The 576716-nt window shown below is 46.1% G+C and overlaps 6 protein-coding genes and 1 long non-coding RNA gene across 15 annotated transcripts; 4 read left to right on the plus strand and 3 right to left on the minus strand.

Moving 5' to 3' along the window:
- Positions 1-638: 638 nt before the first annotated feature.
- Positions 639-82475, minus strand: ITIH5 (inter-alpha-trypsin inhibitor heavy chain 5). The gene is made up of 14 exons (XM_060659348.2): positions 82294-82475; positions 73215-73259; positions 60122-60285; positions 59048-59149; positions 54829-55079; positions 37077-37246; positions 36336-36452; positions 18252-18420; positions 14593-14902; positions 8865-9424; positions 6662-6715; positions 4762-4878; positions 2568-2945; positions 639-1582 (listed from the first exon to the last, which is right to left on the minus strand). Exons 1-14 carry the CDS (start codon positions 82381-82383, stop codon positions 1281-1283), a joined length of 2829 nt encoding a protein of 942 aa, XP_060515331.1. The 5' UTR covers positions 82384-82475; the 3' UTR covers positions 639-1280.
- A 43442-nt stretch (positions 82476-125917) lies between these two features.
- Positions 125918-161485, plus strand: ITIH2 (inter-alpha-trypsin inhibitor heavy chain 2). Its single transcript, XM_060659346.3, has 21 exons — positions 125918-126121; positions 127399-127473; positions 129175-129207; positions 130622-130791; positions 133730-133834; positions 134584-134746; positions 138444-138551; positions 139282-139410; positions 140797-140913; positions 142880-143048; positions 143628-143753; positions 145498-145679; positions 146773-146958; positions 147340-147479; positions 149452-149621; positions 151748-151885; positions 156428-156541; positions 156877-157075; positions 157851-158023; positions 159383-159494; positions 161212-161485. The coding sequence occupies exons 1-21, from the start codon at positions 126038-126040 to the stop codon at positions 161357-161359; spliced, it is 2841 nt and encodes a 946-aa protein (XP_060515329.2). The 5' UTR covers positions 125918-126037; the 3' UTR covers positions 161360-161485.
- Positions 161486-163008: 1523 nt separating this feature from the next.
- On the minus strand, positions 163009-203637 carry KIN (Kin17 DNA and RNA binding protein). 3 transcript variants are annotated; one of them, XM_078450459.1, is made up of 13 exons: positions 203460-203637; positions 197845-197939; positions 194138-194181; positions 193932-194054; positions 192976-193157; positions 189828-189876; positions 188818-188875; positions 181441-181570; positions 178839-178889; positions 175756-175824; positions 174757-174856; positions 173008-173108; positions 163009-163763 (listed from the first exon to the last, which is right to left on the minus strand). In XM_078450459.1, the coding sequence occupies exons 1-13, from the start codon at positions 203571-203573 to the stop codon at positions 163746-163748; spliced, it is 1134 nt and encodes a 377-aa protein (XP_078306585.1). In that variant the 5' UTR covers positions 203574-203637; the 3' UTR covers positions 163009-163745. The 3 variants fall into 3 exon arrangements, with proteins under 3 accessions (XP_078306585.1, XP_078306584.1, XP_078306586.1); XM_078450458.2 differs by lacking the exon at positions 163009-163763 and adding an exon at positions 168465-168801; XM_078450460.2 differs by lacking the exons at positions 163009-163763; positions 178839-178889 and adding an exon at positions 168465-168801.
- Positions 203638-203762: 125 nt separating this feature from the next.
- On the plus strand, positions 203763-223098 carry ATP5F1C (ATP synthase F1 subunit gamma). Of its 3 annotated transcripts, XM_060659343.3 has the most exons (10): positions 203763-203904; positions 212922-212956; positions 213428-213559; positions 215999-216203; positions 216772-216915; positions 217269-217333; positions 218742-218897; positions 219330-219426; positions 222310-222346; positions 222962-223098. In XM_060659343.3, the coding sequence occupies exons 1-9, from the start codon at positions 203849-203851 to the stop codon at positions 222314-222316; spliced, it is 897 nt and encodes a 298-aa protein (XP_060515326.1). In that variant the 5' UTR covers positions 203763-203848; the 3' UTR covers positions 222317-222346; positions 222962-223098. The 3 variants fall into 3 exon arrangements, with proteins under 3 accessions (XP_060515326.1, XP_060515327.1, XP_060515328.1); XM_060659344.3 differs by lacking the exon at positions 222310-222346; XM_060659345.3 differs by lacking the exons at positions 222310-222346; positions 222962-223098 and having other exon boundaries at positions 219330-219430.
- A 7704-nt stretch (positions 223099-230802) lies between these two features.
- On the plus strand, positions 230803-413024 carry TAF3 (TATA-box binding protein associated factor 3). Its single transcript, XM_060659337.3, has 7 exons — positions 230803-231154; positions 236472-236714; positions 364431-366256; positions 376479-376561; positions 407516-407771; positions 411238-411344; positions 412189-413024. The coding sequence occupies exons 1-7, from the start codon at positions 230989-230991 to the stop codon at positions 412301-412303; spliced, it is 2796 nt and encodes a 931-aa protein (XP_060515320.1). The 5' UTR covers positions 230803-230988; the 3' UTR covers positions 412304-413024.
- LOC132695107 (uncharacterized) lies at positions 400885-411321 on the minus strand. 2 transcript variants are annotated; one of them, XR_014137889.1, is made up of 4 exons: positions 411233-411321; positions 409311-409517; positions 401711-402704; positions 400885-401179 (listed from the first exon to the last, which is right to left on the minus strand). It is a non-coding gene; the product is annotated as an uncharacterized LOC132695107 (long non-coding RNA). The 2 variants fall into 2 exon arrangements; XR_009617727.3 differs by lacking the exon at positions 400885-401179 and having other exon boundaries at positions 401417-402704.
- A 31750-nt stretch (positions 413025-444774) lies between the features above and the next one.
- On the plus strand, positions 444775-466825 carry GATA3 (GATA binding protein 3). 4 transcript variants are annotated; one of them, XM_078450455.2, is made up of 6 exons: positions 444775-444884; positions 446491-447170; positions 449612-450148; positions 455513-455658; positions 460284-460409; positions 464513-466824. In XM_078450455.2, the coding sequence occupies exons 2-6, from the start codon at positions 446930-446932 to the stop codon at positions 464795-464797; spliced, it is 1335 nt and encodes a 444-aa protein (XP_078306581.1). In that variant the 5' UTR covers positions 444775-444884; positions 446491-446929; the 3' UTR covers positions 464798-466824. The 4 variants fall into 4 exon arrangements, with proteins under 4 accessions (XP_078306581.1, XP_078306582.1, XP_078306580.1 ...); XM_078450456.2 differs by lacking the exon at positions 444775-444884 and adding an exon at positions 445795-446046 and having other exon boundaries at positions 455516-455658; positions 464513-466825; XM_078450454.2 differs by lacking the exon at positions 444775-444884 and adding an exon at positions 445797-446046.
- Positions 466826-576716: the final 109891 nt, after the last annotated feature.

Below are 576716 nucleotides of genomic sequence, written 5' to 3' on the forward strand. Positions count from 1 at the left end.
GCACCGCCGGCATGAAGTCCGGCAGCAGGTCTGGGAAAACCCGAGAGCTGGGTGGGTTCGCGTGGCGGAGAGCGAGCGGGTCCCCGAGACAGAAGGGAAACGTCCTCCCCACCCCCCCCCCGCCGCCCTCAGCCCGGATTCCCCCCGATGACGCCACGGGCTTCTCGGACGGGCCCACTCGCTGACCTCTGAGGCCCCCGCCACCGATGCAACCTTTCCCTCGTGGGGTCGGACCGTCTGTCCGGAACAGCCGCAGTGCCCCCCGCGCGCCCACTTCCTGGCTCGGCCTACCCGACACGTGGGCCGGCTGCCCAGACTGCCGAGCGCGGCGGCACCTTCGCTGGGAACGTGGGCAGGCCCGTGAGGCCCCGTGCCGGCCCCACCTCCCATCCCAGTGCCGCGGGGGCCTGGTGGGTCACCTCCCCCCGGACCGCGAGCAAATGAGGCCGGAGTCACGACGCAGGTACAGGAGGGCCAAGTGGAACACCGGCCGAGTCTCCAGCTCCGGGACGGGCCAGGAAAACCCAGCCGCGCGGGGCTGTCCTGTTTATTAGCTTTACGGGAACAGACAGAAACACATCAGCACAGTCGAGCGGCCTACAAAGCCCGCGACAGAAAGATGGTCTCTGGGGTGCAAGTTTCCGATGGTCAACCAAATTTTTTTTTAATGAAAACTCATTTTCAAGGGCAAGATATCACAGCAGAAGAAAATCCCCTCCCAAGGAAAGCCTGAATTGCTTACAATGATCACACCTACGAGCTATTTGCATGACCCGGGCCGGGCCCACGGCAGGTCCCCTGAGGCGGAGGGTGGCCACGCACGCGGAGGCCACAGGAGCCCTGCGAGGGGAGATGCCGAAGCGCGAAGCGCAGGCGAAAAGCAGAGTGCCCGAACGTGGCCCTCTCCACCGAGGAAGCGGCTTGGCGGCAACGTTCCTTCACCGGTTCCCTCACGACAGGCCGTGAGAGGGACAAGCCGGCCGGCCTGATGCGCGCGCAGCGGGCCGAAGAGGCGGCGTGACCCTTCTCCTCGGTGCCGCCCTCTCTCTCTATCACGGCGGTGGGGGGTGGCGGAGGGGAGGACGCAGAAGGAAAGACCCCTGTCGCCCCAGCGCCCCGACCCTACGCTTCTCTCAGGCCGACCTCGGGCCTACGCGCCAGCAGGGGTGGGTCACGGGTCGCGGTCAACCGTCGGGAGGCCGGGCGCGCGCCGGCCGCAGGAGCCGCGCCGCGGCGCCCCCGCGCGTCCCCGCCATGCACGCTTTCGTTCGGGCCCGGCGTCAGAGCCCCCCGGACGGTCCCAGGCCGAACGCGGTCTCTGAGTCAAACGGGTGCGCGGCCAGGTAGTCCCGGTACTCGCCGTCCAGCAGCCCGGCCGCGTTGCTCCTGGCGAACCAGCAGTCCACCTGCTCCTCCCCGTTGTAGATCCTCCTCTGCTTCCGGACCACCGGGACCTGGTGCCCTCTCACCTTCAGGACCGTCTCCGGCCCGTCGCCCGCCCTCGGGAGCGGAGGCCGGCCCGGGCCCTCGCTGAGCCCGGCGGGCTCCCGCGTGAGCGTGGCGTCCCGGCTCAGGAACTGACCTAGGAGGACACAAGAAAGCGCCGGGTGTGAGTCGAGTGCAGGCCGCCCTGGGCCGAGGAGCGTCAGTCCCGAGGAGCCCACCGGTGGTGGCCGGCCAGCGCTCGGGGGTTACCCGAGGTGGGGGGCGGGGGCGGAGGAGCTCGGAGACGGGGCGTTTGGCTGACCGCGGTCCGAGGTCGGACCCTCCCGGAAGACTCGCACCTTCTGGTGTCAGCGACGGGGCGCGTGTTGGGAGGGTACGGACGGGGGGGGGGGGGGGAGCAGGTGGCATTCAGAGCGGTCCCCCCCCCCGCCCCCCGTTAACACTGGGAGGCTGCCGGACCACTAGTACAGACGGGGAACCAGAGCTGGAAGGATAGGATGGGGGGAAGGGCGGGGCGTGGCCTCTCCTCCGGCCACAGGCCCCTCCGGACCACGCGTTCGGTGGGCAGGGGCCGAGGGTGCCGACGGCAGTGTGTTCGGCCTCCTCCGGAAACACTCGGCAGAGTACCGCAGGTCACGTGAGGGCACGGCCGAGGCCAAAGGAATCCCGGCCTGCGCCCCTGGCCGTCAGGCCGCACCCCACCCGTCCAGCTCCAGTGCCAGGAAATCCTGCTTTCTAAGCAGGCCCTGGCGGCCGCCGCCCTGCACTTGTGGGCAGAGGGCCCACGTGGGACCGCGCGCGGAAACCAGAGGACGCGGCCTGCCGCCCGGGGCGGGACGGGGGCCTCACGCCCGTGCTGGGCGCGGACTGCCCTCCGCTTGCAACTTCCCGAGTCAGGAGCCAGACCCCGGGAGGATTATCCCCCCAAGTCTCGGCCCGTCCTCCCAGGAGGCCAGTGACAATTAGTTTATGAACCCCTCCCCGTTCCGGAAAGTCGCCAGGAGGCAAGACGTGTGATTTCAGGACTGCGCTTCCAACTCGAGCTAAAGGCACGGGCAACAGGAGCCTCGCTCTGGGAACCTGACGTCTACGCTCGACCCGGCGTGAGGGCGGCCGCCCACCTAACAGTCCGTGGCAGCTGCTGGACAGGCCTCTGCTGCTGGAGATGTAGAAGCCCAGGTGGTCCCGCTGGTAGGGGGCCGGCTTTTTGTAGAGGTGAATGAGGACGACGAAGGCAATGGTGCCCTGGATGGTGACGGTGACGTTGGCGTTGGCGGACACCGACACCTCCAGCCCGCGGCGCCCCACCACCGCGCTCCGGTTGCACGGGAGGACCAGCCTGTCCCCACCGTCCAGGATGACTCTGCTCGGAGTGATCTCCAGATACGACCGCTCGGGCTTGTTGGCGAGGATGGTGATGGTGCGGAAGTAAGTGCGCTGCTTCTTGTGGCCGCCTGGGGGAGCCGGCGCCCCGATCAGCTCCCCGTTCACCGTCACGCCTCGGAGGCAGAGGGGAGAGGACAAGGGTCAGCGGACCAGCCCACCTTCCAGCCACCTGCACGCGAACATCTGATAGAATCTCCTCCCTCCTCTGGCCTTGACTCTGAATCTCCGGCCCCATGAAGTCTGACTCCTGGGTAGGTAGGGGCCGCTCAGTCCTACCGAGCGAATGAGCGAACGCGTGAATGCGTGAAGGCAGGAAGGTATGAACCTACCTCCCCCATCTTTCCCGTATCTTGGGGTGGGGGCAGCAAAGAGGGGGCGTGGGTCAAGATACCACAGAAGGAGGTGTGCATGTCTGTTTGCCTTTGTCACTGGGTCTGGTTGTAGTGATGAAAGTCCTGCATGGCCCTGACGCCCATTTCCTATCCGCTAGTTTCCGCCGATCCTGATGTGGCGATCCCGTGATGTCACGGGCAGTGTGGGAGAATGTGAAGATTAACCTCTTTTCTAGTCCAAAAACTCAGGTTCTGCACCTCCTAGGTGGGTATGCCTGGATAAGTCACTTTAAAAAACAGCCTCGATTATCACATCTATAAAATGGGCACGTAACACAGATCAGAACTGTGGTGAGGATCCCAGGAGGTCGCACACGCATAAGATGTCGACTGCCATCAAGCTGAACTCCATTCTTTTTTTCCTTCATCGTCACTAACACCACGGCGGCTTTCCTAGACTCATGTAGGCCCTAAGGTTCTGCGCTGTCCCAGTGGACAGCTGACAGGAGAAGATTCCACGTGGAGCAGCCAGGCCTGCATGAGATGCTGCCTGGTGAGGGTGTAATTGGCAAGACTCAAAGACTTCTATCTAATGAACTCTTGTCTTGCTCTGCTTTGGGGATAACCTTCCTCTAAATCTTGGCTAGCGGCTCCTTAGACATTCCTGGAGAAAAGTGCCTTCCCTGGGACAAGGGGTAAGGGGGACAGGAGAAATCCCAGCCAGGTACCTCAGCCTCAAGGCTCCAGGCATCACCTTCTGGTGGTTTCCCATCTCAGACACCACGCTGAACACAGGAACGCCAGGAAGGTGGGTGGGTACCTCCTAGGAAGGCGGGTACCTCCGGGGAGGACACAGGCAGGCCCCTATCTCACTGCTGAGCCCGAGTGAGGACAAGCTGACATTTAGCTCAAAGGCTAGGAAACCTCGTGAGAGTACAGGGCGGGGAAGGGGCCCCGGGACCGCACGTTATGTAATCACATCGCACGGTCACCCGGCCATGGGACTCTCTGTAACCTAGCCTTCCAGAAACGCATCCTCTCAGAACTGAGAAATGCCACGTAGCCAGCCCTCGGGCACTGTTACCTGCGTGTGACTCGAGAGCCTTTCACACACTGACCTCCTTCACCCAGCCGCTCTACAGACTGAAGGAGATCAGAGCCCTCGTTAGCTCGGTGTTCAGTGCTCACAGAGCTGTGGGCTTCGCATCCGCGTCGCCGAGGAACCGGGAGAGAGGACCGCGGGACTCCAGCCCTCCTGCCGTTCGAGTCCTCGACTGGAAAGTCATGAACTCCACAGGACCCGTTCATTTACAAAACGACTTCAGATCCATTACTGACGACAGCCTGGTGGGGCTGCCCGAGGAAGTACCACTGTCTCCGTGCTACGAGGAGGACGTGTGCCCAAGGCCACAAAAGGAGTCACGTGAGAGCAGCGCTTCCAACCCACGTCGTCGTGACACTGAGCCCCGCACCCAGCCCACTGCCGTCAGTGTGTGGTATGTCCCCTTACACACACACACACCCTTCGCAAGGACAGAGGGGGCTGTGATACCTACCTTAACCTTGCCCAGAGGTCACAAGGGAGGGAAGAACTTACCAGAATCCGCGTGATCAGAGACGAGCCTCAGGATGTCCCCCGGCTGCCCGTCGATGTTGAAGCAGACGGTGAGATTGCTCAGGGGGAAATCCACGACAAAATGGGGGTCTCCATCCACTGCCAGGCCGGCAAGAAACAGGACAGAGAAAGAAATTTACCGGGTGCTTTCCGCGTGTGAACAGTCCCCTCTGTTTTCTCCGAAGTCAGTCAGTTAGCCTGTCCCTCATCCTCCGTGTCTGTGTGAGGAAGGGGCCAGGCGGCTGAGGCACCAGGGTTACCACACATGGAGTCTGTGAACCCAGGTCCCCGAAATCCAGACACGAGGCTTTCGCCATACCGCAAAGATCATTTCCTTTCTCTTTGACCGCCTGCCCCGGGAAGAGACGTGGTGACAGCCCTCCCACTCCTGTGACCACAACGCCACGGCACTGGAGACAGCGACGTACACGGTCCCCGAAGGACAGCGGCAACGGCCAAGCCCGGCGCACGGCGGTGACCAGGAAGGGTGCAGGGTCACTGGGGGTGACAGCGGAAACCCCCACTCTGGGGCACGCCGACTTAAACGCTCTCAAATTTTTGCCCACAGATGAGACCACAGAGCGTGGCCCGCCCCTGTTCCTTCCCACTGTCCTCACGGTCACCTCTGCTGAACACGAACAGCCTCGCCTCGTATTGTCCAGACGAAATAGTTCCCGACAGTCCACAGCAATTCTCCTCCCTCATGAGACGGGACAGTTAGTTTCCTTCTAACTTTCATGCCGAACACAACGTGTCTGTGAACTCCTCTCCGTTTTACGTGCACGTACCCGCGTGAGCATATGGTCAGTCTTCTCAAGTCACAAGCAAATTCATGTCCTTGGTATAACTGCTGAAAACCCCTTTGTGTCCCCAGGATGACTCACAAAGGCCCATGGAAGAATCTGGCTGATCTCACCGTGCAGTGACCAAAGCATCCTATGACTATATAAACAGATACAAGGTACTGGTCTTTTACAGATGGGGGGACCCAGGACGCCCACAGCAGGTTAACAGTGCTGTGCATACTTGTGGCACTCCCTAGGGCTGAACACAACGATGTGACAGTTCTTAGAGGGTTTCTTGTGCTCAGGCCACATCACTTCTACTCAAATCATCCGGATCGTTCTACAGGGAAAGACGCTCCTTATTCCAAAAAGGAGAGGAGACGTCTGAACGTCATCACTCCACACGGCATCCAAGAGGGAAGTTCCCTCGCACTCCACAGAGCACATGTACGTTTGGAAGCGTGAGCTCTTATCCGTCGGAGACGGCGCGCACCCCCTCCGCACGGCTAACCTCGGGGACGCTCCCAGCTTTGTGAACCTGCGCGTCCAGCACGATGGCAGCGAGGCGATGACAAAGACTCACTGAGGAAGACGTGTGCCCTTTAAGAATACAGCCCTGTCTTTGTGTTTGTGTTGTCATCCCGTCTGGATTTTTATTATAATCCCAGAGAGCCGGCCAAAGGGCATTTCATGGTATTTTTATTTGTCTTTCCCTTCTAAAGCCAAAGATTAAAATAATAATTAGTAGTAACAAACCCTGTTCAGAACACCAGGAGCTGGAGCCTGAAGACCTTGGAGGTCTGAAACGAGTACCTTTTAACTCAGTAATGACGAACACGCGCCCCACTGTCCGTCCCTTCTGCCCTCAGAGCCGCCGGGCTCCCGGGGCCGTGCTGGCCACGGTGTTCCCGCAATGGTTTAAGGACCACCCTGTTCCTGGAGCTGCCTCACGCTGCTGCCTTTTGCTAACCATCTGCGGGTTGAATAAAGGCCGTGTTCTAGGTGCCGGTACCGTAACTGGCTTTGGGGACGCCCGGTGCCCTGCATGGTACACCCCTCAGCCCCCCAGGGACACACGGCCACGTTCTGTTCTTTACCTGATGTTTTGGAGACTTTAATTCTTGGGTTGTATGGTTTCTTGAGAGCAGGTCCTAGAAATCAGAAGAAAGAGAACCACCTGTGTTATTAAGGAGGACACGGATGAGGGGAGAGAAAGACGAGGTTTGGGGTGAGTGAAATACAGCTTTCAAAGGTGTTCGTGGCGATTTAAAGACATCATCTTTTTTTAAAGAGGGAGCTTGGCCTCACGACACGAGTGAGGGCGTAACATGTGGAGGCTTATTTTAATTTTTTTTTCACACTTACTTAGTTTTGAGAGACAAAGAGAGAACATGAGCAGGGGAGCGGCAGAGAGAGAGAGACACACAGAATCGGAAGCAGGCTCCAGACTCCGAGCTGTCAGCACAGAGCCCGACGCGGGGCTCGGACTCCTGAACCGTGAGATCATGACCTGAGCCGAAGTCGGACGCTTAAACCGACTGAGCCACCCAGATGCCCCTAGGCTTATTTTATTCTTTTGTAAATAGATAATGTTCTATTAAGTTCTACCTAATTCTTATATTAGCTATTCTTCCTAAGACTTCTGCCCATGTAATAGGGGAAAACATTCTATTGTATGTGAGATGCATTTATGGGGTGGAGGGGAGCAGAGTTGTCTAAGGGTACGGAGTCTCAGATCTGCAAGATGAAAAAAAGTTCTGGGGCTACATGAATCTACTTAACATGACTGAACTGTACACTTAAAAATGGTTAAGAGGGTAAATTTCATGTTATTTTTTTGCCACAATTTTAAAAAGCATTTAAATACAAAAGTGTAAAAAAAAAAAAAGACAGTTAAGATCCACATATAATTATAATCTGAACTTTTCCATAAATTTCCAGGTCTACAGACCTCACAGCAGAGGGTGTCTAACATTTGTAGAATGCTTACTATGGACGAAACACTTGTACGTCTTTCCTTGGAAGCCCTTCAGGGAAATCATTAGTGTCTATGTTTTATAGGCCAGGGAACAGAAGCCCAGAGAGGGTCAGAAACCTGCCCGGAGCCACACAGCCAGGTAGGAAGGTCGCTGAGCCGAAACGGCGGTGTCTGGGTCCTGCCCTCACGCTCGCTCTCAACCAGGCCCGGGTGCTTCTCAGAGTTGAGCGCACGAGGGACAGGTGAGGCAGCACTTGTAGGCCCTGGGTTCCTGTCCCCTCCCTCTCTAGGAGATGTGAACTTGGCAGGAATGTAATAATCATGTCGCACATAAACACCATGCTGTTTGCCGCCGAGTGGGATCACTGAGGACGTTCGCGCTCTGTGTGGGCTGAACTACTTTTCCTTTCCTTTTCTTGTGCTTGTCGCTACGAATTTCCCCCAACAAAACGGCACGAGACTAAACTCTGCGCTTTCTGTTTGGGCTGTGAGAGACCAGTCGAGGATGAATTGTCTCGAGAACTGACAACACAGCTCCTCACGTATGCTCTCAGGACAGCAGAAATCACGCATCTGAGAGGAGAGTTCTCTCGCCTTCCACAAAGCCCAGTGCGTGTTCAAAGGAGTTACGTTCTTCCGCTCGGGGCCCGTGTGCTTCCCGTCCGCACGGCTAACCTCTGGGCGCCCACGGCTTGTGAACGTGCACGCCAACACGTAAAATGGCATGGTCCCAAAGTACCTAAAAATGTAGCAGGGCAGGGGCACCGGGGTGGGTGGAGTGACCGAGCTGGGGTCACGATCCCAGGGTCGGGGCATCGAGTCCCGCGTCAGGCTCTGCGCTGTGCACGGAGTCTGCTTAAGATTTTTTCTCTCTCCCTCTCTCTGCAACACCTCCCCACTGGCTCTCTGAAAGTAAACTTTTAAAAAACGTAGAGGGGCACTCAAACCGAGTACCGTATCCGTTTATCTGTGTGTTCACCACGCTGCCCCGTGCTGCCTCATCCGTGGCGGGCCCCCGGTGCGCGAGTTACCAACAGACCGACTTCACCTGGCGGCATTTCTGGGACAAACGCCACCTCTGCTCTGCAGAGACGCACAGGGTGCATCGATACAAACACGAGGGTTTACCACGGCCTGTGCAGACTGGCGGGCAGGCGGGCGTCCGATTCATACAGACTGTGACACGGGAGGGCGAGGCGGACGGCCCAGGTGTGTACGGAGTGTGACACGGGAGGCCCGGGCGGCCGGCCCAGCTGACGCGGCCCATGGAGGGCTGAGCGCGCACGTCGGCTCCCCACGGCCGCCCCCTCCAGGCGGGTTACCTGGCTGCGGGCTGGCGCCTCGCAGACTCTGCATCACGGGTTCGGGGCCTGTGGCCGCGGACACGCTCTGTGCGTCCTCCGGCTTGTCCGTCTGTAGCCCCGACCTCTTCAAGTGCATGGACGTGACCGGGGTGAGGAAGCGGGAGGCCACGGCCAGGGCCTGCGCTTTCTGCCTCAGCCGCTCCTTGTCCCGCTCGTCGCTGCTGTGCAGCCAGGCGCTCAGCAGCTCCTTCGTGCTCAGGTAGCTCCAGAGCCGCTGCACGTGGTTGGGGTCCCCGGCGCCACCGCCCTCGGGCCTGGCGCTTCCCGCCACGTCGTTCCCCGCCTCCGGGGGCTCCACGGGCACATCCGCCTTCAGGACGACAAACTTCTTGCTGTTGCTGGCCGTGACTTCCACGTGCAACCGCTCCACCGTCCTGTGGGCCAGCTTCCCGGCGATGACGATCTCCGAGCCGTTGAAGTAGTTGGGGAACAGGGTCCTGGTGACGCGCTCCACCGCGGCGGGGGGGTAATCGATGCGGATGTCGGACAGCAGAGGGGTCCGGATCTCGTCATAGAACCTGCAGCGGAAGGACAGAGAGAGTCAGGGCCGCCGTGGCAGCACAGGCCCTGCTTGCCAATGGCGGGGGGAGGGATCTGCTTCTCGGGGCCCTCAGTGCAGCCCTCCCCACAGAGCACTTCCGGCAGGAGGCCAGGCAGAAGCTGCTTGAACACCCCTGGTGACGGAGAACTCACTCTCGAACTGGCTTCCCACCCACTCTCAACTGCCGTGACGAGGCAGAGGAGACCTGGGAGTAGACTGCCGCCTTCCTTCCCGCAGCTTCCACCCGCCGATGCCTGTCCCGCCTTCCTTCCCGCAGCTTCCACCCGCCGATGCCTGTCCCGCCTTCCTTCCAGCAGCTTCCACCCGCAATGCCCGTCCCGCCTTCCTTCCCGCAGCTTCCACCCATGATGCCCGTCCCGCCTTCCTTCCAGTAGCTTCCACCCGTGATGCCCGTCCCGCCTTCCTTCCCGCAGCTTCCACCCACCGATGCCCGTCCCGCCTTCCTTCCCGCAGCTTCCACCCGCCGATGCCCGTCCCGCCTTCCTTCCCGCAGCTTCCACCCGCCGATGCCCGTCCCTCCTTCCTTCCAGTAGCTTCCACCCGCCGATGCCCGTCCCGCCTTCCTTCCCGCAGCTTCCACCCGTGATGCCCGTCCCGCCTTCCTTCCCACAGCTTCCACCCGCCGATTCCCGTCCCGCCTTCCTTCCAGTAGCTTCCACCCGCCGATGCCCGTCCCGCCTTCCTTCCCGCAGCTTCCACCCGCCGATGCCCGTCCCGCCTTCCTTCCCGCAGCTTCCACCCGCCGATGCCCGTCCCGCCTTCCTTCCCGCAGCTTCCACCCGTGATGCCCGTCCCGCCTTCCTTCCCACAGCTTCCACCCGCCGATTCCCGTCCCGCCTTCCTTCCAGTAGCTTCCACCCGCCGATGCCCGTCCCGCCTTCCTTCCCGCAGCTTCCACCCGCCGATGCCCGTCCCGCCTTCCTTCCCGCAGCTTCCACCCGTAATGCCCGTCCCGCCTTCCTTCCCGCAGCTTCCACCCGCCGATGCCCGTCCCGCCTTCCTTCCCGCAGCTTCCACCCGCCGATGCCCGTCCCGCCTTCCTTCCCGCAGCTTCCACCCGCCGATGCCCGTCCCGCCTTCCTTCCCGCAGCTTCCACCCGCCGATGCCCGTCCCGCCTTCCTTCCCGCAGCTTCCACCCGCCGATGCCCGTCCCGCCTTCCTTCCCGCAGCTTCCACCCGCCGATGCCCGTCCCGCCTTCCTTCCCGCAGCTTCCACCCGCCGATGCCCGTCCCGCCTTCCTTCCCGCAGCTTCCACCCGCCGATGCCCGTCCCGCCTTCCTTCCCGCAGCTTCCACCCGCCGATGCCCGTCCCGCCTTCCTTCCCGCAGCTTCCACCCGCCGATGCCCGTCCCGCCTTCCTTCCCGCAGCTTCCACCCGCCGATGCCCGTCCCGCCTTCCTTCCAGCAGCTTCCACCCGCCGATGCCCGTCCCGCCTTCCTTCCCGCAGCTTCCACCCGCCGATGCCCGTCCCGCCTTCCTTCCCGCAGCTTCCACCCGCCGATGCCCGTCCCGCCTGCCTTCCCGCAGCTTCCACCCGCCGATGCCCGTCCCGCCTGCCTTCCCGCAGCTTCCACCCGCCGATGCCCGTCCCGCCTGCCTTCCCGCAGCTTCCACCCGCCGATGCCCGTCCCGGCTTCCTTCCCGCAGCTTCCACCCGCCGATGCCCGTCCCGCCTTCCTTCCCGCAGCTTCCACCCGTGATGCCCGTCCCGCCTTCCTTCCCGCAGCTTCCACCCGCCGATGCCCGTCCCGCCTTCCTTCCCGCAGCTTCCACCTGCCGATGCCCGTCCCGCCTTCCTTCCCGCAGCTTCCACCCGCCGATGCCCGTCCCGCCTTCCTTCCCGCAGCTTCCACCCGTGATGCCCGTCCCGCCTTCCTTCCAGTAGCTTCCACCCGCCGATGCCCGTCCCGCCTTCCTTCCCGCAGCTTCCACCCGCCGATGCCCGTCCCGCCTTCCTTCCCGCAGCTTCCACCCGTAATGCCCGTCCCGCCTTCCTTCCCGCAGCTTCCACCCGCCGATGCCCGTCCCGCCTTCCTTCCCGCAGCTTCCACCTGCCGATGCCCGTCCCGCCTTCCTTCCCGCAGCTTCCACCCGCCGATGCCCGTCCCGCCTTCCTTCCCGCAGCTTCCACCCGTGATGCCCGTCCCGCCTTCCTTCCCGCAGCTTCCACCCGCCGATGCCCGTCCCGCCTTCCTTCCCGCAGCTTCCACCCGCCGATTCCCGTCCCGCCTTCCCTCCAGTAGCTTCCACCCGCCGATGCCCGTCCCGCCTTCCTTCCCGCAGCTTCCACCCGTGATGCCCGTCCCGCCTTCCTTCCCGCAGCTTCCACCCGCCGATGCCCGTCCCGCCTTCCTTCCAGCAGCTTCCACCCGCCGATTCCCGTCCCGCCTTCCCTCCCGCAGCTTCCACCCACCGATGCCCGTCCCGCCTTCCTTCCCGCAGCTTCCACCCGTAATGCCCGTCCCGCCTTCCTTCCCGCAGCTTCCACCCGCCGATGCCCGTCCCGCCTTCCTTCCCGCAGCTTCCACCCGCCGATGCCCGTCCCGCCTTTCTTCCCGCAGCTTCCACCCGCCGATGCCCGTCCCGCCTTTCTTCCCGCAGCTTCCACCCGCCGATGCCCGTCCCGCCTTCCTTCCCGCAGCTTCCACCCGTGATGCCCGTCCCGCCTTCCTTCCCGCAGCTTCCACCCGCCGATGCCCGTCCCGCCTTCCTTCCCGCAGCTTCCACCCGCCGATGCCCGTCCCGCCTTCCTTCCCGCAGCTTCCACCCGCCGATGCCCGTCCCGCCTTCCTTCCCGCAGCTTCCACCCGCCGATGCCCGTCCCGCCTTCCTTCCCGCAGCTTCCACCCGCCGATGCCCGTCCCGCCTTCCTTCCCGCAGCTTCCACCCGCCGATGCCCGTCCCGCCTTCCTTCCCGCAGCTTCCACCCGCCGATGCCCGTCCCGCCTTCCTTCCCGCAGCTTCCACCCGTGATGCCCGTCCCGCCTTCCTTCCCGCAGCTTCCACCCGCCGATGCCCGTCCCGCCTTCCTTCCCGCAGCTTCCACCTGCCGATGCCCGTCCCGCCTTCCTTCCCGCAGCTTCCACCCGTGATGCCCGTCCCGCCTTCCTTCCCGCAGCTTCCACCCGCAATGCCCATACCACTGCTACAGCAACACCGTGCGTACGATCTGATCTAACTCCCCTTCCGCACTCAGATGCTTGACAAATGGCCGTGAAGTGTGTGACTGCCGTGTGCTCCTGTTCCTGTGCACCTCACCCCTCCCCCGGTTTCAGGACTATCGTCAATGGGATAGGATTTCAAGAATCCCCAGCTGAGGGACCTTGGGGTAACTTCCCTCTGTACACACCCACGCTTCTCAAAGGGCCTCTTAAAACCCGGTTCCTTAGAACCCGGCACATTTTCCGGATGCACTCTAACCGGCCCGCTCTCCTGGAGAAATCACCTTGACGCTGACACGAGGCTGGCATGTAACGGATGCCGCATTCGCTTGCCTTAGCTTTTCTCCCGGTTGTTACGCGGCTGCTTTTTGCTGAGTAAAGGGACAGTCGAAAACCTCCTCCCAAAGATCTAGAGAGCAGAGGCGGTGGAGGCCATCTTAGCCACTTCCCGGCTGTGTGTCTTGGGACATGTGACTTACCCTCTCTGAACCGCAGTTTCTTCCTCTCCACGGTTGCAACGTTGAAGTAACTGCTTTGGTAGACTACTGCCCCCTCAAGCCCATTCTCCTTTTTTCATAACTGAGTTCTAACCATCCAGCTCTAAAGTACATCTCTCAGCCTCTGCTGTGGCCAAACACGGCCAAGTTCTCACCAACGGAACAGGAGGAGGAGCGATCTATACGACTTTTGCAATGCTTGCTTAAAATACAATGGCTTTCTCTCGCTTTCTTTTCTCTCTCCCTCTTTGGGGCTGGAATACAGAAGTGACAGTGACCTCATCTCAGGGTTGCAGCTAAAGACGAACCGAAGGGAAGGACCTGGGGTCTCCGAATGACTTCATGGAGCAGAGTCCAGTGTCCCAGATATCATAGGAGAGAGCCACCTGCGTGGCTGCTTAGCTTAGACCCTAATACACCTACTCCTTGGCTTTCTGGGAGGATCGCAGGACGTAACGGATGCAGGAAAGCCTGGCACACCGTAAGTCCTCGAGAAATGCTGGGCACTGATACTGTCTTGGTGACAGGGCAGTGCAGCTGATTTGTTGCCACGTGATTGCTTTTGCTTATGAACACGCTATTAAATCTTAGCCCTGGTATACAATGCCCTAGATTCCCCCTCTCTGAATGTAGTTGTGAATAATTTTGAAAATATGGGAAGCAAATCTGTGTTTGTATTTAAATCTTTTGATGGAAACGCCGGGGGGAGGGGGCGAATGGTGACTAGCCCCTTACCAAGAACCCACCTTCACTGCCCACCTTACAGACCTCCAGTTAGACTGATCACTGGTGAACGTTCCTTGAATGTGGCTATCGAACAGCTGTAAATCTACCGAAACCTCACTTTCCTTTGAGCTCCCTGCTATACGTGAAGGCGATCCAAGGATACGATGTGGAACTGAGAGTCAGTACTCTCTCAAATCAACAGCAAAGTCGTACCCCGGGTGTGGCCATGTGGCACCTGAGGGAAGGCTCCGGGCGTAATTAGAAGACCTAAGATCTAGTTTTTCCTCCACCTCAAGAAAATAAGCGCATCAGTGGCCAGTCTTCACCAGCTCACAAAAAGGAGACAGCAGGACCTCTCCTGCTTATGCCACCTGTGAACTCACAGCAAATATGCAAGCGTGCTGGTCCCCTGGCGAGGACCCGAGAAAAGGCAAGAACGGAGTCGCAACCACGAGAGCGGACTGAACACCTAACGTGCAACAGCCATCCGGCCAACAGTCCGCACGGTTTTCTCACTAAACTCTGTCAGCCGGCCGTACCCCTCATGTCACAGACGAGGCAACGGGGCGCAGACTGGCTCGAATCGTGCCTAGAGTCACAAAGCAGGGCCAGGACCCGAACCCGCATCGACCTGGTTTAAAAACCCCTTCCGACGTCACCCAGTGTGATGGGTTCCGGCCACACGGCCCCGCACCCCCTTCTGAGAGCCTGAGTCTCACTCTCCGGCGCGGACGGACCCGACGAGCTGTGAGCCCGCGTCGTCCTCCTCGAGAACGTGCCGGGTGAGGCCGCAGTTCTCCAGCGACAGTTTCTCCAGCAGCTTGAAGTCCACGTCGTTCCCGATGCCGATGGTAAAGATGCAGATCTGGCCCCGGGCGGCCTCCCTGGTGTTGTTGAGGATCCTGAGGGTGTGGGTCTCCCCGACGGTGGGTTTCCCGTCGGTCAGGAAGATGACGAGGGACACGCTGCGGTCTCCGACGTCGTCCTGAGCCACGTAGTCAGTGAGCAGCCTGATGGCCCTCTGCAGCGCCCCGTTGATGTCCGTGCCTGGGGAACAGCAAAACAGGCCGGCTCAAGCCCTCATGCTGCACACGTGCACGGTCAGGCACGGACACCCCGCCACGTTCAGGCGTTAGCAGGAGTACGTGCGTGGGAGGGGGTCACCCGCACAGGCGGGTGATGTCAGCTTACACAGCCTGTCTGGACACTCGCCAGCGTTTGCCGAATGGATGGAAGCGGCACAGGCCTATCCCCCCGTACAGAACTCCCGAACGGATGCTGGAGAAGGAGCCTTGGCTCGAGCCCCTCACTACCTTAGCATCAATGGCTCCCACTCCTTTCCTGGGAAGAGCTCTGTAAAGGGCAACCCCAAAGGGGTCGGGTACAGGAGTTTGGAGGGAGGGCGAGTCCCAGAGGGAAAGAAAGGGCAGCTGGGGAAGGCCTCTGCTGCCTCTCCTTTCTCTGCTTCCCGCCCCTTCGGGTTACCTCTGCCTATCAGAACCCCCACGAGGCAGAGGCTTTAAAGTTTATGCCTCCTGTCCCCACCTCTGCCCCTGCCATTTCCCCTTCACACAGCTTGTCGCCAGCAGCTCCGTCAAAAGCCAGGGACAGTGTCTGCGGCAGGTGCCGGAAAGGTATGTGCTTGGTGGATGGAGAGACGGGTGGTTGGTTGGTGGAGGTGGGCATGGCCCTGAGATGAGCTTTCTGGATTAGCTAAGAATTTCATTCGGTGGCTATTCTACAACCACCCAGGAAGACTGAGTGCGAACACGTATTTCTGCCCCCGACTCCAGTGGGGTTGTTTTTCTTTTTTCTTTTTTAAATGTTTATTTATTTTTGAGAGACGGAGACAGAACACAAGCAGGGGAGGGGCCGAGAGGGGGAGACGTAGAATCTAAAGCAGGCTCCAGGAGGGGGCTCGACGGGGGGCTTGAACTCATGAACCATGAGATCACGACCTGAGCCAAAGTCAGATGCTTAACCAACTGAGCCACCGAGGTGCCCCTCAGTGGGTTTTTTTTTCTTAATGACTTCGCTGAGATGAAATTTATGTACCAAAAACCTTACCCGCTTTCGGTACACCATGAATTACTTTCACTAAATGTACAAAGCGGTGTACCCATCATCACTGCAATCAATCACCCTCACTGGAGGGATTTTTAACTACCTGCAAAATGTACCATGTTTCAGTGAACCAGATAATTTCCCCCCATTGCTTCACATTCTCCAGAATTTCTGGCTAAAACAAAAACAAAAACAAAACAAGCAAACAAACAAAAACAATACCCGTCTATGTCCGTGCAAACACACTGATAATTCTAAGATGCACACAGAGTCTGGAGATAAGGGGAAGTTACAGCTGAAATAGTATTTAGCATTTCTTTGGGCTCATTAACATGCCTTTCTGGAAGCCAAGCCTACTTTCACCTGGCCTCTGGATATATGGCCCTGGAAGAAAAGGCAGGTGTTTATTTTCTCTTTAATCTAGAACCTGGCAATGGTGCCCAACCTTTTATTCCACCTTAAGGCCAAGGAGCCCAGGCAAAGGGATGCACTTAGCTTTTTTAATACCAGCACCAAGCACAGCAGGGCCTGAACCAAACCCATGCTAAGAATGGTGGGGGGGGGGGGGGCATCTCCTGCACTCTTAAGAACAGGGAGGCTCCCTCCACCGGTAGGGGGGGCCCCACAGAGCTGCCCCAGACCTCCCCCCCGACAGCCCACCCAGGTCATCAGAGGACACACGTGCACCAGCAAGAGGGACTGACTACTTGGGTGAAATCGGCCACATCTGACACGAAAGAGACCCTCCCGTGTGCCAGCCACTGTTCTCAGCACTTCAAATATTTTAACTGATCTCATCCTGATCACAATCCCATTACTGTCCCCATTTTAGAGGAGGAAACTCAGGTACAGACACATTAAATGGCTCGGACACAGTGGGGCTGGCTTCAGAACCTATGTTCCTGATCCTGACGTCCCCACTTCTTTGAGAGGAACAGATAAATCTTCTGTTCACCTATAGAGGTTGGGGTGATGGCCACATGGAGAAAAAATACAGGAGACCAATAAAGTTTCTGAGGTGTGGACTCCAGAAGGACATAATACGCATCAGCTGTCTCCTAAAGTTTTATCCCCACACCCTCTGCCAACACACACATGCACACACACACACACACACACATCCCATTCTGATAGTGAGTAGTGCCACTGAAATACATTCAATTGAGCAAATACTTGTTGAGCACGAGCTGTATGTCAGGAGCTACGCTGGGAACCAGGGGCCATGCAAAGATGAAGAGTTTCTTCCCTCAAGGACTTGACTTGAGTCTCGTCAACTTCCTGCCGTGTTATTAAATCCGATCTTTTCTCTCTCCCATCAACCCGTCAAGCAGTCCCCATATCACACGGCTGTGGAGGCAGTAGGAAGTCCCACTGCAAAGTCAAAGTCCCATCCAAGCAAGATCAAGTTCCAAACAAAGTTTGTTTGGGGAATCAGAGCTCTGCCTTGGATAGAAAATATCCAAAAGATGAAGATAGAAGATCCGAAAGATGAAGCTAGAAAATAATATACATACGAAAGATGAAAAACGTCAGGAGAAAACGGAACTAAGTAGGTTCCCCAATAACCAAAACAGAATTAACCAGGACAATCACCCCAGAAGAAGGTGTCTCTGCAAAGGCCCTTTTCAGAAAGCGGGGGAGGGAGTCGGGATGAGTTTTCATAAACACCCCAACACTGCGCGCCGGTCATGTGCCCCCTGTGCTAGGGACAGACACGCCAGCGAGAGTGAGCCCCAGTCCTGAGCCGAAGGAACGGGCATCGAGCACAGCTGGGTAACGTACTGTCCCGATCCTCCTATCTCCTTAAATCCTGTATGACCGTCTCCGTCCTCCGCACTCTTGCCTGCGCGCCGTGCCCGAGCCCAGTGTGCAAGACTCAGAGCTCGTCACGCTCCGCGTGCACAGCATCTCCCAGGCCGCCTGGGCCCTGTGCTCTTCTCGCTGGCACAGACTGGCCAACGGGGCTGTCCCGCTGACGCTGCTAACGTTCAGGCACACAAAACACGGAACCATTTCTTTGACTCGGATTCCCCACCCGAGAGCAATGCACAAAAACGGCTTCGTTGTTCGGCTCCATGAGATAAACCAGGAAAGGCTCCAAAACCTATCGAGTATTTCCCCTCTAACCTACTTGACCATCTTACTCCGGGCCTGGAAGATGAGAACTTACAGACTTGGTGTTCAGAGAAACGTAAGCTTCTGGGAAAGCGCTCACCTTTATCTCCTTTCCTGTGATCGGCTTTGGCTTTCAAATCCTTGTCTCTTGGCAGAAAATTAGCTACTCACTTATTATCACGTCGAAGCCAGCGTGGAAACAAGGACTCGCATTTACCTCCGCTGGGCGACATGTGGTGGATATACACTTTGCCGTCGCGGACGTTGTCGGGGGTAACTGACACCAGATGGTCTTTCCACACTTTGATGCGGTTGGAAAAGCCGATGATATTGAAATGATCCTGGGGTCGGAGGTCGTGGAGAATCGTGAACAGGGCATCCTTGGTCTGAACAAACACAGAAGCAAAACCAGTCACATCTGATCGCCCGGGTCCTCGCGTCTCCTGGCTCGGAAACCGCACGCCAGGAACAATCCCGGGGTTAAAATTAAGTGCCTAAGATGTGGAGGGACTTGGATAAATGTCAAGCAGCTTGGTCACCTAACTGGGAAAAACTGGCATCAACGTGTCACAATGTTCTACGAGACACAGATGTGTGTTTAACATGTGAAATGTCACACACTGCTGCGAGTCACGGTATGTCAGGCCTCCGTATTTTCACAGCGGCCGTTCTCTTGACCCGGAAGGTTCTTTTCCTCTGTCTTACGCCCATTTGTTACCTGACAGGCTCCTAGTCATTCTTCAAAGCCCAGCTAATGTGCTCTATCCTCCATCTGAAACATTTCCTCCTTCTTCCAAAGAGAACCGATCCTCTCTCTTCTAGGCTAGCACTGCACTCAAAATACTCGTGGGGTGCGTAATTACCCAGTCGTGATTGTTTGCTTCGTATCTGTGTCCCTTACTGTCTTGTAAGCTCTTGGTAGGGAGGTCCCATTCATCTCCATATCACCCCATGGGCGGGAGAGTTCCCAACACGGGGGGGGGGGGGGGGGCATAGGTGGAAGTTCAGCAGAGACATGCATGCAGAAACATTTTATGAACCGTAAGACTAAAGGTATATATAGTTAATACCCTAAGAACTTAAAAGAGAATGCAAACATAGGGCCGCAGCGAGGTGAGAGGGCTTCATGGAGGAGGGGCAAGATGAGGGCAAAGGAAGTGGGTGGGCTGGAAGACTAGGAAGGGCATTCTGGAAAGCAGCGAGGACAAGTGAGCTGAATGAGTAAGTGGCAGAGAGAGGGAGAGGTGTGGAATACAAAATACTGTTGCCGATACAAACGAAGTCGGACAGACACCCCCCTTCATCTCTGGGACCCACAGAAAGAGAACACCGAGAAGGATGGGGTGTAGGACACACAGAGCTGACAGTGTTCGAGTAAAAATAAATCAGATAGTTACAATAACCAGATGTGGGTGGAGGGCCCTAAGTGTTGACACGGACGGTGTGAGGCAGGAAGCTGGCAGAGCTCAGACTCCTCACCCTTCCTTCCACGTAGAGCCAACGCCACCCCCAGCGTGCGCATCGGATGGCCCGGCAGTCTAGACCTCCGGGACGTCTGGAGGCCCACAGCTGCGCTGTGACGGGACAGCGGGCACTGTTGTCCCCGAGACAGCCCCGCCGGCCACCCGGCTGGAAGGCAGGCACCTGGACAAACTCGCACGCTCCCCAGAGCACGGAGCCGGCCGGGCGCCACAGGGCGCGGGTGTGGACAAGGGGCAGCTCCTGGGAACACCACGGCTTGTTCAGCAGCCAGCATCCTTAGGGATCCTTAAATAGTGCGCTGGAGACCTTGGCAGGGGCCCGCCCGGCTCCTCTGTGCCAATTCCCCTCCCCCGGCCCCTGATGGATACTCTGCTTTAGGAATAGTCGCTCCAGCCTCTTCCCCCTCCTCCGCTTGACTCGGCGGCTACAGGTTTCTTGTGACCTTGTAAGGCCACAGCTGCAGCTCGCTTATCCTCACATGCACCCAGGGGAGGCGGGCCGGTGGGCTCGCACGGCCGGACGCCTTTCCAGTTGCCCGGGGACCGGCCGGACGGCCTCCCGCCCCTCGTCCCGGGAGGCCCGGATGGAAGCCGCCACCATCCTCTGCAGCCAGCTCCTTCCGTTAACTCTTTGCGGCCGCGGCCCCCCTCCCCGTGTGGCCGATGACCCCGGGAGCTCTGCATTCTTGGAGGGCTTGAAAGGCAGGAGGAAGGGGAGCGTCCAGAAAGAAGAGTGAGCGAGAGTGGACTTCAGCTGACATTTCTGCACGCTCTGTTTACGAGCCGAATGTGAACACAAACCTTGTCAGACCTTCCAAGAGTACAGTCCAGAGAACTAAGCACATTCCAGGAAGATCAGGGGAGGCCCAGAACGGCACAGAATGCGCAGTCCAAGCTTGCTTGAAGGCCTGAACTCCCCCGAAGGCAAAGCTGTGTCACGTGAGGGGCTGGCCTAAAACCCTTAAGAGACTGGAAAGTGACAAGGAAGACGACCTGTAGACGCTTCCAGTGCAGGTGGGCAGATGACGACGGTTCCCACCGGCGCCCCGGCACCCTTGCCAACTAGTGTGACCGACGGGAGAAGACACTGATATCCCAGCCTGCCGTGTTCCTTGGCCTTCTTCCCTGTCCCCAAAGCTCCACTCAGTGCCCTTGTGCCCTAGAGAGAAGCCTGTCTGCTCGAGACCAGTCACTCCAAACACAGCGCTGGGAGTGACGATGCCCTCACTGAACAGGTGACCACGGGACACCATGCAAATGTCTTCCCCGGAGATGTTTAAAATAAGCACATACGACGTGTGCACAGAGTTTCTGTGGAGGTTAACACAATCGGTGGCCGGGTCTGGTTAGCGAGGGAGGCTAACTGTCCAACATTGGACAGTTACACTGAGCCTTTGGGGTCCCGAGAACACTTCCAGGAAGCCACCATCGTCCACGTTTACTTTCTGGGACAAGGACAGGGCTTCTCTGCGAAGACGGGTTCAGGTCACTGTATCCAGCCACCAGGTGGTGAGCCTGCTGGGGAGGAATCAGGAAGTCTTGGGGGGAGGGGGCGGTTGGGAAGAGGCAGGAAAACCATACCCCTTGCGGAGGGAAAGAAACATAAGGAACAGCGGGGGATCTGGCTGCGGAAGAAAGCAGAGTTCTTAAAGAGGCCAGCCGGCAGCAGAGACAGCGGGCCAGCTCTGGGGCCGCGAATCAGTTCCTAGAGGCCCCAGCCCACGGACGACAGGCACCCGCACAGTCCCTGCAGACGCCGCTCTGCAAACGTCACCAGAACATTCCAGAGGGCTTTCGGACTGAAGAGAGATGAAAGGTGCACAGATACAACTAATAAAATAAAAGGATGTCTCTCTTACTGTCCAGGCAGTGAAGAAGTACCTTGGCCGGCAAGGTCATTAACGATGGCTTTGTATAATCCTAGCTATCTGGAACCACGATGGATGGGGACTGCTCTCCGCTTGAGCCTGTTTTATGGGGATGAATTCCTCTTCTTACACACTCTCCTTGGGTTAAAAGAAGGAAGACATATTTCCCTTGGAAACAATGCCTTAGAAGTTAATTCCAGCTCTGCCGTAGGGTTACCATTAAGTCTTTTAGTCCCTGTCCTTAAAGTTAAGTACCTTCGGGAACAAGGTGGATATAAATAACTACAAATAAAACTCTCTGCTTCAGATTCTCCATTCATTCAGTGTGGTTGGCTACGGTCCCCCTGTTCTAGTGGATCTTCAGGAAGGAAGCGATTACGGTACCCTCTGATGGCGTCTGTCGAACGGGCAGGACTGGGTCCCTGGAGTCGAGCACGCCGCCCCTCGGGAGGGGAGTGCCCAGGAGGCAGCTCTGCCCTGTGCACGTCGGGCCCTGCATTAAACCAGGGCCAGCGATGGGAACGTCCTCTCCCCCTTCCCTACGAAACGGAACCCTAGCAGCTGCAGGCGCTCGGCAGAACCCTCGAGGGGGTGAGCGTCCGCCGGGCTAACTAACTACCGCGCCAAGAATGACCGTTCAGCATTTCACAAGCAGGGAAGCATCGTATGGTGAGACCCTCAGAGTGAAATGTCAGCGAGGCCGTGACAAACACAGCTGCCTGCCCCCTCCCGGCTACCACTGCCATCAGGGTTCCCGACGATGCCGCTTCTCTCAAATATTTCTGGGTCTGTGCCAGACCACACTCGACAGGAACTAGCGGACACAAATGGCTTTTGTACCACAAAGTCTGGGTTGTTGGGCGTAATACGAGGGGAGCCATGACATCATGGGCGAAATCCAAGTTCAAGGGTGTTAGATATTAGCCCTTGTATGTTTCCAGCAGAATGGTCACACTGTTCTCCTCAGCAGTGCCCTCACTTCCTCATACTGAGAAGTTTACCAAGACGTCAGCGTTCTTTCATTTTTCCACGTGGTCCTTTTCAATGAACCCAAGAGAAAAATCGCCTCCGATGAACAGCTTAAAATAATCCCGCAAAGAAGCATAAGCCCGCCTCACGTCTGAGTTGGGCCCCGAGCAAAAATCAAGAACAGACACACACCAGGGAAACAGCCCTGTTTCTGAAAGAGAGTCCCCGGAAGTGGACGACGTCCACTATAAACTGAGGCCGTGTGTCCGTCCGCCTTCTCCCTTCCCCAGGGGGGTCCATACAGGTAACGGGGGAGAAAGAGCAAAGCCAATTTATACTGTGCTCCTGTTAGCCTGCAGTCCTTCTTGACGCCAGCAGGGGGACGGCCGCATTGCCCACGGCGTCCCCTGGCAGTCCGTCCCCACAGTCGTTCTACCATTCTACGCAATAAAGTCTGTGACTCCAGCAACGTCTGCAACACCAGATCCCCACCGCAGCATTAAAGCGCGTGTCCGGGCCCGAAACGGAGGGAATGGATACGTCCACTCTCCCAGAATCTCTGTGCTCACGCCACAGGCTTCCACGCAGGACGCTGTCCCAAGTCTCCCTGGAGTCACGGTCACGGTTCAAGACCGCAGCAGCCCCAACGTGCCAACAGATGCTGCAGTCCATGGGGATCAGCTATGCTTCAGCGGGACTATTTCAAGACCGTGGTATTTCAAGATGACGAGAACTTAATCCACAAGAGGCAACAGAACCTTATATTTTTACACACTGCAAGTCTTCCAATAATTTAAAGGAAAGTTTTGAAATCTTATTGTGACTGACCCACCAAATTATCAGATTTTTTTAAAGTCCCAACTTCAGGAGCAAGGCAATAAATGGGGTGAGAGAGACTGTTTCTTCATAACATAATTCATGCTTATATCACTGTTACATTTAAAACCAAAAATCTAGCCACAGACTGGTTTCAGAGAAGAAACCAAAAGATTAAAAAACAACATTACCCCACTGACTACGGTTAAGGCGCCTCAAGAGGTTCTGTAAGCTCATAAAGGAAATCCGTGATAACACGATGCCTCTTGCCGCCTCTCTGCCACAGGATTTCCTGAAACGAACCTCATTAGATAATTTACATTTTAAAGTTATAAACTGTAATACAAGAACCAGAGGGTCGAAAAAAAGTGTCTCTCAGATTTGAGGAATCTTGTTGAAAGAAACTAAAACTATTTTTCTATTGGCTGAAATGTTCTTTATGGAAAGAGCAGAAACTAAGAGGTCTGCTTTATATAAATGGAAAACTTGGAATAGAAGTCATCACGCCTTCTAGTGCTTGAAACAACAGATGTTGGTGAGGATGCAGAGAAAGGGGAACCCTTTGGTGCTGTTGGTGGGAACGCAAACTGGCGCAGCGGCCCTGGAGAAGAGTATGGAAGTTCCGCAAAAAATTAAAAATAGAGCTACTCTAGGATCCAGCAATTGTACTAGTAGGTATTTACCCAAAGGATACAAAAATGCTGATTCGAAGGGGCACAGGCACCCCCGTGTTTACAGCAGTGCCATCAACAATAGCCAAATTATGGAAAGAGCCCAAATGTCCATCATCTAATGAATGGATAAAGAAGATGGGGTTTATACACAATGGAATTTTACTCGGCAACCAAAAAGAATGAATACCTGCCATTTGCAACAACGTGGACGGAACTAGAGGTATTATGCTAAGCGAAATTAGTTAGTCAGAGAAAGATAAGTATCATATGATTTCACTCATATGTGGAATTTAAGAAACGACACAGATGAACATAGGGGAAGGGAAGGAAAAATAAGATAAAAACAGAGAGGGAGACAAACCATAAGAGACTCTTAAATACAGAGAACAAATGAAGGGTTGCTGGAGGGGGCGCTGGGTTGGGGGATGGCTAAATGGGTGATGGGCATTAAGGAGGGCACTTGTTGGCATGAGCACTGGATGTTATATGTAAGTGATGAATCATTAAATTCTACTCCTGAAACCATTACTATACTATATGTTAACTAGCTTGGATTTAAAAAAAAAATTTTTTTTAATGTTTTATTTATTTTTGAAAGAGAGAGAGACAGAGTGCAAGCGGGGGAAGGGCAGAGAGAGAGGGAGACCCAGAATCGGAAGCAGGCTCCAGGCTCCGAGCTGACAGCACAGAGCCTGAGGTGGGGCTCGAACTCACGAACCGTGAGATCATGACCTGAGCTGAAGTCGACGCTTAACCGACTGAGCCACCCAGGCGCCCCTAACTAGCTTGGATTTAAATAAAAAAAAATTTTTAAAGTTCAGTAAATGCTAAATATGAACTTGAAATTTCACCTAGAAGCAAATGTGGAAAACATTATTTCTTTGGTCTCTACGATGTAATGCTCATGCTAGAACGAAGAGAATATTTGAATTAAGCAAAAGCATAAGGTTCCTATATTTAAAAATGTATTGTGTTATGCTATATAATCTCCTTTACTGCTTGACTTCTCACTTCAAATGCTCTTTCAATGCAGTATTGCACTAGACTCCGTTAGATTACCTAATTACTTCTGTGTTTACCCAAGCTGTATAAAACTATAAGATTGTGGTTATTTCATAGGTAGAGAAAGGCCCCTTTTTGGCCTAAATATCATTATTACTTCAGGCCTGGATCTAAGAGAAAATGATTGCTAAACACCAAATTCTGTCTAAATTCAGCCTTAACCAAAAAAAAAAAAAAAAAAAAAAAAATCTGAATAGGTTTAGATATTAGAACATCTTTGTGATGTAAACATAACTACACTTCCCAAGTCTTTCGTGTTTGAATAACATTAATCTAACTTGAGAAGCAAATGGTCTCTCATGTTAATGCTCTGGCTAATGTTAAGATTCATCACCTAATATTTTGACTCTTTTTGACAAATCTAGGAAACATTTGCCTAATAATGTCATTGTACATTCTTCTAAAAAGGCTCCCTGCCAACAGCATTAACATCTTTGATTCTGTGGACATTAATCACATCCATTTTTCACGCTCGATGTGTAAACAACTAACTCAAGACTCAAAACAGATTATGTGTTCGCTCCTCTTTGCGTGGTGGATACTCGTCGGGATTTGTTCTCGTTGTCGATCCCTCACTCTGGCCAAGGATGGAGCTGAACCACTTCTATCTGTAGGCTCCTGCTCTAACAGGAAGTAAGAGCTACTGACCATGAGATGTCCACCTCCATTTACACGTCTCCTTTGTAACTGGTGTCCTTCCATCCATGTTCTGACACACCTACCGACTGCCCTGAGTGAGTTCTTCGTCCCCAGGGCCTGGTCTCACTTCTTAAGTTTGCACTCCCTAACTGCGTATCTGGATTCTGGAGCCCTGTTTCGTTCTACAGAATCTCGTGGTGTCTGACTCACTGAGTGCCCTTTGACCCAGTCAGCTCTCTCCTGACGTGTCGGTTCTCATGCCCGTCGCCGGGGCATAGGTCCACCCTGTGCCACCTGCTATAAACCTCCAGGGATGTGCCTTGACGAGCATTTAAGAACCGAAAGGTTGGAGAGGCTGCGAAAAAGCCATGCTAAATATGGAATAGTGGAACGGCTAGCAAGTAACCACAACACAGCAGCACGTGTAGACGGTACGTACAAGAAGATATTCGGAGGAAGTGGAGTCACCCCCCCCACAGGCAGGGGCAGTGATGACGTCCCTGTGTCTCTTTCATCTTCCCACACCCTTGAAGACAGCGTGAGACTGCAAAGCGAGATTCTGGTCGCAGGAAGGAATAGGTGAACTTCGCTGTCGGGGGTTGGGGAGGATCTTCGCTTTTCTTCTGAGTTTTGGTAACACTTATTCTTATTTGCAGAAGGAGACTGATTCTGGAGAGTTAGAGGGTCCAGAGCAGAGAAGGCAGGAGCTTCCTTCTGCCCCCTGCCCACTGCCGTCCTTCAAAGGAGCCAGCTTCACGCAACGGTCTCGGGCTCAAATCCCCACCTGCCTCCAAATGGCACGTTCGCTCTTGTCTCATGACTTTCTTCATGTTTTTCCTCAACCAGGAACTCACTCCCTCCCTTCCTGTCAAGAAAACTGCGTCCCATCTTCCAAGGACTACACTTCCTAGGTCACCTCTGTCATTTATCTTTTGTTGACTACTTCAAGCCCTTGCCCTTCCCTAAAATTCTTTCCACTAAGCACTTGACGCGTTGCTTTGATTAACGTGGGATTGCTCCACATTTCTTTTCCCCAGCAAAATTCCCAGGTCCTTAATTAGAGGGACTTGAATGTGCTTCTCCAGCACACACGTTTGCTCTTGCCACTCATCACCCTCTGCTGGGCTCCTCTGGACCTTCCCACCCCACCGACTTGACTAACTTCTAGAAGACCTTAAGGCTCACTCGACTACCCCTGCTCCGAGAAGTCCATTACCCCCTTCTCCACTCCTAAAAAGACTTGACCGGCACCCGCTCTGTGCCATGACTGGACCACCGTATACCTCTGTCACAGGGAGCACTGTGCACACAACGCTCACGCGACTTTTCTTCTCCTCCGGACCTCCTGAGAGAAAAGGTTCTGTCGTACTTATCTTTGTATCCCCTGTGCCTCGCACCTCTGCCACAGCACGTGATCGATGTCTGTTTCATTCTCTGAGGATCTGGAGTCTGCAGTGGAAGCCAAGGTGGGACCCGGGGGCAGAGTCAGGCGTCCCGCAGGGGAGGGGGGAGCCCATGCTCTCGGGCAGGGGTGGCACTCCGGGACCTCACCCTGGCGCAGTTCCCCAGCCCGGGCGGGAAATCCCTGATAAGCATTTGTTATCTCATTTAGCTTGCATCTACAGGATTTATCTTGTTCCTTGTAGCAAAAGTTGCCTTTCGGGCCCCGTCTAGCCCTTTACGGACAGCCGGCTGATCCGACTGGAGAGACTTGAGTACACAAGTAGGACGCCAGCAAGGAGAGGCCAGGCTTTTTGGTGATACGAGGACCATGCTGTCAGATGCTGACCAGGAGGCCCACATCCTGAACAGATCATGCGGGAGAACTCACAGCTCTATACTGTTCATGTTTCCTTTGTAGGACAGCCACGTGGTGCCTTTATTCAGAGAGCCTCAAAACTCTTTAAATGTGACCTCATTTGGGTAAATCTTAAGTGCCTCCACAAAAAGGGTTTTAAATGGGTGCCTCTGATTTATTTAAAATTATCTATATTATCGTTGTTGAGGAGCAAAAAAAAAAAAAAAAAAAAAGGAACAATCCCAAGTTTTCCTTGGTGCTAGGGGGAAAAATACTTTGCCCTCTGTCCATCATTTATTTCCTCATATTCTGAGTCAGAGTCACAAACACGTTTTCCCCACTGCCTTCTGTTCCCCGCCCGAAGTCCCAGATCTCTGTTTTGCAATGTGCTTCTGAAACACGCGTCTGCTGGTGGCCATGTCTGGGCGAGAGCAGCTCAGCAGATGAGAATAAATCCTACCAACCGGAATGATCTCTAGCCATGCCTGTCAGTCACCCCTGTAGACCAGGGGTCAGCAAAGGATGGCCTGGGGGCCAAACCCAGACTGGTGCCTGTTTTCTGATAAGCAAGGCTTCTCTGCGGATTGCCAATGGCCGCCTTTGTGCCACAAGAGCACAGCTGAGTAGTAAGACGGGGACCGCCGAGCCTGCAAAGCTTACGTACGGTATTTACTATCCGTCGTCATAGAAAGTCTGTCGACCTTGGTTCCAGGAAACCAGAAAGGGGGAAGCTGGACATTTTTGTTATTAGCTGGACCCATGTTTTCAGATGCTTACAACAAGGTCTGCAAGAGTACCCAAACCTTCCATCATCCATTTGTATTCTGATGGCAGCCATATAGTGCCTATCTCTGAGACCCTCCAAATTTCCTAGACATGATCTCATTTGGCCCGCTGGCATCTTTCCTCTTCAGAACTCCTTCATTTGTTCAGGGAGCTCCAACCAGGTCACTGCTCCCTGAGGCCCTTCTGGGTTCTGCTGGCCTTGCCCACACTCTTCCCAGCCGCTCAGTGAACCTCAGGCCGCCCTTCCTTTGATCCCCATCACATAAAAGCTACTTTCGGGGTGCCTGGGTGGCTCTGTCAGTTGAGCATCTGACTCTTGGTTTCAGCTCAGGTCACGATCTCATGAATCGTGAGTTCGAGCCCTACATCACTGACAGCTTCAGAGCCTGCTTGGGATTCTGTATCTCCCTCTCTCTTTGCCTGTCCCCCGCTCGCTCGCTCTCTCTCAAAAATAAACATTTTTTTTTTAAAAAAGCTAATTTCTCAGTATCTTTTTTTCCAGCATCTTCTCTTTCAAACTGTGACAGATTGACATGTTCTTGAAGAGGACGGCTGGAAGGAAGGTCACGACATCACTGGACCTCCCAGTCACAAACCTTCTCCTCTCTACACCCCCGCTGTCTCCATGCCCGCACTCGGCCTGTCCAGCCCCAATCCGAAACGGAAAGAAGTCTGCATCCCTGTACGTGCCCATGGTGTGCTTCGAGTTGAATAATAAATCACTCGTAGTTAATTCTGTGCAGCAGGGCAGAGCAGCTCCATTCGTGTTTCGTGGCGCCAGCTGCCGGCCGAAGCCTCCCAGGGCAGCTGGCATCCGTGTGCACTCACCCGCGACGGGCAGCGTTCCGCATCACGTCGCTTGGCGGTAAGAACAGGTAGAGCCTGGAAGCTGGAAAGGCGGTCCAGTGTTATGGTCCATGTCTAACGGCACAGTGAAGAATGATATGGGGAAGAGCTTCCGAGTGGGAGAGACTGGGCTTGACGCTGAACTTCTCGACTTCTAACTTCCTGTATTTCAGCACAGTGAAGTCACCTCCCTGCCCCTCACCTTCTCATTTGCAAAAAGGGAATAACAACGTCTCTCTCATTGGATTGCTGAAAGAGTCGATGAAAAAAAATGTATGTAAACCACTTAAGAGTGCTTGGTATATACTAGTCACTCAGTGGTACCTACTGTGACTTAAAAGAGCATGCTGCATTTAATGTGCACGTGCTGGTATGCTTTTCAGCAAAAATCATTACCTACTATGTGGGAATATGTACTCTAATGATCAAAAGTAGGATGGTTCCCGAATCCATGCAGACAGGCTATATGCACATAAAATGTCCACACAGCTCCTGGAAGCAAAATTCCAGACGTGAAGACGAAACTGCTTTCCTGGAGCATGAAGGGAGCCAATGAATAAGGCACAAGCAACATTCACATTTCCCCTCATTTTAATTTGGCAGTTACAGAGAGGGAACATTATGCTTGTTCTTTACCCTCCAAAATCGTTTACTAAATGAACTGGTCAAAGAGGGGCGCCTGGGTGGCTCAGTCGGTTAAGCATCCGACTCTTGATCTCAGCTCAGGTCATGAGCTCATGGTTCCTGGGATCGAGCTCCACGTCGAACTCTGTGCTGACAGCATGGAGCCTGCTTGGAATTCTCTCTCTCTTTCTCTCTCTCTCCCCCTCCCTCCCCACCCTTCCCCTGCTCATTTATTCATTCTCTCTCTCTCTCTCAAAATAAATAAATAGACTTTTTAAAAAATGGAGAAAGGAAGACAAACTTCCAAAAGCTACATGGAAATCTAGGGTTGGCACAGAATGGCACAGATTATGGGAACGAGTCTGTAGAAAGTTATAGCAAGAAAGACATCTGGTAAATGATGCATCAGCCAACTGCTCGGTTGCCAGATAGAGTCCGTTAGCCAAGTTCCTAATTATGAAGGCGAAAGTAGATCCAGTTATATAGATTAGGGAAAGGAAAGAGAGGAACATGTAAATCTTGGTCAAGGAAAAATGAATTTCATGGAAATACATTCCCCTTAATGTTCCCAAGGACATGTATGTTTGCTAGTTCCAGTGCTTTAAGCATGAAATTCGTAACGAAAAAGAGGTCTACGCTGATCACATTTTCTGAGGCTCTTGTGAGCTCTTCTTCCCACGAAGAGGTTTTACAAGTTGAAACGGAGAGGCGGAACTCTCGCCTACCCTAACACCAGACCTGTCTCTCGACAGATTCACCAGTCAAAGCACACGGGATAGAAAACAGAGCCAAGTCCGGTGCCAGCAGCCTGGGGGAGGCTCTGTAGCTGTTCCCCAGCCAGTTAGGTCCTGGCCTCCAGACTCGCATCCCCACTGGGATGACGACCAGAACCAGAAAGTGCCAGGTGCGCACGGCTACGTGCACTTCCCAGGCACTGACGAGCCCGTTAGCGAGAATACATTTCAAGGTCAGATGATCCTACGATTTCTATACATCAACTGTTCAAATGACAATGATTAAATACCAACTCTGTGTCTTTATTGTGATGAGTCACGTGAAATACTTGAGGCCCATCAAAGATGAGGGGAGCCAAGAACCTCCAGCCTTACAGTGACTGATTCTTCACAGGATCCAAGTGGACCTGTGACAAATGTCTGACGTTGCCAAGCCTGTTGACACATCACAAAAGCCCCGTGCTTGGAATAATTTTCCTCTTCACCAGTGGACATGATATTGTGTTCGAGACTCTGCAAACAGGCATCTAAGCTTTCACTCACTGCTGTGGCCTTTGAGAGCTGCTAAAATAGCCAGCAGTTTTCGAAACACTCCGAGGCGGCAATGGGCTTTAGGAATTGTCTAGAAGCTTCTGACATGTGTTTGGCTGGTCTAGGGTGGTTCTCCTGGAAAGAGGCCACGCTGGAGCTCAGAAGCCAGCAGAGCACATGCCAGATTTTCAGTGCCCAGAAGTGATGGAATTTTAATATCCAGGAATGAGGGAGGAGGGGAGGCTGGCTCCCCGTGTGACGTCCACACTGCTCTTGCAACAGTGTGCGGACATCCCTCCTGCTGCGACACGGGTCCTGAAATGTCAACCTGCGCTCACCTTGCAGCCACGTGCCCTTCCACTGTTGCACGTGAGAGCGATGCCCAAGCACACGGCTAAGTTATCTAGCTGAGTTATCTTCCATTGCAAAGCCTCGGTTTCTCCATCATTAAAATGGGGATGACAGCCAAATTCTTATAAAGATTAAATATCCTCTTATCCAATAATTCACGTAATACCTTTAGCATAATGCTCTGCATGTCGAAAATGCTCCGTGCTCTATTTTAGAAGTGCCCAAATTATTTTATCGCTCATGGTAAGTCTAGGAGACCCTGACTTAGTTCATTAGTTTTCTCTGAACGATTTGGGGCAGGATTTGTCTTTCTGGGGGTTATTTAGTTAGGAGGTTCTTGATCGTTCTCCCATCAGAAGTGGAAGAAGACACTGCGCCCAGGAACGGACTGGGTTTGAGGTTAAACCCTGATGTGACTCAAGCAGCTAAAGACAGGAGTCCTTCAAGCTACCGGGGCTTTGGGGTAACCGATGACCTTTGTCAATACTGGCCACGCATTTTACCATTTTGGCGTTCCTTAATATTTACTGGGACATAACTTAAATATTATAATTGTGCTGAATTCTACCAATGCATACTACGGATGCTGTCACTGTAAGTAATTTACGTTATTTTGAAAACATGAAGATAAAAACAGCATTTTGTAATTTGCATTTTCTTAGTTACTAGTTCACTGGGCTCTTTTTTCATACTCTTACTGAATCTTATTTCTTTTCTGAAAACCGTTTCATCTTCTCTGCCCATGTCTCATGTAGGATGAATATTAACCGATCTGGAATAGCTCTGCTATATTAAAGGCAAACTTCTCTTTGCCGCATATGTTTTCCCAGCCTTCTGCTCGCTTTCATTCTATTTCCACGGAAAACAAAAGTTTAACATTTTTATATAGCTAAAGTGATTGGCTTTTTCCTTTTGTAATTATTCCCATTGCTTTTAGGCTTAGAAGGTCTTTCCCAATTTCAGAACTCGTTCAATATGCGCCCATATTTCCTTACTTATTTTTGGGTGTGGTTCATTGGTTGGTCTTCGCTGCTTAATCCGTTTGGAATTCTTACTTGGGCAACAGTCATAAATATTAATAAACTGGTAGGGCCTTTCTAGAAAATGTGTTTTTAATATCTGTACAAGCCACAAATTAGTTAGTATTCCTTACCCCATTAATTCCACTTCTAAGAATCTAGATTACTTAAGAAAACGATTGGCACGTGGTCAAGGATTTCTACAAGAAGACAGTCAGTCATCCCAGGGCTGTTTACAATGGCTTAAAAGTGGAAATAACTCAAAAATCTCTCACGGGTGGTGTGAGTGAGTAAATGTCTTCAGCTGCACCCTCCAACACGGTGACCACTAGTCACACGTGCCTACTTATATTTCAATGTATTAAAATTCAATAAGATAAAAAAATGCAGCTGCTCAAGTTGCATTAGTCACATTTCAAGTGGTAATAGCCACGTGTGGCTAGTGGCTACCACACTGGAGACAGCACAGGTACAGAACATTCCCATTCTCATAGAAGTTTCTATTGAGCAGTGCTGCCATTAAAGTCAGCTTTTTATGGAATAGCTAATAGTATCAGATGTATCCCTAATATAAGGGTAAGTAAAAATACCAAAATACAAAAAATTTGGTGGGAACACAGATTTGGAGGGGTTGCAGTAATTTTTTTATTTAAGATTTTTAAGTTTATTTGCGAGAGAGCACAGCGGGGCAGGGGCAGAGAGGGGGAGAGAGGGAGAATCCCAAACTGTCAAGCGCAGAGCCCGATGTGGGGATCGAATTCATGACCCGTGAGATCATGACCTGAGCCAGAATCAAGAGTGGAACGCTAAACTGACTAAGCCACCCAGGAATTTTAATTACCAACATCTTCGTCAAGTTATATATTTTTCCCCCAGAGGAAACCCAAACCCCGGCCTCATGAAGGTCATTGTGTTAAAGAAAAAATAATTAAGAAAAATGAAGATTTATGGGTGCATAGGAAGTTGACGACATACACAGGGAAACCTAGTTCATGGCACCTACTCAGTAACTTAACTGTTAATTTTTCCCAGATCGAAATGGGACTTCCCAGACTGGGTCAAATACAAGATGTAATTAACACTATATTCTGTGGCCAACAGCGGTCCCCAAAGAAGCCATGATTATCCATCTGTCAGCACCTGTATTCCAGCCAAAAAGTCACAAAAACAACAATGGCACTTAAGAACCTGGAGTACATAAAGAATATTCAGTAAATATGGAAAGGCTGTGAGGCCTATCAAACACCTCTCAAAAATCAGCCAGTACCGAAGAACATTTCACGTACGTGCGATTAATCACTTTGGGAAATACTGCCTGTAGAGAAAACCTACAGCAAATCTGTACCCAACTCTCCCACTGAAAACAACTAAAAAAAGCAAACTACAAAATGAAAAAAATTTTAAACCAAAACGGTATCGAAACAGCGAGAAAAAATGATCTGCGAAAAGATGAAAATTTCAAGAGGTGGGCTCAGCATTTGGGATCACTTTTATCTAAGGGATGTCTGTCAAGGCCAAAGAAGTATCTGAGAGGCTGAGCATCATGTTAGCTGCTTAGAGGGTCAGAAGTCAAAGTCCAGAGCCCACCAGGGATAGGTGCTCGGGGAAAACCTCCATATTTTGTACCAAACAGAAATAAATCAGTCTTGAGAGGACTGTGAGCCATCTGGGCCACCCAGGAAAACCCCAGGCCCTGAAAACGGACGAAAACAATCCCAGATTTAATCCCCCAGCTACCTTACAGAAACACCCCAAACTTTCTCTAGCAGAAAAGTTCATCATCCGAGGCTTTAAACTATTTCTACAAACAAATGTTTAAAATGATGTTCGTCATGCAATCAAAAATGACCAGTCACACAAGAAGAGAAGAGAAACAGTAAGAACAGCTCCTCCGGGCCTCAAGTTTGGGATTATCAGACACGGACTTTAAAATAAGTATGTTTATGGTACTTGAAAAAATCAAAAATGTTATTACAAACTTTGCGAAATAACTGAACATTCTAAAAAGTGGCAGATTGGAAAAAGAACCAAATGGAAATTCTAGAACTAAAAAACGCAATAACTGAAATAACAGGACAGACGAGTTTAACAGCATACTGGACATAACTGAAAAGAGAATTTGTAAACTTGAATAGCTTTGGAATGAAGTATGGAAAGGCAAAAGTTGGAATAAATAGAAGAGATCATGGGAGGCAGAATATGGAGTGATTTTCTAACACTGGAATCCTAGAAGGAAAAGGAAAAGTGACCCAAAGCAATTCCAGAAATAATGGCTGAGGATTGTTCCACGAATCCACAAATTCATGAAGTCCTAGGAACCTCAGGCAGGAAAAATAAGAAGTCTACGTCTGAAATCATTATACTCAAACTACAGAAAACTTAAAGAGGAAAATCTTAAAAGCAGTTGGCAATAGAAGATCACCTTTAGGGGAATAACAGTTAGTAAGACTCCTGACTTTTCAACAACAACAATGAAAGCCAGGAGACAATGGGATCGATCTCCCAGGGACTGAAAGAAAATCACTACCAACCTACAATTCCATTCCTTTCAAAATATCCTTAAATACTGAGAGTGCAAAAGATAATTTTCAGACAAACAAAAACTAAGAGAATTCTTTACTGGCAGACCCACATTTAAGAAGATACCACGGAGTGTTCTTCAAGCAAAAGGAAAGTTAATCCCAGATGGAAGGTCAAAGATGCAAAAGGAAGGAAAAGCAATCACGTGGAAGAGGCAGCAGGTTGAATTCTGGACAAGAATGGGGCGTTGAAGAACTATCCAGAACCGATTTACAGGGTGAAGTTATCTTGCCCCTATACTAGTTGAAATTATATCTGGCAATCTTCTGAAAGAAAAAGAGTTCAACCCTATTTTTGCATGGAATCTCTTTTTTACTATTTTGGAGTGGAGAAAAATCAGATGCCATGAAGAAAAAAAAATCAACAGATTTTACTACATGACTTTTTAAACGCAGATGGCCAAAGAAACAACTTACAAAGTCGTAACTGAGAGAAAATATTTACAACAGCTGATCAGCTAAGATCAGGTTCCACTGCATGTGGAGTGGGATCTAGAGGTGGCAAGAGGTGAAGCAGAGGATTCTTTTGAGGTCTGAGGTACTATTTCACTCATTAAACCACATATTTTTAATTGCTAAAAACAGATCATGAATTAAGAAAGAAAAGCTAAGCGAACTAAGTGCTTGATGAATGTCGAGTTATTATTGGCTCTGGCAGCCAGTAGCTTTTTGTTTTCTGTTATGGGAGTTGACACTAGATTATAAATGCAAGTTTCTGATATTTATGACACCAGAGCAACATGAGGAATAGCCTTTTCCAGTGGGTGAAAAAGAACAATTGAATACTTGTATTTTTAGTATAATTTATAAATTTATAAAATTTATAATATTTAATATTTCATGTACCTTAATGTCCCTCCTATCCCTAGAACTTTAACATTCATCCTCAACACTATAAGAATATCGCTCCTGGGGCACCTGGGTGGCTCAGTCAGTTAAGCATCCAACGCTTGATTTCAGCTCAGGTCATGATCTCGCCGTTTCACGGGTTTGAGCCCCACATCGGGCTCTGTGCTGAGAGTGCGAAGCCTGCTTGGGATTCTCCCCCTCTCTCTGCCCTTCCCCACTTGCATGGTCTCTGTCTCTCTCGAAATAAATAAATAAACTTAAGAAAAACATAGTATCACTCCCGAATCACTGAGACAGAAGTCCTTTGTTCTGAGGATAGGTCAAGGGGGCCGCCAAGGACTCTATTCTATTGCTCTTCAAAGGACATCACTACCGGACAGAACGACTCCGTCGACGATGGTGCTGTGAATCCCTGTCCTGCTCACATTATATACTCTGCCAGTTCCCTTTATTTCAAAGTATTTCTATAGCATATGTCTCTGCTCTCTTAAAACTGCCATCCTGAAAGGATAACGTCAACGGCTTAACTGAAGCAGTTCGGGAATGTTCTCTGTAGGCAAGAAGAGCTGGATGGCAGAGCGGATATTTGGCATCCCCTGCGCTTTATTCACAGAGAACGTCATGGCTCCAGGCACAGGTGAGAAAGCCCAAAACTGGCGGCTGGCGGCCACTCACCTGCCGGAGTTTGGTTCCCACCATGGAGGCACTGCTGTCCAGCACAAATACCACGTTCTTGGGTAAAGGAGGCAGGTCTTTGGGGGCAAAGTAGTGCACAAAATAGCCATTTAGAACCTGGTGGAGGGAAGAGAAGGTCGAGATGGTAGTACCCAGAACGGGCAGGCAGACGAGCTAAAACGGCCAGGCTCCATAACTTCTAAAAGTCAGCCCTTAGACTTTTAATATCAGCCCTTAGAAACTTCCCGACGATGCTGACAAGCTCAATTTCTATTACCCACCCCCTTATGACCCCTGGCCCCTTGGAATTCCTGCTTCCTTCAGTATCTGGTTTTTACAAGTTGAGACGTCAAAGTTGTCTGCATTCTGGACGCGTGCAAATACATTTTAATATTCCCGCCCTGTCTCTGGAGCAATAAAACCTAAAGGGAAATGAGCCATTGCACCAGGCTCTCAATTAAAATTGAAGACGAACTAAAATTCTAACTTCATCTAAAACACGGCAGGGAAAATTATATTACAGATTTCATTTGCTCTCCAGATTACTGAAGCAGGAAATAGATAGCCTCAGCCTCCAGGAAGGGAACACCCTAGTCCCCTCGGAGACCTATTCTAGGGTAAAACAAATTTCTAAGAACCAGAGAGCTCTCCCTCCCTTAGGTAAGAACTGGAATCCCTTGTCCTGAGTCTAACGACAAGTATCAAGCAACTGACAGGAAATGGTAACGATGAACCCATTACCTGGATGTCCCCAATGCTCTGCTCCCTGTTGACATCATACCTAACGATGAAATCTCCCAAAATGCCATTCTGGGCAATCTTGGCTTGTTGTACCACGCTAGGCTTAAAAATGATTTTGGCAAAAGTGTCATTTTGGTTGATAACAGTGGAAGGAGGCAGCTCAGAATCACCTGCAAATAAGACACAAACATAAAGAATAACTGAACCTACCAGTATCTTTCTGAAGAGAAGCTGGGCTGTTTTCGATAGACAGAGAGGGTTAGAGTTTATTTTATTGCGAGGTTTACTTTCCATATGAACTTCACAGACTTCATACTGATAATATGTCACCGTGCAAGAGAGGTTAGATATGTCACCTCTATGCCTTCTTTTTCAACTTTTACGTGAACTGTGTAACATACGAAAGCAGGGAGAACAGTAAAATAAACCTCCGTGTACCCTTTATCCAACTTCAACAATTATCCACCTCGTACCAATTTTTTTTACCCGTTTTCACGAATCCCCTCACCATCTTTTGCTAGAATATTTTAAAACAAATCCCAGACATCATATTTCATCTGTAGCTACTTCGGTATGCATCTCTCATCACAAGTAACCAAACCAATGTTCAGTGCCGTATCATCCTGAAATACTCCGTCTGTATTGAAGTTTTTGTGATTCTCTAGAACGTGTCTTGGTAGGGCTGAGTTGTTTGAATCCAGATCAAAAACAGACCACACATCACACTGGGTTTATGTTTCTTAAGTCTTTTTTAATCTACAAATATCCCCTCCCCCTGCCTTTCTTCGAATGCTACGTAACTGCGTTGTGAAACACTCGTCATCCGTCTTCTGGAATTTCTCACATTCTGCATTTCGTGATTATTTGCTTGTCTTGTCTTTTAACTTGCTCCTCGATTCCCCTAGTTTCCAGCCTTAGCTCGCATTCTAACATCTGGGGGAGCTAGAAAAAATACCAATATCCAGGCCAAGAGCTCATTTAATTGGTCTGGGACGCAGCCTAGGCATCAAGACTTTAAAATTCCCCATGTGAGTCTGACGCGCAGTCAAGGTTGAGAACCCCAGCTCCATCCTCCGTATTGTCCTGTGTTCCGGTAGGAAAGTTAGAGGCTTGGTTAGGCTCAGGTCAGGACTGCTGACAAGAACACTTCACAGGTGATGCTGAGTACTTACCGCTTTTTCAAATCAGAAGTATACAGTATCTACTTGTCTACCTTCAGTCGTAGTTAAGAAAGATGGCGGGCGCCCATATGGTCAATCGGACCCCCCATTATCAAGCTCCTCATCCATCTTTTACTTCATAGTTTTACCAGTCACTGACGAGGTTCGTCTGGGTCCGCTATTTTTTTTTTTTTTTTTTTAATTTTTTTTTTCAACGTTTTTTATTTATTTTTGGGACAGAGAGAGACAGAGCATGAACGGGGGAGGGGCAGAGAGAGAGGGAGACACAGAATCGGAAACAGGCTCCAGGCTCCGAGCCATCAGCCCAGAGCCCGACGCGGGGCTCGAACTCACAGACCGCGAGATCGTGACCTGGCTGAAGTCGGACGCTCAACCGACTGCGCCACCCAGGCGCCCCTGGGTCCGCTATTTAATCCGAGTTGCAAAAGGGCGGGGTCTAGTCCTGCCATGCCTTCCATATGGGAATCTTCCACAAAAAACACCTTTCTCACACCAATCTTTTAGCTGCCCTAACATACTGTGTGTCCAGAAAGTTTATGGCTCTTTTCAAAGAGCCAATGTTTTCCCCAGCATAAATCTTTACATATAAATTAGAATTACAGCAAGATACATAAATGGATTTTAAATGATTTATGAAAAATAACTGGGATGACAGATTAAGTACAGCCCATGTTTTACCCCTGACCTTCATTTTCTCTTAAAACAGAGAATTATTTTGCAGACTACTCACCTTTATAAATCCAAACACCACCATGTCTATGTGCTTAGCAATGGAAATTCAAATTTTTTAGCTCTGCATGCACCGAGGGGAACATAAAAATAAAATGGAGAATATAGGAACATCAGTGTACGTGGAGACTTCATCCGGATACTGAATCAAAGCCAGGCTCACAACTGCTGCAAAGCATCTGATTGTTTTTTTTAAATCTATTCAAGTTGATACCCTAGAGTGAGCTGACCAGCCATCTCCCATCGCTAATTAACAAAATAAAAAAGGAAACAAGGCATAATTTGCCCATGGTAATTTGTATTTAAAAATAAACTTCCTTCTGCTAAGCGTTTATTAGACATTTAAGTCAAAGGAAGTTTAAACATTTCCTGCAACAGAACAGAACGTTATTTTTCAGGAACAGTTTAGGTGTAACTTGAACAGGAACCACTGGGAAGAACTGATTCTTGTATTATTTGCACCCATCAAGGGCAGGAGTTTCGGGTGTGACCAGAAAGGCAGCAAATAGGAGATTTCATTCTTACAGGAGGCAGTTGTAGGAAAGACACGCTTCCAACAGACCTGCTCATCTGCAGAAGGAGCTGGAAACGTCAACCGCGCATTTCCAGTTCACCAACACGGTCCAAGGCACCTGAGCACCACTAAAGACGAGGAAGGAAACAAAGGCTGCAAATGGAAAAGGTCCTTGACACGGAAGGAAAACGCACACTCTTCAGAGTGGATCTCACATTGGTGATCACTGGTAAAGCACCAAGAGTGAGAGGCCTGGTAACACAGCTGAGCACTTGGAATCCTGAACGAGTCAGAAGGACCTGCTTCTGATACTGGCTCTACCTCTTATGACCCATGAGACTTTGGGCAAGTCACTGAGCCTTGGTGATCGCGTCCGCAAAATGGATTCATGGTCTACCAAACACACACTATTGAAAAGATTAAGTGATGTAATAGAGAGCAGTCCTTCCTTAGCCCCACCCTTATCCACATTCCAAGATCCCAGGGGATGCCTGAAACCCTGGATAGTACTGAACCCTGTATACACTATGCTTTTTTCCTGTACATACATACCTACGATCAAGTTTAATTTATAAATCAGGCACAGTAAGTGACTAACAACAATAGCAAATAATAAAATAGAACAGTTACAGCAATAGCCTGTAATAAAAGCTACGTGAATGTGGGTCTCTCTCTCTCTCTCTCTCTCTCAAAGCATCTTCTGGGGCTGCACTCTTCTTCTTGGGATGATGTGGGATGATTAAGCGCCTCCATGATGAGATGAAGCGAGGTGAACGACACAGGCACGTGACCCAGCGCGAGGCCAGTCCTGACCTTCTGACCACATGTCGGAAGGAGAAGCATCTGCTTTCAGGACCGTGGGTGACCGTGGATAACCGTGACCGAGGGAAACGAAATCGTGGAGAAGGGAGGGGGGCTACTGTACTTAGACCCTTCTGACTCATGGTAAGCAGTCATGCTCGCTAATGTTATTATAAGCCTTAAAAATACACAAAACAGAATAAGGGAACTAAATGCAAGACAGTACAACAGATTGAACTTGGGATACTGCGTGCAACAAAAAGGAGAGAGCCGCTGTGATTTACAACATCTCACAGTCATTCTGAGTGGAAACAGAAGACACAGAAAGAGGATTGTCTCCACGCTTCCATCTACGTAAAGCTCAAGACCAGCACAGTGTGTCCGCGGCAACTGACGCGGGACAGTGGTTAAGAATGGTCGATACCCCTGGGGGACAAGCACCTACGGGGAAAGAGTGCGGGAAATCCTTTGCGGTGGTGAAAATACTCTATGTCTTGGCCCGGAAGTAGTTGTAGTACGGGTGTACACACATGTGAAGATTCACCCCTGAGATTTATACGCTTTGCTCTACGTGTAACCCCAATTTAAAAAAACCCAAACCCGCTGGGAGTTGGGTAGCAGAATAGACTGAACAAGCATTCCCTAGCATGGAGCGGAACGGCATCGTTGGCCAAACGGACCCTATCTGTTCTTCTCCTTAGGATAAGTCTGTTAGTGTAGGCATTTATATGGGGATTAGGTGTATTCAGAGTAATTCCAGCTGGCAGAATTAGGACCGGGGCAGGGTTGCTGGGAAGCAGGCTCTGCGCAGCATGAGGAAGCTCTAGGAAAGATGCCCCGCGGGCAGAGGAGGCAGCTTTCACAGCCCATCTCACTGGAAGGGTTCCCGCAAACCCTGCATGCATCAACCACCCGCAGGGACCGGGCAGCGCAGTGCTCCTGACACGGCCTGGGGCAGCAGCATCACCGGTGAACTTGCCAGAAACACAAACTCTCGGGCCCATCTGGAGACTCTCAATCAGAAACTCTGGAGGTGGGACCCAGAAAGCTGTATTTTCAGAAGCCTGGCAGGTGACTCTTCCCGCACAGAGACAATGGTCACGTGCCTTTTGGTGTATGTAATTGGGCGGCGTTAGATTATCTCCAACTTTCAAATTCTACATTAGAATTGACCCTCGTTATCCTACCAGCATGTACCTACTTTTCCTCGCTTCAAATCTCTCTCACTCCGATGCTCCTTACAATGCTCTGAATTAATACCATTCATGGTTGAACGAAAGCACTGAGGATTCAAAAGTATAATTTCTCCCTTCATAATTCATTTGACTAGGCTCTTTGATAGAAGCCATGAGAAAGATAGTGTATTATTATTTTGGTTTCTTAATGACCTCCGATGTTTGTTAGTTCGTGATGAAAATTCATGAGATTCCTCTAAATGGGCTTATTTTTTATGCCCCAAGAGTGGGTTGATTCCCACTTTGGTCACTCACCACGAAACCTAACTCCCGAGGCTGATTTCCACCCATTGAGTATCAGACAGTCCATGTGACCCGATGAATTTTCCACTAACTATCAAAATTTAAAAAAAAAAGAAAAGTTTGCTGGGAAAAATTCCAGAGCAACAACTCTAGGAAATAAAGTCGTCTTTTTTATTAGAGAAGCGAAAAGCCTTTTAATCAATGAGGTTAATATAGGCTGCCCCACAGTGACTGACCAACATCGCAAACCAGAGCACCGCTGAGATTTTCCTTATGTGCATTGTGGCCCGTACTGCTGACGCCACAAAACAGCTCCCGAGCACAATGAGCTTTATGAGCAGGGCCCTGGGCGGTCACGGCATGTGCTCTAAAGATAATGAAGAATACAAGGGAAGAGGCTGGGAGCAGACCAAAAGAGTGAGACTCTGACCTACTTTTCTAATGAGAACCCACATGTCTTTTCCTCCTCTTGGTTTTCTCTCCTTCGTGCCCACTTGGTTGGGGGGAGAGAATGTAGCGCGATGACCGCTCTGATTTGGACGAAGCCGGGTCTCCTAATGGCATCTTCCTGTTTCAATGCAAGCATCAGAGCTCGTGAGCGAGGCGGCCTTCTGTGGCCCACCGGGGCCTCCAGTACCTCCCCGGGAAGGTTCACCGACCACTCCCTCTCCACCCACTCTTCCGCCACCCGCAGGTCACCAGTGTCCCCGGGACGTGCTCTTTTTTCCAGACCCCAGTATTTTCAAACAAGATGCATGTTCTTTTAGAAGCCACGTACTACTGAGGAAAGTGGACTCTAGGGTCTGACAGACTCCCGGCGACTGACTTGAAGCTCTGAGCCTCAGCTCTACCTCCGTTTGACGTGAGTAAATCCACATCATAGCATCGTTGTCGGAACTAAGTGAGATCACATATATAAGGCACCAAGCACGGTGCCTGGCACATAGTAGGTACTCAATACGTATCAGCCTCCAGCCTCTGCCCCTTTCTGAAGTAGCTTCTTATACTCTCTGTCTGGGATGAAAGGCAACTCATGAGGAAAAAAAATACTCTTTTTAACACACAGTTTACGTTTTTGCGGTGACAGGCTTCTCCACACAACTGAGAGCTTAGTAAAAACGAAATACTCATTATTTGGAGCAGAAAAGAGAAATCATAATGAACGTTCATAATAGGGAGCTCAAGAATGTCTGGAGACAGAACAATCTTTATAAAGCATAAGGGAGCCGGTAGTTTCCCAAGAGCCCCCTGAAATTATACACAGAATTTGGCATGAAAGTATACATGGATGGATTTTTTTCTGGACACAGGGCCCAAAGCCTTCTTTCGCGAGACTCTCCAAGGAGTCTACGTAAGGTTAAGAATCATACACGCAAGGGCCATTAAGTAGTCCTCCTGCTGATTCTAGCTTGTAAGGACAAAGCACTTCATACATTTTAGAGAATGAAACGGATGTTCTCCGTTTTGTCCCGGAGCATGGATGTTATTCACAAATAAACATTCTCCTCCCAGACAACCACACGGGGGAAAACGGAAGTCAGCTGCTATGTAAAATGTCTAAAGGTGCAAAGATTTAGGAGCAAAGAACCACAGTCAAGGACATCAGCTGAAAGCCATGCCCGTTTGGGTCAGCGGGCAGAGGGGTTTCCTGCCTCTTTCCTGTGGCCCGCGGGCTTGCTACTGAGAAACACGGCAGACACCTGGTGCTTTACGAAAGGATTTCCAAACAAACACCGCCTGCTCATTTCCCCCCCGGGGAAAGGGCTAAACTATCTACACTTGTTATTGTAACCTGCTCACCTGGACCCCAGTGGGGAGATTTCTTCAACAGAGGCCAGTCCAAAATATTGTGACTAATTGGGCAACTACCCTTTGATGGTAGCAATACAGACGAAATTCAAGAAAGCTGGCGGAGCATTCGGAGAGAAGGTGATGAGGTTGTAAGGCCCAGCACGCTGGCCAGAGTTCATAATGCTGCACCATGTGGCTGAGGACAATCTTAAAAGAGTTCTCACCACAAGAAAAAAAAACTCCTTAAGTGGGTGGTGATGGACGCCAACTAGAGTTATTGCCGTGATCACTTTGCAACATGTACAGATATAGAATCATCACGCTGTACGCCTGAAACTAATATAATGTTGTGTGTGAATTACACCTCAATTAAAAATACATATTGGCGAGGTCTCGGGGGGAAAAGCGGTAAAGTTGCGTTGATCAAGATGTGTAGGAATTTGGTTCAATGCCTTCATAAGTCCCCTATTATCATTTTCTTATGGGAAGGGAGTTTTGTCCCCTATCCTGATAATAGGTATTTTATACCCTTTTGGAAAACAGCATCATATAGACATGACGGCAACATGCAACATAAAATACTAATGCAAATTTATAGTTGGAAGAGTTCAAATTCAACTCCATTGCTTGACATTTGAGTGGCACTTGCCCAAATTTCTTAGAAAATTTGCCTTCTCCACTACTTCCCCGACGCTCTTTCTTCCTAAAATAGTACATTCCTGAGCCTCAGTTTTCCCCGTGTGACTGACTTCCTCAGAGAAACGACGTGGGAAACAAGCCAACTACCTCACACATTCTACACGCAGTTAGCCCGCAAAGCATGTGTTATCTCTTCCTGGTATCGTTTTGTGTCCATGGAAGGCCTCAAACACCAGCCACGCTAAGTATAGATGGAAAGCCTACCAAAAGCGGTGCCATAGCAACAAAGATCCAGAGATTTCTGTTAAATCCCTCTACACTGTTCTCTTGCACACAGGAGGAACACGGCCCAATCACTGGGAAAGCCTTCATGGCATCTCCTAGATTCAACCTGACAAAAGGGTTGTTATTATTCAAAATTGACAACTCTATATACTATTAGGGTGACTCCTACCCAAAACAAACAAACAAACAAACAAACAAACAAACAAACAGAAAATAACAAGTGCTGGTGAGGATGTGGAAAAATCGGAACACTTGTGCACCATGACTGGGACTGCAAAATGGCATAGCCCTATGGAAGACAGCATGGAGGTGCCTCAAAAAATTAAAACTAGAAATACAATACAGTCCAGTAATTCCACTTTGGGGTATCTACCCAATAAAAATGAAAGCAGGATCTCGAAGATCCTGTACGCTATGTTTATAGCAGCACTATTCACATTAACGAAGAGTGGAATCAACCCAGGGACCTCCAACAAAACGTGGTCTGTATACACAATGGAATATTTTTCAGACATGGAAAGGAAGGAAATCCTATTTTTGCCACAATACGGATGAACCTGGAGGACATCACGTAAGTGAAATAAGCCAGGCACAAAAAGACAAATACGGACTGTGTGCTGCCACTACATGAGGTATCTAAGATTGGCCAAACTCCCAGAGACGGAAAGGAGAATGGTAGTTTCCAGGGATTTGGGGCACGGCGGGGCAGGGGGTGGGCAATGGGGAGATGCTGTTGAATGGATACAGAGTTTCAGTTCGGGAAGCTAAAAACGATTGGCTTGCCGATTGGCTTGGAGATTGGCTGCACAGCAATGTCAGTAAATTCAACACTGCTCAACTGTTCGCCTGGAAATGGTGAAGATGGTGAATTTAACGTGCGCTTGTTACCACAATTGAAAACTTTCTTAAGTTTTAAAAATTACCAGCTGTAAGTTCGGCAAGGGCCGTGACAAGATCTTAGACGTTTCTAGGTTCCGGGCATCTGGCACAGCTGCCAGGAACACGGTGAGAACTCAGGACAGGCTTGTGGAACATTTAACACGGAGACGACTCAACATATCGGCACGTGGTTGCGCAGACGAAAAGGGGAGACGTTCAAGAAATCCATCGTGGGAGCGTTCTGGTGAGTGGGGCAGGTGCTCTCAGTAACCCAGGTCCCACGCCACAGGCACATCTCTGGCTTCAGCCACAGCTAGAGCGGACAGTGCCTACGCCTGGACCACATTCCACCTCACACACCGGAGAAGAAGGAAGAAGGAAGAAGGAAGAAGGAAGAAGGAAGAAGGAAGAAGGAAGAAGGAAGAAGGAAGAAGGAAGAAGGAAGAAGAAGGAAGGAGGAAGGAGGAAGAAGGAAGAAGGAAGAAGGAAGAAGGAAGAAGGAAGAAGGAAGAAGGAAGAAGGAAGAAGGAAGAAGGAAGAAGAAGGAAGGAGGAAGAAGGAAGAAGGAAGAAGGAAGAAGGAAGAAGAAGGAAGGAGGAAGAAGGAAGGAGGAAGAAGAAGGAAGGAGGAAGAAGAAGGAAGAAGGAAGAGAGAGAGTGAGGCATCCCTGAGAAGAGCAGACTGGTCACCAATGTCAAGTGAAAGAGAGAAGGCCACCTCCTAGGTCTCTCTGAGCCATCCTGCTCACAGCTGGCCAGTGTCAGAACAAACAAGAGAACACGGTTCTCATATCAGCATTAAATACAAAACAAAAGAAAAGAAAACAAACCAAAACAAAACCAACTAAGGAGCCAAATGATTCATACCTGAATCATTGCTGCGCTGAACAATGCTGGAAACCCTCACATAACAACCAGATTATTATTTCCTGGCAAGTGTACACAGCCCAAACAGGGCCATTCCCTTCCAGCTGTAGAACAGAGACTAGATCCCGGAGAAGAACACGGAGAGCAGGGCAGCTGGAACCAGGGGTGAACCATCAGTCACGACGCAGTGACTGGGTTCGCAAATAAAAACACGGGATTCCCAGTTAAATCTGAATCGCAGATAAACAAAAGGTATTTTAGTGTAAGTATGTTCCAGAGATGGCACGGGACATACTTGTCTACCTGAAACTCAAATTTAACTGGGGCGCCTGGGTGGCGCAGTCGGTTAAGCCTCCGACTTCAGCCAGGTCACGATCTCGCGGTCCGTGAGTTCGAGCCCCGCGTCGGGCTCTGGGCTGATGGCTCAGAGCCTGGAGCCTGTTTCCGATTCTGTGTCTCCCTCTCTCTCTGCCCCTCCCCCTTTCATGCTCTGTCTCTGTCCCAAAAATAAATAAAAAAACATTGAAAAAAAAAATTAAAAAAAAAAAAAAAAAAAAATTTAACTGAGCATCCTAGCTTTTCTCTGGGAACTCAGGAAGAGGAGAACAGCCGTGTATTTGCAACCAGTCTTCTGGAACCAAATTATTTCCCCTAATCCCCACCCATGCACAGAAAATAAGAGGTGCGCCTAAGTTCTGGCAAAATTACCCAACTTAAACCAAGAAGGTGTTGAAAACCTAGCGGCACCTTCACTGCCAACAGTTATTTGTTCCTGAGTTCACTGAGCAGATACTTCCTGAGCACCCGCTCCACGGCAGGCACCACACTGGGTGCCTAGAATACAATCCTAAGAGAGCCTGCACAGCAAAAGACAGAGTCCTGAGGCTAACAGACCAAACAGAGAAAAAGATAAATGGGATTTTTTGACAGATTCAATCAACCCCTTATTGGGTGTTTACTGATCTACAAGACGCTGTGCGAGTCTCCGGTCGGAGGTCACTCGATCTTGCAGGACGTAACCTCAAAGCCTGCTGCGGGCCAACCTCCCGTCCACACCCACACACACAGAAAAGGCGATGAGGCTCGTTTCAAGTGGTTCTCTTCTTTCTAACTAAGTTTCCCCGGTTCTTAGGCTTATTTGAGGGTCAAAATTTTATCGGATGCTTCTCACGTGGGAGGACGGGATTAAGAAGCAGGCTGTCCGGAAGCGGAGTTCCACTGAGCCCTACCATCTGTCTTCCGGGACACAGAAAGGGTGCACAGCCAAACGCTGGAGGGCACAGCAGACCCTGTTGCCCAGGACACTGGGGCGAGGTAGGATTCTAACAGGTAAAGTCAACCAAACACAGAATGAACCTTTCTGAAGTGCACGATTCACTGGCGTTTGGCACATTTACAATGTACTACCCAGTTCCAAAACGCTTTCATCATCCCCAAAGAAGCTCTGTAACCACTAAAGCAGTCACTCTCCCTCCGTCCCTTCCTCCCCAGACCCTGGCAATCATCAACACGTTTTCTGTCTCTCTGGATTTATCTATTCTGGATGTTTCATATAAGTGGAATCATATGGCACATGACCTTTTGAGTCTGGCTTCTTTCACTTGGCATAATGTTGTCAAGGTTCATCCATGTTGTATTTTATCCCTTACATGGCTGAACAATATCCCATAGTATGGCCATAACCAGATGCCGACCATCCATTCACCTATTGATGGACATTTGGATTGTTCGCACCTTTTTGCTACTGTGAATAGCGGTGCTATTCACATACAAGTATTTGAATACTAGTTCTCAATTCTTTCATATATACATCTCGAGAAACTGCTAGATCTTAAGGTAATCCTCTGTTTAACTTTCTGACGAACAATCGAATAGCTTTCCACAATGGTTACACCATTTACATTCCCACCTGCAATGCACAAGGGTCTCCACATCTCTGCCAAAAGTTGTTGTTTTCCATTTTTGTTTCTTTGTATTATTACAGCCATCCTAATGGGCGTGAAGTGCTATTTCATTGTGGTTTTGATTTGCATTTCACTACCGACTAATGGTCGGGAATGTCTTTTCATGTGCTTCTTGGCCATCTACATGTCTGCTTTGGAGAAATGTCTATTCAAAACATTTGCCCGTATCTGAATTGGGTTGTTTATCTCCTTTTGATTGAGTGGTAAGAATTCTTTACATATTCTGGACACTGGATGCTTAGACATATGATTTGCAAATATTTTCCCCCATTCCGTAGGTTGTCTTTTCAGAACGTACTTTCACAGCACAACCCTGGTACTGTAACTTTCTTCTGTGCTCTTGAGTATGGAGCACCAACGATGATGAACCAGATACTGGAAGAAAATGAAGATAGTTATGTTGGTCTCTTAGCTTCTGAAACTAAAATTTCCTTTTAATGTCAGATCAGGGTGACATCACATGAGTCCGCCAGTTTTGGCAAAGATGAGGAGTTGGGATTACTTAGGAACTCCAGCTGGGAGGCTTGGAAACAGAGTCAGCAGCCCACGATCCCAGTTTTAGGGAACAAAGAGGTAGGAATTAAGCCAAATAACACTTGAAAACAAGCTTTCACCCCTGGTGACTCTAATTTAACTGGCCTGGCTAATCTACAAAAGCTCCCGATTGATCCTAACGTGCAGCACAACCTGATGTTCGGGACCCACTGGGCCAGGAAAGGAGCTGTGGGAGACAGGAAGGCTGAAGGTGGACATGCTTCGAAAGGTAGGAGCCTCTGCTCTCACTGTGGTGTGGGGAAGAATGGGGAAGAGCAGAAGAGATCTAGGAAGCCACAGTAGGAACCAAGGAAAGGAGAGAAGCTCTTTTGACTCCCCCGCCACCCCTGCCCACCAATGCACTGAATGATCACGTTTGTCTTTTCCAAGAGAAGATAGGCTACCCAGTTTAATAAGCTCAAGACTATACTAGAAAGACTGCACCAACCCATTGGCTTGTTGGTACTTTTCCATTTCCAACTATGTTGATGAGCAGAAGAAACTGCTTATGGAAAGAGGTTATTTTCCACCAACTGTGTGAGTAATCCTATGTTGGCCTGTATCCAACAGTAAAAACATGTTAGTGGAAAAGAGGGACGATGCACATTTTAGTAAGGGTCAAAAGTCAGAGTGTGCTGAGGGTCCCGTGAAAGTACAAGAACAATCTTACTTATTTTCAAAGGTGTTTCTGTAGGTCAAGATCTTGACCAAGCGAATGTCCCTAAAGTCTGCTAGTAAGTTCAAAGTAAGGGTTCCTAACATTTGCAGAGCATCAAAATCACCTGGGCTGCTTCTGAAAGTACAGCTGTCTGAAGACACACAGCACGTAGATTAGCGGCTGCCTGGGGCTGGGGTGGAAACAGGGAGTGACTGCAGATACGTGGATCTTTCTGGGTGAAAGAAGTATTCTAAAATTGGATGGTGGTGATGGTTGCACAACTCTGCAAAAACTAAAAATCTACGAGTCGTACATTTACAATGACCAAATTTTATGCTATATAAACTAAAACCTCAATGAGACTGCTTGTTAAAAAAGTAAACAAGATAAAGGGGAAACCATGGAAGTCATAGAAACAGACCCGTTCCGTGGTAGAAACATACACAGCCTCATTCTTAAGCTTTACAACTAAACGAACACGTTAAAAGCACTCATATGCTGTTTGGCTTCTCGTATAAATTTGTAAAGCTACCACACCCAGAAATCCAGCCACCTAGGGCTTTCCCTGCTAAATTCTGATTCAGGTGCTTAAGGCAGGGCTCAGTCATCTCTATGTTTTTTGGGTTTTTTTAACCTCTCCAGGTGATTAAAGGGTAGAGCCAGGTTTGAGGGTCATTGACGTAAAGCAAAAGGGAATAAAACAGGCAAGCTACCCTATTTCTCACTTTGTTTATCTCATTCTGTTTTACTCCCCACTATCAGGGATCTTATCATAAATAAAAATTTTCTGCAAAAAAAAAAAAAAAAATTCGAATCATGGAAAGGGCAGTAATTTAGGTGCCATGGGACAATAGGAAGTTTGGGTTTTAACACAGAAAGTGAAATGACCAGCCTCGAACAAGCCACATACACAGAATATCCATCTTGGCGTGTGCCTTTGGAACATCACACATCCCATCATGCTCTAGGAGAAGTTTCAGTTTCAAAGACTCTGTCCCACTGAGCTCATAAACCATCAAAATATTTTAGGGGAGGAGAAACTGCGGGTGGGAGGCATAAGAGAGGAAGTCTTGTCTTTCACTGTAAACCAATTTATAATCTTTTAGACTTTGAACCACATACAGGAGTTCACTCTACTTTAATAATCCAGTAAGTATGATGCCTTGCCTTCCAAATTACATCTCACAAGATTCGTTTTTACACTGAGAAGGAACACTAGCTATGGGCCCAATCCTGACATACCTGATATATGAGACAATGAAACCGAGGCCAAGATAGGTTGTACTGCTTTGAGCCTTTCTTTTTCTTCTTACATAACTAGGGAGACATCTGGAATTTGAGCTCAGACCCTCAGTATTTTGCCATTTCTATTTACTAAGGAGGCAGTACAGTTCAGAGGGCAAGGGCATGAAGTTGGGAGTCAGCTCTATGCCTAGAGATTCTGTTTCTAACAGTAATTAAATGAGTCCTTGTTCGTATTATAAACTCTGTAAGCCTTTTTCAGAAATAAAATGGGATAAAAAATACGACACAAGAGGGTTGTTGTGAAGGTTGAATGAGATAGCGCACGCAAGTGCTGAGTCTAGGATCAAGCACGCAGTCATCCCAATCCAGAAGTGCATCCCCAAGGATGCAAACGGGTCCAGTGGTCACAGACTTGCTTTGAGAAATTCCAGAAGTCTGATCTCTTCACGGCAGCCAGATCTATCAGAGGAATGTACTGGCTCGGGTCCACATTCACACAGCTACAGCTCATGTTCTGGGGCAAGCCCAATTCTAGTTTGATCTCTACCCTGGATTTCTTTGGGTAACACGCAATAAGGTCCAGACAAACATCACAACATCCTGTGCATTTCCATGTCGGGGCCGCCATTTTGCAGGGACAGTAACAGCTGAGCTCGGAAGGATGGGAACGAGAAGCCAAAAGGGAACTGGTCCACTGCACCTGGCTTGGATACGTGCTTGTGAAATCTCCATGCTTTGGAAGGCAAAATATCCGCTTCGGTACAAAAAGCTAGGAAAACAACTTTCTTAAAAATAAACAGGTCCCAAGAGATCAATGGTCTGGAAAAACTCCTCTGAGGTTCTCACAGGCCCAGAATATAAACAGTAAGCAACTTTCTTGACTAACAATCCTAATCCATATGGCCTCCACAGATAACACACGCATGCCACAAATCACACACTAAAGAGTCACAGCGGTTCTGGAAATTCGGCAAAGTGCACACATTTCATTACCGCAGCAGGACTACCCCAGCATCTCCAACGAGCCCCTCCACAGGGTGGCTCCGCCCTCTCTGAGATCCCAGCAACTCCTAAAGAATTTTCCTTCTCCTGAAAACATACCTCCTTCACACAGCAGTACGTAGGAGAATTTCCCTGTAAGTTATGATTAGGAAAAAATGAAATTTTAAAACATTCTTTACTAGCTTCGGTATATATTCGTTCTTCTTTCCTCACTGGCAAGCACTTAATTAGCTATCTACAGTTTAAAAGGCATTGAGTTAAATACCATAAGGAGACAAAGTAATCAGACACAGGACTGCCTTCCAAAACACTTATGAGCTAACAGGGGATGTGAGATCTGCACACAAAAAACCAAATATAAGGTGATGATGATGATAATAATAATAAAACTTCATTATTAAGCCCTTACTAGGGGCCATGCGCATCACACGCACAAACCCTTCCCAATGACCCTATGAAATAGTTACTGTCCCCGCTCTGCAGATGTGCAAGCTGAGTCTCACAGGGCCTAGGCAATTTTGTTCAAGGTTGTAGTTAACAGCCGAAGTGAAATCAACTGTTACGAACGCACACGGCGGCCGGTATGACCTAAGAATGGCGAATTATATATCATACCATTTCTGCAGGTCAGAAACCTCGACGGTTATTGTTTCCAATGAGATCTAGATCGAGAGTGTCAAAATCCGGGCTGGGAACGAACACATAACAAAAGACCCCCGGGGAACCGGGACATACTCCAGTCTTCGAGACGCCAACTACTTGTCTGTGGACCGTCGTGAACTGAACTGCAGGCCGGGAGAGGAAAGCAATGTCCCGTACGGCGAACTCTTGAGCACACCAGCTCCGGGTCCTGACTGTCTTCACGTTATGTTACGTGACAACCTTCTTCTCTTCCCCTTGTCAAATCGCATCTCTACTTTCCTTCCAAGCTCATTCCTACATATTCTTGCCACAGTTGCCTTCTTGGGATCCTCTGGACTCTCCCTGCAGCTACACGGGCACAGTTCAGGTTCTGCATATTCACTGACCGGTCAGCATTTTCCGGGCCTCAACGTCACAAATACTGAAATCTAGAGATTCCCAGCCCCGTGCAGCTTTCTGGCACATCTGCCTCGTTATCTGACTTGACACGAAGGCTTACTGGTCTGCTTACGGCACAGCCCAACACAGGTGAACATTTAGGGGCTCCTGGGTGGTTCCGTCGGTTAGGCATTCACCTCTTGGTTTCGGCTCAGGTCACGATCTCAACGGTTTGTGGGATTGAGCCCCACATCAGGCGCTGCGCTCACAGCACGGAGCCTGCTGGGGATTCTCTCTCTCTCCCCCTCTCTCGCCCCCTCCCTGGCTCACGTGTGCACAGATGCACATGCGTTCTCTGTCTCTCTCTCTCTCTCTCTCAAAAACAAACATTTAAGACAAAAAGAGGTATAATGGGGTGCCTGGGTGGCTCAGTCGGTTAAGTGTCCGACTTCGGCTCAGGTCATGATCTCACGGTTCATGGGTTCGAGTCCCACGTCAGGCTCTGTGCTGACAGCTCAGAGCCTGGAGCCTGCTTCAGATTCTGTGTCCCCCTCTCTCTCTGCCCCTCCCCTACTCACACTCTGTCTCTCTCTCTCTCTCTCTCAGAAGTAAATAAACATTCAAAAAATTTAAATAAAAATAAATACATAAGTAAAAATAAAACAAAAAGTGGTATAAGAAAAACAAGTGAACATTTACATATAAACTATCAGCTGAAACTACTGTAATTAAAATTATATTATACTGAATTTATCATTATCATTTCAACAAACAGAGTGCTATTTTAAAAATCAGATTTTGAGAAAAACCTAAACTAAGAAGTCCAGGTTATGAACCAAAATGCCCATGCCCTCAATCAAATGTATAGTACAGAGTTTCCACTACTTAATTTTAGAAAGAATCTCACACGTTGTTGAAACGTTTATGTTAGTGTTATATGTTTAATGTTTCAAAAATGGATTTTTAGAAAAATAACCATGGAATCCCTCATCCTCTAGTATAAAATGATTACTTTATATAACTTTCTAGCCTTTTGTCCACTTCACATTTAACATAATTTTTAAATTATAATTAGTTAAAAATTAATTTTAATTAATGTTTATTTTTGAGAGACAGAAAGCATGAGCTGGGGAGGAGCAGAGAGAGGGAGACACAGAATCTGAAGCAGGCTCCAGGCTCTGAGCTGTCAGCACAGAGCCTGATGTGGGGCTCGAACCCACAAACTGTGAGACCATGACCTGAGCCAAAGTTGGACACTCAGCTGACTGAACTACCCAGGCGTCCCTCATTTAACATTATAGAATGTGTACAAATGCGTCTTTTTCCCCCCAATCACATGCTGAATTGTTTTCATAACCATATTTTACTAATCACATCTGTATGGTTGAATATTTAGGATGATAGAACATTTTTGCTACTACAAATGTTATCAAATAGGGTTATGCAAAGGGACACCTGGGTGGCTCATCAGTTAAGCCACTGACCAGCTCAGGTCATGATCTCACGGTTCGTGGGTTCAAACCCCATGTCGGGCTCTGTGCTGACAGCTCAGAGCCTAGAGCCTGGTTTGGATTCTGTGTCTCCCTCTCTGTCTGCCCCTCCCCCACTCACTCTGTCTCTCTCTCAAAAATAAATAAATGTTAAAAAAATAAGGAAAATAAACAGGGTTATGCATGTAACATCCCCAATATTTTAGATGCTTCACTTGGGTTAGATGCCCAGAAGTGAGGATTACTGTATCAAATGATTTAAACTTCTTTAAGTCTCCTGATAGAACCCTGGTTTAGGAAAAAAAAAAAAAAAAAAAAAAAAAAAAAATACTCTACAAGGGGGCGCCTGGGTGCCTCAATCGATTAAGTGTCCGACTCCTGATTTGGACTCAGGTCACGATTCTGTGATCGGGCTCTGCACTGACAGCACAGAGCCTACTTGGGATTTTTTTCTCTCCCTCTCTCTCTGACCCTCCCCTGCTTGCACGCACGCTCTCTCTTTCTCCCAAAATAAATAAATTAAAAAACCCGTACAGGGCATTGCCTTTGCTTCACTGTCGTCTTTCAGATTCCCACAAACTCTCAGAGCCTTTGTTGAAGGGGAGCTGTTTTACAGGCTTCTGCAAAGCCAACACCCGCCCCAAGCCAGCACCGAAGATCCGGCAACCGCACTCACCTTCCCCCCTCACGCTGCCCTTCTGCCTACTGTGCTGTAACCGCAGCACCTCCAGCGATGTGATGCCGGACCTCTCCAGAACATTCACTTCCACCGTCAGCCTCCCCACCAGCTGCTGGGGCCGCACGCTAATAACGTGCTCATACTTCCCTAGCCGCCTCTGCAAGAGTTCTTCGTAACTGAGGAGGAAGGCAGCTTTGTCCTTGCTGGGGATCACGACAGAGGCTCTGAACGTTTCAGTCCCCTTTTCCCTGTTAGAAAGAGAAAAAGGAAAACCTGTTTCCCTCAAGTCCCTTCAGGGCACTGGCCGCTGTCCCAAGAGAGTCCTTGGGAAGAAAAACGACACGTTAGTTTTGGGAGGGGAAGCCAAAGGCCTGAACTAGATCAAGGAATACTAAAGAGACAATTCCAGACTGCTGAATGTCCTTACCTCTCCCCAAGTCACGCCCAAGGGGCAGACAGGCAAGGGCATTTTGAAATAGGTGGCCTGCTGGAAAACACAGCTTTGGGGTCAAGATGTGAACTGCATCCTTCTCTTTACCGGAATGGCCAAACAAGCCTGACATCTGATGTGACTTTAAAATGCCTATGGGGCGCCTGGGTGGCGCAGTCGGTTAAGCGTCCGACTTCAGCCAGGTCACGATCTCGCGGTCCGTGAGTTCGAGCCCCGCGTCAGGCTCTGGGCTGATGGCTCGGAGCCTGGAGCCTGTTTCCGATTCTGTGTCTCCCTCTCTCTCTGCCCCTCCCCCGTTCATGCTCTGTCTCTCTCTGTCCCAAAAATAAATAAAAAACATTGAAAAAAAAAAAAAATTTATAAAAAAAAAAATAAAATGCCTAATATATTAGGTTTTTACACTTGGTAAAGTTTGGTGGATGTGGCCAGGGGTAAGGGTAAGGAGTAAGGGATTACAAAGCATATACAAATACAAACCGTTCCAAATGTTTTCAGTGCTTGCAGTGAAGGTTCTCTGATTCAAAATGGCAGACTGACCATAAAAGGGATCGGATTAAACCAAAGGAATAAGAGCGGCAGGGGCAACCATTAGAGGGTACAACACTTCAAACATTTCTGGAAGGTGGGAAATTGAGCAGAACAAGAACTCTACAGCTCAGTCTACGTGGGAAGAGGCTGCAGCAAAGGACCAAGATGCAAACCATCCACAGAATGTCAGAGAGATGGCAGGCTCTGGCTCAGCACAAGCTGGGAGTGAGAAGGGGGCCAAATACGGGAAGGAGACCTCCAAATCCATGTGTGAATGAGTGACTAAGGTGACAGGCTTCCTACACTTCTCTTTCCCAGAACTAAAAATGGACATACATATTAAGATGGAAAAGCTTCACTGACAGTTGGGAAGAATGGCTGAAGAAAGACTGACACCTAAGCCCATTACTGTAAAATCTCCAAACATCCAGTAGAGAAGACACAGAAAAGGAATCAGGTATTAGAGCACATTAGATGCATCACCAGCAATGCTGATTGTTCTAAGATGCTGACATGATGAAGTATTCTGAATCTTCAATTCCATATACAGTCAAAATGTTAATCAAGGTCTCAGAAAGTTTGTCTCTCACACACCCATCCTGAGGAAGTTATTTCAGAATATACTCCAGCAAAGTAAAAGTGAAAAAGAAAGAGGAAGACATGGAAGACCAGGAGAAATAAGACCAACCCAGAAGAAAATGAAAAGAAATCCCGGGGCAAACATTGCCCACAAGGCTGCAAAGCAATGACAGTATCCCTTGGACCTGGAAACACCATTCCTCCACGACTGACAGCTCTGAAATCAAGATGTGCCTCCCAATCCGCGATGCCTTCCAAATGCTGTTGGCAATAACGTGGATGTCATCGCTTGTCACGGCTGTTCATTTAGTCACCATTTCAAATGACTTATGTGTCTTGCTAGATGTTAATAGTGACAAAATTGAGTTGTACCTCATAAGAAAAAGAAAGACAATTAAAAACTCCAGGAAAAACAAAAATGCATATGTTGTGATCCAACTAAACTGTGGCATGATTATGAACAATTTATGAATGGTAACAGAAGATATTCCCCATAAAATTCTTCTGATAAAGACCACGAGGGACCCACCTACAGTCCAACAAAACTAGGTTTTAATAAACTGCTGTAGTAAGGGAGACTATATATCAAAGGCATCATGGAGAATTTTGCCAAAGGAGGACACAGGGCAATACTGTAAGACTGGGGGGGAAAGGGGAGTGTAGATAGTGTTTGGAGAATTTGGACGCTTAAAGAATAGCAGGCTGTGTGTAAAGTGGTTAATATCAGACTGGACTAAGAAGCAAACTTGAGGTTCTCTGTCTTTAGGAACTATAAAGCTAAGATAAACGTGGACTTTTGTGTCTAACAATGCCTTATCTGAAGCTTATACCTCAGCTGCTTTTTGTATCAAAGTAAACCCATGATTCACATCTTCCAGGCAAGAGTGAGATGTTCCGTTCTCGCTAATAGGACTTCCAGCACCAAAGTTTCTGACAGTCTATGATTTTAGAGATCAAGCTTTCTCAAAACTACGTCTTTTTATTAACAAACAAAAACAGGTTCACGTGTTTACACCAACTTATCTAGATACCGAGATCAGTTTTCTTCAAAGGGAACAGATCACTTTTCGTCAAACAGGCTGGTAGAGAGGGAACCAGAATCTGAGTATACCCAGAGGCTCTGCAGTTAATGCCATTTACGTAATCATTAAAAATCAAATGCTAGTTATTGGCTTTCAGTGGTTAGATTCAAGTTATAGACCAAACAAAGAAAACAAATTTCATTAAAGATCAGAATTTACATGTTGGTAACACTAACAGTGCAAAAGTAAATGATCAGGTAGAAAAAGGTGGACACTGGAAATGGGAAAGAAAAGGTATGGTTTCACTGAAGGACAGGGACTATTATCACTGAAGATAGTGTAAGGCTAGTCTAGGATGGTGTAACACTGCTTACACTGATGGAAGAAGAGGGAAGAAAAGAATCTAAATATGTGGCCCACAGAGGGAGGATGGCCGTGTTGTACATATGCCACACTCCTTCAGAGCAGAAAATCAACAGATGAGGTCTCATTTTTAACATCGCTCATCATCAGGGAAATACCGGTCAAAACCACAATGAGATACCACCTCACACCTGTCAGAATGGCCAACATGAACAACTCAGGCAACAACAGATGTTGGCGAGGATGCGGAGAAAGGGGAACCCTGTTGTACTGTTGGGGGGAATGCAAACTGGTGCAGCCACTTTGGAAAACGGTATGGAGGTTCCGCAAAAAATTAAAAATCGAACTACCCTATGACCCAGCAACTGCACTCGTAGCTATTTATCCAAAGGATACAAAAATGCTGATTCAAAGGGACACGTATACACCAATGTTTATAGCAGTGCTATCAACAACAGCCAAATTATGGAAAGAGCCCAAATGTCCACTGATTGACAAACGGACAAAGAAGATGTGGTATATATATATTACACACACACACACACACACACACACACACACACACACACACACACAGTGAAATACTACTCAGCGATGAAAAACAATGAAATCGTTCCATTTGCAACAATGTGGATGGAATTAGAGGGTATTATGCTAAGTGAAATAAGTCAGTCAGAGAAAGACAGATCATACGACTTCACTCATATGTGGGATTTGAGAAATAAAACAGGTGAACATATGGGAAGGGGAGGAAAAATAAAATAAAAACAGAGAGGGAGACAAACCAGAAGAGACTCTCCAACACAGAGAACTGAGGATTGATGGAGGGGTGGTGGGTGGGGGGATGGGCATTAAGGAGGACACTTGTTGGGATGAGCACTGGGTGTCCTATGTAAGAGATGAGTCGCTGGGTTTTACACCTGAAGCCAAGACTACGCTGGATGTTAACTAACTTGAATTTTTTTAAAAAACAGAAATCTTTAAAAAACAAGACTACCGTAAGTTTTAGAGTTAGGGAGGTCACTACAAAGAAACTACAGAAGTATTAGACGTGGATGTTTCTAGAAAGTGAGACCTGGAGAGCAGTGGTGGTAAAATGTTCCTTTTTATTATAAACCCCTTTTCTGCTATGTTGTTAGCTATATATATTTAACTATTTATGATAAAAATAAAAAGCAGGTAAGTACTGAAGGAAGGGAAGGGACAAGATGGGCAGGCAAAGGAGGAGAAGATGTGGCCCCTTGCTGAAATGGACTTTTTAAGCGGCACTTACCCGTCGTCTTCTGAGGTTTTATTCCTTCTCTCTTTGACTTTATCACCAGTTTTCTTTTCTCTCTCTCTGATTTCTCCCTGATACACCTTGTCTCCGATGAGCCTGAAACACAAGAGACAGCCCTGCTACCGGCCTCCAGTTCCAAGTCAAATTCAAACATGGATCTCATAACCATGACATCCCCAGAAAATATTTTTATGTGACTCTCAGATATGCAGAAAGAACGCATTCCAGGCCGGGGCACTACCTTGAATCATTCATTTCATTCTGGGGCAATTTCCAAGGTCCAAATAGGCAGGTCTGACCCATGGTGCCTCTGGGATTCTCCAGGAGGACATCAGACCAATTTCCACGAAGATTCACCAGCCTGAATCTTACCCAGGCCCCAAATTAAACCCCCAAACCTACTCTACTTTGCATGTCTTTACCCCTTAGCTCAGAAGAAAAGAAGAAATATGGTTTATGTCACATATCATAGGGTTCACACTGCCTCATTGTTCAGATCTCAACTTAAACATCGCCTCTTGTAGGCCACCTCCCTGATTTCTCCCTGCCTAGACAAGCCCCTCTCGGTCCTTCCTGCCATCCCTAAGCACTTGCTACGGTCTAAAATTGTCTCATCCACTGATTGGTTTCCTTACTTACTATCTCTCCCAAAGCAATTTCTGCAGCCGAACAACACTGCCTTTTTCTCAGAAATATACTGATCACTTTGAAGAGTTCCTGGCCCAGAGCGGGCACCCGTTTGTTGAAGGGAAGGAGAGAAAGACAGAGGAATGGGGAATGGAAGCAGGGAAGACGACAGGAACAGAATGAAAAAAGGGATCATGGGAAGGAGGGAAAGGGGAAGAAAGGGTGGAAGGGAGAGAGAAAGGGGAGAACGAAGGTAGGGAAGGAGAGAGAGGAGGGAGTCAACCTTCTGAGCCATATACATCTGCTGGGATAAATTCTCACGCCAGAAGGCTGTGGACCCCACATCCTGGCAGACTCACCCTGGCCACCGCCACCAACACACACACACACACACACACACACACACACACACTCAGGGTCTCCGATCAGAGTATCGCTTACATAGTGAAGTTGGTGATGAACGCCGCAGCCGGAACCTGCATCTGAAACTCAATCTCCTGGTCCTCAGAAGCTCTATTCAGCATTCTACAGGAGACCGTAGTGAAGGCATAACGGGAAATGATGGTGGACTTCACCGAGAATTCTGTCATTAAGGGCTTGGTTTTCTGTTGGAAGAGAAACACGCAGTGCTTTCAGTGCCGTGTGAAAGTGCGAGAAATACTCTCCAACTGGGGAGGCTGTGGTGTGTGAGTCCCTTCTCCTTTCCTTGTCTTGTCCTGACTTTCCCACTCACAAAGTAACCGTGGTTGAACAACCAGTTGGTGACAAGGAAGCACGCTTTTAACCTAACTTTAAGAAGTGAACACGGGGCGCCTGGGTGGTTCAGTCGGTTAAGCGTCCGACTTCAGCTCAGGTCACGATCTCGCGGTCCCTGAGTTCGAGCCCCGCGTCGGGCTCTGGGCTGACAGCTCGGAGCCTGGAGCCTGCTTCGGATTCTGTGTCTCCCTCTCCTTCTGCCCCTCCCCTGCTCACGCTCTGACTCTCTCTGTCTTTCAATAATAAATAAATGTTAAAAAAAAAAAAAAAAGAAGTGAACACAGGATTTCCAATTTAACAGAGAATATACATGGCTTAACTAGTCCAAAAAGTAGTGGAATTTCAGAAATGAAGTATATACTGTTATCCACTTTTAGATCACATTGACAGGATCATGAAAACATCAGAGGCTACCTAAAAAAATTCTCAAATTTTCAAGTTAAATTCAATATCCTGCTTTCCTCCTGAGACGACAATCACACGACTGCAAAGTGGGAATCGATACCGAGCTCAAGAGAGTATTGGGGGAATGAGAACCCAGAAAAAGGAAAGTGTAGGCTAATTAAATTTGTCCCCAAAGTCTCTGACGAGAGCGCTCGCTACACGGAGATCAAAAAGCTGGTTAAACTTGTCGGTGTATTTCTAGCCTTCCCAGCAGACCACAGCTGGAGCTGAAGAGGTAAGGACACATGAATGGGGAAAGTCGCCGGTGGCAGAGTGGTTCTCTAACTCCAAGAACTGGCTGAGCAACTCCCAGGCATGTTATGGACTCCGTGTTTGAGTCTCCCCCAACCACCCCCCACCCTGCAGATTCATGTGGTGAAGCCCTACCCCCCAATATGATGGTACTTGGGGATGTGGCCTTTGGGTGTGATTTGGTTAGATGAGGTCACGAGGACCTTCACGATGGGGTTAGCCACGGGAGGGCCCGCTCTCACTCTCCACGCGTATACCGAGAAAAGACTGTGTGAATGAGAACGTGGCCGCCTACGAGCGAGGAAGAGAGTCCTCCCCAGGAAATGAACCCTGACAGATACCGATCTTAGACTTTCCAGCCTCCAGAACAGCGAGAAAATAAATTTCTGTTGTTTAACACCAGTCGATGGTATTTTGTAATGGCAGCCCAAGCGGACCAAGACAAGACATCGTCTCATGATAGGCTTGGACACACATGCGAAGTAGGCGTTGTTTATTCCCATTTCATACGTGAGAGGAAGTCCAGCCTGTGAGTCGACTCTCTGGCTCACTGGGCATTAATGGAAATGAGACTTGAACTCTACCCCGCCTGCTTCAGGCACCACCATGATGCGAGGCTGCCTCTCTGGATGGGTCTTTCTATCTCTGTGTGCTCAAACCCCAGCATGGCCCTCAGTATGCAGCGGGCTGTCAATAAATGCTGAATGGAGCCAGGTTACTCTGCTAGGATCCTACTTTCCCCTACCGGCATCGTCCTGCCCAGTCGATGTGTACTTCAACCTTCCTCTGCTCTCTCAATTGCTTTCCAGCACTGAGCTAGTTTTCAAAATAAATACAAGATGATGGCCTGCTGATATCAAAGCATATTGCCCCGGGAGAGACAAAGATAATCTTTAACCCCATTTCAAAAGAGTTTCACAGAGTGTTGTTCTGTTTAAACGTATTTAAAGGGCGTGCCCTTCACAGCAAACCATCCAAAGCTGGAGAGATGCTCCATATGATATGTTAGAGAGGTAAGACTTTGCACTCTGAAACAAAGCACATTTGAGAACACCCACGAACACCCACGAGATGGGGTGCTGCATGGAACAGAGCCACACAGGGGCCCGGCCAGAATGGGTGACTACTGGGTGCAGACGTCAAGGGTTTATTCGTCCTTGTGGCTGAACTTCAGGTCCCGGTGACATAAAAGGGTCAAAACAAACGGCACGAGGTGCAGGAAAGATGTTACGAGAGCGGGTAGCTGTCTTAGAAAAGCAGAAAAAGATAAACGTATAGGTTCAGTGAAGTGATCATCGGGTCGAGAAAGAACTCTAAACATACTTGAAACATTCTTCCCCTGCAAGAGGAAGAGAAGTTCTCCGACCTGGTCTGAGAAGGAATGACATCACGGCAGTGGTTCTCAAAGTGTGGTCCCAGAACCACCACCATTAGCATCGCCTGGACACTGATTAAAAATGCAGAATCTCAAACCCCGTCCCGAACGTGCAGAATCAGAAACACAGGGGACGGAGCCAGAAACCTGTATTTTGACAAGCCTTCCACGTGGTCTGATGGTCGAGTCCGAAACCACTGTTTTAAAGTAATAGGAAGAAGTGGACCTCTTCATATATCTCCTCGTCTATAAGAGGGCCTGAATAAGTCACTAAAATTACACTCACCTCTGAGATCCAAGAATCTGAGGCAAAGCTAACTTGAGGAACAGGGACACGTGGGTGGCTCACTGGGTTAAGCGTCTGCCTGTGGCTCAGATCATGATGTCAGGGTTCGTAGGTTCCAGCCCCGCACTGGGCTCTCAGCTGTCGGCACACAGCCCGCTTCAGATCCTCTGTCCCCTCTCTCTCTGCTTCTCCCCCACTGCGCTCTCTTTCAAAAATAAATAAACATTTTAAAAAATCTTGAAAAATAATGGTGATACTCAAAAAAAAAAAATAAAGTAAGGAATAAAACACTGGGTTTTAGGAAACCATTCCTGAACTTAAAAATACTTGATTGTAAATAGTCTTCATGAAAATTTAGTCTCTTGGGGCACCTGGGTGGCTCAGGCGGTTGAGCGTCCCACTCCTGGTTTCAGCTCAGGTCATGATCTCACGGTTCATGAGTTCAAGCCCCACACTGGGCTCTGCACTGATGACATAGAGGCTGCTTGAGATTCTCTCTCTCTCTCTCTCTCTCTCTCTCTGCCCCTGCCCCACTCTATCTCTCTCTCCCTCAAATAAATAAAAACTTTTTTAAAAAGTTGACAAAAAATTTCAACATTAAAAAACACGTAAACTAGTTTTTAAAAAAGTATCAAGTAACATCTGTACATGGTAAAAACTTCAAATTACACAGAAAATAAAAGGAAACACAATGGTCTCCCTCCCACCCTGGATCTACAGTTCTGTTCCCCAGAAGCAATACGTAGATTAACAGTTTCTTGGTGTATCCTTCCATAAATACATGCTGCATTGATTTGCTTTAATTTCACTTAATGATGATACGGTGTATTCATCTTTCTGTATCTGTGCATGTTCCAATTATCTAACGCTGCATATCCGACCACTCTAAAACTTAGTGGTTTAACAGCAACCGTGGCATTTTCTCCTGTGGTTTCCGTGGTCAGGAATTCTAGAAAGGCTTGGCCGGTGGGGGCGGGGGCAGTCAGAAGGTAGCTGGGGCCGAAACAACGGGCCCCTGAAGCAGCTCGGGGCCGAATGGCATCTGTCTCGTGTCGTCCCAGGGCCCCTCTATGCGATCCTTCCACGTGATCAAGTTCAGACCACCTCACACGTCAGTCAGGCTGATGGCGTGGTACCTAGAGGCTTCACGAGTGCGCATTTCCCAACATCAAGGTGGAAGCGACATCCCCTCCTTTGCCCTCACCCTGAAAGTCACGTGGCATCGTTTCCACCATACTCTACTGGGCAAAGGAGTCACCAAGGTATGTTCCATTTGAAAGGGAGAGAGCCCAGACCCAATCTCAATGGGAGGAGTGGAGTCTCAAAGTGCCACTATCTTTGAAAAATGCCATCTGCCACCGTCCAGAACGATCACCCTCATTCTTTTAATAGTTGCACGGTATTTTCTTTTTTACAGATGCACTATATTTTATTTTATTCTTCAATTTATTTGAGAGAGAGACAGTACACACATGAGTGAGGGAGGGACAGAGAGAGAGAATCCCAAGCAGGCTCCACACTGTCAGCACAGAGCCTGATGCGGGGCTCAATCTCACGAATCATGAGATCACAACCTGAGCCAAAATCAAGGGTTGAACGCTTAACTGACTGAGCCACTCAGGCACCCCGAGATGCACTATATTTTAATTAGCCAGCCCCTATTTTATCCATCAACCCTTTATAATCATTTTTCATGATTGTTTGAAATGCTCATGCCTTCAGATGGCCCTGCCCTCTGATTCATCAATACCGGGGGTCAGCAAACTATGGCAGGCAGGCAGGCCACAGGGGTTTTGTACATAAAGTCTTATTTGAACATAAATTCTTTTACATCCATTCATCTGCATACCGTCTGGAGCTATTTTCATGCTACAGTGTAGAGCAGTTACGTAGTCACGGATCTGTGACACAGTACAGCCTTACTTACAAAGCCTGAAGTCCCTCCTACCTACTCCTTTAAGTGAAAGTTTGCTGATGCCTGGTCTGCACTATTTAAAAAAAATTGTTTAACATTTATTTATTTTTGAGAAGAGAGAGACAGAGCATGAGCGGGGGAGGAGAGAGAAACAGGGAGACACAGAATCTGAAACAGGCTCCAGGCTCTGAGCCGTCAGCACGGAGCCTGACGTGGGGCTCGAGCTCACAGACCGCGAGATCATGACCTGAGCTGAAGCCGGATGCTTAACCGAATGAGCCACCCAGGCGCCCCTGGTCTGCACGATTTAAAACAGGTAAAGCCCTGATACCAGTCATTTACATACCTTTACTGATTGGTGTGTTTTGGGAAGAAATCTTAAATTATACAGACCACACTTTTATTTGACTTGCACAATCTTTTAAAATTTTTCACGTAGGTGACAACATTTAAAAATTAGGGGCGCCTGGGTGGCTCCCTGGGTTGAGCGTCCGACTTTGGCTCAGGTCATGATTTTTGCTGTTCCTGAGTTCAAGCCCCCTGTCGGACTCTGTGCTGACAGCTCAGAGCCTGGAGCCCGCTTCAGGTTCTGTGTCTCCCTCTCTCTCTCTGCCCCTCCCCTGCTCACGCTCTGTCTCTCTCTCTCAAAAATGAATAAACTTAAAAAAAAAATTTAAAAACTGGAAAGTTCACATAAAAATCCAGAACTCTCACATCTCTTGGAACAGACGCTGGGGCAACTCTGGATGTACATTCCCCCATGACCGTGACTAACAGTGGCTGTGGCTTTAGATCAGACCCAAATCCCATAGTCCCGGCTCCCCACGCCTACTGACTCACGGACACTGGCCCTGAGTAGCCACGTTCGCTGTGTTTTTACTAAAAGTGTCCTTATTCCAAGCCTGTTTTGCTCGCTAGTCTCCTCTGTTCTACGAGATTAAAAATGGCCACAACTTGTACACCTATGTTCAGAGCGCCATTTTTCACAACAGCCAACGTGTGGAAGTAACCCAAGTGTGCACTGGCCGATGGCGAGAGAAACAAAATGTGCTGTATGCACACGATGGCGTATTACTCAAAAAAAAAAAAGGAAGGAAATCCTGCCGTACGCTACAACACGGATTAATTCTGACAGCACTACGCTCAGTGAAATAAATCAGCCGCAGAAGGACGAATCTTGTGTGGTTCGCTTGTATGAATTACGTGCGGCCACCAAAGTCACCGAGACAGAAAGGAGGAAGGCAGTTTCCAGGGGCTGGGAGGAGGGGGAACGGGGAGTTTTACGCGAAGGGTACAGAGTTTCGGTTCTGCAAAATGAAAAGAGTTCTGGAAATGGACGGTGAAGCTGTATGATGCGTGAATATACTTCATACCGCCGCACCGTCCACTTTTTAACGGTTTAGAAGCTAAATTTTACGTGATGTGTATTTTAATACAGTAACAACAAAATGTTAAAGATTTCCCGACGGCCCAAATTCTTGGCTTTTCTTGCCATTGAGAGGTGCGTTTTAATTCATTGATCTTTTGATTCTGGGTCTTAGTGGCTTGTTTCACTTACAGAGCACACACCAGAAGCGATGTTCTGGGACTCTGAGGCCAGGCCACAGAGCAGCCTCGCCGCTTGGACGCAGGTGTTCCAGAAGTCTCCTCGAGGCCCTGAGTCACCGGGTCGGACGGAGCCCGTCATGCCGGAAAGGCCGGGCGTGACCACTCAGGCGACAGGAGCAGCCAAGGCCAACTGCTGCCCAGGGGCCCAGAGGCCGAGGACACAAACCCTCCCGCTCGGCCCACCTGCCAGCTGAGCGGCCACCATTGACATTGCACGGCCAACAGAATCATCAGGCTGAGCTCTGCCTCAGTGCCTGCCCCACAAACAGTACAACAGAGTGACTGCTGCTTTAAGCCACTGGGTTTGGGGAAGATCCTTACGCAGCAATAGAAGCTGAGCACCCGATCGCTACGCATTTTATTTGTTTTCTTTTGTGAACTTGTGCCTATTAGCAACACCCCTGAAACCCTACTGGAGAAAGTCACCGTATAAATTATAAACACAAAATATAAAGAGTAGGAGTCCAGCCCCCTTGCCTGACCAACGTAGGCCAAAGAGGTTTCCTTGCCTCGAGTCACACCAGGAGGAGGCCATCAATCCAGCGCGAGAGCCGGGAGCCCCTGGCTTCCAATCCCGCTTCTTTAGCGAAAGGACCTAGAGGCAGCCCGGCCATTCGGGGCTTTCCACAGCCACCACCCTCAGATGGCCACTGCAACCCAGCACTCCAGACACGTACTAAATATCAGTTTTTGCGGCTGATTCAAAAGTGACCTGGGAACCTCCCTCACCGTCCGTTACGTGGTAAACACTTAAGACGAAACATTGAGTCGAATCCGTTCTGCACTGCTTTCACATTCCGGCATTTTCCAAACGTTAGCACCCCGCCGCTTAACTCTTGCACATCAAAGCAGAGTCGTAGTTGGGAAAAGAACTTAGGAAGTGCGCAGCTTGGGGAAACAAAGGTTACAGATGAGCTGCGGGCCTTTCCGCGTGAAATCTGGCTCCTCCGCGGACAATCCTTGCCCAGCACTGTTCCGAAAATAATTTAAAATTTTCTTCACTTGGTACACCGGAGACTATTTGTCATGCTGATTTGTCCTTATTCGTAGTGTCAATTACCATTTCATGAAACTGAAAATGTGACATTGGAAGACACCTCACAAAACACAAAGTCTAACCATTATGGTATTTCTGTTTTGCCTCAAATTAAGATTATGGATGTGGTAGAAATTTTCCACGATATTACATCAGAAGTAGGAGGCATAGTTTACGGGCCCAAGAGACAGACTGAGAAAAGTTTCAAGAAGCTATTTTAGTTTTATTGCTTCTGCCCAGTTACTATTTTCCCACAGAGGCCCCCACTGTTACGCCTTGTGGCCCTTGCCCCACCGGACAGCACCCTCCGTCTACAACGTACGGGAACCTGTTTTGTGCAGGCCAACCCCCGCCCCCAGGAGGCTCACCCCTTCCCCTGTCCCAACTAGACAGGACACACATGCAGAACAGGAACCGTGACTTAGTCCTCGTGCTTGAATTTTCTTCCCCACAGCTCTCAGCATAAAGTAAAACTCAAAAACATTTGTGAAACTGAATTTTTGAATCTTGACAATTAAAGAAAAATATATATCCCCCCCCTCAAAAAAAAGAAACGGTAACTAACTAGAATTTGTTAATCACTACCATAGATTAAATTCCATGAAGGACCGAGAAGGTCTATTACACACGGTTCCTTCTCTCAAGGCACTTATGATCCCATTGGGAAGAAAGTGCAAAAAACATAAAGAAACATAGGGAGATACGTAGAGACATACATTTTACTCATTGGCTGGAAGACCTGCCAGAGTTCAGAAGAAAGAACAATCAGTGAGATCTGTAAAAGTAAGAAAAGGTTTTAAAACGGACGTAGAGTTGGTATGTGGTGAAAAAGAACAAAAGGAACATTCTGAAAACACAAAAGACACGGAAGCAGGAATGAACCTTAGCTCGTTCCTGGAACAAAGAACAGAGCAGTTTAATTAGAAAGGGGGGCACAGTGTGAGGAGAATCCTGGACGGTCAGGAAACGAAAGCCCAAAGCCAAGCACGGAACTCGGAATGGCAGAGCTTCATGAAGATGTGTCATGAAAGGAAGGATGTGAAACAGTGGCTTCAGTTTTTCCCAGTGCACGGTTCCTAAAAATCCAACGTGTTTTCCATATTTATATTTAACTCATTATTTTATTTGGGGATGTCAACTGGAAAATAGGAGGCAAAATCAAGCCTTCCTGTGACAAAACAGCTTCACTATTTTTCTTGCAAAGGCTAAACTACTGGAAAAGCAGTTGGAGGCAGGGAGTGTCTTCATGAGCTGCTCGAGGGACCAAAGTCTTGTGTGTGACTCATGTGAGCCACTTAAAATCAAGCCACCCAGAGGATGTCCTGAATTACCCAAGATGCCATCTGGAAATGTAACGGTGCAATGTTTGTGACGGCATCTTCCAGAACCAGGACTCTTCCCAGATTAACCTTTTGTTGTTTTATTCTGGTCTAACAGTTCTCCAGTGACCGTTAGAAGAAACGATTCTGGAGATGGCAGAGAACCTTAGAAGTCATGCAACTCGGCCCCTCCTCACTTTGTAGAGGAGAAGGCTGGTGCTGGGCAGCTGGTGGATTCTGGGTCCACAGATCTGTACCGAACCTTCACGTCTCTCCTTTCTGAGAAAAGCAACCCAGCCCATGTTGTCACTGCATGAAGCAGAAGACTTCCACACAAGGTGCCTCCCTGAGGGCCGTATTTGCACCCGGGTGAGACAATTTTATCCCTCTGTAAACAGAGAGCGGCATAGCTCCCAGTTGCCTGTTTGTGGTAACAGGTTCTACTTAGCAACATTTCATTATGCTTAGAGGAAAGGAAACATAAAAACGCAACTGTCGTCTTCATGTAGAAAAAAAAAAAAAGTGCACCTCCTAACAAAAGATAAACCGTGACGGCTGGAGTCGGGACAAAGGAGACAGACACACACACAACTAACCCTGAGTGACGTTAACAACCCCCAGGACCATGCTCCCTGTGCACAGACTGTATTTTCTATCTTCCTGATGCTCTGGCATTTGGGGCCTTGCTCCTGGAGAGAAAGTCCCTCCCAGGGCAAGCTAATTCCTAGAGACAGCAAACTCCCCTTGTGTGAGCCTACCTTCGATACACAAGCAGCCAGTCCAGAGCCCGCACCCAGCCACCTCCTTCATCAGGCTTTCCCACGCCAAGCCGATACTGCCCTTTCCCCAAGTCACCCCAGGGCCAGGTACCAGATACCTAGAGACCATCACGGGGCCTCCCGTCCCTAGGGATCTGGGAGCATAAACTCCTTCCTTCATGGTGACCAGTTCCAGGTCTCCGCGTCTCACCACATCTGCTTAAAACAAACCCCAACTACAAATCTGAAGAAGATGCCAAGCCACGGTCCTGCCCCTGGGAGGTTAAATGATGGCAGGGAAAAGCAGGCCAGTGTCTGTTAGGGGCCACAGATCTGCGGGTACAAAGATACCCCTGCTTCTTAAAATATAATTTTTCTCTGTGTATGTGTTGCCAGAGGGAGTCATAAAAAGGGTATCTAATTAATTCAGAAGAAAATCAAGCAAATCCTTGTGATTCAGGAGCTGGCAGTGATGGGAGAACAGCAGCTGTTGCCACCCACACTCTATTCATTGGTCAGGGAACATTCACAGACCTTCAGATTAGTGTGGTATGGCTAGAGCATAAAATAGAAGACGCATGGGGTAAACTGAGGCTAAAGAGGCAGGCCACAGCCAGATCACACGGGGCCTTACAAGTCTCTGGAGTTTATCCTATAGACAATGTGGAGTCAGCAAACACATCTGCAAAAGAGAGTGAGGGACCAAGTCGGCCGCTGGAAAGATCATTCTGGGACCAGCTGGAAGTACAAACAAAGTTCATTTTAAACAGGCATGATGCATGTGAAATTAAGACTTTTAAAATTCTTAAGAGATTTTTAAGAAAATCCAAGGGATTACATAAATATTCTAAGTCTAAGGGTCAAGAAAATCTTGGAAACCAAGGATGAAAACTCAGCTATTTTAAAAAAAGATAAACTTAGTTTTTACTAACAGACTGAAAACTTTTATATGGAAAACACAGCATAAACAAAGTTAATCGACAAACGACGCATTTAGGGGGGAATTCTTCCAATTCAGAAGACAGAGTAGCTCTGGCATAGAAAGATCTCCATCCTACCAACGACTAGGGGATAAAAAACACAACAGAAAGATGGTTACAAGATACACACACCCCCACTTCACAAAAGAACCACTCTAAATGGCCAATAAATGTACAGAAAAAAGTCTACATTCACAAGTAGTCACGCAAATGCTAAAGGAACAATGAGACAAACAGCGTATATCTAAGAGACTGACAAGTCAAAAAGTAACACACATCTGCTGGCAGAAATGTGTGTGCTGATCGATGCAGATAGAAAGTGAATTCATACAGACAGTACTAAGGGCACGAGGATTCGAAAGCAGTCCAGCGACATCCACCGATATGTAAAATGCCCATGCACTTTGATCCAACAATCCTCCTATTGAAAATCTAGCCATAGAATAAAAAGCACCCACATAACAGAATAAAGAAAAAGTTTTTTACAGCATTTTTTCCAAGGACAAAAAACTGGAGAGAAATCTAAAGCTCATCCAGAGCAGAATGCTTCGTAAGTTACGGTGTGCCCACGACATGGAATATTTTTCACCATCGAAAAGAATGGATACGGTTAGGCCACGCGAAATACTGTGGATTGAGAAGAGTAAGAAAGGGAAAAAAAGAGACGTAGTTGAGAAGGCGGGGTGCTGTGTTAGGTAAGAGCACACACAGATGCCAGACATGGGCCTCAAATCCCAGCTCTGCCCCACCTCTCCAAATGCGTGGGTCTTGGGTGAGTTACTCAGTCCCTCTGAGTCTCTGCTTCGTCATCTGTAATGTCTCAAAGAACGGGACAAGAGCGACTGAGTTATGACACGTGGAGGCACACAGTTAGCCCTCGGTCACCATTAGCCATCATCATATGATCCCACTGTTTGAAAGCAATGATCAGAAATCTCCTATCTGCAAATGTCTATGTTTCCCCTGTCTTCTCTGGCACGTTCTTTTTCTCAGTGGCACCTGTCATCTTCTCCATTACTCATACACTTGTCATTTATTTATTCACTTTGTCTTTTTTTCGTCTATCTCTACCCCACCTTAGAATTCAAGCTCTGTAAAAGACAGGGGCCTTTGTCTGTCTTGTTCATTGCTGTATTCCCAGTGTCTACAGCGGTGCAGGGTAGATAGTAAGCATTCAAAAAAACGCTTACCCTCTTAGTTGGAATGAACGTGTGCACGGATGTGTGCATGAATGAATGAATATGTGTACAGGTCTCGCTAGGAGGCTATTTTCCATGAGTCTCTGCTATTTCTGCACATTTTTCAAGCAGGGGCACTAGCTACGTTTGTTTTGAACCGTCTTTTCAAGGATGTTTGGACAGTGGACAGATTTGGAAGAGGGAGTTGGTATCTCCCCCCAGAGCAAAGGGGAAGCTGGATTAAGATCTAGAACAATAAAGAGAACGTGCCCCTCGAGGGACAAAGATCAGGCAGGTTTAGTCCTCATAAAAGAGTCCGGGTCCCAAGCGCAGAGTTCCTCCCGTGTGTAGGTGTCGTCAGGCCCTCTCCGTGTGACCATATGGGAACTGCGCCCGGGAACGGTACAGACTCTGACTGTCACAACACCGCTACTCTGTGAGCAACGATCGCCCTCTGTCTCTGACCCGGGAGTCTCCTGTACTCTGCCAGCATCCATGCAATGGCACCAAACTAACTCCTTGGCTTGTAAACCGGGGAAAATCCAGACTCCTCACAATTCTGGATAAACAATGTTTATGTTCATCGTCTATCTGTCTATAATCACGCGAACATGGAGACAAACATGAAAGAATGACTACGAGATTAATAAACTTGGGAGGATCAGGAGAAGGAAGGGGGAGGAAGCCAAGCAAAGAATAACAAGAACACAACGCCCCAGTCCGGCAAAGATGGGGATGATTGTGACGGCGGTCGTGCTAAAGCTAGAACTGACTCACACAGCACCAAAGTGTAGACAGGCCCTGGATAGATGCCTACCCACTGAGGACCTGTTGCAGAATCCACATCCCAGAGCCGGTAGGTGTGTCCCCACATCCCAATATGGCCCTGCACCCGCAGTGGTAAGGAAGAACCGAGTCTGGGTCAAGTAAGCTCTTAGGGTTCCTGATCACGTGCCCAAATTCCAACTTGAGAGCCCCAACATGCGCCGAGAGCCGTGCTCAGCTCCATCACAGGAAGCTGCCACCTACAAATGTGACTTCTTGGCTTTAGCTGTTTACTTCACAACAAAGCCTTTATTTCTTGTGTAAGAAAGCCATTAAATGTATAGGTTAATTTAAGTTTTGTTTCTTTTTTTTAAAGGCTCTGAAACCCCAAACTTTGTCCTCAGAGCCCTACTGAAATAATCAGGTCTCTTTCTGGAAAGAAAAGTTCACTTAAAGAAAGGCTTGTAAAAGCTACGCTGTTTCATGTCAGGATTCTTTTTTTTTTTTTTTTTTTTTAATTTTTTTTTTTTTTAACGTTTATTTATTTTTGAGACAGAGAGAGACAGAGCATGAACGGGGGAGGGGCAGAGAGAGAGGGAGACACAGAATCGGAAGCAGGCTCCAGGCTCTGAGCCGTCAGCCCAGAGCCCGACGCGGGGCTCGAACTCATGGACCGCGAGATCGTGACCTGAGTTGAAGTCGGACGCTTAACCGACTGAGCCACCCAGGCGCCCCCATGTCAGGATTCTTCTACATGCAACTTTACAAGCTTTGGAAAAGCTGCCAGCAGAGCCAGGGCCTGGTTGAAAACACGCACAACAGGAGGGGACGGACATCGAAGATGCACCATGAGTATACGTACCAGCCTCTGCAACAGTCTGACCTGCCTCGGTCCCCTGAATCCAACCTGTAAGAAGAAAAAAGCCATGAAATAGGCTTGTGAGGCCATTCTTAAATGAATTACCTGAGGGGGTTTAAAACCGATCCAAACCTACAGAAGGGATTATGCATCCTGAAAAGCAGATTGAAAATTAATTAATTACTCACCCTGAAATTAAGATTGGACCCTTAATTAAGTCACTGCCAGGCCAGAACTAGAATTCATCCCCCAGAGTCCTGGTTGACTGCTTGACCCATGATGTCACTACCTCCTCACCTGAGAGTTCTTCTATCTGTTACAACAATAAGTATGAAATGATAAAAAGAAAGAATTCATCAGAATGTCTGTGCTCTGTTTCACTGTATTCCTGGCTTGAAAATAAAGCTCTTTTTGTCTATTACAATGAGTAAATGTATTCAGTTCTACTCTGATGGGCTCAATTATTCAACTCAAAACTTGAGGAAACTCTGCAAGCAAAACCGAATTTACCTTGAATTTTCTTACTGTATTTTTTCTGGTTTAACCATACTTTCTCACATGTGGAAGAGGGGCATGAGAAGGTGATAAAATCCTCATTAAAAATTGTATTAATTAATCAGCCACTCTGGACTAATTTAAAAGTCTTATTAGCTGCTTGTTGAACATCATTCATAGCAAATCACTGCTTAAATAAAGTGTTAACGACAACTGTTGTGAGTAATAAATCATCCTTTCTAGAGGACAATTTGATAATGCAGATCAAAAGCTTGAAAAATATGCCTAGACTTTATGAGTATCTTTTTTTTTAACAGCTCTACAATGTGTAATTTACAAATATAACTCATTCACTTAAAGTGTACGGGTTAGTTTTTTTTTTAGCATATTCCGAGTTGTACATCCATCACACCATCAATTTAGAGCATTTTTATTATGTCAAAAAGAAACCCTGCACCCCTTAGGTGTCACCTCCCAACCACTAATCTGCTTGGTCCCTGTGGGCTTGCCCATTCTGGACGTTTCACAGGAATGGACTCATACGATACACAGTCTTTTACGACTGGCTTTTTTCACTTAGCGTCATCTTTTCAAGGTCATCCCTGTTTTCTTTTAATTTTTTTAATGTTTTATTTATTTTTGAAAGAGAGAAAGGGAGAGACACACAGAGTACAAGTTGGGGAGGGGCAGACAGGGAGACACAGAATCCAAAGCAGGCTCCAGGCTCTGAGCTGTCAACACAGAGCCCGACGCGGGCTCGAACTCACAAGAGATCATGACCTGAGTTGAAGTTGGACGCTCAATCGACTGGGCCACCCAGGTGCCCTGAGGCCATCCCTGTTGTAGCATTTATCAGTACTTCATTCCTTTTTTGTGTCCAGATAATATTCCTTTCTATAGATAGACCACATTTTGTGTATCTGTTCGCCAGGTGATAGACATTCAGGTTATTTCCACTTTTTGGCTATTGTGAATAATGCTAAATTTACATAAACATTCACATGCAAGTCTTTGTGTTGGACATAGATATCCAGGAGGGGAGTGCCTGAGCCATACGGTAAATTTAAGTTTGACTTTTCGAGAAATTGCCAAACTGTTTTCCAAAGTGTCTGCAACATTTTTACATTCACACCAGTAGGCATGTTTTTTGATTCAGAAACCCTACTTAACAGAAAAGTCCCATGAGAGAAAACAAATAACAGAAAAAAAATAAGAAAATTCTTTGCAACTTTTAAAACAATTGCTAATAATTAGAAATAGCCTAAAACAGTCTTAAAAAGAGGTCTGGTTAAGTATATTATGGTACACAGATCAATTAGAATACAGCTACAGAAAATAATGATGCGTATCCATACATCAATAAATGTTCATTTTACTGAATCTTTATCTGCAGAAGTACTGCGTTTCCTTGGTCCCTGTGGGAAGACAGGGCCATGTGACGAGCTATTGACAAGAAGTTACGAATGTAAGTAACATTTGTCACTTCTGGGTTAAGTGATTTAATTACAGTGGACCATCCTACAGAACTGCTTTTTCTTTCTGGCACAGTAATCAGCAGTGTTGGAAATGGTAGTGGCCCCATCGAGCCCAAGTTCCCAGTGGCCCCCACCAACCCAGGACAGACGAGCTGTACAAGCAAGGAATAAATGTTTGGTATCTAAGACACTGAGATTTTTAAGACATCGTCACCACACAGTGACCTAGCCTATCCTGATTAATAAATCCATGACATGTTTTAAGTGATTAAATCTGGTAACAAAACATCACGTCTAACATGATCTCGTTGTGTGTAAGTCACGTGTTTGTATGTGTAGAATGTATACCGAAATGTAATGGCTGTTACCTGTGGGTGGCTGAACTCTTTTTCTCTACACTTCCCCGTACTATCTCCCATTTTGACAAATTCACTTTTTACTTCCGAAACAGGAAAAAGAAAAAAAAAGCAATAAAGATATTTCCATTTAGGAAACTAAAGTCATACCAGTAACTGTTTTAATCCCTATCCTCCTCTCCTGATCTCCCCTGAAAAAAACAAATATATATATGTGTATATGCTATCATAAATTATCGTTATAAGCCATTATAGAGCCTCCTACTCTACAGAGCATGGAACAGAAGAAATACCACAGGATTTAGGTTGACACCCACCACCCTGACTCCAAATGAGAACCAAAGAATTAGTAGGATGATACTGATTTCTCTTTCTACAATGAGGGGTGATGTCTGAGCCACTCTCCAAGGGAAGCTTTCTGGGCAAGGTCTCCACCAGCTCTGCAGGTTCATCTCAGGTCTTTCCCTTCCTCAAACTGTGGAATAGGCTGGGGACCGCTTAACATAGCGCCGGTCAGAGGGAAAGCCCAGCCCCTCCCAGGTATTATGATCTGTGATTGATCTAAAGTATTTTCTTTGAAGTTCCTTCTCTGTAAAATAAGTTCTCCAAGAAAATAAACAAGCTTTAAGGAGAACAAGAGAAGTTGGTTTTTCATTTTTGAGATGACTATCTTATGTCTCAGGGGATCGCTATGGCAACACTTCAGTCCAAGTTTAAACGAGATTGAACCAGAATCAAAACTTTTCGGTACAGACAGACTCCTGGTGCCAGCTAGGATCGGCTCTGGAAATCACACCAATGTCATCAGCGTTGTTTTTAGTTAGGGATTCCTGATCCCTCTTATTGTTCAAGTGCTTCCCTGGGAGTGGGGTTCAAGAACAGATATGTAACTGACTCCAGCTCACTGTCAAGGGCTGCCACGAACAGTAATCTCAAGAGCTTGGGGCTCCAAACCATAGACTTGCCAGAGAGCTCCAAAAAGATTCTTTGCTCCTACGGAGCTGAGCTTCCTTCTCAAGCATCAGAACACAAGATTTCCAGGCCACGATATTTACTGAGAAACATAAGCCAGGATCCTTGCCATCGAGGACCATACCATATAACTTGAAAGAAAGAACTGTGCTCATGACAACTTAACAGACAGGGTCGTTTTTGTAAGTTACAAAGGAAACGGAAAAAAGTAGAGTTTGCTAGGCTGCAAATAACGATGAGAAGCTTTACGATGGAGGTACGGTTGAACCAGCCAGGTAGGGGTTTGGGGAGTGGACGAAAGGACAGGAGAAATGGACGGAGAATCAGGTTCAACAGGAACTATGCTGAGAAACAGCTTCAGAGATCCACCACGGCCTCTCCCATATGTATGGACCAAGCAGCACTCACTGCCAGGAGGTGGGGGTAGGTGAAGATTTCCTTTGTGCAAAGAATATAGCACTAACGGTCACGGCTCTGGAGTCTAGAATCCCCCATCTACGTCATCAGTTAGCCTAGCTCTAGGTAAGATGACAGGCACAGCTTAAATGTTCGTAATTTGACTAAGGACTGTACTTGTTCCCCAAGATGTATCACAGTGTTGGATCACGACTAGAAGAGAAGAGAAACACCCTTAGAGCATCCCAAGAAGTCCATAAATGGGAAGAGCATGGGAGGAGAGGAAAACGCAAAACCCAATTCTAACCAGGGTGAAAGACACTCGGTATGTAGAACACAGACGTTCCCTCTTGGCATGGATGTTTTAATGACCCAGGAGGACTGAAGAGAGACGTGAAGACAGAGTTCATTCCCTCTACTCTTCCATTGGAGCTCTATCCCTGGGTCTGTGACCCCAGGTCCCGTAACAGGTCCAAAGGACACTGCATTTGGGCTAACCTCAGCCACACCGCCATCAAGGGACCGAAGCCGTGAGTTCCTACAGGGCTCTGTGCTAGGAACCGACCTACCAGGTGGCCCGCGTCCCCTGAGGATGTCTGCAATCCTGAAACCAAGATCCGGGAACTCACAAGTCAGTGCCTCAGAGATCGGTTACAGGGCCTGAAACAAAACGTAGTTGGAAAGGCACTGGAGTCATCTATCACCCGGGCTGAGAACAATTCGTGTAGGTAACTCTGAATGACTCACACAGAAGTTTTACTCCTTCGGAGTGATGTTGCTACAGGCTGCTCAGCTATTTGCAATTCAGGATGCCTATAACCCCAGCCGTGGAAGAAGAAACTTTAGTTTGGGGTTACAACTCCAAACCATTTCCAGGTAGGTTTAAAAAAAAAAAAAAAAAAAAACAAAAAAAAAAAAAACCGGCCACTGGCCTTAGGCAAGTCACTGTTTCTTTTCTTCACCTGTGAAAAACAAGGGAAATGGACTTTGCCTCTAGGAAAATAAGGAGGGGATTCAGGAGCCCCCCCCACCACAAAAAGCTCAGGTCTCCATCCACGGCCCCACCTTCTTAAATGGAGCCAGTCCCTCGTTAGCAACAGAGAACTTGCTGGGGTCTCCGAACCAAACCCTGGAAACACGGGAGGCCAGATCGCTTTCTGTGGAGCATCCAAGGTTTGGGAAGAGTGCCGGTTAGGAAAATGACCCGGTTCTCTATACATCCCTATCCTCCCTCCCCCTCCCACTCAAGGAAACGAGAGCTGGCTGGTTCGGGAGCAAGTACATCTCTGGACTCTCTCCCACAATAACCTCCTTCCGGTTCAGCGTGACGACTCCAATTCTCCAATCACACCCGTGCACATAAAGGAGACGGTACCGAGTGGCCTGGAGCTCACAAAATCTTTTACGGACTTTACTTGTTAAAGAGTTAAGTACAAAAACAGGAACAAAAAAATTTGTCGTCTCGATTCTTGATTTGTGTTTCTGAATGCAAAGGTTTGGTTGCTAGCGACAGATTATAAAAAATTAACACTCCCAGAAATTCTCAGTTCGGGGGATCAGAGCATCCCCACACTCGATGTGGTCACCACAAGCCTATACTCAACACCATCCCTATTCCAGGAGCCACAAATAAAAATCACATCGAAACAAATTCCATTAGGTTATAAATATGAAAGTGGCTTTGCCTTTGGAGGAGTCCTTGAAAGCCTGGCTTTGGCACTCAGCACACCTGGGTTCTACCCCGGGCTCTGCACGTATCCCTTGGGTATGTCACTTCCTCTGGGCGGATTCCCATGGTTCTCCTGGAAAGTACGCGCACGGAGACTTTCCTTGCGGTGGTAAGTCAGAGATTCAACCAGGCCGTCCAAAGACAATAAAAGTAGCTCATTTTACTTTAGTGCTTACTGAATGCATGCACTTTGCCTGGATTAACCCACTTAATCCTCACAATAATCGTAAGAGCAGAAGTGGGTTTATTATTTTACTATTACTTAGAGGCTAGTAAAACGTAAGCTTCAGAACCTCTCGCTTGTACAGTCTCTTAACTATGGGAGACACCCGCGGCGTTTGCCAGCCTATAAAAATGAGGCATTTGTTGTGATTTATCATCCTAAATAAATGTTCACTTTAGCACCTAATTTGGTGGTCATAATTTGACATACTTTTTCTTTAAGAGGGCCCTGCCAATTATGTAAACTTTATTTACCTCTAAAAATGTAAAACTTTAATTGCAGATGAGAGTAATGATCCTTTTTGGCAGATGATGAAACTGAGATCCAGAAAGGTTAAGTCACTTGCCCAAGTACACACAGCCACTTAGTGTTGGGAATGGGCATTTGAACCCAGGCGTTCTGGCTCGGAGTGCTCTTACCCATATCCTTTACTGCTTCTTATTATTTTTACACAGAGCCACTAGCAAACTCTCTGGGACATTTTGAACATGCAACAATTAGTCGCTTTCATTATTTTGTACATGAAAAACTGCTTTTGTAATAAGAGGAATACAGCCCTATCCTGATTTAAAGAAGCCATATCAGTTTGAAACTTGGGAAACAGATACATCTGTAACAGGCTGGCTTTATACAAGAGACTTCCTTTTTAACATTAATTTCCTGGAAGGTTCTTTTAAAGCAGTATTATTCTAAGTGTGGTCCGAGGATCATCTGTTATCAGGATCCCCTGAGCCCCACCCCAAACCTAATGGATCTAAATGGATGGGAGTGGGGGCTCAGGAGTCTGCGCAGTTAATGAGCTCCTTTTTAAAATTTTTTTTTTCAACGTTTTTTTTTTTATTTATTTTTGGGACAGAGAGAGACAGAGCATGAACGGGGGAGGGGCAGAGAGAGAGGGAGACACAGAATCGGAAACAGGCTCGAGGCTCCGAGCCATCAGCCCAGAGCCTGACGCGGGGCTCAAACTCACGGACCGCGAGATCGTGACCTGGCTGAAGTCGGACGCTTAACCGACTGCGCCACCCAGGCGCCCCTCGGTTAATGAGCTTCTGAGCGTCTATTTGCACACCAGCGTTTGAAGACCACTGCTGATAGCCCTCCCCTGCTATGGGTAACAAATGGGGCAGAGGGCCCGAGGGGAGAAAGGAGCTTGAATTTAAGGTGTCATTAGTGATATTGACAAATGAAGGTAAATAACAAGTAGCAGTTGCAATGCAAGCCAAGGGGTCATGTTCATGTAAGTTGAAATTTACATAAAATTCACATATTCATTTACATTTAACAATTAAGTTTGTATGTAACTTTGAAGACCATAATTATGGAGAATAAGCACCAACTACACGCCTACGTGCTGTTGTTTTAAGTATATTAATTCTTTCAATCTTCAAACTCCTTTTAATTAAGTAATTTCATCATTCTCACTCTCGAGATGGGTAAATAGAGACTCCCAGACAGACAGTAAGTAACTCTCCAGTACCTGCAGAGCCAGGATTTGGACCCAAGAAATCTGGTTCTGGAGCCTGTGTTCTTAAATCCCACATCACTCACACACACACACACACACATACACACACACACCTTTTAATAGAGATAAAAAGGTAAAATTGCAAACTTTCATAGAACTTCGCATCTTGCAGTTTCTGTCTGAGTTAGTCATTTTCAAGATGAATAAATAGTGCTGTGGTTTGAGGCAGCAAGAATCCCTAAAAGGGGCCAAAGCCATGTCACTCTGTGCAGGAAAAGTCTAGACTGCTAAGCCCACTTGCTCTGGCAGATGCAGGCACTTTCATCACTCCTCCTAACTCATAAATATAATCCTTGTTTCAGTTTCTCCCACACTTTCCTCCCTCCACCCCCCCCACAAAAGTTTCAAGCTCTTTACCCCAAATTCCTTCCCTCTGAGCTTCAGCCGTCCAAGCCCAGCAGCAGGAGCTAATGTAAATGCGGACACCAGGCCAGTCACTTGAGGCGTATTAACTGTGCAATCTTTTACACCCTAGTAGTGCCCACATTTTAAAGAATTGGAAGTTGAAGCCCCCAGTGACTTGCCCAGGATCACAGAGCTGGCAAGTGACAGGACCAGGAATCAAACCCAGGCAGCCTGACACCAAGCCCGTGCCCTTAACCACTTTGCTAACACGTCTACCATTTATTGAGTGCCCACTGCATACCAGATCCTTTGCACAAACTAGCCGCTGAATCCTTACAAGCATACTCGAGAGGAGGTGTATTCTCTGCTGCGACCAAGCAGAAAGCAAGGCCCAGAAAGAGTACACAGCCTGTCCAGGCCACACAACTGTAAAGGGCTAAGTGAAGGCCAGATTTTCTTTTCTGGATCCAAAGCCTGCACTTTCCCCACTCTACCTCTTCCCCTCCTGGAATTTTTACTGGTTCCTCCTCCTGACGAGCCTACAAGAGAAGGATCACCTAGTTTATTTTGCAGAAATCCCATCCACGTGCAGACTCAACCAGAGAGTAACCACCTTCCAGATCTGCTCTTCAAACCACAGTGCTGGAAAAGGAAGAGGACATGTAAGCCTACTTATCTCCTGTTCCCATCGTGTGAAACACGCTTTAAGCTACACAATTTTAAAATAATTTAAATGAGGCGTGTGTGAACAGCACCCAGAGATGCAGGTAAGCACTGCCTGCTTTAACTGGGGCACAGCCACTTCCCCCATGAGGTCTTCAGGCTGACATCTGTCTCAGCTCGTCGTATGTTTTTCAGTAGGCTTTGCTGTTCCTCAGACATGGCATTGAGCGTTCATACATGTAGGACTTAACCACCTGTGAGGTTAGGCCTTTTAAAACATGAACTCCTGGCAGACGCACAGAATATTAACTAGGGGAAGTGAGCCTTGGGTTCTGGTCCTCCCCGTCAGGCCACCTTTAAACGGCTAACCCACTGATAGGAACCTGATGGGAAACGTGTTACCCTGGCTTTCAGATGGGGAAAGTGGAGGGTTCTGGGAGTTTGGAATTTCTCCTAGATTGTGCTTTTTCCCTCAACAATTCGGAACGGCGGTAGTTAACACACTACCCCCTACATGCATCTTGAGGAAGAAACTTTGCAATTAACTGGGGGCTCTCTCCCAACAATGAACGTCACGCAACAAACTAGGAGAAATCCGCGCAGATAACGGGAGCCAAGATCTGGTTGTGCAGGACTTTCAAGTCCCAGACACAATTCTGCAGGAAGTTCACCCTCCCGGCGATCGCCAAGAGTGACCAATAGAGGGGGAAGCGCAGGAGAAGACTGGGGAACGGAGAGCAGAAGGGGGTACGATGTGACAGGAGGTGGAGGTGACCCCTCCTTCCTCGCGTCCAGGACCCATCCGAGGGCGTCTGTCCAACAGCCACGCGCCACGAGAAGCCGGTGGGAAGGGACGGCAGCCCGCGCCCGGAGCCATCCCTAGGTCCTCCCACCTCTACTTACTTGCTCCGAAGTGTCATCCCGGGGCCAGGCCTCTCCCAGCGACCCCGCGCAGAGCGGCAGCCCCAAGCACAGCCCCAGCAGCAGGAGCATGGCGGGGGCTAAGGCGCGGCGGCAGGGACCAGGCGGGACGCGCTCAAGGGACCGCTCCCGGGCTCGGCGGCTGCAGAGGCGCTCGGCCCCGCCTCCGCGCCCCCTCCGGGCCCCGCCCCCCACGCGCCCCGCCCCCGGCCCGCCCCGCGCGGATCCCGGTCCCGGTCGGGTCTCCACCGCCCCAGGGAGGAGGCCCCCGCAGGCCAGCCTCACCGCGAGCCAGCTCGCCCCCCGGTCCCCTCCGCGGCCCGCCCTTCAGCTCCGCCCTCCTCGCCCCGTCTCCCTCGGTCGCCTTCTGCCGCCACCTTCAGGGCTTATGACACCTGCCACCCCATCCCCAAATCTTTCTCTCCAGCAAGGTGTGAAATGCTTCTTCCTGGACTAGCTAAAATTCCTGTCGCAGGAGGATACGGGAGTAGCCAGCCTGGCCCTCAGTATACTGCCCACCGACCCCCCACCCCCTGCTCTATATACCAATACCCCCCATCTGTTAAATATACTCCCTCCCCTGCTCTATATACTACCACAAGCACTCCCTACCTGCTAGCATGAAGCCAACATGAGACCTTCTGACTTCTGCCCAGAGAATGGCATATGCCCCTTGGCATCTTGCACTGATGCATAAAAGCCAAATTAAGGGACTGCTAATTAGTCGTCTGATGCAGAGAGTACTAGCAATGTTGTCCTCTTTTATGCAGTTCTGGCGTAAGGGGGCAGAAAAGGAGAGGCCAGAACTGGCCCTGTGTAGTAGTCTCTCTAAATTTTTGGTTATTAATCATGAAAATAAATATCATTGTGTATGTCAGTGACAAACGGTGATAATTCCTTTCCGCTCTAGGAAGAATTACCTGTCAACCACCCACACGCAGGCTTGATAGCCAGGGCACCAAGTTTTTATCTGGTAAACACACACTGTAGCTAGAGCTGCTCGTTTATTTCAACTTTCAAAAGACAATCACTTCCAAGACGTTTTCTCTGTCTCTGTTAAGAACTGCATCCAAGTCCATGAGCTGAATGATACTGAGAGGCTGGCAACAACCTCAGTGGCTAAGAACTGGGAAATGGCTAACTCAAATAATGGAACACCCATCCTGTGGAATCTTATACAGCCAGTAAATAGTAATCACAAAGTCTGTGGAAACAGGAAAAAAGCAAACAAACAAACAAACAAAAAAAAGGTTTACAGTATAATCTAAAGGAAAAACTCAACAGTATGGTTATAATTAGGTAAAAATACGGATTCATACACATAAGAACTAGGGAAAAAAACATGAAAAACGAAAAGAATGGGTGGTTAGTTTATGGTGATACCTCTTCTTAAAATACTTTACCTACTCTTTTTTTTAATTTTTTTTATGTTTATTTATTTTTGAGACAGAGAATGAACGGGGGAGGGTCAGAGAGAGAGGGAGACACAGAATCTGAAACAGGCTCCAGGCTCTGAGCTGTCAGCACAGAGCCCGATGCAGGGCTCGAACTCACAGACTGTGAGATCATGACCTGAGCCGAAATCGGATGCCCAAACGACTGAGCCACCCAGGCACCCCTACTTTATCTACTCTTATTGAAATGCTCTTTGCTCAACAAAGACATTAGGAGAAGGGAAAAAAACGTGTTGCCATTGTAAAACAAAGGAAAATCATTGGCATTAGCAGCTAATCATTTCTAAGCCTAACCACTGGCGCAGTAAAATACACACAACCAACAAGAAGCAACAGCAGCCAGCCCAGCAAGGTTTTACAACAAAACCACTAGTAAACAAGAACTCTGAAGAAGGGTCAAAGCATTTTTATTTTTAGTTCTTTAACACAATCTACCAGTGAGGTTGCCAATGTACCCTGTACCCAGGCTGACTCGGAAACCTCGCAGCATACAAATTATGTGCACGCCCTCCCCTCGTTTCTAACTAAGGAGGACAGTCCCGGACCTTCTGGAATCAAAGCTTGCCTATTCCCCACTCCCCTCCCAGAAGAAAAATACCTACTATATAAACTGAAGTTGAATTGGGACAGAGCCGCGTTTCTTTTTAATTTTTTTTAATATGAAATTTATTGTCGAATTGGTGTCCATACAACACCCAGTGCTCATCCCAAAAGGTGCCCTCCTCAATACCCATCACCCACCCTCCTCGCCCTCCCACCCCCCATCAACCCTCAGTGTGTTCTCAGTTTTTCAGAGTCTCTTATGGTTTGGCTCTCTCCCTTTTTTTTTTCCCTTCCCCTCCCCCATGGTTTTCTGTTAAGTTTCTCAGGATCCACATAAGAGTGAAAACATATGGTATCTGTCCTTCTCTGTAGGACTTATTTCACTTAGCATCACACTCTCCAGTTCCATCCACGTTGCTACGAAAGACCAGATTTCATTCTTTCTCATTGCCACGTAGTATTCCATTGTGTATATAAACCACAGTTTCTTTATCCATTCATCAGTGGATGGACATTTAGGCTCTTTCCATAATTTAAGAGCCACATTTTTTGAAAGGGGACAATAGCTACTATTATTTCGATCCTCCAACAGAACTGGGACCACATCTTTGTCTTCCCCTTCCTTTATCCCCTCTCCATCTTTTCCACATTTGTCCCAACTGGTCTCTGCAAAAGTCCAACGTCAAGAAAAATGACTTTTACTTTCTTCATCTTGTGGGACTCTCCAATTGTCCTGCAGGCCCTGGTTCTGCTGCATGGTCATGTTTAGTTCAAGGACAGCTCTACCAGCTGGATCAGAAATTCCTGGGGGAAAAGCATCTTCCACAACTTCTAGCACCGGGCTAAATACATGGTTAGCACTTGGTGAACATTCGATGAGGGACATTAGGAGATGGGAGGCTGCGGGGTGGGAGCCCCAGCTGGCTGGGCAGGAAACAAGGCTGGGCTAGCATCCCAACGTAGCCACTATCCAGCTACACGACTTGGGAGACTTTCAGAAATTCCTAGTATCTGCAATACTGTAATAGCCCAGGCTTCTTCGTGACTTCTGAGCATCTGCATGACTGAAGAGGGTCGCTCTTTACATTTTTTTAAATGTTTATTTTGAGAGGGAGAAAGACAGCATGTGAGTGGGAGAGGGGCAAAGAGAGACAGGGAGACACAGAATCTGAAGCAGTCTCCAGGCTCCAAGCTGTCAGCACAGAGCCCGACGCGGGGCTCGAACTCACAAACCATGAGATCGTGACCTGAGCCCAAGTCGTATGCTCAACTGATTGAGCCACCCAGGCCCACCAGGTTGCTCTTTGAAAACTATGTCGGTGTAATAAAAATAAGACCCAGTGAAAGTTTTCCAAAACTGTTCACAAACATCGGTCATGATTTATATTGGCCTTATAAAGAAGGATACAAAAATTAACTGCCCCCCCAAAAAGGGGCTGAAGTGCGACCCCCCACATTTGCCTTTTGAGGTCGTGTTTCTCATTTCACCTCCAGGAGAGCTGGTCTTCCAGTTTGAGACTCCTGAGCTCTTAGAACCTCAGAGCTCACAGCTGAACCTCAGAAGACCCTAAAGGACATCTTACCCACTGCTCATTTTTCTTTCAAGACACCTCACAGGGCTTGCCCGGGACCTCACTCCAGTTAGAGAGAAATCTCTGGCAAGGTCCCAGACATTCATTGACAGAACCTAGCGTGGGGTTCAGCAGCAAGGGCTTCGGAGAGAAGGACCCGCTGGGTCAGAGAGTTCCCGTGTGCCAGCTCTTGCTAGGAAATGGCTCCCCGAATAACTGAAGGATGGGCCAAGGCTTCCACAATTTTAGCGCCAGACTCATCAGAGTTAGGGGCTTTATCCTGGTCTCACACGAGACTGCCAACCGATGGGCCTGCAGCCGTGGCTAAGCCTGCCACGGCAGCGCCTGAAGAGGAAATGGCGGGCTGTTGTCTCTTCCTCTCCCTTGAATCTGTGCCCTAAAGCCCCAGGTTCCTCTACCCAGCTTCTGTGAGAATCGGGCCCTCCCCAAGTCCTCTGGGCTCCCCCTCGGTCCCTCCCATGCCCCACGCTCCCTTCTGAGTATCTGTGAGACCACTGTTCTAATCTGGGCCAGCCATTTCTCCTCTCCTTGGTCTCACCTTTTTATCTATTTATATGGCCTTGTGTTTCTCTTGGATCCCTGACAAGTTTGCATAATTGCTACAGTTTCTTACAACCTCGGCCTTTTTTTCCCCTTAATTAAAAGGACTGGGGAGGAAATGGAGTCCCTTCAACCCTGGCTCCATACTTTCAGGAGCACAGGATATTCTGGGAGTCTAGTTGCACCCACTTTTTACCTATTTCACCAACCACTGGGTGCGATCCAGGGAGAAGACTTCCGGAAGTGGAAACAGAGAATGCACATTTTCTAATTTCTTCTGACAACTTGCTGAAATTACCAACTATTCACAAAGTGTATCACATCAGATTCTAAGTACCCGCACACAGATCTGACTCTGTGTTGGCCAAGGATTGGCTCGTGCTCATTTTTATATCCTGGCACATGCTCTGGAATACGGCAGACACGCAGTTCGTCCGACGGATGCGTGAAAGAAGGCATATCTGTCATCGTGCTCCCCGTGCTAGCTGTGTGCGATACAACAGAAGTTGCAGACATGGTCCATCACCTGGAAGAACTGACCATTTGGATACGAAGGTGGCACTAACAAACGACATCATCTGAGCTCAAATTGTGAGATGGTAATGTAGACGAGGGTGGGACACAGCTGTGGAACACGGGAATTAGAGAAAGCTTCATGAAGGACGTGGAAGTTATCAGCGTGAATCAGATTTTGGAAGTCAGCTGGAGAAGAGGGAGATTAAGGAGACAGAGAAAGGAGAGGATACAAGAGTGGGAAAGGCTTTGATGTCAGCAAAATGACAATACAAGCAAGACACAGGACAGAAAGGTTCAAGTTTGGGGAATGACTTGTAGAGTTTTCTTGAGCTGAATGGTGGAAAAGGAGTGGTCAGTGATCCCCAAGTACAAATCCGCTGATCAGTGGCTCATGACAATGTTTTCTCCAGCTCCTTGCAAAAGGGGAAAAAAGAAGGCATTGCAGTCCACCTTTTTCATAAAGCTAATTTTTTTTTTTTAAAGAACTGTCCTGTGCTCTAAAGGTCTTTGTTATTCCCATCAATGACAGCGTCTCACTATGGGCCCTGGGGGTGGGAGAGTGAAATGAGTATGTCCCCCGGGGAGGTATGTATCCTGTCTGGTGAGAAGAATGGTAAACCAGAACCTTAGGAAGGTGCTTGGGGTGCTGGGGGGTGGGGTGGGGTGGGGACATGCCATTGCAAAACCTGTCCATACACCCCAAAAACATTGTACCATATCCCTAGAAGTTATAAAGATATTCCTATTTCAGTTACCCATGCGTGCTCCCACTATTGGTACTATAAATTGAGTAGGTGAATGAATACAAGTACTTTTTAGAGACGTCAGTGTTAGTGACTCCCCACCTAGGATTCGGCTGGCCAAGTGACAACGAGCCCAGTCTGTATGTGCAGAAAGCTCTACAGATGTGTGTGATATGCCCCAGAGTTGAAAGCCAAAGAAAAATCTAATCTCTCACAAATCTGCATATCCATCTACGCTTTGACCCATCGAACCCATTTTGAGGAGTTTATCATAAAAATAAACCTGCTCACATACAAAAGGATGTAGATACACAGTTATTCATTACAGAATTGTTTTCAATGCCCGGAGTCTGGAAACAATCCAGAAGTTCATTAACAGGAGGAGTCTGGTTAAATATAACGTGGTACTATGAACCTACAGGAAAGAATGAAGAAGCTTTCTACGTGCTGATATAGATACTGAACATATTATATAATTAAGAAAAAAAGCAAGTGTAGTACGTACTGAATGTGTAGTACAGGATATACTGTCTTTAGTGCAAGAAAGGAAGAAGGTAAGATACATAACTGCTGAAAGGAATTTGCACGAAGGAATCCCAGGAAGGACAAACAATGAAGAGAAGTGCTTGAGGAAGGCAGAGTGGTGAGAAAACGGGAACAGGACAGAATCTAGCACAAGGAAGGGAGAGATTCTGTTTTCACGTTTAATTCTTTTTTTTTTTTTTTTTTTTGCTTTTGAGCACTGTAAATGTACTACCTCTTGAGGATTAATCAATGAACTTAAAAGTGTAGCTACAACAACAACAGCAGCAACAAGAATGGAAAAGCTGACTCCTGAGGTTTCTCTCCCATCATTCAGTTCTATGGCGATTGTTGGGTAAATACTGACCACAATAGCATATGGTGGGAGGGGACTGTACTCCCTACCTCCAGCTTCCCCCAAACACACACACACACACACACACACACACACACACACACACACACACCCATACTCGACAACTTCTGGTTTCCTAAACACTCTTGGTCATTCCTGCCCTCTTGCTTAGCACGGACTCTTCTCTTTTCTGGAATGCCTTCCATGGACTCCCCACCCAATCCTGCAAATGTCACCTCCTCCTCCATGGTCCTGGTCAAGTTGGTAAGTGCTATCGTGCACACCTCTGATGGAGCCCTCATCTCTTTGTTTACCTGCCTGTCTTTCTCACTAAACCACGACCCACTGAAGGGTAGGCTCTGAGTTTTGTTCGTCTTTACACGTGCACTGTCAGCGTCCAGCGTGTCATCCAAGCTTGAGAAATATTTATCGAATGAGTGAGGAAGGCTCCGTTAGAATGGTATGCTTTCCATATTGTACGTTTCACTGAGAATTTCTAGAACACCAGCATGCAGGGCACGCAAGACCTTAGATGAGCACAGACGTCCCTGGAGGTGCACATTTTCAAAGAGAAACATAATACTGTGGCCTCAATTGCCAAAAACATTTAGCCCACAACGATCTCTCTTCATTATGTATTTTTGTAAGAGTTATAATTACAAGAGCCGGGGCAACGCAAGGGGATTTTAGACCCTCAATATAATATTCTATGCGATGCTCAATCTTCTCTTAGATTATTAGATTCCTGATAGACCTGAATTCTACATGGTGACAGAAATCAAGTACGAATCCAACAATTCCCCACTTCTACGTCTAGTTTTCTATCCCAGACACCCTTGCCCCCCTCAAAAAATCTGCTTTCGGAACCCTGTACCATCTGTCTCCAAGCACACACATCAGAAGCATCTCTCTCCCTCGAAAAATGTTACGGTTTATATGTAGTAATGTATTTTTAATATCTTGAGGTCATCAAAAGGCACAGTCACTGCTAATGTTGCCTTATTTCCTCAAGTTGCACACACACACACACACAAATCAAAGCCAGTCCTTCACCCTTTGGCATTAGCCAGAGATGGCTGCCTTTGTCTTCTGCGTCTGCATTAATACGGAATTAAAGCCAGCAAATAGTTCTGAAGAAATATTTGACGGCTGAACAATGCTTTGTCTCCACAGAAGTGCTCATTAAACAGTGAACCATCTCAGTGCAAAGCTAAGGATCATTTTCATTTTCTTTTGGAGGGATGCCCAGGGCAACAAGCTGTGTCCTAGTTTTCCAGGCTTTAACCTGTGACCACGGGACACTTGAAATAGCACAGAGGAGCCACCGATGCTATGATGGAGATGGACATCCAGTTCAACCTGCCTCAGTGCCCGAGGTTAATGCCCCTTCCTGCTACTGTCTGACTCCAGGGCACAAAGACAGAGGAGCCAGCAAAGCCTGCGCTTGATCCACAGGGTGCGTTTTCTCCCCAGAGACCTGCCAGATCCTTTCCAGACAGATGCTAGGAGATGTCCGGAGAACTTTCACTGAAAGCCACAGGTGTGTCTTTGGAAGGCTTCTGAATAAAACAAAACAGCGTTGGCTTTGTGGTTGATGCCGAGAGATATCTCGTACCCCGTGAATCAGACCTAACAACCAAGCTGTCATCAGGGTCTTTCGGTGGCACTCGTGGGCTTGCTGCCTGCTGGCAGGAGAGAAAGCCTCCCGTCTGGGTAACACGCGCAGCAGGTTTGGATCTCACGGGTTTAGCAGACTTGCTAAACAAAACAGGTAATCCTTTTTTCCCTACATCTCAGGGGTTCCCATACTGAGTTCCCACTCTCCCACACAGAACAAACTTTACTCTTGCCAAATTCGTGATAAAACATCAATATGGAGGTTTTAAAAAAATATTGTTTTCTTAGTCAACTTGGGGTTCTTTGCCTTCTTAACTATCCACTGGATTGGTTCTAAACCCCACTAAGTCATGAGGTAGTGGAGTGGGGGTACAAAGGAGGGGCCACTGGTCCTTGGTCACCACCTGTGTTATGCCCTGAATGTTTGGATCCCTCCAAATTAATATGCTAAAGCCATGACCCCCAATGTGATGGTATTTAGAGGTGGAGCCTTGAAGAGGTAATTACGGTTAGATGAGGTCACAAGGGTGGGGTTCCCACGATGGGATTCGGGACCTTATGAGAAGAGCTGCATAAGGACGCAGTGAGAAAACGACCATCAACAAGCCAAGAAGAGAATCCTCACCAGGAACTGAATTGGCCAATACTTTTTGCTCTTGGGCTTCCAGCCTTCAGAACTGTAAGAAATAAATGTCCTTATTTAAGCCACTCAGTCTACAGTATTTTGTTACAGCAGCCTGCCGCTGACTAAAACAACCCGTCCGCATTGCTACGTGCGCCATCCCATCTGACTTGGGGACATATGTCTGTCTGCCTCTGTGCTGGACTCCACTCAGTGACTCAAGAGCCCATCTGGCCTCCGGTTATAAATTTTATCTCCATTCACCCCAAATTCCCTCCTTCCATTTGCAAAGCCCTTCCAGGTCTGCTGACCCTCAGGCTCGCATGCCTATCCTCCTCAGTCATCTAGCGACACCCAGACTCTTCTTGTCTCCGTTAGGACCTCCATCAGGCTTACTGAAGACTTCTTAGACATGAACCCCAAAGAACAATCCATACAAGCAAAAAATCATTAAATTGGACTTCACCAAACATGAAAACTTTTGCTTACAAAAATATGTCACTAAGAGGATAAAAAGAGAAGCTACAAACTGGAAGAAAATATTTGCAAATCACTAATCTAACAAACCACTTGTCTAACTTATCTCATATCTAGAATATGTAAAGAATTCTCCAAACTGTAAACAAACAATCCTATTAGAAAATGGGCAAAAGACATGAACAGACATTCACGAAGAGGATACATGCACTGCAGATAAAGACATGAAAAGTTCAACATCTTCAGCTACCAGGGAAATGCAAATTAAAACCACAATGAAATATCACTACACACCTATTAGAGGCACTACAATAATTAAAAAAAAAAACAAAACAGTGACAATACCAAATGCTCGCAAAGATGCAAAAAACTGGATCTCTCAGAATTGAGGGTGGAAATGTAAAATGACACGGCCACTTTGGAAAACAGTGTGGAAATGTCTTTAAAAGAAAAAAGACAAAACTTACCATTTAATCCAGGAGTCCCACCCTTACACATTTATCCCAGAGAAATAAAAACACAAAACCTGGCCATAAATATCCGTAGCAGCTTTATTTGTAAAGACCCAGAAACAATCCAAATGTTTTTTAAAGGTAAATGATGAAACACACTATGGTACATTCGCCCCCAGGGAATACTACTAAGCAATAAAAAGGAACAAAGTACTGATACATCCGACAACCTGAACGGATCTCAAGGGTATTATGCTGAGTGAAAAAAGCCAGCCCACAAAGGCTACATACTGTATGGTTCCATTTATGTGATGCTCTTGAAATGGAGAAGAAGAGATTAGTGTTTGCCAGGGTTTAGGGATGTGAGAAGGGGCTGGAGGGAAGCACTGGGTGTATCTACACAGTGGTAATACTTTCGGGAACATCTTTGTGGTGACAGCACAGTTGTGCCTCTTGGCTGTGGTGGGGGGTTACACGAATAAATCTACATGTGAGATATTTACTGACTTAGGGAGAGAACACACACATGTGCAAGTAGGGGAGGGGCAGAGGGAGAGAGAGAGTCCTAAGCAGGCTCCATGCCCAGCACTGAGTGCAACATGGGGCTCAATCTCATGACCGTGAGATCATGACCTGAGCCGAAATCAAGAGTCAGACGCTTAACGGACTGAGCCACCCAGGCGTCCCTATGTGTGTGATGAGCTGCAGAGAATTAAACACACACATGCGTGTACAACTAGGGAAATCTGAGTACGTCTGTGGAGTGCCAGTGGCAACCTCCCTGATTGTGATGTTGTGCTCTGGTTATATAAGATGTTACTAGTGAGGACACTGAATGAAGTGTACACAGATATACCGTATTATTCTTACCACTTCCTATGTATCTATAACCATCTCAAAATAAAACAAAAGTTAGTAAACAAAATTTACTATACTCTATGTCCTTACGTAAAATGGGACTCTAGGTGGAGAAGGGGGCAGGCAGAGGAGGGAGGGTCTTTTCCTGCTATTATTCCAGTACCGTGTGTGTGTGTGTGTGTGTGTGTGTGTGTGTGTGTGCGTACGCACATGTGCACGCGTGGTCATCTTCTACCTTCTCTTTATCATAGCTACCACCTTTATTTTTGATCTGTTTAATCAAAAATTGAAAAGAAGGTCATCATATTTTGGTTTACTCTATCAATCAGACATGACATATGAAGTAAATAAAACTGCTGACCAATGAACTTCTGCTATACGTGTTCATTTGTCAGCCCTGCCACTGGCTATATATATCTTTTCGAAAGATATCGCCATGGTTTTACCATTTAAGTGAAAACGCCAGTACACGTTCCCCTTCTATCAGGAGTCTGGCTAACATAACTTTATAGACACAAGAGCAAAAGCCAACTCGCCAACGTTATGCTGAGCGTTGCATACGACATACCTTATTCTCTCCTCAGGACAACCTCCAGTGTCCTGACTTGATGAGGGTGAAGTAACTTCTCCAGGGGGTTAAAACGGTGGGGCTGGGATCGGATAAATCCATGACTATCTGAACTTCACAACAGCTACATGGCTGCCCAAAGAAAATGAAAACGCGAATTGAAAAAGATGTAAGCTCTCCTGTGTTTTCTGCAGCATTATTTCCAATAACCAAGAAACGGAAGCAGCCCAAATGTCCATCGACAGATGAATGGATAAAGAAGATGTAACACACACACACACACACACACACACACACACACACACACACACACAATTACTCAGCCATAAAAAGGGACAAGATCTTGTCACTGGTAACAACATGGATGGACCTCTTAGAAGGTATTATGCTAAGCGAAATAAGTCAGCCAGAAAAAGACAAATACCATATGATTTCACTCGCATGTGGACTCTAAAAAATAAATCAATAAACAAACAAAAAGCGGAATCGAACCTATCCATACTGAGAACTAATGGTTGCCAGAGGGGAGGGGAGTGGAGGGAGGGACAAAACGGGTGAAAGGGAGTGTAGATGATGTAAGCCTCCAGTTATGGAACGGATAAGTCACTGGGATAAATGTCGACAAGTAGGGAATATAGTCAATGGTGCTGTCACAGTGTTGCATGCGACAGAGGGAAGCTACGTTTGTGGCGAGCAGAACAGAACATACAGACTTGCTGAGTCACAATGTCGTCCACCTGAAACTAATGTAACTAATGTGCCAATTATACTTAAATAAAATAAATTCAAAACCCCAGCTACATAGCTTCTATTTCCTCATAAGGCTGCTGTATTTTCATTATATCTTTGTCATATTCTGGTCTAAATTTTTAAAGTCACTAAATATATCATAGAAAATGCCACTGACCATGTAATTTAACCTGATAATGGAGTATCTTTTCATTTTTATACGGTCATGGTTTTACCACCTTTTCAGAAGGAAGGCCAACACTGCTCCCCTTATATTAAGAGCCTCGCTAATTTTGTAATCACAACAGTGAAAGATCATTCTCTGTATTTTTACTATGCATAAATGATACATTCATTGGTACCAGACGCCATAAGAGACCACCTGTGCTAATCTCAAATAGTTGCTGTAACAAATTTAGTGGCTTAAAACAACTCAATTGTATTCCCCTAGAGTTCTGAAGGGCTGAATTCTAAAACCGCATTGGCAGGGTGTCCCTTCTGGACGCCGTAGGGGAGAATAGTTCCCTCGCCTTTTCCAGCTTCTAGAAGCCGCCCGCTTTGGCTCGCGGTCCCACATCGCCGCATCCTCCGCTTCTAACATCACATCTCTCTGACCCTGCCCCTCCAGCTCCCTTCTTTCGCTTACAGGGGCTCTCATGATTACACTGGACCCACCCAGATAATCCAGGATAATTTCTTCATCTCAAGATCCTTAATCACATCTGCAAAATCCCTTTTTGCCACATAAGGCAACCTAGTCACGTGACCTGGAGATTAGGAGGTGGAGATCTTTGGAAGGCTGTCATTCAACCTACCACGTCTTCTGCATATTCACTTCGTACCCTGCCCTCAAGTCTGCAGAGAGGAGACTTCTGAGGAGAGAAGAAAGAGAAACGTCTTCTACGAGAATTCCTTCTGTGAATTCCCAAAGATCAAGGACAAAATGATAGGTCCTACTACGTTCCAAAATGAGTACCACACTCGCTCCCCATGCAGGTCTTGTCCCCAGACCAGTTTTGTGCCTCTTCGCCCATCACCCTCCTCAAGGGTCGATGCTGGAAAGACGGAGGTAAGGGATTCCTTTGGAGAAGGTTGTTTGGTGGCCCTGGTGTCTCTCCTCCCCGAGCGGCTGGCTGAAGCCATCGTGAGGGGAGAAAGCAACCCACAAAGTGAACAGCACTTTCGGGATACATGTGTGCACATTGGGCAGCTGGCACGGGCTCCCTTCGTTTTCATACAAAAGGACTGCATAAAGAGGCCACACGTGACCCCCACCGGGGTGGGGTAAGCAGAAAACACCAGAGGCTGAGGGAGGCACTCTCAGCAACTGAAGGCCAGACTTGGTAGCTGCTAAGAAATCTGCGGCTGGAGATTCCCCTGGAGAAAGTGTCCTGAGAGGTGACATTAGTCAGGGTTCTCCAGAAAAACGGAACAGGCTGGGTGCATATAAGACAGAGATTTATTGTAGGGAATTGGCTCACGTGATCGTGGAGGCCTGGCGAGTCCAAAGTCTGCAGGGTGAGACTCAGAGAAGAGTGCAGTTGGAGTCCAAAGCCAGTCTGTTGGAGAATTCCCTCTTACTGGAGGGAGGTCAGTCTTCGTTCTCCTAAGACCTCCCACTGATTGGATGAGGACCACCCACAGTGGGACGAGCCATCGGCTTTATCCAATGTCCACCTATTTGAATGTTCATCTTGTCCAAAACACATCCTCACAGAAACATCCAGAATAATGTTTGGCCATATATCCAGGCACCGTGGCCCAGCCAAGTTGACACATCAAGTTAACCATCACAGCACCTATACTGGGTTACAGCCGTGTCTGTCCTGGCCCTCACCTCTCATCTCTCTCCCTGTGTATCCCAGAGGACACGCCCGATGAGAGGACAAGGACCCAGAGTGACGTAGGGAGACAGAGGAGAGCCGCTCGCCCCCGTGGAGGGCTTCGGGCCTAACGCAAGACCCAGCGTGAACCCAGGGACTGTGGGAGCTCCCAACGCTTACTTACCAATTTTGCGTCCAACTTTTCCATCCCCACTAGAAGTGATGGTTGTACCACACTGTGAATGTACAAAACACCACTGAATCATTCACTTTCAAACGCTTACTTTGTGTGAATTTCACTTGAATTAAAAAAAAAAATTACTTTTACAAAAACAAAAACCAAACTCAACCTTCTTATACTCCAATAGCATTAATACAGTGAACTGACATTTAGGGAAACTTGGAACCACAAATGTACAAGTAAAGGTATGTGAGGCGAAAATGTAGAGAAAACAAGGAAATAGCGGAAATGGGGGTTTTCCGTGAAAAGCAGTCAGTCATCATGGGCACTCCTGCTAGTCTTTCTTTTGCTTAAAGTTTGCAATTTTCCATAATACGAATTTTTTGTATCCGTCATGGTGTATTTTCATTTAATTTTTTACATTTATTAACTTTTTCATTTTAATTCCAGTCTAATTAACATGCAGTGTTATGTTTCAACGGCTCAACAATTCTATACATTGCTCAGTGCTCATCGTGATTAAGTGTGCTCTTAATCCCCATCACCTATTTCACCCCTCTCCTCACCCACCTCCTCTCTGGTAACCATCAGGTCGTTCTCTCTAGTTAAGGGTCTGTTAACTGGTTTGTCTCGCTCTTTTTTTTAACTTAAAAACAAAATTTTTTGTCAATGTTTATTTATTTTTGAGAGACACAGAGAGACAGAGCATGAGTGGGGAAGGGAAGAGAGAGAGGGAGACCCAGAATCCGAAGCAGGCTCCAGGCTCCGAGCTGTCAGCACAGAGCCCGACGCGGGGCTCCAACTCACAGACTGTGAGATCATGACCTGAGCCGAAATCAGATGCCCGACCGACTGAGCCACCCAGGCGCCCCCATCTCTCTCTTTTTTTTTCTCCTTTGTTCTTTTGTTTCTTCAATTCCACATACGAGTGAAATCATATGATATTTGTCTTTCTCTGAGTAACTTATTTCACTTGGCATTATCTTCTCTAGCTCCATCCATATTGTTTGTTGCAAATGGCAAGATTTCATTCTTTCTAGGGCTGATAATATTCCATTCTCTGTGTGTGTGTGTGTGTGCGCGTGTGTGTGTGTATATATATATACACATACACCATCTTCTTTATCCATTCATCAGCTGATGGGCACTTGGGCTATTTCCATATCTTAGCTACTGTAAATAATGCTGCCTTAAACATAAGTATGCATGTGTCCTTTTGAATCAGTGTTTTTGTATTCTTTGCGTAAATACCCAGCAGTGCAATTACTGGATCATAGGGGAATTCTATTTTTAACTTTTTGAGGAACCTCCATACTGTTTTCCACAGTGGCTGCACCAGTTTGCATTCCCACCAGCCGTGCATGAGGGTTCCCTTTTCTCCACATCCTCACCAATATCTGTTATATCTTGTGTTTTTGATTTTAGGTGTGAGGTGATACCTCATGGTAGTTTTGATTTGCATTTCCTTCATAATGAGTGATGTTAAGCATCTTCGCCTGTGTCTGTGGGCCATCTGGATGTCTTCTTTGGAGAAATGTCTGTTCGTGTCTCTGCCCATTTTTTAATTAGATAATTTGGTTTTTATGGTGTCGAGTTGTATAAATTCTTTATATATTTTGGATACTAACCCTTTATCAGATATGTCATTTTCAAATATCTTTTCCCTTTAGTAGGTCGTCTTTTAATTGTGTTGTTTCTTTTGCTGTGCAGAAGCTTTTTTTTATTTTGATGTAATCCCAATAGTTTATTTTTGCTTTTGTTTCCTTTGCCTCAGGGAGACATATCTAGAAAGCTGCTGCTATGGCCAATGTCAGAGAAATTACTGCCTGGGCTCTCTTCTAGGATGTTTATGATTTCAGGTCTCACATTTAGGTCTTTAATCCATTTTTAGTTTATTTTGGGGTATGCTGTAAGAACGTGGTCCAGTTTCATTCTTTTGCATGTAGCTGTCCAGTCTTCCATAATAAGAATTTTTTTTTAAAGAAAACCTTGATTCCACCAGACAGGATGTGTCCGGCTCCATGTAACAGAATACCTAATGAACGCTGGCCAACTTCATAATGATACTTATTTTTCTCTTAACAATAATTCCAAACAGAATGTTGATATCATTGATTCAACTCTCCCATCCAGTACCTACACTCTTTTTATCTCCCTGCTTTGTGTTGGCTTTTTATCCTCTCCCTTGTCACCTGAGGGTCTCAAGAAGATGTAACTTCTGTAACTGAAGATGCTATAACATGATTAAGACAGGAAACACAAAGAGACAATCTCCAACCGTATCAGTCATTTTTGTCAGGAAAGCAAACACTTTCTCGGAAGCCACCCAACCAACTTTCCCTTATGTTTTATCTGCCAGAACTGGACCACAAGGCCACTTCCAGCTGCAAATGGGACGGGAAGCCCAACAGATGGCAAGGCAGCATCGAACTGTCATGATATGTATTCACCAGTCACGGTTCATCACCTTCTCAGCCAGGTCTTGTTAGCCAGGAGGAAGGAGAAACGACTGTTGAGTTAGAAACCAAGCATGCCTACCTCACTGCCTGTTGCCTGTTGAGCGAGCTAGCAGCGGTCTCCACGGGCCTGCAAGATCATCTAGGTGCATACTCCCTTCCCAGGCACGCTTTACTGCAGCGTCCGGGCTTCGTTCCCTCCGGCCCTCTCTAGATTCTACAGACGTGTCCATGCGGCCCCTGTTTTTGAGTGTTTATTCAGGCTGATACTTGGCCGAGAGTGCTTCCACCCACTGAGCCCCTTCCCATTTGGGAAAGGTCTACTTTAGAGCGACTTCGTCTTTCCAGATTATTGTGGTCACCAGCACCACTCTGTGCTTCTTCAAGGTTTAGTTATTTGGGTGATTTCACCTCTTTTATGAAATTCCTAGATTCTGCCAGGCAGAAACCGTGTCTTCCACATTCTCGTAGCCTTCTGATTCACCCATGGTGACCAGTATCCTGTCTCATACATAATAAGTACTCGATAGATTTTTTGTTCCATCGAACCCTACAGTCAGCTCCTTTGTAAAGTGGAGAATCGGATTATAATAATGATAATGAACACCAGCACTTGTATAATACCATATTCCAGGCAATATTTGAGATGCTTTACAAAGATTGACCCTTCACAATAACTCTGTGAGGAACATATTATTATTCCCATTTTACAGCTAAGGAAACCAAGGCAAAGAGAGGCTAAGTAACCTTCCCGAGGTTATAGCTAATCAGTGATAGAAACTAAGGGCACAAATTCAAGCCATCTAAAGTCTATGCTCTTAACCACCAATCTGCTACATGCACCATAAAAAGTCTAACAACATGCGTCCATATAGAAAATATTCAGTAAGTATTGGTTGGTTGACTGGCTGGTTAGTTTACTGTAAATAATTATCCACATCTTTTGTTTTGTAAGTAAAGTTTCTGAATAACCCTTGTAAGTGAATCACTCTTGTATATATTCATTACGTACATGTATTGTATATCAGAATCGATCAATAGTTTTACTACATGACTACTTACACATGTTTTTAGAGGGAAACTACACAACTGGCTCTATGATATTAGATGTGTCTTTTTAACGACACTACAATAAAGCTCCTGATTATATTCTTTTGGAATGATGTAGTGGTTCATATCCACCAACTGCCTGCTCAATATTTGATGTTCAAGTTCTTCCCCTACTTTTGTGCAAGGTCATCCGGATCAGCTCAAAATAGGCGAGCACCTTACGCCATCTAGTGGGGACACATCATGAAAAACATTTCCAGTGAGTTGCTTACTTCTCAGAATTGCATACTGGTGTCATCCAAAAGCCAGAGAATCACGATGAAAACAGAAACTTCGAATAAAACTGGGATCTTTGCTCCAATACGCAACAGTTCTAAAATCATTCCTCCAGACTCTTCTGGATTTTCCTGGTTCTGCACAGCAGCTCCCTACTAAAAACACTCCAGTGTTGCCCTTGTACAACAGACCATTCTCCCTATCAGCTATTTCCTTCAAGATATGATGAAACAGCTCCTGGGAAAGCCACGTTGTTGTCTGGTGCATAAAGGAGAGGCGTGTACGGTCTGGTGGAAAGAGCAGATTTGTGATTACAGTAACCCTTCGTCAGCTGGTCGGTCACCTTTGCTATTTAGGTGAATGTCACTTGAATGTGCTATTCCTGCTAGATGGAGAGTCCAAGCCCTTCCCCCTCCGCTCCAAGATTTACACAAACATCTCCTTCGGCTCCTAACCTCCAGTAGAAGATATTATTCTACATGAAAATCTAGTTTCCATTTCCAAGCATACATAAAGATCGCAACGCCCTGGCCCCTGAAATTCTTTTTAATATAATTTATTGCCAAATTGGCTTCCATACAACACCCAGTGCTCATCCCAACAACTGCCCTCCTCGATGCCCATCACCCACTTTCCCCTCTCCCCCACCCCCATCCACCCTCAGTTTGTTCTCTGTATTTAAGAGTCTCTTATGAAATTAAGCATGGCCATATATGTGCCATGCTCTGGCCAATGAACTATGAATGGAAGGGACATGTGTCACCTCTAGGTAGAAACAATTAAACAATGCTCTCCTCCCCATTTTTCCATACTCCCTACCATGGCGTTCTCAGCATGGGCCTCTGAGTGAGGGGACCAGAGTGCAGACCCCTCTGCCCACCTGCAATGGACAGGTAGTAAATATGCCCGAAGTCTGTTGTTTTAAGCCCCTGGGATTTGGGAATTATTTGTTACCTAACCATAGTCTAGCCTATACTGACTAATACACTTCCCAAACTAATATTCATTCTCTCTCTCTCTCTCTCTCTTTCTCTCCCCATGTCCTTCGCTGTCTTATTCACTGACTTATCCATAGAATTTGTCTTTTTTTTTTAATTCTCCAAAATACCATTTTCAAAAACTTCTGGGAGTATAGGAAGCATTTTTAAATTAAGCAAGATACATTCTGGTACTTAAAGATTCTTTGTCCACATCCTCACCACTCTTTTCTTTCTTCTCCCCCCAACTCCTGGTACACACAGAGCATATTAGCAATTCCTTTGCCTTGTCTCCTTCCAAACCCCTTGTTCTCAATTCTATCAGATTCAACATCTTGTCTTTTATAGTAAACATTTTAACACTCCCTTTACTACCTTGGAATAAAATTCACAGATCATTAGCATACCTACACACATAATTATTTTAATTCAATATAAACTCTTAACTGCAATATAAAGAAAACAATCTATAATAAAATCTGATGTTCAGTAGGCACCTGCTCAGGTATAGCCACATGAGATGTTATGAAGAAGTCAGACGCTTGCACATGAACAGATCATCGTGACTTTGATACCAAAAATTCACACCGATAAAGATATGTGGCGCTGGTGATACAGACTCCATAAGCAGCACTGTCATCGGTGATGTTATTTTCCAAAATGGTGAAAAGTTCTTGGTTCAAAGTACAGTTACACTTTAATCTACACAGTAGCCCTACTTCCACAAAGTCGATGTATATTAACACATTTCAAAAATCTTATGTGGTATCAAATTCTGTTGTGGGACCAAATAATTTTGAACATAAATTTTCACTGACACAAATGTGGGGCAGAGCATGCAAGTGTCCTGTGGTCCTCAAGACAATTCTCCCTTATGAGGCACCGTCCTGTGCATAACGGGACCCCTAGCATTCCTGACCTCATGGAGGAAATACTATCAGCAGCACCCTTCAATTATAGGACAATCCAAAAAATGCCCCCATAAATTCCCAAAATGACCCCTGGTGGAGGTCCACTTCATGGTTCTGAAGCATTACAAAGGGGGCTTCATTTTTACCATAAAGCAAGATACTGTGCACATGTGAGTTTGTTTTTATTTCCATATTTACACACACACATGGGTAGTTCTCACATCCTCATGATCACAGAGGCTGCCAGAGTGCAAACCAACCTTAAGAATCAATAGGGACAAACACGATTTGTATTCCTTGACCTTTAAATGTTTTTGCCCAGACATTAAGAATTCTGCACGGGAATTACACCCTGCAGTTATACATGCGTAAGACATGCATAAATCCCAGAACTTGTAATTACTTAATACACCGTAAGTGCAAACGCAGGAAATGACTGAGAATGAGTGTTCCGTTTTTTTGGTAAAAACTTACCAACAGTGCTTTGAACGCTGGCCTCCTTCCCGCTGTACAGGTCAGGACGCGAAGGGAGCCTCTTCTAACCTTGAGAACTGCCCACTCCTCCTAACTTTGGACCCTCCTCCAAATTCGTTTCGTCTGTGCTTTCCAGGTGGCGTAGTATCTCCAAGCACGCCCTCACCCGTGTCTCCTGGGGGCGTCGCTTTCTCTGACACGTTCTCGTCACGACAACCACTTCCCTGAAGGGTGCCACCCAATTCGTCCCCACGGATTTTTCTGGCCGCACCTCCAGGGTCTCGAGGAGCAGTGGCGGCCACCCCGCCCGGGGGCCTCACTTCCCTGAGTCCATCCACGCTCAAGTTCAAATTCCTTTCCGGGGCCCACGCGCTCTTTCCGTCGGCCATTTTGTAAGGCGTCACGTGGGTTGATCACGTGGGGACACAAGCACGTGCTCTCCTGCCTGTGTGAAGCCAATAACCACAGAGGCCAATCGGGAAAGAGAAGAGGGGGTGACGTCATTGGCCGTCCATCATGGCGCATCTGCTGTTTACACACTGATTGGCGGACTGAGGGGCTGGCGGCGAAGGCCTTGACACAATTACTCCCAGGGATATACTGTGGTTGTAACTGAAATGTGGTTGGGGACCCGTGTTACTTAACCAAACCACGGCAGCTGAAATCCAGGCATATCAGAACGGTGCAAAGCAAGGGCTTCCTGTAAGATAATATTACGGTGTGTGTAATTGCATTTTCTGGAAAGTATACCACTCTCTTAGGGACAAAAGCTACAATCATCTGTGACTTTAAGTTTCCTCGCTTCCCCTCTTTAGGTACCAACACGGGAATATTCAAGAGCTGGCTGTGTAGATGATTAAATCGACAAACTTATCTCCACCTAAAAGAAACAAAACTATAGTAAATTGCTTTATATAGATCAGATCCTATATAAAAGATAAGGCCATACATGTAAATGCATGTTTTACAAGGGATTTTGTTTGTTTCTTTGCTGTAACTTGAAGAGTGCCATAGAACCACATTGACCCCAAATACTTATTCTTTTGGTATGCATTTATATACCGCCTTATTTTCAAAACGGGTCTCCAATAGGCTGTCCTCTAGAAAAGGCAAGAAAAGAAGCTGGATGGGAGGAGGGTGGGTGCTCTGAGACAAGCAGAAATTGGAGGAAGTCTTTTATTTTTAGCTTTCTGTTGAATGATGGAAGCTTCAATGTCCCTTGGTGTTCATCTGTCCACAGTTTACCCTCCCAATGCGGGCATACCTTCTACTCTCTTCCTAAAATCTGACCAAGCAGCCTCTGTTTAGAGTTTAGACACTTTCATGACAGACATAGCATTAATAATAGTAATAATAATAATTTTATAATTATTATTATTATAGCAGTTACTTCAAGACCTTGCTATGTGCCAATTATTAGATGGAATTCTCCTCTGCGAACCCAGCTGCTATGAAGGGAGAAGCCCAAGTCATATGGGGAGGCCACATAGAGGGAAACAGATGCTCTGGTCGAAGGCCTAGGCTGAGCTCCCCGCCAGTAGCACCAACATGAGCTACGTCATGAACTGTGTTGGACGTCATAATCCAGTTGACCCCAGGCACAGCCAACACCACACGGAGTAGAAGAACCGCCTGTCTGAACTCAGTCAACCCACAGACTCAGGAAAAATATTAAACTGCTGTTTTAAAACAATGGAACATTCCAGATGCAGTCTTCTGGAAATATGGTGATTTAGACCATCTCCACAGGACAGTTTGGCCCAGTTTACCACCAGTGGACCCTTGTCTTGGCCCAACGAATCCTGCCATATTGTGCCTCAGAGGAAAGTGCTGGCAGGTTCTTGGTGCTCATGGTGGTAGTTCTAGAACGGCCTGGTTTTACCCACTGGAATCTCCTCTACTCACAGCCTCCCCAGCCGGCGCTAATCTTGCTCATTCTTCTGCCTCAGAGACAGGCTATCTGCTCAGTTCTGAAGTAATCCAATCTCAGAACGATCACCTCATAACGAACCTCCTGTTTAGCCAAGAGGTCTCCTATTTGGAGAGTTGTGATATCCTCCCCATCTTCTCATTTTTGAATAGCCTTTTTCTTGAGCCGTGTATTAACATTATATCCTCATATGATATTTTTCAAATCCCTAACTGTCCTGACTACCCACCATGGTTTACCCCTAATTCATTAAAATCCTTCATGATATTTCATTCAGAATTGGATGCAGTATTCCAGGCGTAGTCTATCTTGGAGAATGCACTCAGACCTTACAAGACTGCTTGTAGAATTTATTTTTGCCTATAAAGATGCCTTTGAATTCTCAGTCTGTCTTCCAAGATATTAAGCATCCTTCCCAACTACGTGTCATCTGAAATTTTGTTCATCATTTAATTCAACTTTATTTCAAGTATCTTTTATTTGAATAGGTTCCGTGAATTTTAGGACCCTATTTCTCACCACTAAATTCTTTCCTGCAAGTTAACATTAATCTAGTCATCAAAGCTTTTCTGCTTGGATTTGTTCAAACAACTGGTTCTATAATTAACCAGTTGAAAAATTATTCTATTTTCATTTTCCACTTCATCCATGATAAGCACATTAAAATCCATCTGTGCTTATGACAAATCTGGGTCTCCAGTTTAGAAACACCATGGTAAAAAAGAAGTCAAATTAGTTCAACTTGACATTAATCAAGCACTGTATAATCACTGATCCTTTAGGCAGTAAATAGCTCTTTGCCGTTCACAAGCTCAAAAATCAAGGGGAAGAACTTGGCTATGACATAGCAGCCGTGTTCGTGGGTTATGTGTGTTACCAGCCCCCAGCTCTGCTGACGAATTAGTTTGCGTCTCAATGCCTGACCTGGATCGGGCCTGTGTCTCTGGCCGTCAACATCAGCATACACCCGAAGATGCTTTCCTTTCTCCTGCTTCCTGACCCTTAAACATATCTGTACAGTGTTCTCTCAGCTTACCTTGGTTTTCAAACTTCTCTCCTGCTTCCCATGCAGCCACCCCTAGGATTTCAGTGCCCAGGCTGTGCCCTGCCCTCTGTGGTCTGTTGACCCTCCAAATCCACTGTATTCCTGTCCCACATCTAATGAGCCTTAGTTTGTCAAAGCCCTTCCACATAGATGAAAAATCTGTTTTTGGTAAAATAGAGTCAACTTCAAGTTCCCCAACCTAGGGCACCTGGCTGGTTCATTCGGTTGAGCTCCTGGGCTCCATACTGGGCATGGGGCTTGCTTGGGATTCTCTGTCTCTCCCTTTCTGCCAGTCCCTACTCTCTCTCAAAAAAAAACAAATTAAGCTCCCCACCCTATAATTTATAGAATCTAAATTTCTTCTTTTTTGGAAGAAAACTGAAGTAATCTAATAGTACTAATTTATAAGTTCCTTTATTTATTTTTTTTGAGTAGGCTCCATGCCCAGTGTGGGACCCAACATGGGGCTTGAACTCATGACCCAGAGACTGAGATCTCAGCCGAGAGCCAAAGGTCGGATGCTTAGCCGACTGAGCCCCAAGTGCCCCATACAAGCTCTTTTAACCTAGAACTTCTTTCAGTTGCCTGGAATATCATTAGAAATGATTCATTTGGGTTACTTCAGTGCAGTCTTATTCTTCATGTTTCTCTTGGGTTTATTGTCCTCTCATCCATCGCTTCTACTACTCTTTTCAGATTCCTGGTCATATTCCAAGGAAAAACCCATCCGAATAAACTACTACAGAACATTACCGCCTCTTTTCCTGGCTGGAGACCTACAGCTTTTCTTAATTTTTTCCCACGTGTTCCAAATATAGTTTTAAAACTGAGTTTACGAGGCGCCTGGGTGGCTGAGTCGGTTAAGCATCCGACTTCGGCTCAGGTCATGATCTCGCGGTCCGTGAGTTCGAGCCCTGCATCGGGCTCTGTGCTGACAGCTCAGAGCCTGGAGCCTGTTTCAGATTCTGTGTCTCCCTCTCTCTCTGACCCTCCCCCGTTCATGCTCTGTCTCTCTCTGTCTCAAAAAAATAAAGGTTAAAAAAAATTTTTTTTTAAAAAGTGAGTTTATGTGTTAGTATCTCTCACAAGCCCCAACTGATTCCCTCTTTTAGACATTCCAGCACTGTTCTTACAAGGGAGTTCCCCCCCCACCTTGGTTATGATTTCTTCATTCCACTTCTTAGCCCATGTTCCTTCCAACTTCTGTCTCTGTAGGAGAGAGAGGAGGAGGGGTGAGGGAGAATAAAGACGGACAGCTCTTGGTAAAAAGCTAATAAGGAAAGCCTTTCTCCTTGGCTATGTTCATTCTAGCGGTGCCCCTAGGACACTCTGAGAAGGCCGGAGAAGGAGCACGAAGTGAAAAAAGCACGTAGGACTTATCTGAAGAGCAGAATTCCGTGGATGGAAGTTGCTTTATTAATACTACTGAGAGTAGCTAACACTTAACTGAGCACTTAATGTGTTCCAGGCACTGTTTTAAGTCCTTTACATGTGCTCGTAGAGGAGCACTATTTATTATCCCCACTTTTCAGATGAGGACATTGAGGCTTGCAGAGATTTGCCCAGAGTCATGAAACCAGCCAGTGAGCAAGTGAGGCACGTTAGGGCTGTGGTCGGTAATGAGGCTCTGGAACCAGACTGCCCAGCCCTGATCCTCTTGCCCCCCACCCTCCACCCCAGACTGCCCCCTAATCCCTGCCCAACACTGCTTCTCCATCCACTACCAGGTTGGACAACTCTCAGCCTCTCTTCCATCATCCTTTATGTTTTTTAAGTTTATTATTTATTTTGAGGAAGAGAGCATGAGCAGGGGAGGGGCAGAGAGAGAGGGGAGAGAGAATCCCAAGCATGCTCCTTGCCATCAGCACACAGCCCGACGTGGGACTGGAACTCATGAACCATGAGATCATGACCTGAGCTGAAACCAAGAGTCGGACACCTAATCGACCGAGTCACTCCAGTGCCCCTCCAACATCCTTTAAATTAGGAAATCAGGCTAGATGACATCGAATGTCCCTGTGGCTCAGATATCCGTCATTTCTTGCCTTATCTTACACCTCAGAGGCAGCCACAACTCATACGAAGGTGATTCCCAGCCAGGGACGTTGATATCAGACTGCAGTGTTACGGTGAAAGTTCCTTCCATGCGAGGTCCTTTCCCACCAGAAACACCCAGATGCCCTGGGAAAATTCTGGAAGCCGCTGCACTGGAGTTGACTTATAATGGCTGGCCACTGGGCACCCCTGGGCCCAACTATCTCTACTCCAGCAGTGGGTTTGAATGCGAACTTCTGAAGGAACACAAAACAGAAAATATTTGAAACTCCTCAACGGCACAGCCAAGTTTCTACGGCCCAAGAACAATGATGACATCAGCCTCGTAGTGTCTAATTTCATATTTTCGACTTGTGATACCTCTATCCAATTTCTAACCTTTTCTCTTCTGACACTTCTTTATGTTCTGGCCCCAAATGACACTAACCCACACCTGTATGGTGTGAAAAAAAAAAAAAAAAAGATGTGACAGAATAATGGAATATCATCTTGAGAAATTAAAATAAATACTCCTTGGGGTGCCTGGGTGGCTCAGTCGGTTGACTGTCCTACTTCAGCTCAGGTCATGATCTCACGGTTCATGGGTTCAAGCCCTGCATTGAGCTCTGTGCTGACAGCTCAGAGCCTGGAGCCTGCTTCAGATTCTGTGTCTCCCTCTCTCTCTGCCCCTCCCCCACTCATGATCTTTGTCTCTCTCTCTCTCTCTCTCAAAAATAAACATTTTTAAAATTTTAATAAAATAAAATAAATTCTGCTTGAAAAACCTAAAACAAATTGACTTCATTATGAGAAGGAAGCCATCAGAGTTCAAATATGTGTAAAAAACCAGACTTTCTCCATATTACGCCTCATCTGAACCAATGAACAAGTAGGTCAGGGTCAGATAGAGCTATTTGTAAGTTAGTTCACTTTTGACTTTGGACTTTTAAAAATATACTCTTTCACAATGAAGAAACTAGAACCAAATTTTATAAATGAGTGCTAGCTTTTGCCATACTGTTAGCTAAGCTACAATGACTTACATTCAGAGTATGAATTTCAAGTTTATTGATGTTCCTTAGAATTTTCATTGAGCACTACATGAGTTATTATGTGGTGTAAGCATTATAGTATAGGGAAATTTTCTTCTCTACACTTCCTACTGATTTACACCAATCTGAAAGTGAATATCCTTGTGGCATTTGCAGGAGTGATTTCCATCCTATAAAAGGAGTTTTAAGTAACAGCAGATACTTTCAATCACCAACTACAGCTGCCCAGGCCCAAAGCTGGCTGGGAAAGCCCCAGGTTCAGGACCCAGTGACCTGAATACACATTACCCTGATAGGGAGCCATGGTGCTTCTAAAGATCAAGAGAGATCAAACATGGTGTTTTTGCAAGACCTTGGGATACGGAGATAGGCTATCAGCATAAAGAGAGAGGAGTGACCCAGGCCACCCTTAGTGTGGTTTCCTCTGAGGTCATCTGAATATTAGATTACAATCAGGAGGTGAAATGGTCAATGGAAGGGGCCATAATGTTGGAAATCATAATTACTTCTGAAAAACATGCCACAGGGTCTCAACTGCTCAGAGGCACGATCTCCGCAGAGAATGCAAAGCTGTGACAGCATTTCTCCGTGAGGGTCTGGCTGAGAGCTCACCCAGCCGGTCCGACATGAGGAGGGGGAACGTTTGTGTTCTCCCTTCCATCATTCCAGGAAGTACATTTTCCCAGAAGATACACCGCTGTGCAATTTCAATGGCTGAGGGAAAACCTGGGCAGAAGAGTAGAGACAGCTCTTAGTTCTAGGCTTAGTTTACATTCCGAGCTGGTTTTCTTTTGCCATCTAGAACAATGACAGTAATGCTACAGGAAGAGCCGCAGCCACTGGCTTTGTGCCAGGCACCATTTGCCGAACCCCCCTCTTCGGTTACCCCCTCTTGGGCTGCCCTGTGACATAGATGCTATATCCTCATTCTACCGATGAGGAAACTGACTTACAGAGAGAGAAAGTAACCAGCTAAAGCCACACATCTCGTAAGCGATAGACTCTTGGGAACCAAATAGCATAATGGTAAAATGTGAAAGTATTTGGAAAAGTACAGGGATGAGAGGAAAAATTATTACTTTTATCACCTTCCAACAGAGATTCAAGCCCGTGCCGGTGCGTAAGCGCCGGTGGTGTTCAAAAACACGGTGGGGACCACTGTATGCAGTGCGGGCAAACAGATGTTCAGTGAGGGTGAGGTGTGCGCCCTTGGGAAAATTTTGCAGGGCACACAGTGCATCTCACTGGAGGAGCCCCCAGAAGACACGAGTGATGAGTGTCAGCTACAGGAATCTGGAAAACATCGGTGACCGAAGTCGCAACTAAACGGGCTTTGGAAGATGGACAGGATTTTAACAGGTGGACACTGGAGAAAGCGGGGGCTCTCCAGGTGAAGGGAACCGTGTGAGGGAAAGCACGTGGTGGAAACGTCTGGGGACGAGCAAAGCGTCTGGCGTTGGGGAGCACAGAGCGTTTGCAAGACTTCAGAAGATGGGGCTGAAAGGCAGGAGGGCCAAGAGCCTCAAATACCATGAAAAGCCATCAGCTGGATCCTCCATAGAAAGAGAGGAAGGTTTATTGAGCAGGGCGAACAGCGTCAGAGATGGGCTTGGAGACCGCGATGGCAACAGGGTGAGGTGATAGATTCAGAAAAGGCAGGTGGGTCCTCTAGAAATACTGCCGACGTTCCAGAAACGGTGACAGTAAAGACAATGGGAATGGAGAGAAGAGGCAGTTGAGATCAGCTGGTAGGTTCCCGGAAATGCTCACCACGGCACTCGCAGCTGAGCCCAAGCATTTGGGAAGGAAAATTCACCCCCCAGATCACGCAGTGTGTGCTAACCAAAACGAAACCAATGCAGACAATCCGACCCAAGTCCCCTTCATTCACAGCAAAGGCCACTCCACCTTTAATAGATACACCTGTTGAGCTTAGAGCTCTATTTCGTTTAAACACAATTAGCTGGCATATTAAACAAGTGATTTTATGTATTCTGCCAAGTTTGCTCTTAACAGTTGCCTAAAATATTGCTAACTCATTTGAACCCGATATTTTGCTTTTTAAAAAATTACTTTTTTTAATAAATTTTTTTATTAACGTTTATTCATTTCCGAGAATGAGAGAGACAGAGCACGAGCAGGGGAGGTGCAGAGAGAGAGGGAGGCCCAGAATCCGAAGCAGGTTCCAGGCTCTGAGCTGTGAGCACAGGGCCCAATGTGGGGCTCGAACTCACAGACTGTGAGATCATGACCTGAGCCGAAGTCGGACGCTTAACCGACGGAGCCACCCAGGTGCACCTAAAAAATTACTTTTTAAATGCTTATTTATAGGGGCGCCTGGGTGGCTCGGTCGGTTAAGCACCCGACTTCGGCTCAGGTCATGATCTCACAGTTGTGAGTTCGAGCCCCGCGTCAGGCTCTGGGCTGACAGTGTGGAGTAGGCTTGGGATCCTCTCTCTCCCTCTCTCTCTCTGCCCCTTCCATGAACATGCACACTCACTCTCTGTCAAAAATAAATAAACATTTAAAAAAATGGTTGAGAGAGTAAATTTATGCTACATGCTTTTACTATAATTAAAAAATATGCATATATAAGTACATATGTATATAAAACAATTAGCATTTCCATTTCTCATATTTACTTCAAGTTCTTTTCTCTAAGAAATAATAACAGATACCACTGATGTCTCCTCCTTTCCCTTTCTCTGTCCCTCCCCTGGGAAACCATTATTGAAAATTAGTAGGCATTATTCCAATGCATGTTTTCATAGTTTCCCTACAAGCGTATACATCCACATACAATACAGTACTATTGTTTTGTGTGTTGAAAAATTATACTTTTCTTAATGTTTACTTGTTTTTAGAGAGGGGGGAGGGGCAGAGAGAGTGGGGGAGGGGCAGAGAAAGAGGGAGAGAGAATCCCAAGCAGGCTCCACGCTGTCAGCACAGAGCCCGACGTGGGGCCCCAACTCATGAACCGTGAGATCACGACCTGAGCCAAAATGAAGAGGTGGACGCTAAGCCGACTGAGCCAGCCAAGCGCCGGTGACAGTGAGTCTTATCCTTTTAATTTCTGCGGTAGCTTTCCTCCCAAGACCCTTCAAAAAGTCAGTGAGGGGACGCTGTGAGGAACGGCTGAGAAAGTCTCCTTTATAGGGTTGACCCTCTGATAGGCATGTGGCAGCCACAAAGCGTGGCTTGGTGACTCCCCTGTGGTTTTACTTGAGGGGCTCCCCAGCCCCCACTTAAACCACATGCCTGCACGTCACCTGCATCTATACATCCTGAGCATTTGGATGAATGTCACCCAAATGCCCATTATCAAGCCGGGAGAGTCTGGTGCCCCACTTTTAACTCAGTGGGTTCCCAGCTGTGAATCTCATTGGCTCCCGCGTTCTCGGATCCTGTGTCCACGTAGGCGACCACTCAATCTTCCTGAGAAAGGTGGCCATGGAAAACAAGACGGATCACAGGAGCCTGTAGCCATCGGTCCCCCATGCTGGACTCACTTCTCCTCTCTCTTAACTCTGCTGGAAATACAAGAGGTGCCTAAATAAATACTGACTTCTTTGCTTTCCCTCTAAACCCCTGCCATCAAAATTTCCAATGGATATAGAGCCCTAGAGGCCCCCCAGTCAGGTCCCCTCTTCCAGTCCGCTACCTTACCAGAGTGAGGACGACGTGAAATGTAGCGAGAAGCTCCAGGCCACCAGAAGCTGGGCCCAGGATAAGACACATTTGCTTTGTCACACGGTTCTTCCCCGGGCTGGGGCTGCCTAGTTCAGTCCTTCGCCGAAGAGGCCACATTTCTTGTTTGTTGCAAGGAAAATAAAATTCTGCCAGGACTGGCTAATATATAAAATTTCCTCACTGTGTTGGTCTGAAATGTGGGTTTTATGTGCTATTCATACAGGGAACGTTTGGTGATAAAGCCTAAAATCTAAGGTACATCATGACTGCCCTACAGACAGCAGCAGCTCTAAATAGCATACGAAGGAAAACTTCATAAGGCGTTTAGCAAGCGTGTAAGGAAGTGTGCTGGCAGGTGCTGAATTAAGATTCACTGTCACAAATCTGAAAAATAGGAGAGGTAACTTCATGGATAAAAATGGTTCAATAAGTATTAAACTCTGGTTTTGTGTGCCCTAAATCTCACTGCATAGAAATCAATCTTTAATGATCAAAGTAATTCCTGGGGCACCTGGCTGGCTCAGTCGGTTAAGCGTCCAACTCTGGATTCCGGCTCAGGTCATGATCTCACAGTTCATGAGTTTGAGCCCCAAGAGGGGCTCTGCATGGACAGTGTGGAGCCTTCTTGGGATTCTCTCTCTCCCTCTCTCTCTCTCTCTCTCTCCCCTTCCCCCACACTCACACACACAAGTGTTCTCTCGCTCTCTCTCAAAATAAATAAATAAACTTAAAAAAAAAAGGAATTCATAACTATAGCTAATGTTTATTGAGCCCTGAGTACATGATGAGGATTTTATATGTGTTATTGTCCTTAATGCCGACGAGAACCGTGTGAGAATGAGTGAGGGACCTGGCCTGCCGGGGCGGCTGTGACAGAATACCACTCTGGGCGGCTTACACATCAGATATTTTGATTTCTCACGGTTCTGCAGGCTGGGAAGTTTAAGACCAAGACTTAATCAGCCAACTGGGCTTCTGGTGAGTGGTCTCCCCCAGGCTTGCAGACAGGCTCCTTCTCACTGTGTCCTGTGCGCTCACCTGGCAGGGTGTGGGGGGTAGAGAGGGAGGGAGAGAACTCCCTGGTGTCTCTCCTTATAAAGACACTAATTCTGTAGGATCGGGATTTTATGGGTTTTATGACCCTCTTTAAGCTTAATTATCTCCTCATAGACATCATGTCCAAACACAGTCACCTTGGGGGTTAGGGCTTTAACATACGAATTTGGAGAGCACATAATCCAGTCCATAGTCGTGGGGAGCTTTCTCATTTTACTGATAAGACTCAAAGAGATTAGAAGATCACCTGAGGTCTCACAACTCTTAAGTGAAAGAACCAGAATTATGAACACGGGAAGCCAGACCCCAAAGCCCAATGTTCTTAACCATTATCCTACAGAAGAAAGGATAAATTGTTCATAAACCCTCCACCTAGGGACACCTAGGTCGCTGAGTCTGTTAATCGTCCAACTTTGGTTCAGGTCACGATCTTGCGGTTCATGAGTTCGAGCCCCGAGTCGGGCTCTGTGCTGACAGCTCGGAGCCTGGAGCCTGCTTCGGATGCTGTGTCTCCCTCTCTCTGCCCCTCCCCTGCTCATGCTCTGTCTCTCAAAAATAAATAAACATGAGAGGGAGGAGCCAAGATGGCGGCACAGCATGGAAGTTTTTCGTGTGTCTGGCATCCATGAAATGCAGCCAGACCAACACGGGACCATCCTGCACACCTAAAAAACTGACCTGAGGATTAACACGACAATCTGCACAACCAGAACCACAGACCTCCTCCGCAGGTAGGCGGCGCGGAGAGGCGAACTGGGGGAGAAAGCGGGGGGCGGGGAGCCTCCGGAGAGAGGACGGAGATGGTGGGGGAGGGGCGAATACCGGAAAAGCATCCCCCTCAAAAGCAGCTGGAGAGAAGGTGGAAAAAAGGAAACAGCCGCAGGGACTGAACCTAAAAAGGAGAAAGGAGAGGGTTTAAATGCCATTAAGACCATAAGCAGGGGGCGCGCAGAGGCTGCAGCCCCGCAGCTCCATACCTGGCCGGTGCTCTGGTGGGAGGGGTGAATCCCCAGGAGCGGAGTGGGGTCTGGGGGTCTTGGGGCCACACGGGAGCGGCGGTTCCCCTGCTGGGAGGACACCTGGTAGAAGCTGTGTGGCTCCCCGCCACCAAAGGCAAGGCCCCAGGGGACCCGGAAGAACCACCACATTCGCTGGGGCTGGAAACAAGGTCGCTGGGGGTGGAGCCTGGCGCCAGGGGTGTGTTTCGATTTGCCATCATCCCCGAGGCGCTGCTGCTACACTGTCTCGAGAACTTTTTCTGGGGAGGGCTGGCATCCGGCTGCAGTCTCAGGGCAGCAGCGGCAGCAGCCCGACCAGCGAACATTCCTGGGTGCGGCTGGCACCGGCCATCGCTCGGTGAGAGCCTCCCACAGAGGGGCGGGACAGGTCAAAGCCGCCGTCCATCACAGGTAAGCGGTTGGGAGAAACAGCCGCATTCGGGACAAAACTCTGGAGAGAGGTACTACTCGGGGCTCGGTCGCGGACTGGGTGAAAGCGGGGAGTGGATGGAAGCCGGAGACAAAGGTCGGGAGCGCCACTGCTGATCGGGGAGGACTGATTGCTGGGTGACACCAGTTTCACCCTATCACACATGCGCATACACACACCTACACGCTCCGCAACGATCCACCCCAGGAGGCGAGCAGTGCCACCTAGTGGAGAGTGGAGCTGTTACACCAAGCCCCGCCCACCTGGGCCAACCTCGCTCTTCAGGAACACGTCTCTCCACCTGCTTAGTTCATGAACTATAAAGCGCTTCATAGTCTGATTTCTAGGGGAAAATGAAGTAATTTCAGTTGTATTTCAGTCTGTTCACCAGTCCATCTATTCAATTTTCCTTCTTTCTCTTTTTTTTTTTTTTTTGCTTTTTTCTCTTTTTCGTTTCTTTTTCTTGAAAACAGAAAGAGAAAAAATTCATTTTTATTATCAATTTTTATTAAAAATGTTTTTCTTTCATTTTTTTCTACTATAGTTTTTACTTTCGTGCAAATTTTTTCAAATTCCATGTTACTGCCATCATTTCATTTTAGTCTACTTCAGTGTATTCATTTTTTTCAAATTTTCAAACGATTTCCTTTTTTTCTTCTTTCTCATTTTTTCTCTAATCTATCAAGCCCCTTTCAACATCCAGACCAAAACACACCTAGGATCTAGCATCATTTATTTGATTTTGTGTGTGTGTTTTATTTTAATTTTTTAATTTTAATTTTTTTAATTTTAATTTTTTTACCTCATTAATTCCTTTTCTCCCATCAAAATGACAAAATGAAGGAATTCACCCCAAAAGAAAGAGCATGAAGAAACGACAGCCAGGGACTTAACCAACACAGATACAAGCAAGATGTCTGAACCAGAATTTAGAATCACGATAATAAGAATCCTAGCTGGAGTCGAAAACAGATCAGAATCCCCTTCTGTGGAGATAAAAGAAGTAAAAGCTAGTCAGGATGAAATAAAAAATGCTATAACTAAGCTGAAATCTCGAATGGATGCTGTGGCGGCAAAGATGGATGAGGCAGAAGAGAGAATCAGCGACATAGAGGACAAACTTATAGAGAATAATGAAGCAGAAAAAAAGAGGTAGATTAAGGCAAAAAAGCACGATTTAAGAATTAGAGAAATCAGTGACTCATTCAAAAGGAACAACGTCAGAATCATAGGGGTCCCAGAAGAGGAAGAGAGAGAAATAGGGGTGGAAGGGTTATGTGAGCAAATCATAGCGGAAAACTTTCCTAACCTGGGGAAAGACACAGACAACAAAATCCAGGAAGCACAGAGGACCCGCATTAGATTCAACAAAAACCAACCATCAACAAGGCACATCATAGTCAAATTCACAAAATACTCAAGGCAAAGAGAGAATCATGAAAGCAGCAAGGGGGAAAAAGTCCTTAACCTACAAGGGAAGACAGATCAGGTCTATCCAGGATCAGACCTATCTACAGAAACTTGGCAGGCCATAAAGGAGTGGCAGGATATATTCAAAGTGCTGAATCAGAAAACTATTCAGCCAAGAATTCTTTATCCAGCAAGGCTGTCATTCAAAATAGAAGGAGAGATAAAAAGTTTCCCAGACAAACAAAAATTAGAGTTTGTGACCACTAACCCAGCCCTGCAAGAAATTTTAAGGGGGACTCTCTGAGAGGAGAAAAGATGAAAAAAACAAACAAATAAATAAATAAAGACCAAAAGTAACAAAGACTAGAAAGGACCAGAAAACACCACCAGAAACTCCAACTCTACAAGCATCATAATGGCAATAAATTCATATCTTTCAGTACCCACTCAAAACATCAGTGGACTCAATGCTCCAATCAAAAGACATAGGGTAACAGAACGGATAAGAAAACAAGATCCATCTATATTCTGTGTACAAGAGACCCACTTTAGACCTAAAGACACCTTCAGGTTGAAAATAAGGGGATGGAGAACCATCTATCATGCTAATGGTAGCCAAAAGAAAGCCGAAGTAGCCATACTTATATCAGACAACCAAGACTTTAAAATAAAGACTGTATCAAGAGATGAGAAGGGCATTATATCATAATTAAGGGGTCTATCCACCAAGAAGACCTAACAATTATGAACATTTATGTTCCAAATGTAGAGCACCCAAATATATAAATTAATTAATCACAAACATAAAGAAACTCATTGATAGTAATACCATAATAGTAGGGGACTTCAACACCCCACTCACAGCAATGGACAGATCATCTAATCAAAAAATCAACAAGGAAACAATGGCTTTGAATGACACACTGGACCAGATGGACTTAACAGATGTATACAGAACATTTCATCCTAACGCAGCGGAATATATATTGTTCTCCAGTGCACATGGAACATTCCCCAGAATAGACCACATACTGAGACACAAATCAGCCCTCAACAAGTACAAAAAGATCAAGATCATACCATGCATATTTTCAGACCACAGTGCTATGAAACTCGAAATCAACCACAAGAAAAAATTTGGAAAGGTAACAAATACTTGGAGACTAAAGAAATCCTACTAAAGAATGACTGCGCTAACCAAGAAGTTAAAGAGGAAATTAAAAAGTTCATGGAAGCCAATGAAAATGATAGCACCACAACCCAAAACCTCTGGGATGCAGCAAAGGCAGTCATAAGAGGAAAGTATATAGGAATCCAGGCCTTCCTAAAGAAGGAAGAAAGATCTCAGATACACAACCTAACCTTATGCCTTAAAGAGCTGGAAAAAGAACAGCAAAGAACACCCAAAACCAGCAGAAGACAGGAAATAATGAAGATTAGAGCAGAAATGAATGCTATCAAAATAAAAAAACAAAAACAAAAAAACAGTAGAAAAGATCAATGAAACCAGAAGCTGGTTCTCTGAAAGAATTAACACAATTGATAAACTACTAGCCAGTTGGATCAAAAAGTAAAAGGAAAGGACCCAAATAAATAAAATCAAGAATGAAAGAGGAGAGATCACAACCAACACAGCAGAAATAAAAACAATAAGAGAATATTATGAGCAATTATATGCCAATAAAATGGGCAATCTGGAAGAAATGGACAAATTCCTAGAAACATATACACTGCCAAAATGGAAACAGGAAGAAATAGAAAATTTGAACAGACCCATAACCAGTAAAGAAATAGAATTAGTAATCAAAAATCTCCAAAAAAATAAGAGTCCAGGGCCAGATGGCTTTCCAGGGGAATTCTACCAAACATTTAAGGAAGAGTTAACACCTATTCTCTCGAAGCTGTTCCAAAAAATAGAAATGGAAGGAAAACTTTCAAACTCTTTCTAAGAAACCAGCATTACCTTGATTCCAAAACCAGAGACCCCACTAAAAAGGAGAACTATAAACCAATTTCCCTGATGAACATGGATGCAAAAATCCTCAACAAGGTATTAGCCACCGAGATCCAACAATACATTAAAAAAGTTATTCACCACGACCAAGTGGGATTTATACCTGGGATGCAGGGCTCTTTCAATATCTGCAAAACAATCAATGTGATTCATCACATCAATAAAAGAAAGGACAAAAACCATATGATCCTCTCAATAGATGCAGAGAAAGCATTTGACAAAATACAGTATCCTTTCTTGATAAAAACCTTCAAGAAAGTAGGGATAGAAGGATCATACCTCAAGATCATAAAATCCATATAAGAAAGACCCAATGCTAATCTCATCCTCAATGGGGAAAAACTGAGAGCTTCCTCCCTAAGGTCAGGAACAAGACAGGGATGTCCACTCTCACCACTGTTATTCAATATGGTATTAGAAGTCTTAGCCTCTGCAATCAGAAAACACAAAGAAGTAAAAGGCATCCAAATCAGCCAGGAGGAGGTCAAACTGTCACTCTTTGCAGATGACATGATACTCTATATAGAAAACCCAAAAGACTCCACCAAAAAACTGCCAGAACTGATTCATGAATTCAGCAAAGTTGCAGGATATAAAATCAATATGCAGAAATCGGTTGCATTCCTATACAACAACATTGAAGCAACAGAAAGAGAAATCAATCCCATTTACAATTGCACCAAAAACCATAAGATATGTAGGAATAAATCTGACCAAAGAGGTGAGAATCTATACACTGAAAACTATAGAAAGCTTATGAGAGAAATTGAAGAAGACACAAAAAAATGGAAAAAGATTCCATGCTCCTGGATAGGAAGAACAAATATTGTTAAAATGTCAATACTACCTAAAGCAATCTACATATTCAATGCAATCCCTATCAAAAGAACACCAGCATTCTTCACAGAGCTAGAACAAACAATCCTAACATTTGTATGGAACCAGAAAAGACCCTGAATAGCCAAAGCGATCTTGAAAAAGAAAACCAAAGCAGGAGGCATCACAATCCCGGACTTCAAGCTCTACTACAAAGCTGTAATCATCAAGACAGTATGGTACTGGCACAAGAACAGACACTCAGATCAATGGAACAGAACAGAGAACCCAGAAATGGACCCACAAACGTATGGCCAACTAATCTTTGACAAAGCAGGAAAGAATATCCATTGGAATAAAGACAGTCTCTTCAGCAAATGGTGCTGGAAAAACTGGACAGCGACATGCAGAAGAATGAACCTGGACCACTTTCTTACACCATACACAAAAATAAACTCAAAGTGGATGAAAGACCTCAATGTAAGACAGGATGCCATGAAAATCCTCAGGAGAAAGCAGGCAAAAACCTCTTTGATCTTGGCCACGGCAACTTCTTACTCAACACGTCTCCGGAGGCAAGGGAAACAAAAGCAAAAATGAACTACTGGGACCTCATCAAAATGAAAAGCTTCTGCACAGCGAAGGAAACAATCAGCAAAACTAAAAGGCAACCGACAGACTGGGAGAAGATATTTGCAAACGACATGTCAGATAAAGGGTTATACAAAATGTATAAAGAAGTTATCAAACTCAACACCCAAAAAACAAATAATCCAGTGAAGAAATGGGCAAAAGACATGAATAGAAACTTCTCCAAAGAAGACATCCAGATGGCCAACCGACACATGAGAAAATGCTCCACATCACTCATCATCAGGGAAATACAAATCAAAACCACAATGAGATACCACCTCACACCTGTCAGAATGGCTAACATAAACAACTCAGGCAACAACAGATATTGGCGAGGATGTGGAGAAAGGGGATCTCTTTGGCACTGCTGGTGGAACTGCAAGCTGGTGCAGCCACTCTAGAAAACAGCATGGAGGTTCTGCAAAAAGCTAAAAATAGAATTACTCTACGACCCAGCAATTGCACTACTAGGTATTTATCCAAGGGATACACATATGCTGTTTTGAAGGGATGCATGCACCCTAATCTTTATAGCAGCACTATCAACAATATGGTAAGAGCCCAAGTGTCCATCGATGGATGAATGGATAAAGAAGATGTGGTACATATGAACAATGGGGTATTACTCAGCCATCAAAAAGAATGAAATCTTGCCATTTGCAACAACATGGATGGAACTAGAGGGTATTATGCTAAGTGAAATTAGTCCGTCAGAGAAAGACCAATATCATATAACTTCACTCCTATGAGGACTTTAAGAGACAAAACAGATGAACATAAGGGAAGGGAAACGAAAATAAAGACAGAGAGGAGGACAAGACAGAAGAGAACAAACTGAGGGTTACGGGAGGGGTTGTGGGAGGGGGGATGGGCTAAATGGGTCAGGGGCAGTAAGGAATCTTCTCCTGAAATCATTGTTGCACTATATACTAACTAATTTGGATGTAAATTAAAAAATAAACTTAAATAAAAAATAAATACGTAAATAAACATTAAAATATATGTCTATATAAAAATAAATAAACATTAAAATTTTTTTTAAAGAACCTTTTTTTTTAAGAACCTAGACACTACACTTTAGTCACCAAGACTTCATGGCTATTTGCCAACTGCCCAGTTTTTATAGCTGTAAATGCAAGTCTTCACCCATCCCCAAGCTGTTCGTTGTTACTCAGCAATAATCAGCACATACACTTCTATACATCAAAAGCACCCACTTGCTAAGTGACATAAATACAGAGCATTTCACATGAGCATCTTACCATCGGTCCTCAATGCGGCTGCCTTGGCTTAGTGCTCCATGCCTCCCCAGGGCGTGAGCATCTCCGCTGCCTCAGAAACTTCCATTTCCGTCATCCTCGCTTCACCTGAAATGATCTTTATAAAATGTGTTTTGTCTTGCTTCTGTCCTTCTAAAAATCCTCGTTGGACTCCCAGCGCCCAGAGCACAGTGTTAAGAGTCCCTTGGTGCGGCGTATCCGGCTCTCCTGCACCTGGGCCCCTGGCCATCTCCTGCCAGACCGAGGGACGCCCATCGCCCAGAATGCCCCGGCCGCCTCTGCACCCCCTATGCTCCCTTCCTGGGTGGCATTCTCCCATGGTCAGCCTGGACAAATCCTGCCCGTCCTCCTAGACCCACGGAAGTGACGTCTTCTCTGTGAAATGGGCGTCTTTCCCGAAGGGAGTTGGCCATACCTTCCAGAACCACGTCCTCTTCTCCAGTTTATCACAGGTTGCTGAGTGCTGTCTCCCTTCCCACGTCCTTGTGCACTGCCACGCTGAGTCACTTGACAGTCGGTCTCCATCAGGGTGTTTATGGTACATGAACTAGTTCGTTAACCCAATGCGCGGCTGGCTCTCTTAGCCCCTGATCGTTTCTCCCTTTGCTGTTTGTCCATATTTCACTGGTATAAACTTTTTATAAAATTTTCCCCCTTTGTATCACTTCCCGGGAATTTGTTTCTGGGGTAGAGATAGTGTGGCAAGATTTTAGAGCTCGTGGCTTATATTTGTACCACGTCGGTCACCAGACAGACGGAGCCAGTCTCTGTGCCACCAAGCAATCCGTGATCATCCGTTTCTCTACAGCTCCCGGCACCGTTTGTAAGTGTCTGAGTTGTGTTTTGGTGGAATACAGCAGTCCCCCCCACCCCCCCTTATCCAGAGTTCCAGTTTCCCGGTTTTGGTTTCCCGCTATCTCAACCACGATCTAGAAGAGGATCTTCAGAAGGTCAGAAGGTCAACAGCAGCCTCACGCTACATGTGACCCCTGCGTCACCTCGCTTCATCTCATCACGTAGGCATTTTGTCATTTCACGCCATGGCAGGAAGGGTGAGTGCAGGACCGTAAGGCATTTTGAGAGAGAGAAGAGAGAGACCACACGTACAGAACTTCACTATCTTGTTAAATTGCTCTATGTTATTGTTAGTTATTGTTGCTCCTCTCTTACTCTGCCGAACTTGTAAGTTAAACTTGATCGTGGGTATGTATGTAGAGGAACCAACAGCGTACATAAGGCTCAGTACTATCCACGGTTTCAAGCATCCACTGAGGATCTTGGAACTTGTCCCCACGGATATCAGAGGACTAAGGTATGTGTTTGATAGCAAATTAAAGCCGCTTTTGTTTTCCATCTGAGTATTGTTTAACCCGTGTAATGTAACGTCTACATTTCCTTCTATGTTATGTCTCTGCTCATCTAGGAGCCACATCTTCTGTGAGGCTTGCCAGCCTCAGCCCGTGTTCCCATCCTGCCTCCGCCACCTTGAGCAAGTCACTTAACCTCTCTGAACCTCCGTGCCCTCTTCTATAAAGGACAGGTAAAGACAGATTGCAGCTTTCGTCGGTCCTAGTAAACCTTAACCAGTTTTGCTAATCATGTGTATTTTACTCGTTCTACTGTTTCCTTTATCAGGTGCCTCAAAAAAGACCCAGCACGTAGTAGGTAGCCAGTTTTCATTACTCTTTTTAACATGAAATTCTTTGAATCATTTACATTTTTGTTGTATATCACATGAGATACGGATTACAGTTGATTCTTTTTCATACCTCTATCAAATTGTTCCAGGAGCATTTATGAAGGACTGAATTCATTCCTTAGTGTTTTGTTGCTACGGGTCTGTAATACATTCTATATGACATGTATTTCTGGAGTCACTATTTTATTCCATTGATCAGCATCTATACTTTTAAGCATCACACCATAGGTGTTTTTTAACTAGTGCTTTGTAATGAATTTTAAAACCTAAAACATGGGGCATAATTCTTAGTGGTTTCAAACCATGTTTCTTTGACTTTTGTCTTTTCATCCTGTAGAGTTTTCCAGTTCTATAAACTCCTTTATTTTACCAAAGTTTAAGATGGTTCTTGTTATAAATCTCTGTCCTGACTTAAATGTCTATGTGCTTTTGATACACTTAGTACAAAGGTACTTCTTTTGTGCCATTTCTAGGGCAATCACTAGTAAAGAAAAATGTAACTGATTTTGTGGGTTCACCTGTGTACCTTGCTGTTTGGCAAACAGATTTGCTACTTCTAGTAAATTTTTTAATGAGAGTCTCTAAATTTTCTACATTAGGAATCACACCCTCAACAAAAACTAATCTTGTGGTTTCTCTTTTTAAGAGAAGTGACTTTTCTGCATAGTGTTTCTTGATTTTTTCCAGTTTGAGTATTGGTTTTATACATGTGTACACGCGCACACACACACACACACACACACACACACACACACTCACACACTCACACACTCACACACACATGCACTCTTCCTGTATATTAAAAAAAAAAAGTTTCCTGAGATTAATGTTTTAAGCACTTTCACCTGAAATAGATTTTGTAATTTATTGAGTGACTTCTCAATAGCTATTGAGAGTGAGAAATTTTTAGTATTTTTGTTGCTGAAGTTTTAGTTTGATAAATTTTCTTATGTAATAACAGCCTCAATCACCTAGGCAAATCCCCTTTTCACTCTTATGGATTATTCTTTCCTGGTATGAAAATGTGGTCCAGGATAATATTTATTATTTTTAGTAAGGTAAATTGGTTGTAAAATTTTTTTAGTGTGTAATTCAGATTTGTGGGTGAAAACAACATCTACTTCATTGAATTAATTAAAAACCACGATGTCACTGTCAGTACGTTGTCCAGATATCGTATATCCTGTGAAGTTCCAAAAAGTGGTCAGGCTCAATTATTTTTTTATGTGATTTTTCTATTTCTCTCTCCGTTTTTTTGTTCTGTTTACCTCTATATTATGGGCTATTTTTAATAAATATTTTACATTTAATGTAAATGAATTTGACATACTGGTCAATTCATGTTGATACTCTACATCTTGGGGCACCTGGGTGGCTCAGTCCGTTAAGCATCCGACTTCAGCTCATGTCATGATCTCCTGGTTCGTGAGTTCAAGCCCCACATCAGGCTCTGTGCTGACAGCTCAGAACCTGGAGCCTGCTTCGGATTCTATGTCTCCCTCTCTCTCTCTGCCTCTCCCCTGCTCATGCTCTGTCTCTCAAAAATAAACATTAAAAAAAATTCACAAAAAATACTGTATGCCTCATCTTCACTTTTAAATTGTTTTCACATATTCTGCATTTATTAATCACATTGATGGATCACTGTCTTCCAATTTAAAAACGTATTTTATTATCATGTTTTCTCCAAACTGTTGATTTCTTTTTTTAAAAAATTTTTTAGTGTTTATTTATTTTGAGAGATAGCAAGAGACAGAGTGCAAGAGGGGGAGGGACAGAGAGAGAGAGAGACAGACCCAGGATCCAAAGCAGTCTCCAGGCTCTGAGCTGTCAGCAGAGAGCCCGACGTGGGGATCGAACTCATGAACCACGAGATCATGACCTGAGCCGAAGTGGGACACTTAACCGACTGAGCCACCCAGGTGCCCCTCCAAATTGTTAATTTCTAATCTTAAACTTAATTCTCTCTTCTGACTTTCTTTTTGTTATGATTTGCTACATCTATTTTAACCTGACACCCCCTTTGTAACACCCTCTTTGTTTTTAAGTCTTTGAAATGAACAGAATTTTAATGCAATATCAACTTTTAGTCTGTTTTTGTCTCATTGAGATGAAGTGTCTCATGGAGACGGCGTATGGTTGACTTTTTTTTTTAATTGTCAAATTTTTTTAATTTAATTTGCATTGTATATTCTACTTGAAACTACACTTCGAATGATTTTTGGCATGTGCGTGGATATTATAAATAAAATTGTAGTTTTTTTATGTACCATCCTGCATATTTCAATATAAATTTCTCTTCAGGGCATTGTTTTTGACTTTCTTTCCTCCTTTGCATTGTTTCTGAAATAAACTTTTAAACCTTTTCCCTTTAAACAAAATCCACGGCTGTCTCAGACAATGGCCGTGTGTTCGATGTAACTCTCACAGTGAGTCTCTGGGTTCGAGGGAAGCTGCTGGGTGTGCTCAGAATAGGATCCCCTGGAAAGAGCTCTCCAGCATCACGTGTCTGAGGCCAAAGCAGACTTCCTAGTTCCATGCAGGTGCAGGTTCCCCCGTGGGAGTGGACTTTAGAGAGTGGTCATTTCCAGCTACAAGTCCAAGGCCAGCTGTTAGATCCCAGAACATTAGGCAGGAAGCCATGGGTTCTACTCTGAGAAGGAAAACCAGAAAAGGCATGGGGGCTCAGGTCCCCTGCTGACCAAACTGGGGTCCACGGCATGACCCTTGTTCAAGCAAATGTCTGGAATAGAAACTCAAGAGAAAGACTCATCAAGTAGACTTACCATGCAGGTTGGGGACTTCAGGTGAATTCTCATCTAGATTCACACCTGGAACACTGGATCCCAGTGATGGACGGCAGGTTACCTCTCCTAAGCCTGCGTGGCCAGGGAGAGCAAAGTGCTTGGGGTCAGGCCAACCTTGCTGGATCTGTGTCTCCACTTACCGTGAGATGTGGAATAAATTACTTAGCCTTATTTTCCTCCATTATAAAGGAGGATAAATATAGCACATACCTCGCACGGTTCTTGTATAGATTCAAAAAAAAGAGAGAGAGAGTTAAAGATAATAAGTAAAAATGCCTGACACCAGAAAGCCTCAGTACCTCTTAGCTGACAGTATTTTATTATCTCCAGACCACAAATGGGAAGCAATCATCCACAGTGTTTCCAGACTGGGTTTTCTCTGATTCTGGAACTGAGGAGAATTAATTTTTCCACGGACCTGAGTGAGGCTGATCAGGGACAGCCACAAGAACAGACACTGTCCTCTGAGTCAAAGACACTCGTGAAACATCCCCACTGAAGAGCGTGCCTTTGTACCTGGCACGGCTGTGTGCCCGGTGCTTTACTGCAGTGGATCCTCAGTTATCAGAGACAGAGGGGAACAGGCTAGCAGTGAATGCTTTGCTCAGAAAACCAGTGTGTCTCTTTCTCCACTTGTGCTAAACTTCTCCTGCTTTCATTTGAATAAAAGGGCTTCGTTTCCAGAAACTTTACACTGACGCTATTTCTCTGACTCTCTCTCTCCGTATAGTTCCCCACCTGGTCCGTGAAAGAGGATGATGCTGATCTTCAGGTCCCTCTGATTCTGAGATGAACAGAAATCAGCAAAAGGCAAGGAAAGCACATCCATCTGACCCTGACTTGTCCTCACAGCCCACTGACTACCTCTGGCTTTGCTGTTTGAATAACCTCTGGGTGTCCGATCCACCCCCACGGCGCAAGTTTGAACTCCAGAACAAATATTTGTCCCGTTTTTGAACAAAGTTTGAGAGCTTTCTTCTTCTTTTTTCTTCTTTTAAAAAACGCACTCTTCTGCTGTTCCTTTGAACTGGGTTCAGCGAGGAGTGGAATTCTCCCGAGACCCTGCACGGAGAGCTTGGCAAAGCCACCCAGCAAAATGAGTCGACTCACGTGCCTTCTCGTCTGCTTCTTCGTTTCTGTAACACGAGGCTTCGAAATCCCCACCAGTGGACTTCCAGAAGTAAGTACTTCCAGAAAACCCCTTGTCGTTGCCCTGTGCATTTGCCCAGTAGTCTGTGGCCATTGCTATTTAAGGACTGTGGTCTGTGCAGAAAGGAAATTTGTGGTAAAATTCATCTGGGTAGGAGTGTTCGCTTTTCTAATTACTGGAATGTGTACTTACCTTTGAAAGCATTAATGGGATTTGCATGAGTATTAAGTCAAATTCAATGGACCGGCCCCACGGGGCGCCATCTATGGAACCCAGCTGCCTATTCCTTATCTGAAAAATGGGGATCCTTGACCCACCCCAAAGGTACTAGGGGAATTCAATGACATATGTAAACTACCTAGCACAATGCAAGCACTAGGAAGCACTTAATAATTATTAGCTGGATGAGGATGACACATTGCTATCAGTATAAGAAAAGTCATTAACACTATTGGTTTTCATACCCATGTGAACCATGAGTCCTGTAGTGAGGGCACTTTAAATATTCCTGTTGGGAGGAGATGGCCTGCAGGCTGGCAGATGGCAGGAATTATTTCCAGGGAGTTCAAGGCTTCTACTTCAGATCCTTGGCCATCGCCAACAGAAGGAAAGTTTTGGACTGAGTCATTTTGAATGTCACGCAAGAGTTATTCTGATGCCAGAAAAGCAATGTGTGTTATGGGAATATCGTAGGAGATGCAGAGGCTTTGTAATACTTGCAGAGTGGATTACCCACAAAAATGCCAAAGAACGGGATGGCAGGGGTGCGGGGGGAATCACTCTGTCTGCTTAGAAACGATCTTATTTTCCAACACCTTAAGAACCCCCGGAGGGTGTTGGAAATCTCACTGACAGAGCCAGGGATCCAAGCCAAGATACCCAAATGTGTTTGTGCATTCCTTTCCTATCAACATTTTAAATTGGAGGAGACGTATGGACATATTTATCCACTCACACATTTGCTGATGCCAAGATCTACCCCATGCCTCCCCCAGGCACCTCCCTGATCACTGGGTTGCAGTGACCCCCACCTGAATGCCCCCATCGTCTTCTGGCAGACTAAAAAATGCGTTCCTTCGTCCAACAAATTGGAGGATAACAGCTTCCATTTGGTCACCTCTGAGACATAACTAGCAAACATAAAAACATTAAAGAAGTCATTGTATTAAAAAATGGGATTTCCCAGAGTTATAGGAAACAAGATAGCAAAGCATAATGAATGAATCCCTTATGCCTGTCCCTCGCTGCCTCCTTTGCTCTGAATCTTTTTTATTAATAGAAATAAATATCCTAAATTCTTTTCTAAGTTTGCAGAATATGGAGATCTCGTGGAGCTGGCCCCGGGGAAATTTCAGTTTGCACCAGAGAAACAGAGATTTCAGGTACAGTAAGCCTCAGTCTAGAAAGGGACGAGTGAAAGAGATCACGACCGAAGGAGGGAAAAGATTAAGATGCTTCTTGCTAAATGGTCTCAGAGCTTTATTTTTTATCATAATGGTCACCTTAGTTCCTTAAAGGATGAAGAGCTATGTGTTTCCTTCTAATTTTAAGACTATGGGATGATGTTACTGCCTCATAAGGAAGGATTTCTTCTTAGGGAGGGCATTTCTTCTCCCGGGGGTGGCAGATACCTCCCCCTGGGCACACATCCTCCTGGGGCAGTCACTGCCGCGGTGGGGAGTAGCTCAGAGTCTGGGGACCGGCCATGTCCAAGGCTGCATCCTGGAGGCCGCAGCAACAGCACAGATGCGTCCTCTAACTCTTGGGGGTGAGTTCTCCAGGGAAGCCAGCCAGGGTGTGGCTTCTCCTGCATGGAGGCCACGTGCTGGGAATGGGGGTGTTTCATGGACACCACACGAAGCTGACCAACGGCTTATTTTGTACGGATGTGACTTTTTGAGTCTCTGAAAGTCCAGGTTTCTTGTAGACCAGTAGTATTGAAACCCAATAGGCAAGTTCTCATGCCATCCGGCCACAAGAGGGAAAACTTCTTCTCGTCACTGAAAATTACATTCAAAAAGTTCAGAAGAGGGTAACTGTTGACCTCACGATGTCACAGAACACTGCCCCAAAACCTCAGTTCATCCCAAATTAGCATAACTAGCCTTATATCCAGCACCTGACTTATTCTGTTAAAGTTCAACAGACATTAGGTGTTCACCCTTTGCTTTAAACCCATTCGGCTTTCCGTGTCCAGAGGACAATCCTTCATGTGGATAATTCCCTCGCATGGCAGTTGAAGTACAGGATTTTTCGCATGACAGTCACTGCTCTTGGCCCCAGAGAGGAAATACCTCGAAATCCCTACCCTCACGTAGCTGAGCCCAATGGAAGAGACAGACACACGTCCGCGCTGTCTCGCTTGGAAGGAAGAATTTAGCTGCCATGAAAACTTAAAGGAAGCGTACCTGGATTTGGGGGTGGGGGGCCATGAGAGAGCTTGACTGACAAAATTCCCCCAGGCTGAGGTCTGAAGGATGGGGGTGGGGTGGGGTGGGGTGGGGGGACAAGGGACCCTGTAAGGCAAAGCACTTACAGACCTTGTGAACGACATGCCCAGAGCCCCAGCATCCAGATCACCACTCAACTAAATAAAAAATAAATAAATAAAACAGGATAAAGGTGATACAGGCCACTCAGTGTGTGTTTGGTTGAATGTTTTCATTTAAAAATATTTGTTCTAAAACTGAGGGTTGATGGGGGGTGGGAGGGAGAGGAGGGTGGGTGATGGGTATTGAGGAGGGCACCTTTTGGGATGAGCACTGGGTGTTGTATGGAAACCAATTTGACAATAAATTTCATATTAAAAAAGAATAAATTAAATAAAATAAAAATATTTGTTCTAGCATTATATCAAAGAATGATGTGCTTGCCAAGTGGCTGGGAAATGTGTTCAGAGAAACATACCATTGGGAAAATAGTATTCGAGACTATTTGACATTTATGTCTCGGCTCCAGTGAATCAATTACAGATCAGTATTGAAGGGAAAAAAATTTTTTTTTGACTGAGAGAAAGCAGCTTTTGTCCTCTAGGTAATAAGTAACACACTTTTGAAGAATGATTATCTAACTTCCTTTCACAGAGAAGCATTTCCGGAGAATCTGGAGAAACGATGGTGAGTTTACTTTGATTTTGTTAAAAATTAACGCCGGAATGATTTTCCTGTTACCTATTATCTGGAGATCAATATGGTTGCCTCCTTCGTCTCTATCCCTGAGAGCATTTACCTGACTTGCGAAATATCCTCTTGCCCAATTCTGTTTGGAAGTGTGTCTGAAATTCAGCATGAGAGTAGCCAGGAGAGATGTCACCAGGAGCTGAAAATGTCGTTTCTCTCAACCGTCTCAAGTTTTGCCAACAACACTGGCTTCATCCAAGCACATGTATTCATTCCAGCTTAGCCGTTTTCACTTAAAATATGACACCTAACAGCTTTGGAGGGGGGAACGGGACTGTGAGAAGGAGCTCCCCAACACAACATGGCCCGATTCCCTGAGATGTTCGAAGAAGTCCTTCCTGTGGTGAGAAAACATCAAAACGAAGTGGTTTACGTTGGCTTCCTGCTCTGCACGGACAGAAACTTTGAGAAACATACATTTAAGGGGTAGTAAGGACAAGTAACGAAGCCCGGATTTTGTCGTAGCTTGAAGTTGGCTGGCTGTTACCGAGTCCAGAGGTTTAATCTTGGCTGACGGACTTGGGCACGTGACACCTACTATCGAAATAAGCAAATCCTTTTGGAGAAACAAGCAAAATCTTGTGATGGGTCACATCATTGCCATGGTCCTGAAGAAGCTCGCAGTTCTCAGGCATCTCCTGAAAGATGTGGGCTTTTAGTACCTTGCCTTTGAGCACACTGAGATACCGTAATTTTTCACACTAGAGCTTCCTTAAGTCTGTAGAGCAGCGTGGGGAAAGGGGATCCAGAGCACGGGACCAATCATCGCGTCCACATGATACTTTCTCTCCACGTTCCATTGGTTGCTCACACCCGTCAGCGTGTTACCGTTTGTGTGTTGTTCGAACTGGGGGAAGGAGAAGAAAAGTGGGAGAAGATGGCCCCGTAACAGATACGGTGGAAGAAGGCAGGTAGCAGTATGGGGACCACACGTGTATTTCCACCCGACTGTCCCCTTGCTGCGCCCCACTCTGAAGACACAGCCAGGGTCCCCTAAACCCGCGATCCCGTACCCTTTCCTTTGCTAGGGCCCTGCATTTGACATTATTGCCTGAACTTTCTCGCTCCAACCTTGCTTCCCACAACCATTTTCTACTCGCATCCTCACTTTAGACGTCATTATTAATAGACCCATGGAGCTGAAAGGCATCTCTAGAGATCTTAAAACAAAGGCAGGCTTCTGCCTGGGAAATATTCTAAGCGAGGAGAAAGCCTAGTAATACCTGAGTCGTATGCTTCGCAATGCCTGAGGATCGTTCATGATAGAATGTAGTGCTGTTAACATCAAATATGTGGCGAAGTTCTGTGCCATTTTGCCATGAGTACGCCTGTGCTTTCTTACCAATTACAGGACGATGTTGATCAAGTAACTCTTTATAGCTATAAAGTCCAGTCCACTATTACTTCTCGTATGGCCAACACCTTCATCCAGACCAAAGTGGTGAACAACTCCCCACGGCCTCAGAATGTTGTGTTTGATGTTCAGATTCCCAAAGGAGCCTTCATCTCCAACTTTTCCATGTGAGTAACTCCTATCCAGGCTACAAATTGGCTTTGCTCTGCTCATAGAATCAACCCCCCTCATAGTTAGAGTGGACCTTAATGGCCAACTGCTCTGGTGGTTCTCACTCTCAGAGCTGTGGACCCACTGGATGTCAAGAGTCATGGTGGGCTGGGTCCCCATGATTTGTTTCTGTTCAAAGTATCAGAATTTGTGAAGGATTTGCTTTTCACGCCTCATAAATGAAAGCTAACTAAGCTATCTCTCTGGTAACAACTCTCAGTTGCACTTGAACGTGCTTTCTCGGGGGAGATATATGGAGTAGCCATGGCTTGTAGGAAACCAAGTATGTGTGCAGAGCAGTTCTGTGTCTCCTGTCATTTGTTTCTCTATGGGGAAAAAATATGAGAACTACTGATTAAGTCCAATCACGTGTCCAATGATCGGATTCCTCAGTTACGCTGAGGACAGATGGCTCATTCAGGTTTGACTTGCATATCTCCTTACGATAAACTCACTACCTTCCAGAGCAATCCACTCAATGGTTGACAGGTCTGTTAGAATGATTTCTCATACTTCACTGAAATCTGTTCTGCTTCTACCCACCGGCTCTGGTTCCACTCACAAAACATTTTCTTTTCCTAATTCTCTGCAAAATACATACTGAAGTGTTCGAGGATGAAATGATATGCTGTCTGAGATTGGCTTCAAAATAGTCGAGTAGGGGTACAGGTGAATTGAGACCAGCTGAGTACTGACTGATAACGGTGTGGCTCAGGGATGGTTTCATGGAGGTTTCTTATATTGTTCTATTTTTGTATATTTAAAGATTTCCATAACAAAAAATATTTTTCAACCGCTCCAGTGCTTTCTAAAGTGAAGTCCAATTATCTTGTCCCGCCTGGTGGCTTCACTTATCAAGGCTAAACATCGCTTATTCTTCCAAGTGATTGGATGGCTTTCTACCCCCGATCACTTAGGTGGCCATCCCCACAGTGTGCCCCACCCGGCCATGTCCTTCCCATGTCCTGTGCCCAGCACAGAGCACACGGCTCTGCATACAGTCTGCCTATTTTTTTTTTTTTTTTTTTTACTAAGATATTAGATTGAGATACTTCTCATCAGCTTTGGTCTTTCATATACCAAGGTCACCAACAATAACTGTGAATGAATGAAGCGTTCAAATACCACGCACCTTGGCCTCTAAAAACGGCAGAGCATGATAATCATATTTTCTAAACCAAGCAAAGTAGGTGGGGAAAAGGTGTCAGGTGACTTTGGCTTGATATCCTTTGAATTGGCTTAGAAATTTATTTTTTTATTTTTTATTTCTGTAAAAAAATTTTTAGTGTTTATTTTTGAGACAGAGAGAGAGAGAGAGAGAGTGAGTGAGTGGAGGAGGGGCAGAAAGAGAGTGGGAGACACAGAATCCGAAGCAGGCTCCAGGCTCTGAGCTGTCAGCACAGAGCCTAACGCAGGGCTCAAACTCACAAACCATGAGATCATGACCTGAGCCGAAGTCGGATGCTTAACACACTGAGCCATGCAGGTGCCCCAAGAAATTTATTTATTTTTTTTAATTTTAGGCAGCCTGTTCTAAAAACAAAAATGTAGAAGGAAGAGTTTTTATGTAGCGGTATAACATGATACTGTGTCTGAAAAATCGTCTTTAAACTCTTCTACTAAATTTTTGTTTCTCATCCACATAACCAGCATTTATTCTAGACATCGCTTCTTTCTGTTTTCTTTCATTCTTTTCTTTCTTTTCCATCTCATTGCATAGAAGATTTGAGGTGACAAAGGATGATAGAACTGTGACATACATTTACTTTGGTCTCTCTCTAGTCAGGGATGACTTTGTGAGACCAGAGAATTCTACATGAGTTGCCAAGTCCTCGTCTCTGGTCAAAACATTTCTTCTGCTCCTTTTATCAAGGTTGCAAATATTCTCCTGCTAGAGATAACTTCCTTTTGTCTTAAAGATTTTTCGGTCTTTGAAACTGAGATTGGGTTGTTGGGGAGTAGGGCAGATCTGGACACATGGGTCTAGTTCTAGCTCTGTTTTTGACCGACTGTGTGACCTTGAGCAAGGAAGTCACTGTCCCCTGGCTCTGATTTCTCTCATCTGAAGAAGCGGCCTTCACGCGTGCCTCACCAAGCATGCCAGTGGCTCCTGGGATGGGACACTGGCCGTCACACCTGCAGAAGGTCTAGCATTCTGGGTCCCCTCCCATAATGCCAACAGTACTTTCGGTCATCGGCACAACAAAAGACTTCTCCACGCATTTCTAAATACCTCCTTGGTGAGAGGCACTATCCCTTTGAGTGCCATGGGTGCCATTTTGCTTCTGAGATCCTGTAATTTGATGGCTCTGACCCATCATTAACTTGGTACGCAGTAGATGACAAGCACTTAAAGTGGGGCAGGTAAAGATGGAGAAGGAGAAGGAAGCCAGAGGTCCCCGAGGGAGATGTTAGAGGGATAAACACCCATGTGCTAAGGGATTCCCCGTCCTCCTTCCTTCCTCTTCCCCACCCTTGCAGGGCAGTGTGACGCCTCCAGGCTCTTAGAAGAAGAATTTTCTGAACAAATGTAAGCCAGACAACCAGTGATTTCTCAGTCACCTCCCCTGGGCACATTTCTAATTCAAAAGGGATACCCAAAAGGAACACAGCTTAATCTGAAGGGTAAAACTTGAAGATGCGGAGTGATTGTAAACACACGCAGCAACTCCAGAGGGGAAGCTCTCAGGATGGGCGCCTACCTCTTAAATCACACTCCCAGATAAAGGGACTCCTGACCGTGACATAGGCAGATGCCTCTCTTCTTGTTACTTCTAGGTGCAGCATGAGAATTGCCCCCATTCACTAAATCCTCCAAGGTGGGTTGTTTGTCTTTAGTTTGCTTTGCTAAGACTGCTACTCGGGACAACTCAGTGGCCCCCTGTCATTTTTTAGGACCGTAGACGGCACGACATTCACGAGTTCAATTAAGGAGAAGACTGTGGGTCGAGCGCTGTACTCTCAGGCGAGAGCAAAAGGCAAGACCGCCGGGCTGGTGAGGTAAGGGCGGGGCCAGCTCGGCTCATCCGTGGCTCCTCCCACTCAATCCCATTTAATTTTTAAAAATCACTCACGGTTGCTCCTAACGCCCACATCATCCTCACTTGCTAACCGTGCTGTTTCCTCTTTAAAACTAAACACCTCAATCAACGATCGCGGTAACCTTGACGTGTATGTGTTTACATCAGGGCTTATGCTGGAAATGCGTATCCCACTTGATGCAATAATAGATTTCTTCTTTCTGCAAACTTTCACAAATGGAAAGAGCCTCTGGAATGAGGCTCAAATGCCTCAGAGGAAATGCGTGCGGTCTCTGGAACCATCTGAGTTTGGGTTTGAGTCCTGGCCCCACAATTGAGTGGTCCTGAGCAGGTTGCTAATAATCTGTTAGCTTCATCTGTTATCATCTGGGAAATGAGGGTACTGATACCCATCCTGCAGAGCCGCTGTGTTAGAAATGACGCCTGTCAAGTTCCTGGCGTGGAATGGGGATCGATAACTAGCAGAGGGCACTCAAATCTGTAAGAAGCTCTGGAAGAAAACGATCAGGCGGGAGAGGAAACTAAGCTGTTGGTGGAATTAAAGTTACCTGGAAGTTTCAGTGATGTCTATTGTACCTCCTGTTCGCTTTCACGAACACTGGAGCAGGCTTCATTGCCCAGAAAAGCCTAGATGCCCTCTGCATAGACGTGGGGTTTTGCTCTCCCTCGTGCATGTGGGGACTTACGTCGGGGGTGTTAAACTTTCAGGAGCAGGGCTCTTGACATGGAAAACTTCAAAACCGAAGTAAACGTCCTCCCCGGAGCGAAGGTGCAGTTCGAACTTCATTACCAGGAAGTCAAGTGGAGGAAGCTGGGATCCTATGAGCACAGACTCCATCTGCAGCCCGGACGACTGGCCAAACACTTGGAGGTGAGCCAAGATTTGCAGGGCGTGCGGTGACGCCTTCCCCTGAAGGCTCCTACCCCCCGGCCTGTGCTTTTCTCCCGGTCATCACCCTTTGGGGGTGCTGGATGCATTCGACTCAGCAAGACAGTGAGGGGCACTGATCAGCATATGGGTTTGGAGTCCACCCATAAGGAGGGCACTTCCTTATGGATTTCAATGCCAGCCCAGCTCCTTATTAGTTGTGTTCATTTCCTGGGGTGGCCCTAACAAATGACCACAGCTGGGCGGCTTGAAACAACAGGAATTTATTTTCAGGACACAAATCTGAACTCAAGGTGTTAGCAGGGCCTTCCTCCTAACGGCTTAGGGGGAGAATCCTGGCTTCTCTCGGCGTGCGGCAGCCACTGGCACTCCTTGACTTGCGGCCTCCTAGCCACACCGCTCCGATCTCTGCCTTGGTGGCCACACCATGTGCTCCCCTACGTGTCTCACATTGTCCTCTGCCTTCTTCTTATAAGAAAACTTGTCCTTGGATTTAGAGGCCACTGAGTAGTACAGGAGGATCTCGTCTCGAGATCCTTACCTTAACTTCATCTGTGAAGATGCTCTTTCCAAAGGAGGTAACATTCACAGTTTCCAGACGTGTAGACATGGCTTCGGGGGTCTTTGTGGGGGGAGTGCCATTCAGTCATTACGCTGGCCTGCTAACACGGGACTCGTTATCTTGAGCGTCTGTTTTTTCATCTGCAGGAAGGGTACGATAACATATTTTCCGTGTAATTTATGGCAATGGGTGGCAAATGATAAGGACTCAGTGAAGCTAGTTCTCTTCCTCTGCCCGCCCCCCACTTCCTTACCAATATGAGCTCACCATTGCTGACTTGACTTCACCTGTTGCCCTCCGAACCGAGACAACCCTTTAGGGAGTTTGAAGCTTTGTGACATCACACGAACATTTTGTGTAGGAGGCAGAGCAGAGCCAGAAGCAGCCCAGGAGAGCATCCAATCCAATCTGCCTCTGCATTTGGCAGATAGGCTGTGAATGGCCCTCAGACCGAGAAGACTCCAGGGGATGATCTGATCCTGGAGAAATTTGTATCCTGATTTGGAAAGTTGCGTAACTGACCAACAGAACACACTTTCTTCTCGTGACCGCTGTGTGGCATCAGCCTGCTCTCGATGCCACTCAGTTCTTTTAAGTGTCCCTTCTGGCACATACCGTGCCTTTGTGAAAGATAGGATAAGATGCCCTTCCTCCCGGCAAAGGCCGCCTTGTGTCAGGACACGTGACTTGGCAAGTGGGTTATGGGCCACCTCCCAGCATCCTTGATGGTCCTGGCTGGCGGCTCTGCACAACTCAACAATGTGACCCTGGTTATTTTCCTAGGAGTGATGAAGAATGTAGGCCTGTCACCCCCATTCTCTTGCTCAATGCTTGAATCCCATGGTAAATAGATACGATCAACATCTTGCCTATAGTGATGCAAGTACCGAGGTGGTTAATAATATTAATTAGTAACTGAGTTAATGGTAGGAGAAGGCATATTCTACGTCATTGACTCCTCCCCACAAATCATATGTGTGAAGCACCTGCCACTCATAACGAACAGGGACTTTTTTTTTTAAGTTTATTTATTCTGAGGTGGTGAGGGGCAGAGAGAGAGAGGGGAACAGGATCCTGAGCAGGCTCTGTGCTCCGCACAGATGTGGGGCTTGAACTCACAAACTGTGAGATCATGACCTGGGTGGAAATCGAGAGCCGGACACTTAACCGACTGAGCTACCCAGGCACCCCTCCTCCCCACAAATTACAAAGTAGGTCTCATTAGCCCTGACTTGCAGATTTATATAAATAACTTGCCTAAGGAACCATACCTAAGAAACCATTAAGATCTGGAACTATGTCTGACTGCATCCCAGACTACATTCTATGCTACCAATGCAAGAATTTGAGTTTGAGTCCATGAAGATAATGATTCTTAACACACATACCGAGTAGCACATAAATCTTTCTTGTATTTCTGAAATGTTTGTTCATCCTTAAACTTCCCACGCTGTCAGGAATTCCTTGGTTTTAAAACAAGACAGGTGGAGTCTTAGAATATTAGCAAGGGCGTTAGACACGGTGGCAAGTTTTCCGGGTTCTGGTCCAGAGTTGGCACTCTGGCCAAACCTGCTTCCCGGCCTTCAGTTTCTCATCTGGGAAATAAGAGGTTGGACTAGATGGTTTTTAAGGTACTTTCCAGCCCAAATAGTCTATGAAATATTTCAGTTTCTAAAGAGACTTGATTTCATCCAAAGATAAATGAAGGAGAAATCATAAAGTTAGACCTTCTCCCTGTGCTTATTCCAGAAAAGGTTTCTAATCACCATCGGAAGGACTGGAAATACAGGAATTGCGGGGAACACATCTCTTTTTAACCCCCACCCCAACCCCCCAGCTGTATGTATCAAATCTTGGGAAAATGTTTTATTCCAACTCCTGTGTTCCTTGCCGAAAAGTCAACAAATATGGCAAGTGACTCACTCTACACTTGTTCACAGGTAGAATCTTATGGGAGGATGAAAGCAGTAGCCCCAGTTCTCTGTCAATTTCTGACTTTTCTCCCTGACCTTCAAGAGCTGCTTAATCAACTGCCAGCAATGAGTGGGTCACACTGTCCTGGGGTGACTGACTTACCCGATTCTGTGTAGATTTAATCCTTACCAACATGGAGAATCTGGAGCTAATGGGAATTGTGGAGACAAATTAAGTTCCCATCTTGTAACTACCAAGAAAGAAAATGTTGGCTCTGCTTAGACAAGTGTCCATGACTTTATGAAAGCAGATTTGAAAAAATCAGCGGGAATTTTGACATGATTCCAAAGGCAGGTACTTCCAAAGGGGAGATAGCTCATCACTGTTGCAAAGGATCCTAAATGAGGAAGAGGCAGTAAGGAAACCAATGTGCACATGACTGTATCTGACGACCTCACACGAAAGCAGGCGTGTGCAAAAGAAGGGACATCTCGTGGAAAACATTGTGGCATTGTGGCATGGGGCTGATGGATAGTTTGGCGATATCTACCGGAAAGACAGAGCGGGAGCTATTGGGGGATAGGAAGCGGTGTACAAAGTATTAGGGGCTTGGGCCCTGGGTTTGAAGCCTGCCTCAGCCACTTATGAACTGGGTCACTCTGAATGAGCAATAACAAATAAAACGGTAATAGATAGTAACATTATCGATAAGAGTTAAATGAGTTCATACATGTGAAGTGCTTAGCGGACCATGTAGGGTCTATAGAGAGGAAGCCAGGATTATGGTTTTTCCAAAGATCACCCAAGGGGATGTCCTATTTAGCTCTGCCCAAAGCAGGTAGATAGAAAAGACATGAAAAAGCCCAGGAGAGAGCCACAGAGTAACTGCAGAATCCTTTAGAAATGGCTTTCCTTTTCTTCCCCCCTTTAACAGCATGAAGACTCTTAGAAACAACAGCCCCCCAAAACTGGAATAGGATAGAAACGGGGCATTAAGCCCGGAGGAATGAAGTACTAGAAAGGAAGAACTGAGTTGCCCATCACATGAGATGAGTCATATCCCACAGAAGTTAAGGACCATGAGGAAGTGATCATGGAACAGGCTGGGTTGTCTCTGGGAAAACTTACAGCAGAGGATGTAGTAATTGTAGTTTTTGCTCAAAAAGCCTTGAGGCTTAGAATAATTTGCTTTCCCTTCTCCAGGTAGACGTGTGGATTATCGAACCCCAGGGAATAAAATTTCTTCATGTTCCTGACACATTTGATGGTCATTTTGATGGTGTTCCAGTGCTATCTAAAGGACAGCAGAAGGTATCACAAGTATTGCCCATTGCAAAGGGTCTAAGTGGCTACTAGCTCATGAGTTCTCTTCCTTCCCTGTGCTCTGGGGAACAGAAAAGAGTTCAGGTGTTGAGCTCTGTGAAGGAACAGGCACCTCTGAGCAAAATCGAGGGTCTTCCCCAGGGTCTGCAGAACACAACTCCCAACTGTCTCATTGCGTTTTGACCACTGACTTTCCCTTTGGGGGCCCCATTTCCCTCAAGTCATCTGCTTGACCAGTAGCCAAAAGACAGCTTCCACATAAATGGTCTCAGTCATAGCAAGATATCCTCCACTTAATTCTCTTTACTTCAAGACCAATAATAACCAACAGTGGAGGAGGCCAGTTCCTCTAAGAACCTTTCACAAACTCATTCTCGAAGCTGGTAGCCATCTCTCTGGTGGGGGAAGGGAGGCATTCTTTGGCTATCTTGAAAAGTCCTGAACCGGAAACCGATGTGACAATAAATTTCATATTAAAAAAAAAAAAAAAAGAAAAGAAAAGTCCTAAACCTTGGGCAACAGCGCCACAGGCTGGCAGATACTCCCTCACGTGCCTGGCACTGTCCCTTGCATTGGAAATGGGACAATCAGTGGTTCCTGGGTAGAGGATGGCCATCAGGCCTTGGGCAGTGCCTCTTTACCTGTGTGCGGCTGTCAGCCCCTCCTCTGGGGAGGGACAGGCGCAGAGGTGGGGCTCTGACATCACCGTTCTTTCCAGGCACATGTTTCCTTCAAGCCCACTGTGGCGCAGCAAAGAAAATGCTTCAATTGCTCTGAGACCGCGGTAGATGGAGAGCTGGTGGTGATGTATGACGTGAACAGAGAAGAGAAAGCCGGTGAACTTGAGGTGGGTAAAAACAGTCTAGGAGAAGCACCATGCTGAGGCCAAACAACTGTTCCTTGTTGAACAGACGCCCTGGCTTCCGGGTGGCCCCTAGCGGTCAAGGCAAGTGTCGAGTTGCAGAGAATGGACCACAGTCATGTGTCTCTAAGTGTTACTAAGCATTATCTTTTCATAGGAAGACAACTAAACAGAGGGTCATTGGGTTTCATGTCCTTGTCCCAGAAAGGTTCTTCTAGGCCTTCTATGAAGTACAGTAGAAAACCACAGAATGGGAGTTTTGGATAACCTTCGAAGGCCCTTTGTAATTAAACTGTCAAAGAAAGCAGAGAGGTTGTGGGGCTGGGTGGATGGAACAACCAAGAGAAAGATCTGGGCTAATGGTGAGTTCCAGGGCCAATGTTCCTTGTGAGATTTCTAAAGTTTCCTTTCCCCTTTTGCCATGTCCTAGGTGTATGTCTGTATTTCCCTTGTGCTCAGGTAAGAGCCCCGTAGAGGGTATCCAAGAGCCTGTGCTCTCCAGGACAGGGAGGTCGAGAAGCATCCACAGTTAGCCATTGTACTGTCTTGGTAGAAGCAACCAAAGGGCAGTGGAAAGAGAACTTGGGGAGGCAGGCGTCAGAGCCTGCAGTAGAAGACAAAGACGATGATCAGGAAGGTAGCTGGAGAGGCCTTCTGATACCTTCAAGAACAATCCGAATCTAGCACCCTTGAGTGCTCGTAAAGGTCCTTCGTGATCTGTCCTGCTGATTCTCCACCCCAATTCCTTGAATTCTTAAATTCTATAGCCCTCGTGGTCCTGGACCGCTCGCAGACCCCCTAGGGTATTATGTTTTCCTCACCCTTGTCTAGAACTTCCTCCCTACTCCTACCTGTACCCCCAAACCCTGCCCAACTCCCACACTGGCGGACCAACTCCAAACTCATCCTCAAGACCAGTGTAGATGTCAGCTTGGGAAAGACTCCCCCATCTGAGTCAGATCACATCCGCTGGGCATTCTCGGAGCCCTTTATTTTCCTCATCCTAGCACGTAGCACTCTATGTTACTGCCTCTTTACTTGTCTGCATCCTCGGCTGGCCTGTGGGCCCTGTGAGGGCAGAGCCTGTCTGCCTGCTTTACTGCTGGCTAGCAGAATGCCTGGAACACAGGCTCTCCATGAAGACTGGGTGTGCGGAGGGAGTGGAGGGAAATGCCCTGGGAGTTAAAGTACCCAGAAGGCTTGGGCCCGCATGGGAAAGGAGTGAGGGAGAGAAGGAAGGAGAAGGGAGAGACCTGGGTAGACACCAAGCCTCTGTTCTCTCCTTTACGACCAGCCTGCTTCCACACCTCTCCTCTCTTAGCCCCTGGGCCCCGTCTTCCTACACCCTAACCACCGTGTTCTGTTTTCCAGGTGTTCAATGGATATTTTGTCCACTTTTTCGCTCCTAACAACCTGGACCCAATTCCCAAAAACATCCTCTTTGTCATTGATGTTAGCGGCTCGATGTGGGGCATAAAAATGAAACAAGTGAGTATCCCCTTGTTGGCAGTGGTACATGGGGCTCCCCGCCTTCCTTGGTCCCCTCCGAACACGGCAGCCATTCAATGCACCTGTCCCATCGGACCTTGTCTTGGTCCCCTCGGGCCACTGTGACAAAACACCACAGACGCCGGTGGCTTGTAAACAACACATGTATCTCACAACTCACCGTTGGGAACATTTTCATCTTGGTTCCTTCTCGCACTGAGCACTCCTGTGCTTCCGTCTTGCTCTTCTGCATAACGTTTTACTTCAGCACCTGCCCATTATTCATGGGTCGTTATAGGCACATCTTTTCTAATCACACTGCAGTTCCTTGAGGGGGGCCATCCTGCCTTATGTCTCCCAGGCTGCAGTTCAATATGAGCTAGTCCAGCGTTAAATGGTATACATGAGGTTCTATAGAACAAAAGAGGAAATTTGTTTAATGTTTATTTTTGAGACAGAGAGAGAGAGAGAGAGCAAGCAGGGAGGGGCAGAAAGAGAGGGGGACACAGAATCCGAAGCAGGCTCCAGGCTCTGAGCTGTCAGCACAGAGCCCGACACGGGGCTCGAACCCACGGACTGTGAGATCATGACCTGAGAAGTCAGACACTTAACCAACTGAACCACCCAGGCGCCCCTTCTTTTTGTTATTTTAAAAAATTTTTTTAATGTTCATTTATTTTTGAGACAGAGAGAGACAGAGAATGAACAGGGGAGAGTAGTAGAGACAGGGAGACACAAAATCCAAAGCAGGCTCCAGGCTCTGAGCTGTCAGAGCAGAGCCCGACACGGGGTTCGAACCCATGAACCGTGAGATCTTGACCTGAGCCAAAGTCGGAGGCTCAACTGACTGAACCACCCAGGCACCCCACTTTTTGTTATTTTAAAGAGGAGTGTAGGGGCGCCTGGGTGGCTCAGTCCTTTGAGCCTCTGACTTTGGCTCAGGTCAAGATCTCACGGTTTGTGAATTCAAACCCCGTGTTGGGGGTTTGCCTGCTCACACTCTGTCTCTCTCTCTTCTCTCTCTGTCTTTCTCAAAAATAAACATTAAAAAAAAATTAAAGAGAAGCGTATTAGGAATCAAGACTGCCACTTGCAGGGGATTAAAATTTTAAATAGGTTTGTCACTGAAACAGCTGCCTGCATTGAGAAGAGCTTGCGGAAACCCTTCAAAGGTGTGGGGAGAGGCACGCAGCTCTCGGGGGGCAGACGGCTGTAGGTGGTGAGGCCAGCCAGGGCAACAGCTCTGAGTCAGAAGTGTCCCAAGTGTCCAAAGAACAGAGAGCAGCCCGGCAGAGAGGAGCAGGGCGAGGGCAAGGGAGATGAGCTTCAAGAAGGGAGGGGCAGGACAGGTCGCTTGAAGCCCGTTAGGTCACCCTGAGAACCTTGGCCCTATCTTTGAGAGAAATGGAGAGTTACTGGGGGTTAAGATGAAGGAAAGGCCCCATCTGACATGTTTACAGCATATCCCTGGCCACTATGTTGACAACAGACTGGTGTGGAGGTGGGGGTGGAAACAGGGAGGCCAGAAAAGCAGCTATTGCTATAACCCAGGCAAGAGATGATGGCGGTGTGGACTAGTGGATGTGGTAAGAGGCCACTGGAATCTGGAATCTATCTGGAAGGTGGAATACACAGAATTTTCTAAGCTGGGAGGTGTGAGAAGAAAAGAGGACTCCAAGATGCTCCGAGCTCTTAGCCTGAGCAGTCGGAAGGAAGGATGCAGGTCGCCATTGGTGAGTGGGAGAAGACAGGCAGAGCGAGACTTCGTGGGGGGACGCCGGGGGTTCAGTTTTGGACGTGTGAAGTTTGAGACGCCTGTTAAGCATCTGAGCAGACGTGTCAATGATGCTATTACAGCTTGAGTTGGTACTTGAAATGTGACTAGGATGAATTCTTGGTCTTCCTCCTTTCTTCTTGGGCTTCAAGCTTCTGTGACGAGACCCTTCTCCGTTCTTTTCTGAAACAGACTATGGAAGCCATGAAGACCATATTGGATGACCTGAGAGCTGAAGATAAGTTCTCCGTAGTTGACTTCAACCACAATGTTCGGACCTGGAGACACGATTTGGTCTCAGCTACTAAATCACAGACTGCAGATGCCAAGAAGTACATTGAAAAAATCCAACCCAGTGGAGGCGAGTGACTTTAACCTAGAGCCCACTAAGAAGCTTTCATAGGGTTCGAAACTTCATTCACTTGGGACGCATCCTTTCCTATCACAGCGGTCTTTGCCCCGCCCACCACGGCCTGCCTTAAATGTTACACGTATTATTACAGGATGAATACTAAGTCCGTGTGAAGGTACAGGGCATACCCATCCCACACAACTTTGTAACCTTTCCAGTCCTTCTCAGCAGCCTTGTTACGGTCTTAGCCTCAAAGGCAACTGTCCACAGACCAGTGTCCCAGCATGTCAGCAAGGGACATGTAGGTACCTTCAATTTGGTGCATAACAAAGTGACGGAGGGGTGCTTTGAAAGGACTAATTCATCTTTCCGGGAATAGTTTGCTACAAAGTGAATATTTTACTCCACTGGGGAATCTTGACCAGCCCAGGGAAACTTTGTGTCCCTTGGAAAGTAAGTGAAGGATTTGGGTGCTGACTAAATTACGTAGGAGTAGTCGCAAGACAGACGAGCCTGAACCCGGGATGTGATTGTTTTCGTGCAAGGAAAGAGTACCTAACATAACTGCACCTAATGTTACTCTAACAGGAACAAATATCAATGAAGCCTTGCTGCGGGCCATCTTTATTTTGAATGAAGCCAATAACTTGGGATTGCTGGACCCTGAATCCGTCTCTCTGATCATTTTGGTTTCTGATGGCGACCCCACAGTAGGCAAGTAGCTCGTCAATTTCCTAGTGACAGATATTTCGCTCTTGTTTCTCGGGAACGTGATTGGCTTAAAATGGGAAATCTCATGGCACTTGCCCGAGTTTCTAAACCATTCTAACGCCATGCTTTCTAAAAGGAGGCTTCTTTTGACCCTGAAGCGTTCACCCTGCTGAAACCCAGTCCCAGGTATTTTCTGGTGATGCTCTTAAAGCTCAGGCTTCACCTGCACAACGTGGGGGCGCTTGAATGTGAATTGGCATAGCATGCTGTCGCATACTTAAGGTGTGTGCGATGAGCCTCTGTCCCCCGAGTCTGCAGCGCGCCTCTGGAGTCTGCAGTAACGTATGTTCTTGTTCTCCACAGTCCACCAGTTACTCATGGCAACTGGAGAAATTGCTTCTTTCTGATACATCCTGCACATCGACATCTTTTCCACAAAATGGCCCATCATCTCCTGGCTTCTATCGTGCGCTGTTGTTATCTCGATCTGCTTTAGTTGTGTCCCTGTGCTGACAAATACAACTAAGGGTGCATGCTAGATTGTGTTGCAGCCTGCCGTGTAGACAAGGCTCGTGTCTGACGCAGCTCCATGGAAGGAAGTTGAGTGGCCAGTCAGGACAATGGCAGCCAGAGTCCTAGAAAGACGGAAAGCAACCATTTTACCAATACTGAGACGAGAACGGGAGTCATTACGTAGCATTTGTCGTAGGTTCAGTATTTCCTCCTCCTCAGATCAAATTACTTTTAAAATTCAATCTGAGGGACGCCTGGCCGGCTCGGTCCATGGAGCATGCAACTCTTGATCTCAGGGTAGTGAGTTCAAGCCCCACGTTGGGTGCAGAGGTTACTTAAAAAACTAAAATCTTCAAAAAAAAAAAAAAAGAAAGAAAGAAAATTCAATTTGAGAATAAAATCATCTGGAAGAAAAGGAAACAGTAAAAAATTAAGTCTGTTCCTCATTTCTGTACCTTAACCATCCAGTTCCTGTCCCTGGAGAAAGCCTTTGGTTACCAGTTTCTTGCATATCTTTCCAGAGATATTTTGTGCATATCTGTATACTACATATACACATATACACACGTATATGTCAATATACATACACACATACATGCACGCGCATATGCAAATACATCCTACATACACCAATGTTTACATTGTTTTTTCCCCTTTAAAAATGTGTCTTTGAGGTCATTCAATATAAACACATAAAAAGTTGCCTTGCTCTTTCTAATAAACTGCTTAGTATCTCACAGTTTGAATGTATCATCATCTGACCGTATCATCTTCTGACGGACCTCCTTTACTCGTGTACCTTTGTTTTTGCTTTCAATACGTTGCTATTCTATGGTTGCCCACACTTCATTTCCATTTGTGTGAGTGCAGCCGTAAGAAAACTTCCTAGAACTGAGTCGCTAGGTCAAAAGGTTAAGTGCATTTTTAATTTGACAAAAACTTGGGTCTCCCGAGTGGCTTAGTCGGTTAAGCATCTGACTTCAGCTCAGGTCATGATCTCACAGTTTGTAAGTTTGAGCCCTGGGTTGGGCTCTGTGCTGAGAGCTCAGAGCCTGGAGCCTACTTTGAATTCAGTGTCTCCCTCTTCTCCCACTCATGCTCTCTGTCTCTCAAAAAAGGATAAACTTTAAAAAAATACTTAATTTGACAGAAATTTTCTGTCTCCATGATTTTCTTTCAAAACCATTACAACGTGGCCCCCTCATTCTTTCCTTTCTGTCATCATCAACTTTAGGTGAACTGAAATTGTCAAAAATCCAGAAAAACGTGAAGCAGAACATACGAGACAATATCTCCTTGTTCAGTTTGGGGATAGGATTTGATGTTGACTATGATTTTTTGAAGAGACTGTCCAATGAAAACCGTGGGATTGCTCAAAGGATCTATGGAAATCAGGACACTTCTGCCCAACTCAAAGTAACATTTTTTCTCTTTCTTTTGTCCTCTTTCACCCAAAGTCATTCAACTAGCAAGATCTGATGTCTAAAAGAAAACAGCCACATTTAAGCCCAAACTGTCATTACTTCAGCTTCGTTCCGCCGCAAGAATCGGGAAGTGTTCGATTGCTTCCTCACGCGGCCCACGCTGCACGTATATCTACACGGATAGTGAGGCGGGAGGCAGGAAGGGGCTGGGCACACGCTTCCCGACTTCCTGAGCAGTTCTCCCAAGGCATTATCAATGCTTCTGGGCTCTCCAGTCCTGTTAAACAACTGTCCTTGTCTTCATGGCCATTGTTTCCCCTTTAAAGTACGTTGGCATCTCGGTGTCGACTTTTTGTGATGCAACACAGATCAAACTACAGCCTGGAGGTTTCCTTAAATGTAAAGGAGATAAGTTACTTGTTTATCTCGCCTAAATGGACAAGAAAAGAGATGTCTTTACCCCACCCTCTGTCAGAACCAGGTACCATGTGGCAATGGCAGGCACCATATTTAAAGTTGGGGACAGGAAGGGCGCCTGGGTGGCTCAGTCTGTTAAGCGTCTGACTTTGGCTCAGGTTCTGATCTTATGGTTCACGAGTTCGAGCCCCACATCAGGCTCTGGGCTGTCAGCTCAGAGCCTGGAGCCCATGTCCGATTCTGTGTCTCCCTCTCTCTCTGCCCCTTCCCTGCTTGTACTCTGTCTCTCAAAAATAAATAGATGTTAAAAAAAATTTTTTTTTTAATTGAAAGTTGGGGACAGGAAAGGCATAAGGGGCAATTTGGGAATATCAACCCAGCTGACTTTTCTTATTATAAGTATTTATGAGCTTTTTATCCTGGTTATAAAAGGGGGAAAAATGCTGGGCTGTTAAGTCAAGGGTAATGGTCTTAACAATTTTTTGCTTTCTCCATATCAATTCATCTGATAATTGTGAGTTTTCCTTGTCCTGTGACTTTCCACAGGAATCCTGTGAGAGTAAATTAAGAGACATCAACTAAGTATTTTGGGGAATCGCAGAGAAAAGTGCTTTAGACCTATGAAGTGGTATGAAAATAACGATTTCTTTGTTCTGCGTGAATTGTAGAAATTCTACAACCAGGTCTCCACCCCATTGCTCCGGAACGTCCAGTTCAACTACCCCCACACGTCAGTTTCGGATGTCACTCAGAACAGTTTCCACAACTATTTCGGAGGCTCAGAGATTGTGGTGGCAGGAAAATTTGACCCTGAAAAAGCCGAGCAGTTACAAAGCATCATAACGGCAACCGCGGTACTTCTGTTTATCTGCTTATTTCTAAAAATACTAATCGGTGCCCTTGATACAGTCCATCTTGTATATTAACAGGCTGGTATTTTGCATTCCAAGAATCTGGAATAAAAGCAATGATAATAACTGCAAGGGAAGGCGTGTGAATATCTATGCCATTGTCCCCAAACCGTTCTGCAAGTCCTTACCTTTTCATCCCAAAGCCAATCCCAAACCTTGGATGTATGCACGTACTTCCCGCTTTTGCATTCTTCCGAATTATTCTGCATTCCCCTTGAAGTTACGTCGTGCCCTGATTCATGCACAGTAGGTACGAAAAATGCGGACTGATTAACTATAGCCCCGTCCCCCGGATGTTTTTCAACTGTGTCTTCCATCATCCAGGCTAACACGGAGTTAGTCTTGGAAACTCTGGCCGAAATGGACGACCTGGAGGAATTTCTATCAAAAGACAAACACGCAGATCCCGATTTCACCAAGAAGCTGTGGGCCTATCTGACGATCAACCAACTTCTGGCTGAGCGGTAAGAAGAAAAGTGTGTACGTAACAGGGGTTCGCAGAAGTGAGACGTTTGCCTTGAACGTTTGGAGTGTCATACAAAAAGGATTTGGGACCCGGAAAGGCAGCGAGTTAATTCAGGATTTGCATTGTCAATTTTCACTGCTCTCCGAGCACTTTAGGTAAAGCTGAGTTCACTCTTTTAGTCTTTTGTATTGAGGTATAACATACATGAAGCGTGTGAGGTGCATGAATTTTAAGACTACAGTTTGATAAATTCTTGTGTGTATCACGCACATAATCACCACCCAGATCATTAGAGAACGCTTCTATCCTCAGTGAAGGGTCCCCGTTCTCCTTCCCACCGAACACCCACCCCACCTGCAGTGGATATCACTGTCACCATCAATTAGTTTCCTGTGACGAAATTTCATATTATGGCACAATCTGTATTCGTCCATTTCTGGCTTCTTTCGTCCAACATGATATCTGTGAGATCCATCCGGGTTGCTGGGAGTATCGGTAGCTCATTTGCATTCACTTTTGAAAACCGTTTATTGCCCAAAGAGAAATTTATGGGGCTCCTGGCTGGCTCAGTCAGAAGAGCATGCGACTCTCGATCTCAGGGTTGTGAGTTCGAGCCCCACGTTGGGTATAGAGATTACAGAAGTAAATGAAGCTTAAAAAAATTATAAAAAGAAACAAAGAGAAATTTATGATTATCGTATCACATAAGGATGGGTGATGTAATGTTTATGCATTTCATCTCTGCTTCTTAGCTGACCTGCACTTAAACTCTGCAATATAAAAACTACACTTCTTTTATTTTTAATTTTTTTAATGCTTATTTATTTTTGAGAGAGAGAGAGGTGGGGAGAGACACAGAGTCCGAGCAGGGGAGGAGCAGAGAGAGAGGAGACACAGAATCCGAAGCAGGCTCCAGGCTCCGAGCTGTCAGCACAGAGCCTGACATGGGGCTCGAACTCATGAACTGTGAGATCATGACCTGAGCCGAAGTCATATGCTTACCCGACTGAGCCACCCAGGTGCCCGTAAAAGTGACACTTTTCAGTAATGTTTAGTTCTTTGACCACATGCATCAGAAAGACATGCAGGTGCTGAGTAGGAGAATTATGATTCCTGAGACCAATTCCACATATTAGATCAGATTCCCAGGAAGCTGGAACACAGTCATCTGAATTAGGTTGGGAAGAAATGAAACACAGTTGTGTGACTGTATTCGCAGAGAAAATCTGTGATGTCATAGGATTACAAAACAGACATGGGGTTTGAAGTGAGCAAGAAATATCCCTGCCCCTTCCCGGAAGCATCCTGGGTGCATTCACAGCAAAACTACAGATACACAGCAAATTGCTGAAGTGAAATATTGATTTAAAAAACAAAAAACAATAAAAAACAATCCCTGTTAGACAGATCAGCAGTTTGCCAGGGATTGGGGGAGCAGGAAGGATGACCAGACAGAACGCAGGAGATTCTTAGGGCAGTGAAAGTGTTCTGTGTGATACTACATTGGTGAATACATGTCGTTATACGTGCGTCCAAGCCAATAGAATGTCCACCACCAAGAATGCTCCGTAATGTAAACCGTGGACTTTGGGCGATGACGGTGTGTCCATGTCGGTTCATCAGTTGTAACAAATACGCCGCTCTGGTGGGGGATGTTGATAGTGGGGGACGCTGTGGTCTGCGGGCACAGGGAGAGTATGGGAAGTCTCTTTACTTTGCCTTGATTTTGTTGTGAACCCCAAACTGCTCTGAAAAATAAAGTCTACTAAGAAAAAAAGCAAGTCCTTAGGACGGCATGGCTAAATACGATACTAGCTTCATGGAGCCAGTTAGTCCTATTTGACCTCGTGGTCCGAGGGTCCTGGTCGAGCCCAGAAGTGGGGGAGGGTCAGGGCGGGCAGGGGGTGGGGGGGGGGTGGAATCTTAACTCAGCCTTCATGTTCTCAAATGGGGCTATTTCCTAAGTACAGAAGCCTGGCTCCCACAGCCGCTGCCAAAAGGAAAATCACAAAAACAATCCTGCAGATGTCTCTGGAACATCACATGGTGACCCCGCTCACCGCCATGGTGATTGAGAACGAGGCAGGGGATGAGCGTATGCTGGCGGACTCCCCCCCGCAAGATCATTCGTGCTGCTCAGGTCGGTGTTGCCCTCGGTGGGGGTGGACAAACGGGACAGGCCGGCTTCCTCACCCCGAATCGGGCTTCTCCGGCCTCTGCCCATCTCCCCCTGCGGCCCACCTCTGGCTCCCAGGCCTGTGTCGCCGTGTGTCCGAGCTCTTCTGTCCGTTTCCTTGGGGATAGCTTATCGCTTTGGCCCTTGAATATTTTTGCTCCCTTAGCTCCCAGAGGAATGTTGAAGACCCCCGTGCCCCTGCACGCACGGTTTAAATGAACACGGCGCCGTTTTCCGCCGTGCTTAAATGGTTGCCATGAGTTTAATTTGGGGCACACTGTAAATATCGGACTTGTCAAATAAAACTGTTGCATCACAGTTGTAGATATTTCCAGTGAATTGCAATAACTAACTTGGTGCTCTCCATCATCCATTAAAAACATACATGAACGGGGCGCCTGGGTGGCTCAGTCAGTTAAGCATCCGACTCGTGATTTCGGCCCAGGTCATGATCTCATGGTTCAGGAGTTCGAGCCCTGCGTCGGTCTCCGTGCTGACAGCAAGGAGCCTGCTTGGGCCTCTCTCTCTCTCTCTCTCTCTCTCTCTCTCTCTCTCACACACACACACACACACACACAAATCAATCAATAAATAATACATGAACAAATTCTATTTTAATTATTGGGAAGTCCACATTGTTCTTTTTTTCTACTTGAACTTGTATTTCCATTCTACGTTCCTGGTAGAATTATGTCTCAGTGTAACATATTGTTATGCCAGAAAGTTTTTACTGATCCTTCTGCTCTGCTGCGAGAAAAAGTGTTTACAGATTTACATTTTTTTCAATTGCTTGTGAAACTATAAGATTCTGAGTGTTCACAGTTTTCTTCTAGATTGAGCTTTATGACAGCTACTACAAGTAGAAAACTGGTCAAAACAATATGTCTATATTATGAAGTTTGATATCCGTTAGTCAAATTTTATTAGAAATCATCTCCTCATGAGGAAAAAAAATGTGGCTGTTTTTTCAAGTATCTATGGATAAACACTATAAATAGATTGAAAGAGATCAGATTCAGAGTCAGTTCAACTTTAAAAAAATTTTTTAGGAGTGCCTGGCTAGCTGAGTCGATGGAGCATGGGACTCTTGGTTTTTGGGGTTGTGAGTTTGAGCCCCATGTGGAGTGTAGAGATTACTTAAAAATGAAATCTTTAAAAAGCATTTGTATAGGCCTAAGTCCTGATAAGTCTTATGGACATAGGTAAGTAGATAGGAATGGAATGAACTTGGTCACAGCGATTGTCACACCAGCTTTATCACAGTGGTCCAGAGTTCAAGGAACGCTTACTTCTTTTTTTTTTTTAAGTTTATGTATTTAATTTGAAAGGAGAGAGAGCAAGAGTTGGGGAGGGGCAGAGAGAGAGAATCCCAAGTGGCCTCCGTGCTATCCGCGCAGAGCCCGACGTGGGGCTCGAACTCACGAACTGTGAGAATGTGACCTGAGCCGAAATCGGGAGTCAGACGCTTAACTGACTGAGCCACCCAGCCGTCCTGGAACTCTTACTTCTGACAACCCCGTTACAAGAGCCTGGGGCCCCACAGCTAAATTTATCTAGGGGGAAGCTCGCCCTAGACACATGGGCATTTGTAAGTGATTCTGTATCACCTAGATAATATGCTTAGGCGGACTGCCATTTGTCTCTCAAAGACAGGAGGACTGCCTGTATATCAGAGAGCAAAATGAATTTTTGGTAACCAGTAGGGGAAACTAGTTGGTGGAGAAACCGAATTGTTTAGACTGCTGTTTGGTGAGGAGACAGATCCAGGCCGAGGTCGACTGTCACCCTGAACTTCGCCAGGGGCTGGCCCGGACGTCATCCCCCTGACCTATGCTGAAGACGCGGGGCCCTTCTCCAGACTCTATGGGGCAGTTCCCACAGCCCCAGGTTCTGCAGAGAACCCTATAGCAGGCCCACACGGCATAAAGACAGGAGGAGCTGGAAACGAGAAAATTCTGGGATCAAATTAACGGGAGAAAAGCTTAGCCGAGAATCTCTGGGGTCTACATAAAACAGATTCTTGAAGTCATAAGGAATCTCTATGGAAAAGTAAGCCCGAGAAACTAATGCATCCGGGTTGTTCTATGCAGGTGCCTTGTATTACGGCAGCAAAGTCGCTCCGAGTTCAGTCCCATCTTGGGTCAACCCTTCCCCAACGCCAGTGATCCCGATGCCTGTGCTGGGGGCTCAGGTCCTCGAGGCAACTCCTCCTCCACATGTGATGAGAGGTAAGAGACGGTCAACCCCACTTCCACGTCCTGGCTCCCGGTGGGATCCCAGTCCCATGGAGCTTCCTTAACACAGCTAGGCTGTCGACTACATGTGAAACCGTCGTCAAGGGCTAGCCAGAAAACAAATGTTATTATTAAATATTAGAAGCTATACATTTTACGATAAAAAATACTTTAATGGGGGCACCTGGATGGCTCAGTCGGTTAAGCGTCCAACTTTGGCTCAGGTCACGATCTCGCAGTTCACGAGTTCGAGCCCTGCGTGGGGCTCGGAGCCTGGAGCCTGCCTCGGATTCTGGGTCTCCCTCTCTCTCTCTGCTCCTAACCCTCACCCTAACCTAGCTTGCACTCTGTCTCTCATTCTCTCTCTCTCAAAAATAAGTGAGCATTTTTTTTTTAAACTTAAAAAAAAAAAAAACCACTTTAATGTTGTTTCCTGCACAGCCACATGCTATTTTGTGGGGTTATCTGTTTGTTTGTTTTCAATAGTGCATTTGAAAAATCCTCGTTTAGCTCAGTCCTAAAAACCCTTTCCACAAATGATTTCCCTGGGAGGTACGGGTGACAGGTGGGATCATCCAAGGGAAGACTGCTTCCTTGTGCGACAGTTCTGGCAGCTGCTTCCTTGTACAGATTGCTGTCTCTCCTCATCGTCAACCTGCCCAGTATCCTTTCCCAACCAGTGAGAGAGAGGCAGGAGCTTCTGGGGGCCAGGGGAGGAGAGTGTCTCCTCTCCCCTTCCTGGTCCGGTATGGCCACCTTTCCTGGAGCGAGATGACAGCCGTCTAGCGATTAGCGGGCCCCGCGTCGAAAGCCTGTGTGAGCTCTTTCCTTTCTTTCTTATTAGAAAGGAGCACATTTCACCATTCAGGGGGAGTGAGCGTGTCCCTCTCCCTGTTGGAAGTATGAGCTTGATTCGGGTTGTTTGAAATTTCAGCAACTCCTGATGTTTCCAGAAGCGTGCAGCTTTTCGGGACTGCCGGGCACGCAGACTTTTCCAGCAAGAACATTTCTGACCATCAGAACCGATTTCTCCAGACTGTATACCCGCCACCCACCAAGCACTGCATTATATAACAGAGAAAACGTAGTGAGGACTTCAAATCGACTTAAAATTTTTTTTAAACGTTTATTCATTTAAAAAAAATTTTTTTTAACGTTTATTTATTTTTGACAGGGAGAGAGACAGAGCTTGAGCAGGGATGGGGCAGGGAGAGAGGGAGACACAGAATCGGAAGCAGGGTCCAGGCTCTGAGCTGTTAGCACAGAGCCCCACGCAGGGCTCGAACCCACGAGCCGGGAGATCATGACCTGAGCCGAAGTCGGACGCTTAACCGACTGAGCCACCCAGGCGCCTCTCAAATCAATTTTTAAAGCGAGCGCAGCTCTCCCCTCTGGCTTGTCTCTAAAATTGTTACTTGTGGGCCAGGAGGGATTTGCTTCTTCAGCCTTCCATGGGTGGCAATGCTTCGTAGAGCGGCCCCTCCGCTCTCCCACCTGAGCGCGTCCAGCGACGGAGCTTAATGAAGGACCCCGCGTTGGACTTCCAGCCAGTGGTGGCACGCCGTACTCGCGGGCAGGGCATCCACGTGGGGACGGGGCTGGGTGGCTCTCAGAGCGAGGGACAAGGGCACTGACAGGGGTGTGAGCCTCTTCCACTGCTGCTTCGCAAAACAAAGCTTCTGTCGAAACGTGTAGAGGTAAAGCTAACTTAGTTTTCAACGTCCGTTCCAGTTAGAATGCAGGGCTCCCTCTGAGTTCACGGCCTGCCGGATGAGGCAGGAAAGGGGACCGGGTCTGCGGTCAAACTCTGCCCACGGGACCGTGCGCCAGACTCTGAAACCTCTCTGGGTCTCAGTGAGCCCGCCTGTAAAATGGGGATGAGGAAAAAACTACACGGTGGTTACTATGGACTCGGTCCCTGGTTCCCAGCAGAAGTTCGTAAACCCTAGGTCGTCAGGACTCTGTGAACTCAGTCGTGGGAGTCCTGGGACCAGCCTAAATATGACGCCTCGTGTCTGCCGTCTAGAATTCTATCAACTCAGGATGGCGGCTCTGATGCGCGGTCATTACCAGAAGGTCTGATTAGCGGGATTCGTGGGCTTTGGCAAAACCAATCATTATCTTCAACCAAAGCAATTCCCTTCAGAAGACATTTCAAAACACCGGATTTGTGTAAAGGAAGAGGCTATCGTGATAAAATGGTTTTTGCTTAATTGAAGAAAGGGAGTCGAGAGCCTTTGTTCTGTGTTTTAATGATGCCCTCGAGTGCCCCGCTCAGCACCAAATCGATTAACCAAGTATTTATTGATCACGGAGCAGGAGCCTGGTGGGGGGTGCAAAGCCATACAAGACTGTATTCGTGTCCTGGATTGGTTTCTCTTCCATTTCATGTCCCAAGTCACACACTTGAGAACGAACGAGCGTATCCGAGCGCGTGGGAGAACGGGCTTGCCCTTTGGTCCTCGCTCTGCCACTTACTGACTCTGTAATGTGACCTCGGGGCAGCTCGCCTGTCCCCTGCAAGGCCACAGGGAAAATCAGCTGAGTTAATGTTTTGCAAAGGACTTTGCGATCACGTCCAGAAAACAGCAACCCCTCGGTGGATGGGAGGCCGCCGTTCCAGTTTTATTCTGGAAAACACAACCAGTGCAGTTCCTACAGCTCACCCCGTTACCAGATACTGTGGACGCTACCACGCACCCCCGGACTCCCCCGTGCGGGTCCCATTTCCCATCGGAGTTCGCGAATTTACCATCCCTCGCCCGGCCCGCTGCCACATTGGCTGCCAACTGACTTTCCTTTGTCTGCTTCTCAATACTTAATTTATATACTGTGACGTGTTATATCCCTAAACTCAAATCTTTGCCACATTGACTCTCAAAAGCTTCGAACGGCTCCCCAACTTACAGGTCCATTCTTCCGTGTGGTGCTCCGCCGTCTCTGTGACCCCCATTTCTGGTCTCATCTTCTTCTACATTTTCAAGAACCCATCCCTGTAGTCACTTGTACACAAATCAACTGTTATACCTCCCGGCTGGGCCTCATTCTGTGCACTCAGAACAAAATCTGTCTCCTGTGTCTTTTTTCCTTCCCCTCCTCTCCCATCTTCAAGGCTTGGTGCGAACTCCTTCGCAAGGCCCTTGGGGTCCGTCTAGCCAGGCGGGGTTCAACTAGCCAGGCGGGGTTCGTCACCCTTTCATCTTTACCCCCAGACCATTGGCCTTGTGACATTTTCGTGCCTTTTATTTTATTCTCTCTTACCTCAGTGGTTGTGTCTGTCTCCGTGAAAGAAAACCCGTTAAAGAAAAAAATTATTCGTGACCTTTGTTAGAGTGCGCATGGTCAGGAAGACTTTATTCAGGGGCGGGGGGCTGTCGTGATGGGTGCGAGGAGCCCCGCAATGGGGTCTAGTTAGGCGGGAAAGATTGGGCTCAGCTCCAAGTACGGCATGGGAAAGTGGGAGTTTGTAGACAAAAACAGGGTGGGGGCGGCGGGTGGAAAATCACCAAGAGGAAACATCAGGAGTAAAGGGGATTCCGACCAAACCAGCCAAATAGGAATCTTGTGGAAGGCGGCCAGGTGATCAGACATCACCTGGAGGATGGTGGGGGATGAGAAACCTGGTTAGATATCAAGGGTGATCATTATGGAGGACGGGGATTCTAGCTAAACTAAGGTAGTAAGATTCCTGCTAAAAAACGACAATGCAGAGACAGACACGTATGTGAGTCCAAAAGTTGAGGCGTCGTTGAAAGAGTCGGGGGGAGCCTAAGTGGAGTTTGGTCAATGAGAGAATCCTGGCGACTCCTGCATGAAGTTGTGCCTTTCTTGAAGGTATTATAGACAAGACCATGACTTATTTATAGCTACACCAAACACTGCCTAATTCAGTGCTTTGGTCATAGTTTGCTTTTTTTTTTTTTCTCACCAAATATTTGTTGAATGATTAAACAAACAAACAAATAAGAAAGATCGGCCAGAATAAGTTGTCCACTAACAAGGGACTTCTTTCTTGAGGGTAGCATCATGCTTCATTGCTCTTAGAATTGATTAATATCAATCTGTATGCCAACAAATAATACTGTCTCCTTTCTTTTTATGTACTGCATATGGTTACTTAAAACAACACTCACTGTGTGTATATACACATACAGAGTATATATATGTATGGTGTATATGCATGTTACATATATATATACGTATACATGTATATATAGTGTGCATGTGTGTGTTTCTCATGCTTTGTGTGTTTCTTGTTCATTTTTTTTTTTTTTTTATCTCTGGCCTGATAGCTTCAGAACAAGTATACACCATATTTGTACAATCACTTAAAACTCTGACAGAGGCTCCATGGGGAAGGGACAACGGGTTTGGACCACTGGGCCCCCAGTGCCTAGAACAGAACCCAGCAAATAGTAGAAGCGCCGTAAATAGTTGTTCCTGTTAAATGAAAGCTGGTCAGGAATCAAGTCCTGCTCAAAGTCATCTTCCTTTCTATGATTTTGTTTGATCTCATTTTCTCTGTTTATTTTCCAGTTGAAAACGACCCACACTTCATCATTTACCTACCGAAAAATGAAAAGAATGTTTGTTTCAATATTGACTCAGAACCAGGAAAAATCCTCAACCTTGTTTCTGATCCAGAATTAGGTAAAATAAAAAGATACTACATCTGAACGAAACAATGGGATCATTACCATGCTTCACTGTCGCTACCTGGGATTTCTTTCTTTCTTAACTGAATCAAAGTCCCGTATTTTGTAAACCCTGATAATTAGAAATAAATTATAAATATATGCCTAAGTGAACTACAATTGCCAAAAACCTGAGTGTAAACTGGCAGATCTTACTGTAATATAATTAATTTAAACTGCCATAATACATGGTAATAAGGTGAGCGTTGCATAGGAAGAAATGTCAAATCCTGAAGCGAAATGGCTCACGGAGGGGGAAAAATAACCAAACAAACATGTGTTTTTCCATAGGGATTTTGGTCAATGGGCAGCTCACTGGTGCCAAGAAGCCCAAGAATGAAAAACTCAGAACCTATTTTGGAAAACTGGGGTTTTACTTCCAAAGTGAAGACATGAAAATAGAAATCAGCACCGAGACCATCACCCTGAGCCGGGGCTCCCGTACGTCCATCCTGTCCTGGTCTGACACTGCTCGCGTCATTAATCAGAGGCAAGTGTTATCACGTCCGGATTCAGGCCCGCCCTCCACACGACTACGTACATAAATCCAGAGATCCGTGATATAAACTAGAACTTAACATTGTCATTTTAAATATGAAGACGTGCGTTTCAGAAAGGATTTGTTACCTACTCCCCCGTTCCTGGCAACAGGGTCCACATCTTTTGGTCACTGCGTGTCTCAGTGCCAGCCTACGGCCAGGCATGTCGTAGGTATGCAGTAAATACGTGTTAGAAAAGTGAATGAATCCATCAAAACTCCACGGCCGACTCCGTGTCAGACTGTGCCCAGAAACACAATGATTGTATCTTAGGAGTAATATTTTCCCATTATTATCTGTTAATTGTTTTAATTTTAATTTTAGAGACAGCATGAGCAGGAGGACAGCAGAGAGAGTGAGAGAGAGAGAGAGAGAGAGAGAGAGAGAGAGAATCTTAAGCAGGCTCCACGCTCAGCGGGGAGTCCAACGCAGGGCTTGATCTCACCCCACTGGGATCATGACCTGAGCCAAAATCAAGAGTCGGATGCTCAACCAACTGAGCCTCCCAGGCACCCCCCTGCTAATTGTTTTTATACAAACATATAAATTGACAGAATTCCAGAGCCGGGAGTGAAAACAACATTCTGTGGCAAAAATGTTGTGAAGGACTTAGACCACTAGTGAGATTGTCCAGGGAGGGGTGGCCAGCTCGTGTCCGGGGTGGGAGGAATGGCGTCCTGAACAGTTGTTCTAGAAATGTTGACTCCATTTTGGCTTTCACACCAGGGTGCTTGTCTCTGTGAAGAAAGAGCAAACTGTGACCATCACCCTGAATAAAGACATGTCCTTCTCTGTTTTACTCCATCGGGTTTGGAAGAAGCATCCGATCAACGTAGACTTTCTGGGGATCTACATTCCCCCCACAAACAAGTTTTCACCTAAAGCACACGGACTAATAGGTATGGTGTCCATCGACCATCAGGCAAAGTGGGGGGGCCCCTCTTGGTCTCGAGCAACTTTGGAGGTTAGAACTCGGACAATGACAGGTGTGGACTCAAAAGACGGGTTGGAGCCATACTCTGTGCCCAGGGCTTGATTTGTAGAGGTGACTGAGCGAGGACGCAAAGGGGCCAATGCCATCGATGGAAACGTTTACCATCGCTCACGGTCTCCCCCTGGAAACGAGAGGCAGGGCTCGCCTCGCAGGGCCGCAGAGGAAGGCCAAGCTTTCATCAGGGAGCTAACGCGCAGGGCAAGGCCAGAGCCTCTATGGTGTTTCTGTGCAAAGATAAGACAGAGGAGGGGAGTTCTGGGTTGGCTAGCTTGAGTAATGTAGGTGGGCTTTGGGGTCCAGGGTGGTCTCTACTTACCTGGCACCTGGGCCTGGAATGATTCCATCTGGGCTGTGCAGGCCCGCTAGCGGAGGTCTAGCTCTGGGTGGTTAGCTTGCACACGGCAGGCATGCTCCTGTCTGAGTCCTTTGCGGTCTTTCAGAATTGGGTAGGGAGGGGGCGGTCTCTCCCAGCCAGTCAGGGTTTTAAGATGTCAAATCATAATATACAGAAAGTAACAAACACGATTAATACAACCCTACGTTGCAGGGTAGGGTGACTGGGTTGTGCTACAGCCAAGACCATTTGCTGGTGCGGGTAATCCCAGACGCGGGATTTCATCATCACTAACTGGGAAAGTTAGAGAAATGTTTTCAATTTTTAAATTCTACATTGAAGATTTTTTTTTTTTGTAACTGAAGAGAGGTGAACTTTTTTTTTTTAATGTCTTTTTATTTTGAGAGAGAGAGAGAGCACGTGTGTGAGTTGGGGAGGGACAGAGACAGAGGGAGAGAGAGAATCGCAAGCAGGCCCGTGTTATCAGCGCAAAGCCTGATGCAGGGCTTGATCTTACAAACCATGAGATCATGACATGAGCTGAAATCAGTTGGCTTAACCGAACTGAGCCACCCAGGCACCCCAACCTTCTAAGGAACAGTTCGGTTGAAGCATGTGACTATGACATCACAAACCTTGTTTCTACGATCTGAGCTGTGCTCACAGGTGTTCACCCGCACCCCTAGCCACAGGGCGTTCCACTCCACTTCTCGTCCAGTGGGTCAGCCTCGTGTGTGGGGTGAGCAGCCTGCTTTGCTCTTGGGAAGGACCCATCCCTCCCATCGCTCTCCCTTTTCCCTCTCGGTATGTCTTTCGGCCCCAGAAATTCTAGAGAGAGACCAAAGTGCAGTTTGGATCCAATGATGATGAGGCTGTTGTTTTTGTTTACCGTGGGTTCCACGTAAATCAGTCTGGACTTTGTGTCACTAGGCCAGTTCATGCATGAGCCAAAGATCCGGATCTTCAATGAGCGACCAGGGAAGGACCCCGAGAAGCCAGAGGCGAGCATGGAAGTGAAGGGACACAGGTTGATTGTCACCAGGTAGGCCTCGGATGCATATAGCAGCGACCCAGAGCGCTCCTACCGGGGTTAGAACAGAAATGAGCGAAGCAAGAAAAGCTATTTCATGCGTTACTTATGTCCAATGAAACAGTTCATCAGGGAGAAACACACATGACATCTGTATAAGGCCACTGCAGGGACGCCAGCCTAACTGCAAATAGGGACCAGGTAGATAAGGAGGTGCCATAAAATGCCAAGACAAATGAAGCCATTGGTCTCATCCTCTGCATTACAAGCCCTATGGTCACCAGTTGGCTTACTGAAAAAGCTGATCAAAGAAGGAAATCATAAAAATGCCTGTGAAACACAGTGCTAGAGAATATATACATTTTTTATTTTTTATTTTTCTTTTCTTTTTTTTTTTTTTTTTTTGAGATACAGAGAGAACCTGAGTAGGGGAGAGGGACGGAGGGAGAGAGAAAATCTTAAGCAGACTCCATGCTCCGTGCAGAGCTCAATGCAGGGCTCGATCCCACGACCCTGGGATCATGACCTGAGCCAAAACCAAGAGTCGGACGCTCAACCAACTGAGCCTCCCAGGAGTCCCTGAATGTATAATTTTATGTAAAACTGCAGCCTTCTTCTTGAGTATGAATCTACCACATGCATTTTTGTGTAGCTTTTCTGACACAAACCATCTCCGCATGCTTTGTTCAAAGTGAGGATTCTATACTTGGAAAGCATCGTGAGTGTTTACATTCTTCTCAATCTTTTAAATTTCTCCCAGTCCTTTACAGCAGTCTCCCCTGTGCCTGTCTGATATCATTTTAAAGCAGGTTTTTTTGTGGGGTATTTTTGGCCTTTTTTTTTTTATTATTTTTTTTACAAAGCAATCAACGTTGCTTTATAAGAAATGACTTTCTTTGCCCGCAAATGTCCTTGGCTTCCACATCAGTAAGTGATGACACTGCAGTAATAATTAAGCCATACATACCACCACAAAAATAGATTTTTGAAGTAAAACGACGAGCTCTTGGTGAGGTTTGGCTCACTGGAGACCAGTGAGTGACCCGTGGGCGTCGGTGAGCATGTTTGATAAGGAAATGGCGAGCACAGTAATAAGAGTAAAATAAGTTATCTAGGTTGGTAAACGCACACCTGCTATACTCTAATGACAAAGGTAACTGTCGGGCCTCCAGTTCATCTGTTGGAAGCACCTCGAGATACATAACTGAGACTGAGTTGACGGGGGCTTCGGGGTGGACGGGGTCGTGCGCTTTCATCCGTATTTTAAAGCTCACCAGTGACAATAGGCCACACAGCTTTTTAAATCATCGGCTTCTTTGTCCTGTAAGTGGGAGCATGGATTTCTCAGAAACAGCTGGCATCGCCCTTAGATAGAACACTCACCCTCACGGTGAAGATTCATTCAGCAGGGGACGTGTGAGGTGAGCCCACAGCGGCTCAGCATTTGGTTCCCGCTTTCTTTCCACTGGGACGTTAACTTGCACTCTTTCCCGTGCTGGAAAAGTCTACATATTGGTCAGTCTCCAAAGGGTTATTTGAATTATCTAAGGATGCAGTGCTTATTCTCTGTCCTTCCAACACCAAGCTCGAGAGAATGTTCTGTACAGCTTGGGGAGTGGGGGTATGTGGGCGTGAGCAGATACGGCACCAGGAGGGGCATGATGAACAGCAAAGATTTGCAGATACGCAAGCTGGCCAAGTCTAACCATACTCACCATTTTCCCCGCAGAGGCCTACAGAAGGACTATCGAACAGATCGAGTGTTTGGAACAGAGGTTTCCTGTTGGTTCGTGCATAACAGCGGGAAAGGTTTCATCGACGGACATTACAAGGATTACTTTGTGCCTCAGCTTTACAGCTTTCTCCAAAGGCCTTAAAGATGTGTGGCTTTGGAAATGATACGTATATACGGCCCTTCCCTGCCCCCTTTCCAGTAACCAGATGTCATGGTGGTTTAGAAAACCTGTTAATACAGCCGAGGAAAATAAATACTTTGCAAAGAAGATTCAGGATTTTGTCGAGTTTTCAGATGTTAAGACGCGTTAATCAGGGTCATGCAAAGGAAAAGCTGCTTTGGCCACTCCCGCTGGCATCCAGACGGAGCCCTCAACTTGGCATTTTCTGTGATGATTTCATTATTCTTGAGGGTCTGGTCTTCAGCCCTGTAGGCTGAGTATATTTTGATGCTATCAGGTACGTGGGATGTTCAATTATGAGAAGGTTATTTGGCGAACGTCAAGTAAGAACAGGGGAAGTTGCCTGATCTTGATTGTTTTGCGGCGGCAAAAGCCCTGTCGCCAGTTGCTGGGATAGGCTTGCCTCGGTCCCTGCGATGGCCCAGTGTGGTTGGCCAACATTTCCTCCACAGTGTTGGCCTCAGAGATCCTTTTTAGTCCGTGCAGACTGTGTAAGTCAGGGTGCTCTAGAGAAACAGAACTATGCATATATATATATGGGGGGGGGTGATTTATACAATAATTTGTTCACATCATTATAAAGGATGGTAGTTTCAAACCTGCAGGATGGGCTGACTGATGGGGCAGGAGATCTGGGGGAAGCCGGTTTTTGTTTGAAGGCCATGAGGCAGGAAAAATCCATGCTGCCGATGAAATCCAAAGGCAGGCAGCTAGAGAATTCCCTCTTACTGGGGGGGGGGGGGGGGGGGGCTCATCCTTTTTGTTGTACTCAGGCCTTCAACTGGTTGGATGAGGCCCACTTAGGGAAGCCCACCTGTTTTACTCAGGCTATGACTTAAATGTAAATTTCATCCAAAACCAGCTTCATAGAAACACCCCAAATCGTGTTTGACTAACTCTTTGGGTACCCCATGGCCCGGCCAAGTTGACACCTATAGTAAACCATGACAAGGCCTTAGTTCACTAACCTGTTTCTGTTCTCAAAGCTATCCTCCAGATAAGATATGATACAAATGGGTAGGTGTCTGCTTATTAAATTACGACCTCTCGTAACAGTCCTGCTTCCCTGATGGCATTCTAAGGTCGCCTCGGAGATTTTGTTGTTCCCAAATTCTTTGCATATTTAAAATCGCTCAGGATGTTACCTCACACGGCTAACTTCACTTAGTGTTAATGTTACTATGAATTCTGAGACAATCATAGGTCCAAATTCTCTGGAAGTCACCCCTATGTGGCAACACGTTTCACACAGATTCAATGATCTTGAACACAGAGGCTTCCTGAGTATTCCTTATATACCTTTTGTTTGTATTTAAGCAATTCCTGAGAGTAATTTTAAATCTTATATGATTAGACTGCATTTTGAAACAAATTAACTAGCAAGTTATGTCCTCACAAAAGGCTGATGACATTTATAAGGCAGAATCAATACACAACAAATCGGACTTCATAATGTCTGCATTAATATAGTGGATTTGGGTGATTTGGTGCAAATCCGGTTTGTTGTAAGTCTGTACTTTCCTTTGTTTATAACTTCCCTTTAAAAATCAATTTCTAGAATTAGGATATATTTTCAAAGGTCAAAGTGGTAAAATTGCACTAAAAAAAGTCTACTCCATGTTTTCCGTTTTCTACTTCAAAAATACTGATCTTAAAATGCTAATATGTAACACAAACTTCAAAAGTAGGTTCTTACACTTAACTCTGCTACTTGGCAAGAATTTAGACTTTAAAACTACTATCTTTAGATATATTTTTAGTTTGATTCCTAGTATTTTACATGTGCTCTGTAGCTCTAAAAATAACAATGAAGATCTTAGGCTGTATATTTACATGCAGGATGCTGAACAACACAGTTCTGTAAAACTAGATTTAAAGTCAAATCCATGTTATTCAATTATCAAAACTTTTATTAATAGCTGGCGTTTTGAATAAGGCAACTAAAATTGTATTAATGCTGTCCATGCGTCCCCATTGAGACCAGAAATATGCCTTCTCTATAAAACTAATTTTGAGTTACAAATGGATACTCCATTTTGAATTTCAAATGAAGGAACCAAATTACTAGGGATCAGTGGAAAGGAAGAGATTCTTCCACTGTTTACCTCTTGATTAGTTTCTGAAAGTATTGTGCTCTCAGCAATAAAGGAAAACAACCTGACAATTACCTGTATTACGCTTGCTTATTCTTTGGAGCATTCTGCAACCCACTAGGGATTGATCAGAACGTAATTCTGTAGAGAGGAGTAGGTCGTCACCGTAAATCTCAGCTGGGGTGTCGCAGGGCCCCTATCTTCCAATCATCTTCAGGACTCCTGTAGCCTATCTTCAAAGCTTTTCATAAATATCAATCCGAATGGTTTCCCTTAAACCAAGCAAATATATATCTTACTGTCAGGGAAATGGGAGCCCATGCTTCAAGAAAAAAGAAAAGAGTTACCTATTCCAAAGAAATAATAATAATTAAAAAAAGGAAATTAAAGATTTTCTCGATGTGTAGTAAAAATGAAGCATGAATCAGCAGTTATTTTAGTACCTACTGGTGTGAGACCTTATGCAAACCATTCAACATGCTTCAAAGGATCGCTTAATACCATAAAAAGTGGCATTTTTCTCTTCAGCCTTATCCCGATTGAAAGAGAGAAAAGTCGCTCCAAAGACCCAATAAGATCAGAGTAAAAGTCACCTGGCTGCCCGAATACATAAAAATGCTTAAATAATGCTTTTGCGTGCTGAATACATAAAAATGCCGTAAGAATTTAGTGTTACTGTTCTTAACACTTCTTCACACCGGCCAAGTCTACGCTGGTGATTTTCTCTGGAATATCTATGTAAAAGAAAGAAAAATCAAGGATGCTTCCTTTTAACTGTATTAGCGGCTTAATATTTCTGAGAGCATTTCAGTCAAGCCAATAACCAACTTATCAATCAAGGCTGATTCATATTCTAATCCTGTGGTTCTCCTTTGGCAAAGTAGGCACCGAGGTGTATCCTGATATCAGTTCATGGTCTCTTACCGAGGCCCAGCAAAGTTAAGGTGGATTGTTAAGTAGCTGTCCCAGATGGTCAAGTGTCTCTTTATCGGCCAATCATTTCGTTTGAGTACCAGTTCTCTGACCATTGTCAATTCCTACACAACACACATCTTGGGTCTATACTTGCTTCTCACATTTAAATCTACAGCACATACTGTGACGGCTTACCTACCGGGGAACTCGGTAAATGTTTGTTCAGTGAATTTACTCAAGTATGACAGGAAAAACGGACAGGCAGAAGTAGGCAAGGAAAGGCAGAAAGGAAGGCAGTAGGAGTCAGTGGCATTCCCAATGAAAACTCAGGGAATTTGACTTCCCAAGACACGATTACCAATAATTTGATAGGACCTCAAGCAAAATGATGAAAAACAGCTATCTAAAAAACGAGAAGACAGGGGCTCAGCCGGTTAAGTATCTGACTTCGGCACAGGTCACGATCATGCGATCCATGAGTTCAAGTCCCATGTCGGGCTCTGTGCTGACAGCTCGGAGCCTGGAACCTGCTTCAGATTCTGGGTCTCCTTCTCTCTGCCCCCCCCCCCCCACTCTCTCTCTCAAAAGTAAATAAGCATTAAAACAAAATTTTAAGTGAAAATAAAAAATAAAAATAAAAGATGAGAAGACAAGCCATGCTTCGGGAGACAATACTGGCAAAAGACGTACCTGATGAAGGACTATTATCCAAAATACACAAGGAACTCTTGAAACTCAACAATAAGAGAATGAACAACCCCATTAAAAAATGAACGAAAGACTTGAACGGACACCTCACCACAGATACACAGATGGCAAATAGACACACGAAGAGATGCTTGACATCAGGTCGCCAGGGAAATGCCGATTAAAATAACGAGATGCCACTACACACCTATCAGAAGGGCCAAGATTCAAAACGCCGACACCACCAAATGCCAGTGAGGACGCGAGCGACAGGAACACTCAGTCCTTGCTGGCGGGAATGCAAAATGGCGCAGCCACTTGGCAGATCGTTTGGCAGTCTCTTACAAAACCAAACACACCCTCCCCTTACCATCCAGCAACTGCACTCGTTGGCATCTACTCTGAGCTGAAAACATGTCCACATAAAAAATACGCACGGATGTTGGTAACGGCTTGATTCGTAATTGACCAAATCCAGAAGCGACCAAGATGTCCTTCAGTAGGGGAGTGGATGGATTGTGGCACATCCAGACAGAGACGTATTGCTTGGCGCTGAAAAGAAATGAGCTGTCGAGCCATGAGAAGGCATGGAGAGGCCTTAAGAGCATGTGACTAAGTGAAGGAAGCCAATCTGGAAAGCTTACATACCATACGATTCCAACTGTATGACATTATGGAGAAGGCAAAGATACGGAGCCAGAAAAAGAAAAAAAAAAAAGTCAGCGGTTGCCAAGGGGTTGAGCTGTGGGGGGAGAGGGACGAACAGGGAGAACACAGAGGATTTTTAGCCTGGTGAAGCTGTTCTGTATGATACTGTACTGGCGAATTCATTTCATTTCGTTACCAACTTGCCCAAACCCATAGAACGGGACACCGCCAAGAGTGACCCTACCCTACACTGTGGACTTTGGACGACGACGATGTGTTCATCATTATCATAGGTTCATTGTAACAAACGTACCACTCTGCTTGGGGATGTGGGTGGTGAGGGAGGCGGTGTGTGTGGGGACAGGGGATCTATGGGCAATCTCTGTACCCTCTGCTCCATTTCACCGTGAGCCTAAAACTGTTAAAAAAAAAAAAAAAAGTCTATGTAAACAAAAGTAGCTTGTGATGCTTTAAGAAAGGAAAAACAAAAAGCCCATAGAAAACTTGACGTTAGGTATCTGCAGTCACCATGGATAACGTAAAACACTACTGGCCTCTAAGAACTTCCGGGGGGGGGGGCGGGGGGGGCGGGGGGATAAAGGCCCTGTCGTCTAGAGTCGTATTTTTGTGCTTTGGATTTTTAAATGCTAAATTTAACATCCGTTACGCTACTTTGTTTCATTCTGGGATAACTTCAGGAAGATGTTGGGGAAAAGAACCAGAATGTGGGAGGTAGGGATGGAACATTTTTTCCTACGGAGGTTGACTCCGAATTTACAGGTTGGCGGTGGGGGGTGGGGGGTGGGGGAGGAATCTCGGCAAGGTTGACTTACCTGTTCTGACCAGGGAGACCCATTCTCCCTAACGAAATCCTTCAGGCCAGATTAACACCAGGCCAGGCGGGGCCACAGATGCGTGGCTCCCCGTCTGACACCTCCCGTGTATTTTCTGTAGTTCTCACAACAACCCTGCAGGGACACATTTTTTTTTTTTTTTTTTTGATAATTTGTACATTAAAAACACTCTAAGATTACACAGCTGGTGAACAGAACAGCCGACATTCAATTTGAAGCCTGCTCAACTCCAACACCCGGTTCCTTTCCACGTTCCTGTGCTGTCCAGTTAGTCCAGAAACACTTGAACTTATCCCAGAAGAACAGAGCTGGCAAAGCTACCGACATCGCCCCGTGACTGCATCTCGTGCTGCCGTCATCTTCCGGTTCTGTTCGCGGGCGGGTCCTCCCGCCTTCTGACGACAGAATTGATCAGCAATCCCTGATGCTAAGTCCGAGAGAGACGGCCTAGGCGCTGGCGAACCACCCAGGTCTGGCCCATCTCACTATTCCAACCCTTGCCCGTGGAGTGATTTGTCCCGGCCTCAGTTCCAGTCTTCTGTCTGAACCGGGGGAGAAGGGGGAGACAGGAGGCCGGGGACGCTGGAGGTCATCTTGCTGTCGAGAGGGGCTGAGAGCATGGCCGACACAGGCCAAGCCGGGGCCGCGGGAGCCAGGCCCGACCAGGCTGTTTGCACCCTGGACCCCACTGCAAGCCCGGATCTGCTCCTTCTGTCGCATGAGCCATCAATTTATTAAAAAAAATATCCATATATATATACATATATACATACACATATACATATATATACATATATATGTATATTTTTTACATAACCCAAGTATTCGCTGAGTTTCCTGTCTTCTGCATCCCTAAATAATACACTGATCTATTATTTAAAAATTTACACTTCAACACTGTCGATGGGATTGTAAAATGGTACAGTCACTTTGGAACAGGCTGGAAGTTCCTCAGAATGTTAAACATGGTAGGGGTGCCCCGGGGGGGGGGGGTGCTCAGTTGGTTGAGCGTCCGACTTCGGCTCAGGTCATGACTTCACAGCTTGTGAGTTCGAGCCCAGCATCGGGCTCTGTGCTGACAGCTTACAGCGTGGAGCCTGCTTCGGATTCTGTGTCTCCCTCTCTCTCTGCCCCTCCCCTGCTCACACCCTGTCTCTCTCTCTCTCTCTCTCTCTCTCTCTCTTAAATATAAAGAAACATCATCCCATGACGTACAGTCAGGCTCTGCAGCTCTGTTCCCAGGCACTGAAAACGTATGAACACGTGTCCACAGAACATCGTGCGCACGAAGGTTCACAGCAGCATTACTCCTAAGAGCCCCAAAGCAGACACGACCAGGATGTCCGTCAACTGACAAACGGGTTTTGACGCTGTGATGTACCATACGGTGGACTATTGCTCAGCAATAAAAAGGAGGGAAGCACTGGTACACGCTACAACATGGGTGCACATTGCAAACACAATGCTCCACGGAAGAAGCGACTCGTAAAAAGACCACCTGTTGTTACGATTCCACTGATATGAAATGTCCAGGACGGGCAAGTCCCCGAGACCGAAAGTAGACTAGTGGTTGCCAGGGGCTGGGGAAGGTGGGAGGACAGGGAGAGACCACGGGCACAAGGTTTCCTTCTGCGGCGATGACAACGCTCTAAGAGTAAATAGTGATGATGGGTGCACATCTCTGTACGTATACTAAAAGCCACCGAACTGTATGTGATATCGTGCGTGAACTCTATCTCAATAAAGCTGAGACTCTATAGTCTGACTTTTTAAAGTGTAATTAGATTTATAGTTCAACGTTACCACTGCAACTATAGAGTATATGAAGGATTTCCTCTACACGATTCTAAATTGTCTCATACAAAACACTTTACGATAACATTCTTTTAATGAAGATAAAAAATCTTTAAGGCAATATTACAAAGGAAACCAAACCAGTAAAAACAAAATTACATTGTTTTGATACTTCATGAGACATAATTCGATTTTTCTATAAGCTTAGCTGAACAACTATACAGTAATATTTAAATAAATCCATTTGCTTTATACAAAAGAAACACCCTAACACAGTAGAGTCTTATAATGCCTTGGTGAACACCAATTTGATGCTTTAGGATTTTAATGTGTTAACAAATTTTCAAACTCAGGCAAGTTTAGAAATGTCTTCATATTGAATTCCTTCGACTCTGCGTCCTTTTAAAGGGCCCTACAAATTAAAATGATTGAAGAAAAGATTAAAAACACATATACTTACAAGACAAGAAAATGACACCACACTTAAAGATCCAAATTTGTCTCTCCCATACCCCTACAATACCACTACGGCAGCTAACATTTCCGTACGACTGTGACTTTTAAAATATTCTACGGCCTTCTCATTAGGAAGCGCCACGGTTTCTTCGATGACGTGTGAAATGTGCTATCCCTACACGTTGTGGCAGGCACCTGCTGGCTGTTCCGTATCTCCTCTGCTCCCTGGACACTTTCCCTGGCTCCCTATGGGGTGAGGTACGGTCATGAGATGGAGCTCCAGCCGCAGAGGTGAACAGAAGTGACGCGGGCCACCTCCAGGCCAGGCTACGCTGCCTGCACGTGCAGCCCAGCACGCTTGGCCTTGGCCTGTCTGAAGCACAAGAGCGCAGTAAGTATAAAAGTCACTCGGTGAAGGTGACGGAGACACGAGCTGGAAGAATCCCGGGCTCCTCACAAATGGCCCCTTGGAAAAGAGCTGTTCCTGGGGCGCCTGGGCGGCTCAGTCAGTTGAGTGACTTTGGCTCGGGTCATGATCTTGAGGTCTGTGAGTTCGAGCCCCGCGTCGGGCTCTGGGCTGACAGCTCGGAGCCTAGAACTTGCTTGGGATTCTGTGTCTCCCTCTCTCTCTGACCCTCCCCGGTTCATGCTCTGCCTCTCTCTGTCTCAAAAATAAATAAACATTAAAAAAAAATTTTTTTTAAATGATGATGATAATGACTCTAACCTTGAAGTGAGATTTTCATGTTGTTTGTGAAGAATCACACCTTCCCTTAACAATGCTTTTAAAAATGCTATTCTTTTTAACATATAATAATGACTGTATTCGATGGAAACAAGTTCCCAGATAAAGCATGACTCAGGTTGCCTCTTTCATTATCAAGTGTGAAGGCCCACGGTCAGGTAGGCTTTTATGAGAAGAACACAAAACCGGGGAGTAAGAAGGGAGCCGCTCATTTGGTCAACTAGGCAAACAGCTGGGCTAAAAGGCTGAGACTTTCTGAATAACTCGTCAGCTATTTAAAAATCTGCCGAGGGGCGCCTGGGTGGCTCAGTCGGTTAAGCGTCCGACTTCGGCTCAGGTCACGATCTCGCGGTCCGTGAGTTCGAGCCCCGCGTCAGGCTCTGGGCTGATGGCTCAGAGCCTGGAGCCTGTTTCCGATTCTGTGTCTCCCTCTCTCTCTGCCCCTCCCCCGTTCATGCTCTGTCTCTCTCTGTCTCAAAAATAAATAAACGTTTAAAAAAAAAAATTAAAAAAAAAAAATAAATAAAAATCTGCCTAATAAACGAGTAAATTTCAAAGACTTTGATACTGATGCTATAATTGAAGACGTCGGAAGGGATAAAAACAGCAGGAGAAATCACTCGGGAAGTTTGTGTGTTTCACGGCAACGACTTGAAGCAATTGTGGGGACGTACACAAGTGCACACACGCACACACAAACACATTTCTTTTAAATGGGGCGGGGGAGGCTGCCAAAGGAAAAACAATACGCAGGTTTCTTTGAAAAGTACCTGCCGCTTCACAGTCAGCCAGCCTCTTGTGGGCACGCCTCCTAGTCCTACCCCAGCCCAGCTCTTTAAGCCACACAAGCTCAGAAGGAAGGCCCAAGTGGGGCCACGGCGAGGGAGGAAAGAAACGAGTCCGTGAAAACCAGACTAACCCGAAGGTATCTGGATGGAACCCAGAAAGCCCTCAGTGCTAATTAGTTGTTTTGCGTCTCCCTGAGATGAAAACACGAGTTGAGGCGGGATCTAAATTGGATGCTACTATGAATTTAAAAAGTGCAGGAGAATCGTTTCCAAGGAAATGCTAGATGTTCCATGACCTTATGCTGCCTGAGTCAGAGAGAAAAACGGGAGTTAAAAACAAAACAAAACAAAACAAAACTCAATCTATTAATTTAGTCAGATGGAGAACTTTCTCAGTAACAGAGAGATTCCTTTTCCTTTTCTTCCCTTCTAGTTTGTGTCAGTCACAGTTGCTGAATTCGTGTAGACAGAGACCGGGAAAAAATGCTCCATTTACTTAAATGTGGTTTCTCTCAAATAAGGACCCACCTGATTTTCTGGAACGCAGTCCAGAGATGGGTCTAGATGCCTCCGACCCCCTTCAGGCAACACACGAAAGTGGGCAGTTACGAGCCCAAGTCCTGGAGAGCGCTCAGGACGGTCACCAGACTCTCTGCGGGGTCTCTTATCCCACCCCCTACGTGCTGACGCTTCCTACACTGGGTGTGAAAATGGATTTCACTTGGAGAGTCCCTGCCCCATCATTCAGAGTTCCAAAACGCATTAGGCGGTGACGGAAAAGCCTGTTTCAGGCCCTTCCTTCCCTCAGGAGACGTCTCAGGCCTCACTGGGGCGCCCACAGACTGTCAGTGAGCCATCCAGTCTACTTCAGTCAACAACTTGACCTGTACATCAGATTTCCAGAAATTACTTCACTGATCTCTGCTACCTTTTAATCCTTTATGAAAGAAAGGAAGGACTATTTAAAATAGTGATCTCTGGGGGTGCCTGGGTGGCTCAGTCGGTTAAGCGTCCGACTTCGGATCGGGTCATGATCTCACGGCTTGTGAGTTCGAGCCTCGCGTCGCGCTCTGTACTGACAGCTCAGAGCCTAGAGCCTCTTCAGATTCTGTGTCTTTCTCTCTCTGCCCCTCTCCCGCTCATAGTCTGTCTCTCTCTGTCTCTCAAAAATAAATAAACATTAAAAAAAAATTTATGGGAATGCAAGCTGGTTCAGCCACTCTGGAAAAACAGTATGGAGGTTCCTTAAAAAACTAAAAATAGAACTACCCTTCTGACCCAGCAATTGCACTACTAGGCATTTATCCAAGGGATACAGGTATGCTGTTTCAAAGGGACACAGGCACCCCCATGTTTATAGCAGCACTATCAACAATAGCCAAAGTATGGAAAGAGCCCCAATGTCCATCGCTGGATGAATGGAAAAGAAGATGTGGTATATATATACAATGGAGTATTACTCGGTAATCAAAATGAATGAAACCTTGCCATTTGCAACTATGTGGATGGAACTGGAGGGTATTATGCTAAGTGAAATCAGTCAGAGAAAGACAAAAACCATATGACTTCACTCCTATGAGGACTTTAAGAGACAAAACAAATGAACATAAGGGAAGGGAAACAAAAATAATATAAAAACAGGGAGGGGGACAAAACAGAAGAGACTCATAAATATGGAGAACAAACTGAGGGTTATGGAAGGGGTTGTGGGAGGGGGGATGGGCTAAATGGGTAAGGGGCATTAGGGAATCTACTCCTGAAATCATTGTTGCACTATATGCTAACTAATTTGGATGTAAATTTTAAAAAATAAAAAATTAAATTAAAAAAAAAAAACTTAAAATAGTGATCTCTGGGCTTTTCCCGTCATTAATTCTGATTCTATATTCCCCGCTAATTGTATGTCAAATTGAGTTTTATACTGGATATGAAAGAAAAAAGTCAGAATGTGAAACTGTACATATTGTATACAATTTTGTAAAATACAAAGACTGAAAAGGAACAGGTCAAAATATTAAAGGGAGTTATCTGGCTGGAGAATTATTGGTAATTTTTAAAGTTATTTATATTAAATTGTCTTTTTCAGGTCTTAAAACAATAAGCATTGCTATACTGGATGCGTCCCACCCAGAATTCACAGCTGCAACCTAACACCCAGTGTGACAGTATCTGGCGGGCGGCCTTTGCGGAGTGATTAGGTCATGGGGGTGCGCGCTCATGAATGGATTAGTGCCCTTGTAAAGAAGACCCCAGAGAGCTTTGTCCCTTCCACCATATGAGAACACATGAACCAGGAAGTGGGCCCTCACCAGACACTAAGTCAGCCAGTGTCTTATTCTTAGACTTCCAGCCTTCGGAACCGTGGAAATTATTTACTTATCAGCCATCCAGTATATGGTATATTCTGTTACACCGGCTCAAGTGGACTAAGCCACATATGCATTTCTTTTAAAATCAGAAAATACAATCCTTCAGCAATGGCAGAGTTACAAAGAGTAAGCTTACAGATTTCCAAACAGGAGAGAAGACAGACGACAAACCCCAGCTCTAAAACAAAGACCAACCCAATGAAAAAACTATGGCACATTTTTAAAGCCCTTTAGGAATTTCTCTGTGGAAATGTACTTACAGTTTCAATGACTATGGTAGCTGAAAAAGTCTTCTCATTGATGGATTCTAAGGTACCTTCATTTCCTCTGTAGCCTCCATTTAAAACGAGAATTCTTTTTCCTATGATAGAATAGAACACTGAATGCAAAGAAATGTTTGCTTCTTTCTTCTACTTTGTTACAGCAAAATGCAATTACAGTGAATGAACAGAACAAAAAACAAAACCCCTCTGAGTTCTTAATCATTTCAGAACTCTGCAATACTCTAAAGTATAGTCTGGAGATACTCTGATCGCTATAGCATTCTAAGACTCCTCACGTTTTTTTCCACTTGTCAGAGGAAACTTAATCTGCAAGGAGTGGAAGGGAAAATGTTCAGAGCCCAGAAATCATTAGAAAGAAATTCAGACTGGGGTGCCTGAGTGGCTCCGTCGGTTAAGTGTCCAACCTCAGCTCAGGTCATGATCTCACGGCTTGTGAGTTCGAGCCCCGCGTCAGGCTCTGGGCTGACAGCTCAGAGCCTGGAGCCTGCTTCAGATTCTGTGTCTCCCTCTGTCTGTCCCTCCCTTGCTTGCACTCTGTCTCTTGCGTTGTCTCAAAAATAAATAAACACTAAAAAAAAAAAAAAAAAAAGAAAAAGAAAAATTTAGATTGCTTTGGCTCTTACTATGAGGGAGTCATTCTATTTCTAAGTATCTTCTTAATAGGGGAGAAACCATATGTCCATATAAGGACTTGCGTATGGATATTCTTGGAAATTTTATTTGCAACAGCCCCAAACTGTAAACAAGACAAATGTCCATCAACAGGTGACTGAATGAACAAGAAGTAGCATATCCACACCGGGAAACACTACTTGGCAACAGAGAGAAGTGAGCTACAGACACATACATGTGACAACAGGCACGAATCCAAAATAATTACACGTACTGAAAGATCCAGACCAAAAAACAAGACACATGGTATGGTTTTATTCATACAAAATTCTAGATAGAAACAAACTGATCTATAGTGACAGACAGCAGAAAGGTGGTTGTCTTGGGGACATGGGAGGCAGCAGTGGAGGAGTGGCAGGGAACGATAAAGGGGAGTGAGGAAATTGGGGGGGGGTGATGGATACATTCATTATCCTGATTGTAGGGATTGTTTTAGAGAGTATTCGTGTCTTAAAACTGATCAAATTGTATATTTTACACAAGTGCAATTTATCGTATGTCAATTACATCTCATTAAAGCTAAAAAATTTCTTTTTTTTCAACCATAAAATGAGTTTTATTTTCCTGGGAAAGAATAAAGGACCTGATAAGCAGTTTTGGAGACTAACACGATCACTGTGCTGTCACTATGAAGGGTCGGGTCAGAGGCAGGCAACCCAACCGAAGAAGCATTCGAACGAGATATCAGAGCTACTCAAATGATAAAGACCCTTAAGCAAAAGAAAAAGCCAAACAGCAGAGACTTTTACTTTACTACCTCAGGCAGCTAAAGAGATATAATAATAACCCGCGTCTGAGTGACTTTTTTTCCCTATGAGTTTGTATTTTGCTTTCAGAGAAAAAGGATCTTAGGAAGGGAAAACTTATTCATGCCACAAAAGCGCTTTTGCAGAGGACTGGTAAACCCACTGCGTCACCTGAAATCAAGAGCATCAGTTACAATGAAAGGAAACCCGTCTACAACTACCCAGTAATGTCAAAAAACTATGGTTTTAAGGATGGAATCACTCATTTCGATAGCATACAGGTTAAATGGTCTGCAGAAAGATTTACCTGGTGCTGGAATTACTGTTTCTAAATGAGTCTGGTCAAGTTTCAGCTTGTCTCCGGAGTCGATCATCTTGACGACAGCTGTGTATTTGTCAATTACTTCCTGTCATGTGAAATCAACACTTTTATAGTAGCAGAAATACTCGAACACAAACTTCAAAGGACAGAAATAGGTAAGATGAAAACAAACGGCATTCCAGTCAAATGGGAAGAGTAACTCCTATCAACGACACTATTTTACAGATTCCATATACGACTTCTATGCTTCTTAAAATTTGTTTAAATTTCACTACATTTTCCACTTTAGTTCCAGTCTATTTAAGACACAGTTTTACATATTGGTTTCAGGTATACAGGATAGTGGTTCTATGCTTCCTAATAAAGAATTCAGTTCAAGGCCGAGTGAGGCTTTTCATCTGCAAAGAATAAAAGACTGGTCGGTGTTCTTAGAACAAGACTTTGATACACACAGTGAGAGGGACAATGCTCAGCTTCGAGTACAATACAAGGGCACTTACGCACGCACAGTGCTGGGTGCCAGAATAAAACTCTTAGGGGACGGCAAAGAGGGAAAAGGACTGGAGCGCTGATTTTCAAATTTTCAAATCTTAGAGCGGCTGAAAGTCTCCCAGGCAAAACACAACAAGGAAGCCCTCCTTGGAACTCCAGGCACATAATCATATTTATTGCCCATTGTTAACAAAGAGGATGCATCTCACTGATTAGCAAGGCCTGCACAGTGAGTGAGGGAGTTTACGTGGCACCCGTGGGACTTCATACATATTGTTTACTCCAGGAGGAAAGCACACGGTATGTATAAATATAAATTACGGTTGCAAAGGAATCACTTTTCCGCCAATTATGAAGTCAGCTCTCCTTCTACAGAACCATCAAGAACCTCAGACACAATGCTTCTGCCCTGAGGACTTGACCTTTCAGGAATACCAAAAAGGCTTTATTCGGTCAATTTCACAGAGTCCACTCGCAGCCTCACAGCCTTACCTTAACAACACCCTTTCTCTTATGATATTTCTCTCCGAGTTTTTTGGTTATAATTTTCACAATGATTTCCTAGAAAATAACAACAAAAAAATAAAGATGAAAGACAGAAGTTATCTTCTCTGTTTCACTCCTTCATTTAAACCATGCTCGCCAAAAATCATAGCAAAGTGTAACTGCTCTGCTAAGGAAAAAATCCGGGTGTTCTAAGCCTTTCCAATCATGGCAAAACGTTCCCTGAGTGACCTTTTATTTCTTCTTTCTCCCTTTATTCGATATGGTTACCGAGAAGGAGAGAACACCTGTCTCGAGGCTGATTTCCACACTGAAGGTCCCCTGAAATCTAGGACTTTTCACCTGTCAGTCTCAACCCTGTTAATCCAGGTCTTTCAGAGAGAGCTGCTTTCTTTCCATTCAAGGAAGTGAAAGGTGCCAAAGATATTACACCGTTGGTGTTCAGTGCTGGTAAAAACTCGGATGGCAAGTCTCACTGGGAATTGCAGGGAAATGTCTTTGAGCTTATGCATGACATTTTTCCAGAATGTTCTCTTCTCGTGATGTTACTCTGAATTTTTGATACACACAGGATTCTTCCAGATTAGCTCCAGCTAAAAGTATCGTTCTTCTGAACATCTAATTCTCAAGTGGGAGAGAAATCTAGGCTTATTTCATATTTGTGCATTCTGGGTTTGCTTCTTTATCATCATGTTGCTGATTTAGATTAGCTGTCTAATGGCGGATTGGGAAAAATAAATCGCCTGACTTCATGCTACAGTCACTATAGCGATTCTGAATTTGCTACTTCAAGTGAATATAACAGAGGTACTAGATGGTCACGAGTACTTCACTAAGCCAGGCCAAAAATTATATTAATCAAAATTCAGTGAGGACTTTGGGGGGAGGGTGTGGAACTGTAGAAAGACATGCTTAAGAGAAAACGTGAACGGTCTAAGACTTTCTAAGTGAAGCCAAATGATGCCAAAACAGCTTCCCTGACTTAATCAGAGTATTTCTGGCCTCAATTTCTCAAAGGCCCTCATGGGTACACACTCATAATCTGAAGCTAACTTATTACATCACTGGACTTACTGACACTTGCTCACACAATAGATCAGTTCAAAATATTTCTTTACTCAGTTTAAACACTAAAGCTCTCCGATCTAGCTCGAGGGACTGCTGGTTATTTTAACAAACATACTGCCCATTTCAACATAAGAGACACATGGAATCATCGTGGCACTGTTGGCCGACCCTCCCTTTGAATGTAACACTCCGTAAGAGGAAGTAGGAAGAGAATTTGAATAATCTGTTATAAGAGAATTATCAAACAGGAAATATAATTGAATTGGAAGTATTATCAATGGGAAGAGAATTTTCGGACTAGCTAAAACGTAGAAAGCGTTGTCTTTTTTTTTTTTTTCTTTTGCTTTTGGTTTCCTTTCTTTTTCCTTTAAACCAATGGTTCGTAAGGAAGGGCGTACATCAGAATCACCTAGGAGACTGATGAGAATATGCATTTCACCCCACGAGATAGGATGGCGATAGTAGGAAAACATATGTAATTTGGAAACAACACTTCTCTAAAGATTTGCGAATTACTCTCTGGGTAAGAACAATTGCTTTCAGGAAAAAAAATTGTTTTTCTTCCTTTTCTTTTTTGAGAGTGAGAGAGAGAGAGCACGTGAGTGAGCAGAGGAAGGAGAGAGACCCTTAAGCAGCCTCCATGCCCTGTGTGGAGCCCGACTAGGGGCTCTATCCCACGACCGTGAGATCATGACCTGAGCTGAAGTCAAGAGCGGGAGGCTTAGCCAACCGAGCCACCCAGGCGCCTCTCGACTAAATTCTTGATTACATTTTCATAGACAGTAATCAAACTATTAATACTCAAATGCTAGCTACTGTGATGGAGAAAACACACAAAACTTCCCTTCGGCCCATCCCTTACTAATCGTGACCGACCCGTGCTACAGCCGGGGAGTCCGGGCGCCTGAGACATCACAGGAAGCAGCACATTCACTCGCTCAGAGCACAGCCTGCCGAATGAGACTGCCAGAGAGAGCTGGCTAAGTGCTTATTCTGCGACCCTGGGGAAATCCCCCAAATGCTTTCTGCCTCAGTTTTCTCACCTGTAAAATGGGAATCATAACAATAACTACCATACAGGGCTCATATAAGAATTAGTTGAAGTGATTCATACAAAGGATTCATTCACTATATAACACAGTAAGTATTTCCATGTTAGCTGAATTACTGCACGATGCTTCCTGTGGTCACCGGGTGGAAATGCCTCCCAGGTAGAAGACCACAGACTAAGACATGAAATCACTGATCTGAGTTTCCAAGCTAGAGGGAGAAGGACCACGAAGACCTGAATGAGAGCTCACGACTTCCTGACCATCAAGGTTATTATTAACCTTATGTTTCTAATCAAAATTATCTAAATGACACACTCTCACTACCTTTCGGTCTCCTGTCACTGATCAAACCAGCTTCTCAAAGAATAATGAAGGCACCCTGAACGTCTTCTGAAAATTTCACATCTAAGCTCAAAACAGAGCATCAGCAAACTATAATAATTTCTGGCAATTATTTAAATATTTCAAAATTATTATCTTAAAACAATAGAACAATAAATACACAATAAAACACAAAGCTCTACTTGAGTTTGTAAAATTAAAACCACCTTTGTTCAACAAAGTACCTAAAGGGATAATCTAAGTTCAATAAGCTGCAAACTGAAAACAAATACTTCTGCTTTCACAATTCTACATTTCAGCCCCATTTCTGAAAACACGACCCTTGTCTTCTAGCAAACACTGGAAACGATTCCAGGCTTCAATTCAAGATGTCCACAAACAAATCTGGCATTAAACTCAAGGAGTCTCACCAGCCTATAAACGGGAAGTTACTCTCTAGTACAGGTGTAACTGATAATTTAAGATCGGATGAAAAGAAAAGGCAGGAAGGTCTATCCATAGGATTTAAGTATGTTTGAGAAACTTAAGTCATTTATACCAAATGCTCTTTGAATCATTCGCTCTTTTTAAAAAGCGTTTAGAACTTGAGAACTCCAGCTGAATACGTACAGGCTGTAGCCAATAGTCTGTTCGGGTACTTCTTTTTCTTTCCTCCTCGATCTGTAGAACACATAAGACATTCACAGAATTCTCTCATTAAAATCCTTAATTTATTTCAAATACCATTCTATTTAACAAAAGAACACCATAAAACATATGCCTGAAAGGGGCTCCGTGTAACTTACAAGCTCTGACAAATACAAATAAACTTTTTTTGCAATTAATTTTTGATTTCAAAAAAACACTTGGGGGACACCTGGCGGGTTTAGTCTGCGAAGCGGGCTACTCTTGATCTTGTAGTTATGGGTTCAAGCCCCATGTTGGGTGCAGAGATTACTTAAAAATAAAATGTTTAGAAAAAACAAACGAACTTGATTTGATAACAACATGTGATGAAGCAAGTCAACTGACCAAGAAAACAAATACCAGCGGCCTCTACTTGGTCAACACTTCAAGGCCATCTGCCAGCGCTATACTGCCCCCTCCCTTCTTCCCCCCACGTGACTGTCATGAGCTGGAAAACAAGCAATGTTTTTGTGGTAAAAACATAACACGGGGTGCCTGGGTGGCTCAGTGGATTAAGCGTCCGACCCATGACTTCAGTTCAGGTCCTGATCTCACGGTTCATGGAATCGAGCCCTGTGTCCGGCTCTGTGCTGACAGGGCAGAGCCTGCTTGGGATTCTCTCTCTCCTCTCTCTCCTTCCCTCCCCTGCTCCTGCTGTCTCTCAAAATAAAGAAACATTAAAACAAGCACCTTAATACACACTTAATACCAGTTTTGCACAGCATGGTTAGTTCTATCTACACTCTGATGGCAAAAAGGGGCTTCTCTGTCTGATAAGGACAATAAATCCTGTGAATATAGGGGAAGAAAAATATAACCTGGAGAGACATAAGCAAAAGGGCGTCCAAAAGAAGAGTGCCGTCTGGTCGCTGTGGGGCTGTATCACGCCTCCTTCTTCCTCAGCTGTCTTAAGTGAACCCTAAGTACCAACTTTCGAGGGGCCAGAACACTGCAATTCTTTGGTTGGTAATAAGTCTCATTTTAATTTCTCCAATTTTCCAATATGAACAAAGAGCATTCTAAATTTAGCATGTCTCACCAAGCAGGTAGATGTAGCTTTCCATTTGACTTTGAATTAGATTCAGAAACTCTGCCATGGCCTATTAAGACATCTAAGAGGTCACTCCCCCTCCTCTCTCGAACCTCAAATGCTACCACTCTTGTACTCATCACGCTCCAGCCACGTGGATCTTTCCTTCATATGCTTTGAGGTTGAGATCTTCCCTGCCGTAGCACCTTTTCCCAAGCTCTCCCCCACGGCCCGCCCTCTGACCTCCTTAGCACTTAACATTTTGTCATAACTCACTCACTGGTTCACTTGTTCGTGGGACGTCCCTCTTACTAGCATGACACACAAGGACTGTATTTTGCTCTCTATTATACAGACACAGGACCTTGCACAATGCCCAGCACATAACACAACTCAGTATTTGCTCAGTGGCGGAGTGACCGTATCTCAACTTTTTAGACTGGCCTGCATTGTAGGAGCGCCCAGTAACGGGCAAGACCAAATAGCTCCCTCTCAACCCTTCACAACTGAAGAGGAGGGTTTGGGGAGACTAGAGGAAATGATAATACAGAAAAAAAAAAAAAGTTAGCTTCTTATATCCATTTATTCTTTCTCTTCACCTGTCCTTCTCCTTTTCTATTTGGTTCACAAATTGATTGATCAGGTAAGGCTATGTGTGGAGAGGGAGCGAGGAAGATGTAGGAATATATTGGGGCACTGGGGTGGCTCAGTCGGTTAAGCGTCCGACTTCGGCTCGGTCAGGATCTCGTGGTTCGAGAGTTCAAGCCCTACGTCGGGCTCTGTGCCGACAGCTCGGAGCCTGGAGCCTGCTTCGGGTTCTGTGTCTCCCTCTCTCTCTGCCCCTCCCCTGCTTGTGCTCTGTCTCTCTCTTTCTCTCAAATATTAAGAAAAATAAATAAATTAAATAAATAAAATAAAAAATAAATAAATAATTTAAAAAATTAAAGGAAAAAAAAGGGAATATATTAACAACCTCCTGCAGCACTGCTCTAGAGCTGCAGGTAGATTTAGGGCCAAAGTCTGGCCCCAGATCCCAAATCACAGGTTTCCAGTGATTCATCACATAGGCCTGGCATCAGGTTCAGTCAAATAAGAAGTACGTCGTGGCTTTCTCTTGCTGGCCGGGGGGTGGCAAATGGAAGTCAGAGGCGACAGGAGAGCGCAGGGTGGTGGGCGGGAATCCGTGGAGGACGCCAGTCTCACTGAGCCACGGAAGGTAAACAGAGCTGCTCCTTCCTGCTCTCGACCCCGCCGCAGCCCTTCTGCCTGAATTCCACTGACCGTGAGCACACGGAGAGTTCTAAAGGCAGCACTTGAAGCGAGAAACTAAACTTTGATGGGGGGCTTCCAACTCCTTTAGTTCCATCTGATCTACACCCCTCCCCTAGCCCAGTGTCTACACAGCTTTTGACTTTCAGTAATCTAAGAACTGGCAAAACTACCTAACCTTCCTCAGTTTGAACTACATCATTCCTCTAACAGCTGAAAAGTCGACACGCGGCTGGTAAACTATACCTCCATGATTTCATCGAGCGCGGATTTCTTTTTTTTCTTTTCTTTTGATCGAGCTGTGCTCTGGGAAGATTCTTTTCGCTTAACTGATGCCGCATTCCCGACTGTCTTCAACGCGCTCGGTCCCAAGGAGCTGGCGAAAAGAAGAGCCATACCTGTTAACAGACACTATGCACAGGCTTTCCAACGTGCAGAAGAACAACACAGGAAAGATTTGTTACACGATTCATTTACAACAGGTCAGTCGAAACAATAAAGGACCTGTCTCTATGCCTTACAGGACTGTGAGCGCGAGAACACGTGACCTGTCCCGCCGTAGCGCCCTCCTCCCCCTCACCCCTTGTCTTGGCGCCAACGGTGATCAGCACGGCCGAGTGGTGGCAGCGTGGCTTTGGGGTTGGGCAGACCAGGGTTTAAGGAGACTTCTGCTTCTGACTGAGCGATTAACCTTTCTACACCTGAGTTCCTCATCTACAAATCAGGATAAAAATGGGACCCGACTCATAGCTCACTGCAAGGACTAAGTAAGATGCGTGTAAAGAAGTCTCGCATATTACTGCCAGTTCTATTTTCTGAAGGCAAAAATCTCAACAGGTCACTTAATTTTTGATTGCTCCCGCCTGCCTAGAATTGACGGTGTAAATTCTAAAATTTGCACCGCAATATAAAATTGTCCCCACTGGCCCAAGAATGCTATCTCTAACTTATTATATACACTGGCCATTCTGAACAACTCATTATTGATCGAGCCACGCCGTGTTTCATGCCTTTGCAGATTTACACGTGCCTCTTTCATACGTAGAACAATCTCTCCATTTATCTATCTCCATTTGTCCCAATTCTGTTAAGATCCTTTCTTCACGAGGCGTCTTGGATCTTGCTGTCTCTGTGGCGTGTATCACACTCCACTTTGCATTGTAATCATTTGCATATATGATTTGTACATGTAATCAGGTGTGTATGTTTGTATTTACTTATTTTTTGTTGTAAAGGAGCAGTAACCGTCTAGTGACTCACATAAAACACATGCTCAGTTAATATTTGCTAACTGAATCTTGTCAGTCTAATCATTTAGTTTGTCATATCTGCAAATGACGAATAGACGAAAATATGTGCATGAAGCCCCTATGGGGATAACCAAGAGAAAAGTGTGATTAACAGAAAAACAACCTTGAATTATTCTTTGGACTTTTTTTTAAGGCATTTAAAGACAGCACTGGACTTACTGGCAGCCAGGTCACTCTAACGAGTCCTGTTCAGCTTGGAGTCAACTATGATCCCTACTTCTCTTCTGCAGTTCAGGACCCCCTGACTCGGTCTTCGTGGAAGTTCATGTTCTCTCTTTACCTAACTGGAAGGTTTTCAATTTATCCTTTTGAAATGTCACTTGCTGGGTTTTGTCCCATAAGTCAATCCTCTGAATATATTTCTAAGTTCTCATTCTGTCAGTGGACACATTTCCCAGGTTTGTGACAATTGTACATAACATACATTTGGTTCTGAACAGATTAAGCCCGTATAAAGATAAACGCTTCAACTTGCTGCTTAAAGAAAGGTTCTTTAGGGGCACCTGGGTGGCTCAGTCGGTTAAGCGTCTGACTCTTGATTTCGGCTCAGGTCATGATCCCACGGTTTGTGAGTTCGAGCCCCGTGTCAGGCTCTGCGCTGACAGCGTCCCTCTCTCTGCCCCTCCCCTGCTCGTGCGCTTGCTCTCTCTCAAAGTGAATATTTTAAAAATGAAGCAAAAAAGTTTCTTGAGATTTAAAAGTACCTTTAGCTAGAAATCCACGAAACTTAGCACTAATTCCAGATCACAATCTACCACACTGTGTCCACGTAAGAGGCGCTAATAACCCTAGCAAAAGGGGAATGAGGTTTAAGTGGGTAATTGGGGGGGTCTAGTGATTACGTTTACAAACCACCTATTTCCTCCTATAGTCAGTGCTTATGTTTCTGCTTTCTGACCCTTTTCACATTCTCCATAATTCCCCAAATTTGATCAATACTGAGTCCTCGGATACATTGATAAATTATTTCGGTATTTCGGTATTCATCTCAACCTGGAATCTTGAGACATTCTTCTTGAAACTAAGCGGCATAAAAAACAAACAACCCCATTAATAAGTGAGCAAAAGGCATTTCTCCAAAGAAGACACGTAAATGGTCAAAAAGTCCATGAAAAGATGCTTCACAACACTAACCATCAGGGAAACGTAACTCCAGAGCACGTGAGACAACACTTCCCATCTCTTAGGATGGCTTGTGTAAGAAAAATACAGAAAAGAGAAGCGTTGGTGAGGACGGGGCGCCCTGGAACCTTGTGCACTGTTGGTGCAAATGCACGACTGGAGCAAGTGCTATGGGAAGCAGCCAGGCAGTTCTTAAACAAAGCAAGCGCAGGGCCATCCTACAGTCGAGCGACTCCACTCCTGGGTGTATACCCAAAGGACTGAAAGAAGGGACTCGAACACGTATCTGTGCACCAGTGTTCAGAACAGCATTATCTGTGATCACCAAAAGGTGGCAATGACTCCAAATGTCCAATGGCCGATGAAGAGACGAACAAAATGTGGTCTACACGACAACAGGAGAGTATTCAGCCTTAAAAGGGAGGGAAATTCTGACACATGACCACAAGGTGGATGTACCTTGAGGACATTACAGTGAGTGAAAGAAGCCAGTCACGGAAGGGCAACCTCTGTATGATTCCACTCGTAGGAGGAGATTAGAACAGTCACGTTCACAGAGACAGAAAGCAGGACAGAGGTCACTGGGGTCTGGTGGGGTGGGAAACGGGGAGTTAGGGTTTAACGAGTACAGTTTCAGTTCGGGGTGACGAGAAAGTCTGGCAGATGGATGCTGGTCACAGACACAATGTGAATCTATTTGCTGCCACTGACCCGTGCACTTAAAAACGGTCAAAATGGTAAACGTCGTGTTATATATATTTCGCCGCACAAAAACACCTAAACTGAATAGAAAAAAGAGTCTTCTGTCAAGACAATTTATTTGGCATTGTTAGATGTCTACAAGGTGACAAGCAGCGGGGATAAAAAGATGAACAGAATAGCCCATCAGGATCTCACCACAGGTGGGAGAATAGACATGGAAGGGTGTCCCGGGAAGGGGGAACGGCAGACACCGAGAAAAGTCAGGGTGAGCCAGCACGGCTCGTCTAGGACAGCACAAATAATTTAGCAGAGCTGGAGTACAAGTGGTGGGGGATGCACCGGATCACAATGGTCACATAAGAGCATGGAAAAAAAAGACAATTTATCTCACAGGTGATGACCAAAGATACTGAGTCTTTAACAAGAGAAAGAGGGGCACCTGGGCGGCTCCGTCGGTTGAGTGTCCAACTTTTTTTTTAATTTTTAAAAAAAATCTTTATTTTTGAGAGAGCGAGCGAGCGAGGAAGGGGCAGAGACAGAAAGAGACACAGAATCCGAAACAGGCTCCAGGCTCTGAGCTGTCAGCACAAAGCCCGACACGGGGCTCGAATTCACGACCTGCAAGCTCATGACCTGAGCCAAAGTCGGACGCTCAACCGACCGAGCCACCCAGGCGCGCCCCGACCATCCAACTCTTGATTTTGGCTCAGGTTATGATCCCAGGGTCATGGGATCGAGCCCTGTGTTGGGCTCTGCACTGGGCACGGAGCCTGTTGAAGATTCTCTGGGGCATCGGGGTGGCCTAGTGGGTTAAGCATCTGACTCTTGATTTTGGCTCAGGTCATGATCTCTCTGTTTGTGGGTTCAAGCCCCACGTTGGGCTCTGCGCTGACAGTGACACAGAATTCTCTCTCTCCCTCTCTCACTGCCCCTCCCCTGCCCACTCTCTCTCAAAATAAATAAACTTAAAAGAAAAAAAAGTTTCTCTCTCTCCCTCTCCCCTTCTCTTCCGTTCATGTTTTCTCTTTCTTAAAAATAAATAAATAAATAAAATAAAATTTTAATTGCTTATTAAAAAAAAAGAGAGAGAAAGACATGGTAGGGCTTGACATCTAGATCCTTCTGCTTGCAATATCAAGATTCCGTTAGAGCTAAAATGAATGATGAAGAATTTAAGAAATGCTGACAGAAGACATTATGAAGGACAGAAATCACTAACACAGAAACCAGAGAAATTATATTATCAAGAAATTAAAAAGTTGGGCTTTTTTATGTTTATTTATTTTGAAAGAGAGAGAGCGAGAGAGGGCACGTCCGAGCAGGGGAGGGTCAGAAAGAGAGGGACACAGAGAATCCCAAGCCCAAGCCAACGCACAGGGGATTGATCTCACGAGCTGAGATCATGACCTGAGCAGAAATCAGGAGTTGGACACTTAACCGACTGAGCCACTCAGGCACCCCAAAAAGTTGGTATTTTGAAAGAGTAATGAAACAGATACTAAATTTGAGAGGCTAGATAAAAAGGAGAGTCTAGAAAAATAAAAATGATGCAAATTATTGAAATTCATATGATCAAGATTATATTGCAAAGTTGAATAAACTAATGACTGTCACAAAAGTGTTAAATAGTACATAAATAGTTAATAGTAATAACTAAATAGTAATAACTAATAGTTATACTAACAGTAATAGTATTACTATAACTAATAGTAATTAGTTATACTAATAGTAATAGTAATAACTAAACAGTAATACTCTTATTAACAGTAATAACTAAATAGTACATAAATAGTTAATAGTACATAAATAGTTAATAGTAAAAGGTATTCCCTTGCCAGCTGACACTAACACAGTATTTTACCAAGCTTTCAAGAAAGTGATAATCCCTATCCTGAAAATACTGCTTAGAATCAAGAGAGAAAACCTATACAAATCATTTTAAGAACTTAACATCGCCAGAAGCATAGGAAATTAAATATCACTCTCAATGACGGTGAAGTAAAAGGCAAGAGTCCATTTTTTTTCAGCTGTGGACTACATTCAATCTTCCCACTAGCTGCTCTCACCATAACAGCCCTCCTCCCCCAAAAAGGTTCTAGTAGAAGGTGACAAACCGAGACAGTGAAGATGGGGCTAAAATCAAGGCAAGAAATGAACAGTAACGGATTGCGGATGGAACGTTCGCTCCTAGAAGGGCCCTAGAATTCTGCCATCAGTTAGTAATAACTAACACAGTTAAAGAAGAGGAGCCCCAAAACAGAAATGGGAACCGAGTAACCTGTGTTCAAAGCCGGGAGGAGCAGGGCTCACCTCCGTGCCTCAGTATAGCCTAAGACACCCATTTTTGCTATCTAGATCACTTCATTCATTCTGAGCTTTAGCTATACAAGAGACATAAATCGATAGGAAAATAAATCCCAACCTCTATAAAAATGGGCCATAATGTCAGAAAAAGGAAATTTAGATGAGTCTTAACATTGTATTATCTGTGACGCCATTTACGCGTCCGTATACACACTTGAGACTGAACACACGGAACTTGGTCAAATAAAACTACTTTTATAATGACATCAAAGCCTGGCGTCGGGGTGCAGGAGGCTAAACAGCAGACCCCAAAGATAACCGGTCCTCATCCCTGGAGTTGATACATGCGACCTTACTGGGAAAAGGGTCTTTGCGAACGAGATTAGGTTATAGATTCTGAGGTGAGACTATCCCGGGGTGCCCGAATGGGTTCTATACACATGCATCCTTTCAAGAGGGAAACAGGCAGACTTGACGCACAGAGAAGGTGGGGCAAAGAGAGATGTGAAGACACTGCTCTTGAAAACTGAAGGGTGCAGCCACAAGCGGAGGGATGGCAGCAGCCAGCGGAAGCCGGAAGAGGCAAAGGACGGATTCCCGCCGGGGCCCGCGGAGGAAGCACCGCCTGGCACGTGGCCTGATCTCGGCTGGCGATTCTGACTTCACGCTTCTGGCTTCCGGAAACAGAATAAATTCCTGTTTTTTCAGGACACTTGGTTTCTGGTCATTTACAGCAGCCACAGAAAACTAATACGAGAGAGACCAGTTTGGGGGCCGCTGGGACCAAGTTTAACATTTATCTACACTTGGGAATAACAAATAATAAGGGAGACTGGAGGGAAACACGTACAGGTCTAAAACCATAAGGCAACGTGTGATCTGACATATTTAAATCTGTCTTCCGGGTCCTATCAGACCACTACTTTGAAAAGAATTTTCAAGGGTACCACGTGTAGAACCCAGCTGACCGCTTCCTTCACGATCTCTAATGTAGGTGTCAATTCTGAAATATTTCGACCAAAGTGAAGACCTCCGGCCAGCCATTCTGAAGCAGTATTACGTGCTCCCTCAGTCTGTCTAGTTCCTTCAACTCTCCTCGCCACTTACTTCGTCGTGTAAATAAATACTCGCCTAATAAATTAACCAGAAAACCTGAGTTAGGTCTTCAATAAACAATATGTAAAATACTAAGTAAAATAACAAAGATTGGCCAACTCAAAACTAATTTCTGGTAGATAATGGGAAGGTGTCAGGAGGAGGTGCCTTCCTGAATATCTTGTCTTTTTTTTTTTTTTTATCTTCATAAACAACTGGACACACTGCGCATCACAGATAGTGAGCAGAGATGTGGTGAAAGAATGTCTAAGAACTGCAAGAGAAGAGAATGTGAAAAGTGAGAAGTACCTGACTACATGCTGTTCCAGGACTTGGCAAACTACAACCTAAGGGGCAGATGCAGCCTGCTGCCTGTGTTTATAAATAAGATTTTACTGGAATACAGCCACGATCGCTTGTTTACATATTGTCTCTGGCTGCTTTCTCGCTCCGATAGCAGCTAAGTGGTTGTGACAAAGACATATGGCCAATGATGTCTAAACTATTTACTGTAGGGCCTTTCCCAGAAAAAGCTGGCAAGCCCCATTCTGTTACTACATCGCGTAGCCCGGAAGGCAGTCGTCACTGAGTGCTGACCAGGGCATTTACACTGTACTAGGTGCTGAGAAGTTAGGCGAATGACTTTGTCTCTATTCTCACAAGATCTTAATACGGTAGACAGAACAAAAACTGTACACTCCAGCTAATATTTAAACTTGAGACGTGGGCTCTGATAGAAAAACAAATAGCAAAACAAAAGAAAAAAAGGAAAAAGAAAACCAAATAGCACCGCAGTAGCACAGAAGGAATTATTAAGTGGAGAAGGACTCCCAGAGAGACAAAGATTTGTCATGGGAAGCACGTGATCAGAGTAGGCCTTTCCTCAAAAGGGGGAATCATATCATCATAGGCAAATCAGGGAAAAAAACAGTTGCTGAAAAACACAACCACCACCAAACAAAAACAAAACGAAGAAGAAAATTACAACCAGAAAAAAAAAAAACACCCACAATACTGCAGCTTTTAAAATGTAGTCATCAACATTTCACAGAAATCCTCGAGTTCTAAGATACCTATTCACGTAGCTCACCTTGATTTGGATGATGTTGCTGCTGAACTACATGCTCCTTTATTCAAATTGAATGTAACTGGAAGAAAAAACAGTGCTATAGTTTGTTACGCATTTTACACGTTTCATTTCCTACCCATGCACACACACTTCATTTATACATATATACGTATATATTTCAGGGAAATTATAACACTTCTCAGATAAGATACCACACCACATCCACACAGAAGTTCCCGGACGGTCGGCATGAACGAGAGCTGGAATGCTCCTATCCAGAGATGATACACTCCTGCAGAGAAGCGCACTGGGCAGATGCTCGGAGCTGGGAAAGGCTGCCTTGGCTGTTCTCCACCTCCACTGTCCCCTTCTGCCCTTGCTAAGGGGACAGAACTCCAATTTTGTTTAGGTGTTCACACTTCTCACACTGTGTCTGTATCCTCTGTAAATTTGCATGTTGAAAACCTAATGCTCAAAGTGATGGGATTAGGAGGCGGGGGCAGGGGTGGGGGGGGGGAGGCTTTGTAAGGTTCTTTTGCTCTAAAGCAATCAAAATAATCCCGCTTCCTTTCCCAGCGACTGCCTTTGAGGTGGAGGCTGATAGGGTCTGGCCAGTGACATTCAGAAGGAAGTCTGCTGGCCGGAGGAGTGTCTTCTAGGTAAAGTTTCCTGGCTCACACAGGGGACTCTAGAAGAGATGCCCTCTGTCATCCTCTGGACAATGCTGGGTCTACATACAGTGGCCGAAAGTGCCCACAGCTACCTCGTGTCCCGCTGCTGACCGATGGCCTGCCCCTGGGACTCTTGTTAGAGCAAGCCATTTCCTTACTACTGAGGCTCCCTTTGGTCAGTTTTCTTACTTGTAGCTGAAGGCATCCTACCCGGTTCATCGTTACAACTTTTTCACATATGGGCGAGAACAGTGCGATCCAGACACAGTACAGGTCTTGCTCCCAAACCTGTTGCTAGTTTTTGGCAGGGCCGATAGGAAAGCATCCATATTAGAAGAAGAAAAAAAAAAGTAAAACTACCTTTTTCTTCATCATTTTCTCTGCTTAATTCCGTAAAAACAGGAGCCTCCTAAAAGGAAAAAAAAAAAAAAAAAAAAAAGAGTGTGAAGCTTTGGTTTATAGTGTATTTGCCATCAGTACTCAGTAGGCCCAGGTGCTGACTTCCTACCCATTGTTGCAAGGCAGCTCCAAATACAAGTGCAAAGTGATTAAGATCCTAGCCAAGAAATGACACGTACCGCAAACATCCTTCCACTGAGCACTATTCCAAAGCGGGGAGAAAGTGACTTCTCTGGACCAAACTGCAGAAGTTTACCTACATCTGTCTTCCTGCTACAATTTAAAATGGAAACAACATAAAACAATAAACTTTAAAAGTTTTAGCTAGAGGATTACCTTAAAAAAACAAAACCTTTCTATATTGTGGGATGGTTTACTGTTAAGATCGAGAGTCTAAGACGAACTCAGGAAGAAGTGCAGGTAAAACCCACCTCTGCACGGTATTGGCTCTGTCGCCTGCCAATCTCACAATCTCCCTTATGCCTCAACTATTCTGTCTTTAAAACAGGGATAACGTGCATATTCAGAGGTATCATAAGGGTTAAATACGATATAAAGGAAACACTTAGCATCACGCCTGCAAGAGTGTTTGATAAATGTTAACTGTGGTTTCTACTAACAGAAAAGATGTTCTTATAAATAAAACGTTAAAAAAAATGTTCTTGAGATCTAACTGAGATAGTCTTTCCTTAGGCAATGTCCATTAACATCTTACAAAAGACACAATGTTACTTTTAAAAAAACTGACATGTTTAAGTGTGGAATGAGGAAGCACTGATCAGTAGGACTTCTTTTACTGGAAGATGCTATTTATACCTGGAAAGTATGAATTAACTTGAAGGTCTTAATGGAATTAAGCAAAAATGTTACAAAACAACGCTATTCCAAAAGGTAAACCATGTTCCTCTGTACAAGATGTGATCCTTCTTAATTTCCACAATAGGAAATTATAATTTTCCCTCCACTGAAAACAGAACTTTAAATTTTATTTTCATTTTATTTTAAAGTTTATTTGTTTTTTAGAGAAAGAGAGTGCAGGGAAGGAGCAGAGAGAGAGAATCCCAAGGAGACTCCACACTGTCAGCGCGGAGCCCAATGTGAGGCTCAAACTCGCAAACCATGAGATCGTGCCCTGAGCTGAAACGAAGAGTCGCGTGCTTAACTGACTAAGCCACCCAGATGCCCCCGGAGGTTTAAAGGTGTTTTTTTTTTAATTTTTTTAATGTTTATTCATTTTTCAGAGACAGAGAGAGACAGAGCATGAGTGGGGGACGGAGAGAGAGGGAGGCATAGAATCTGAAGCAGGCTCTGAGCTGTCGGCACAGAGCCCGACAGGGGGCTCAAGCTCACGGACCGCAGGATCATGATCTGGGCCCAAGTCAGATGCTTAACCGACTGAGCCTCCCAGGTGCCCTCAGAGGTCTAAATTTTAAAAAGGTAAAAGAATTTCAAGAATAAAAATCTTTTTTCAATCTTAGGCAGGGGTTAAATTTTACAACTACAGTGCTTTAAACATTGTTTCTATTTTAATATAGAAACCTCCTAAAAGATGGCGTAAATACATGCTTATGAAAGCAGCACCATATTACACACGCACAGCCACCCACTTATCAAGGTCAATTAACATGGTATAAAAGTTGACTCATAAATGGATCTTTACTTTCTTATTGCCTTTTCCTTCCTGCGTCACTCTGTAATAAACAGCTTCTATAAGACACGCACATTAATGATCAGAGCAGCTGTATTCATAATAGCCAAATCCTGAAAACAAGCTACATGTTTCTCAGCAGGACAATGGATCAATTGTGTGATATTCATAAAATGGAATAGACATCAATTTTAAAAAGGGTGAAACACTGGTAGGAAAGGACACAGGTGCAGTAAACATAAAGAACATTCTGTCTGAGTTAAAGAAGCCAGACACAGAGAGAGTGTACCGTATGGCGAAGTTCATACGAACTTTGACGAAGTTCATGAACCAACCGGCAAGTAATTAAGAGTGGCACATCAGAACACCAGTTCCTTCCTGGGGAACAGGGAATATTAACTGGGAATGAGTATGACACTGAAAATGTTCTGTATCTTGATGTGGGTGGTCATTTCATAAGCTATCCATCCATCTACTATCCATCCATCCATCCATATGTAAAATTTCACTAAGCTGTAACCTTAAGATTAACGCACATCATACACTTCAGCACATGTATCTTATACCACAATAAAGTTTTTTCTTTTTTTAATGTTTATTTTTGACAGAGAGAGAGAGACAGAGCATGAGCAGGGGAGGGGCAGAGAGAGAGGGGGAGACGCAGAATCCGAAGCAGGCTCCGGCACAGAGCCCGACGCGGGGCTCAAACCCACAGACCGCGAGATCATGACCTGAGCCGAAGTCGGACGCTCAACTGACTGAGCCACCCAGGCGCCCCACACAATAAAGTTTTTAAAATACTAAATGGCTAGGAGCGCCACCTATGTACAGGCTATGCTTTCCTACACACACACAACTTTTGGTATGGAAGCACCATGAGGCAGGGAGTTTTTATCTTTTGTTTACTGCTCTCTCCCCAGTGCCTAGAAGAAGGCTTGGCACACAGAGGGTACCCAATAAATATCTGTTAAAGTAAATGCCCTCCTCTAGTTATTCTAACACCCGAACCACCTTCCCCATGCCCTGTCTCCCCGTTTACCTGGGTTCGGCCTGTTGATTCTTCAGGCCCACAGGTTGTATGTGCCTGATTCAAACAGTCTACATCCCGTCCAGGCTGGGGCAGGCGCTGGCACCTAGGTTCCCACACTGTGTTTCACTCCGGCATCGTGCTAATTACGGCCGGGTGATGTCATCTGCTGTGTCTCCCCCATTAGTTATCACCTGCACCTTAACCATAAGGAAGCTGAGGTTTAGAACTATAGAATTCTATAAGATCAAGAGTCAGTAAGTCAGAGATGGGACCCAGGCTGGCCTCGACTCCAGAAGCTGGCCTTTTAGACTCCGCCATGCTCATTCTCCTCTTCGGTAAGGAACAGCATCTGCCAAACTCAACTCGATGCTTAAAAATTTTGCTTCTTGAGACCTTTTCCCATTGCCTCCCTGAATGACACTGCTGCCCACCTGTTCTTTCCCTTCCAGACCTCTTCTCACTTGTTCTTCAATAAACTTGGCTGTCTTCTCTTCATCATCAAGGTCCTGCTTCTTCTTCTTCTCCAGTTCCAGTTGCCGGCGGATAGTTTCTGGGTCCCTGTCGATATACTGAATATACCAGCCCTTCGGCGTCTCATCCACCTTGCACAAGCCTTAAAAAGAAAAAAAAAAATAACAAGTAAACTCGTACACAACCAAAACTAAAGGGAAATATAAATGCGTTCCATCTCTGCGTCATGTACTTATTCATTCAAATACACTCATTCAAACACATTCAAATACACAAATTAATGCGGCCCATGGATTTTCCATACTCACAGTTGATAAAATTTAGATATTTTAAGTGGGATACTTTATCTCCTTGAACAGAAAAAATTATCATTCTGATTTTTAACTACCTGGGCTAAGTCAACTATGTACGCCAGGGAAATACAGGAAAGAAGTATCATCTTGCTTAGTAATTATTTAACTGTGTCTAAGTATTTAACATCCGACGAGTACATGATATTCTACTAACTTAATAGAAATTTGCCCCGTAAAATGGAATCAAGTAACACACTGAGTACGTGATACATGTCACGGCTCCTTGCCCTCTCCTTCCAAGTTCATCCTATGAAGATTAGAAATGGAAAAAGCTGCAGCAAAGTTTTAAAAAGCTCCTTGCGCGGGGGTAACAAAAGCCTCAGAAAGTAAAATGAGTACGGGGGCGTAAGAGGGGGAGGACTGGTAATAACCCTTAACCCGAATGAGAGGATGCGGCGTTCGGGTGGAACACACAAAATGAGTCCCGGAAGATTATGCTCCCCTCCGCCAGTTTTTAACTGCCCTGCTCGCCCTCTTTTCCGTAAACGTACACAGAAACCGTGACAATTGTGTCTCTGCCCCCGAGCCACGCAACAGCTGCTCAGACCCCGTCTTCTTCTCACCTTCTCTGCCCAGCCACTTGGTAAAATCAGTCAGAGTCTCCCACTGGGTGGCATTCATGTGGATGTGCTCCCGGTGGCTGATATACTCATTGTACACGATGTTGTTGTGGACTCTCTTAGTGCCTGAGAACAAAACAGCACACCGTCAACCCGGAGCAGGTTTACAGATTAGGAAGTTGTTGTGCGCACAGTACCCAGATGCTTACCAAAGCGTCTCCTGAGAAGTTCTAGAAAGTCATTTCGGAATTCCCTAATAAGGAAAGGAAGGAAAGCATTAAGGTAATTCTACAAATACAAAGCCACCATACAGTGTGAATGCCCAAATGATACATGACACATCTATGTGACTACCTGTTAGGAACCCTCAAGAACTGAAAAGGGAAGGAATCCCGAAAGTTTACAGCTTTCGAGGATTTCAGTTACAGGTCAGTTTGGAGTTGAGGCTTCCAGGCTTGGCGGAGCAACCACAGCACAAGTGACTCCACGGGTCTAGAAAGGTTCCTCCGTGAAGTCTCTTAGCGTGACTGAGCGTGGCATAATAAAACCATTCTTCCGACGATAACAAAACTTCCCTGATTCCACGTGAAACTGGTACTCAATGTGTCCCTCTGCACGGAATACACTGTGTTACGTGCTGGGTAAACACAGGTGAATAAAACCTAAATCTTGACCCAGGTTCCAATCTAGCAGAACCAATCATAACACGAGGCGAACTGCAAAAGAGATGTAGCACAATGTCACGGAGTTGAGGGATGCCCGCTGGCGATCTTTAACGAGGGCAGGGAAGTAGACATCAGAGCTTATAGGTGGAGAGGAAGAGAAGGCCACTCCCAGCTGGCAGAGAAACACGGAAGCATCACGTCTGGGAAATGATGACCTCACTGAGCTAATGTTGTGAGTAGACAGAAAGGAGGGACATGGTGGGACATAACAGAAGAACGGTGGGGGCCGGGGGGGGGAGGACAGAGCTGGAAAATAATGGCGGGGCTGATCTTTGAAGTACCTCGAATGTCATGCTCAAGAGGGTGGGTTTTATGCAGGCAGTGGCAAAGCACCAAATAATTTACTTAGGAGTTAGTCTGTGAAAATCTGTGATCTAGAAAGAACAAGAATTCTCAAAGTGTGGTCCCTACAACAGTAGCATCAACATTACCTGGGAACTTGATAGAAACAGCACGTCTCCAGCCCCAGCCCAGATCTATGGAATTAGAATCTGCCACTGTTGTCACAAGCCCTCACGGTGATTCTGACGCACATGGTGGTTTGTGAACCATGGGCATAAAACACGGACAGGAGGGACAGAAGCTGCGGCTGGGAGATCAGTGAGGAAGTCACGGAATTAATTTAGGTGACACATGATGAGAATGATGACTAGGGCTGGGAGAATGGCGAGGAGGTGAGTTTAAAGGACACTGCAGAGGAGAATCAACAACAGGGAAGTCCCAGCTTAGCATTCCGAGTAGGTATTGTCAGCCAGCACACGATAGGTGTGGTGGACAGAGTACCGTGCGTGGCTTTAAAATGTTGGCTTTGGGAGAGCCTTCAGAAATATAGATTACAACTTCCCAGAAAAAAAAAAAAAATCTACAACTTAGGACAGATAATCAGGAATGAACAGTAAGACTGAGGAGTCACCCAACACAAAGGGAACAGCTGGAAGAATGACAGAACTCTTGGAGCCTGGGTAATGTGGACTGAAGGAAGCCGAGCGGACACCCTGAGGAACATTCCTGCACTGGAGGAGCTGGGAGGAAAGAAAGAGGAGCTAAGGAAGCAAGCAGGCAGCAGGAGGAGGAGGAGGAGGAGGAGAGCCAGGAAAGAATGGAAAACAGAGAGATGTTTGTGGGTAGTTAAGAGCGTTATCCACCGAAGAAAGATAAAGAGCAAGATGGAAACTGGGCAGCTACGTGGATGCAGTAAAAGGGGGCGGAGAGGAAAAGCCCAGCGTAGATGGCTCTTGCCAGGATGATATTTCCCCAAATGTGGCTCGTGCAGCCCCGTGGAAATCAAGGTGGTTTCGTGTGGTTCACAGATAAACAATTTTGGCCTTTTTCACCGTGTTACCTGCTTTGATGGCACAAAAGCCACACAGGGGACACCTGCTGGCGTCTCAGCCAAGTCAGGGCAGTGGGCGGCGAGGCCAGCCTGCACAGGCAGCCAGAGGATTCTTCACGGACATGCACTCGCGGGTGAGAATCAATGCTGGTTTCGCCAAGAACGTCCTTGACGGGGCGGTGGGACAGTACTAAATCTCAGCCTGCGGGGCTCCGTCTCACACCCTGTGCGCTGGGACGGGCTCGGGAACGTAGCACTTCCACCGCCGCCTGGGGCTTGACTTGAGCGCAGCACTCGTGCGATGGTCTGAGCCATGCACAGAACTACCTCTGTCACCGCGCACCACCTCTACTTGAAAGGATGACGGACCGATCAACTACGGTTATTCAAAATCGGGTATTTAGCAGACATTTGGTCAAAAATAAGCAAAGCGAGCCTTGTCACGTCAAGGAAAACGGCTGACACTTGTTTATCATTTGTTGCCGACGATAAAATGTGAGCTTTCCAGCAAAAAATTGAATCTGGTAAACTAGCATCGGCCATCGTGAGCCTGACGTCCCTCCCAATACTAAAGGACCTGTCCGATGACACTGATAACATTAAAAAGTATGATTTTACGCTACTATGTAACAAAACGTGTCACTATTCGGAACACTCGGTGAACCAATATTTTCCAAATGACCAGTGCATGATGACATAAAACCATGCGTGGGGACAAGCTCCATCTAAAGTGAAATATCGAGGGATCATAATGTAATAGTGCACAAAAGTTCCCTGACATGGTTCCAGAATCCACACTGCAGCTAATCTTGAAGAAACTACCACGTTGTTGTGTTTTGATGTCGCATCAAAGAGCATCCAAAATTATCCAAAAAAGGCTATTAAAGTATTCCCCCGTTCCAACCAGACATCTATGAACAGGGTGGCCTTTCTTTATGTGCTTTACCCAAAACATGTTGAAACAGACAACTGAATACAGAAGCGGTTGTAGAATCCAGCTGTCTCCTAGTAGTCAGACCCTGAAGAGATTTGTAAAAATCTGAAGCAAAGCTATTCCGATTGTTTTTGTTTGTTTTGGAATATATAGTTAATTTTTATTAAAAAATTATTTATTTTAACACTTAATAGATTTATTATTATTTTAAGTGAGATAATAAATACGCTTCATTTTTTTTTCATTTTTAATCCCTAACTCACAAGTACCAATATATCGATATCAATCACAAACAAAAGCTCTTTGAGGCTCTTCGATAATTTTTAAGGGTGAAAAGGGGTCCTAAGATCAAAAGGTCCAGAACTTGGGAAAGAAAGAGACAGACAGACTTAAAACTAAATATTAATAGCAATAATAATTAATAGCTAATATTAATCAAGCACTGGATACTTTTCTAAACCCTTTAAAACCATTAACTCATTAATCTTTCTATGAAATAAAGAAAACGCTTGGAAGAGGGTGCTGTTTTTAGTCCCATTTTACAGATGAGGAAACAGAAGCACAGACAAACGTAAGTGCTTCGACGAGAGTCACGCAGCCCATGAAGGGAGAAGCCTGGGTTTGCAGGGCTTAAAGGCAGGCAGTCGGATTCCACAGCCGTGCTCTGAGCCACGACCGAGTTAGAATGAAAGAGAGTTTTTTTGTGTTTGGAGAACAAGACTGAATTGTGAGAAACACTTCTGTAACAATTTCACACTGTGACAAATTGTCAAAGGAAAACAAAACCTGAGCACAAGATCGTAGAGCTATCCTGTTAATGTGTAAGGAACAGACAGAGCTCCCAATATACAAATTTTTAAGCATATGTGGTACACGTCCAACTCAACAAAGCTTATGAGATAAGGATGTCTTCAAGTTACTTACTCGGAGAAGTAATCCATAAACTGCTGAGGATTTTCTGAAGCCAACAGTAGTTGTCTCTGGTGAGATTCGGACATACAATGACACTTAAAGCCATTCTACAAAACATGTAAAGAGTGGTTAAGTTCTGATTTAGGTCATCATAATGGGCCCTAAACAGAAGTATTTAGTTAACCATAAAAAGCTCCTCTTTGACAATAAATTGTAACAAAAAAAAAAAAAAAAAAAAAGAGAGAGAGAGAGAGAGAGAAAATCACTAGCTTTAAGCACACTATCATTTTTTTTAAAAAGTTTTTTATGAGGTTGAGTTATGTAACACTGCCCCTCAAGGGATAATCCCAGGAGATTAAAGAGACAGAAAGCTCGTGGCAAGCCGACGTTACTAACAGACAGGACAGGGCACGGGAACAGAAGAGTGATTTTGTTTTTTAAATCCATTTACCCAATTTTACTGAACATCTACTACATGTAGGGCGATGTAAGTGGTTGGGGAAACGTAACCAAGTAAAATGGGCCGTTAGTGAATTTCACTCACTTTTCTCTACTTCGGCTCATTATCCAAAATACGTTATGGCATATTACAGAAATGTCATGTTAAATCTCATGGGATAACTACACCCTACAGAAACCTCGTGTTAACTATACTAAATCTGCACCTTCTTCAGGTGACTATAAAAAAAATGACAAGTTTTGACTTTGTATCTACACGACTTGGCATTTACAGCTGATTCTCCACCAGCACCGGCAATGAAAACTGGGCCTCTCCCGCCGTGTTCTCCGTGTCAATGAACAGTTCTGTCCCGCGCCCGGTCACCCAGGCCAGGGGCCAGGCATCCTGGAGTCCTCCTCCACCTCTGCCTCCACTTACCACTAAGTCCGCTCGGCCTCCCTAACACCGCCTCTCCTGTCTCCCCGTCTGGTCTCACGCCACTGGCCCGATGTCAACACCCCATCTCGCTTAGCTGCCTCACCCTCAGTCACCCACAGACGACCGACACAATGCTCGCCTCAACTGTGTTCCGCCCGTGCACTACTCTCACTGGCAAGTACCTAAAAGGAACCTTGGTGTTGGTCCCATGAATGAAAAACCAGTGCAAATTCCCATAGGTTAAAAATCAATCACTGAAATGAAAACGAAATGAGGCCAGTAAATTCTAGAAACCCGTGAGAGTGGATGGGCAGGAGGGGAATACTCTGGATCCGACCTCCTTCCCCTCAATCTTCCAGTACTGAGAGAGAGGGAGACGAAAGGGAACTTGGAGGGGTCAACCTCTCCTCCTGCAGGCCACCCTCCCAGGCAGGGGAGTCGATGCGCAGATCGAGAGCAAACGGGACAGAATGGCCACAAGTGTCTTACTCTGAAATCGGTAACTGAAGGAAAGAGTTAAGCATTTATCCTCCTTTTGCCATACAACCTGTCTTTGAGGATAACCAAACAGCTCCAGTTAATGAGAAAGAGCTCAGCCCTACATAAGAATAGTAGCCAATAACAAATTCTGAGAAATACAGAAAAATAACCGCTTTGCAACTCTTAAGGAAATAACAGACTCAAGCAAGGATGCTAAAACACCGAAGGAAAAGGCTGATGGTAAACTAGACGTATTCCTTGCTATCTGCTCGCTCTTGCGAGAGGGAAAATATTCCTTTCTAACATTACCGTCCTCTTCACTCAGTCATCTTAGCACTAGCAGCCATTACGGGCCTCCTTGTGCAATGCGATATGAAACCCGCCGGACCACCTATCAAGTCGTCTTCCCCAAAATATTTAACCTGATCCGCATCAAGCCTTCAGCTCCAAGTGCCAGTTTATAGAACTGTAAGTTAGAGAAGGAGGGTCAAAGACAACCACAAGAAAACTTCACTGTTTCACATCAGAAAGTGGGAACGCTCCAGGGCAGTTACTGGCCAGTCGAGAGTCAACGTCAGAAAAACTGAATTAGCAAAGATACCAACTCGAGTGTCCATTGACAGATGAACGGATAAAGAAGACACACACAACGGAATATTGCCAGCCTACAGGAAAGGACCGAGATCTTGCCACTTGTCACAATATGGATGGGCCTCAAGGGTGTTTTGCTAAGTGAAATAACTCAGATAAAGACAAATTTCCTATGACTTCACCTATATGTGGAACCTTCAAAACAAAAGAGTAACGGGCTCCTGGGTGGCTCAGTGGGTTGAGTGTCGGATTCTGGATTTGGGCTCAGGTTGTGATCTCGCCATCCTGAGGCGGAGCCCTGCACTGGGCTCTGCGTTGGGTGTGGAGGCTGCTTGAAATTCTCTCTCTCGGGGCGGGGAGGCGATCACGTGGCTGAGTCAGTTAAGCGTCCGACTTCAGCTCAGGTGAGAATCTTAATGGTTCATGAGTTCGAGCCCCGTGTCGGGCTCTGTGCTGACAGCTCGGAGCCTGGAGCCTGCTTCGGATTCTGGGTCTCCCTCTCTCTCTGCCCCTCCCCTGCTCACCCTCTGTCTCTCTCTCATAAATAAATAAAACATCAGAAATTCTCTCTCTCCCTCTGCCCCCTCCCCCGGCTCATGAGGCATGCGCACGCACGTTCTCTCTCAAAAAAATACAAAGCAAAAACAAAAACACAATCAGACCTATAAACACAGAGGCTAAGCTGACGGCTGTAAGTGGTAAGGAGAGGCACTGGGCAAGCACGTGAAGGGAAGGGAGAGAGGCCTCCGGTGACGGAATAGAGAGAACTGCGCCGGAAGTACGGTCGACGGCACGTATGGTGACAGTGTTGTGGGGTGACAGGTGGGAGCCACACTTGTGACGCGCAAAGCGAACGGCATAAATTACGTTGTGCAGAGGAAACCACTGTAACTGACATGTGGGTAACACGTGACAGCTATACTAGTAAAAAACTAATTAGGAAAAAAGAAAAACAACGGAGTCGCAAGGGGGCGGGAGCAAGGGCGAGGGAAGTGGATTCTATATTCCGTTTAGGAATGAGAGAGGATCAAAAGCCCTAATTACTCACATTTTTAGGGCAATGAAACTTCTCTGTGAGATGATAATGGATATATGCCATTACACATATTTGTTCAAAACCAGAGAAATGTCCAACATCAGGAGGGAACCCCACTGCCAGCTGTAGGCTTTGGTGGTGAAGATGTGAAGCACTAGTCTGTTGCCAAATGCTGATAACGGGGAAACTGTACAAATGTGGGGACCCGGTGTGTACAGATCTCTGGACCTTCCGCTCATCATTGCTGTAAAGCTAAAACTGCTCTAAAAAAAATAGTTTATTTTTTTTAAGCCCTAATAACAAATCTGATTCATGGCTTTTGATTGGGTCTTGGTTTTAACAAAAACTTAAAAAAAAATTTTTTTTAAATGTTTTTATTTATTTTTGAGACAGAGAGGGACAGAGCATGAGCAGGGGAGGGGCAGAGAGACAGAGGGAGACGCAGAATCCGAAACAGGCTCCAGGCTCTGAGCTGTCATCACAGAGCCCGACGCGGGGCTCGAACTCACAGACCGTGAGATCATGACCCGAGCCGAAGTCGGATGCTCAACCGACTGAGCCACCCAGGTACCCCGAAATAAAAAAAAAAAACTTTTAAAAAGCGTTTGTGGGAACAAGTGATGAAAATGTGAATATGGACTGTGCGTCAGACGACATAAAGGAATTTTTATTACTTTTTTTTATGTGTGATGACATATATTGCGGCTACGTAGAAAAATACCCAAATATCTTAGAGAAGCATACTTAAGTATTTAGAGATGAAATGTCCTAGATGCTTGCAACTGACTTTAAAATATTTCCGAAACAAGTAAGGCTAGGTGAGTTTCTTAAAATGTTCAATACGGGTAACGGAGATACAAATGTTCGTGGTATTTGTCTCTAGTTTTCTGTGTGAGAATTTCACCTTGACTATTAGAAAGAAAGAACGGGAGGGGCGCCTGGGTGGCTCAGTCAGTTAAGCATCTGACTCCGGATTTTGGCTCAGGTCACGATCTTATGGTTTATGAGTTAGAGCCCTGCATCGGGATGCACGCTGATGGTGCAGAGCCTGCTTGGGATTCCCTCTCTCTCTGCCCTTCCCCTGCTTGTGTGCTCTCTCTCTCTCTCTCTCAAAATAAATAAATAAAACTTAAAAAAAAAAAAAAAGAAACTGACGGGGCACCTGGGTGGCTCAGTTGGTTAGGAATTCAGGTTTGGCTCAGGTTATGATCTTGCCGTTCATGAGTTCAAGCCCCACGTCGGGCTCTGTGCTGACAGCTCAGAGCCGGAAGCCTGCTTTGGATTCTGTGTGTGTGTGTGTGTGTGTGTGTGTGTGTGTGTGTGTGTCTGCCCCTCCCCTGCTTGTGTGCTCTCTCTCTCTCTCAAAATAAATAAATAAAACTTAAAAAAAAAAAAGAAAAAGAAACTGACGGGGCACCTGGGTGGCTCAGTTGGTTAGGAATTCAGGTTTGGCTCAGGTTATGATCTTGCCGTTCATGAGTTCAAGCCCCACGTCGGGCTCTGTGCTGACAGCTCAGAGCCAGAAGCCTGCTTTGGATTCTGTGTGTGTGTGTGTGTGTGTGTGTGTGTGTGTGTGTGTCTGCTCCTCCCCTGCTTGTGTGCTCGCTTTCTCTCTCTCTCTCTCTCTCTCTCTCTAAATAAACATTAAAAAAAGGGAGGGGGAAGAACTGGAGACAAATGAAAAAAGAGTTAACTGCTTCAATGTGAGTCAACGTGAGTCCTACTTAAGCATCTCATCCCTCGCCTGCAGAAAACACTGGAGTGGATTATTCCAATCACCCAATGTTCCGCTGCACCGACCCAATCCAATTCAATCCCCGGAGAAAAAATACGACCCTGTCGCTAGCCTGCTCTCAATTCTTCAAGGGGCTTCGTCATCCACCTCACTAATGTGAAAACGTACAAACGCCGCTGGACGGCATACAAACCTTTTCAACATCTGCCCCGAGACCCCTTGAGCCACTGTACACATAATTCACAGACTTAAAGCTCACAATCTTCCCGGTAGGTACAATTCTTATTCCCACTTTACAGATAAGCAAACGGGCAGGGGGAATGTAAGTAACTTGCCCAAGCCTACACAGCTAGCAAGTGGCGCCGCTAGGATTCAGAATTCTGACAGTCTGGCCTCCAGTCCACGATCGTCACCACAGGGAGTAATATCCTGGGCCTGGCACACTGTAGGCGCTCAATAAATGCTTGTTAGATGAGTAGTGTGCCAGAGCTTAGCTGTCCTTTTTCATCTGATCCCGAAAAGAGGGGTGAATCCCGATCACCTTGTTTCTCGAGTCACGTCGAGTCAGAGATGACTGTTACGGTCATTCCCCGAGCATCGGGCACTGCACTATTCAACGCCCCCGTTTTATGACAGCTCGAGTAGCATCCCGTCTACGAGAGCTGCAAAGCCTCCTATTTCATTTCTTTTTGGCGGAAGACCGTGGAGGAATGAGGCGTCAAAGATCACTGGTTCCCCTAGATAAACGCTGCAGGTCAGGATGGCGGTACCGAGTTGAGTAGCTGACTCGCCCAGCGCAGAACCCACACGACCAGGACCCGAAGTTCCACTCCCTCACCCCAGCGTCAGGGACTTGAACCTGGATTTCCAGCAGGGCCCCGCTTGGGGCCCCATCCAGGCCCGCTTACCTCGTCCCGGCACTGCTTCTGGCACATCTGGCAATACCAGCGCAGCTTCTGAAGCCCCTTGGATTTGATCCTGTTGGCGATGGCCTTAGGGGTAAGGAAATCTGACTTGCCCATCGCGACCACGGTAAAGACAACTTTGCTGAAGCGCCCGGCCAACCGGAAGCGGAATGAAGCTGACTGGGGCGGGGGCGGGGCAAATACCAGCCGCGAGCCGGAAGGAGGTGGGGCCTCGGAAGGCTGGCCTCCCTCCAACGCTCGCGAGGCTTCCCTCCGTCTGGCGGGAGTAAGCGAGACTGAAGGAGAAAGCGGGGTGGGAGGGCGCGTCGAGGAGGTCCCGCGCCTGCGCGGTGAGGCCTGTCTGACCGACCTTCAGCGGGGCCGGTATCACCATGTTCTCTCGGGCGGGCGTCGCGGGGCTCTCGGCCTGGGCCGTGCAGCCGCAATGGTATGGCAGCTTGCGGAAGGACCGGGAGGGTTGCGAGGAATGGAAGAGCTCGGTCAGGGGGAAGCGGAAGCGAGTGGAGGCGAGTGGGGCTGGACGAGGGTCTCAGGGCCTGCCAGGCCTCCTGTCCCGCGGAGGCCCCGGGAAGCCCGGGCTGCAGGAAGCGCCTCCGATCCGGGGAGGGCGCGCGAAGGGACTGCGGTGACAGCAGGGTCTCGCCACGTCTCCTGAGGCGGGGTGGGGCGGGGTGAGGGCCACGAGGAGCGGTCATCCGGGACCTCGGGGTTGAGACTTTAGTCCCATCTGATTACAGGGTTGGTCTTGGATTCACTCAGCTAATACCCACTTAGGGAGCCCCTACTGCGTGCCAGGTGGCGAGTATCGTGGAGGCTTTACCCGGGCGCACAAAGTGAGGGGGAGGGGGGGACCTAGGGCAAGGTCTAGAGGAAGGTTAAGTTGTGCTGTGCGTCCTTGACGCCTTTTGAAACCTTCTGGTGCTGGGCAGGGTTTGCTTGAGCCAGTAAGGGCTGTTGGATTCACCCAGAACGCGTGTTAAGCACTTAACATGTAGCAGGCTCTTTGCCGGGCACTGCGGAATAAATAAGTGTCCTCGTGGGTTTACGGGAGTTGGGGTGCAGACGGGACCTTAAGAATCCGCCTGATGGCGATCGGAAGGGAAAGACAACCTAGCACTATCTTGAAACCATTATGCTGAAGCAGTAACCCTGCAAGGTCATAAAATTGTCCCAGGGTCCCCAGGAGGACGAGATAGATGGCTTTTGAGCACCATCTGTAACTGCCGTGCAAGTTTAAGGATTTTAAACATTGGGTTTTTTTTGGGGGGGGGGGGATTGTATATTAGAGGGCCAAGCAGTAGGCAGGTAAACGTTGGTTTGTGGGTGGTACCGTATAATAGGATGAAATGTCTTAAAGCTAGACAGAGTCTGGAAGAATTACAGACACGGTGCTAAGGGGATTATTGGCTAAAAGCAAGCTGAGTGTAGCAATTCCCCGGTTTTACGTAAAGGAAGAATTCTAACGAGCTGCAGTGCTAAACTAGGTTTTTGTGTCCTAATTTATGTGAAGGGACTGTAAAGCATTAATTGAAATAGGTACGTTTTTCATTACGCAAAGAATCACCACCATATTCAAAATTTTTAGGGTAATGGGGGAATGAAATCTGATGTGAATACCTGCACAGAACTGTTGGTGGATTTGCCTGCCAAGTCAGATTTGTTTCTAAAATTGAAAAAGAGCATTCGTGGGAACTAAGTCAACTTAGTTGGATTCTCGGTCATGTAGGTTGTCCCATTTGTTAGGCACTCAGCACACAGTTGTTGGGTGCCTGCCCTGCGCCAAGTCGGTAGCGTGGAAAGTACTAAAGAGTGGTGGCCTTAAGCTCTGTGGGTCAGCCTTTAAGAAATGGAAAGAGTTCTGAAACAAGGACAAAATACTTTGCATAAAATTGTAGCAATGACTTTTTTAGAAACCGTGTAAGACAATTTGGAGATCTTATAGTAAAAGGATTGTCCTAAATAAATAAGAGTTGTTTGACACTTTGACACAACCACCACTGGGCTCCTAAATTGGACCCTACATTGGCAGATACAGGTTGTAGTCCGACCTTGATCTCTTTAGAATGCTGGTTTTAAATTGGTAGGTTATGAATATTCATCAAACGTTGACAGAAAGCATTTTCATGTATCCCATTACTCTGGGTGCCCTTTTGGTTCCCCCTCATAATTGCCTTTTAAATTCAGAAATGAAAACCATCTTAATGTTTCACACCCCACAGAATTAATTTGGAAGGGGAGAAAAATAGCTTGGCCTCTACAAAACCATGAAGCGGCATTTCCTCTGTTGTGTTTTGGTTATTAGAAACTTTAAAGGGGCTTCTGGGTGGCTCAGTCGGTTAGGCATCTGACTTCGGCTCAGGTCATGATCTCACGGTCCGTGAGTTCGAGCCCCGCGTCGGGCTCTGTGCTGACAGCTCAGAGCCTGGAGCCTGCTTCGGATTCTGTGTCTCCCTCTCTCTCTGCCCCTCTCCTGCTCATGCTCTGTCTCTCCCTGTCTCAAAAATAAATAAAAAACATTAAAAACAAAAAAAAAAAGAAACTTTAAAAATGCAATTTGTTGGGGTGCCTGGGTGGCTCAGTCGGTTGAATGTCCGACTTGGGCTCACGTCATGATCTCACAGTCTGTGGGTTCGAGCCCCGCGTCAGGCTCTGTGCTGACAGCTCAGAGCCTGGAGCCTGCTTTGGATTCTGTGTCTCCCCTCTCTCTGACCCTCCCCTGCTCATGCTGTCTCTCTCTGTCTCAAAAATAAATAAAAACATTAAAAAAATTTTTTTAATGCAATTCATTATTATAGTTTTTATTTCAGGGAGGTTAGCTTACTAACGTTGACTCAATATTAGGCTTAATTAAAGTCTTAGTGGAATTATGTTAATTGTTTAGGATATCAGTAAAATACCCTAAACTTCAGGAAATTAAACTTGTTTTTAAGTAGCATATAAGAAAATGGAAATAAGAAATTTGGGGAACGGTCTTCAAATTAGGGGAAATGCATTTCTGTTTCCTCGTCTTCCACATTCTCTGAAATGGAACTGTTTTACAATAGCATGCCAACAGCCATAAATTGAATTATACACACTGATAAGGAAGGGAGATGCATTTCAGGAGAGGAAAGGCAGATTGCATTCTGAGATTGAGGTAGCAGGTATTTGCTTGTAAATGTAAGAAAATGTGAGGCATCAGAGTGTAGGATAGGAGACCCACTCTGGAGCCAACTACCAGGATTTGAATCTTGACGGCCGCTCACCTAACTGTCACGCTGCACAAGTTACTCACTGTCTCTGCCACCGTTTCTTCCTTTGTTAAACGGAGGTAATAATCGTGCACAGTTCATTGGGTCAGACTGGAGATTAAGCGAGTCCGTATTTGTAAAGAACAAGCGCGGTGGGGGAATGCTGGTGTGGTTTCAGATAATAGAAACTCAAAGATGAAGGCAGCTTGATGCAGTTCGTACTTGCCAACAAGACTGGATCCTCCTGGGTGGTCGTTGGTGAAGAAGGGCCAGGGAGTCGTTGTTTGGTGGAAAGGCAGGTGATGGACTTTTCATACAATCATTGACTATTAGAATTAGACGTACTTCCTAATTTTCCTTAAGAATTTGTTGCTGCTGCTTCCTTAATGTTTATGTTACATGACAGTATACACCTTAACATTCTTTCGAACTATACTTCAAATGAAGAATCATTCACCTAGCAACCTCACTCACTCCCTCCTCCACTACTTTCAGCTTTGCTAATGCTGTATGATCACGGCCCTTGATGGTAATCCACAACCTGTGATGTTTCTATCCACTGTATTTGATAGGTTTCAAGTTTTTCCGGTAATCTCCTGAGATTTCTCAGGACGTGATGTGGTTTTCCAGAACATACAGCTGATTCAGAACTTTGTCTTCATTTGCAAAAATTATATATACGGCCAGCTGCGCCAAAAGAAAGTTGGCATCATCTTATGGTTATTCTGTATGTACTCCAATTATACTTAAAAGTAACATACGGGCGCCTGGTGGCTCAGTCAGTTAAGCGTCTGACTTCCGCTCAGGTTCCGATCTCGCGGTTGGAGGGTTTGAGCCCTGCATCAGGCTCTGTGCTTACATCTCAGAGCCTGGAGCCTGCTTCAGATTCTGTCTCCCTCTCTCTCCGCCCCTCCCTTGCTCGTGCTCTCTCTCTCTCTCAAAAATAGTAAAAAAAAAAAAAAAAAAAAAAAAGGATAATAACACACACGTCTTTAGAACTGAATGAAAGCTAAACATGATGAGAGCACTTCAAAATGGGAACATAGGGCACGTACACAGCATAAAGAATCACAAGAGATCTTACCTCTTCATACCTCTCACCCAGGATACTTAAGGAAACCGGAACATTTTGTGTTCATCCAAATATGGCATGCAATTCAGATTTATTCCCTGTGCTATTCTCTGACAAGAAACTTGTGTCTGTTAAATTGGAATATTTGCCTAAAACCGTAATGTCCAATGTTTCCTTACGGTCTGTAAATTTAGAATATTTGGGGTGAAAATTTTGATATACCCCCCCAAAATCATCAAAAATGATGTTGCTTTTCAAATGCCATTATGAAAAAATGTTAAGGGAATGGTCAGTATGTCAGGTAAGTCTGTAATGGAATAGCAGACCTTGTCAGTATTTGACAGCTCTTCTCTTTTCCACCACTGGATCCATTCTTATAACCTAATCTAACACTTTTCATGCAGTCTCCTTCCTCTTTATATTTCTTTCTCTGTGGCTGCGTAATACTGGTAAAATACGTAAGTCAAGAGATTTTTAAAAAGAACAGTTTTGGTTATAATCTTCCAGGTTTTTTTTTATGCACATAAACACAATAAAAAAATTAGATGATATAACAATTTCATAATCTACGTTTTTGAAGTATTGTTAACAGACTTTATTTTTTAGTACAGTTTTAGACTTTCAGAAATATTGAGCCTGTAGTACAGAGAGTTCCATACACCCACGTCCCACTCTGGACAGGTTCTCCACTTATTAACATCTTGCATTAATTAGCATGTTACATGTACTACAATTAATGAGACAATATTGATACAGTATTAAGGTGCATAGTTTCATTAAGGTCACTCTTTGTTGTATGTTCTGTGGTTTTTGACAAATGGATAATGACACGTATCTACCATTATAGTATCATACAGAATGGTTTCAGTGCCCTAAAAATCTCTCCCCGAAATCCTGGCAACTCCTGATCTTTTTACTCTTGCTATAGTTTTGTCTTTTCTGGAATGTCAGGTAGTTGGAATCATACAGGATATAGCCATTCAGATGGGCTTCTTTGCTTAGCAATAGACAAAGTTCCTCCTCCGTGTCTTTTGTGGCTTGATAGCTCCTTCATTTTTACTGCTGAATAACTCCACTGTATGGATGTACCAGTTTGTTTTTCGGTTGGTTCGCGTGTTGAAAGACATATTGGTTGCCTCCGGGTTTTGGCGATGGTGAATAAAACTGCTTATAAACATTTGTGTGCAGGTTTTTGTGTAGACCTGTTTTCAGCTCAGTTGGGTAAATACCTAGGAGTATGATTGCTGTATCCTGTGCTAAGACTGTTTAGATTTGTAAGAAACTGAAGCCATCTTCCAAAGCAGCCGTACCATTTTGCATTCCCATCAGCAGGCAGTGGGAGTTCCTGTTGCTACATGCACATCCTTGTCATCATTTGGAATTGCCTTTTTTTTTTTTTTTTTTAATATAGCCATTCTTGGGGTGCCTGGGTGGCTCGGTTGGTTAAGCATCCGTGACTCTTGATCTCGGCTCAAGTCATGATCTCATGATTAGTGCAATTGAGCCCCACGTTGGGCCCTGCACTGACAACGGGGAGCCTGCTTGGGATTCTCTCTCTGCTCTCCCCTGCTTGCGTGTGCACACATGTTCTCTTTCTCTAACTAAATAAAAACAAAATAAAAACGTAGCCATTCTTCTAGGTGGTAGTGGTGTTTCACTGTTTTAATTTGTAATTCCCTAATGACTGCATAGCTGAGTATCTTTTGTATATGCTTATCTGCCATCTGCCTGTCTGCCTCTGCGAGGTTTGTGTTCAGATCTTTTGTTCATTTTTTATTTGGGTGCTTTTCTTATTGAGTTTTAAGAGTTCTTTGTATATTTTAGATAACAGGCCTTTATCAGATATGTGTTTTGCAAACATTTTCTCCTGGTGTGTGGCTTCTGTTGACGGTGTCTTTTGTAGACCAGAAATTTTTAAAATTAAAAGTCCAGCTTTTTTTTCTTCCATGGATCATGCTTTTCATGTTTTATGTTAAAACTTACATATTATCCAAGGCACCTCGATTTTCTCCTGTGATACCATGTAGAAGTTTTATAGTTTTGTGTCTTACATTTAGACCTATGATTTATTTCAAGTTAATTTTTGTGAAAGGTATAGGATTAATTATCTAATTGTTAATATTGATAATTATTAATTATCAATTACTATTTTTGCATATGGATGTCCAGTGTTCAGTACCACTGTAGAAAAAAGTATCCTTTCTCCATTTAATTTCCTTTGCTGCTTTATCAAACATGAATCAGTTGACTGTATTTGTATGGTTCTATTTCTGGGCTCTTTTTTCCCCCCTATGCTGTGTCGTTTGTTCCCCGGACGTATTCCATAACTGGAAGCCTGTGTCTCCCACTGCCCTTCACCCATTTTGCCCAACCCCCACTCCTCCACCCTTCAGTTTTGTTCTCTCTATTATAGGTCTCTGTCTACTTTTTGTTTGTGTATTCGTTGGTTTTTGTTTTCGATTTCACTAATTAGTGAAATTTTTGAGCTCTCTCCTGTCTTCCACTGATCATTTGTCCACATTGTCTTAGGATTACTGTAACTTTATAGAAAGTCTTGAAATCAGGTAGTGTCCGTTCTCCGGCTTTGTTCTTCAATATTGTGTCGGCTCTTCTGGGTGTTTCGCTTTGCCAAAAAAATGTTAAAATCAGTTTGTTGATATATAGAAAATAACTTGTTGAGGTGTTTGTCTAAAATTGTATTGATCAAGTTGGGAAGAAGTGACACTTTAGCAACATTGAATCTTCCTATTTATGAATGTGGAATCTCTCACCATTTATTTAGATCTTTTTTTTCATCAGCTTTGTAGTTTTCTTGGCACATATTTTGTTATGTTTATATGTAGTTTTTTTCCTGTGTTTTTTTGTTGTAAAATACACATAACATTAAATTCACCATCATAATCATTTATAAGTCTACAGTTCTATGATACTGTTTCTCTAATTTGAAATTCCAATTGTTCATAGCTGCTATAAAAAAATGAAATTGACTTTTGTATATATTGACCTTGTTCCCTACAACCTTACTGTAATTGGTTCCAGGAGTGTTTTTGCCAATTCTTTGGGATTTTCTACAGACAGTTGTGCCATTTTTAAACAAAGGCAGCTTTATTTTTTCCTTCCCAATCTATATACCTTTTATTTCCTATTTTGTCTTAATGCATTAGCCAGGAATTCCAGTACAATGTTGAATAGGAGTGCTGAGAGGTTATCCTTGCCTCAGTCCCAATCTTAGGGGGAAGCTCCTAGTTTCTCAGCATTAAATGAAGGGTTTTTTTCTTTGTTTGTTTGTTTTGGTAGATGTTCTTTATCGGTTCCAGGAAGTTCTTTAATTTGCTGAGAGTTTTTCTTTTTTCTTTTTTCTTTTTTTTTTTTTTTTTTTACCATGAATAGGCATTAGATTTTGTCAAAAATTTTTTCTGCATCTATTGACTGTATGATTTTTCTTAAATGGTGAACCAGCCTTGCATACCTGGAATGAATCCCACTTGATCGTGGTGTATAATTCTTTTTAATACGTTGTTGGACCCAATTTGCTATTCTTTATTGAGGAATTATGCATCTGTGTTGATGAGAGGTAATGTCCTCTAATTTTCATTTCTTACAATGATTTTATCTTGTTGATACTAGGGTAATGTTGACCTTAGAGGATTAGGAAATGGTCCCTCTTCTTCTCCTTTGGCACCAACTTCCATGCTCCATCAGTTACAGATCTGTCTGTACCTGAAAGTCTCAAAAATCTCACGTGTTTTCCAAACCCATTGGACCTCAAACCCATTTCCACCTCATCCTAGGGTCTTTATAAATGTCATTTTCATTAAAATTCGTTACCTCCAGTGAGATCATCCCCACCCAGTTTTTCGGTCTTGGTTAATGACAACACTGTCTACTCAGGTCATGAAATTAGAAATCATTCTTATTGTTTTCCTTTTCACTCTTAAGAACTTGCCATAAACCTAGGCTCCTGCTGCTTTGCCAACATGTTTACTTCAGGTTCTTGCTGCAGCAGCCCTGTGAGTCTCCGTGTCGTCAATATTCCAACGTCATTGTATGCTTGTCACTGACTTTATATTTGGTGACACATTGTCTTATTTAGGAGGGCAGCACTCCTCTTGTATTTATCTCTCGTGTGTGTGTGTACGCATTTAAGTCAAATCTGTATTTATTTATTTATTTTGGGGGGGATGGGGGCAGAAGAGAGAGAATCTCAAGCAGGCCCCAGGCTCAAGTGTGCACCTGAGCTGAAATCAAGAGTTGGACACTCAACTGACTGAGCCACCCAGGTGCCCCTAAATCAAATCATTTTTACTTTTATGCATTAGCACTTTAATCATGAAAACTAGAAAAATATTTAATGCAAATCTTTAGTTCTATGAATCTTGTTTATGAGATAATAGCATGCTTCTCGTGGTCACAGACCATGTCCTGGAGCATAGTAGCTGCTTAGTACATGGCACCTGGCTGGCTCACTCGGTTAAGCGTTCAGCTTTGGATTTCGGCTCAGGTCATGATCTCACAGTTTGAGAGGTCAAGCCCCCAATCAGGCTCTGCACTGACAAGGTGGAGCCTGCTCGGGATTCTTTCTCTCCCCCTCTCTCTAATCCACCCTGGCTCAAGCTTGCGTTCTCTCTCAAAATAAATAAATAAACCTAAAAAAACTTAAAAGTATATATATTTAAAAAATAAACTGTACTTTCACACATGCGATCATGTTAGAATGTATAATTGATCCTAAGTGTTGCTATGAAAAGGTTTCAGTGAACTAAGGAAGTCAAGGTAGCATTTTCAAGGTGGCTGGATAGCCTAACAAGGGGCAGGACTTTCCTATTGTGGAAACAGTCTAGGCAAAGGTGGGACTAGACGTGTGTGAACACCATTTGACTGCACTGGAAGCTTTGTGTTGTTGGCTCAAACAAAATGAGGCCTTTGGTAATAGGGTTTGGTGTCCATATTAAGGACTAAATATATGTAAGTATGTGTTTATAAATACATGTTTATATGTATGTAAATATATGTATACGTCCTGCACGTGATGGATTGTTTCTTTATGGGGCAGTGTTTAAATTTATTAACTTTGAAGGTTTTTCTTGTATAGTAGGGTGATTTTTCAATAAACTAAAATATTTTTAAAACCTTTATTTTCAGGATCCAAGTTCGAAATATGGCAACATTAAAAGATAGTAAGTATTTCATCTCAATATGTAATTAAGAAAAACCAAATTTTGACAAATAATCAAAAATAGGCCGCTTTAGCCCATTGTATGTTTGGTCAGTTTGATAAAATGAATCTAGGTCTTATGTGTATGACATTGACCTTGTTTTAGAAAAGACCAGCATGAGGTGACACGTGGTTGTTCTGATGCTGTCGTCCGTAGAATGACAACAATGTGACTAGAGAAAACTGTATGTAAATGTTGTAAGAGTATAATATCCTGCTGTCTGCGGCCATCCCGCCTGTCCTGTCCTCCGTGGCAGCCAGGCTTCGCCTTTGCGCAGTACGCATTCTGACTTGAAGCCTCATTTAGCATCATGCTGTTGCCTGATGGCCTAAGTGCTGATTATGCTACCTGGCAGTTTAGAAAGATATTTCGATAAATTTCACAAGTGAAATGATAACTCTATTATCGTAACACAGCACTTCTGTTTTTCAGTTACCAGACGGCTAAAGTCGATCAAAAACATCCAGAAAATTACCAAGTCTATGAAAATGGTGGCAGCAGCAAAATACGCCCGAGCCGAGAGGGAGCTGAAACCAGCACGAGTGTATGGAGTAGGATCTTTGGGTAAGAGAAGAGGACATCACAGATTAGGAGGAACCCTGAACATGAAGGTCGCCACTGATGACTTTTATCTGGTGCTTACCGTGATGACAGGCCTGTTCTGAGTATTTGACATCACTGGTTTTTCACAGCAGCCTACGAGGGTCAGAGCCCCCGCTTCACAGATGAGAAACCCTGAAGTCGGGTCGCTTACCCAGGGTCACCTCCCAACATGGTTTGGCATCAAAGCCCGTCTCTTTGTTAACCACTGTATGCGGCTCTGTGAATGCTGAAAGTACTCCGAAAATCTTCCTAGATTATTAAATATACAATCAGGAAATGGGAAATGCGGTGCATTCAGATCAGGTGCTTGACTTTGTCCTGTTGGATTGTAATGTGCGGGGTGGGGAGGTGGTCCCTGCAGTGGAAATGACTGAGCAGGCACGGATGGGACTCGTGACGGCATGAGTGGAATGTTTGAACATCAACCGCAAAGAAGGCAAAATTTGCTTGTTTCCAAATTGGAGAAAATTCACGTCTCCTCTGTGTGTTAATGTATCTACCTATTAGATGTAAATCGCCTTGTGCAGTTTTCCTGTGTTCTTCCATGTTTTTTAAACATCCGTTCCTACTGGCAAAATTATTGCGTGAGAAAAGGATAGAGCACTAGGCCCGGGTGGAAACGGCGACTCACTTTAATAACTGCACGGTTAGTTTCACGCAGCTGGTACGGAAGAGAGTTAATAGGTTGGTTTCCGCGATCCTGATCACCTCCAGCCGTTTGCTCTCATCAGTCCTATTCGCTGCACAAGAAATACATAGCACGTAGTTGGTGGCTTAGTAAAGATTGGTTGGTAAATCACTGTAGCCTGTTTGTATGAAAAGAGAAAGTCATTTCACGATTCACCTCTCTCGCTGATATGAGTGAGTATAATAAATTTGTTTCCCTCCAAAGTCTATAACTACAAAATTATCTAATAAAGCAGAAACTGCCTTAGATGTCAGATTAGACTATTTGTGATAAAATAGTAAAAATTCAAGCCAAGGCTGCCGATCTGTTCTGAAGTCCTTTATACGAAATATTAACTGCTAGATATTAAGTGGCTGATCGTTGTAAATATTTAAAGTCTTCCAGCAGGCATCTTACGCTGCACAAATATAAAACGTAAAAAGAGACTCAAAAAAGAAATAATCTCGCTGCTCTCCTGCACTTTGGAGTATTCGCTTTCTGCTCTTTCGTGGAGGGTCCTCGGGTGCTGGCATGTGAGAATCACTGCTCTGTAATGAAACAGGGAGCAGCAGGACTTTGGTTGAAACAGGTGAATGTGGCGGCCAGGAAAATGCACCGTGCGGCGGCGAGGGCACTGGCCACGCGAGCTCACCCTGCACTTGCACCCCGGCCGCGCTCCCGTGGCCTGGGCCGAGCCGGTACCACAGCCGGCGGGAGACTCAGGCAGGCACATTCCAGGGAGACTTGCGGCTCCTCGGCAGGCAGACTCGCTGAACTTCTCCTAAACGGCACAGCGGTCTGGGAAGCTGCCACCCAACCTCTCTTCCCTCCTTCCTGAGAGTCAAACCTGCGTCATAATGGGATGGCTCGTTTGTCTCCTTCCTGCGTTCCCCCGCAGCCACTTCCTCTCCTTCCCCCATAAATCCGTGCATATTTCATCCTGTTTGATCCACTCTTGGCCTGTGCTGCTTAGAAAACTAGACCAGCCAAGCAAGGTCGTTAAAGCAGTCCCCAAAATAACGTGGCATGTGGGGCACCTGGGTGGCTCAGTCGGTTGAGCGTCTGACTTCGGCTCAGGTCATGATCCTCACGGTTTGTGAGTTCGAGCCCCGCGTTGGGCTCTGTGCTGGCAGCTCGGAGCCTGGAGCCTGGAGCCTGCTTCCGATTCTGTGTCTCCCTCTCTCTCTGCCTCTCCCCTGCTTTACACTGTCTCTGTCTCTCTCTCAAAAATAAATAAACATTAAAAAAATTTTTTTTAAATAAAAAAAAATAAAGTGTCATCTGCTATTTTAATGCCAACAGTTTATAAGAGGCTTGATATGCAGATTATATGAGCACGTCAGTAAATATTTGCTTCCTCCTTTTTTGGTTATATACTGAATATTTATTTGCATTCTTCAGAAGTCTGCCATCTAGATAAGCTGGTACTCTAATTCAGGCCCCTTTACAAGTTCTTTAATTATACTAGAGATTTCTTTTAGTCAGTACTTGAGGTAAATTGGCCATTAAGTGGCCCTTATCATATAGAGCCTTTATCATACAGAGATTTAAATCTCTATGGTTTTCAACCGGATTGTAAATGGAGTAAGTACAGTTTTGATTACATTAGTTAGTTGCCACCTAAATGTAACTTCATGATTTTGAAAACAGCCAACTTGTAAATAGGGATTATTGCTGTATTTGGCGTGCCTTCCGTATTTTAAAATTCTTGCTTTTGTTTGTTTGTATTTAAGCTCTGTATGAGAAAGCTGATATTAAGGCGCCTGAAGACAAGAAGAAACACCTCCTAATTGGCGTGTCCTCTGATCGAGGGCTCTGTGGTGCTATTCATTCCTCGGTTGCCAAACAGATGAAAAATGAGGTGGCCACACTCACGGCAGCCGGGAAAGAAGTCATGCTTGTTGGAATTGGTGATAAAATCAGGGGTATACTTCATAGGTAATTTAGATACCGTTTATGTTTAGATGGGCGCAAGCATGAGTAAATGGGAGTGTCTTTGATGGTTAACGTCAGCAAGGTGTCTTTTTTTTCGTTACCTGTTTCTATACCCCCAGAGAGGTCTTGGTTTTGTTTTTATTATTTCAGGAGTTTCAGAATATACAGATTTCTTCCATTATTTACTTGTGTTTCTCCTTCATCCAACCCGTAAGTGGAATGCAACAGGAAAAGCAAAAGCTGTTGGCCTTTTAAAACACATGAGGACTCTGAGGAGCCAGCACAGCCTGGAAATGTCAGAAATGAACAGTAGTTAGTTGAGATCAGAAGAGAAATAAAGGCACAGAGACAGGTAACACGAGAGAGGCCTGATTATTAGTCGTTAGTTTCCGCAGCCACTGCAGTGACGATAGCGGATGGAGCAGCTCAATTCAGGGAACGCTCTCCTCTTTCCCCCCACCGCCCCAAAAAAGCCTGACCCACGGTAATAATACTTTTCCTTGTTCCCTGTGTTATTTCAGCAGAAATACTCCTTTAAACTATTCTGTGTGATCTCCTGGTTCTCTTGCAGGACTCACTCTGACCAGTTTCTGGTGTCCTTCAAAGAAGTGGGAAGAAAACCTCCTACTTTTGGAGATGCGTCTGTCATTGCCCTCGAACTACTAAATTCCGGATATGAATTTGATGAAGGGTCTATCATCTTTAATCGGTTCAGGCAAGAAAAATTTAGTATTCAGAGCTTTTTACTGCTTGTGTTCCTATTTTAAAATAAGGAAATGCTTAGTGGACAGTTGAAAATATTGCTTTGAGGGACGCCTGGGGTAGCTCGGTTTGTTGAGCGTCTGACTCTTGATTTTAGCTCAGGTCACGATCCCAGGGTCATGGGATCGAGCCCCACGTGTGCTGAGTGTGGAACCTGCTTAAGATTCTCTCTCTCTCTCTCTCTCTCTCTCTCTCTCACTCTCTCTCTCTCTCACTCTCTCACTCACTCTGCCCCACTCGTGGTCTCTCTCTCTAAAAATAAATGAAATAGGATTTTGAGGTTTGCCTCTGCTTTATGATTTCTAGGTCTGTCATCTCCTACAAGACAGAAGAAAAGCCCATCTTTTCCCTGGATACCGTTGCAAGTGCCGGTAAGTGGTTTTTGTGTGAAAAGTGTTTTCTGTGTAGAGAGGAGAGATTGGCACGTTCAGGAAAACAGTGTTTGCTAGGATGGCCTGTCTCCGCGGGAGCACGTGATGTTTGGCTCTTTCTGTCACCGTCCGTCAGTGGTTTCCGTGATCATTAGTGACTCTCACTCCATTCCTTCATTAACTGAACGTAAATAAACAAGTCATTAGACTTGCTTTCTGTTCTCAGGGATCGGAGAGCCTGGCAGCATTGGCTCTGCAGGCTCTGGGGCCCCGCTGGGTGAAGCACAGCACAGTCAGGGGCCCCGGGGCAGCCCTGCGAACGGTGCTCACAGTAATGTACACTGACCCACACGGTTCTCTCGTCTCAGCATTTGAGTGGCGTCATCATTGCTCAGTGAAGCATCCTAGACACAGTATTCTAGAACCGATTTTACTTTCCTGAGGCATTCTCCCTTTCTACGTATTTCATCTGTTGAGGCGTACGCTTTGTAACATTTCGATGTGCCTGAAGTTGGGGGACGCTTCTGGCCAGTGGCAGGTCATTTTTAATTGACGATGGTATTTCTTTCTTAATGGTGTACGGTAGGGGTTATCAGCCATAGTGTTTTAAGTCTGATGAACTACAGTACTGTTAAGATGAGTATCGGCTTCTTTTTTTTTTTTTTTTTTTTTTTTTTTTTTTTTTTTTTTCAACGTTTTTTATTTATTTTTGGGACAGAGAGAGACAGAGCATGAACGGGGGAGGGGCAGAGAGAGAGGGAGACACAGAATCGGAAACAGGCTCCAGGCTCCGAGCCATCAGCCCAGAGCCTGACGCGGGGCTCGAACTCACAGACCGCGAGATCGTGACCTGGCTGAAGTCGGACGCTTAACCGACTGCGCCACCCAGGCGCCCCGATGAGTATCGGCTTCTAATTCCGCCCCCCTTCGATGTTCCACTTCCCTCGCATTCTCCCGATGGACACGTGCAGGCTTCCCCAATAATCACATGGCTCATTTGGGATTTTTGTATTCCACTATACGAGTGTCAGTTTTGTCATTAATTCTTTTGTGAAAACCGACACCCACAGATTTGTTGAGTATTTGCTGACGTTGTGCCGGGCACTCTGATGCCCGAGGACTTCAGAACCGTGAAATGCAGTGACGTTACTTTAATTGTTGGCTTCTTCGTTTTTATTAGGCGTTTGCAGTGAAATATCAAATGCTTTGTTTACACATTATGTTGCGCTGAAAATCTGCTATAATCGGTAGTGTGGAAATGGATGAAACTTTTAGAGCTGAGTGTTTTCACCTGTCTTACCTTGTTGACTTCTGCTCTGTAATTAGTGAGGTGTTTACTGGTAGGCTGCCTTGATGAAATCACTGTGCGCTGCATAACTTCAAGGAAATGTCTGACTCGTCTTAACAGAGAGCATGAGTGTCTATGATGATATCGATGCTGACGTGCTGCGCAATTACCAAGAATACGCCTTGGCCAACATCATCTACTATTCCCTAAAGGAGTCCACCACGAGTGAGCAGAGTGCGAGGATGACGGCCATGGACAACGCCAGCAAGAATGCCTGTAAGTGCACGGCGATCTCTTCCGAGAGGCTTCTCTTGCTGGGAGTAGCATGAACACCTTGCCTCAAATCATCACCGCCAACTAGACCAGGAAACAAAAGAGCAAGGATCTCGCCCCGGTTCTGCCGCTGGTTCTATGACATTTTTGACCAGTGACCCTCTCTCTCCTTGAATTTTTTTATCTGAAAAGATAAAAAAAAACTAACGTTCTCTGCCTTAAAAGAAGTGCGTCTTACTTGGCAGGCAGTAAAGTTGCAAGTATTTTGAAAAGGTATCCGTGGAAGTGGTAAAAATACCTTCCTGAAATTCTTTTGAGAGGCCAGTTCGGGTACCCCAAGCCATGAAGCAACATACCCCTGTGAACGTATTAATGAACAAGTTATGGTCTCGTGGTGTTAGGCTTTGCCGACTAATCCTTCTGTTCTGTTCGCAGCGGAGATGATTGACAAACTGACTTTGACATTCAACCGCACCCGCCAGGCGGTCATCACGAAGGAACTGATCGAAATCATCTCCGGCGCCGCGGCTCTGTAAGTAGCGGCGGGCTGCCTTCGCACGCCCTGCCTCGCCTCCCTGGGTCTGCCGGCTCCCCGCCTGCATGTTTGAAAGCGGCAGTTTTGTTTTGCTAAAGGTAGAACGATCCGTTGCTTAACCTTGGAACCTACTCTTAGGATATAAAGATTTCGTGAGAAGGCCTGTCTGGTTTATTCTGCTTGTTTCTGCTCTACCTTTTGGGCTTACTTTCTTCTTTTTAGAAATCAACATATTGCTAGCTTTCATTTTCCTAAAGCATTAGGAATAAGGATGTGGATAATTCTGTATCATTTATAAAATCTGTCTTCGGAACTTAAGACATCATAAACCAAGCTTTCGAAGTACAGGATTGGTTTGGGATTTGGTTTCACATAAATCTTGGGTTTTTTTGGTAAATCTTGTAGAAACTGGTTCTTTACTTACTGAGTTTTCTATGTCAGTATAAGATAACATACCTTTTCCTTAAGAAAGTTTCTTGGTTGTCTAGATATGTTATTTGTTGTGAAATCACAGTTAAGAAAATGAGAATTCTGTTTTAAAAAATGACTAAATTGAACACCCACTATGTGCTAGGTTCAGTGCTAGGGAGTGTCAAAGGGTGTGATACTTTCTGTCAAGGGATACACATTCTAATAGCATAACAAACATGCGCAGGTACTCGTGATGCGCGATAGAATGTGTAGTAAGTTATCTTCGACTCGTTCTCACGCCCTACTAATTAGTCACTAAGCTCTATAAATTTTACCTTCAAATATGCCTTGAAGTTTTCCCCTTTATGCCCACTTAATGCAGATCCTTGTCATTTCTCTCCTGAATTAAAAAAAGATACCGAGTGCATAGTCATCCTGCAAAAATACCTTAGCTTGAGATATGTGATTCTGTTTTTCCTGGCCACCAGTACTCTCCAGTCTAGTCTTACCACTACCGTTTCTCACTTCCCTTGAACTTCAACCACATGAATGTACTTCCCGGTCTACAAATATGTCATGTGCTTTTGCCTGAAATGCCATTCTTTTCTTCCCCTTGCATCCTGGATTCTTCGGCTGACAGACTCCCATTTGTCTTGCCTCCTCTGAGAAAATCCTTTCTCCCAGGAAAACGTCCTCCACAGTTTGGGTGGGGTGCCCTTCGTGAACATCCTGTGCTTCCCTTTATCAACAATTACACTATTTTATTAGGAATTGCCTGTGTACTCCTGTGGCTTGGGAGCGACCGTGTCTTACTTCTGTAGCCCTATCACCGGGCACATACTTCCTCAGTCAGTATTTGTTGAGCAAATGGGGGATGTTCCATAAGAAGTGGAAGTTCAGGGCACCTGGGGGGCTCAGTCAGTTCAGCATCCACCTTGGGCTCAGGTCACGATCTCACGGTTTGGGAGTTCGAGCCCCGCATTGGGCTGTCTGCACGGAGCCTGCTTCGGATCTTCTGTGCCCCTCTCTCTCTGCCGGTGTCCTGCTCGCATGCGCTTGTTCTCACTCTCTCTCAAAAAGAAATAAACATTTTTTTTTAAAAAGTGGAAGTTCAGAGGAGGGAGAAATAATATTTCACTGGGTATGGGAGAACGTGGATCCATGTGTGAAATTCGGATAGATCGATTCATCGCTAGAGTGACATTTAAGCTGGTCCTTAAGTATTGTCTCTCTCTCCAGGGTAGAAACTGGGCAGAATGTCTCAGAGACACAAATAATGCTGTTGGAGACCGTTCCACACGTTGTCAGTCGGGTCCATGAGCTTTGCCAGCCCAGGAGTCCTTGGTCTTACTGTTTTTCAAGCCTCACGTTAAGGCCAACCCATCTCTCAGTCTAGTCACTGACGTTGTGTTCGCGTCGCAGAGTGCAGGCAGTGGATCGTTCGTTGTCCTCCTGGCTGCCCGTCCTGGGCCAGTGCTGAGCTGTGCTCCTCTTGGCGTCAAGCGTGAGGAGGCCTGGGGGGAAGGGCTGCATTCCGAAAGTTCCAGGGACTGTGGGACCCAGAGCCAGGATCTTATTTTCTCTTGAAAAAGGAGCACCGGGAATAAAATGTGAGGACACGACAACTGCGGAATTGAGGGCCGCACGCTTTCTTGACCAGAAATGTGAGAAACCCGGCCAAAGAGGAGCGAAATCAAGGGGAATGAGGACGGGGAGATTGGGACGTAAAACTCAGAGTTGGAACAGAAGATCAGAAAGTCAGAAATTGGGGTGCCTGGGTGGCTCAGTTGGTTGAGCGGCCGACTTCGGGTCAGGTCATGATCTCACAGCTTGTGAATTTGAGCCCCACGTCGGGCTCCGTGCTGACAGCTCAGAGCCCGGAGCCTGCTTTGGATTCTGTGTCTCCCGCTCTCTCTCTCTCTGCCCCTCCCCTGCCCATGCTCTGTCTCTCTCTCTCTCTTTCTCTCTCAGAAAGAAATAAACATTAAAAAAAAAAAATCATAAATTGACCACTAAATTTTTGCTTTCTAGAAAGGTAGTCTGAATCCTTTATTAAGGGTTGGCTGTGCAGTCCAAGACTGGATTGTCCACCCAGGGCACTGGCCTGCTCTGTAACCCATGTTATTCCGGCTAAAAACTTTACTACTTAATACAGACACTAGACTACTGAGTAGTATGTTATACTGTGTGCTATTGACAGAAAAAGCAGTGGCTTAAATTATACTTGCAGAGACTTGCCTTCTTGCATGAACATGGTTTTATTGTTCTAACCAGACTGAAATTGGTTAACTTTTCGTAACAGTCATTGAATCTGTTTTAAAGGACTATTTTGGGAACTAATTTACATGATCTACTCCAGACACTGAGTGAGGAAATGGATGTTTTTAGTTGGAAATTATACCTGATTAACTAGCATGGATTGCTTCTTGACTGGTTTGTTTTGTCTTTTTCTTCTAACGTAATAACCAGGGATTAATGAAAACCAAGTTTCATCCTCAGACGAGAGGTAAAGTGGTATTATTTCATACATTCTCCCCAAACCCCTCCGGAAGAGAAATCCGGCAGATATAATTGAAGCTGATTGAGCAACAGCGAAACGGATTCTCTGAGATTTAGGTTTTGGCCCATTTAGAGTAGTTGCCAGCTTGTGGTAGCATATGGGTAATGCCAGGGGGCTTCTTTTTTTTTTAAGATTTATTAAATAAACTTTAAGGATAGAGAATTGGGATTATTTTGAGATACTAAACAGAGATTGGTGAAGAGTGGTGGTTCTCAAACTTGGTGGTGTCAGGACCCCTTCACGTCTGATACAGTAGAAGAGGGCTAGATTCTCATCTGTCTGTACTCGTTCTGTTCTGATATTACAGGCCATGTAGCCTCTGGAACATGCTACCATACAGGCTTGAGAATGAGTAAAACAGGCAAATAAGAAAAGAGGTTTGCCCTCACGGACCCCACGGAAAGGTCCCCAGACCAAAATTCGAGAACAACTAGTATATAGTAACATTGTATTATGTACAGTCAGTTCTTTAAATCCCACTTGAATATATATTATCTCTTGAAACGTCATTATTTTTCCCTCCAAAACTGATTTTTATTTGCTCTGTACTTTGTTTTTCAGGTAAAGAAGGAAAATTCAGCCGATTTCGTTTTTAGGTTACCGCTGTCCTCCCTGTCAGAAGAAATTGTTGAAACTACTAAAGACAGCAAGATGTTTGTAAATTATCTTACAATAAAGAACTTACCATAAGAAAATCACTCTTTTCTTACTATGTATTAACAATAGTTAATAGTTTTCAAAATGAGATTTTAAAAATAATTAACATACGGTACCTGGGTGGCTCAGTCAGCTAAGCATCCTATTCAGCTCAGGTCATGATCTCACGGTTCGTGAGTTCAAGCCCCGTGTCGGGCTCTGTGCTGACAGCTCGGAGCCTGGAGCCTGCTTCGGATTCTGTGTCTCCCCTCTCTCTGCCCTTCCCCTGCTCACGCTGTCTCTCAAATTTGAATAAACAGTAAAAAAGAATTTTTTAAAGAGTTCTTCAGATACTTTATTATTTTACCAACAACTATTTTCATAAAAATGAACTGAACAGGGAGTAATAACAAAAACTGGTTAGCTACCGCAAACCTGTAGAGAACAGTACTGACACCGGGAGAAGGCTGCTGAGGGAAGATAAACTGAACAGAATCCAGAGTCATTTCCCAGCTTCCCTGAGATTTTACTAGAGTCACCTGATGGGTCCGTGAATGAGACTGTGAGGCATTGGACAGACACAGAAGTGTGTTTAAAGTACCGGGTAACTTTCAGGAACGTTAGCAAGGAATGGGTGCTATGTGGGGGGGCGGGGGGGCGGGGCGGGGAGTATTTTGCTTCCAAACACGCCTGTCTCCAGTTTCGAGGACAGCAGAACACTTCTGTGAGGGTGAACTGAGGGTTCTAGACAACATGGCAGGAAGAAACGCGGGAATTTGAGCACACTCAACAGAAACGATCTGTTAAGCTGAACGTGATGTACCGTCAGGGTTCGGAGGAGAAGACCATAGTCGTGGGGCGTCGTATCAGCCCTCTCGGTTTGTCTCTGGGGTGTGGATGTTCTGGTCTGTTCGTGGTCCCAGGTCAGGCACATCGCTGTCCTGGGTTTGCCGGCCTTTCTGAGGACTCCCTCTGCCTTTCCCCTGGGTTGGATCTCATTTTCTGTGTCCCACGTTTCCCTCTCTGATACGCTAGTGGGACACAGCCTCCAGGTAAACAGGTAAACCTTTGAAGACCTTGCAGATCTTAAAATGCATTTTCTATGACGTTTTAGTGGAGCAGAGTGGGTTGGAATGCCAGCTCAACTCTTGCCAGCTGTGTGATCTTGAGCACGTTAATCTTTGTCTTGTCACCTGCAAGATGGAGGTTAAAGCAGTACTTGCCCCATAGGGGCTGTGATGAAGATGGAATGAGCGAATCTTTACAAAATACTCAACCCGATGCAGGGCGAGTGCTGAGTAGAAAGCGATGCCACCAGTGTGCATGGGGGCTCCTGGGCCTCTGCTTTAAGCCCACCCCTGGCACGGACTCTCTTGTCCCAGTGCCCCCCGGTACCCGGTTCTTCCGCGTTCTGCCAGGACCAGGGCCCCCAGAGTGAGTCAGAGCCCTGCTTTCAGGATGAAAGTTCAGTCCTCGGCTCCTGGGTCCTCGTGGGTCAGCAGACCGGCACACACCCTGTTCTTAGAGACGGCAGCCACCCCTGGTTCCTTCTGCTGCAGCTCTCGCAGGAAGTGCTGTTTCCTTAGCACCGCTGGGTCTCCCCTCAAATCCACTCTCGAGATAATGACTTCATCTAGAGAAAACTCGCAGGCGGTCAAATTTCACTGTCTTCAAGTGTATATAATGCAGGGATTTTTAGTATAAACACAGAGTTATGCTCTAATTCTATATACACTGTCGCACGATGAATTGTTCAGAAGGCATTTATTCACCCAGCACTGACTACCTGCTAGATACTATGCCATCTGTGGGGCATTTATCAGTGAATGGGATGAGGGTAGAAGCCGCCCTTCTGAAGTGCACGGCCAACGACAGAGGGAAGGAGGAGTTGAGCTGGGGGCATCTATCAAACGTTGATTAAATTTGAGTTGTATGTGGGAGATCCAAATGGAGATTAGATGCAGTGAGTTACACTAGGCTGAAACTCGGGAAAGATTTGTGATAAACTTATATTGGGGAGTCACCCTTTTATATAACCATGAAAATCAATGGGGTGAATCATATAAAAAGAGGACAAATACTTAAAAAGTAGGCAAAGGCATTAGAGGAGAAAGCAAACATTTGATACAATTGTAACCACTGTCTCACTTGGGGAGGAGGGAGACACATGAGCTGGGAAGGAGGTAAGGAATATGTAGTTAGGGATTTGAATCAGAGGCATCAGCAAGGACTTAAGACTTTGGAAATACTCGTATTTTCTGGTTTTCTCCACTAAAGGGCCCCTGAAGCAATGACATCCCCTGTAGTAATGAAGGTCAGGTAGAACCCATATCTTGGTTTCTAAATACTGTTCATCACTAAGAAGAACCAGAGCCCCTTAGAGAGATGACTGATTCCAAGTCTAGGGCTGGGAAAAGCGTCAGGTGAGCCTGGAAACTCGTGCCACGAAGTAAGGAAACCCCCGATGAATGACAGGGGCGTGCTAAAAGGACACAGCAAGTGGCCTGAACCCGGCCTCTGCTGGCCAAACATGGGACAATTTAAGCAGCAGAGAATAATAATGGTTAAGAGATTCTAACTCAGTGAATACAAATCAGTCTCTCAGCACATCCTAATACTGTACTAGAAAAAATGAGGGAAACTTACAGAGAAATCACCGCTTTGTATAACAAAGCAGTGAAAGGTGGAGAAGTAGGCTATTCAAACAGTCTCAAAGTATCACCTTATAGATTACTTATTAATCTCAAAGTTTAAAAAAAAAAAAAAGATGTCTTACAATGGAGAGACTGGTAGATACTACCTTTACAAATGACCAGACTTTGTCACTCGTGATGGCACAAAATGACCCTTGCTGTTACCAGGGCAGAAAGTACAGATCACCTGCGGAGGAATATTGTTGCCAAAAAGGTTTACCTTGAATGTAATCGGGTGAGAAAACAACCAAACACTGCAAGACATTCTATAAAATAACCGTCCAAAAAAAAAGTCCTAGACTTTGCAAAAATGTTGTCAAAAAGACCAAAAAAATAATAATAAATAAATAAATGAAAGTCGTACAGACAAGTAGGGGACTGCTCTTATTGAAAAAGACTTTAGAGATGACAACAAAATGCAATGAGTGATTCTTAATTAGTTTCTGGACTAAAAAAAAGCTAGGAAAGGCATTTGGGGACCATGGGAAGGTCTCGATATGCAATCGATACTGACTAATACTAGGAGTTTCTTTGCGTGTGACAATGGGAACGTGATGTAATGCAAGGTGCGATGCCCCTCCCCCCCAGACCCCCCAGCAGGACTAAGGGATGTGTTCCCCCAGCTTCTGGAACACCATCCTCAACGACTTAACCCTCTTTGGAATTGCCTCAGCCAGAGACTGCCCTGCCCAAGGTCACAGCCCCCTCCCTCCTGGGCGGCCCACACCCAGTGCCCGCTCAGTGTGGGAGTACAAAGCCAGTCCGCCTTGCCTGAACTCAGACAATGTCTCTCTTCCCCCAACCCTACCTTCTTCCCCTCCCAGGTCCCGATCCCAAGAGCCCTCCTACAGAGCAATCTGCACCTCGGTGGCTGCTTCCTGGAAAGTCCCACTTGGGGCAGTTTGTACTGGAAGGGGTTGGGGGAGGGGATACCAAGACAGGAGTTAGGAGCTGGATCGGCCACCTGGCTGGCCACGAAGACCTCCGCACTGATAGCAGCTGGAGCACGAAAAGCCCCTGGCACAAAGTAGGTAGTTTGGGAACGTGCAGGTTGTAAAACTCTTACCAGCAGAGAACTGGGGGGGGCATAAAGTAGAAACAAGCTGGTATGATGTATCGGTGTTCAGATATTCAAGCAATGTGGACACAACAGGGCTGTGCTTATGCATATTGTGAACGAGTCGAGGGGTCGGGGAGGAAGGTTCACCTGGTGAGCCTTAGAGATGGTTCACAGAACACCGGTGGGTGAAACAGATGGGCAGCCCCGGTGGGTTAGTCCTCAATCTGTACCATCAAAGGAATTCACGGATAGATAATCAGGTGGCCGAGGACAGTCGCCCTGAAGAGCAGCCATGATTCCTTGGCCAACGTCTGGAACGGAGGCCGTTTTCAGCCTGAGACTGTGGAGTCTGCGGGAGGCAAAACCCTGCCAACACCAAATGGAGAGGATGAGGATTCCCCGACCCCTCCCGCAAAGGAACCGACAGCCATTTATGCAAGGAACTGTCTGCTGGAGAAAGGGAATGCTCAAACCTTTTGAGGACTGCTGAACGTGGGGACTGAGCCGAGGCCGAAACCAGGAGATGCAGAGTCACTGTGGGCCTCTGTCAGAGTGGGGGCAGACGAGGCCCAATAATAAATGAAGTATCGGGTCCCGGGGTTGATGGACCCCATCAACGGTCAATTCCCTGATTCTTCAATGTGTAGTTAGATTAGACGTCAAGGGAGGTGGGCACAACCTCCACATCGGTTCCTTGGCCTGTGGCGTCACAACTGTGGTAGCGGGAAGGCTGAAACAAGCTTTTGAGATTGGCCCTGCAGCTCCGGGGGAAGGGGATGGCAGAAATCAGTGGCATCCTTAAGGCCCCGAAAGAATGCAGGGCCAGTGACCTCCATTGTTAACTCCATGCATCATTTTGACAGTTTGGCCCCTACAAATAAAACTCTTTCAGTGACCCACCTGGGAAACTGTTCTTGTCCCTGCAACTCTGGCTGCTCCAGGTTGATAGTTCTAATTTGTAAAAGGGGGCATGCCCTCACCATGGGACACAGCAGGAGTCCCACCGAAATATTAGCTACAGTTGCCAGCCGGGCATTTGAGCGACGGAGGGGCCGGCACGCAGAGAGAGAAGTCGTGCAGGTAAGAGTGACTGACCCTGGTCATCAGGAGGCCACGCTGCAGGCACACGGTGGGCAGCAAGGAGGAATGTTTGGCACCCAAGTGGTCTGGTTGGGCGCCTCTCGGTACTCCCTCTTGCCCAGTGTCGATGGGCCACGGACAGGTTAAGCAGGCACTGTCTGAAAAGAGCGTGGAAACAAGGGGCTCAGACCTCTTGCAGATGACGGTCTGGGTCATGCCGCGAGGAAAGCCAAGTCCAGGAGTGGCGTCAGCTGAAGGCATGAGAATGGAGAACAGACGGTAGAGGAGGACATCGGTAAGTACCACGGGGCACTGCTGTGGCAGTAGGGGCTGTGACTTGCCTTCCGTCCTTCCTCTTTTACGTTTTTCCTAGGAAAAGAGGCCTTCTGGTACCCCGGGGGACTTCCTCACGCTTACACCAAGAAGTGGATCTCCCAGCACAAAGTGGCTACGGCCTGAATGTTTGTGCTGCCCCCAGGCTCACACACTGGATATCGTTACGCTCATTATGGTGTCAGAAGGTGGGGCGTTTAGGAGGTGATGAGGTCACGACGGTGAAGCCCTCCGGAATGGGATTAGTGCAATCATAAACGAGATCCACAGAGCTCCCCTGCCCCGGCCACCTTGGAAGGATCCCACAAGTCCGCCACCCAGAAGAGAACCGTGCCTGCACCCTGAGCTCAGACTTGCAGCCTCTAGAACTGTGAGAAATCAATTTCCGTTGTTTGTAAGTTACCCACCTTGTAGTATTTTGTTATGGTAGCCCGAACATACTAGGACAAGACAGGACTGAATCTTATGTGCTGCTCGGATCCCTGCAGGAATGAAGGACTTGATATTTCCCTGAATTGCCTCAGGAGAGAACACGTTTGCCCAAGATCACACACCCTTTTCGGGGCAGCCCTCATACAATAACTTATCAACATGGTAACGTGAAGACCCAGCCCCCTTGTGCCAACTCATGACAGATCTGAAACACCAACCCAGCGTTAGAATTCCCCTGGGATTGGCCCAGGTCTCCCTGAACGTGATTGCAATCCCCTCCCCTTGCACAGGGGGTGATCCCAGGAGCACTCCTTAATAAACCTGCCAGCTGACCTCCACTCAGAAATGACTTCCTGAAGCACTGAACCTGTGACATATGGGTATGTAGGGGAATGTCCTTGCCTTGCAGAGATAAAAGCTGAAGTGTTTCTGGATTGAGTGTGATGATGTTTGCAACTTATTTTCAAACTGTTCTGAAAAAAGAAAAGCATGTGTGTACCTGTATATAGTGAATGTAACAAAACATTAACAACTGATGACTCTAGGTGAAGTATATACCTGTGCTTAGACTTTTCTATAGTTTGAAATTTTCTGAAATAAAAGATTAAGGAGTTGAACACACACACACACACACACACACACACACACACACACAGGCAAATGAAGAGGGGTCTTAACACAGAGATGTAGAGGAGTATCCAGAATTTCAATACTTCTGGAGGGTCAGCAAGAGAGCAAGGTGTTGTGAAATCCAAGGTAGAAGAGAGTTTCAAAATTAAAGTAGTGTCCAACACTATCAAATGGCTACAAAATGGTCAAGTAAGGCCGTCAAGCCAAGTATGGGACTTCAAAGTGTCCCATAGAGTTAGTATCCAAAAGGTCCCTGATAATCTTGAAGACGCAAGTGTCGGTGAAAAGGTATTATAGGCACCCTGCCACCGAGCAGTTCTCTGCAGAACTGTCATTTGGCTGAAGCACCACATTTTTGGCTCGACTGTGTTTTCAAGACTTTTAAAAATCGAGTATCCATTATGTTCAAAGTTCTGGAATATTCCCCGTAGGGAGAATGTAGAACCACTCAGAAACACAATTTACTGGGAAAGGTGCATAAACTCAAATACTAAATCCACTGTGCCAGGTATAAGAATAAAGAAACTCACAGAGAAATACAGAGGAGATGAGGGGAAGGGAGAAAGGAACACTCCAGAAGCTTGAAGTGGGTGGGGAGCACAAAAGGGCATATTTAAGAGGCCATTGGATCAGCCATTACAATTGGCTACCCACAGGCTGAATCTGGCTTCACTGTGGGATTCGTTTGGCTTGCAAATTAAAACTTCAGACACGTATACCTAACATTTACAACTCGAGATATTTATCACAAAGTCCCGATTTGTGGCAATTTGAAGAGATAGGGCAAACACTTGGCTGGGGCTGAGAGAAGGGTCTGGGGTAGGCAACAATTCCCCCAATGTCTCCCCCAATCTCTGCTTCATCGATTTAAGGTACTTGTTCAGACTGTGTAGGCAACTGAGTTGTACTGGACCCAGGGGTGGGATGAGAATGAGGCGAGTGATGCAGGAATTCGGGGGGGGTGGGGGGGCAGTCGTTTGGCTTTTTAAAAAATACTATATTAAAATAATGACTGATCTTCAGTTTTCTGGTGCTCTCCTAAATTTTGCACCGACGCTAGAGTCTCGCTCGCCTGACTCTAATCTCCGAGCAGCAGGGACTTCATTTCGCCTGTACAGTGGTAAGCATCAGCATAGGCAAGATCAGATCGGATCAGATCTGCATTTGGGGGAGCACTTCAGTTCCCACGCTCCAAATCCCGCCCCTGCTGCACTCACAACCTCTCGGGTTCCCACTTCTCTCTAACAGTCGGATTTCAATTTCCTATCCTGAGTACCTCTTTCGCCCCTAAACCACTGACTGTCCCCTCTCCCTTCCCCTCCAAGCGAGCCCACCCGGGAAGGCCCCAAGCACCTGCCTCCTCGGGCGCCTCCTCCACCTGCGCTCAGCACGAGCCGTTTCCTGCATCCTCCCAGGCCCGACAGTCGCTCCCGACACCATCGCTCTGCTCCAACAGGGCGGAGCTTCCTCATTGGCGCGCTCAGCATTCGACTAGTGCTGCCTCGCCCCGGCGACCGTCCAGCGGGAGGCGGAGCGAGTCCAAAATGGCGGCTCTCAGGCTGGCGCGCTCCGTGCTGCTGGCGCTTTGAGGTGGTCGCCAGGGGTCGGGGGGACGATTTCCCCGCCGCGGGGGCCCTAGAGGATGAATCGAGGGCTCTGCTAAGGTTAGGCGGTGGGGGTGGAGAGAGTGGCAGCAAGGGCTGCGGTGGAGTCCACGGAGCGGGATGTGCGAGAGTTACTCCAGGTCGTTGTTGAGGGTCTCGGTGGCGCAGATCTGCCAGGCGCTGGGCTGGGACTCGGTGCAACTCAGCGCCTGCCACCTCCTCACGGACGTGCTGCAGCGCTATCTGCAGCAGTTGGGACGGGGCTGCCATCGGTACTCTGAGCTGTGTGAGTACCGGGCTGGGTGCGGGAGGGCTGCCTCTGGCCAGTCACGAGTGACACCTGCGGTCTTCCCTTCTCTATCTCAGCGTCTCCGAGATGTTCGTGCTTGTCCCCCTACCCCGAGATCGGGTGTTTTCTCGGCCTCTGACGCCCCTCGGGTTCCGCTGCCCCCTGGAAACTCCAGTCATCGCTGTGGTGCCTCTCCCTCTTCCACTAACTTCCCGCCTCCAGCCGGGACCCCTGTCCCCGCTCTCAGCTCCACGCCCTCCCTCACCTCCTCTCTGGTCGGAAACCAGCAGCGGTCTTTTCCTCACCGTCTCGTTTTTGCTGCGTGTAGAACCACCTCCAGAATGCCTCGCAGCCTCCTTTACTTTGGTCCTTCTCCTCCCTTGCCCGCAAACTACTACAACTAGTTGTCACAGGCGCTCCGTCTACCGGCCGTTTCTTACAAGGCTAGCCGTTCTTCAGCTCGTAACAACACATACTCGTTGACAGCTCTGCTCCGTTGGGGACACTGCCTCTCCTTTCGGTATCTGCCCGTTTCGTAGAGAGCATCTCTGCGCTCGCTTTCCCAAGGCCACCTTTGTCAGTTTCACTTCGATTAACTTTCACTCACTTCTCCGTTACTCATCGATTTCCTCCTTTATGTTTTTAGGTCAGTGGTTATCCAAGTGGGGTAGAGGGAACGCAGGCGATTGACAAGGGTCCCCAGATAGTCTGGGCTGCAGTGTTTATTTATTTATTTTTTTTTAAGTGAGTGTCTGGCAGGATTTATAGCTGATGGCGTTTAATAATTCGGAGTATTTAACAGAAACCCCATCTCACTGATGTGAAATGAAGTGTGTGTGTAGGGGGAAGTACCAGCCACTTCATTTTCAGGTCATTGCCCGAAGTGGTAACCTGGAGAACTGAGTCACGCGTTCCCTGGGATGTTGTGCTTTCTCAAGGTGGTTCCTTCTGAGACTGGAGGATTGAGACCCGCAGACACGCTTTGCTTCTTAGGCCCCAGATTCCATTCCAGCTTCCACGGTACGACCGCAACAAGCCGTCCCCAACACACATCTGCACGTGTCATTTTTTAAAAAAAATTTTTTTTTAACGTTTTATTTATTTTTGAGACAGGGAGAGACAGAGCATGAACGGGGGAGGGGCAGAGAGAGAGGGAGACGCAGAATCCGAAACAGGCTCCAGGCTCCGAGCCATCAGCACAGAGCCCGACGCGGGGCTCGAACTCACCGACCGCGAGATCATGACTTGAGCGGAAGTCGGCCGCTTAACCGACAGAGCCACCCAGGCGCTCCTACGCGTGTCATTCTTAAAAATATTTTAATTGGTGGGGCGCCTGGGTGGCTCAGTCGGTTGGGCGTCCAACTTCGGCTCAGGTCACGATCTCACGGTATGTGAGTTCGAGCCCCGCGTCGGGCTCTGTGCCGACTGCTCAGAGCCTGGAGCCTGTTTCAGATTCTGTGTCTCCCTCTCTCTCTGCCCCTCCCCTGCTCATGCTCTGTCTCTCTCTGTCTCAAAAATAAACATTACGGGGCGCCTGGGTGGCTCAGTCGGTTAAGCGTCCGACTTCGGCTCAGGTCATGATCTTGCGGTCTGGGAGTTTGAGCCCCGCGTCGGGCTCTGTGCTGACAGCTCCGAGCCTGGAGCCTGTTTCCGATTCTGTGTCTCCCTCTCTCTGACCCTCCCCCGTTCATGCTCTGTCTCTCCCAGTCTCAAAAATAAATAAACGTTAAAAAAATATATATATATTTTAATTGGTACTCCATTGGTTACAGGCTGAAAATCCAATAAAACTCTGCAGCAGCACGTGGTTTTCTCTGTGAGCCAGCTTTTTCTTATCTGCTGCTATCCTAATCTCAACCGTGCTGAGCCACCGGCCTCATCCAAAACCGTTTTAAGCTATCCGTTCCTATATAGACGCGTGCGGCTTCCTAGAGTGTCCTTCACCCCCTCCCCCTCTGGCCCCCCTCAAAACTACTTGTGTTTTGAGACTCACTCACGATTTAAGAAACTCATGTCATCTGCTCCCATAATTCTGTGCATACTCCGGTGTGTTAACATCTTGCTTTGTAATCATCCATGTCTCTCTCTGTCTCTCTCTCTCTCTCTCTCTCTCTCTCACCCTTTCCTTTCCTCTCCCCAGGCGACAAATTTATTGCATCTGTGTTCTCTAACCTAGTATGGTGCCATAATTTACTAGGCACCCACGAAATAAGTGAATGAACTGATAACCTACTACCATAATAGCTATTTAGTCACCTGACTTTTTGAGTTCCAAAGTAATGTGTTTTGGGAATGCCTGATTTCACTGATCCCTCTCATCTAAATTTGGAACCGCGAAGTAATAACGCTCTTTCGCCCATGTCTTGACAATACACCGCCAGCACAATACCCTCCTGGCTTTCGCTTCTTTTCCCTCCCTCCCTTCTCCATGGTCCGCGAGACTACTGTTGCGGTCACGCGGAGTCCAGCTTAAGTTTTGGCTACCAAGTTCCCTAAATAAGGGCAGATGTTCTGTATTTTTGGGTAATGAAAATATCCCCTGAATACATAGCTGCCTTTCCTGCCTTCTACACAGAACCAGAACATGCGCTGGCGTTGTAAGTAACCAGGTATTCCACGGTCACCAAGTAATCGTTGTCCTGTGTTAATGTCAACCCCTTTTCTAATTACCCGGTTTGTGTAGTCAGTTTCCTTGCTTCTGGTGAGAATGTGACTATCAGGTTCATTATCCTCCATCATGGTTTTGTGGCTTATTAGCAATGCTGATCCCTGGTATATTTATTAGTTACAGACTTTTTGTTAGGTTCTTTTTCCTATACTGAGTTTTAAACCCAGATTTTGTCCTCCAGTTACCACTATGGAGTCTTGTATTCTTTAAATCCTTTAACTCCTCTTTGTCTTTTTGACAACACTGACTGAGGACCACTAAGAACTGAGCGCTGTGTTACAGACCTGGATGTCCTAAGGCACAGCCCCTGCCCACAAGGTGGGGACAGGGGTGCAGACCGTGGACAAAACAAACTGGTGGCGTTCGCTCCTTTTTAAAAAATGACTCTCAAGTTACAGCAAGGATCGGAAGTTGCCATTAATTCAACGAATGATGCATTTTAAGATTTCCCTAAGGTAATGATTTCTGAAAGCACGCAGGGCAGATGTTTCTCCGTGCATCGTAGTATGGATTAAGTATGTGCGTGTGCACTGAAAGTAGGTGCTGAATATTTCAGAATGACCCTTCGGGACTAGCACTCGTCACTCACCAATTGCCTGGTATGGGCAGTGAATGCAAAGGGACTGAGGTGAAGGAGAGGTGGGCGTGGGCCGTGGGCTGGGGCAGGATTACTTCCGGGAAGGCTGAGATTTGGAGTGGAGCGGACCCCAGGCCTGAGAAGAGCATAACCTGGGACATCCAGGTCGGATGGAGTGTGATGGGGGGCCCAGGGAGGTGGCCAGCCTGACACGTGTCGCCGGTTCACTAGGAAGGTGTTACAGGAAAATGGACAGCGGAGTGAAATCCGCCTTGGGAGGGACGGTGAGGGAATGAAGACATTGGTGGGAAGCACCGCATGCTTCCGAGGACGGAAACAGTGTGGTAAGAGCGGTCTTTTAAGAAGATGGCGCTCTCCCTGAGTGCAAGGTGCAAGAGAGACTCCATGACGAGAACTGGAAGCTGAATGAGAGAGCGATGGTAGGAATAGAGATACAGAAAAAGTTCTGAAATCCGTGGCCCAAAATGGGGGGGGGGGGGACCGAAAGGCCCTGGGTTGAAATTGCGAAGCATATGGACAAATTCAAGACGTCCATTTTTCTCTGGACTGAGGAGAAGAAAGCTTTTCATAGGAATAGAAGGACTATTCTGTTAGCTCATCTTAACCATGTCGTCAAGAGGAAGAATGAATGTTGATTTTATTTATCCCTTCTGTTTTCTGCATCATGGGAGTAACTAACCCCTACCTGTAGCGGAATTCAGAGACTACAGAAGTGTTTGAGGTCAGAAGGGAAAGTCTCCCGCTTCCCCCTGTGCCCCGGCGCTCAGCCCCTTCCACTGTTAATGGTTGGACGCATATCCTTCCAGAACTTTTCTCGTAGGTGCGAGCAAGCATGTGTCTAAGTTTTTATGAACTTTGGGTTACTTTCATTTTACAGCATGATTTAAGTTCAGACATACTGAGTTTGAAGTGATCATAGATTTCCGTAAAAATAAATAAATAAATAAACCACTTTTGTAAAGTGAACCTCACCTGAACTTTATATCTTGTCTTCTAATGACATTTAAATTGTATATATAAATTATCTTTATGATATAAGTGTTTTCTGTGAATTCTCTTGCATTTAAAAACCTGACTCAGTGGCAAACAGTGGTTTCCCCTCCTCCACGGGGGATATATCCCAAGACCCCCTAAAACCACGAATGCCTAAAACCATGAATGGTACGGAACCCTATGCATATACTATGTTGGGGTTTTTTTTTTCCTGTACCTACATATCTGTGATGAAGTTTAATTTATGAATTAGACACATTAAAAGAATAACAACAATAACCAATAATAATTAGAACAGTTATAACAGTATATTGCACCAAACGTTATATGAGTGATCTTTTTCTGTCTCTCAAAGTATCTGAATGTACTGTGCTCACCCTTCTTGTGATGTGAGCTGATAAAATCCGTCCGTGACGCGCCGCAGTGAGGCGAACGACGTAGGTATTGTAGTAGGGGTGGGCCTATTCCTGACCTTCTGATGATAAGTCAGGAGGACCAGCATCTGCTTCCGGACCGCTCGGACTGCGGGTCGCTGAAACCGGAGACAGTGACGCCCGGGATGGGAGGGGAGGAACCAGGGTAGTTCATCCCACAAATACTTACTGTGCGCCAACTATATGCCGGCCACTGTGCTGGGTTCCAGAGAGGCATCAGTGAACAGTGGTGAAAGCGTAATGGGCATCTCCTTGGCCCGGGGTGCTAGTTGTTCGATGGAAAAATAGTAATAGTAACATTTACTGAGCATTTGCATTTTGTCAGCCACTGTTCCCCCGTCAAGTGCTTCCGATGATGTATTCTGTGCTAGCTGACTGTTAGAATGAATTATCTGGCGGTCAGATCAGATTTCAAGCTGACTTTAGGAATCACCTTTCCAATCTGTAAACAGTATGAGGTTTTCTTTAAAATCTATTAAATTCTTTCCAAAAACTCTTAAATATATGTACTGTGTTTGACTCTGAGATACATATTAACGTAATACTTTTTCTTGATATTTAAAAAACAATACTCGTGAAATTTTCTTGAAATAATTTGCATGGCTTTTGACTTTGTTCCAGATGGCCGGACAGACCCAATTTTGGATGATGTCAGCGAAGCTTTCCAGCTTATGGGGGTTAGTCTTCATGAACTAGAAGACTATATTCACAATATTGAACCTGTCACTTTCCCACATCAAATTCCTTCATTTCCTGTCAGTAAGAACAATGTACTTCAATTTCCTCAACCCGGAAGTAAAGATGCAGAGGAAAGAAAAGAATACATTCCTGATTACATGCCACCCATTGTGTCTTCACAAGAAGGTTTGTGATTTCTTGTTTGTTTCTTACTCCTACATTTGTTAACTATCTTGATGGGTTTTTAGTCTTCTTAGTTTTCCTGACTGAATTCCATAAAATGCTATGCCAGCATATAAATTCTAGAAATGTAATCAAAATATTTTAAGGTTATTTACAAATTGGTCTGACATTTAAGCCAACAGACACTTGCACTGGCGGTATGAGGGAGAGCCATGGCACGGGCAAGGTTATGTCTAATGAGGCGTTTATTTCCTCCGTAAATTTTAAGTAGGGAAGAACAGAATGTGATCACAGAGAGAAGCTTCTCGGTAGATGCAGTGTATGGGAACGGGGTATTAAATAAGTCAGAAAACCTCTGCAACGTAAAGGAAAATTGGGGCGGTTCTTTTCCTCGCCTCATTTTCGTAAATGTGAGTCGGATGATACTGGGAACAGTGAGTGAGTGAATATTCACTAGTGTCGCGCAGCGTTAGCTCCATTTTTATTTTATTTTATTTTATTTTATTTTATTTTATTTTATTTTATTTTATTTATTTATTTATTTATTCATTAGCTCCATTTTTAAACGATGAGTAGAGGTGTGTGTTGTTTGGCCGTATGAAATTTTTGATTAAAAAGTGTAACAGCTAATGAGGCAGACTAGTTGATCATCGCATAACCCCTTTTACCCTGCGTGGTTTTACATGTTGATCGTGTAGGCTCACTGAGGTTCTGAAGAGATACGTAAGTAGTTCGTGGTCTCGTGCAGGTCGATCGATGCGCAATACTTTTTCTTGTAAAAATGGAAAAGTTGCAGTTCGTTCCCTTTTTACCTTTACACTTGTACCGTTTTACCTGCCACCAGCAATGCCCTAAGGTTCCACTTTCTTACAGTTCACTTCTCATAATCTCCTGTTCCACGTCAATGGCATTCTGGAGTGTTCCCCGTTTGTTTCAGGGCTAGCTTTAAACTGTTTGACAATCTGTGTGTCAGCGTTGCCTCATTTGAAGAACTGGGCAAAAACTGGCCCTCCACCGTAGAGATTTATCGTGGGCCGGTACGTCGTCATCACATACTCTGGATCTTGGGTGCGGCGGCCCTACCAACGAGCACGGGCACCGTAATTAAATGTGTCGAGAATGAAGCACCGTAGCTGTGCTTGCTGCTAGCTGCGGCCGTGTGAAAATTTGGATAGGGAGGTGTCATACTTTTCTTTCTTTCTCCTTTTCTTTCTGTCTCTCTTTCTCTCTTTCTGTCTCTTTCTTTCAGAGTTTTTGTTTATTTCCAGAGGGAGAGAAAGAGCACGAGCAGGGGAGGGGCAGAGAGAGAAGGGAAGAGAGAGAGTCCCAGGCAGGCTCCTCGCTGTCCTCAGACAGCGGACAGCTCTGTCCACAGAGCCCCTCCCTGGGCTCGAACCCACAAACCGTGAGGTCGTGACCTGAGCCAAAATCAAGAATTGGACGCTTAACCGACTGAGCCAGCCAGGCGCCCTGGGAGGTGTCATAGTTTTCTGATAAGAGTTGCTTGGGAAGTTGACTTTGCTTGTCAGCTTAGCACGTCTCCACCACATGGTCTTGGGGATTTAATACCCACTGAAAGCAGGAATCCGTTTCACCGCAATCAGTATCACACAAAGCGTGCCTTCCATAAATGTTCTCGAACTGAGTTAAATCTTGAACTTGGCAATCTACACATGCATCTCAGTCATCCCAACTTCCCTCAGTAACTGTTTAAGATTCTGTCTCCTCCTCACCTTTGAATTTATTTGTATTTGAATCTTACTCTTTATAACCCCCGTGGAAAGTCTGTCCTTGTAAACCCCTCATTCCCTATGGCAGCGTCTTTGATCTTAGAAGCCTGTATTTGTTACAACTTCTCTAAGCATATATTTGTTTACTTTAAAAATACAACAAATGCATTTCAGTATCAACATTATCAAAAGAGGGTTTCTTGGGCAGAGGCCCGGTTAGTAGCTGGATTGCAGAGGGTTCCATTTTCACTCCCAGATGTGAATATCAAGGAGGCCTGGAATTTCCTTCTTTGCTGTTGTCACTCAGCGTGATTGATTAAGCATCCTAGACATCTTCGTGAGAGCAGCGCTGTTAATCCACGATGTGCCCTCTTGTGCTTTAAGAGTCATCTTTGAGTGGCTCCGAAATTTCTAGCTGAAAGGCCACTTAGAAGTACACGAAGTACAAACTTTGGAATTGTGCTCAGAAAACACGAACAGTAATCCAGCGCTGGGAGAGAAGTTAAGGTGTCACACAGGAGGAGACTAACGGAGCGGCGCTGGCCTAAGTAACTGGTACTTAGCGGTTGTCTGGACGATGGGTGATCATGGATTTCATACCAGGGGATCCGTGGTAAGGTTGGCCAGCCAGGACTTCCGTGCACTCTCAGCTGGCCTGTTTCTGAACAGGAGCTACTATCTTTTCTGTTTAAAACATTCTCGTCCATTTTCTCTGTGCCTTTTGGAGCTTTCTAAATCCATTTTGTGGTTTACGTATCTTTCTGTCTCCTCTTATACCTCCTATTTAATAAATCGCTTGTTTCTTCTGGCCTTTTACAGAATGTGGACTCAGATGGACGTTTGATTTATCTTAATCCGTGATTCAGGCTCTTCGTTGGTCCGTGCATAACCTGCGTTTATTCACTTAGACAGTTACTGAGTCATTTTTAATAATGTAATAAGTCCTATCAAGCTCACTATTGAAAATTAAGCTCAGAACTTTGATAACAGTCAACTCTTAAGTACTTAGTCCCACTTGTTTTATTTTCATAGCATGCAAATGATACACAAGGAGATTCGTGGTTAGGGATGTTAGATACTGACTTCGATCTGAAATTACTGCAGTAAATTTTTGAGTTTCTCTTCTGGATCATTTGAAGCAAGAAGAGAATCTTACTTCATTTGAAGTTTTAGGCAAGAGAAATTATAAACATTTTAAAAAGAAATAGCATAAGCCGTGAACACTCCCTTTTCAGCTAACAACAATTACACATTCTCCAAGGAGCAGAAATACTGCTGATTCATAAGGTATGCATATGGTTCGTAAGGTTGCAATAAGTGACAGGCAGGACAATAAGATGCTTATCAAACCTTTTCCTCCTGTTCAGGGAAGGGATATAAAATGCAGTCCTAGAGTTACCATTTTTTAATATAGCCTCCCAAGTCAATTTAATAAATCATTTACCATCTGAAATCTTTCTTTTCCCCACGGGTACAGCCTGTTAGAAAGCCCCTAGTATTCTGGTTCGCGGTGCAGAGGGTGGGATCGTTATTATCACACCTGGGATGATAATGCTTGTTCACCAGCTTGTTTGTTTTCCTTGAGAGCCACAGACAGGGCCAGACTTTGGTCGTAAAATATCATTAACAAAGTACTGTCAGGAGACGACCCACTTACTGACCCTTCGACTTGGCTTGTGGCGGAGAAGCATTGGAGCGTCTTGTCTGCCTGCCGCGGCGGGGGTGCCCTGGTGAGGGGTAGGGACAGGTGCTGGTACAGACATCGTGGGCCCCGGGGAGCCACCCAGCTGCTCATTGAGTTTATCGTCTTACCAGGTCGCCGTGCCTTTCGGAACTTTCCGTTCATCATCTGTAAAATAGGCTTAGGAATATCTACCTCGTGGACGCTCGAGAGGATTAAGTGACAGGTTCTGTGAGTCATTTGTATAGAATCGGACATGAGACACAGACGCAGCAGTGACGCAGCTCTCTTCCCATTTCACCTTCCTGACTCTTAAGCAGTTTGCAGGTGAAATGCGACCCACATTTGTGAAGTAAGTCTGCAATCAGGATAAATCTAGAATAGCGTTCACCATGGGCTTAGGGGCCGAGGGAATGCACACCTGAGAGCTGGGCCGGGGTGGATGCCTGGCTGAGGAGCGAGTGGACCGTGGCACGGAGATGATGCAGGAGGAGATGATACGGAGGGAGTTTTTGCCTGCTGTATCCAGTTCGATGTTTAGAAATGAGACCGCTTTCGGGGCGCCTGGCTGGCTCAGTCGGTTAAGCGTCCGACTTCGGCTCAGGTCATGATCTCACAGCTTGTGGGTTCGAGCCCCACTTCGGGCTCTGTGCTGACTGCTCAGAACCTGGAGCCTGTTTCAGATTCTGTGTCTCCCTCTCTCTCTGACCCTCCCCCGTTCATGCTTTGTCTCTCTCTGTCTCAAAAATAAAATAAACGTTAAAAAAAAAAAAATTAAAAAAAAAAAAAGAAATGAGACCGCTTTGAAAATGTTTTTTAGGGGCGCCTGGGTGGCGCAGTCGGTTAAGCGTCCGACTTCAGCCAGGTCACGATCTCACGGTCCGTGAGTTCGAGCCCCGCGTCAGGCTCTGGGCTGATGGCTCAGAACCTGGAGCCTGTTTCCGATTCTGTGTCTCCCTCTCTCTCTGTCCCTCCCCTGTTCATGCTCTGTCTCTCTCTGTCCCAAAAATAAAATAAACGTTGAAAAAAAAGAAAATGTTTTTTAAATGCACACTGCGCTTGGACTGTTACAGTTCTGATGGCCGGTACCTGTGTTTTATCCAAGAACATTCTCTCCTCCGCTTGCCATACACATTTGCAGATTCACATGAGTAACGTACTTTTTGCTCCCTGTTCTGTTGTGCTGAGCAGCGTCTGAAAATAGCATCTTCTGCCGGAGTCGTTGTTGGGTTCTGAGTGCGGTGACCAGATCAGCTGGTCTGTGAGAGTCTTCTAGGTGGTCTGTTGATGGATTCAGCATACCTGTGTGACGACAGGAGAAATGGAAACCATTTACTGGGCTTTGGTTATGGCAAGAAACATATCCATCTGAACTTAATCTTGGTAAAGATACTATACTGTTGCCGCTTCTAGGGTTTCTATTTTTAAAAATTTCTAAGTTGACTTTATTCTTTTTTTTTTTTTTAATTTTTTTTAATGTTTTTTACTTATTTTTGAGACAGAGACAGAGCATGAACAGGGGAGGGTCAGAGAGACAGGGAGACACAGAATCCGAAGCAGGCTCCAGGCTCTGAGCTGTCAGCACAGAGCCCGACGCGGGGCTCGAACTCACGGACCGTGAGATCATGACCTGAGCCGAAGTCGGACGCTTAACCGACTGAGCCACCCAGGTGCCCCGACTTTATTCTTTAGAATAGTCTTACATTTACCTAAAAATTGAGAAGATACGGACAGAGTTCCCTTATATCCTGTACCCAGTTTCCCCTGTTATTTTTTAATGTTTATTTATTTATTTATCTTGACTGGGGGGTGTGTGTGCATGTGTGTGCACACGCAAGTCGGGGAGAGAGAGGGAGAGAGAGTCCCAAGCAGGCTCCACGCTGTCAGCACAGAGCCCAGTGCAGGGCTTGATCCCGTGAACTGTGAGATCATGACCTGAGCCAAAATCGAGAGTCAGACACTTAAGCGACCACCCAGGCGCCCCTGTTATTATTCTTACGTTAGTGTGCTACGTTTGTTATAATCAATGAGCCGGTATTGATACATTATTCTTAACTAAAATCCATTATCTTTAGTTTTTACCTAACGTCCTTTTTATGTGCCAGGGCCCCCATCCGGGATGCCCATTATTTTATTGTCATGTCTTTTTGGCTCTTGTTGGCTGTGACTTTCTTAGACTTTCCCTGTTTTCGATGACCCTGACCGTTTCGAGGAGTACCAGTCAGATATATTATAGGATGCCCCTTTATTGGAATTCGAGGTGTTTCTCATGATCAGACTGGGTTACTAGTTTTGGAGAGGAAGACTCCATTGTCATTACACTGTATCACTGTGGACATGATTTATCAGTGTCAGTGTTGACCTTGATCACCTGGCCGAGGTAGTGTCTGTGCAGTTTCTCCCCTTGAAGTTACTCTCTTCCCCCTTTCCATGCTGTCGTCTTTGGCAAGAAGTTGCCCTGTGTGCAGCCCACACGTAAGGAGTTGGGAGTTATACGCCCCTCCCTGAAGGTGGAGTATCTCCATCCATGAAACTCTTCCTCAGAAATTATTTGGAGCCCTTTTGATGTGTCTCTTCTTCCCCAGAGGTGCCTGGTTTTAGTATGAAGTCCTTTCAAAAAATAACGTTTACAAGTTTAAAGTAATTAACAAAAGTAACAAATGTGTTGAAAAATTAACTATTGCCCAAGTATATTAAAGGGTTTTTTAAAAAATGTTTGTTTATTTATTTATTTATTTTGAGAGAGAGAGAGAGTGCATGCTTGCAGGGGTGGAACAGAGGTGGGGGGTGGGGGGGGGGAGAGAAAGAATCCCAAGCAGGCTCTGCTCCTCCAGCGCAGAGCCCGACTCGGGGCCCAAACCCATAAACCGTGAGATCGTGACCTGAGCCAAAATCGAGAGTCAGGCGCTCAACCAACCGAGGCACCCAGGCACTCCAACCAAGTGTATTAAGTTTAAAATAAAAGGTCCTGCTCACTTTCCTTATACTCCCGTTTCCCAAGAGTAATCTTGTTTAACAAGCATGAATCCTTCTAGATCTTTTCACGCGAGACGTTGTGACTCCTTAAGTCAAAATTCTGTGTCTGACACCTACCATTTATTTCTCAAGCTGCTGCAGTCTGACTTCTGCTCCCATCCCTTTCTTGAAACAGCCCTCACTGAGATCACCAATTACTACCTAAATCCCTGACCTAAATTAAATTTTTTGTCCTGCCTGCTCTTTTTTTGGGGGAGAGGTAGCTTCATGAATTATTGTAAGGCAAATACCTTTTAAATCATGTCCCAGTTCGGGGCGCCTGGGTGGCTTGGTCGGTTAAGCATCTGACTTCGGCTCAGGTCATGATCTCACGGTCCGTGAGTTCGAGCCCCACGTCGGGCTCTGTGCTGACAGCTCAGAGCCTGGAGCCTGTTTCAGATTCTGTGTCTCCCTCTCTCTCTGCCCCTCCCCTGTTCACGCTCTGTCTCTCTCTGTCTCAAAAATAAATAAACATTAAAAAAAAAAAAATTAAAAAAAAAATAAATAAATCATGTCCCAGTTCAAGACATGAAACACTGCCAACTACCCCAGAGGCTCCTCCCAACCCTGTGTGCCCAACTGCAGTCACAGTCCCTCGTCCGTCCCCCAGAAGTGACCACTGGGCTACCCTTGTAGGCATTACTTCCTGCTTGTCTTTAGTTTTATCCGTGAAATGTGTGTCCCTAGGTCCTTTAGGTTAATTGCTTCACCCTCCTCCTAAAATGTTATGTGCCTTTTCAGTCTCTTTTCATCTTTCAGGTCCCCCAACCCTTGCCCCTGCCAAATCCCTTTCTTTTTCTTACCATTTCATTTATTTGTTGAGGAATCTGGGTCATTTGACCAGAGCGATTTCCCACAGTGGATTTTGCTGATCGTGTGCTCATAGCGCAGTTCAGCGTGTTTTTGCACACTGGCAGCGAGAATCTGAGGATTAATCAGACCCCGGTTCAATACTTTGGGCAAGATACATGGACCATTGCGCTCCTTCGCCAGGAGGCTGATAACGCCTCGTTTTCACTTGCTTGATGTTAGCAGCGTTGGTTGATGCCTGATGCCCGGTGCGAGCATTAATCCCTTAGGAGTTGCAAGGTAGCAATATTCTATCACTTCGTTTTATTTCATTCTCTCGGTAGAATAATGTCATGAGGGAAGCCTTTCCCTCATTCACTGTTTAGTTACTTGGTGGTACAGCTCATCCAGGGAAAGGAAGGTGTAAATGCTTGAAGGTGAAATGCTCTTTCATTTTGTATACCCAGTTTTCAAGACAATGAATTGGTCCCTTTATCATCCATAGAGGACTGATGAGTTATTTTTTTTTAAATATCAGTATGAACTCATAGTTTTAAACATATCTGGTAGGTTTCTTCCTTTCCAAGACTTACCCGTATTGCAGCTCGATTGTCCCATCTTTGGCCAGCGGCGGCTTCTGCAGTCTGGCTTCTGAATCCTTCTCACGTGACACAGTAGCCTTCAGTAGCGTCCTTGCAGCCTCGCGTATCACAGTGTTTTCGGCTTATCTTGTATGCTCTTGTCCCACAGTTACGATCATTTTCCAGGGGGCCCTGGCATCCTGAGAAATGGCATTTCAAGTCCATAATCCGGGTACTAGGAGTACTTGTTACTACTGGTCATTGTTTCTAGGCAGTAGGTAAATACGTGTACTCAAAAATAAATGTGTTGGTGTATATGGATAGACAGATAACAGGGAGGGAGCCTCATGAGTTCGTGCAGATATTTGCAACTCCAAGTCAGGCCAATGGGGTGTTTTACTGTCAGGTCAGTAGATGCTCTTGTCCATGACTAGTACTCTGGTTCCCAGGGAGAAACAAGAGGATATAATCAGAACATTCCAAAGTATTCCTCTCCCGTATCCTAGATGACACATATGGAGGTGACACTAATACTTTCTTTCATGATGACCCAAACAGGTTCCAGTTTGGGTTTGTCTGTTTGTTTTGCTCATGCAGTCCTACGATTGCACCATATACACATTGTCAGACCACGCAGCTACTTTCTTGAATTCTGTCACCTCATTTCTTAGTTTTTCTAATTTCGATTTATGTTCTTTCATGTCTTTTAGACCATTTAAAAATAGTACGATAAGTGTTTTCGTCTGGTTTTTGAGGATGTTTCTCGTGAACTTTCGTCGTCTGTAGGGATGTTGTTTTGGTGATTTAATCTCCTTTTTCTTATAGAAATGGGGCGTGTGAATGTAGTTTTTCTGAATGTTGGGAAGGAAGTCCCCAGTGCTCCCTCTTCCGGTGTTGGGTGTAAGTGCTCAGAAAAGGCAGCTTGCTTTCTGAGACTTGTGATTTTCTTAACTGCTTTGATTTGGATCTTCTCTTTTCCGTGATGCCAGTCTTCCTTTTCTGCTCAGTCGTGGTGTGGTCCTAGCAGGTTTCTTCTCGCAGGCTCTGTCCTGGACGGAGCAGTGAAGGGGTGGATTTGAAACCTCTGGGCCCAGCCTCCGGCAGCCTCTGCAGATCTTGCCTGGGCTCCTGTCCCCCGCCCCCCACCTGTCCCCATCCTGGAAGCAGTCACACCCATCGCAGCTTCTGGGCCACTCGTCTCACGTGAGGCGGCCGGCCTGCAGGGAGCACCACCCCTTTGGGCCAGTCTCCCCTTTGCTTCTCACCGTTTGCCCACCTGCACGGAGAGCTACTCCTTGGCCTTTGTGGCTCTTGGGGGTTGGTGTTGATGGGTATACTTTGTTACCTCGTTATGTTTCTGCATTTTTATACAGTTCAGGGAGATCCAAGAACTACGTTGCCACACCTGCCACTTTCTTCCCGGGATTCCCTTCGCTGAACCTATTTTGCTGAAATTTATCACCTGTTGGGCACTTCTTGAAACTACTTTTCTTCAGAGACAAGATATCTTTAATGCTCCATTATTAATTCAGTCTCTGTGCCTTTCGTGGGCTCATCTAACGTTGCTCCCCTACCTCTAAGATGTTGGTGCTCCTAAAATTTTATTCTTGATCTATTGCTCTTCTAACTTTATATAGTTTCAATGTGTGATCTAATCTACTTTCATGGTTTTGACAACCAGCTGTGTATGATGACTCCCCAAACTCGTACCCTACTACACCTTTCAGACTCTACACCTTTCAGACTCTATATCCAGCTGTCAGGTGGCCGTTTCCACGTTTCCCACGGGCACTTCAAATCACTATGCCAAAGGCTGCACACGTTATGTCACTCTTACTACACGTGTACTCTCTATTTTTTAAAAATGTTTATTTTTGAGAGTGCGAGTGGGGGAAGGGCAGGGAGGGCTGGGGGGCCAGAGGACCCGAAGCGGGCTCTGCGCTGACAGCAGCGAGCCCGACGTGGGGCTCAAACTCGCAAACCGTGAGATCACCATCTGAGCCTGTGGGACGCTCAACCGACCAAGCCAGCCAGGTGCCTCCACGCTTGTATGCTCTCTGTTGGTGGCACGTCTAACACCTACTCACTCAAGCTCGAAATGTGTCTTTGACCCCTTCCCTCATTCTGTTTCTTCATTTCCCATAACCAGTCCTGCTAATTTTATTCCTTTGTTTAAACCTTTATCTTTTGTCTGAACTGGCCTTATCTTCCACAACAAACTGTTCAACAAGAAGTATGTCTATTTCACAGCATAAAACACTTTGTCAGCTTCCTGCCTCTTACGGTCACAGAGAACAACCCTTTTTCTCAAGGAGAACCAGTCATGTCGATGGGGGAGCCATGGCTTATTGCATCCAAAGTGAAAATAGCTTTAATCGTGTAGAGGGGGCGCCTGGGTGGCTCAGTCAGTTATGCGTCCGACTTCGGCTCAGGTCATGATCTCACGGTTCGTGGGTTCGAGCCCCGCATCGGGCTCTGTGCTGACAGCTCGGAGCCTCGAGCCTGTTTCAGATTCTGTGTCTCCCTCTCTCTGACCCTCCCCCACTCGTGCTCTGTCTCCCTGTGTCTCAAAAATAAAAAAAAATAAACATTAAAAAAATATTTTAATCGTGTAGAGAAAGATGTTTATTCTCACAGTTTGGACCACTTAATGAATAGAAGAAAGTTAATGAGGACATTTGTACTGTTTTTCAGATGCCAAAATATTTGTGTTTATTTGAAAATAGAAAAATAAAGGCAGCCTTCAGATGATTTATCTTAGATATCCCGTGATGTATTCGTAAGCATTATCTCATTTCTTCTTGAAACGGCCCCTAACGCAGATGCTAGTTTCATTCCCACTTTACAGAGGAGAAATTAAAGCCCAAAAAAGGGGTGCGTTAAGTTACATCACCTCAAGTTACGCCGTGGATGGGGAGCAGAGCTGGATTAGGATTTAGCTGACTTTGTTCAGTGCTGTCCTCATGGGCACCGCCCGTGGGTCGAGTCCTACACGAGAACTGGGATTGAAGGTGGATGGATAAGATGTCCCTTCCTTGCCCGCTCCTGGCCTTTCTTTCTGTGGTTCCTGGAAATCTCTGCTTGGGTCGGACACTCCTAAATGGAGAGGCACCATCGTCAAGCCGGTTTTCTTAGAGGACGGGCTTGCGGAGTTTCTTCTGGCCCCGAAGTCCAGCCTCACGTCTGAGTCCTCCTCGAGTAGGCCACGGCCCTTCCCTTAACACTCAGCTGTTTTCCCCTGCCACCTTGCAGGGCTGGAGGGCAGGGGTCTGGGCCAGGTTTATCTGTGTATCCAGGGCCATTAACTGGGTGCACTGTGTTGCTCGTTCTCCTTGGTTCTACAGCAGCTGAGCCAGCGGGTTGTGTCTGAAGTGTTGTCAAGGGCTGACACTTGGTGACTTCCCCATGACGTTCAAATCACAGGTCTCTTGGTGAAAACCTAGGTAAGGCCTCTGAAATCAGACTTCTGTCCGCTTTGCATGGTGGTTTCCTGCCCCCGATAGCTTCAGGCTTTCGTCTCCAGGATCACAAACTTGCTTTTATTTCCCAAAAGGAGCTGTGGGCCTGCGTATCTTTACTCAGGCTGGTTCCGAGCTCCCCTCCCTCGCCACGCTCCTGTGGTGCCCATGTAACGTGTACCTCTACCTCACGCTTCGTGTGTTATTGGTTTTACTGGTCTCGAGAACTTAACACCGGTCTTGCTTCCTCTTTAAACCCTACACTCATTCTGCATTCCGCCTTTTATCGCGTGAACCTCAAGTCCTATGACGAGGCCTGAGAGGTAAATTCAGGATGCGGACAAAGTTACTGCCGTCTTGAGGGAAGTTTCTTCAGGATGATGGGGAAGCTGTGTCAAGACGTAGGTTGTCCAAACTAACGCAGCTGTTAAGTGGCAGAGATGACAGTCACATCCCAGATTTCTTAGTCTCAGCGTAATCTATTACCGTGGTATTGTTCTCAGAACATAGGTATAAAAACAGAAACGTTTGTCTTGTGACTCTTCAACTTTTTCTCTTTTCCTTTCAAATTGATTTCTTGAGCCTGGTTACTTGAGAAAAAATCATGTTTTGATGACATCTTATTTGATTTTTTTATTCACGGTACTTTTCCTGCTTATTATTGTTACCCTTAGGAATGGTTTTTATCTGCAGCATAAAGATTAAAGTAGGTTTTTAAAAAAATTTTTTAATGTTTATTTTTGAGAGAGAGAGACAGAGACAGAGTATGAGCGGGGAGGGTCAGAGAAAGAGGGAGACGCAGAATCTGAAGCAGGCTCCAGGCTCTGAGCTGTCAGCATAGAGCCCAACGCGGGGCTTGAACTCAGGAGCCATGAGATCATGACCTGAGCTGAAGTCAGAGGCTTAACTGACTGAGCCACCAAGGTGCCCCGGGTTAAAGTAGGTTTTTAAAGGTAATGGGTATTTCTGGCTGTGGATTCATACCGATAAAATTATCCCTCAGATAGACATGTTTACATTTCAAGAAAGAATAAAAGTACCATCATACCCAGATATGATAGACTATAATTTATAGTGGACATGGTCAAATTTTTCTTCCCTTGTTCAGTTATTTTTTTTTCTGTAAACTGTCTGGATTTGTAAAAATAAGAACACATTTCCAATATTACAAGAAAATAGTTTTTATGTTTCTAAATCAACAAAATAATCATATAAGATGTCTTCGAAACATTAAGTATTTTAACATTTGCTTCCTATTTTCCCCTTGCAGGCAACCAGAACAACAACAAAAAAAAGATTTTGTGGGTTTTTTTTTTTTTTTCCCTAGATTTTAAAATTTCCGGAAGTTTAACATCTCTCTTATCCATAGTTACATTTTTTGGAAAATTTCCCCCATTAACGTATGTGTGTATGTGTGTGTGTTAAGGAAGGGAGGTTGTCTGGCATAGGGTTATAGATGTTCCGTGGCTGACTTGGTGTGAGACCCCAAAGTTAATGCTTTAGTTACAAGTTAGGATTTATTCTGTCTTGCTTTCCTGAATTTGAATCTTCTAAGGACAGTGCAGTAATTGCATTTTATTTAACTAATTACCTGCTCTAAGTACATAAACGTTTCCTATTTCTTTTTTTTTTTTTAATTTTTTTAAGTTTATTTATTTTGAGAGAGACAGAGACAGCACAAGTCGGGGAGGGGCAGAGAGCGAGGGAGAGAGAGAGAATCCCAAGCAGGCTCTGCACTGTCAGCCCAGAGTCCAATGCAGGGCTCGAACTCACAAAGCCCCAAGATCATGACCTGAGCTGAAACCAAGAGTCTGATGCTTAACTGACTGAGCCACCCAGGCACCCCAGAGCTTTCCTATTTCTGTTAAAGTGAAATAAAGCTATTTCCTTCATTTACAGGCTTATATACTGATCTTGTGTCACTGGTGCTAAAGGGGAATCAAAATCACTTTTTCATTCATTCATGCAGTTGTGGACAGTCTCCTGTATGTCAGGCGTGTTGCTTATTTCTGGAGATACAGAGGTGAATGAAAAAGAAAGATTCTTTTCCTTCTTTTCCTTCCTAGAGCTTCCAATCTATGTGGAGGAGGAAAGATTGGGCTAATATTTATGTAGGATTTTATTTTTTATTTTATTTTTAATCTTTTTAATGTTTATTTTTGAGAGAGACAGAGTGTGAGCGGAGGAAGGGCAGAGAGAGAGAGAGAGAGAGCGAGAGAGAGAGAGAGAGAGAATCTGAAGCAGGCTCCAGACTCCAAGCTGTCAGCACAGAGCCCAACGCGGGGCTCAAACTCACGAACCATGAGATCATGATCGGAGCCCAAGTGAGACGCCCAACTGACTGAGCCACCCAGCCGCCCCTACGTAGGATTTTAAATTATAATATGGGATATCTATCCAGTATTCTATAAGGAATGAGGGAATCGATGGGTATTTTTCAGTAGCTGGGACAAGCTGGGACAATTTCGATCAGTAAATTCCGGTGAGAAGGGTAGACTCGAGAAAGAGGAGGCTGTGGGAAAAGAGTGTTGTTGATGAGCTCGTTGTAACCATCCAAGGGAAATATGATGGGGCCTGAATTCTGGCTGGTGAACATGAGGTGCAGAGGCAGGGGCAGATTCCAGAGCTATTGGATGGATGGGATTTGGTGATAGACTGTGGAGAATATGATAGAGAGAGGGGCCAAGGCTTCAACTTGGGAGCCTGGGTAGGAAATCCAGATATCCGGGTCTTAAACAGAAGGGCCTGATCAGGAGTTAAAATTTAGAATGGATCTCATATCCCTCCGGCAATGGCCGAACATAACCATGTATTTTTGAAAAAGAGGGATAGGGTAGAGTTCAAGACTGTATAATCTGTCATGAACCTGAGACACGGCATACTTTGTTGCTTGTTAAGGGCTGTGCATACACCTCCTTTAAAAAAGGCTAGATTTACTTTCTTACTGTTATTATTTCTAGTTTACTTATGGAGTTCCCACCATAAGTAAGGCACTATACTGGGGGTACAAAGGCTCCCCCTTCATTGACGTCAGATGCAGGGAGTATTTTTAACCATGACCCTGTCTGTGTTTGTAGGATACTGAATTAATGTTCTTTGCGTTCTTAGAACAGAAATTGCTGGAAAACACTTAACATTAGTTTTTTTGATTAAAAGATTAAACATTAAGTTTTTGTTTATTGTTCGGGACTTGAAGTTAGATACATTTGTACAGTGATGCCTGATGTTCACTTTAGTCACGGGATATTTGACTTCCAAAAATTCATAACTTGGAATTTCATTGAAATATGACAATTTGAAGCCATTCTTTTTTTTTTTTTTTTTTTTTTTTTTTTTTACTTCCAAATGTAGCTTGCCTACTCACTTTTTCCCCTCTCCTGGTGGCCACATTTATAAAATGGGAATAGTAGCCAACTTTGGATTGTTACAAATGAATGAGAAAAAGGTTACCTCCTATGGTAGGTCTTCAATAAGGTCTTCGAACCCGCTTTCCTGAAGATCTCAGCGCCAAGCAAAATGGGGGTCACGCCATTATATCCAGAAAAAGAAAACACTTGTAGTGCAGTCACATTTGTGACGGCGTCCACCCTCGTTCTGTGTAGTGTGGGAATCCCGGCCGGGCGTGTGGAGTGCTGTGGCAGAGAGCAGGCGCGGCTCTCCTCTGCTTGGGGGGCTTCCCTACGTTCTGCTGCAGGGAGAGCTTGTTCCGGCTGACGTGGAGTCACTGACCCTGAAGGCCGTAGCATAACTGGACATTTCATCCGATCATTAGCTTTGAGGGGAAGAGAATGACACCCGCGGATATGCAGTGTGTATGGGCCAGATCTCTGCCGTGATCTTTCACACTTCTGTGTGTCTCTTCCATTGGTTTTTAGCAATAACGCTTTAGTTTTACGGATCTACGTTTAGTAACTTTGAATCACGTTTTCTAACCCTTAGACGTATCCGAGAATCTCATTTTAGATAATATTTGACTGTAGTTATTTGCGTCTAATCTTACCACAGCAGTAATTTCCCTCTTTTTTTTTTTTTTTTTTTTGTCATGAGCACTGTGATGTTATGTGATAGTGTTGTTTAATTGTTGCTGTTTGTGCTAATACACTGCCATGTGCACAGTCAGCACTCATTAATTATTTCTCATTCGGGCAATCAGACGAATTTAAACTTATAATTCATTTTTTATCAAGTATTAGTAGTAAAAAGTAATGTTTAAATATACTGGGCAATATTTAATTATCATCCATTTTATTCTTGCTGCAGACCGCAAGTTCCACAGCCTGAAGAATACTGATTTCTTTTTTTTAATGCGAAAGTTCAGTAGGTGGCACTATTTCCTTTTCTGTTAGTGTTAATGAATATCCAATTAAATGCCAAAAAACATTTTCAAAGTCTTAAGAAAAACCATACAACTTAAAACCACTGCTGGCTTGTTTTAGAAAGAAAAATAACAATTGTGTTAATAATTTCGCTTCCGTGCAACTTTGTTGGAGCAGTCACCTGTGAACATATTTAATATTTATTTTCCTTAAGGAAACTTGTGTATCCAGAGAAGAATTCCTTTTATCATTTAGCAGAAACCTTATGTTATCTTTTCTGAAACTAGATTTCCTTTTTTAAAATGTGAAATTATTATCCCTTAGTATCTACTTTCCTTCCATGTTTTCGTTTTTAAACCTGATCTTCACAGCCCCATTAGAGGATACTCACTTTCAAAATGAAAGCACTTTCCGTGATTTAACATAACAGTTTTCCTTACTTTTCAGAGCGCGCATCCCTTTTGTAGTGGCGGAGAGAATATTTGGTTAGTTAAAATAATTAATGCAATTTTCTTTTACTCTGTTTATTCAACATTATTTGTGTTCTGCTTTTTTAGCTTAACATTTCCTTTTTTCTATGTTGTGTGTTTTCCTTTTTTCTATGCATTTTATATCTACTATTTTTTAAGAACGTAACCTTAATTTTCTTAGTCATTCTTTTACTTTCAGACAACCTTTAAGTTTTTAAATACTACAGTCTTTTTGCTTTTTTTCGTTTGTATTAGTTCCTTACGATAAATTCCCAGGGTAGGAGTTTTTAGGTAAAAGGTATAAACAAATTTACGGATTTTGACGTGTATCACATGTTGCTGTTCACAAGAATTGGGTCATTTTACGATGCCATAATGAATGTATATGATCATACCGGTTTCCTGGCATCTCACTGGAATTGAATTTCAAAGTATAGTTGTGTGTTTTTTTGTTTTTTTTTTTTTTACAAACTTAGAACTAAGAAAAATAATCTCCCACTGGCACATAACCGCTATTATCACGAGACAGCCTCCAAGTCTGTGTATACGTATGCATGTGTGTGCACACATACTCATTTTAGCGTAGTTTATTATAGTATGTAATTTTACATAGTGTATTTTTTCCTTAAATGAATTCCCCCACGATGCTAGCCATTAACTTAAACAGGCTTCTGTTTGCTAGACAGTAGGAGTGAACAGGAAGTGTATAGAGTAGACTTGAGTGATTTGGTTTGGGTGATTCTGTCAGTCACAGTGGGGTGTGCACAAACAGTATGTTTAGAATAGGATGGTAGTATGGCGATAACGCAACGTCGTTAGGTATTTTGATTTGCTATACTTAGTGAATATCTACGAGTATGTGCCTCGTAGCAGTTAGCTCTTCAGGGAGAGAGTGATCGTGGGAGAGGTTTCTTCTGAAATAAAGCTGAGGATCATTCCGCATTGCTAGTCTTTATAAGCATTATTTTAAAAGCTTCTTTGACGGGCTACCCCCTTGTGCCGAAGATTTAGGCCTCTTCTAAGTTTTAACTTATATCAATGTCACTGCAATAAAAACTTTCATTCGTACAGTTTTCTCAATATTTCAGATCATTTCTTACGATGAAGCTTTAAAAAGTTTGATTACTGAGTTAAAGAGAATGAAGTTTAAACACATTTGTAAAATAAAATTCCTCTTTATTGTATTAATTCATAGTACCTCTAGTCCTAGAGAATCCCCATTTTACTACATCTTTCACTTAAAATAACATTTCTAATTTCATAGATGATTTTATGCACATTAACATTTTTTAATGTTTCTTTGTTTTTGAGAGAGAGACAGAGTGTGAGTGGGGGAGGGTCAGAGAGAGAGGGAGACACAGAATCGGAAGCAGGCTCCAGGCTCTGAGCTGTCAGCACAGAACCCGACATGGGACTCGCACCCGTGAACCGGGAGATCGTGACCTGAGCCGAAGTCGGACGCTTAACTGACTGAGCCACCCAGGCGCCCCGCACATTTAAAATGTTTAATTCGTGTGGTATTAACATTTAACATAATTTGAGAAAAAGTGTTCTTAACCTTTGGTGTATTATTAGAGTTGATTGGCTCCAAGGTTTTGAGTTTTATTTTTGAGCAGTTCTTACTCTTTGAAAGCATGGGCATTCCATGATATTTATTCTTTCTTAGAGGCTTTCAAAAGAACAAAGAAAGAATTTACTTTTTAAATAAGTTGAATAAAACACATTCTGTCTTGTCATTGCCATGTGGGTCTATTGAACTCTTATAAATGTAAGTTACATTGTGCATTCTTATAGATTATATTTTCCTGTATCTTGAAACATTTGACTGTTTTATCACCATAAGAATTATTTTGTTATGACTCATCATTGCTCATCACTTATTCCCAACTATGCTAAAAAGAATGATGGAATCGCCTAGATGAGGATGATGCAATAATGAAATATATTGTTGTACTTCATTTTTCTAATTGTGGGACCAGAGTATTATATTCTACCTCAAGAATATATTAGAGAGGACTGGAAACTACTTTTAGTTTTTATTATTATTTCTACTTTAGTTAGTTAATATACAGTGCCATATTGGTTTCAAAAGTAGAATTCAGTGATTCATCATTTACATACAACACCCAGCGCTCATGGCAACAAGTGCCCTCCTTAATGCCCAGCCCCCATCTAGTACATCACCTACCCACCACCTGCCTTCAACCTTTCGTTTATTCTCTGTCGTTAAGAGTCTCTTGTGGTTTCTTTCCTTTCGTCTCTCTTTCCTCCCCCTTCCCATATGTTCATCTGTTTTGTTTCTTAGATTCCAGATATGAGTGAAATCATGATATTTGTCTTCCTCTGATTGACTTATTTTGCTTAGCATAATACATTCTAGCTCCATCCACGTCGTTGCAAACAGCAAGATTTCATCTTGTTGATGGCTGAGTAATATTCCATTGTATGTGTACCGCAGCGTCTTTGTCCGCGCTGGGCATTTGGGCTGTCTCCATAGTTTGACTAGTGTTGACATTTTGTTCTACTTTTCGATTGCATTGAATGTAGTTGGGGAAGAGAAAAACTGACATGGTTTACACTTACTAGAGAAATCAAAAATAAATGCAAAGAGTTAGCAACATCTCTGTCCTCTGATGATGATGATGATGATGAAGACAAAGAAGAAGGAGGAAGAGAAGGAGAAGAAGTAGTTTCACTGTATAAAAGAAATCTCAGATTCTGGGTCTTCAGATAATAATGTGCTCAATGAGGTGTGCCTGGGTGGCTCAGTCAGTTGGGTGTCTGACTCTTGATTTTGGCTCAGGTCTTGATCCCAGGATTGTGGGATTGAGCCCCACATCGGGCTCACTGCTGACCATGAGCCTGCTTGGGAGTCTCTCTCTCTCTCTTTCTCTCTCTCTCTCTCTCTAAATTAAAAAAAAAAAAAATGTGCCCAATGAATTTTCAACTCAGAATTGACAACTGAACAATATTTTTCAGGACAAGCAAAACGGTTTTCTTATCCAGTTCGTCGTTCATCGGGGAGGGCTTCAGGATGCAATGCTTTTGTGACAAGAACCAAGGCCAGTCTGTTTCGCTAAAAGGGTGTGCGACAATATTTTTTCACTTTCATGCTCTTATGCACTAAAATTTACCTGCTACCGAGGGTTTGCTGTGTTTAAATCCTTACTACAACTTCTAACAGACTAGTTTTCACTATCCTTTTATTCTTGCTTCTGTAAAGTATGTGTGAAATGACTTGAAAATACACAGATTCCATCGGACCCGGATGCCAAATGCTAATAGCTGTTTTTCCTGATGTGCTGAGGGTTAAAGTAAAAAATAGTTGTCAGATTTCACGGCACTGTTACATTTTAACACTTCTTTTTAGCGTGCAACCCTAATTACGTCCGACAGACACAAGTGGGAATAGTTGGAAGGAAATGGTAGCGCTGGACCAATCGGCAGTGGCCTGAAAACCTCAGGAAGTCCCAGTGCCACGGTAAAGGAGCAAAACTCACTTTTCATTTCCTCTCCCGTGCGGGGCGTTCAGATTAACTTTAAAGGGGGCCGGGATGTAGGTCGGAGACGCTGTCTAGAGCTGAGTGTTACCTGCGCGTGGAGCCCATCTCAGCGGGCGCCTCGTCATCGGCTCGCAGACCTTTCCCAGTCCCTCGGCGGCCGCCGGGTATCGTGTTGCAAGTTAAATATGAAACAGGGACACGCTCGGGTTTGCACTGAAAGCATTGCTTGGAGTTCAGCTTCCAGCGAACTGGTTCGTGCGCTCGCTGGCCTTCCAGCCGGCTCTGTCGGGCAGGAGACGAGAGCTAGAACTGTCCCCGCGTGGGGACGGGAGACGCTGCGGGGGGGTGGGGGGAAGCCGCACCTTCACGGGTGTGTGGGCCCCGCGCCGCGCGCCCTCGCCCGGGTCCTGGGCGGCGGTGGGCAGGCGGGGCCGGCGGGAGAGCCCTGTAGCTCAACAGATGTCAAATGTTTCAACACGTGCTTCACAGGAGGGTGTTTCGGGGTCCTTATTTTTTCAATTTTGTCTTTCCCACCTTTAGTAACAAAAAGAAATGACGCGGTGAGTTTATAACAGCTTGAGGGAGGAGCGGTCAGACTCTGGAGTTGGGGCAAGGTAGTCGACCGTGGGGACACTTAGGGGGCCTGACTCGGGCCGCGCATCCTCCCCACGCTGACTCACTTACTCCCGGGAGACTGTTACTGTCCTCATTCCGCAGGTGAGCAGACTGGGCTGCAGGAATGACAAATTAACTTGTAAGATCGCACACTAGTAACTGGGGGAACCAGGATTTGAATCCAGGCAGTTTGACTCCAAAGCGCTAGTTGCTTGGGGTTTTTTTACTGAATGATTTTTGTACTTAAATTCTACGTCTACAAGTGCTATTCCCATTTGTAAGGTCGAAAGATTCGTTAGGAAGGTTTTAGATACATTATGCCACTGATTTTATCCTGTAGATCTTGGACTTCCGGGAAGACTTGGGGTTACTGCAAGGGATGTGTGAATTTATATCACATAAAGCATCGTATGTAAGCTACACCAAAATACATACAAATGTATATACACATACATATATAAATAATTGTAGTTTAAAATTTTTTTCAATGTTTATTTTTGAGAGAGAGACAGACAGAGTGTGAGTGGGTGAGCAGCAGAGAGAGAATCTGAAGCAGGCTCTCTCAGGCTCTGAGCTGTGAGCACACAACCCAACACGGGGCTCGAACTCACAAACTGTGAGATCGTGACCTGAGCCAAAGTCGGACGCTTAACCGATTGAGCCACCCAGGCGCCCCAAATTACAGTTGTTATGGCTCATAACGTGCAAATTCATCTAGTATAGTTTAGTTCATAGCTTTCTGTTATCATGTATTTCCCTGATTAACATATACTAAAATTACAACCATATGGTTGGAGTTTGTGAAATCTTGGAGGGTTTTTTTTGGGGGGGGGGTGGTTTGTGAAATCCTTTGATGTTAAAAAAGAGGGTAATATTTATTAGAAATGGTTGGGAACCATGGAATGACAGATTACAGGATTTGCCTAACATACGGATTCCCATCTCCTGATGAATCCTCTGTTTGGGCCACGGTGAACTGCTCAGCCAACAACGGCCATGAAACTCGGTGTTATTTTCTCTTCTTCATGATGGACCCATAGATTAAATCTTTGCTGTGTTTTAATTAAGAAGCATACTTGACAGTTACTACTCTGCTCATTGATTTGCTGTCATGAATTTGCTGTCATTTTATTTTGGAACTGATGGGATAACTCCTGCTATCCATTTGGGGAAGTCATAGGTGGGAGGCAAAACTCATACCATAAATTTAAAGTTAAAAATTGACACTATTTAAATACTGGCTTTGCAGTACCTATTCATTCATTAAATTTATTCAGCACATACTTAATTGATCTCTGGTTGTGTGAGCGAAGCACCATTACGAACACAGAAAATATACGAGTGAGGAAAACAGCCTAAATTCCCTGGCCTTATGGAGTTTAGACTCTACTGAGTGCAGTAGATGGGAATAAACTTAGCAAAATAAGTAAACCGTATGGTATTTTAGGGAAGGTACTATGAGAAGAAATGGAGCGTCGTAAGGGGAAATGAAGATGTGAGGGTTGGGGAAGACGGTTTGCAGTTAGAAATGTGGTAGGTAGATGTTGAGAAAGGAACGCCTGAGCACAGATTCAAAGGGCATGAGGGACACATCTGGGGAGAGGGTGCTCAGCAGAGAAAAATATCCAGTGCAAAACCCAAAAAAGGGCACATGGCTGGTGCGTTGGACACAGGGTCAGTATGACTGGTGCAGAATGGTGAAAGAGGGCAGAATGTGGGAAGGCTGTCAGGAGGCGGCAGAAGGTATCACCCGGAGAGGCCTTATGGTCGGTGCGAGACATATTTTCGGTGAAATAAATAGCTGTGGAAGCAGTTCAGTATTTTTAATAAGTTTTTTTTTTTGCAATGTTTGTTTATTTTTGAGAGAGAGAGAGCATAAGCAGGGGAGGGGCAGAGAGAGAGGGAGACAGAGAATCTGAAGCAGGCTCCAGGCTCCCAGCTGTCGGCACAGAGCCCACTGTGGGGCTCAAATCCGTGAACCGTGAGATCATGAACTGAGCTGAAGTCATACGCTCAACTGACTGAGCCCCCCCAGGCGCCCTTAATGTCTGTTTTACATGGTCTTCTGTATATCCTGTAAATATAATTGTATCTAGAAGTTTGATTCGGGTTTGTTTGGGCAGTGACATTCCATAGTGGGGACGTGTCCTTCCATTTAGGGACACAGAATGTCATCTGTGTCCCTGTGTGTATGTGTATGATTTTAGCAAACACTGACCCAGTCAGCGGAAGTTGCAAAATGGTGATGATCTAGTTCTGTCATCCTTCTTTCTCCTTTTATCGGCTGGATTTTGCTTCTGTAAAGAAAAATTTCCCTTCACGGACATTTGGTTACGAGTGGTACCGTTTATAAGTGAAAAGCTAGATAAGCGTTTGATCTCTTTTCTTCATTCATCAACTTTCCAAATAACGGGCTGGTTCCCGGCTTTTCCTAACAGTCACCAGCTAGTTGTACATGTGGGTTTTGTCCCTAAGTATCATTGTGAACTCATGGATTTAAAGAAATCTGGTGGGTGTTAATCCGTTGCAGTTGCTTCTTACTGATGTGCAGGTTGTCCAGTCTTTGGTGTTGGGGACCAGTGACATGCCGGAGCTGGTGACAATTGGCTCTGAGAACCAATTGTTTAAATATCGTGGAAGTTTGTGGGTTGGTTGTTACCACAGCCTTTATTAAAAATTAAATCACGTCAACCTACAACTACATAACTCATATTAAATGTAAAGGTACCCAGAACTCATCACGTCCTAGTTATCTTGCCCTTGAGGTTAAGTTTACTTTGTATGGCGGAGTGTGCTGGGCATGTCCTCCCAACTCCACATTCAGCGACATGACTTTGGCAGTTTGAAACCAGCCAAATGCTGATTTGTTGATTGTCTAGAAAGTAATGGTGAAGAGTTTTGAAAATATAAATTAACTTCAAAATGTACAGCGCCTGTAACTGTTCCATTGTAAATCGTACCCAAAAATGAGGGAGCATTCTTCCAGTATTCTAAAACTGTTAGGAGGTAGCCAAGGCATTGCTCACGTAGTTGACAACCAAGTAAAGTTCTGACATAATAAGCTTTTCTTGTTTTACTTTAATGTTTATTTTTGAGAGAGAGAGACACAGAGCGTGAGCAGGGGAGGGGCAGAGAGACACAGAATCCAAAGCCGGTTCCAGGCTCTGAGCTCTCAGCACAGAGCCCGATGTGGGGCTTGAACCCACAAGCCGTGAGATCATGACCTGAGCAGAAGTTGGACGCTTAACCTACCGAGCCACCCAGGTACCCCTCTTTTACTTTAGGTTAGACCGGAGGTTAGCAAACGATTTCTGGCCAGCAGCCTAACTTAATAAATAAACCTTTGTTGGAAAACGGCTATGTCCATTTGTCCAGTCCAAGGCGAAATACCTAAAGATACTGACATCAAACATTTTCCAACTAAGTCGCCCTGTCAAATCTCTCTAAAGGGAAGTCCCGCGTTTACAAGCCCCAAGCCCCACTGACTTGCTCAGAGTTCCCAGCTGGCTTTTTAATTCCACTCTGAAGCACGAGTGGGTAACAGAGGATTCCCGGACAACTGAGAACGCTTCTGATGGGAAAGAAAACAAAACAAACAAAAATGCAACCTGGAGGAAACAATTGTGCAAGGGGAAAAATCTTGATAATAGTTCTTTAGTAATATCCTCAGAGTGCAAAGGAAGTTTCGTAACAGTGAAGCAAGGACAGGGCACTGTTTTTAAAAAGGAGACGGGGGAGGAGACTCAGAAGCAGCAAAAGAAGCATTCGGTCTAAGACCAAAAGAGCCCTCAGAAATGAAAAATCATCGTAGCAGAAATAAAACAGAAAGCTCAGTAGAGAATTAGAAGGTAAAGGTATCGAAAGCAGAACAAAGAAAGATTTTCAAAGAGAAAAAAAGATTTTTTACACAGCGTAGGACCTGTCCAGGAGGTCCACCATCTGAGTAACCAAAGTTTCAGGGAAGAAGCCTGCAGACAGTGACCAGCCCGGCGGCATTGAGCACTGTCAGGGGCAGGTTGCTGCCCTGAATTTATTTCTCTCTCAAAGGATCCAGGGCTCCCTGGAAAAACGGCTGTTTCCAAGTCTGGGTAGGGTATCTACAAAGTGTTCTGGAACATCTTGTCATTCCAGATAGCAAGAAAGCCATCAAAGACTCAGGAGCCAGTTTAAAGAGGGTCCCATTCACTGGTGTCGTGTTTCACAACTGCTCACCCCCACCCAGAAAGAGAGAAAGAAGGGAAGAGAAAGAAAGAAAGAAAGAAAGAAAGAAAGAGAAAGAAAGAAAAAAGGAAAGAAGGAAAGAAAGAAAGAAAAAGAAAGAAAGAAAAAAGGAAAGAAGGAAGGAAAATAATGCATTCACAAGTTTATTATAAATTTTACCAACGTAAGAATGTGTGGTACTCAGATTACAAATAGTAATAAAATAAACACTACTCCCTGTTTTAAAATCCATGTAGCCAGCTGATTTTCACAGCTTGCTCTTGCTGATTTTTGCTAAACTCGTATATTTGTGACCTGCTGGTAGTTGCAACTGACAAATGAGTGTGGCTCCAACAGGAGTGGCGGTTGGTATTTTCTCTTAGGTTAACGAGGAAGACAGAACAACGAATGTGTACGTTGAAACTTCACTCATTCATTGGTAACAGAGGGATTTCTTTGCTGAGTTGGATACTGGGTTTTGAATTCTGGAAGACTGTTTTTTCGTGTTTTGGTGGTGTTTACAGTGGAATGGCGCTCGGCGTAACAAACTTTCAAATTTAATCTGCATCTCACCATGTTCTCTGTCACTTTCTTGGGTCTAGGCAGTCAACAGAACAGCACATCAGTCTGTTTTGTAGCATATACCCATTTCCATGATGTAGGATCCTCTCATCCAAGTTGGCCAACTTGGTCGACTTCAAACACCCCGTGAGGTCCCCGAATGCCGTGTTGGAAGAGAGCTCGTGGCTTACGTTATTGTGCAGTGTTTTTATCAGACGGATGCGGTAGATGCCAGTAACCAAAAGAATATCATAATCAGGAGCGCTGAATTCTAAGCACTTATTACTTTTTTCGTATAATTTAATTAATCGTAAGCCTAGAAGATTTAACTCTAGATCTTACACTTACTCCAGCATACGCTGGTCAGGTCTCCCTTTTTTGCAGTCGGCATATATCTGGAAAGGTGGATGTGACTCAAGTTTCTAAAAATAGAATTTAAAGTAAAGACAGAATGCTCGCTACTTAAAAGATGCTTGCCCCAAATCCTTTGTAAAGCGACGGATCCTTCTGTAAAACAGGTAGTGATCTCAGTTTGAGTCGTTTTTTGAGGAACACCTATCTCCACACACAAATAAATCGTAAAACCAGGAGAACTCGCTTGAACCTCCCCCCCCCCACTAGCGAGAAGATAGATGGTGCTTTGCATTTAGAATATTATGATAATGATATTCCATTCCATCAAAAAAGAGTCCCTTCAAGACTATGAATTTTCTGGTCAACGTTCTAAAATTTCTTTTGAATTTCCTTCTTGATGGAGTCACGTCTCCTCTCTCTATGTGAATAGCGATCAGTGCAAGTAAGCATTTAGTTTCTGCAGTGCTGTTATTTGGATGGTCATGCCGATGCCTAAAATAAATAAAGGTGCAAGTAAGGAAGAAGAAGAAGAACAAAAGAAAGACTCATTGGATGAAAACGCAGGATCTTCCGCAAGCCACACAAGCCTTTTTCTGACACCGTGTCTTTCCTATTGCGGGTACATCGTTTTATCCCATCAGCAAGTTAGAACTGTTTCTCGCCACCGCTCTCTCAGACTGTGTGTCTAGGAGAAAGTTCTTTGGAATCGGAGGAGAAATTGGCTGGGTGCCTGCGGAATAGCAACAGCTACTCCCAGAGAGTCAGGGCTGGTGCCGGAAAGTCTTGGGGACATTAAAGTAGACACTGGATAGTGTATTATTTGCTGGACTGTCACAGGACTCTACTCAGACCTGTTCTAAGGTTTTAAAAGGCATTTCGATTTTATGTTGCTTGAATTCTTCATCCTCTTTGCGAGTTATTTCATGAAAGGGTAATTGTATTTTGATTTGAGGGAAATAATGACTTTTTTCTTTCACACGGGTATAAATATCATCCAAGAACAGCTCTTAGCTTTCTCTTAGCTTTTTTACATGATTATTTACCTCAGCATCTTAAGTGATGTTTTGTTAAGCTTAAGAAAGAAAAAGGTAGGAGAAAATCAGAGAAGTTATGAAACTATTAGCTTTCCAAATTCACGAGGGGAGAGTTCTGCTTTTCTGCCCTGCCGCACTCCAGGGTTCTCTTCAGGATTTCTGAACATTTTTTTTTTTTTTCTACCAACCTTGGGGATTTCTCCGAAACCTTATCTATTCGTCAGTTGAATTATTTGGGGGAGGCAAGAGTAGGGAAGAGTGGAATTTGAGGATATTTATAGGGTTAACAGCTTACAGATAGGATTGAGTGTCTTCAGGAGCGTATTAACTTTTGAGTTCTGTTTTATTATAAATGGGGACATGGAATCCTCCTACTCTCTCTCATATCCCATCGTGGAAAAATGCTCTCAAAATAGCGACTGATCTGGTTGTTAAAAAGGGGTCTTTCCCAACGAATTTTTATGGGAGAATAAAATCTACCTTTTTATTCTAAAATCTTCCTTTTTATTCTAAAGCCACTGGTTTACAAGGCATCCAAGAAATGAGTGATATTACGAGCGGTTTCCAACAATGGTGTGTAATTTGCACTTGGAATCTCGTTCTGTCACTGAGTTTCATATTTAGGTTTTCTTCTTGGCACTTGGTGCTTTTAAACCTCCCGCATGACGTCACAGTTCACGTCAGCCACGCGACAGTTGCTGTCCCCGACGGAGTTGATTTATTCTTGGAGAGTAAAAACCACGTAACGAGTTTCTCACGGGCTCTGGTCATTACGGATTAGTCGGGGAGACTCTGACTTTCCTATTCAAACGTGGCTGCAAACCCGAGCACTGAGCCAGGAGTCAGAACCCCAACACCCATCTCCAGATTCCCAGCTCTGTCATAGTGAACAGTGTCTTAGCTTAGAACTGAGTGCTGTCCTTTCGCTTGTTTGGACCTTTAGAGATACATCTGTTGTTAACTAGAGCTTACTTGAGGGTTGTCGTGGGGTTGGTTCGCAGAACACGCTTAGAACGGCGCCCGGGACATAGGCGCCCAGTACAAGCTCAAGCTCTCTGTTGTTTTCATGTGAACACCATCGTCGCTGGGTCCCTGGTCGTATGGCCTTCTCCTGTTTTTGTTTGTTCGCGTCTTTAGCTCCTCTAAGGCACCGGCCTGCCCGCAGAACAGAAAACCGAGAAAATGGCTTGCAGAGTTACGCCCACGGCTCTGCCGTGTATCCAAAACCCGTTCTCTTCCGAGGAGAGTGAGGCAGAGGACCGGGCACCCCCAGCTAGGAAAGGAGTGAGAACTAAACAGTTGATTCTTCCAGCGCCCCAGATAACGAGAGCTGGTTGTCACCACTGATGTTGCAGAGAAACCGTTCTCTCCTTTCCCTTCGAGGTGCCTCCCGTCAGCCGTGCTGTCTGACCCCACGTGACCGAGCCCTACAGCCCACTTGGTTCAAGAAAAACGGTGCCACCAGCTGCCAGTATAAGCACCAAATTTAGATACTCTCTTATGGTTTGTCGTAATAAAACCCGGGCTTGGTGTACCTTCAGATGGTGCTTGATTTTAAAGGCTCACTGCCCTCAAGTGTCGGACCCCCAGCGGTTGACTGTTGCCGCAGCACTCGGGGTGTGTGTTTGGAGCTTCAGGTGGAGCTTCCCGTGAGCGTTGAGGAACGAACCGGCTTATTTTGAGCATCTGCCGTGCGTAACAGTCTGCCTATTGCTTCGAATCCGTCCTCCGTTTAATCCTCACGGCCTCGCTGTGAGGTGGGTATTGCCACCCTCATTTTTGGTGAAAAACCGAGGTCTGGACAAGTTAGTTACATCATTGTCCACGGTCCTGCGTTTCTTACATGGCGGAGCCAGGTTCGTAGGATGGCCCGTGTGTAGGTTTCTCTCGCTTCTTGATTAATCTTGTGTCACGTAAGTGTGAATGACGGTTGGGATGTATAACGAGTCTAAAAATTAATGCTCTTCCTATCCTGTTTTAGGGACTTGTTGGGGCACCTGGGTGGCTCTGTCGGTTAAGGGTCCTACTTCAGCTCAGTCACGATCTCACAGTCCGTGAGTTCGAGCCCCGTGTCGGGCTCTCTGCTGTCAGCACGGAGCCCGCTCTGGATCCTCTGTCCCCCTCTTCCTATGCCTCCCCCACTCCCTCCCTCCCTCTCTCTCTCTTTCGCACTCTCTCTCAAAAATAAGTAAATGTTAAAAAAACTTATTAAAAAATTTAGGAACTTGGTGGTGGGGATGACGTCAGAGCCTTTGCTGTCCAGTAGGTATGTTTATGGGAGCGTGTGGGGTAGAGAGTGTGTGTCCTGCCAGCTGCTTGCTTCCTCACTTTCCATGGTCTCTATTCACGTCCCTTCTCACTGAGACCTTTTGGAACTTTGGGAGAATTGTAACCCCTCTTCTACACACACACGGTCAATCTCCAGGTCCCGGTGGGTGGATTCCGGGTTCCAGGAGGGCGGCAACGGTTTCCGAAGCTGCCTGACATGGGATTGGGCTAGGGAAATGATGGGGACCCACAGTCCAACGTCCCTGGTCCCTGAAGCCGTGTCCAGAATACAGTTGTTTTCTGTTTACTGGCCTGGTCTTAGCCCCCTTCATCCCTGCCCTCACATCTTTACCCTTGAGAAAGAAAAGAACTTCAGACTCTCCTTTATTTAAGAATGAAGTAAGGAAACGGAAAGAGATTTACCTGCCAACCGTGTTATCTTCCATTCCCCCCCCCCCCCACCCGTGGTGCATTATTGGCTGCACTTTACTGCAATTTACTGATTTCGTTTATCTGTCTTCCTCTACTAGGAGAGAATCCAGGAGAGGCCCATTTTGTTAACTCTTTCATTCCTAGCACTTTCGCAGCGCACAGCCCCTAGTAGGCACTCACGAAACGTTTGTTGAACAAATGACTATTTCCTGGAGAACTTATTTCACGATGATTATTATGTATACTGCCCTAGCTTCCTCGTTTTGTGTCTCCCGATTCATTTTACACTAAATGTGGTCAATAATCGCTGTTATTTAAGTTGAAATTCATCCTTTGAAATTTTGTTCGAGAAACGAATTCTTAGGTGTTTGAGGTGTGTTGTTTGAAAAATTGATTTTTAAAAACGGTTGGTGTGACAGGAAGATCCATAATGCAATACAACAGGGCTTTTTAATAAATGAGTTTGACTTATTACCTTCAAAAATATATCGTAACGAGTATAACTAATTAACTCGTAAGATCAAGTACGCAGTGGACATTGTTACCTTAAAAAATGTATGGGAATTTGTAAAGCTAATCACTAACCAGTAGGAGCAAGTGCACAGTCCCCTCACCATGCTGAGGCTTTCTGGGGGACACAGTGAGCTGACACGGGGGCCAGAGAGTATTTGAAATTTCCGGCAGAAAACGCCAGGACTCCACGTCTTCCAGACACTTGCAAATACTCACTCAAGGCACTTTATACTTTTAACATTACATCACACTAAATACGTTTTGAGGACGTCACCCTGTATTTCCAAAGCCAGAGTTTTAGTGGTGGCTGTGACTAAAAAGCAGGCACTGTGTGAAAGCCGCTCTGCAACAGAAGACGAGCAGACCCGTGTCCAGCCCGGCCGCAAGGTCGGGGACGTTGTGCAGCGCCCACAGGTGCGCACATCCTGTTAGCGAGTGACCGGGTTGTCTGAGCCAGGAAACAAACAGAGTTAGAAAAAAAAATGTAGCTCTGTCATTTAATTTAAACAGTTCTCAGATTGTTAGGGCAGGGTGCTAAGTTGTTTGGATCTAATTACCGAAGGAACGGAACCGCGAGGCATTTCTCTTGGCCCTGGTGGACCATGACAAAAATTGCTGAGACTTTCTAAGCACACCGTGGAACTGAGATCGTTTGGGTACCTCTGGAATAGGCGGGTAAGAGGTAATGTGCCATCAACAGCACATTTTTTTATGGGAGGGGAGTGGTATAGGAAGCAGTCAAGAGATATGTGACAAACTCAAGTTATTTAAATAATGGGTTAGATTTGATCAGCAATCCCTATCAACTTCAGTTTCTGTAATCCTGGGAACGTTATAAATATATGTATATAATTCACGTATATGAATTCGTTAAGTTTTAGTTTAAATCTTACGTTGCTTAGCGAACTGTCTTCGACAGATTTTGCGGTAGAACCATTTTGGAATCATCCACAGTTAGCAAACATGTGGAAGCCACGTAGATCGTTAGGCCACTGAGGGACTCCTCCAGCCAGGTGTGTGTTTTTGTCTCTGGAAAGGTTTTGTTCTGATTGAGAGCTCAAGTTTCCACATTCCATATAAGGCATTGCCAGTGCTGATGTTTTTAAATTGGAAAGGCTCTACGTACCTGTTTTGAGAGCAGTCTTAGAGAAATTGAAATGACCTATTAGGTTATTTCGGCCCTTCCCAATCAGAGCCTAGTCCTCCCTCCAAAAGTAACTTGTACATTGACTTTTGATTGCACGTTCAAATGATTTTATAAGAAGACATTTCCCCTCAGGAACTGTTTGGTTACCCAGTAGGATAGCTCATATAAGACAAAAGGCAGGATAAATGCTTGACCTATTTTATATAATATATTCAGTTTTCAAGTGACTCATTGACTTAAGCACATATAATGGATTTTAATCCATTTCAGTTCTTATCCTTATTGAGCCCAATTGTCCAGTCTTTCGCTAGCAGAAGCCTCTTTAATATTTGCTCCTTATTCCTTTTGACTTGGTCTTCCTGGCTTTTAACAGATTCCTTGCTGTCTGATATGTCAAGTTGTTGCAGGTTCTTAGGGTTGATCTCAGTTGATTGATTGCCTTTTCATTGGGTATGCGTCAGATTTTCCTGTTTCTTCATACGTCTAATAATTTTTTTAATTACAGTCTTGATATTGTGAATGTCAGTTTATAGAGACTGTGGGTTCTGTTGTATTCCTCTGAAGAGTGTTGATTTTTTTGTTTCAGCAGGAAGCTAATTGAGCAGAATTTCAGCTCAATTCAGGCTCCAAACTGTGCCTTTCGTATGTAGGGCAGCTGCTGTAATCTGTATGGCGTTTGATTGTTTATTCCTGTGCTGTTGGCTTAAATTTCTTTTCCAGCTTAATTGAGGTATAATTGACATACAATAAGCTCCACATGTTTAAAGTACACGATTTGATAAGTTTTGACGTATGTATATACTTTCGAAATCGTTGTCAGGGTTAAAATAATGAACATGTCCATCACCCTTAAAAGTTTGCTCAAGCCCTTTGTAATCCGTCCCTTCTTCCCTCCCACCTAAGTCCCTTTCCAGCCACCCACTGACCTGCTTTCTGTTGCTATAGATTATCTTGCATTTTCTGGAATTTTATAAATGAAATCACCGTGTACACTATTTTTCTGTCTCACTTGTTTTATGTAGCATAATCACTTTGAGGTTCATTCATGTTGTCACAAATATCCATAATTATTTTTATTGCTGAGTAGGATTCCGCTATCACAATTTGTTTACCCATTTACTTATTCATGGACGGTTGGCTTCTTTCCTCTCTTGGACTATTTCAAATAAAACTGCTATTGAACATTATATTTTCATTTTTCTTGGACAGATACCTAGGAGTGGAATGGCTGTGAGTCGGAAGCCATTCTTTATGAGTCAGGAGTCATATCTTCTACCAGAATCCTTGAAACTGTGGCCACTGACTTGTTAGCTTGCAAGTAGGAGAGCATCTCCCATGCTTTATGTACCTTCTTGTCAATAGGTCGTTTGCATTGCTATATAAAATTTAGAATTGACCTATCAATTTCTATAAGGAAGGCTGTCGGAATTTGTATGGAGACTGCACTGAATTTATAGACCAGTTTGGAGAGACTGACATCGTAATACTGTTGAGCCTTCCAGTCAGTGAACCTGGAATATCTACATTTATCTAGGTCTTTCATTGTTATCAGCAATGTTTTGTAGTTTTCCATGTGCAGTTCATATATATTTTGTGACCTTCCCCGTAAGTATCTCACATTTCTGATGCCGTTTTACGTGGCTTAAAAAAAAAACAAAACCAGACTGTATTTTTTGGAACAATTTTGTGTTCATGTCAAAATTCATCAGAAAATACAGAGTTCCCATATAGCCCCCCCACCACATTCATAGCCCCCCACTATCAACAACCCAAGCCAGAGTGGTACATTTGTTACGATTAATGAACCTGTACCGACGCATCATTATCACCCCAAATCTGTAGTTTACATTAGGGTTGATTCTTAGAGTTGTATATACTTAGGGTTTTGATAAATGTATAACGATACACACCATACGGAATACCATTACGGTGTCATATAGAGTAGATTCACTACCTAAAAACCCTCCGTGTCCCACCTGTTCATCCCTCCCTTTCTGCTAACTCTTTCTGGTGTCTTCATAGTTTTGCCTTCTTCAGAATGTCACAGAGCTGGAATCATACGGTATTTGGGCTTTCGGATTGGCTTCTCATACTTAGTAATATCCACTTAGGATTCTCCCGTGCCTTTTCAGAGCTTGACAGCTTATTCCTTTTTAGGACCGAGTCCATTGCCTGGATGGACCACAGTTTACTGATCCATCACCTGCTGAAGGACGTCTTGGTGGCTTCCAAATTTTGGCAATTATAAACGAAGCTGCCATAAATACCCGTGTGCAGGTTTTTGTGCGGGCAGAAATTTTCAACTCACTCGGGGAACTGTTTCATTTTGTCTTGTTGTCGTTGTCATTATCTGCTTGGAGTCGGCCCTGCACACGCAGAGTTCAGAGGTCCGAGATTTGGGCAGAGTTTAAAAGCAACGGAGGCTCCCCTTCTGTGACTCTTTCCTTTGTAGGATTCTCCCCTCACTTTCCAGTTGTAACTCCAAACCCTGCCCTCTGGCGCCTCAAGCCAGTTAAACCACAAACTTCTGAGTTCAGCCCTCTCGCGAGGCTTGGACTGGGCCTTCCCTCAGCAGAGAGCTGTAGGGTTAGGAGGCGACTCAGCACCTCTCCCTTTTTCTAAGTGGTGACGCGCTTTTGCGTTCTGCTTTTGGTTGCTGTGCAGTGCCTTCCGATAATTGCTCTTAATATTTTGTCCAGAGTTCCTGTTATCTGGGGGAAGGCTTGGTCCGACCTGTGTGATTCTGCCTTTACTGGACACTGAGCTCCAATCGCTCATTTTTCTTTTGGGAGATGGTATTTCGGAACCACAGTCTGGTTGCCGGCGTGTTCACTGCCATCGGCCGAAGCTGTCATTTCTGGGTCTCTTCTCTCTTTTATGAATCTCTTGTTCTTTTTGCTTAGGTGCCTGAAGGATTTTTTTTTTTTCTTTCTTTCTTTTTCTAAAGCATCTATCGATTTTAACAGAATATCTTGACATTTGTTGTTCCGGATTGATATCCTCAGGTACATCGTGTCCCCTTTCAACTATGAAGTTGAAAGTCTTCTTGAGGAAAATTTTCTTAGGGTAATACGCCTTGGTGTTCGTTCTTTTCCTTGACTTTGGTTTTCTTTTTCAGGACTTCTGTTAGCCATATGTTGGGGCTTTTATTTTGCCTTTCATCAGTATTCTTCTTAATTCTTTCTAATCTTTTGATTTTCACAATTTCTTTTTTTTTTAAATTGCTCCCTTCTTTCTCTTTTTTTCTTTAATTTTTTAAATGTTTATTTATTTTTGAGAGAGAGAGAGTGTGAGCAGGGGAGGGGCAGAGAGAGTGGGAGACACAGAATCCAAAGTGGGCGCCGGGCTCTGAGCCGTCGGCACAGAGCCTGACGCGGGGCTCGAACCCACGAACCGTGAGATCATGACCTGAGCCGAAGTCGGACGCTTCACCGACTGAACCACCCAGGCGCCCCCACAATTTCCTTTTCACCTACCCTTTCCCTTCAGGCATTATTGTGTTATTGGACTTTCGTTTTTTCCTAGTTTAGTCTTCATTTCTGAAGTGCTCTTTTAAAAAATTTCTAATTGGTTTGTTTTTATTATCTCATTTCAGAGTTTTTCTAGTTCTGATGTCATTTTTTATAACGTATATAATTTTTAAAACGTTCCTTAGCTTGTTTTGAAGTAGTATGTTTCAGTGTTGAACTGTTTCTGTTTTCTCAGGATGTTTCTTCAGTGTTGAAATTTTGCTTCCAGTTTTGAAGGATTGTTAATCTGCTTCTTGTTTCATACAATAACTTTGGGTTTCGACCTCGATCCAACTTTTCCGATGTTCATTTCTCGCTGAGATTCATTTTCTTGAACTCTTAGAAGGCTGGGTTCAGACAGCGGCCTCCCAGAACTCCCTCTCTCGCCATTCGCGTGTAGTGTTAACAAAAATCCGGCGGTTTGGCCCCTGAGATTAGCTGGCACTGTGCCCCTTGCTCACTTTGTATGACCCCGTCCCTCTTTCCTGTCTGGTGTCCATGCTGTGCTCCAGTGGGATCCCCGTGCCAGGAGCTTCTCCTTACCGCGGGGCCCTGTTCTGAGAGGGTGCCCCAGCAGGTCCATCCCAAGAGTCCACGGAGGCCAGACTTGGCCAGCACCTTCAGACTCTCCCGCAGGGCTAGGACCCTCTGGTCCGGAACGGCCACAACCCCTACGGTATTAGCTCCGGTTCTCAAAGTGGCCCCTGCACTTTCCAGCGAATGCCTGTTGGTTACTGTGGGGGGTCCTTCTGTTCTCAGGTTCCGTCACAGCATCTGTCGCTCTCCTCCACTTTTTCCGTAACGTGCCAAAAGGAGATGTCTCTTGGTTGGTTGTCCACATCTACTTGTATTTTGAACTTGTTGAGGATACCTTATCCCTTAGTTTGCTGTTAAGATTCTTGGTGAATTTCCGATGTTGCCGTCTCGTTGTTCTGCGGTTTTCATGTGGAGCTTTAGAAAGCCCCAGAGCTCATGCTGCTACTGCTGTCATTATTTTCCCAGAATTTTCAAGATACTTTTTAAAAGCGTGAATCATCCCAGTAACTTTCCTGTGCTCCTTTTTATTCGATTTCCTCCTCTCCTTAACCTAACTTCCTCCACAGCACCTACTGATCTATTCTATCCCTGTCATTTTGCCTTTTCTAGAACATCGTAAAGGCGGTACTTCATTATGTAGCCCTTTGAGTCTGTCTCTCCTTAGCGTAACGCTAAGATTCATGCAGATAGTATGTACCAGTAACGACTAATTTTCATTGCTGAGTTGTATTCCCATATTATGAATATACCACAATTTGTTTATCCATTCAAAAAAAGTGATGGACACTTTTTAAAGAGTCTGGGAAACTCTGAGTCCTCTATCATATAAGTGTTCTGCAAGTATTTTCTCTCAGCCTGTGTTTTGTCTTTTCATTTTATTAACGGTGTCTTTCAAGGAGCAGATGTTTTACATTTTGATGAAGTTATTTTATCTGTTATTATTATTATTATTATTATTATTATTATTATTATTATTATCATTATTATTATTTGTACTTTTCGTGTCCCATGAAACCCTGACCTAACCCAAGATCATCTAGATTTCTTTATAGGACTCCTTCTAGAAGTTTCGTAGTTGTAGGGCTCACATTTCAGGGCCGTGCTCCGCTCTGAGTTCATCCTTGTGTGTGGTGTAAGTGTAGGTTGAGCTTCGTGTGGGGTTTTTTGGTCGCGCGTGGTGTCCAACTGTTCCCGCACCATTCGCTGAAAAGCACCGCGGTCTCTGTGGACTTGCCTTGACTCCTTGGTTGACAATCAGTTGACCAAACGTGTGTGGAAAGACGTCTGGCCGTTGCCAGGGTGGGTTTGGCGAGGTGCGGGGGCCTCTGAGACAGGGCGCTGGGTGCAGAGCGGTCAGCGGGCCGGGAGTGTGGGGAAGGGGGGTTGGGGGGAAAGAAGGAGAGGCAGGCCCGCTGGCAGCATGCAGAGGAGTTGCGGCGAGGGCCTCGCCTGGGGTCGACCGCCGCGACGGGGCCGCTCCTGTTCCGCGTTCGCCACGTCTGGCAGGTTGGATGCGGCCGCGGGGAGGGTGGCCTCGGGTTGGTCTAGGTTCAGGCAAGAGGGAAAGAGAGATCGGAAGGTTAAGTTTTATGTCTTAGCTGGGCGGTACTCTCACTTAGCTGGAGAATCCAAACACAAAAAGTGCAGATTGAGACGTTCTCCCGCCTCCCCCCCCCCAAACGGCTTCTTTCCCTGTTTCCTCCTCCCGCTTCCCGTAGCACGCACTTCTGTTCCTCCTTGAGGTTGTTCATGCAGGTAAAAGCATGAGACCCGGACTGCACTTTATTCCAGCCCCCGTTTGCTACACAAATTGGAGCTTCGTCGTTTTGCACCTTGCTTTTTTTTTTTTTTTTTTTTACCTCACCTAAAATCCTGTTGATCTTCCCTCTTCGTAGTTAAGAACTTTTGAGTCTTCTTGGGGATCGATGTGTCACATTATTAACAGCGGTTTTATTGGAATGTGAAATAATTTTCAAAATGTTCTTCCGTATTTGCTGAGTTCCTTCAGTGCGCATATGTTCCTTTGTGATTAGGGAATTTGAAACGTGAGATTTAGTTCTGTTGACAGGTGTACATTTCGTCCCCACACTGTTTTCTCAACACTGGGGGTGGGGGGGGGTAGCAGTAGATAAAACAGGCGGCGTTCTGCTTCCGGGCACCCGCACCCTAGTTGGGCCGATGGGCGCCGAATACGAGAAGAGAACCAGCCTGTGTGTGTGGAGAGAATTCAAATCGACGGGGGGTGGTTGTGACTGTGGGATCTCGGGGAAAGGCTCCTCCGAGAGGGGAGCATTTAGGCGGATGTGTCAGTGACGACAGGGCAGGTCGCGACGAGGGAAGACGAGTGCGGTGGGGGCCAGAAAGTGAGCTGTAAGGTGAACGTGGTATCTTCAAGACGCAGAAGGAAGGCCAGTCCGTCTAGAAGCTCCTGAGGGAGAAGGTGTGAGACGAAGCACAGGTCAGCCCTTATCTGGTGATCAGGGAGAAGAATGAGGATTTTCTTTGAACTGCAACGGGAAACCATCGAAGAGTTTACGTTATTAGAAAGAAAACGGAGCTGTCGGAAAGGCTGAAGTTGACGGCCGAGTCGAAAGAGAATCGAGAAAGCCCAGTTAGAGGCGAGTTTCGAGAAAACCTTTGCGGCGTTACGTGCATCAGGTGAAGGCTTAGATTGAGGACCCAAAAGAGGTTTATTCATTTGTTTTTATGGTGCACTCTAAAATCTAATCTACCTGAAATGGTATCTCCAAATGGAAAGATAAATTAGATTTTAGATCAACATACAGTGTAAATTCCCAACGGAAGAAAGCGGTTTTTAAAGATGTGATTTCAGGTATACATTTAAAGGGTATTTTATATTTTAAAGAGTTAGTACTTAGTCACTCCCTTCTTCTAGAATTATTGACCTTCTGGAGGGCAATTTGGAATTGACCTCAATTGACCTTGAGGCTTCAGGGAATCCAGTGTGTTTAGGTTGGAGCTCGAAAACAAATAGTTCTGTACTCATTTAAAAATCAAACGCTGGCTCTGCATTAGCCCCGATGACAATTTGTGTTTTACTGTTCCTAGATTTATGGCCTCCTGGAGTATGTGAAGAATCTGAGGAAGGTCCATACTCATTCTGTATGGTTTTGAACATGGAGACAGGATGGCTACTAGAAGTTTAAGGGTGAGGGATATAGTCTTGCACACCTTTTAATACGAAGCAAGATTGATGTATTCATTCGTTAGCCGCAACAAAGAGTTAGATTTTTATTATCCTGACAAGCGGAACGTTCTGAAATAAGAATAATAGAAAATCATCACCCGGCAGGGGCGATAAGAACAACAGTGGTACAACCGTGGTGACCGTTCAGGGGTGGGGGCAGAAGGACATCGTGGTTGAACCCTTGAGCTTTATAGGCACGCCACGGTCTTGGGTTCAAGTCCTGAAGCACCTCTTTAGTAGCCGTGTTTTATTGGATGAGTAACTTAAGCATTCCACGTCTCATTTTCCTTGTATACGAAGCCCAAATAATAAAGAGTTTACCGTCACAGGGTAGTGGGAAATATGAAGTGATAATCTGGGCAAAGTCTCAGCACCCTGTCTTCTGGCACCTAGAAAGTTCTGGGTAAACAGCAGTCATAAAAGTAATATAATAATTGTTATAATTTTGTTATCTGTTTTACTTATAACCCCTAAGGCAAGTATTAATACCCCCATTTTTCAGAGGAAAAACACACTCAGAGAACTTCAAGAAAATTTCCAAAGGTCACACAGCTGGCAAATGCAGAGGTAGGATTTAAACTCAGGAAGGTCTGACTCCAGAATTCATGCTTTTAACCATAACAGCATAGCATCTTCCAGAAAGGTCCTTCCAGGATTGGAACTCAGGTCATCAGGGTTCAGAGTTCAGAGTCCAGAGAGAACAATTGTTCAGATGCAACAATCCCCCTACTCTGTCTGAAGGTTTGACACTATATTCTCATGTCCGGCTCCTACTATTTTAAAGACAAAACCTCTTATCACATAAGACAGCCATTAATTTTAGAAAAAATTTAAAAATATATATACGATCAAAGAAAGACATCCCTCAATAACCTCACTACGAAACGCGGCATATCCTTCGCGATTCCTTTCTCCGGCATACGTGTCACGTATGTAGTTCTTGTTGTTTTCTTTTTTCTAAAGTGAGATCACACCGTATGTATACGTTCAGATATGATTTCCCTCCCCTCTCCTATTTTGTTATGAATGTCTTTCCATGTTTATTACTTCAGCCTAATGGCAGCTAAGTTTTGCATTATATAGGAGTGCCATACCTCCTTTACCTGCTTCTTCGTTGTAACATTTAGGTTGTTTAAAATTTTCACCATTTTAAGAGTGCATTCGTGAACATCCTTGGTCACATGTCTGTTTGTACTTTGTAATGATTTCCTTAAAAGGAATTCTTAGTTGTAGAATTGCTAGATGGATTAAAGGGTGGTTGCCACATTTTTAAGGAACTTTTGATGATACGTTTTCCAAATTGCCCTCCAGAAAGGTCCTTACTAGTGTGCTGTCCCGTAGCAACATGAGATTACCTCTTTCCCAACATGTGTCTCTGTAGTGGGTATTATTTTTTGCCTTTGCCAGACTGACGAAGAATCGTTATATCTTCCGTGCCTTTGATGACCGTTAGTTTATGAACTATTTGTCGTTTTTCCATTGTAAATTGCTCTTTTTATCCTTGGCCCTTTTTGTCAGGCCTGACGCCTGAGTTTTGATTGGCCCAGGAAAGAAGCAATTTACAGGCACTGGACCGCATTTGATCTTATTTTATGAATGTTTACATTTAGGGATTTCAGGTGAGCATCTTTTTTTCTTTTAAGATCAATGAGGAGAAATGAAAGATGGTCTCTAATATTTTACAAATAGTAAGATAGGTATCAGGAAAAAATAAACAGCTTGCTCGAAGGATTTGTCTTCTTTCCTACTACATGTTAGATTAATTATTAGGAAATCATAAAACTAATAAAATTAGGAAATAAAATTCTGATCCCAAGAGTGATCGATAATCGGATCCTTTCCCTCTTGTAATCTGTAGCTCCTTCTTTAATTCTGAAATTCTTATCAGTCATTGTTATGCTTTGGAACTATTTATATATCAGAAGTCAATTCTGACTTTTTTAGGAAGGGTGGCCTTTGAAAAAACCCAAGCTTCAGATCCATCAGGATTTATCCTCTCCATTTTTACTTCTAACATAATTCTCTGCTGGTTTCCTATTTATTTTTGTTTCTTGTCTTCTAGTGGTCAGTTTGAATGCAGTTTCTTTCCTAACTGAAGATATTTTCTGGTGGTCTGTTATAGAATTGAGAATTAGCAGCTAAGTGAGAAATGGGGGTCTTTGTTGAAGAAGACTCAGGACGGTAACTGGTTCAACTAACCGTCAACAGAACTCTTCTCATTTGAGAGCTTTAGACCTTAACTGGACACATTTCTGCTTCCTTTTCTTCTTCTCTAAATCTGTCCCGTGGACCTCTCACCGGCCCACCCAAGACTTTACACTCCAGCCTGACACTTTCCTGCTTATGGCTGCTTTGTTCTTGATCCCTTCTGTGGAAGAAGCAATCTTGTTCCTCGATCCCATTCCTCCTTCCTTCTCCCTCCCCCCATATTTAAGTTGCTGAAAGACCATATTCTGGACATCACCTCTCTTAAAGCTCATGTTATGTACAACAGATTGGTTTCCGGGGCAGCTGGGTGGCTCAGTAGGTTGAGCATCTGACTCTTGATTTGGGCTCGGGTCATGATCCCGGGGTGGTAGGGTCAGGCCCTGCATCGGGGTCCCTGCTGGGCGTGGAGCCTGCTTGAGATTCTCTCTCTCTTTCTCTCTCTCTCTCTCTCTCTCTCTCTCTCTCTCTGTCTCTCACACACACACTCCTTCTGCCCCTCTCCCCCACTTGCTTGCTTGCTCTCTCCCTCTCTCTGTCTGTGCCAAAATAAAATTAAAACAAACAAACAAAAAATTGATTTCCTATATTGTCATGAAATTGTTGTACGACTTTTAAAATAAATTTCTGGGGCATCTGGGTGGCTCAGTCGATTGAGCGTCCGACTTGGGCTCAGGTCATGATCTCACAGTCTGTGGGTTCGAGCCCCACGTCGGGCTCTGTGCTGACGGCTCAGAGCCTGGAGCCTGCCTCCATCTGTGTCTCCCTCCCTCTTTGCCCCTCCCCTGCTTGCAGTCTGTCTGTCTGTCTCTCTCTCTAAAAAACAAAATAGTAAACATTAAAAAAAATTAAAAAGAAATAAATTTCCAAAACTTAGATTATATATGTATCTATAATACAAATAATCTATATATAAGGACAGACAACAATCTATAATTTTCTTCAGTTCTAAGGATAAGGAATAGTTTCATTTTGCTAGAAATTAAAAAATTATAATATGTTGAGGTCATTTGCATGTACTTGTTTTTAAACTTTATTTGTTCACTTTTTAATTTTCCTATCTTACAATGTAAGATTTTAAAGTATAGTAACTTTAAGTCTTATATTGTGATTTCTTGTAAGTCAGACTTTCATATGTAGTAGAGTTTTTACTTGAAACACAGGAACTATAGGGGCGCTTGGGTGGCTCAGTCGGTTAAGCATCCAACTTCAGCTCAGTTGGTTAAGATCCAACTTGATCTCGCACTCATGGGCTTGAGCCCCGCATCGGGCTCTGTGCTGACAGCACGGAGCCTGGGGCCTGCTTCAGATTCTGTGTCTCCCTCTCTCTCTCTGCCCCTCCCCTGCTCATGCTCTGTCTCTGTCTCTCTCTGTGTCTCTGTCTCTCTCTCTGTCTCAAAAATAACCATTAAAGGGACGCCTGAGTGGCTCAGTTGGTTAAGCGTCCGACTTCAGCTCGGGTCATGATCTCACAGTCTGTGGGTTCGAGCCCCGCGACGGGATCTGTGCTGACAGTTCAGAGCCTGGAGCTTGCTTTGGATTCTGTGTCTCCCTCTCTCTCTGCCTCTCCCCTGCTCATGCTGTGTCTTTCTCTGTCTCAAAAGTAAATAAAAACATTAAAAAAATTTTTTTTTAAATAACCATTAAAAAATTAAAAAAAAAACCCAAAGGAACTATAATAGTAATGATGGTTATTTTGTTATTGATATCCGTGTGCTAAGCATAGATTATTAATTATTGCTGAGACCAGGGGTATTTTTACAGAAATACTTACTGGTTTAAAGAAATGCTTGCTGCCTAAGAGAAATAAATGAGAGAAATAATTTTTTTTCTGAATCTAAGGTGGTTTGAAAGATCTATTGTTATTTTGACAGTGTGGTATTATGTGCATGATGGGCTGAAAAGTAGATAAAAATCCATTTAAGGAATGAAATTCATTTAATGAATGGAATTCTAGTTTATTTTACTAAATATGCAAATTTTAGATTAAGAAATATTATTGATGAATTATCCAAACATTTCTAATATTTATTCATCATTTAAAAAGACATAGTTTGTCTTTTAGCCAGATGGTGTATATAGTTGGAAGCCACAGTTCTTGAATTTAATTCTTTCAAAACTATAAATTTCATCAAGAAGCTTTTCAAATATAAAGTTAAATATTGATTTAGGTTTAAAGTGACACAAGTTGGATTTCATTATTTATATTAAAGGAAAGCAGCAAGATTTTCATAATTAAAGTTTGTTCTTCCTGGTTTCTAAGTCAAATGTCATTTTTTTCGCTGCACAGTTCCACACTTACCAGTAGAGGGCACTGTTGTAACGTGATAGAAGTGTTTTATTGATTCACTAACTCCCCCATCTGCCTTTGCAGTTTGGAAAGTGTTTTTAAAAGCAATGTTCTCTGTGTAATTAAAATCAGTTCCCTGTATAATTAGCAGTGGAGCCTTATTCTTTGTGGCGGAGTTTGTGGATGGTGTTATTTTTTTTTAGTCTGTTCTCTTCCATAGCCAATGCCAAAAACTGTCGCCTACGAAAATACAGAAAGTTGTATTGTGGTTTATCAGCAGTAAGCAATATTGTAGATGGAAATATATAAAATTACAGTATGTTTCATTTAGGTTCTCTGAGCAAATTATTTGATAGGAAACGTTTAAAATTCCTGGTTCTATCTTGAGAAATAGCAGAGTTAATGTGCCATAGTAATATCTTGTGTTCAGGTGCCCTGAATAATAATAGAGGACAAGGAATTCTTGCAGGGCTTTTAAAAATCAGCATTAGTGTACTGCTTTAAAAAACCACTGATCCACTTAGCAAATTCTCTATATAATTTCTTTGTCGTGCTTCCTTAAAATCATACAATGTTGATATAGATATTTACTAAAATAGTGAACATTAAAGCACAATTAAAGTTATATCTCTCTTTCTGAAAGGGACATAAATGTCATATAAAATGACAGTAAATGTGCATTTTTTTCCTGTCTACCTTAGGACATGTTTGGGGGCAGTGAGGTTAGAGGAAAAACCCAAGCCTGAATTTTAAGTTGTCAGAGGTGTGATTCATAAGGTTGTAATTTATCCATAAATCCCAGGGTTGCCATTAGTAGTGTAAAGCCAAACAGAAATCTTATTTCAAATCAAATTATAGATTGTGAGGTCTGTAATTTTCAGGAACTTGAAAAATTTTAAGTCATAATTTAATATGTTTGAGACTAATTTGCTTCTCTATTTTAGTATTTGTAAAAGAAAAGTATCTGAGAAGAATCTTAACTGTTTATTTTTTAATCTTTAGTTGGTAGCCACATGAAACTAGGGAATTAACTAGCATTTGCTGCAAGAAGTTTTTTTTTTTTTTTAAACTTTATGAAATGCTCTAGTTAAGGGTCTAATCAACTGTTGAAATTGTGTTTATCTCAAAACAGACCTTTATTTTCAGAGGAGAAGAAGGGCTTGCTTTGACTTACTGTGTATATCACAGACCTTGAAAAGCAGAAATTATCTAATTTCATGTTGACTTCTCACTCTGGCAATAAAAACTAAGGGTAAAAAATTTGAGAGAGGAGTAAGATTGTTGAAAGAAGCTACCATGTAACTTAAAAAAAAAATTTAGAAATATCTTTTATGCATGAGTCACTGTAGGTGTAATTTTAGAATATTTTAGTTGAGTTGGAGTAAAGCGTGAGTTGAAAATTTCAGTGCACCTTAAGAAAGCTCTCCATCACTTTTTTTCCTCAGTTCCTCTGGTGTTATAGTGTCCCCAAAGGAAGATACTCTGTTTTCCTCCCTTCCTCGTATTGGTAGTCTCACGCTCCTGTGCCTTAGGTACCTTGTGAAATAGATGGGGCCAGGTGCTTTGAAGTAGCAGCCAAATATCAGAAGAATACTCTAGAAACTGTACCAGTTTCTCATTAGGAAACTAAAATATATTAGGTCAATGAGAGAAAAACTTAATGCTGTTTATCCATAGATATAAAACTATTGTTTTCCCATTTCCTATTACCCAAGTGGGAGTAAAACAAGTTTTCATTTTGTTGAAACATTTGTATTGAGTACTTCAGTTCCCTCTATCATCTTGGTAATGATTATCGCAGTGTTCTCCCCAGAGAGGCCGTCACAGGTTTTAGTCTAGGCCATTTGTATTCAGCAAGGTCAAGATAAGTTTTATCTCTACAGATAAGTCAAGTGCATTAGAATCAATAGGTAATAGTAAAATGCACTGAAAATATTATTGCCAAGCTCTTAATGAATTTTTAAAGCTGGGAGCTTGTCATAAAATATGCCTCTTATATTGTGTTTATTTATTCGTGTGGAGCTCAGGAGTGCAATTAATTTCACAGACATTTTAAAGAAAAGAAACTTCGGAACAGATTAAAGTCACATTTTTAGAAAGCTTAATTGCTCTAGATTTAAACTTGTACTGATGAAGTTTCAGAGGCTAATTTTTTAAGGAAAAGAAATACAAAAAGACAAGTATTTTAAGGCACTCATAAATCACAAGCTAACTGGAATTTGCTTGTAAAGATAATCATTTTTATGAAGGTTTATATATCTTACACATGGGCTTTCCTGAATAAATCAGATTTCTGCTTCCTTGGTCGGAGGAACCATAGTGGCAAAAAAGACCTCTTACGCTTATCAAGGGATGACGGTGAATAGTTCGTCATTTTAGAATTTCTCATCTAAGTATACAAATAAGCTCTGTGTAAAGACAAAAAGCATTTTCCATTTTTTCCCCCTTACTCAGAGGAATACTTCAGTGGCTTATATATTCATGAATGTGTTCGAAAATACAGATGCTAAAAGGATATGTTTTGTCTTAATTTTTTTCCGGTTAGTTTTCTGTGGGAAACATGACCACAATATTAGAAATACTGATTGAGTTAATTTTCTGTATAGGTGCAGATTACATAGAAAAGTTGCCTACAGTTTACTTACCTACAAGTATCACGTAACTATTCAGAACGCATAGACTAAAGGAATTATGTATTGAACTTCCCTTATTTTCCCTCTTCAGTAGTGCAATTAAAAAGAAAGCCTTTCTAAACCTGATGGGTTTAGGGTTTAGCATTATGCTGTTCCTGTTTATGTTTATGCTTGTTAATTTCCCAAAATGCGCTGTTTTTCCTTTGGTGCTCATTGAAACATACCAGTTTGTAGGTTTTCCTTGTTTTAAATGAAGCTTGCTCATCTTGGCTGTTAATTGAAATAAGGAGACCGAAACCAGTCTTCATGTTGCTTTTAGGTATTATTTATCAGTCATTATTTATATGGTAGTAAATACAATACTCCATGGTGTCATAATTGACCCTTCCTATTTTTTTACCCTTTCTCTCCGTACTACATACATTGTTTATTTACTTAACCATTTAAATTGAAGGTAATATAAACATCTGACACTGTTTATGGAAATTGCAACTGTTTTCTTTGAAAGTTCTTATAAATGACAGTCTTTGAGCCTTACATTTATTAATCTTCATCATATGGATCCACGTTTTCACCTACTTAGCTATTTCTCTTTCTGGCTCAAGAGCGACGATTTTCCTTAACATGAGGTCGGTTTATTTTTTGCTGGAATAGATAGCTCGTGCCATAACAAAGAGAAACTCTGGAGGTGTGGACGAGTGCGGAAAACCACTCTGGAGACAGGCACAGTTCTGGAGCGAGCGGGCGCGCAGGAGTTTGAAATACAAGTTGACTGTCTCTTCAAAAGTTATCTTTGTGTGGTGGTCCTCATGCAATTTTAAGAAAATTAGAGCTTTAAAGATAGAACAATGGTCCTTTTAAATCTATCTAGTTTGGTGAATTTACCCCCCAAATGTCTGGTGTCTAATTACTCAAAACAAAAGAGGAAAAGGAGAAATCCTTATCTACTAACAGAAAAGCACATTCCAAAAAGTGGCAAGTTTTTACTTTCCTTCGTGGAGAACATTTTCATTTCATTCTCCTTTCATCAAGAGAGCAACTAGCTATACAAACTTGGTTTCAAAAGCAAACAAATTAAAAAGAAAATTTCTTTTTCCCCACATAGGACTGATTTTACTGACTGCAAAAAAATCAAACTCCAAGTGATTAGCAATCTCATGTTACTATTAAACTTTAAAATTTATTTTGCAAAAAAGGAAAGTTTGTTTTCCCTTCTTGCTTCTGGTTTGTCTCTTCTGTATAATAAAGGGAGACACCTGATGACCAAAAGGAAAATGTTACGTGTGTACAAATTAGTTTGTGCAGGTATTTTTATGTTTTTCCTTTGTTCCTGAACAGTCATAAAATAGAAGAGTTTAGTAAGAGAAAGTAGAGATTTTGTTTAGGGTTAATTTTCCAAAATAATGTACAGTGGGTGTTTCTTGGTTTTGTTTTTAATTTAAAAAAATGGTCACCCGGAGCCTCATGTGCAGGACCTCCATTTCTGACTGTGGAGCTCGTGGCCTCTGAAGACAATTATGAACTGTCGTAGAGAGGTATTTTTATTTGGAATGAAATGGGCCATGTGCAGGTATTTTGAAGTGTGAACTGTTTTCTCAAACTTTTCCTGTCGGTTTTGTAACAGTTAAATTGGAAAGGACAACTTATTTATTGTCTCAGTGGCTGTTGAAATGCTGTTATTAGAAATGATTTTATTGTCCACATCGAGAGGGGTGTGAATGGCAGTCTTGGGTATTTGAATGTGTCAGAGCTGGGTGCAAAATCGTGAGGATTAATTGTTTTATCACATTCTGTGTATTTGCTTTTAAGTAGTTTCTTTGAAAATGTCAATGTACTGCCCTAAAAGGCATAAAACTTACTTGGTTTTTTTCTTTATTTGTTCTCCTGAAATCTTCATCTAGGCTTTTCACTTCCCCCAACCGATTGCTTAAACCTTGGGAAATGCAGGATTCTTCCTCTGGACCTTTTCCTTGCACTGGAAATAGCACAGTGCCAAACCCATCACTTTTACTTTGAGTTGCTTCCTTTATCTTTAGCAAATCTAAATAAAACTGTCATCCTGATTTTCAAATCTGTCTTTGAACTTCCTTTACCCAAATTGCTCACTTTCCTATCTGCTCACTACCTTTTTTTTTTTTTTTAAAATGGAGATTCTATTTCTGATGTTTATTTTTTCCTGTTACTCTACTTTTTGGATTTTAAAAAATACTTTTCTAACTTTCGACTTTTTACTCCCTCTCTACAACCACGAATTTAGTTGAGAATCTTACAGAATAAGTGAGAAAACTGACCATCTTGCAAGGGTCTTTAGGAGTAATTAATGGTGATTTTTACACATTTGTGAAAAGATACTTGAGTTTGTAACTTTGGGAATCATCAGCAGGGACTGAGGTAGTGGTGGGTGACACGGTGGGTACCTAGGAGTGTTTTTTTTTTCATTGACATTTGAATGTATTTCACGTAATTAATTTCTCATTATTATAAAAGCATTGAGTAAAATAAGCAGGCATCTTCTTAGCCCAGAATTGTCAACAGAAGTTAAAAAAAAAAAGTTGGAATTTCTTGCTCATTTCTTTATGGCACATGGAAACAAAGTACTATAAAAACTACCTGTTTATGGGGCGCCTGGGTGGCTCAGTCGGTTAAGCGGCCAACTTCGGCTCAGGTCACGATCTCGCGGTCCGTGAGTTCGAGCCCCGCGTCGGGCTCTGTGCTGACAGCTCAGAGCCTGGAGCCTGTTTCAGATTCTGTGTCTCCCTCTCTCTGACCCTCCCCCGTTCATGCTCTGTCTCTCTCTGTCTCAAAAATAAATAAACGTTAAAAAAAAAAAATTAAAAAAAAAACAAAAAAACTACCTGTTTATTTAATTCCTGAATATTTAGAATACGAATGAGAATATGGCATGATGGGCTACTAGAATTTTCAAATACCCTTTCAACAACAACAAAAAAATAGAAATGCTCTCCTTTTATCATTATTATCTTGTGGGAAGAGAATCTAAGAACTGCAGAGCTAAAGAGACATGGAACCCTTCTGTCTAAAAGATAAGGTAACTAGGCCGTAGTGATGAAGTGACTTGACCAAGGTTGAAAGGCTACTTAGTGACAGGGATACAGATAGAGTAAGAGTTCTTGGTTTGTACTCCACTTTTTAAAAACCATGTGGGGCGCCTGGGTGGCTCAGTCGGTTGAGCGTCTGACTTAAGCTCGGGTCATGATCTCACAGTTCGTGGGTTCGAGCCCCGTGTCCGGCTCTGTGCTGACAGCTCCGAGCCTGGATGGAGCCTGCTTTGGATTCTGTGTCTCCCTCTCTCTCTGCTCCTCCCCCACTCACGTTCTGTCTCTCAAAAATAAATAAACATTTTTTAAAAATCTTTTGAAAACCATGTGATATATTCAGTGCCCCTGCCCCCACTTTGAGTGCCCTTATACACTCTGTATGTTGTTTTGACAAAGGTCTAGCTGGAGAGGTAGTTTCTATAGCATAATAGCAATTCAAATCTAAAATATATTTGAGCAAATGTTTCTGTTACCTTACCTGTCATGCTTTCCTTTGAATGACTTTTATTGTACTTTCCAAGTTGGCATTTATTCGCTAGACATTTGTAAGAACATGCTGTGGACCACTGACATCAAAATGATAGGGCACAGATAATATGCATCCTGACCTTCCCATGCTTCCAGTTATTCTAAAACATGATTTACAAGAAGAATACAAGGTATTTCATCATATGGATGTATGTATCCAGGAGCAGATCCCAGTCTGGTGAGGCTGAAAGCTCACACAATTTTGGGAGCCTTTGTGAAGTAAGTAATATAAGATATGACAAATAGAAAAGCAGATTCAAAGGCCTGGCCACTATGGAAGGTTAAAAATAGCTTGTGGAATATTATATAGCGATGAAAAATTATGTCCCGCTGTGCACAGTGCAGAAAGATCTCCTAAACGCAAATCGAGTAAAGAAGTCAGGCCCACACAGTACTGCTTATGCTCTTGGAGGACTGTATACGGGTGACCGAAGAGGCTGGAAGTGAATGGGGGTGGGGGGGGCAATGGGGTACTGCTCAGGTTCTTGCCTTGATCTGAGTGTGCTTAGTGATGGGAATTCATCAAGCTGCATGCTTATAATATTTGTGCTCTGTGTACGCTTATTATATCTTAATAAAACATAGTTTAAAATCAGATACAAAGGAGTGCCTGGGGGGCTTAGTGGTTTAAGCGTCTGACTCTTGATTTCGGCTCACGTCGTGATCTCACAGTTCGTGAGATCGAGCTCCAGATAGGGCTCTTTGCTGACACCGAGGAGCCTGCTTGGGATCTTCTCTCTCTCTCTCTCTCTCTCTCTCTCTCTCTCTCTCTGTCTCTCTCTCTCTCTTTCTCCAAATAAATAAATAAACTAAAAAAAAAAAAAAAAGTCAAATATACAGCCTTAAGAGGGACTTGTACAAGGAATCCAAAGGCTATTATTAGCTTCATAGTAAATTCCCCTCCATAATAAATTCAGTTTACTATTTTTTTAGACCCAGGCTGGTTTTACTATAGATATCCCTCTGAAGCTGAAAATTTACAAATTTATAATTTTATGAAATGTTTAATATGCCCCTGTTTGAGGTTTTTGTTTTTGTTTTTGTTTTAGGTTTATTTATTTTGAGAGAGAGAAAGCATGCATCCACACGAGTGGGCAAAGGGCAGAGAGAGAGGGTGAGCGAATTCTAAGCAGGCTCCACACCATTCGTGTGGAGCTCGACAAAGGGCTTGATCCTACAAACCGTGAGATCATGATTCCAATCAGGAGTTGGTCGCTCAACTAAGCCACCTAAGTGCCCCGTGGTTTTTTTTTGTTTTGTTTTGTTTTTTTTTTAAGTACTGTTTTCAAAGAGAATAGCAGGGAACTCTTATTTTCTCTTCACACCTCTTACTTTAAGAGGTTGTACCTGTGGCATAAAATTTTCCTCACGAATTTTAAATATTGAGCTATGGTAGGTAGCTAATTTGCAAATTTGTCTGTGAGACATTTTTGGAATTACATACTATTCACGAAAGGCAGTTTTGCATCACCGTTGGTAACATGCTAATACACCCTTGATTGTATATTTTATTTCATATGGTTTCGAGTCAGAATCGCTTTCAGTATATATTAAACAAAACAGTGATGTTCCCCCTCGTTCTTTATTACATGATTAAAACGAACATGATTAAAAGTTTCCAAATGACTGTTTTATCAGATTGAGCAACAAGGAACTGTTTTGTTTGGAAAATGGCACAGTATTATTTCAGATGACGTTTAGAAACTTTGTATTAATAAGCCCCAAAATGGACTCCTAAAAAGAATACAAAATGTTCAACAGGTTCTCTTAGTAAGATAACTCACAGCACTGGCTCGAAATAATGGGGATTGTTTTTAGGATATTTACTTTTTTCCCCCACCTGTTGGGCAAGTCACTTTGTCCTTCTAGTGAACCGTAATTATTTAACTTTCTAGCTTTTTAAACATTGTTTTGATTTTTGGTGTGGTGTTGTTTCTTAGTCTTAGCCTTATCAGCCTGTAGCATGAAAGATACTAATGCATGTAAAGAAAAATACACATTTGGAATATTAAAATTCATTCCCTAGATTTTTGGGGAAAACAAAGCCTTCACTTAGGAGAGTACATTCATTGGTAACATTTTGTGCATTTGAAAATAAAAAATATTTTCTAATTAATGTGATCGTGTGTCATGAAATGTAATATATTAGGTTATAACTGAGGAAATCAGATGTGAAAGGTCAGAAATCCAGTGATCCTGACTAGTACCCCCGCACTGCACAGCAGAGCTCAGGAGTATTCATTGCAGCCACTCTGGAAAACAGTGTGGAGGTGCCTCAAAAAATTAAAAATAGATCTCCCCTATGACCCAGCAATAGCACTGCTAGGAATTTACCCAAGGGATACAGGAGTACTGATGCACAGGGGCACTTGTACCCCAATGTTTATAGCAGCACTCTCAACAATAGCCAAATTACAGAAAGAGCCTAAATGTCCAACCACTGATGAATGGATAAAGAAATTGTGGTTTATATACACAATGGAATACTACTTGGCGATGAGAAAGAATGTTATACGGCCATTTGCAGCAACGTGGATGGAACTGGAGGGTATTATCCTAAGTGAAATAAGTCAGGCAGAGAAAGACAGATACCATATGTTTTCACTCTTATGTGGGATCCTGAGAAACTTAACAGAAGACCGGGGGGGGGGAGGGGAAGGGGGAGAAAAAAGTTACAGAGAGGGAGGAAGGCAAACCATAAGAGACTCTTAAAAACTGAGAATAAACTGAGGGTTGATGGGGGGTGGGAGGGAGGGGAAAGTGGGGTGATGGGCATTGAGGAGGGCACCTGTTGGGATGAACACTGGGTGTTGTATGGAAACTGCTTTGACAATAAATTTCATATTAAAAAAAAAAAAAGAAAAAAAAGATGGTGAACAGTGGAGTAAGAGAAGCTGTATTGGAATGTTCTTAGATTGCTCCCACACACCGATTATATGATAGGTCATCTCACTGCCCTTCTTTCTTTGAGGGCAGTTTCTTATAAATGCATTCATATTCCTAGAATGAGCTAGAATCTCTAGAACAAGTTACCTCTTTTCATGCTTTATGTGTCTCATCTGTGTGCCTTTTCTGAATGGTTTCTATTCCGACCACCAGGGTTACCAGAATCAACTCCTTATTACTCATCACTTAGCTGTGTTTACTAAGCTATTTGTAATTTTGCAAACATCATTTTTGATGACGAGTACTATAGAATGTATTCTATTTAAACTTTGTAACCTATTGATATTAGTGTCTCTAATCTTCTGCAAATCCAACACATCAGTGTTCAGAGAGACAAAGACAGAAATTAGGGAGAAATTCACATCACAAAAGGATTCCCTTAAAAAGTTAGTTCTTTTAATGTACTATTTTCCCACCATGCATTGCAGTACTTTGGTGTATCTGAAGAGTCTTCAGTTATCCTTTAACATCCTGGGCCCTGATCTTCAAGAGCTTCCTTTAATTAATACCTCCATGTCAGTAGTCTATCGCAATTCCAGAATTCCCTTTAAAGGGGCCATATGTTAGAAAACAGGGTGATCTAATTAAATTAGGAAGGCGATAAAAGACTTTCGTCTCTCAATCACAAAATGGGCAACAAGTTTTATAATTTTTTTGTAACTTTTTACAGTGACTCATGAACTTTATGAATGATTTGTTTTTATATCGAATATTTATCTCAGTATGTTTTACAAATAAAGACAGCAAGATGCACTCAATTTCTAGGGAGCCCCTCCAAATGTGATGGAGTGAGGTAGGTTTAAGTGTAACGACACAGTTACCCTAGAGCAGCACTTTCCCGGCAGGCCGGCAGGATGGCGCTGTGGAAAGAGCTCCGCCGGGGAAGTTCTGGTTCCAACTTGAAACCTAATTCACTGTGTGACTTTGGATAAGTTACTTACCTTCTCTGCCCTAGTTGTCTCTTTAAAAAAAAAAATCATGGAACTGCATTTTGTGATTCTTAAACAGAGATTATACCACTAAAGATTGCTTATACTAGATGTGGATTGGCTTTCTTAAAGGCTGTTCCTGTAAATTCACGGGTATATCATGGAATGAGTAGTGTAAAGAATTAGCAAGTTCAGTTGAGCAGATACCGATTGGGTGCCTACAGTGGGTTCGAAACTGTAAATCAAGCCGTTTTGATTTATCCACAAGTTTTTATGAACATAGCTGTTTCTTAAGGTGATGCATTTTACCAAATTACAGGGAAGCAATTGGAAATGTAAAGGTGCTTTCTTTTTTAGATTTGGAAGTTTGTATGTAATCTGTGGCATAGTGCAGAGATCTGCTCATTGGAGAATATCGAAGAGTCGTTGATCTCATTTATGTAGCATGTTAGATTTGGAAGTTTGATGAGTCCAATCCATGCACTCCTCATTTATCATGTTAGTGTTGGCCGTGCAAATACCCCATAGTCCTTACCTCTAAGAGACTCAGTGTGGTGGTTAGGACCTCAGAGGCCATAAGTCCATCTACTTCGTTTTATAGCAGAGGAGATAATATTGTTAAGGGGGTGAGGAAAGGAACCTTCAGAAGGAGGAGATGAGAGTGAGAAGTTTGGTCTTTGAAAAAAGGAGCTATGCTACCATTAAACCTAAGCTTGGCAGAAAGCCTTTGAAAAGATTTAGGGGAGTAACATTCCAGCCACGTGGATTTTGTGGATGAAAAATGCAGATTTGTACTCAGTATAAGGAAGAATTCTTTAACAGCCACGATTGTCTGGAGATGCAGGTGTTCATGTCAGGAGGTGGTTGAAGCAGGGAGGTGGGCATCGGTGGTCCTCGAGCGTCAGCCAGGTAATCACTTGATCAGGCTCTTGCAAAAATACTAAGCAATAGCTGGGTGAATACACCGGATGATTTTGTGTTACTGTTTACTTTAAAATAATTTCGCACTTGGAGAAAAGGCTGCAAGAATAGCACAAAGAATTCCCTTATATTCATCCTCTGGATTCCCCAAAAATTAATATCTTATCTCATTTGCTTATCATTCTTTTCTGGTGTGTGTGTTTTGTTTTGTTTTTCTGAATTGTTTGAAGGTAGATTAGGACAAGATGCCCCTTTACCCTTAAGTATCTGTGTGTGTTTCTAAAAATAAGAAGCGTATTTTATGTAACCATACTGCAGTTATCAAAATCAAGAAATTAACATTGAAATCATGCAAGTGAGTAATCTGTAGACCATATTCAGATTATGCCAGTCGTCCCAATAACATCCTGTAGAGCAGAAGGAAACAAACGTGTCTGGTCCAGGATCTGATCAGGAATCTCGCGTTGTGTTTAGTTGCCGTGGCTCTTGAGTTCCTTTAACCTAGAACGGCTCTTCGGGCTCTTGCTGCCTTTCATGACCTTGAAGGTTTTGAAGAGAACTAGTTAGTTCATAGGGTGTCCCTCAATTTGGGTTTGAGTGATGCATACTCATGAGATTCAGTTCATGTGTTATAGCAGTGGTCTTGTGTTCCTCCGGTGTGTCATGTGACGGGCCCCATGATGTCGATTTCTTGGTTAAGAAATTGTTGTACTTGGTCAAGGCAGTGTCTGCCAGGTTTCTCTGCTGTCCAGTTATTAGTCTCCTCTTTGACATTGATCGCTATCTGGTGGGTAGATGGTCAGAGATGATGTAAATATTCTGTTTCTCATCAAATTTTACCAACTGTTAACATCCATTGATGGTTTTTACTTGGATGAGTCATGACTGTCCCTGGTTGCTGGATGGTAAATTTCTAATTCCAGCCATCCTTCCACATATATTAGTTCACATTCTACTTTAAGGAAGATTTTCCATTCTTTCCCACTTACTTGTTTGTATATTTATGTCAGAGTTCACTTGTGGATTTTTGTCTTAGTCAATGTATCATATACTTCACTAATATCATCATTTATTTTGGTGCTTAAATTGCCCCTGATTTGTTTGGCCCGTGGGAGCCCTTCAAGCTGTCTCCTGTGCTCTTTGACTTGTCTGTATCATTTGAGTACTTCATCACTTTCTGGCCCAACAAGATGATCTCTTTTTGTACTTCTCGGTCCTCATCCTAGAATCAGCCCTTTCTCCAGAGCCCAGGCTTTTGAAGTTTGAAGAATGGAGTTTAGAATCCAAGATCAGGGCACTAGAAGGTCATTGCTGCTACGCTGCCCTTGCTTTCAGATGCTCTTGGCAGGCAGCTCTAGGAAACACATTTGTGTGTACACACACATCTGTCTGTATTTCCGTGATTATTCCTCCATATGTAGTAGAAGCATGAGTTCCTGCTGGTAGCTCCAGATCTAATTCAAAGCACACAGTTCATTCTCTTAGTTGCTTAATTCTAGAATACACAGAAGGCAGCTGCAGAACTGCTAACCCATTGTGTTGTGAAAAACAAACCTACTGACTAGACTGTGGTTTTTGTTCACAGTTTTTTTGTTTTGTTTTGTTTAAGTCTTTAGCTTGAAGGAATGTAGTCAAAATTTTGCATTCAAAGTTACTTGGTAGGGCTAGCGGAAGGAGGAGTTGCCTCTTATTGGCCACAGAGTTCCCGCTTGCGATGAAGAAAGCAGTGTGGAGATAGTGGCGATACCCCCACAACATGCTGAGTGCAATTTATGCCTCCGAATGACACATTTAAAAATGATTTGATTGGCAAATTTTGTGTTACATGTTTTACCACCCGCACCGAACAGTGAACTTGGGTTAGTTTCCTTCCCCTCACCGCCAGTACAGTTATGATGTGCATTTGAAACATAGGTACTTCTATTTCTATTCCTATTTCTGTTTCTATTGTGTTTCTGTTTATATTCCTTTATAGGCTTGGCCCCCTCCATTGTTGAGGGGTTTTTTTTCCTTACATAAAATATTAACAAGGTTCTGAAAATGAGACGTTTACTCAGGCAGGTGTCACTGCGTTGCCGCTCTCCCTCATCCTTTCCGCTTGTCCCCACCCTTCTCTGTAGGTAATGGTCTCATCAGGTTCCGGTTTATCGCCCGTGTCTCTTTTAGATCCGTTTCCTCTGGTGCGCCTATATTTGATTATGAGCGTTTCTAATTGAAGTATTTCTTTGCGTGCCTTTGATCTCGGTTCTTCCCACATGGTAATCCACTCTCCCCCAAATAATCAACCTTTCCTCCCCACAAGGACAAACACGCATGTGTTCTGTCTTCTTAGCAGATGCCCTGTCTTCATTACTATCGTTCTTCTGAGCAGGGGCTCTGAGCTGAACCTTCTCATGGACGCTTGCCTCCAGAGCATTATTTGTGGTTACCTGTTAACCCGGGCTTTAAGTCTGAAGAACCCTGTTTCGGCCAAATCTTACTGTGTTGATGCTTTACTCGAGTCAGCGCATGTGCGTGTCCCCGTCTGACCTGCTGGCCTCACCTGGGTCCCCTCCTGTCCCTCTGCTGTTTCCTAAGTATGTTCTTGTTTTCTTTCTCCTGCTTCTTTCCTTTTTACTACCATCCTTCCATATTCTCTTCAATTTTTTTTTATTCTTAATACGAAACTACTATTGTTTCTTTCTTTACTCACAATGTGTAATAACCAAAGAAAAGTATGGGCTTGGCAGTCATAGATCTGGCTTGAAATTGGCTTTTCCACTTAATAGCTATAGGACTTAACCCCTGTGAACTGAAGTTCCCTTATCAGCAAAATGAGGCTAATAGTATCTCATGGAGTTGTTCTAAAAATTAGATGAGATAACATATATACATCATAGCACATAGCAGATATCCAATAAATGTTAATCCCCTTCCTATTTCCCCATCTTAATACTAATACCCATTGTACTTTCACACTTACAACCTGATCTCTGCTTTCAAGTAACTTCTGTGAGTCTTGTTTAGAAAGTGAAACTTACAGTCATGACATTAATAAAAAATAATATAGACGGGGGTAATCTTAGATTGCACCTACTTTAAATATCTTCTTTAAGATTATCCTCCAATTTTGTTTGAATATTCTCTTTTGTATAAGGGCTACAAACTGGCTAAGGAAACGGAATCGAAAGCAGTTTGTGGACTGATACCATCGTTAAAGGGGTTGCTAAGGAAAATGAAGTTACTCGAGGACTTGCCACTTTATGTAAAATAGGGTAGCTATGAACCCGGCCTGGAATTTTGCTTACGAAAGTGTTGTAAGTGTGGAGAGAACTTTCTGTGATCACATAGAATCAAGAAAGGCTTTATCCTTACAATGAAAAGACTCCCTGTGTAGCTCTTCCCTCTTTTTCTCTTTTTCCCTTCTTTTTCTTTCCCCACTTCTGCTGCTTAGAGGGAGAGGAAGCAGGAGATCAGAGAGCAGAGTAGATGAAAATGCAACATAAGACCTTCCCGGTGATAACTGTGAACTGTTTAGGCAAGATGAATTGACTGCCCGTGACCGAAACAGATAAGAACCCCAGGAGTGTTTTGATGCTGAATCATCTGAAGTCTGAGAACAAACCTCAAGAAAGGCTTTCAGTCCAAGCTAAAATTGGGGGTGATAAAGGAAAAGTTAAGGATTAGAGAGGAAGATACCTGCTTGTACCTTTAGGTTATTGCAAGTCTTTCTAATTTTAATTGGCCATTTACAACAGAAGGCCAGTGTAAATTGGAGAGTTGGAACAACGAAGCATTTTAGACCTGAGCTCTAGCTCAGCCGTCCAGCTCCATCCACTCTCTGGGCAGCCATGTCAGAATGACTCGGGGGGCTTTTTTTCTTTCAAGGAGATTTCTGGGCTCCCGAAATGCCCCTGCGGCCATGGTGACGAGACCCACCTTCTAGCTTAGGGTCCCTGCCCGGGTGCGGTCACTTCACCCCACACCCTGTCTGCCTTGGCTTCTTCCTGCAGCCCGCAGGTGTGCTCACATCACTGCCGTCTTTAGAACAACGTTTAAAGCCCCTCTTTGACTTTGTCTTCCTCCACACCAACATCATCACCCCTTCCTTCACTGACCGCCAAGCTCCCCCAAAGGGATCAAGTGCCTCTCCTTACCTCCTCCCTCTTTAACCTTTGCAGCAGTGGTTCCAGATGGGACACGGGGGGACCTGTTTAACTTCCACTTAACTTTTACCTACATTTATTTTTTTTTTAACTTTATGAATATTTGATACATTAACTGCATGTCATGTGTTTACATTTCATGCATTTAGACACTTGATACGCCCATTCAGTTCAGTGTGGAGGGGTGGTCACTCGCTCATCTGTTTGCGTTGGGTCTGTAGCCACGTGCGACAGCTTAGGTACGCCCAGTTAAGCGCATTTCTGGATCAGTGGGTGGAACCGGTGGAAACTGGTCACTTCATAGGGTTCAAGCAAATACTATCTAATTGTAGCTGAGCCTACTCTCAACGGATGGAAAAGTGTCTTAAGAAGACACTCGCCTGAAAGGCTGCGACGACATACACTCTACTAATTTCACACAAACACGGTGACCAGTGAGCAGGTGGCGGTGCCTGGTGCATCCTTGTGGTTAGCGACATAGCACTTTAACCGTCCCCATCGACGGGCACCTGGGCGGCTCTGTCAGTTAAGCATCGGTCCATCTGACTCTTGATTGCAGCTCAGGTCATGATCTCAGGGTTGAGGGATCGAGCCCCACGTTGGGCTCTTCAGCAAGCATGGAGCCTGCTTAAGATTCTCTCTCTCTCTCTCTCTCTCTCTCTCTCTCTCTCTCTCTTTCTCTCTCTGCCCTTCCCCCCTCATGCTCCCTTGACCCCCCCCTCAAAAAAAAAATTTTTTTAGTCAAAAATATATATAAATTTTAAAAAGTCACCATTTAATCTGATCTAGCAAGAAATTATCCCCCCAAGTCGGAAGTTCTTGATAGAACTATTTGAATTGGGTTTTCTCTCTTGCATCGTTGGTGTTTGAAAATATCACCAAGCGTATATCACGCCTTGCGAGATTAGTCAGTTAGCATGTCATGTATAACGACAGATAGGATAATTGACGTACGGATCTATTTTTTTTTTTTTTTTTTTATTTATTTTTGGGACAGAGAGAGACAGAGCATGAACGGGGGAGGGGCAGAGAGAGAGGGAGACACAGAATCGGAAACAGGCTCCAGGCTCCGAGCCATCAGCCCAGAGCCTGACGCGGGGCTCGAACTCACAGACCGCGAGATCGTGACCTGGTTGAAGTCGGACGCTTAACCGACTGCGCCACCCAGGCGCCCCGGGATCTATTTTTTATACGTGGAGTATATAATCACGAAAGTTGGGGGGCCAAACAGTTGCTACTGCGTTTATTCAAACTTCCAGTAACTGCTTAATGCCTGAATCCAGTGGGCAATTCAGAAATGACTTTACTTCCTATCCCTGTGACCTCAATGTTGCAGACTTTACCCTTCTCTCAAACTGTAGATTGTTTTTTTCTTCTTCTTTTTTTTTTTTTTTAAACTTCTCTGACAATATGCTGCCGTCTTCTCCCTCATCAAGGGTTGTCTTTCTGGCTTTCCTCCTTGATCTCCTCTGGCTCTCCTCATTTGCAGGTTGATCTTAGCCAGAGCCATAGCTCTGGTTGTAATAGCAGCAGCGATGAAAACTAATCCACGGTGGCACTTCCTACATGCCAGGCACTCTTGTAAACGCTTCATATACGCTCATTCCATCTCTACAACAACCCCGGGAAAGAAGTACTGTTATTAACCCTTTTTTACAGATGAGGAAGCAGAGGAAAGAGGTCAAGTAACTTGCCCACAGTGCGGAGCTAGGAAGCGGCAGGGCCTGGCTCCTGAGACCATGCTTGTCCCCACTCTTGGATATTGCCAACGTATAGGTCTTCCCCAGGCCTTCGCCTCTCCTGTGAAGTCCACGTCTGTACGTTCGGTGGCCTACGGGACAAGCCTCACCTCTCGTTCAGTATTTCTAACCCAAGGTTGTTTCTTCCACTGGTCAGAGTCTCCCCGCGTGCACCTGTCGTGAATGGCCTCCATCACCTCTCCCGTTGCCGGTGCTCGGAGCCTGCAGGCCTTCTCAGATGCTTCTCGTTCACACCCTTCTCGTCAACTCCCTCCCTAGTTCTTATCAACGCTGCCTTCCCGTACATTGAAACGATAGTCTTTTCCAGTCCCCCGGGCCCCTGTTGGGATTTGGATTTCTGATTTTACGTTAACTTCCAGTTTAGAGTCTCCTCCCTCCTCTGTCTCTCCTATTGCGCCAGAGCCGTGTTTCTGAAATAGAGATCTAGCTATCGGCCTGCTTAATCCTTGACGTTATTTTGCCTTCCCAATAAAAATCAAACTCTTGGCCATGGAAGGTAAGACCAGCCTCCCTTCCGGCCATTTCCCCTCGCCCCTTACTCACAGGTCCTCACTGCTGCCGTCTGAATGCACCGTGGCCTCTCCCCTGTCCCCCTTTGTTTCCTCTCCTCAGAGATCGCCTCTTCTTATCTGCCTGATGAGCTTCTGTTTTGCTTTTCACATTGGACTCATGTCAGGTCCTCTTGAACTTCTCCTGCCTGCCCAAGCCACTCTGGACGCTCTGAGCATCCTATTCCTGTCTGTGTTGTGGCGTTTTATCGTGCCGAATCGTCTGCCCACCAGTTAGGGAGGCACTGTCTTTCTTTGTGTTCCAGGTTCCAACACAGTAGAAGACTCTTAATCCTATCACAGTTGGTCAGTTAAACACAGAAGTTAAAGCAGGAAATTATGTTTTAGAAATTGTATAGGAAAACCTTAAACATTGTATATACCCAGTTATTAAGACATAGAAATGTACATCTACCTGCCCTTTTTTTATTTTCATTTTTTAAATTTTTTTAGCGTTTACTTATTTTGAGAGAGAGAGCATGAACAGGGGAGGGGCAGAGAGAGAGAATCCCAAGCATGCTCCCTGCTGTCAGCTCAGAGACCTTTGTGAGGCTCGATCCCACGAACCATGAGATCACGACCTGACTCAAAATCAAGAGTTGGATGCTTCAATGACTGAGTGACCCAGGCTCCTTCACCTGCCTTTTTATGTGGAGTCCGGACTCTTTTGCCTGGTGCTTCTCTGATTGGAATTTAACATTGCTTTTCTTATGTAAACCACACTCCAGTGTATCCCCTGGGATCCCCAGTTTCAGTGGAGTTAGAACTCTAGAAACTTGCAAAGTAATCAGTGCAGAATCCTTCTGGATTTTAACTTCTAATCCTTCTAGTTTATATTGTAAATCCTTGCCCATACTTAAATCAGCAGACATTCTCCCCCGCCCCGCCCCCCCAGTGATTAGTCTATGTTGAGTCTTCCTGAAGCATTCAATTTAGTTTTCATTAGAAATAAGTCTCTTTTTGCACTCCTATTTCCTCGGTTAATATGTAATTAAATAATCCCAGTAACAGTAACAAGTACACCTGACGAAAATGGGCTTGAGAACAGCACGACCGATTTATAATAAGCACACAGCTCACCTAGTGGATCTTTACTAGCTGTGTGCCTTCCACAGACTGGGAGTGTTGGTGGACACAGTTCAGAGAAGGGCGGGAGCACACTTCATTCATCTGGGGAGTCAGTCCAATCAAGGTTGCAGGTTTTTGATAGAGATTCGGTTATCCCCGTTTGTTTGGTTGCTGGTTTTAATTCTTTTTAGCTGCTATTATAGTTTTTTACCCATTTTGATATATAGGAGCAATTTGTGAGTCAGTTTTAAGCTTTCATCTCTTATGGATTTATTATTTGCATCACTAGTTACTTTCAGAGAAGACTTGAAGATGCTTATAGTAAAAGATGCACATACAAGTTAAATGTTGTACATGCAACCATTAAAAGAACCTCTGCAAATTATATCAGTTTCAAAAACCTTCATGTAAGAATTCATTTATTTTAAGTGATTATTGGGGCACCTGGGTGGCTCCATCGGTGAAGCGTCCGACTTCGGCTCAGGTCATGATCTCACGGTTCGTGGGTTTGAGCCCCGTGTCGGGCTCTGTGCTGACGGCTCAGAGCCTGGAGCCTGCTTCACATTCTGTGTCTCCCTCTCTCTGCCCCGGCCCTGCTCACGCTCTGTCTGTCTCTCTCTGTCTCTCTCTGTCTCTCAAAAATAAACATTAAAGAGAAAAAAAATTAAGCGATTATGTGATTATTTGTGTGCTCTGGCCCTATGGTATGAGCCAACCCGTAAATGTATTGAAAGGCATGCTTGGTTCCTATGGTATAATACTTCCAGAAGAAGTTAGAAAAACATTTTTTTCTAAAAATATCGCAAGCCTTTAAAAAGTATTTTATTTCCCCTCTTTTTTCTCTTTACCCTCTTCTCTATATTTTTGTTAGAAACTTTTTGCGTAAGATATTTGATTATGGCATAAGGCAGCTAATTTAAGCATCTGTTTATCACTGCCTGGCTAGACTGAATGTAGAATTTCAATTGAATTACCTCTCCAGAGAGCCTTGAGCTCTTAGGGTAAAACACATCATTTTCTCTTCTCTCCCCTGGGATTGTCAGCAGAAAGAATTCATCTAAATAGTTTACATGCATTTTGAAAATGTTGTATCTACTGGACTTAGCTTTGTTGTTTATGGAACATTGCCAATATAAATGGAATATCTACTTTGCTTGTTCACGCAAGCACAATAGTGTTATATGCTATTACAGTATGCGTATAAATTGTAACACTGAATAATTTCTGCTGATAGTTAACTTATAACCACTTTTCGTATTAATAAATGAGAGATTTTCTGAAAAACTTAATTTCAAAACCCAGATGTTCATTCACTGATTTAGTTCATTCATAAATTACTGTGTATACAACTTTATATATTACAGAATTCAGGTATACACTGTAAATGCTTATTTTGCCCCTTTTCTCTGCAAGTGTTTTGGGTTTTCTGTGTACCGTATCCCTTTCAGAAGGGCTCGGTTAAGAATAGTGGAACCGGACTAAACACAGCAATAAGCAAATTCATTGTATACTGTCTGTCAGGGACTAGCATGGGCTCGCCGTGGGGGATTCCTGAGCTCTTGGGGGGCTCTTCATTCCTTTGTCAAATACAGATTTCATGAGAAAGCACCAGAATTTTCTTGTCTTTGTTCTACTCGATGGCAAAATTTTTGCAGACATCAAGATGAAAAAAACATATGAAAACTTGATTGCTGTAGTTTTTCTTCTGTCACAAGAAAAACTGATTTTTTTTTAAAGCAGCACATGGTATTTTATAATGTCTTTAAATATTTTTAAATATTAAATCTTAGCCAGGTAGAATAGAATGTATCATCAGATCATTAAAATGAAAACATTTGGTATCTCTGATTATCACTCCTGCTGTCAAATTTACGTCGGTTTTTGGAACACGTCGTTTCTTACAAAATCCCAACAGTAATTGTGTCTGTCAGTCCATCAGTTGGTCAGTTGTTTGTTCATCTTTACTTTGAAATCTCAAAGAGTCTGATTTAGAAATAATTTTTCATTATTTTCATATGTTTCGTCGAAAGTTATAAATAAACTTTAAAATGCAATCTGATTCCAGTTATAACATAAGTAAGTCAGGGGCACCTTGGCGGCTCAGTTGGTTGAGCGTCTGACTTCAGCTCAGGTCACGATCTCCCCGTGTCGGGCTGTGTGCTGACAGCGTGGAGCCTCTCTCTGCCTCTCTCTCCTTCTCAAAAAAAAATAAACATTAAAAATTAAAAAAAAATAAAATAAGTCACAGATAAAAAAATAACAATAAAATAAATGAGTCACAGAGATGAAAAGTACAGCACAGGGAAAATACTCCGGAATATTGTGATAACATTGTAAGGTGATGGATGATAACTACACTTACTGTCGTGAGTAAGCATTGTGTAATGTGAATGGATAGTTGTCGAATCACTGCGCTGTCCACCTGAAGCTAATGTAACATTATATGTCAACTATTATTCAATAATAAAATAATAATAATAAAATACAGTCTTTGGATATTTGAGATATGTATAGGGAAAATTGCTAATTGTTTCTTGAACTTGCTATCTTCTAAGAGAATGATGTAAAGGCCTACTTTCTGAAAGAAGGCTTTATTTAATAACGAATTAGTATAGGCCTAACAGGGAGAAGTGTTTATCTATGATTTTAGATTTGGTACGATTAATGTTGCTGGGGCGCGTGGGTGGCTCAGTCAGTTGAGCATCTGACTTCCGCTCACGTCATGATCTTGCAGTCTGTGATTTCGAGCCCCGCGTCCGGCTCTGTGCTGACAGCTGGGAGCCTGGATCCTGCTTCGGATTCCGTGTCTCCCTCTCTCTCTGCCCCTCCCCTGCTCACACTCTGTCTCTGTCTCTGTCTCTCTCTCTCTCTCTCTCTGTCTCGAAAATAAACATTAAAAAAATTTTTTTTAGGATATGTTGCTGTTCCAGATCAAATAAACAGGTAGGCAGTAGGGAGGCCCCGTGCAGTGGTAAGTTTTGCCAAGTCTGTCCGGATGAGGACCTTCGGGAGTCCTGCTGAGCCGGCGAGGGCTCTACTTGACCCAACCTCCCTGGTCCCTGAGCAGTTTCCTCTGTGCTTCCGTCTCAGGTGGCGCCAGGTCGTGGCTGCATGGTCTCCTTCCTATTGTTGGTTATATTTGTCACTTCTTTTTCATTCCTGGAGCCGGATCTGTCCTGGTCCTCTTCTGCTTTGCTGCCCCTTGCTTCCCACGGATCCCCGCGCTCCTGGCACCGCCCTCGCCTGTCTGACGCGTGTGCACCGAGGTCGTCTTTCCGTCCAGCCCTTCCAGCTTACGCTTCTTACCTCTGTGTTGCCCATATCCACCTTTTTCTCAGATGTGCCCGATCCTCCTTAGGAGCTTTCTTGTATAAGTTCGCCTCATCATTAAAGTACCGTCTCCTTTTGTATTTCAATAGACCCCCGTCTACTTAATCATCCTTCTCAAAGGAACTCTTAGGAAAAACAGAAAGAGACGGGGTCAGTCTCTATTACTGTCTCGTCCCCTATCTTTAACCTAATGCTTTCCTCCGGCAGAGTGGGCATAAAACTCAAAGTACGTTTCTTCTGTCCAACTGAAATCTTCTGCTCTGTAGCACCAAAGGTATTGCACCTTTTTTTTTTTTTTTTAATTAGCCTTAAAATTATCCTTTCTCTTTTCTATTTGTATGTTGTCTTAAACTCTCAGTTGACAACTAGCTATTCTAATGAAAGCCACGAAGCATAATCTAGAGCTATAGTTACTCTCCGTATTTGACTTCGGAGTGTCACATGTGTTAAAAACTTTACCTCCCCACCCAATACGCATTCTGCAGTCAGTACTGATGTCAGTACTCAAGAAACCCGTTTGGCCGTAAAGCGATAGGGAAATGACCACATAGAGTAGAAAATGATAACGGAGGAAAACAGAAACAAGCAAGCAGTCGTTGCCTGTATCGTTATCTCACTGCTGTCTGGTTTCGAAAGTAGGTCTCTCAAGTAGAGAGATCTCTGTTCCTCCTGCAAGTGCCGTGTGCTACAGAAGTGAGCGAATCCATCCCCGGATAACGACTGAACATCAAACTACTACTGGAAGTGGAATACTGATTTGCTGTTGGTCAGTCTTCTGAATGGGAGCTTATTTCCTGAAAACCTATTTTCTATTCATTTATTCGGTCAGTTAATATTTAGTTACCACTCACTTAAAAATCAGTGAAAATCAGTCAAAATCATCTTTGAAGATTTCATATTCATTTGTTGAATATATAAAACCACATACACTTGTCCCTTGAACAACACAGGCTTGAACTGCACGGGTCCACTTATATGCTGATTTTTTTTGGATAAAGACAGTGTAGTACTGTAAACGTATTTTGCCTTCCTTATGATTTTCTTAATGTCATTTTCTTATCTCTAAGTTACTTTTTTGTAAAAATACAGCATGTAATACATGTACAAAATATGTGTTAATCGATCGTTTTCGTTATCGCTGAGGCTTCTGATCAACAGTAGGCAATTAGTAGTTAAGTTTGTGAGGAACCCAAAATTAGACACAGATGTTGGGTGGGGGTTCGGTGCCCCTAACCTTCATGTTGTTCGAGAGTCATCTGTATTTAATATGGAACTATTTTAATACGTATTTCTCTTAGGGAGTTTTCTTGACAGGCTAGGGGTCTGGGCTAAGACTTTATTTAAATAGGAGTCCAAAGATGTTTTGACCAAACCTTCTTCATTTGCTCTGTAGCGAGCCTTCATTGCTCCCGTAGCCTTCAAACTGTATTCAAATTAGGGTCTTTGGGTCTTGAAACATTTACTTTTTTCTTTGATGTACTTGTTTTAAGCCTCCAGCTTTCTTCAAATGGTAAATTCCAAATGAGGGGAAGTTTCTCTGGTGATTGTTTAAGTGAGCCTTGGCTGTCGCTGTTGCTGTCGCTGTTGCTGTTGTAGTGACCCATTAGACATCTGCCTGGAATATTTGTGCCTTCCTTTGCAGTGATGTCAACTTTTCTGGAAAATTCTCTGGTGGATCTGTAATGACTTCAGTTTCCTACTAAACTTAGATCTCGTGACCATTATTTCTGTCCTGAAGCTGGCAGACAATTCCTACTTGTTCCTCAGAGGTCGCGTGGTCCTGTCTTAAGCATTTTGAAGAGAGACAAGACTTGTCCAAAAATCGGTGCGTCACATTTCTTATTGCTGTCATTGGCCTGGCGCCAGATAACTTGTCCACCCACGCCGAATCTGCTAGGGAGCTTTAGTCACTACTACAGGAGTGTCATTTATAGTAGAAGGGAGAAGAAGATAAAAGCAGAGGGTTGCTGGTTGAGTCTTGGTAGATTGGGGCATGATTCTAATCGGAAAGAAAGAAAAGGTGTGGACTTCGGAGTAAGACTTGCCATCGCACACATCTTTTCACTGATCGTGTGGCCTGCAGGACTCGGAGAAACTGCTTCCTCCCCCGTGACACGGGGGTAACGATGCCTGCCCCGTAGGGTTGACACGGAGGTAAAAGGAGATCCTTTATGCAGTTTCTGTGTTGCTTGGCTCCCCTTCTGCTCCTATCCACAGTGTCTTTCGTGAATGCCAGGCTGAACACGGGAGGGGGTGGGAGGTGGGTATTAAATGGAGTGGGGGAACCGTAGGAGTAACAGAGTAGAGATTTTACTTGGGCCTCAGGGGTGGGGTGGGGGCAGGAAGTGGAACAGGAACCCTGGGGCAAGAAGAGAAGAGCCATGAGGTTGCTGATGACAGGTGAAAGAAAGGAAGTTACGTCTGTCGCTGCTAATTGGCGCGTGTTCGGTTACCCAACCCAGGAATGGAATATTGGAACTTTTAAGAAGCAAGTCTGCTTCAACCTTCCAATTTTCTAAGAGAGTAATAATGCTTCTCTATATTATTTTTCTCATAGCTATTTTTTTTAAGTTTATTTATTTATTTTGAGAGGGGGTGGTGGTGAGGAGCAGAGAAAGAGGGAGAGGAAGAGAAAATCCCAAGCAGGCTCTGCACTACCAGCACAGAGCCCGACGCGGGGCTCGAACTCACGAACTGTGAGGTCGTGACCTGAGCTGAAGTCGGACGTTTAACTGACGGAGCCACCCGGGTGCCCCTCCGGTCTTTTAATACTGTATTTTGGCAGACGGGTGGGAGGGGGACGAAGGGCAAGGCCAATTCCCGCAGAACCTTCCTCGTTCTGGGTGTGCTTCCCCGGGGCTCTCCTGTGGGAGTGCTCCTGGGGAGGAGAGCCTGACACCTGGCGCAGGCAAAGAGGGGCTCTCCCGACATTGTGTTCTAGACCGTTTCTCTTCACGAGAAGATTCCTCACTGGCAGACTCCAGTTCTTGCGTTGCAGCTGTGGGACTGAGGTCCCTGACCCCTGGCAGCTGGCTGCACAGAGGCCGCCCTCATTTCTGACTGCCTCTTCCTTCCTCAAGCCGGTAGGGCCCATCACCCTCTCCTCATGCTTGGAATCTCTGATTTTTTGTTTCTTCCCTACTACCAGCCAGAGAAAACTCTTTAAAGGACTTGTGTGATTAAATTAGATCCACTGGGCTAATCTCATTTTTGCATAATCAGGGGAGTGCTGTCTCCTCACATTCCCAGGTATCCCCCACACTCGGAGGGGAGAGAGTATACAACAAAAATCATTTTTAGAGTTCTGCCTGCCACAAATCATTTGGCTAAACAAAATATTCAAAATCGATCTTTGTTTTGCTGTAGAAGTTTGAAAGGAATGACTCCGTCATTGTAGCATTTAGACATATAGTTGAGACATCCTGTGCCATTCGGGATCCCACTCGGGTTAGTAGTTTTCCTCTAGCAAATGTAGATTCTTCTCTTTATAACCATATTTTAACATTTCTCTGTGATTGGCCTCTGTATGGGTGTCTCTCTCTCTCTTTTTTTCTTTTGTGCTGTGGAGCAGTCGGTGGACTGTTTTAATCCCCTTCTCTGATGAAACACCTCATGTCTTCTGCCAGAGTGAGGAGGGGTTGCCTGGCTGCTTAGGTTGGGCAGGGCATCGAGTGGCAGAGTTCTAGTGCCTTCGGGCAGCCCCCCCTGAGTTAGCTCTGCGCTCCCCCTTCCGAGGACCTGGTCCCCTGATTGCTGAGCTCTACCTTGACCTGTCCTGGGAAGCGGCTCACGTACTCATTTGTCTTTCTCTCTGCAGCGTTCTTTACAGAGCAGCTTCTCCTTTCCCTGCAAAGTTACCGACACTCTGTCGTCACCCCTTCTCCGTCTTCCGAAGGCATCGACACCCCGTCCTCTGTCTTCCCCTCTCCTGTTTTCTTTATCATTGTGTTAAGCTCCTTGAACGACTCTTTCTTTGGCAGGGCGATTGGATGGGAGCAAAGATAAATCCTTCTACCACGTTGATCCAGAAATTCTCCTTTCTTTGACTGTTTAATCATGATTAGTTAATCTTGGTTTCACTATAAAATGCGATTTTGTGACATCGAGGACCGGATTAGAGCATGATTCCTTTTTAAGTCCACCAACGTTTAAATGCGTGTTCTGTGCACAGCAGCGTGTTAAACAGTGGGGCATCGGACAAGAAAAGCGTAGTCTGTGTCCTCAGGAAGCTTTCAGTCCTGCCGATGTTGGAGAGCACAGGGAAACATAAAGGAAAAACTGGGAGGGGAGACCTAAATTCTCAACAGTAGTAATGCTGCTGAATAAATGACTGTTGCGTGCTCACTACGTAATGTTTTTGAAGAGAATTAGGGATATGCTCTTAATACTGTTAAGTGAAAATAGGATGTAAATTGTTCAGTAGGATTTCAGTGATGCAGGGAAAAAACAAACCATGTGTAGAAAAAATACTAAAAGAAAATGAAAACCCTCATATTAACAGTGATTTTTTTTTTCTGCTGTAGGTTGTAGAATTGTGGTGATTTTTGAAGAAAAACATCTTCGGGACTATTATTAGGATTGCCTTTCTCCTCATTTTCTTCAATTGCCGTATTAACTAACGCCTGCTAACATCTACCTGTGTATCAGCACTTTGTAATTTACTTCCTCATTACTTGTCTATTAGAATATTTTGGAAAGTGGTGGATATTTCTGTAAGATCGTGAAGCTCACGGCAGTGAAATCCACTGACTGGTGTAACTTAGTATGGCTGATTATGTAACATTGCTTTTGCCTTTACCTGAGGCTTTTAATACCATAAATTTAACAACCGCTTACCGTTTTTTTCCCATTTATTTCTTATTGCCAAAATAAGTCTTCTATTCTTTAAAAAAAAAAAAAAGTCAAGAAATGATGATGTGTGCAAATAGTCTTCTATAGCAGTTATTGCCAAAGTATATTTTTAATTGGGCAGTTGTCTCAAAATCATGTTAAGGAAGACATAAATAGAACACTGTATGATTTCTTGGGATTTTCATGGGTTTTGGTAGCCAGAATATTACAGGTAAAATAGGTGACTTCTTTTTCTCAATATAAAGACATTTTTATTTCAGCAGTAGCGTCCAGGATTTTAATCCACTTCCACCATTTTTTTTTTAATGTTTCCAGTTTTTATTTCAATTCTAGTCAGTTAACATATAGTGTGATGTTCGTTTCAGGAGTAGAATTTAGTGATTCATCACTTAGGCAGAACACCCAGTGCTCAGCACAACCAGCGCCCTCCTCAATAACTCATCCCCCCTGCCCTCCAGCAACCCTCAGTTAGTTCTCTGTAGCTGAGAGTCTCTCTTATGGTTTGCCTCCCTCTCTTTTTTCTTTTCTTTCCTCTATGTTTATCTGTTTTTTTCTTAAATTCCCCGTATGAGTGAGATCATATGGTATTTGTTTTTCTCTGACTGACTTATTTTCTTTAGCATAAAACTCTAGCTCCAGCCACATCATTGCAAATGGCAAGATTTCATTCTTTTTGCAGGGTCATATTCCAGTGTGTGTGTGTGTGTGTGTGTGTGTATACACACCACATCTTCTTTATCCATCATCCATCGATGGACATTTGGGCTCTTTCCATACTTTGACTGTTGTTGATCTTGCTGCTATAAACATGGGGGTGCATGTGCCCCTTCGAAACAGCACACCTGTATCTGTGGATAAATCCCTAGTAGTGCAATTGCTGGGTCATAGGGTAGCTCTGTTTTTAACTTTTTGAGGAACCTCCACACTGTTTTCCAGAGCGGCTGCACCAGTTTGCATTCCCACCAGCGGTGCAAGAAGGTCCCCGTTTCTCTGCATCCTCGCCGGCATCTGTTGTTGCGTGAATTAATTTTAGCCACCCTGACCTGTGTGAGATGTCCTCTCGGTGTGGCTTTGACTTGTATTTCCCTGATGATGAGTGATGTTGAGCATCTTTTCATTTGTCTGTTAACCGTCTGAAAAAAATGTCTATTCGTGTCTTCTGCCCATTTCTAAACCGGATTGTTTGTTTTTTAGGTGTTGAGTTTAGTAAATTCTTAACAGATTTATTTTGGATACCAAGCCCTTATCAGATATGTCATTGGCAAATATCTTCTCCCATTCAGTAGGTTGCCTTGTAGTTTTGTTGATTGTTTCCTTCACCGTGGAGAAAGAAGCTTCTTACCTTGATGAGGTCCCAGTAGTGCATTTTTGCTTTTATGTGCAACCGCTGCTGCCAGGTGGGCACCTGAGCTTTGAGCCGGCCGGCCAACTACTATTTTGTGACTCTGGAAAGAACCAAGAAAACAAGTACAAACCTTGTAAGCTGGCATCGTTGAAAACTCACGTGCCCCTGTCATGTGGCCTGCGAAACCTAGACCCAGAAAATAGAAAGTAGAAGGTTAAGAAATGATTTAGATTCTTCGAGTTACTACGACAGAAAAACTAATTTTCTAAAACCTGTCACTCGTAGGATACACTGAAGTTACAGTTTCCTCACCTTTCAAGGACATTACATAAGGAAGGTGCACCTATAAATCATAGGATATTGTTTATTTTCGAGTTACTCTGTTTTATAGAGCTTTTTTCTCTTTAAGATTCATATCAAGAAAATAAAGATTCTGACTGGAAGTGTGTGAATTTTATGCTAAGTCAGCAAGAGAGCATGAACATTTTTTTAATCAACAAATTCATCAGAAAATAATTCGCATTTAGGATGCCCTTTATAAAATGGCCACTTATAAAAATTAAAAATAATGTTTAAATTATTTTTTAAAGCCAGGCTTCATGAAATAATAGTGTATATAAATATTTATAATTTTTGTCAGCATGGTTAAGGCAGCTTCCCAAGTGTTCTTTTTTTTTTTTTTTTAAACCCTAGACTCAATCCCAAAACCAGTGCTTAGGTTACACATTTAAAGTTACTAAGATCCATTGCATTTGATTATAGTTTACTTAAGAATGCCTCATATTATAAACCTATTTTCTTTATGGGGCTTTATTTAGGTACATACAATCAATGATATCATAAAAGGTATTCGTAATGGAGTTTAAATACTATAACACCATAATGGATATCCTTAAGATACAAAAATACTAGAAGAAGTAAGATTTTAAAACAAAAACATTCTTGGGATGTTTCCAAACCTAAGCCTAGACCATGCCACAAAAGTAAGAAGTTTTTCTTGAATGAAGTTAATTACCCACGGGGAGCGTGTTGGTCACTCTTTAAATTTCTTATAAAAACAAAGAAATTAATTACCCAGTATAAAAACGAGGCATACTCTTTCTGGCAAACATTCAATTAACTTTTTAGTGCTTGCTGTTTAATGCTGTTTTTGACCAACCAACCATTGAAAACGACTTTCCTTTGAATTTGGGCTTCAGTGGAAAACCGTGTTTATAGCTGTTTAGATGGCCAGTTGCATTTGATTGGCAAATGGTCTTTGAATTCAATGGCTCGTTATATTTTAGACTCACTGTGAGGTTTGCATTGACCACAGTTATTCTGTGTGTTTGTGCCTAATGGAGCTAATCTCGAAAATCTATTGGGAATAAAGAAATAAAGAAAAATTCTTAATTAGTATTTAATTTTCTTTTTTTTTTTTGAGAGAGAGAGAGCGTGAGAGACCATGAGCAGGGGAGAGGCAGAGACAGAGGGAGAGAGAGAGAGGGAGAGAATCTCAAGCAGTTTCTACACCCAGCGTGGAGCCTGATGTGGGGCTCAATCTCATGATTTCACAACCATGAGATCATGACCTGAGCAAAAATGAAGAGTCAGACACTTAACTGACTGAGCTACACAGGTGCCCCAGTGTTTAATATTAAAACATTTCAAAAATGTCCTAGTATTGAGAAAATTTTCCACCTATCAGTACAGCCTATGATAGTTAAATTAAAAATAATTTTTTCCCCAGAAAGCAAGTACTGACATTGCTTTTCTTTTTGATATTTTGATTGATAATTTTTGCATTTTGGAAGGTTCAAATGGAAGATCCTATTGATAATTGAATTTGTGTTTTGGAAGGTGTACTATATTCGGAAGGCATTATTGATCATTTTAACAGTTTGCTACATTGGCTCCTTTTCTCTTTGAGTGCCACACACACACACACACACACACACACACACAAACACACCCCACACTTTATTTTCTGAAGCACTCGAGACTGCAGATATGGTGACACTTCGCCCCTGTATGTTTCAGCATGTCTTTCCCAACAAAAAAGGACATTTCTCCCGTATAACCACAAATTAACACACTTGGGAAATTTAACACTGGTGCATATTATTGTCCAATATTTCGTTTTCCCCACCTTCCCCAATAATGTTATTTGTAGCTATCTTTTTTTTTTTTTTTTTTTTTTACCATTCCATTCAGGATCCAATCAAAGATCATATGCTGCATTTCTGTCTTTTTGGTCTCTAACAATCTCTTAGCTTTTTCCCCCTGAATCTTTTATTGCAGTGATATTATTGAAGAGCCCAGCCCAATATGGACGTGTGTGATTATTTTCCTCATGAATAGATTCAGGTGAAAAAGCTTTGGCAGGGACACTGCATAGGTGGTGTTGTTTTCTTTCCAGTGTGTTACATCGGCAGGCATACAATGTCAGCTTATCCAGTTTGGTTTTTTGGCAATAATCATTAAGTTAAGGTAGCTGCATCTGCCAAGTTACTTTCACGATAAAGGTAACTTTCGCCCTTGGTAATTAATGCAGGGGGTCAGTTGAGTCTGTGTGAATGCTGAAGAATTCAGCATGCATTGATGGCTCTTATTAAATCACTTATGATGATGCTGGCCGTAAAATGTTGATTTCCGTTGCCTTCGTTTTATCTCCACGGAAATTCTTCCGTTTCTGTCCCACTCCTGTCCCTTTGCCAGTTGTTAGGCTGCACTCAGGATTCTTTCTGTATTCAGTTTGTAATCCTCTCTTCGTGCCGTTAAATCATCACATATCTTACTACTTTAATTTCCCCAACGTTAGCCAGTGAGCGCCCCTGAGAGCTGTCGTGGGACGTGCCCCGTCAGCTTTGGGGCACTGCCCTCACCTCGTCTCAGCCTTGGAAGCAGCCGTTTCTCATGACGCCTTTGCTCCTTTTAGTGGAGAAATGGTAGGCAGCAAAATTTATGATTTTTAATAAGGTCGGAAGTGTTCAACTGTGTTATAAATGTGTGGTTTAATATGCCTTTATCTAGGGGAGTAATTTCTTATCTATGAAGCAGGGAGGTGTTATGATTAGTTGGTATTTGAAATTGCTTAGATGATCCAGAAGGTAGTACTATATAATATATATGACATTAGAATTAATTGTAAAAGCACAGTTTTAAGAGGACTATTAATATAGTAAAAATGAGAATATTGAGCTTCTCTTTGAATTTAATTATCTTTTTTCAGGAAGACAAAATTATTTTTTTTATTTAGCATGTGTTTGTTTAAGAGGTGTTTATATTGGGGCGCCTGGGTGGCTGACAGCACAGAGCCTGCTTGGGATCCTCTCTCTCCCCTGCTCGAGCTTGCTCCCTCTCTCTCTCTCTGTAAATAAGTTTAAAAAATAAAATAAAACAAGCATTTTAGAAGAAGGCCTTTATTATTGTACTAGAAAGGTCCATAAGTACTAAGGTGAGGAGGACACAGATCTTACCCTTGAAGAGCTAACAGCCTGAATATTCAGAGGTCTGTGATAATCAAGAGATCTGTATTCAGAGATCTACTTTGCGAGATCTTTATTCAGAGATCGTAATGTGAAATTACTATGATAAGCATCGCAAAATATTTTAAGTTGTCCTGGGGTCTCCGAAAATAGAGATCAGATCTGATCTAGGGTATCAGGAGAGTTTCATGGCATGTTTGACTTAGAGCAGAATCCAGTCCAACAAGGGCCACAAAGAGGGAATTAGTACAAATGGCCAAAAATGAGATTGAAACCACCCTCGGGAGGCCTTCGATTTCAGGCTAAGTTTGTTCCGAATCCGGTAGACAGTAAGAGACTGTTGGTTTTTGAGCAGTGATGTTTGTTCGTGTTCTTGAGAGCCAGTGGGTGGATCTCAGTGGACGTGTTTGAGTGAAATGACAGGATCCCACAGTGAAGAGTCTTCCCTAAGCAGGGAGGGGGAGGCTGTGTTTTACTTGCGTGTGTAGCCCTGATACAGATGAAATTAAATCATCTGTGTTTGTTTCTTCTCTAACGTCCGGCCCCCCGTTACAATTCATGTAAATGCCACATGAAAGGACCTGCCCCGCTCATAATTGAGGACTCTCTCCTTAGCACAGTGTCTGACACGCAGGAAGTACGCACCCCATGCTTGCCGCGTGCTTGAACAAATCGGAAACTAAGTCACCGAACGAAGCAAAGGAATAACGAAGGAAGTGGCAGGTGGACGGGTTGTGCACGCGGTAGGGAAGGGGAAAGCCGGAATGAGAAGAGAGACGGCCGGGGTGGAGGTTGACCTGGCGGACTGGCTCTGTTTTAGCGTTCGTTCGGTGTTAGCCTTCGTGCCGTTTTCAGGAAATCTGAAATCGTTGCCAGCGTTTAAAACTTGGGACTTGCCTGGCTTCTGTTGGGAAACTGGAAGCTCTGGTGGTAGCGGGCAGGCTGGAATTGGCTGGAGCTCGGTGGAACCAGGCTTTCCCCACACACACACACACACACACACACACCCCAGCTGAGCTGTGCTTCCTGCCTCCCCCTCTTCCTGTGACCCCTCCGTGAGCTGCCACTTACCCTTTCCCTCGCACCGTCCCTTTTTTTTCTGTTTCCCTCCCTTTTTTTGATGGAGTTGAGAGGAGAAGTGAAATATTTTCTCGTGTCCAGATCTTTTAAAAGTCAAATAAAGCCAAAGATAGAATGAAAGGGCCGTGGATTCCTAGGAAGGTGAGCACATCTTTCTTTGCGGAAGTGAAGATATCTTAGTCTTTAATATGCACGTGAAATGTGTCTGTATTGAAAGAATACAACCCAAGGGGCTATTTATGAAACAAACCCCTGGAGACTTCTTCTGAAGCCTTAGAATTTGAGCCCCCAACCCTCCCCGCCACAGGAGCACCATACCGAGCTGACAAGGCCATGGGGCGCCTGGGTGGCTCAGTCAGTTAAGTGGCAGACTTCAGCTCAGGTCATGATCTCTCGGTTCAATAGTTCTCTGTTCAATAGTCCCGCATCGGGCTCTGTGCTGACAGCTCAGAGCCTGGAGCCTGCTTTGGATCCTGTGTCTCCCTCTCTCTCTCTGCCCCTCCCTTGCTCGAACTCTGTCTCTGTCTCTGTCTCTGTCTCTCAAAAATAAATACATATAAAAAAAAAGAAGCAGCAGATGACAAGGTCAGAGGGCAGTGGAGGACAGGAGAGAGAACGGTTAGGTTATCCGAGTGGGCACCTGTACCAGGTGCTGCCTTGAATAGAAACAGGAGAGTCAAGGGAAGTGTGTGCTTTGGGGGGAGCCAATGATTTGGACTTACGAGTTTTTGAACTTTTCCTCATTTTAATTCAAGTAAATAATCGGTTAAGCGTTTTCTGTCTTTTCCACCGAATCAGTTTTTTTGTACACAGCGACAACCTAAGTATTTCCTGCGGCCCAACTTTATTTACATACTGAGTTGGTTGGCAGGAGTTGAGATGGCTAGAGATGCCTGTGTTATAGTCTGTTCTTGAGTATTTTTTATGAAGTTTACAACTCAAGGGGTTGCAGACATTACCACGCAGTAATACTCCTTTGGAAACTTAAAATTAGGCAAAAAAACTCTGCCTTGTATAGTTTATACTGCTAAAAAGGTGTAGTACGTGCACCAGTTTTAGGCAGAAAGTTGCATTCCAAAGGCTCTCTGACAACAGCCCACCAGGTAAAAGGAGATTTTGTAGAACGTGACTCAGCGAGTTGCATTAGGGCTGGTTGCAGGTGCCCTTAGGAGTTGATGCTGTGAAAACACTTTTGTGTGGCTTGATGCTTTAGACTGTGCGGGTGATGTCTCTTCCCTCCCTGGTCCAGTTCCTCCCTCCCCCGACTCTCCTTCAGTGTTTCCTACTCTAAGTGATTGCTCTATAGTGTCCTATCTTGAAGTTCAGCACTGGATGGTAACATTCCTCTTAATCATCGACACATCATCCTAACCAAGAAGTAGAACAAATGAGGCAGGTGATAAAGCCCGTATTTAAAGACAGCAGGACTGCATTTCTGGCAAAGCTCTCAGAAACCAGTGGTAACTGTTGAGTCTAACTCAAAGGAAAAACCTTACATTTGGTCATAGAAGGGGTCAGTTTGCTGGTTACGATTCTACTCTGAAGCTCTCTTCTGCTTCCAGAGTTACTTTGAATTTGAAAAAAAAACAAAACTAAACAGGAAAATAGAGAAAGATTTACAAAGGTGGCTGTTACATGAAAGCTTAAAGGTTTCCTGTTCATTTGCTCTACGGAACCAGTGCAGCGTGAACAAAACATCGTACTCTTTGTTGGCCTCCTGTAGCCTCTCGACACCCTGACCTTAGAGCATGTTTCTTACCTGAGACTTCATCTCCGAGCATGAGCCTTTCCACGAGCCTTTTCCCATTTACCTTTTTTTACCTACTTTTTTTACCTACTTTTACCTTTTCCCATGCGTTTTGTGCTGAAACTTAGACCGCCATTGGGTGAACGGTGTTCCTGTAGCCAACTGGCTTCGCTTCCTGTAGATTTGAGTAGCTTGAATAACTTTTAGCAAGTTTTGTAGACTCAAACCCAGGTTTAGCCCGTGTGGAGGACCACCAGTGCGCACACAGTCTCTCAGAGTTCAAAGCCTAGGCGTATCCACGTCTCCGTTTGCCGTGTTACCGTCTTAGACCTTCAGGGCACCAGCGGACCAGCAGCCCTTCAGGAGATGTTTCTTTAGAGCCTAGAATTGTAAAGCTAGAGAGATCACTTAAATCCAGTGGTTTCCAAAATGTGACATACTGGCAAGCCAGGTGATATTGGGTGACAGACAAATGAGTATTTTGGTTATTTATCTTTTTATACTGCTAGGGGCCAAGGGAAAGAGAGGGAGAATCTTAATCAGCCTCCACACTTCAGTGCGTAGCTGGTGTGATGTAGGGGTAGATCCCACGACCCTGGGACTCTGGGATCAGGACCCGAGCCGAAATCAAGAGCTGGATGCTCAACTGACTGAGCCACCCAGATGCCCCGTTTTTGGTTTTTTTGTTTTTTTGGTTTTTTTTTTAATGTATATAAGAAAAATATGATTAACACGATGGGAACGTGGGTATGTGAGCTTAAAATTAGCTGAATGTGAAGAGAAATAAAGGCGTAATAATTCAGATGTTATGCCAACATTGCAAAAGAAATTGTAAAGGTAAGACACAAGTGCCAGAAATTTGAGAAATACCTAGTTGAACCTCAAGCAAAAAAAAAAAGAAAAAAGAAAAGCTAAAGGATTTGCCCAAAGTTGGGTGATTTGTAATAGAGCTTTCTAGTGCCTTACCCATTGTCCTGTCTACTCTATCATTGCCTTTTTTATCCACTGCTTGTATACCTCAGGAAAACAATGTACAGTAAGTCACTCGGTACTGCCTGCTTTTGTAGAGTGCTTCTGGTTCAGACTGCCTATCAGGTCTTCCTCGGTTTCTTTTCATAAAAGGAAAACTAGCTTTCTGTTCCCCACACTTGCTACATGTTGTCATATTTTGCTGTGCTCAACTTTTTAAAAGGAAAACCTGGATTGCTACCAGCCTTACCCCTAGCACTTGGGAAGAAAAGTTCCTGTGAATATCTTCTCTCTACTGATGCCTTCTCTCTTTCCAGAGTATGCAGTTCGTTAATTACTTTGCTAGCTTGGTAACTGTATATAGTGGTTGTTTTCATTTTTTGTTATTTTAAGGAGCATAGAATTTTCTCAGAGTTTAGGACTTGTAGTTTATCATTGGCCTGCTTTCTAAAAGGTTAAAAGTCTACATTAAAGAAAAAATATATTTTCCTTGTTATGTAGAGCTCCTGATCTTGATAAGCTAGCTGGTTGACTTTAGGTTTAAGTAACTTTGATTTTTTTTTTTATTTTATTATTTGCCACACCATCAGCGCTAAGTGATATATGATATGTTTTGGGCGTTTGGTATGTGTTTTGATTTTTGATTCTATGAATTTGAGTAAAAACACAAAGTTTAGCCTCAGTATGTAGATCTTTCTAAGAAAGTGCTTCGAGATGGAAAGTGTATTAATTGTTGGTATGATCAAAATGCATTTCTATAGAAAATAGAAATCTTAAGCAAACATGGGGAGAGGCTTGAATATTCAAATCCATGGTTCGTTTTGATTATATTGAGTTGGCAAATGAAATCTGGCCTACTCTGGAATGATAATTTCTGTCATTTAAGAAAATAAATTTAGGGAAGCCTAAGTGGCTCTGTTGGTTAAGCGTCTGACTTCGGCTCAGGTCATGATCTCACGGTTCATGAGTTCAAGCCCCGCGTCGGGCTCTGTGCTGACAGCTGGGAGCCTGGAACCTGCTTCGGATTCTGTGTCTCCCTCTCTCTCTGACCCTCCCCCACGCATGCTCTGTCTCTCTCTGTCTCAAAAATAAATAAACATTAAAAAGTTTTTAAAAAAAAAGAAAGAAAGAAAGAAAATAAATTTAGATTTTTTAAAGAAAATGCTTAAGTTACTGAAAATATTTATAAACAACAATGACGTCTTCTCGAATTTCACAGAAGACATTGATTATTAAGTTCTCTGCCAACTGGCAGAGAAGTAGATGCAAATATAATATGGTATTTTAACAAATGCCTTTGTTGTACAGTGTGATAGTATAGACCTAGCACAATACCATCGTGTGAAACAGCTTTATTTTGTAGATTTCAGTGGCTGGCAACAGCAGGACATTTACCAGAAGTTGCAAATGTGGTAGGACATGGGGTGTAAATTTTATTCATCCTGCAGATATGTTTAGTTTGACTCACACAGTGCATTTAAAACTTTTTCTTTTCATTGCCAACATGTTTAAATTGGATAAATTTTAGGGGCACCTGGGTGGCTTGGTCAGTTAAGCATCTGACTTCGGCTCAGGTCATCATCTCGTGATACATGAGTTTGAACCCCGTGTCGGGCCCCATGCTGACAGCTCTGAGCCTGGAGTCTGCTTCAGGTTCTGTGTCTCCCACTCTCTCTGCCCCTTCGCTGCTCATGCTCTGTGTCTCTCTCGAAAAATAAACAAACATTAAAAAATTTTTCAATTGGATAAATTTTGTATACCAAGCAACTCGTTTTTAGATCTTTCCTTAAAAAAAAACAAAAACAAAAGATTTGGGAACATTGAGCCTCTGTTTCAGTAATGAGCACAATTATCTAGAACTGGGATTTGCTCTCTCTAGTTGGCACGGTGGCCAGGACTCCTGTCCGTAACGTATCTGGCTGGCTCTACTACTTGGTCTGTTTCTACCACTTGCTTCTACTTGACTACATTTTTCTGGCCCCTGAAGACATTTGGGTTGGGACCCCTCCTGTCAACAATGCCTGTGCTGTCACATAGAGTCACGTTCACTTTTATAATCTTGTCATCTAGAATTCTGAAATCGTAATCATTAATGACTTATTACTTATATGCACATTTGTTTGGGGAGAAATTTTTTTTACATTAATAGAAGACATACTGTGTTAATTGTCTCATTGTTCAGGAAGCATGTCTTTGAGGAATTGAAATGGAAAAACAGCCAGCCAGTAGATAACAATAAAATTTGAACTTGACGCTCTCCATGATAGGTAAACCAAGTATAATTAGGAGGAAAATTCTTGAATGGTAATTTTTATGAGTAAGAAATAGCATGGTTTAGTGAAAAGAACAATCGAGGATTCTTTCGTTCTGGGACCAGCTACATGTCTAGTTTTGTAATTTCAGTAACTTCAGTTGATCTTGGTTTTATCTGCAAAATCAAGACTCAACGACCTAACCCTTCCAGGTGTGAAAGCTACCGTTGTCTTATTTCTGGAAATCCATAGTGATTCTAAAGGTAGAAACTTGCAGAAATCTTTGGGAATGGGCAAGCGTGCCAGTCAGAAACATGAGCAGATGATCGTGTTAGTACAAACAGGTCAGTTAGTATTTCCCCCCAAGTCCAAATGCAGTCCGGCAGGTCCTTGCTAGGGGCTCTGCACCTGTCCGCTCAGGTTGTCTGCGGCTGTAGGAGCACTCTGTGGGGAGTCCGCTGCGCCTGGGGGGGCTTCTCTTGTTCTTTCTGAGTTGGGCCTCAGAACGAACGCCCTCTGCTAGTCATTTTCAGCCATCAGGTTTTTTAGATAGAAATGAAGAGTGAATGACGGGTTTCTTTTGAACGCAGGAATAACAGGAGAATGTCACCCAGCACCTCCTTCAATTCTTTGTCCCTACTCGCTCCGGGCAATTCCTGGTATCCTGTTTCTGCTTCTTTTTTTTTTTTTTTTTTTTTTTTTTTTTTTTTTTAAATTTTTTTTTTCAACGTTTTTTATTTATTTTTGGGACAGAGAGAGACAGAGCATGAACGGGGGAGGGGCAGAGAGAGGGAGACACACAGAATTGGAAACAGGCTTCAGGCTCCGAGCCATCAGCCCAGAGCCTGACGCGGGGCTCGAACTCACAGACCGTGAGATCGTGACCTGGCTGAAGTCGGACGCTTAACCGACTGCGCCACCCAGGCGCCCCTGTTTCTGCTTCTTTATGTAATAAATCATAGAAATAGGGAAGTCAGGAGCATGCTTCCCACTTCTAGAAGGTTGCCGACCCAGCTAGGCCAGAGTCTTTTAATATTAGTATTTAAAATCCTTTTTGTTGAGGAACTTAACACCCGGTGTACAAATTTGTCTGTGTAAACACATCTTCCCCAGCTTCATTGGTGTCCTTTATCTCCCAAATAGTCCCCCTGCTTCAGAAACACTGTTGTCCCGTGTGCTGGGGACTTTCTTCTGCCTTCTCTTCAAATCGTCCCATTGATGACTCATGACAGTACCACAAGTAGGACTAGTGTGGCCTGGCAAGAAGGACACGGCATCACCTATGAAGTGTTCTTGCCAGATACATTGGACCTGAGTGTCATCAGAGTTTAGATCCAGCTACAAGCTTGTAGGAAGCACAGGGGCTGAGATCAAGTGAACCAGGACCACGAGGATGGAAACCACTCTGTCTGGAATGTGATTTTCTGCAGAACAAACGGCCCAGCAAATAAATGGTACGAGAAAGGAGAGGGCAGGCAACTGCTACTGCTCAAGAGACGTGACAGTTCAACTATTTGCAATGTGTGGTCCTATGTTAGATGCTGACTCAAAGAAACCAAGTATAAAGAGACAATTTTTGCAGTTTTGGAGGAAATTTGAAGATGAATTACGTATTAAACTTCTTGCTACTTTTGCTAGGTGTGAAACTGGCCGTGCGGCATATTCTTTAAATGTCTTTTCTTTTAAAGATCCCTCCGGAAGTGTTTACTGGTGAATGTATGATGTCTGTGATCTGTGCCGAGATGTGGGGGAGGGGCAGAACAGAGGGGGCTTGGTTCCTTCGCCCTCAGGTCTCAGTTTACGCTCCCTCCTTGGAGGGGTCTGCGGCCAGAGCGGGAGTTTGCCCCGTCCCATCGATTTCAGTCCTGTTGGCTCCGCAGCGTTTGCTGTAAGCTGTCCGTAAGCATTTGTGTCTGTCTCCTGTGTTCCTTACCGCAGACTCTGGACATGAGAAGACCGGGGACTGCCTCTGGTCCCCACATTATACTCAGTACCGAGTACCCTGGAGGGCAAGTGGTAGGCTTTCGGGAAATACGTATCAAAAAAATGACAGAAAATCTGATTTCATGCCATGCTTGCATGTCAGTGTTTCCAAATCTGGACTTGCACGTAAACTGTTGCCATCTATTGTAAATGTCCGAAGCTTCTTTGCTTCCCTCTGTTTGGCGGGGGTCGGAGGAGACAGCAAGTGCCGCCTAAGCTTTTGCACTTGAGAACTCAAACGTGAGACAAGTACAGGTATTTTAAATAGTAGCTTTTGAAATAGTTGGTACTTTGTCATGAGTATTGAAGGTAGACCAAAAACCTTATTGTTAAATCATTGACCCATTAGGCCTTTCCTCATATGCGATAAACATACACTTACAACATGCACCTGTTATACCTGTATGCTTACACACACTTTCCCTGCTCCTCAGTGCTTTCCTGAAAAACCTGTCGCTCTTACCTTTGCTCTTACTTTCCTACAGGTGTATGAATTCTTGTTAGAGTTTGGGACGAGGACTTTTTAGGCTGCTGAAGAACCGTGTTATCCCGAATTTATTAATGCCACATAGCTTTTAAAGCCCCAGTCTCCTTAAGAGTCCAAATGGTCTAGGGGGCGCCTGGGAGGCTCAGTTAAGCGTCTGACTTCAGCTCAGGTCATGAGCTCCCAGTCCATGAGTTCGGGCCCCACGTCAGGCTCTGTGCTGACAGCTCGCGGAGCCTGGAGCCTGCTTCGGATTCTGTGTCTCCCGCTCTCTCTGCCCCTCCCCCACTCACTCTCTGTCTCTCTGTCTCTGTCTCTCTCTCTCTCTCAAAAATAAATAAACATTAAAAAAAAAAAGAGTCCAAATGTTCTATCAGGGTATCATATGTGTTATGTCAAAATGAATGAATGGTTTGTAACTTGTTTCAACATAGTTCTTTCACTTAGCCCAGAAGGGTTTACTTTGGATGCTCCACAATGGTAATTGTTAAGGTACTGTACACGATAGAAACCTTGCTTTCAGCCAGCCAGCTGTTTTCCTTTGTAGCTGCATTATTACATTGTGTCTTTGTCTTAATCTCCTTCAGATAATTAATATAGATATTCCTGTTTTGATCATGTTTTGAAAGTTGCACACACATGTAGAAACAAAGGTGTGTATTTAAATTTCTTTAGAAAGTTTTTTTTTTTAATTTTTTTTTTTAATCGACTAAGCCATCTAGGTGCCCCTTTTAATTTTTTTTAATGTTTATTTTTGAGAGACAGAGCACAAGCGGGGGAGGGGGAGAGAGAGAGAGAGGGAGACACAGAATCGGAAGCGGGCTCCAGGCTCGGAACCGTCAGCGCAGAGCCCGACTCGGGACTTGAACTCACACATCATGAGATCATGACCTGGGCCGAAGTCGAACGCTTAACCGGTTGAGCCACCCAGCCGCCCCTAGAAAGTTTTTTTTTTTTTTGTGGGAACCTTCAATAAGAAGTTTTATGGGAACTTTCAGTAAGAAAGTAGAGTATTGTAATTAACTTCACGTACCCATTGCTCCTTCCACCTATCCACTTCCTATGTAGATCTTAGCTGTAAGGTGTGACAACTATAAGAGGTGAATTATTTTTAAGAATATAAGAACTGAATTAATTCTAAAAATATGTGAATACATCTATCAATATAGCTACAGTTATCTTAAGTTTAGCAAAGTTTGTCTTACTAACTAACACCACATCTGATACACACTTTTCCGTCTAACCTAGCTTTCCAGATAACTAAATTTGTAAGACTTGTATGGTGTGCCTTTCATAACAGGTAGGATTTTAAAAATGGAAGTTTGTGGGTTTGATTTGTAGGTCAAATCCCAGTTTAATTGCTCTGGTGTAATTTCTTATTTAAAGGGATCTTTTTAAGATTTTGTTTTTCAATAATCTTTACACCCAACGTGGGGCTCAAACTCACAACCCTGAGATCAAGAGTTACATGCTCTGCTGACTGAGCCAGCCAGGCACCCCGTAAGGAGTCTTTTTAAAACTCAGTTATATGTTTTGTGTGTATAAATTTGAGCTGCCCTGTATCTTATTGCCTTAAACCAACCCAGGAGTGTCTGTAGTTTTCTTCTTTTGATACATTTTGTTTACTATTTGAGACGTATTCTCTATCTGAAAACATAGTAAAGTTTGAAGTAAATTAATTGGCTGATGAGAAGTAACTTAATTGGGCTTTTACTCATTTATCTAAGTCTCTTGAGTAACACAGGCAGTATGTTGTGTCCCAGAAAGACATTAAGCTTTAGAATGACAGGGACCCGCGAGGCACCTGGGTGGCCCAATAGGTTAAGCGTCAGACTTTGGCTCAGGTCACGATCTCACGGTTCCTGAGTTCGAACCCATGTTGGGCTCTGTGCTGACAGCTCGGAGCCCGGAGCCTGCTTCGGATTCTGTGTCTCCCTCTCTCTCTGCCCCTCCCCTGCTCACACTCTGTCTGTCTCTCAAAAAATACACATTAAAAAAAAAATTAGAATGACAGGGACCTGGGTTTGAAGCCTCACCACCTCTTACTGTAAGTTCATGGGCCAGCAGGTATTTGTCGAGTACCCACCCCGTCAGCTCATCACGTGGGAAATACGTCCGCAAACAGAACAGACGGGGTTCTTTCCCTCGTGGTACCACGCTTTACTTGGGGACCCAGACCATATGAAAGCAGCCAAAAAAAACATACTTGATAACATTGCAGATGGCAGTAGGCGCTGTGAGAAAAAGAAAGGCGGGAAGGAAAGAGAGTGAGGGGGGAGGAGTCAGGAGGGGATGACCGTTGATGGAGATGGAGTGCTCAGGTCCTGGGAGGACACCTGATGAAGGAATCCGCGTGGATGTCTATTTTTCCCTCAAGCTCGTGCATCCCGTCGGTGTAACTGCCTGAAGCAGAGGGCGAGGCGGGCACACGTGTTCTCCCACGGAAACGAGCCTTCCGCTTTCGAGGAATGACAAGGCGGTCTGTGGCAGAACAGAGCCCGGAGCCACTGCCAGGAGGCGGATGCGGAGAGGTTGACGGACTTGAGGCTCAGGCCAGAGCCAGTTCACGGAGGGCCGGTGGCCCCGGTGTGGAACAGAGCTTGGATTTGTCCTGATCGAAAAGGAGCTCTGATCAAGCGAGTGCCATGCTCTAATTGACGTTTTTTTTTTGTTTTTTTTTTTCAACGTTTTTTATTTATTTTTGGGACAGAGAGAGACAGAGCATGAACAGGGGAGGGTCAGAGAGAGAAGGAGACACAGAATCGGAAACAGGCTCCAGGCTCCGAGCCATCAGCCCAGAGCCCGACGCGGGGCTCGAACTCACGGACCGCGAGATCGTGACCTGGCTGAAGTCGGACGCTTAACCGACTGCGCCACCCAGGCGCCCCTCTAATTGACGTTTTAACAAGATCGCTCTGGATGCTATTTGGAGACTAGAGGTGGGGGTGAGGCCCGCGGGAAAGTCGGTTCGCACTCAGAGCAGCGCGAGGGGCCGACGAGTGGATTTGCTAATGGATCGGACGCGGGGAATGAGGAGAAGAGCAGCCTTGGAGTGGAAGCCAACGGGGAGAAAGGCAATTAAGGAGGAAATGCTTTTGAGACGTCGCAGGAGACGAAGACTGAGAATGGACTGTTGGATTCGGCGAGATAGACGCTACGGTCGACCTTGACAGGAGCCATTTCGGTGGAGAGTTGGGGATGCGAGTCCGGTTGGAGGAGGCCGGAGCGGGAACAGGAGGTGAGGCAGTGGAGACAAGTAGAAGCAACCTTAGAGCATTTAGACCTAACAGAGCAGGCACGTGAGAAAGTGGCTGGGTCAAGGGGCGTCTTTTGTTCGTTTCGCTCTTAGGATCGGAGAGAGTACAGCACCCGCGGAGGACCTGGCTGGGAGGAGTCAGGTGATGGTTAAAACAGAGCGTCAGTGGAGGAGTAAAGTCTTGGAGTCAGTTGGCAGAGATAATTCTCGTTGCTGCTACTGGTGAGATGAGCCAAATAAGAGGCGGTTAAGGACTGAGCACGAAGAAGGAGACACGGCTGTTGGACGTTTGAATAGAGAGGAGAGGTATGAAACGGTCTTTAAGAAGGAGGGCAGAGTTGGCATCTAGAGAAATGTGGGGTGGCAGGCAGTGTTGGGGCACATTTGGAATGCTTGTTTCTAGGTTCGGGGAGAGTCCAGCCAGAGTCAGCTGACCGGGTAGAGGCCTAGAGTAAGTGGAGAGTTGGCTTTAACCGGGATTAGGAGTTGGCCACTTACGTGTGATGATGGGAAAAGAGGAGCGAGGCAGTGGAGGGACCGCAAGAATGATTCGGGTTTGGTCCGTGCTGTATAGCCGGGGGAAGGACGGACCTAAGAACATGAGGGGAGTATTGGATCCTGAGTGTGTGGTTGGGTCAGAGTCCGTGATTTTCCTGCCGTTACAGCTGAGGAAGCGAGAGCACAGGGAGGGAAGGCAGTATGCCCGCCTGGTAAGGGTGAAGTAGGAATTCAAAACCTGGGGTTCGGCCTTTGAAACCACACATTCTATTGCCTGGGTCCACTTGGGCAGAGGTGGAGAGAACAGCGAACCGCACTGAAGAGAAGATGACCGCCACAAGGGATAGTGAGTAGCAGGTGGGGTTACCTGGGGCGTGTAGAAGGAACTGGCAGAAGGGCAGAGGAGGGGGGAGTCCACAAAGCAAAATGAGGAGCAAAGAGGGCTTTATCTCGCACTGGGACAAGTTGACACGTGGTATGCGGGAGAGAAAATGCCAGCGGTTGAGGGGCTGTGATGGCAGTGGTATCCTCGGCGATGTAGCAGAGAGCCGGGGGAGCACTTGGAGAAGACCTTGGGTGTCTGCTAATGACAGGGCGTGAGTTTCCGAGGGCACGGAGTCTGGGCAAGATGGGAGGCTGCGTCAGACTAGAGGCTGGAAAACCATTCGAGAATCGGAATCCGGGTGAGGACAGATGGCCCGCCTGGGAGGTTTAGGCTCTGGGATGACAGGTGACTGAGGAAATAGGGGATGTCAAGTGTATGATCTCAGTCTTGATTTTCTCTTAGAGGGCGGTGACGGTCTGCTTTCTGTAGGCCCCTTCTGGTTTGGTCTCTGCCACCGTGTGTGGCAATGAGGTGGACAGTATTGAGCCCGGAGGAACACGTGAGATCACCCTGGCCTCGGTGTTTTCACCTGTAAAATAGAGATAAAGTCCACTCTTGCAGTTATTTAAGATCTAGAGATAATGTGTATATAGATCCACCCCCAACAGGGACTGAGCTTGTAGTAGATGCTTAACGACGTTTTTGCCCCATGTGTATATGTACTTAGAAAAATGTTTTATACGTTTCTGGTCCTTGAGCGAGGAATGCATAGTTAGTTCACTTGTTGGTATTTTCTTCAAAAATAGACACAGACCACCCCCCGCCCCCCCCCCCCGACATGCACGCGCACATGCTTGGTTTATTTGTTGGGTTTTCTCCTCCGCTGGATGAATGCTATGTGTGCGTTGTGCGATCCCAATCTTTGTTTATAACGTCGAGCTTTACATGCTGTCCATTTTGTTCCGAGATATAAATGATAAAGTGTGTTTCTAGCCATCTTACACCAAATAAAGTCATATTGATTTTTGTGTAGCATATAATGAAATAGAAAATAATCTCCTGGTGTCTCTTCTGTATTATTCACAGAAACGGTTTCTAAAGAACAGGGCTGCATCTGTACAACAGAAATGCCTTATCTTGTTTACTTGATATAAATTGGCATTTTTGAAGGCAGAAAGGAGATAAGCATCACAGTTAATTGTTGTCCTTCTTTAACATAATGTGACCACACCAAAAAAGCTTTTTGATGTACAGGGAAAACATTTGTGAAATAAAGCTTATCTTTTCACCAGGTATTTTAAGGAAATTTGATGGCATTGAAGTAGAGTGAAGTCGTGTTTGTCAATTTAGAAAGTTAATAATTTTGTTAACAGTGATTTATACTGTAGCTAAAAAGCCGTTGGGAGTCTCCCAAATCTTAAAGCTAACTGACCTTGCATTTGAACCCAGATGTAATGTAAACATTCTCCTGAGCCTGCGAGGGGTTGGGCCGCTCAGTCTGGAGGATATTAGTGGTGTTAGGTTGGAGGGAAATTGGAATCCCTAGAGAATTCTCAGGAGCTCTTTTTTAGGTCAGAAGCTGTCTTACACATTATGTATTTCTTAATTCTTCCTCGGCCTTGTTAACAATGCATACTGTTTCTCTTGGAAATCCAATTAGTACAAGACGTAATTAACTTTACTTTGAAGTAGGAAGTAAGCGTAGTTTTCTTTGGTAGCTTTTCTATTCTTTCCACTTTATTTGGTTGCTAAAAAATATATTGTAGTAGTCAGGGTGCTGATATTACTGTTCTAGTTCCTTTAAAATCTCGTATTTTCAGTCTCCTGTTACTGATCAAAAATATTTTGTTTAAAACTAAAGACTATATCAACTCCCTTTGACACTCTGCTCCCTTTTTTTAAACTTTCTGAGATGTACTGAGCAGTGTTTTTCAAAAATCATGTCATGACCCGTTAATGGTGGTTACATCAGTTTAGTGGTTGGAAATCAGCATTTAAAAAAAAAAATTAAATAGAATACATGACCCTTCGTAAGGGATAGGAATTGTTTCGCGTCACTCGTGTTTATTACATGTGTGTGTCTATATGTAAGTTCAAAAAAAGTATATCTTCTTTTTACCGTGGGTCACCTTCAAAGCTTGAAAACTATTGCTGCAAAGGGTATTTCAGATAAAGGTGTCATTGTCTTTTTTTGCATAAAGTTTACATTTTAAAATCTTGAACTTTCAACTGTATGACTAATGCTATTGTTGGATATTTTAGAAGGAAAGAGTGAAGTTTTTTTTTTTTTTAAACTACCATATTTTTAAAAAAGCGATTTTTAGTTTCTAATTCTGACATTGTCATATGATCAAAAGCTGAAATGCCAGAGCTACACAAAAGTCCTGTTTTTCTTAATTCAAGAAACATTTATTAAGGCTGTCGTGCTAGTTAAGTATGTTGAACTCTATAAGGTACCATTTCCCATCTCCAAGAAATCGCAGTCAAATTTTTGTCAGACTCATGTTGAAATACGTGTGTTCATATTTGTTTTAACTGTTTTCTTCTTTAAAATGGTGGCCTATTTACTTAATAAATTCAACTCTCAGTATTCAAACTCATAGGAATTTTAAAAAGAAATATTTGCCCCTGGAAACTTGTCAGATTTCTCAAGGCTATAATTGAGTAATTCTTCTTATTTGAATTTTTTTCTGTGCATTAAATAAACTGTCATTGAACTGCTGTTAATTGTTAAAAAGTTTTGGACTCGTTTGTATTTGAGTCCTAATTTGGTGGATATCTTGATTCCCCACCCCCCCACCCCACCCCCCCCCACCCCCCCCCTGCGCCCAGAACCAAGGGAGGACTGGTTTGTGAGTTTTAAACATGTAGGGTTTTTTCCGTTGGGATACTTGTACTATCTTTTTTTTAATAGACTTTTTTTTTTAGTTTATTTATTTTGAGAGAGAGAGCGAGCAAGTGTGCTTGCGCATGAGCTGGGGAGGGACAGAGAGAGAGGGAGAGAGAGAGAATCCCGAGCGGGCTGTGCACTGACAGTACAGGGCTCGAACTCACGAACCGAGAGATCATGACCTGAACCAAAATCAAGAGCCAGATGCTTAACTGACTGAGCCGCCCAGGCACCCCAGAATATTTGTACTATCTTGATCCCATCCCTTAATTTTGCCAAGCCTCTCTTTTCCTCTTCTGTAGAACATAGATGATAATCAAGTCAAACCCCAGACAGATGCCTCGGTATCTAATTTTTAAAAATCCACTACTCAAATCCGAAGACATTACAGATCAAGACATTGCTGATTTATACTATGGATCAAAGTGTTTCATGGTCAGTACTTGGGTGGCTAAAAGTACCCCATAACTGAGCTTACTGCCTGGAGGTGGAAACTTGATTGTTGGCTCAAAACAATAGTTGTCCTCTGTCCTCATTTTAAGTCATCAGGTTTAAAAGAGATGGCCAGCAGCCCCTCTCTCATAGCTTATTACTTAGTTATTAGTGTTGCAGCGTGTGTTTTGACTACCTAACGTCAGTTTTACATACTAGAACATGCAAAAGGTGTTCCATTTTCAAGCAGTGTTACAGAATAATGATGCTGCTCCTTGGAAACATTTAGAAATCACCTGGAGTTCATATATCACTTTAGAGAAAACAAGGGCAGATTACAGTGCATAATTGGAACAGTGCATCGTTCTGTCATAAATAATAGGTTTATTAGAGAACCTGTATCTCCCAGCTTATACATTTAAACCACTTAGGAACACTAGTTTTTCTGAATGTGTATAAATCTCCTATAATAAGATTTCTGGTCTGCCCACCAAACAGTTAATTTCCTCATATTGTCTTTAGTAGAAGTTTTTTCTTTTCTGTGGAGTACACAGAAGTGGTTGAAATGAGCAACTGTGTTTAAATCATATTATGATTATGACAGAAATCTCCAACAGCAAAAGAGTTCAGTGTGAAGGCTGATACTCTGTATCCTTGATTCATGGCATGTGAACAAAAGTAAAGAGTCATAAGATCAGGGTATCAGATAGAATTGAAAATTGCTTTGTGTCACATCTTAAGTAATGATATATAGTTTGGCTTTTTATTAACCTTTTTGTTGGAGGTGTTGTGTGCACGTGTCATGAAGATGGACCCCTGTGTTGTTTGGAGGGGGTTCTTTTCTGTTCGTTATCTGTATATTACTTGCATGGAAACTCGCGCTCGTTCTTACCAGTCCGGTTTTGCCACACCTTCAAGTTTAAAAGGCTCAAAAGGCTCGTAATTATTTTCTTCTGACTTTATTTCCGAAGTAAGTGTTACTGTGTTTGCTGTATAGCAAACAGGCCTTTGTTTCTTCCAGCCTGGTTTCCCTCCAGTTTCTAGTTGCTTTGGTGTTCGTCCGGAATGAAACACAGTAGTTGATGCGTGATGATCTTTTTTTTTTTTTTTTTACCTTCCTGCTTTCAGTACAAAGAAAATATGGACTCCCTTCCCCATTTTTTTTGGATTCCTATACAAATACTGCTGTAGTTGATAGCCTCCTCTATCTGAATAAACGGGGAAAGAATTGAATTTTTGCACACATGATTGACTTTTTATATAAAAACCAAGGTTAGATATCTTGAATAAGAAATCCGTATAGAACTGCCATTTGATGTGAAGTAAGAATGAAACTGTTTATTTTCATCTTGAAACTAAAGGGACATCCCAAGGTATAAAGTATATTTCATACTTGAATTTTATAGATATCGATAGGAACAGAGAAACGAAGACAGTTGAACTAAGCAGTTGATAATATTTAGACTGTAATTGTATTTACAGGAATTGTGAGCGTCCTCATGCCGACAAAAAGCGTTCTGCATCTTTGCTGTCAACATGAATAAGTCTGAATATATCGTTCTTATGATTTACTGTTCCATATTCAGTGCCATGGTATTTGAGAGGCGAGGTAGAAACAGAAAGCCGAGGCTGTTTTTTGGTAGAGCGTACCAAGTTTGTTTTATTTTGTGCCAACCTGATGAGAAAATATATCGGCACGACAACACTGAAGGAAGCAACAGTTCTCTGCCGGCATGTTTCGTGTTTCAATTTTAAGGTACATCTGAGTAGCCTGAGCTTTTTGTCCTGTTAATGTAGCTGGTATGACTCGGTATCTGTGTTTCATGTATCATTTAGGAGTCTGAAATTCCCCGTGAGCCTGGCTTGCTAAGTCCGGTGTCCTATCACACAATAACAAACATAGGAGTCAAGCAGGTAGGGCGTGGCACATCTCTAGGGGGTATGTCTACCATTTTCTCGTGAACCTTTTTCAACACTAAACTCATTTCTCTTGGTACAAGTTGAGAGTTCACTGTGGCGGTGGTGACCATATAAACAAGATCAAGTGTTCTTTAAAAAGCGATTCTTTTTTTTTTTCCTTTTAAAATATGTATAACGTTATAGAAAAATTGGAAAGTAGAAAAGGAAAACACCCATAACATCGCCACCCCCAGCGCAACGCTTGCCTTTGGGGGGTGGGTAGGGGAGAACGGAGGTCGATATTAAAATTTAGAGGAAAATCCCTAGTTCTCTAGTTGTCCTATTAGTTTCATTCTATCATAGGACGCAAGTGTGTCTAAATCTCATTTAAAAGATAAGCTATTCAGAAATTAGAGGTCGCTGAAGTTTCTGCTTTTTGGATAATCATGTCAATTTAGTTTTTCCTGATACCTAATCTTATTACTGTTTCATGCTTTTGAGAGTAAGAAATACCCTAGAGTCATGATGTTCAAACTATAATTTTTTTTTCCAAATGTGGTTGTTCAGATGTGTAGGGCACCAAATTTTAACCCTCAGGAGACCACCGAGATATTAACTAATCCTGGCAACCTAGCATGTTTCCTGTGAACCTTGGGATAAAGCTCTTGTTCTTTTCGATTAGTCTTAAACTTCATAAATGTGTAATTGAGTACAATTCTAGTTCCTTATTGACCTTTTGAAGAACTGTGTTCCTTACGTGTTTGCTCTGGTAAAAGTGAACAAGGCGTCTGTTTCTCGTGCGTTTGTGTGATGCCGCGCAGGCCCGGCCAGGCCTTGCCATTCACCTCAGCATGGACTTCCCATGCTGCCCCAGGGCCCGTCTCCGCTCCCCTGTGACACATCAAGTAGGTGCATCTGGGCATATTTTGTCATGATGACTCTGGAGTAGAGTATGGAGGTTTGAGCTTCTTTTGTAAATATGGAATGCTTCTTCACTTGATTCGTATTATGTCATTGTGAGTAATAATTGTGATAACAGACACAAACAGTTTCCTTTGAAAACCCAAACTTCTTTTTATTTCAATACCTTGATTACTTTAATTGAAGAATATCCTGAGTTTACAAAGTAAGCTGTCAAAACTGTTAAATAATGCCTTCTGTAGTTCTGTATAAAATTTTGCTTTAAAAAGGATTTTATTGTTTATAAGAATTGAAAATCTCTGATATAAAAAAAGCAGAAAGGACAAATATAGATATCCCTTTGATTTCAAAAATTACTTATCCTGGGGCTCCTGGGTGGCTCAGTTGGTTAAGCATCAGACTTCAGCTCAGGTCATGATCTTGCAGTTCGTGAGTTCGAGCCCCACATCGGGCTCTGTGCTGACAGCTCAGAGCCTGGAGCCTGCTTCGGATTCTGGGTCTCCCTCTCTCTCTGCCCCTCTCCCGCTCATGCTCTTTCTCTCTCTCTCAAAAATAAACGTTAAAAAACAAATCTAAAAATACAAAAATAAAAAATTACCCTATGGAAGTAATATTTTAAATAAGCCAACCAAATCAATGATAGATATTGCTGATCTGAATGAGAAAAGGTGATTTAACTTATAGGCATTCCTGCGTGTGATCTAAATAATTTTATGGTATCACCCCTCTTTACTTATGACTACAATGAGTTATTAATTTATCTTATAGTATAGCATGGTTCCTTTCTTTTATTAAAGCAAGGGACAAAGGGGATTGTGGCCACCACAGTATTATGTGTCCTGTCGATGTTCAGTAAGTGCTGTCTTACTTGACTGAGTAAAGTTAAACTTCATTCATTCAGAATCTTGGTGACTGAGCTGGGCTGAAAATTATTCTTCCACCGCCCTAAATAGGAAAAGTGTTTCTGGGTACGTTACTTTACAAACAGAATTGCACAGGGCTTGTATTTTGCCAATTAAAAAAAAATTATTTTAAAGACTTTATGTTTTTAATATGTGAGCAATCATTGCCGCTTACTCTCTACGAGTTCTTTCTGTTTATGAAGTAGGCTCCGCCTTATGTCTGCCCAAGATCTTTTCACATCTATGACAGCTTGGAGCCTGGAGCCTGCTTCCGATTCTGTGTCTCCTTCTCTCTCTGCCCCTCCCCCCTTCATGCTCTGTCTCTCTCTGTCTCAAAAATAAATAAACGTTAAAAAAAAATGTATCCTCTATGATATGTACTTACCTAATTCTGTACCTTCTTCCTTTTTAGTTTCTGAATTTGAGCTCATTATGAAATTAAAATTTCTATTCTTTGGGAGGTAAAAAAACTGCTAAGTGGTGTTTTAAAAGCTTTACTGCTTTTTAATCATGAGTAAAGTAATTTTATTTTGTCAGCTTCTTGCAGCATTTTAATATTAACGTTCTCAGAGAGGCGCCTGGGTGGCTCAATCTAAGCGTCTGACTTCGGCTCAGCTCATGATCTCACAGTTTGTGAGTTCGAGCCCCGCGTCAGTCTCTGTGCCAACAGCCTGGAGCCTGCTTCAGATTCTGTGTCTCCCTCTCTCTCTGCCCCTCCCCTGCTCATTCTCTCCCTCTCTCTCTCTCTAAAAAATAAATACATATTTAAAAAGAAAATTCTCAGAGACAGAATTTAGGATAATTTCCTATTCAGTCCAATATTATTGATGGCAGTCAGTTAGATGTTGGGGATCCACAGGTAAAAATGGCCTACCATTGAAAATATTACAGAAGGAGGACAGACACAGAAAATGACAAGCACATTATAACATGTGTTGAAAGGTAAACTGAGGCCTATTAAAATTTTTAAGCATTTATTTGAGCAAAAATTGATTCGAATCGGGCAGCATCTTATCTGACAAGTAGAAAGGCGCTGCGAGGAGCTGAACAGAATGAAACACTGTTGTAGCTGGGAGGGAGCGCGAACAAGGAAATTCTAGACAAAAGAGCACGTTGGTTATTGCAGGTTACTTTCCGTTAGGAGAGGGCAGGGGTCTGTCAGGCAGATGGCCTAGCTCGTGCTCATCAGGAGATTCCTGACTGACTGGTCGAAGATTCTATTTCTGGGAGAGCCCTACTGTAATTAAATCTCACTTTGGTGACATGGGGCTTGAGCATGAGCAGTGCCATTTTGGACCCGTTGTCTTATTTTTTGACCAATGGTAAGTAACAATGTGGCTTCTCAACTGATAGAGATGCAACGCATAGGTCACCTGTAAGTACTGTGAAGGGGCCCTCGTTCAAACTGAAGATTCAGAGAAGGTTTTACCGAAGTCTAGCATATCAGTTATCCCTGTCATGGATCATCCCTTTGGTGTTGTATCTAAACAGGCATCACTGGGGGCACCCGGGTGGCTCAGTCTGTGGAGCGTCCGACTCTTGATGTCGGCTCCGGGTGTGATCTCGAAGTTGTGAAACAGAGCACTGAGCCTGGAGCCTGCTTGGGATTCTCTCTCCCTCCCCCAGCCTCTCCTTTCCCCTCACTGCCCCCCCCCCCCCAATCAATAAATAAACATTAAAAAGAAAAGTCCTCACTGTACCCAAGATTATTTAGGTTTTCTCCCATGTTACCTTCTGGGTGTTTACAGTTTCGTGTTTTACATTTAGGTCTCTGAACCATTTGAGTTAATTTTGGGATGGGCGTGAGTCTGTGTCCGATGCATCGTTTTGCCTGTGGACGTTCGGTGGGCCCGGCACCTTTTGTTGAGGACACCATCTCTGCCCCACCGTAGTGCTTTTGCTCTCTTATCAAAGATCGTTTGACTCTTATTTACGGAGGCCTATTGTCAGAGGAGTTTTTCTGAGTTAGTGTTATATACTTAACCTTTCAAATCCACGAGGTTAGCATTACTTTTGAATGGCATTGAAGTTAAGTGTACAAAGGAGAGGGTCATGAACACAAATGACCGTGTCCCTGCTGGTACACGTGGCCCACGAAACTTCTGTTACCCGTCTTCCTTCCGTTCTCCGCTCGCATGTTCATTCTCCCACATCTTCTGTTCGTCTTCCAGCACGTGGGTGATTGAAAGTCATTGAAGAGGTCCTTGCTGGTGGTTTTGCAGTTTTAAAGAATTGTTAGCTCATGTACCTATACGTGGAAATGTGGGGGAAAAGTCTCAACTTTGCCTCTCTTGTGCCTCCTCTGGTTCCCCCCCACCTCCCGCCACTGTTCTTTTGCTGTTCTCCACCAGTACATCAGTGGAATCAGAGTCTCTCGTGACTTGACAGTAACTGATTTACAAAATGACCTCTCTGTATGTTAACAGCAGATAATGAATGGTCAGAATCTGTATTCCGCCTTGTAGAAGTCCATTATGACCCATCCCTTTTTGGCCAAACTGTGGTATGAAATAAATGTCAATGGATGTAGTTGGTAACATAATATGTAACACCTAACCAGCTTTATTAAAAACAAAACTATGAAAGTAATTCTAACAAAATAGCAATGACAACAGTGTTTTGCTAATGAAGAGGCATAGTTCCCCTTTTTTCTTTTTTTAATATAAATGCTTATGTATCTTGAGAGAGAGCGTGAGTAGGGGTGGGGGAGAGAGAGGCAGAGAGAGAATCCCAAGCAGGCTCCACGCTGTTAGCAGAGAGCCCCACACAGGGCTGGAGCCCACAAACTGTGAGATCATGGCCTGAGCCGAAACCAGGAGTCAAACGCCCAAACGACTGAGCCACCCTGGCGCCCCAATCATGAGTAACCAGGAAGTTGTGAAAATGGTGGTGTTTCTATGTTTAAAACGCAGTCTGTCTTGCATTCACAGGGAAGGTATGTCTTCCTCTAAATCTGGACATTGTTTTCATGGCCTTTTTTCTTTGCAGTTCTGAATTGTCGATGAGAATGATTTGTTTTACTACTTCCAGCATTTTATTTCGGAAAGAGAATGATCAAAACTTGATTTTAAAACAAAGGATTAAGAGTTCATTCATTTGTTCTGGTTTTGGATGTAGAAAGCGGGCATAAAAACACTGATTTAATGGGCGCCTGGGTGGCTCAGTCGGTGAAGCATCTAACTTCGGCTCGGGTCATGATCTCGTGGTCCACGAGTTCGAGCACCACGTCGGGCTCTGGGCTGACAGCTCCGAGCCTGGAGCCTGCTTCAGATTCTGTGTCTTGTTCTCTCTCTGCCCCTCCCCTGCTCACGCTCTGTCTCTCTCTGTCTCAAAAATAAATAAAACATTAAAAAAAATTTTTTTTAAACACAACACTGATTTAAATACCTTTGACACCTTCTACAGTAAAAGCACCATAGAAATAAATAGAAACCACTCTTACTGTTTTGTCTGTCTCCACCGGGATGTAAGTTCCACACGGACAGACATTTTGTCTGTTTTATGCACTGTGACCAGCGCTAAAACAGGGCCTCACACACGGGAAGCGCCCAAGCAGTGGTTGCACGCGCTCGTCAGAAGAGTTACAACACAGCAGAAGTACATTTATCCTGTATCTTTGGGTAACTGGGGAAGTTACATAAATGGATTCTCCGCAAAACTTTACCTTTTGTGTCAAAATCGGCACGTTAATGTATTTATGGCTATTTTCAAATCGATTGTCTTATTAATTTCTTAACTAGAGTACTCCAGACATTCTTCATTTGCTAATTCAAGGGTGTCACTGTGAATAATAATTGCTGTTATCTAGGTAATGGCCTACAATTGGCTCCCTTTCTCTTATCCAAGTAATGCAGACGATCTTTTTGGCAGATAGTTACTATTTTAGTAGCTTTTGTTTTCAGATGCATTCTGGACTATCAAGATTTCTTGCTGCCTGACCTGTAGAGAAGTAGGCATATTATAAAATAGGTTACACTGTGTAGTTGAAGGTATGTGCTTAGGGTAAAAATTTCATCTCTAAAGCAGAATTACTTTTTAGTGTTCTGTATCTGTTTGTACTGTTCGAAATGGCATGTTAAAGAGAATAGTTACTCTTTGTACAAACTTGAATTTAATGTAGAAATTATATTTGTTCTGCAGTGCATAGTTCTGTTTTAAGGGAGGTTTTTTTTTGCCTTTCAGATTGTTTTCTTTCTGCTTTTTCTTCCACCCAGAGGATTTAATGTATAAATGTTGGTGTTTTATAGAGAGAAATATATATATATAACTAGACATAACTAAATATAACTAGAAATACAAGAACCTCTTCATTTGTATTTATTGGGAGAAGTAATTTTCCCTCTATTTTTGATAACAGCTTTCCAAAATCTCTATTCTTGTTATTAATTCAGTCCTTTCCAGATAAGGATAACTGTGTGAATTAAGATGGGAACAAGGCTGTGGTACCTCTGGGGGTAAGGGTTATGTTTGGTTTTTGTTTGTTTTGTTTGTTTGTTGATGTTCCACAATGCTTATCTGTATTTTCTACTTTTTAAAAATATTAAGTCTCTATTATTCAAACAATACATTACCAATAAATAAGAAAACTGGAGAATACCGTTTATGCTTACATAAGAGTTGGGCTTTACTCTAATTTACAGTGGTTCTAAAGTAATAGGATGCACAACTAAAACAACAAAAACCATGTCCAGAAGTGGCAAGAAGAAGGGAAAATAAATCAGAGTGAATAAACCCACATAAGAAGTATGTGTGTAAATATGAAGGCTTCAGCTTAAGAGAGGTCCTAAGAGGGTAACAGTTACGTGGGCAAGATAGATGTTTAGGTGGGAGGTGGGTAGAGAGAAAAGGAGAAGACTTACTTGATTTGTACGTAACGGATTCTTGATCATCCGTGAGTGGGTTATTCAGGTCACGTGTTCCCCTTTGAAAAAGTAATTTTGAATAATTCGTTTTTGCAGAGGCAACAGCGCTATAGACGTACTTAATGCTGGTGTCCAGTTCTTTCTCTTGCCGCTGGAAGATTAACATCGGAAACCTTAGGGGTTCTGTTGTTTTTAGCACATGTAATATGCTAATATCTCTCTGGGAGAAAAAGGATCTTCAGAAATCCCACAGCTCTCCCTTTCCAAAAGCGCACCTACCAAATCTGTGGTATGAACTAGAAATACAGCAAGGGTGTAACGTGCACGTCTGTTACCAACTAAGTCTGTTGCCATCGGATGCCAGTAAGTGTGGCCAATTTAACTGGTAGCACTGCCTGCTTTTTCTGGCTGTTTTTTATTTTCATTTGGGTTTTGCCTTATTTAATATTATGCTTGATTAATCCATCAAATAACCCATGTAACAGTTAAAATATATTGAATGTTTAATACATGTCGTGTGGTGTCTCAGTTAAAAGCAACTCTTGGTTACTCTGAGAAGCGAATTATTATCATCCCCGTTTTACTGATGACGAACGAGGGTGTGGAGAAGTCGGGCTACCTCTTCCTGTTCTCTGCTGGTCAGTAGAAAAGTTGGACCTTGAGCCCCAAGAAACTCTGTTTTTAATGACGAAGCTGTGTTCCTATTTCTGTTGTTCCTGAAGCTCAGTTAAGACAGAGCTCCCTTACTTTTCCACCCTGGGATAGATCTGCCATGGGTACTTGAACTTGTGGTTAACTGTGGGCTTGGGTCCCGGGGAATTGAAGCCCACAAGTTAAATTCTGGTAGACCACAGGGACAGGCCCTCAGTTATTTTATGTTTCTGATACAATAAGGTTTTATAAGTAAATGAGACACAGATTTTCACGAAGGTCCTAATATATGAGACCTGAAGATTTCAACATAAAGATAAAAAGCCCATATTTTCAAATCTTCGAGTATGAGAACATCTTATGTATGCAGTTTAACTGTGTTCCTTGATTCTGGGCCTTTGGGCAGTAGGTGCTAATACCGAGTGCGTATTCCCTTTGTTCAGCGGACATTTGTAGGGAGTTGTTACATGCCAGGTATTGGACACACACAAATGATTATGATAGTTTCTACCTTCTCAAAGTATTACTGTATCGTCTCTAACCTTCTGAATAAGGCAGGTACGTAAGCGGGTTGTTTACCATGCGATGCAGAGGGTGAAATAACACAAATGCATTGGGTATTTGAGGAGGACAGGGAGCTATAGATATGGCACTCAGCCAGAATATATATATTTTTTATGTTATTTTAGTTAAGACTATTACTGTATTACCCTACATGGGGCTGCAGAAGTTAAAAGATCCTGTATGGGTTTGTGTTCTAGTTAGTTACTTTTGGGGAAGAATGAGCATCAGAAATTTAACTAGGGCCAATAAACATTTGAAAAAAAGGGGGGGGGCACTTGGATGGCTCTGTCGGTTGAGCGTCCGACTTTGGCTCAGGTCATGATCTCACGATTTATGCGTTCAAGCCATATGGGTTTATGGGTCGGGCTTTGTGCTGGCAGCTGGAAGCCTGGAACCTGCTTCAGATTCTGTGTCTCCCTCTCTCTCTGCCCCTCTTCCACTCCCGGTCTGTCTCTTTCTCTCTCTCAAAAATAAATAAACATTAAAAAAAAAAAAAAAATTTAACTAGGGCCACATTCAATATTGAGACTATATAGTCAACCTTTCTAAAAGTAAAGCAGGATGAACACACAATTAACTGCAGTGTTAACCCAGTTCTTGCTTTCCTTATTGATCTCATTTTCTCTTGACTCTACATTTCTTGCCTTCCCCTTCCCACCACTTCTTTACATTCTTAGAAAGGAGAAATGACTTATATCAATCATTGTGACGGTTGGTCCTATTTAAAATAGTGTGAGGGATAGATCTGTGCACTAAAGTGGTATCCGTTTTCACCTGGGCCGATAACTCATGCTCTTTCTCCCCTCTTCTCAGAAAATGCAAAAGCTCAATGAATATGGAGTGTCCTGGCCAAGTTTGCATTCAGCCCGGTAGAGGGAATGGCATCTCAGGTAGTCAGTATTCCATCAGATAGCACAACCCCTGGAAGTGTTGGTTAAATGTTTTCTGCCGTAAATATCCAAAAGGACAGGGGTGGGAGAAGGGGTGGGAGGGTGGCAGATGACTGCTTGATGGATCGATTGATTATGTGTGGAACCAGAATTTAAATGTGCAGTCAGAATCACCAGTAAAACCAAAACATCTTTATATTCTTTAACTTATAGTAATCCTAAACGCAGACACCAGTTGGGGTTAGCCCCTTTCCTAGGCCAAAATACAAATATTCAACTGATGTTGGTTTATGTCATACTTCATATTAAATGAGCAATACTGTGAAACCCAATTCTGCCTAAATCTTTACACTCGGAGTTTGACAATCTTGCTGCTAAAAAAAAAAAAAAAAAGTCATAAAGTAAACCAAAAAAATAGCTGGTGACTCTAAAAGGAGTAGATATTATATTGTCTTCCAGATTTCTTTCATCTCTGTTGCATACTTCACGTTACTGAAAGTCAGTTACTTAAAGCAGACACAGAAATTTACTCTTAAGAGCACAAGCACTGTGGCATTTTGCTTTTCACAATGTCAGTTCGCTGAAAATACAAGGGGTTCCATGAAATAAATTCCAGATCAGAGATACCCAATGGAAAGAGTTTATCTCGTCATGCTCACATTATAATGTTCTCAGTGCAGCAGCTTTACGGAACCCACCTAAGGAATGGAAATACCCACGCGGAGCCAAGGGCTGCTCTACAGGCTCTGATGCAAAGCGTAGATGAAACCACGCTTGCGCCTTCGGAGAGCAGATCTATTACCGAAAATAACTTTTCCAGTAGTGATAGCATCTCTGAGGGGAATTTCTGTGCCGGCTTCCCTCTCTCCTGCCTCTTGTCCTCTTCCCCCCCTCCTCCCGGACCTCCTCCCCCTCCTTCTTAAATCCAAGTAGAAAGAAAAGTAGGACACTATTCAGAGTGATAAAGTGATAGGAAAACCTCCTCTTCATGCTTAACACAGGTGCGTGTGCGTGCGCGCACACACACATCCGTGCTATCTTTTATAGATCTCTAGAGATGATTCTTTCCGCTATAATCCTCAGTGGGGAAAGGGGGAAAGAAAATGACCGAATGTAAAGTGAACATGCAATACTAACGAGAAATTTACAGAAAACATCTGAAGACTATTTCTTTGCTATCGCGTGTTAGGAAAAAAACGTTTTCTGGATCCCGAGATGCACATCTTTTCGTATTTTAGCACGTCTGAAATCCCGGTGCATCTTACGGTCCCTGCCCGGCAGCTGTCCTGACATAGTTGTCGTCGCCTGCACGTGCGCACCGACACTTAGAAAACGAAGTGTCACGGCTCATGAGAAAATCCCAGAGATGCTCGGTGAACACAGAATGCAGTATGTGTCACACTCGTGGTGGCACAGAGATTGATACTGTGTGCTAAGGTGTGGATTTTGACAACTCCGGGTTGAAAAGTAATTCAGAAGAATTAGACACTGAAAGTAAAGTTTCAGGACGACCTTAAACTTTATTTCACTTTTCTTTTTAATGTCTGTATGAGTGCTATATTAAAATCGACCTAAATACATCTGGAGCAGCTTGTTCAATCATTCTAAAATAATATTTCTAAGTGGTGAAAATGCATTCTCGTAATTTAATTGCCAGGTTTTCTTTTAATGATACGTAAGTGTGTCTTCTAATTGGCATCTTCCATTTTCAAAGAATACGGTAGTGTTCTTTCCTTATAGGAAGATCTTAATCTCCCTCCACTTTTTTAATATTAAAAAGTACTGTGACATCTTTTGAGAGGTGGTAAGTGCTATTAAACACCAAGTGCTAGTTTGTTAAGTGGTCCTCCCATTCATTTCAAAAACAGCCGTTGCGCCTTTAGGATAAGGCAGGCACTGTCCTGGAAGCCGGAAGCACAGCAGTGAACCGAACTAAAGCCTGCTATCATGAAGCGTTATGTCCTAGGGAGTACGGTATACAGTAAGCAACAAATGTTAATGTTAAGCGATAAATACTAAGAAGAAAAATAAAGCTAGGCAGAGGGACAGAGAGTGGTGAGGCTTACTACTTTTAGATGGGGAGGTTATTGAGGGGAGGTCTCTCTAAGAAGCGGTGATTCCATAGGACTGGAAAGAAATAAGGGAACAGGCCATGTGGTCACATTGCGGGGGGCCTTCCGGACAGAGGGAACAGCAAATCCAGAGGCCGCGTGCCTGCAAAGCATTTGGCTGATTCAGGGAACAGGAAGACGACAAGTGAAACCGGAACTCGGCAAGTGGGAGAGAGTACTGAGAGGTCTAGGAGGGTGGACTGTGACAAGGGCTTGAGCTGGTCTGTGAGTTGGGAAGCTTGAGGAAGCTCTGGACCAAGGAGGAGAATGATCTGGAATCTCGTCTGGCTGCTCACCAGCAAGGGTGCAAGGGTGGAGGCCTGTTCAGAGGCGGTGGGAGCCATCAGGAGAGACAATGACACGTAATACCAGTGAGCTAGTCATATGTTAAGAGGGGTGATGTGATTCTCACCATGGCTTTGAAGTTGTAAATAATGCCAAACAATGGACAGTAGATTAAGATGGATTCTGTAAGCAGATGGGGCGCCCGGGTGGCGCAGTCGGTTAAGCCTCCGACTTCAGCCAGGTCACGATCTCGTGGTCCGTGAGTTCGAGCCCCGCGTCAGGCTCTGGGCCGATGGCTCGGAGCCTGGAGCCTGTTTCCGATTCTGTGTCTCCCTCTCTCTCTGCCCCTCCCCCGTTCATGCTCTGTCTCTCTCTGTCCCAAAAATAAATAAAAAACGTTGAAAAAAAAAATTTTAAAAAAATTAAAAAAAAAAAAAAAAAAAAAAAAAAGATGGATTCTGTAAGCAGAGTAGTAGTTATGTGCTCATTTCTTTGGACATATGGGAAACGAAACACTATGAGTAACAGTGTTTTCTGAAATAAAACAAGCCCTGCTTAATTTTTTAAAAGTAGTTTACTAAGCATTGTAGGGTCGTCTCCGGGAGCTTCTAGTTGAGGAGATAAGACATAGGAGAATTTCAGTAACAATTTATATGTTTAGGGCTCGTATGTCAGAATAAGAGTCAAGAATAGGACAATTCTGTGAAAAGCTTCACGAAAGAAGTAAGACTTGAACTATATCTTTTTTTAGAAAAATAGACAATGTTTTAGAACACTCGTTTTAGCTTCACAGCAACATTGAGCAAAAAGTACCAAGACTGCCATGCACTGCCCCCCCCCACCACAGCCTCCCCTACTGTTAATGTTCCCCACCAGAGTGGCACATTTGTTACAATCGTTGAATCTCCATTGACATGCCATTATCATCCAGGGTCCGTAGTTTGCATTAGTCCACATGTATCCACCATCATAGTATCCTGTAGAGTCGTTTTGCTGTCCTGAAAACCTTTGTGTTCCTTCTAGTCACCCTTCCCTCAGAAGGGGTCAGGAGCTAAAAATGGGAATTATTTGAAAGTCCGTAAAGAGCAGTGACCCTCAGGTGCTCACTCACTACCGGGTGGCTGGCCATTTACCCACCTTTCTGTACAGATGCGAAGTCTGTTTGCTTGTGTTTGTTTATTGGCAGCGGTGAGGGAGTCAGTGAACTCAGCAGAACACAGGGTTGACACTCAGGGTACTGAAAGTGGAGGTGAGGTGCAAGTCTGCGTTCCTGCCACACAGGAAATCAGAGGAGCCTTCTCCGAAGAGACAAGAGTAGGCCCAGGAAAATGCCTGCTGATGATACTATTATTATCATTAGTGCTAACTCGTCTTAAAATGAAGCCCAACAGTCAGCAGAGTCTCAGCTGTGCCCCCCAGAGCTTCCAGCAAGCTTTCTACTGACTCATTATTTCTGTTGACTCTTGAGCCAATAGAAAGACAGCCAATAGCTAGCAGACATTGGAGGAAAAATAACAAAAGACATTGGAGGAAAAGAGAAAACAAAACAACCAGAAATAGAGACAGTAAGCAGGAAAAAACTGCACATGCCCACACACCCCTTTGGAGAGATAAGAGTAGAAACTGTCCAAGAGGAATAAACAGTCACAGTACGAGAGCAAGTTGTTGGAAACTAAAAGTAAGTAATCAAAATAAAAAAGTTCTATAGGGGGGTTTTAAGGTAAAAGTCAAGGAAATCTAAACAGTTAAATAAAGAGAAGCAGTAGAGGAGAAAAAAGAAAACTACAGACTCAATTTAGAAGGTGCTATAGTGTACTAAAAGGAATTCCAGGAAGAGAAAACAGTATGAAAACAAAGGAAATGAAATTATCAAAGAAATAATGCAAGAAAAGTTCTCAGAACTAAAGGATATAAATCCCATATTAAGAGGGCCTAAATGGTACCCATAACAATGAATGAATAAAAAATGCACAACAAGGCACTTTATTAGGATATCAGAGGTTAAGAGACAATCATATATGCCTAAGTCACATATGAAGGATTGCAATTCATAGGAATGTCTGACTGAAGGAGCACTGTCTTCTGACAGTGATAACATGCCACTGAAATTTAGAATGAAATCATGTTAACCTCAGCTTCTATATGCCTCCCAATGATCAGGGCATAGGGTAGAACAGGAATGTCTTAGACTTCTGTTACTTCTCACACCACTCTTATCAGGAAACCACCAGATGATTTAGTCTAAACTCAATGAAATCTAATAGGTATTTGAGCACTCACTATGTTTTTTAGCATGACGGCATGCATATAAGTATCCTATGAATATTTATAGATTTACATGGAAAGATTCAAGAAACCGAGATGATTAAGACACAATCCGTATCTTCAACAAGCTTTCAGTTTTCAAATCTTGAGTAACTCAGGTAAATAACTGTATATGAAACATAAAAAAGCACAAGTATTCTCAGAAAGTTAGAAACTGCCAACTGCCATGGGGATTTGAAGAATGAAGAGCTCAAATCTGATTGGAAGCAGGGTTTCATGAAGGAACTTATTATCTGAGACAGTTCTGGTAAAACAGATGAGATTTTGATAAGCAGGTATGGGGAGAAAAGCTTTCAGACAGAAACAATATAACCAGAAGCCCACGAATGGAAAGCTTATAACTTATTGAAGTAAGTAGTTCAGAAGTGCTGCTGAAATGAAGGAATGTTAGGGGAAAAAAGAGTGAAAGTCAAGGTCATGCTATATTATAGAGAGCCACAGAAATCAAGCTTCAAGTTAAAAGGGTCATCTTTAGGTTAGTAGGCAAAATGGGAATGGTTGAAAGATTTCCATCTGGAGAGCTGTCCTTCAGGACAGCAAATCCAGCGGGTTTATCGTGTTTTGCCTTCCAGATGTCGCTCATTGACAGGTTGAAAGTCTGGGTCCAGTATTTCCCTTACCTCTTGACACTGACTCAATATGCAATAAATATTTGTGGACCTAAAGTTTAAATGAATCTAACAAAAGAGAATTTCAAGAAAGAGCGGTCAACAGCCGTTCTTACGTAGAGGTCAGGCAGGATGAGGATTATTTGTAATGAGAAATGAGAAGGTTACGAGGGACCATGGGAAGGTGTTTCCGGTGAAGTCAGAGGAAATGAGTGGTGAAGGGAAGTGGTCAAGTAAAAACTTATTCTTCAGAGCAGTTTGATAAAGGACTAAACAATAAAAAACCCTCTTTACTGATTTGATAGTACCCTTGCCTCACTATATTCTGATTTTTTTTTTTTTTTTTTTTTTTTTTTGGTATGTCTTTCCCGATGGACTGAATTTCTTGAGACTGGGAAATACCTTTCCCCCTGTTCACATTACATCTGGAAAGCAGTAACTTCTCAAGGAATCAAAAAAGTAAAGAAAGCATTAACTTGAGTTGGATAGCAATGTTGAGCAAAAGTAAAAAGGTTGTAAGAGCTGAGTTTTTATGATCATGGCTGTTGTAATAGAGAAGCATTGAACCTATTTGTAAGCAGTGAAGGAGAAAGAAAGAAGTATATGTGGGATCTGGCATTCTGTTCCTACTTTCTTCAGTTAAATAAAATTTTAATTTAGAACCTTGTTTGTTCTAGGTAATAGGCCCCATTGCAGTTACTTCTTTTTCATTTCCCCCAAAAGTGTCAGATTGAGTTCAGCTCAAGGAGGGCGGAATATTTGTTCCGACGTCAGCTTCTTCACAAATGGGGTTGTGTCCTGTGGCTCCAGTTTGGTTATATTTCAGAAGGTGACAGGTTAACGTTTTTTACTAAGTTCTGTAATGTTCTGTTATGTTCTTATAACACATCATTCTGATTTGGAAGAAGTCTCTCTGTAAGAGCTGGGGAAAAGGAAAGTCAATGTGGCAGACGTCCGTGGCAATACATAAATTGCCTTTCATAGCTCTCAGTAGGGCTTCCCGTATAGAATGAGTATACTGTATAAATATTACTTATCTGAAAAGATACTTAAGGTAAATATTTTATCAAACATATTTCTAGCATTTCTGTTTTAATTAAATTTCATTGGAATTTTTATAGGACTTGTCTCTGATAGTTCAGGTGGTTTTTTTTTTTTTTTTTTCGGTTGAAAATTACAATACTTTTTTCTTCCAGCCAGAAACATTTAAAAATGTGTTTTTATACTTATATGATACTGCTTCATGCAGGTAATAATGCTATAAGACATTCTTGTTGATGGACCTTTAAAACCACAAGTTTTGCCTTTCTTAGTTAAACCAAGTTCCAGAGAAAACTTTAGGGAATCTTAGCAAGTCCTAACTCATTGCCAACTGAGAAGATCCTGGGGGTAGGTCCATTTCAGGCTTTCCAGTGGGGGTTGTAAACACAGATTCCCAAGAAGAGCTGGGGGTACGGTGACAGGTGGACAGCCTTGTGGAATGTAGGTATAGAATTCTAGATCTTCTGACGTTTTAGTAAAGGCAGGAAATTTAGATTGGGGGGAAAGGGGTTGTTTCTGGATTCCGGAATCTTGGCAGCTAATTAAAAATGCTTAAAAACGTTATGCACCAAGCCCCTCCCCTCAAAAAGATACTTTCAGGCCCTTGGGTTGACTGTTGGGATCTTCTGGTCTCAACAGGAATTTGACCACCAAACACGATCTCCGCTGCCCGGTCTCAAGCCCTGTCACCTCTCTCTGGGCTCCTGCAGTCATCTCCCAGCTTTTCTGTGACCCTGTTTGCACCTCCAGAGTCTGTTCTCAACACAGCAGCTATTGGGATTCTGCCGAAATCAAGTGTGAGGCAGATCCTGTCACTCTGTTCCCGGAGACTCCAGGGGAGCTGCAGGCTGTCAGCACTGCTGGCGTAGTCCCCTGTGGGGGGGGGGGGGGGGGGGGAGGGGGGAGCGGGCTTACGTCGGGCCTCCCCCTCTCAGAGTCCTTCTTCCTCTGGATCTTGGTCCTGCAGACACAGGTTGGGGGGGGGGGGGGCTCTCCAGGGGGGGCTTCAAAGAGATGAAAGAGAAAGGAGAGGGCGAGGGGAGAGCTTGCAGATTTTTCTAGTTGGGCTTCATCTGGAGCTGCCTGGACAGCCGATGCTGGCAGCAGACTTCTGAGAGGTCCACGTCATCACCGAAGTCTTCCCGCTGTAGCCTCGTAACTTTCTACAAAGGGGAGGAACTTCTAGAAGAAGATGAGGCTGTAAGAAGCGGCAAAATAAAATGTGGACATCTAGACCGAAGCAAAAGTCAAAGGGATGATAATGAAGGTAAAGAAAAGGTGGTAAGAATGCAAATGTCCTCCCTCAAAAAATGGAGAGAAAGTCTGAGAGGGGAGAGGCTTGGAAAGCTCACCAGGATGAAAAGCATTCAATGCAAATATTACATTTTCACCTGCCAAGTGCCGCTTAATGTCCATTCTAAAGTGTGCTCGAATTAACTGTAGTGAAGGTATCGCTTCCTCAGCAAGTAAGATCTCACCGACTTCTGGGCGTGTGTTGAATACCTAGAAATACTGAAGGCATTTCATACAAAAGACATTTCCCTTGCCTATGGGCTTGCCGTATAAGACAGTTTGAAAGAGTGGAAGATAACTGATGGGCCAGGTTTCTTTCTCCTCTCTCTCTCTGGCTGGAGTTTTTATTCTACTGTTTAGCCAGAGCAGGACTGAGAATATAAAGTCCATATGGTAATGATTTTTTAAAAATTTATAATCAAAATGAGCCCTAAAATGACAGGAAGAGAAAGATCTCTTTTTACAACAGCGCTCTTCAGTTCACTGTTAGATCTTAGACCGAAGGATCCAGTATGGAAGGTTTCTGTCCAGGACGTAGCTCTAGATGCCCATTCTACACTACTGTCTCATTGTTAAAGCACACACACATGTGCACAACTCATGAACGTGGGCAAAAACATCCCGTCACCCTTCCCCATTTACAGCAGCCACCCCATCGCGCTCTGTTCCTTAATCCTGCCTTTGTTTTTCCCCATAGCATGTATTTTGGGATTTTTTGCTTTCTATCCCAGTGAAGTTAGGAACCCTCTGTGTTTCAATTCCTGCTGTGTTGCCACTGCCGAGAGGAGTGCCAGCCACCCAGTAGACATCTACATCGTCGAGTGAAGGATTGTTGTAATCTAACACCTTTATTGAGATGCCACTCACACACCATACACTCCACCCGTCATAAGTGTGCACAGCTCACTGGTTTTCAGTACATTCATCGAGTCATGCAACCGTCGCCACCACCAATTTTAGAACACTCTCATCCACCCTCCCCCACGAATAAACCCCATACCCGTTACCAGCCATTCCCCATTTCCTCCAACTCCTGCCAGTCCTAGGCAGCTGCTAACCTACCTTCTATCCCTGTAGATTTGCCTGTTCTGGACATCATATGGAAATGGAATACTGTAATAGGTGATCTTTGGTGACTGGCTTCTTTCATTTAGTGTGATGTTTTCAAGGTTCACCCATGTTGTAGGATGTCTCAGGACTCCATGCCTTTCTGTGGCCAATGAATACTCCGTGGTGTGAACACACCACATTCTGTTTATCCAAGAGTGAATGCATTTTCGACAGCAAATAAATACTCCTAAGTTGATCTCTCTTACCTACAGGGCATATTTCTGACCAGTGCAACCCCCCCCCGCCCCCCCCCCCCGACCATCCCCAGTCTGCCTTCTAGGGAATTCTTGCAAAGACCATGTGGTTTTCATATTAATCTACAATACATACGATGAGATGTTGCTCATTCCGGAAGAGTGTGGCTCATTTTAATTCAACAAAGATTTGTTAAACCTAGTGCCTGTCGTGTCTCAGGCACTATCATCTATATTAGGGCTTCGGGATCAGTAGGTCAGGTTTTCTGACTCACAGGCTAAGAAGAGGAACAACGATATAAACAAATATCTTTTATTCATAGAGGAGGGAATCATTGCCGAAAAAAGAGGAAGGAAGCTAATGATTAAGGGCCCTCCATTTGTTAGGTACTATATTAAGGCTTTCACAGCAACATTGCAAAGTCTGTGTTAGAGAAGAACCCGAAACTCAGAGAGGTTAAGTGCTATGCCTGAAGTTTCAGAATTGATACGTGTCCAAATCAGACTTCCAACCTGGGTCGATCTGATTCCAGGAGCCTTGTTCACTTTTGTGCTCTATGGGAAGACTAAACTGATCATTCTCCAAGGAGAGGGTTGGGTAAGGGTTTTTCTGAATTCTTAAGATGTAGGTTAAGTGTCTTCTTAAAAAAAAAAAAAAAAAGTCTTCTATAATAAGGAGGGCATTGAAATTTTTTTCTATCCTAGAGATGTATGAAGAGTTGTGTGGTCAAATGCAGAGTTACAAAAGCCATTGAAGATTATTTAGCAGAAGAGTAGGTATGATCAATGTCCTTGATTTCAAAAGATAATTCTGATGGCAAAGCTGATGTTGGACTGGACGTAGCAAGACGCTGGAAACCCAAAGACCAACTCGTATTTCATTTTTAATATTCTAGGCAAAGATGGTAAAGATCTGGGCTGTTGGATTAATTATGACAAATTTTATTGGCCACGTTTTGTGTGTAATAGATGCCACACCACGTGCTTTGGTGACATTAACTAGTTATGTCCTCACATCAACCCTATGACGTGGATATTATCCACATCAGCTCCGTTTTACAGATGAGGCGTAGAGAAGAGTCCTCCCCAAGTTCACACAGGTAACAAGTGATGAAGACAGGATGTGACATCAAACCCATCTGACTCCCAAGCCCACATACTTAATGCTGCCTTCTGTTGTATTCGAGCGAGCACACAGAGGAATGGAGCAAAGTTAGCTAATTTGACAAGTATGTACGTGAGTGGGGGATTTAAAATCTACTCTTGATGCTGAATACACTGCTCTCTAGGGGAAGCACAGATTATTGTTCCAGAGTACCAATTTTTTCTTGGGTTTTTTTTTTTTTTTACCCCCTTCTTTATAAACTGATTTTTCTGCAGCTATTTCTGATACCGCCTCTCTGGTTTTCTTTTAATTGCACGTAGTCAACCACATATTCAGTCTTTTTCTTTCTGCTTCTCAAGTACCTCTTGATCCATACCTTAAAAATTTCTGGTCTCCAACCCAACTTGCCCTAATGGATTTCTAGACCTGCACATCCAACATGGTGGCCAGTAGCCCCAAGGGTCCAGGGAGCTCTCAAAATGTGGTTTACCTGACTGAGGGCTGAGTTTTTAATTCTATCTAGTTTTTATTACATTATATTATATTTAGTTTTACTTAATTTAAATTTAAACACTGATAATTTATTCACTATTAAAAAATGTCTAGGTATGTTTGAGACAACTCAGGTATGTGCATCTACTTTTCAACTGTAAATTTCATGTAATTTACTCTACACACGGATCAAGTATTTCCAATGAAGATTTAGCATCTGAATTGGTAGTTGCTATCAGGATGAAACACATCTCAGATATTGAAAGCTCAGTATGAAAAGAAGCTAAACTATCTCAATAATTATTTCTATATTGATTATATATTGAAACAGTATTTTTGATCTATCAAGTTAAAATATTACTAAAATTGGTTTTACCTGTTCTTTTCAATATTTCAATGTGGCTACCGAACAGCTTAAAACAGGTGTTTTTTAATGTTTATTTATTTTTGAGAGGGAGACAGAGATAGAATGTGAGTCGGGGAGGGGCAGAGAGGGAGGGAGACACAGAGTCCGACGTGGGGCTCGAACTCACGAGCCATAAGGTCATGACCTGAGCCAAAGTCGGACACTTAACCGACTGAGCCACCCAAGTGCTCCACAATTTTTAATTCCATCGTGTAGCTTGTATTGTATTTCTACGGGACGGTGCTGTTCTTACTATTTGTTTCTGAGATGCCTTAGCGCCATATTGACTTTTTATTATTGCCAACTACCTCATTTTAAATGATGTTTGCATCTCAGTCTGCAGATTTCACGTGGATGAACATTTTGAGGGTCTTTTGCTTGTCAGAGTTCTCACTTTGTACCGGATGCCCAGCACACGGTAGGTGTATTTCAAACGCTTCCTGAATGGAAGCCTCGCTTTGACGGACCTCGTCTTACATGGGCCTTCCGAACCATACACCGCTCTTCACTTTCACCGCCAATTCCATTCTAGCTGCCAGGAGGGTCTCAGGACCACCAAACTTGGACCCTGCCAGGCACACTTACTGTGGCCTTGAAGAATACTCTTCGGTTTTCCCTGAGCTGAAGGCTTACAGATGGTCGGTGCCCAGTAAACATTAAATGCATGTGTGGGCCTCTTAGCTCTTTTTCTTCCATGCCAACTGCGTTCTAGGGGGAGCTGAAGGTAAGGAAGAGTTAATAGGTGGGGTTTTCAGCTTTCTTTACCATGCATTCCACAGCAGTCACTAATGAATTTGGAATCATCGTTCCTATCGTGTTCCTCTATTAGCAGCAATAGTCAAGAAGTGATGTGTGTGATTTGCTTTATTTTGGAGGACAGGTAATTAAAAACAGCTTTACCCCTTTGTAGACCATGTTGGAGTCAGCTTACTGGTATAGGGTTCTTTGTACTTTGGAAATGGGACGGATGTTCTTTTCCTTTCTGCAGTTGATATTAAGACCGTAAGTACGGTAGACCATAAGTCTTTTCACAAGACATACTTTTGAAATTAGTGGCTCATTTTTAAATGTGTGTGTGTGCATGTGAGAGAGCGGGAGAGAAAGAGAGAAAGTAACTTATTTAGGCATGATCGTCAATTGTCTTTTATTTTCTGTCTACTTACTGCTTTGGATAAACATACTGGACTGCTGCCAAAATTTCAGGTGGCTGAATACTAATTTTGCTGAAATTCGATGGAACAGCCATCCCCTGCCAATTTTCTGTCTAAATTATGCAAAAATTTGACTCTTGCAAGACATAAATCTGGTCAAAAATAGAGTCCTAATTTTCTAGTCAGTAAGACCTTCAACAGACTAATTATTCTTGTTTCAGCTTTTATTTTTTATGTAGGAAAAGAAATCAAAGAAAAACGAAACGCAGTAAAAGTTACGAGTCATTTTTCTCCTGTGTCCCGAATGTAGATTTGCAGTATTAAAGAACATAACGTTCGTAACTTGTCTGATACAAAGCACGAGTGAGCCTCAGAAAACAATTAGTGCATCTTTCAAACGTACCATAGTTATTGAATAATTACTCAAATAATGGTCAGTAAAGGAATACAAAGGGTTATCTCCTAGCTAATCCCCAAGTAATGGAATTGGTGTATCTCTGATTTTTCCCTTAGCCTTCCAGGGTTTAGAAGAACGAGACAGAAGTGATTATGGGAAGAAGAGAGAGCCACTGGAGGCCAGCAAGGAAAAGGAGGCCTTATCTTAAGCAATTAATCAAGAAACGCATATTGTGGGACAATTATTCCGAGCTCATTCCAAAATAGCTTTGGAGCCCCAGGTCCTGAGATCTGTTTTCTAGAATTTTGCCAAGGTCACTTAGAGCCCTGGGATAGACCTTCGTTGGAGTAAAGGTTTGGTTGACAGTATGCATTACTCTGTACCTAGGGGTGTGTGCAACGTAAAGATAAGGCATCGCATCACTTCGATGTAGATGTGCCTTCACGCTTTGGCTTCATGTTCATGGTAGTAAACCGTGCAGAATAGAGTGAGGTATTGCCCCAAAGGTAAACAGCCTCTCTCAAATGCACCAGCCTCTGGCATATGTCTGTCTGCCCCACCGTGTAAAAGTCGGATGGCAATGCTGATCCTGCACGCTTTGTGGGGGTTTTTGTATGTAGTAATTTCGTGTGACAAACGGTTTCCTATTGGGTATGGTCGTTCTCAGTCTGATCAGTCATTTTAAGCTTCATATTACTACTTCCTCCTTCTCTCCCCGTTAGTGGAGTATATTATTTTCTGGTTCATTCGTTTGTGTTGTCTGGTAGTTGGCCGTGTTTATCTCTACCGTGAACCTTTCCAAACCTTCCCTTAGCTTTCTTCGCCTTCCTTTCTCAACCTTGCCGTTTCTTTCGGTCAGCCTTTCCTGCTTAAAACTGGCCAGTGGCTTCCCACTGTGCTCAGACACACCCTGGCTCCCTCAGCACAGAAGAAGACAAGGCATGCTCCGATCCCCGCATCCACAGGCTTCACCTCCGTCTACACCGCCTGTCCTCCGTCCGTCGGACGTGAACGTCTGTTCTCACAGCAGGGCCTTCCCTTGTTCTCTTTTCTCCCCAAAAATGCTTGTGCTAAAGATCATCCCATGGCCACAGTTTCCCCACGAATCTGGTCTCCACTAAAGTGTCCATAGGGACCACTCTTCCTAGAGTAGCCCTTCCTCCCCCAACACGTGATCCTACTTCATTGTCCTCTTAGCACTTCGTCACTATGAATTTCTCGTGTATTTACTTGTTTCCTGTCCGCGCTGGCAGCGGGTAAAGCCTGTGAGGAGAGAAGCCTTGTGTTTGGTTTCCTTACGCCTATATTGGCTGTTATACAGATTGTAGTGTTTGTTGGGTGAATGAGTGGATGAGACTGCTTCATCGTGTGACATACAACTGACTCTACCTGCCCTCCAGCTTCCGCCCCCACCCCCCACTAGACTGAAACTGTTCACTCGGGTCACCAGTGACCTAATTCCTGTTCTTTTCACAACTGCTGGAGTCGCCTTTTTCAAAAGCAGAGCAGGGGCGCCTGGGTGGCGCAGTCGGTTAAGCGTCCGACTTCAGCCAGGTCACGATCTCACAGTCCGTGAGTTCGAGCCCCGCGTCAGGCTCTGGGCTGATGGCTCGGAGCCTGGAGCCTGTTTCCGATTCTGTGTCTCCCTCTCTCTCTGCCCCTCTCCCATTCATGCTCTGTCTCTCTCTGTCCCAAAAATAAATAAAAAACGTTGAAAAAAAATTAAAAAAAAAAAAAAAAAAAAAAAAAAAAGAATCAAAAGCAGAGCAGACTTTTAAAACCAGCTCTTCAGCGTGACCCCTGAAGCTGCACCTGCTCGCCAGCCCGTCGTGTTGCATCCCATTCTCACATTACGTTGGCCACACTGGTTTCCTTTCAGAGCCTCGAACACGCAACCTCGTTATACGTGTGGCTGTTCTAAGTGCCGAGAATACGTTTCCTCTGGCGTGTCTCCGATTGCTGTTCTAATTAGTTACTCAGATCTGTGTTTAACTGGTATTAAGACAGTTTCTTCATTCTAAGAAGATGGCACTCTCCCTCATCACTGCCTCCTTAGTGGTGCTTTTCTGTTACTTTACCCTGTTTATTTCATGGCAGCGATCGTGGATCATAGTCGCTTTAGGGAGGTATATTTGATGCTTTTGCAATCTTCGGCATGATTGAATACTCCTTTCTTGTTGAAACCTTCTTGTACGCACTTGTATTTTCTCTTGTGGTTTTCTTCCAACTTACCGGCCATCCCGTCTTATTCTCTTCTCAAGTTCCCCTTCTGCCACTACTTTAAATTTTGGTCTGTTGCATAGTATCTGTCCCTGGTCCTCTGCTGTTCACACACCGTATATTTCCTCAGGTGACCGTTGTTTTTTAAATTTTTATTGTTTTACATTTATTTATTTTTGAGAGACAGAGACAGAGCACAAGTGGGGAAGGGGCAGAGAGAGAGAGGGAGACACAGAACGGAAGCAGGCTCCGAGCTGTCGGCACAGAGCCCGACGCGGGGCTCGAACTCACAAACCGCGAGATCATGACCTGAGCCGAAGTCGGACGCTCAACCGACTGAGCCACCCAGGCGCCCCAAGGTGACCTTCCTTACACCCTTGGCTTCAGCCCCCTTACTAGGAAATAACCGCCTGGCCATCACAAGCTTTTGCTAATTCAGAGGCTCTCTGGGTTAGCTACTGCTTTAGCCGCTGGGAACTCAGTCTAGAGGACGCAGCCCCTGCCCTCAGAAGGCTCATGTTTTAGTGGGTGGGACAGAAATGGCCGAGCAGACAAGTAATACGATGTGAGGCGGGCGCAGTGGCCGGAAAGCGGGCTATGAAAGTGCTAGGGAGGCAGGTGGGTGGCGGAAGGGCTGGCGGTCAGAGTCCGTGAGGCCGGGACACCGGAGACCTGGGTAAGGTGCGAGAAGCAGCCGTGAGACGACCTGCACGAGCAGCACCCGGGGCCATCGGGAGAGCGCTGGGAGGCAGCGCGGCAGGTGTGAGCAGTGCCCAGGACGGCAGGGTGGCCCGAGAAGGGGAGCAGAGGGTCAACGCGGCACAAGGTCGTGATGGGACGCTGGGGGCCGCGGGAGGGATTGGGATTTTAATTGTGCCGAAGCCAGCGGAGGCCGGGCAGGGAGATGCTGCGGGGCGGCACTTGGAGTTGGACAGTCCCTCCAGCCTCACCCACCGCGTGGCCTTAAGGGTGAATGGGTGCGGTCGTAGTTAGCCCTTTGTAGTCTGAACCGTTTATGTGCAGTCACACAAGCCCCGTGGGGAGACATTCATCCCTGAGACCTCGTGACCTTCTGACAAGTCAGACCTTGTCGGACCTTCTGGGACATCTTATCAAAGAAAGGTTACACGATGTTCCAAGTTCAAGAAGTACAGGGCTTTCGATTCTGATTTTGAAGAATTTTTAATCTGCAGTTCAGGTGTATGGTCATTTCTATTGCAGATTGATTAGCCTCTTGGCTCCCCTGCCCTACTTTTCATCCAGGCCAGGAAAGAGTTGATTGTAATTTCATAGCATTTTTCTGGCCACTTTTATACCATTGTGATTTGCTTGTTTTGTGGCTTCTTGGGGCGTCGTTTGTTTGTTTGTTTTGAATCACCAAATTTCAGAGACCAGCAGCAGATCTCATAGGCCATCCCCTAAATATGAGTGTCTTTAGGGTTGATGGGATGGGACAATGAAGCTTAAATACTGCCTTCCTTTCCCCGTCAGAGATGTATCCTTTGGTACTGAATGGATGTTTCTCTTGCCACTTCAGACTGGAGTCATCCCAAATTTGGTCTTCTTTCTAATCTGGCTTCTTAACAGCCGTTGGGTAGTTATCCTGAGCTCTCCTTTTTTCACGATTCTGTTAAAATCTCTCGGATCGCGCATGTGTGGTTGGGGGAGGAGGGAGAGGAGCGAGTGTGGGAGCCGCCCCTCCCTGGGGCCGGCTCCTGGTCGGTGCTGGGTGAGTGGAGAGGCGGCAGTGGAGGTCTGTGCTGCTGTCGCCACTCACGGCAGTGGCCACTGGAGCAGTTTTCCACAGATTTCACGCTGACTCTTTACTAACTGCGCGTGGTAATCCTGTGAAGCAGATAGGGTCAACGTTATTTTTGCATGCGTGCTGATGAAGAGTCTGGTGCTCGTCAGCACAAAGATCAGGAAAGGGCTGGTTCTATAAACCAAGGTTGTCTTCTAGTTCATTGCCATTTCCACTAGAATGAAACGCTGCCCTAATAATAAAGTGTGGGCTTGAAATAAAGAGCATGCTTCAAAACACGGCCCCAAACCCAGAGGTCATGTGCCAAGTCAGTCTAGTGAAAAGGATCATCTACAGGATCTAACTGGTGAAGGGATGTCCCACGTCAGTGAGTACAGGAAGGGGAGGAGAAGAAGATCGGAGGGCAACAACCAAATCACCTCTCGTCCGCTGTTCTGAGTCACAGTTTGCAAGTCCCCCCTTTTGTGGGCCCTTAGGTTTTAGGTATGTCCAGTTTAATGCTGCTTTAATAGCTAAAACGGTTTCTCTGTGTTCTGTTGAAGGACCATAGTAAGCATTTCGTTGTAATTTGCGACAACTGTCATATTTCACTGATCCTAACACATCATCAGTTTAAGAAGTGCCATTCTTGTCTGTACCACTGAGAACACACACACACTGCCAATTCGACTGCCAAACTCTTCTTTCTTATCATATAAAATGCATATACAGGGGCGCCTGGGTGGCTCAGTGGGTTGGGCATCCGACTTCGGCTCAGGTCAGGATCTCACGGTTCGTGAGTTCGAGCCCCCACATGGGCTCTCTGCTGTCATCGCGGAGCCCGCTTTGGATCCTCGCTCTCCCCCTCCCCTGCTCGCACTCTCTCTCTCAAAAAATAGAACATTTTTTAATGTGTATAAAGTGTTACTTTTTAACTGCATAGAACAGATACCTCTTTGTCAAATTTTTTAAGTGGTTTGGTGACCGAAACACCAAGGAGCTGCAGTATCCAGTCGTTTCACCAGGAGTCCCAAGTTCACCCGCTGGCGGGTAGTGACTACTGGGCCAGTGTTATCACACCTGTCCCACAGAGACAAGAAGATGCTTTGATTATAAGAAATACATCCCAACTTCAAGAGAGGCACATTTTTTTTTCACATTTTAACAACTTAGAGTCGATGAAATACGGTAAGATAGTTTTTCTTATTTTTCTCATAGTAACAGTGGTGAAGGAAATATGTATCATCAGCCTCGGGTGATCGCTTAGCAACTGAAGAAAAATGTGGTTCCTGTCTTGGCGGAGCTTGGTTGGGGAAACGGATAAAAACTGCGCCGACCATCAAACAGCTACACGTTGTGACTCTTTATTTTGGAGATGGAGAATGACTGAAGAATGCTTCTTGGAGAAAGCAGTACGTCAGCTTAAGATGTAAAGAGTGAGAAAGAGAGACGAGCATGGAAATAATGAAGGGGAGAGTGTTCCTAGTGGAAAGGAACAGAGGATGTGGCTGTAAAGATGCCAAGAAGGGAAAGAGGTTGGTAGGTTCCAGAAATTGAAAGAATAGTCATGCGCTTGAGCAGAAAGTGCGTGCACAGCTAGTACTTTGATATCTGTAAACTAAAATATGTCCCAGTTTGGGGCAGGAAAAATGCCTTGCCAGGTATGGTCACAGTGTTACGGTTCTTCACGCATATTTAATCTTTTCATTAAATGCCTTCCGAGGCCTGGAATTAGTTTCAAGTAAAATCTTTTCTTTTAAATCCGTAGTCCATAAAAGTACTCAGTGCTGATGAGTTTATAGCCATACACTTGTAGTTGATCCTCATTATGCGTGTATTCCATATTTGTGATTTTTTGCCCACTCACTAAGATGTGCGTGTAACCCCGACTTCAGCACGATGCTTTCACAGTCACTCAGGGACCTACCGAGTGTGGCGAAGAATTTGAGTTGCCCGGGGTGTGCACATTTGCAGCTGAGTTCGAACAGGGTCACACTATGCCTTGCCGTTTCAGCTCCCGGTTGTAAGCGAGTGTCATGTTCAGGGTGTAGTTGGTGCCACGTTCTTCACAGTTTTTACTTTTTCTGGGTGCTTGTGCCGTTTGGAGTGGTCCCCAAGCACGATGCTGAAGCGCCGGAGAGTGTTCCTGAGCGTCAGAGGGCTATGGTGTGCCTTGCGGAAAAAACACGTGTTTGATCAGCCTCCTTCAGGCATGAGTTACAGTGCTGCTGGCTCTGAGCTCAGTGGTAGGGAATCCACAATGTACATCAAATGAGATGCCTTTAAGTCATTAAACAGAAACGTACATAAAACGAGCTTCTGTATTGATCTACAGCGAGAAGAGACCCACAGGAGCCTCACCTCGTATTTCCCCTGGGAGCGATGGTTCAGTTTTTGCTAAGTTAGTCTTCACAGGACCTTCGTAGAACGTAACCACTGCCAGTGACACAAGCCCATCGTCCGTGCGTATGTGAACGCGTGATTAACACGTTGCCGTGTCACGGGCCACCCCGAAATTTAGTGGCTTACCGTAGCCAGTGTCTATGAGCTCCCGATGCTGTGAGTTGGTATTTGGGGTTGGCCCAGCCGTGCACTGCTTTTGCTGGATGTGGCTGGGCTTGGTCGTACGTTTGCGATCAGCCGGTCATCGACGGCCTCGCTCAGATGTCTGATGGTTCCGCGTGGGCCCTCGGCCACGCACTTGCCATCCAGCAGGCTAACCTCGGTTCATGCCCGTGGGGGCGGTTGCAGGTGTCCCGTGAGCAGCAGGAGGGCAAGCCCCAGTACACAGGTGGTTTTCAAGAAACCTTGGCCAATGCCACATTTGCCAACTCTGACCCGCTGGCCAAAAGCAAGTTCCGTGACCACCCCAATCAAGTAGGTCCCACCTCTTACTGAGGAGCCCATTAAAAAGGCATCAGTGTAGGGAGGGGCAGAATTTCTCTTCTGTTTTTATGCTCTAACTCATTTATCAGGCCCTTTGCCGGGTTCTTTACGTACTTTGTCTTACTCAGAGGTGCTGGGACTTTCTGTTAATCCTAACCAGCATAAAAGGAAATTGAAGTTCAGAAAGATGAAGGGTCTTCATAGCCGGTAATTGGCAACGGCAGATCACACACGTGTGAATGATTGCCAAGTTTTTATTCTTTCTCTGCGAGCCGCCTTCTGATAGATGAATGGCTAATTTGCCTAATTTGTTTGGTTCTGGGGAGAAAAAAGATAGCAGGGAGATCGGTTTTATCGATAAAGGGAAAAAAACCCTGCCATTGTTTGCCTTGGAAAAGAAAGTGTGTTGCTCTCATATCGTAGTGTGCAGTCTTACTGTTATCCCAAGTTTGAGGAGATCACGGTGGTAGTGATTTGTGAACGTGTGGCCCTGGATTTGCACGAAGGGCTTACACCCTCGTATGGGATCTCAGCTGGAACAGAATTTATTCTGAAAGACTTAAAGGAAGTCGATTAAAATATTAGAGCTATCGACGTTGTCTGGAGAGATCTTGTATTTATTTCTTTTTTAAAAAATCCACAATGTGACCGTGGCTAGGCCCTATTATGCTATTGTGATCGCAGTTGAACCGAGAAGGGTGATTAACGATAGCAATTTATTGTACCTGAGGAGGAGAGAAAATAGGAGATGTTGTCGTTATCATAAATCATATCATAAATAACCAAAAAGAAGCACTCAGAATGCTTGTGTGGCGTCAGCAGCCGGCCCCCTCAGGCCCGTTAGCCCAGGATGTAGCCATAGAAACCCCAAAGTCATATTGTTATCTCCGTCTCGCTGCAGTTATGTGATACAACAGCATTAACATATAGATTAGGCCATTTATAATACTTGGTGTCATTTCAGGTTGGCTTGCTTATATAGCATTTTCGTTTTTTATTGTGCAGAATGTTAGTGAAATAGTGCTTTTTTACAGGTCGGTGTGTGTATAAGTATTTATAACGCATCGTCTTTGCTCTGCTATTAATTTATTGTGTTATTGATTGGTTGTACTATATGAATTGTCACTGCCTAATTGTCTTGTCTTTGCTAGTAATTTCCATTTTTTTTAAGTCAATAGGTTTATTTAAAAAATACCTACCCACTTACACACATCGAGTTGTGTTTCAAGGGTCTAATTTCCGTTACGTTATAGACAGGACAACGTAAAAAATACTGTATGAGGGGATGTAGACGGGATTTAAAAAAAAATTTTTGTAGCCTCATTTGGAGCTAAAAATAGAATGTTGGTCTGGATAGTTTTTATACCCCCACTCGTCCCGTCTGTTCCAGGCATCCGGTGTCTGCCCATCGGTTTTCAACTGCTGGTGGTCAGAACGCCAAGCACTGGTGCGTACGGTCCGTGAAATATCGAGGGACACAAATAGCTCTGTCCTGCCCTTGAGACCATCCCGCCTTGTATAGTCATCTGCGTGTAGAGATGGCCCCAGTAAAAAGATCTTCAGCTCCGAGAAGTAAGAGGTCAGACGTCAAGACTTAGGTGTTGCACGCGAGCATATTTTCTTCTGCGAGAGTCCGTGGGCTGTGCTAGGTGGAATCATGGCTCCGGTAACAGATGCCAGACGGGTTCAGTCCACATCAGTCCAGATCGCCTTCCGTGCTCGTATCCCTGGATGTGGGCTGTGTACGTACCTGGCACCGATCCCTGCCACAGCAGTTGAACCGATGGCCACAAAATGTGGTTGATTCTTAAGGACAGGAAATCATGTCCTATTTGACTCTCTGTTCCTGAGATCTGACACAGTGCTTGCCACAGGGGAATTCAGAAGACACTCAGTAGATGAGCGAGGGAGTGAATGAATGAATGAATGAATGAGGACTGAATGAATGAGTGATAGCGATAGTGAGTCGCTTCAAGGAACGTTACGGTAAATACACCTTGTATCCAGATGGACAGAAAGGTATTTTTTGAAAAAATGTGCATCTTAAGCAAACCCTTTCATATTTGTTAATAAAAAAGGAAACTATTACAAAAGCAGCAGGATGCGTAAGCTAATAAGAAAATAGGAAAGTTTGTGTCATAATTGCTAGAAATTTCTGCATGTATATTTCTAAAAAGAATCACAAGAAATCTAGTTTTAAATACATTTAATTTTTGGTGAAATATACGCAGACAGAATTTCATTGGCCCCATGTCGAAGGTTGAGAAAGGCAAGTATAGTTTCTGCCCGTTTTGAGATTGTGCCACTAAATGTTAAAGTTGCGTGCATCTGTGTAGTGAATGAGATAAAAAGCTTCTCAATGCCATATGAAAACAATTTCCTTTTTTTCCCCTACTTTCCATGAGCTTTTTAGATTATAGGGTTTCTTTAAAGGCATTTATTATTCTAGTTAAAACGATATTTTGTTCTAAGTCAATATTTATAGTAGTTTAGGATTAACCCATTAAAACCCCTTTGGGTGTGTTCAGGCCTTATTTAAGCCTTGTTTTATGTTTTGTTCGAGAAGTTTGGTAAAGACACATGTTTTTCTCATTATTCCTCTGGGAAATGTAGCGAGTGTGGCTTCTTTGTGTCATTAACGGAGGAAAATTGGGGTGCAGTCTGTAGTATCTCCTTTACTCACATCTACATCTGTGAAATTTTAAAAAGATGGACATTAACAGGGACCCATCTTCTCTCTGATATGTAAGTAGGAGAGAACTTGACAGTTTTTCTGCAGTCAGTCACACACTGAAGGAAAACGTTAATTTGGTGAAACTGGGTGAAGGGGATTCATGAGTTCTTTGTAATGTTCTTAAAACTTTCCTGTAAGTGTGAAATTATTTCAAATTAAAAACTTAAAGGGGTACGTGGGTGGCTCAGTCGGCTGAGCATCTGACTCTCGATTTCGGCTCAGGTCATGATCTCATGGTTCATGAGACAGAGCCCTGCATTGGGCTCTGTGCTAAGCGTGGAGCCTGCTTGAGATTCTCATTCATTCTCTCTCTCTCTCTCTCTCTCTCTCTCTCTCTCTCTCTCTCTGTCTCTCTTTCTGTGTCTCTCTCTCTCCCTCCCTGCCTTCCTCTCTCCCTTCCTCTGCTCCTCTCCCCTGCTCATGCATTTTTTCTCTCTAAGATAAAATGTTTTAAAAAGTTTAAAATAATTTTGCAATCAAATGTTGGCTTGGAATCATTGGCTGTTTAAATGAGAAGACTCTGAGATCCCTGAGAGACCTCCACCTCCCTCTTTTTCTGTTATGAGATAGTCTGCTACCAGTTAAGTATCTCTCTTAAGTTGCGTTTCTGACAGTGGTGATAAATTTGTGCCGAGTCATTCACATTATTTCCCATCATTTCCCCTTTTTTGACACATGCGAAAGCATTCTGCATACGCAAAGCCTCTGACGGAATGAAAAGTTACTTTTTAATGTGGCGGGTTTTTCCTTAGATTGGATTACAGCATTTATGTTTTAGTGAATTTATGTGAAGAATAAGGTTGTTGATGGTGGACATGAACTTTTACCAGAAACTTGACATTTTTTTTTAAATAAAGCTTCCCTCCCATACTGGTTTTAAGTATGGTTCTTCATATGTCTTTTTTTCTTATTGTCAGTATCTTTTTTTTCCTCTCCTAGAAGTGTAGAAGTTATCTCATAATTTATGGTATTCTTTGAAGAATGACAGTACTAATGATCAGTTGTCACAGGTGTCATCATTTTGAATAAATTTTCACACAAAGGATAATCAAATCAAAAGTCTTACCACTGTTAACATTAGCCAGATTTTAACACAAGCAGAATTGAAAATACCAGTTTTGTAAATAATTCCTTATCATACCTTTAGCAGCATGAACATGAATACTTATCCAGAGCTGGCTTCCCTTAGTAAAATATCCGTTATCCTGAAAAAGTGTCCCCAACAGCTCTGGGCTGCTTTCATGGCAGGATAGAGTTATTAGGGCAGATGGCGGAGTGATACCCACTTGACCTGTAGATGCCAACTGTGGACTTGCGCTGTTATACGGTTTTCGAGAGATTAGAGTGAGGCGACTTGGGTTTGTTTTGTTTTTGTTTTGTTTTGTTTTAATCTTCTCGTAAAAGGATTGCAGGGTTAACCTTACAACGTACATCCCTGTTATTGGCCAGCATTATTATTTAGTAGTTTGAAAATTGAACTCTAATTAGTTGTTCCAGCTAAAAAATAAAAAAAGCCAAAAACTTTCATCTGGAGGACCTATAACTATTTTTCTATTAGTCCAGGAGTTCCCGTGCTGGGAACTGCTTTCATTAGAGTACTCCCTCTGCCCTCCCAGCGTGTCCTCCTAAGGCCTTCTCTGGGGGACTCACCCTCCCAGAGCTGATCCAGATCCGGATTCAGCTCCAGAATCAGAAGAACAAGGCCTACTTCAACATATTCCACGGGCCCATTGTGCCGCCCGGGCTCAACCTTCCTCTCTCTGCTTTGGCATCGTTGGGATTTATGAACCTCTCTCAGGTAGGAGGAGGTTCTTTGCAATTTAGAAATAGAACAGTAGTAAGTACTCTGAAATTTTTTATTCATTCACTTGGAGAATATCCTAAAGCTGTCCTCCTTCTAATTTTTTCATATGTTTGCCTGTTAGCAGTTAGTGGATTTGAAGTCTCTCTTGTCATTTTGATAAAGATAGGGTTGGAAGGGGCTGTTCAAATCTTCTGAATAGTGTAAATCTAGGACAGGAGTCTGAAAACTTTTCTGCAAAGGGCCAGATAGTAAATATTCTAGACTTTCTTTGTTGCTTGTAGAACCAGAATACAGTAGAGCCCAAAGTGGGGGACGGGGTGGGGGACGGTCACTTCTAGTTGCTAAGAAAAAGTGTCACGGAAGAGGGAGCATTTGATCGGAGGCTGAGAAGAGATAGTCACCGGGACACCTGGGTGGATCAATCGGTTAAGCGTCCGACTTCAGTTCAGGTCATGATCTTGCAGTTGGTGAGTTCGAGCCCCGCGTCGGGCTCTGTGCTGACAGCTCGGAGTCTGGAGCCTGCTTCGGATCCTGTGTCTCCCTCTCTCTCTGCTCTTCTCCCGCTTGCGCTCATTCTCTCTCACTCTCAAAAATAAACAGACGTGAAAAAAAGAAGAAGAGATAGTCACCAAATGTCAGGGGGCAGAGCATTTCCGGCGAAGGGAGCTGCATGCACAGAGCTGCGAAAGTGACACACGGCAGTGTGTCCTCAAGCAACAGATCAGTCCACGCGGCTGGGCTGGCAGAGTGCCCAGGACGGGGTCAGATGAGGGAGCGCCATATAGGTTGTGCCGGGGAAACGGGGTTGATTTTACATTTTAGCATACTGGTTTTCACCTTGCTGTAGCCTCACAACAAAAGCTTTTGTGGCAGCTCAGCGTGTAAGATACAGAACCGTACGGGTAACCATTCCATTTCATAGAGAATAGGGGACCCGGCCCATACTGTGTGGTGCTTCAAGAGGGGTTCCGCAGAACCCTCCAGGTTCCAAGGAGCTCCTTTTGCAAAGTAGGGACCGATGAAAGGTCCTTAAGACAAGAAGTCATCCGGGGCACCTGGCCGGCCCAGTCGGTGGAGCGGGCGACTCTTCGTCTCAGGGTGGTGAGTTCGAACCCCACGTTGGATATGGAGATTACTTTTTTAAAAAAAGCTTTAAAAAGAAATGCAGGAGGGCGCCCGGGTGGCTCAGTCAGTTGAGCATCCTTCAGCTCAAGTCACGATCTCACAGTTTGTGGGTTCGAGCCCTGCGTCGGGCTCTGTGCTGACAGCTCAGAGCCTGGAGCCCGCTCCCGGATTCTGTGTCTCCCTCTCTCTCTGCCCCTCCTCAGCTCATGTGCTGTCTCACTCTCTGTCTCAAGTATAAATAAACATTAAAAAAAAAAAATGCAGGAAGTCATATACTCGGATTTGTGGCCTCGGTAAGGCAATGTGAAAGACGGGACTGGAGCCGGAGGCGTAGAGACTAGTGAGGAGTACAGACAAGAGGCGCCGGGGATCTGAACTAACGAACTAACCACAGTAGCCGCGGGGAAAGCACATTAAAGGAAATGCAGTAGGAAATCGTGTCCGCAGTGTGGAAATGGAGACAAAGGAACGAAGTGGTCTGGAATGACGTTTCTGACTCAGGTACCTGGACGGATGATAGTGTCATTCTCAAGGACTGCTAACAGTAGTTATGTCTCAAATTTGTCTTGTGTTAGACATCATTAACTGTCCACCCGACTCTGTGTCTAGGGACTGCGCTAACTAATAATCCTCTTTCTTCTTTCTTTCTTTCTTTCTTTCTCTCTCTCTCTCTCTCTCTCTCTCTCTCTTTCTTTCTTTCTTTCTTTCTTTCTTTCCGTTAATGACTGCGCTGCTCACTCACCGGGGCTCAGAGCCTTGAAATGGTGTTTGACTCCTTCGTCCACCCTTTGACCCCATCATTTATTAGATTCCGTTCATTCTGTATTCAAAATGTCCTCTACCTCCATTGCTTCCTCTTGTTACCACTCTCCTGTTCGGACCCTGTCGTCGCTTACCTACATCATTTCAGCAACTTCTGACTCGTCACGTCTCCATTATAGTGGTCCCTCCCATCCATCGTATATGGTCCTGCTAGAATCATTTGTTCACATACACCCTGAGATTTTTCTTCCTTGTCTAAACATCTTCCCTAGGTCCAAACGGCCAGCAGAGGAAAGATGGTTTAGTTTTTCTGGAATTCAAAGCTGCTTGGATCTGGAGGCAACCTTAGCAGGCCCACTTTGCGCCGCTCTCCACTTGCACCGTGCTTGCCCGGCGGATTACCCCCCTGGCGTTTCCACCTCCGCCTCCTTGTCGTCTGTTCCTCCCCCCTGTGCTCACCCTTCCTGGTCCCTGGAAATCCAAAGCACTGCCTGATTCGTGAAGTCTTCCATAGGTCTTTAGCGTTGCAGTAATCTGTTTGTTTGACCCGTGGTCACTCTTTGTCCGTCTTCTGGTGCTGGTCACTTTCCCTGTGCTATGCACATACGTTGTGTCCCCTGCTGAACCGTGACATGCTCAGCTGGTACGTGTAGAAAGAAATAACGTGATCTTAAAACAACTCGGTCAAGTAGGCAGGTCAAGTGCCATTAGTCCCTTTTGAAGGGTCAGGAAATAGGCTGAGGGGGTCAAGAGATTGCCCAAGGCCTGTTGCCCCGTAGTGCCGGAATGCTAGCGGAAACGGCGTCTTGCTAATGGCAAAGCCGGGATATATGCCATTTGCACCACACTCTCTCTCAAAGTGCTGACATCAGCAAGCAAAGCAGAAGACATGAACCGTGGGTGAATCATATCCAGGTTGGAAACTTGCGTCTTCTAAACTCCAAGAATTAACATTTGTTATAGGAGTCCTAAAAGTAGGTACGCCTTTTTGTCATTTCTGAGGATAGGAGTCTTACAATAATCCATCTCTGGATCTTTAGAGATAATGTATGTGTGTTGGGGTGGGGGGAGGCGGGGGGGGGTGGTAGGCGCACATGCACGAGCTTACACAAGAGGGAGAAAGATGGTGTTCGGTGAGGCCAGGAAAAGAGTTGCGGAAGCAGGAGACCGACAGTCTGTATATCTGCTGTCACCGGCCGGCACTCTTCAAAGAATGATGGCGTGCAAGTCTGGAAGATCCTTGAGGATCTACCGCTTTGCTCTCTAAACGCCATCCATAAGCTCCTTTCTTTCCTAGAAATCACATTTGAAGCGTTGTTCTCATGTGCTAGGATCTTTAAAATATTCCAGTAACACCTCTTTTCTTTTCCCTTGCCAGAGGAGGAAGAGCAGGTGCCCACGGATGGGGGTACGTCAGCAGAAGCCATGCAGGTTCCCCTGGAAGAAGACGATGAATTGGAGGAGGAGGAAATTATTAATGATGAGAATTTCTTGGGTAAGAGACCGTTGGATAGTCCGGAAGCTGAGGAAATGCCTGCCATCAAGCGACCGCGGCTGTTAAGCACTAAAGGGGACACCCTGGATGTCATATTACTGGAAGCCCGAGAACCCCTCAGCTCAATCAATACCCAAAAGATCCCACCAATGCTCTCTCCGGTCCACGTGCAGGACAATACAGACCTAGTCCCTCCGTCACCAGAGCCACCGATGTTGGCTCCGGTCGCAAAATCGCAAATGCCAATCACAAAACCATTAGAAGCCAAATCGTTTACACCTAAAGCAAAGACTAAAACCAGTTCTCCGGGACAGAAGACTAAGTCACCTAAAACTACGCAGTCACCAGCAATGGTCGGAAGTCCTATTCGGTCACCAAAAACCGTATCCAAAGAGAAGAAGTCTCCTGGGCGCTCTAAGAGCCCCAAAAGCCCCAAGAGTCCCAAGGTTATGACTCATATTCCCCAAGCACCTGTCAGACCCGAAACACCAAACAGGACTCCTTCCGCTACGATAAGTGAAAAACTTAGTAAAGAAACTCTTCAGGTAAAACAAATACAGACGCCCCCGGATGCTGGCAAACTCAACAGTGAGAATCAGCCGAAGAAGGCGGTCGTGACGGACCGAACGATCGACGACTCGATCAATGCCGTGATTGCACGGGCTTGCGCCGAGCGAGAGCCAGACCCTTTCGAGTTTTCTTCGGGATCCGAATCCGAAGGAGACATTTTTACCAGCCCTAAGAGAATTTCAGGTGCGGAATATACTACTCCAAAAGCTTCCACCTCCTCCAACAGTGTCCCTAAGGCAGGATCCACCCCTCTGCCCCTCTCGGGTGGGGCCTCCAGTTCCGACAACTCGTGGACCATGGATGCGTCGATCGATGAGGTGGTGCGGAAAGCAAAACTGGGAGCACCTGCAAATCTGCCTCCCGGCTTTCCCTACATCTCCTCTCCTTCGGTCTCCCCTCCCACCCCGGAACCTCTGCACAAGGTGTACGAGGAGAAAGCCAAACTGCCCTCCTCCGTGGAGGTCAAGAGGAAGTTGAAAAAGGAACTGAAGACCAAAATGAAAAAGAAAGAGAAGCAGAGAGATAAGGAGAGGGAAAGAGACAAAAGCAAGGAAAAAAGTAAAGAGAAGGATAAAGTGAAAGAGAAAGAGAAGGAGAAGGAGAGCAGCAAGGAAGCCAGGTACCCGTGGAAGGAATTTCTTAAAGATGAAGAGCCGGACCCCTATAAGTTTAAAATAAAAGAATTTGAGGAAGTCGATGCAAAAGTGAGATTGAAAGATGGGATGGTACGGAAGGAGCGAGAGAAGCATAAAGATAAGAAGAAAGATAGAGACAAAGGCAGGAGGGACAAAGATAAGAGAGACCGGGAAAAGGTTAAAGACAAGGGGCGGGAGGAGAGGCTGAGAACATCTGCGGCCCCCCTCGTGGTGCCCCCGAAGGACGCGGCCCTGCCCGTGTTCAGCCCCGCGGCGGCCGCCAGGGTCCCGGCCGGGCTGCCCGCCTTGTCCTCCATGCTTCCTGAGAAACTGCTGGAGGAAAAAGAGAAGCCTAAGGAGAAAGAGAGGAAAAAGGACAAAAAGGAGAAGAAGAAAAAGAAAGAGAAAGAGAAGGAGAAGGAGAAGAAAGAGAAGGAAAGGGAGAGAGAGAAGCGGGAGAGAGAGAAGAGAGAAAAAGAGAAGGAGAAACACAAGCATGAAAAAGTAAGCACTTTTCCATTTCTGGCACTGTCTGAACACCGTCCTGTGGCAAAACTCAGGTAAAAAAGCCAGCAGTTAGAGCTGCGTCTCAGAGGCAGATGGCCCGTAAGTTAGCCGGGAGGAGATTCGTAACGTGGTTATGGAATTGAATCGAATTTTAATTCTAAGACCCACAAACTTGTAATCAAGCCCCCTCCGTGCTGAAACATGTTAACAAATTCACAGCCTAGGAGGAACCTATAATCGCAGACTATAACCCCTCTGTTCATTAAGCATGGTAACGAATCCCTGCCAGTTAAAAAAAAAAAAATCTGTAAATAGTATTTCTGTAATCATCAGGTGTACTGCATACTATTTTGTGCCCGAATATTCGCTACCCCGCCCCCCAGAAAAGACAGCCTCCATCTTCCTAAGAGCACGCACCCTGTGGCACTATTTTAAGGGGACAGCCAGGCCCGTGGAGCCCCTCGGTAAGGACTCCTGTTTCCTTTCCGTGGGCCGTGGTTGCGAGTGTTTAAGGTTAGGACCTTTCACTGCTTTCTGCTGCATCTCTTATCCTTCTCTTTTCTGCTTTAATAAGATTAGGACATGTTTCTGAGAACCTGGGCTGATCAGGCAGCCTGGTTGGTGGGCAGAATATAATCCCAGATAGTTTACGATGTGAGTAAATCAGGCTTCTGTAGAGGACAGCCCAAGAGGCCGATACGTATCCCGCGGTTTTGTAGAAACTGGGGCCTCAAGCCTTTGGGCCCAGAATGTGACCTCTGCTCTCTATGGTCTGGTTCCTCAGCTCATGGTTCCTGGATTACAGTGCTTGACTGGATGGTTGGAAAGTGTCTTTTAAACTTTCTTAAAAAGCGTCTCGGGGTTCGTGGTGGCATCCCCACAGATTCCCAGAGATCCTTCCCCTGCCTTCTAGAAACAGTCCTCTCAGAGGCTGGCCAGAAAATTATACCCAGTCATTTTCTTCCACATAATAAGATAAGATGTATTCGACATCCGGCAGATCTATTACCTACCAGTATTTCTGCAATTTTTTAAAATCTCAAACTTACCTAGAAAAATTAGTTCAGCTGACAGGCTGTAATGGCATCTCTCACATTTTTCTGCCTGCCTTTGTTCTTTTTCTGTACCCCTTGGCTATGCTTAAAATGTAAAGAAGTAGAACGGAAATGCCGATACTCCTAACTGAACATCAGCGAGTCAACCAGACACAGAGCTCCAGCTCCCGTTTCCGTTTTAATAGTCATCTTATCATCATGTGGTTCGTGTGCAGCTCCTGGAACTGCCGCGAGCCGTGTTGTCTCCTCCTGACACACCTGTGGCTGAGGTCCGGCAGGTATATTGCCATCACCCTCTGTGCACGAGAAACTGGGTCTGAGGAGACTGGCTTGTCCAAGATCAAGGTCACACAACCAGCAAAAGCCAGGTCATCTGCACCAAGATCCTCTTCACGGTTTCGAAATGCTTACTGCTGGGGCTCTGTCGCCCGGCGGAAGGCGGTCACTCGGCCACCCGGGGGCAGCTCAGAGCCCTCAGCGGGGCACAGAGGGTTCTGTTCCTTTCAGTCCCGCCTTAACTCTGGAAAGTCAGTGGAGTTGTTTCAGCCACCACTGAGAATTTGAGTGGAGCCCGTCGGATTAGATCTGTAGCGGCAGTCCTTGCCTTTCCTCAGCTTCTAGCTGACCTTGGGAAAGAATAGTCCCTCGGACTCCCTGCTAGATTTCACCTGACAGAAGAATACGAGCCCTTGTAACGCTTCGGATAGGTTACGGCTCAGATAAATGACAGAAGATAAAAATGTATAGCAGTTGGCTGTCTTATGAGGTCTTTAAAAAGAATAAACAGAGCTGTCTCTGGAGTTAAACCTGAGTTCAAATCCTGGCTTCTTTTAGCTGTAAGACGCTGGGCAAGTTACTTTTCTGGGTTAAAGGAGATTACATCTGAGATGTGTTTAGTACCGTGTCTGGCACATAAGTAAGTGCCCAGGAAAGGGAGAGAACGCTGATGGTGAAGGCAAGCGTTATTATTTCTTCACGAATCCGCCCGTAAAAGGTAGAAACCTGGAGCTTGCTCCTGCTTTGGACCAGACCGGCTAACTCACGTATGACAGGCCGAGTCAGCTCCGCTTACGGTGTTGGAAAATTATTTCTTCTTCCTTGGCACCTTTTAAAGTTCAGCTCTTCGTGCAGATAGGAAGGGATAAAAGCTCGCGCGGCCCGGGCAGACACCACTGACAGGGTGGGGAAATTGAGACATTAACGTAGACCTTGACTTCTGCTTTTTCAGCCCCACTTAATCCTCCCCGAGCGTCAGGCCATAGGAGTGAATGAAAGTATACCTGAAATTGGGTTACATAGGCTTTCAGAATTCTCTTACATATCCACAGACCAAACTAAGGCACATCTCAGTCTCCCCAAGAAGATGTCTTGTCACAAGGATGAGGACCACAGTGTCCTTCTTTGCCCTCACCCTGACCATCTCCCAGGAGCCACCCTCACAGACCTTGGCCCAGATCCGCCAGCCAGGGCATTCTTTTGATAAAAACATCTCCCCTCCTGTAAACCTTTTTACCAACCACACCCACATTTATCAATACAGGAACCAGTGAAGATACCGTTAATTGAACGGAGATCGGCGTGGTAGGTTGAAGGAGCCTCGGGCTTGGAACCCAGCAAGTCTGAGTTAAGATCCCGAGCATGTTTGTTTGTTTCTTTACTCCTTAGGTACTCCATCTTTATTTAAAGTGGGCTTATGGTAACTCACACTTGTTGAAAAGCAGCAAAACAGTAATAGTTAGTATTTACTGAGGAATTACTGGAGGCTAAACACCAGGTAGACACTACACGTAAGTTTAATTTCTTGCCACAACTCTGTAAGGCAGAGACCATAATTGTTATCACTTTAAGATGAGAAACTGAGGCCTAGAGAGACTAATCAGGTTGCCCACGATCACACAGCTCGTAAGTATGTAAGCAGGAGCCGCGATTTCATCCCAGGCTGTGAGATGATGCTATAATTGACGTTCTTAGCCACGATACTTTCCTACGTGAAATAAAAAACGGATTAATTGAAATAATGTGTGCAAGGCCCCCGGCTTAGTGGTGCGTCATCAGGAGGAAAGATCATCTTTCCAGAAGGGGCAGTGATCCAAAATATAGTGGCTTAGGCACAGTCTTTGTTCCCCGTTACGTGCAATAGTACACGCCAGTCAGGGTTACGGGTCTGATCTTTCACCTCTTTAAAAGAGAACCAAACTAATTGTTTATGGAAAATGTATTAAGAGCAATTATGCTGCCTAGTCACAAACATCCCCCTGGTAGCTTTAGCAGTGACGAAGGTAACGGTACATTTCGGAGCAGTTACAGTGTCCATTTCCGTCTGTCGGTGAATGCACTACATGACTTCATTTAGTGACTGTGGGTTTTTGAAGTTTAGATGAATGTTCCAGGACTACTTTAATTAAAATTTACTCTTGGCATCTTAAGTGGTTTTTGGAAGGAGGATTGCTGTGAAAAAAAATAAGAAGATGTCTCATTATCTGTTAGTGGAAGTGGACAGTCGTACATAAAACCCGATACAAGACAGGAGCCAAAATCCATCCGTCAGATTTGGCAATACTGTTTTTATGCTCTCGAGTATGATCTGAGAAGGCCTGGGAGAGTTTCCTCCAAAAGATGATGATGTCACAACCCGCAGTGCTGGCCCGCTAAGATCGTGGGCTTTGGCAGGCATACGGACGTGGCTCTCAATTCTAGCCCCACAAGTTCCTACTTCTGCACCAGCCTCTTCAAACCCCTCAGGCCCTCTGCTCCCTTCCCTCTGTCTCTCTATTCAGTACCCGGAAGAGACCGCAAGATACAGCATAAGGTATGGGTTACCTCTGCTTACAAACAATAATTTCATACCTTCTCCAAGACACTTTCGGCTTGTAAAGGCCTCCTTTTCTGCCCTCTCATAGAAAACTCTAAGTGAAGACCAGTTGGTGTCACTTAAGATGACTCTCCAGAGTTTCCTTACAACTAACCAATAATGTTGCTGATGGGCCCAACAGATGATCGAGATCTGCTTGCAGCAAAAAGCTCATAAATTCCATAAAGGATTCCCCCAGTTTTTATGCTCCTGATCAATGATGCTGTTTTGGGCGAACATCAGCTACTGGATGAACTAACTCAGATAGTAAATGATAAGAGTAACTGCTGTTTATCGAGCTCATACGAGCGCCAGACCTGGCCAGAATTTGGCTGCCAACAGCCCGGAGGGTTTGGTGGTGTTGCTCCTGCTTTGAGTGGAGGCAACTGCCCAGGAAGGTTGAGTAGCTTGCTGTAGCTGGTGGCTTGAAGAGCTGGGAGTTGGCCCAGCTCTGTGTGAGCAAAGCCCGTGTGCTTGTTACCCAAAATGGCCTTCTCAGCCGGTCACCCCCACGGAGCTGACGAGAGGGACAGACAGGGCTTCACGCTCGGGAGTAGGGTGAACTGTGATCTTGGAAAAGTTTAGTCCCTGAAGAGACCTTAGGGAGCTCCTGTTCGACCACCATATTTCGACCCCACCAGCAGTGGGGGTCCTCTGTGCTTTAATGACTTCAGGAATAGGCACAATTAAAATGTTTCATGTTTCTTTCACTTGTCCCCAAATCCCTTTGCATTTGCCCTCAAAACTCTTTTATTGAATGAAAATAGTTTATTATGTGGAGGATGACAGACAGTCTTACTGGTTTGGCCTTTAACAAAAGGCTCTCAGTGTTTTCCCTTCTGTTGAGGGTGATGGACTCCTTTCCAGTCTTTTCTCATCAGCTCCCATGATTAACTAGTGAAATGAAGGGTTTACAGTAAAAAGAATAATCCAGCGAAAAGGGGGAAATATTCCCTTCCTGTTTCTTGTCTCCATCTGTTCCAAGAGGAAACCAGCAGCTTAACGTTTGCACGAGTGTGTTTGAATTTATAGACGCTTACCGGAGGCCACCTATCTCCAAGTCTTTGTGTGAATGAACGTGAGCGCTTAATGAGAGCCTGCGTTCTGTTTCAGTTGTCCTTACTGGATTCCACTTGTCATGCCTAACCACACCATAGAACTTCTTCTGGCTGTCTTTTTCATATCTTAAACAGTTTATCGGTATTTAGAATTTGTTTCTAAGTTGAATTAATGTAAAGACCTCAGTTGGTAAGAAAGACCACAAAGTGCTTACCAGCCACCCTAATTCTGCATCCAGAATATTAGATGATCAACATTGGCTCTTCGTCAGTGCTGTTTCTGGATATTTTTCTGACACATTAGCATAGATGGGGATCTGATGTAGCATTTACTGAACTTGCTGCTACCCTGTCTAGCACACATACATTTTTTTTTTTTTTAATGAAAGAAGTTTAACGTTGAAAAAATAGAAAATAAAAACTTGGCCAGATTATATTGACAAAGCTGCCCATTACCTTTGCAGAAAGTCCCTGTCAGAAGATAAACTTTAAAGCTGGAATGCATGAAAGAGTTCCAAGATAGAATTTAAATTTAAACTGATTCTTTATAGATAAGCTTTTTAAAAATCCACCTCTTTGCTTCAAGTCAGGATTTTAAAAATAAATTTCCCCTTTAAATCTCTTGAGCGATTTTCATTTTTTGCAAGGCCGCACTGCTGGTGTCCTGGAAAAATGGAGAGTTAGAGCTTTATCAGTTGGTGCCCCGAGGTATGTGGCAAAGAAGCTAAATCCTTGAAGATTAGCAAAAAAAATGCAGCACATGGCAATAAGGGGCTTATATGACTACTAGTATTAGTTCAGGTGAAAGCAGTATTGCTTATACATAAAACTGGACAAATCCACTGACAATGTATTTTTAGTTAGCTACAAAGGAGTCTTCTATTACTGGACTTTGCTCTTTGGTGGATTGGGAAGCTTAGTAATCCACTGTAAATGCTCTGCGCGCCCCAATTCTCCGCTCACTCTCAAGTGCACTGCTTTTATTTTAACCCTTAGACGCTCACGTCGTCCCCAGGTTTTGGCTTCGTGCCACTGGAAGATGGCATGAGGCGTGTGGTTTAAGGAATCGAGATAATTGTCATTTAGCTTACTGATTTCTGGGAAAGCCCACGCAAGAAATTACTTTGTGAACGCAGGAGGTGTCTTTGTTTTTATTTCGGTGAGCTTCCTGGGTAAAGTTAATGTAAACCAAAGTCTGGCATGACATTTTAATGTAGAAATTGTATTTCCCGTATGAATTGTATTTCCCCATGTATTATTAGCATCCTCATTAATCTTTTTCTGTACTTGCTTGAATGTTGTCTTTAAGTTAAATGTTTAAGTTCAGCTTCTTTAAGAATAAGAATGAAACTAAGGTTTTAAGTATTCGTAGGGTAGGATTACTAGGTGTCCTGGTTTGCCCGAGACAGTAGCAGTTTACACACTTTTTGTGGCGTAAATACCAGCCCCCGCTTTAACTCCCAAAGGTGTCCCTGGATGATGTGCTCACCGCATCATCCATTACAGGTAGAATTTGGAACTGAGGTAACGTGTTCTGAATCATTCATTCATTCCACAAGTTTACGAACTATCTCTTGTCTTCGGAGCACGTATCTACCGCTTTTAATTGGACTCACAAAATGTACCTGTTTCTGTTTGCTCATTTTGTTTTTGCATGTTGTGCCATTTAACTTTTTAAAACAGTCGGTCATAAGCAAACCATGTCTTGATTCTCTTACTCTGACGAATTACTTAAGACAGCATCAAAAACCCAGCCAGTTGAGTGGAATGGAGTCGAGGCCAACGGCAACCACAATTTCCATGTAAACTAGTTAGCCTTCTGTAGAGAAAAAATATTTTACAACCAACGCTAGCCATCTCACAAATATATGTCATTCATCATAAAAGACATTTACAGAGAAAGCGAGCAGCTGCTCCATGTAAGACGTCAGCATTCCCAGCAAAAAGGACTCCAAGTGGGAGGCAGAGAGTCAAGGGGCAGCATGGGAGAGCCTACCTGTGTCAGGAGGCCTACCTGTAGATAGTGTATTTACTAACTTTGTAAACTCTGGGCAAACCACTTAATCCTTCTAGTCCCCCGTGCTCGAGGGTGACGATACCTTCCACACCCACCGTGCAGAGTTTGAAGAGCCAGTCGGATCCCGAATATGGAACACACTTCGTGCTATGCAAGTGTGAGCTATAATTATTGTGTAGCGTGGTAACAGGAATCCACCAAATTACAGTGTGAAGAAGCATAATAATAATAAAGATTTTTTTTCAAGGTAGAGCAGCTTTATGTTTAAATGAAGCTTAAGAAAAGATTAAGTACGTGATTAACAGCGTTGTGGGTTGAAGGAATGTGGAATATTACTCGTCACTTATGACCATATGGCCCTGAAGGTTTGAAGAAATTTAGCAACTTCATGCAGTTTTCCATTCTCTGAAACAAAACTGAATCCAATCCCAGTTTTGCTGTTTGTGTGACCTTAGAAGAGAAAAAGGAAAAGGAAAAATGGTTGCTTCCTATATGATCCAGTTTCCCTGTAAAACAGAAACGGTAACGCCTACCCTACGTGTTTGTTAAAAAACCCATATGAGAACATCTGAAAAATATCCATCCACGATGCCTGGCAAATAGTAAGTGGGTTAAAATGTTCGGTTTGGATATATTTGTCTGTTCTTCCACAGATACTACAGAAAGGTAAGGAAAATAGAGAAATCGTAATAGTTTACAAAATAGACCAAACGAGTGGTTTTCAGATTTGGTTACATAAGGAACTCTTTGTTGGGGGGGCGAGGGGGGAGTGGATGCAAACCCTAGCTAGTCACCCGTGGGTCTTGCTTTGACCACACCCCAGTGACCCTTGGTCCCCTAAGGCCTTAAGGAAAACCATTGGACATACCGGCCAAAGCACCGGCAAATGGAGGAGACATTTGCCGAAAGTGAGACCATTTGGAGGCGCAGGTTTGTATAGGGAAGTCGGTAAGTTTAAGTTTCCATGTGGTGAGATGAGATATACAGGATATTTAGTTGAAAATGCTCGGGTAATATTCCGTTTCGGTCATAGGTTCCAGCGGCACTAGTCTAGAGAGGGAGGTTTTGAAGGCATGATGTATGTGAAACCTACGATTGAAACCATGGGCGTGGACGAGCTCAGTGAAGAAAGTGAGGAGTGGCGAGGGGGCCCAGTAAGGTCAGGACATCGTAGAGGAGAAGGAAGAGGTGTGGTAAGACCCGCAGTGCAGAACATACCAGGACATCGGGAAACGATTGGTGTCTGGGGAGCGTGGCTTTAGTGGCCTGGCTGGGACAGAAAGCGGATTGGAGTGGGTCGAGGAATGAGTAAGTGAAGGCAGACAATGAAGTGAGGCTGGAAAATAGGAGAGCTTGTCAGCGAGATGCTGAAGGGCAGGCAGGACTTTTAAGATCGCGGGGAGCACACTTACAAGCTAGAAGGAAATAACGGAACTGCAGAGTTGAGGATGCCTAGGTGAGAAGGAAGCTTCCTTACAAGACTGGAGGACATAGACGAGTGCAGTTGTGGGTGCAGAGAAGTTTGTAGGTTATGGGCTCAAGAAGTCCTGCCCGGTGGCCTCAGTGGGTTTTCCTATGGAGTTTGAGGGGCAGAGGAGGAAAGGAAATCACGGGATAGGTCTCGGCTCGGAAGAGGTAAGGGTGTGACGTCATCGCTTCAGATAAGTTCTTTAAATGTGTCTCCTATGCACTTATATGCCCGTGCCTGCGACAGGCACTATGAAGTGGCGATAAACACAACAGACACGGTCTCTGCCCTTAACGTAACTTAGCTGGTCGTCCAGACACACAGGGAGCATAAAAGGCACAGATGGAATTGTAGTTTCTGATGGTACAAGTTTACATGATCTTTACGTTTTTCTTTGAAATTACTCTGTGCCCTTGAGGATGATTTTAGATTGATCCTGGGCAAATGGTGAAGTAACCAAGGGGCAGGGAGCTCAGAGTGCTTGCAGTTGTTAACTCAGTCTTTGAGAGCCTCCCACATGCCTCACACTATTCAAGAGAGTGGTCGAGAGGGGCTCAGTCGGTGAAGCATCCAACTCTGGATTCCAGTTCAGGTCACGATCTCACAGTTTGAGACTGAGCCGCACGTCGGGCTCTGCACTGGCAGCACAGAGCCTGCTTGGGATTCTCTCTCTCCTCTCCCTCTCTGCCCCTCCCCTCCACGTGTGACCTCTCTCTCTCTCTCTCTCAAAATAAATCGTTATTTAAAAAGAGAGAGAGAATGACTGAAATCATGGATCTTGATGTGACAATGGATTTAAAAAAAAAGGGGGATAGGTAAAAACACGACAACATAGTAACTTTGATCAATGTGCAACAGATTGACGAGATATATCATATATCGAGCATTATGTTATATATTCATTCCCCTTCAGTGGTTTGCAGTGTAATGTTGCATCCTTCCATACCCCACGACCAGGGATGTTAAACATCTGGCAGTTCCTGGACACTTCCTTTCCCCAAAGAACTGTCCCACCAAAAGTGCCGACAAAACACTTGTTGAAAAACTCAGAATATAGATGGTAACTTGAACTACGGGGCTTCTGTTCAGCCTGCTCATTCAAAATACTCTACCATGGCCTCTTGAGACCACCAATCGTGAGGAACCCCTGTATAATCGGGCTTGATCCCCTTTCTCTTAGCTCCAGTATTTGTGAAGATCTTCAACTTAGCCATCGGTCCTTGCCTTCACTACAAATCCTAGTGTATGTTTCTTCTTTTACAGTATTTCGGATCTGTTGGCCACCAGCCAAAAAAAAACGGAGCAAGTACACTTGACATTTCCGTTTTCTTATATGATAACGCAGACTTAAGATGAGTTTCTTGTTTTTCAAGTTCCATAAATAGATGCGTTTTATCCTATTGTGGAGATATCGTTGCATTTTTTTTTCTATTTACATGAAGTCTGGCAATGATGTAAGTGTTTGCCAAATGTCTAAAAACTCTAACAATAAAATGCAAGAAATTAAGCATGACCAGGAAGAAAGAAAGAACGAACTCCCACGCTTAGGTAAAGTGAGTCAAGTTTGGGGAATTTCTCATGATGCCAGAGAGCCTTCAGTTGTTGAGAAGCAAAAGCAAAATTCGCCCAGAGTATCCTTGCCTCTGGCATGGTAGCCACATTTGAGGCTTAGACTGGCCTAGGAGGTTTATGGAAATGAGGCAGGAGGAGAAGAGGTGGGAGGTCTTGCGCTGAAAATGCATTTAACTCCCCTGTAATAACTCCCAACAGATCAAACTGGAGCCGGTGCTTCCCGCCCCCAGTCCGGTCATCCCCCGGCTGACGCTGAGAGTTGGCGCTGGCCAAGACAAGATGTAAGTATGCACGTTGCCCGTTGTCCGTTAGAGCGAAGGGAATCGAACTTGCCCGTCTCTGCTCTTTCCTGGTGGGCTTAGAACTCTCACCTTTTCCAGGTGTGAACGTGGAGGGTCAAGCTTTATTTTGAGAATTCTTCATTTTTCAAGTTGTATTGGTTTCTTCCTCAGAGTAAATGCTTATTGCTTTCTTCGACATCCAGGATCCCTTCTTGTTCTTTTTCCCTTTTCGGAAGACATGACGTGGGGTCTGCGTAATTCTGAAGGTCCTGGTTATCTGAAAAGGGAGAAAGGATATACTGGATGCGCTCACTGTCGTATCCCTCTTCTCAAGTCATTCTTAATCACCGTGACAAAGAACGGAGAGTCTCATGGTTTTATTCTGTACCTAAAAACAAAGATACTGCCACCCAAAGGCTTGGTGAAGTCTTAACTATCTGCTTGTTTGTTTGTTTGTTTGTTTAAGAGAGAACTGGAAATGTAAACCCCATGATCACTGTTGGTCTTAATTTTCACCGGATCATCCTATCAGCTCACCCTTCTTTAAAGTAAATTTAGTTGGCTGGGTTTTTTTTTAATTCATTTTTAAGATATGAATTAAGGTCTACAACACTCTTACGTGATTTTAATAAGGTGATAAAACATCGGTCTATTTTTGTAAATTATGGTAAAAACTATTCTTTTTCTAAAAATCATTCTGTATGTCGTTTAAATGAATTGCATCAGCTATAAGTACTAGTTTACAACCTTATTTTTTACGCCTGAAAATGGATTCGTTTAAATTGCAAACAATCAAATATTGTGTAGAAAATAGGCTTACAGGGCATTTAATTGTCATTCAGATTTTAGCCATAATAATGAGAGTAGGAGCCATGAACTTATATAGTAGGTAGAGTAGGCAACAGAAAATATGCTTTGTGTTCTCAGTGGTTCATTCTTTCTTAACAGTTTGTGTGTGTTTTATGCTGCTCCTGCTGATTCCAAATGTAATTCACTGAAAAAGTCCAGTATCATTATTATGAACGGAAGTATAGAGGCAAATGTGATCTTCTAGGAAAGTGTATGTTCTTTTGAAGATTGAAGGAAGAAAATAGTTCATCCTTTTCTTACCTAAATTATCCGCATAATTTCCACCCTTTTTGGTTTCATCAGTAGGAACCTAGACAGTGGGTGGTAGTGTTACTGACGAGTTTAGACAGTATCACAAAAATACTGTAGATTCAGTCCTTTTTTTAAACCAGATACTCTTATACCCCATGCTCTCTATTTTAACTACAAAAATTTGAATAATGCCCTCCTCCCTCAACCAGTGGAGGACAGAAGGCTGATTGATGAGCAAGGAGGCCCAACCAAAGTAGCTACTGATACCATCGTTGTGAAAATTCTGTATTTGGGCTCATTCCTCTACGGGCAAGATATTCTTGTTTATCATTCAACAAATACTCTTCTCTTACTAGTTCACATTTATTACTATTTTCTCAGTAACTCACCATGACTTAATCTTTACTTCCACAAGAGTTCGGCTTGCTCAATCCCTTTAAGGTTTGTAGAAAGACTTTGATAATAATATTCATTTCATCCACCCTTGAGCATCTTTCATTCATTCTGTTGACTATTTTTCTCCTCTCAATAAACCACTCATACACTTAAGATATTGTGAAATATGAAAAATAGATCCTGTTACCCTGGAACAGATTGTCCAGTATTAGGGAAATTGTAATACTCAAACATTCCAGACAAATTGCCCATGACAGTATAACATTATTATATAATATGCGAACCTTCGGATATTTAGGTAAATAACCCCCGTGTTATAAGAATAATTAGTCATTTGGCCAGAGTCAGGCACAAGGAAGTGCTTATAATGAACAAAGGAATAAATTCAGTGAAATAGATTACATTTTAAAATAAGAGAGAAAAAGAAGCCCGTGTCACCTAGTAATAGGATTTTATGTAAAATGTATCTTAATCAGTAAAGAGCCTTTTTCTTTCTTTTTTTTTTTTTTTTTTTTTTAATCCAAATCAAGGATCAGCCCACTGTGGCCCATGAACCAAACCAGTTTTCGTGTGGCGCGCAAGCCAAGAAAGCTTGGAAAAACTTAAGAGTATTTTATGACACATGAAAATTGTATGAAATTAAAAGTGATCTTTTATTGTTGTAGCATAAGGGTACGTGGCTTATTCCACGGCCATAACGGAAGAGAGGAAGTCGATTCGTACAAATGTGCCTTCACTCAGTTTGTGCGCACCTGGGGCTCTAGCGCACTTTTGAAGTGAAGTTAACGAGCAGAGTAGGATGCGGAAAGGGGGGTCTAAATAGTCCAGGGGAAGGGGCTGTTTATTGCCGAGGAACAGGCAGAGGATAGAACCTTTTGAAATTATGGGCAAAGGGAAAAGCTTTACAGGGCTCAAATTATACCCTCTCAGTGGAAGATCTTGAAGACAACGTTTAGTTTCTAAAGTTTCCTAAGTGAGGAAGGTCTTCTGCCCTTGATCTGGGAAAGTACTTTGAGGTTAGAGTATTTCCTCCGTCCTCTGTTGTTGTTCCTCGAGGCAAGACCGCGGTCCCTTGTTTTTTCCTTTCTGTAACGTGCCTGGAGCCTGTATTCTAAAGAACCTACGGGAAGTCCAGGACCTCCGCCAGAGAGCGTGGACGTTCAGGGTGACTTTGCAGGGACTGCACATGCCTTTAACACGCCCCCTGGTGAGGGGCACGCAGCGTTGCCCTCAGTCAGGAACGGAGGTGGAAGCGGGTCACTAACCCTGAAACCCCGGTGTCTGCACGGTGAGGCTGGTGAGCAGAATGGCCGGGAGACGCGGCCCCGTGAGGCACATACGAAGACGGCCCAGGCCCAGGCCCGCCTCGCGGTCGAGCAGGTGCGCGCTTCCCCAGGCACGGCCGCCTGGACTGTGTTGATGAGGATCGCGAGGTCACACTTGCACTTGGGGACGGGCCGTGTCATCCGTCCTCCCGGTCTTCCCGCTCACCGAGTTCATTTATTCTGAGCAGGTGAGGAAGAGCGAGCAGCTTACGGCGCTCGTTTGTTCCCACCTCTCGGAAGGGAACGGCAGAGCACGGTGCTGGAGCAGGTCGGGGGCAGGGACCGTTGGACGAGACGGTCCGAAGGCCAGGGCCAAACGGGACCTACAGCTCTTCTCAGTTTAAGTGTGGGGCTCAAGGCGCCGTTAAAGGAGCTTCTCATTGAAAGGGTGATCCTAGGGGCGGCTGGGGGCGCTCAGTGGGTTAAGCATCCACCTTCGCCTCAGGTCATGATCTCGCCGTTCGGTTCGTGGGCCCAGCCCAACCCGCCGTGTGTGGGTTCGAGCCCCGCATCGGGCTCTGCGCTGCCAGCTCGGAGCCTGGAGCCTGCTTCGGATTCTGTGTCTCCCTCGCTCTCTGCCCCTTCCCTGCTCATGCTCATGCTCTGTCTCTGTCTCTGTCTCTGTCTCTCTCTCTCTCAAAAATAAATACGCATTTTAAAACAATGTTTTCACTAAAGTATTTTCAAAGAAAATAAGCATTTTGGGGCACCTGGGTGGCTCAGTCAGTTAAGTATCTGATTCTTGGTTTCAGCTCAGGCCACAAGGTCACGATTTGTGGGTTCAAGTCCCGTGTTGGGCTCTGCACTGACAGTGCAGAACCTGCTGGATTCTGCCCCCCTCTCTCTCTGCCCCTCCCCTGCTTGTGCTCTCTCTCTCTCAAAACAAATACATGAACTTTTTTTTAAAAAGCCCCTTAAAAAAAAGAAAATAAGCATTTTATATTTCAAACTGTAGCCAGATTTAGCTGAAAGACATTTGACAGGGTGAAACGGGTACAGTGAGCTCTCGTGATGAGTCCTTTAGACAAATCACAGCAGGTGGTTTTTATCCTACTCTCTGCCTTTTCCCTCTTTATGTGAAACGTTATTTGTTTATTCATATATAACTTTTTTCCCAGTCTAAACAAACTGACACTATCCCTTCGAGAACGTTAACTCAAAGAGAACAAGAAAATTATTGGGGCGCCTGGGTGGCGCAGTCGGTTAAGCGTCCGACTTCAGCCAGGTCACGATCTCACGGTCCGTGAGTTCGAGCCCCACGTCAGGCTATGGGCTGATGGCTCGGAGCCTGGAGCCTGTTTCCGATTCTGTGTCTCCCTCTCTCTCTGCCCCTCCCCCGTTCATGCTCTGTCTCTCTCTGTCCCAAAAATAAATAAAAAACGTTGAAAAAAAAAAAAAAAGAAAATTACTAGACAATAGAAATAGGAAACTAATCCCAAGGAGAGGAAAAAGAAGCAAATGATTGCGTGTCAGATAGAACTATGCTGCCTGGCAATCAGGGCAAAAAGTGAAATAGCGTTTTTAAAAAGGAAGAAGATACCTCTCAGTTTCTCAAGAGAGACAAAGCTCTTCAAGGCACCAAACTTGAAACGTTATTCCCATGCGGGTCCAGGGGAGAAAACAGTGCCTTCCGCGGCAGCCTTTACAGCAGACACAAAGACAGTTTCTGTCCCACTGTTTCTTGCGACAAGCTCTGATCCAAAGGTATAGCCTGGTTGCACACTCCGTGAAGAAGACTCTGGAAAGAATCCTCAGGTCTCTAGTTGAAACACTTGTATCTTCGTTTTGTGTTGATCAAGACTCATAATTCCAAGTGACAGAAACCCCAGTGAGCTTAAAGGGACAAAGTAAAAGGGGTTTATTTGGCTTTAGGTGAGGCGGTCTCCAGGGTTCAAAAAGTATCATTAGGACTCTGCTCGCTTTCCTGTACTCCGTCTTGCCACTGGATGGTGACGGACGTGGCCCCAAGTCACCCGAGGCTGGCCTGGTTCTCGGGGCTCAGCAGCCCTGGCGCATCCCACCTCCCCCTCCCGCTGGCTCCCGTTACCAGTTCTCATGAGGGCCTCGGGGCAGGGGTCCCAGAAGGAAGGGGGGACGAGCGGCAGGCAGAAATAATTGGCATCTTTTATTTAGGACAAGGCAGCGCTAGTTCACGTGTTGACGAGAGCATGCTGAGGTGGCAGAGAGAAGAAGCTTGTCGGTTTAAAAAAAAAAAAAGATCCTTTAGAAGTCAAGTTCAAGTTCAAGGAACATTTCAGATCATCATCCTGTCAGACTCGGAGGGCCTTTTTGCTTTTCTATTTTTAATTTACTTTCTTTCCAATAAAACTGTCTGCTTTTGATTTAAAAAAAAAGAAAGAAAAAGAAAGAGATTGACACAAGATTGCCCTGGTTAGCTTGCCACTGAAACGGCAACATTTCCGAGGTGGTTCGCCTATAAGAGAAGCCAAGGAACGGGAGCACTGACCGCTCCCCCCCCCCAAAAAAAAAAAAATCTTAAGAATAACGGTCTTTTAAAATTTATGGCAAATGACTTATTTTTCATGCTAGCGAAACATGTTGACATTACACATGAAGTTCCCTAAGGAGCTGAACAACTGGAGCACAAGTTGTGGGTCACACGTGATTCTTGCCCCCTGACTGTACTTAGAAACTCAGCAGACCCTGACCCACGTGTCTCAGCTGTAATTCCGAGGCGAAGCAGGCCAGAGGCCAGTTTTTTCCGACTCAGGTCTGCGGCCCTTTTGTGACTTTTCCAGACAAAGAGTCCTCGGCCTCCGTCTCTTCCTCTCTCGTTGTCGCGGACCTAAAATGATGATGAAATCTCCAAGTTTAATTTCCTCCCCTGGCACGTTGTCATTTGTTCATTAACACCAAACATGCAGCGCATGTAAGGAAAAACACAGCACGCTGTCCGAAACACTGACTTCAGGTTTGGGGAAATGCTTTTACTACACAGGAAAACAAGTGGAAAGATTATAATCAAAGCATTTCCATCTTACTTGTAAACAATTACCGCCATCCGTGCATGGATGCCACATTAGAAGACTCGGGGAAATTTACTGGATTCCATTCTAATGCAATTAGAGCTAATTTTGTTCTTTAAATGAATAAAAGGTCAGCTAGTAAATCTAGCTTATCTTGAGTCCAGACTTCAATAAATTGTTTTATTTAATTTGTTGTAAAAGATCTTATCCTTAATGGGCCTAGGCCTTATTAGTTCACTTAGGTTTTAAAATATTTATGACCACCTTTTTAGATATGATTTGAATGATAGTTGGAAAGTTTCTCTCTGCAGTGTTATCAAGGCCCAGAATCACTAATTGAGTGAATATAGGAAGGTACTTAAGATTTGTTATCTAGAAAGAGCTGATGCAAACTTCCAGAATTTAAATGTTCTTTTAACCTGTGACAGGCAGAGACAATTTAGCTCTATCATGGTAACCTCTCGGATACTATCTGGCTATAATTTTCCCTACAGATCAAACTACTCACACTTCTCGTGTTTGTAACGAATCCGCACCTACTGATGGAGACACTTAGGCACTCTTACTGTCACCGACAACAACGTGGGACATTTAAATTGTTCGCGTCCTACTCTCTCCTGTCATTTTATGGGGCAGGTATTCACCTAAGGACTTGAGAGGCCTGGCGGAACGCCGCTTCTTCTCTATCCTCCCACCCGCCTCTGACGTTTCTAAGATGGATAATCTTGTCACGGCAGGACTTCTGTGATTTAGAATATTGCGGCTTGAAAAAACTGCGGTTGCCAGAGTCGTGGGTTGAAGGATGCGCCACCGTGTGGGGCCGAGTGGCCGCGCCACCCTGTCCGGAGTGACCGTTTGGGCTCCTCACGGCTTGCGTGCCGGGCCCCATGGGGTGCGGCATCCCTCCTCAGTTCTAGGAGCTCCTCCTCCCGGGCCTGCCTTCGTTCCCACCTCTCCTGCCTCTGCCCCTCCCCACAAGTGCCTTCCCCTCACCGTCCCCCCTGCCCCGCATCTCCCCCTCCTCCCTTCTCCTTTCTCCGGTCTGAGAGGCTCCATCTAAACCTGCTAACCCGTGTGGCGGCTCCCCTCTACCTGACTTCCTATCTTGGTCGGACCCTCCTTGTGTGTACTTCCTCTGGGTTCCTCGGTCCCAAACCCACCGCATCTGGTTTCTGCTCTGGGAACTTTCCTGGAGCTTCTCACCAAGATCCTTAGCCGCAGCCCCCGGAACATCCATCCTTCCTGCTACTGTGGACACTGCTGCTTCCCCCAGGCCCTTTCTGAAACTTCCTCTTCTTTTGTCGTTCTTGATCCCACACATTCTCTGTAGTTCTGTCTGTCTTTCTTAGACTTCCTTTCCCCCCCCCCCCCGCCCCCACCCCTGCCCCTGGTCCGCCTTACTCTGTTCTTCTCCCCAGACTGCCCCAGTCACTCCTTAGGTCTCCGGTGCAGTGATGCTTTTCCAGCTGTGATTTCTCCCCCTGATGCCGACTAGGCTTCTCGGTGACCCACTGCCAAGTTCTGACTGAATGCACAGGGGCACCGGAAACAGCAGTGCCAGACTTGAACATAGCAGTGCCAGACTTGAACACACCGTTATTTCCTCCAGCCTGGTTCTTCTTCTGTTCCTGTATCTATCAAGGGTGAGACCAGAGCCCCCGTTTTCTAGGGTAACTTGGAAGGAGGCAAAGGCTGTGTGACTACTGGAACCAACGGCAGATTCTATTTGTCGTACTACCAGCCCGGGCATCTTGCAAACTAAGCCCTGAGCGTCTCCATAAAGCTCCGGAACGGTTGTTTTGAACAAAACTTAGGGAAAGAGAAAGACTCTGTCCTAAGAAGTCTCCTCGATCCTCACTTGGGCTCTTACACGTTGTGGGCGGCACCCGTAAATCTGGGTCTCCTTGTGGACGCGAGGGGCCAGCCGCCCCAGATGGAGGCAGTGTCTGTGCCCTTATACACGGGCGTCCGTAACCGGCTCCGAGCACAGATACCTTTAGCTGGGAAACAAAGCCATGAGGTATGGAGAGAGATTTGCTTCCCAGAAAGAGAAGCTGATTATTTTTGAAGGTTTCGCTCGTCACCTACCCAGCACATACCCTCTTCCACCTGACTTCCGAGCTCTGTCCTCACAACGCAGGAAGCCCCAGCGTTACCAGCCAGGCACAGAAGCATGAAACCCAGAGAGGAGTGAGTCCCCCTCCCTGCCTCACAGCCCCCCCGACCAAGCCACCAGCCAGCCGATCCCCAGGCCCTGCCAGTTTTGCTCCCAACATTTCCCAGCTTCGTCCCCTCTCCTCTGTCCCTGCTGCCACCCGGGACTGCTGTCCCTGCCCGCTCGCTCCAGAGCCATCTCCCTAGAACCCTCGGGAGCGTTTGGAGGCTGGCTCGTTCCATCCAGCATTACCAGACTGCTTGCCATTTCCCATACGGAGCCGGATATTTTCCATCTTTCTTTTCTCCGGTGGAACCTTCTGCATCGTGTGCCTTCTGACCCCTGCCTCTCCGTCAGATGCGTGTTCGTGTTCACCTCTTAGAAATTGTCATTTGTGGGGGCGCCTGGGTGGCTCAGTCAGTCGAGCGTCCAACTCTTGATTTCAGCTCAGGTCACGATCTCATAGTCGTGAGATCAAGCCCCACGTCGGGCTCTGTGCTGACAGCACAGAGTCTGCTTGGGACTCTCTCTCCGTCTCTCCCTGCCCCTCCCCTGTGTACACACTCTCACGCTCTCGCTCTCGCTCTCTCTCTCTCTCTCTCTCTCATTTGTTATTAGAAGACGTGGTCACAGCCCACCTCCCCATCGCTACTCCCAGCTGGCATCCCTCTCCCAAGTGCCCGGAATATGCTGTTTCCCTCTGTGTTGTTCACTCGGTATGCTTTATATATCTGTTTGTGGCTGTCCTCTTCCCTAGACCATGAGTCTCTTGGATATTGGTGTGTGTGCCCCATTCACCTTTTTTTTTTTTAAGAGAGAGAGAGAGCAGAGGAGAGGGGCGGAGGGAGAGGCAAAGAGAAACTTAAGCAGGCTCTGTGCTCAGCGCAGAGGCGGACGCAGGGCCCGATCCCCTGCCCCTGGGATCATGACCTGAGCCAAAATCGGGTATCAGACAGTCCACCACTAGCCACCCAGGTGCCCCCCATCCACCTTTTATCTCCACTCCCAAAGAGTAGGAGGCATAGGTGACTGAAAACGAAGATTTGTTGAGATACGTTCAAGGATTCAGACAGGCTCTTGGCTCTTCAACCATGGAGCTGATTTTCGCTCCGAGCAGAATTTCATAGATGTGGAGCGGTAGCCAAATAGAATTTAATGGAGTTGCTTTTCCAGAATTGCTTTCACATCAGGAGCAACTGTGTTTTGGTTAAGTAAGAAACAAACAAACTTAAGAGGAGCTAAAGGAACAACAGAAAGGTTTGTCCTCTATTTTATTTTACTTTCTTCTTCGAGTATAGTTGCGGGAGCTTACTCTTAGCCCTACAGGAAGAGAAGAAAACAACTGCGTTTGGTATGGAAGTCTTTTGTCAAAGATTGCTTTTCCTTCCTAACCGTCGCTCTTGGTGTTCTATGTGATGTTACAGGTAATTTGAATTATAAGAAGATGCTGGAAATAAGTTGCTGCAAGGAATTGGAAGGTCTCACAGGTGGAGTGACCAAAATTTCCAAATTTGTTTTTAAATAGTATAAAGTCAGTCACTCTGTATAGTCTGTGTGAAAGGGAAATGTGGATCTTTTTAAGACCTGCATTATCTTTATAATGACAGCTGTACAACCCTGTATATCCTCTGAATAGACAAAAAAGGACACCCATCCATTTGAAAATGAAATTATTAGAGTTCTTTTTCTTCCAGGGTACCCCGGTTGTCCATCTGTGACTCTCTATGCCACATATAGTTAGGATTTTAACAAACAAGGAGTAAATAAGGATATCTGGGCAAAAAAACGTGTAAAAACCCTGATCAGGATATAATCAGTCTTTAATAAATGTTACTTACATGTTTTTGCTTTTTAATAAGCTGACCGGACATTTGGTTTAGAGAAAAATACTTTTCACATAGGTGTTACATAGTCTTTTAGTGGATATTTCAGCAGTTTTTTCAAAACTAAATATGGGGCGCCTGGCTGGGTCAGTCGGTGAAGCGTCGGACTCTTGATTTCTGCTCAGGTCCTGATCTCATGGTCATGAGATCGAGCCCGGTGTCACACTCTGCTGACGCTGCAGAGCCTGCTTGGGATTCTGTCTGTCCCTCCCTCTCTCTCCCTCTGCCTCTCCCCTGCTCGCCATCTCTCTCTCTCTCTCTCTCTCTCTCTCTCTCTCTCTCTCTCTCTCTCCCTCCCTCTCTCAAAATTAAATAAATGAACTTTTTTTTAACATTAAAAAAAAAAAAAAACTAAATAGGACGGGGCACCTGAGTGGCTTATTCAGTTAAGCGTCCAACTCTTGATTTTGGCTCAGGTCATGATCTCATAGTTCATGGGGTCAAGCCCCACATTGGCCTCGACACTGATAGCACGGAGCCTGCTTGTGATTCTCTCTCTCTCTCTCTCTCTCTCTCTCTCTCTCTCCCTCTCCCTCTCCCTCTCCCTCTCCCTCTCCCTCCCCCTCTCCCTCTCCCTCTCCCTCTCCCTCCCCCTCTCCCTCTCCCTCTCTGCTTCTCCCCGTTCACGCTTTCTGTCTCTTGCTCTCTCTCAAAATAAACTTTAAGAACAAAAAAAGTAGGATGGTCTTACACATCCAGTTTTTCAAGTTGGCCCTCCCTCTTTTTTGGCCATTTCAGTTATTCCAGATTTTGCTACAACAAATAAACAGCATCCTCATATCTAGACCTTTGTGTATTCAAACATCGCTTGGTCAGAAAATATGAACGCAAGATTTTTAAGAGATTATAATGCCAAATTATCAGCCAAAAGCCCCTGCCCCTTGAAGTTCCCACCACCGGTAACAAGAATGAAATGACTATGGCAGAGGAATTGGTCAGATCTGATGGTTCTGAAGTTCTAAGAAACTCTGGGGTAGCGGAAACGTTATTTTATATGTGTATCAGACTGACTTCTGTTCTTTCTTGACGTATCCGTCAGGCCAAGGTTCGTAACTTTTCTCACCCTTCCAGGCTATTCTTGATGTGACAGGATACTAGAAAGAACTTTGAGGAGACCAGAGGACCAAAATCTGAAGGGGCCTCGCAAACTCACAACTAAATTCTTTATTTAGGCTGGTAAGTAGGTAGGAGCTGCATGACCTTATCTTTTCTTTTTCTTCCTTTTTTTCTTTTTTATTCTTTATCTGTCTTTCTATTAAAATGATCTTAATTTTGAGTGTGACTCTACAGTCAGTGGAATAATTGCAAAAGCCCTTTCAGCCTCAGAGAAAATTTTATAAACATCATCTTATTAGATTTTACTTTATTTACTTACTGCTTTAAACTCCCTTGGACTTTTTTCTTTTTTTATATTTAAAAAAAATTGTTTATGCTTATTTATTTTTGACAGAGAGAGAGAGAGACAGAGCATGAGCAGGGGAGGGGCAGAGAGAGAGGGAGACACAGAATCTGAAACAGGCTCCAGGCTCTGAGCAGTCAGCACAGAGCCCGACGCGGGGCTCGAACTCACAGACTGCGAGATCGTGCCCTGAGCCGAAGTCAGACGCTCAACCCACTGAGCCACCCAGGCACCCCGGACTTTTTTCTTTTTTAATGAACCTTCTTTTTCATAAAAATCCTTTAAACATTAAAGCAACCAAGTGATTGCTCATTATATATTTTTTAAATGTATTTATTTATTTTGAGAGAGGGGGGAAGGGGCAGAGAGAGAGAGGGAGAGAGAGAGAGAATCCCAAGCAGACTCTGTGCTGTCAGCATGGAGCCCGATGTGGGGCTCAAACCCACGAACTTGAGATCATGACCTGAGCAGAAATCAAGAGCTGGACGCTTACTGACCGAGCCACCCAGGCGCCCTGCTCATTAAGTATTTTATCAATGTTCATCATCAATAACTAGTCTATTTCTTTGGCATGTGGGAAAACATCTTTTTATCTTATCTCGTATTTTACAGCTTAACAATTGGACATGTTCTTTGCCAAACAAATTGTTAAAACCCTCTTCACTCTCATTTTGGAAGATCATCTTTATTATCAAAGATCTAAGATCAGACAGTCTAAGAGGAGAATAATACTGCAGCTGTCCAGAATAGGGTACATATTATACTATGTATACACAAGTGAAAATGATACATGCATATGTAAGTGTCAGGAGTAGGATACGTATCATACTATGTAAATGAAAATGCATAGCCTATAACTTTCAGAAAGTTATATTAGCCCACAATATACGTGTATATCTATATTTCACTTACTTACTTTAGCCCATAAAGGTGAAAATACATATACGTATGTATATCTATAAGTATTTTCCAGGCCGTTTACCGAGGAGGGTAAGAATTTATGGGAAGCATGGTGATTTGGAGTGACGACACAGCAGCTATTATCAAATTTTAATATCTTTTAAAGAAGTGGTGTTGGATTTTTCCAAGCGTGACTGCAGTCATAACTGAATTTTATAACACTCCAGTGAGATACAAATCTTAATCACAATCTTGTTCATTTTTCAAGTTCACTGAATACCGGCTTATTGCTTTTAATGTTTTCAAATAACTTAGATGTTCTTTAATCCTAAAATGAATGAATGAATGAATGAATGTTTTTATCTTTTATGGTTAAATTGCAACTCCAGCATATTTTCCTGTGAAAGCAACTTTTTCTGAGTAACTAAGCACCCTCCCCTGTAGACTTCAGGCTCAGAGAAAGATATTAAAAGTAAAGTCTCCCTGTGTTGGATGACATTTGGCTTTGCTAGTCCTTACTAAAGGCCCCCTCTTATTTGCTGGAGAGAAGCAGAGGGCTTTCTGCAATCATAACATCTTTTAGAAGTTCTGGCTCCAGAAAATTTATTTTTCGAGAGAACACCGTCATAGGTCTACGTTTTTAAAAACTCGATCTGCATTCAATAAATATTAATTTTGATTATATACATAGTACAACTGTACTGTCAGAGGAGATAACCCTTGTGCAAGTGGCAAATTGGACCCGGATTTCGGTTCTCCTCTCAGGAACGTCGACAGAAATAATCATAATTGAAAGTAGAACGTGGAACAGGCTATAGGAGGTACATCTAAAATTACACAGAGGTTCAGGGTGATTACTTCCAGCTAGGAAGAGTTAGAAAAGCCTCGGGTGAGAGTAGAATTTGAATAGAGCCCCAAAGGGCAAGTAAAATTTGGAAATGGAGAAATGTGAAAGGAAAAATAAAAGCAAAGATGCATTAAGGCAAATAACCAAAGCTCATTTTACCCTAAGAAATTTTAATGATTCTGTTGATATAGGAGTGCCTTCGTGCCCTAGCTTTATTGTGTTTTATGAACCTAAATCATTCTGGATAAAATGTGTATTGCCAACATTTGTTTAAAAGTTTTTATTGTGAGGGCCACCTGGTTGGCTCAGTCGGTTGAGCATCTGACTTCGGCTCAGGTCATGATCTCGCGGTCTGTGAGTTCGAGCCCCGCGTCGGGCTCTGTGCTGACAGCTCAGAGCCTGGAGCCTGTTTCAGATTCTGTGTCTCCCTCTCTCTGCCCCTCCCCCTCTCACACTCTGTCTCACTCTCTCTCTCTCAAAAATAAATAAAGATTAAAAAAAAATTTTTTTAATAATAAAAATTTAAAAAAAAGTTTTTATTGTGAACATTTTCTTCTATTTCTTCTGTTTTTTTTTTTTAAATAAAGTTTTACTTATTTTGAAAGAGAGAGAGAGAGAGAGAGCAGGGGAGGGGCAGAGAGAGAGAATCCCAAGCAGGCTCCACACAGTCAGTGCAGAGCCCGGCCATGCAAGACTTGAACTCACGAACTGTGATATCATGACCTGAGCTGAAATCAAGAGTCAGTCACTTAACCAACTGAGCCATCCTGGTGCCCCTATTATGAACATTTTCAAACAGAAAAGAAGAAAATGATAAGCTTTCATATCCCCATCACCTGATAGGTTTAACAGTTACCAAAATTGAGCCCCACTTGCTTGATCTAATAATCCTTTTCTTCTTTCTTTCTGCCTAAGGCATTTCCGAGCAGATCCAGGCGCGATGTCACTTTACCGCCACGTGCTTTAACATGCTGCTCTAGAAATAGGGCTGGGGCACCTGGGTGGCTCAGTCGGCTGAGACGCCCACTCTTGATTCCGGCTTAGGTCACGGTCCCAGGGTGGTGGGATTGGGCCCCGGGGCTCCGTGCTGGGCCTTGAGCCACTTGAAAGTCTCTCTCTCTCCCCTCTGCCCTCTTCCCAGCTTGTGTGCGCTCGCGCGCGCGCGCTCTCTCTCTCTCTCTCTCTCTCTCTCTCTCTCAAATAAAATTTAAAAATAAGAAATAAAAATCGGGTTATTTTCTTGTATAATCACAGTGCCATTATCATAGGTCAAGTATGTGAAGCTTTTCTTGTTCTTTAATGCCCGGTCCATAGTCAGTTGTCTCCCTTTGTCTCAAAGATATATTATGACAGTTGCTTTGTTTGAATCAGGATCCACACCGTACTAAGTACCTTTTATCTAGAGGTCCCACCCTCGCTCCATTTTGCCACACAGTTCAGCTGTTGAAGCAAGCAGATAATTCATTCAGTAAGAATGTCTCACTTTCTAGATTTCTCTGTTTACTCCCTTGGAGCCCTGTAACAGGCATTTAACGCAAAGACTTCGAGGGCAGAAGATTTGATTAGATTCAAGTTCAACCTTTGTGGGACAGGACACTTCACTGCTCTGTAGTTCTGACGGCCGCCAGCAGGCACGTGTCTGGCTGTCGTGACGTCATTGATGCTGATCAGTCACGTCATTAGGAGTTGTGACATGGTAGAGTTGTTTTTTAACTCAGTCATTCCTTTCACATTTATGAGCTGAGATCCTTCAATAAAGATGGATTTTGCTTTATCAGCTAGGGCATTTTGGTCACTCTGAAGTATCGCTCATATAGAAAGGCAGGATAAATGCTTAATCCTTTCTTTTGACTCGCCAAGCTTTAGTGTGCAAGGACTTGGTTGAGTCCACACCATAGTGAACCTCGCATGGTGACCGTTCATTGGTTTTGGAAAGTGCTCCATTTCTCTGCCTCTCCCTCTCTCCCTCTCTCTCTCTCCTCCCGCCCCCCGCCCCTCATTCTTTTTATTGGCATCGCTGATGGGAGCTTCTTCGTGGCATCTTCCAGAATTTAATACAATCCCATTGATCTGTGAGAGTTTCCTCACTTTCTGACACAGAATGTTCCCTGTCCGTCTCACGTATTTCCTGCCGCAGACCTGAAGTCAGGTATTTCTTCAAGGAACACGCTGGTTCCTTTTTGCAGGAAATGGTTGTTAGGAACCACGGTCTGGTACTAGAGGCACTCATTGCGGCTGGGACGTCCGTGCTTCTCTTGGACGCCCTCACGGCGGAGACACATTGGAAGTTGACAAGGTCATTTCCGGTGGAGACTTAACATTACTGTTATTTCTTGGAATTTTTTCCTGCGTCTTTTCCTTTACATTAGAAATCTTCCTTGTAACAATACCACTGTTACCACTATCGATAGGACTGCTGACCCAAGTGAAAGATTACGGGTTTTTTTTTCACTCTGTGCCTTCTGAAAATAAATTCCCTATGGACGTGTGACCAAAATGCTGTCCTCCTAAAGTCACCTGAAATTGTCGTCCTTCTGTGGGGTTGTATCACCAACAGGATACACAGTAAGGTTCCTTTATTTCCATTTGTTTCCAACTCGGCTCTCCAATTTTACAAACTCAGTCTCCTCGACATGTGAAAAAGTTACCTGACTCCAAAGGTGAAGCTATAATAAAATCTATTCGGAGAGGTCTTCCTTTCATGCCTCTCTCTGCCTCTATGCTTCCTATTCCTTTCCCTGGAAATCATGACCATTTTTGGTCTCACTTTTTAAAAACTATCCTTCTACTGTATCTTTTTGTAAATATGCGAAAATATGCGTTACTGTTTATCCAAATATTAATGCCCGTTTAGGGTCCTTTACAGATTTTCAACATTTGACAGCGAAAGAATAATCATTTGGGTATCTCCTTTGGAAATGAAGATTCGACAATGGCTATATTTTCCTCTAATTACTTCATGCGATTTGTTTCATTTTTCAAATAGGTCATGGCTGAATTAAAAGATAAAATGTTTCCTACTTGATACGTTCTTGGGCTATGACAAGATAAAATAGCCGTTTTATGAGATGATGTAAATATTCAAGAGGCAAGCCATGAGCTTGAGGAATTAAATCCATTTACAGTTGTGTTAATTATATGAATGCTAAAAGTTGAGCTGTGAGGATCAAGAAGAATAAGGAGTAATGATTGATTTGAAGAATCCACATAAAACTGCTTCTCATAATTGTCTTTGGGTATTTGTTCCTTTTGATCAAATGTAAAATGTGGAAGTGGCTGTTTCACAATTTGGCATTTTAGGCACTGATACTCTAAAGTATGATTTCTCCTGAAGTCTGAGTATTTGTTTACATGCCTTAATGAGATGAAGTAAATACGCGGCATGCCTCGTATTTACACATGCCCAGTGACCCTAAAACTTAGACCCGGGGCTGTGGTCCCGGGAAGGCCCGGCCGGGGCTGGAGCACGTGCTGGGGGAGTGGCACCGGGCGGGAGGAAGCTTCCGTCGCTGGTCACGTGGGCCTCATCCGGAGGCCCACCTGACCTAGCAGCCGACTCCCCCAGAGCAAGGGATCCAAGAGACAGCAGACCAGAAGCTTCAGGGGCTCTGGCGACGTAGCAGGATGCTGCGCACCATTGTTCCCACGGGACCGTATTAGCCCTTCACGGGCAGCCTGCCCGGCCCGGGAGGGGACGCACAGGGGCTGGAGGCCCAGGGGGCGGGGGCCTGGGAGGCCGACCGCTGCATTGCGTAGCGGGCCTAGCATTTCTAGGACTTCCAAAATGAGAAAAAGAAAGGAAAACCGTGATGTCTTGTGAAACCACTGCGACCCGCCTCTGCAGTTTTGCAGTCATGTTATAATGTTACATAATCAGCGGTCTTTTTGTGTGTGGTGTAAGGACTTCGTGTAAAATACAACATGGGAATTTGTTTTGTATGCTGTTTCCAGAGGTGCGTGGTATTTCTGAGATTGATTAGAATTTTAAATCCAAAGAAGAAAAAAGCAAGCTGTGGCTTAAGGAACCTTTTATTTATTTTCTTTTTTTGTCCAAGTGGCTTTTCTTCTAGACACTGAAGAATTGCCCTGTTCGGAAGTTTCTGTTAAATTCCTGAAGGTGATTACAGTAGCTTTTGCGTATGGCTTTATTTTGTGACACTTAAAAATGGCTGTTCAGGGGCGCCTGGGTGGCTCGTCAGTGAAGCGTGGGACTCCTGATCTCAGGGTCGTAAGTTCAAGCCCCGCACTGGGCTCTGCGTTGGCCTCTGCACTGGGCCTGGAGCTTGCCTAAAAAAGTAAATAAATAAAAATAAAAAATGGCTGTTGGCTTTGAAAGGTAAATAAGGAAGCCATTGCGACGGAACCTGGGAGCGTTGTGGGCAGCGGAGGAGCCAGTGCCGAGACTCTGATCTGATCGCTTAGATTAGGGGCGCGGAGTGTTTGCCCACAATAGCTGAATAATGAGGATCATTAAGCTCCCCGGGCGGACATACCCAAGCCGTGTTTGCCTCTAACCTTGGAGGCTCCTCGAGGCGGAGAGGTGAGGGCTGGCTCTTTATTGACTTGTCAGGCCAGGAGTTTGCAATACAGGCCAAGCGGCTCATGACCCATTCTATTTATTTCGCCGTCTTGTGGTGGGGAAACAGGTAAAGGAATCCCCCTGAAAATCCCTCCTTCTGCACGTTTTTATGAATAACGCCAGTGTTTATAGCAGTTCGGGCGCTCTGATCAAATCCTCCGCAAGCTGTCACGTGAGCGGCCTGGACCCATTGTGGGACACAGCTGTGGGCGGTGTCGGTTTCCCCGCGCGGCGCCCCTCGTCCCCGCACCGCCCTGGAGGGGGACCGGCCAGTCGATTAGGTGGGGGAAGTCCGGAGAAGCAGGCCACTGTGTCAGCGGCCCGAGCCGGGCAGCGAAGGCCGGCGGGAGTCCAAAATTCGCTTCACAGTCGGCACATTGGGTTAAGTGCCCGTAATGTGTCTGGTCCGAAAGTGATGAGGAATTACATCATGCTGTGCTGCTCATTTTTTCTGGGATGTGCAAAACCCAAGAGACGATAAAGGGATTGTTCTTAAAGCTGTGTCTCCGTTTACCACGAAGTCACTTAGCCGCTAAAATCAAAAATAATTTTTCAAGCCCTTGTGTATTTTCTCACGAAATGCAAAAAGAATCAAGAAAAACAAGTCACTTTAGTGACTTTCGGTGACCAGTCTCATCTCTCAGAAACAAAATTCGGACATGTTTTGTCTCATCACCACTGAGTATCCGCGTTAAAGTTTTTGCTTTTGCTACTCAGAAACTTTGAATGCGAAGTGCAGATACACACACACACACACACACACACACACACAGCTTTAAGGGAAGTAATTCCACTGAACTGGAGGGGAGTATCAGGCGTTGTGGAAGGATTATTGTTATTGTGAGTGATTTTCATCAAAATGCCTTCTCTCTAAATTGAAAAATAAGAAGACGTGTACAAGCAGATGTCTCTGAGATTTCGGACACTTGTCCCATGAAGTGACTGCCAGTCTCTTTACGCCTGTTGGCCACACTGCTAATGCTAAGCCATTCTCGGGGGCACCATGCACAGGCCTTATAGGTAAGAGAGAAATCTAGGAGAAGTGAGATAAAATGAAAGGGGATTGGAAAAAGTCAGGTAAGGCAAATAATATTCATTATGTGTTTGGTACATAATGAGCTCAAAGCAATTAAAAGCACTTCCAGACAATAGCTAGACTGAAACCTTCCAGACGTGCTTGTACCTCACGCTGATGTGATCATCATTCGTGGTCTTAGGGTGGGTACGTAGGTAAGGAATCCGAATCCATGCAGGCAAATAGAAATTTCAGAGGTCTTGGAACTCTTTAAGTAGTACGGAAGAGGAAATTGGCCTAGTGTAAAAATTTTTAAACAGACAAAAATATTCAAAAGTAAAATGTTTATTTTACAACAGAGGCCTCAATGCAATATTAGGCATGACGCTTATTAGAGTTGATGAATATGTATTAAGACACTGCTTTATACCGCAAATAATTCTAAGGTAAATAAAATACCCACCTTACTCCTACGAAATGTACTGCCTAATGAGGATGATAAAGACAGATATGCATGTACTTGGGATACAGAGTATCCCAACTGTGGACATTATATTTCTTTGAAAAGACCCAAGACCGTGAACCTACCTTAATATCTCAAAGCTGGTCAAATTTATGATTTTAATTATGTACCAGAATAGCATAGCTTCATGGAGTTCTCCTCCCTTGACCCTTTTCTTGTTGATCTCTGTTAATGATAATATACTCAGTTTAGATACACTAAATTGAGCAGCTTTTGAATTTAGCTTGGGACTTCCACGGTAGACCGTGGTCAACATTTGGCTGGAAGGCTTTAGCAAAACCATCATGTTTTCCCAGTCATTTATTAAATAAACTATAACCTATGTACAGAAAAGTGAATAGACTATAAGTATGCAATTGAAGCCGTCATTTACAAAGTCCCAGCAACATTTTAGGGGCGCCTGGGTGGCCCAGTCGGTTGAGCGTCCGACTTCGGCTCAAGTCATGAGCTCGCAGTTCGTGAGTTCGAGCCCCATGTCGGGCTCTGTGCTGACAGCTCAGAGCCTGGAGCTTGCTTTGGATTCTGCGTCTCCCTCTCCCTCTGCCCCTCTCTCACTCACGCTCTGTCTCTATCAAAAATGAATAAACGTTAAAAAAATTCAAAGTCCCAGCAACATTTTAGATGTGTGTATTATGGCAAGTGCTTTTAACTTAAATTTAATAGACAAGTCACATATGATGATTATACATAAACCAAAACAATAAAAAACACCTACCACTGTAATGTACACCCGAAACTAATATAACACTGTATGTTAACTATACTGGAATTAAAATTTTAAAGACACAAAAAAGAGAAAAGAACCACATATAATCCCACCATTCAGAGCCAATTTCAGGACATTTTGGGGTGTAGTCTTTTAACTTTTTTCTAAGTGCACACCTATACATTCTTATTTGCCTTTTCTTACAAAAATTAGATTCTATTAATTTTTCCAAAATTCCATAATGGGGGGGAGATAAACATATCATTTATGTGAGTGTGTATTATTATCTCTTCAGGTAACAGCATGATATTTTTGTTTGTCTTCATTTATTTAACTGATCCCTATGTTGAGGTATTTTAAATTACAGCCATTGTAGTTTTCAGGATTTTTTGCAATCACAAACAATGCTAGATTTTTGCATAGTTGTCTATCTTCTCAGCATAGATTTCTAGACCTGGGATTGCTGGCCAAGACTAGTACATTGTTAGAAAATGGACCCCTTGTAATGTGTACAGAGTAACCAGAGAAAGCTTAGCAAATAACACGTATTTTCCTTGGTGGTATATATCAGTCTTCAGTCTCACACCACGGATGTCTATGCCCAACAATCTGGGATTGTCTCTTCATAAACCCTCTCAAGGGGCACCTGGGTGGCTCAGTCTGTTGAGCGTCCAACTTCGGCTCAGGTCATAGTCTCACTGTTCGTGAGTTTGAGCCCCACATCAGCCTCGCGGCTGTCAGCCTATCGGCACAGGGCCCGCTTCTGGAACCTGTCCTCTGTCCCCCTCTCTCTCTGCCCCTCTCCTGCTTGCACTCTCCCCAAAATAAATAAATATTAAAAAAAAAATCGTATTGGTAGCTACAATAGTAGCCAGTGACTTCAAATTTGATAGACAGATACAGATTCCCAAAACGTGCTAAGTTTTACCGAACTTTATTTATGCCCATTTTAGACCTATGGCAACAAGAGATTTGCTAAAAGGCAGGAAACCCTTGCATGCCCTTGTTTAACTGGTAGAAGGTTTAACTGGAAAAACAAGGGCAGCCACTTTTTCTCAATTCCTAATCAGTTAAATCACATTAAGTTTTAAATATTTTGAAATCAAACAATCTCAAGAACACACTCTGGGGCAGATTTGTCATCATTGGGTACACAGATGGATAAAATTAGCAGTATATTTCAAAATATAAGCAAATTTCACATGGAAGTAAAACAGTGGAACCTCGACATAAAGCAGTTGGAGAAATCATTAAAAATAGCAGAATACTAAAAGAAAAAACAAACAACATGAAAGATGTTTCTCTAATTTTAGACTGACGGTTGTTCCAGTTAAGATGGATTGATACCAGGAATATTCTCAGAACAGCGATAATCTTTGGGGCAGTCGTGGATGTCTGAGATACCAGCCAGCCAGCCAGAAGTGAAGTCGATACCACACATCCTAAAGACTGTGATTCCCTGGATCAGTGTGAAATCAGAGTATGACATTGGCTTACCACACTTTCGTGGTTCCCCAATATCCAAAGAGAGTGGAGCAAGCCTACAGGCCACAGAAGGCCCCCTTAGGGTGGAAGGAAAACATGTTGCTAAGGGTATGTTGGTGGAATGGAATGAAAATACTTTGTAACCCTTAGACCTATGGCTGTACCTATGGTACAGGTACCTGTACAGGTACTCGGACCAGGACAGTATGCTGTGAGCCAAGCCTCAGCCTAACCTATTGGAGTCAAAAGAGGAAAAAAGGATACAACTTGATGGGATGTGTACAACTGGGACAGGTCATGGATGTGACGATGGAAGGAAATAGTATTATTTGAGGTCAGAGAAGATAAAGAAACTACTAAAATAACCAGAGACATGTTTCACAGTGAACTTCTAAAAATTAATCTAATAAGTACAAGTCATACATTAAAAAAGTGAAGACAATAAAGGAACATTTGGAAATTGAGAGTAGCAAGATAAATTTGCAGGAGTTGAAAAGAGAGCAAAAACTTGCCTTCTCAAAAATGACAGCCTTGATTTGGACATTGTGGCAAGCCAACCTGTGTCTGATTGTGTTATGCAAGCTAGGACTTCTGGGCGCCTTCTCCAAATGATCTTTACTTGGAAACATAATTTTCAAGGAGGTTAAACCAACCTGCTTAAGAAGTTTACCTGTTGCTCATTTGGCAATTGGATGTGATGGCCCTGTTAAAGATTTCTTTGTTAGGTTTATGTTGATCGTAATATAGGGATATAGTTGCTCAAACTTGTCATTAAAGAATGGTGTGTAATGGGGCGCCTGGGTGGCTCAGTCGGTTGAGCGGCCGGCTTCGGCTCAGGTCATGATCTCACAGTCCGTGGGTTCGAGCCCCGCGTCGGGCTCTGTGCTGACAGCTCAGAGCCTGGAGCCTGTTTCAGATTCTGTGTCTCCTTCTCTCTGTGACCCTCCCCCGTTCATGCTCTGTCTCTCTCTGTCTCAAAAATAAATAAACGTTAAAAAAAAAAAAAAAAAAAAGAATGGTGTGTAAGAATGTGCCTCAAAGGAACGATACAAAATACGGTTGAGTGTAACTAAGAATTGCAGAGTGCACTCATATTTCTGTGGACTTGAATTTGTACAGTGCATTACACCCTAATATCGATTAGTGTGAGTGATTTGAAATCACAGGGTGGATTGCCGTGTGTCAGTTTCCTATGATTTCAGACCTACTCGTTTGTGCCAAAGACAAGATGTTTTTTGTAGTAAAGTTGCTTTGATATTAAAAAAAAAAAAAAAAATAGGTGGGCCTGGGTGGCTCAGTCGGTTAAGCATGCAACTTTGGCTCAGGACATGACCTCTCGGTTCGTGAGTTCGAGCCCCACGTCGGGCTCTTTGCTGACAGCCTGGATGGAGCCTGCTTCCGATTCTGTGTCTCCCTCTCTCTCTGCCTCTCCCCCACTTGTGCTGTCTCTCTCTCTCTCTCTCTCTCTGTCTCTGTCTCTGTCTCTCTCTCAAAAATAAATAAACATTAAAAAAAATAAAGACAAGTAGGTTTTTCAGGTTTTGGTAATCATTCAGAAGTGCTATACCAACCATCCCTCCCATTGGCCCATCCTAACATCTTTGTAACCTGTACTAAGAAAGGTATTTTATTGTCGTTTTCATGCCCATGTCTTTGATTACCATGAATATAGAACTTTTTTTTTCTTCCCCCTGTTGGCGGCTTTTGTTTCTTTCACTCTGTATCTGCTGCTTGTGTCCTTTGCTCACGTTTTAGTACGAATTTAGTCTTTTTGGTTTTGATTTGACAGAACTCTTTATTTAACAGGGACTGAACGCTTTATCGCGTATGTGGCAAATAACTGTCCGTCATCTCGTCTTTTGCCTTTGCTTACGATATTTTACAGTGTTGGCACAATCAAATCAGCGTTTCCTTTCATGGTTTCTGCTTCTAAGGAGATGCCGAGAAAATCATCCTCTCCTCCCAGATTAAAAACACGTGTTTTCTTATTTGTCGGAGTATGTTAACGGTTTTACATTTTCTTTTACCAAATATTTAATCCCTTTAGAATTTACAGTTTGTGATATACCCTATAATTTGAGTTTTCTTTTTTCCAAATTAACTGCACTGTCTTACAACTCAAGCACAGTTGCTTCTCAATTCTGTTTGATCATTGTTGGAGCACATGAGCATCTAAAAATCATTTTAGGTAATAGGTTCGGTTGTCATCTCCAGCAAACATTTTCCACTAGAACAGCTAATAGTCAAGTTGACACAAAGCGATAAAAGGAACAGATCCTTTGCAGATCATTTTCTAAATCCCCCCACGTCATTCCCACGAATAGGTAGGAGATAGGAAAAGTCTTTCCCTCCAATAGCCTCTTCTTGTTGATAGCTTAGGTTTCGGTCGTATTTCTGCATCTGGTCATCACAGATCTCAAAGCTGTTTCTTACTTTTTCTCCCCCCGCCCCCGTCCACCAACTCTGGGAACCCACAACCTCAGGTACCTGGGTTCTCCCCCCACGCTCCTGACCTGTCATACCTTCACTTGCTCTCCTCTCTTCACGACACCCCATGTTTTCCTTCCCTGTCCTACATCCCTCTTTCCTCCCTCATCATAGTGCATATGACTATGCAATCTTTCCCTATAATTTTATTGGGTAGAAAACTTTCCTATTTCCTAAATGTATCATTTCTTCTAGAAAATCACTACTTGCAGGACCAGCTTGTATTTATTAGGTGTTAACATGTTAGGTGCTGAGGATACAGAAGTAAAAAGGCTTTTCATGCCTTTGAGGAATTACTGTAGCCAAGGTAACAGATATGGGTACAGACCATTCAAATTATTCTTTGGCCTTATGGGAATTGTTTGGTCAGGTTTTTTTAGTGTGTTCTTGAAAGGAATGAGTTGTCTGTATTGGTCGAACATAGAGGTTTTTTTTAATGTCCATTGGGTCAGTTTTGTTATTTTTGTTATTTGCTTCAAAACTTACAATAACTGTACCTTTCCTGGCTTTTTGACTGCCTACTCTGTCAGTTCCAGAGAGACAGATACGCGAAATCCCCAGTTATACTTGTGGCTTTGTCTGTTTCTTACAGGTCTGTCAGTTTTGCTTTATATATTTTGAGGATGTGTTTTGGGGTGCATTCAAATTTTAGATTATTATCTCGTCCTGGCACGTCGGACTCTTTTATCGTTATGAAGAAACCTTCGTTACCGCTGGTAGTTCTCACCTCACAGTCTGTTTTGTTTGCGGTCACATTTCCTTGTGTCCATATGCTTCTTTTGCTGGCCGCTTCCCTCAGCCTTTCCACTGCTCCGTTGTTAGATGTGTTTCTGACAAATAATATAGTGTTAGGTTTCGCTGTCTTACTCAATCTGGCAAGTAAATTGTTTAGACCATTTATATGATATAATTATTGATCTTTTGAGTTATAACCCACCTTATTTTGGGTTTTCTATTTGTCTTTCTGTTCTCTGTTTCTCCCTTTCTTATTTATTTTAACATTCCATTTTTCAGGGCACCCGGGTGGCTCAGTCGATTAAGCGTCCAATTCTTGATTTCTGCCCAGGTCACGATCTTACAGTTCATGAGTTCAAGCCCCACATCAGGCTCTGTGCTGACAGTGCAGAGCCTGCTTGGGATTCTCTGTCTCCCTCTCTCTGCCCCTTCCTCCCCTTCCCTTCCTCTCTCGCAATAAATAAATAAACTTAAAAAAAAAAAAAAAAAGAACAACATGCCATTTTTCTTCATACTAGTTTAGAAATTAAACATTTACTTTATTTCTAATCTTTCCATGATTACCCTAGAAATTACTACATTTTAAATGTAATACCTTTGCACCTCCTTCCAGATAATAGAAGTACCTTAGAATACTTTAGCTCAGGCACCTGGGTGGCTCAGTCAGTTGGGCATCTGATTTCAGCTCAGGTCATCTCATGGTCCGTGAGTTCGAGCCCCGCGTCGGGCTCTGTGCCGACAGCTCAGAGCCTGGAGCCTGCTTCGGATTCTGTGTCTCCCTCGCTCTCTGCCCCTCCCCCACTCATGCTCTGTCTCTCTCTGTCTCAAAAATAAACGCTAAAAAAAATTTTTTTAATTAAAAAAGAAAAAGAACAGAGATGCTCAGAGTGGTGCATAGGCCTTGGAACATAGTAGTTTATGTGTTGAAATAGATAGTGATGAAATAGGAAGCACTCATAAAATACTTCCTGTCCTTACTAAAACATGACAGGTGTCTTGAGGAAAAGTATTTGTGTGATTATTTAAGTTGCAAGCTGAACTAGCAGCTTTCCTCACAAAATACTCTTTCTACCTGAAAGAGCCACCTACAAACTGTGCTTATTCACATTTGGATATTTGGGCAACATTTCGTCAAAAATGAATAAAGGAAGCCTGTCACCACAAGGAAATTCTCAGGGGAGAATATTCGTTGTAAATGACAAAGTAGAAGCTTTTAAGTAAAAATTCGCATCTTGGAAAACATATTACAAGTTGACGGCTCGTCAGTACTCTTAAGAAGTTTGTGATGAGATGACGGTAACACCACCAGATGTGATATTTTAATATTGTACAATGAAATGTGTAAATATTCAGAAGAGCTGCATAATTCAGTGAACCGACATTACAAACCAATGCATGATGTTCTATAATCATGGGTGGGTAAAATAGCTATTCAGAGCGTTAGCACATCGATGAGTGTAAAAAGCTGTGATACGGTTTCAGATCACACATTGTGACTAACTTAAGCAGCTGTCACTTGTTGCATTTTGGGTGCAGTATCGAAGAATGTACACGGTCATCTGAAAAGGCCATGAAAACACTCCTCCCCCCTGCAGTTACATGCGCACACACGAAGGTGATCTGCAGAAAATACAAAGGTAGTGTTAGTCTTCTCACAAAAATTTTAAAAAGAAAGAAAATGTTACCTGATAACATGTAATGGGTTTATTATTCTTCCTTTTCAATGAATTACTAAAATAATTATTTTTTAATTTCTCAGTTTCGATTTTTAATGTGGCAAATATCGACAGGTACAATGCACGTCAACAAAAGTTCTCTGAGTTTTTCAGCGGTTTTTAAGAACGTAGAGTGGTCTCCAAGACCAAAAACTTTGGGAATTGCTACTTTAAAATTTCTTTTCGTAAAGGTCCGCTGTGGGCAAGTCCTTAGATCTTGCTTTCTGGAAAATGTCTTTATTTCATCCTTATTCTTGAAAGGTGTTTCCAAAGACAAAATGCATTGTTCTTCAACACCTCCAAGATGTTCTTCCACTGTTTTCCAGCTTCATCATTGCTGTGGAGAAGTCAGCTGCCATCTGTCTCTTTGAAAGTCACTGGTTCCCCCCGCCCCCTCACCCCCACCACCCCTCGCCGCTTTTCGGACTTTTCTCTTTATCTATGATGTTTCATTGTTTCACTCTGATGTGTCTAGGTGCAGATTTCTTTATCTCGCCTGGGATTTGTTGGGTTTCTTAAGTCTGTGGATTCGTATCTGCCATCACGTCTGTGAATGTCCTCAGATAGTCTTATTAACATTTTGTCTCTGCCCCATTCTTTCTCTAGAATTATGATTAAGTGTGTAGTAATTATTAGATATGTAGTAATTTATTCTATTCTCTCTTTGCCCCTCTAAGCTACATTCTAGATTATTTCTTCTGTCTTATTATTCAGCTTACAGTTCTCTCATTCTGCTGAGAATAAATTTGAGTCCATTTGTTGTATTTTTCATTTCTAGGTCAGTTTGTTTCTTTTCAAATCTGCTAGATGAGGGGCGCCTGGGTGGCGCAGTCGGTTAAGCGTCCGACTTCAACCAGGTCACGATCTCGCGGTCCGTGAGTTCGAGCCCCGCGTCAGGCTCTGGGCTGATGGCTCGGAGCCTGGAGCCTGTTTCCGATTCTGTGTTTCCCTCTCTCTCTGCCCCTCCCCCGTTCATGCTCTGTCTCTGTCCCAAAAATAAATAAAAAATGTTGAAAAAATAAAAAATAAAAAAAAAAATCTGCTAGATGACTCTTTATAACCTTCTATTACCTGCAGATAATGTCATGCTTTGCCTTTTCTTTTTTTAATGTTTATTTATTTTTGAGAGAGAGAGAGTATGTGAGTGGGGGAGACGCAGAGAAGGGGAGAGAATCCCAAGCAGGCGCCACACTCATCATGGATCCCAGTGTGGGGCTCGGTCCCACGAACGTGAGATCATGACCTGAGCCGAAAACAAGAGTTGGACGATTCACGGACTGAGCCACCCAGGTGCCCCTAGTTTTATTTTTTCAAGATTTTATTTTTACGTAATGTCTACATCCGACATGGAACTCCGACTCACAACCCCAAGATCAAGAGTCACACACTCCACTGACTGAGCCAGCCAGGCATCCCTGCCTTTCATTTTTTAGAACAGTGTAGGCAGAGTTGTTTTATAATTAATAATTCTAGTCTCTGTAATCTTCTGGTTCTCCCTGATGCTACCTTGGCTCCTCGTACGTTTGGTTTTCTTTAAGATTATGTGCTGCTTTGTCTCCTAATACTTCTCTGCATTAATAATGTAAGGCCTACGTTTTAAGTTACCTCATCTCAAGATGATTAGTGCTGGGTACCTGGGCACATTGCAAGCCCAAAGTACCTTAAATGTAGCGTCCTGGACCACAGACCTAAAAATTCACGAGGCTTTGATTAATTCTTAATCAGTCTAGTGGCCTCTTGGGAGTTTGTAATGTGGGGAGGGAGTTCTGTCAGACTTTCCACGTTGGCAGGCCCCAGGCTTTGAAACCTGTCCTCCTTATCAAAACCAAAGATCAGATTTCCCTCATGCATACGTGCCCTCAGGCTGACACATCTATGTTCTGCTTAACCTCTCTGGTTCCTGCTTTTCCTTTAGTTTTGGTCCCAGCATCTAGATTTCAAACCATTATGGGAAACTACCTCCAAAAACAGCGTGTAAAACTTTAGCCATAAAAATAGGAAGTGCGGATATAAAAATACATACGGATATAAATGCCTTAGCAATAACTTTGAACTCCCACCTTACGTATTAGGCAGCACGCGCCCAGCAAGCGGTGAGAGAGACAGTGTTGTGTAGTTGTTAAGTTCACAGGCTCTGAAATCAGACCGCCCGCGTTTAAATTCTGGCTCCGTCTCGGGGCGCCTGGGGGACTCGGTCATCTGGGCGTCCCACTTCAGCTCAGGTCATGATCTCACAGCTTGTGCGTTTGAGCCCCACGTCGGGCTCTGTGCCGACAGCTTTGGATTCTGTGTCTCCCTCTCTCTCTGCCCCCCTCCTCCCTGCCCCTGCTCTGTCTCTCAAAACTGAATAAACATTTAAAACAAAAATTTAAATTCTGGCTCCGTCTCCTAGCAGTCTGTGAATCTGTACAGGATACTTCATCTCTCTGTGCCCTGCTTTGCGAAAGGACAGTCGTAGGTGTGTTTACCTCATGGGGCTGACGTGAGGATCGAGGGAGTAAGGCACGTGAGTATTTAGCACAGGGCCCACCGTGCCGTTGGCTTTCAAGTGCTTAGAACATGCAGGACTTAGTAGGAGTCTGGTCAGTATGCACCGTGAATTGTGTTAAGCATTAGTGAGTGTCTTCTCCACCAACAGCCTATGTTACACTTTCTTGGTTTTTGGCTACGTTCGAGTCAGCAAGACAGTCATACTCGTAACTCAAATGGAAAACAGTTAGCATTAATTATTCGTTTACATGGCGAAATTTTTAAGATAGTTTAACGTTTTACAAGCTTCTAATCAGAATAGCAAAGAATCGATGCTTCGTAGTGGAGTGCTTTGTCAACCAAGACTCTAAGAAGGTAGAAAAGCATACAGGCCTGGTAATGGCGATGTGGGGTTGTCATGAGCAACAGCCGTGCATATAATGCTGGCGTTCACACTCTACATTTGATGGTGTTTGACACGTTTCTCTGAATTCAGGTTCTCACTATGACCCTCAGAGGCAGCCGTCTGTATTTCCACAGTGTTGATCAGCAAAGCAGGGCTTGGAAAGGTTAGTGTCGGATAGTAGAAAGAGGAGACAGGTCGGTGCCGTCATTTTAAGGAACAGCTTGGGATTCCTGGTGAAGGTGAGAATGTGCATGCCCTGTGACCCAGCAACTTCATTCCTGGGAAGATAGCCTGGGGAAGTTCTGGGACGCGTCCCAAGTTAACATGTAACATTTACGGGATAGTATGTTTTAGCCTCAGTAAGGGAATGGGCACAAACCCTTTGGCTTTATTCATAACCATGGTACAGCGTACTCCAAGTAAAATGAAAAATACAGACCTATGTGTATCAGTGTGGATGAATCAGGGGACATAAAACTAAGTGGGACACTGGCAGGTAAGTTCTGGAGACCTAATGCAAAGAGATTATAGTCAACAGTGCCGTATTAGAAGCTTCCAAGTGGCTAAGAGAGTAGATCCGAAATGTTCTAAACACAAAGACAGATAATTATGTGACATGACAAAGGTATTAGGTGATTATGAGCTACAGTAATCAGTGTAACATATAAATGTACCAAATCAACACTCCGTATACCTCAAACTAACACAAGGTTATATGTCCGTTATATCTCAATTAAAAAAAAAAAAAAGGGGGGGGGGCGCCTGGGTGGCTCAGTCGGTTAAGCATCTGACTTCAGCTCAGGTCGTGATCTCACGGTCCGTGAGTTCGAGCCCCGCATCGGGCTCTGTGCTGACAGCTCAGAGCCTGGCCTGTTTTGGATTCTGTGTCTCCCTCTCTCTCTGACCCTCCCCTGTTCATGCTCTCTCTCTGTCTCAAAAATAAATAAACATTAAAAAAAAAAAAAAGGAAAACTAGTTGCAAAGGATAAATATGGTGTCATATTGTGTATATAGTCAAAGAGCATAAAACAGGAGCACAGTATATATTGTTTGTGGGCATCTACAAAAAGCAGAGATACAAAAAGGTACCTGCCAGCTTGAGGACAGCGGTTACTTCCGGAGGAGGGAGATCTAAGCAAATGTGGCCAAGGACCGATGTCCAATTAGCTCTGTTTCCTAAGCTGTGATACTGGTTTTCTCTCTGCTTGAAATTATATATAACTTTTTTTTTTCAAATAAGGAAACGTTTTTTTAAAAAATGAAAGAGTTTTGGAATCCAATAGACCTTGGTTCAAAGCCTGCCACCCATTTGCCCCATTCCTTCCTCTCTCCAATCCCGTGTCCTCATCTGTGAAATGGGATCACGGTAACTTGGTTTGAGGACCGGTGGAGGTGACACGCGTACGGTGTCCAGGATCCTACCTACCTTCGTACAGGTGCTCGGGCACCGCATCCTCGAGTGCCTTCCCCCGCTCACGCGGCCAGCCTGGGGCCGACCGAGGCTCCGAGCTCGGATGTCCGGGCTGGAGTCCCTGCCGGTGAGTCCTGGGGACGCACGTGTTCCGGGAGGGGCCGCACCTCCCCGCCCGGCTCCGCCAGCTGCAAGGACGCAGGAAGGGAGCCCGGCCGGCCTTGCCCGCCCCCGGGAGCACCCCTCACTCCCGCCGCGGACCCTTCTCCCCCCGGCCTGACTCTGACCAAGTCCGGTGGGGCCCCGGATGCTCGCTCGGAAGAGAGTTTTGCTCCTAGAAGGAGAAAGTTACTCTGTGATAACGTTTTAAATGCCTGGTGTGAGCGCGCTAGCCTGTCGTGACCTCTCCCTTTCTGTCTCTCGTTGACAGTGTCATCAGCAAAGTGGTCCCGGCGCCCGAAGCCAAGCCGACCCCTTCTCTGAGCAGACCCAAGACCCCGCCGCCCGCAGCCGCCCCGGCCCCCGCGCCCGTGCACGTGGCCCCCGCCCCGGTGCCTTCGCCGCTCCTCCCGCCGTCGGCCGCGGCCCCCGCCCTGATGCCCGCCCCGGCCCCCGCCGTCTCTGGCGCCGGATCGTCCAAGGCCCCGGTCCGGAGCGTGGTAACGGAGACCGTGAGCACTTACGTGGTGCGCTGCCCTTTGCGTGTGCACGCTTGCGGGGGGGGGGGGGGAGGGGGGGCAGGGGCGCACTCTGCCCCCGCGACGGGGCTTCCCGCCGCCCCGCGGCGTCGTGTGTGTCGCTCCCGGATGTCGGACGCGGCCCTTGAGGCCCGGAAAGGCATTTCCATTGCACATGCAAGCCTTGGGCTGAAGGGCGTGAAGGCATTGACGTACTTAGTCTCCCCAGATGTCAGGGCATCGCTTGCCGTTCCTTTGTGCCGTTTCATACCGCCCAGCGTCCGCGTCTAAGTATCGAGATGAACAGTGATCCGGTCCCACGTTGGAGTTCTCCGTCCGGCGGTGAAATTGCTCACGGACGCGTATAATTTTCATAAGGTACACGGCTCCTCAGGGCCCGCCGCCGGCCCCAGGCAGCCGCACTGCTGACAGTGCTTGGCGGGCCGAGGCCCAGAGTATGCCAGGCTTGCGTGTTAAATGGAAATGAACTTCCGGACTCAGCTTCCTGGGTGTCCAGGCGTGTCCTCGAATGAGTTCCCGTCGCTGTCCTGGGACTGTTTCCAGCTGTTTTCCCCGTACCTAACAGCGTCAGGTCCCACTCTAAAGCCTGAAGTCAAGCTCGTAGTGAAGGAGTGTCTTTATAAACACGTCCTTTGGGCACCGTGGAGTGACATACACACGACCGAGGGATTTGAGGCACTTACAGGCGCGCGGGGTCCCGGTACGGATCTGACCACCAAATAGGCAGACTGGGGTCTGTCCGCTTACTGATGGCCCAGATCTGTCTGAATAGATGTGATTGGCCAGTAGGACTCGTGGTGTTTGCTACACATCGGGTAAATACTATCTTTCTTGAAGGTATTTTAGGAGGAAATTTCAATAAATAAATATTTTAGGCACTATAATGATAGGATGAGAAGGAAATCCCAAAAGGTATTGAGAGAGGACATAAAGATGTGAAAAATTAACAGAAAAATACTAAGTTGGCAATTCAAGACAAAAATAGAAGATGTGATAAAAATCTGTGGTCATCAAATTGGCCCATTCTGGCGGCACCCCGGTGGCTCAGTCAGTTAAGCATCCGATACAGATTGATTTCGGCTCAGGTCCTGACCTCACAGTTTGTGAGTTCGAGCCCCGCGTGGGGATCCATGCTGACAACCCAGAGCCTGCCAGGGATTCTGTCTCTCTCCCTCTTTCTCTCCTCCTCCCCCTGCTTGCTCTGTCTCTCCATCAAAATTAATTAATTAATTTAAAAAAATGTTTGACCTGGGGCACCTGGGTGGCCCAGTCAGTTGAGCCTCTGACTTCAGCTCAGGTCATGATTTCACCACATGTGAGTTCGATCCCCACCTCTGGCTCTCTGCTGTCAGCGCAGAGCCCTCTTCACATCCTCTGTCCCCCTCTCCCTCGGCCCCTCCCCTGCTCATGCTTTTTCTCTCAAAAATAAACATTTAAAAGAAGTTGGGCCATTCAAGGACCAAGTTCTAGGTGTTTAACTGAGGGCACATCACCCCAAGATGGGCTGATGAGGAAAGTTTACTTAACCTCTTCGGTCTCCATTGCTTCATCTGTAATTAGGGGGTTCGGGTGAGACTGGATGATCGGTACAGGATGTTATAGCCTAGTTTCCGGTTCTCAGTGGATTTTCGGGCTTACTCCCCGGAGATGAATCTGATCGGCATGGATAACATGGAAGCAAAGCCTCGTTATCTCCTCGGCGACATTTTGTAGACAGAAGACAAAACGTGTGACCTGGAGGAAAAACATAGGCCGTAGAGCAAAAAGGCTGATTTTGTGACTGCCTAACAGTGGGACTTTGGAACTGTCACTTCGGTTCCCCTAGCTCCAGCCCCCCATTCTTAACCTACCCAGGGCTTGTTTCAGGATGGTTGAACAAAGTCAGATGTTTGAAAGAACTCAGTACCCTGGTTGCTGTTAGTTATTAAGGATGCTCTGGCAAATTTCTCAGCAGCAACAGAGTCACGGCCTTCTAATTTCAAGAGAGGTCAACCAGCCAGCCGGGCTGGCCATGCATGGCAGCTTCAGGGCATAGGGTGCTGGACCAGGGTTAACCCCAGAGAGCTGGCACACGGTAACAGGTGGTTCTCTCCCCTCAGAGTTAGAGAGGGTAAATCAGATGCAGCTGCCCACAGGTTTCTTTAGGAAGCTTCCATATCACGTAGCTTGCCTTCAGTAGACTTCCAAAAATGGTGCCCTTCAAATAGCCCATCAGTGGAATGAAACATGTTCCCCCACGACCCCCGTCGCACACCACGAAAGCCACTCTTTCTGCATTCTAGTCACGGTTCTATCCGCAAGTATAGGGACAGACCACACCTGCAGCACAAACTCTTAGAGACTATTGGCCGCGTTATTATAAACACTTTTGAAAAGTAGCTAGTAGTCGTGGCTGGTTTTTGAAGGCTCATCCTAGATTTCTTTCTTCCAAACTGGTTTTGTAACTGTGGAATTTGAGGCAGTGATATCATTAGGGATGCTTCCCATTGGGAACAGCTCAGTTAAGTAAAGCGAACTCCAGGGCACCGCACATTTATGGCAGAATAATGTTAACATGTGTAGCTCGTTGGCCTCTCGCATCCCTCCTTTTATTTGCCCTTTAGTTGTTGTGCTTTACTGAAAATGTCATAAAGGGAATGGAAAGTTACTTAGTAACAGCTCTTTTATATCCTTGATCTTATCAGCTAGTTCAGGACAAGTGCCTGGCTAATAAGTAATAAGGTGATCCACGCACATTTGGCTGGATTCAGTAATTCCACGTCTGTGAACGTGACTGAGGAAATTGCATATACTTGAGCTCTGTAGCTTTCAAAAATATCAACTGTTACGGCCATAATGACCCTAATCGTTCCCAACTTAACATGTTGACACTAGTTTTTTTAGATAAAAGTGGCTATGGGTCATACTGCTCATAGAACTGGTTATACAAACACCTTGTTTTTGTGACTTACAAGAGAGTTTAAAACACTCATTAGAAGGGTGCCTGGGTGGCTCAGTGGGTAAAGCGTCCGACTTCTGCTCAGGTTATGATCTCGCGGTTTCTGAGTTCGAGCCCCTGGTCGGGCTCTGCACTGACAGCTCGGAGCCCGGAGCCTGCTTCCGATTCTGTGTCTCCCTCTCGATCTCTGCCCCTCCCCCACTTGCACTCTGTCTCTCTCAGTCTCTCAAAAATAAATAAATGTTAAAAAAAAAAATTAAAATACTCATTAGAAAGCCTTCTCCTTGAGTACTTAGCAGCTCCTTTCTGTCTCCTGTGGATCCCAGGGTACTCATGATGGCGATCATGGCCTTCGCAAATTGTCAAGCCACTTTTTCTCTTTTCAGTTTAACTTGTTTATTAGGTTCCTAGTGTGAAAGTAATCATTCTTATGTTGCCCTCTCTTTGGTTTTTTCCCCCCATTCCGCCTGGTTTCCCCCTCTTCCCTCCCCCCCACCCCCTACTTAAAAACCTCAGATCCGAGATGAGTGGGGGAATCAGATCTGGATCTGTCCCGGGTGCAACAAGCCGGACGACGGCAGTCCCATGATCGGCTGTGACGACTGTGACGACTGGTACCACTGGTGAGCGCTGCGGGCGGGACTCGGGCAGGCGCACGGGTGATGGGTCCCTTCCGGACCCCCTCCCGGCGCCACTGCTGTCCTGGGAGCCGCCTGAGAAGCAACAGCACAATAAGATCACGACGTCATTAGTGTTAAGTGCAGAAATCAGGAGTCTTTGGACGGTTGTTCTGCAGCCTAAATTCCACATGTTTTGTTTAGCTTATATGTCCTTCTTGTTTAAAAAAAAGGAGGAGGGGGGGGTGGTGGTAAAGGTTTCCCTTTCCTTCCTTTCCAGTAACTATCAGCTGCAGCACTTGACAGGAACATCGAGGTAACCCCCTGGCATACACGTCACAAAGCGCAGGCATGAACGGAGGCGTGTCCGCTCTTCACAGCTCCCCGCCAGCTCCCCCACACTGGAGAAGCATCCAGAATGCGTGCAAATCACCCTCTCACCGTACAGTGTAAAGATCAGATGTAGACAGACAGAAATCCATTAGGACACAGGACACCCATGTGTTAAACACGGGCCGCTGCTCGGAAAAACCAGGCCGCTGGTGGCTGCAGGGAGCCCGCCTTCATTCCTGCAGCGGGGCCTCGGGGAGGGCCCCCGGCCCGAGAGGGGAGGCCACAGCCTGACGGGGTTGGCCCCGCGGCAGCCCTGCTCCGGGAGCTAGAGCTGTTGTGGCCTGGGCTCGGCTGAACATACTAGAGGCGTAAAAATCATTTAATTGTTTAAACTTACTTAAAATTTTTTTTTTTCAATTAAAACAATTGCTTCGGAACATAGGGAGGCAATCTACACATAAGTGAAGTTTGGTTTTCCAAACAAATGCCTTTCTCTTTTTCCTTTCCAACCACGTAGGCCCTGCGTGGGAATAATGGCCGCACCCCCGGAAGAAATGCAGTGGTTCTGCCCCAAGTGCGCCAACAAGAAGAAGGATAAGAAGCACAAGAAGCGGAAGCACCGGGCACACTGACCGGGCACGTTGACGCCGCGCGGCGCCCGCGAGCCTCGCAGGGAGGGGCCGCCGGCGTCGGGAGGCCCAGGACGCATGCGCCGGCGCCGGCTCCGCCCCGGCCAAGCGGCGTGGGACGGAGGGCCACGTGACGGGCGAGGACGGCCACGCCCCCGCTTTCTATTACCAGTGACAAGTATTATTAATAAAAAGACCGTAATCCTCCCTTTTGATTTTCTTTATTCTCTCTCCAGGGCCTTTTCATTAAGGTTATTAGACGAGAAGATAAAGTGTAAGCTGCCTCGACTGTAATTTAAGGACATCGTCCGTCTGTATACAGTTTGCGACCTCTCTCCCGCTCTAGCGAGATAATCCTAATACCAGAAAAGGAGCTCCGGACGGAGTGTTGCTCAATATTTTTGTGACGAGAATATATGAAGCTTCCCCATCCCCCCTCCCCCCGTTTTTAGTACTAACATGTAAAATGTTCAGGCTTTTGTGAAATACCTTCTATTTTTTAAGAAAAAGGTTTCTATCATGTCCCGTTTGCTTTGGCGCAGATTATTTTTGTTGACTCGCACGCATTTTCTACGTTGGTCGCATCCTAGCCGTGCCCTTCTCGAAACTGCTGGCATTCTCCTCACTGCTCCTACACTTCATCAACTTGTACAAAACCTCCCAGACTATAGAAGATCTCCCCTGCTGTAAATAATAAATATTTATGAAGTAGTTATTTTTTAAATTTTTATCGTGTTTAATTCTGGCTTTCTCTGGAATCCACCGTGATTTCAGCCATGTCTGTAATTCCTGCTGTACATAAGCGAAGAAGGCTAGAAAACAGAGCCATAGTTCCGAGTGATCTACCTTGAGCTGGCCCCGCACCGGCCCCCGCGCGCCGTGGGCCCCGGGGCCCTAGCAGTTGAAAGGAAAGCAAGGCAATTTCAATTTGTAGTCTATGATTCGAAATTGTTTTGTTATCTGTACGTCTCTTTGACTGACTTTTATTAAACGGACGTGTAGATTCCCCCGAGAGAAAACAAAAACAAAAACAAAACAAAAAACATATACTGTAGCATTTTGTGTTTATATTGTTTTATTTCTGCAAATCTGTTCATGGAGATTGTGGTTTAAGGCTGAAATGAAGTATATTATGAATTTTTTTTCTTAAAGAAAACTCATCAAATTTCAGGGTATCACAAAACTTTATTATATTACTATACTGCCCACTATTTATTATATGTTATAGATGTCTGAGAGAGAAACCAAATATTTTATTTTTAATGTAAAACATCAAATTTAACTTTATTAGCATATTTTAGCAACTTTGGAATAAATATGGACTTTTACTTGATTTTGGAATAATCCCGATTTGGGCCAGTGTAATGGATATCTTGAATGCTAGAATATGGGCTTTGAACCTAATACAAATATATTAATAGAAATTGTGATTTTTTTTTTAATGCCAAGTAAATTGCTATTAGTGTATGAATTAGTCATATTTTAAAACTTATTATGTGGTTAGAGAAATGAGGTTTTCTGCCATGAATGTTAAATTGCAAATCAGTGGAAATGGAACCGACCTTTTAAGGGCGCAGTATTTCACTGCCCTCCTTGTTCTAGAAGCCAAAATGTTTCTCTCCCTGCAAGGAAACGAAGCATCCATGTTGAGATCTGTGTTTTTTGTTTTATTGATTTGAGATCATCGTAAATACTTTATACAGTATTTTCACATGCACAAATATACCCATTAGTGCTTTTTGGAGAGGGACGGGGGGTGGGGAAGTGCAAAATAAAGATTATTGGCTATTTCATAGTTTGCTTTTCCATTTTCTTTATTTAGGATTTAGTTCTTGAGGCATGGTCAGTGGATCTAAAGTTGCCACGTTTAAGTGAGCCGGTCATGCTACTGAAATAAGAATGGAGGTGCCTATATATAACTTTCTCCCCAATCCTACTGTCGAGAGACTTCAGCCCATAATACATTGAAGGAATTTCAATCAGTCGTTGTCCCTTGCTATTTCATGGTTGCTTTCCTAAATCCAGTTCATGATTTTATAAATGGCCTTTGCAATAATAAAACCAAAGAATCATTTTCAGGGGGCCGGAGAGCTCGAGGGATTAGTAATGGAATACAGAGCCTTTCACCTCTAGGTCAGTGAGTCGAATCCAGTCCAGGTCACCAGAGACTCAGAGTCGTTACCATCTTCTGGCTGCTCGGTGGCCTGTGCGAAACGGGCCGGTGGCCTCAGTCTCTAGCGGACGGCCGCCCCGGGCACCCACCAAAGGAAGTGCAAGAAACTGCACAGGGAAACGTGGGCGCGAAAATAAAACACCCGTGTCACAAGGCAGGGTGGGAAGGCTGGGCATAGCCCTGCTCCGTTGAGTCGCATGCAGAAAAGCAGACCGTACAGAGTGGAGGGGATTCACGTTGCTTAACGGAGCCCAAAGAAATCGGCGAAGACCTGGCCCATGCTGGGCAGGAGGGGAGAGGGACACGGGAAAGACCGTATAGTCCGGAGCGAAGCCTCAGGGGGCTCCAGGCATGAGAGGACACTGCGTCTCGACTCCCACCGGCGACGACCAGCAGAGCAGCGGCAGTGTTAGGAACGGGACGCCAGGGGCCGGAAAGGCTCTGCCTCTGCAGCGGTGGCACGCTTCCCGGTGTCCTCACTGCACCGCCATCTGCCCTGGGCGGTCCACACTCTAGCCGAGGGGGGCGGGAGGGGGGGGGGGGGACAGATCCGGGTAGTGATTTTATTGAAGGAGGTGGTATTTAAGAAGCAGAGACACCCTCACTCTTGGAAACAAACTCCGGGGATGAGAGCGTCTGCCCGCGGAGCCCCACGTGGCCGGCAGAGCACGACCTCTGGGACCCACACGGGGTTTCTCCTCCGAAGGCGTCTGCGGCCAAGTACAGTGAAGATCTTTATCCTCCGGCTGATTTCGTGGTTGCAAACGTCCCGAAGAAAATCGGAGGGTATCAGGGCGTTCTGGCTTCGTCGGGCTTCTTTTCAGAGATAAAATACAGTGCCTTCCTTCACTGTATCACCTAAACCGCCTTTGTTCCCTTTTCAATAGGACGGTCCAACCAAGACCTACCAACCAAAGTAAAGCAGAAAATGAACACCGAGATGTGGAAACGTCGCCAGTGGGAATGCTAATGAGTGAGGTTCACCAAAGGCACGCGGGCTGGGTTTTCAAGACAGATGCTCTTACGGCCCATCTCTTTAGATCACAGCACTTTTCTCTGGAAGGTTTGAGTCTGAGAGTAGAGGAGCTCCCCCGACGGAGGAAGGAGACAGATAATGTTCCGAATAAGGGCTCTTCCCACAGCAGGGTCAGCCGCTCCTGTCTCGCATCAGTGGTAGCTCAGACGTACGAAGCGACTGTTTCGTCCACGCGTGCAGCCCCACAGAGGACACTGGAAATTCGATATTTAGACGGACAGCTGGACAGTTCCTGTGCAACATCACGTCAACATGACGTGTGGCTTCTGAATGCTCAGCGGCTCCTTACCCTCTGCATCCGGGACAACCCCGCCGTTAGTTTCTTTTGTAGGACAGTGGTCAACACTTCCATCTGCTGGGTCGGCAGTTTCCTGGGCGCCCTTCGTGGAAATCGCAAAAATGGGTTAGACCCAAGTTCGGTTTCCCCCGGGGTCTGGCCTGTGAGGTCTGCCGGCCGCTCCTCTTTCTCCAGGCCGCTGCCGCAGTATACTTGGCGTTAAAATGTCATCTCGTCGAATCCTGAGAACCTTCCGTGCTGTTCCTCTGCCTTTTTTCTACACGTAGCCTTTCACCCCAACTTAGACTGCAAGTGGTTTTGATGTTCGTACAGAACTTTATGCTTCGGAACGTTCGTATTTGCAACAAAACATTTAAAAGCTTAGCAAGTGGTCCCATTATGGCAGGAGCTGGCAGAGTTGACATTAGATACCTCTACAGCCACCAGATCTAAATGCGTGAGGCTCTCAGAACAGAAGCAACATATTTGAGGTCCTTTGCCCTAAACAACAGCGTCCTGCTACGTCCTTGCAAACTCATCCATATCATTGGTAACCTTTTGAAGCTGTGTCGGGGTTTGGGGTCTGGTCCTATTTTCGACTAACTGAATGTTTACAATGAGACGGTCTTGGGCAAAATGGTACAAACCTGAAGAACGTCACTGTCCTGTTCTTAATGAGTCACCTATCGCCGAGTTAAATGCTCTGAAGGAAATGTTTGTGGGGTGCCTGGGTGGCTCCGTGGGTTAAGCGTCAGACTTCGGCTCAGGTCATAATCTCAATGGTCCGTGGGTTCGAGCCCCACGTCGGGCTCTGTGCTGACAGCTCAGAGCTTGGAGCCTGCTTCGGATTCTGTCTCTCTCTCTCTCTCTCTCTCTCTCTCTCTCAAAATAAATAAACATTTTTAAAAGTTTAGAAATGTTTGTGCTCCTTCTAGTTATCTCACTTAGACCCATAGAACTACTTATGAGACAGAGTCCAAAACTATTATTATAAAACTATATCTTTTAAAAAAAATTTTTTTTTTTGTAGGAGAGAGTGTGCGTGAGCAGGGGAGAGGCGCAGAGGGAGAGAGAGACTATCAAGCAGGCTCCACACTCAAGTGTGGGGCCCGAGGCCGGGCTCGATCCACAACCCAGGGGCCCTGACCTGAGCCAAAATCAAGAGTTGGTGACTCAACTAACTGAGCCACCCAGGCGCCCCTCTGATCATTTCTTATATACTGTTTGGAACGTTCGCTAAACTTCTTTTGCTAGCTTTTAGAAAGCGAATTCTCTGTAAACGAATGTCTAAGTAACCAATCCCTCACCTTTCCTCTCTTCTGTTCCTCTTGAGGTTGTGTTAATACCACTTTCACAAAGACAAACAACAGGCCAGAATGTCTTACACTTAGCCGTATCCTCGCCCTTCTCCAAAAAATCCTCACCCGTCTGCCACAGCCTCTGCCTCTGGGCAGGCACATCACACACCACGGGGGTGCAAAGGCCAAAGGAGACACGTCCCCAGGGCTGTAGAGAGCTGTCACCGGCAAGCACACTGGAAACGTGTCCCGCACGTCGAAATGGATCCCGGCCGGAAGTTGACGGGAAGGGGACCAGGCCCGCCCGCTGTTTGACCAGCTCTGTCCCCATCCCGGTGCTCACGGTGTTTTTGATGGGCTTTGCACACGAAACTGATGCTGCTTTTCGCATCTTCTCTTTGACACGCGTCTGGGCTTTTTTTTACTGAATTGTAAGGAATCTCGCACGATAGTAGCCAAGAGCACACTTTCTTTTTTTTTTGTTTTAAGTCAGGACCTGGATTTGAATCGTGGCTCCGATGCCCAATTGCTGAATGAAATTGAATAAATCGTTTCTCTAAATTCAGTTTCCCTCTCTGTAAAAAGAGTAAGGACACCTGCTTTAGATTGTTGTGAAATTTAACGAAATCGAATACCATCTTGTTCATGGTAAGAGCTTAGTATCTATTGTGGCTTTTTCTTTTTGAGCTTAATCCTTGAATATGTATTATCTTGCTCCTTCCATGAATTTTTAGTGTTCTACAAATTCTGGAATGTCTACGAGCCTCAGATTATGGGTTTCAACACCCCATCAAGAGAATGGGTTTTTTAATTTTGTTGTAATGTTTATTTATTTTTGAGAGAGAGAGAGAGAGAGAGAGTGGGAGAGGGGCAGAGAGAGGGAGACACCAACTCCGAAGCAGGCTCCGGGCCCTGAGCTGTCCCCATAGAGCCCGCCGCGAGACTCGAACCTGCGAACCACGAGGTCATGACCTTTGCCGAAGTTGGACACTCAACCAACTGAGCCACCCAGGCGCCCCAAGAATGATCTTGATATTACAGTCAAGACTTGAAAAGTTGGACAAGACAGCAACTAGGCCATTTTATTCTCTAATGATTTGATGATTAGACACAGAAGATCACCAGGAGAGCGGCTTCCTCCCAGTGCCCTCTTTCTCCAGAGTGGCCGGTGCGGCTCAGTTTTGATCACGTGTGCGTGGTGAACAGAGGCGGAGAGCAGAGGGAGACATATGTCACTGTCCCACACCCACGCGCATCGCATCCGTTAGCGGGGCCGTATGACCAATGTCAACATGCCGCAAGTCAAAATGCAATTGATTTGGCATTGGCATTTTCTAGTTACGCCAAGCAGTCTCGGGGAACTAAACAGAACAGCCAATCGCGGAGAACACGGCACCGTCGCTTTGCAGACGAACGTCAGTCCGTGGATGCAGCCTCTCCTGAACAACCTCAGGTTTTAGTGCAGTAAATGTATCCGATAAGGAGACCTAACTTGCACTTCAGATGAGGAGAGAGTTTTCTGAGCCTCAGAAATGTGATACAGCTGTAGGGACGCATTCATGTACAGCACACCCTCTGGTAGAGGAGACACTGTTGCAGCCCTTCTCTGGGGGTTGAGTATTTGGTTCAGGACACAAATATTTGTGCTCCTTAGCCGTTGCCCTCAACCTCGGGGCTCAGGCTGCCGAGGAACATATTCTGTGAAATGTTCTATCATTTTTGCACTGTCCAATATGGCAGCCACGGCCACATGGCCTGTTGACCCTTGCGATGTGCCTCCTGGGAAACTGAACTTTTACCTTTACTACATTTTAACGAATTGAAATTTAAATACCCACAGGCGCCTAGCAGCTGCCACACGGTGTAGCGCCGTTCTAGAACATCTTTACGATTTCCAGGGTTCGTATGCGTACGGACACTGTGTGAGAAGCACTAACGTCACAGCCACACGTTGTAACCATACGCTGTGTTCTGCGCTTTCCGTTTGAAGCAAAGGTGTCCTATGAGATCTATATACTCTTGGAGCTCGAACATTCCATGCTTGAGGTTTGAAAGGTTCTAGGTTCGCTCTGTTGGAGACGCAGTGACACGCGCGTGAAGTCTGTCCAATGCCTGTTACCCCGTCAAACCCGTAGGTGAAGGGACGTGTGTGTTGGGTCACGGAACCCGGTGGAAACTCCTTCTCCTCAACACTTTTAAAGTGTGGGTGTGGTTTCAGGTGACAAATAGGCCTTACGTAAAAAAAAAAGAAAGCAAATTAGCATACAAAAAGTAGGCACAGAAGCTGTCCTTTTCAGGTTGTTTACCTCTTGCAAGAGCGAATTTTATTTTGTTTTTATTTTTACTCAATGTTTATTTTTGAGAGAGAAAGAGGCCGAGCATGAGCAGGGGAAGGGCAGGGAGAGAGGGAGCCGCAGAAGCCGAAGCAGACTCCAGGCTCTGAGAGCTGTCAGCACAGAGCCCGACGCGAGCCTCGAACTCACGAACTGGGAGAGCACGACCTGAGCTGAAGTCGGACACCCAACCGACCCAGGGTCCCGCAAGAGCAAATTTGATAAGGAAGAGCAGAAGGACGTTTCTCCAGCAGGCTGTGGCCTGGGTGGGGGGTGGGGGGGAGTGAGTATATTGACTCACGTTTCCTGCACAGGCAATATCTTTAATTACAAAGGGTCGGATAAAACAACATAGAAGCATTTAGATGGCTTATTGTCACTCAAATGGAAAAAGGCAAGTGGGAGAAAGAGTTTGTTTTCAGCTTACTAACAATTTTTCATTAAGTACATACTTGATGTCCCCAGGACTCTGAACCTATGTGCAGAATATCACTTGTCAGTAGTTTGTATTAGACTTTAGCGAAAATTTTGTACCGCATTGATTTACCCATTAAGATGAACACGAGACGTACTGGGTCCGTAGATATGCGCTCAATCTGTCGACATCTGAACTGCTCTCCTGACGTCTGCGGCATCCGGGAGGCAACACAGGCCGTTTCAACATCTACCTCATTTCTTGGATGGCTAGTTCTTTTTTCAAACATTTTTACCATCCAAATGATTGCCCCTGAACTTTGTTTCGGATCCCGAAAAACAATAGAGAAGGTCCGCTTATTGATTACAAAATACCAGGCCGATTCGAGGGCTTCGGATTACCAGACCACCAAAACAAAGCTGGCCCACGTTTCAGTTGGTAGTCACAGACAATACAGCAATTTAAGGCAGCAGAAATCCTGACCGGATTCGAAAGATGGATGGTATTTCTGCCATACGAGGTTACTCACCTCTTTTCCCCAGCAACTGGTTAATGTTGATATTAGGCAGGTGCCCACTTTCTCCCTGGAAAGCGTATGAAACTTTGTGTATATGGATTCCTCTGAAGGACGTCTAGCTAAAAGCACATCGTGTCATTCTTACGTACACCTCACAACCCTTCGTACGTATATACCTGGGTACAATTTTTGCAACTGTGCAATTGTACAATTTTTGCAGGCACAAAAGTCACACTACCTGGCTGCTATGTTTAATACCCCCCAGGCCCTTGGAAACAAGATGAGACTTTGCAAGCTCCCACGTGGTAAGCATATGGCTTTAGTGCCCGGAGATCAGAAGAAAAAGAAAAGGTTTGGAGGAATAGTAAGGAAAGGTCCAGGAGAGCTCCCCACCTCTCCCAGCTCACATGTGACGACAGCCCACATCACTGGAACAAGCCAACTTCAACACAGCCCTTCGCTGGTCTTCGCTGGCGTGGTCAGATTTTTTTTTTTTCCCCTTTTTCTTCAGCCAGAGAAGCCAGCCTTTCGTACTGAGTCGTGTCAGAAATCGGGCAAACCGTGTGTGCAGAAGACGAGTGGGAACGGCACGCCTTATGTCAAAGAGCAACTGAGGTTTAAAAAGTGTGCTAGAATTTCAGGAGCTTGATTGTTTAGACTCAGGTGAGGACACGAGCTCTTTGGGCCAAAAAAAAAAAAAAAAAGAAAAAGAAAAGAAAAGAAGAAAAGAAAAGAAAAGAAAAGAAAAGAAAAAAAAGAAAAGAAACAATCATGTTGTACCTAAGCCAACCCGCGGATTGGGAATTCAACTATGGAGCTGAGATATTAAGGCGCTGTGGAAATGCGGCCGCGGAGTGAACATGAAAGGGAACATTCCAGATTCCCTGCCCCTCTCACACCCAATCTGATGGAGTCACCCGATGGGTCTGCGCAGGGGTAAACAGAAGCGGCTGCTCAGCCGCCTATCCAGTCTGCTGCAGGCTTTTCAATGGACTTGTATTAAAAAGCCAGCTGAAGGATCTCCTGGGATCAGCGTCCCCCCCGATGGGCTCAGCCACCCTGCAGTAACCACCCCCCGCCCCACGGGAAATGCAAAGCACCACGTGATCGCCCAGGTCCACCCGGGCTCTGGTTTCAAGGTCTTTCCTGAAAGTTGGCCACAGAGATAACCTGGTTTCCATGCTATTTATTGCCTAGGAAGGAGGAAGGGTTGGGCCCAACCCCTCTGGGATGTGAGTCTGTGGTTCCAGGGAGTCTGGGGAACCCAATCTCTTGCTTTCAGGACTGAGCTGTGCCACGGAGAGAATCCGGCCAGAGTTCTCTCTTCGAACCAAAATGGGAACTGAGTGACAATAGCTCTTTCTTAGTGGTGACACATTAAAAAAGAAGAAGAAGAAGAAGAAGAAGAAGAAGAAGAAAACTTTCCCTAGTACGTTAGGACATATTCCACCTGTGGCTCTTGCAAATTGTAATTGTTCTACGTTAAGAACGAGTTCCTTTTAACATTCGTTTTATTAACTGGAACATCATTTCAGCCAGGACCTCCATTCACTGGTGGCAAATCTGCGTAACTTCCGAAGCCCAGGATCACTTCTGCCATCAAAACTGAGGAGACGGCAGGTTGGGGACGATGATATGGGCAGCTCCAACTCCACCCCTCGTCCCCAGCATTTTAGCAAAGATGAAATTCAAATGATGTTTTTAGTAAAAATGATCGCCTTCTTTTAAAAGATGGCATTAAAGACAACAGCATAATGGTAATTCTCGTCAACAGCACAAAAGTTTGGTCTCTTTCGAACCAGATTAGGGAACGGCTGCCTTCGATGTACTCTGAGGCTTTCACTTTGGGTGCGTTCTGGGCACAGCATTACTTGCGGCTTCATCGAAATAATGCAGTGACAAACCTCAGTAGGCAAGACTTATTTAAAGTTGGTGACAAAATTTATTTCCTCGGCTTTTAAAAATATGGGGCGCCTGGGTGGCTCAGTCGGTTAAGCGTCCGACTTTGGCTTGGGCCGTGATCTCCCAGTTCGTGAGTTCGAGCCCTGTGTCGGGCTCTGTGCTGACAGCTGGGAGCCTGCTTCCAGTTCTGTGTCTCCCTCACTCTGCCCCTCCCCCGTTCACAGTCTGTCTCTCTCCTCTCTCTCTCTTTCAAAAATAAATAAACATTAAATAAAAATTTTTAGGGGCGCCTGGGTGGCTCAGTCGGTTGAGCGTCCGACTTCGGCTCAGGTCATGATCTCACGGTCCGTGAGTTCGAGCCCCGCGTCGGGCTCTGTGCTGACAGCTCGGAGCCTGGAGCCTGCTTCGGGATCTGTGTCTCCCTCTCTCTGCCCCTAACCCACTTGCATTCTGTCTCTGTCTCTCTCAAAAATAAACATTAAAAAAATAATAAGACATACAATAAAATAAAATTTTTAATAAAAACAAATAAATAAGTAAATAAATAATTTCGAGCGAGTCAAGTGCTGATACCCGATGACGTAATGTGTCCTCACGCACAGAGAATGCTTCCTGCTCATTCAAAAGAGCTAAAAATTTGGGCCCCGTTCCTGGCACTTTAAATAAAGTTCCCTGTTCCGGGATTATTTATCATGGTGACTGCTTGCCATCAGTCATGAAAACTTAACAAAGACCTATTGGGTTTATCTATAGGCAGCTAAGCAAACATATCTTGCTTTTCCGTTATCTTCTTGTTAACAAAGCCCTATCAGGATGTTCTAAACATCAGCATTTACTGCACTGGGGCCCTTTATCTAGGATGATATATAGAGAGCCCATCAATTAGCGTGAGGGCTTGTAGATACCTGCCATATGTTGCTGAGCCCCAGCTGCAGGGCACTTTCCCTGCCCACCTTCTGGCCTTCGGCTCGTCTCCCCGATCAACCCGTCCGAGCGCCCCTGGTCCAGGCCAAGCTGGGCCAGCACAGCACAGCCAGCGACCGGGGCGGCTGTGCTCGGGACACGTACACAACCCCGTAGGACGAAGGTCCCGCGCAGCAAAATGGGGAACAACAACAGCAACAACAACACAGAGAAACACGAGCCCCACGGCGTGTTGGTTTTGCCCAAGCTTCCGGAAAGACGAACCCAAGAGCACAGGGTTGTTATCGCCCACTTACCTGATAGGGTTGGAAATGTGGAGGCAAAGTTTGCATTCCAGGGGTGGGTGTCTGAGAGAAGCTACCGACCAGACCAGAGCGGCGTCTAGAATCTATAGCTCTACTCCCGATCGCGCTGGCCAGACGCTCAGCACCGGTTCCCCAGGGCCCACAAGATAAAGCCGCTTGGCCTGGCCTTCAAGGCCCTTCACGGACGTGCGTTCCTGCCCCTGCCACTTCTGCCCTGCTCGGGGCAGACATTTCTCACAGTTCATTGGCCTCTCTGGGCCCCTTCCTCAACCCCGTGCCGCCGAACTTCCCTGTGCCTTTCTGGAACGCCCTCTGCCCCCGCTCTGCTCCTCGAGCTCCTAAGCATCCCCTGAGACCCAGATCAAGCGCTACCAATTTGGTTGGCCTGTGGGGACACTCCCGGGCGCTCCCTCCTCTGGGCTCACACACCAACATGTCCTGCCTTTACTGGAGGGTTTGGTGCCTCTATAATTATCTATTTGCTTTTCTTTCTTTCTTTTTTTTTAAGTGCTATCTATTTTAGAGAGAGACAGACAGAATCCGAAGCAGGCTCCAGGCTCTAAGCGGTCAGCTTGAACCCGTGGACCGTGAGGTCGTGACCCAAGCCGAAGTCGGATGCTCAACCGCCTGAGATGCCCAGGCGCCCCGACTAGAGGCTGTTCTAAGTATTTGAGGAGCATCATCTAGTAACCTGTGTGCTTTATGACGGATGTGGTTACTAATACCATATAATAATATTGTGATGGGTTTTGGGGCAAGTGCCCAAGCTTTAGTAATCCGGATGGACTTTTTCCTAGGGCAGGACTTTGGCAGTTTGGTTTTCCCCAGGATGACACAGTTGGGTGGTGAGGGGTGACATTCGGTGCCTTAAGATGCAAGAGGGGACCCTGGAGGAAGACTCCCGTGGCCACTGCTGGATTTTCACTCCCACTGACTGTCCCCCGACATCCCAGACATCTGTGGCCTTTCCCCTCGCGCCCCGCAGATGCCTGGCTCCAACACTCACGCAGACCCAGATCTGAGACCACACCCTCCCATCCAACCCCGGCCCCGCGGGGAAGGGGACCGTGACGTGGCCTCTTTCGGCCTCCTCCTGCCCTCCACCCTCTCCGGGCAGCTGGAATCTTCTTTTAAAAAGCCAGGCCAGGGGCGCCTGGGTGGCGCAGTCGGTTAAGCGTCCGACTTCAGCCAGGTCACGATCTCACAGTCCGTGGGTTCGAGCCCCGCGTCGGGCTCTGGGCTGATGGCTCGGAGCCTGGAGCCTGTTTCCGATTCTGTGTCTCCCTCTCTCTCTGCCCCTCCCCCGTTCATGCTCTGTCTCTCTCTGTCCCAAAAATAAATAAAAAAAAAATAAAAATAAATTAAAAAAAAAAAAAAAAAAAAAAAAGCCAGGCCAGACACTGACACCCATCCATACTCGGGATCTCTGCTGGGGCCACGGCAGCCCGCCCTACACCCCACGTCCCCTCCCAGCCCCGTCAGGGCGTTCTAGATCCTGTTGGGAAGGCGAGCTGGCCCGAGGGTTCATTTCTCTGGATTACGTTGCTGGAGGAGGTCTGTAGGTGTGGGAAAGATCTCCTCCCTTTCTGCCCGGCATCTCGCCTGCACTAGGGGCCCCACGGCCCCGCGGGTGGGGGTGCCGTGAAGGGGCTGTGGGGACCCACGTGGGATCTTTGACCTTGAGACAGGCGCGTTCCTCACTGGGCAGGCGATGTCCCCTTTGCGGTCGAGAGCAGAGTGCCGCCGCACTCTAGGAATAGGACAGGAGTGGGGGAGACTCTGGCCCTCCTCACCGCCTGCTCTTGGAGACAGACCTTCGGGCCATCACAGGCTTGGGGACAGAGGTTGACCCTCGGAGCCCCATGGGGCACCTTCCTTCTGCTGATCTAGGAGCCCGGCCCCTAACCTTCTACCCTGCCACGCGTCTGTCCCTGCACAGCTCAGGGTCCCCACCGGTGTCCGCTGAGCTGCTGACCCGCCGGGTGCCCCCGACAGGTAGCTATGGTGGTGCCTGGAGGGCGCTCCTTTGGGACGTGCCCCTGGCTGTGGGCTGAGCGGGAACGGGGTGAGGTAGGCGCTGTGGGGGCTGCAGGAGCCCAGGAAAGTGGTCAGTGACGGGGCTGAGAAGCGGGTGGAGGCCGGGCCTTCTGGGTTAAGTTCACAGAGGCCTTTGAAGCCCAAGACTCATACCTTAGCGTCCACCACCCCTGTTCAAAAAACAAAACAAAACACAAAAAAGACAAAGACTTGGAGGCTGAAAGTGGCAAAAAAAAAAAGGAAGGAAGGAAAGAGAGGAATTGGGAGACGTTGAGGGAAACAGAGGCAGCCGTCATTCGCGGCTTTCCTAACTGGGGAAGAGAATGCTTGCCATGCTGGAGAACACGGGCGGGTCTGCCGCTCTGTCTGCCCACCGGCCCCTGCCCCAGGCCCATGCGGACAAGACCGGGAACCGGAGCCGTCCTTTCCCCAGCGCCCCCTCCCCGACGTGCTGGACACTGAAGCTGCCACCAGCGGGCCCTGGAGAGGGCCCGAGACCCCTGCGCTCCGGAGCCGGCTCGTCCCAGCGGATCCCGCAGGCACCTCCAGGGACAGGCAGAGCCCAGGCTGGAGAGGAGAAAGGGATGTTGCCCAGGGGGGACCCTGAGGGCCTGGGGAGGGGGGGGGGGGCGGGCAGGTGACTGGACATCAAAGTACGCAGAGAAGGAGCCTCCGATAACCAAGTCCGCAGCGGAGGTCCGCGGCCTGGGAAGCCCCCTCCCAGGTCTACACTTGAGATGTTGCCCCTGCCTCTTATCTTCAAGGTCCCAGAGGTGGCGTCGGAGGAGACCCCGAGGGCTGGCGGGGAAGTGAACGCACCTCTGGCCCCAGCGCCGCCGCCGGGGTGCGGTGTGGGCGCGCGCGCTTGACGGTCCCTGTGGGGCCCGCGCCCTTTCAGCGCAGTCACCGCCGACACAGAGCGGGACAATGACACCCCCGGGTACAAGTGCAAACTAGTTTCTGTGTTGGGGGAAAAAAAGAGAATAAAAGTTTAATAAACGTGTGCTGTGTTGTGAATGACTTTGCGACGACCTCTGCTGCAAATGGCCTATGCATGCGGAATAATGGTCTCCTTGCAGAGAGGGAAATAGCTTAGTGCTATCGTCGTTGCCTCGGTAACCATCAGAGTCCCCATCTAGCAAGAGAGAAATGAGTTATGAAAAGGCTTGAGTGAAGAAGGGATTAACACATGATCCCAGGGACAGTATGTCAATCAAAATCAACTGAGAAATTACACTGCTCTATTTGAGAATTTCTCCGGAACCCGAACGGTAGTGGAGTCGGGTGCGTATTTTTTTTTTTTTTCTCTTTCTCTCTCTCTCTCTCTCCCTCTCTCTCTGTCTTTTTAATTTGAGAAAGAAGGGGGAAAGTAGCATCGTGATTAGTCTTCATGACTATCATTGAGAATTACACCGAGGGAAGGGAGAGACTCACCAAAAGAGGGTTGTTTAAGAAGACAGCTCCCCCTCCAGACCTCCCCCCCCCGCCCCCCCCCCCCCCGCACAGTCCGGGCACCTCGCTCTGGTGTCCCGCCCCCACCCCCCACCCCGCCCCCGCTGTCCCTCCTGCCTGGAGCACAGACTCACTCGACGAGAGGTCTGGGGCCTGGGCGGCCTGGGACGCACCCCCAGCCATGCACGAGGAGGGGGGAGCTGGGGCTGGGGGGTGCTGCAGGCTGAGGGTGAGGGCGTAGACGGTGCGGACCTGGGTCCCAGCTCTGGGCCCTGGACAGCAGCCTTCGAAGCAACCTCTGGCCTCCCCTCGATTTTCGGCTCCCCGCTGGGGGACCTAAGCGGCTGAGTCTGGCGCACCCCCCGGCCCACCCGCGGGCCCCCCGCGCAGAGCAGGGCTGCGCCCCCCGCGCACGCAGACCCGGCGCACCTGTGAGCGCGCCCCCCGCGCCGCACCCTGAGCGCTGACAGCCGGGTCAGAAATCGGGGCCAAAAGAGACACCCTTAAATCCCACGCAGCGCGCTCCGGTTTAATCCATTCCTGACACCGCGCGCGGGTCCCCGCTCTCCGCCCCAAGGCTGCTTCTGCTGGGACTTCCCCTCTGGCGCTCGGAGTCAGGCATTTTGAGAGCAACCTCCATCCGCTCCCCTCCCGCCCCCCCCCCAAAAAAAAGATGTTCTCCTTTGGAAACACTTAAGAGGCACAAGACAGCGAGGAGACAGCGCCGCAGGACCTCGGGTGGGCTCGGTAGGGAAAGCTGGACTTCCCCGGGGCGGTGACCCCAGGATCGTCGCTACAGCTCCTGGCCACCGAACTCTGGGCTTCGGTGGAACCCCTCAGTGCTCGCGTGAGGAGGTGTTCGGGCTCAGGCTTCTGGAAGTCTGTCTGGCCAGCGCCTGTGGGCCAAGCTGGGGGCCGTCCCGGGGTCCCCAGGGTGCATTGGAGCTGGAGAGCCGGTCACCTCAGGCGCCCTCCACTCCCGATTAACCGCCCTGGGCCCAGTGCCTGCCCTTTTTCCCAGCAGGAGGGGACCTTGGCCATCATCTTGTCCAACCCCCTCAATTAGCAACTGAGGCCTTGAGCTGATAAGAATTACTAAAGGTACACATCGACAGGGCCGAGAGGAGACACCGACTTCAACCTCGATTTGGAAAACTGGCCTCATTAAAAAAAAGAAGAAAAGAAAAAGTTTGAAGGAACTTTTCTCAAACTGAGAGCCTTACTTTGCCTTGGGAAGGCGAGGAGGTGCGAGGAGGTGCGCTCAGCGGACCTCTCCACCCTCCCACCCACCCGCGCGCCCGCCCACCCATCCGTCCATCCGCCCTTCCACCCTTCCAGCCGCCCACCCTCCCTCCGCCGGCCTGACTCCCCTGTGGGTCCCACACAAGTTTCGAGTCCCGAGCGCCCTGCACGGTTAACTAAACCGCCTTGACCCCGGCGCTATTTGATATTTGCCTCCTTGACACTCATTTAGGAGCGCGCAGCGGTAACGCAGACATTGGACAAGTCCGGCCTGAAACCGAAGCCCTGTGCAAGGGGGGAGATGGGGAGAACCTGATAGCTGGAAACTCGTTTTCTCCAAAGGCTTTCGGGACATTTTAGCCCGGCTTCAGGCCCTCGGAGCGCCAGGGCGCCGCCAGTGCGGGTGTAAACGTTAAATGTTAGCTATTTGTTCCAATGATTGGCATGAAAATCGACTCTGTCTTGACTTCTTTTTTTCCTCCTTCTCCCTCTTTCCTTTCCTTTCTCTCTCTACCCCTCCGGATTCCCACAAATACTAATTCAACCAGTGGCTCCTCTAATCCGCCTTCCCATCCACCCTGCCGCCACCCAGGTCAGAAAACTTAATCGGAGAAAACTAACAGGACAATAACAACCAGGAGGAGGCTGGGAGGGGTACTTTTCTGGTTTTGTTCCACTTCTGGAGGTGATACCGTTCCCTAGGACGGACTCCCCTGTCTCCTTTTTTCCGTAGACTCTCCTATCTCTTTGCTTTTGCTCCCCCCCCCCCTTCTCTCATTATCATTTTCTTTTCCTTCTTTTCTTGGGGGGGGGGGTGGGCTTTTATTTCTTATAAACAGCAATGCAGAGAATGAAAATGCCTGGAACATATTAGAAATTCAGCAGTGCTGTGCTCTCTATTAAGGAGAGACAACCAGATGAACAGATAAGAGAGCCACCTGGTTTCAGAAGTTCCAGTTTCTGCTTGAGGGGTGCTACCCCATTAAGCTCCTTCCTGGGAGCCCCGGCGGACAAGGACCCTCTTCCCAGAGGGGAGGAAGGGCCACACAGTTTGAGGCTGGCAACCAACAAATGTCCCCCACCTCAGCCATGTCCCAGATCTCAGCCCAACCTCCCCAACCCCACTCCTGAATTCTGTCCATAATAACCCATTTGTTCCAGACTCTCCCCTTCCAAGAGGCTGGTCCCAGCTCTCCCCACCCCCATCCACCATAATTCTCCATCTCTCTCTTATTCGTTCTGTCTCTACCTATACCTTCTTCCGACGTAACCTTTTCAAACTCTGATTAGTGAAGCTTCATTCTCCGCACTCACGCTTTTCCCCAAACCCCCTCTCTCCCTTTCTCCCTCCTTCTTAAAAGATTTTGGAGCCGAGAAGATAAGATATGCAATCCTCTATCGGGAATCCTGTAATATTAAAGATCAAATGTGGCATCAGTGGAAGACCAAATGCAGAGAGAGACAAAAGGCGGAGGCTGAGAGATGCTCATCAGCTAATTACAGCTGCAAATATTATGCAAATTTATCTTGGCACAGAAATGGAGAACGCGAGTTTAAGTGTGGAGATAATGCCGGAAAATTGAATGTTCATCTGGGCATGGGAAATGGCCCAGTAGGCTCCGTTGGTCTGTTTCATCTAGGGAAGCACCGTTTTTATGCCCCTATCAGATCATCCTCACTTCCCTGGTTGGGACTGAGAAATTAATATTACTTATAATTGATACTTGAAATTCTTGGAGTGATGTGTCCTAAAGAGACAGAAGAGAGAAAGAGAGGAAACGGGAGAGGGGGCAGGGGTGAAGAGGAGAAGGAGAGGGAGAGGAAGGGAGAGGTTGGAGAGGGAAGTCATGCGATATTTAATACAAAATTGGAACCAGACACCTGAAATCCCCTGTAGTAAGGCCAAAGAGAGCCGAAAGATAAAGGGAGAGTATCCCAGAAAATCAGGTCTCTCCCTCTCCACTCCCGCCTAAAACCTGACGTATCTTCATCATCAAGAAGCAAGCTTTTAAATTCTGGCATTGTTTGGTTGCCAACTTTGCCTAAGAGTGTGGGACCGGATCAGGAACTGACCCTTGAACCCCAGATCGCTGGGAACCTAGGGTAATCCCAGGAGAGGAAGGCTGTCTGGTGGGAAGGGGTGACTGAGCATAACTCTTGTGGGTGGAAGCAGAGGACAAGTGGATTTGGCCCTACAGAACCTTACCCTTGCCTCTGCCCCAAGTGCACCCCCACTCCCTTTACCTCTACCACCTGTGTTCAGCATTCTTCAGCCCACTCTAGAACTGTCTGGGAAATTACATTCCCAGGAAACAGACCACCGAGTCACTTCAGAAGTCAATGTTCTGAAGTGTGGGGAAGAAAGGGAGACAATAGGACTATGGTGAAATGAATTCTTAAAAAAAAAAAAAAATCAAACCCTGCCCCCCTACCCCCCCCCCCCCACCCTGCCCATCTCCCAGTACAAAATCTACCTTGACCTAGAGAAAGGTAGAGAAATTCAGATAAGCGTTATTCGGGTACAAGCCATCCAATTACCAAGAAATTAAGATCTGACGTCAGGAGGAACAATTGGAGAGCCAATATGTATCTCCTCTCACTGGTTTGCATATTTGCAACGATTGTTTAATCCAAGCAACCAGAAAGTAGTCAACAGGCACAAAAACCTTAAAGAACAAATTACCAGTGACTCCTGCCCCTTCTACTTCCTGAAGCCGGGAGGTTGCTCTTGTTAGCTGTTGGGAGGGGACTCCCGGTGTAGCCTTGGATTCTGAAATCCATCCTGAAACAGGCAGAGAGTAAAGCCTGTTGCGTTTCGATGGCTTTTGTTCCTTTGGCGTTAGGGCAAAATACAAAAGAAACAAAAATGGCAATTATCGTAACTAATTAACCATTAAATGAGATGTGTGTCCTCTTCTTTCCAACTCCAAAATGGAGGGAAGATGATGAGGGTAGGTACAGGGGGGGATCTGGGAGAACAGGTACCCACCACTGTGCTCCTGGGGGTGTGGGGGGGGGGGACCCTGTGCACATCCTGCATGTGTTAACAGACAAAGCCAGAAGAACTGAATATATAAATAAATATATACGTACTTTAAAAAAGAGAGCAGCGAATAAGAGAAACCTGAAATTGATTTTTTCCCCCTTGTTTACTTGGAATGAGGCTGGAGTGGGGAGCAGGTCAGGGTGGGAGCCGTGTGGGGGCAGGAGATGGTGAGGAGAGAGGAAATCTCAGGAAAATTAACATTATTGGTATCTTTCTATATAAAGATTCAAATAGCATTTTACCTTAACTTGGCTCTGTGCTTTAGTCAGTGTTTATGATTAATTATCTCCTTTTTCATAAAAATAAATCATGTTAAAAATTAGGATCTAGGTGCTGGAGAGAAAGTAAGGGCTGGTTTCAGGTCGATCTTGTTAATTTCAGCCTGAAATTGACACAGTAATTAAAGAGCCGCGTGGTAAGGCACGAGCAGGCAAGATTATACCCAGCTCTTTTTTTTTTTTTTTTTTTTTATCAGATCTACCTTATATTTTCCCAATTAAAAACTGCAAAAAGCAGTTTCATTGCCCCGGGATAAAAAATAAGGGCCCCCTTTTCACAACGCTGGCCATCACTTTCTACCATCAGATTCATTGTGATGTATTAGATGCAATAAATTATCCCATGTAACAAAACATTGGGAGCTGAAAGGCAGATAATCTGGAAAGCAGAGATAAGGATTCATTATTCCAAATCATTATGAATCCAACGTTGCCTCTGACTTCTTTCTTAATCAGCTCCTCTGATCCTGGATATGTGAGCAGTACAGATAAGGAAAGAGTCGTTTATAATTCTCCACCTCGTCTAATATTTTAAAATAAAGTCAGAGGCAAGAAAACGCCATAAAACACTGGTGAGCAGGCAAGCGCCGGATGAAAAATCACTTCCATGTTATTATATCCACAGTAAGATTTAATTAAAATTCTCCACGTCCACGTGCTTTATTTTCAGATAGGATTTTTTCCCATCACGTAATAATTGATAGGAATTTGCAAACGGGGCTATTTATTTAGGGCGCCTGGGTGGAATAGGTCTGATTTTTTTTTTTTTAATTTCCAGTCACTGCTTCGTGAAACTTTCATTTGAGATGTCCCACACCACCCAGGCCCTGCACCACCCACCCACTCACCCACCTCCAACCAGGCTGCAATTCCTGGTCACGGAAACATAGGCAAATTCACAGACCTAAAAGTTGAGTTTAATAAAAAAATGTTCTGTTAGAAGAAAAGAAAAGAAAAATGAAAGAACTGGTTTTCCTCACCCCAGGCCCCTTTATACCCTCCCAATCCCCCCCCCCCTCCGCCAACCCTACACACTTAGAATAAAACAAAACTCAATGAGTGGAAAGGAAAGATTGGAACTTTTAAACCCAGGTTAATATGGAGCGTGTTTTCATCTGCTAGAGAGCACGTGTGAAGGAACTCAACCAATCCGAGGGTGCATCCAGGAGGGTAGATAAATTGACAAGGGGAATGATGCTGGAGACCGATAGGCAGGGAGAAAAATATTACCTATGTTTTAGGGAAAAGAAATGGGATGTTGGCAACCTGGAAGAATAAATACACGGTTCCCCAAGCCCTGCTTAGAACAACTCTAAGTCGCCACATATCCTTAGAAAGATTGGAGATACTGCCAGCGATTTTTTCCTCCTACAGGGTCTCCTTTTTCTTTATCCAACAGGTGAACCTCCTATCTACTGGGCCATGGCGGAGATCCGGGACAGACTGTTTCCATTACCATTAGTCATTTACTGATCTGTCTTCTCCCTCCACATGCCCAGTGACTTCCTTTTATACTTAAAATCCAATCACATGCCTTAGGTTGTAGGAATGTGGCCCAACACAGCACGGGATTTAATGCGGTTCGTGCTGGCACCAATTAGGATGTCGTGATTGCCTCCAGCCTCTGAATTCTAGAGGGGTGGGGGTGGGGGGGGGGGAAGGATGCTCGCTTGCCCTGGGTTAAGGGGTTAAAAGGCCGGCGGTAGGGGCTCCAGAGAGGGGAAAAGGAGTCAGGGAAGCCACGAAGCAGGGCACGTGGGCGCAGGGTGCAAGCAATAGGTGAGGACCCCCCAGTGTGACGGGGTCTCTTGCCTTCTGGCCTTGACGCTCCTGGTGCGCACCAAAGAAGGACTCCTCAAGGCAAAGGTTCCCTTGAGAGTCCCGAGATGTTGGGAGTGGAGGCAACCTGTCCCCTCAGACTTGTTAGAATAGGACACGCTCTTGACCACCTGGGATCCGCTGCCCCTCAGCGCTGAACACAGCGCCCTTGAATAACGGGCGGGGGTTTCTTTCTTTTTTTTCTCTTTCTTTCTTTCTTTCTTTCTTTCACTCTCTCACAGGTATATACACACGCACAGAGACCTGAACCACGAATCAGCGAGCCGGACTGGTAGCTTTTAAAATTCAGAAAGCGACTTGTAGCTTCATTAAAGCAACATCTTTACAGTGTGCGAGGGCCGGTGTCCACGAATCAAGAATAAACCTTCAGCGTCTCACTGAGCGACCAGCGTCTTTCCCTCACTGTTCATTTCTCAGGATAAATTCTCTCCTTTCTTCGCCCTCCCCACCCCCCACCATCCAACCGCCCCCAACCCTCCTGTACTAATTCGCGCTTGTATCCCAAATCAGCAGCGGTTTCCGCCCCCCAAGTCCACTCCACCGCGACAAGGAATGCCCTGAATCTTGCCCGGCTTGACCATAAACTGAAAATCGGTCCTATTCTAAGTCCTTCTAAGCCCGAGTGTCTTTGGCAGTCGAGTTTCCTAAAATGAAGCCTTCCTTTGCTAAAGGGAGTATTGGGGTTGATGGGGGGAGCGGAGTCCGCGATCAGGTTCCTGCGTCCCCGACCAAAGCGTCACTTTAGACCTAGCAAGTGCCCGCATCTAGCAAGTGCCCGCGTCAGCAGAAAAGGCACGCGGAGAGGGGCCGCCAGACCCGCGGACCCCGGCGGGGGACCGGGCGGCGAGGCTGTGGGTGGGAGGGGTGGGGAGGGGGAGCCGAGGGGCGGGGGACCCTGGGGGCGCAGGGCGGGGTGCCGCCGCCCGGGAGGGAGCCAGGCTTTCCATCGGGAAGCGCGGGGAGAGGGGCAGGAGGAGGGGAGCCCGGACAGGGACGCCAGTGCGGAGGCCCCGCGGGTCGGGGCGCAGCTCAAGCCCGGGCCGAGGAGACGACTGTCGCCGTCTCCCGGGGGCCCCCTGTTCCCCGCGAGGCAGCGCTGGAGGAGCAGCGAGGGGGGAATGGGGAGCCCGCGGGGCCCCGCCCCCCGCCCCCCCCCCCCCACCTTCCGCTCGCCGCGGGCCGCGCAGCCACCTGGAAGGGGCCGGGGCAACAGGTTGGGTACAAGCTGGCAAGCGGGTGACCTTCTGTCCTGCGTCCTCGCGACGCGCAGCCCTGCAGACTCCGAGTCCCGGCGCCCGAGAACTTGGCTCCGCCGCTGGGTGGCGGCAGGCGGGAGGGAGCGGGCAGGGGGGCGGGGAGGGGCTGAGATGGTGACGCCAGGTGGGCTTCGGGGCTCCCTCCGTGGCGGGGACACCCCTTCCCCTCTCCCGGCCGGCTTGCCCCCACCCTGGGCTCGGAGCCGGACCCCCACCCCCACCCCCCGAGGGTGCGGGGCGGAGGGCGCGGGCCGCTGGGCGGCGTGTGGCAGTCGAGGGACTCCGAGCGGCTGGACGCAGGCCCCTCGCGGAGCCCGAACCCGGCGCCCCCCGGCCAGGGGGTGGCTCTGACCTCCTCTGCGTACCCGGCGCTCCAGCGTGACGCTCACGCCGCACCCCTCGACTCTCCCCACTTCCCTCCTCGGGGCGCGCGGCCCACCTCTGCACCCCTCACTCTGCCCTTGCTGGCCAATGGCCTCGTTCTCCCCGCCCCCCACTGACACCCCCAAGGACCAGCCACCCCCAGCCCCTTGGCAGCATTAAGCCGGGCAGCTCCTTACTACCGAACTGGGTCCAGCTCAAGAAAGTTCTTGACTTCCTGGCCCAGCAATGGATACGTTGTGTTTTATTTCGTCCCAAAGATGTATTTATTGTTAAAGTCAGTCTCCACATTCTTGTCGTGTAAATATTGTGAAGGGAAAACGCTACCTGTCAAAACAAATGGACCCTGACCTTTCTACCCCGGTGTTCACGGAGCCTCCTTTCACTCTGGCAGAAATTTATTGATGACAGATTGCCCCCTCCGTGGATTATTTTTTGATCTCCCACCAGCAGAAGCAGAGAGGGTACAGGAGAGGGGGCTTTGAAGGAGAGGGCTGGAGGGCGCTGGGGCTGGCGGGTAGACGCATAGGGTGATTTTCCTCCAGACGTTTTCTCCCTGGCGCTCCCTCCGATGCTCGCTCCCTTATCTCACTCTCCTACATGGTAAATTTCCCTCTTTTCTTCTTAAAAAGAGTTGGGACCCCTAGAGAGCCTCCTCCCCAAACGTCTGCCTACTGCGTGCACGGATATGCCTACCTCCAAATGTTTTCATGCCCACCATGAGGAGGGACAAAGGGTACCAGCGAGCCTAGAGCCTACTCGCCAACCACTCTGTTTTCCTAAACTTTTACTGGCCAGCTGGACCCAAGACAGATGAAGGCAGAGCACAGGCATCTTTAAGGCGTCTGCATACACAGGAGGAAGTCAGAAGGGAGAGGGAGAGCGCTGAAAGGCAGAGGCCCTGCTCTGGTGGCTCCGGGTTGTACCTCTAGACGCTCCCACTGGATCCCCACGTGCTCCAAAAATGGGAGGCAGAGACTCCGCGAAAGCTTTTTGTATCTACGGTAGGTAATGACCCAGTCAACACTACCGATGCCATTTGCAGTGTTGATTCCAATCCTGCCAGAGACAGTGGGCTGTGAGGCGCCAGGGGCTGGTCACATTTCAGGCAGTCTTCCCCCTCCCCCCCCACCTCCACCTCTGCCGGTTTCACACACCCCTGATGTGCGGTTTGCGCGTTTGCAAGAGGGGGTGAAATCCATTCCTGGCTTCGTCTTCTCTCCTCCCTCCCTTTCCCCCCTTCGCAACCCGGAAGAGCTCCGCTCTCTACAGTGAGCAGAAGAAGGCGGAGGGAGGGGGTTCCTAGCAAGGATGCGCATCACCCAGGTTTTACTGCTGGCTGGAAGGCTGTGTGAGATGCCATAAGCAGCTGGGGCGGTCAGGACCGCAGCGGCGACAACAGTGGCCAAGTCTGCCTGTCATTTCTGCCTTCGGATCTCCGGCAAGCCAGGAAAAAAAAAAATAAATAAAACACAGCTGGCCCGCGGGAGCAAAATACCCAGGTCAGTGCATATCGTTATCTTCTAACTCCGCACTCGCTTTCCCGCTCCACGTGGAGAGAATTAAGAGGAGGTCTCGACTCCAAAGGGACAGCTGCCCCTGGAAGAAAGTGAACTAGACCCCAGTCTTTATTGTCTTTTTTTTTTTTCCTGATCATTGGCAGTCTTTGGCTTTCTGCAATGACCTTGGGCGAGCTGGTGTGTGTGTGTGTGTGTGTGTGTGTGTGTGTGTGTGTGTGTGCGCCCTTGTATGGAGGAAAAAGCTAGTAGAGCTAAGCATGCGAAGAAAAACTAAACAGAAGTGTAAGAGAGGGCGGGGATGTTCCGGAAGGGCTGGACACACGTTTTCCACTTCAGGGAGGGCAGAGGATTGGGGGTAAGAACTCATTAGGGAAAAGCAGCTCAGCCTTCTCCCAAAGGTGGTGGAAGGTTCCAGGGCGGGTCGTGTGTTTATTTCCCTTTGCTTACAAGTGTTTGCTTAGGCTCATAGTCTCTGCATACAATTAAAGAAACAGCTGTGTACTGTGAGATACAAGGTGGGAATCCAGATGTGTGGGCATCTGGCATCCCTGGAGAGCTGGTGGCCCCGGGAGGCACCTTTGCTTCCAGGAGCACCCTGAGGTGAGTGAGAAAACCACAGCCCAGAAGAGAGGGCACCCAGGGTCGTGGGGGAGCAGGACGGGCAGAGGGGCGAGAACTCTACTTTCTCCTGGGACGTTGGACCCACAGTCACTCAGTCAGAGGCAGCTCCCCACAAAGACAGAAATCGGTTAAAATGCATGGGAAGCTGCTTGAGAGTTGCCTTGATATACGTTTTCTTCCTCGCGGATGCTGCTGGGTGCCCCGGGGAAGCCGACACGGTGATCCATCTGGGGCAGGGAATGGAAAGCAGTCTAACCCGCAGGATCTTCCCTCGGTTCGGTTCCCGTGTTTCTCGGCTCTTTTCTCCTCCCCTGTTGCCCACGTTCACTAGGACACCGGGTCATGACAGGAAGGAGCTTATGGACTTGCAGGTGGCGGGGAGTGAAGTAGCAAGTGGAGCTCTCCACCCCTTAGCGATTGTGGCGGAAAAGGGGTGTGTGTCGGGGGGGCTGGGGAGGTGGGGCGGTCCCTTGCCTGGCTTGGGGCAGGGAGTCAACCCAAGTTGATGCGGGCGACGCTTGCAGGGCCCAAATGGCTGAGTGTGGGGAGGAGGCTTCCCATGAAACCCTTTAAACGTTTGTGCGATTCTAAGGAAGAGGATAGTTTGCTGCCCGTTGGAATGGGAGAGAGCCATGGTGTCCAGGTCAGCCAGACCAAGACCCAGGTCGGGGTCAGGCCCCCTGGGCTCCCATTATTGATTCCCCTGTGGGATCCAGCAGGGGGTCCAGCTTTCAGCTTCCAGACAGCCGCCCCGCCAGGCCAGGCCGAAGGTTCCTGGCTTCCAGGCCGAAGGTTCCTGGCTTGAGAAACCAGCTGGGTCCTGAGGAGACGGGTGAGGGGTGATGGGTCCTGAGGAGACGGGTGAGTGCTCACTGGTTCACAATCCCTGCAGGCCCACCCTCCATTCTATGCGAGCTATCTCTGCCAGCCACGGGGAGACCCGGGCTTGGCGTTAGTCTGTCCAGCCAAAAGCCCAGAGACATGGGAAGCTGCATTTTCTTTTATTGATATTTCCACCCTGCCTTTTTTTTTTTTTTCCAGCTGATATATGAGGTGGGGGTAAGTCGGGGGTGCAGTGAGTGGATGGGAGTGGGCGCCCCTGGGCACTCATTGGTGGAGGCTCTGTGTTGGGCCGCCCAGCAGCTCAGGGCCACGCAGAGAGAGCCTAAGGAAGGGGCAGGTATGTGGGAGGCGGGTGGCTGAGAGCCCCTCTTTGGGAATTCAAGGCGGTTTGCGTCTGGGAACCCCGGGAGGTGGCAGGGAATTAGGGATCCTGATAAGGTGCGCGGGGGCAGAATCCAAAAGCCCACTGTTCTCTGGCACCCGGTTATTCTTATCATTTCTGGGCTGCGCTGACGCGTTGTCTCCTCTGCTCCTGCGTCTTTTCACACAGAAATGTGCCTTCATTTCGCTGGATGTCTTTGTGTGTGGACCAAATATTTCTCGATCACCTTTTTCTTAATGGCTGGGGTAACCGGAGGGAGGTTTAACAACCGCAGCGATCCGGCCAGGGAAGCCTCGTTGCTGGAGGCAGAAGCCCGCTTTGCTTGTGGTCGCTGGGCAGCGGGGACTAGAGGCGGTGGCGGGGTGCGGCCGCTGGAAGGGCGAGAAAGAGATGCGTTGCCCAGGGTGCCAGAGCGGAGGTCTCCCTGGGTGTCCGTCGCCGTGGGTCGGCAGGCTCATGTGTGTGGTTGCTGTTTTGTTTTATATAACAAATTGCTTGAGGTCCGCGAGGTGGCAGACGGCGGAGAGCCAAGCGCGAGCCAGGGGCCTGGCGGGGAGAGGCGGGCGGGTGGGTGCAGCTCCGGAGGGAAGAGAAGGCGGAGGGCGTCTGCGGGAAGCCCTCTCCTAAGAGCTCTGAGATTCACAGATTTTACCGTGGGGTCTCCAGCGTGTCCAAAGGAAGACGTGAACAATTCGTGCTTTTAGAAGCTGGTCTCTCCTGTCTCCTGATCTGAAGGAAATCTTTCCCCATGTTCCCTCTCCCTGTTACGAACCCCCACTTCCCTCCTTTCCTTGAAGCCCACCGTCCATGATCCAGGAACAAGCACACCCCGGTTTCCTGGCTAATCCAGAGAACTGAAACAGCACAATAGCTCCAAGAGTAAGCCCTCCTCCTGGAATGCCAAATTTTAGTGGCCCGAGAGTCGGCTAAGGTGAGAGCCTGAGGCTCCCCGAGCTGGGGCCGGCCGGGGGCAACAAGCCGGGAGGGCCGGGGTGCTGCGGGGAACAGAGCAGGTGGCCCAAGTGCACCCCTTCTCCTCTGAAAAATGCTGGGGCCTGGAGTTCACACGGGTGAATCCCGCACTGCTGACGCTTTCCTGGCTCCTGTGGTGCTCCCTTCCCGGGGAGTCCAGGATGCTTCAGCAAAGTAGCCTGAGGACCCCCCCCCCCCCCCCCCCCGGGGAAGGAGATCCTGAGTCTAGACACAGCCAGCTTCCACCTAAGGGCCAGTGGTACTGCTGGGAGCCGGATAAACGGCTAATGGCTCGGGAGGGACCATGCGACCTGCTGGAGCCCCTTGGTCCTCTCTTGGGTCTCCCACCTGTCCCCCAGACCACCAGGCCAGGAAGGAGGGGCAGCTGGGAGGTGCGCCCTTCCTCGGGGTGATGTCAAGTCCTTTCTAATCGTTCTCCAGGGGGATCTTTCTCTCCTACCCAACCCCGGGGCTGCCCCCGCAGCCACCCGCCGGCCTGTGCCCTGTTACACTCGAAAACAGAAATCCCCTGTCTTCTCCCTTCCTCCTCCCTCTTTCCGCTACACCCCTACCTACCCCCCCTTTTTTTTTTTTCTCTTTAATCTCGATACCATCGGGGTTTTTCTCACCCGAGGAGAAGAGGGTAGTGGCAGAGGGAGGGCCAGGATCCCCCGAAGCTGGAGGGCCCAGCCTGGTGGTGGGGAGTGGAGAAGGAGGGGGTAATCTCTGAGCGCATCTCCTCTCTTTGACTCTCCACAGCTCTAGCCGCTCCTCCTGGCCTGGGCGGGTTTCCTTCCGAGTTTTAAACGGTGATAGATGAATAAGCAAAAAAAAAAAAAAAAAAAAAAAAAAAAAAAAGTAAATTAAACCACCTACCACCCCTGAAGCGATGGCTCATTCCCCTGGGCAGGTAGACTCTAGGCCTGAGGCTGGTGGGCGTGGGAACCGGGAAGCGAGCCGTGCAGCTCGGGGGCTCTCTTCGCCTGAGTTCCCGTGGGTTTCCCCTCTGACGTCTCCACCTCCAGCATCTGCCCTCTGACAGTGAGTTGTGGGGACCCCTTTTCTCTGCATTCCCCGGGTCCCCTGCTCGCCGTGTTTCATGGGAGAACTAGCCACCGCCTGCTGCTTTCTCATCACCTTTATTCCTCTCCCCACTCTCTGCATTTCAGTTCATGCGGGAAAGAGAAAGGGGGCTTGGAAGGGAACCGCAGAGATACAGATACAACACAGGACGTGTTTAACCTGCGCGGTCCCGGGGCGCGGCGTCCAAGCGGGCTCCTTGGTCATTTCACCGCTGCAGCTCACGCCCGGCGGTGGCGCCTTGGGCCGTGTCCCCTGCGTAACCCTCCCGCCCCGCAGCCTGCGAGCTGTTTATACAGATTTACCTGTGCTATTCTCTTAACCAGTGGAAACCCTCGCCCGGCCACGGTAACCTAATCCCAGGGCCGAGGCAGAGGAGGGGAAGGTGTGTACGCGCCAGAAGGGGGTTCTTCTCTCTTCCCGATTGGGAAGGAAATTGGGTGATCGAGGTGGGGGCCCTATAGGGCTGCGGAGGAAGGGGGCCCGACTTCCACGTCCGGGTGCTCTCTGCTTTTCTCCCCCGAACAGGCATCGGGGAGCCCGCGCGATGGTCGCAGCGTGGACGCGCGCGGCCCGCGAGCGCGGCCGCCCCGGAGGCGCCCCGCGGGGCTGGCGAGGCCCAGGACTGGTTTCTCCGTCCTGGACCAGGACCTGCTTGCTCTCGTTCTGCCTTCAACTTGCCCCATTAGGACCCCCACACCTCCGACCAAAGTACCAGGGACGGGAGCCGGCCCTTAAGCAGCTCCTCCCCGCCCGGCCTCTCCTTCCAGAGCGCCCCGGTGCCGGGCGCAGCTAGCGCAAGGAATCGAATTAAACGCCTCTTGGCCGTTATTGTCTCTCGCTAATTGCTCCAACAATGGCCACTATTAAAACGGAGACACCCAATTAAAGGCCCCGCCGGGCAGCGCTCGGCTCCGGGAGACGAACTGGCTGCCGGCCTGAAGCCTGCAGACCGGCGGGCCGCGGACCCGGCTGGCGTGGGGCGCCGGCGCCGGCCTCGGCACCTCTGGCCTCCACTTCCTCCCCAGACGTACAGCCACCGCGGCCGGTTCACACCGTTTTTATTGACCGATCGCAGCCAAGGAAGATTGATCGAGCGGGAATGGGAAGGGACTCCTCCTCCCCCAGCCCCGGCTCGCCGGGGCCTCGGGGCCGCGCTCCAATTTCTGGCCTTTGCTGTAGCTCCGCGCCCTCCCTGCCCCCAGCCCCGCAGGTTCCCGGCTTCACTTCTGTCTTAACAGCGCGGCCGGGTCCGCCCAGGCCGGCGCCGCGGCTCCGGGGGGAGGGACGCGGCGTCGCGGCCGGGCTCCGCTTCTTTCTCCTGCCTGCAAATATTTGCTGCCTCGCTGGAAATCCGACTATTCCGCGCGCGCTCCGCTTGCAAAGTCCTTAAGTAAACACGCTCAAATGACCGCCCCAGGCGGCGCGAAGCACGCTCACTCCCCCTGCGCGGGATTAGTAACTTTATGACTTCGACCCCGAGGCTCGGCTCTCGGGTGAGCCTCCGCGGGCAGCGCGCGGGCGCCTCGACCCCGCGGAGCTCGCCTGGATGCGCCGGTCCCCAGGCTCGGGTGGGTGACGCTCTCTGGCCGCGTGGATCTCTGCTCTCTGGGTGCGGCGACCCCAGGGGTGAGCCTGGGGGCGCGCTCCTCCCCTCTGCGTCGCGGGCTCCGGTTCCCTTGCCGGGCTGGGTGACCCACTTCCTCCAGGACAGAGCTTCTGCGCTCCCGGGAGGGCGGGTGGGAGGGACCTGTACTTGGGCATCTGTGTGTGTGTGTGTGTGTGTGTGTGTGTGTGCCCCAGCTTACCCCCAACCGAGGAGAGAAAGTTAGGCTCCATTTCTTACCCTTTCCCCAAGAGGGCACACACACCCCACTCAACTTGACGCCTCCAGCAGCCGCCTCGAGGCCTGGCCTTTCCGACAGGCCCAACTGGCTCCCGCCGCCCCACGCGCGGCCCCGGGACCCGGCTCCTGGGACGGAGCCGGTGGCTGCGGCGTCGCTGGCTCGGCTGCGGGATGCTCGCCCCCGGGGTCCCGGCCATCCAGGCCCTTCGACAGCCCCTTACCCTGGTTAGGGAGGCCTCGCGCCCCGCAGGAGCCCCGGGCCCTGCAGCGGCGGCGGCGGCGGCATCCTCCTGGGTCTCCTCGCTTCCTCCACCGGCGCTCCGCCGGCGGCTCCCGGGGAGGAGGGGGTACCCGCGAGACACGGCCAGGGCCGCGGTGCCCGGGGAGGGGGCCGTCAGGTCTGCAGGAGGGCGCTGAGGCGTCTCTGCAGGAGGCCAGGATCGGCTTTGCGGGCTACGGCGGAGGGGGAGTCGGGACCACCTTCCCCCCCCTTCCCGCCGGCCTCGAGCCCCCTCCCCTCCCCCGCCCGCACTGGGAGGAGGAAGCCCGGCCTGCATTTGCCGGCGAGGCGGGTCAGGCCGGCGCCTGGCCTGGCTCAGACCCCCGCAGCCCGGCTCTCCGCCTCAGGCCACGCGCTGCAGCGTCTCTCCGGCCTCGTCCCTCCCCCCTGCTTCCCCACGGGTCCCGGGGCCGACCTCGGCCCTCCCCGCCGGGTAGCCCCCTCCCCTCCTTTTCCCTACCCACCCCCCTTCCCGGGGCTCCCGGCTCTGGGGCTGGGCCCGTGACGTCAAACCCAGTGTGGCGTCGGCGAGACTGGCCGGCGCGGGCCATCAAAAGAGCAACGTCCTCTTTCCCAATTACCCACTGTCAGTCCGGGAACAGGGGCGGACCGGCTGGGAATTAAATGTTAAATACCCCCTACAGGCTGGCTCCATTACACCGGGCGTCCAGCCGCAGCCCCCCACGCCTCTCTGCCAGCTCCAAACCACCCAGGCCAAGAAGGGCCTTCAAGATCTTTTATTTTTCCAAGGTGTGGGGAGGAGGGGGGGGGGGGACTCTCCATCTCGGTGCAGCCCGACTCGGTGCTTTTAATTAAAACGAATGCCCGCCCCCCAACTTTTGTGCGTTATCAGAGAGGCGCCGATACACCGGAAGGCCTCATTTTCTCAAATATTTTCTCTTTGTCTTTTAAAATTGTTGGAAGCTCACAAGTTAACATTTTCAAGTCCTGGCGTCAGCAGCTGTTTTCACCCGACGATGGCTTCCCCCCCTCTCGCCGTCCCTCCCCCCCCCCCCCCCCCCCCAGCTTCCAGGTCTCCGGACCAAAAAGCCACGTTTGGGATTCCCCGCGTGACTTTGAACTGGGGTCCGGGTCTAGCGTCTCCTGGTCCGGGGCCGACGCGCAGAGGAGAAGCGCTTTTCAGTTTTTCTCTCTGCTTGCATCCTTAATGTTAAATCTCGGGGACTTTTAGCAAAAATGTGTGCGCGTCGGTCTGTCCTTGTTTATGAAGCGGTTTCCGCTGAATGTTAGACAGAAACTAAATAATTAAAAGGTTTGGAGAGCACCGTGTGCAGGAGTAGAGGCTGGGAGCTTGGCCGGCCCTAGAGGGAAGTGGTCAGAGTGGAAGAAAAAAATCGATGCTTCCTTACTGGGCCGCTCTCATAAACGGGAACTAAATGGGCTCGGGAGAAACATTAGGAGGGAGGCGGTGTGTGTGTGTGTGTGTGTGTGTGTGTGTGTGTGTGTGTGTGTTTAATTTAGGAATTTTCTTCCTGTCCCGTATCTAGAAACTCAACCCTGATTTCTAACAAACATCAGATTTAAGAAGACGGAGATTCCAGAGAAGCTCCAAACCCAAGATCGGGAGGACCCACGTTTCCACTACTTTCCAATAAATTTTACTCATCTTTCTACAATGATTGTGTATTAAAACACGACATCTCTCGCCCCCACTCTAACACACACACACACACACACACACACCCCACGTTAAGGTTGAATACTGATGATTTTCCTTCATCGCATGAAAGCCATCCTCCAGAACTTACTTTTAGGGACGCTCTCTTCTATTTCGAGTTTTTTGTGTTTGCAGGGAATTTTATGGGGTGGAGGAGGCAAGAGGGAATAATGGCTTCCGCTCAGAGAAAACCCCAAATCAAGCTCTCAGTGCCGTCCGTGGGATCGCCTGCGGGAGAACCCACACACTGCCCTAGGGTGAGCAGAGGGTGGAACCTGAGGCTTCTTTTCCCGCCTGACCCCTGCTCGCCCCGGCCGCGTTTTCGGGCTTGCAGGCTGCAGGAGCCAGGGCGCCGCTAGGGGATGCAGTGGCTCAAAGGACCGAGAGAGGCCGGGGAGGTTGGAGCCCGCGGGGCCGGCCAATCGCGGCCCGGCCGCAGCCTCGCCCGCTGATTGGCCCCCTCCGCGGCCCCGCCCCTCCCGCCCCGCCCCCCTCGCCGGGGCGTCTGGAGCCGCACCCCCTCCGCCCCAGGCTGCCTGGCCCGGGCGGTGCGAGTCCGGGGACGGTCGCCGCAGTCCTGCCCGCCGGCCGGGATGGGGGTCGCTGGAAAGGGGCCGGTTCCTCGGCTGGGGAAAAACGCCGGGAGCCGGAGTAAGTAGGGCCCTGGGCGGGGTGAAGGGAAAAGTTGGGTAAGTGGAAAGAGGCCCCGAGTTCTTGCTTTGCGGCCGCTCTCACTGTACGTAGGGACCTGGCTGGCCTGCCTGTGTCTGTCCCTTTCCTCTTCACCCATCACCATGGTCACTCAGGTCGGAAGCACGCAGGGACTGCAAATTCCAGGTCTGGAAAGGCAAAGCACGACAGCTGAAGCGTGCATTTGAGAGGCTTGCTAACACAAAAGGCTGGGGAAACCGTGCACGGCGGCCACCCGAGGAACACACACCTTCCAATAAAGGCTCGCTCCCTTTGCCCGATTCCCCCAGCTCTTAAGCAATTCTCTCGAGAGGCAAATCCCAAAGTCCTTTGGCATGAAAACCTTTTTTTTTTTCTTTCTCTCGTCGGTTTTTATAGGCACGTAACCCCAAATCCATAACGTCCCCAATACCGGATTGAATTGAAAAACAAGTTTGGTCATTAAAAAAAAAAAAAAAAAAAAAAAAGAAAAGTCTGAAAAAAAGAAAGGCTGCCTGTAGAAATTGACTTTATGAATGGGGCAGGCCGGTTTCCCCGGCACGGAATAATCCACCGGGCCGGAATGAATTGGCTGGAGCGGGAGCCACATTTAAAGGGCCAGAGCGCGCATTCCCTCCTGCCCGCCCCCCTCCGCCCCAAACCCGGCGGGCCTTGCCCACCCGCCCCGCCGCCCCCCCCCCACCTCCGCCCCCGGGCAGCCCTCCGCGGCGCCCCCCTTCCGGTCAGTGGAGGGGCGGGGGCAGGGGCGGAGGGGTGCAGGGGGGGGTGGGGGTGAGGTCCTGGAGCGGGTTTGGGTTGCAGTTTCCTTGTGCTAGTGATCCTGTCCCCTCCTCGCTAGCGCCAGGCTCCTCCCCCTCGGCGCGGATGACACTAGGACCTCCTTAAGTTGCGTCGCGCCACAGCTGTCTGCGAACACTGAGCTGCCTGGCGCCGTCTTGATACTTTCAGAAAGAATGCATTCCCTGTAAAAAAAAAAAAAATACTGAGAGAGGGAGAGAGAGAGAGGAAAAGAGAGACGGAGAGCGCGCGCGACAGAGCGAGCCACGCAATCTGACCGAGCAGTTTCTGCTCTCCCAGGTCACACGCCTCCTCCTCCTCCTCCTCTCTGCTCCTCGAGACCCAGGTTGGTACTGGCAACTTTTTTTTTTTTTTTTAAGTTTGATTTTTCTTTTTCTTTTTTTTCCCCCCTGCTCCGTTTGGGAGGACTTTTCAAAATACTGTAAACTCAGCCCCGATCTTTTGGGAGGCTGGAAGGCAGGTCCCGGGATCGCCGTCCCCGGGGGGGGGGGGGAGGGAGCCGTCGGCCGAACTGGATCCGCTCAGTCAGGGCAGGGCCCTCGCGAGGGCCAGGCGGCCGGGGATGTGCCCGGGACTCGTTCCCTGGGCGGCCGCGGCCGGGTTTGCCTCGCTCGGGAGGAGGCGTGCGCGAGTGCGCGTGTGTGCGCGCGTGTCCTGGGCGCGCGGGCGCGGGGCCGGGCGGCCGGCGGGGAGGTGGTGCCACTTCATAAACTCAGGTGCTCCGGTCCTCAGGAGCTCATCCAGGTCTCCCCGCTTCTCTCCTTCGCAGGTGAGCCGAGCAGAGCCTCGGCCTCGGAGCCGCTGAGGAAGCCCCGGCGCAGAGGAGCCTCGTCTCTGCAGAAGTCCAGCCACCCTCGCTCGCCCCCCACCCCCCGCTTTCAAATTCGGTCCCCTTTTATCCCTCCCTCCCTGGTTTTGGGGGATTCCTCTTTCCTTCCTCTTCTTCTCCTTGCTAAGCGACCACTTAAAAGACTTTTCTCCCCCTCCCCTTCTTCGCTCGCCTTTCCTTCCCACCTTTCCAACATTGCCCCACTGAAAGCAAATCGTTAAACGACCCCCGCCCCTCCGACGGCAGCAGCACCTGCAGCGCCTCGGAGCTCCCCCTCCCGCCCCCCCCACCTCCCCCCCGCGACCTCCCAGCCCGACCGCCCTCCCTCTCCGCGCGCGGGTTCCGGGCCCGGCGAGAGGGCGCGAGCGCAGCCGGGGCCATGGAGGTGACGGCGGACCAGCCGCGCTGGGTGAGCCACCACCACCCCGCGGTCCTCAACGGCCAGCACCCGGACACGCACCACCCGGGCCTCGGCCACTCCTACATGGACCCGGCGCAGTACCCCCTGCCCGAGGAGGTGGATGTACTTTTTAACATCGACGGTCAAGGCAACCACGTCCCTTCCTACTACGGAAACTCAGTGAGGGCCACGGTGCAGAGGTACCCTCCGACCCACCACGGTGAGTGCGCCCCGGGTGCGGGGACCCCCCCGCCCTCCAGCCGCCGCCGCTCCCTCTCCCCACTCCCGGCCCGGCTCCCGGAGGCGGGGAGCGACCAGGGGGTGGGCAGACCCCGCGAGAGCCCCCAAGTGCCGCTCCTGCCACTTTTTTTTTTTTTTTTTTTTTTTAAATTGGGGCCCGGAAATGCGCGAGGAAGCAGCCTCAGCCGCCGCGAGAGTGTGTTTTTAAAAAGTCGCAGCAGGCGTCTCTCCGCGGCCGGCGCGCCTGGGGCCTGGCGCTCACCTGGAGGGCGCCGGGCCGCCCCCCTCTTCTCCCCGGGCGGCCGCAGGTCCCCGGGGGCCTCCGCGGTGCGGGGCGCGGGGAGCCCGGGCTCTGCCTCTGCGGCCGCGGCTCGCTGGGCCCGCAGCCGACGCCGCCAAACCGGCTGGCGCTCGGTTCCTTCAGAGGGTCCCGCTCCCCCAGCTAGCCTGGAGTTCTGTCTCCAGGGGCTTCGGCCAGCGTGCCTCAGTTTCTTTTTCCGGCACCTCTGCAGAAAGGCCCGAGAGAGATTTATCCACACCCCCGTTTTTGTTTTGGTTTTATGATTATTACTTTTTCAATCTTTCCCCAAAGCGAGTGCATTCGGTGACCAGGCAGGTCCCCTGCTTCCTGGCTCTGGGGAATGGGATTCTGGAACTTGAGCGGGTTTTGCTGGAGACACTGCTGTCTTAAATTTGAGACATTCGGAGTTTTCCTAGATTCCCGGCTGCACAGAATTTTCCTGCGTCTTGTTTTTAGGTTGCCCCATTGCCTGCTCCCCCAAAACTCTCGCCTTACTGTCCCCTCCGGCCTACGACAGTCCCATTAGGCTCGCGGAGAAGAGTTAGGATCCACCACAGGGCTTCTTTTTTACGTGGGGGCGATTCCAGTTGTCTTTTGTTTTTGTTTTGTTTTGTTTTCTCCTTTCTCTTTCACCTTGAAAAGTTGGTAAGAGTTCTGAAATGTTAAGAAATCCAGCCCTGTGTGGTTGGGGGCAGGGGGGAGCTCTAAGCTTTCCAGCCTCCGTGGGTTCCTGAAGAAGAAACAGAGGCACAATTTCAGGCAGAGAAGATGGGAGCCTCTCTCCAGGCGACCGAGGGTTCCCTGGTCCCCGTGTCGCCGATGACACAGTCCCTCCTGCAGCAGGCATCCTCTGCCCCGTTGTCACCGGGCTTTAAACCATTGTCTCTGCGGATGGGGCGCTCTTTGCCCTGGTTCGGTGCAGATCAGCAGTTAAGTGGAAACGTAGAAGCAGGCTTAATATTATTTACTATACTACTTCCTGCATAACATGAATCTTGACCCCTTGGCGTTCAGAGAACTCTCCTTCCCCCTCCCCTCCCCTTCCTCTCTCAAGATTTTAGTTTCAGTATTGTTCTTAATGGTTAAATAGAATGTCAAATGCTGAGGCAGGTAGTGGATTAAAAGATCAATACGTGTGTGGATTTGCACTTACGGTTTGCATTTGCCCCCTCTCGGAGTGGATGGAGTTGTCTGAGTTATGGTCATCTTAAAACTGCGTGTTTCAAATGCAGGCTGACTGTGCTGTGTGGATAAGTCAGCTGTAAATACATAAAATGGAATTTCGTGTCTCGGGGGCTCCGGTGAAAATTCGCCCTGGGGGAATCACAACTTTGAGGGCGTATGAGAGTTACTTTATTTTTCTTTCTAAAGGATTTGGGAGAGTGGGAGAGGCAGGGCCCAGCCTTGCAAACTTCCTCCAGTGGTCTGAGCAATGACTGTTTCCTTGCAAATCGCGTTTCAGGCCTTGCCAGTCGTGAAGGCACTGCAGAGGGGTCACTTGAAGGGAACCCCCGAAGGCTCCCCCTCCTCCCTTCCAAGCCCTCTCCTTCCTGCACCGGGGGCCGGGGAGCTGGGCCTGTCTCCAGGGTCCGAGTATCTTCCTGGTGCGGAGCAGTTGTGCGGCCAGGCTCACCCCTTCAGGCCTCATTATTCACAGCCGACTCTCTTATCACGCTGGCTGGGATTAGGTCTGGGAAGGGGGACGCTGGGCCATTGATGGAAACCAATAAATCAAGTCAGGTTCTGGAGAGGGACTGCAGGGATGCCATTCAGAAAGTGTATCTGGAGAGCCCAAATAAGCCCAGGGGCCGTCTCCACTCCCTCCCAGCACCTCTCGGGTGTCAGACACAGGCCCTTCGTGCTGCTGGATCTGATGGGACATTGGTGTGGCACAGATGGGTGTAGAGGGTGTGCTGGCCAAGGTACCAGCGGCCGGCCTGGACGAGGGAGCGGGCCTGCGCCCGGGACTGTTTGGGACCGCCCGGCGGGGAGGCTGGGGTGGAGGGGAGGAACCCCAGATGCGTCCGAGGGCCCCCCCCTCCCAAAGCTGCTCTCACGGGCATCTCTCTCTCTCTCTCTCTCTCTCCCTCCCTTCCCCTGCATCCCCCGTCCCCGCGCAGGGAGTCAGGTATGCCGTCCGCCTCTGCTGCACGGATCCCTGCCCTGGCTGGACGGCGGCAAAGCCCTGGGCAGCCACCACACCGCCTCGCCCTGGAACCTCAGCCCCTTCTCCAAGACGTCCATCCACCACGGCTCCCCGGGGCCCCTCTCCGTCTACCCCCCGGCCTCGTCTTCCTCGCTGTCGGCGGGCCACTCCAGTCCGCACCTCTTCACCTTCCCGCCCACCCCGCCGAAGGACGTCTCCCCCGACCCGTCGCTGTCCACCCCGGGCTCGGCCGGCTCGGCGCGGCAGGACGAGAAGGAGTGCATCAAGTACCAGGTGCCGCTCCCCGACAGCATGAAGCTCGAGTCCACACACTCGCGGGGCAGCATGACCACCCTGGGAGGGGCGGCCTCGTCGGCCCACCACCCCATCACCACCTACCCGCCCTACGTCCCCGAATACAGCTCCGGACTCTTCCCGCCCAGCAGCCTGCTGGGGGGCTCCCCCACCGGCTTCGGATGTAAGTCGAGGCCCAAGGCGAGATCCAGCACAGGTAGGAACCATCTCCGCTCCCCCCACCCCTACGCGCCAGGTCCTTTCTCCTCCCCCCGCCTCTCCCTTCCCCTAAATCCAGGGCAGGGAGGAGGGAGCTAGAGTCTGGCCCCTCAGGGGAGCTGGCTGGTGTTCCAGACCCTTCTGAGATTTGATTTCTTCCCATTCTTCCAGCGGGGAAAGAATGAGGTGTGTCCTATCTCATTCCAGTCCTCCGAGCAGAGGGGAAGTGGGATCCAATTTACCTCACCCCCTTGAGCTGGAAAGGAAAAAGACAAACAAAAACAAATACCCTGTCCTGCCTGCCTGGGGACCTCCGGGTTCTGCCTGTAACCTTTAGTCCGTTTCCGAGACCAAATGGGAAGCCGAGGGAATAAATCTTTAGTGTTTAATGCTGAAACGAAACCTTAGCGAGCACAGGTCCGTCCTGTGACCGCCCCCTCCCCCCTTGGCCTCTGCGGCTGCCTCTTCCTCCAGGCTGAGCTCGGAGGGGGTCCTGCCGACAGGACAGCCCCTCAGACAGACGTGTATGATGAAGGCGTGGGGGTATTTGGGTGGGGGTGGTCGGGACCCTGGCAAAAACAGCACGCGCATTCTTGGCATGGAAAAGGGGGCTGTCATCCCAACTTCTGGGAGAGAGGGGGGCTCTGCCCTGGGGAAACCGGAAGGCAAATCAGAAGGCAGATGGACCAGCTACCTGAAAGCGGTAACGCAGGCAGGGGCAGGGGGGTGGAGGGCGGGAGGGTGAGGGTGGTGGTGGCAGGAAGGCGTCGTAGGACCTAGTCCTCCCCTGAGCTGAAGCCAGAAGAGGTAGGGAGGACTGAACAACATTCCCCAGGTGTGAGTCTCTCTTGCTTCCTCCGCACATCCTCCCTCAAACGAGCACCCCCTGTCTAAAAGCGCGCTGCGTTTTATTCTCTTGGTGTAGACGCTTGCTGTAGAAAACAAAACAAGACACCCAACCCCCACCAAATATCTTGGCTTTCAAAATAAAATAATCCGTCGCCAACGTTGCTCCTAACCAGAGAGGCTGAGAGACCTCGGGATTCTCTCCCTTGAGCTTTAACTGTATTTTAAAAAGACGATTTTTTCAAAGAGGGTTCTGTCTCCTCGGGTGGCTCCGTTTCAGGGGTGGGTGTTTCTGTCCTGGCTCCTTCCAACGTCTCACCTCTGCCCTCTATCTATAGAACTCCTAACATACAAAGACGGGATGAAGATCGCTCACTCTTTTAGGGGTAGGACGAGCGGTCTTGACACAGGGTTTGTAAAACCTCGGTTTCAGAAACTTCCGAGGGAGGACCCTGGGAGCCCAGTGACCATGAGATCACTTTTCAGGGTTTTTTTTTTTTTTTTTTTTTTTTTTTTTTTTCCAGGGTGACATTCACTCTGACTGCCTGGGCAGGACTGTCTCTATTTAGTTGATATGTTTTAGCTAATCCAATTATTTTCAGACTGCTGCACGCGACAGTCGCATTGTTTATCCCGCGCCAGGAACTTTAATAGAGTCCGGATGCGGTTAGGCTGACAGAAGAACTCAGACCTGCGTGTTCAGTACATGAAAGTCGGCAGAGGGAGAGGGAGGTAGGCTAGCTGGTGGAGTCTAAGAGAAAGCAAGAGGAAGGGAGACCGGGCGGAGGAAAGTGGCCACGCTGCCTCGCCGCTAGGCTGGGGTGTGGGGTGGAGGGTTCGAGAGAAATGGGGTTCAGCTTTGCTCAGAAAAGCCGGGATTAGGTCAAGGCTTTGAGGACTGATGGCACAGAGAACAAACCGGTGCATTTTGAGGTTAGCGATGGGATTTTTTTTTTTTGTTTGTTTAAAGTTCTCTTTTCTGGGAGGCGCCAAGTTTTGGGGGCAGGTCGTGGTATCTGAGGCCGGCGTAGTGGTTTGTGTGTGTGTGGGGGGGGAGGGGACAGAACAGAGCGACTTTTCCAAGAGCCTCTGGTTTCTCGCCCCTCTGCGTCTACACCTTCAGTCTTCCGAGAGTCATTTCCTTTTTCTCTCCCTCTTTCCCCTGAACTTTTGGGGGCGGGTGGGGGGGGGGGGAAGAGCCGCAGTTACCCTAAACCAGAACCAGGAGCACCTATGCTCCTATTATTATTATTATTATTATTGTTATTTTTATCATCTACTTTTTATATTTTGGGGGAGGAGGGAGAAGAGAGAAGACATTGCAATCTGGCTTTTTACTTCCCCCTTTTTATCCCTCTCTCACAGTCAGACACCCCAGAGCAGCCCATCTGGGCAGCCAGGGAGCTGGGACTTTCGGGAGTGTGGGAGCAGGAAGGAGGGTTTCCAGACCCTTCTGGGTAAAGGGGGTGTCAGTGGCACACTTCTCTTGAGGATGGAGTTCTCTGGGTTTAGTGGTTGCTTTTTTTTTTTTTCAAGTCTTCTTTACAAACTCACTTGCCGAAGGTGGAGACGGGAGAAGGGAGGGAGGGTTGTCACCGTTGGGAGAAACGGTTGAACAGTGGTTAGGGCACCTAGTGCTTTTTTAACGCCCGCCCGGGCTGTCAGTGCTGGGTCTCCCTCCACAAACAAAAGACCAAGCCTTTTAGCAAAGAGGCCAGTTCTCAGCTGTCCCTACCCTTGTCTGATCGCGGGCATCTGGAAGCCTCTGCGAGCAACCACCCCCCCGCCCCCCCCTTCCGTCCAGCCCAGTTTCTCAGGATTTCAGTTGGAGGCCAGGGGGTGTTTGAAAATGGCGGTCGAATGTCAGGAGGCCTCTGTGGTTCTTGTCACCTAAGAGAGAGGTGTCTGTCTGAACAGCTCACACCAGGCAGTGAGCGAGGAGAGGGGAAAGAAAGCGGGAGACAGTCGGGGCCTCCGTTAGGAAAATCAGTTGTTTGGCAACAATGAGAAAGGGGGGAAAAAAAATAAGAAAAACCCAGACAAGGCAATCGCAAACTTGCGGAGTGAATCAAGACAGAAAATTGCTCTAGTGTGCAGAGCCTCGCTGAAGAGGCAACCGTTGCTCGTGTTTGAAGGTCCCTCTGAAAAGGAAGCTGTCACCCTCCCCACTGCCTGACAGAGGAAAGGAAATCTGACTGCTCACGTCAGGCTGGGAGATCCCCCGGCCCAGGTGCCTAGGAACGGGGCTGCCCGCCCCACACCAGCCGCAGGGTGACTCCACCCCAGCCTCTGCCCGAGCCCCTGCCTGAGCCCCGGGAAGAAAGGGACAGAAAAAGTGGGCACCTGAGAGGCCCCGTCTTGCCAGGTCACGGGGAGTGGGCCTGCGGGCCGAGCCGAGCCGGGACCTGTCACCCCAGGTGACAGCCAGACCGCTGTCACCCCAGAAGGGGCCGACCCAGTGCCTACTTGGGGCCCGTGGCCCACCCGCCCCCTGGCTGGCACCTCCTTGACCGCTCGCCCTTTCCTCCTTCCTCCCTGCCTCCCCCTCGCCTGCCCCCGGCCTCGGCTTCTGACCCCAGTGCAAGGTGTCTGGATGTAGTTCAGTCCCCAGCCTTTCTGAGGTCTGGTGGAAATGGTGGACGTCTGCCCATGTGCTCCTGGAACACTACTGCCCGTGTTTGTAATAATCTCAGGGGCTCTTGGGAGGCTCTCTGTAGACCTTTTATGGAATTTGGAGGAAAAAAAATATAGAATTTCTCTTAACTCCTTATGTTTTTTTTTTTTTTTGCAAAAGGAAAACGGACAAAAACTATTCAGTACCATCGTGAACTCCAATGTCAGGCAAAACCCCTCCATTTCTGAAAGTCTTTTTCCTTTCCCAGACCCTGTCCCTAGAGGAAAAAAAAAAACCCACAAAAAACAGGCTTATAGATGTGAACCCCTCCCCCCCCCCCCCAGTTCTTCATACTTGGTTTAGGGGTTTCCAAAGGCCAAACAGGTCCCAGAGCCCTCGAGCCAGCCTTGTTCTCCTTGTACAGGGAGCCGGCCAGATTCCCAAGCAGCCTGCCCGGTTTTCTTCCTCCACCCTGTGTCCCTGGTGGTTTGGAGTTAGCCGATTAATCTCCTAAAACGAAACAACCTTTGGGGGCTCATCTTTCTCCCCTTCCTTCCTCCCAAACCTCCCCCCTGGCGCCTCCAGAGAAAGTCCCCTAGAGAGACCAGCTCTGGTGGGGCCCCTGGCTCCTGCCCGCCCTCCGGGGGGTCGGGGGTGGGGGGTGGGGGGTGGGGGGGGCGGAGTGGGGGTGAGGGGGCTTCTCCCGGTCTGGGGTGTGGCCTGCGGAGCCACTGGTCCACACCTGGCCTTGGAGGATGAGGCCCCCCCAAGAGCTGGGCAGGTTCTCCTAGAAACTGCCTCCCCTTCCTTCTCCCGAAGAAGTTGCAAAGAAATCAGGGACTGGACTCTCCCCTGTGGTCCTCAAGTGCCGTTGAGGGAGTCTCTCCAGCAGCTTTCCCTCCGGAGATGGGTCTGGGTCACTCTCCCTGGCCCTTGAGTGAACCGGCCGGGCCGGTTTTTGTGTTTATTTTGTTTATTTGTTTTTTTGGAAAAAGCAACTGTAGAGAGGCCTAGGTTAAGGAGCCGACCAGGAGCCCCCCCCCTACCCCATTTTTCCTTAACTGGCCTGTTCTGATCTTGCCCCTCATGCTGCTCTCCTCCCGCCGACATCTCCAGGGGCCTTGCCTGCAGATTGCACCGTTTCCAACACCTCCTGGCCTGGTCCAGCTGGGGTCACACTTACCCTTCAGTCTCTGGCACAGTGGCTGGAAAATTCTAGAAAACCTTGGCCTTTTCTGGAGAGAAAAAAGATGGTGGGAGAAATGAGTGGATCCCGCTGGGTCTTCATCTATTACTTGCCAGCCAGGGACGTTTGCGGTTTTACTGGAAGTAAAATCTAAAGCCTGGGGTCCTGAAATCAATCAGCCGATTGATCGATCTATTCATCTATTTATTATCTGTTTATCTATCTCGCCATTGATTACTCTTTCCTTTTCCACCACCGTCCTAATCTCCGTGGTTGAATCAATCTGCGGAGACAGACCTGGCGATGATAACGAGGCACCTTTATTTTCCTTTGAAGGAAATGAGTGGAATGTTTTGCTCTGCCGTTGCCCAGGCCTCAGAATTTTCTCAGGGAACTATTTCAAGTTCAAATCTGCCTTCCTCCTTGGCTGTGCCTGATCTTCCTCGTCAAGTCAGGCAGCCCCAGAGCAAGGTCCTGCTGCCTTTTCTTCATGTGTCCCTTCTTGGGGCCAGAGCTGAATGTGGACGGGGCCACACGGTGACCCTTGTCCACTTGGGAGCCACCTGGAGGGAGGTGGGGGTAGGAAAGTTTCCTAAAGGAGGGAGAAGAGAGAAAGTTCTTGATTCTACTTTCCTTCCCTCGTTCCGAGGGAGCGCTGTCAGCTTTTTCTGTGTGTTTTTCCTCCATAAGTGACTTATGTGTGATCTTGTTTCCAGAAGGCAGGGAGTGCGTTAACTGTGGGGCCACCTCCACCCCGCTCTGGCGACGTGACGGGACCGGGCACTACCTGTGCAACGCCTGTGGGCTCTACCACAAAATGAACGGACAGAACCGACCCCTCATCAAGCCCAAGCGAAGGCTGGTGAGTCCCCCCAGAGAAGCACTGATCTAACACAAACCATTGTGTGTTGTTAATTTCCTCTCTTCAGGAAGGAGAGCTTTCTGCAGGAAATTGGCAGGACAGCTCAAAATCATGTCAGCTTGCTTGGGATAGTTTTGTTTTTTTTCCCCTCCCCTTTTCTTTTCTCAAGTTAGACGTACAGAAAAGCTCTCCCTCTTTTTCGTCTTGACAATTCCTAAGTCCCTTACCAAATTTTTAAGGATGCTGGCTTTCTGGTGATCGAATCCCTAATGTATTTACATGAGAGCTTTAACGGGACGCCAGCAAGCGATGTAAGATTCGCGGATAATCACCGTGACAGGTAGGACGCAGACAGAATGTTCCAGCCACCGTCTAGGACGTGTCCCTAAGTGCCAGGGCTCCTAGTGAGCACGGTCTCAGTGCGCTTCCTTGAGCCCATGCTTGAAGATTGATGAGGCCAATTAACTGAGTTTCGCGAGCAGCGGCCAGTGAATCTGGCGGAGTTTGCCTTCTTCCGTGGTCTTGAGAATTGGGAACTTGCCACAGCTAATTCCTTTGGGAAAAACTTGTGTGATTCCTGTCCTGCCTCTTGGTCTCCTGTCTCCTGCATTTGGTCTTAGTTTCCCTTTGAACTCCTGTCGGTAGGGTGAGGGTTTTTGGTCCCCCGCTTCTTTCTTTCTTAAATGTCTCGACCTTTAGGAATAATACTCAAGGAAACCTGGCACCACCAAACATTTATAAAGAAAATCAACAGAAGTTCATTTGTAAGCTTGTCTTTGGTACCTCAGGCTCGGATTGAGTACCAAGTGTATGCAACAGACAAATAAAAGCAGGCTTGGCAAATGACAACCCTAACCACAGTCAAGAGATCAAAATGCTTTTTGTGGTGATGACATTCACCAAGCAGAGAGGGGAGGAGGGGAATTTCCCCACGCAGATTAATGGATAAAGGTAGCATCCTTCAAATTCTAAGGGTGTGTGTGTGTGTGTGTGTGTGTGTGTGTCTGTGTGTGTGTGTGTCTGTGTGTGTGTGTGTGTGTGGTGACGGGGTGGGGGGCAGACAAATCTTCTGTATTCTTTTCAAAGAATTATTTGTCATCTCCATCAGATTTTAGTGCAACTCAACACCTTTCGCATCCTTTTCAGAAGGAAAAACTTTCTAGGGATGGAAGTGCCCACGTGACTTTAATTTTTGGCGATCCGTGGTCTCTAAGCTTTATTCCTTCTGATCTTTGCCCCCTTCGCCAGCCTTTCTCAACCTCCCCCTGCTTGTCCCCATGCACTTGGGTTTTTCTTTTTTTTTTTTTTCCTTTCTCTCATGTGCAAAGCTAACTTCCTAGGAAAAAGCTGCCGGATATCTGAGCACTGGAGATAACTCATAAACAGCAACTCAGCTTCCCCAACCTAAACATCAAGATGTTTGAACATATCAGAACAAGACGTGTTTGAAAAAAAATAAATGGCTGGAGGTGTTAGCACAGAATGAATATGATCGCACCACAAAAGAATGTTCTGAATCACTCAAAACCTGGCCTTAGTAAGAAAAAAAAAAAAAAAGAAAGAAAGAAAGAAGGAAAGAAAAAAAAGTAAGAAAGAAAAAAAGAAAGAGAGGAAAAGAAACATAACTAACAACAAAAACTTTCTCGTTCAAATAAGGCATCGTACCATCAGCATAACTGGACTTTTTTTCTAAGGCAAAAACATAAAGAAGGAAAAAGAGGGTGTAAAGTCTCAGACGATGGGCTGAATGATGAGTGAGAGTGCATTTGACATTTTCTTGGGGTTTCTACTGTCTGGGCAGATTGCATAGGAAGGCTCTACGTGCATTTTATAGACGCGTGTCTTCATTCATCTTTCATAAGTCTCCAGAACTCTGAGTAATAATTTCTTTTAATTCCGGAGTTCATTGGCTGTCGCATTTAAAGTGTCTTTTCTTTCTTACTCATCTGTTCTGGGTGGTTTTACATCTTTAGTTCCATAGAATTCATTTGCTCCAGAGAGCTACTCAGAGCAAGCGCATTCAGGATAGAGAGCTATTTTTTTTCCCCCCGTCCTTAGATGTATTTGACTTCTGAGTACCTAGAACTTTCTTTGTCTTCTTTCCTATAATTCCTGTTCCTTCGTGCCAGTCTCCGGTTTGCTATTTTTGCTTTGCGCATTTGCAGATTCAATGCAGAACACCCAGCCCATCCTGGAGCTAGTTCTTATGCATGATGCCTGCCTAACACTGAATACACTCCAGCAGGAAAGAGAAGAGATGACTGCAGAGAAGATCCATACGATATTTTTTCCCTCGTGTTGCCAGGTTTTCCGTGTGTCTGAGGGCTTGCTGCGTAGTTTGCTTTATTAATGTACTTTGTCTCCCGCTAGTGAACCAAACACTGTGGCTTTTAGAGGGTCTGTATAAATTCGCCTAGAGTCTGTGGACCAGAGACGTGTTCTGAGGCTGCTTGTATTTATGTGGCTGTCACTATACGGGGAGGGACTAACACCAGGAACCTCATCGTCTGGAGCTTGAATTTGACCGGCTGGCAGTGTGTGCTTGGAGTACACATTTAAAGTTGCTGAGCTGGGAAATCTGGTGCCTGGGTAGATATTAATCTACTATATCTGAGTATCTCTTTTAAAGAAGAAAGTACAGGAAGATAGTAATAATCACACGGTAACATCATTGTCAGAATCATGAAGCGCTGATTTTATGTATCGTTTTCTTCCCAAGAGCATGCGAGTGAAAGTTCTATGCGTCTCAGCTTAGCACATTTCATCAAGGCAGGTGGGCATGGGCATCTAGAGGAGGTCAGGACTAGGGTGAATTATTCCAAAACGGGCAGCCGGAAAGTAGAACTTTTTTAGTTATGACAGATGAGAGCTGTTTTTTTTTTCTTTAAGTTATTAAAAAATTTTTTTAAATATTTATTTATTTTTGAGAGAGAAAGCCAGGCAGTGAGTGGGGGAGGGGCAGAGAGAGAGGGAGACACAGAATCCGAGGCAGGCTCCAGGCTCCCAGCTGTCAGCACAGAGCCCGATGCGGGGCTCGAACTCCTGAACCGTAAGATCATGACCTGAGCCGAAGTCGGACGCTTCACCGACTGAGCCGCCCAGGCGCCCCGAGAACTATTTTTAATTCCCAGTTTTTTAGAGCACAGAAAATAAAGAATTACCGAAAAAAAAAATCTAAAAAACAAATGAAACCCATGACCCTGCTATGGAAGCTTCCAGGAAGAGGAGACGTCTGTGGGACAATTTAGTGGTGTTAAAGGAGGGGAGTCAGTCGGGTTAATTGAGAATTTCCACCAGGGTTCCCATATCTGGCAACTGCCTAACTTTTTACCTGATAAAATACTAATGGAAAAGCACACCACGATCCCTATGTTCCAGGCTTTTATAAGCATGCCAGAACTTTCTTGATCACAGATAGCTGAATTCTTGTTCTTTCTCTTGCTTTTGATAATATATTTGAGTCCAGAGCAGGGAATACTTCTGCAGTTAAAACTTTCTGTTTATGTCGGGGGATGAGGGGTTGACAGCAAAGGTAATAGGTCCAACTTGATTTTCTCTGGAAACTTTCTGAGTTAAAAAAAAATTTTTTTTCAAAGCACGGACGTCGAGAATAGCACCCCTGTAAATTTAAGTGCATCAAAAAGCGAAAGAAAAATCTCCCTCTTCGAGGAAATGAAGGCAGTGACACAACCGAATAATTAAAATTCAAGCTGAGTCTGACATCTGACCTACAACTATTCTGCCCTGTGAGCAGCGAGTAGGAAATACCTAATTTCACGAAGGTGAAATGAAACGAGAGCTGGGCAGGGAGGTGTTCTGTTGATGAGCCGAATTCTTCGTGCCTTTCAGTTTGTCTCATGAGCTGGAAGCTAGCTAAGGGGAGTGAGGGTGGCAGTCGCCAGGAGTGACGCGGCCTGGAAGGATGGGCCGGTGCCGGTTTGAGGCTTGGGCGTCGTGCTTGGTGCTTCCTAAGGGGGCAGGTCCTGGGAGCTCCACACGTGCACACGCACACACACACACGCACAGACACACGCGGACACTCTCCTACTGTGCTGGCCCTCTGTTCTCTTTCTAACCCAGAATTTCTTCGTTTGGGATCTGTCAAGTGCTCTCGATGTTTGGGCTTCCTCTTCTTGTGCTGTTCGTGCGTTGTGATGGGCCGATTGCCTCGTGGAGAATTGAGAATTGCTATTTTCACGGTTGCCCTTGACAAAGACCCTCCCCCCCCCCCCCCAAGAGCCCAGTACCAAAACGAATCAGGTGAATTCCGCGTTGCCACCCATAAAACTTAAACATCTGGCGACCAGGGAGGTGGCGTGGGCTCTCAGACCCTCTGGACCCCAACCTGGGGGGCGGCAGGCTACGCCCTGACCACCGGACCACGGTCTCACCTGCTCTCCTGCCAGCCATCACCTGTAGTTTTCTTCTTGAGGCAGCTTTTAGGGGTCTTTGTTATTTTCATGGGGGCCACTTACTAGGTTTGATTTCAATGACAATGACAATTTTTTCTTTTCTTTTCCTTTTTTTTTTTTTTTTTTAAGTCTGTCTCCGTAGTTCTGAAAACACATTTAACATCTGGTTTGATTTTACCCTCCCTCTCCCTCCCTCTCCGCCCCTACTCCTAGTCGGCAGCGAGAAGAGCGGGAACGTCCTGTGCAAACTGTCAGACCACCACTACCACTCTCTGGAGAAGAAATGCCAACGGAGACCCCGTCTGCAACGCCTGTGGGCTGTACTACAAACTACACAATGTAAGTGTCACGGGGCCGGGACCGGCGGCCGGCCTGGGGCGGGTGCCCAGGAGACACCGTCACCCACCGCAGGCTTCCTTCTGCATTTGATGGCCGTCCCCCGGGCCCAGCAACAGGCCTCAGGTGAACAGTGCAATAGGGAAGCGACTTGGCACAACGCGGCCGTGCGGAGGCCGGAGAACTTAGGGCAGAGAACGACGCGGGTCCCCCAGGTCGGTGTGGACGATGCTGTGCGATGCAGCGCCCCGGCGTCCGCGGTGGGCCCGCTCCGGGCTTCCCCGTCCTCCCTTGGGAAAACAGTGATAGCGTGGTGTTCCTGAGAGTTTCAACTTTTTGCAAGAGAGAGAGAGAGAGGGCACGCAAGAAAGTGTGATGCGTGGCACAGGAAGTCTTCAGACAGAGGACAGTTCGGTGACTCAAAGGGGCAGAAGCTCTTCACCTCTGTGGTGAATTTTAAGTGGATTCTCAGCCGCAAAGACATGGGATGAAGCGTCTGTGAGATGTGGCCAAGGTGTCTTTGTCCTAAGCAGCAGAGAACGGAGGGAAGCAGTGGAGTGAGGTTATCCAGAGAGCAGGGTTGAAAGAAACCCTCGTTTCCTCTTCTGTGTCGTGTGAGCAGAGTGAGCAGAGTTGCCCGTCAGTCACCTGGGCTCCGCTGGGTCATTTCTGGTCTTTTCACTGGGGGTCCTCCCGGTTTGCCATATGTTTACGTTAAAAAAAAAAAATCCTGGATTTTTTTTTTTTTTTTTTTCCTGAAATAACTCCGGCTGACAGGCCATGACCTAATGAGGCTTGAGGTTCAATTATTCCCAGAGGAAGAAGGACCATTTCTCTCTCTCCGGCTCTCTCTCACTGTCCTCTTTTGCTCTGATTCTCCTAAAGCATCTTTGACGGTGTGACTTTGGCGGAGGCCACGGCGGTGCGGGGAGAAGGCGCGCGTCTTGCTCAGGGCCGTTTCCCTGGCACGTTCACCCTAGCTGGGAGTCGGGAGGAAGTTCTTCTGCTTAGAGTTTTGGAGTCCCAGAGAGCTTCTCAGGGTGGTCCCAGCATCCCGGTCCCTTTTTGCCTCTTGGGAATAAGCTCCTGCGATTTCCCAGGGACCCCGCAACCCTCATGTGCCTGCCTTTGGTGTCATCCCCTCCTGACTTGGTCCCCGTGCAACGCCCAGCCTAGCGGAACTGGCCTTTCTAGTTCTTGTCTCTCAGATCCTCCGAATGCCGAATGCCGTGTATACCTGTTTATCAGCAATGAAACCCTAGTTCCGTTTTCACTTTGGGGACTCACTTGCTCACTGCAGTGGAGATAAACAGATTTGTGATTAAAATCTGGAAGGTTCGGGGCATCAGAGTTTATGGGCTAGCCAGTCATCAGCCCAGCCTCTCTGGTTGCTTTTGGCTGTAACTCATGGTTTTCAAAGAACTTTCAAGTTGCTTGATTACCTTTGAGCCTCAGGTAGTCCCATGATGTAGACAGGGCAGAAATTATTCTATTTCCGCTGTACTTGAAGAAGTTATGACTCAGAGAATCAACTGTCTTGTGCAAACGGACATGGCTGATGGAACGGAAGAGCCGGGCAGGACCGATTTCCGAGCAGCACAGGCCTTCCGGGGAGGTCAGTGGCGTCAGGACTGATAGGGACCAGTGGAAAGTGAACACTTTCTCAGTTCAGAATGTGCCAGAAGTTCAGTTCAAAGCGAGGAATTGTCTTCCCTATTCCCAGAGGAGCCCGGGAATGGTGGGAAGTTACCCGGCTCTAAATTTCTCTGACGACTTAGCCACGATGAGATACGGGCTCAGTTGTGTCCAGTCTAAACAAAGTTCTGAAGGGGATCGATTTCTCATCAAATCAAAGAACAGTCAGAGAACCCTCTTTGCTGCTCCCTCCTGGGAGAGAAACTTGCTCCCCTGGCCGGCGTGGTTTTTCTGTCTTCGCTGGTTTAGCAAGACCTCACAGAAGGAGGCAAGTGATGTGTATTTAACGACAGGAGATTATAATCTATTAACGTTCTCATCACATCATGTTTGGTTATGCCCACCTGGATACCTGTATATGTTTATGTATAGTTCCTTTCCTCTTATCTAGGTGTTTCGATAACTACCTATCTCAGGATCAGTGTCTCTAGGTGGCGTTGAGACTAGTTATCTGGGTCTGTGCTGCTATCTGGGTAACTAGATATTATATTTAGATATCTGGCTGTGTATATCTAGATACCGGGTAAAGAGCTGTGTGTCTAGACATTATCTTGGGGGAAGATTTGATGTGACAATAGATTCCTATCACCTCTGTAGTCTGCGTCTTTATCTTGATTGTCGCTTTGAAGAAGGAACCCTGAGATGTGCTTTTGGCAGTGACCTTTTAGCTCCTCTGCCTTCCTGGTGCGAGGGGGGATTGGGTCTCAGCTCCAGCATGTGGCTCTGTGCCCCTCTTCAGGGTGACCTCTCCCAGCTCAGCCTCGGGAAGCTGTGTGTCTACTGCTTCCAGAAACTTGGTTGGCCGCCTCTCTCTCTCTCTTGACGGCTGGAGTCTCTCTTCCTGAACTTGCCCTTTCTAGCTTTGGGAGCGGACAGGTAGATCCTAGAACCATGAGAGCATGAGGGAGCCTCTTGTCTTTCTCCCCCTCGAGGGCCCGGGTGGAAGATGACATTTGTCCCTGCAGAGTCAGCAACAACCGAGACCCTGACATCGCCTCCTTGAGTTGTTTTGCCACATCCCGACGACGTGTGGCCAGATGTGTGGTCCGCTGTGTGGGGCAGCTGTCTGCAATTGAGTTTAATCCCATTCTGACTCCTTGTGGGGAGCGGTCTCTGATGCTCTGTAAAGTCCCCTGTCTTGATTCTGTCTCCCCCACCGGGAAAATGTATTTTAAAAACAAAACAGACAGAAGCTTCTCGAAAAGAGAGAGAATGGCATGCCGCCTCGGGTGCCGCAGACTAGCTGAAGGCCTTTGGGGTAGGGCCTTGCCTGTCTCTTTCCTGGAGCTCGCTCCTGCTGCACAATTTCCAGGACGAGGGTGCCCGCATGCCGGCCCAGTACTGCGCGCCCCAAAGTGGTCGTCGAGTCCTTGGTGACGGGTTGGGGGGCCGTTGGTCTAGAAGTGCACAGTCAGAACCGGGTGGGAATTGCAACTTTCAGTCATCAAAGTTGCTGTGACAGGGGCAAGAGACTACCTTGTGGAGAGACCCGCTGCGGTAAAACACGACCCCAGAGCCTTCAGGTTCCAGGGGAAGATCTTACAGCGCCTCTTACTGCGATAAAGCCGGGCAGGAGAGAGGCGACCAAAAATTACTTTGAACAGGGGTGCGACGCTAGTCTGTCAGGGCAGACAGACCTACACCCTTAAGGTTGATCGCGTTGGCTGTGGTTTTATGGTCGCAGCACAGATGTCGGAGAAGGAGACAAGATGTTATTTCCTTCTTGAAGATTCCCCAGGTGCCTCCGCGCTCATGAAATGTTCTAAGGAGATTCTAAGGAAATAAGACCAGTTATTGTATTTTCGATACCAGAGAAATGCAGTCCTAGTGGGTGGGTCTCTAGAATATGGTCCCTGGGAACGCAGAGTTTCCCAAGGCAGATTCTCCTCCAAGTCACTGATGTGGACAAACGTAAATAACACCCGGGGCGCCTGGGTGGCTCAGTCGGTTGAGCATCCGACTTCGGCTCAGGTCATGATCTTACGGTTCGTGAGTTCGAGCCCCACATTGGGCTCTGTGCCGACAGCTGGGAGCCTGGAGCCTGCTTCGGATTCTGTGTCCCCCTCTCTCTCTCTGCCCCTCCCCCGCTCACACTCTGTCTCTCTTTCAAAAATAAATAAACATTAAAAAAATAACCAAACCCGTAAATAACACCCTCTGCCTGGAACACCTTACCCCTGGTCTCTTGGTTTCCAAGGCTGACAGTCAGTGCTCCTCCACAGACTGGATCTGCGTGACTCCTGGTCCCTGGGAAGGAGACAGGAAGGGGTGGGGGGAGGAGGGGCCCCGGCTGCAAGCAAGACCCCCGGTGTGGGGCGGTCAGAGCAGCCCTGTGGAGGTGTGAAAGCCTGTGTGCCCTTTCAGAGCCAGCCAGAAAGTGTAAAAAAAAAAAAAAATTGATCTTTGTTTAGATTAACAGACCCCTGACTATGAAGAAGGAAGGCATCCAGACCAGAAACCGGAAAATGTCTAGCAAATCCAAAAAGTGCAAGAAGGCACATGACACGCTGGAGGACTTCCCCAAGAGCAGCTCGTTCAACCCGGCCGCCCTCTCCAGACACATGTCCTCTCTCAGCCACATCTCCCCGTTCAGCCACTCCAGCCACATGCTGACCACCCCGACGCCCATGCACCCACCGTCCAGCCTCTCCTTCGGACCTCACCACCCGTCCAGTATGGTCACCGCCATGGGTTAGAGTCCCTGCTCGATGCTTCAAGGCCTCCGGGCGAGAGTCCTTCCGGCCCCTTCTACGTGCGTTTTTGCAGGAGCAGTATCATGAAGCCGAGATCCGATGGATACCCGTGTTTTGAAGGCACAAAGCAAAATGACGTCTGCCACTTTCTCAGAGGCGCTCGCTGTGGCCTCTGTGTTCTCAGTCACTGAATCTGGATCCCATTTGTGAATAAGCCATTCAGACTCATCTTCCCTATTGAACAGGGTCTCTCTAGTGCTGTGAAAACAAACAAACGAGCAAGCAACTGAGCTGAACGTTACATATAACTTATATTGTGAGAAATACTGTACGTTTGAAGAAGACTTTACGGCATCCGGGGAGCTGTAAGAAAGGCATGAAGGACGCCAAGAATTTTAAGGAATACGGGGAAATCAAGTGTGGAAATGGAGAAGAAACTAGGTCTGATATTCAAATGGACAAACGGCCAGTGTTGTTTCCTTTCACTGGCCATAGTTGTTTGATGCATTAAAAGAAAAACAAAAAAAAAAAAAAAAAAAAAAAAGGAAAAAAACAACAACAAAAAAAAGAAAAAAGTCGTAGGCAAATCATTTGTTCAAAGCTGTGGGCCTCTCTGTATAGGAGAGTCTGTGAGTCCCAGGCAATCAGTGTTACCACTCGCACGATGCCGTAGAGGGGCTCAGCAAGCCTTTTCCGGGCCCACACGCTTTGTGAACAAGTCCCTTGTAATTGTTGTTTGTATGTATAATTCAAAGCACCAAAATAAGAAAAGATGTAGATTTATTTCATCATATTATACAGACTGAATTGTTGTACAAATTTATTTACTGCTAGTGTTAAGAACTACTTTTTGTTTTAATATTTTCCTTCTTTCTCCAGTTTTTTTTTTTTTTTGGTTGAATAAACTAGACGATGTTCAGTTGACCTGAGGCGGCTGTGCTCCGGAGGGTCTATTTTCCATTTTGTTCCTTGATGATATTTATTAAATAGCTTCTAAGGGCACAGCAGCATCCGGCCCCTCCCTCCCGCACCCCGCAGCCTGTGCTATGAGGGTAGCAGGTGTACGAGCTACCGACGTGCATGTCAGCGACTTGGGCTGGACAGACCGGGTCCTGAGCGCGGCCTGCCTGATTGTTAGCTCCCTGTTGTGTTCTGTGTTAGTGATCACTGCCTTTCATCCAGTCTGTTGGGATAATAATATAAAAGTACACAATAAAGTGAAAATATTTTGAAAACAACCAAGTAACATCGTATCAAAGCGGTGGCCAAGCTCTTCTAGAATCTGGTAGCTCTCGCTAATTTAAACACAAAACCCAAACGTGTTACATTAGCGGCTAGGACATCATGCAAACCTGAGATAGTCAACAGGTATTCCTTTGGGAGGCTGGGCGTCTTCAGGGGTCTCTGTGCAGCCCAGAGGCTTTCTCGGGGAGTGGGGTAGGGGGGGCCGGAGTACCTTCTGTGTCCCCTCGTGCGCCGCGGCCCCTCCTGCTGGCCCGCAGGGCCTCGGGCGCCTCGCAGGAGCAGTGGGAAGATTAACTCGTGGAGATGCACCAGCGGACTACAGCCGATGGATTCCTCATGCTTCTCTGCAAGATGTGACAGCGTGGGGCCGGTGCTTGAGTTCATCTCTGTTTTCCTTTCCTACTGTTGAATAACACCGCAGTGGAGGGTTTATTGGCATGTTTGCGGAACACGAAAATAACCGTTTTTTGTAATTTACGCTGTATAGTTTCCTTTTACTCTGTTGGCAGAATGTGTAACCATGGCACACATTTTAAAATCTCTGTTAATCGCCTCTCTGCTTTCTTAGCAAATATTTTAAACCTAAGGCTAAATGTTGAAATAAAGGAGTTAGAGACCTACTGAGCTGCAAACTGGAGATCTTACTGGCTCCTGATTAATGACCCGCACTCGGGACGTTGTTTTCAGCCCCTTTTGAAGCACCGAGGGCTCCCATCGTCATCAATTGCCGTATTAAATTCGGGAGATTTTCTCGTGTGGTTCCAATGCCTCTAGACCTGCCACTTCTTTTCTTCGTGAACAGATTTGAGTCCGTGCTCTTTCACCTTAAGAAGAGAGAGTTCAAATTCTTGACATTCTTGGGGCGGGATGGGGGGTGGGTGGGGGCGGTGCGCACACACACGTAGAAAAATCCCAAACTCAGGACGCACACAGCCACGTTGTGTGTTGGGTACTGTGGGGATGCTGGCGTCTTTGATCCTACTTCTTCAGAGAAGTGTCCTTTTATCATTCTGTCCGTTGATTGAACCTGCTAAGATATTGCTAGAAGATCGTGTGACAGATCTAAAACATACTGATAACGATGATTCGGTTACTTTTTTGGAGCACTGTCGTGTGTTTTCATGGTTTTGTTCTTTTTTTTTTTTTCTTTTGACTTCACGTAGAATCAATAGAAGGCACAATAGAAGAGCAGCGTGAGAGAGGGTTTAGTCTAGGAAAACTCTAGAAAACTCTAGAAAACTCTAGAACGAGATTGGGGAGCCAAAATATTGCTGGAATCTTCTTGAGGAAACTGTCGTCCCTAATTACTTTTCAACCCGTTTGACCTCACTTTTGAAATAGTTACCTTCGCTTCTCTCTACGAGGTTAGGTGTGAAATACATGTGCAAATTTGGACCGTTTCTTTAAACCATTTAAAAAGCCAACATACTAGAAGAAAATAAATGACGTAGGGATGCTGTTTAAGCCAACATACTGGAAGAAAATAAATGACGTAGGGATTGAACACTTTTGCTGTTTACGAACCCCTCGTACATGGTGGTGGAAATTCATGAAGTTAAAATTTAGAATTTAAGCCCTTCTATCACGTTCTCAACAAATACCTAGTGAGCGTCTAGGTTGGAGTCCGTTTAAAACCACTTTTTTTTTTTTTTTTTTTTTTTTTTAAAGCAGATCAGGAAATAGAGACACCAAGACTCCAGTGTCTTACTCTACATGTGGGACATTTACATGGTATTCCCCTTCAAGAGCTGTCTACACGCACCGTGGTGAGGCTCCCAGTCCGGCCTCTGGGTTATTTGCCAGGCAGACAGAAGGCTGCAGAAGCGGGGACCCCCAGAGCACACCTCTGAGGTGGCTGTCTATCTTCGAAGCCTTTCTTTGGCCTTACAATCATTGTAAAAGCTTCCTCCTCGTCATGGGACTTCATTTGAGTGTTTCCTAATCTAAGAACTCTGTGCAGGAAGCAAATCCTTTGCACGTCTGTGTGCCGGACTTGAATTTAGTAAAAAAGATCTGTTCGCAACGTTCAAACCCAGAAACTCAGATGCCATCCTTCCCCCCACTGCTCTGATACCTTCCCCACAGCAGTGAATTGTTTTTTACATTTACATTTAAGAGATTTAGAAGCACTATTACAAGCTAAGCAGAGATTTAAAAATTAATAATAGGAATCACTTGAAAATTAAACAATAATTGAAAGCCCAAAAGAAAACATTGGGAGCGATAGTACGTGATACATAGTTTTATCCGCGAAGCGAAAAATGTTAACCGTTATCCAGAACAGCTGGGTCACACCCCAGCCCCTTCCTGCACCTTCAAATGAACTTCTGAAACACACTTTCATTTTTGTTTATTCCCTCTTGCCCAAACAGTGTGAATACACCCTCAGAGCGGACTTGTCCACATCCTTTGCAAAAGCGCAGGGCAGGGAAAACTTGAGATTTCAGAGAAATTCACCGATCATTTGAATGTAGGAAGACAGCCGTGCGGGAGCCCGAAAGCTTGGGTTTCATCCCTGGCTCTTGCACTAACGAAGAGCAACGGTCTGAGGCGAATTGTTTGATTTCTCTGGGAATCGGCTCTCGATCTGTGTCATTGGACGAGATGATCTCCAAGACCACTGGAGAAGACAAATACTGTGATTCCATTGGATTTCTTTCTTCTTTCTTTCTTTCTTTCTTTCTTCCTTTCTTTTTTTTTTTTAGAATATCCTTTATTAGGAAAGACGTCCTCACATCACCTTCAGTGTTTTGACCGGCGTATTTTAAAAGCCTAGGGTGGTAATAGTTCATAAGATTCCAGAAGGGTCGGGGTGATTCCACTCCTGGCACAATCTTGCAAAACACAAAATTAACTTATATTTTGTGACTGTCAACCCCGGACAGGGGTGAGTGTCCTAGGCTGCAGATCCCCTACTCTTTCTGCCATGTGTCCGGGCCCCTCTCGAGGGGAATACACAGGACTTGATTGTCCCGCTGATGTTGGCAACGTGGTTCACATTTCAGTCATCCATTGTGTAAAGAAATTCTGCCAGAATCGCTTACAGGCTATTCTAGGGAGATAGCCAGGGTCCAGCGTTTCATTTCCCCCGGGCCTCCCCCACCCCTCTCCTCTTTGGAGACTGGGACACGCAGAGGAAGGAGATCAACGCCCCCCCCCCCCCCAAAGCTCTTCCTTTTGGGGTGCTCTCTACAGATTCTGATGTCTCTAGGTCCTTCCTCACTCACCCCGGAGCTCCTTTGCAGGGGATCCCGGTACATTAGCCACATTGTTTGTGGTGCGTTTTTACAATCCCCTGTCATGTCTGTGTGCAGTTTGGCAGGCTGCACATTGGAGTGGGGATTTGGAGAGCCGGCCCACAGCCCCTCCCCCCAGGCCCCCTGCCCCCTCCTCGTCCACCCCTACAGGACTCAGGCTAAACACAAGGCAGGCATTATAAAGCGCTCACCTGTACCTCCCGGCCCAGGCCCGGCCCAAAGATGTGCAAACACCTGGAGGGGAGTTTGTGTTCTAAGGAAGCACCTTTGGGGGGGGGGGGCGGAATGACGCCCCTTAGGGGTGTGCGGACACAGGCAAGGCCATTGGCTCCTGGAACCGGATCCTGATTCGATGAATTGGTCTGAAAGGGACCCCACTGCATCGTGCCCGCACGATGCCTACACTGTTAGGCAGTCCAGTAAGAAATCAGCTAATCTGGGCTTCCTTTCTTTTTGGTTTCTGGGCATAAAAACCTCCCGGAAAATGAAAGTTTTGTTTCCTTCCTCGGCTTTCTTGGTTTCTGACTATAAAATTCATTAAGACTTACTGAGCAAACGGGTAAAGTACTAAAAAAATTTTTTTATAAGGAAAAGAAGCAGAAGAAACTGCAAATTGGGGGGGGGGGGCAGGGGAGCTGCTGTTGAATCGGCCACGTGCAGCCTGATCTTTCAATTAGTTTATCTCCAATGCCTTGTCCTATCTGCTGGGCTCCGGCTGGGGGTGGGGGTGAGAGGGGCTTGGGTAGAACATTCGCTTTTTGAGGGTCATTAAAACTCCATCTCCTGAACTGGAAGGGATCATTAGGTAGAATCCACCTCGTCAAAAGGGGCTGTTCTCTCCTTTCTTATGGTCGGGGGCGGGGACTCTACTTCTCTTTATTGGGATTTCCATTCCGGAGCCTTACCCAGAACGGCTGGTGTGATGCTTGAACACCGATGAGCCGCTCGGAACACGCGGGGGCTCCAGCCACAGCCCCCAGCCACTGTCATTGCTGCCGCAGCGGAAGCTGCCTGGGACTCACTCCGGCGACAGTCCCACAGTACTGAGTCAGAAATCCCCCTTCTCTCCTGCAGGCAAACCGTTCCTGTGCTGGGCACGTAGGCCGACCTGTCTTTCATAAACTTGAGAACCGAGTGCGTGAAGCCACCCTCTTCTTCACTTTGAACGTCTTCAGCGTTGCAGCAAGCTGGGCCTCCCTCAGAGGATTCCGGATTTCCCAGCGCTCAACTGATCGGGTTCACTCTTCTGAGGACCCGAGGACTCCCGACAAGTGTCTGGACCCACGGAGACCTCCTGGAAGGATGAGGGGACGGGTCATTCATTCCGTCGGACCCTCGGGGCTCACTCAGCCGGGACAGTTCGAGGGGTCAGAGTGGGAAGATGGGCCGGGAGGCGGCCATTCGGTCTCCCTAGGCTACCAGACAAAGCTCATAACCCATTAACCTTTCCGTGGAGCGCATGACGTGAGGAAGGAAGGGTGCCCTTCCCCCCAGATGGATCTTCTCACTTAATTCCCAGGAGAGCCCTGCTGAGTGGGAAAACTGTTGTCCTTTTGTGGCTTAGGACACCGTGGGGTAGAGTGGGCGTAACTTGCTCAAAGTCACACATCTGCTAAGTGGCTTTGCTTCGACTTGCAGCCGACTGGTTGTAGAGCCCACCCCTTGATGGCGGCCCGGCCCCATCGGAGCAGCCAGATCTACGTCGGCAGCCCCGCGAGGAAGTGCCTGGCACATAGGCCACGCTCGGCATTTTGTTGGAGACACGAATGACTCTGCTACGCTGCTTTGAACATATATCAGTCCCTTTCTCAGAGGAGAAATCAAAATTACTCACTAAGCATGGTGGCTTCCAATTAGACCGCCTTCTGGGCAGGTAGGAGTAGCTGGGGGTGGGGGGTGAGACAGACAGGATGTTCTCGAAGTTCCTCGGATGCCTGGTCATAGATAAGGTAATAGAAGAGGAACACCTAAATCTCTGGCTTCCAGGCAAACTTTTTGTCAATGTCAAGTCCAATGCCTCCATGCAGGCAACATCTGTATGTTTCCCGCTGCTGCTGTAACAAATTACCAAAATCGTAGTGGCTTATCATGGCCCAAATTTATGCTCTTTACACGTCTGGAGGCCCCAGGGAAGGATCTGTTTCCTTGCTTTTTCAAGGTTCCGGAGCCTCCCGCTTCCTTGGCTCATGGCCCTTCCCTTGTGCCGCGCCAGCCTCTGGTTCCCATCCTCACGTCTCGAATGCCTCATTTGTCAAAAGGGAGTGGCCGTCCCTCCCCCTGGAGAAACAGATGGCTTAGAGGGTCCCATCCCCTGCCCCTCCGGGGCTGGGTATGCAACAGGAAGCTGAGGAATTTTTCTGCTACTCAAACTGAACAATCCCCACCAGGAGCTGGGGTGCCATCTTGGCTTCATCTGCATCAGGCGGTAGTCCCCTAAAATTGGTTCCACTGGCTGCTGTCTACTCTACTGGTTAAAGAAATACAGAAGGGCAGAAATGCCCTTACCCAAGCCCAGGGCAGTTTTATTCACAACCTCTAATCTCACAGGGTGACGGCAGGTTCCTTGGGCCCCAAGGTGAGGTGAGAGTGTGATCTTTTCCATTTCACGTGAACATCTTGAAACTCCCGGAGGGGAGGGCCTCACGAAGGAAGGGCAAGGAAGAAGCCCTCTTTCTGTGTCTTCTCACTACTCAGGATTTGTCCGGAATGGCAAGTGTAACTGGACGATCGAGACCCCTGTTATTCTGTGTTCTTAGTCATGTATAAATGGCGGCCTTTCACCCGCATGAAAGTGCTTTTGGGATTGAACTTCAGAGACTCTGATGGGTGAGGAGCAGGACATACCTGGGACATACCTCAACCCCTAATAAATGGTACGTGCAAGCGAACATCCAATCCACCTGCACGTGAGCTCCTCTTCTAGAAGCTTACTCTCTCTGTGCCTGGGGACAAATTGGGACCGCAGATCCGGCTCACTGGTTGAGCATGTTCCGATGCTCAGTCCTAGGCTCGCAAGAGAGGAGGTAGGAGAACCATGCCTTCTTAATTGCATCCGGGCCTGAGACCTGCCACGGGGGCAACCTCAGTGTGACTGGTGGCGACATGAAGGGCTGGAGCTTGAAGCCCGATTCTCTGCCCCTACCACAGCCCCGGGTCCATCAGAAATGGACCCTCCATCTTGTGGGTTAGACAAGCCCCTTCCTTTGGCAGCTTTTCCTCTTAGCTCCAGACCCAGCCCGACCCTCTGCTGCTTAGCATGTCCATTCAGAGACGAGGAAGGAAAGGTGGCACAGCCAGCTGTGCTGGCTGCCTCCCTGGTCACCAGCGGCTCTGATGAAGGTAGAGGCTTTCAGCTACGGCAGTGTCGACGGTGAAGCTTGGGGATTAGGTGTCTCTGCTTTCCATGACCACAGATAGAAGAGCCGGTGGGGTGTCTGCCCCCACAGCCAGCTGGCTGGACAAAGGTGAAAGGAGAGGAGGAAAGAAAGAGGCATGTATCAATCCGCTTTTTCCATCACCCTGGTCCTCTAAGGTACACTGCTGGCCTGCCCTCTCTGTCATGACCCAGGAAACTGAAGCTCCATGGGCATATCTGAGTTACCCAAAGACACAGAAAGGCCTGTCCCCAGGGGCCTGTCCTAGACTGCAGGAGAGCTAGTATATCTGTCCTCGGCCTTAACAGTATGAAACGGAAGTCTACAGGGTAAGCCTTAAACCTAAGGGAAAAGCCGCTTTGGCTTACCACTGAGAAAAAGATGTTACATATCTAGATGAAGATGCCCCTAATGAAAGATGTCACTGTGACTTCACGTCTTAAAAACAAAGAAAAGTCCCATTTATGTCAATGGATGTCCCATTTGATGCCTTAGAATCGTACTTTGCACCCAACACCCAGCCACCAAATTTGATGTCTGCGATAATGTGGCGGGAGAGCCCCAGCTCGATCCTGGCGTCTCCGTGGATTTTCAGTGAAGACAGACGGCCGTAACGTAGCGAGAAAAGATGCTCACGACGAGCTGATGTTTGCAAATCAATACAATATGTTGGCTTGTTCGGAACTTCCCCATTTTGTTAAGGATTACGTTTCTACATGGTTTGCAGACTAGATGTTAATCAGTGGCTGTTGGCCAGAGAGGGCCAACCCTACCAGCAAATAAATGCACGTAAGATGTTGGGGAGTGATCGAAGAGGAATAAGTACGCAGAAGCCTGGAGAATATGAAACCGGTTAAGGGCTCAAAGGTCATTTTGTTCAGGGCAAAATTCTTGTGCATGGTGCTGACAGTTTGCCCTCCGGTGTTTTCAGAGCTTAAAGGATCAAACTCGTCCACATGAAATATGGAATGTCTGATACAGAAGCCCCATGCAGCCCTTCAGCCCAACCTTTTTGCCCTATAATTAACATGGCTCCAGCTTCCCGTTGGATACCACCCTGCCTATAGCTTGAGCGTAGGCGTGGCCTCGCTCAACTTAAGGACTGGCACTTCCAGGGGATGTTTAAAGAAGGCTTAGAGGTGACACAACAAAGTGGAATGCTCACCAGTCCATAGCTTATCCCAGGCTATGTGTAGGCGGGGCGTTACCTTGCCCTTCTCCAAGTCTAAGACCAGTTCTCAGTGGCAACGGGACTTCTTTGGCACCGTGTAGAAGTCCCACCAAGGCTGACCTGAGAATGACATGGTCAAGATGGACTGCTGTCTAAGGGAGGGGTGGACTGTGATCTTCAACTTTAAAAAAAAAAAAAAGGTTATTTTCCTGGAGGTTGATGGGATTTGTTAAGTGGGATGTTGACTTCAGAAACTATGAGTTATGCTGAGAGACGGGCTATGGATAGAGAATGGGTGACCGATTCCAGAAGGCGAAGTTTGCCTTGCATTCGCTTCCATCCCCTCTAGCTGACCCCCACCCAGTGCCTTTTGGTATCTGTCACCATGGTGTTGAGCTCCTGGTCCTGTCCCTCGTTTAGCTGCAGAACCTCAATGCAAGACTATCCCCGTACTCTGGGGCATGTCAACTGATCTTCCCTCCCAACTCCATGCTGGTAGCTAGTCAGAGCCAACACGCTCTCTTGGACCTAAGGTGTAGATGACTCTTAAAGGCTTGAAGTTACCCTTCTTTGTTGAGCTCTGCACGCAGAAGACTTTTCGATTTATTTTTATTTTGTTAATTACTTTTTTTTGTTCCAAGTTTTTATTTAAATTCTAATTAGTTAACATGTAGTGTAATACTGGATTCAGGAATAGAATTCGGTGATTCATCACTTACATGTAACACCCAGCGCTCATCCCAACCAGCGCCCTCCTGAATGCCCATCCCCCACTTAGCCCGTCCCCTACCCACCTCCCTCCATCAACCCTCAGTTTGTTCTCTATAGTTAAGAGTCTCAGATGGCTTGTTGCCATTTCTTTTTTTTTTTTACCCCTTCCCCTATGTTCATCTGTTTCATTTCTTAAATTCCGCATGAGTGAAATCATACGGTATTTCTTTTTCTCTGACTTATTTCCCTTAGTGTAATACACACGCGAGCTCAACCACATCATCGCAAATGGCAAGATTCCATTCTTTCTGATGGCTAACATTCCACTGTGCGTGTATGTAGACATACACACAGAAGTACTTAAATCAAGTACTTGAGTCCCACGGGAATTCTAAGTGCCAGTGCCAGGGTGATATTTTTGGGCAAAAGGGCCTTTTGATGTCTTTCAACCCCTACCAGTGCAATTTATTGAACAATAATATCGGCTAATGTGTAAGGTGGTCTCCAAGTCTGTAAACGTGGCAATTATTTTTCGTGTAAGGAAATTAATGTCAACAAATCATTGATATATTCGCCTATGTTTTTAGACTTTGTGGCCACCCTGTGTATTGAGCACTTACTATGTGCTTTCCGTGTTTTCTGACTTAATCATCCCAATGGCCCTAGGAGGTAGATATGATTATTTACCGTCCCCGCTTTATGTAGGTGGACAAAGAGGCTTGGTGGGAGCCAAGCCCATTGGGTAACCAAACTCACAGCTTGTCAGACTCCAGAGCTGTGTTGCTGCATTCTGCCCTCCACTGTGAGTAGCCACCGCTCGTCAACCCAAATTGGGAGATGAGGAGAGGACACTGTACTCCTGTGTCCTCAAGCTTTGTTTTTTTTTTTTTTTTCCCCAGAGTGTTTCCATTGGTTCTTTAGGTTGAGCAACTGTCCCATAGTTTCTCTCTTGTCAGGGAGCCTAACCATTTAACCCTCTCTCCCAAGAGGTGGAATCACTTGCCCGGGACCTCATGGCAGGCAAAAGTCAAGGCTGCAGTAAAAATTCACACCTAGGGAGCGCGGGACTGGTGTCCCACGGGAAGATGTTCTCAGCAGAGGCACGTTGGGGTTAGATTCCATTGCTTGTCATGGGAGCCCTCAGGAGCCCAGCATAGCCTCCAGCGTGGAAGTCCTGGCTTTCAAATCCCTTCCACGACAGAAGGAGCATGCAGTCTCTGTCTTGGATGGCCTGTGAAGAGTGGTCATTTTCTTTCAAATTGCTTGCTTGCCCACACGCATGAGCGGATAACGGGTTTTCAGGCACCACTTGGAGACTTGCCACCTTTAATTATATATAGCTGGTAAAACCCAACCAAACTAATCACAAAACACTCAGTCCAATAAAAGAACCCACTTTTTACAATGGAGAAATTAACCAGTGTTGAGCAGTAAAGGTTAGGGAAACTGCCATAAAATATAATTATAATAATAATATTATTAATAGTGGGATGCCGTACAGGGCCTCCTGCCTTTCATCCTGGATCTGAGGGTGACTGGCTAATGCTAATTAATACAACTTGCCCTGTCAGAACTGTGTATGGACTTACAAAAAGAAGCAAAACCGTATTTGTTTGTTTTTATAAATGGTGCCCCTTGGCGTGGTCAAAACGAAGTTGGCGATGCGACCCTGGAGCGTTTGTCCAAGGACCGGAAGGGCATTCCAAAGTTGCGTATTGAAAGGAAGTGGTGAAAACATCCAGGACGGAGATTCCAGACTCCCCCCAGATTGTCAGGTCTCCTTGTCACTGACTTCCTGTGATATTTGGGCCCAGTCTTGCTTTCTTCTGGGGAGTGTTGGGGGAAGGAGATGGTGGGCTTTACATGGTGCCCCTCCCCCTTTGAGGTGTGAACAGAATTACCATAAGGACAGAATTTTAGAAGCCTGGTTTCAGCTCGTGGTGCTGTGTACTGTGTGCTTCACCTCTGGGTGTGTTTGGTTTCTATTCCCAAGCTTGCTGGGCTTGGCCAAGAAGCAGGTTTGGTTAGTGATTGAAATTGGTTCCAAGGACCCGGGTCACTGACACTGTTGCTTTGGAAAAAAGAATGAAGGTGAGAGGGAGGACCCAGCCCGTGTGGCAAACTTTCCAAAGGTGGTACGCCAGGCATGCATTTCTTTATTCCCAGTGAGTTTGGAGTGGGAGGGTGAGAGCGTGGGGACACCCTTCCCAGAGCCACCCATCTGATGGAAGATCTGGGAAGGGGCCGGGATAGAAGGGCCCGGATAGATTCCTTGATTTGCAGACTGGGTTGCCGAGGGCCGGGTCGGCCCCGTAACAGGTGGCTCTCTGTCTCTTTGGATGTCCAGCTACGGCAGAATGCTAAAAAGAAGATTCCGGAGCCAGAGGACCCGGATACAAATTTTGGATCTGTCGCTTGAAAGCAAATTACTTAACCTCTCTAAGTGTTAGTTGCTTTGTGTGCAATAAGAGAATGCTCGAAGCATTTCGTTATTGTGGGGGATTAAGTGAAATGCTTAATGTATATGACACTTAACGTATATAATGTCCTTAGAACTATGTTGGACACCAATTCAGCCTATAATATTAAAGAGTTATTATTATCCCTGTAACTTCTGAAGTCTTTCCAGAGTTGAGTTACCAGTGGATTACCTGGCAAGGATTAGCTAGTGACAAGGTCACAGGAGAAGTGTTGTAGACAATCAGGGATCCTTTGGGCAGGGAGAGCAGAGGGCTAGAGAGATGTACTTTCCTTGTGCTGTCAGTGTCATTCAGAATCCTGCTTGGGACCTTCCAGTGGTCCCACTGGGACCTTCCAGTGGACTTGAAACCACTGCTCCAGCACCATCGTTGGCAATGGTGGGACTGGTATAAGTGTGACGCTGAGTGGCACCAAACCCAATGTTTTGGAAAATGATCTCGAATAATTTACTCGAGATAAATATCCCAGATTGGGAGAATCTCCTCGAGTCAGCATGGAAGATAGAATCATGGGGGATGGGTGGACGTGCACTGGGAGGGGCACTTGGGGAGGTCCCTGAGTTGGGATGGTGCTATTGGGGAGGGCTGCCTCAGGGCATTTCTGTTTCTAGACATGTTTAAGACATCAAGACGTACATTAGAGGCCTTATGAAGATTAGTTTTGCATCCCAGGGAGGCCCACCATTACATATTTTTAGGGGCTGTAAAGGCAGGTACTCTCCGTGATATCCAAGATAAGGCTGGTACTATGATTCATTCTTGTACTTTATTCTCGAGACCAGAGCACCCTGGAAACCGAATAATTCCATGTTGCGTTGAGTAGGTTAAGTCCACAATGGCATACCTCAAATGATATCCATCAAGGACTAGTGGAGTAAATGGGAACATTTATAATGAACCCAAACTAAATGAAAATCAAAATGACTTGCTTTCCTAGAGATGGCTCCTGGACTTTTAAAAAGCAGTCATTGACAGAATTTGCTTTCCAAAGACAATAAGCAGGAATATGGAGGCTGCTACTCACCAGGAATTGTCCAACAAAGTCAAATTTCTTTTTTTTCTTTTTTAATGTTTATTGATTTATTTTTGAAAGCGAGAAAGAGACCGAGTGTGAGCAGAGGAAGGCAGAGAGAGAGGGAGACACAGAATCAAAGCAGGCTCCAGGCTCTGAGCTGTCAGCACAGAGCCTGACGTGGCGCTCGAACTCACGAACCCTGAGATCGTGACCAGAGCCGAGGTTGGACGCTCAACCGACTGAGCCCCCCGGGTGCCCCAACAAAAGCAGATTTCTAAATGTCTGTTTGAAGTTCCTTTTTTTTTTTTTTTTTTTTTAATCTCTAGAATTTTAAGGATTGGTATAGCAAGGGTAAGTATGATTTAGATTCTCATTTGTGTTTTTCTCTGTCAGTGTGATAAAAAGGCAAGAACTCATCAGCAGGGAGAGAACTGGGTATCTGCCAAGGGCTTGGATTGATACTTGAACTTCTCTCTTCCCCCCCATGGAATGAGGAGATTCAAGATACAAAGTGATGAAAATTATCCAGAATGCTGGAGATTTTCCATCTCTGCCTCAACTGGAACTTGTTCTGTGGTACCCGGCAAGAGGCTTACTTTCCTCATCTACAGTTTTCTCATTTCCGGACCATGAAATGTCATGGTAATGACAGCTTCGGTGAGTCCTTTGGTGAAGGGTGAATCAATAAGAAAGTACTGTCAGCTCCGTCGTGGCCAATTTTGTTATTCCCAGGGGTTGCTAGTCTAGCCAAGGGTGAGGTCGAGTAGTTGGACAACAGCGAAAAATGTTATAATGCGACATGCTATTTAACCCCCTGTATACAATGTTCTTGGCATCCGGAGTAAAATATTGGCAACGTTGGTTTCAGCCCCGACATCGGCCCCCACATGTGTTGAGGGGAATCCTCAGGAAAAAAAAGAAAAAGTTACTGAGACTTAACGCTAGCGAGACATTGGCCTCCGATCACGGGATCGGAGTCCAGTCAGACGAGGGTGGTCCCAAAAGTGGGTGCTGATGTCTGAGGCCACATGCGTACGTGCTTCTCCGCGGATATGCAAACGTTTACCTGCTTGCGTGGTCATCTTGTATTTCCCAAGCCAAATATAAGTCAGTTTATTCATTACCTTGAAACGTCCGTGATTTTTCTCTCTGCCATCAGAGCAGATAGCTGAATCTCAACAGTTGGGCGGGAAGAGAATATTTTTCAGGGTTGCCTTCTCTGTACGTAGGACTAATTACTGGAGGAAACTCTTGCCGAGATCCACTCTGATTCTCTGACGCTGGGACTGGCCGCTGACTGGGCGAGAACTCAAAGCCCTCGTACATCCTCAGGGGTGCACGCACAGGGGAGTGTGCTGTCCCCTCTGTAGACTGGCTGCTCCCCTGTGTGTAGTTGGTGGCCTTGAGCTTCTCCCGGAGCATGGAGAGGCTGGGAAGAGTCCTTGGACTTTGTTTAAGGTTAATCAACCTTCTGCACTCTTATCTAGACTCGTTTCCTAAAACATTCACGCAAGGTCTGCCATCAGCCGTCATATAGACTCAGGTATCTGACTCTTCCAAACCTAGAAGAGTCTGAGAACCCCCGAGGGGATAAGGAGGCACGCTCTTTCTCTTTTGCACTTTTGGAAGATGTGTTTCCATGCGAACAAGACACATGTGCCTGGTTATGTATTACAGCTGTGCATACACAATGATTTGACTACGTTCTAAAGAGGGAAAGAGAATTTCAGTGAAGGTATTAAGTACCCACTATATTTCCAACATTGGGCTGGGCCTTCAGTGGTGATCCAGTGGCCTTCAATGGTGATCCAGTGGCCCAAAAGATACGTAAAAGTTCAAAACTGGAAACGAAATGATTCAGACACGGTAAGACAAACAGGTTTGACTGCTTCTTCCGCCTCTGGTATCATACTGACTCGTGGCTAGAGCTGATTAATAGCAGTGGCAAATTCCATATGAGTGGTTCTTCATAAAGAGAATTAGTGGCTACACAGACTCAGATATTCTTACAATTAGGCATCAAGGCGAAGTCCCGGCTATTACCTCCCCAGGCTCCTGAGCTCCAGTAAAGCTCACAGGAGCAGAATCACTGACTCACACATTTATGGACCGTAGAAAATACATTTTCCCACCTGTGAAATGGGGATTTCTATGAAGATTGGATGAGATAACGTAGGTAGAACATTTAGTCTGGTGCATGGCATAGAAAGATATTCAACAGATGGTGACTGTTAGGATTATTAGAAGGGTCCAACCATCAATATGTTTAATGCCTTTGAAAATGACGCTGAAGAGAACAAGTGTTGGTGAGGATGTAGAGAAATTGGAATTTTGGTACATCAAGAAACGAAAAACGGAACTACCATCTGATCCACTTAAAATTTTTTTTAAATGTTTATTTATTTTTGAGAGACAGAGCACAAGCTGGGGAGGGGCAGAGAGTGGGGGAGACACAGAATCGGAAGCAGGCTCCAGGTTCCGTGCTGACAGCAGAGAGCCCGACGCGGGGTTCGAACCCACAAACTGCGAGACCATGACCTGAGCCGAAGTCGGACGCCCAACCAGCCACCCAGGTGCTCCTCATCGGATGCACTTTTGGGTATTTTTCCAAAAGAACCCGAATCAGGATTCTGAAAGACATCAGCAGCCTCATGTTCATTGCAACGGTATTCACAATAGCCAAGGTGTGAAAGCAACCTGAATGTCCAACAACAGGTGAATGGAGAAAGAAAACGTGGGCTGTATATACAAGGGAATGTTACTCAGCCTTAAAAACAGAGAGTTCTGGGGTCCATGAGAACAGGAGCAGACCTGGAAGACACTGTGTTAAATGAAATAAGCCATCATGGAAGGACAAATACGATTCCACTTACGTGAGGTCTCCAAAGTAATCAAGTTCGTAGGCTCAGTGGACTGATGGCTGTTAAGAGCTGGGGGAGGGGGAGACGCGGGGGACTAGTGAATGGGCATACCGTTTCGGTCGAGCGGGATGAATAATCTCTGCCCTACCGCCTGGTGCCTGTAGTCAACGGTAACGCATCGTACACTTAAACCCTTGCTAAGGGGGTAGCTCTCGTGTAAAGAGTTCTTTCCACAAGAAACTAAAATCTTAACAAAACAGAGAAGAGAGGTGCCCGGGTGGCTCATCCGGTCAGGCATCCAACTTCGGCCCAGGTCGTGATCTCATGACTTGTGAGTTCGAGCCCCGCGTCGGGCTCTGTGCTGACAGCTCGAAGCCCGGAGCCTGCTTCACATTCTGTGTCTCCCTCTCTTTCTGCCCTTCCCCTTTTCATGTTCTGTCTCTCTCTCTCGAACATAAATAAACATTAAAGAAAAAACAACAACAACCGAGAAGAAGTTTTTAAAAAGGAAAAGAAGATGCTGCTTTCCGAACAAAGACGTCAAAGACCAAGTGTTCACGTCAAGGGCTCTATAGACCACGTTCCTGATCAAAACACTTTCCAGCCGCAAGATCAGCAAGTGCTCCCCGAGAGGGGGTTTTGTGCAGGACACAATGCCAGGCTGCAGGGGCACTATCAAGAACAGAAAGGCGTGACCCTTCCCTTGAGGAGCCTGGGATCTATGATCTACGGGGGAACAGGAGTCACATCATCAATAGCAACACTGGTAAGTGTGACAAAGAAGGTGCAAACTAAGAAGTGACTTACAAAGAGTGAGACCAGGGAGGGTTCGGAGAGTGAGTGAGTGTCGTCTGAGCTGGGTTGGAAGGGTGGGAGGATTTCATCAGGCACGATGGCATAAAGAGCAAAGGCATCCCTAGCGGATGTAAGGATGTGAAATTCACTTGGAGGTGGGAGAGGAGGAGGCCCTCACCTGGAGTTGCCTTTCTTGCCTCTGGGTTGGGGCCGGGAGAGAGGGGGACCGGCGATCTGAAGCGGGCTCTGCGCTGACAGCAGTGAGCCCGACGTGGGGCTCAAACTCATGAGCCATGACATCCCGACCTGAGTCGACGTCGGATGCTCGACTGACTGGGCCACCCAGGTGACCCTGGGGTTGCCCGGGTTCTTAAAAGTACAGAGGACACATAAAGGCTGAAAAGAGAAATTGGGGCCAGATTCGGAACGGTAGGTCACGGCGTTGGGGCTTTCTTGAGTACTCAACATGGAGGCAAAAGGTATTTTAGCAGAGAAGTGGTCCGGTTGTGGTCACACGCCTGAGAACAAGCAGAGGATGGGGTTGGGAGCAGCGAGATGAGCAGAAGCAAAACTGGCCAGGAGGCCGTGGCCGGCTCCCAAGCAGGTGGTAGAAGGCATCCGTTCCAGGGTTGCAACGGGAGAGACGTGGATGGATGGGAGGCATCTTCCGGAGGGAAAACCAGCGGAACCTGGGAGCTGAGTAGATGAGATGGGCTGAGGTAGAGTGAGCCTACACCAGGCATCGGCGAGGACAGCCACCGTTCTCTGCCTTGCCCTACCACACATCTGCGGTGCCTCTTGGAAGAGTGCACCAAGTCCCGAGGAGCCAAAGAATCCAGAAGACTGGTGAGCCCAGCCCCAAGCATGTTCAGTTGTTGGTGAGGCATCTTGAACAGATTGTCCAACGGGCAGTTAGATGCCTGGAATGGAAATGCGGGAGGGGTGAGCATTTGGGGGGTGGCCTGTGTGGCTTTGTCCTTGCGGTCACGGGTAGACTAGGAGATCGCAGAGAGAGCTTGATGGTAGAGAACAGGGTAGAGCTTGACGGAAGATGGCCCCCATTTAAGAGGTGGAGGCAGGAAGGACAGGGGCTGGCTAGGCAAGAGCAGAGCCAGGGAGGGAAGAGCTGCCTCCTGGAAGCCGAGGGAGGAGACGTTTCAAGAAGAAAAGGCAAGTGTTGCAGAAATCGAAGGTTAAGAGCTGAGAAGAGGCCAGCCACTTTTTTTATTTTTGTAATTGTTAACTGTGTATTTAGTTTTGAGAGAGAGAGAGAGACAGAGACAGAGACAGAGCGTGAGTGGGAGAGGAGTAGGGAGAGAGGCAGACCCAGAATCCCCAGCAGGCTCCAGGCTCCGAGCTGTCAGCACAGAGCCCGACCCGGGGCTCGAACCCACGAACCGTGAGATCCCGACCTGAGCCGAAGTCGGACGCTTCGCCGACTGGGCCCCCCAGGCGCCCCGAGGCCAGCCGCTGTTGGGTTAGGTGACTCTTCTGATCTGGAAAAAGAGCTCTGTAGATGGCTGTGGTGGCTGCAGGATTGTCAGGGGGTAAAACACGGCCTGCGTGGAGGTGAGGAGGAGAGGACACACAGATGCCTCCCCGGAGACCTCTGCCCAAGAAGAGACTGGGGCCGAGAGGCTAACAGTCAAATCAGGCTGTTGAGCAGAAGGAAAGGAGGAATCGAAGGAAAGACAAGAGTCAAGATGCACAACCGAGGGGGCCACCCGGAGAGAAACCCTACAGGAAGTGAGGCCGAAGGGGGTCAGGCAAAGACCTCGAAAAAAGGAGGTGCAATCGGTCTTCTCCAAAATAAATAAGTAAACAAATAAAAAGGGAGAAGAAGAGATGGAAAGAGATTTAGAAGTTGGGGAGTGGGCAGAGAAGGGTGTCACCACACAGGTCCCACCTCCGGTTGGTGGAGGCCGAGGAGAGACAGCACGAAGAGAGCCAGGTTCTCGGCGGCCGCAGGAGGCCAGGCCGTCAGCAGGGAGGATGAGAGGCCCAGGCAGCCTGTGGGACCGTGGCCCGGAGTCAGCACGAGGTGCCAGAAGGATCACCAAGCAGCCGGGCGGGCCCCGTGATGTCTGGGACTTCCCGCAGCAACGCTCAGAGGACCGGCGACCGGAGCGAGGAGAGGGGGCTGAGGCTGGGCCTGGGCCCAGGGTTGAGTGACCCCCATGCCGACGGCGGTAAATCGTGCGCGTGAGGGGGACGGACGGTAAGGCATCAGAAGAAATAAAATTACTTTCTGCTTCTCAGCCTCCCCTGTGCCTCCTTCAGCTTCCTCGAGTTGCACGATTTTTTCTTTTCCTTTTCTGCCGGATGAGAGCGACTCCCCTAAGAGACAGGAAAATCTGGCTCATTGTTTGTGCCCCACGCCGCTCATCCGCGCAGGATGTCTGGCTTCTTTACGGCCCCTTTAACAGGCCACGTTTGATCCTCGCCGTCAGGCACCGAAGGGCAGCCTTCAGCAGCGATGGCCTGGTGGCGGTTTATGGTCCCAGGGCCACATGTCCCAGGGTGACAATCGGGGCCGCCATTCCGGAATGACAACGGCGGCAGGACAGGAACCACGAGCGATGGAAGACTTGCGGGTTGTGTTCCGTCTCCCCAGAAAAGCTGGTCCTGCGGTGGACGAGCGTGTTCAAGTTCGGATTTCAAACTGTGTTCCGGGGCGCCCGGGTGGCTCAGCTGGTTAAGCGTCTGACTCTGGGTTTCGGCTCGGGTCACGATCTCACCGTGCATTTGAACCCCGCGTCGAGCTCTGTGCTGGCGGTGAAGAGCCCTCTTGGGGTTCTCCCTCTCCCCTTCTCTCTCTGCCCCTCGCCTGCTTGCGCTATGTCTGTCCCTCCCACTATAAATAAATAAGCATAAAAAACAATAAAGTTGTGTTCAGCATCGAGCAGGTTTCTGAGTCAGCCTTGGGAAGCCAACTGGAAGCTCTGATATGGATCGCAAGCACTAGGGTGGGACTCAGAAGGCCTGGATTCCAGTCCACAAGCGACCACTGACCCACGGGTGGCCTCTGGACCTCAGCCTCGTCCTTCCGGCACGTTAACACCTGCCTCGTGGCATTATCGGGAAGCGGCACGAGAGAGCCTGCGAAACCATGACCCTAACGCGCACCACCCGGACTTTGTCGTGCGATGTCGCGGTCGTTGATTCTCACGCTTGTGGCCCCGTCGGACGAAGACCTCCTCGAAGGCAGAAGCCGCACGTCCTCAGAGGCACGCCGGCGTTCGAGAAATAATTGCCGAGGGGCTGAGTCGCTGGACGGTCAACAACCAGCGTTCACCGTTCACGTACCGGAGTCCGTCCGCGCCTTATCTTCTGGAATCGTCGCAACAACTTTACGAGGGAAATACTATTCTTCTGTTCCAGATGAGGCCGCAGGGGCTCACGGGGGCAGAATGGCCGGCCTGAGTGCACACAGCTAGTTAGTGGCGGAGTGAGCTCTTGGCCACGATTCTGAGCCGTCTCAGGAGAGAGACACGGGGGCAGGAAAGCGCTTACGTCAAGGAGTCGAGTCTCAGGGGTTGTATCAGCCACTGTGAACCCAAGATGGGAAGATATCTGGTCAAGAGCTTCCCTCTGATGGCCTTCGAGCTGCGTGTCCTACAGGAACTGCGCACGGAGATGATAAGGCCCCAGGCCCCCCGCCCACCTCGCGCACTGGGCCAAAACACTGACGAGGTATTCGGGCAAGCGAACACCCGTTGGGGGGCAGACATCGGAGGGCGCCTCCGCCAGGGCACGGTAGGCAGCGGTGGGGCTGGGTGGACCCTAAGACCTGGAATGCCCTGTGCGGAATTTCCTGCTCCCAGCCTGCCGTGCTCATGATTAATGGGGCAGTGGAAAATTCCTCTCTTGGTTTATTTTTTTCCCTGACCTGAGAACTCGATTTAGGAGCAGTAAGTGCCCCAGGGTGACGCTTCCCCATTCGTCAGGACGTGGAGTGCCCCACCCGCACCTGGACGGGTGTCTGGCTTTGCAGGCGGGCCAGGTGGGGACGGGGCCAGGCGGGGACTGGGCCAGGCGGCGGCTCCCCGGGCTCGGGCTCCATGCCCTGGAGGGGGGTGGGGGGGGGGGAGGAAGGGGTCCCCGGAACCTGCAGCCGTGCTTCTCCGGGCTCCCAAGATTTCATCGTCTTGGTCCAAGGATTGCAGTCTTCTCGGGCGGGGACTGGGCCCCCTCCGTCTTGTGGAATTGGAATGTTCTGCCTCATTTACACCTTTTCAGAAAGATGTTCTGTCTTCAGAGAGCTCTGGAGCTGTGCTTCCAAATGAGCGGTGGTTACCTGTGGGGTGGGATTATGGGTACGCCTACCTCCAGGCTTGCCACAGGGAGCACGAGTTACGTGGATTATCAGAGAACACGAGCGAAACGTCAGCCATCCTTTGAGCTCACCCGATTCCACGCTGCGCTCCTTGGGGGCGGGGGGGATGGAAAAACTGACCATCCCCTTCCTCTGAGCGAACCCTACCTCCGTTTACCCTTGAAGGCCCTCCCGGTTCGTTAATTTTTCTTTATAGCTTCCACTCGAACACACAACGAATAATCAACTTAAAAACGTTTATTGGGCGTCCGCGATGAGTTTAATCCCTTAATCAATTTCGTTCATCTTCTCTGCATCTGTCCCACACGTTCCCGCTCGTGCCCTAGTGCTGCTGAGAATTGCCTTTTGATTCTATTTATTCTTCACTCTCACATAAGCTTCTTTGTCTACCCTGTTAATGATTATTTTTCTTTCATAAAATGCCCCCCCCCCCAAAAAAAAACCCCTTTTATTCAGGGCCCAAAGGTCGGGCTTTGCTCCGGTGAAGAAGATGGGAGAAATGAGGGAAGAAGAGAATCTATGTGAATTATCTCCAGGATCCTCTCCCCCTCAAGTGCTTTCTTCCCACGCTGCTCCAAAGTATCGTCCTGTACGGAATCCGAGCTGTGCTTGGAATAATATGGGGATTAGCTTTCAGTACAGATATGCACTGCAGTTTAAGTAAAACTGACTTAGGAACATCAAGAGGAATTATTTGCCTTGCAAAAAGATGCTTTCGCTAATAAAAAGGATTCACCGTAGGATTACTTTAGATAGCCAACTCCCCGGCGCATTCAAAGGCTATCACTCCAGAAATTCAATGTAAATACGGTAGTGCAGAATTTGTGGGAAGTAGGACATTCCTGTAATTTTCTATATTACTATGAACCCCCATGTCACATTTCCTTCCTTCTTCCTTCCTTCCTTCCTTCCTTCCTTCCTTCCTTCCTTCCTTCCTCTTTCCTTCTTCCTTCCTTCCTTCCTTCTTCCTTCTTCCTTCCTCCCTCCTTCCCTTCCTTCCTTCCTTCCTTCCTTCCTTCCTCCCCTCCCTTGTTTCCTTCCTCCTTCTTTCCTTCCTCCTCTCCCTCCCTCCCTTCCTTCCTCCTCTCCCTCCCTCCTTCCTTCCTTCCTTCTCTCCCTCCCTTCCTTCTTCCTTCCTTCCTCCCTTCCTTCCTTCCTTCCTCCTCTCCTTCCTCCTCTCCTTCCCTCCCTTCCTTCTTTCCTTCCTTCCTTCCTCCTTTCATCTTGAGACTTTGGGACTACTGTCTTTTAACCCCAAAGGTGATATTTCTGGTAGTATTTATAATTCAAATTGTGGTTACAGGTGGGGTTAAGCTAGTAAGCAATGTGCTTACAGCAGTTACTTGTACACAGGCTAGCACAAAGGGGCTACCCAATGGTGGCAATGCTAATTTCTTCTTGTCATTCTTAGCTGGAAGTAATGAGACCGGGATTCCAGGGTTAGTTTAGCCAATTCTTAACGTGTTCTTGGGGAAGTCACACAGCTCTTTGAGTGTGGCCTGGATATAGTCTCCATAGACTATTCTAAAATTTTTTTTTAATGTTTTTTCTTTTTATTTTTGAGACAGAGAGAGGCAGAGCATGAGCAGGGGAGGGGCAGAGAGAGAGGGAGACCCAGAATCCGAAGCAGGCTCCAGGCTCCGAGCTGTCGGCACAGAGCCCGACGCGGGGCTCGAACCCACGGACCGTGAGATCATGACCTGAGCTGAAGCCGGATGCCCAACCAAATGAGCCACCCAGGCGCCCCACCATAGACTATTCTAAATCTAATTCATTTAGCTTTTCATCACATCAAGCTGTGTGGATGGACAGATAGGACTGTCTTTGGCAGTTACACATGATCTCGGAATCCTAGTTTATCTGGTTGTAGTTCTTTTTTTTTTTTAATTTAATTACGGGGGCACCTGGGTCGCTCAGTCGGTAAAGCGTTTGACTTCGGCTCAGGTCATGATCTCCGCGGTCTGTGAGTTCGAGTCCCACGTCAGGCTCTGTGCTGACAGCTCGGAGCCTGGAGCCTGCTTCGGATTCTGTGTCTCCCTCTCTGTCTGCTCCTCCCCTGCTCATGCTCTGTCTCTGTCTCTGAATAATAAATAAATGTTAAAATTTTTTTTTAAAGGTTTAATTACTTTATTTTAAGTAATCTCTACACCCAACGTGGGGCTTGAACTCATGTCCCCGTGATCAAGAGTCACACTCCACCGACTGCGCCAACCAGGTTCCCCTATCTGGTCGTAGTTCTTTTGCTTTTAGGGAATTCCATGGGAAAGATGGAGACAGGAAACATTTCTAGAGGATGGTGGTGTTTGCTTAGGAAGGACATTCAAAGCTCAGCTTGGACGGGCTCCACATTACAGCCATCGTCTCTACAGGAACAATGGGGAAATCGAGGTAATTGTATTGCAGGCCCTGGGCTTTAAAGGCTCCAGAGCACAGGCAGGCTGCGGGAGGTGGGGCTCTTCTCTGGCTCGACACTTCCCTTTCAGTGCCTCAGTTCCCCTGTCTGTCAAACGGTGCATCTTTGTGAGTTCTCAGCTTGTTCCCTGGAACATTGGAGGGAGATGCGAGACTGATAATCAAATACTGGGCTGAGAAAGAGGCTTCTGATTAGGAGAGAAATTACCTAGGACCCTCGACCGTTGTGATGTAGAGATTCTCACGGCCTCACTGGCAGATCTCGGAAGAAGGTGTGCAGCCAGGCACTTTCAAAAGGAATGACTGGCATCAGGCATGATCCCCCGGTCCTGGTCCACTGCTTCTGGGAGAACGTTCCCTCTACCCAAACATCTAGTGGCTGGACGTTTAGCAGAAAGGAGCTGGGGGCCTGACCAGGGTCTGAGCTCATTCTTGCCCAGAACAGAATGGACACGGGCCCTCAGAGGGGCCCGAGGACAGTAGACCACCAACAACGGAAGAATGCCCACCTCTTACCATAACTCCTGCACGTTGTCTATTTTCCCATATGTCGTCTCCATCACACTTTATGCTCCAACCCATCCTGCCCCTGTGTGACCTTTCTTTTCCATGTCTCTGTCTTTCTTTTTCTTCTCCTCTGTTCCTGTGTCTGGCCAGCCGGGATACAAGCCTGTCTTAGTTTTGCTCCCAGTGTTTAAGGTGACAAAAGCTCGGATTGGAACAATGAACTCTCTTGCTCACAAATTACAATTCTCTCGGGGCGCCTGCATGGCTCAGTCAGTTAAGCATCTAAGCATCTCAGATCATGATCTCCCGTTCACAAGTTTGAGCCCCGTGGTTGGCTCTGTGCTGATAGCTCGGAGCCTGGAGCCTGCTTCAGATTCTGTGTCTCCTTCTCTCTGTCTCTCTCCCTGTCAAAAATAAATAAACATTAAAAAAATTACAATTATCTTTAAACCTCAGGACCTTTTTTGGGGGGTGGATTTTCTAGGCTAGGTCACTTTTGTCATCACTACTGACTTCCTTCCACTTCTTACCGTCCTATCCCTTCTTTTAACCTCATATCACTGCCCGCCTCTAGCTGGGCTTCCTGGGAGCCCTTTCTCCCCTCTGCTTGCCTTTTCTCTCTATGACTCCTTCTGGAAGATGGATAAGGCAGGTTTGGATCTTTGGGGTTCTCGTTGTTTCCTTAGAGCACTGCTTCCCAGTAGCTCCCTCCCAGTAGGGGATCTTACTGTGTCGTGAAGTGGTGACCCTTCTCTGGAGGGATAGGGATGGATTGGGGGTGCTAGACCGTCCTCTGACCGGTTAACCTGTCTATCCGGGCTTCTTCCCTGCAGCCCCAAATGCAGGCAAGGCCATGACCAGGTATACACTCAGCGGCCATTTCCTAGAAGGGCCCGCCATGTTTCTTTCATCCTTCCGCCAGTAGCCTCTCCAACACGGCCAAGCATGTCGGTCGTGGACCCGAAGTTCTTTGTGGAGGGGATCTACAGAAGATCTGATGACCATCCTCCACCCCGAACCTTCATGTTCCTGAAGAATTCGCCTTCCCCCTCCTTTCCCTGGTGGGAATCAGATATGGGAGAGACCGAGGTATGTTCTCGCAAAGTCCTCTTCTGTCAGGGGTCAGATGAGAGATCCAGGAGCAGGGACAAAGAGATTTTATCAAGCCAGGGCTTTAGGGTGGGTTTGGAAATCTAAGTAGCCAAATCGCCATCTCCTGGGGCAGACTCCAAATTCCTCGAGGCAAGGGCTGTTTCTTGCATTTCTTCAGAATTGCCCCAGCCAGACGCTCTCAGGGCTGGGACTGTAGCCATGCCTGACAACAGGTTTGGGGAAGAGGCTAAAGTCGTGTAGGAGGCAGCATTTGGGAGGACTCCATAAAGCTTCTTGGGGGTGGTGGGAAAGAGGTGGGGGGGGGAGGGGGAGGTTTGGATTATGGGCTTCAGCCCTCTGCTCTGAGAAAGGAGTTGGTAGCAGAGGTCCCTCCCTAAACCACAGCCCTGGGGGGCCCGAGGGAGTGGCTGGGACACCTCCCTAGCCACCCACTCCCACTAGGAGGAAAGAGGGAGTGGCAGGAGGTGCCTGCATTTGCCTCTTGCCCTGGGAGAAAAGGCGAGGCAGAGGCACCTGCCGGAACTTCAGCCTGGCTCCCTCCCTCCGGGGGAAGAGAGAGGGGAGCTGCTATCTTGGGCTGCTGCATTGCCCAAGGGGAGAGAGCTGGGGGGCAGGCAGGTGTTTGGGGGGGGGGTCCAGGAAGTAGGTTTGAAGGGGTTTGAAGATCTCAGGGAGGCGGTGTTTCCTCGGAGAGCTCTGTCCAGAATTTTCTAAGCCATGGGAGCTGCCCCCTAACTTAGAACTTCAGAATCTGGAATGATGCCATTCTGGAAGAAGAAACTAGAGACAGAAGGGATCATCTTTGGTGTTGGATTCAGACCTGTTGGAGTTTGCCTCGTGGTCCGGCTTGTTCTCTCTCCCCACCGCCCCACTCTTAGTGCGAGAGGAAACAGCAGCGGCTCCCTCTCTTACCTTCACGACCTTTCCAAAGGCAGCGGCCTACCCGGGTGGGAAACCAGGCCACTACATGGACGAGCGCCCCCCAGTTCTGCTGTTGGGGAAAGCCCGGCTCTGCAGGATGGCTTCTGGGCTGGTTCCTCGTGCTCTCTGCGATTTACCCCACCTCGGCTTATCAGACTCTGATCTGATCTGGTTTTCGTGTGCAAGCTATCAGTCCTTCACAGGGGTGTGTGTGTGTGTGTGTGTGTGTGTGTGTGTGTGCATTTGATGAATACGGGAACGTGTCTCCAGTCCAGACGTTCAGAACTTGGAATAAAGCCCTTCCCACCTCATGACAATGGTCGTGCTGCTGACCAGTCTCAAATCCCGGTGGCAGAGGCCTAGTTTCTGACGGTTCCCAGCTCACCCGGACAGTTTGGGGCTTTTCAGTGACTGAGCCAGCAGGCCAGTAAGCAGATCTGCCTGATCTGGGGCTCAGCCCCCCCAGCAATGACCGTCCTTCCCAGCAGGGCTAACCAGCTCCCACTCACCCGCCAGAGAGGCACATGGAGACCCCCAAGCTGCCTGTCTCACAAATATTTTAGATCGAAAGTTAAATAGAGCCCTGAGCCTACCCCGAGGGGCCACCCAGTGCTCAAGGAGTCAGTGAGACCCCCACCCCCCCTGCAGAAAATTTGTTCGGTGACGGGGAAGAGTGAGGACCCACAGAGCTCCCCTTAAGCCAGAATCTTAACTATTTCCGCTCGACTTCTTAAAACTATGGGCTCCCATGGGGTGGCTGAGACTTATGGCCTTATATAAAAAGAAAAAGCCTTCTCTTGGTGTTCGTTTGAAGAAACGGTTTTACGTGGGGCGCCTGGGTGGCTCAGTCAGAGAAGTATCTGACTTTGGCTCAGGTCAGGATCCTGAGTTCGAGTCCCGCGTCGGGCTCTGTGCTGACATCTCGGAGCCTGGAGCCCGCTTCTCATTCTGTGTCTCCCCCTCTCTCTCTGCCCCTCCTCTGCTCGTGCTCTGTCTCTGTCTCTCTCTCTCCCCCAGTAAATAAACTTTAAAAAAATCGCAAAAAGCAGAAAAAGAAACAATGGTATTGGGAACTTCCCAGCAGACCCTGGGAAAGAGGCTGCGTGGCCTGGAGGCCTCCAGCAAGGGAGTCATTCCCGAGAGAACCGGAGGGAGGTCCCCACTGAGTCAGGCCGGGAGCAGGTCGTCGTCGAGCCCCTTATCCCGAGGAAAATCGCAGACATCAAAGAGACCTGCCTTTAGGAGGGAATCAGATCTCTGGCTGGGATCAAATCCTGGGGGAGGCTCCAGCCCAGGTCGCTGAAACTTATCATCTGGGCCATTATCTGATGGTAGCAGAGGGGACCCGGGCTGACTCCCCCGAAAAGGACCAGGGGGCGTTGCCCACGTTCCGGGCATTTATGGCCCTGCTGAGTGTGTGGTTGGGCTTTCTGCAAATAATAATCAGAACGACGGGCAACGGCGGCCACTCTTTCTTGGTCCTGAGACTCGTTTTCTCTCCAGCCCTGGGTTTGCACCACGCGGTGGGAGGAAGCAGGGCTCTGACCCTTCCCCGCTTGCTCGGCTCCTTTGCCTGAGCTCGCACACAACCAGGCACAGGACAGGCCCCGGCCTCCTCTCCTCCTGACTTTGGACGGCACCCTGGGCTCTGAGGACCCCGACCGGCTCCTCTCCGCGCCCCCTGCCGAAGGGGACAGTGCTAGAAATAGAGAAGGAATTAGGTACTGTGGGGAGAGGGCCCGGCCGTTCTCCGTGGCCCCCGACTTAGGGGATTTAGGTGACTCCCAGGCGGGGCTGGGGCCAGAGTCCCACGCCTGGCATCACACCTCTGCAGGGAGGCTCCACTTTGGCTGAGTGCAGGGTTCTGGAGGCCAGAGGGGTCTGCGGGGTTCCGATCCCACTCGCGCTACCTGCCGGCTCAGGTCATGCTCTCAGAGTTTGTGGGTTCGAGCCCTGAGTCGGGCTCTGTGCCCACAGTGCGGAACCTGCTTGGGATTCTCTCTCTCTCTCTCTCTCTCTCTCCCTCTCGCCGCTCCTCCCCCACACTCTCTCAAAAATAAAGAAAGAAAAACCAAGGGGACAAAGGGGGTTAAAATAAAATCATCGGTAAGCATTTCCTTTGCTAAACAAAATTTTAGCTTTTTGTCAAGGTTATACAAGTGCCTAGATGAACATTCAAACACTCCTGCTAAGGCTTAAGAAAAACGGCCGTCCCCTGGCCTGAACTTTCCCGGCCCTCAATTCCTGCCTCCCAGAGGAAACCACTTACACTCTTCTAGACGTTTCTTGGGATGGTTGCTTTCGTATCTCCGAACGACGCACTTACATTTCCTCCTCTTTCCTGATTTTTCACTTTTATGCACGGCAAACTTTTTACCGTCTCTAAGGTTGCCAGATCCAGCAAATAAAAATACAGAATGCCCATGGGAATGGGAATGTGAATTGAAAAATGAGGGGTCGTATAGGAGCATAAGTATGTCCCGTGTGATCCTTGGGACTTACTTATACTAAGTGGTTATTTGTCGTTATCTGAAATTCAAGTCTAACTGGGTGTTCTGTATGTTACCTACCAACCTGGGCTGTGATAGATAAATTTTTACTTTTCCACAGCCAGCTGACCTCTCCGGCTGTGCCTCACAGCTATTTTCTGTCGGGGAGGATCCTAGGAACATGCCCTTCTTCTATATTTCTCCTCTGTCGCATCGTCTCAAACCTCTGGTCTCTTTACCCAGGGGCTTTGGGATGAGGAAGGCCAAGGTCAGCATACATTGTGGCCAGCGCTCCTTTGCTAGGGAACGACTACAGCTTTCTCTTTTTCAAGTTACTTGGTATTTACTCCTTAGCTCCTTTCACGTCTGCAAGAAATGACACAGAGTTCAAGGTCAAAGAAATGTGGGCTCTGAAATCCACCTTGATTCTAGCTGGCTTGAGACTGTTAGGCTAATAGCTCTTAATTACTTTAACTCAAATAGGTAATTCCATAAAGGCAAAACAGACAAACAAAAAAACCCCCTTCAACTCCTGATTCTGCATGAACACCTCTCATTTATGCTTTAGGAGAAAATTTGTGACTTAAATATGATTTTATTCTTTCCTGGCATTTGCTTTGGGAACCACATTGTACCATCTCCTGGTAGGAAGATCTTTTTTTCTTTTTTGTTAGTGTTTTCATTTAGTTTTGAGAGAGAGAGAGAGAGAGAGAGAGAGAGAGAGAGACAAAGCATGAGTGGGGGAGGGGCAGAAAGAGAGAGGGAAACACAGAATCCGAGGCAGGCTCCAGGCTCTGAGCTGTCAGCACAGAGCCCGACGCGTGGCTTGAACTCACGACCGTGAGATCATGACCTGAGCCAGAGTTGGACGCTTAACCGACTGAGCCACCCACGCGCCCCACGATAGGAAGATCTCAGTTTTGTCCGGGGATATGTTGTCTGTTCTGACATTTCACCCATCGGCCGATGAGCGTGGGATGAATTTGGCTTAACTGCTTAGGGAGTTATCAATGGAAGTATTTATAAGCTGCAAACATTAAGCGCCCAGTGTTCACTTTTAAGAGTTTCTTGCTGCACAAAAGGAATTTTTTTTTTTTCTGTTTTGGAGCACAGGAAATGTGTCCTTCCCTGGGTTTAGTGTGGGTTACCTGCTGTTATCTTAGATTCTGCCTTCCTCCAAAGAACCACATGTGGTTACTGCGATTCCGAAGAACGGAAAATTCTATTACTTCAATGTCAGTAAGTGTTCTTGTTCGTCAACTCCTGTCCTTTCCTTTGGTCAAGTCCCCTGACTCTTTCCTCCTTCCAATCTCTGCATTTTCTTTTTTAAAAAAAATTTTTTTTAACGTTTATTTATTTTTCAGACAGAGAGAGACACAGCATGAACGGGGGAGGGGCAGAGAGAGAGGGAAACACAGAATCGGAAGCAGGCTCCAGGCTCTGAGCCATCAGCCCAGAGCCCGACGCGGGGTTCGAACCTGCGGACCGCGAGATCGTGACCTGAGCCGAAGTCGGACGCTTAACCGACTGAGCCACCCAGGCGCCCCAAATCTCTGCATTTTCATGCGTGCTACGTGTGGAACGTCCTCACCACACCTTCCCAGTGACCCAATCCCTTTGGTCCTTCGAGACCCTGAGCAAGCGACACCTTCCAGAATGTGTCTTTCGGGACCTCCCCCTACTTTCTTTACTCCCTGCACTCTGGCTGCCCTTGGGTTTGGTATTTAGTCTCTTCCCGTAGACCGGAGGGCCTGGAGATAAGTACCTCATTTTAATAAGAATCTCAAATATTCGTTTCAGTCCTGGCATTAAGGCACAGCCCTGCCCTGATGACTAGGGTTATAATCCCCGCTTTATAGATGGGGAAACTGAGGCAGGTTTTCAGGGAGCTGCCGCAGGCCAGAGTCAGCCTCCGAGCCGGGATTAGAGGTTACAAATACCTGATTCTGTGTTGAAGGTGACTTACTCCCCACATCCCTTATTCTAAATAAATGGCTGCTGAGTAAGTGGGTGAACAGGCCCCACACACACGTCCCGCTGGGTGAGGCCCATGGTTCTCTTCTGTGCTAATAGCGTCTGTGTGGAGTAAAGAGTCTCAGGGTCTCTTTTGGATACTTTGAGTCTTTTAGTTTGCCAAACAAATCAATCAGAATTTCTTACCGAGCGCCTTCACCTCTGAGACCGGAAGTATTAGTCCTCCTAATCATATGCTCCATTCTGTCACTTGTCTGTGACTCGTGATTATGATTTCCGTCACCAACCGAGGATTCCCACAGCTTCAAGGTTCACTGTGTCCCCTTTCTCTTTGTCTCTCTTAAACCTCATGCTAGGAGGGGGCTGGTGAGAGGGCCTGAGGTGGGTGACAGTATTTAGTTGGCTTTCGGCCGCCATATGCATTTTACATGTGCTCTGGAGACAGGTGCGCCGGCAAAGGGTTCTCAAGAATGTGAAGACCCATGGGCAAGCCACTTTCTGTCCTTTTTGTTTGTTACCCCAGGAGGAAGCTGAACTTGAGCCTGGAGGGTCACAAAAGTTTTGAATGAGGGAATCAGACTCATGCCTCCAACACGGGTCCGGTGGGGAGGCTTGTCCACACACTCACTCGGGAACCATTTCTTCGCACGACGGAGCGGGGGTGGGCATGTCAGCTTCATACGGTGTTTTGTTCCTTCTATTTGCTCCTTCTAATCCTGGGTTGGAGGCTGACTCTAGCCTGCGGCAGCTCCCTTAAAACCTACCTCAGTTTCCCCATCTGTAAAGTGGGAATTATAACTGTAGTCACCAGGGCAGGGCTGTGCCTTAATTAGCTAATGATCGTAAAAGGCTTTGAAGAGGCTCTTAGAAGCCGCAGTTGAAGCGTTAAGTATTATTATTAAATGCACCACACCATCCGGCAGCTGGCCCCGGGGAGACTAACCACGGGTTAGAAGTCATCTCCTGACATTGGCAGAGGCTGTGCTCCAAAGGACCGGGGCCCCCGGGTGAGTGACACATGATGGCCCCTGGTCAGACAGAGATCAGCAGAATGCACTCAGTCTCTCTCGAGACAACAAATGGTGCTGCATCCTGGCAAGTACAAGGGGCACCAGGAGGAAAAGAAGGGGGAGGCAGATGGCAGGGGACGGCCAGGGCCAGGCCACCTTGATGAGAGGCCACATCCGTCATTCAACAAATGCTTACGAAACTTTTTCCTTTGTGCTACATACCAAGGGCGCTTGAACGAGGAACAAGACACAGTTTCTGCCCTCAAGGAATTTACAGTCTGGTTTGTTTGATGTCACAGGCTCAAATACCTACCCAGAAAAAAAAAAAAAAGAAGATAATTTTTAGAGGTAGAAAATTCCTGAGGGTGTTAAGCTAAACAAAACAACAAAACCCTAGGATTGTTTTGCAAATGTCCCAAACTCCGGGGAACTCCCAGAAGTAGGGGGTGGAGGGGGGGTTGAGTTCAAGCAACCATAACCAAAAACTGAGCTATCATAGAGATGTTTGCGTCTTGCCCCTCTGTCACCTTGATGTGTAGTCCTCGTCCGGGACTTTTGGCCGGTTGCTGGGGTGGTTGACTTTGAATCTGAACGAGGCTCAAATTCCGTGTCGGGAGCCACGGGCTTTCAAAAATTTGTAAATAACTTTGTTTCTTATCGTAAGAGTAGTATAGGTTTCTTTTAGAAATCTTAAAAAATACAGAGAAAAACAACGCAAGTCACCCGTAACTTGACTCCTCTGGTGGAATCATTGTCGAGGTTTGGATATATTGCCTCTCAGTTTGTTTTCTTCCCATGGGGGGGTAAGTGTTGAGTGTTAAGTCCTAAGTAGTAGTCAGGACCCCTCTTTGTGGCCTTGGCTTCAGCGGAGCACTGGTCCGGTGGCCTGTGGAGACCACAGAGGCTGGGAAGAGTGGCTAGCTCCCTGGGGTCCCGTCTGCCCCACTCTGCTGCCTTTCCCTCTAGTCCTGGGGTGGGGGGGCCCCCACAATTTTTTATTGTGGTAAAATACACATAACAGAAAATTGACTGTCTTGACCATTCTTAAGCGTACAGGTCAGTGATATTAAAGACATTTGTAATGTGCGGCCGTCAGCCCCATCCGTCTCCAGAATCCCTTTCATCTCTCTCTCTCCACCCCTTTGTCCCTTGGGTGCTGATTCTCTGGGAACTTCTGTCTCCTTAGGTGCCCGGAGAACGTTCCCCTACAGCTGTGCCCTCGCCCAGGAGGGTGCCCCCCTCCCACGGAAAGAGTGCTGCTTATGCCAATATTGTTGGTCCATCCCTGGTCCCTTCCCAGAACCTGGAACGTTCCTGGGATGGGCTTTCGGGCAGCCACGGCCCCATCCTCTGGAGCTGGTCCTGGAAATGAAGCCTGATCTGCCCTCCTTTCTCCTGGCGTAAGTCGTCAACACCATCCAGGCAAATGCACTCACATTCCCTTATCTCCCACTGCCATTTTGCTGCCCCAAATTCTATTCACCTTGCTCAGAATTCTTTTCTCTCATCTTTTCTATTTCTCTTCCTTCCTGTCTTCTTGAGCTGGCACCGTCCGGCCCTCTCCCTCCCTGTAATCTTTGCCTTTCTTAAACGCTTAGCTCCGATGAGTTCATATCTGTACAAATTCTGACCTACTTATTCGAGGGCCCACTATATCGCAGGTGCTCAGGTTCGTGCTCTCATATAACTATTAATGGTGGTCCCTCCACCCCCCCAGGAATTACAACTATTGTTGTAATTGTTAAGAATCAGTTCTTATAAAGAACTGCGTCGACATAAGTCATGTACATGCACAAACCTATCTTATTCCTTTAGTGGAGATTTATTTCTACCAAACGTGCTTGTTCCAGTGACTCTTACAGATTGGAAACCCGCTGAAGACAGGGACCCTCTCTCCCTTCTATCACCTCGGTGCCCCCACTCACTGTTCAGTGCGTTAACTTCTTTCTCCCCAAGTCCTATGAGGTAGACGCCTCTGTTATCTCCTTTTATAGAAGATTGTCAAGGTCCTACAGATATTAGGGGATAGAGCCAGCACTTGACCCAGGTCCAGGTCTAGGACCCCACAGCCCAAGGCCTTGGCCACAACTAACGTTGGAATCCAAAAAGTCACCCTAGCCCAGCTTCATCGTTGTCCGGAGGAAGCCACCAGGGCCCCAAGAAATGAGTGGCTGTTCCAAGCTTCACTGGGAGGGCTTAACTCCTCCTCTAATAGTTTTGATGATAGAAAAGTCCATTTTGCTTGCCCCCTCCAGGGACCCGGCCCCGGGTCTGTCTGACACTCTGCAACGTAGCACGGGGTCACCACCAAAAAGCGTGCTGCCCTGGGTCCCCAGTCTAATTACTTTTAGTCATTGCTCCGTGTCCCAAGTATTCTCTTTAAGGTGAGATGGTGTAACAAATAATGACCTCTCTTTTCAACTTAATGATATGATCCTTTAATCCATTATCTTTAATGACAGACAGTCATACAGAGACAAGACTGCACCAAAGTATAGAGGACATTTGTTCTTAGGCTTTGCTTTCCTTTGAGTTCTCCCAAAAGGGCAAAGCCCTTGAAGGCGTGGAGGGATGAGTCGTCAGTGGAGACCCTGTCTGGACGTCCCGCAGACCCAACAGGAGGCCAGTTGACCATAACCTTCCTTTCTGGCTCTCTCCCCTCTCTCTTGGGTGTTGCAGGACCTGAGCTAGAATATGTTGTCTACGGAGGGCGACGCGATTAACGAAATGAAAAGACCCTTCCGGGTGCCACCTTTCTGGCTTGGGCATTGGGTGGTGGCATGTAAGCATCTGCCAGTAGAGTACTGGGAGGTCACCGAATCAGTCTCCGGTGGGTTTCTCCCCCCCATTCTGCTTCCTTCTCCTTAGGAGGGCGAACCAATGACTTGGAAGGGAAGGACGGGCCTTGTGTCCTCCGGCTGGCCCGCCCCATCTGGTAGATAGTGATCCTTGTTTTCTTCTGGGCCTTCCACGCACACACGCTTCTCCCCACCTCACTGGGGTTATTAGCGCACGGATAACGCTCGTCACTTCATGAGTTCATTCCTTTCATTCCTGAAGTTCTTTCCGGTCCTGGTCCTTCCCTCCCCTCTAGCCAGAGTCGGTTTGGACCCTTGACAAAGAGAACCTAGCCCCCTTCTGTTCCTTTGTCTTCCTCAAGGAATAGACATTCCTTCCTACACTCATAAAAAGGAGGCCAGACAGGTAACTTGGGCGCCCATCTCCCCGGCCGGTGCAAGCTGGTGTCCCACCGGCACTTCTTAGGGGGTTTGCATCAACCCCGCCCCGGGTCCCCATCCCTTCACTGAAATATGAGCAGTCATTTTGCCGAGTGTCCAGTGTGGCCCAGGCACAGCGCATTGAGCTGTACGTACCCCTTCATTTAATCTTCCGCATCGTTCCGAAAGGGACTGAGCGTGAGCTAAGAAAGGAGGGTCAGGTGTAGGGAGACTAAGGAATTTACTGAACGTCGCACTGTTAGTGAAACACCAGGCCCCCAAACCAAGACTTCTGGCTTCAGAGCTAGGACCTCCCACCATGTCGTGCCACCGTGACAATGTGTGGCTGGGTTGGTGGCATCCTTACCTTCTTCTAATTTGTGGAAGGCCTGAGTTCTGCGAGCCGGGGCCCCGCAGCTGCGTCTCCTGGGGGGTGGGGTAAAGTGCTGGGCCGGTCGTGGCCCCCCCTCCATCTTTGGCCTCAAACAAAGAGGCCAAGGTCAAGTCTTGACTCTGGCCTTCCTACGCTCGCAAAGCAGAGAGAACCCTCCAACACTCAGAAACTTGGATGTACGAGTGTGAGTGTCAGGGGTTTTTCAAAGAATTTGCACGAGGCTGACTTGAACCCACTATCTTCTTTCAGACGCTTTGGTTCTGGTAACTTCTGCAAGGTCTCCAGATGGTTTGGGTTCTCAGGACGACACTCATTCAGAGGCATCTGGAGATTTCTCTCTCTCTCTTGTTTTTTAACGTTTATTCATTTTTTTTTAATTTTTTTTAACGTTTATTTATTTTTGAGACAGAGAGAGACAGAGCATGAACGGGGGAGGGGCAGAGAGAGGGAGACACAGACTCCGAAGCAGGCTCCAGGCTCTGAGCCGTCAGCCCAGAGCCCGACGCGGGGCTCGAACTCACGGACCGCGAGATCGTGACCCGAGCTGAAGTCGGACGCTCAACCGACTGAGCCACCCAGGCGCCCCACGTTTATTCATTTTTCAGAGAGAGATAGAAAGACACAGAGAGAGAGAGAGAGAGCATGAGCAGAGGAGGGCCAGAGAGAGAGGGAGACACAGAATCCGAAGCAGGCTCCAGGCTCCGAGCTGTCAGCACAGAGCCCACGTGGGGCTTGAACTCTCGAACTGCGAGATCATGACCTGAGCCTGAGTCAGACACTTAACTGACGGAACCCCCCAGGCGCCCCAGGAGGCTTTCTCTCTTGAGGATGCAATGAGGATCCCGGATTGGAAGCGGCTTCAGGGGTCCCCAGTCTAATATGCCCATTTCACAGATGAGAAAACTGAGAGCCCAAGGAGCTAAGTGACTTGCTCAAACCCGTAAGGATAATGACTTGTAAAGACAGGAGAGCCTCGTGGACACTCAGAGGACTGTCCAAAAGTCAACCCCGAAGTGTTAGATAGAGTAAAAAGAACACACACACACACACACACACACACACACACACCAACACCTTCACCCTGGTGACCAGCTGAAACAGACTAGCACAGGGACCCCCTGCAGGGCGGGGTCGCCGGGGATCGGCATCTGCTCTCCCTGCTGCTTTTTGGAAAAACAAAATTAATTCTCCAGCTCCATAGACTCGAAATGGCCACTTGTGCGCAAACCAGATACACTTTCTCTCATGTATAAAAAGGGGGAGCCAGAGAAGAGATAAGAGGCAAAACTCCAGGGGCAATATGAATAAAGACTTACTAACCAGAATTTTTAGCTGACCAGCAGCCCCCCCCGCCCCCCGCCCCCCACAACTCGTCTGATAACAAAGCTTTTACTGTCATTGGCATACTTTGTAACAGATGATGATTGCTCGGCCGTTCGTTTAATTTTATTAAAAAAAATAAATCTGATTTCAGGACGGAGCTTTATTTACCCGGGTTTCTGAAGCGGCTTCAGGCTGTCTCTTCTGTGTCACATGCACGTCTAGCCGGGACACGTTAAGTGCCAGGCGCGATTTCGGATATTCTGCGTTTCGTCTCCACTCCAGGAGGACACTCTGAACTGAATCCTGACTCTCTGACTCGAGTTCAGGGCCATCTTCAGAAGGAAGTGCCGTGTCCGGGGGGGAGGCATGTTGTGCCCTGACCCTCTCCACCAAGTAGATTACTATTACTTTTTTAAACGTTTCTTTGTTTTGGAGAGAGGGTTGTGCGCAGGGGAGGGGCAGAGAGAGGGAGACACAGATTCCGGAGCAGGCTCCGGGCTGTCAGCGCAGAGCCTGATGTGGGGCTCGAACCCACAAACTGTGAGATCACGACCTGAGCCGAAGTTGGACGCCTAACCGATGGAGCCACCCAGGCGCCCCTCCGCCGAGAATATTCTTTTTTTTTTTAATTAAAAAAATTTTTTTTAAATACGAAATTTATTGTCAAATTGGTTTCCATACAGCACCCAGGGCTCATCCCAACAGGTGCCCTCCTCGATGCCCGTCACCCACCTTAAAGGCAAACTCATGTTAAAAGGAACCCAGAGGGAGATGTGAAGGGCAAAAGCTTAACGGAAGCAAGGCTGGAAGGGGGTTCCACGTACTGGTTTGGAGGACGTGGGTGAAGGTGGAGGCTGTGTATAGAAAGCACTTCTATGTTTTTTGTTTTTTTTTCACCTTTTGCCCTGATTTTCCATGTTCTTCTGGAACCTTCATCAGCAAGCGAAGCCTTATGGGCTTCATAAAAGACCAGGTCCACCCAGATTGGAAACAGGATGACAGGCCCTTTTGCTTTGACTTGGAGTTGTGTCCACCATGAGTCAAAAGTAAGCCTCAAATGTTTTCTTTTGAGACAGATAAAGACATGACAGACACGGTCACGAGTTTCCCAGAGACATTTCCCGAAGTATAGTCTCTTTAGAAATGGTCGACTCCGGGGGCGCCTGGGTGGCCCAGTCGGTTAAGCGTCCGACTTCGGCTCAGGTCATGATCCCCCCGTTTGTGGGTTCGAGCCCCGCGTCGGGCTCTGTGCTGACAGCTGGAGCCTGGAGCCTGCTTCGGATTCTGCGTCTCCCTCTCTCTCTCCAGCCCCTCCCTCACTCTCCGTCTCTCTCAAAAATAAATAAATATTAAAGAAAGAAAGAAAGAAATGGTCGACTCTGGGAGAGCGGACCTAAGGCTTGGTTGAGTTTGGCTTAGATTTGGAAAGGTCTATGAAACGGTAGCCCAGTTGTATTCTTTACAGGGCGTCCCTGCTCTGTTCCTTGTTGGTGTCACCAAGGAAATCTGGAAAGAGGTAATAGGTAATCTATCATTAAGACTGTCCTTTAAGTATTTTTAATATATATATTTTAAAATTTTAATTTTAAGTAGTCTCCATACCCAATATGGGTCTCAAACCTACAACCTGGAGATCAAGAATCACACACTCCACCAACTGGCCAGGCGTCCCCACCCTTTAATTTTTATCTGCCAGTTTACGAACTTGACACTCCAGCTCAGCTGAGGATGTGGTGGGCTTGAGTTCATAATCTCCTCCTTCGGATGTACATACTGTGAGCTGTTACGGAGAAAAGGAAGACCGGAGAAGGAAGATCGTTACATTGCCCAGCACAGGAGAAAGCGCGTCATTAGAGAACCAGTCCGTTCTCCTCCATCACAGCACTGAAGTCTCTTCTTAACCTGGGATGCGTACACATTTGACCAAACGGGGCAATGAGTGGGGTACTGGTTGAAAACACATGGCTAAGGTACCAAGCAGACTAGTGCCTCTCTTGGGATCTAAACGGAACAACTTGATTCCTCCGTGAACCTTTTTGTTTTTTTCTTTCAAGTTTTTATTTAAATTCCAGTTAGTTAACATCTATGGTAACATTGGTTTCAGGCGTAGAATTTCGTGATTCATCACTTGCATACAACATCCAGTGCTCGTCACAACCAGTGCCCTGTTTAACGCCCTTCGCCCATCTAGCCCATCCCCCTCCATCAACCCTCCATTTGTTATGGGTCTTTAAGAGTCTCTTACAGTTTGTTTCTGTCTCTCTTTTTCTCCCCTCCCATATGTTCACCTGATGTGTTTCTTAATTTCCATGTATGAGCGAAATCATATGGTATTTTCTTTCTCTGACTCATTTTGCTTAGCATAATACCCTCTAGCTCCATCCACATTGTTGCAAATGGCAAGGTTTCATTCTTTTTGATGGCTGAGTAATATTCCACTGTATATATATATATATATATATATAGCCCACGTCTTCTTTATCTGTTCATCAGCGGATGGCTATTTGGCCTCTTTCCATAATTTGCTTATTGTTGACAGTGCTACTATAAACATCGGGGTGCATACACCCCTTCAAGTCTGTATATTTGTATCCTTCGGGTAAATACCTTGTAGTACAATTGCTGAGTCGTAGGGTAATTCTATTTTTAGTTTTATAGGACCCTCCATCCTGTTCTCCTGAGTGGCTGCACCAGTTTGCCTTCCCACCAACAGTGGAAGAGGCTTCCCCTTTCTCCATATCCTCGCCAACGTCTGTTGTTTCCCGTGTTGTTCATTTTAGCCATTGTGACAGGTGTGCGGGGGTATCTCATCGTGGTTTTGATTTGTATTTCCCTGATGATGACTAATGTTGAGCATCCTTTCATGTATCTGTTAGCCATCTGTATATCTTCTTTGGAAAAATGTCTCTTTTTGTCTTCTGCCCCTTTCTTCGTTGGATAGTTTTATGTCCTTCTCAGAGCTTCTGGACGAGAGTTCATTTATATGGAGAAGAGTTCTTTAGTGAAACATTCAGAATAACAAACATCAATTAGAGGCTGTGCTCGTGAGATCTCTTTCATCTCTGGGCCTGGGAGGGCTCTACGAATACTCATTAAATCCTTCCAAGTGCCGCTGCCAGCTAGGTGCGGGTATCTTCCTTCCCGCTGAGAAGGAAGTGATGGTCTCAGGACATAGTTCTTTGTGTGGGGTGCAGTCGTCGTTTTGAATGCACAGTTCCCAAACCAGAGTAGAGGAGTGGATCTGGACACTTAGACACAATGAATACAGATCGAGCCAGAATGCCTTAGCGTAATAAAAACTGATGAGTGGAAACCTTGCGAGAGTTTTTACTCTCAAATAACCAACCCCTTCTCTGGTGAGACCTGCCGTATTTTCTAAGCTGTATACAATTTTTCATCGAGTGAATTGATTTCATGGCCCGTTTTCTCTTAATTATGTGCTCCCTGCCCGTGTACCTGACGGAAAGACACAAATTCAGCTTCGCTTCCGCAGAGACATCAGTGACTTTGGAAGCCGACCTCTGTAAGCATTTGCGTCCTCAGGATGCGGGCAAACGTCTCCAGGGCAAAATCTTCCTTGGTCCTTGTGCTGCATGTGGCTTTAGTCTAGAAACTTCTGCTAATGTATCTGGATGACAGTTTAGCGGGTTGGTTGATTTATGCCCGGTGTCTATGCCTCTCCCAGTTAGAGTTTCTTCCTGGTTCCCACCTTTGTGGAGAAAACACTGGCTCTACACTGCCAGAAATGAGTGGACCGGAATGAGCCACTGAGGCAGAATTTCCCGTGGCGTGCCGAGGCTGTGAGAAATGGGGTCATCCGGAGGTCGGAAAGAGCCTCGGGCGGGACGAAGGAACCGTATTTCCTTCTTTTGGCCAATGGTACCGTGAGCCACCCTGCTACCCGAACTAGGGCTGGCAGTTGTCCATAATTCCTCCTCATCCGCCTCTAATTGGTCATAAAATCCTGTTGATATTACCTGCAGAACTGTCCCCGTGGCATGAGTTCAAACCCTCATCGGTTGGGTTTTGTTTTGTTTCCAACCTGGATTTTTCCAACAGTGTTCTGACAGGCCTGTTTCTCATCTCAGTCCACACGTCAGTTAGCTCCACGTCGCTGCCAGAGTGAGATTTCCACAGCCCAAACATGACTCCCTCTGTCCCCTGTCACACTTTCCCTAGCGCCCCATCGTCTTCCAGGTGGCATCCAGGTTCACAGGAGGCCGCGGTGCAAGGTGTCCTCTGGCCCGAGTCAGCGTCGTCAGCGCCAACTGTTACCACTCGGCCTGCGGGCCGCGTGCCAGCCCTTCCAGAACCCTCTCTCACCAACTGGCGGCTTTGCAGACTCCTTTCCCTGATTCGGACAGAAAACCTTCCCGAAAACTGTCCCCTCCACTCAGACTTGGACGGAGACCCCTTTTATCTGCCCCAGGAGCACCCTGTGCTTACCTGTGTCAAGGCGTTTGTCAAACTCTGTCATTGTGTCCTTGCTTCCCCTCCGGACAGTGAGCTCTTTGAGGGCAAAGAATGTCTTTCACCCCTTAAAGCCTCACATGCAGCGGGGACTATAATGGCAGTGGATCCAAGTTTGCAAAATTAGCGAATTAAGAATTTAGAATTACATTTCCTGAACATTGTAGAAAAACGTTCAGAAATTTTTCTAGGGGTGCCTGGTGGCTCAGGTGGTTCAGCTCAGGTCATGATCTCGCGGTTTGCAGGTTCGAGCCCCACGTCTGCGTGAGCACAGGGCCCGCTTCGGATCCTCTGCGCCCCGCCGTCTCTGCCCCTCCCCTGCTGGCGCTCTCTTTCTTTTTCAAAAATAAATAAACATTAAAAAAAGAAAAGAAGTTCTTCTTAATGTTGTGTTTTGTTGACTGCTATGTGGCAGTCGCTTGTATATAGTTCAGCATTCGCAAACATATTCCCAAGAGGTGTGTTCCCAACTTCTGTTCGTGGGACCCCTGAAGAGTAAGGCTTCGTTTCTACCTCGAGTCAGTACCCACAGACATCGTAGAAGAGAAGAACGATTTAAAAAGACTCCAGTAGACATTTTTCAAGATGGAGAAAAATACCCCGCTTCGCACTTGGGATCAGCATTCTTGGAATTGCTTTCTTTCTCTTTTGATTGAAATGTTTCTCCTTCAATCCCCTCTTTGCATGCTTCTAAGCGTGCCTGGTTTGTATCACCCACGTCTCAGAAAGAACTCGCTCAAATCCATCTTGCCTCTTTTCCTCCTCTGGTTAATGGGCAGAACGGCGGGCTTTCGCTGCTCCCTTCAGGGCTGAACCACAGATGAAAATGTTCCCTCAGCCTGTACCCCGCTGCTAGTCGTGCTCTGGGTAATATTTCTGTGGTCACCAACTGAGATTTCGAACTGGTGAAAAGGTCTCCAGAGGCAAATGCTATAAGGGAGCCAATGGCAGTTATTAAATATGTGCACGGTATGCACCAACTTTTATGGAAACAATATGTTTTGATGGTATTTGCATGTTATCTAGGGCTGTTTTAGGATGTGGTGAATGGCTCCCCATTCCACATTGCCCTTCACCTCCACGTTGCCACGTCTTCCAGCCTGCCCCAGCCTCAAGAAGATTGCATTTCTTTGCAGTGTTTTTTGCACAAAGAATATTGTCTAAGACGGTAATACAAGCATCACTTGCTCATGTTGCCATAAGCGTGAGACCAGCTGGGTCATGTGTACAGAAAGAAATCATTTTCTGTGATATATCATTCAGCCGAGTCCTCAGTACAAAGCTGCGGGGCAGCTAATGGGCTTGCCTTCAAAGTTCCTGCAAGCAAGAGAGTACTCGGGCACCCGGCTTCAGCTCAGGTCGTGATCTCACGGTTCGTGAGTTCGAGCCTTGCATCTGGCTCGTTGCTGTCAACATGGAGCCTTCCTTGGATCCTCTGTCTCCCTCTCTCTGCCCCTCCCCCGCTGGTGCTCTCTATCTCAAAAAAATGAATAAACATAAAAAAAAAAAAGACACAGAATGAAACACAAATGTTTATTTGCCTAAAATGCAAATTCTCTTCTATATTACACAAAAGAGAGTGTATAAGGGTTTTAAAGGGAATATAAGAAAGGAAAGAAGACACATGTATGAGTTTGTATCTTACATACTTAAAATATTAGAGTTTATTCCATTTGATTTGGGATTTTGGCTTCAGAGTCTTGTTAGAACTTTCCATGTATCATCCTTTCCTTCAACAGGCTGATACTATACCTATAAAAGGAAAGAAAATACCCAGGAGAACAAAGAAATGTACTTCCCAGCTTCAGTTTTCTAAATTTTTAAATATTTTAGACAAGCATATTTTATTTTAAGATTTAAAAAAAATTTTAATTAATCCCTACACCCAACGTGAGGCTCAAACTCACAACTTCGAGATCAAGAGTTGCATGCTCTACGGACTGAGCCAGCCAGGCTCCCTAAGCTTATTTCAGTTTTAAAGCTTCAGCTACTTGCCTCAATTCTTTTAGCTGATAGGTTGAGAAAAGTACAACAACGAAGTTACATGATCGTTGAATAACATGATCAAGAACGGTGTTCGTTTAGTCCATGCGCACCACGTGCTCGCGGGCTAAGCGAGGGACGGGAGTCAGCTCGTTCAAACCTCACGACACCCAGAAGCCTGGGATTGACGGAGGTCCAGCATTTGCCCAGGGCCACCAGCGTCTAGTGGAGAAGTCGGGATTCACTCCCAGGACTCTCTTGCTGAGATGTGCATGCTTTTACCGCTGGGCTCACCGGGGAACTGAGAAGAATGTCCATCGAAACCGCTCCCACCCTGGTGCCAACGACAGCGTGGAGATGCAGGGAAATGTGTGGCCAGAGAGACAACGCGGCTCATGAGCCTTCCAGCGCTGGACCCACAGCCCAGGCTCCTGGCTCCCAGTTTGGGTGGAAAAGTCCATCCCATGTTCCTAGTGCCGGGGTTCTGTTGTGGACGTGCCTTGTGGATCTCGGAACCGTGGGTGTACCGCAAAGTGCACACTGCATGGGGCTGGTAAGCGAGCAGAAGCGATGCGAGTCTGTGGCACCCACTCCAGTGTCTGACATAAGGCTGGAAGTTTCCTGCCAACTCTCTGTCATAAAGCCAACCTCATAAAAGCCCTTCATCCTCCCAAGAGATGTCATTAGAAGGGTAGTGTGGACGCTCAGCCGTGCTGTCCTACGTGGAAGAGGGGGTCTGCCTGTGGCCCCTGAGCGCTTGAAATGTGGCTGGTCTGAATTGAGCTGTGCTCTAAGTGTAAAATACACCCAGCGTTTGGACTTAGAACAAGGAAAAGAATGTAAAAGAACTCATTAATGCCTTCTACATCGATTGCGTGTTGAAACGATAGTATTTGGCATAACCGAGTTAAAGAAAATATATTATTAACAATCATCTCACCTGCTTCTTTTTTCCTTTTTTTTTAAAATGTGACTTTTAGAAAATTTTATTTTATTTATTTAGAAAATTTTAAATCATGTATGTGGCTGGCATGATACCTACCAGAGAGTACTGCTCTGAAAGTATACTATTTGGGTTTCAATTCCTTCTCTGTCACTTCCAGGCTGGATGGCTTTTAACTCCTCCGTGCCTCCTATTTTTAAAAAACAGGAAAGGGGCACCCGGGGTGGCTCAATCAGTTAAGCGTCCGACTTCGGCTCAGGTCATGATCTCACAGTTAATGGGTTTGAGCCCTGCGTCGGGCTCTGTGCTGACAGCTCGGAGCCTGGAGCCTGCTTTGGATTCTGTGTCTCCCTCTCTCTCTGCCTCTCCACGACTCGTGCCCTGTCTCTGTCTCTCAAAAATAAACATTAAAAACAAATTGAAAAAAAAACAGGGAGAGTAATAAACATGTCATAAGGTCTAAATGAGTTAACATATTTGCAAGATACTCAGGAGTCAAAGGGCTCATGATAAACACCACATACATATATATTTAATACATGAAGTAGGGTCATTTGGGGGGAGGAAATGATTGTTTTCAAGTCTTACCTTCAGTGATTTTTGCTAGGGGCAAAAACTTTTCCAGGAACTTTATGCCCAACAGTCACTTCCATGCCTCACAAGCTGGGCAAATCTATAAAAAAGGGAAGAATTGTTACTAGCAAGTAAGCCTGGCATCCTTGTCAAAGCAGAATCCACTTCTGGCTAATCTAGACTGACTCGAGGGGGTGAGATGAATTATTGGTCCAGGGAAAGGCGATGCATGTAATTAGTTAACTTAAAAGTTCCATATCCAGGGTGCCTGGGTGGCTTAGTCAGTTAAGCGTCCAGCTCTTGATCTTGGCTTAAGTCATGATCTCACAGTTTGTGAGATCTACATCCGGCCCTGCACTGACAGAGCAAAGCTTCCTGGGGATTCCGTCTCTCTCTCTCTCTCTCTCTGTCTCTGCCCCTCCCCGGACTGCTCTCTCTCTCAAAAATAAATGAAAATAAACTTAAAAAGATCCGTATCTGTATTTCAAATAATACAGGCAGCTGAAGATGTGGGTACGTGTGTGTGGGTCGTTGACTTTGTACTGGGAAACGGTTCAGAGCTTGGAACCTAAGAGTCAACGTGCCGCTGTGACAACAAGGCTGAGCTCTATCCTCGTCAGAATTTTCTTCTGGAGAATGCTTATTAGCAGAAGATCATGAACTTGAGTCTCTAGGAGTCCAGGAGCTTAGCTCAAAGCAGCCTTAGCGAACGGGGACTTTCCCTGCAGTCTCGTGTTTTCTCTTAACATTTTGTACAACCTACTCCTTAATATGCCCATGCTTATTTTAATATAAAAATGGAATATTAAGTTCCTCAACTTCAAGTAAAATTTATACTCTAGGGAATTATCCATGAACATGCAACAGCCAGTATTTATCTGCGCAGCATCTATTCTAGGCCGTGGGGTATTGCAGTGACCAAGACAAAATTCTTGTTCTGATGGAACTGGCATTCTACCTCAAAATCGGGGCAATAAATGCACATGCAGATAAGGGGATTTCAGGATGACACAATGAGGGAGAGAGATTTGATGGACGTTTGGGGGAAAGGGTTGGGTTGGTATGGAAAGGACAGACAGCAAAGGACTCTCTGAAGACGTGTTACTTGAACTGAGATTTGAGTGTTGAGAAGGGGTCAAATCGAAGTGTGTCTGGGGGAGGAGTATTTCAGGCAGAGGTTCAGCAAGTGCAAAGTTCCTATAGGCTAGTAGGCTGGAGTTGTTTGTGCTTGAAATTTATTTGTGCATCGAATTCATTCTACTGCAGGCCGGTAGGGCACAGTGAGAGGCTGGTTGATGAGGATGGAAAGGGGAGAGTAGGCTAATCATGGAGGGTTTTGTAGGCCAAGGACGTTTGGGTTTTTATTCTAAGTGTCATGGGAAATGACTGGGGGTTGATGCGGGGGACTGACAAAACCTGACAGATGTTCTTAAGTTTACTTTGGCTGTTGTGAAGACAAGGGATGACCGTGGAGGCAAAGCGAAGAAGCAAGTTCAGTTACAGGGTTCTCACCAGAATCAAGGTGAGAAAAATGGTTGCTTATAAGTTTGGAAAAGAGCATAGGGAATTGGGATTTTTGAGAGGTCAAGTTGACACTTGCCTATGGGTTGGAAGTGATGTCTGGACTGGATATGGGACAGACATTGCTTACGAATTGGATATGAATGTGAGGGATCAAAGGTAATGCCTAGATTTGTTGCTTGAGCAAATGACACCTAGGAAGAAAGGCAGAGAAAGGGAGAGCGTCCAGAACTTCTCTGATTTCCATTTTCTTCTTCAAGTAGTGTATTGAGTTCTATTCCTGCGGCCAGAGGAGCGAGGCTTGGAAAGCAGTGTTCTGACGCCTGAGCTGATACTGGTCTTTTGTAAACCCTTCAGAGCCCACCTGTCGACACAGACACACAATAAAGTCTCCACTTTTTGTTAGTGATGATTGGCTCTTTTGGATAGCAAAATACTATGGGAATGCAGAGCAGGGAGAGCTCAAGAGAATGTACACAGGCCGAAAAGCAGCAGGCTGTCCTTCTGTGTGGGCAGGAGAAAGTTAGTGAACCAGGGACAAGAATCTAAGGCATACTGACAGAAACCTTGACCCCGAGCTCTTGTTTCCCAGCCTGGGAAGCAATCTAGCTCTACGACTGGAGTCAGGAGTCATCAAACAACCAACCCAGAGATGTGTATTGAGTAACTGGCAGATGTTCAAGTATTGAGACTTTCTAGGCCCCACCAGAAGACTCTTGAGGACAAAATACATACGATTATCCACATTTTGCCAAACAAGAGAGATTTTGTCATTCAAGTAATTCTAAAATTGGAGAAGGCCCAGAGATTAAAACAAACAAACAAACAAACAACCTCCCCACCCCCAAATATCAAAGTGGAATTTAAGTTATATTTGCATCAGACTCTTGATTTTGGCTCAGGTCATGATCTCACAGTCCATAATTAATTATGGGGACTTTTAAATGTCGTTTGGGATATCAACACTAGAATATTTGGGTCATGTTTTGGGTAGCTCTGATGTGACCGTGTAGATATATAGATATATTGCTAGCTTTTCCCTAAATTCTTCCTTGAGGGGTTGGATGTTTTAGGAGCTGCTGCTTCTTCTTTTCTGAAAGTTTATGTATTTATCTTGAGAAAGAGGGAACACAAGCAGGGGAGGGACAGAGACAGAGAGAGAGAGAGAGAGAGAGAATCCCAGAATCCCAAGCAGGCTTTGGAGCTGTCAGGGAAGAGCCCGATGTGGGGCTGGAACTCACAAACTGTGAGATCATGACCTGAGCCAAAATCAAGAGTCTGATGCTCAACCAACTGAACCATGCAGGCACCTCTTAGGAACTTCTTGAATAAACATCCAGTTCATGGGACTTTAATTTCTGATTTGGTAACCGGTTTCCAAGAATTGGGTCAGGTAGTCTTACCATCAACTTTTCTCTTTAGATAGGCAGGTCTCCTCCCTCACTGAACTCTTCTGTTGATCAGAGACGTCAGTCCTCCGTCTTCACTCGTTGATCTTGGGTTTCCACTCTCCTCATGCCACACCCGGCTCTCTGTTTTTGCCTTGTGATTACCAGTTACTTTATTGGTCAGTGGCCATGCAGGTTTCGTGTGTGTCCAAATGCGGTAATAACACCACTTGAAATGTACAGGGTGCCCTATCTCCAAGGAGATCAAAGTGCTTTTACAGACAATATCTTGCTAATCTTCCACGCATGGTCATAGAGTAAAGAGGACGCGGCTATTATTATTCCTATTTTACACACGAGGAAATGGGGCCCCAAGAAGCCTAAATGATGGGCTCCATTTTACAAGTACACGGTGGGCTAGGAATGGAGCCATGGTATTTTTGGTTCAGCTGTTAGGCTCTTGTGACTTTCTAGGTGGATAGCCTTTTCTGGTCAAGCTATGTAGAGAGGCAGGAATGGCAGAATTTGTTTTGCCTTCTGCCCCTCCCCTTCGATTTATACCGCATTTTTTGTAGTATTTGGCCTGCTGCCGTAGGTGGTGTTTATTTTTCAGGAGAGTTGTTTATAGGATAGGCTTGGACTTGAATACTGTTGAGATTCGTGTGAGTTGCATGTCAGAGGAGAGTCACAGACTAAAGGCTACTTTGGGGGTTGGGAGATCTCGGAGAAAAGAGATCTCCCTGATCAGGAAGTGATTCGGTCAAGAGGCAGGGATGGATGGGATGGGGTCCGTGGTTCCTCATATCTTTGCGCCTCTTGGATTGGTAGCTGTACTTTGGGTGGGTTGGCGAGTGTAGATTTCGACGGGCGAAAACTCACATGGCTGAGATGTTTAATGGAAATCTGTGTTCCTGGGATTTCTGTTAGTAGTTGGCTGTCGTTTTTTAATTTCTTTTTTAATTTTATGTTTATATAGTGTGTTTTTTTTCTTTTTCTTTTTGAGAGAGACAGAGAGTGAGCAGGGGAGGGGCAGAGAGAGAGGCACACAGAGGAGCCAAAGCAGGCTCTTTGCTGACAGCAGAGAGACCGATGCGGGACTTGAACCCACGAACCGTGAGATCATGACCTGAGCCAAAGTCAGACGCTTAACTGACTGAGCCACCCAGGCGCCCCAGTAGTGGGCTGTAGTTTATCCAACCGCTCTCTTGTTGGCCATGGCTGCTAAATTACGCTTTTGGAGAAATTCAGGGCCTACTTTGGCAGGGGACTTTTACCCCAGTGCTTGGAGTCAAAGGCGCTTAATCTTGCAATGTTTTATTGGCCGTTCTGAAAGTGCCTTGTGCAAGCATGATGAGGCCCAGGTATGTGTCGCATAAGGTGTGGTCTTCACACAGTTGCCAAGCGAGACTTGTTTTTTTTTTTTTTTTTTTTTAAAGTTTTGTTGAGACTTGGGCAATCATAATTTGGGTCTTTTCCAGACTGATCTACAATGTACTCCCTAAATGATTTTGTAGGCTCTTGGGGCTGTGGCACATCACTTGGGCCGCGTGGACCTGACGACACCTTGAAGACTGAGCCTTCTGTCTCAAGTTAACAGGGCATAATAACACCCCCCCCCCCCCGAAAGGTCAGTACGGATGGTACCCACGGTCTGCCGCTCTTCGTGTGGGGAAGCGGGATTTCCCAAACCTGACATGAGCTCTTTGGAGGCTGCGGTTATAAATTGGGGTTTCCGTCAGCTGGATTTCAGATAACGAGATTGATGAGCTAGTCACGTGGATAAAAAGCCAACTCATGCTGGGGAGAAAGTGAGTGTGTGGGTTGTCTGTGCAGTCCTCTGCACAAAGCCACCGATGGAAAGGAAAAGTCATAGGGACTCTGCCCCTGTCCTTGGAAAGTTGGGCAGCTTCCCAGACCTCAGTTCCCTCTTTTATAACGTAAGGATTCCTGTCCTACTTATGGAGCAGGAATGTGACGATTAAGTTGATACAGCACGTGTGAAAGTCCTTCGTCTGTTGGTAAAGCTCCATGGAAGTCACTGAAGCTATCTGTGAAAAGGGCGCAAAGATACCCGGTGGGTAGGATTGTCGCAGAGATGAAATGAGATACCTTATGTAAGGCTTCTAGGATATTCCTTGACGGGGGCAATAAGCAAAATGCAGTTGCCCTCCCCATGTCCCCACTCATCTCTACCCAAGACTCTGATGTTATTCTTATTACCCTCATTTGCCCTTCCTTTCCACCTAGAAGAGAAATTGGAATTTGCAGTTGGGTCCCTATCTCAGGTTGTTCTTTACGTGGGTCCAGTTCCTTTAGTTGCCTATGTTGGCTTAAATCCTCTTTTACGGATCTCCATGTTTTCATTCCCATGCTCCCAATGTCCCACCCGGGTTTCCCGATCAGGCTCGACCTCCCCCTGCAAGCTCCCCAGCACTCACTGTTGGGGTCGGGCCATCTTCCACGGTGCCACCACGCATACGGATGCTCTAAACACCTCTACGTAACCCTTATTGTATCCCGCCTAAGTTACATTTATTTCTCATCTCCTATTGTAAAATCTCTGATGGCAGGGACTGCATTTATTTATTTCTGAATACTAAACGGCATCCCATTCAGTTTCTGGCACATAACAGGTGTGCGGTAAGAGTTAAGTGAGTAAATGTATGAGTGAATGAAACTAGCAAGTATCAATGACCTCTCTGCAGTTGCTTATAGATATCACTTTCCAGAATATTCTGCTAAAGCCAGTTGTAGACTCTACTTATGTTTTCCAGTCATGTAATGCATTAGCTGCTGAGAGAGGGTCCAGCTACAATGATCTCTTGGAACAGTAATGTTCTGATCATCTACCACTTTGAATGTTGTCCTATGACTTCTGTTCCAATGACTCATAATGAATTTGTCTCTTCAGTGCCAAAAAAGGTAGGCTATTCAGTTTCATGAGCTGAAAAAGACTAGTCCATTTGACTGACTCAGGTCAGTTGATTGAGGTTTTCATTTCTGAGCTGGTTTATCATGGCACAGGCAGGCTCTATGTGACTTTGAGTGGCATCAGAATGGCTAATGCTGGCTGGTGGTCAGACAGCAGGGTCAGAAGGGAGCAAGGAGGACACTTGAATTATATGTCCAGCTCAGTCCCCAGCTGGCCTTAGGCAAGTTACGTAAATTTCCCCGTCAGATATTTCCTGAAATAAAAAAGGGAAGTCGTGGATGGGATAACAGCGATAATTCTGAGAATCTGTGCCCCATTGTGGGTATAATGTGTACCTGTTGCTGAGGGATGTGGTGACATACTTCGAAAGCCTTGAGCACTGGGGGGAGGGAATAGGGTTCTGTTTAAGTACATCTTTTCTCTTGGGCTCGCTCCTGATTCTTCCTCCCCACCTGCCACTTCCACCGGGTTCCGGGATCACTGAGATGTGTCATGCAATTAGAAATAAACTTTATTTGAAAGATAATATATGCAACAGAGTGGTATTATGATCGTACTCAGGGAACTAAAGAAAAGTCATTATTTAAACCCTGTCCCCCCAGTTTTGTGAAAACACAGTTGACACGCATCACTGTATAAGTTTAAGGTGCACAGCATGATGGTTTGATTTACATGTATGGTGAAATGATTACCACGATAGGTTCAGCTAACACCCATCTTCTCTTAAATAAAAGAAAGAAGAGAGTAAAGAAAAAATACTTTCTCCCATGACAAACACTCTTAGGATCTACTTTCTTGAATATTACCCTGCACATCACCCAGCAGTGTTGGCTGTGGCCACCATGTTGGACAGTCCACCCCAGGACTTATTTATCTTATAGCCCGAAGTTTGTACCTTCGGATCACCTTCTTGCATTTCCTCCTTCCTCCCCTCTTCCGCCCTCCCCCCTTCCCCTCCCTCCAGAACCGTAAGTCTGATCTCTTTGTCTATGAGTTTGTTTTTGTTTTCTTAAAGATTCCTCATATATGTGAGATCATACAGTGTGTGTCTTTCTCTGTCTGACTTATTTCATTTCGTGTGATGTCCTTAAGGTCCATCCTGTCACAAATGGTAGGATTTCCTAGTTTTTTTTTTTCAAAGAATTCCTGAATAGTGTGTGTGTGTGTGTGTGTGTGTGTGTGTGTGTGTGTATCCCAGGTTCCTTATCCATTCATCCATCGATGGGTGCTTAGGCTGCTTCCATGTTTTGGCTGTTGCAAACAATGCTGCTGTGAACATGAGGGTGCAGATATCTTTTTGAGTTCGCGCTTTTGTTTCCTTCGGGTGCGTTCCTCCAAGTGCAATTGCTGGATCGTACGGTAGCTTTATTTTTAATTTTTTCAGGATCCTTTATACCGTATTCGAAAGCTTTTCTTTTCGAATGTGCCACTCTTCTAAATACACCAGGCTCCCGTGTACATAAAGCATAGATTCACGTAATGGTATTGCTGATGAAGACCCCGTTTCGAATGTTCAGACATCTATTTAATAAAACCTCATTCACAGGTGCCTGGCATTGAACATCTTGTACTTGGTAGAGCAATTGGGGAAGGAAGGAAAGAAAGGAAGGAAAAATGAAGAGAAGTTCTTTGGAACTTAGGCTCCAAGTTTCTGTTTCCGAGAGGAGAAACCAGTCCGGAGGTTCCTTCTAGCCTTTTTTCCCCTCTTCCCTTCACCATGTCTTCCTTTTTCTCTTTTCTGTTTTCTTTCTTTTATTCTACGCCCACTGCCTTTCTTTCCTCTCCTCTTGGGGTAATTGGAGAGGGGAGGATGTGGTCAGAATTGATGAGGTGAGAGTTGTTCCAGTTCCCTTTTTCCTTCACCTCAAACCCTCAGCACATGTGAAGCTTAATCAGACCATTGCAGCCCAGACCACGGATGGAAACTCCAGAAACCTCAGCCCAGGGACATTAGGCCACAACCACACTCTCAGAGGTGGACTCGTTCTAGAAAGCATTCTGACCATGCATTTCAGTCATACTGCTTAGAAATCCATCCACCTGGCCGTGAGGAAGGCACCACAAGAATTTGTGAGTGCTTGGGGCGCCTGGGTGGCGCAGTCGGTTAAGCGTCCGACTTCAGCCAGGTCACGATCTCGCAGTCCGTGAGTTCGAGCCCCGCGTCAGGCTCTGGGCTGATGGCTCGGAGCCTGGAGCCTGTTTCCGATTCTGTGTCTCCCTCTCTCTCTGCCCCTCCCCCGTTCATGCTCTGTCTCTCTCTGTCCCAAAAATAAAAAAAAAAAAAAAAAAAAAAAAAGAATTTGTGAGTGCTTGTTGGTCACGTTCGTGGGTAAGCAACCATCCTGGTTGGCAAGGGGGACAGAGTCCCTGAAGGCCAGCCTCTCAGCATGCTGTTCGATCACTACCGCTTACCTTCACAGTCTTTGCATTTGGAGCTCTGTTGTGTGTGTGATGCCGTCCCAGAAGGGAACGGTCTGCCGGAAAATGTATCGGTCTTATAAAAAGTGGATTTTCCCTAGCTCATCATTACGTGAGTGGTATCTTAGACCTTACCACTTTGAAGATGATGGTTAGTATTTTTGCATCCAGCTCTCTCATTAAATAAAAGACACGAAGATGACAAGGATAGGAAACTGTGAGATGCTCCTGTCTAATATACTAGATTATCACTGAACTGGGGTCCATTTTCACCTGTTTGGCTCCATGAAAATTTATGCGGGTTTCCAAGCTCAAGGGAGTTTATTCTCATTTCCAAGAGGGAGAATTGCTTCTGCCATTGTCATGTTTAAAATCAAGAACTTGGCATAAACTTCTTCACAGAAGTTCAACAGTTGGAAAATTCTTTTTGGTAGTGGCTGACTTGGGCATTGGAAATATATTGATCTGGGTCCAAGGACCAAAGTGTAATTCCCGAGAGGCCTCAGGTGACAGATAGAGAAACAATCTCACCAAAGGATGTTCTTTAGGGTGACTCGGTCCTCTGTTCCTGGACGTGATCTTGAATTTGGTGGTCAGGCACCTAATTTTGTAAAACAAGGCATTTGCAATAGATCGGGTAGTTTCCAACTGCGGACGATGAACAGCATAGAATAGAAAATGTCTGAATTGATCACATGCAGCAGAGGTATGTATTCTTTCTTGAAAATTTTCCCTCAGTCACATGTATATGTATGTGTATATTGGGTTGATGGAAACTTTCTTACTATGGAAAACGGTGGTAGCCATTGCAATAGTTGATTGCTTCATTTCTACCCAGATCGTGAGAGCCACGATTAGGGTAATTTCAGTTAGAGGAGGATACTATGTCCCTGATTTATTGAGCACATATGTTCCTTTCTACGGAAGGAACAAAACAGCATTTTAAAATAAATTTCTTTCCTTTCCCCAAAAGAAATGTGTGCTTACCTAAAAAATCATAGAAAGTATCGCTAGGCACAAAAATGAATTAAAATTTGTTCTCATTACCTAGATGCAACTGTTTGATATTTTGATGTATATATATTTCCCATCTTTAGGACACACGTGTGTGGGATGTGTTAAATGGATTGTTACTACATACATGTTGTAACCTGCACTTTTCAAATAACCATAGCATTAACCATTTTCCTGAAATGCCATTTAACATGGCGGAATTGCATTCCGTGCAAGCCCTTTTTTCTAAAAGTGGGCATATGGGTAAATGAGGCTTGCGTTGTCAAGGACAGCACCGGCCCCCATGGCGTCTGGTATTTGGGGAGAAAATTGTCAAGATAGGCCTGGAGTGGAAGAAGAACAGCGACCTGGGTGCTCTTAGTGAAAGGGAAATACATCGGGAAAGCAAACATTTGAGACGCCGTTACTGGAGTGAAAGAATTCCTGCTGCTAAATCTTGACGTCGAAGGACCCACAGGTGCCAAGAAGTGGCGAGAAATTTATTTTCATCCCGGCTGGACGCAAAGCGGACTCTAGGATGTTAACAAGTTACTTCAAAAGGGCTGAAAAGTCGTTCCGGCTTTAGAGAGCATTCTTAGGTTGTTGGCCACATGCACGTGTCCCACGGAGGCTTACAGGTTTTCAAGGCTTTTTTTCAGTAAACGGTCTCGTTCCAACCTCATCAGAGCCCCGTGTGGAGAAGCAAGGTCGTCTCTGCTGTCTGTATTTTCTACACCGGGAAACCGAGACGTGGCCAGATGAAGGAGTTCTCCCAAGGTCACCGTTCCTGGGAAGGCAATCTGGAGCGTGTAATCTTTTGACACGCCACGAGGCCGCCTATGATCAGGCTTTGGGGCCGAAACTCCTCCTTTTCGGGAGATAAAGAGCCGCACAGACTGTATCGGGCTTGTAGTCTTACGCGGGAATGTCTTTCCCTGTTTGGGACTCAGTGTGCGCCCCTTCGTTCTGCTTAATGTTTCTATGACATTGGCCGACCCCACTGTTACATCTGCGAGGAGGGGACAGGGTCTTCTGCTGCAGCACAAGAAGCCTGCGTGCAGGCTGGCCGTGGGGACCGGCACTCACCAGGAGGGTGAACTTGCCCTGTCTTGTCTCGGTGAAGAAAGCATGGTTCCATCCCGTGCTTGGCTGTGCTGCGTTTCCGTGACGACTCCGGCACTGGGACACGGTGGGCACCGAGGGCTCAGACTCTCACTCTCGATAACGGGCAACAGGTGTCCCTTGCGTGAAATCAGGATGCCGCTCAAGTAGCTGGACCTGGAATCCACGGCTTCTGGCTCCTGACATGGTGTCCTCCACTGGGGACCATCAGACCCATTTTCACGGTCACCCGTGATGGTCGTGTCGCTCCCGATGATTAGGTCTGGGCCGACACGGGAAACGATGGGACCTGTTTGGATGAGACCACCACCTCTTCTTTCTGGGAGCTTCTAATCCAGGACCGGGCAGTGTTGCGATTCCGTGGAGCACGACCGGGGAGCACTTCTCAGATGGCTTCTTAACCTGGGCCGAGGGCAACTAAAGCTCGAACAAAATTTCCTTATAAAGCTGAGGCGCTCCTGTGCTTTCAGGTTGAACCTTCCTTATAAAGACAGATGCTGAACACACCGTCAACACCCCAGTGGGCAGGGTTCAGGCTGCATCTACCTTCTAAGGAGCCTCACTTTCTAAAAAGAGAGGCTGATTCTCCTGCAACACTGGTACGGTCCCCTGCATAGACGCCTCCGCTCGCGGAAGGACCTTCCTTAGCACATCTAGAGAAGCGAGCAGAATATTGAAACCCCACCAGAGGATTCACCTCTGCTTTTCTCAGGCTTCCAGTGTGCTGACTGGCTTTTCTTGGTTCTCAAACGATGCAATCTGATAGCTCAGTAGCTTCCTGTTTGAGGGTTAATTATTTCTTTTTATGCCTATATTTAAGATGCTTAAATTTGTGATTCACTCCCTCTAATTAGATATAATGCTCAGGATATGTCCATGTCTATCTCATTCACGTTTCTGCTTTCAGGGCCATTAATTGCCCCTCGGAGCCCTTGCCAGGGGACGGAGGTCATGAAAACACGATGGTAACTGCAGCCATCTCCAGCACAGCCTTGAAGCCGCCAGTGCCACGGCCGTGAGTCAGGAAGCCCCAGCTGTGTCCCTGTGGCAAGGTGACACCCCTCCAACCCCCAGCCCGGGTGCGCCCCAGAGCCCCTGGGACGCGTGCACCTTTGTCGTCGGAGCCGTGGCTCTGTTCTCGCCGAGCGGCCCCATCTTTTCGGCTTCTTGGCCCCTTGAGGGCGAAACCAAGAAATGACTTTGAGAGTGGGAGAGCAGTCAGCGACAGGGTGGGGAGTGCAAATAAGACCTCGCGCGGGGAGGGAAGGGTGGGGAATAGTTTGAAGTTCATCTGAGGCGGCAGAAAAAACGGTCTTCCCCCCCGCTCCCCTCCCTTGGCTCTGTCGAAATAAATAGACGTTTCAGCAGATTCTCAGAACTGAGCCCGCTTCTCCTCTATCGGGGCTTCTTGCTCGAGAAGAAGTGCTTGATTCAGATTGAGAGGGCGACCTTTTCTCGTCCCCAAGCAGACATACCCTGGCCGGGGTGGGGGGTGGAGGAAGGGTGGGGGGAAGAAAGGGGAAGAAGCGTGAATCTGGAGGAGAAGAGACGAGGAAGTGAGAGGTGGAGGGCAGGGGGAGAACCCGGGGAAGAGAAGGCGGTCAGCACGCCTTGGATGGAACAACTTGCTTTCTCGGCTCTGCCAGCAGCTTAATGGCTGTCACTTTAGCACCTGGGACTTCCTCTTTCTCCAGACGCCCGGAGCTGGCGTTTCGCTGGTAACAATAAGTTAATTGAATAGCCTGTCGACAGATGGGCACGCCGTGGCTGTGAGCTCTGGGCTCCTTTGTTATATTTCTATGTGAAAGAGTCTGAAATTGCACCTATCCTTTAGAAGAACGCACACACACACGCACACACACACACACCCCGCTTCTTTCATCCAGCCCCTCCTAAACCTAGTCTTTCCACAACTCGGCCTTTTTAATGATTTTTGTTTTAGAAGGGATCCAGGGTTTCTAACGGGGGGCCTTTGGGCTTGTAGGCTACCGTGCCAGGGACAGAGTTGGTGCCGAGGAAGATCTGGGTATAAAAGGGAGAAGTATAGGCACTCTCCCACCGTGGTGAAATGAATGAATTAGACGCTTTCACGTATTTTCACGTATTTTCATACACTTCGCCCACCGGGCAGAGCCACACGGTAAACCCGTCTCCCCTCCGGATAGGTGTTGCGCCCCAGATGGCTCTTCTCGTTTTCATCACAAGATGGTTTCCAGGCAAGTTCAACGCCGGTGTAGGTGGGTCTGCGATGCCCGCGCTCAGTTAGGGGGGAGCAGCAGAAGCCACCGCACTTGGTCAGAAAGTAACTGACCCCAGGCCGGCTCTGCGGGTGTTACCACACAGGCTGATTTCACCGAATTGACTCACCAACCAGTCTTTGGATCAATAGGAATGGACCAAAGGGACCGTCCTGTGGAAAGCGCGACCGTCAGTAAGGTGTCAACACCAAAGGAGCTAGTTCGTGTCCCACAGCCTCCTTCTTCCTACCCTTTACCCGACACAGAGGACCGGAACCGTATGGTCTCGTACACGGCACTGTCCACACACCTGGGAGCCCGGCTCACCTGAGCTCGGGTTCTGTTGCCGGGACCTCGGGTGAATAACAATTGGGAGATGTGGCGGGAGACGCTTTTCCACTTGTCTCTGGGTGACCAGTTCACAAAGGCTGGGCCAGGGTCAGGCCGGGTGACCTCATGGTAATAGTTGGTGGGCCCTCTCATGTCCACAAATGTCTAGAGTCGCTGAAGACTTACAGTCACTCATATGCCTCCTTCGATCAAAAGTCGCCTCCTCTTCTATCCAGAAACGTCTCTGGGAAGGTAAAATGGGGTTGAATCAGTGCCTCAGTGACTGCAGCTCACCTGGGAAGCTTGTGAAAAGATTCAGCGCCCCAGGCCACCCCACTCCCTGCCATTTTGAGTCAGCAGGTCATGGGCTGAAGAATCTGCATTTTATGCAGGGACCGTTGGAGATGCCTGTACAGGTGGACATGGGACCTCATCCTGAGAAACACCTCAGAGGGGACCGGCTCCCGACCCTGCACGTCCCTAACACCTCCTTTAGAAACTCCGCAAACAGGCCACGCGATGAGCCCCCACCGTACGTCGTGCTCGGTGTTGGTGACAGAGAGGTGAAGAAATACGAACTCTGCTCTTTGTTCCAGAGCTGGCCGCTGGAAAGGATCTGTGCGGCCCTCCCAGGGAGGCCGAAGAAAGGTTTTAAGGCTGAGGAGGGGAACGCTGGAAGGCAACAGGCATGCTTCATTGATCCCAAGCCAGCGAGATCCGAGGTTGGAGTCGGTGCTGACCTGATACCATTTATTTGGTGAATAATGAAAGAACCATTTGGTGACGCATTAGCCGTCTAGAGAGCCGTATCACCTCCCAAGTGAAAATACCGCAGACCCCTGAGCAAGAAGGGGAATTTTCTGGGCCGATGTCTCATTGCAGGCGGCCCCGAAGAAATGATGGCCTGGAAGGGCGGGGCGTGGGGCCCAGTCCCTGTGGCCGGTGGAGGCAAATGCCCCTTGTGTCGGGGGACGCCCGTTGCTGTACCAAAGTTGACCCTGGAGTCTTGGGTTCTGAGTGGAGCTGAGGGGTTGGGGGAGAGAGGCAGAAGGGGAATCTGTGAGGGGGAGTGTGCTGGAGGGTCACCAAACCCACGTTGTCACTTGGGAGCCAGGGTGGGTGGGAAAGCAGGTCAGCACCGGCAGGGAGGTGTGGGAGGCCGGGGCGTGTCCCGGAGGCCGAGAGCTGGGAGAGCACGTCCGCAGCGGGGCGAGGCCACCACTGCCCCTTGGGCCCGCCGTGTCCTGGGGGAAGCCTCTGCAAGAGGAGAGGAAGACCTGGGACGAGCGAAGGGTGGGCAAGAGCCAAGAGCAGGTCCAAGCAGCTGGTCGGGCCGGTGCAGGGCCTGGAAGAGGGGAGCCCAAGAGTGCCAAAGCTGGAGCGCGTCCTGTTTCTCGAGACTCAAAACCAGGCTGCACGTCCACGGTGAGGTCTGGTTGTTTCCTTCCGAGCTCCGTGGCCGAGCTCGGGGGCCAAGCGGCTCTGCGTGACAGGACCGCGTCTCAGCAGGGCCGGGGCTGGGCCGGCGGCTGATTCTAGGGTCCTCGGGCTGGCGGGACAGGTGACAGGGGGCAAGCGGAAGAGCTGGAAGGCAGGCGAGTCGCCTCTTGAATCAGGAGTCAACTGGGGCTGGGGGTGGGGAGCCCAGCCTCTCCTTGGGGCTCCCGTGGTCTTTGCAGGGCACTGCCACATTTCTGTCTCCTCCGGGCCTGTTACCAAATGATCGAAAGAGTGTACCCCAGGCTTCAGACACAGATCCCCACTCGCTGTGCCTGGCCTCAGCCAGGGCCACCTGTGGCCCAGGAGGCGCTTTCTTAAACAGACACAAACTAGGTCAGTTTCAGGGATCGAGTGTTGCAACGCTTTAGGGGAGAAGCAGGTGAGTGTCGCAACTAGGGCTGGGCCACCAGGTTCTGAAAAAAATGCCCCCCGCCCCCGCCCCCACTCCGCCTAACTTTCTCTTCTTTCACATCAGAGCCAAGTCATAGCTTCAAAAAAAGAATTTTTTTTTTTTTTAGTTTTTTTGTTTTGTTTTGTTTTCTGAGCAAGGGCGGTTTCCCCCATGCACCCCTTTCCACCTGGCTCCCAGTGGTGGTCTGAGAGTTAGCAGCAATGATCTCCGAGCTTTGTGGAAGCTTAGGTCTGCGGGGCCCTTCGGGTGGCCCTTGAACGTAAAGGAAACCCAAGCGGTCCCGTCCTCTGAAAGGTCCCGGCTGGACGGGACCTCTGAGATGACCCTCAGCTTCTGGGGAAGCCGAGATTGAGGTTTTGCCCATGGTCCGGGAACAAGGTCTTGGCCTCTCTATCGAGCCATTTCAGAACAATTACTACAGACATTTTTGGGGGGAAAACCTTCAGAGAAGCAGATTCCATTATTTGCTGGGACAGCATCCCTCCACCATTGTGATTTAGCTATTTCCAAATCTCTTTGCATAGAAAATGTGATAAGAAAATAAAGAATACAAATGAACGGGTAACATTTTCTCTAGAGACTTTGTGTTTGGAAGGAGTGTTGCAAACGCCCACGTTAATAGGTGACTCTCCAGACCGGGGTAGCCTCCAGATGCGTATCATGACTGTGGTCTGAGAGAGCACAGGTATTAGCTTATGGGGACCTTGCCCCCCCTCCCTTGACCACTGACGTCTGGCCTAAATGTGTGGCATGGAGGGACTGGGATGACGGGAGGCCAATATGGAACTTCATTTGGCTGATGGTGTGGTCACACTTTGAGGCATATTCCCGTGGACGTAGCAGAGCCTCCATCCAGAGAACCTACCAGTTGGCATATCAGTCTGAATCTAATTCACTGCCGATGGAAGTATGATGTGTCAACATCTCCTCTCTGTCGTCGTTGATCTGATATTTGATTGTCAGCCATGGATTCAGCCAGGGATATTTTCATAAGTCCTTTCAGGAAGAGGAACTAGAATTTGACCACAGGAAGTGAACCCCTTTGGAGCTTACCCTCGGCCTCCCCCCAGGGTCCAGATTCAAAATGGCATCCCAAGTCTAGGCCTTCATGTTTCAGTGACTAATGGGGCGATCTCCGCGTGTCCCTTCACGATGGTTCCCATCAGCTGGGGGGGTCTCGAGTCGAGGAATCGGGATTCCAGCAAACATGTCCCAGAAGCACATGTACAGTTGACTGGGGGCAAAGCATTCAAATCAGCTTCCAGCCTATAGGTGCCTTTGGCTTTGGAAATGGCTCGTCATGGACCGCACCTCGCCCTTCAGTTGAGCCCCAACAGTGTACCTGTTGGCTTGTTTGTTTTGATAGAGGAAATTGATCCAGCGAGGGTGGTGGGGGGAAAATAGAGAACACGAGGACAATTCCCTTTCAATTCCTACCGCAATAATGAATTATTTGGGGGTGAATTGATGTGGAGAATTACCAAATATTCTCAAATCCTGCAGCAATAGGGATTATTGAAAGATCATTAAACCCACCTTTATTCTGCTACAGAGAAAGGGATTATGAAGAAATGCCTATTTGTATCCTTTCAAATAGGCCGAGGGACATTTAGAAGTTACTCAGGGTTGCACGGAGGTTACAAACACAGCACATCAGAGCCTCTACAAGGGTTTTCTGCGAAGACATCTGGCTGAGATCCCCAGCTCTGTGTTTTTGGAAGTGCTTTTCGTGGGTCGGCAGATGCTGCATTAGTTCTATCCTGATTAAAACCGGAGGGAGAAAAAAGAAAGCAATCCAATTCTTTTTGTAGCAGAACACCAGTCATTACCGCCGTTATTGTTTGTATTCACAGAGTGCCATGCCCGTTCTGGATCGAATGCGACAATCGCGCGGTGTGATTCCCTCTTTTGTGCAAAGTGCTTGCAAACATTTATACATCGGATCCCCACGACACTCTGGTGGGCTAAAGAGGTGGGGGAAAGACCCAAAAAACAGAAGTTTTTTTTTTAATGTTTATTTTATTTGAGAGAGAGAGAGAGAGAGAGAGAGAGAGCAAGAGAGAGCAGGGGAGGGGCAGAGAGAGAGGGAGAGAGAAGATCCCAAGCAGGGATCGAGCTCTCAAACCATGAGATCATGACCTGAGCCGAAATCAAGAGTCTGACCCTTAACTGACTGAGCCACCCAAGGGCCCCTGGAACAAAAGTTTTTTTGTTCACCGACAGCAAGGGGAATGTCTGTGGCGCTCGATTCTCAAATACACGTTTACAGACTCTTCCTTCCTCTTGGGTGCCCTCATTACAAGAGAGTGTTTTCTTTAGCAGTGCTAATGAAGGGAGTAAACTCCGTGGAATACGCTTATTCTGTGCCATTGCCCAGTACCGGCTTTACTCTAAAGCACCCCTATTTTCTGTTACCCAATTCTCCATTTGCCTCCCACAAGAACAAGCAAATCCAACAAGTATTTGCCAGGTTCCAGACTGTGCACGGGCTTGTGCTGTGTAAAGGCACGGTGGGGGACGCAAAGAAGGAGAGAGCAAGGTCCGAGCTGTCCTGCTGCCCCTGGGGAAGTAAGGTTCTCACACAAGGAGAGGTAAACAGATAAAGAGAGGCCAGAAGGAAATACGTGTACCGAGCGCCAACGAATGGTGCACCCAGAGACTTCTGTCCAAGTTCAGCGAAGACAAAAATTGCAGGCCTACAGGGTTAACTGCCCCAGAAGCCTTGTTGGGGAGGCAAGAAGTTCACCATGAGCTAGCTAGTTAGGGCTAACGGGGTAACCTTGTCTCTCAATTCTTTCCCTTCCCTTTGACTTCCGCAGAGAAACGGTGATTTTGCCCATAACCCTGCCTTTGCTTGCGATGCATGCTGGAACATGGGATGATTTACCCTGACCACTCTTGAGTCAATGTAATCTGTGCTAAAAAATACACAATATCTAGGGATTGCTAAGAAGAAATTTGAAATTGCACACACAAACTCAATATTCTCAAGCATGGAAGCCAGGGGTCGTGGGAAGCCCACAGCCTTCCACTTCTGTCTCTGTCACTTACTGGCAGTTTGACTTCAAGCAAATGAAACCATTTGAAGACAAATGATTAGATCCTAATGATGAATTTAATCATTTAAAATATAATTAAGCAGAAGACAGTCTTTGAGCGATAGCAACATTGACCATGGCAATAACAACAGAAGACGAAATTCGATAATATCTTGCTGACTGTGGTAAAGACTAGAAGTACTACAATCCTCACCCTCAAGGAACTTCTGGATTCTTCCTTTTGGATTCTCAGCCTTGTACCATCATGTTCTCCATCAGTCATTTTTTGTTTCTGAAAGGCAGAGGGCTTTGGAATGAGACCGTTTGGGTTTGTGTCCTGGCTCCGTGTGGACCGAGGGGAGTTTCTTACCCCCCGGGGGACTTTACTTTTCCTCATCTGGACGCGGCAGTGAGACTACCTACTTTGTCAGATTGCCGGAGGATCAAAGGAGATGTTGCTTGTGAAATGCTTAGCAGAGCCCTGGCATGTATTAAGGACTCAATAAATAGGGTTGAGGATCTGGTTCTTGTTCAAGGGACTCACGCAGGAGGCCCGCTGTTATGAAGAGAGGTGGGAGAATCTTTCCCCACATCTTCATGGTTGGGGCAAATCTGACTTGCAGTAGGGGTCAAGGAGCGTTAGTCGGTTTTAGATCCATTACTCACCGGTTATCCCCCTTCTTTGTGCCTCAGTTTTCTCATCTTGATAATGAGGAGGGGTTGGGGGGAGCCTGGGTGGCTCAGTCGGTTAAGAGTCTGGCTCTTGATTTCGGCTCAGGTCGCGATCTCACGGTTCGTGGGTTCCAACCCCGTGTTGGGTTCTGTGCTGACAGGGCGGAGCCTGCTTGGGATTCTCTGTCTCCCTCTTTCTGCCCCTCCCCTGCACTCTCTCAAAATAAATAAATAAACTTAAAAAAAATTTTAGGTGAGGAGAAAAATCATACCTACTTTGTAAGTTTGCAGTGAGGGAGAGAGGGTTTAATATACGCAAAGCAATGAATGGTTCCTGGCACACGGGTAAATTTTAACTCTTAGAATTCACCGCACAACTCATTTAACATCTTCCAATGGAGTTACAGTCTGAGTCTCCAGAGATAGGCAGTTTCTCTTCTGCCCTATGGCTCTTGGTTATTACAAATGTTAATAAGATACAACCCCTACTGTAGCAGTAGACTTCTTCATGCCATTACAGCTTCCCGCCATCGACACATTGCTGACATTAGTAGGTGTAGGAAAAATGTTGTGGTCTGGTCTGTGCAGCCAAAATGTTTGTGGGAGGCCCCTCTGATTAGCTTTATTATTGCTTTTAATGCATTGCACATGGACAGTCAAACATGTTTGGAAAGAGGCCATATTGGTTTTAAAGACAGATGATCTCAAACTAGCTTTCATTCAATTGTGGATTCGAGGAATTCAGCTAATGTTCCCAAGAGCTGCCACCAAATAGTTAGTGGTATTCTTCCTGTGACCACCAGTGTTCTTTTTATCCTTTCTCCGCCCTACACATTCCGCCACCCTTGGTCTCTAAATGATGTAGATATAAAATAACCTATCTGAGTTTTGATATTTTATTTTATTTATTTATTTATTTATTTTTTTTTTTTTTAATTTTTTTTTCAACGTTTTTTTATTTATTTGTGGGACAGAGAGAGACAGAGCATGAACGGGGGAGGGACAGAGAGAGAGGGAGACACAGAATCGGAAACAGGCTCCAGGCTCTGAGCCATCAGCCCAGAGCCTGACGTGGGGCTCGAACTCACGGACCGTGAGATCGTGACCTGGCTGAAGTCGGACGCTTAACCGACTGCGCCACCCAGGCGCCCCGATATTTTAGATTTCATTTATTTTTTTATCAAAGTTACACCTGCACGTGATTTTAAAGGGTCAGATTACAAGATTTATTATGACTGATGGCAGCTCCTTCCCCAGTACTCCCTACTGTGACCTGAATGTTTATGTCCCCCCCCCCCCAATTCATATGTTGAAGCCTTAATTCCCAATGTGATGGTATTAGGAGATGGGGCCATTGGGAGGTACTTAGGGCATGAAGGTGGAGCCCTCAGGAATCGGATTCGTGCTTTTATAAATGAGGCCCCATGTGAGGATTCAAGGAGAAATCTGCAGCCCTGAAGGGGGCCTTTACTCTTATCTCAGACTTCCAGCTTCCAGAAATGTGAGACAGAAATTTCTGTTGTCTATACACCACCCAGTCTATAGTATTTCATAATAGCAGCCTGAACAGAGTAGGACCCCCCTTTACTCTCCTGATGCCCAGAGGAAATCACCTCTTTTTTTAAAAGTTTATTTATTTATTTTGAGAGAGAGAGAGAGAGAGAGAGAGAGACAGAGACAGAGAGAGAGAGAGATTGAGAGAGAGCACGGGATTGTGTGCAAGCGAGGGTGGGGCAGAGAGGGGGCGAGAGAGAATCCCAGGCAGGCTCTGCTTGAACTCATGAAACTATGAGATCGTGCCCGGAGCTGAAGTCAGACGCTTAACCGACTGAGCCATGCAGGTGCCCCGGAAGTTCTTATTTCTGCATCATTTATCATTGAGGAATAATCAACATATCATATAATATCACATTTTTAATTTTCAAGAGTTCTTCCTTGGTTTTCCCGACTTTTTGTTTTTTGAAAAGAACGCTCACATATCCATGATGGTTTCTTGACATGTACATCTTTCTGCATAGTTTTTCTTTTCCCTTGTTGCTTTCGCATGTTTGTTTCTCTTCTGGTTTTTTGTTTTTTGTTTTTTCCTGTTAAAAGCTTTTCCCTTGGATGTCTGTTGACACTTCAAGGGTGGATAGCTAAACAAGGCTAATTGGACGCTCTGTGCTCCTGAGGAGGAGGTGTTGACTGTAGCAGACTTCTCTACAGGGTAATCTGACGGGGCCATTGGTTGGGGAAACCCCCCATCAATTTTTAAGGTTATTTTTTTCACGGGCTTCTTAACACATCTAGAGGATACTATTCTAGTCTTTAGTGCACATGAAGAATCCGGGATGGCGGTGTTCTGGTGGAGGGGGACAGAGGGTTAGGGATCACAGTTTGCAGAAAGCAAACTTTAATTTTAATCCATCTGTTTTCTTGTGGCACGCCTCATTTCAACGGTGCCTTGGGCACTGCAATCTAGAGACCCTCTGGTTTAGCTTCCGCAGAGAATAAACCATCAGATGGCTCTGAGGGTGGGACATGGACAGTTAGTCAGCCGGCAAGATGGGTCTCCCCTTCTGAAGCAGTTTCAACGCACCTGGCTGTCTGGAGCCTTGACTTCACTCCCACTCCCAGGGGTCCCTAGTGGTAGCCTGTGTGCCTTTGGGGATTTGGGTGGTAAAAATCTGTTTCTTGGATTCCCCGACTGTGGTTTAGGACGAGGCTGCTGTATTTCACAACACAATGGCACCGCGTATGACTCAGCTTTCTCGTAACTGCTAATTCCACACCCGTCCTCCTTTTACTTTCTAGCTTCTGAAGTGTTCCTCCTATCCCATTATTTTGTCCTTGTGGATTTATTCCTTAAAACAAACCTCTTTACCGGTTTTTTTTATTGGGGTTTCAAGAGAGAGGGGAGACAGCCGTATGTTTTCAACCCATTTATAACTGGAAACCATGGTGGAGGATTTTTTGAGAAACAGAATCTGGAATGTTGACACGAGTGAATATCATATTGTTTTAAGTGGTTGCATCAGCGGCTGGATTTTTCTTTTAACTCAACTGCCATTGGCCAGCACAGTTTTCTGAATCTTCTTTTGCAATTGCCTTCACAACCCAAGCCATATTCCTTTGAACTTATGTGAAGGTAAGACCTTATATATTTTGATGGATTTGATTTCTGAGAGCACCCACAATGCCACCTGGAAACTAGGCTTGAAGGAGACTGATGATAAACCCTGGCCTTCATTAAAAGAATCCTGCCGATTCTGTCATGGCCACAATCAAGTCACAAACTGATTTCTTGAGGGTGGTATAGAGGGGGGAAGACATTTTTTCATTTGCAGTGTTTTCAGCCAGGATATCATTACCGAAATAATTCACAGCCTCCTAATAGCAACATCAAGTTGTGTCTATAAGCACAGGTGTTTTTTTCCCCCCCTCTTTTTTCCCCAGTTATATTGAGATATAATTGGCATGTAGAATTGTATGGGTTTAAGGTGTACTCCATAATGATTTGATGTATGTATATATTGTGAAATGATTGCTACGAAGTTTAGTTACCACCCGTCATGTCATGTGGTTACACATTTTTTTCCTTGTGCTGAGAACTTTTAAGATTTATTCTCTTAGGAGCTTTCAAATTTACAAGACACTATTGTTACCTGTAGCCATCGTGCTGTACATTATATTCTCGAATTTACTTATCTTATGACTAGAAGCCTGTACCTTGGGACCACTTTCGGCCACCTCCCACTCCTGCCTCTTGCAAGGGCCGGTCTGATATACCTGTTTCTATAAGTTTGTTTATATTTATGTATTCAGTTTTGGCTTTCAGTTTGTTCATTTGTTTGTTTTTAGATTTTACCTAGAAATTAGGTCATACAGTATTTGTCTTTCTTGGACTTGTTTCATTTAGCCTCATGTCCTCAAGTTCTATCTATGTCATTGCAAATGACCGGATTTCCTTTTTTTTTAATGTCTGAATAGTATTCCACTGTGTTTGTCTATCTATCTATCTATCTATCTATATCACACTTTCTTTATTCATTAACCTGTTGATGGATAATTAGGTTACTTCCATGTCTTGGCTGTTGTGAATAATGCTGTAATGAACATGGGGTACAGGTATCTTTGGAGGATATCAACTTCATTTAAAAAGTTTTTTTTTAAATGTTTATTTGTGACACAGAGTAATGGGGGGGAGGAGCAGAGACAGAGAGGGGACAGAGGATCCGAAGTGGGCTCTGCTGAGAACAGAGAGCCCAATGTGGGGCTCGAACTCACCAATAGTGAGGTCATGACCTGAGCTAAAGTCGGATGCTTAACCAACTGAGCCACCCAGGCACCCAAATTTCATTTTTTTTTTTGGATAAATATTCAGAAGTGGAATTGCTGGATCATATGGTTGTTCTGTTTTTAGTCTTCGAGGAAACTTCATGTTGTTTTCCACAGTGGCTGCACCAATTTATATTCCCACCAACATTGCGCGAGGGTACCCTTTTCTCCACATCCTTGCTGACACTCGTTCTCTCTTGTCTTTTTGATGATGGCCAGTATCACCAGCTGATATCTCATTGTGGTTTTTTTTTAACGTTTATTTATTTTTGAGACAGAGAGAGACAGAGCATGAACGGGGGAGGGGCACAGAGAGGGGGAGACACAGAATCCAAAGCAGCGTCCAGGCTCCCAGCTGTCGGCACAGAGCCCGATGCGGGACTTGAACTCATGGACCTTGAGGTCATGACCTGAGCCGAAGTTGGACACTTAACCGACTGAGCCACCCAGGCGCCCCTCTCATTGTGGTTTTTATTTTGAGTTTTTAGTGATGCTGAGGTGTTTTTTTTTTTTTTTTTTTCCTTCATGTACCTGCTGGCCATTTGAATATTTTCTTTGGAAAAATGCTTATTCGGGTCCTTTGCCCATTTTTATAATTGGACTATTTTTTTTCCTTTCTTTGTTTTTTGCTATTGAGTTCTCTGAGTTCCTTATATATTTTGGATATTCATCAGATATGTGGTTTGCAAAGCTTTTCTCCAGTTCTGTAGGTTGCCGTTTAGGTTAGGTTCTCATTTTTCAAGGATAAGTTTTGTAACTTAGTCACATCTAGATTACATTCCCCCAGTTAAAATGCCATGGATATGTTTAAAATTAAAGAAAAAATCTTACTTAGAAGTACAAAACTTACTCTTAAAAACCTAGACCAACATGAGACCTTTGCTTTCATGGGTCTGGATTTATATTTTTGGCTCCTTAGGGCACAGTGTTCCATTCCTACTCAAGAGTAACTTTTTTTAAAAAATTAAGTTTATTTATGTATTTAGAGAGAACGTGCGAGCAGGGTAGAGGCAGAGAAAGAGAGAGAGAGAGAGAGAGAGGATCCCAAGTAGGTTCCGTGCTGTCAGCATGGAGCCTAACGCGAGACTCAGTCTCACAATCTGTGAGATCATGACCGGAGCTGAAATCAAGAGTCGGACACTTAGCCGACCGAGCCACCCAGGCACCCCAAGAGTAACTTTTAATGAGGGGTCTAATCTAAGTCTCTTAAAAGTGAAGTTGATGACTCATTGGACTGGTAGTTCTGTGGTACTATCCACACCTTTATATGATGGTATCTCTTGAGTGTATCTCGAGGGCTAAGCACGGTTACGATATATAAGCGAGCTCTGCAAGTTGACTCAGCTTCCAGATACGAGCATGCCGCGTGCAGCTGAGGGATGGAAAGGGTCACTCTCGTCTTTACCTCTCTGCCCAATGTATTGATACAAGCTCCCGTGAATTGACCAAACAGTTCGAGACCGCTGGCATTCCTCTAGGTAGTGATCCTCCTTATGACATCCATATTGGCCAAACCTCTTAAACTCTTCAAAATCAATACTATAAATCCGTGTGCAGCTTAGAATTATAGAGCTGGAAGTGTTTATAAAGATGGGTCAATTCGGATGGATGAATTGAAGACACAAAGGCCAACACGGCGGATCCACCTGACCAAGCTCACGTTCTAGAACCCACGATATTGATCCTAGCTGCAAATGGAAGTGAAATAGTTTTCCTTATTTTTAAGGACACTTTGGCTGAGAGTGGGTTGATCACAATCTTTATGAGAAAAGTGCGTAGAGCCTTCTTTTCTCTTTCTATGCGAAGGAAATAGATACCTGCTTCTTTTTTCAACGTAAATGCGTGCAAATGTGAATAAGATATACAACTGCGCGGCAGTCCGTTTTGTAGCAGAGGAAAAATACGTAGGAAAAAAATGACAAAAGAGAAAAAGGGAAGTGGATCAGGGTCACCGGCCAGCTTTGCTGAGCAGAAAGAAGAGGGAAAAAGCAGTATTTTGAAAAGACAACCATTCCTGCTTTCTTTCAGCTCCAGCTAGATGACGTCGCGCGTCCCCTGACTAGGAAAAGGGGAGAAAGTCCGCACCGGCCTCCTTCATAAGCAGCAGAGTGTGCGAGCGCGGCTTTCCTCCGGGGGCTTAGGATACTCCTGACCCCTACGTGGGAGCCAGAGAACAGTCGGGATGAAGGACAAAAATGGCCATTAACTGGCAAGCCCGCGTTGGTTTCAGATCTGAAATGGTCTGCAACCTCCCGACTGTGGCTGACTGAAGAGGCTCACGACGTTGGTTGACCAGATAATTCATTTGGTCGGGAAGAAGTCAAGTGTGATCGACTTGACCAGTCTGTACAACAGCTTGGAGCCTCTGGGGGACGGCCTCAGCCACACCATTTCTGGTGTCTCGTGCCGCACTTACCAGCAGGGACTACTTTGATTTGCATAATATAAGAAAAAAGAAGCCGAACTAAACGCACTTGGTTCCGTGTCTCTACGTGAGCAGTTAACAAATTAGCACAGGGGAAGCTTTTGCAAATGAGAGATTGAATTTCCTTGTTTATGTTGGAAATCTCCCTTGGTCTCTGTCAGCAAATGTGCAATAACATTCTTTCCGTGTTGGCCTGGCTTTCAGTTCGTTTGTTATTTTTATTTCTTTTGTTCTTGCTACGGGCCTTCAGAGTGACCATCTCTCTCGGGGTAGATAGAAACTCTTGTTGGGGTTAGGGGAGGCTTCCTGGGGGAGGGGTGGGAGAGGAGTGGAGGTAGGGTTGCCAGAGAAAATACAGGATGCCCGGTTTAATTGAATTTCAGACAAACAGCGACTAGTTTTTTTTTGGTGTGTGTGTGTTTTTTAAAGTATAAGTATGTCCCAAATCTTGCATGGGACATACTTACACTAAAAAAGTATGCTCTACTTACCTGAAATTCACACTGAGCCAGGGATCCTGCCTTTTTATTTGGTAAATCTGGGTAAGCACAGAGTCTCCTCTGGGGGGAGAGGCAGGGCTTGCCCGAGACATTCTCAGGGCTGTAGGAGAAGGCTGCTCTTCGAGCCCTCTTGATCTTTGCCCCGAACAGACGAGATTCCAACTTGCACCTGAGACTTGGTTTCCTTTAGGGCTGGGACCAGGGTGAGGAGAGGGAAGCTCCTGCCCCAGGCGTAAACCCAATAACTGAGATAAAGAATACTTCAATGGGAAATTTTGAACGATTAAAATTAAAAAAAAATGAACGAGGCTGTCTTAATTAAAGTGTCTCATGTCTTGCTCGCCATGCATTTTCTTACATTGATTTTGACTCAAAAGTATTGTGTCATAATAGTCTTTATCTTGATTACTGAGGTTGGTTTTTTGTACCCCCTTTCAATTTTGCCCATGAGGTGGCCGGGTGGTGGGAATGTTTCCTGTAGCTTGTGGTCCCACTGAGAACAACGCCAGAATCTTGCGTTTAGAATTCAGATAGGAGATTTTTGATGGGTTCCTGTCTGCATCTAGATTCGAAGAAGCCTGTGGTCTTCCCTCATCAGTTTTAATACAGCGGCTACTTTGACCTTGAGTGAAGGGGCTCACCCCCTTTGCTGCCCCCAGCCCCCCTGTTTCGGGTCCTGGCTTTCTTCTTTCAAGGCTTCAGAGATTCCTGTCTCTTTCGTCGCTTTACGCCTGAGGATAACATTTGAGGATAAGACCCTGGCTGGGTCCAAGTGGAAGAAACTTCCCGAAGAAGCTTGGAGAAACCAGCGGGCTTGGATGCACGGGGGCAGGACTGAGTCCTAGTGCACTTTAATATCATCTCATTGAGCCTTTAGAATAGTTGCAGGTTACCATTCAAAAAAATGTTCCGACATTATATTCGGTTGATTGTTGCATATTCATGAAATAAAAGCTACTTAGCCACACAAATTGGGATCCTCAGTGTGAGAGTTTTGTTAGTATCTGTCCTCTGTGGTATCCAGGAATCCTGAATAACCACGGGTTATGCAACCCTCGGTTGTGTCTGTAAAACCCAGTGTTTTCGGCTCACCACATGGAATGAATGTACTCAAATATTAGTAACTTATATCACTCATCGGACTGAGAAAGGCACGCAGTGTTCACGCAATAATCACGCACGTGCACACATGTACGTGCACACGCACGCACACGCATACTCTTTCTTTTTTTTCCCCTCCAGTGAGTGAAAAGTTAAAAGCAGAGATTATCAGAGGACGGAACCGTTAGGGGCAGAACTGACATTCGTTGCAGAGATGACTAAGGAGGGAGGCAATAAAGCCGGCTGGGGGCACAGTGGTGGCCACACCGGGCAGGGCTGGGCTGTGGGGGAAGATTCCAGTTGTGAGGGGCAGCGGTTGGCTTCTCCTGCGGTCGGTCGTGGCTGATGGTGTTCTGGTCCAAGTCCAACGGGCTTGTCGTGGTGAATAATTCAGATTCTCGTTACCGCCCCTCAACACTCAACCGCTGCTTTTTGGTTTGGCATCATTTAATATCTTCTTAGTATTCTGAAGAAGAGTGAATCAATTGGCCTATTTAGAAAACAGAGATTATCTCAAAAATAAATCTGATATACGGCATTTTAACAGACGGCATGCATTGAACTTACGAGTTTTTAAATGAGCAACAAACATAGAGTGACACTCTGATCGAACAATTTTATCTTCACGAGTTTAACCCAAGAAACTTAACCTTGAATTTAAGCAAGAGTAATCGACAACGATGCTCACCATACAGTTGTTTGTAACAGCAGAAAATTGCAAACTACCTAAGGACAGCAATAGATGAATTTGTTAAGTAAGTGATGGAATGGTGGCCTGCTAAAATTGTGCGGCCAATAAAAAATCATGTAGTAAAGAAGAGAATATTTAACAATACGGGGAATGTGTATTTCGTCACATCGTTAGATGAAAAGATTGCAAAAGCATGAATGAAGCATTATCACTTTAAAAAATCCATTTAAGCCTCTGTCTTCTATCTATCCCCTACTCGTCCATCATCCATCTAACTAACCCATTTATATAAAGGGTGGAGAAAATCTAGGTACTTTCACCACATGTCAATAGAGGAAGTTTTCACTCAGTGGTGGGATCATAGAGGGTTTTATTTTTCTTCTTCACCGTGTTCGCTATTTTTGGTTTTTATAACAAACATAGTTTACTTTTATAATTATAATTACTTTTATAATTAGAATTTTATAATCAGAGCAATTTTGTTTTCAGAGGAAAAAAAAATCCAGACAAAGTGGTTATGTGGAAAGTGATCGGAATACGTGTGTGTGTGTGTGTGTGTGTATCACACATAGAATACGGAACATAACGATGTATACACCAAGATGTTTATGTTTTCTACATGTGGTATAATTTCAGAAGGTTAAAATATTTGGGGTCTCTTTGGACATTTTCTGTGAGACACGTATTATTTTTGAAATCAGAAGGCAAGTTACACTAAGTTGAACCTGTGAGTAACTTTGGAAGAAGGAATGTATTTGAATTACATGTAATAATATGTTTTTCTCACCTTATCTTTTCATGAAAGATTAAGACAACAATGGTATGAGACAGTTACATATAAAAGAGAGTGCAAACTCTCGGTCATTTTCACTGGATCCCTGCATGGACGTCTCTTGTACTGTTTTCCCTTCCGGCTTTTCTTCATCCCATAGGTAGTGGCGAGATAAATTTTCCAAAGCACACAGATATGTTCATGCCGCATCTCTGTCCCAAAAGCTATGCATTCCTGTTACACCCAAGATAAAGGCCGGTGCCTCTGCCTACGTTTAAGGCTCTTGGCTGTCTTTCGGCAATTTAGTATTCTTCTTTCAGACTTCGTAAAATTCATTTCTTCATCCACAAATATTTAATGAGTTGTTATTCATAGACACCACGCTAGGTGCTGACATACTGAGTTCGTACTAGTCAGACTAGACAATTCAGCCTTTTCATTTGGGATCTGTGATGACTCATCGCTGTGTTTTCTCTTATGCCACTTGCTTTTTATGGATGTTCTTTCTTCCATTTCTGCTTTTCAAATCCTCTCCGTCCTTCAGTTCCAACCCTGTAGACCACCTACTCGTTCCAGTTGGTGATGGTTCTTTTTTATTTTTTTGCCTCTGAGCAATTCCTTTTTGTACGTTTCTTACCATTCTCATCTGACACTGCCTTTTTCTAGAGCTGGCCTAGACTTTCTGTGTCACAGAGGTCATCATGCCGGGGCAGGGGTGGGTTCGAGGCAGGGGGAAGCTCCTTAGAAGGGTATGTTACAATCTCTGGTGGGCCAGGCCTGCGGCGATTCAAAATAGCATGTTAAAAATAATCATTGCTTCTATTTATTTTTAGCTTTGGTATGAAATTTGTTTGGACTTTAAAAATCAGATTATCAGAAGGGGCATGAATTAAATATAGCGAGCTGCACCGCTTTATGAGATTGTATGGATGTCTTCCTAGCTGTTGAATGAACGAATGTACATTGTTGTCGTACATTCTATGGGTTTGGACAAGTGTGCCTTGCCCTGTATCCACCATTATAATATCATACGGATGGTTCTCACCGCCCTAAGGGTCCTCTGTGCTCCGCCGGTTCATCCCTCCCTCTTTCCCAACCCCTAAAAACCACCGATCTCCTTACTGTCTCCATAGTTTGCTTTTCCAGAATGTCATAGAGTTGGGATCACACAGTCTGGAACCCTTTCAGATCGGCTTCTTCCACTAAGCAATATTCATTTATGGTTCCTCATGCCTTTTCCTGGCTTGAGAGGTCATTTCTTTTTAGTGCTGAATAATATCGCGCTGTCTGGTTGGACCCCAGTTTATTTATCCATTCAGCTACTAAAGGACATCTTAGTGGCCTCCAATTCTTGGCAATTATAAGCAAAACTACCATAAACACCTCTGTGTAGGTTTCTGTGTGAACGCGAGTTTTCAGCTCATTTGTATAAATACTGGAGAGCAGGGGTACTTTTTTTTTTTTATTTGGTAAAAACCTGCTGAAATGTCTTCCAAAGTGGCTGCACCATTTTGCATTCCCACCAGCAGCGACTGAGAGTTCCCGCACGCCCTTGTCACTGTTTCGTACGGTCGCTTAAAGATGGTTAGGTGTCCTAATAGGTATTTAGTGGCATTTCATTCTTGTTTTAGTTTGTAATTCCCTAATTATACCTCTAAATCTTCTTTGATGAGGTGTCCAGATCTTTTCCCCACTTTTAACTGGTTATTCGTTTTCTTATTGAAGAACCGCTTTTGGTAACATGTGCCCACGTGCGTGACGGGCAACGTTCCTGAGTTTTGGGGCTCCGATGGTGACACTGTCCCTCGCTGATTTAGGGAAAAGGTGGCTCTGTCCATCACTGATTTGCTAAAAATGACAACTTCCTCTGCAGGGTTTTTGAGAAGAACTTTATGTCAATTTTTGGTTTTCCACCGCAACCTGGCTTTCTCCCCCTGGCCCCCACTGCCCACAGTGTGACCATGTAAGTGAGTGGAAACGCAGAGGCTGATTATAACCCAAAGACGTCTTCATTGAGCTACTTCAAGTCCCAGGCTTTCTTATGTCCTGGTTTTTGTACCTGCTGCTCCTTTGGCCTGGACACCTGCCTTCTTTGCCTCCCTCACAAGCTCACCCGTCCCAACTTGCTTTTCTGGCTAATTCATACTCATTCTCCAGGGCGTCCTTCCAGAAACTCTCTTCCCCAAACCTGAGTAGGGACTTCTTTGGAAGTCTCCATGAGGTCATTCTCTGTCAAAACACCTACCACAGGCTATTGGGGTCACGCTGCTTTCCTGCAGACCCCGGCCAGCAGCGGCAGAGGGCAGGCTGAACCCTGGCGCTCTGTGTAACCTCAATGCCTAAGAGACATGAATTACATATGAGTCAAATGAATCCATTCAACGCGTATTTAGTGAGCACCTGTTAGGTGTGCAGGGATTTCCTTTATTTGCTCTGGACACAGCCACAAACAAAACAAAGACTCCTCCCCACTGGCAACGTACAATCTCACAGTAAACAACGACTATTCGGACAGATGAGCGTAAGTTCAAGCTTCAGAGGGGCGCGAAGCCTCCTTAACTTCACTCATTCGCAGCGCTCACCATGAATTTGCAAGATTGAAGATGTGTCCATAACTCTTGCGTTTTTGGTGGCTTGGTACCTGGTGTCTTTTCATCAGGGAGATCTCTTCCCTCATTGTGAGCTCTGCCTCTCCAAGACAGAGTCTGAAGCTGCCCTCTGAGCCCCTTTCCTGGCTAGGGTTCTGCCAGTCAGCCACGGCCACACGGAGGCACAGATTCAGAGGACAGCTTCGGGCAGCTGGAGATGAGGCCCAGAGCTGGTCTCGGGCTGGTGGCAAGTGGCAGCGACCTGAGGCCCCGGGGGCCTGAGCAGCTGGTGGGAAGCTGGCCGCCAGGGAATGCACACATCGATCCAGGGTTCTGGGACTGTCGTTGCCACGCTTTGGAGGGGTCACCTGGGGACCGTTCTTGGCTGGATAGCTTTCCAGCCTGATCCTCTGGCCCTCTGGCGGCTTCTGTGAGCTTCCTAATAGGCTTTCATAAATTTTCGGCCGGTTAGAGTGGTTTTGCAGCTTGCGACAAAGAACCTCGGTGGCTGCGGACCTTTGTCCCGGGTCTACCAGTAGTCTCGGCCTTCCCAAGCATGAAGTTCTGAGTCAGGTATGATTGTGCGCAGGTGAGGGACTTCAACGAGCCGCGGATCCCGCTGGGGCTGTCTCTCTCTTGGGAATTAGAGATCTCCCAGCCCCGAAGGGCAGCAGCTGCAGTAAGGAGGGTAACTTATACATTGGGCTGAAATCCAAATTTTTATACGTGTAATTATGCCAGAATTCAGGTCAACCTCTAGGCTGGGTTGACTCATCTTCCAGGATATATAGGAAGGGAAACACCATTCGAGCTGCCATCGCGGCATTTCCCTCTCCCCCCTCCCACCCCTCCACCCCCGCCCTTTGAAACATTGTTTAATTATTTGGACTCTTTTATTTAACTGCAAATCACTCGACTTCCACTGTCTCGCTTTCCCTGCTTGAAAAATAAATACCCCAAATGACTAGGAGTGAAGGACTATAATTAAATTATGGAATGTGGTAATGGACACTTTGAGGATGGAGGGAGTTGGTGCCTTTTCGAGACAAATTCAAAGTTTTAATCCGCTGAAACATGGGAGGTGGCCGAGTTTGTCTATTACGCCTCAAGATCATCTAACAAGATCACGCACCGTCCTAGCCAGAAAAACTCTGATTGTAGTGTTTGTGTTGGTTCCGTGTTTTCAACGCTGCAGAGTCCCCGGCCCACCTTCCTTCTCTTTGCCCAGTGCCTGTAGGAACTCTCTGAGGCCTGCGACACAGGGTGGCTGGCTCCGTTCTCTTGTTAGTTCCTTTGTCAGAAACACCTGCTGGAGAAAAAAAAAAAGGACGTAAAATTAACGTAAAGTCAGGAAACGACACACAGAAGCCAAAATTCCCTCTGCCCCAAACTCCCCATTTTCGTTGGTTGTCTTGCTCATGGTGGTTGGAAGCAGGGAAGCCTCTTAGTTTAGCTTGTCTGTTCCCTGGTGTCTGTTGCGAGCGGTTACATTGCCGGGACTCAGTGCCCTCAGGGTTCACCTCTGTTTTGCCCACTTTTATTCCTTCCAAATGTTATCGTCCATTCTCCCACCGCTGGCACACCCTCAGGGGCACTCAGGGCTCCCTGGGTTATTTTGAAAACTTGAACTCACACTTTATAACTTCAGGAAGAGAGAGGAAAACGTCCTTACCATTGTCAGCTAGTTAAGGATAGCAGATCTAATGATGAGCGTACTACAGGAACCATAAAGGGCTCCAGGGTCAGCGGGCTTGCCTAAACTTTCCGAGGGTCCACTTTACAAGGTGGTTTTTGCGGAATACGTAAGAATTTTCCCATGGCAGCTTTAAGGAGCGATGCCTTAGGCGCCCGCCCTTCTCACGCTTCTGGCCCTCTCACCGATTTGAGGAGTGGACTCAGGACGAGACGGTTCAGAAGCCTGCACCTGGCGAAAGTCAGTCCCTGAGCGTGTGGGGAGCACTACAGAACAGGAGCACCACTGAGTAAAGATTCAGAGAAGCACACCTAGACACCTCAAATATTTGTGGAATGAATTTTGCTGAATGACTGAGGTGACTTTATTATAAGGTGAACTGGTCACCTCTTTTTTTAAAAATCATTTTTAAGTGTATTTATTTATTTTGAGAGAGAGAGAGAGAGAGAGCAGGGAGGGGCAGAGAGGGAGGGAGAGAGAGAGAGAGAGAATCCCAAGCAGGCTCCACGCCGTCAGCACGGAGCCTGACGTGGGGCTCGAACTCAGGAACCATGAGATCATAACCTGAGCCAAAACCAAGAGCCGGACCCTTAACCGACTGAGCCACCCAGGCGCCCACCCCCCCCGCCCCGGGTCACCTCTTGAATGTGCAAACAGTTTCCCAGATGAGGACACCCGGCTTCTTCAGTCTTTGAGAATGCTGACCTCTCTGCCCTCAGTGTCAACAGGTTCCTACTTGGATCTTGCACAAATGATACAATCTGAGTGTCCGGGGGCTGTCAGATTTTTTTAAAAAAAATTATGATTTCATTTTTTTAGAACTGTTTTAGGTTCACAGCAAAAGTGCGTGGGAGGTACAGAGATTTCCCATATATCCCTGTTTTCCCCACACGTGCACAGCTTCCTCGATTACCAACAGCCCCACCAGAATGGGTGCATCATTTGTTGCAAATGATGAGCCTGCATTGACTCCTCATGTAAGCCTACATGTAAGCCTACCTTACATGCGAATTCAAAAGTGAATTCAAAAGTCTATGGATTTGGACGAATGTATGATGTATAATGACAGGTCTCCATCATCGTAGTATCCTATAGAGTGTGTTCACTGCCCTAAAACTCTCCTGTACTTCCTTTATTCATCTCTCCTGCCCCTCCACCCCCAGTCTCTGGCAACCACCGATCTCTTTACTGTCTCTGTAGTTTTGCCTTTTCCAACTGGAATCATGCAGCATGTAGGCTTTTCAGACTGGCTTCTTTCCTTTAAATATGTGTTTAAAGTCCGTACATGTTTTTTTTCTTGGCTCGACAGCTCACTTCTTTTCCGTGTCAGACAATATTCCACCGTCTGGCGAGACCTTGGTTGTTTCTCGGTGGGGGCAATTCTGAATAAAGATGCTATGACATCTGTGTGCAGGTTTCTGTGTGGATGCAAGTTTTCAGTTCCTCTGGGTAAATACCAAGGAACACGATCGCGGGATCATGTGTTAAGAGTGTGTTTAGTTTTGTAAGAAACCACCAAACTATTTTCCAAAGTGGCTGTGCCATTTTGCATGCCCACCGCAGTGAGAGGGAGTTCCTGTGGCTCTACGTCTTTGCCAGCATTTGATGTTGTCAGTGTTCCACATAAGGGCCATTCTAACAGTTGTGTACTGATATGTCGTTGTTGTTTTAGTGGGCATCTCCCTGATGACATATGATGTGAAGCGTCTTGCCCTGTGTTTCTTTGCCGTCTGTATATCTTCTCTGGTGTCTTCGAGGTGTCTCGTAAGCTCTTCGCCGCATTAAAAAAGAATTTCGTATCTTTTCACCAAGGCAAGCGTTTCGTACGCTGCAAAGCACAAACTTTAACCGTAGCGTTAATAAGCTTCAATTAAAGTATAAAGATATACAGTAGTGAATCAACATCAGAGTCAAGATCTAAAACATTTCCACCACCCAGAAAGCTCCTCCCTCCTTCCAGTCACACCTCTTGTACACAACCGTTGATTTGATTTTTATCACCAAAGATCAATTTTACTTGTTCTGAACTTCATATAGATGAAATCAAACTGCATGTGTTCTTTGGTTTCTGCCTTTGTTCCCTACACATAAGTTACATAATGTTTTCTTTTTAAATTAACTCAAGTTGTTTCATGAATTATTGGTTTGTGCTTTTCATTTTTCAATCAGGTTGTTAGTTGTCTTATCGTTGAGTTTTCAGTGTTTCTTGGACTATGTTTTTCCCCAGGCTGTGGCTTGTCTTCTCATTTGCTTAAAGATTTCTTTCTTTTAATAAAAAAAAAATTTTTTTAAGTTTATTTATTTTTGACAGAGACAGAGTGTGAGCATGAGCTGGGGAGGGACAGAGAGAGAGGGAGACACAGAATCCGAAGCAGGTTCCAGGCTCCAAGCTCTCAGCAGGGAGCCTGACGTGGGGCTTGAACTCACAAACTGTGAGATCATGACCTGGGCCGAAGTCAGACGCTTAACCTACTGAGCCACCCAGGAGCCCCAAGATTTTTTTTTTCTTCTTTTTTTTTTTTTAAGAGAAAGATTGTATGTTTGGCATATTTTACCAGCTCTGTCGGACTGGATAGTGGACATACTCACGTAGAAAAGGCAAAATTAGTATGTTTGAGATAAAATATAAATATAAAATAATAAAAATAAAATGAATACGAGACTTTGGTCGCTTTGCCTGTGAGTACAGTTATTATAAACTATATTCTTGCGATTGGGCTCTTGTACCTTCAGACTAATGGAGCCATATGCAAATCTAAGAACCAGAAAACGGAGGTGCCTCGATTATCAGCGTCGCTCAGAAGACTTTTATGCATCTGTCAGAACCCAGGAAACGAATTGTGGAGACTTGATGTGACACCATATCAACCACATGTATTGGTGTTTTATTAATGCTCTTTGTCTGCAACTCTCTTAGCGCGTGGTTGACAGCTCATATGTCTTCCCGCCTCGGTTACTGTTCCATAGGCTTGATTTTTTTGTTCCACCTTCTAAACTTCAGGGTAGGGTGTATAAACCAAAGGGGTTATTGGAATGGCAAAAGTGAATCGATTACCAATTAAGAATAGTAAAGAAATAATATCATGTCCACTGCAAAAGCATATCAGGTCATGCACAAAGGGTAAAAACAGGTGGTTTGAGAAAGGTATGTTCCCTCCCAGAAGTCTTTTGCTTGGAGCCTTGCAGGCTCCCAATCGACTTGGGTGGCATTTCCTTGCCTTCCCAGTCTCCAAAGGGTGCCGCTTCCAGCTCTGGGTAAGAAAGGGGGACGCCTTAGGGGGAACGTCAGAGAGGGTCAAAGAAGGGGGGTCCTTTCAAGTAAACACATGATGAGCTTCCACAACAGAAATCAAGGCTCCCCACGACCATCAGAAAGATTATGTCACACCACGTTCAACTGCTCAAGGAGCCTGCATAAAAGCTGGCACTGAGGCGGTTCTCGGTTGGCTCTGCTTTTATTTACATGAGTTCCACTGTCTCCCAAGTCCTGCTTTGTATTCTCGCCTCCCGAGTCCAGAGTTAGTAGTCGCGATGCTACCGCGTGGACAACGTTAACGTGGCTCTACGTGAGCCGTGTTTCTGTTTTTGGCATTTCCTTTGAAGCAGTGGGGTTGCCCGTGTTGCAAGCACAAACAGAGATCCGTGACCGTTGGTATCTGCTTGTTGGTTTTTCATTGTTATCTGTCAGAATCCTTTCGGACAGTAATGGAACCGGGTGTTTTCTTGGAGGCGTCGATCCGTTTTTCCTCATTATACTTTCCCCAGTCGGGGATGTATTCGTGTTCCCGAGCATCTCAAACTGTCTCGTGGCATGTTATTCGTAGAACATCTCTTTCCCTCCTCTGTTACTATCCCACAGCCTCAATATTTTGTTCCTCCTTAGTGACTTCAGGATAGCCAAAGGGGTTATCCAAAGGTCTCAGCTTACTACCTCTTTGTTTGTATGGTTTTCAAAGGATTATCCTTGCAATCAACTAACAAACCCATGGCCTGACCCAATGGGACGTTAAGTGCCAGGTGGCACAAAAAGAGAGCTGAATATTCAAAAGGTTCCCATGTTCTTGTAAATCTGGAGGCTGGCTATGACAAGTGGGTGCCTTTTTGTTTGCCAGCCTTAAATAGAGCGCTGTCCCCACTGCAGCCATCGGGAGTGGACTTGAGAGGATTTTAAGTAAATACCATCAGGAGGCCAGTGTGTGCGAACTGTCAATTTGTATTTTTATGATGTGTGACTATGCTGAAACAGGCATCGTGAATCATTCAGGATTACCCTTATGGAGAGGCTCTAATTCTGCCTGAAGAATTAGGGAAACAGGGCTCAAATGCTATTCATCAGCCTTGTCTTTCAGGGAGCATGAGTAAAGTCATCCACTGCCTGACCTATAGTTGAAACACTCCATTTCCAAGTCTCAGAGGAAGGTCACCTAAAGGTAATGGAATATTTTGGTCCGGGTGGCATAGCTGTGCCCTCCGAGCTGGTTTGGGAAAGTACTTTCTGGAGTTAGGAGCGCGGTCGAGCAGGAAAGGACGGGATGGTCCGATGCCCCGGGCGCTTCTGGAAAATGCCTTCTTGAACGATAGATACTAACGCCACCCTTAAGAATGATCCTACTAAAATGCAGTGTTGAAGTCTCCGTGAAGGAGGGGAAGTTCACCATCAGGCGGCTGCGGTTGCTAAACAGGTAAGGGAGGAGGGGACTTTTCAGCAGGTGGCTTGGAGTTCCTCCCTTTTCCGTCTTCTCACTTCAGAGCCTTTGAATCATTTCTGGATCTTTGTGGCGCGCAGCCACCTTGCCTTTATTCTCTGCGAATCACTCTGGATGTTTTGGTTGAACATATTCAAATATCGGGCCAGACTTTTACAGGTGGTGGACTTCACTGAATCATCAAGAATGGGGAGAATGATGAAGCCTGACAGAAAGGAGCCACCAGCCTAGATTTGGGATTTTGTATTTGATGTTCGAATTCAGTCACTTGTCCCGACGATCCTGCCCTTGCTGTGAAGGTATTTTCGTCACTGTTGACCGTTCGAGTCCCATCGCCAAAGGACCAAGGGCACTGAGGAGGGTGAACGTTGATACCTGGTGGACTCTCACACGTTTTAACATAAAAGAATGACTGAGGAGAACACACGAGAAACATAAGTTGGGGACGGGAAAGTAAAGCAGAATGCAATTTACAAAAATGGGTTTTGAAGTTCAAGGATAGAAGAATCCATAATTGCAAATAACAAATGACTTGGGTATATTTTTTACATATTCCATATTCATATAGGTAGGCATTACTACCTACCTCGTTTTATTGTGCTCCCTTTTTTAAAAATTTATTTGTTATTTTTTTAAATGTTTATTTGTTTTTGAGAGAGGGAGGGGAGGGGCAGAGAGACAGGGGGACAGAGGATCTGAAGCAGGCCGTGCGCTGACAGCCGTGAGCCTGACGCGGGGCTCGAACTCACGAGCCGTGAGGTCGTGACCCGAGCCGAAGTTGGAGTCTCAACCGACGGGGCCAGCCAGGCGCCCCAGTGCTCCCTCTTATTGTGCTTCACACATATTGTGTGTTTTACAAATTGAAGATTTGTGGCCTCAAGCAAATCTACCGATATAATTTTTCCAACAGCATTTGCTCACTTCGTGTCTCTGTATCACGTTTTGGTAATTCTTGCAATGTTTTAAACGTCTCGTTATTTTTGCATGTGTTATAAAAACACATCCGTGATCTTTGATGTTACTGTTGTGATTGCTTTGGGGCGCCACGGACCGTACCCATATGAGATAGTGAACTTAACCGATACATATCGTGTGTGTTCTGACTGTTCACTGACCGACCGGCTGTTCCCCCACCTGTCTCCCTCTCAAGATACCAAGATAGCAACACGCATGGGAGTTTGGGAGAGGCTAACTCCAATCCTCGTGGATGACTGTGAGGGGCTCATGACCTCAGTGGAGGAAGTCACTGGAGATGAGGTGGAAAGAGTGAGAGGACCAGAATCAGAAGTGGAGCCTGAAGGTGGGACTGAATGGGTACAGTCTCGTGATAATCGTGAGCAGGTTAGGAGTTGCTTCTCACGGAGGAGCTAAGAAAGTGGTTTCTGGAGATGGAGTCTACTCCGGGTGAAGACGCTGTGGAGACTGTTGAAAGGACAAGAAAGAACGGAGAATATGACATAAACTCAGTGGGTAAAGCAGCAGCAGGGTTGGAGAGGACTGACTTCAATTTTGCAAGTTCTGCGGTGGGTCGAAGGCCGTCAAACAGCCCCACCTGCTACAGAGGAATCGTTCACGAAAGGAAGAGTCAATCGATGTGGCTAACTTCATTGTTCTCTTGTTTTAAGGAATCACCACGGCCACCCCAACCTTCGGCAACCACCACCCTGATCAGTCAGCCGCCATCACCGTCGAGGCAAGACCCTCCACCAGCAAAAGGATTACAACTTGCTGAAAGCTCAAATAACAGCACTTTTTGGCAATGAAGTCCTTTTTAATAAAGGTATGTACTTTTTTTTAAAGACATAATGCTGTTGCACACTTAATAGACTACTGTGTAGTATAAACATAACCTTTCTAGGCACTGGGAGACCAAAAATTTTATTGCAATATTTGTTTTACTGTAGTGGCCCGATCCCAAACCCAGAATATCTCTGAGGCATCCCTGTATGACGTAGGAAATGAAAATGGAGCTGGCATTGATAAGACTCCACACAGAGGAAGGGGTGTGGAAAAGTTAAGTGATCTTAGAAAGAAAGTGTTGGTGTTTGGGGGCATCGTATTAAAGTTTGGCAACTATCCTTTTTCTTGGTGAAATATTGCTAAGAGGTTTAAAAATACCCAATCAAGTAATCTTTCCAGGTATTTTAACTGGAAATACCAGTTTTTAAGGAAAAAAAATCTCTGTCTTCTTTATCATCCCTGCCCCCATGAGATGGCTTACTCAGGGTTCTTCATATTTTTGTTTGCATAACTCCCAAAAGAGTTTGGAAAAACTATGTATTCCCACACCCGTTTTTAAGTTAGTATTTAAAATTTCACCCTGTAATTTTTACATGGTTGCAAAGAATGTAATTTCTGGCCCGTTGTAAGTTTTGAATTTTAAATAAAGCTATTACGTTACTTGAAAAAAACCAAAACTGAAGTTCAAGTTCAGTCAGTTTGGCACATACCCTTAGGGGAAAAGCCAGGCTCATTGTGTTCCACTTGTCACTTGGTTCCCTATTTCACTCAGACCCTGGCTTGGTTATTGTTCAAATTTTTGCCAGCTCATTGATGCTTTTAAGGAGATTACATTTCTTTTTACCCAGAATTTTAATTGTTTTCAACAGGAATGTCATTTTATGAGGCAAGAACACCAGGTTTCCAGAGTGTGCACCATTTTGTTTCCGAAAAGTGGCAAATACAGCCTTTATTCTATTATTTTAAACATAGTTTTTAGTATAGCTATTACAGTTTATACCTTCCTACCTACATATATATTTTTTCTTTGCACGGGGTATAGTGAGATGTGCTGATATGAGACACGAACATCTCCCGAAAACAGATGAAGAATTCAGTTCAGCTCTCTGAGTCCCGGTGAGCAAATCGCTGTACTGGGTTGACTGTGGGAAGAGATTAATGGCATAATCCCACCGTCCAGAAGCTCTTAATCTAGTATTGGAGATAAACATTAATTTTTATACCAGATAACCCAATGATAAATGTTATGGTGCAGGATATATATATATATATACATATATATATATATATATGTATATATATATATATATATAGTGAGATTATAAGAGAGGGACAGATTGGGTGGAAGGTAGGAGAGAGAGGGCATTTCAGAGAGAAGGTGTAGTTATCGTAGTTAGCTGTTTGAACAAAAGCATGGAGACGGGAAAATGCATCACGTCTGGCAGATACAGAGTCGGCCAGGGTGGATGGATCCACAAGTGGCCGTGTGTGCATGCGTGCACATAGCATGTGAGCGTGTGGGCAGGGGCAGTGCTGGTGGGGGGGGGGATAGATGGGGACAGGTGCCGTTGTGATAAAATGGGCTAGAAAGGCAGTGTATTCATCAGTGCTCTCCAGAGAAATGGAGCTAATAATTAGGACATATGCGTGTGTGTGTGTGTGTGTGTGTGTGTGTGTGTGTGTGTATACATATACTCCCTCTCGCTCAGAGAGGCCAATCGTTTGTTCTATTGAGACTTCAACTGGCTGGATGAGGCCTGCCCACATTAGGGAGGGCGGGCTGCCTCACTCACCCCGAAACACCTTCACAGAAACATCCAGAATAACGTTTAGTCAAATTTCTGGCGTCAGGTCCCAGCCAAGTTGACACAGAAGATTAACCGTCAAAACTGTAGGAGTTTCAATGCCATTGTGGGGAGATGGGATTCTATCTTTTATTCAGTGGAAAGAAATTTTGAGCCACCTTGGGAAGAATGATAACTGGTAAATGTATAAATAGTTTTTTTTAATGTTTATTTATTTTTGAGAGAGAGAGAGGCAGAGTGTGAGTGGGGGAGGGGCGGAGAGAGACAGGGAGACACAGAATCCGAAGCCGCTCCGGGCTCTGAGCCGTCAGCGCAGAGCCCGACGCGGGGCTCGAACTCCCAAACCGCGAGATCACGACCTGAGCTGAAGTCCGACGCTTAGTCGACGGAGCCACCCAGGCGCCCTGGTAACTGGTAAGTGTATAAGAGATGGACTGGAGGACAGAGAAAAATATTGTGAACGTAAAATAGTACGACCTTGCCTTAGGGAAAGGATGGAACGGAAGCTATTTACTATGAGTTTTGTGACTGTAGGTGAATTGCTTAATCTCTCTGAAGCTCAGTCCTCTCGTCTTTAGAATGAGAGCGAAAACCAGGATCTGCTTCGTAGTGTTGTTAGTGCTGTGGTATCTACTTAGATGATGCATGTGCACTGCCGTTTCCAGAAGGCCGGTACACACTGATCAGAGGGTTGCGTCCCTGGGGCGCCAGCCCTCAGGATGGCCCCCAGTGGCCCCTGCCGTCTGGTATCCACACCCCGGTGTAATTCCCCCTTCACCGTCCGGGGACCGGTCTGTGCCACGAGCAGTGTTTGGCAGAAGTGATGTCACTTCTGAGGCCAAGTCGCAAGAGACGGCAGCTTGTGCCTGGGGCTCATGCCCGCTCACCGGCTCCCTGTCTCCCCTGGATCGCTGTCATCGTGGGGGACCGACGTTGTCCGCGGCCCTGTCAGAGACCTTTGTGGTGAGCGGCTGAGGGTCAGAGAGGTAGTGAGACCTGCGGGCCAGGGGGGCGAGCCGGGTAGTCTTTGCTGAATTTTGTCCAACGACGGAATCACTGGCTGATGGCTTGATGGCAGTTTCGTGAGTGGCCCGGCTGAGACATTTCCGGATTTTGCAGCCACAGAGACAATGTTTGTCGAGAGAAGAATGTCTGTCGCTTTAGACGCTGAGCCGTGAGGGACTCATCACGCACCAGTCGGTAACTAACCAACACCTCGGCCTTCGGCGTCCGCCCGCGATTGTGGAATATGGAAGATAAGAAAGGAGGAGGCTGGTGGGACTTTACTGCTCTCTGGGGAAGACTGGTCCGTCCTGGGGGAGACAGAATCAGATGGCCTGGGGCTCAAGAGATGAGAAAGGGAAGCAGAGTTGGGGAGGGGACGTTCTCCGATGGCCTGGAGAGCGTTTGAGTGACTTCCCTAAGCAAAGGCGCAGGAAGGGAAGGGGTACCCTTCACGATGCGCAAAGGAATGAGGTGGCCGGTCGGCGGGCGGTGCCCTTTGCGGCAGCCCGCCCCTCCTGCCCCGTGACACGCGCACGTGCCCCGGCCACACTTGGACGACCGTGTAGGGTTCCCACCGGCCTGCACTTAACCTTGACGCGAACCTCTGTGTGTGCCGCTTTTGGACATCCTCAGGCCTACGGGCACATGGCTTGGCAAGCAGACCGTGCCTTTGTGTGAAGGCAGAGACGTCTCTTCTTTCTCACGGACATAAGCCGGTGCCAGGGCTCAGGGCCTGGCAGGCAAAACATGAACTGGATACCAGCCTGCACCCTCCCCTGGGTCAGCTGTCTCGTGCAATGTACAAATCACACAACTGTGCTGGCGCGAGCAATTACCTGAGCCCTTCTGGAAAAAAGCTGCTTAAGTATCTATGGGAATTGGGTTCAGGGAAGGCGGGAGAGCTGGAGGGTTTTAGAGCCCATCGGGACGGGGAGATCCCGCTCCGGCAGCCGCGGCTTGTGATGCATGCTGGGTGGTGGGAAGATGCAGGCAGTTGCCTACTTGGAATACCAATGCTGATTCCCTTCACTGCCCCTCCCCTGGGAGGGGTTGGGGGTGGGGGGGACTCTGTGCTTCAGACAGACCTGTACCCCGGGTACCTATATTCAGTGGCACCCAATTCACTCGGTGCTGCACGTTTCCACGAACAAATTTCATCTGTTGTTGTTGTTCTAACCAAAAAACCCAACTTTCTTATCTTTCTTCTCCCACAAATCCCTCAGTTTCAGATGCTTCGACGGAAGAAGTCTTAATGCCTCTATAGTTGAAAACCCAAGCAACCAACCCATAAATATAGGGGCCAAAGATCCTCATAAGATGACCCCGAGTCACTCAAAGGTCAAGTGTCTGGTTCGAGGTCACATAACTTTCGGTGGCTGCAGCGCGACTGTAACCCGAGACTCCGGCCTCCATTCATCTCGTGCGGACCATGGCCAGTCATGTGCCAGGGCTCCCGGCAAAGATGGATATGTAAACAGATAGTTCTCACATAAAGTCCTACGACCCGTGTCCTGGCCGCTAGAAAAACACGACGAGTCAAAAACAGTCTTCTTTCAGAGGAGAAGGTTGTTATATATTTGTAATCATTTGGCAGCTAGTATCTAGGCTGTGGCCAGCGGCTACAGGCAAGATGAGCAAGGAAGGAAAGGAATTCACGAAGATTTCACTTTGCAGTGCGTGGTAACAGAAAAAAAAAAAAAAATGTAAATAGCAGTAAAAAGCTTGGGACTCGAACCCTATTTTTCGAGTCTTTTGAATTCATCTACAGATAAGGGATTTGAACCAGCCTGGAAAAAGGGACCGGCTGAGGACCAGTGAGACTCATGGCCTTACACGGATCGGGAGCATTGGCAAACCCCGAGTCCCTGGGAGATTTTTGCAGGGAAATGTAAAGTTGTGGCCCGAGGACAGGATTAAGTGTAATAATGCTAAGATTTGTGGAAGGGTAAACAGCAAAACCAGAACCCGGACAGGATAGACTGATTTCGTGCGGTGCGCACATCAGCTGTAGTAATATTTACAAGCCAGGAAAGACGGATGGACCAGTCTCGGGAGGGGAAACCTAACAAAACCCCGAACCAACGGCAACTTCATGTTGTCATTGGATTTGACGCACCATGAAAAATGGAGAGACGAGGTGGCTTCTAAGGAGATAGTGTAGAGCACGGGGGCAGCTGGAAAGCACGACCATTTCCCCGGGAATTAGCAGCTTTCTGGTGCAGTCTAGAGCCTGTGTGCTCTGCTGTGACACGAGGGAGGGCGGGGCCGGTGGCCAGGAACTTTCTGGGTCTGCCTGGAAGATAGTTTATACCTCTTTATACTGAGGAAATACCCTGCCTCGTGCTGACTCGTTATTTGCCCTTTAAAATTTGGGAACCATGAGGACACAACTTGGACCTTTAATCTGATCACTTTTTTTTTAGACTTTTTTTTTTTAAGTTTATTTATTTTGAGGGAGAGAGAGAGAGAGAGAGAGAGACAGCGCCAGCGGGGGAGGGGCAGAGAGAGAGGGGGACAGAGAATCCCAGGCAGGTTCTGCACCGCCAGCATGGTGTCCTACTCGGGGCTTGAACCCACGAATCATGAGCTGAAATCAAGAGCCAGATGCTTACCTGGCTGAGCCACCCGGGCGCCCCTTGGTCACTTTGATAAATTTAGGTAAATTCAGCATTTGGGGATGCTCTCGCCTATGTCAAACCTGGCGGGCCCCGGGAGCTCTTGATCATGCGTTCCTGCTTTTCTAACACACTCCTGGTGCTTCCCAGGTCTGGGGTAGTCTGCATTTAATGCTACAGTTTCTGTTCCTTCTTAGAAAAGTACATACACACATCACCTAACAACAATTCTGCCGAATACGTTTTAAAGGAAACCAAATGTGTCGTTTCTCTCATCGAGCATGAAGGGTTCTCGGTCACGATGTAATCTCATCTTACCTTCAGACTTGAGAAGAGCAGTTCTTCCCTCTCAACCCCAAGTTCGTTTTCTGGAAATGGATGACGGCGGGCGAGCCCAGCGTCTGGAGCCCTGTGCGGATTTGTCACCTGCTCTCTGGCGTTTGTCTGCTTCCGTCTCAGACTCTCCATTGCCCTGGCGATTCCATCCAGTCAAGTGACCAGCCATGGTTAGTTAACCCGGCCTCTGAGTGTCTTCACCTGCGATGAAAGTCTGCCTCCTTCTGATCTCCCAGCGTCTTCTCTCTTGAAGCATCTATAGCTGAGAGTGTGATAGAAAGCGAATTTTGTATGTCTTGTAACCTCCTCCTGACTACTGTTTCTGCAACTGGAAAGTTTCTTGTCCAGATTGAGTCTATGTCATTTAATTTTTTTCCTGCTCCTTCGAGGATTATGGACAGAGCAGGCAGTGATGCCATCACTTAAAAACTGTGGAATTGAGGGGCGCCTGGGTGGTTCGGTCGGTTAAGCGTCCAACTTCGGCTCAGGTCATGATCTCACAGTCTGTGAGTTCGAGCCCCACGTTGGTCTCTATGCTGACAGCTCAGAACCTGGAGCCTGTTTCAGATTCTGTGACTCCCTCTCTCTCTGCCCCTCCCCTGTTCATGCTCTGTCTCTCTGTCTCAAAAATAAATAAACGTTAAAAAAATAAAAAAAACTGTGGAATTGAGTTATGGAGATGATCATTGAAATATAGACATGCTCTCTGATACCCCACTAGGAGGTGTTTTGAGGAAAAAGAGACTAGAACTTGCTGCTTTTTATGATCGCTTGAAAACAAAAAAGGCTAAACTAGCTTTACATTACTCTTTCTTTAAAAATATGATTTATTGTCAAATTGGCCCCCATACAACACCCACTGCTCATCCCAACAAGTGCCCTCCTCGATGCCCATCACATCCCATTAACATTACTCTTTTAATATGGCGTCCTCCAGACCAGTGGTTCTTAGCACTGGCTATGCATTAGTATTTACCTGGGAAGCTTTTAAAAATATTAATGCTCAGTTCTTATACAGATCAATTAAATCAGGGCGTGGCTTTCTTTATATTTGTCCTTTTTGGAATTTGCTCAGTTTTTTATCTTTCATCAGTTTTAGAAAAGTCTCAGCATGATTTGTTCAAATACTGCTTCTTCCCCCTTCTTTCTTCTCCTATGATTGCAATTATACATTTGTTAGATCATTTGACTATGGTTTACACATCTTTTCCATTCTTTTTTTACCTTTGGTGTATTTTCTTTGGAATATTTTTAACTTTGCCTGTTGCTGAGTTCCCTAATGCTGGCTTCTTTTTTTTTTTTTTTTAATATTCATTCATTCATTCATTTACCATTTATACTTGGTTTTATTTATTTATCTATCTATCTATCATCTATCTATTTATTTATTTATTATTTTTTTAGTGTTTCAAGTTTATACTAGCCCTGGCTTCTGACTTTCCAGTCTGACATGAAACCCATCCAATGCATTCTTCCTTTCAGATATTTAAATTTTTCAGTTTTAGTTCCTTTGATTCTATTTCATAGATTTTAGTTCTTTGTTGAAATACTCCATATTTTAATAATCTGTCCACCTTTCCTTTTATTTTGCTTAACATATTAAAAACTTTTTAAATGTTTATTTATTCTTGGGGGGGGGAGAGCATGAGTGGGGAAGGGGCAAAGAGAGAGGGAGACACAGAATCCAAAACATGCTCCAGGCTCTGAGCTGTCAGCACAGAGCCTGATGTGAGGCTTGAACCCACGAACTGCGAGACGTGACCTGAGCCAAAGTCAGAAACTTCACTGACTGAGCCACCCAGGCACCCTTGCTTAACATATTAATAACAATAATTTAAAGACTTTGTGTGCTAATTTTGACGTGTAAATCATCTCTCTGCTTGTTTCAATGGGTGTTTTATTTTCCCTTCTTCTTATGCCTTGTAACGTCTTACTGCAAGACTATAGTGTATTTCAGGACCCCATTTTATTTTTTATCTTTTTATTAAAAAAATTTTTTTTAACATTTATTCATTTTTCAGAGTGAGAGAGACAGAGCCTGAGCAAGGGAGGGGCAGAGAGAGAGGGAGACACAGAATTGGAAACAGGTTCCAGGCTCCGAGCAGTCACCACAGAGCCGGACATGGGGCTCGAACTCCCGGAGTGCGAGATCATGACCTGAGCCGAAGTCGGGCGATCAACCGACTGAGCCACCCAGGCGCCCCAGGACCCCATTTTAAAGAAGGTCCCTAACCTTCCAAGTGCCCCTTGACTCAGCAAATGAACCGCAGGGGAAAATGGCCTTTGTGTATTTAGGGCTCCTGGGGTTTCCAAATCGTCATTGCAGCTGCACACAACCTCCAAAAGCTTTGGCAGGTTTTCTTTCTTATAGTATTCAGGTCATGCTTGAGCCTCATGTCGGACTTAGAAATGGCAAACGTTCCCAGGGTAGAAAGCAGCTAGGGGCTGCCTGCTCATCTTGGAAGGGCTCTCTTGTCTTTGGTTGAGTTCATCAAGTCCCATATGCTGCCACAGCTTTATGGGGTCTTGGGTAACATAACTGTAGTTATTTCATTGGCTTTTAAAAATTGCTTCAGCTACGGGGCGCCTGGGTGGCTCAGTCGGTGAAGCGTCTGACTTCGGCTCAGGTCATGATCTCATGGTTCATGGGTTCGAGCCCAGCGTCGGGCTCTGTGCTGACAGCTCGGAGCCTGGAGCCTGCTTTTGATTCTGTGTCTTCCTCTCTCACTCTGCGTCTCCCACACTCATGCTCTGTCTCTTGAGAATGAATAAATGTTTAAAAAATTAAAAAAAATTAAAAAATAAAATTGCTTCAGCTAGGACAGTCTGGAACCACAGTTCAATGACACCATACTCTCTGACGGGTAAGCCTTGACTTTGGTAGAAGGATATTATAAAAATGGAGGGGGGTGAAGAAGAAATCAACAAAAGATGCTATTATCTGGGGAGGATATTATTTGAAAGCATAAGTTCTTTTATTGCAAAGTCTTTCCTTCTAAAGAAAGGTCATACTTAGTTATATCTTTATTCTCTGTTGCTGTTCACTGATCCAATGCAAGAGACTCCTTCATTCCACAGTGACTGATTATTCACCTTAAAAGACCTAGAACATAGAGCAGGAGAATCATTACTGAAAAGTCTGTGAGTGAGATCTCTGAAAACACAACTATTCATAATATGGAAGCTTAAGAAGCTTCCATGAATTGAATACGCATTATGTGATCTTCACACAATATTTACCCTTTTCCCCTTCTGACCTTTTGCAATCTATGTCACAGGTATGTACAGTTATGAGTAGAATGTGTGCAATTTTTTTCTTATATGATAATTCTGGGTCCCCAGATAATAAGCTTCCTGCGATCATGACAAGTTTTATAGGATACAGAATGGTGCTGAGCAGACACCTTTTTGATTAACTGTTTGTTTAATGTCTTCCACTGGCATTCAACTAATGCATTTGGACAGAGAAAAGACCATATTGGGCTTGCGGATCCTAGAATATATGTAATGAATTTAGAGCAAAGACGTACACAAACGTTATGACCATTCTCCATTCATGGGAAATAATTGTATAAAAGATGCAGGAAGTTTGCTAATTTGTTTTATATTATCAAAATTGTTTACAATTGGAGGATCAGGTGGTACAAGCTTTTTCCCAGAAGGTAGTTGGATATAGGATAAATGTATATGTTCTCATTTAATCAAGTTATATCAAGGAGAGCTAAAAACAGAGCCACATAAAGTAGAGAAGGGGCTTTAGCATGATTTCCTTGACCTTTGAATCAAATTCAACCCAATAATATGCCAACACGAAGAAAAGATAATGTACAGGATCTGAGGCTTGGACACACTCAGAACCCATAGATTAAAGTCTTCTTGAGTCATTTACATTAAATATATGTGTTTATCACCCAAACTATGCTTAACATTTTTGATCATTCATCAGATTGACAGCAGTCTGAAGGGGGTTATCTCTCATAGGATCTTCTGCCTGGGCCGTGGATCATTTCTGTGTTGAAGCCACAACACTTGTCATTCCCATTTGGATAAAAGGATGACACTTGTATCTGTTTTGAGATTTGAAGACAATCTGTTAATTTTGATTTACCGGGGAATCCATCCTCTTTCACAGACAAAGCACAAAAGGGAGATTTCTAGGAAACAGATGTGTATATTTCTTTGACTCCCAGACTCCCACTCGCTATCTCTAATCCTTAGTAGTTATCTAGTGTAGAGAGAACAAACTTACAAGTGTACAGATCTGTACGTAGATCTGCAGATCATTTGGGCCAAGTGGGCATTATCCACAAATGAGAATATTATCAACCCACAGAATATATTGAATATTAGGACGCCTGATTACACTCTGTAAATTAGTCTCAAAGGTACAGTTCCTCGTACTTTAACATTTCATTTTTGCTTTTGGCCAGAATTTTTCTAGGCCATCAGATGCCATGAATTACCCTTGTACCTCTGCTGCCTCCTAAGTTATCCTTTGTGGCTAATTTAAGTTTACATTCTTGCTTGAGGTTATCCTTACGTTGGTTTTTTCGGTTTGGGGGGCATGGGTTGTTCCACTTTGGAGAGGAACTGGCAGTTGGTAGGTACCTTGCTGTCATCCGATGGTCTCCATGAGTGTGAGAGACAGAGTCTCATTGTCCATCTAATGGAGCACCCTAATGGGTGCGTAACGTATCAAAACAGACTCAGTGAAGTCAAGCAAGTTACTCAGTGCCCCACAGCTCATTGGTGACTGAGTCAATCTTACAGTCAAGGTCTTGGTGTTCTGGCTATGCCACACTTCTGCAGTTTTTACCCTAAAACTTTACAATTTTGATTTAGTCTTGCCTTGGGATGTCAGGTATGCTGATGTTGATGCAATCACGAAGGCACTTAGTTCTGGAAAATCTTCTGTGTGGACGATAAAAATAACCACCTTCTTTGGAGAAGAAGGTCACTCTTCCTGTGTAATCAGAGCAGGTGGGACAAGTCCTCCAAAGATCTCCTCCCGTAGACTTCCCAGAGGGTAAATGACACTCTCCTCATTTTGCTTGCTTTAAACTGTTGAGCTAAAATCTTGACCTGGGAACGTATTGTATATCAAGTGGCTAGAAACACAGCAGGGGGAAAATCAGCTTTATTGTGTTTTCTGTTAGGAGAACATCCTTAAATTATATCGAATTCTTGCCTTATAAAGCACCACATGGCTCTTTGCTTTAGTGGCTGCTGCTTTACTATGCAGGCTACTTGGAAAGTAATTAAATTGAACAGACACTGTCCTTGATTTAAAGTCAGAGGGGGAAGCAGTTAATTGAATAGAAATGACAGTTCTTCTTCTTCTTCTTTTTTTTTAAAAGCTGAGCCAAGCTTCGAGACAGCGTAAATATTAAAGGGAAACTGCCCTAAACAATCAAGATGAATCATTTGTTCGCCGGGTACAATTTGTTTTATTTCACTTGATAAGCCACGGAAACATTGGAGTCCTTTGTGGTCCTCTGCACACCCTTTCTCTCCAGACAAATAACAGTTGGACTTTGTGATTCCTTGTCACCTTGGTGCAGAGGCTTGCAAACCTTTTCTCGCTGGATTTTTCTGGTCTGCTTTCAGGTTGAAGGGGCGTGTGTGACAGAAGCGGGGAAATAAAAGATGGGATTGTTTTCTTGTCATCCTGAAACCTTGCCACCTGGCTGCCGTGATTCTGATGAGTGGAGATACATAATGGCCATCTCAATGCGACATGCTCCTTTATTTCCCGGGGGTCAGGCACCAGGAGGAGCAGGAGGGCATAGGATCTGTTGAAACGTGACCCTCTTTGGGGCAGGGGTAGGTGTCCCCCGGCGTGTAGAGGGTTGAAGGAAATGACTTCAAGGCACGGTTCATACAGTTCTGAAATCAATAGCCAAAAGTAAAAAAATGCTAATTTTCAAGAACAGAGTATAATGAAAATGTCCTCAGGGGTGAAGGAAGAGAAGCAATTTCCTTATCAAGCAACAGATATAAAATAAAAGTCCAAAGGGGAAAAGAAATGTATCAAATTTCAACTCTAAATTCTGCTGCCATAGGGAGTTGTAGCTCTTAGGTCCTTCCTGTTGAAAGTCTTCGTAGCTTGCCCTACTCAATTCTATTTTTCCTTTTCGTGATTTCTCACGCAACTTCGGCCAGCTTCTTAATCTCCTGCACACCCCAGGAGAGATCACCCAGAACCTGATGGATCTGTGTAGAAGAGAAGACCGAGAAAACCAGCACGTCTCCACATTCCCATATGCTGGGGGACTCCTACCCCTGCCCCAAAGAGGGTCACATTTCAAAAGATCCGATGCCCTTCTGGAACTATTAGGAATGGAAATCTTTTCACCTTTGCACTATGACTAAAGCAACCCAGCATTAACATCACCTTGGCTTCTGCAAACTCTTTGGCAAGCAAGTGCTTTTGCCATTGAGCCCAGTTTTCTAATCTGAAGGTCAGGGAGCAGGCTTGTGTAACCCTGGGGAAGGTGACCATGGGGGTGAGGGATGGGAGGCAGCCAGGTGAGACTCAGGTGAATGTCTGGCTTTGCCACTATCTAACTATCCCTTAGACCATGCCAGCTTCTCTCTTTGGGTCACAATTCCCTATGGCTGCAAAGTGAAGGGATCCAATGAAATGACGCTAGACTTCTCTTAGCTCTGACATGGCTATATGTCAACTGCCCCCTGCCATCCCCACCTGCCGCTCCCCAGGATATTTAATGGGGGAGTCAGATATAAATGCAGACAGCCAGGCACCTGGGTTGGAGGGTACGGGCTGAGTTGGGCCTGAGTGTAGTCTCGGAACACGTGTATCCAGCACAGGTGAGCTATTTTTAAGCAGGACCTGTGTTTTAGGAAGGGTCCGCGAAATGAGGGGATTCTTCTCTGCAAGAATGAATTGATCTGCAATTCAAGGAATAAAAAAATGTTGATTTTTAGCTTGAGGAGGGGTTTATAACTTCCCCATTCTGAACGTTTGCAAGTTACTGTCTTTCTAGATTCTTGAAGCATAAAGGAAAGAGACTGGATTGGTGATCTCAAGCAGAAGCTCCTATTATGTATTTCATATAAACATTTCAAGAACTAATAATAAGTGTTTGGGAAGGGGGCAAAGGACTCTGCTTAAAAACGAGATTAAACAGGCATCATTCCTGGGGTACCTGGGTGGCTCAATTTGTTAAGTGTCCAACTTTTGATTTTGGCTTAGGCCATGATCTCACGGTTCCTGAGTCTGAGTCCTGTTACGGGCTCTGTGCTGACAATGCGAAGCCTGCTTGAGATTCTCTCTCTCTTTCTCTCTTCTCCGCCCCAATTAGATAAATAAACTAAAAAAAAAAAAACCCAAAACCAACAGGCATCATTACTAGTGGACTTCTCAAAATTGTTAACACGGTAATAGTACATTTTGAGCTTATAAGGTAGAGGCATAGAATGTAGTTTTACTGAACTTGATAATTAGAAAATTCATTCTTGCACTTCAAACTCATTTTTACTATTATTATTATTATTATTATTACCCAAAGCAACTAGTGTCTGAGGAGAGCAGTTTGGGGAACATTGCCTTCAGGAGTCAAAGCTTTTAATACCCACTTACTCTCTGGAAGAGATGTCCCGTATCTATGTCAGCAAAGGGGAGGTCCAAGGTAGTTGTACTGAAGAATTTTCCAGGTGGAACCATACAATAGGTGCTGGAGACGACTGGGGGATATTCCTAGCCAGACTTTGCTCCATCAGTCCACGGACCATTGTCTGGGTCCCCATTCAACCAAGGCTTTTGTAAACAGCTAAGCGCTCCTACTTTGTGAAAGGAAAAAAAAAAAAAAAAGAAGAAGAAGACGACGACGAAGAAGAAGAAAGTTGGGCATTAAAACGAAAACCCAACGATTAGAAGAAAGTGAGGCAAACGCCCGTGTAAAATTGGCTGTGGTTTTCTGTAACCATCGGGAGTGATATTTGGAAGTTCACTTCTGTGGCATTCCTTGCCTTATTATTTCACACTGTGGCCAAGAACTCAATATTAGCATTTACATGAAATCTGTGGGTGTGGTTGCTTATCTTGACTATTATGTAATCTTTATTACTCACTAGGATGTGGTGTTCTTGTGTGCCCTCCAACATTTCTCAGGCAACTTAATTATACAGGAGACTCAGTTAGGGTAGCATTCAAACGCACACAAAAAAGTACTCACATTTGCACTTTTTTCTTAATAAAAGGCATATGGCCCTTTAAATGAGGTGGTGTTATGATTTTTCTTCTGTCGCTGCAGGTTTCGGTTGGAAAAGAACCTAATGGTTCGAGAAATGTAGGTTACACACCACCTAGGAAAGCCCCTCTCTGAAGCAGAGTAGTTACTGGAGCAGGAAGTCAGGGTTTGCCGGCGGAGATCGCTGCTGCCTCGCGGCTCCTGGTGGGTCCCGCGTCGGGACCGGTGTGAAAAACAAAGTGAGTGAGCACTGACGTGGTGTCTCTGGTTCGCAATACCGTATTGTAGATTTGAACGTTGCTAAGAGAGGAGATCGAATGCTGTCGATGCTCTCCTTGGGTTTCCAGATGAGGGTAACTTTCATTTGCCATGGCCTATTTCTGACGAGCACGGGGTCGTGGGACCCCACCATCATCCTTTTGGCATAGAGGTGGTGCCCGATGCCTATTCGTGGATGAGAAAATGAATGGATTGCAAAAGCTTGGGGGACTGAGAAGTTGTACATGCCCGAGACGGTTCCATCAACAGCCAGTTGCCTGCCTTCCGCAGAGTGCAGCCTTTGTTGGCCGTGTGTTTTTGCACGGACTTAGATAAGGCTCCTCACCCCAACACTAGGCTGTATTTCCAGTGAAACACAGTAGTCTCCTAGCAGCATTATGAGTCGGTTTTATGGCATCGTTGCCCCTTGTTTCCCCCCCACATCTGTCGGAATTTCCAGCAGAAAGAGGAACGAAGCCCAGCCTGGCCACTTCTCCCTGTGCTAAACGCTCATCATTCCTAACTCCGACTCTTCTCTCTTTGGCTGCCAGGGGCCTCACCCCTCCTCCACCCAGCTGTAACTAGATCTCAACTTCCGGTTATGAGATAACTAAGTCTTGGGGATGTAATGAACAGCATGGTGTCTCTAGTTCACAATACCGTATTGTAGATTTGAAAGTTGCTAAGAGAGGAGATCATCACAGTTCTCATCACTAGCGGAAAAAAAAAAAAAATCTGTGACTGTGTGGTGATGGAGGCCAACCAAACCTACTGCAGTGACCATTTCACAATAGGTACATATATCTGATGGTTATGCTGCACACCTTGAACAAATACAATACTATGGGTCAATGACATCTCAGTAAAACTGGAAGATCTCAGATAATAAAAAGACAAGAGTGATAATCAAATCGCAAAGATAGTGGTCACTTGTGAAAAGCTTACTGCATTCCAAGTGATTTTTATACCCTATTTTATTTAATTCACGCAACCATTGTGGTGGAATCATTATTCTTCCTCTTCTGGAAAGGCGATAACGAGGCTAAGAGAGGTCGTCATTTACACAGTCACACAACTAGAAAGCATCTGAGCTAGAATTTGAACCCAAGGGTCTTTGTCTGCAAAGCCCGTGCTATCTCCTCCCAAAAATGGTGGGGACCCTTGGACCAGATCACATCTACAGCTCCTCGCAGCTCTGTGATTCTCTGAGTCTACATCGCCGTTGTCTTTTCTCTCTAGGGTCCCATTCTTCGTGCTTCCTCTAATTGAACAACCACAGTGGCAACTGGATTGTTCTACTGTGGTGAAGCTTATTTGTTAATTTGTTAGTTTCTGGGACCTCCTTCTAGTGCCATGTTTTCATATCTAGAATAACCTGTGAGGTCGGTTTTTTTTTTTAATTCTTGCCATTTTATAGGCAAACAAACTAAGGCAGAAGGCAAAGAGAAGCTATACAGATACTACATTATAAAGTCAGACTTACATCCGGACCCCTTGTCTAAAAGTCAGGTGCTATTTCCATTCAATGCTGGTACACAGTAGGCACTTAATAAATATTCATCAAGTGAATTAATGGTAGCATAAAACCTCAACTTGTTGTAGTGTGCTTTTTAAATACAGGTATCAAATGGCTCATGAGCAAAACATCTGTAGCTCTGCGTATCAAGAGGCCCAGATGTGTGCCAGAGAATCCGGGACATGGCAAGAGAACAAAAATGAGGACTGGCCAGGGTGAACCTGCCTGATGCAGTTCTGTGGGGTACGTGGGGGTCTGAAGCTGGAGAAGAGGCTGTTGCCACTGGTCAAGGTGATGCTGTGGGACCAGAAAAAAGAAAGCTGGGACATTACTAAGGTTTGCGGAAAAGGTCAGCAGCCCTTGGGATAAATTAATTTTTTTTTACCTCTCAAAGAAAAATATTGTGCGCAAACAGAAAAATTTCTCAAAGAGATCAGACTCCTTCAGGCTGTCTGTCTCTCCTTGCTCATTCCCACACCCCACTCATAGATCTTTCACAGTGACTTTGGGGGGGATGTTCATATAGGAAGGGAAATACAAGCTCAGGGTGATAAGGTGACATTAACTGAAGCAGCGGGTTTTCTGTCATTTGCGAGAAAAAACAATCCTGAAGCAATGGTTCAGAAAGAAAAAGATCCAGCGGCACCTGGGGGGCTCAGTTGGTTGAGCGGCTGACTTCGACTCAGGTCGTGATCTCCTGGTTTGTGGGTTCAAGCCCCGCGTAGGGCTCTGTGCAGACAGAGATGTATCGGAGCCTGGAGCCTGCTTCGGATTCTGTGTCTCCCTCTCTCTCTGCCCCTCCCCCACTCATGCTCTGTCTCTTTCTCTGTCTCTCTCTCGCAAAAGAAATGAACATTAAAAATATATTAAAAAGAAACAAAAAAAAAGGTTTTCAGTAAAGTGTTTCACGTTAGCGCTTGAATATCTTTTCAGATATTAATTTTAATAAGGATCTCAGGCACACATGCCCTTAGTGATGTTTTTCTTTTCCTACAGATCTGTCCCAATATGAATGCATTTTTCTACCTTCTTTAAGTCCTCTTGGAAATCATGAGAAAGCTTCCTAATGCTTCTGTGTTCTTGGGAAGAAACAGAAAGTGACAGTAGCCGTCACCCAAGGTAATGTGTATAGGCTCCAAAGCAACCACATGTGTTTGTTCTTATTATTTGTGTCCATTCTGCTTTCATAATAAGAAGCACCTGCTTCTTCGTCTGTAGTCACTGCCGTCACCAGCGTCATCGTCATCACCGTCACTATCATCGACTTTCATCGAGCACTCATTACTAGGAGGGCAGGTGTCAGACCCCGGTGTGGCGAGGGAGCATGAGGCGTCTTTGCAGCAGAGAGGTTTATGATTTAATGGGGAAGACCACATAAGCTCATAAATGAAATAGCATTGCAAAGTATCCTAAGATAAATGTTGATTGAGTACCGTGGCTACTAAAATCTCTGCGGAGTCGGATGGAGGGAGCATACAGAAGATAGTGTGCGTGGGGCGATGCTCGAGAAGGATGGAGGGGTAACGCTCGGTAGTCAAGCACTTGGTCGGCCAAGGACTAGGCAACAGTCAGCGAGGGAAAAGGGAGGTATTGACAGATCCAGACAGGTCCTGTCCCTATTGACACTCCACTCTGGCCATCTGAACTCACCAGTGATAGCGCCTTATCGTTCCGGGTTTCCAATTCCTCTGCCTTTCTTGGATCTGGGAGACACTGATAGCACCGAGGACTAACGACAATCTGTTAAGCTGTTAAGATGTTGGCCACAATATTTATCGTATCTATTGAGATTAGGCTAGATGCTCGAGATACGTACATCTTTGTATCAACGGAGGTTGAAGAGAAAATTAGTTTGGGGTTTTGTAATCTTGAAGATGGCAGCCAGTAAAATAAGATTCGTATATCATCTCCAGGATTGTTTATACCTGACTTTTATTTCACAATGTGCGACACGCCCTGTATCTCAACCTACTTCTTGTCCTTCGGAACGAACAGCTCACCCACTTTGTACTTCCGGCAAAAACAGCCCTGCTGGCTCGGTTCCTCAGGTTGCAGACTGACCTTTCTGCAAGGTTCCCAGGAAAGCGATCCCGCGGAGGAGATGTACCCCCAACTTTGCAATCAATGAGCTCGGGGGTCTGGTACAAGTCGCTTTCTGTTTGCAAGCCTCAGCGTCCTCATTTGGATCCTGAACTAGCTGAACTCGCCTAATGGTATTTCAAAGCCCATTTAGAAGTTAAGCCATATCCTCCTGCAGAATCTTCTTGGAATCCTAATTTGTAAATTCTAGTGAAGACAGAGATGAAGCAGATTGCGGAACCCTCCGGTCCGCCGATGGGCCTCTTTCTCCATGGCTTTCAATCACTAGAGCACTGTGGAAACCTGGTTAAATAAGGTTGAGTGAAAGACTCTTTAAAGTCTCTTTCAGTGATGACATTTGGTTATGCTAATTCTGTGCATGAAAAAAAAAAAATCATAACGGAACCAGGCCTGGTATCTGACGTGTCACTGAAATGGGATTCCGTGTAGGCTCCATTCTGGGGGAAAATTCCATGTCACAGAAACATTGCCAAGCCAACGGGATTCTTTGTGTCGGTTTGTACAGTGCAGGATGACAGGAGCTGGGGAAAAGGCCTTTCCTCTTGTTTCATTTATTTGGGGACCGCTCTAACGGTTTGTGGAAGGCAGTTCTGGAATTTCTGTACAAAACAGAATATTTCTTTCGAAGATGGTGTTTCTAAAACGCACCATTCACAGTGGAAGAATCTCTAACTTATTTCTGCTCTTCGTAATAAAGGCAAATCATCAAATGTATGCAATAGCCACTCTTGCCTATTAGAATTTTCAAACCTTTATTGGAAAGGCCAACGCAAATCTTATATTCACGTTGAACTCCATACGTATGCGACATATGTGTATCTCCCGTGTATCTGGGTAATAGGTGCTTATCTAACAAAAGTATCACACAAAGATATCTATCATATTTTTGTACATTTGATATGTCTAAAGACAATAAGGAGATAAACGTTTTGCTGTCGAGTTGATAGCAATTATATTTTAGAACGATGGCTTGCTTTCCTCTGGGAGATCGTATCATATAAGGCTTCCCGGAGGAAATGATCTTTGGGCTGTGGTTTGATTGGAAGTATTTGCTTATTAGTTGAAGGTTGGTTGTGGTTAAGAAAGGTCTTTTAGAGGGAGCACAGCAGAGGCAGTTTTCTGAGGATAGGGGAGCTCTATGAAAGGAAAAGCCTGAGGGGCGCTCAGACACCAGGAGGCCGGGTGGGGGGGTGGGGGGGACGGCGCAGGTGGTGCAGAACGAGGCCAATCCTGCACGTCGTTCTGAAGATTTGGGTCTTTAGGCTCAGAATAACAGGAAGACGTGGGAAGGCTTAAGGAGGTTGTCTGAGTTCTAAGACCAGGTTGTGGTTTCCAGTGTGGAGCATGAACTGGAGTGGGGGGAGCTGGCAGGGGGGTGTGGGGGGAGTGGTCAGTCCAGGGGACGGCTGTGAAGAGGGCTGGACACACCCGAAGGATTTGTGGGTGGCAACGGTGACGGAGCCCCGTGAAGGACTGGGTGTGGCTGGCAGGGGAGAGAAGGACAGAATTGGTCCTTGCTTTCCACTCCAGCAACCGGTTGGAGTCTGACATTCCGGGGGCAGGTGCTGGAGACATTAAGGTTGGGGCGGGAGGGGTGGGGGGTGGGTAACAGGCAGCCCGATGTGCGGGTTCCAGAACCCACAGCAGCGGTCTGGGCTGCACATACGGTTTTGGGAGTCACTGACCTATTGGTAATAAACATCCCAGTGGCAGGGGGGAGCTTGCTTCGGGGAAGAGCCAAGGATGAGAAGAGAAGAGAAAGGGCCTTCCGCCGAACCTTCCGGAAATCTTTACCACGTAGTCCCTCGGCAGAGTGGGATAACCTGGCCGGGGAGAGTGGCGAGAGGCCAACAGAGGGGAGGAAAACCTGGAGAGGGCGGAGGGGCCCCGTGGCAGGCTGACGAGGGGACAAGGGAAGGGGCTGGACGGTATTCAGGGATTTTGTATTTGGATTTACGCTGGAAGCTGGGTCGGGAGACACTCCAGGGAGGGACGAGATTGGAGGCTGCATGGAACGGTCTGGAAGGAGGAGGGGTGTCAGGGTAGCAGCATCTGGAGGAGTCCAGGAAGGGAAGCGCGGGTCCTTTCATGCATCACGGCTGCACTGTGGCGAGATGTGAGACACCGGGGCAGGTGGACTTACAGCGGTTGGGTGCAGAAGGACAGCGGGGAGGAGAGCCAATCCGCAAAGACCGTCTCCGGGAGGCAGAAGACGAGGGATCCAAACTGTACGGAGAAGGCCCAGGGGCGTGCGGTTGCTCTCTCCTGAAGACAGTCAGCAGATCCTCTGCGGCAGAATCGGGTCTTTCTGGGAGGGGGTGGGTGGGTGGGGGGCTGGGGCAGCACCTCAATCACTCAACCAGCCCTGAACGAAGCTCACTGATGAGGTGCTTATGGTGCAGCTCCTGTGTCAGCAACCCGGAAGAGGGGCACGCCCGGAAGAGGGGCACGACTCAGGCTCCTCCAGGCCCCCGGGATGGTCGCTGGGGCCAGATTGGAGCCAGGGCCTCTGTGGTCCACAGCCTGGAGGCCTTCGGAGCTCAGAGCCGCGGGGTCTGCCCAGGCTCAGGCTTTCTAGGCCCTTCTTCTGGGTGACCGACCTCCTTTCCCCGAAATAGATGACTTACCCTCTCTGTGCCTCTGTTTCCGCATCTCCAAGCGAGGATGACAACAGTGGCTTACCTCAGAGGGGCGTAGTGAGAAAAACCTAATAAAATGACTGAACAGTAAATGTTCAAGGGTTTATGAACAATTAGGGCTGAGTTATGAACTACAATTACACCTCCATCCAAGGCAAAAGCAAGCTGGGCATGTCCGTAGACCTCATCACGGAACAAGGGCTTGCTTCCCAGAATCCCCTCGGATAGAACTATTTAGTAAGAGGGGTACGTAGTGGAAAGGTGCACAGTAAAAAGCTGAACTTCTCTTTTTCCTTAAAATGTATATTTGTTGAACAGACAATGCATCTCCGAACCTTTAGTTCTCCGAACCTTTAGTTGAACACATCTCCGAACGTTTAGTTCTCGGGACTCTATGCCCATTGTCACTTGGCTTTCAGTTTTTACAAGTAACCAATAGTCACCGCTCCCTTTTTTTTTTTTTAAAGCATTGTGTGTACAACTCGGAAAGAGAATAACGAGCCTTAACGTGTGTTTGCACATCCCATTAACTAATTAAAGCTAATAAATCTATTTGGTCAAATGGACCAATTATCCCCATTTTACAGATAACCAAACTGAGCTGTTGAGAGAAAGAAATTAGCATGTTCAATAACGAGGGACGTGTAGTTGTACACCCAGTTCTGTCTGGTTCTAGAATGTCTTCTCCTTCTTTGATTCTCTACTTCCTCTGCAAAAGTCAGAATCTGGGCTTCCTTCTTCTCCTCCGTGCAAACAAAAAAAAAAAAAAAAGGAGTGAAAGTCCATTGCAGGGAAGTTCACTCTAGCTGTGTGTGTGTGTGTGTGTGTGTGTGTGTGTGTGTGTGTGTGTGTTTTAAATAGTCATTTGCTGATTTTCACCAAACTAATTACAAAACACATGTCTCTAAAAGAGCTCCTTTGGGAGAAGGCATTTTTAGATATAATCTACCTTCTAAAAGTTTACTTTCTTCAATTTTTAAAAAATGTTTATTCATTTTTGAAAGGGAGAGACAGAGTTTGTGTGGGGGAGGGGCAGAGAGAGAGGGAGACACAGAATCTGAAGCAGCTCCAGGCTCCAAGCTGTCAGCACAGAGCCCGACGCGGGGCTCGAACCCATGAACCGTGAGATCATGACCGGAGCCGAAGTCAGACTCTTCACCGATTGGGCCACCCAGGCGCCCCTCACTTTCTTATGTCCAGAACTAAGGATTGATTTCCCTAATTTATTGTGTGAACCTGAATCAGTGTAAGTCTTCGTACGTTTTTCTTTTTGTAGGTTTCGTAGGGATCTCATCTGCAAACGAGAGAATCAGTCTAGACGATTTCTGAAATGCTTTCCATTTCTCAAATTGTGTGATTCTGACTAGCCCGTGAAATGCTATAAGCCTCATTACTTTGCTATTTAATTGTAAGCACCCATATTCGTGGACAAAAGCAGCCTGAGGGTCCTGACACGCCCTGAATTCAGGAGGTAAGACCACCAAATTTAACCTTGCCTGTGGGGCAGCACACAGTCCTAGGTCGCTCTTCAGAACACTAGTTGTCCTGTACGCAGCCCGGACTTTTCACCAAGGCCAGCAGGTTTCGTACACAAAGAATGGGTCATCGTGTCGGAGGCTCCTACTTCCTGAGAGATGGAATTTGACCAGCATACAACTAGGATAAAAAGCCCTTCCTTCCGGGCAGCGGAACAGCTAATGGATGTTGTCGATTACCCTTCTCCAGTAGGTAGATGTCGATCGGAGCTCCTAACGACATTTGAGTAATTCCAAGTAAATGTGGCGAGTTGGTATTCCACATATACGAGATCCAATCCAGTTAAAGCCAAACCTGTTTTAAGCAAGAGGTAAGAGGATGTGTTGAGCAATTATGTTCTCATGCGAGTTCATCAGTGAGCAGACCCACCTAGTAGCTGATGTGATTTGACAAGCTGCGTCCTTAAGTGTATTTTGTTTTCGCGTACGTATCAGCTTATGTGTCTGCCCAGATGGGGACTCCAAGGGCCCCAAACGACTCGGCAAAGAAAATTTTAATACATTTAGAAAAAAATGCTTAGAATACTGTCCTGTAGCATTGAAGAAATTTGTCTCCCCAGTTTGCTTTGGGAGAATCAGGGTTTCAGATCTTCTCAAATTAAAACAATTTTTTAAAAAATATTTTTTCAATGTTTATTTATTTTTGAGAGACAGAGAGAGACAGAGCATGAGCCGCAGAGAGGAGAGAGAGAGAGAAAGGGAGACACAGAATCCGAAACAGGCTCCAGGCTCTGAGATAGGGTTTCAGATACTTTTATCCTTCAAATCTATTTGGGGGAGTAGGTCTTACTATTACTATACTTTACCATGCATTCAGTATTAAAACCAATATGACTTATACTACTTATAGAGGAGAACTCTTTCAACCTGCCTTCCTCTCCCGTGTCCTTGCTGTGATACTGGCCTGTAGGGTCACTGCAAATTAGACACAAAATAAGACACTTTCCTAAAACCTGTAGAAACATCCTTTATTGAGTGAATTACTTCAATTCACACAGGGTTCTTCAGAGTTGAAGTTTCTTGGCTCCTAGGGATGATTTTAATTGGGTCTTAAATCTGGATTTAAGATTCAAATCCCCTGCCTTTTGGCTGGAAAGAGTGGGGCCAAGGGTAAGAGTTCAATTTCAATTAAGGAGAAAGGGTGAGGTAAGTGAATGAACGAACTCTTGAAGATTCCCCATTTTACTCACACCATTCTTGGGGTTTAGTTGGAAGGAAACGTGTTACATAGCAGGACAATTTCCAGGCACCCTTGACTTTCAAAATATACCAGGAAGGAAAGAGGGGACTAGAAGGAGACTAGAAGGAGAACATAAAACATAAGACTGTTGAAGTTTAGGAAGAAAGAGAGGCATGTGGTTGGGTGGGAAGAGGGAAGTAATAGCCAGCATAAGTGCAGAGAAAGAACTCTTTTTTTTTTTTTTAATTTTTAACGTTTATTTATTTTTGAGACAGAGAGAGACAGAGCATGAACGGGGGAGGGTCAGAGAGAGGGAGACACAGAATCCGAAACAGGCTCCAGGCTCCGAGCTGTCAGCACAGAGCCCGACGCGGGGCTCGAACTCACGGACCGCGAGATTGTGACCTGAGCCGAAGTCGGCCGCTTAACCGACTGAGCCACCCAGGCGCCCCAGAACTCTCCTTTTAGAGAGAGGCAGAGGTGGTCGCTCTGGGAGCTTAGTGTTGGCCTCAGTTTGCCACATGGAGGACACCAAAATGGCAGGCAGTTAAGTGGGGGAAAGAGACAAGAAACCCCTATGATGTCAGGCCAGGGAGTGGAAAATCTGAAATGCAGGAAAGCTAGAAACGCTGCACGTGGATTGTATATCAACGTGGAAAACAGTCCCCCTCTCTGCAGCTCAGGCAGTGCTAATAATCACGGGACCCTGTACCACCCAGAGATGTCTTTCTGAGATACAGTTAAGAAGAAATGCTTAAAAATGTGTTCTTACAAGTTTACAGCATAAAAATGAGAGACTACAGATGAATTAAAGGGAAGTGAAAAAATGTGGAATCATCTTATGGAGAACTAACCCTTAGGTAATGTATATTGTATGTATGTACTATTTATACATATGCAATATTATAGACACACAATATAACTCATGTTCCAGTCTCTTGAGAACAAACATTGAATTATCCGTCAATTTACATAAAACCACAAGCACGTTACCTAGCACATAGAGGATCTTGATACACTTAGTTCTTTTCTTTTTTTACCTTCCAGATTTTCTTTCTTGAGCTTCACCTCATGGAACTTCCTTCCTAAGTTACTCCTCCCAATGGACTTCCCAGTCCATTGCTAAGCCGTGTATGGTAGCTCATCTCAGAAGTAAACTCATTTTTCATGCTTTTTTTGGGACCCTATTGAAAAACTTACAAATAGAGAACGTTTCTGTTGGATACAAGGTCAACCTCTGTTTTTTATAGCTGGAAACCAAGAATAACGATAAAGGGATTGGGAAACACTCATCGAAATGATCATGGCGGGCCGTCTTCATCATAGGGAAAATGAGGAACTTACTTCTTAGGATTAAGGTGGACCACACTTGTGAAGACACAAAAGTTCTTATGAACAATTAGGGCAGTGGATTGCAGAGGGCAGAAGAAACGTAAGGCGTTCACATTCCACGGAATGTGGGGAAAATAATGGAGATTCATTATTTTAGCTGCATGTAAAACATAATCCACCTGGGAAAGAATGGGCAAATTGCTATAACATTTGCTCTGAGCACAGAGCCTGACACGGGGCTCGAACCCACCAACTGTGAGATCATGACTTGACCTGAAGTCGGACCCTCAACCAACTGAGCCACCCAGGCACCCCATAAGCTTTTAAAAGTCTTCTTTGCAGGTGTATTAGCTCCAAAATGCATTCAGTGATTTAGTTCTATCAACTTCTGTACTAATCAAAGGGGTATAAGTGGAAACAACAATGTGATAGCACTGTCTCCCCCCCCCCCCACAAAATCGGCCAAGTTTAGGGAAATAATGACATTATATTGGGAATGATGTGGAAAATCAAGCACTAACATTTGCTGTTGGAGGCAGTGGAAATTTACACAATTCTTTGTAAAGCAAGTTGGTACCAAGATTCGAAAGTCTTAAAAGTGTTCATAAACCTTGACCTAGCAATTCTGCTTCAGAGAATTTATTCTCAGGCAATAGATTAAATACTAATAAATTATACTATTATTTATTAGTAGAGAATAAATAATAAGATAATAAGATAAATTAGTAGAGAATAAATAATAAGATAAATAATAAGATAAATACAAATATACATTTACACTTGTGAAGCCCTAGAAACAATCCAAACGTCTAAAAAGAACACTGGCAAAAGAAATTCTGGGATGTTCATATGGATAGACTACTTGCAGCCAGTAGAAATAATTTTGTGGGAGAATATTTCCGAATTTAAAAATGATTCATGACATGCTCTGTATGAATATAACAGATTACAATATACTGTATACTGTAGGATTATAATTTTATACCAAAAATTTATATGAAAATGGAAAATATTAACTATTTCTGGCTAGGATATCACAAGTGATTTTCCCATTTTTCTTTTTTGTTTTTCCCTGTTTTCCAAAATTTCTCGAATAACAAGGTATCATTTTATTTCTTAAAAAATTTATTTATTTATTTTGAGAGAGAGAGAGAATGAAAGAGAGCGAGAGAGAGCGAGAGAGAGCGAGAGAGTGTGCACATGCAAACGGGGAAGGGGCAGAGAGAGAGGGAGAGAGATTGCCGAGCAGGATCCGTGTTGAAACGCGAAGCCCCATGTGGGGCTCAATCTCACAAACTGTGAGATCCTGACCTGAGCAGAAATCAATAATTGGATGCTTAACCGACTGAACCACCCAGGCGCCCCAAGAGGTATCATTTTAACGTAAGGATAATGTGGAGTGCCTGGGTGGCTCAGTCAGTTGAGCGTCCGACTTCAGCTCTGGTCATGATCTCACAGTTTGTGCATTCGAGCCCCGCATTGGGCTCTGTGCTGACAGCTCGGAGCCTGGAGCCTGTTTCAGATTCTGTGTCTCCCTCTCCCTCTGCCCCTCCCCTCCTGCGTGCTCTCTCTCTCAAAAACAAATAAACATTAAGAGAATAAAGTAAGGGAAACATAACACATGTTATGGAAGCGAAAACTTATCTGAACTTGAAATCTATTATTATTTTAATAAGCTGTGTTGATTAAATTAATCTTTGGATATGATTAACACTTGTGACATAAGTGTTAATAGTAAGCAAGCCTTACTATTACTATAATTATGCATATAGTTTCTAATATCGTACATAGACATATACATGATGCTTCAACGCTTTATAGATTGTACAGTGCCTTTCCAGAGACGATCTTATTTCACTCTTAGATGACCCTGTGTTCGTTGGTATTATCTCCATTTTATGGGAGTAGAAAGAAGGCTGGAAAATTTGGATAATCTGCTCAAGCTCTCTGAGCTGGTCAGTCAAGTCCCTGGGCTTCTGCACCCTCAGGGCTATTTTTATGTTGCCCAGTTGGGTTTGCTCTATAAAGTCATGTTGGGGGTACCGGTCTGCTGTCTGTCATGTCATAATGGCATATTCTAGACTATCAGAACTCAGCCTTTTTTCAGGCAAGATGTGGAGAAAGATACTACTTGCCTTCGGTGCTTTGCAAATTGCGTTTCCTATTCTTTTTTCATTTTTCAACTTTTGTCCTTTGGACTTGGGGACGTTTCTGAACATCATAGCCTGTGTCGGCTATGCTAATGGGAATGAGGAAATACCCAGCCTCCTCTTTTTAGTTAGAGTTTTAAAGGGAAATGTGTGTTGATAGCGGGTGGGCCAGACTAATAAGAGCCCAAAGACAAGTTTAAAGTCAGGGGAAAGGGCTCTGCGTCCTCTCTCCAACCACCTTTCCCCATCTCGGGATTTTCCTGTCAGATAAAGCCAGAATTTTGGCATGCGTTGGAATTACGTGGAAGGTTTGTTAAAACCCGCATCGCTGTCCATTCCCCACACACCCTGCGTCAGAATTAGGGATTCAAGGGGGCTCAGGGAGGAGCCTGCCAATTTGCATTTCTCCTGAGTTCCCAGGTGACATCAGATGAATCAGGTGATGCCGCTGGCCCCAGGCCCCCAGCGTGCAAACCAATATTGTACGGGTTCCAGGATGATTTCTTTTCTGCAGGCGCAGTGTTCGGCACTTACGGACACAAAGATGAATAAGAAATCACAGGAGGAAAGGCGACACACAGACAATTTTAGAACAATGTGGTAAAGTCTGTATGTAGTAAATATATGGGCTCGGAGGAGTTTGTAATTAATACTGACTTGGGGGAATCGCAGAATTCTTTCCAGAAGGAATATTTGTGTTGCATTTGAAGGGGGAGTAATGGACTCACCAGGTGGGAAAGGATTCCAAGCAAGGAGAACAGGACAAGCGGAGGCACAGAGCCTGGAAACCCACAGCATGTTCTGCAGTAGACACCCACAGGATTTGGGTAGGATTGTTTAATATTACCTTTATGTGTGTCGAAGATTTTCGGCAAATTTACCCAAGACACTTGAGTCTTTACCTCCTCGCACAACGTTATCATCTCCTTCCACTCTATTTGAATCTCAGCTTGCTCTTCCTGGAAGGCAGAAGAAAAGTCATGAGCATAATGGTCTCGATCTCAAACCTGGAATGATTAATTATAATCTTTAATATGCACTACACGTTCCTCGTGAAACTCACACATGCCTAAATGCTACCCAAACAGCTAATTGAAAAGTTCACTGAATTCAGTCATTTGGCATCATATATTGGGGAAAAAAAGCCTATAATTTTCAAAATTCCCTCTTTTTTATGCTGAATTCTGTCAAAGTTAGACAAAAACTGTGTTATTAACATTATTTTGCCACTTCCAAAGCACTGAGGTTTTTAGAATAAATACTGCCTCCCGGCAGAATGAATTATTGTCACAAGAACTCTGAAGCGATGTTCAGAAGTCAATATTCTCTCTGTAACCTCATTCTGTTGCTGTCTGTAAACATCATGCCCATACATTAATTTATGACACTAGCAAAATGTGCAGTAACCTATCTCCTACGTGTTCCGAGTAACTTGCCTTATTGAACACACTGGTTTTAGTGGTGTGTTTTGTTTGGTTTGGTTTTGTTTTTTTTGTTGAGTCAGCTCTGAGGAAGAAGATGTGATGGCTTCCGAGGAACAACACCCGCTAGGTGCCTGAGATTTTAG

Source organism: Panthera onca, chromosome B4 (assembly GCF_046562875.1).
Source record: "Panthera onca isolate mPanOnc1 chromosome B4, mPanOnc1 haplotype 2, whole genome shotgun sequence".
NCBI classification, from domain to species: domain Eukaryota; kingdom Metazoa; phylum Chordata; class Mammalia; order Carnivora; family Felidae; genus Panthera; species Panthera onca.

Coding starts and splice junctions, on each gene's coding strand:
- ITIH5 (XM_060659348.2), bottom strand. CDS start 82,383: ATGCTCCTGCTGCTGGGGCTGTGCTTGGGGCTGCCGCTCTGCGCGGGG. Junction 59,150..60,121: donor TTCATCACCAACTTCACTAT/GTAAGCGATACT, acceptor CTTGTGTTTCAG/GCTCATCGGAGACAAGGTGT. Junction 14,903..18,251: donor CCACATGTCGCCCAGCGGAG/GTAAATGCGAGT, acceptor GCTGTTCCCCAG/GCACGGACATCAACGGGGCG.
- ITIH2 (XM_060659346.3), top strand. CDS start 126,038: ATGAGTCGACTCACGTGCCTTCTCGTCTGCTTCTTCGTTTCTGTAACA. Junction 127,474..129,174: donor CAGAGAAACAGAGATTTCAG/GTACAGTAAGCC, acceptor TTCCTTTCACAG/AGAAGCATTTCCGGAGAATC. Junction 158,024..159,382: donor TAAAGCACACGGACTAATAG/GTATGGTGTCCA, acceptor TTGTGTCACTAG/GCCAGTTCATGCATGAGCCA.
- KIN (XM_078450458.2), bottom strand. CDS start 203,573: ATGGGCAAGTCAGATTTCCTTACCCCTAAGGCCATCGCCAACAGGATC. Junction 175,825..178,838: donor CAGACTATTGGCTACAGCCT/GTACGTATTCAG, acceptor GTTATTTTCTAG/GAAATCATTGTGAAAATTAT. Junction 174,857..175,755: donor AGAGAAAGGGTGTTGTTAAG/GTAAGGCTGTGA, acceptor TTCACATGACAG/GAAGTAATTGACAAATACAC.
- ATP5F1C (XM_060659343.3), top strand. CDS start 203,849: ATGTTCTCTCGGGCGGGCGTCGCGGGGCTCTCGGCCTGGGCCGTGCAG. Junction 213,560..215,998: donor GTATGGAGTAGGATCTTTGG/GTAAGAGAAGAG, acceptor TTTGTATTTAAG/CTCTGTATGAGAAAGCTGAT. Junction 217,334..218,741: donor GGATACCGTTGCAAGTGCCG/GTAAGTGGTTTT, acceptor TCGTCTTAACAG/AGAGCATGAGTGTCTATGAT.
- TAF3 (XM_060659337.3), top strand. CDS start 230,989: ATGTGCGAGAGTTACTCCAGGTCGTTGTTGAGGGTCTCGGTGGCGCAG. Junction 366,257..376,478: donor AGAAACACAAGCATGAAAAA/GTAAGCACTTTT, acceptor AACTCCCAACAG/ATCAAACTGGAGCCGGTGCT. Junction 376,562..407,515: donor GGCGCTGGCCAAGACAAGAT/GTAAGTATGCAC, acceptor TCTCGTTGACAG/TGTCATCAGCAAAGTGGTCC.
- GATA3 (XM_078450455.2), top strand. CDS start 446,930: ATGGAGGTGACGGCGGACCAGCCGCGCTGGGTGAGCCACCACCACCCC. Junction 447,171..449,611: donor GTACCCTCCGACCCACCACG/GTGAGTGCGCCC, acceptor GTCCCCGCGCAG/GGAGTCAGGTATGCCGTCCG. Junction 455,659..460,283: donor TCAAGCCCAAGCGAAGGCTG/GTGAGTCCCCCC, acceptor CCCTACTCCTAG/TCGGCAGCGAGAAGAGCGGG.